Source organism: Falco cherrug, chromosome 4 (assembly GCF_023634085.1).
Source record: "Falco cherrug isolate bFalChe1 chromosome 4, bFalChe1.pri, whole genome shotgun sequence".
NCBI classification, from domain to species: Eukaryota; Metazoa; Chordata; class Aves; order Falconiformes; family Falconidae; genus Falco; species Falco cherrug.
In genome coordinates this window covers 2747078-3282145 of record NC_073700.1, presented here as the reverse complement: position 1 = coordinate 3282145, position 535068 = coordinate 2747078, and the positions used below count along the sequence as shown (strand labels likewise).

The window sequence follows — 535068 nt, the reverse complement described above, 5'->3', positions numbered from 1 at the left end:
TATTCAGGTTTAGTAAGACTGTAGAATATCTTGGTTTTCTCAGAAACCAATTCCTTGGTACCAAAAGGTGAAAGAATGTCACTCCACAGAAGCGGTATGCTTTGAGAAGACTGCACATTTTTCAAGGCTTTTGAAAAAGCTAGGTATGCCTTTTGGTTTTACTTGCAGTTCTACTTCTCTGCTGTGTTGCTTACATGAGAAAGTTCATAAATACTCTGTTAGCCCTCTTGTGTACTGGCAGAGGTTGGCAAACATAGTTTGAAAACAAGCACATCTTCAAATATTTTAAAAGCAGATCTCACTGTTACAGAACTTTGAGTACACCATAGTTTTCTGTACTACAATGTCAAAAGCTCATACCTCAGTCCAGTAAGCAATAAAATTAGGCAAAATGGTGCAAAGTAATTACTCAGGTTATTGAGTTACGTAAACTATACCTTCAGACTGGCCTTCCTCAAACATTTCTTGAAGAATTGTGACTACAACAAAATTTGAAGTAGTCCTCTAATAAAGAACAAATGATAAAGCAAAAGTAATCACCTATGCCAATGTAAATGCATGCATACAGCATTCCTCAAATGGCCATATCCCAAAAGCTAAAAGACTGAAATATTCTCCAGATAAAAACGGGGGAAGGGGAAATCCAGAAAAATTTTTAAAAAATTACTTCAGGATTATTTGGTTCGCAAACCCTTTAGCTGTCAGCAATCAGCTGGCTATATTCTGCTGGCAAAATACCATCATTCCTCCTTCGGCACAGTGGAAGGTGGCTCAGAGTCTGGAGCATCCTATTTGACGGGCACTTGTCTATTTGAAAATTGACTTTTAAAACGTGAAGGCCACATTTCTACATAACACAAAAGAATACACGTTATAATATATAGTTTATTGACAAATACATAGTAACAGTAGGACTTAAATTCAGCTGCAAGGTTAAGAATTGGAGATTCTCAGGAAAAGGGAAAATATGCATCTATGAATTCTGTTCTTATTAAAGAAAGAAACAGTTTGTATAAACAACTGTATTCAGAGGCTAATTCAAAACTTCTGGTAAGTCTAACGGAGGCAGTCTTTCTGTCAGTCTTTATATAGTTTAGGGCCTTAGTATGGAAGAAAATTTTAGTCATTTACTGCAAATTGCATTCTGACTAAGGACCTTTAATACACTGTGTACGACACAGCGCAGGCCTGAAAACTAACCCAGGTACTTAGTTTTAAATCCTTTTTCAAATTATTACCAGATGTCAACATATCATTCACAATCTCCTAGAAGACACAAGTAACAAATACTGACTACATCATTGTTTACAAACAAAAATTAAATAAGTTTGGACTCCTAATTAAGGAAATAGACTATTCATTCCGTGATCAAGATGACAAAAGTTCATATTAAACCTGTGGCTTGACTTCTGTCCCTCAAATGTATATAAACTACTTTTTAACCTGAAATCTTGTGTCTCAGATACCTTTGTACAACAACACTGAAGATGGAATGTTACTAAAGCTTTTTTTGACTTTTTTTTAAAGCAGTTAACACTTAATAATTCCTAAAAATTATTTTTAAAACACAGAACCTGAACGTGTGCCCATAAGTGTTACTGAGACACACATAACTGGTCATTCTTACTGCAATTAAAAGGAGCAAGCCCCACAGCTGAAGCTGTCAGGTCTCTTTTGTGTCACTTCTTGCAGTGCTGCCAAATAAACTATTATACTCTTCAACATTCTGCACAGGTTTTGTCACGTCTCTGTTCATGGGTTTCTTCAGAAAATTATTTCCGTTTTGCTGCTCATAGCGAGTTTAATATCGTCCATTTGTTATGCAACGAGAATTCTGGAAAAGAATTTTTAGCCCACCAAAAGAAAAATTAAAGAGGGCAAGTGATCTAAAAAATTTTATTATAGTATATTGTACTGCAAAACAGTTTGCCATGTTGCTTATTAAAATCATGTGAATTGGACAAACTATTGTTCAATGAATAGCCAAAAAAAATATTCTCTTATCTTTTTGCAAATATATAGAATTTACACGGATTCTTCTTTACAGAGATTTAAAAGCCTGAATGTCCTTATACATAACTGCAGAGTAAGGCCAAGTGAGAAAGAACACTTCTCTTGCATTGAAGTTGACTTAATGTTAATGGTGATAACTTTGTGCTAAATTCTTGATTAAATCTGTCCAATAGAGTGCACAATAAATGTTAGTTCAATGTATTTGCTATTATCGGGTAATTTTCATTTTGTGTTTAACCAAAATAACTTTAGTACTAGCTAAGGAAATTTAATATTTTAAAAATCATTCTGTAGTAAGTTCTGTATTGAGGGAAGCACTCTGTCATCATCTCTGTAATGATCATTTATGCCCTGAAATATTCTTATATCACAATAAATATGTGGCCATCTGAAGAAGTGCAGCTACTTTAGTTGCCCACTAATGAGAAAACAGTCTATTTCAGAGGTTCCTAATGTCACAAGATAGTTGAGAAAGACCTCTGTTCCAGTCCATACTTAATGGACTAATCATAAAGACCAAACATTATTGCAGCACAGTCTTAAGCATATGTTCTGCTCTAACTTTTGGATGTAGAGCCCACTAATAATCAGTTGGACAGAAAATACATTTGAGTGCTTTCTAAAAGCAAAACTTTACGATGTTCCTAGTTAAAAATACCTGAAAACAGCTATATAAAATATGGATACCAATCTATCCAATATATTTTTGTATTGTCAAGAATAGTGCATCACAGTGACATGTTTATGTGGTGATGCGAACTGAACTCATAGAGTAATAGTTGTTAATGTACTGTAACTACTCTTAAAACTGTCACATCAATTTTTAAATTTCATCTGTTTCATTAAGTGCTATGCTTCTTTCAGAGACTATGAATGAATGAAAACTGAAAGAAATCTCTTTTTTAACACGTTCTTTGAAATCAATAGGACTAAAAGATGAAGGTGCAAGACAGAACACCAAGTTTAGGTCTTTATCAAGATTTGAATGTCTTAGGAAATCAGGAAGACTTTCTAATACGGTATAGCTATTTCATCATGCAGTGGCATTACACTAATCATATGTTTTAAGTCACTCTAAGGGTAATTGCACTTTAAGCATTTGATTTCTTAGACTATTTAGGGTTTAGAGATTCATTCTATTTCTTCTACAGAACTGAGACAGAGCAAGAGATAATCTGATGTTTGACACTCAGGAATGCTACAAGACTTTTTAAAAGTTATGTAATAATCCCCTTTTCCATACTTTACAAAAGGGCTAGGTGAAAACATTCTTACCCCTATTATTTTCAGTGTGAAATAAAATAAAACTAATATAAAGCATATAAACTGTTACATTGTTCCTGCTTACGCAGTATTTCTTTTCTTATAGGGATTAATATTAGAGCTTTTTTAAGGTAATATAATAGATTATGGAACTCCCTAAACCTTAGAGATCTAGAAGTTATACAGTCAGCCATTGACCTTTGCTTGGTTGTAGGTCCTTCTAAGCTGTTCGCTTAAATACCTTGTATTTAGATTCAAACATAAAGATTTAGCAATGGTCTGGGATGAAAAACCTAACCCCCTACCCCTTCAAAGAATAACTATTACAGCTTGTGAGTGAAAATCAAACCAGAGCACAGAAGACAGACATGTGATGTCATGAGTTAGGAAATTAAAGCTGAGATAAGAACACTTAAAGACAACATTTTGTTAAAACAAAATATTAGATCTTATTCAAAATGCATTTAGCTGATTTATTTCACTGATGTTAGCTCTGATCTAGAAGTGTGGGCATCAGTCCAAAGGCGTACCTCTGTCTCTGCCATCTGTTACAACAAGGAGAGACACCCAAGTTATACTCATTTCCCTCCCCCAGTAAACAAGTAAATAAATAATTTTGACAGCTGGCAGGACATTTTTGAGGAGAACATCACAGTATGAGAACTGCCTCCTCCCACAACAGCTGTTGCCTCTATAGCATACAAGGGAGCTCATTGTGCAAACACGGGTGGGTTCCTCTACAGTAGGAATCCTAAAATCATAAATATTTGTGAGACAGCATCATTCTTGCCAACTATGAAAACTATAGAGAAGATTTCTATTTCAATGCCTGAAATTTTATCTTTATAAAAATATTTAGTATTTCATATTTGTCCTTGGTGCACAATTTTCACTTTCTGCCAAGGACCCATGGCACTTTCCATCAGCTGCTTCTTCACATACCAAAATCCATGTGTAAACATTAATGCTAGATATAAGGCAATGAGAGCGACAGGAAAAGTCAGATGCTCACGTTTTGCAAGAAATCTAGCTTTATTACAGAATTTGACAAAGCAGTTGAAATTAATTGCCTAGTTCTATGTGTCACAGATTAATTTTCTTTTGAGGCTTCATATTTTTACAGAAAGCCCTATATTTTGGTCCACATACAGGGAAAAGACTCAAATTCTGGCAGAACAGTCAGCAGTTTAGATTAGCTGAGTCACTGTATTGTAGCAACAGTCCTCTCTCAGTAGGAAGCAAATAGATTATAGCTAGCCTCATCCGAGAGGTGAGGACATCACCATCAAGGATTGAATAAAAACAGAATCAAAAAATGTTGCATCTTTAGTACCAAGGACATGCAGTTATACCTTTGCAAACATCGACAGCATCTGCATAATATAGAGCTGATTAACAGATGCAGGTCAGTAAAGGTAAAGTTGTAAAAATAGACTACTTTGCTGCACACCAGAAGAGTTTCAGTTAATGCTGTATTTATGCAGTAAATTAACCCTTACATTTGATGTCTCTGTCTCCAGGAATCCGTTACTGGGATATTCTTTACAGCCCTCAGTCCATTAACAAGGTAGCACAGCCTTGTCTTTTATCCAGTAGTGAATCTGAAGGCCCAGATAGCTCTGATTATAGCCCTTTAGAAAATAAAATTGAAGTAGAGTGATGAATTTGGTCCTCTGAGTTACCTGGTTTGAGTAATAGCGTCTTTCAGCATATAGTAAAGTTTATAATTTTTTATGTATTATTATTAAAGGAATAGTCATTCACTAGCAGTATTAATATTTGTGTTCTTCAGCAGCTGGTTCTTCACATTTTGAAGTGAACTGGATCTCTGACAATGTATTGTCTTTCTACATGCATTTATGATTTAGATGGTTGCATTACTGTAGTACTGCATCATTTTTAAGACTAGAATGATCTCATGTGTCAGCTGCAATATGTAGGGAGTACTTCAAATGCAGTTAGACATGATACCTACAGTATTTCCCCGTCAAGTAGCTCTCTCTTATTAGGTGGATGACAAATTCACAAAAGGGCCTCTTAAACAGTGTTCACAGTTCTATAATTTTAAAGAATTCATCTGTGGTAGAAGTAAATAGCTGGAAGATACAGATCTTTGTGTCCTGACTCATACCATAGTGAAATGTTTCTCCTTTACTCCCTCGAGCCACTAAAAGCTGCATTTCCCTAAATTCCCATTTCATTTCCAGTGCTACATATCAAACGCCAGTAAAGAAAATACAAATCCTAAACAAGTATCTCACAGGGTTAAGAGGGTTAAGCTGTGTAGGGCCTTTGGGAATAAAGGTACGAGGCAGAAGTGTACATGTGAAGTCCCTCTTTGTTCCTTTTAACTGCTGTCTGCTATACAGACAGACAGACACGATGTGCACGCACCAGTCTGGGTTAACACCACATTAGCATGCAACTGCACATGCAATTTGTAATTTTAATCGAATCAAAACTTTGCAAAGATTTATTGTATTTTGTTGGTGGGGAGACAATTACAAGAGGACAGAAAAGTAATTTTAATATTACTCTTACTCGTAAAGGAAATCTGGTGGAGTGATCAGAGCAGGACTCTGTTCCATTGCCCACTCTGTCACTGCTCCCCTGTGGTTTTGTACCCACATACATAAATGTGAACACTAGTGCTTGCTATTTTTTGCAGTACAATCCAATACCCTTGGGGAAAAAAGCAAGACTTAAAAAAATATCACTACCTTTACCATATAAAGCCATGTTTTGTCACTTGGCAAGTCTTTATCAAGTCAAAACCAAAATTATAGCAACATTTTTGAATTCCTTCTTGTGAGTCTATGTGAGCTCAGTGATATGATGCAACCCAACACTTGAAAAGGCACATACACTACAGTGGCAGCTAGTACGAAAAGGCATAGTGCCACATAGGTACAGAAGATAGCAATAAAGTATGATATGCTAACAAACAACTTATAAGTCTGGGCATTCAGACAACAATTAATGTGTAACCTAAACTGCCAAATCTTTTCCTAATACACTACAGAGATGAAAGCACAAAAATCTCAAATTTATGTCACAGAAGTGATTTTCAGATTTGTGACAAAGTATAATATGACAGTATTAATTGTGTAACATAAAGATCCCGAGTACGGATTGGACAGTTTTATGTTATTTTAAGACATGAGTGAAAATCATTCCCTGGGAAAGAGAATACAGGTGCACCTTAATTGTGTTCCAGAGCCCAGGCTCTTTCATTCAAAGTCCTGCTAGGTGTCAAGGCCATGAAGAACCCCGCAAGACATGAACACAATGAAGATGATGTCAATAACTGTGCTTGTGCTTTCAAAAAAAAAAAAAAACAAAACACCAAAATCAGAATCAACTACTTATACAGAGAAATATTTCATAATTTCACTAGATGTTACTCATATCAGCCATGATGGCTTCCCTGCTAACATTACTAAGGACTTACTTGTTTGGATCATCTCATGATATGATCCATATTGGGAAATAAGATCTATATGGACATGTCTTTATCAGGTTACTACAGTTAATTGGGTTAAGTTTTCCACAGCCAGTCAATGCTGCATTCAACAGCATTATTGCCTAGATTTTCAGTCATCTATTTTGTGTATTTCTCAAGACTGCAGTTCTGTTTTACTAAGCAACTAATCTATCATAGCCAAAACAGATGATATGTCCAGTATAACTACAAAAACATTAGTAGATTATAATTTGTAATATGATATTAATTATGCTAGCTATTAAACCAATTTAAAACATAGGTCAGAAATATCCACTGAAATGCTTAACAACCAGATGGCTCAGTCATAGTGCTGCAGCTTGTCAGAAAGGTAGTTTTGTTCACACCAGTGTTCTGGGAACGGCTGGGTTTTTTTCAGACATGGAAACAGGAGGATGACACTGACTTTTTGCATTTGATGTTCAAATACTTATAAACAGAAAACAAACATCAGTCTTTTCAATAAAATTCACAGAAGAGGAAAGGAACAAATTATCAGTCAATAGAGTGCCTAGCTCCAGTCGCAGGTTATCCCACATGTCTGCTTTCCAGTCTGCCTTCACCAGAAGCCACTCACTCACAACCATCCTTATTTGTCTCACCCATAGCTGTCACAGAACTCTCCAAACCAGCCGGCTGCAACAAGGTCTTTTACCATCTCATACCAGCACACTCTTCATACAGACCCTCCACTGCTTTCTCCTAGTCTCTCCTCACCCCAGGCACGCTCACACTCTCTCTCTCTCTGCTTCTTCCTCCCCTCTCTTCCTCGGCTGCTCTCTCTTCACTGACTCTCAACCCCTTAACAGAACCAGCCACAGCTGCACTTTGTCTACATCAGCCAGCCCACAGCTGTATATTATCAATGTTAATTAACCCAGCTTCATTCCTCTACACATAGCTATTGTATTTTTGGCACAGAGAGAAAGGGAATGAATGGCAGAAAAAGCCAAACCAATGCTCGAACAAACAGCTCTTGGGAGAGATTTGATAATAAACTGGAAGTGCAGTTAAAAGTTGTAATCAAACTGATAAACCTCTTTGCAAAATTTTTAGGAAATACATTAACAACAAATACATTAAGATAATTACAAATAATTCCTGCAATAGAGTTTACAATTTCGAAACGTCTCAAAGTTGACCTCAGTAATTGGTTTCCCTAATAAACCTGTTCACACAAGGGGCTAAGCTGAAAACCAAAAACCATAAACAAAAACCTTTTCATTCAGAAGCTTACTGGTAGTTAAGGCAAAACTGATTTGCCTAAAACTACCCTTATTTTAAGTGAATTTTTAATACATTTTGTATCCAAAATGCACATTTAAAGGGAAAGAAATCCTCCGAATTAGAGAATTAATGACGGATAGGCTGGAAAACAGAAGAACCTATATTTTAATGCTGTATTCCAACACTGCATTTCCAAGCTTGTGAAGTACATTAAAGTTCAAGTCAGGCCTGTAACATGGGCTCAACAGGGGAAGAGAAGCAGTGCAGTGTGTCTGTGAGATGGGGCTAGAAGGAAAAACAAGAAAGAAGAATGGACAAACGATGTAACTGCAGAAATCCAGGGTTACGAAGAGAGCAAAAAACCCATGGAGGTAACACTGGGCAGGGGGGCAGGGGGGGAGGGTGGGCTGCCAAAGAGCAATTGTGATAATGTGCAGAGACTGATGGTGCAGACTGAGGGGATGATTCATAAAGATTTGGGAGCTGATGCTTTAGTGCATGTGTGCATATGTGCATGTATACTCTCCTCCTCCTCTGGTTTCGGAGTAGACCTCTCAGTCATAAAGTGACCGTTAAAGTGTGACACTTTGAGGCAAGAGACGAGCTTCAGGCATCTTAGTTCTGTTCAAAAATTCAAAATCTTAACAAAAAAAACCAAACAAAACTGTGACCTTCTTTCTAGAAGTACTCTAGTTCTTAGCTAGTAACAGATCACTTCTTAGTGACTGCCTGTAACCAAAGGAAATATCTGCCAGCCCCACCAGTCAGTTTGTGTCCAAACAGTTGTGTCTAATTTCTAAACCGTAGCTCCATTCCTCAGTGCTGACAAAAGCTGACTTCCCGTTAACCAAGCTGATGCAAAATGACTGTCTTCCCACCACATAAAAACTGAGGCAAGTTTCCAGTTTACTTCTACGGACAGACAAAGGTGTGAACAAAGGAACAGAGAAAATTAAAATTACAAGTGTATAAAGTTATAAAATAATTTTTAAATGACAGCAGCTAAATTAAGTAAAATAGAGAAAAAACTTCAGTTATTGAAGACAGAATGCCTACAGAGCTACTTTAATAAGAGATGTAGAAGAACACTGTTTATTAAGCTGCTTTAATAAAAAAAGCATTTAAAAAACTAACACAATAAAATTTTAATTACTCAAGAATTTCTAAATTAAAAGGCTATTATAAAGGAGATCGAGACAGATGGAACAAAACTGTTCTCCAGCATTAGCTAAAGGCAGGGGATACACAAATCCTACTTACTCCATACTCTCTAGACTTGCCCTGTCCTTGCTTGGCGAACTAAAAATCTCCACCTCAGTTTCAGTACACTTTCACAGCTCTTTCATGCTTCAAACAGAAGAAACATTGATAGGATTTAATGGAAACTTCCATTTAAACAATCATTTTATCTTGCTTTAGGGTAATTCCTTAAAGTTAATGGATGTGGGAAGGCTATATGCAGAAAAAAACCTGCAGCTTTATAACGCATGCCTTTTTGCCCTTCACTCATATTTAAATCAGCCTCCTTGTCACCTGAACATCTTGTACATGAAGAGGCCATTTACAAAAAAGAGCAGAATATTTTGCTAGGAGTTTTGCCCGATTTTTTCTGACCATTTAATTGCTATTGATGTGTTAAACAGGCTATCTTACTGGATTTAAACTAAAGTATTCTCAGGTTTCTCCAGTCATGCAGCTTAACATATGGACGAAAAACATCAAAACCTGCTCTAATTTGCTTCATTAATACAAAAGCATGAGTAAGTCCTGTGCCAATGGTTCCATGTGTATTAAAGAGAATTTCAGAGATGGTGAAATAAAACATGCTTGGTAGAAACATGCAGACTGACAGAATATTACTAGGACAGTCACAGGGTTTTAGTGTAAGTTAATGAAAAAAAATAAAGCCTCAGTGTTGCAGCAGAATCTTACCGTAATTAAGCTGCACATTATGAAAGCCAATCCCTGCAAAACAGTAGTATATTCTGAGAGACGGATTTAACTTAACTGGACATTGATGAGTCAATGTTATTTGAAAGCAGAACATGAAATGAAACATCATGCTGGACATTGCCATTTGTGTGAACACATCATGAGATTTGCTACTGTGTTCTGCATCTTACTTGTTCCCATTTGCTGGTCTTGCATTCCCATTATGTGTTATAATTAAGAAAGCAAAATATCTGGGAGAATTATTAGTTCTGAAATCCCTTTAATTATAGCCTGCAGATACTAGCACAATAAAAGTCATACACACAGACTATTGGTATAACCAGTCAGAGTAACCTTGTCAAAAACAAGGATAAGCCACTTTTAAAAAATAATTATAAGGAAATTAGTTTCCATACTTGCAGTGACCGGAAGATTCCAGAAGCTTAGTTTTCAAGCAAAAATAGAAGCATAAGTTCAACTGAAATAAAATAATGAATTTTACGTAGAAAATCTAATCAAGAGTGAGAAAAAAAGGCACTTTCTGGTCTCCCTAGGAAACTCACCATTACACTTGGTCCAAATCTCCCAACTTCTGTTCTTAACCTACTAGTCCTGCTGAAAACCTTTTTCTACTTCTGGCAATATATTCCATTAGCAAATCTCAGTCTGAAGGTAGACTGGAAAATTCTACAAGGTTCCAGTGCTGTTTATGTTCTGATATTGTAGAAATGCACCTTCAGATAAGATTTGGGATTGCAAACACACACCTTGCCAGCTGTTATAAAAACTACAGAACAAAAACCCTGTATTATTAGAAATAACATTAATAAGAGAGCCAGGAGGATTTCATGGACATATTAAGCTGATTTCAGCTGAAGAGATTTGGTTCAAAGGAAAATTCTAATATTTCACAAATGAAGTATGAAGTACTCAGTGGAGTATTTTAACATGCCAACAACAATTACTTTGCCCTGAATAATAATCTGGTAGGTGATGTGAATGTGATGCCTCTGGTTGCACTGCAGAATGAGTCACTAGCTGAGATAAAGGAACAGAACAGAGCCCTGGCAATACTGCTGAAAGCTGTAACATGTTTAAAGTATGCCTGCTCCAGTGATGCAGGGAGAATGACACTTTCCTCCTCGGCTGAATTTTCAGTGTACCAAATCTTCAACTGTGTCATCAGCGCCTAGTCTGTTTTCTTTCTGAAAAGCCAAAGGAGCTACACAGTAAAAATCCACATTCCATGCCTTTGTTTATAATTTTCAGACACGTTTATGGAATTTCACATAAGCTCTTATATGGGAAAACCTTTAGAAGACAGTGGGTTTTATAGACATATGTAAATAACGCATAGGCATAATTATAAAACAATGAGATAGGCGAGAGGCTTAAATTGCATTGCTCAGCAGGTAAAAATACACGCTATGGAAGGAAGTGCCATTGAAAATGTGACCGTCAGACTGCCTTAAAACCTCCTCCATTTAATGATAAACTGCGGATATTGCATGTATCTCAGGCAATCAGAACCTCAAGATGGATGAGAAGGGGAAACCAGCTCCCCACCAATCTCCATGGCAGGTCAGAAGATGGGTAGGACCTTCCTTTGCCCCATCACTCCAAGTCTTGTGCGAGGGTGTGCGTATAACACAAAGTTTCACGTAGACAGGGGTTATGCTTCCCAACTGCTGTGCAGCACAAAAAATTATTGTTGGTTTCCCACACCTCGTGCATACAGCCAGGGAGGGCTGAGCGAAGCTGGAACAGAGCAGAGGATAAACAAATGCCCTCACTGAACTAGAGACAGCAAAAACAGCTCCACAATGCCAAATGGCCCACATTTACTCATTCAAAAACTGTATTTGAAGGCATGATAATATTTGTTCATCAAATTGTCCCATATTTAAAACAGACAGTTAAGGCATTGCGTACCAAGTTATGGCTAGTACCAGGTACCTAAGGATTTTTCAAGATGTAGGTGCCTGAATCCGTAAGACTCACAACTGCATCCTTAAAGTGAAAGCTTCTTTAAAGATTTCGCTCAGTCAGTCATTCCTCTCACTGTCTTCCACAATAGGTCCAAAAATAACTAAGTGGTCTTATCATTCCTGTTGGATGTATCTTATGCTAAAAGAAAAGTAACTTAAGTGAGGCATTGAGACCTCATTTAAGGGTAGATCTTGTGAATTAGCATTCACTTTTGGTATGTAATCTTTGTGAAGAAATTTCATAGAAATAGTTTTCAAATAAATTGAGGTTTTCAGCATCACAGAATACTTTGCAGTTCATTTTCATATTTTTGTTTGATCTTTCAGAAAGCATTGTTTTAATTATTTTAAGTTCCTGTATTCTTCCATGTCAAGTTAATTCTAGTCTTTCAGAGTTTTTAATTCTGACTTTTCTTTTCATATTCTTGTCCCAGTGCAAATAAGCACTGAATCATTAACAACCAACTTTGTAATCTGTCCTGTTTATTTGTATCCCATCTCCATTTTCAATATTTTATGATTGTAGAAGTGATCCTCCCAAATAAAAAAAAATGCTGACAATTTTACTTGCAAGTATAATAAAATCAATCCACGCTCAAGGCTTAAATGCAGCTATATCCTACAGGTATTTCGCTTGAGTCACTTATCTGAGAATGGTTTAAATAAATTTATTTTAAGCTTCAGTAGCATAAATTAAGTTTTGTAATCATGACTGAGTAAACTTGCACAGTCTCTACAGTCATGTCCATTTTCCCCTGCCGTCAAGACAAGTGAGACAAAATTACATATCTCTAAAAATTTTGTAATTTTTAGCCAACTCTTCGACTACAAGAAGAAACTGTAAAGAATGCAGAACTGAATCAAGTAAATCAGGCAGCAACCTCATTTTAGACACAAAAAAACATTCAGGCTGACATGGAGTTTTTATGTTCTACAGTCAGCTTTTTGGTTTTTGTATTTCAGCTTTGATTCAAAATCAGTTTCAGTACTGGGACTTACCTGGGAGCATCCTTCATTCCAGGATAGCCAGAAAGGGGTAAAAAAATAAATTGAAAAAAGTCACCACCCACAAAAGATCTCCAGTCCCTAACATAATACTTTTAACTTCTTGTGCAACCTGTCCCCTTTTAAATAAACCTGGGATACCCACCATCATGCTGTCCATCAAAGCATAAAACATTTGTGACCTCAGTAGTCAGTCTTCCCATCCCCCATCCATCTGCCCCCCAAAAGGGGTTAATTCTGTCTTTTCACAACTTCTTAAACTCCCCTTAGAGAAATTTTAGTCTGATTGCATTATTTTTCCTCTCTTTATATGACTCTCCTGTTAGAACTCTAGTGTGACTGCTTCATTAAACAAACTGATTTTAACATAGGTGGTTTAAAGCAGGTATAAAATATTTATCCAGGACTTAAGTGATGAAGGAAGGCTTTGCTCCGTTGAAAATCTGTAGAATTAAAGGCACACTTGAAACAGTTTGGAAAGTTTGGTCTATATTTCTTTATTCCATCATTTGATGTTACTGCCAGGGGAGAAAAACTTGGGGGAGTTACCAACACTCAGATTGTTCAATATTATGAATATGCAAAATAGGGACTAGTAAGATGGATGTATGTAGGGAAAAAAAACCACTTGAGCACATTTAAATGTTTTAAAAAAAACACCACATAAATTTCCTTGAAGTTGAAAAAAACCAAACAACCCAAAACCAACAAAAACATGCACCCCAAACCACCCAATCCAAACTGCACACTTTCCCCCTTAGAGTCAGCAGATAAAATATATAGTATACCAGAAATACTGCCTAGGAAACATAGTGATGAGCACAGCGTATTCCTCCAACAGAACGGTCTGAAACGCATTCTACAGTCAGGCCAGAAGGTGAGGCAGCTAAAGCAGGTGCGTTATGACTGGAACGCCATACGCTGTTCCTCATCATCACGTTGTAAAAATAAATACTTACGACATGAAGGTTTGAACAATTGGAACACATACAGCTTATTTTCGGTAAAGTACCAAACATGAACTACCAAATGCCATCTTTAAGGCAAAAACCAGCCCAGATTCATTCCAGTGGGGTTTCCCCCCAATTTTAAATGACATATAAGTTTATGTCAGGAAACCAGAAAGAGCACTTATTGCCATGCGTGTATTTAGACTAACTAAATGGCTTTTATATTCATTTGTTACTTATCTTTATCATCGAGGTTTCATGACTGTAAGTGTTATCATGTGAACTGTCTCATGATCTTATGCTGTCTGAATCTTTTTTAACACACTGTTAATTTTATTTAAAAAAAAACCAACAAACACCAAAAAACGTCCACCCCGGAACATTTTCAGCATTTCAATTGTGTAAACTAATCATGCATATTTTGCTCATTTGGTTGTAATAAGAGATTAATTTAACTATAGTTTTACAAAGGATGATTATTTTGACCTTATTAGGCTTTAATAGAGAATGACTTAGTATTAATCAGTATTTTGAAATACTGAATTACTGTCTTCACCAAAGAGGCTAAACAAAGAAACTGTTCTCAAGTCACATCCAAGCACGGACAGAGAAGTGGGCGATACAAACATACTTTATTCACATCCCACACTTTTTGTCTTGTATGTAGTCATTTAAATAAAATAGCACATCTCAGAAATAATTTCCACTTGAAGCAGATCTGTGAACTCAAGTAGTTGAAAGGGACTCAGGTAGGCTTTAAAATTTCGTTGTTTTTTTGGTTTGTGGAGTTTGGGGATGTTCTTTTTGGTTGTTTTGTTGTTGGATTTTTTCCATAAAGCTGATCATCACAGAGCAAAACAGACTAGTTCGCATTAGCCCAAAAGTAAATTTGCTTTTAAGTCATTTATTACAAATGGAACAGATTTAGTGGCTCTTAAGGATACTTATTAAATATTTATTTAATTTTTTTAAATTCAGCCTTCATTTCAATTTGTAGGTATTGATTTATACTTACAGATTTATATTGTTTCTTGCTGGTGCCATAATATAAGGTGATTCCTTACATCCTTACATAAAAAATAAAAAATAAAAATGGAATTTAAATGAAAGCATAGTGTATTCAAGGCTGATGTCCAGCAAAGCACTTAAACACACACACACACATATTCTCAATTAACTCAATGAAACTACCTCTGTGCCTTAAGCGCTTTGCTGGATCAAAGCCATCTAGAAGATGATTTCTGCTCCCAGGATTGTTCAGAAAAGTCTGTAGAGCTATCAAGTCTCTGCTCTGTAAATATTTAATTTCCATTAAATCCTATTCAGTATCTACCACTTTCACTCCCCATCTATTTTGTAACATTTTCCTCTCTACAAGTGTTTAACATGTAAAGTTTATTTATAAATAAAGTGAATGAAAGAAGAAATACTCCAAAAATACATGGTCAGCTGGTATAACTCAGCAAAGGTGTATGGCGCCATGAATCAGCCTCTTGCCAGACAGCTGCAAAACCCAACAACCGATGGAGAGCCAGAGCAAACGGTGCACACCGGAAAGTTAGACATTGCAAGATGGCCTGGGGCAGGCAGAGGACAGCTTGAGAATATGAAAACATTGACAGACCAGCACAGTCCTATCCCTTATTTCTTTAGGGACAGTGAGAGCACAAAAGCATAAGTTCCAAGGAATTTGGAATGTTAACTGTTTCTCCTTTATTTCCCAGAGCAGCAGATACTCCCATCACAGGTAGCTGGGTGATGTGCAGCTCGGAGCAATTCACGGAGAAGCCATTCATAGCCAGGATGGGGGGCACAAAATGCCAAGTCAGAGAGGGAAGGACAAGCGAACATCTGGTTATTTGATATGTAGCAGAAAAGCTGGGCAACACCCCCATGTTTTCTGAACCTGGATGACTTAGCTGTTATTCCTTTGGTCCTTGAACAAAGCAAGGGGGCTGGAGGCCGGCAGGGAAGCAGGGGCCAGCCCATGGCGCTGCAGGGTGCCCTCCCCAGCCAGCTCGGGCACCCAGACAGATGCGACACAGGGTGGTTTGTTTGGAAGGGCTGTTCTGTCACTGGTGGCCAGGTCGCTGCCATAAAAACAACGGGAAGCGTGGAGAGGTGTGGGTTCCCAGGCAAGAATACCTAAGAGTTATTTTACATACTAACCTGCGGCATACACCTTTCTCAAATAACCTCAGGGGAGCCCAACATCAACCCGTATCTAGGAGGGCTGTTTGCGTGATGGTAGAATGCGAGGCCAGGCTGATAAATCCCACAAGCGGTTTTAGCAGTTAGCTGAGATTATTTTGAGAATAGTTAAAAAGTATTTGAGACCTTTAAAAGACAAGTTAAAAAATCAATAGAGGACATTAAAAACTGAGGTCTCCACTGAGCTTGTAAAACATACAATCACAAAAGTTTCAGAATATCTATACCAAATGCTACATTTTAAAGTAATGAAGTTTACTCTTCAACAACAAACTGTCTGAATGATCTCTCTGCGACTGAAAGCCCTCAAAAATACTTTATTTCAGAGGGGAAAAGGGAAAATACTTGAGCACCATGATAAAGGTCCTCATCTATTCTTCCCTCACATCTCTATAAAATGAATTTATGAGATTTAAAAGAAATATGGAGGGTTTGCCATAGGGCAAATATCAGTGCCTTTCCTTTCTAAAATTCTTTTAAATTTGAGAACTATGAATTGATGTCAAGCTACTAGAAATAATGTTTTTCAGTTAGTCTCAGTAACTTGAGTAGTCTTTCAGTTGCACAACACAGAAAAACAGAGCTTAACTGGGGAAATCAGCATAGAGCAGTCACAGTATGGTGAAAGGACGGTAAAAGAAAAATTTAGAAAAAAAAACATCTTTAACGTTGCCCTTGGAACTTTATTGAATTCATACTTTTGTAATTGCATAACAAGTCTACCCAAATCACCTGGTGCTTCAAGTATTGAGCAATACAGCATCCCTGGGAGGAGAAACCGATAGCCTTTTCACTGCGGCACCAGAGGTTAAAGCATGATTATGCTCTGGATTTTCATTTTGTTGTCTTCCTGGTAGTCTGAGAAATTGTACTTTAATAACATCTAATGGCTTTGCATGGACTCATTCAAAACTGATAGAGACGTTAATTTTAAAACACAGTGTACTACAAATTCAGTAGATTATTGATGTAGTAACACAGCTAAACTATTTGATATCATCCTAATGGGTCAAATTCAGTTTCTTATTATCTCTCCCAAGATTTTGAATTGCCTTAACACAGTGAGATTCTGCAGTTCTTATCAAATACAAGGATACAGTGAAAGTACTTTGATTCAGAACAGACCAGCGTGCCACGTGACATATAAAAAGCAAATTGAAACAAAACATCCGTAGAAGGAAGCTATAAATCATAAAACTATTAGATTCAATGAGAGAGAGTGGACTAAGAGAGTTAATCTCTCTCCTATATCCAGCTGACCTTCCATCATCCATCACCCTTCTCCCATCCTCTGCTCTCGGACACTGCTAACAGCGTGCCAGGCACCGGTTTCTTTGCTGGGCTGAGCACTTCACCCTTGCTCCCTCCTGCCATTGACATTAGTCAGTGCAGCACAACACAGCAAATAACACAGTTTGCTTAGGATCTCCTCCTCTGTACAGCTTTTCCTGCAAATCCTATTTCTTTACTCCAACTTCAAGGTTATTTTAATCCAATCACGCATGCATACTAAACACAAAACGCTTTTCCCTCCGGTTGCTGTACACGGCTCATCATTCACTTGTTACCGCAGTAGACCTTCTCCTGTTCCCAGCATTTAGGATCTTCCTCATTTGTCATTTATTCTTCAACTTCTCTGTCCCAGTCCCCCAGATACTGTGGAATGTGAACAACTCTGGTTACTCTGGTTCCATGCTATTGTTACCTCCGCCTCCAGTTGCTCTATGCAGTTTTTTATTTCAGATCCCTTCTCTTTATTCAGCTATTTGCCAGGCTAGACTTTGTTAAGCACATCCTCTCCTTTTGGTTAGGGCTTTTTATCATGCTTTCTTCCATTCTTAACATTTAGTTTCTTCAGTGCTAATTTCCAGAACAACTAGTGTCTACTTAGTGACGACCTTCCCTCCGTGCCAAAATACTCAGCTTCTTTACCCTCTCCTTTCAATATTAGTGTACAACTCTATTGCAACATCACATTTCTCAGTCTATGACACTGAGAACCCACACCTGGAAGCGTGCATTCTGAAGCAAAGGAACCAACACATCGCCAAACGTTGCATCCATACTCCTAATCCCCAAACAAAGGCTACGTCAGCATTCATCGTGGGCTTGCCGACTTTCCATTCAGCCTGCCGTTGCCTTTTGTGACCATGCTAGTCCTCGTTCCTATGCAGACCGGGCGTCTGTATCCCCCACCACGTTGCCTCAGAAAGCGCTCTGCTCATCTACCTTCTCCAAGGAGGTGGCACTTGACAAAGCTTTCTCCCACCTCTACAGTGTTAACCCTAATTGCCACCATATTACACAACATACATTGTACAAAAAATACTACGAGTTAGAAGCTCTACTACATATATGGCTTTTGAGTCAGTACACCATGTACTGTCTCCCACTTTCACTAACAATGCCACAAGCAAGTGGTATTAAAAACAGGGAGTTTTAGGGCTTTGACCCTAAATCTATCTTGCAGTCAAACTAAATAGGTCCAAACCTGAAAAGTAGCACTTTCTTCATCTTCTTTTGATTTTCAACCATCCCCTTAAGCTTATTCCCACAACACCTGTAAAACAAAATTCTGTAACTTTTTCCTACAAAGTACATGATCAGAAATCAAAAGAACATAAAACTTCACTTGAAAAGTCTGCATTGAAATAAGTCCAAAAAATTTTCATCCTCCATAGCTGATAAATTCCTTTTGACCATTCTTGGTCCCTAAAAAGCCTGTGGTTCAAAATTTGACCACAAAACTCTCACTTTTTTTCCCAGTGGTATCTTTAAACTGAATTCCTTTACCATATACATTATGCTTTGCTATGTAAAAAAGTATAATGATGTTTTGTGTAAGAAAGCATAATTATGTTTGTGTCTCCCAATATGCTATTTCCAGCTAAACCTTGCTATGCCATAACTGTGTTCTGTGTGTGGATAATCACATCAAGCCTTACAGGAGCTCTTGGCTCATTACAAGCCCCTGCCTGGAGATGACCCCAGCTCCAGCCTGGAGAGGAGGTTGGTGCTAGGCCCACCTCGGCTCCCAGAAGTGGAGCAGGAAGGGAGGAACGAGGCCCCGCTGACCTACAGCAGTGCCGTGCGACGCCTAGGGCTATGGAGGCTTTGCAGTGGCCTGGCGTGGGATGGGGCTGCGTCCCTCATCTTCTGTGTTCCTTACATGAGACATACCATCATTAGTGACATGAAAAAGTTTTTCCAGGTAGCTCCTGAAGCCTGAACGCAATATCCCAACCGGCAGAGCACCGCTGTCACCACTCTGCAGACTTGGAGCCTGCCTGGTCACAGAGATACCCAGGCAAAGCCAACACTTAAACCCCCCTCACACTCATATCCAGGGACTGAAATGGGATGTACAAAGGCTCTGGGTCACCAGAAGCTGGATTCCCCTCTGCAGTGAATGCAGCGGGCAGGAAGGTCGGAGCACAGCCCCCAGCCCCCGCGTACAGCACTGTGCGCCTGGGGAGGCACAGCGGTGATCACTGGCTTAAGCAGTTTACAGTCCAGTTGAGGCATCAGCAAACCCTCTGTTAAAAGTTCATGTTAAGCTTTTAAATTCTAGTATATGTTATCACTAAAATCTGAATTAGTGGGACAAAAGATCAACTCAAACAAAAAGTACCTTGATCCTGTATCCCGATCAACACATGTAGAGGCAGGATCCTGGTAAAGACAACAGCATTTTGTTGGAAGTCGTGTGGGTCAGGGTACACAGCTGGACCATAGCTTCTCTCTACAAAAGAAAAAAGGATTTTAAAACATTTTGGTCATTACTGAAATAACATAATGAGCATGAGAAGGCTAAAATGTTCGGATTCACATTGAAACCTTCACCCTTTAATTCTTGAAAGTACTTTTGTTAGTATCCTAACTATCGGAAAGCAATTTTGTTCAGGGCAAGAATGATTTTTGTTGCTTAGTTACCCGACTTTCTATTTTACAAGAGAAAACTCATTGCATTGTTACATAAGTGGCAGTGTTACATCCATCCCAAGAAAAACCTGCCTTACTGATAAGGAGGGGCTCACTGAATAAATTTACAGAGAGAACTTAGACTTTGTTTCAGTTTTTACTTTTGCACACAGCTTTCCTCCAGATGGTCTGAAAATGCTCTAGATGTAAATGCTACAGCAAAATATGCTAGCAATAAAAAGACTATGGAACCTCAGAAAATGCTTTGGTCTCTTCTGCAAACACAAGAGATTAAAATGCAGCTAGGTGCACCTCATCCCAAATGCTCCCTGCACATCAGAGGCAACTTTCTTTCAGTCCCATCATTGCCTATTAAGAAAAATAATGGAACAAAACAACAACAAAAAGACCAGCACTGAGACAGTGTCATTAGCAAAACAAGTTTTTCTCGCTTCGTCTTTTCTAGTAAGACAAACCACTCACCGCAAATTGAATGGCTGCTTAATTACCAATTTAGAAGTTCTGTACACAAAACAACATAAAAAAACTTGGTTTATCTCTGTATCATTAAATACAGGGAATTAAATGTGTGTGAGCTTTGAGGGAAGCAAAGAACAAGGACCAATGAACAGATCTGGAGGCTTGATATTCTTTCTGCCAGGTATCAGTATAGCTCTAGATCAACATAAAAGCTGTGATGTAAAGCTATTGTAGTGTAATCTCATTCACTGCTTAGCTTACTTTCATGTTCAGCATCATCTCTGTAAAATTCCTGACTTTAAAGACAAAACCAAGAGTTAAATGATACCAGGAAAGGTTGTTCTGGTATGTCCAACATGGTCCTGAAGGAGTACCAGAAACACATCAAGGAAACTATTTTCATTCAAGTAGAATCTTTGGATTTTAATGACAAGAAGGGAAGGGAATTCTGCTTTACCATGTGACCACTAGTCATTACAGTCCTGACTTTGGAGATATTGCATATTCAAAGCTGAATCTGTGTCCAGCCTGAACAATGGCACAAAATTCAAGAGGGTGTCAGCTTTCAGTAGATACAGTTTTCTTCCAAGAAGTCCAATACTCCTGTATAAGACACATTTTATTCAGCTACAAGTAAAGTAAAATAAAGTAACATAAAAATGAAGTAAAGTGCTGACTAATTTTAGGAGGGATAACAAGTGAAACCTGTAGAACACAAACACCATGGTTTTCTATTCTATTATATTCTTCTCTAAAATTGACTTCTTCAGATCATTAGTGAAATCTTAACAAATTAGCATGTTATCAACAAAATGCCACAGCAGTATCGAGTGAAAGACTAGCACATCTAGTAGAGTAGTTATCTTACATTGAAGTTCTGTTCCAATTTTTAAAATATGCTGATTAAAAATCAGTTTGCTGTAGATTAAACAAAAGCATCCTTTCTAAACTAGAGTGGGTTTGCAGGGTTTTTTTATCTTGAAAGATTATGTGACAGCAAATAAAGTGAAAGTTCAGACACGGGAAAGCTCAGAGCAGCAGAAATCATTGAAGAATTGCTAAGGAAAGACTGTCAGTAAATCTTTATTACAAAATATTTTTTGTTACCTATGTAGGACTATTCTAAAACAGAATGTGTCAGACATGATGAAATATATGATATATATTTTATTTTTTTTTGCCAAATATTCTACAGAAAAGAACTTCTAACTCAGGTGATGCTGGATTATCCCAAGTGAAACTTGATTTTGCTAGAAATCACCTCTGCTTAGGCGGTGAGTTTGCTAATCTGTGGCACATTATTTGCCACATTTCCTTTGTACTGCTTCACAACCTGCTCTGTATTTATTGAGGGAAATTAAATTGCATATTTTACTTCAGCACATTGAATATAGCATTATTAACAGATACAGGATTTGGGTTGGTAAAAGAGCAAAGTAAGTAATTGGCATCTTGGTGCTGGCAGTGAAAGGATAGCAAATCCAAAAGCAGTTTAGGTTTTTTGGGTTTAACATATGAGCTCTCTACCAGCAACTTCTAATTTTAACCTATTCTGAAAGGGTTAGATGAACCTCAAAGGCACACATATTTGCCTAACTATAAAAACAATAGCTGCAAGTACTAGAAATTAATGCTGCATAGTATCAGTATTATCAAAGGCTAACCACACAAGAATCACACTTCTGGTCAATCTATGTTTTAAAGAGTGATTACTATTTAGTTTGTATGAAAAAAAACCACAGTTGTTCTATCTGGCTAATTCTGCAAGCCTTTCACATATGGCTTCCCAGGATGACAACCAAGCACAGCATAATAAAGAAGGCAAGACAGTCAAGATATCTGAATATTTACTCTTAGTTCTTAATGTGTGTGTCAGATGGGAAGCAAATACTCTCAAAAGGAACAGCGCGCATACTGTTCTAGCATTCTCCTGAAAGCTAATAATGGTACTTTCATTTTCTCTAAGCCAAAGGCAATTCGACTTTGGTACACACTGCATAAAGCAAAGAGCTCACTGCTGCTCTTCTGTTTCTTCTGCTAGGCATGCTGTGGCCACTGCCCATTTCCATTCCGTACCTGTCAGTTTAGCATTACATTTGAAGAATCACAGCTTCCGTTTATTATTTGGAACATTTCTCACATTCATTAGTAAAAGATGATCTAGTAGAATATTGTTCTGTACGGAATTAGAAAGACTGAGTCACGGCAGGTTTCATAAAGAAGAGGAGGCCCAGATCTGGCAGGTAAGGGCCGTTTCACAGTGGTAGGGAGCACGTACAGGTGCACTTCTGCTCACAATGGGAAAAAGCAACAAAATATCTGGAGTTTAGCCTGTGAAATAAATCTAGTAACATCTAGATTTAACACAGAAATAAATCTGTGAAATCATAACTAGTAACAATGCTGGCACCTTGGTAGGTGGCACCGTGCACTCTGAAGGTGAAACAACAAAGTAAGTTATGTCCAGAAGTTATTCATATATTTGATTGCAATAGCCATGTATGAAACTACTTTCTGATGAGTGCTACTACATTCATTTTTTTTCCACAGTGCTTATAACCCCATCATCCTGCATCTCAGGGCTGGGAGAAGAAAAGCACCCTATCACTGCAGGAAACGCTAAACAATGGTAGGACTAGAGTTCAAGATACAGAATAATCTTTAAGCATTGCTGTCAGTGCTACAAAACTAGACGATAGATTCCATTTTATGTATTACCAGTAATCAAGATTTATTCAGCCAAACATTTCTGTCAAAGCAAGTATATCCCTCATTGTTCTGCTCTGTTATCAATAGTTCAGTCAGGAAGGCAGTAAAATATATTTAACCACCCTCCATTATCTGTATTAAACAGCATGAGTAACCTCTGTCATGCACAGTTTATTTGCTCTCTCATCCTCATCCACAACCACGTCACACAAGTACAGCATGCCTCCAACTGTGTCTGGTAATACTGATACGTGTTTACACTACTCAGGAAAACATGGAAGAGTTGCACTTCATACTCAGAGTAGAAGGTAATGATGTTTGTAACAACCCTTTTACTGGAATTCTTTCTGCTCTCAAAGTGGGAGATTTAAATAATTGTAAAAAATAAGATAGTGATGTGTAACGGGATTTTTTGTAAAAAGGAATTATGCCTGGTATGTTTTACTTGCTCTATATCAATCCTATTGGTCATCCAAACACCTAAAATAAAAGGAAATTCATTATGAAAACCACAAGCTAAGCATTTCAGACTGATTAGCCTCAGTAATCCAGCTTTTCTGTTTCTACAAGTTCCTCGTATATGCTGACAACCTTACAGAGAAAAATACTTATTTGACTAAGTACATTAAAGCTGTTCCTTTCATCCTCCCATGTAAATTCAGAGTATCTCTCTAAAACCTAAATGTTTCCTCATAACTCAGTAAAAAACACACCAAAGGCCTGATAAGGAAGAGATACATAGGTTGATAAAAATACTTCACATGATAAAAATTAGTGAAATACAAGTGATTCTGTAATGCCAAGATTTAAAACCACATAACATGGGCAATCTCAGAACATCTACTGTGCAGAACAGGGCTAAGCTAGGCTTCTAGAAAAGCCTGAAAGCAATGGAAAAAACCCACAAAAAAAAAAAAAAAAACAAGAGAAAAAAAAAAGAAGTGTATTACTGGCAGAAACACTTTTGGTTTTACTTTATTTTAATAAAAACTCTTAAAACCGAACTCGCATAAAACATACAACCAAATGAGCAGATTTAAATTATCTATCAACAGATGTCTCCAAGACAAACAGCCGCAAAAACTCCTCCAGAATGTTTCTGGACACCTGTAACTTGTGGTTGAACAATAATGAAGCCCAAATTAATGCAATATGCTGTTGGCTATCCCCATCGCTGCAAGCCTGACAGCATTTACAGCTTCAGTGCATTGTTCAAACACAGCAAATGAAAGAGTCTCCAGGTCAATATCGATACGTCTGTTCCTAGTGAGAACTGCAAAAAGGCTGGCTGCTGCCTCCCCTCGCAGAGACTGCCAGTTGAATAAACAAGTCTTTTGAAATTGATTGCTTGTACTGGATGTAGTGGCTTCAGCTGGTACTGAATATTCTGTACTGGGCACGGTCCAAAATGGAAATTTAGGTCCTGACTTGCAATCAGATGATTAAGAGGTGGAGAATGGAGTCAGTATTTCCCTTTACAAATGGAAAGCCAAAGTATAAGCAGCAAATGAATTTTCCAAGGGCACGGTCATTATTCAATGGACATGCGGAATTCCAGGCAGTCCTCAATAACAAGATTTCCTTGCCTCTCTAAGAAATTATCAATTAAATGCCTTTCAATTTTTAACTGATCTGGAAAATTCTGTTAACCTGATCCGTGACCACAAATGCCTTAACTGCAGAAAGCATCTCCTACTGATTCACAGTAAATTAGTAGATTATTAAAATCAAATGCTACAGAAGTAGCATTCAAAACCGTCTCTAAACTTATAGACCATTTTGCAAACAATGCTTTTAGCTGAAAAATTGTCTCTCTGCTGTAAAGATAGACTTGTATTTGCTTTGTCCTTGAAACCCAAGTATACAACCATCACCGGGGCAAGAAGGTTGCACGCTTGCCACAGTCCCCACCAAAGAGGAGACTGCACCTGCCACCGGGCTGAGGTCTGCTTGTGCTTGGATGGGGTTCTCCATGCACTGTGGGATGCAGCCATAATACAAATATTGTATAAATACGTTGCAAGAAACTGTCTAAAAGAAAGAGGACCTAAGTGTTGATAGATTTCAGTTTTATCCTCTCTGCATTACAGATTCCATAAGCACCATGTTCAGTAATATCGTCACAATTACCCACAAAAATGCAATATATCAATGCTTAGATAAATTACTTCAAGAAATTAAGTGTTCCTAAAAACTAATGCTAATACAGAACAATGCTAATTTCTACATGAGTCACTGTGGCCTCCCAAGTAAGAGGCAGAACTGAAAAAAACAACTGGTGAGGGCATCATGTAGTTGTTAATCAGCATTCTTCTGCGAGGCTTGCTCTGCTGACAAACATCTCATCCTTTTCAAGTGCTGAATCACTTTTATCTTCACTTTCTGTTTTCTTACACTTTTGTCATAATGCAAGCATAGCTCCGTGTGGAACTATACTTAAACACCCCTGTAGAAAAAAAATCAAGACATACTGTGGTATGTGGTAAGGAAGAATAAAGCAGTTTCTTAGTAAATATTAGGACCGAGTGCATATTGGCACTATAATACACTTGAAACTACCTTATACCATCAAACTGTGATATGTTATTTTTCTGCTTATTTTCACATAGTGGAAAATTAGAAGCGATAAACCCAGAATTCTACATTGTATGCCCAGGTAGCCAAGCCCCCCTGTTACAAACTCTTTTCGGGAACTGCCATCAAGGCCTGAGGCAGCTGTTCATGAATTCTGGTCATGGAATTAATAGTCTATGTTTATGTCTAAGCAACACTCAAGACAAACAAGGAATCACAGCACAGTGCAGAACATCAACTAAAACTTGACAAACTGTCATGTGCGATCAACAAAAAAGATAAATTCAGAGGCTACAGACATCCCACAGGAGACAGGGAGACTTTAAAACAGCAGATAATAGAAGAATAAAAAAAAGCTGAAGAAAAAAACATATTTGGCAAAATATTTTGCATGTTTTCTAAAAAAACTAAGGGAAATGTTTTGACTTTTCCTTTTAAAAGCATTATTCCTTACTGTTCGGAATTGTCTGGCAGTTTATTACATTCAGCAGGTTAAGTCCTTAGATCATGATTTGTAGCTCTTGCTGCCAGTGAAAATTGGGGAAAGATGACTGGAATGACACATTTAGTAATGAACCTTTCAGAAGGATTTTATTCATACTTTATATTTGAAGAAGTGGGACATAAACCATTACTTAACAGAAACCATTTTACAGTTTTACTTTTATTGCTGTTACTGATTGCTAACTAAACCACATACTTTGTGAAGGACTGTGTAAAACAGCAAAAATGTGTCCCTGATGGCAATAAGGGAGATTAATCTACAAATCTTTCTAGAAATTGTAACGGATGAAGATAGGCAGGATAAGTAAAACAAAAACATGTTAGCATACAGGTGTGGAAGCCTTTACTTTTTGAGCTACCTCCATCAACCTTTATCAGCTGGTATAATAAATAATTTCACCTCTTCGCATAACTCTCAGCTCTTTTTATATTTAAAAAAAAATACCAGAAAAGTGACAGGTAGCTTTCTAGTCCTGCTTATGTAGAAATAAAAGATAATTTTTTATTGGCATTGTTATGAATTTTATACCTAAAAATTTTCCCAACAGACTGATTTGAGGGGGGGGAGGGTTCTTAAAATGAGGGTCACTTCCCATTTTTGTTTAATATGACCATGTTATCTGAAAAGATCCATCTGAGGTCTGAACCACTTACTTGGAATTTTCAGGACTTCTTCAGCTGAACTTCTCAAAAAAAAAAAAAAAAAAGCCCAAACCAGCCACAATAACCCCCATAAAATACCACTCAAAAAGCACCTGCTAATTTTGTACAACCTTTGGAAGAGCTGCTTAACTTAAGTACACCTTTTATATATGGCAGACTGTTATTAGAGACAAAGATACAGATGTATGGGTGCTGGATGTTCAGAAGCATCCCTTCCCTCTGCAGACACCGTGTTGCCCACATGAATCTAAATCCTGAATGGATTTCAAGCCGCTCACCCTACTCTTCAGACTGTATGCACACACAATTATTTCAGGCATTCTTTCGTCTTCGTCTTTTGAGTTTAACACCCAGTACCACTGCAGTACCTCCACCTTGCAGGCTGCTGATGGAACTCTCACCGACTCAGCAAAGAGAAAATTCCCACTGACCCTAATCACTGCAGCAGCAGTTGTGGTTTTAGACTGGCCTTCTGTACCCAAGAAACGATAGGATAGAAGCAAACCAGTAATTTTTTCTACCTCTGACCCCAACTCAAAGCCTTTTCCTGTGGGAAAGTACCTGAACGTGCACTCCTGAATTAGAAATTAATGGGCTTTTAAGATGGTGACAAAACCCACGGATGCTATATCATACTATACCAGGAGCTAGAAGTTATTAATAAGGAGGCATTTACAAAAGCGTGCAAGAATTCTGTCGAGTCAACATTAAATGCAAATAATTTCAATCCAGCTTCCCAGAAGTGAAGCTTGTGCCATCATACGGTGTATGTATTCGTACGCCTCCTTTTCCCCTTTCAGCTTTGGGACTGTTGGCCAATCTCAGCCCAACTTGACAGGGCTTCTGAAGGTTACACAAACACGCGTGGCGGGCTGCAGCACGGACACACAGCGCAGACCACATGCTCTGCAGCCACAAACACTTACAAACCAGAGCCACCCCATCCCTTCAGAGAACAAAGGCAATTCTATTCTGTGGGACACCAGACTTCAACCAAAATGAAAGCAAGACAGGGAAACCCTGTCAGTTGTTCATATGCCCCACACACGCTAGGACTTCTCACACCTAATTACTGATCTGTAAACCAGGCAGTAAATGAGACTGTACACACAATGCCTCTGTCTCCACAGTCTTCTGGTATATCATTAGCTAGAGGACACTTTTTTTTTGGTTTAGTTAACCATCCCATAGTTGCAGGACTGTCATCAAGGTGCCAGACTGCATGCCAGCCAAATTAACACAGCACCTGGTCTAAGAGAGCTGGTAAAACAATGGTGATACCAGGAGTTTGTGTACAACACCTTCCCCAGCAAAATTCTAACAGAAATACGTAGTTTGTTCTGGAAAATGCTTCTGCACTTTGCCAGAGCTATGCATCTCTCTACCACCTACCCTGACACAAAGTCACTAATGACCAGCAGTGCTCAGAAAGGGATTTATAAAAATAGTAAGCATTATCATTTCCTTTCATCATGCCAAAAGATGACTTAATGGATGTCAACAAGTTTGAAGGAGAAAGCAAACTTGATTGTTACTTATATCCTGCTGAGTTTCTGCAGAAGTCAGCATCAGAAATGTAGCAGAAACAAACTAGCCAAAGGGGGAGAGAGGACACATTCTCTGGTTTGCCTGAGGATTCAAAACTCAGATAAAATTTAAGTGAGCGCAGGCGGCTTAGCAAGTATTTGTCAACACAGCCATGGGCAAGTCAACAGGTAGCAAGTAAATCCACGAGAAGAAAGATACTTGGTTTTCTCACTCATTCATGAAAGCCTACTAAGGATACAGCAATTTGTATCCAAAACCCTTAAATAACTAGTGTTAGTTAAGACACATCATACCAGGAATATTCACTGATCTCTTGATAAAAATGGGATGGTACAATTCTGTTTCTCAGGCTTCTTATTCCTTCAGTTTCATTCTATTCATATTAATGAGATCAGTGTCCTACACAACCGATCCAAAATTTCCTATTAGATAGAAAAAGTATGTGTTTTCTTTTTAAAATAATTATCTAAATTGTGTAACACAGATCATCCTATCAGGACAAGCTATGATTTTTTTTTTTAGTTACAAAACTTACTACACGTAGCTGGTTACAAAACCCCATGACGTAAATAAAAACAAACAGGAAAAAACCTGAATAGCTAATACAGTTTTAAACAAAACCAGTTTTGAACAGTAAAGTCCATTTTTCAAGAAAAAGCTGGATCTTACTAAAAATAAAGTTTGCTGATATTTTTATTTAAAGGAGAAATAAATTATTTTTTATCAACAACTTCCTGATACCCTTATCATTTCACAAAAGCCAGGCATGCGGTAAGATGCAACGAAACTCAAGAGACAGACCCAGCTCTTATTGAAGCGAGCAGCATGGAGCCACCACTACTCATTTTGCATCGAAGCGGTTTTGCATGGGAATCTCAAAGCGCAATCTTGGAATTCGGTCTGGATCTGTGATTACAAGAGAGAAACAGTTTTTAACTGCCCTGGTTGAGCACAGCTCTAACGACAAGCTGTGCAGAATAGATGGTCAGACAGAGGAAAGCAGCAAACTGTGCTTGGCTTGAAACCCTCATTATTCAATACCTTAGACAAAAAAAAAAAAAAAAATATCACAGCAAGATCAGAAAGATAGTATTTATAAGAATAAAGATCTATAATGAGATCCAATTCACCTGGCAAGGGCTGTCACAGATCTTTGTGATTTCCCGAGAAGAAACACACGGGTATATGCAGACCCAACACACTGCAGCAACAATAAACCTGGTATGTCTGAGAAAAAAAAAAATTACACTGCAGCACATGCTGTGCAGATGCCGTGCACACAGAACCAAGGCAGAGATTCCTGGGAAGGTTAAGCTGGTTGTTCTGCCTGCCTGAGGGAAGGTTCTCCCCACCCACCAGCCCGGAGCTGGGCACCGGCTACGTGAACAGCGCTGGTGAGCAGCTGCGGAGCTCAGGGGCTGCTGGTGGTGGGATGCAGCCACCTGCACTACAGGTTTCCCAGCAAAACAAGGATTCGTACTGGAAATTCAGGCTTTAGGCAAGCACAGTCACAGTGCTGCCACGGGAACAGGAACCAGTAGAGAGGAATCGCAGGACAGGAGTGCGTGGTGGGGGAAGATGGACAGGCAGGTCCTTTACATAAATACACTTCACATTTATCTTCCTTCTATTTTAGAGAAACTCCTCAGTCTAACAAACAGGGGGGTTGGGTTGAGAAAAATTGGCATCCAACCCAAATCCATATACTTTTGTATCAGTTTCGGGTTTTTCCAGTCATGAGTTCTGACTCTTACCTAGCTGTATCTATATCTATGTCTCTATTCATTTAGTTTAAAAAATTGAACAAAATTCAGTCAACCATTAACTCCTCTTAGAGTTTCCTAATGGAAATTACATACCAACCTTTGAACAGATTTATAGAATATGTCTAAAAAATTTTATTATTAACACAAATTCAAGAATGTATAAATGTTTTACTGAAGATAAATGTGCACTATGGAAAAATCGATTCTGTTTACCTTTTTCAATAGAAGAAATCCAACACAACCACCAGTTATGTGTTAAAAAAAAAAACAAACCACCACAAAAAACCCGAAGCAATACAAGCAAAACATAGAAACTGTAGGAACTGCTGATTCTGTTTTACACTAAAAAGCAGAAGAATCCTACTCCTCCCCAAAGCAAAGCCAAAGCCTCAGAAACAGCTAAACCCAAACCTCATCTCCCAGTGATGCTGTATCCTGTTAGAAAGCCTGTTGCAACCAACGAAGTAACAGAACATTGCCAGGGCAAGCTAACCCCACCACCCCAGAGCTCGCTGGTCTCCAGGAGATGGGGGCAGCAGATGCTTGTCAATAAAGACGCGTCGAGCTGCGTCAGCAGTGTCACTGGAGGCAGGACACGCTGCTCCCAGCTCAGGGTTGCTTCTTCACATTTACCTAGCCTATACTTTCTTCTCCTGGATGAAGAAAAAATTGGATGTTTTTCAGCTTAACAGAATTGTTCTCTGTAGTTCAGCTCTATGTTCACTTTGGAACTTTTTTTAAATTTGGGTTTTTTTTTTAAAGCAATTACCACGTACAGAAGGTAGCAGAAAGTACATCTGTGACAAAAACAGACTTAATTTTTTTATTTCACGCTGCTGTTTTCTCTCAAAGCAGTCACCAATAATTTTCTTGTTCAAGTTATCTGTTGAAAAGAACAGGCTGCACCTACACACCAGTACTGCGTAGCTGCTATGGGAGAGAGCCAAGCTCGTAGCTAGCTGAACCTTCAGATGAGGCCACCTCTTTCAACCTCTGATAAAACATGGGCAAGTTCCACATCTTTGTAAAGTGGAATCAAACTCTATAATGAGATTGCTGGTATTCAAAGAAAGTAACAGAGCCTGAATTTTAAGACAATTAAGAGATGAATGATTACACAACAGCAGCAATGTAAAGAACCTGGGGCACTTGAACAGCTGGGGTACAACTTTGCTGGGGGACAATTGGCAGGTAGGAGCAAAGGAGGCTTACTTGAACCTGTGGGAAAAGCAGGTTAGCTGGAAGGTTTGGTGCATCTTATACTTAAAAGCCTCTCCATGTTCCATGTAATGCACCAGCTCACTGCTTTGTCCTTCCTGCCTATTTTCCAAAGGCATCCTGTTGCCATGAAAATAGCCTTAGTTATCAGCGTTTCCATCTGTAAGCTTCTCTTATAGATCTGTGTACTAGGTTTGGTTTTGTTCGTTTTGGTTTGGGGTTTTTTTGGGTTTTTTTTGCAATAGCTTAAAGACTAGAGCACAGCTCTACTGAAAAAGCTGAGAAACCTCACTGAAGAAATCCTCAATCGATAGGGCTCCAGTGACAATGCTTTTGGGATATTTTGCCACCAGTCGTGTTCTGAGTCACGTTACGTCACCACCTTCCATCCCACACTGCATGCCACTTGGAGACAGTGATCTGTAAGAACAAAACCTAGTAAAAATAATATATTTAGGAACCTTTCTGTTACAGAGATGATGCACTGTAAGAGCCACCTATTTATAAACCAAGTTTCTGCTGTCTACATCTGGCAAATCCACCAGGGATTGCTAATTTAGAGGGTATTGATCCAAACCTGCCTTCTAGTTAAAAAAAAGAAAAAAGATTCACTTGAAATTAAAAATGGTTAGATCCTGTAATTGCAATTGTGCATAACGACTACACTCAGTGAATGGGGTTTTTATTGACTGGAACGTGCAGTCCTACTTTCACAGCTGCTGGAGGGAAGCGCCCGCTGCACAGAAGCTCTCGCTCTCTTCCATGTATAGGTTGCCAATGCCCGAGTTCTTTCTTTCACATCCACAAGTTATCAACTTTCCTCACAACTCCCTTGTTGTAACAGATATATTAGATACCATACAGTAGAAGTATTTGGAGAAAAATAAAATCAGGGATCATGCATGAAACTGAAGGCCATGATAGGATTTTTCCATATTGGTCAGCAGTGCTTTGACAATCCTAATTGATCAGAAATAGGAGTCAGTGCTTTGCAAAAAAATGCCCTACCTCCAAGGCTCTGACAACCTAAAATGATGAGGCAAAGGCTGGGTTTGCCGTAGGAATGATGGTCTTGATCTCTCAGGTTTTGGAAGAAAAATATAGAGGTTAAAATTGGAAATAACCACTTCTTTTTGTAGCTCCTGGTACCCTTTTTAGGTGGGTATTTGTGTCACCACTAAAGTCAGGGGTTTGGGTCTTTTCTCCAGAGAGTAAGTAAACAGCCGGATTTTCATTTTCACAGTTCCAGCAGCAGGCATCCTGCGTCACAAATGTCCCTCCAACAAATGGCAGGACCGTACCTTTGAGGAGGGGGGGGGGGGGGGGGGGCTCGGAAGATTTAATTCACTTGAAGAAAGATCAGAAAATTCTCCACAGTGACAAGCCCTTTCATTGCTCTTTGTGTGAAAAATCCCATCCTTCTGTAGTGACAAACTAAATTAGGCAACAATATCTGTCTTCCAATAGTAAAAGCTTATCTAAGCAGTAGCCAGCAGCTACAACAAAAAAAAAAAAACAAAACAAAAGAGAACAGATGCATCTATGAGAAATCACCACCTCATCTGTAAGATTATGTATTTAGAGTGTATAGATACATCCAGAGAATTTAATGCTTCTATTTAATCAGATCTCAAACAGACTTTGCTGCTTTCAGTTTCAGTCAGTTTCTGTAATATTTTCTGAGCTTGTTTTGGGAGCTTAACTTATTAATTGGGTTTTCTTAAAAAAGAAGAGCTGTCACTGTAGTTTAACCATTTAGCTCATCCTCTGCAGTCCCTATATTCTTAGGCTAATCTAAGGCATGTTATTAGGTACACTGGATCCAAAGCAAGTGGAAAAAAATCCCTGGAAAAAGCAGATGAGGAGACATCTTCAGGAAAGCAGAAGAGCCCCCAGAAAATGTTAGTAAGTTAAAGCAAAAAGCTCCTGAGTAATACAGTTCTTTGAGATGCAAGATGTGGTTGCAATACTTCTACAAGTATTAATGCAGTTGTTTAAATTTAAACATGCTCACACTCCTTTTATTTACTCAGGGAAGATACAGCCATTAGAGAAAAGCTAAGTGAAATCTTCTAGAGTTCTTTAAAGAAATCGGTCATTGTGTTTGTTAAAATTATTTAAGTGTACTATAATGGGATTTTTTCAAACCTCTGACATCTCACCAAAGGCTCTTAATGAAAATAGTTCTCCTAGAACAAAAAGAAAAGGTTTGCGTGGACCAATACATTTAATAAATAAAAAAATGTCAGGAATAAGTAGACAGTTTTCACAAAGGAAGAGCATTAATGCTGAGGTCACCAAGCACATCTGGGTGACTGGTGCTGCTTGGCACTCAAAGTGGCTGTAAGAAAGGGTGAAAACCACTGAGTTTTCCAGTGCACTAAAATCCAAAGCAGGCTTCAAGGATCTCACCGAGTGACAAGGATGAAAAGAAAGACACAATGTCACGAAGTCCAAAGCAATGCATAGTCAAGAAAAATTACCTTGCTTACCCAATTACACCTTTAAAATTAGCTGTTGCCTCTCAGGTAATATATACAAGATACTCTTCTTGTTCTTCTGTGCTCAGAGAACTATCAAGGGCACTCAAAATGTAGGAAAGCATCAGGAAAAGAATTGCAAAGAAACTAGTTTAGATGTTCTGCTACTTGGTAACACTCATGATGAATACTCTGGGGAATGGTGACTTCCCACCATCCCACCCCCCAAAACACAGAGGGATTGGAAATGATCAACAGAAGGAAAAAAATAATAAAGAGCACAGAAAAGTTTTCATGTGAGGAGGACTGAGAGGCTGGGGGCTCTTCAACCAGGAATAGCAATGATAAAAGATGGGACATCTGAGAGAGTTCCGCAATGTGGCTGAGAAGCGGTGGTATTAAAAACTGAAAGGAAGTGGTTTGCTATGGAAGACAAGTGAAAATACATTTTTTTTTTTTTAATTAGATGACTTAATAGAAGATAGGTCAGTTGGTAGTTGTGAAGTACCATGGTCCACCTGGCAAACAGAAGGCTGTGGTGGCATCTGACACAAACCTACAACTGTCTGCAGGGCAATTTCAGACACCATTGGCCAAGATCTGTGGGGCAGCAGAGCAAGGGGCAGTGGGGCAGCAGCCACAGCTTCAGGGTTGGGGCCTTCATATTGGATGTTAAAAGAAAGCTCTTCCCGAGGTGGTGCTGCACTGGAACAGGTGCCCAGGGAGACGGCCGGTGCTCCGTCCCTGGGCCAGGTGCACCAAGCCATGGCTGACCCCACCCAGGACCAGCAGCAACCTGGCTCTGCACAGGAGCTTGGACTCAGCGATGCCCAGAGAACCTTTCCGGCCAGTGCTCCTGTCACAGCTCACGCTACAAAAAATCCTTTTTCCCCCTGGTCTTTGGCTATATGACCATCACAGGTCGTTATCTGAAATTCAGAGTATTGTTTTTATATGACTTACGTGAATGTTCCCATGTTCTCTTTCAGTTGGGAAAAACATTTCACGTGAGGTTGGGTTTGGAACCCTTTGTGCCAGCCCCTCTCCCCTGCTTTCACCACGCAGGATTCCATGCGGCTTGCTAGAGCTGCTTATGCTGCTGTTGGTCCTGCCACTGCCTCTTTTAGCACTAGTTTGGCTTCTTCCGTGTGTTCTGCTGGACCTGCATAAGCATAAAGTTCATACAAACAGAAGCAGCACCCAGAGGAGAGACTGGGGGCACTCAGTCTCATGAATACAATTACCGAAAAGCATTGGAACAGGCACACCCGGGATGCCTCCCACTGCGATTGAATGATAAACTGAAGTGACACATGAAGGATTTCTTTTAGGAATACGAAAATATTTTTTTCCATATAAAATTCTGAAACAAACTGGGAAAATTAATTTCAATTAGAGTGACTATCCCCATGTCAAACTAGCCCATGAGACAAAGAGGCTGATTTTTTTTTGCTCATCCAAAATACCACTGTTACTAGAGAACATAATAAATCTTTCATTGTTTACCCTGACTCAGGATAGCCAGTAAACTGTGATATTTTTATGTCAAGCTTCTCTCATTAAAAGATTCCCACCTCTACCAGATCGTTATGAAATAGATTCTGTTCTCTAAGGTCTTGCGCAGGGGAAGTGGGAGGAGGTTCCAACTCACAAACTATCATAAATTTCATCATCCCTCCTTCTGGAAAACAGTCAGATAAGTGGGTTGTTTCTCCTTTAATTAGAATGTAAAGGGCAGAATTGAGAAACTGTGGCACATTTATCGTTCCATATGCCGGTGTAAAAGAATGCCAAAGAGGCTCAAGCATTCTAAAAAATAAATGTGTCATATAAGTGTTTAGACTAAGCTAAACAAATATTTTCATGCTATATTAAATCAAAACACCTGTGACCATAAAAAGGTGGGATTCAGCCCTTTGCTTTTCACAATTGCTTACTTCAGCCACTACCTTTTGAAGTAATTTTAGCCCAATTTTTCTTCTGCCCATAACAAGGCAATTGTGTCTTAACGATATCCCCTTGGGGCTTTTTTAATTAATGGCCTGTATGACTCACCATTTTTATAATGTTTTTATCAGTCTGTCCAAGCAGGTTTGGGTTTTTTTTTGGTTTTGGGGGGGTTTTTTTGGTTTTTTTTTTTGTTTTTTGTTTTTTTTTTTTTTTAAGCTCTCAGTGTTTTCCAGCAACATACAGCATATTAAGCTATAATAGAGCAGGCTTAAGATCCTCTCGAAAACCACTTCTACAATTTCAAAATGATGTCTGTTTAGGCATAGGTGATATAACTTTTTTTAGCATAGGAAGGAGAAATTTAATAGTCTCTGTTTACTGAACAGCTCTGACTCATCTTGTCCAAGCTGTCTGTGCTCTCGGTGAGGTGGAGGCATTCTGGAGGAGGGGAGGAGAAAAAAGAAAATAAGAGTGTGCAAGAGAGCAAGAGCAAGCAAATGTGATCATGTCATCGGAGACTGTATTCCAAATTATACACAACAGGGACCTGAATTAAGATCTTGAATCCCCAGTGTTAAGTGTTATATTTTCTATGTTCAAAGAGCAAAACCATGTGCTGACATCCTAATTGGTACTTCATAAAGGAAACATGCAAAGGGAAACCAGCAGCACTTAGATTGGAAGCAAAATACTCCTTCTGCATCTTCTCACAGGCCTGTCTCCAAGCAGCATATTTATGTTGCAAAATGCGGCATGCAAAAACCATAGCTACTTATAGCGCACTGTTTTGTTTTGCTTGAAATTTTGATAGACTAACTTGATTATATCACGCAGGTAAAAATTTTAATGTATGCTTGATTCCATTGCTCTAAACACCCTTAAACCCAAATCCATGATTCCCTGTATAACTACACCCTTCACAACAGTCAGTACATCTACGCAGGAACTTGGCTGTAAGTGATTTGTAATAATTCCTTTCAGAAGTGTGGCTGGTCCCCTTAAAAAAAAATTAAAAAAAGAAAGGTATTCTAATATTCTAAGGTTTAACTGTTATAAGCGATTCTGTAAAGCTCCTGCATGCTTCTTGGCCCCACATACAGCGTTGGCTCAGGCTTCAGAGCCAAGTTTTCACTGTCAATCACACGGCTTGTCAGATGAAAGCAAGAATATTGTTTCTATCCCATCTCACCCAGCTGGTTGCAAAAGGCTGCCGGTCAGCTTTCCTTTCTGTACTGTAGGTGACTGACGGACAGAAGATTATTCAGATCACAAAACAGACGAGTGCTGAATATACACTATGAAGAAAGTCTTCCACACTTCATTTCGGGCAAATCGTTAACTTGGTGAAGCCAGGTTAGTAGCCCAGGTTCCAAGTAACAATCTTCCTAACTTCAGAAACACTAAGTCATTAAGCAGGATTTCAATTTACAAATCCTATTTTATTTTTTTACTGGAGTATACTAACTTTGAGCCACAAACAAATTATGGCTAATGAATTAATATCAGCACTTCAATTAAATAACCTTCTAACTGCTGTGATAAGGCTTTCTGGAAAAGGACACACAGCCTTGTCATTTACTGCATTTATCCAGCACTTTTCAAGAACACCCTATGGGAATACTTCAGATTTTTTCCCTCTTAGATATTTAAAGAAATGCTGTAATTTAGCACAACACTGTTATTCCTATGTTACTGACAGGAATGGTGGAAGAGCAGAACCTGTATTTCTGACTCCAGTTTAATCTCTTCTATAGATACCTTAGTAAATGGTCATCTCTGCTTGCACTCAAGGTGGTGGAAGCTGTGAACTTGCAGCCTGCGCAGTGCCAAGCACAAGATAAATTCTCCAAAAGCAGGTGAGCAATGGCCTTGCCTTCTGCCAGTCCAGAGGGAGCAGCACAGCCACTGGGGGAATGTCTCTCGGGCTTTGTGTGATAAATATGCACCAGTGTGGGTCAGCCCAAACAAAAAAAATATTTTTTTTTAAAGCCTCTACTTACATTTGGGCCAGGCAGCAGTGTCCTTTAGTCACTGAAAGAGACATCCCCTCCATCCAGGGGATCAGCCTTTTTTGAAGCGTCCCTCTTGAAATGCATGTTTGCTTTCCTCATTCTAGGTGGGAAAAAAAATTCAATTTGTGGTTTAAGTCCAGGCAAAACTGCTGCACTAGTTCATTATAAAGTGGATCTACTTGTTTACCATCTAAGGTGCCCGTACACTTGCTAAAAGCTGTGACTCAGCGTGGTAGCTGGCACCTTCCCGAGTCCTGCCCAAGGTGCCAGCAGGGTACAAGGATGTCCTTAAATAGCAGTTCCAGAAGGACAAAAAGGCCAGTAGTAACTAGGCAAAAGGAAGAATCCAGCCCAACAGAACCAGCTGCAAGCTTGTTTGGAACCATTTTTTAACAGTTTTCTCAGCTTTCATGATGCTCTTCACTATCCCACTCCCTGAGGTAACAGGCCAGTTAACCCCAGGCAGGACGCCCAAGTAATGCAAGCATACAGGAACGTCCAGTGAAGCGACTCGGGGAACGCTGGCTTAGCACTGCACCGCGCCTCCCTGGAAGAGCCATCCCCGATAGTAACGGCTGCCTTCAGAGCCGTAACGAAATATCCATCTCGCATGACTACATGTGCTCTCTAAGAATCTGCAATATAGTCCCAAAAAACATTTTATCTTATGTACCTTTTATTGTTTCGCTCATTTAAGCGATCAATGAATCTAGGAAGATCATTTTAATCTGCAGGAAGTTTCCTCTTGAATCATTTTAGTGAAAAGAAACACTTTCAGAAGTAACATAATGAAATTGTCAGAACTGATTTATTATAAATCCTGCTATCTTACCTGCACTGACTTCTGCATTCTTTCCCCTTATGCACATAGTTTCTTCTCTTCAAAATACATTTAGTTGTAGGAAAAGAAAATGAGTACTATAGGACTGCTGGGAAAACCCCTGATCTTCAGCTATCAAAATAACCAACAAAAGTTTTCCAAATATTTTTAGAAATGCATTATAAGTTATTTCCACATCTAATGTCAGAATGAAACAGCAGGTTCTTAAAGTGCCCTGCAAAGGAGACTGATTTTGAAATTAAAAATCCAGTAGCTTGTTAGATCCATTTAGTTTTTCACAGAGCACCAGAAGGACCTAGAGTTCTGTATTTTCCTCCTCTCGATGAGTCACTGCTGCTGACACTGAGACATTGTGCAGACTTAGTGTCTTTATGAAGATTAAGGAGTCTTATGAAATGCAATTAGGATGAATTTATACTTGTCAATTTGCAATTACATCCAGAACAAACTTTACGTTAACAGCAAAATTAGAATCTAGTGATAGAGAAATATGCTTTGCCAGGTTGTATCTGTCCAGTTCGTTTCCCTATAGCAGTGGGCAGAGATTCAGAAGACGGCATTCCTTTCTGATTTCAGCAGTAATCAGTTTATGCCCCGAAGCAGAAAACAGGAGCTTGCAGCCAGGCACTGGGGCTGTCTCCAAAAATACAGGGATATCTGGCTCATACCGCTACTGAATCAGATGCCTCGCACCGGCTCCATTGAAGAGTGTTTCTGGATAATCCTGTAAGCAAGCCAAAGAAGTTTGAGCAGGAGGAGTTCTGGGAAAGGCAGAACAAACTCCGCTTTACTGTTCATTAGATGAGAAAAGGAACATGTTAACAGACGGGTTGAGGTCTGGGTACTAACCTTCAGAATGCTCTGCTGAGGCAAGGACAGACACGCGGTCCACCCATAGATTTCTTCTAAATTGATCTTCAATAACTAGACTAAGATTTATTTTTGCTATTTGACAGTACTTTTTGTACCTCAGTCAACTACCTCTTAACATTCATCTGACTTTATTTTCTTTGGAAGGCATAGCTAAAAAGCCTATCTATTTAGCATCAGTATGAGGTACTGCTGCTTTTACTGCCGCTTCCTCTACGTTTTGACTTGATTATATTTACCACTCAGGCAAAAAAGCCGCACGGATTTCTTTAGACTTTCCTTTCAGGAAAGGTTCTCCCCAGAAAGCTCTAGCTTGGCTGTTCTGCTGTGTTTCTGCAGGACATACTGCTACAGGATTGCCAATGCCTACAGCCATGCCTCTGCCACAGAAGAGCTGTGCAGGCAAAAGACAATACTACTTCAGTTCTCCAAAGTAAGTGATGCAATACTAAAAGGAGCATTCAAAACACTCCGTTTTGTCCGATACTTTTAACCATACAGAAATAATGAATGCCAACTACTACGCCCAGCACACTGTTTTAAGGTAAACTCTTTAATTACAACTTTTCATCAGGAGCTCTGCACTACACCTTAATTAAGCAGTGAAAAGCACATGTGTGCAGTAAAATACAAGGCATTTTGCACATCCAGATTTCTGCTATTTCACTTATGGGGAAAATACTCAATGTTTCCACATGGGTATATGTTCACCATTACTGCAAATTAGATGTAAAAAACGCACGTGAAATGAGCCACCCAGGCTGGGGACAGGCAGAAGGGAAGCGCTGGCTGCAGGCAGAGAGCTCGCTCGGGAGCGGGAGCTCTGAGCAGCCCCTTGGAGAAGGCTCTCACTGCAGGTCGGTGACCCAGCAGATGACCTGAACCAAGAGCAGGGCAGTCAGTCAGCTGGAAACGCGTATGAGGAAGCCTCTTAAACTGTTTAATTGATATCAAAAACGACATTCAAAGAAAAGCAGTAGAAAAGCATTTCAGGACTGTTCAGAGAAAGTTTTAATTAGACGTGGTCTGGAATTTGCCAAAACAAACTCATTAGTCTGTTGGCCGTGACAATTGGCTACAGTGTGAAACCCACCGCTTTGAGTCCCTGTTCTGCCACTGTCCCATCTCCAAGGCAAAGGCCTGGCCCACGGCCTGCTCTGTGGCCAGCTCTGTCCTAATGCCTGTGTCCCATCTTGTGCAAATAGTCGTGATTCAGAAATTAGAATCTTGGCAATACAAAGACTTACCCATAGTTACACCGCTCCAAAAGGCACAGCTTATGGAAGCCTCCCCCAGAACTAGACAAGCTCTCGGCTGTAAAGGCTGTCATTCAGTATAATGGGAGAACCACTGTTTCTGGAGACAACACAGCTCTTAATATTTCAGGGCATTTGCTGCATTCAGTAAATACATCCTGTATTTTCTTACTCTTCCAAAAAAGGTTTTGAGAAGTCTTACTGTCATCCCAATGAACAATAGGGATTTCTTTCTTTTCTCTTCCTAAAGTTTTGCAGAATGAAAGAGTGTTTCTGTGACCAGCTTTTCATATACCCTGTTAGTGGTTATACACATGCAGGAGCCTCTTGTTGGCTCACACTCATGTGCATAAGGAGGCTATTACAACTGCTTAAAGGCTACAGACAGTATTAAATAAGAATGAAAGATACTTCTGAACTTATCTAAACAAGCCTGATCATATTACATGAACTAATTAGTTTCAATTGTAATGCCTCCAACATCTTTGGATCAAACCCAAGTTCTTTCCCACACAGACATTTCAACCATGTTTGATGTATCTAGAAAGAGTTGACAGCGATACCAGTCTCTCATTTCACTCCGAAAAAGCTAAGGCAAACAGATCTTTAGTTTCTTCATTATCTTGCAGTAGTTTATAGTCTATTCTGATCTTCCCCAAAGACACTATAATATTTAGATAGAGCTTGTACCAAGTATGCAAAACATGTTTCTGTTAAATTGTCTGTTTACTGAGAGAAACTTAGAGTGTGCTCATCTCCAAACACTCAGTTTTACATTCTTATCTATTACATTTTAAGCGTCTCTATACTCTGTTCCACCACTTCACAATTCAAATTTACCAGGTACAACCTTTACGGTCTTTTTCTGTGGATTTTATGGAGCGGCCAGAGTGCTGCTTGAATTTCTACAACACTGGGATTTGTTTCACACTGGTTATAAACAGTTGAATATCACCTGTGCACCAAAATATTTACTGTTGCCTACTGATCTGTGTAGCCTGAGATACATGTTTGCAAACCTGTATAGGAATGCACAAAAATTTCCTACAGAAGCAGTGCAAGTTACTTGAAACATTTCAAGAGAATGTTCTTTTTTTTTCTATTTTGCCTTACAGTACTCTCTTGTCACAGTATACTTGGAAAAATAATCAAAGTGATGCACAATGGAAAATACATTTATTCTAGCATGCAAGACATTTTTAATGCTTTTACTGTCTGACACATCAAACAAGATAAATTAAATACATGTCAAGCATCAGCAGAAGAAAGCACAAGTGATGAACACAGAAGAGGAGGATAGAAAAAGCACTGGGGTTTCAAGGATGTGGTTGTGGGTTTTCAGACACAATGCTATGAATTTAGTAAGCCAAGAACTCTATGCATACTCAGAAATGCTTCAGTAATAATCCCTTTGCTGAATCCTGTACAAGGTAACTCGTCTTTGGCCAAACCTTTCAATGCCATACCATGCAGAATAAAGCGTCGTTTAGAGGTCAGCTCTGTTTACATCAAGAGTTTGAGAAAGCCTTCTCTAATGAGAGAGCATTTTCTCGCCACACCTTGTTTGGAGGAACGCCATGGGTAAGCAGAGCTATTTAGTTCCGCTGCCCTTCGTATCTGGGGCAAACAAAAGCCAAGTGTTACAGATGTTTCCCAACCCTGTTTGGAAACGGAAAAGTAACTTCTTTTTCAAGGTCATATATTAAGGATAGTTTTACAAACAGAGTTCTAATAGTTACTCAGAACCAGGCACATCATCCTGCTGTATACATCAGAATTCCTGGGAAGTAACGGATGTGGGAAAACAGCCTTCTCCAAAAAAAACACAAACCCAAACCCATGCTCCTGTCATATTTAAAACTTATTTGCCCGCTCTTAAAAGGAATCCTTCCGAATGATGCATGAGCACATTGACTGACAGCATAACCAGCGCGCCTCTGGATGTTGGTACAGTATTTAGTACCGTCCGAGGCTTATACACAGGAGTCAAGGAGAAAGCAAACGTCTGATTTCTAGTGTACAGTAATATTTGTCCTATTTAGAAGAAGGTGTATGCATAAAAAAATAATATTGTAGAGAAATTAATAGGAAAGTTGAAATTTCCCAACCCAAGTGATTTTCTAACCTAACCCTGGCATCTATCCTGTAACAGATATATGTTTCTAGTTGTTAAAAAAATCTCGAGCTTTACAGTTTGGCTTCATGTTTAGGCTTTTATTTCCTGGAAAGTTCTGCTGTGGACAGAGAAATCTTTATATCTGTGTAAGCTGGATATGATACCAGGATAAATTGCTAGAAATCACAAACTAATTTTTTTTTTTAAAAAATATATTTGGAGCCTTACCTGTTAGTAAGAATTACAATAAAATTAAAATGCAAATAAGAGCGAAAATTTCATAATACAAAACCTGCCTTCATTTTCTCATTAGAATGAGAAAGAGACAGAAGAAGAGAACTTCTGGATTGTGCAACAAGGGACAGGTTACTTCCCCCTAATTTAAACACACTATTTTAAATTGCATTTTTAAAATTTTAACATGCAATTTAAAATCATGTGTTTTAAGACAGGGAGCACTAATGTTATTCTCAAAGTACTGAATTAGCTTAAACAGAAAGTCCATTAAAATGCAGGTGGTTGTCTAGCCAGGGAAAGCAAGATATACAAGGTAACAGAAGGAAAAAGGAGACAGAAGGTGAAGTTGCACTATAATAGGATTTTATACTTCTATTATCCAAGGTAATCCACCCTCACCACTCAAATGGCAAGGACAGTCAAGATGAAGTCTGTTTTGACATTACCATATGTTATTCAGCTACTGCAGGCAGTCATAAATTATGGTCCTTAAAATCTTTCCTTGTGTATAGCATTTATAACTGTCAGGACCATATTAGAAGCAGTCACGAACACATCTCAAACTCTGAAGGATTCTTCCATAGGGCTTAAGACTATTAGAGAGCTATTGAAGATCTCAGGAAAAACTACCAGATTTCTGAGTTATACTAATTTATAAAGTTTCCTTTACAAGTTCTAAGCAAGAAATTATCTATGCATTTGTTTCTAAGCATCCACGTCTTCGTAAGATCAAGATTGTTACAGACGTACATGAAACCCCAGACGGATCCGGAATTCTTTTCCTAGAGTAAACAGAAAACCTCCTTGCTGCCCTGAAAGAGGAAGGCTGGTTTTCTCTCCCATCCCTACTGCTTTCCTAGTCCCAAACACATTCAGCTACTGCTCGCCTGAGGGCTGCCTGGTGCTTGTCTGCTGATGGAAGCAGTGACGGGGAGATTCAGAGCATGCTGTTTGCCAGGTGACAGCTGACTCAGCCTACCTCGCCTTCAGGCAACCCCAAGAGGTGGGTGCAGAGGGGAAGAGAGGGGTGGGATCACAGGAAGGAACAAATGAGAACAAGCAAGTCGCAAGACCTCCCTCCATCAATAAGCAGAGAACTGTTAATCCAGTGCACCTCCACCATCAAATTATAGCCTTGTTTAATACCGAACTTTGGCTTTCTCCTCTTACGTGTTGACGAAACTTGTATCCTATTATATCCTCTTTTATCATGTGTACATATCAAACTGGAGATTAATAAATGCAAATACCCTTGTCTTCTCTCAGTTTCTGAATGGTTAACCACACTTTATCTTTCTCATCTAGGACATTGTACTGCTGAAGTTGTTACCATGGACTTTCAACACAAGCCGTAATTTTGGCAACTAGGAATTGTACTGCAGCATTTATATTAAACTTCAGCAATGGAATTAACACAAAACCATCATTCTTCATTTATCAGCAATACCTGTATTTCTGCTTATTTCTATCTGAAGTTCTGGCTTTGTGCTCTTTCCAAATAAGAGCCTTTCCAGCCCTTTCTCTTTTGGCTTCATCAGGTTAATTCTCCATTGATGTTGCTCTGCGAAGGGGCACATGAGACAGGAGTGAGACTTTCCTGGCTGTTTTTGTTGCAACTGCATTCACCAGGAAAGCCTACTACCCATAAGCACTCTGAGTTCGTCTCTCAAGAAGGATTAGTTTCTCCTCTCAACTAAAAAAAAAAAACCAACCATGAGTGTAAGAAGAAATGACCACCTTACTCCTGCTTTGAACTTCAAGGCTCAGTCTCCGACAAGTATATGGAAAGTAGAAGTCTGACTTATTAAAAAAAAATTAAAAAAAGCAAAACCGAAACCACACACACAAACAAGCAAAGAGTCTTTTCCTATTTCTCTACAAAAACACTCTCTTGCCAACACTTCACTGTTTAAATATACGGTTCGTGCTGTAACCTCGCTGAGTCAGACACGCTGCCACTGCCACAACCTCAGCTGCTTGGCAAACTGTGCAGTGAGGTTAGACAAGCTTTGAGATTCCAGAAATTTTGCCAAGAAACAAGCAAGGGCACCTTAATAAAGGGCATCCCCATGCCTGACAGGAGGTACATCCTCCTAGTGCTTTTATATGGGTTGTCTCAGAACCCATATTCTTCACATTCTTTTTTTTTTTAAGTTTATCTCTCATCTTTAACTTATGTTTGTTTTTAAGGATTCAGTATAATCTGTACACCATGGAAGCTCTTCCAGACTGTGTATGTTGCTATAGAAACAGATCATTTCACTTTACACAGCTCTTGTAGTCAAATTGGGTAAATGCAGAAATCAACAACTGCAAAGCTGCACTGATTACTCTTTTCAAGTTCCTTTTGAGCATACCAAATTTTAAGATAAATTACTCAGCCAGACATTTGGCAACTGAAGGCAAAAATCAGATCTGAAGACAACTTTATTTACATTTAAGATGCCCATTAAACTACAGCACATATTCACTTGATACTGAAATCTGCTTCTCCTGAGGATATTACCAGTTCCGGAGAGATTTCTCTCTAGACAATCTCGCAGGACAAGGTTATGTTTTGCACTTATTAAAGAAAAATTCACAGTATTTCAGTAACAGTATACAATACATAAGCATGAGAACAAATAGCCCGTTTTCAGATCAGTAAAGAGAGAGCAAGTGAACGCACGTATACGTGAGTCACACGCGACGCCTTGCAGCGCGGCACAGCAGCACAAACCCTGTCGCTGGCTCCGAGCGAGCTCCAGGCCATAAAGCTACTTCCACATACACCTGGGTTACACTTACAATGAAGAACATATTCTTGGGCAGTAAAAAAAGTTTTAATTAAGTCATGCAATATCCCTATGAATAAAGGAAACAAATGAGATTCAGAATATTAGATTCTGTGTTTAAAGAGTTCAGGGTTTTTTTGTTGTTTGAGTTTTGAAAAACCCAAGGATAGGACTGCTTGTATAAAGCTAGAATGAGAGAATATACTTTTCTCGCAACTTCTTAATGCTCAATATAATTGATCACTCCAAATTAAAATTAGGTGAGGAAAAGGAACTTTAGGAGGAGAACCATTTCAATTATTAAATCACATGCTGTAATAAGAGCTACATGGACTGACCACAAGAAAAAAAAGGCAAAATTATATTCCTGTTGTTGTTAACAAAAAAATCATCACATGATGCTGTTCATATATAGTAAGTACAGTATTGACATTTAAACTGGGGGGAGGGGAGGGAGAATTGCTGTCATTATTCCATGGCCAGAACATTACAAAAACCTGAAATTCCACAGAACACTTCACAATCTACAAGCAAGTCACTTTGGGGAGTTTCACGATACTAAAGGCTATAGACATTGTCTCATCAATCAGATCTACAAAGTCAGGGTTAAAACCTGTAACTGAAACCCACCCACAAATACAAAGGCTATGTTTCTCTAACACAGCACACAGGCAATAACCACCCTCACATGCTTGAGGTTTTATGTTATTAAAGGTATATCTAGATAACACGGTGGTATATTTTGGCTAAACGAACTGAGTATTTTTCCATAGTACAAGTGTTATTCTCATGTTCATGAGCAGGCCACTGGGGATCTTCTGTAAAATGCCTCCCTATTGTCATTTACTTGCCCGATTCCTGACAACTGTCCTGAGCGAAGGCATGAGAAACCTCAGGAACATTCCACCTGCACTTCATTGCTCACCCTTCCGAAAGGGCCTGCAGCTATGAGAAAGGAGACTGTAATATTTACATCAGAATAATCAGAAGGTGGAGAAGAGCCAACAATTGCTTTCAGGCACAAAACAGCAGCTGCCCATTTCTTTTGCCTTCCCTTTTATATCAGTGACCTGATGAGCGGGGATGGGGCCGCAGATGGAGCGGGGATGGTCCGTGCTGGGGAATGCCAGGCTCAGCCCTAAGCGCCTCACACCCAGTCTCAGGGTTGCCTCACGCAGCGCAGAAAGCCCTGGGGGCAACTGCAGCAGGGCAAGGTGAACATCGCCAAAATCTACAGCGCAAGATGTGGGAGCGGGAGGTCAGGCTGGATTTATCAGAGTTTGGAGAAAATGAAAGGGAAAAAAAATAAATATTTAAGAGTGACATTCTGAAAGGATACTGAAGTTTGCAATAAACTAAGGAGAAAGAAAGGGAAAAAAGTAAAGGAAGGTGCTGAAATAAAACACTGGCAACCTGAGATAGTGAAAAGTACCCCAAGAAAAATATGTATAGGAACTCTCTCAGACATTTGATTGAATTAAAGATGGACATTCTTGCATGAGTAAATTTTTGACAGAAATAGTGTTTATGTCTGTTTGAATCCAAAATCAGGTTTTGCTACCTGCAGAAACCACAAGGCTTGAATTTTTGATGCTTGAATAAGAAGTGAATCTGTGACTGCATTTTAAATTTTAGTTATGCTGCAGATACTCAGGATCTTCCGCAGCACTGACTAATTCACTTTCACTTCAGTGTAACACATGTATTCTTTCTTGCACATTACTGTATTACTCTTCATCCTCGAGAGCTGCATTAAAGATATGACTCACTTAACGAGCTGTTTCTCACATTTTAGTAATTTTCTAGTAGTTCAGGTTTTAATTGTATGCTGATAACTCACAGGCAAAAAAAATAAAGTTTTGCACAACCAGATGCAGTGTAAACATTTGAACTCTCACCCTGCTCCTCAACAGGTCCTATCATTGCAGGCTGGGCAAGCTCTTGGCCGCGTGGAACTGACGGTATGCATCTGCTCAGACTGGCCCTCAAGAGAAGCTGTGCTATAGGCCAGCAGAAACTTCCACAGTACTTTAAGAATCTTCTGCCGAAGACAACCCTAACATACTTTCCTCTGTTTGTCCTGTGGGAAACATCTTTCGTTATTTTGCAGCTCTGTTTTTCCCCAATGCTTTCTGTAAATAAAAAAAAACCCATGTGATTCATGATTCATTTTTGTCTGAGAATCTCTGCACATGTCACCATGTTAAAAAAAAAAAAGCAACACTGTGCCAAGCTGTGAAGTATCCTGCATTGCCAATGTGCTTTTGTTATTTGGTTACTTAAACTACATACTATTTTTCAAATCCAAAAATGAAATATTTGCAAGTCACAGAGGGCTTTAAAATCTAACCCTAAGACAGTGATAAGTGAAAGTCTATTGCTATTAGTGAAGGAAACAGTTGTTTGTTTGGGTTTTATGTAGTTCCCAGAAATCCAACAGGAACACTTGACACTGATTCTAGCTCTGGAATGGAGGAGTCTTGAAGAAGCAATATCTGAGCCAATTTAATTGGCTTGAATTCTTTACAAATCTGGCTTAAGGTGGGTGAACTACTCAGTCAATACAGTATTTTGGGAGGCTGCACATTTTATTCTCAAAACATGAGTTTTAAGCAATGACATTTCATTTCTCTTGGAAGACAGCAGAAAAACAAATCTGAGAATTAAGCCTCCTACATGGCCAGAGACCAGCAACAGAATGCACGAAGCAGTTGTATGAACTTCTTCTCTGCTTCTGCCAATGAATGCCATGTTCACCTTGAGAACTGCCTCCCAAGACTGCTTGTTATCAAACAATTTATTCAGACTGATAAGAAAAGTAAAAATGTACACATTTTATAGGAATACTCTCTTTGTGGATCTATATAAACAACAGGAACTAGTTATGAGCTGGAGAGATCTCACATAGTCAGGCTTGGTCACCTCCCATGTGAAATGGACTCCAGTCACCGCACAAACAGTAATAGCGTCGGTTCCCTTTAATGATCCCGTCAGTATACATATGTACAAGACTCTCCTTGTTCTACTTTCTAAATTCAGGGTGCCTGTGGAGATGAAAGATGTTTTTTCGTTAACTGCCACTGGAATCTCTCTCCTCGGTAACACGTAATTAAGCCTACCAAAAATAGCTATAGACTTACTAGCAGCATATTGAAATGCAAACTTTAAACAAAGCACTTACCCCTGAGCAACCCAAAATAAGGAAAGTATGGAGAAAGGAATCTCTGCCTGCCCAAATAGTTAACATCTGCTCTCCAAAATTCAAGAAGAATATCAGAATATAAAAATCAAATTTGGGCATACGTTGGCTATGTAATCACTTCAACTTAAAAAAGCTTAAAAGCGATTTCCCATAGGTTGAACTCAAAACAAAGTATCAAATGTTTGTGGCCCATGTATGCATAGAATAATTAGGTCACACAATGTTAACGAAGCCCCATACAGTTGAATTCTGTGGTAGTTAGCAGAGCTGTACATGCTTTCCCAAAGGCTACAGAAACAGCCTTAGTTTCTTTAAAGATCAACACACATCCAAATCCTGACATCATTAGAGCACAGTGACCCTTTCAAGAACTGCTGTCACAAATCTTTTTAGCTTTACAGAAGCTGACCTACATCATTAGAAGAAAAGATTGTTTCTAACAGGGGAATCCAATGCATGCTTTTTTTCTACTGAGAAACATTTGCTATTCTCATTCACTATGAAGATAAGATAAACAGTTAGTCCGGGAATCTTCTGAATTTTAACTGTGTTTTAAGACATCGCTAATTAGAACCTAAGAAACACACTAAAAATACCCAGACATGCAGCTGACATCTCCCTGATTCAACGTGGGAACCTTCTGTGCTAACTTAGAAGCAGTGACTAACACAACTGCTTTCAATGCGTGCTCTTCCATGAACACTGTCATGTACAAGAACTATTTTTTCCTAAATAAGATCAATAACTAAGAGGAGTCGACCCTCACTGCCTCCCCTCCCAAAACCAGATAATTGCTAGGTCTTTCAGAAATTCAGTGAGCAGAGCAAACATCCAAGACTTAATCTATTTGGAAAGCAATAGATTCAAGTTGCTGGGAAAAGAATTCTTCTGAGGTCCATCAACCGTAAGTGATTCTTTTTAAGCAAAATCCTTCTTGCATTTCCAGGCTTCTGGTGAGAGTCTATGTTTTAGCTCTGGCTAACAGAAAACGAAAGAAGCAATATCCCAAGAAGTAAATTTAAAAAACCATAAAATTTCAGGAACACTACCAGGTCAGAAAGAATGGAACATTTTACTCTGTGCATCATAAAACACGTTAGTTTAACTGTTACTTCAGATTAAACTGAAGTATGATCTCAACACTTACGAGGTTTTTCTGGACACAGGATTCATATGCCTGTTCAATTAATCAATTGAATATTATTTAATTATATTCAGCTTTCTCTAGCTACAACTAGCTACACTCACAGAAAATAGCTAAAAATCTCCATCTAGAGAAAATTCTGGAGGAATCAAAACACAAGTAAACTATCCCCTTTCATTTCTGACAAGGTAAGACTTGTTAAAATGGTATGACACTATTTTTCTGATTTTTAACACGTGAAGGGAAACTGAAGAACACACCAACTTGTTCAACAATTTTCAGACACTCAAATATGTAGTTAGAGCAAAAAGATAAGTTAGAAAAAGAATTAATTACAATCTACTGGGCAAAACTATTTAAGGCAAAGCAAGGTACCACTCCAATAGGAAAAGGTGCCTAATAATCTCATGAAAATTTTGTTAGCTAAACAAATAATAGATTTAGAAACAAAAGTAGTCTTAGAAAAGAACTAAATAGGAATAGATGATATCAAGTATATGTGACAAAAGAGTAGTAATACAGTCTACGTATTTTAAAAGTTGTAATTCAATAACCTTGTATATAAGTAAACATGAATTATGGTATAGAAAATTCCAGAAAGAGCATTTTATGTGTATTTGAATAGACCAAGGTGATATGCAACCTGATCCTTCAGTTTTAAAAATTTCTGATTCTCTCACGACAAGGAGAACTATGGTTTCCTACTACACCCAAACATCAGAGCAGTAGAGCATCATGCAAGTGGTACTCAAAATCAAAACATACCAATTTGAAATCTTTGGCTTTAGAGCTGAGAAAAAACCCAAAAAACCCCACTTCAAGCTCCTTTATTAATCCTTTACTTAATTTTGAAATTAATTGTTTACCCACAGGTTGCTTCTTTTTACTGGATTTCATCATGCAGTTCTCAGCCTTTGGAACACAGAATTTTTACAAAATAAACAAGTGTTTAAGAACTAGAGGCAAGCTAAATTCACGGACAGCAGTGTTCATTGCTATGTGCCTCCATCTATACAGTAGCTCAGCTCACACATTACCCAGGGTCATGTCACTGCTGGAAAAGAATAACAATACCCCTTCAATTTAGAGAAACTCTGGCAATTAGGAATCACTTTTTTCAGTTTTAGTACCAGAAAAAATGATATATGGAATTCTTTCTCCACAGCGGCATACTGGCATTCGAACAGGTTAACCTTAAGACTGGACAGCGATTCACCCTCCCTAGTTCCACACAAGTGCTGTTACCAGGACAACCTCAGGTCTTGTTGCAGTAGGTGTATTTCTCTCCCAGCGAAACCTTGCTCCCTCCTCTTCATCATCTACTGCCTTCTTTAAGATAATTCTAAACATGCAAAGCAATACTCCTTTTACCATGTCCTCGAGGAAGACAGTAGGCCTGCAATAAATACATAATTTGTCCTGAAATGCATATTCAGCTCTTCCTTTTTTAATTTCAACTCATCATTTTGCTAAGCCCACCAATCACCTACTTGAATTAAATTCCTATCTGTCCACACCATTTGATACCATTTCCTTCATAAAACACTAACAAGATTTGATGAAATGCTCCGATTTTAGAACATTGTGCCAGGTAATTAACATCTGCTTTAAGACCTCCATTCTCTGAAAGTGTTCCCCTTCACTGAAGAGTTTCAGATAGGTTGTGTCTGAGACTTTGTAACTGCTACTGATTCATAGAAAAGTCTAGGTTGAAAGGGACCCCTGGAGGTCACCTGGTATAATTTTTCATTGAAAACAAGGCCTTAAATTCTGTTTTGTGGGGCCCTGTCAAGTCTTAAATATTCCCAGCATGGGAGATTCTGAATGTATTCCAGTCTTTAATAGCTCTTATGGTGAAGGTGTTTGGGTTTTGTTCTTCTATCCAGACAAGTTTCCCCTGAAGCTGATTGCGTCCATTGCCTCTTGTTCTGTCACCTTGTGAACAGAGCACCTCCACCTTCTGTACAACTTCTGAGTATTGGAAGACTAATCAGATCCCCTCTCTTCTCTAGGCTGAGCAAACCCTGTTCCTCAGTTTCTTGCAGCCTTTCCCTACATGACATATTCTAGCTGTCTTGGCTGCCTTCTGCTAGACTCCCTCCAGCTTTTCAATGCATCTTATGAACTGAGGAAAACTGGACGCAATATTCCAGATGTGCTCTAAAAAGCACCAGGCAGAGCAGAATAATCACATCACCAATTTGCTGGCTAAACACCTGTTGGCACAGCCCAAGACACAGCCTGCCTTCATCGCTGCAGGGACACGCTGCTGTTCCTGTCTAGCTTGTGATCCACTGTGACACCCAGGTCCTTTGCAGCAGGGCTACACCTAGTCAGGCAGAATCCTGCCCACACTGCTGGCTTGGATTATTGTCCCAGGTGCAGGGCTTTATATTTATCTTTGTTGATCTCCATGCACTTGTCAGACCCATCTTCCAAGTCACGGAAATATCTCTCAGCGATGATTTTCGTTCTGACACATCTATCCCTTTTCCAGTCTGGAGTAGCTGTAAAGCGCGTGGTGCTGCACGCAGCCCAGCCAGCTGGGTGGTTTATTGAATGAGACCGGACTCAGCTTTGCCCCCTGAAGAACCATACGTGTGCCCAGCTGCCAGGTCAGCCCTGAGCCGCTACCACCTTTTGAGCTTGGCAGTTCAGGCAGTTTTCCACCTCTGCTCCAGCCATCTCTTACCAGTTTGTCAACCAGGATTTTGTGGCAGCCAAAGTGAATTTATCCATTCATGATATACATGAAATATACAAAACATTTATGGATTACTACTTAAGTCCATTCTATATCATACTTCTAATAAATCAACTAAGAGATTAACGTGATTTGTAATAGTGAGGCAGCCAGCTTGCCCTTACCCATGCCCCCACATTGAAACTGTTTTCTTACATAGCTGTATTAACTATGCATCATAAAATACACAACCATAAGCAAACCAACAAGGCAGCTTGCAAGGCTGTGGCAAAATATGCTCATTGACTGAATTTTTGCAAGAGTTTTGAACCTTTAAGTAAAAGGAAACAGAAACACCTTTTTAACAGAAATTAAAATTCAACTTCCTCTTTTCTATTTATCCAGTTACGAGTGCACTGCAGTTTGAAAAAGTTTGCAGAACACAGCATCTTAAAGATTACGTTACTAAAACAGACCAAAAGAAAAATACCACAAGAAAGATCTGGCTTATAACTGCTGCTCTGCAAAGCAGTTCAAATCCTCTGAGATTGGTCTAAATAAGGAAAACAAAGCCTTATGGAACTAAATGCAGAATAAGAAAGTAAATATAATCACTAGTCAGGTGAACTGCAGACATTTCAGACACATCTACTTAGGCACTTCAAGGAACAGCGTTTGTGATAAATTAAATGAAATATTAACCTTATAGGACTGACCAGCTACAAGAAAATGGACTTTGATATCTGTAATGGAAATTAAAATCATTTAAAAGGGCATGTGAAATGCAGAAAAGCACAGTCATTTCTACATCAGTATACAAAACAACTCACACATTCTCAGTTTTCACAAACATGATGCATTACTGCCCTGCCACGACATTATAAACTATAATCAATATTAAAAGCTTCAATTTTCACAGAATATGAATTCCATTGATTGTATCTCCCACCATAACAATTTCAAATAAATCACCTTAAGTAATAGGAGAGAAGCTAGGATTCCACTGATAATATAATACAAGTGAATACTTTCATAAACAAGGAACTACAATGACAATTTGCCCTTTCATCTATGGAAAGAGCCTGCTTAACAGAGCCTCCACTTGGATTAGAACCCAGAACGGATAAAGAACATAAATCAGGACTGAGGGACAAAGCATTTCCTCCTGATTAAGATGAACCTTTTTATGAAAATGAAGTAAGTTGTATTAAAGTGATACTTTGAAGACATGGTCATTAATTAATTGCGTATCAGTCATTTTCTACATCAACTCCTTCATTCATCTTTATGCTATTTTTCAGTCCTGCCACCTTGCTCTCTTTCCTTTCCTGCTTCAGGACATAAAGGGCCTTACCCAGCATAGCCAGGTAAAGGAAAGTAGCAGTACAAACTACTTGTTTAGTAGCAAAATTGCAAACCAGGATTGTAGGAGATAAACTCTTTGTGCTTTCACACAGCCCACACAAGCATTAGCTTAAAATATCACTGTAATGTATTTTTCAGTGTCACTTGCTGTTTATTCTGCTTAATGATCCTTTTTTAGTGTGTGCTCAGAATTTCAATACTGTTTCAGTAATAGATGATTATGAGAATATGCAGTTTAGTGGCTACAATTATTAGTCTAATAAATATTGTACTGTATTGAAGCTATAACTGCCTTGCTTATGAACAGATTCAAAGCTATTAGCATATTAGTAATAATTTAGGCAGTTAAATACACTTGAACATTTGAAGCTGTTGGACAATAAACTCCCTCCGACACACAAATTGTACTAGCAAACTACAAGATCTCACTCAGTTTCACAGACTACTATGTAATGAGATGTTGCTAAGCTATAGTTAACAGCTGATCAACTAAAATACATAGAAATACCAAAGAAGCACTCCAGAATAATGGTGAGCACTCAGAACCGCAAACCATCAGACCCTTAACCTATCACACTTGACTTGACACAACTTATTAACATCTACCCATATCATAGGAAAAACTGATTCATTAACGCTACAGTGAATCATGCAATTACAAAGAGAAATACTCACAAAATGGAATTAAAAGTAAGGATGATAAGGAAACAGCCTATTACAGTCACTGCCCCTGAAAACATTATTACCATTGAAATTACTTGTTTCTGAAGTCACCTTCAGCTGGTGTTTCATCACTTGCCTCACTGCTTCCAATGAACAGAACCATTGACAAGCAGCATCTGGTATTGCTCGGGGTTAATGCCGCTGGGAATACGGCTGGAGTTCTGTTACCTTTCCAGAGCCAGGACTGTTAATAATGCAGGAAGGCAGAGCTGAAATAGGAAGCACTGCACTGGGGATAACCTGTGGCTCCTATTTGTTCCATCTAAGAATGGCACAAGGGAACACCCTTATCGCTGTTCGGTATCTGCACAGAGGGGGGGAACCCATAAAAACACGGCTTTATCTTATCACTCCTACCCAGATAGAGACACTAAGGTGCAACTTCCCTGAAAGCTTTAAGGTGTGATACTAGTTTAAAGCATTCAGTAAGAACGACGACAGCGCTACTGATCACTTCTGCAAAACAGCGGCTCCCAGCTCCCACAGGATTTCAGCTGGCAATGTGTGATACGTGGTCTCATATAGAGGTCAGTTCTCTGTAGCTCAGAAGTTGCTGGGGACAAAATAACTACTTGGCCTAGAGTGAAACAGCCTGCAGTACACCACCTGCAGGAACACATCACGATTTTTGTCTCACAGTGTTTCACTGCATCCCACAGAATGATTATAGTGTTGCTGTGTAAAAATATGTCCTCTCACACATTGCCAGTCTGTCACAGAAATCCCTTCCCGACTAGAACAAGCAAGCAGACAGAACCAAGGTGAGAAAAACAGCAAAAAATTTCAGTATTCAACCAACTTCTATACTCATTTTTATTTCCAGTATCTTTATTATCACTGTTGCCTAGTAAAAATCCATTTGTTGATTGATTGTAACTGTTACCTGGCAATCTCTCAGCAAGAGAAGGGTAAGCTTTTGTGTGGTGGTGACTGAGCTGGTTTCAGCAACAGGTCTGCAGGAGTCACCTAGAAATATCCAGCTATTTCTCTGTCCTTGTTGGAAAATAATACCTTGGATACTGATGAGTCACAGGGTCACAAATAAGCTTGCGGGGGTGGAAGCTTTACTAACAAAATGTAACAAATAGCACACGTTCCCTAAAAACGTTCAAGTGAAAAGGTTTCCAACCTCCTCAAAACTAAGCAAAAAGGTTTGTTATTACATGTGTGCCTCCCCCTGCGTTTTGTTTAACATCAATATTTTCAGTTAGAATCCAGAGGAGGCTCTCCAAGAGGAAATTCAGACCCAACACAGAAACAGAGGACAGCTGCTGGTGTTCAGTTGTTAGCGTGTACAAACAGCAAGCCAACTGTGTGTGTGCAGCTGCACCAGCAGCAGTTAACCTAACCCGTGCTTCAAATAAAAAAAGAATTTCAGCAATAGAGAACTTAATGTAATCGCAGAAACACGCAGACACTTCAAACAATATGAACTTCTGATTCCAGATACTGCCACTACTTTATAAAAATTAGAAGAGTTAGAATGGTTACACACAAGAAGTAACAAGTGTATGTATGTACGATCATGGGAGGCTGCCACCTGCAACAGACACATGCTATGGAAAAGTAGGACAGTTTTTCAGTAGTGGGGAATCTAAAGGACATAAAGTTGTCAGTTATCTTGGAGAAATATCCACAGAGGCAAGAGCAGAAGGAGAACTGAATGAGCTTATTCTTGGGAAGCAGTACCACCACTAGCGAAGTACTTACCACCACCTAAACTACAACATTTCTGATGCTGTGAAGAAGAACCACTGGGAACCACTGGTCCATGGTGCACAGAAGTGCACAGGGAAGCTGAGCCCAGTTCCAAACTGCTAGATCAATGCATGGATTGACAGACCCTAAGCATCCAGATTCTTATATTCAGTTAGTGAAAACTGTTATCTTTAGCTGAAGATGCTGGTATTAAGATACCTCTGTGAAGATCCGACACAGAAACTTTCTATAATATGATGCTTAGCATATGCTTTGAGGTGCACACTTGCAACTCAGAGACTGAATAAAGTCAACCTCCGTGAGACTCCTTGACTCTAAGGAGCTAGAGACCACACTGGCAAGGTAGAAACAATAACGACCTTGTAGCTAAGTCTTGTAGTTGGCAAAAACTGAAATAAAGGCTCAAGGTCAGACTTCTACCAAGCACTGTCATGAGAAACACTGCAGTATTTGAACTTGACTGAAAAAGAAGGAATAAAAGCAAAAGACAACTGTGCAACATACAGAATATTGTACCCTTCCTTACACAAATTTAATGCATGGAATCAATCACAGCCAAGATTCTAAATGTGAAAAATTTATATTAAAAAAAACCAAACCAAGCCCCCAAGTACTGGTCTCTTTTGAGCCAGCACTGTCAACAGAAGAAGAAATCTTGCTATCTCTCTTACTTGTACCAGCACAAACCTGTGTGGTAAAGCACGTTGGTGACCTGGTTAAAACTAGATTGGTTAAAAAAAAAAAACAACAAACCTCAACACAGTTGGTTTTAACCCACATCAATTCCCCAATCTGTTCTGATATGCAGCCACGCAAACACCTACACTGATACAAGCGGCTAGAAGAAAACTGCTCCCTTCAACAGCAGTGCTGGCTGAAAGTGTAAATGAAACTTAAGACCTTCTGGTGTTTGCAGATTTTCTTACCAAAGTTAGCAAAGGAAAAGTTAGACTGAAAAACAGACTAGAGGCCAAGTTCAAAATCGGTACGAGACATAACTTTACATAAACTTTCAGATAAACTCTTTATAGGCTCTCAAAATTTCGTCCCAGACCACAAGCTATTAGTGTAAAAACTGTGCTATTGGAAATAGAACCAATATAAGAGACAGTAAAAAGATAAACAGATATAAGAAACTATCTGTAGATTAAGCCTAAAAGATACAAAAGCCTGTTAAGGAAATGCAGCAAAGAACAGCGTTATAGGAAAGCTGGAAAACAAAGCCTTTAAATTACTAGAACAAAATCTACCCTAGACACATCAAGGAGAAGCTTTGATCTGGTGAAATGAAAATTAAGATAGACAATTCTGCAATACTCTAGCAACCTTGTTCCCCAGATTTTCTTCTAATATGCAAATATTCAAGTAAAACCACACCAAATAATTCCCCTTCAAAAGTTTTCTTTGTTACCTTAATTCTAAATATTAGCCAACAGCATAACTTCCTTCTGAAAAGTTACCAGACTTTGTTTTCAAACAAGCTTCCTCTTTTTTCACTTGTTAGAGTAAGTACATTGTAGGTCAATATAATCCACAAAAATACATGTAATGCCCTTTTACTTTAATGTCAAGTAATTAGATCTACCATAAAAAGATAGAATAAAAGTTACCTATTTTTCCAGAGCTATGGTTTTGAGAAGTCCAAGCAACTAAACATCATAAACACAACATAGCAAATTCATAGAAACATAGCATCCCTTCACTGAGCTCAGAGCTGCTACCAACTGGGTTAAGATCCTGAACACAATTTACATGCGAGGGGGGGTGGGGGGGGTGGGGTGGGGTGGGGGGGTGTGTGTCTTTCTTATTAGCTAATTATTTTAATTCATAACACCTGATCTCAATTAAATATTTTGACACCTTCTCTTTACGTGCTCTTTTCCCCAGATACTTCTGATAGCGAGCTACTGTTGTCCTGTTCTCTTGTTATCATCCTTTCGATAAAATTAATGGTGGAGAAAGATAGGACTCTTCTTGAGTTTGCAGGTAGCTATAAAGAAGGGGAATAGGATTTAAAAAATAAATTTGACTGATAAGTGAGTATAGATACTTGAAAGCTTTCTCATTAAGTTTTCTAAGTGGTGACAAGAACTAGTTGAGTAATACCAGCTGATTTAAATCCTTCAATGATGATATCATATTACTTACTAACCAGACAGAAGTTACTGTTTATAGCAGCGTGCAACAGTCTCACTATTTAGAGGGGACTCTTTCAGTTTCAGCAAATATACTAAAAAATGGAACATTTAATAAATTTACTTACAGTGGTTCTTGAGAATGTGCCAGATTAGTACAACTAGTTAAAAAATACTATATAAAGCCAACACTTACACAGGTGAGCTATTATCTAATTTGCACCTAAACATTTTAGTCATAATGACAAACAACATAGTCCCCCAAAAATGTTTCTCTGGCTACTTCCATAAATTGTGCTTCAGAGTTAAATCCTCACAACTCTTGCAAAATCTTTCGCTAACCTACAAAGTAGGAAAGAATTTTGAACGGGAGCTCAACAGATCTACTGCTTTTTATATTGTGTGCCATGAAGTACTTAATGTTAATTATAATGAATGCATTATAATGTATTATTTAACAGATTAATAAAAAAAGATTAATATACCAATATGGATATGTGAGAGTGGATATGGGAGCAGAGTATGTTAATGATTTTTGGGAAATATTATGATTATGCATGAATACTTAATGAATATGCATGACTAAGTTCTATATATGGTGTATGATTTTGAAACCTGGTGTGTGTTGATCGTGAGAGGACTCACTCACGCACCTGGCCGTTAATAAAGAAGTGTCTGCTTATCTGCAACACATTCGTGTTGATAAGTTCTTCATTCCAAGACTTCGGTAACAACAGGGTGGCACAGATCCCTTCGTGTGTTTGTTTTAAGGGGGCCTGACGGGCCCAGCGACATCTAGATGTCCAGGTGTGAAATCTAGTCGATGAAATTCAAAATTGAAGCAATTTAAGCAATTAAATTTGGCTTGGCCACGCCTCGGCCGGGAGGCGGCCTGCCCGCGCTCCCTCGGAACCCAGCACGGTGCGGGCGGCGGCCAGCGGGGAGGTGGATGGGGCCTTTGGGAAAGCCGCTGCCAGGAAGCGGAACACCGCGAGGGAACGACAGGCCTCAGCCCGCCGAGCCGTGCTGGGGGAGCGGCACGGCCGCAGCCAGGAGCCCGGCCCTGCTCCCCGCCCCCCCCGCGCCCCGCGGCGGGAGGGAAACGCGCGGGCGGCGCCCCGAGCATTGCTGGGGCCGCCCCGCGGCGGCAAGGGCCCGCGCCGAGCAGCAGGGGGCGCTGTGCGGAGCCGCCCCCGCCCGGCTGCGGCCTGTCCGCGCTGCGCCGCCGCCTCAGCGGGTGGGCGGGGAGCGGCGGCGCGGCGGGAAGGCGGCCCGGGCCGGGCGGGCGCCATGGCGCTGCCGGTGCTGTCGAGCTCGGCGGTGAAGTTCCGGCGTGTCCTGGCGCACTTCCCTCAGGAGCTCAGCCTGGCCTTCGCCTACGGGTCCGGAGTCTTCCGGCAGGCGGGGGCCTCGGCCGGGCACGGCGAGGTGAGCGCGGCGGCCCGCTCCGGCCCGGCCCCCCCGGGTGCCCGCAGCCGTCGCGGTGCGCGGCAGGGCGGGCGGGCCGCCGTGGCCGGGGCCTGGTGCGTTTCGGTGACCGGCGCGGAGGTGGCGAAGCGCGTTACCTGGCGCTGCCTCTGGCCCCGTGGTTGCGGCTTGTGCACGGAACGGGGCGAAGGCCCCCCTAGCCCCGCAGCAGGTGGCGGGGGCGGGCCAGGCCCCCCCGCCCTGCGCGCCCCGCCTGGGCCGCCGCGCCTTGGCGGCTGCGTTCTGCAGCCTGGCCCGCCGGCCCTGCGCCAGGGGCTTGGGGAAAGCCTTTGGCCACACAAGGGGCGTTCAGGGCGCTTCCTCATCGTTTGGGGGCTAAGCTGCTTGGAAATACTGCGATTTTAAAAAAATATTTGTTCTCTGTGTGTATGTGTTTGACCTTAAAATTGTTGATCATCAACACTGAGCGTTACGGCTTACCTGTTAAGCACTCCCACAAATATGACTTTAAAAGTGTCTCATTCTCCTTTCTGAAAAGGGAAAACCGGAGTATAATCTAAATTTCAGGGCTCTAGCAGCATCACACAAAAAAATGGGGAAAAAGGGTAGCTTACAGACTATCCTTAATGGTGTTAACTGATCAGCTAAGATGCCCCAGAGAATTAGCCAGTGACACAGGTAGGCCTGATGAATTTGAAGCGATGTCACTCCAGATTTACATTGTTGTAGGTATGATTTGTAAACCTTCAGCCTGTCAGTGTACAGCCAGCATGCGGGCTGATTTCCTCAGAGGAGCGTTGCATACACTGTATGCTCAAGTCTTTGGAGTTTGGGTTGTTTTGTTGACAAAAGCAGGTGAATACACTAGGAGCGCACTACCTTGCAGCTGCCTTCAGCTGCCCACATCTCCCAGTTCAAGCCTTGTGTATTCGCAAAGTCCTGTTTGTTAGCAGGGTAAGCCCCTGTGAGCGAGGAGGATCATGTGCCCCCCGTTTCAGAGGGTTGAAGGTTGGTGGGTCACTTAACCAGGTAGACAGGAAGAATTTGGACCATTTCTGCTAGGCTGACTAGAAAACATACGGCTTCATCAGAACATTTAGACTGTGTCTGACATTAATGCTTGTGTTTTGGATTTCTGTTTGTTTTTACTAGTGAAAAATGAATAGCTGAAAGTTTGATACTGTGTATATCTTAGCTTAATATGATGGAAATTGGTTGCTTCCTGACATATAAACCCCAATACTTTTTACCTTATCCACAGAACAATATGCTGGACTTTGTGTTTGCTGTTGATGATTCTGTGACCTGGCATATGATGAACTTGTTGAAGAACAGGAGTCATTATTCCTTCCTAAAAGTTTTTGGGCCGAAGCAGATAAGTAGTATACAGAACTATGGAGCAGGGATTTACTACAATACTTTAGTGCCATGTAATGGTAGGGTAAGTACAAGTTGTTTGCGTGTGATGTATTGAAGTGATCAGCTCAAGGCAGATTTCTCTGCAGGAAGCAAATCTTGTAGATTGTAACTGATCCTTAACTCATGGTATCGTAAATATTTCTATATCAAAATTGTTTTGCAAACAGAGCAACTGCTTTTGCACTTTAGAAGTGGGCTAAATGTTTGGAATTTACAATTAAAGCACTTCAGAAACTGGATTTATATTCCTTGTTACTCGCTGTCTACAGGTTTTGGTGGTTATAAAGTGTATTGTGGGGAAACAGGGCCTTAATTTCAGCAGTTGGCCTTGTAGTAGTAGTGAAGTGAGCTCTTACTGTTTGTTTGATGTAAAATGCAAATGTTTAACATAGCAAGTTGGAATGACGTCAGTGTTGTTTAATAGCTAATATCCTGACCTGTGAAGCTTGAGTGTAATTAATTCTAGGTAAGTAGTACTTGTCCGTGAAGTCCTACTCCTCCATCCACGTGTAGGCTGTGTTTGGTAAGGAGTGCAGACAGGAGTCAGGGCAGGGAAACACTGTATGTGTCTTGGTGTTGATTTTGGGTAAATTTTGCCATGTGGTAACAAACTGTATATAGAGAAAGCAAGGTCTTTTAAGGAAGATTGGAAATTAAATAAAATGAAGGACGGTCATTGAAAAATGCCATGTGAGCAATATATACCTAACTGAAGTTTCTCAGAGCATGTGTGGTTGCAATAATGTTGGGTATATGTCAGAATTCTTCACAGAAAGTTGGAGAGGTAGATAAGGTAGTTTATTATGCACCTGCTGTTTTGTTTGAAGGCATCTGTATGAGGCAAGAATTTGGGGTTTAAACCTTGCTCACTTTATATAAAAAGGGATTTGGGATTTTATTTTAAAGACTGGTGAACTTTGCTGTGAAATTCTGTTCTTGGCTCTTTTATGTTCTTATCTCATGCTGATGTGACTTGGTTACATCACAGCCTATGGTCCTTTGTTATCCAGAAATTCTGGAGTTGTCTGCCTTGCTGTGGTGATAATCTCTGGAAACTCAGGAAGTGCAAATTGGTAACAAACTGTTGAAAGTTCATCTTTTTTCCAGATACATGAAATGGACTACAAATTGACAATTTGTTTTCTAACATCAATGACCAAAAAGCTCCGATATACACACACGCACACACAGAGTAATGGTATACATAAATGTCTAGGCGAGTTGTTTGTTTTAGTTCCCTTGAGTGTTTTTGATATCATAAAGGATACTGTGGATTATTCCAGCTATTGTAATGTTGGGCTGGTACAAAACTGATTGTAACCTTTCCAAAATCTTCGTATTTTAATCTTAAGAAGGTTTCTTTGGGTTTTGAAGTCTTTTGCTTTAGTGATTGATCCTGAGGTGACTTTATTTTAACTTGGATTCTAGAAGGGCTCTTAGAGCATTCCATGCATTCTACTTCTTTTTTTTTTTTTCCCCCCAAAAGTTTGCATGTAAATAAGATTATTATTTTTTTTAACTTCCTGTGTTCATTAAAACTTGAAAATATTTTTTTACATCTAGGCTGTATCCATCCTCCATCCAGTATTGGAGGTGTGCATTCCTTAGAATTAGTGACAGTTACAGTAAGTAAGTAGTAAGTTTCATGTAGCGAAAATGGTGCAGGTGTATGGTTTTTCAAAAGCCTTTATTTTACTTTTTTCCAGATGATAAAATATGGTGTAATTAGCACTGATACCCTGATTGATGATTTACTTCACTGGAAAACCCTCTATGTTGCTGGACGCCTACAAAAACCGGTAACTGTTAGTCTCCTGACTTATCTGTCTTGAAATGCAGGAAATTACAGGACTGGAAAGTTATCAGTTGTTGGTATTAACAGTTAACAGTTAACTGTTAAGGATCTGTGTATCAGTACTGAACAAATAGTCTGCCCCAATTTAGTTGTCTAATCCTAGAGGGATAATCTCTCAGAAAGGAAGTGAAATGTAGTCCTTAATGATATTCTGTGTTATGTGGGGGGAAAAAAAAGGTAAGTATATTAATCACAGTTTTAAGCCTGTAGTACATATTGAGTAACTGGACTACATTAACACAAAGTCCTTTTAATGTTAAACCTAATATTTAGCTTTTATAACAAATTGTAGGAGTCACCAAAGCTTAACACAGTTAAATAATGGAAACCTTTAAAGATGAAAGCTGCTTTGCTGTGTAGTTACTGTCTAGTTCATTGTATTGTTAAAGTATCTATAATTGACTGAATTGTGTGTTAAGCAGGTTGGTTTTTCTCCTCCATGCTTGTGTCATAAAAAATTTGAGATCTTTGCTTTCCCATGGATGCCTGACTCAGTGTGCTTTCAGCAGATGGCAGCAGTGTTAAGTTGAAAATTCTTAAGAGGGGAGAGGGTAGGAGAGAACTCTGTTCAGGTCTTAGAACAGAGGTTAATTATGCTTTTAACTAAAAATTTGGCGTTACAGTTTGATTAGATTGTCTTGGCGTTACTGGCTTTTCTCTATCTCCAGAGGCATATTATAGTGTGACAGAGGTTAGAACAGCTGTTACCTTTATAAAGGCTGAAAACACATTGAGAAAAATAACTGAAGGAAGATTTCTGAATGTCACAAAAGTAATGAATAGCGAATATTTATTTTCAGTGTAACTGCATTTGCTGTTGCTTTGATTTATTTTAGGATTTTTCACCTTTTTACTACATATAAATTGTGCTTCATGTCTCTGTATTAAATTCAATGAGAGTACATACTTGCACAAGAAGACAGAATTTGGTATTTTGTTTGGTTGCTAATAAGACAGCAGAGATATCTTCTGCATAGTTGTTCAATACATAAAAGAAGGAATCAGTCCGTATTATTTTCATAAAGCTTACAGGAACTTGCATTGAGTAAAGAATACCGGTCCTTAACTAGAATTTGACTGAAAGATTACTCGGTGAATGTTTAAACTGTCTCTTCCTGTAGAATCTATATGATCACTAACTGGGATTTTGAATGTTTCACCATGTTAACCAAAAATGAACAAATTCATTTAGATCTGTTGTACAGGTTTCAAATGTCTGCTGGTTCTGGCTTCACAACTGGTTTGATGTTTTGGTATGTATATTGTAAGTGGTAGAGATAGAAAGCTTTTTTTTACCTCCTTAAAAATGTATAATAAGCTTCTTCTGGAGGGGACACAAGGTTAGGTTTGTTTTCTTATACACTATAATCTCTTACATACCATTTGGCATTTGTGCCAGTTCTAGATGCAGCTGACTGAAGCCAGATTAATATTGTTTAGCAGTTTGTTTTGGAATTTTCTCCTCACTCTCATATAGAGGAGGAAAAGCTCAGCGCCTTTCTGGTATTCCATTACAAAGCTGTCACTCTGTGAGTGAAAGCTATCCAAGCTATTCTAGCACATGAGCTAAAACATTTGCTCTGGCTTGAAAACCTTGGCTTAATTTTCACTGGAGGTTTTGTTTCTGTTATAAACTGGTTGCCTTGACCAAGTAATCTTTCCAGAATGTTTGGCAGAATAGATGGGAGTTTGGAATTGCCACTTAGAAATGCTAGCTTTTCTTCCCAGGCTGCTTTGTTTGTATTAAAAGTTTATTGGCTTTTCATCTTACATGAGGCTTGTAACATTGATTAGCTAAATTCCCATTTAACTGTATTGAAAAATTGATTAAACTTATGACAGGTTTCCTGGAGGGAAAAAAAAAAAAAAAAAAAAGAAAAATGCTGCTGTACCTAAAAAGTAAAAGAAATAAGCACAGGTGACACATAGTTTGTTTTCAGAGGAACAAGATTTTTAAAAAGCATCTGAAGTGTTACTGAATTCTTGTTAAACATAGAGTGTAAATAATTGCTTTAGTGTAAGCAGCTATATTTACTGTTGTTCTGGAGAAACTATTAAGAGAAGGAAGTGTTTAATAAATTAAAGTGAGGTGAGAGAGAGAGGAGTATGAATAGTATATAGAAATATCTTAAACTTTTTAGAGAGGTCTTGGGAGGTTTAGGGTTTTTATATTATAAAAATTGCCATAAAGGAGTGACAGAGCGTGTTATTTGTTTACAGATTTTTTCCATTGTCCAAATCTGTTAGAATATTTTTTGAAAAAGAATGGAAAAATCCTCTTATAGTGATATTTAGCAGTGTGGATGTGGCTAAATGGTAAACTGGAATAGTGCTTTTGACACCTCTCATTTCATGAGATTTTCTTTTTCTGGAAAAATCGTTGTTTAGACATGCCTGCAGTTTTTTGTGTATGAGTTTCTTATCAGTGAAGGTAGTACATTTCCTATTTTAAACTGCTGTGATGACTGGGGGTCATGCTTATTTATAAAACTGGATATATCCCTCATTTAAAATATTTAATAATTTAAAAGTCTCTACTGTTAGTTAACTGAATTCTCTGTGTACCATAAACCCAGAATAAAGTGGCTGCTTCTTTCCCCCTTATGTGATATGGTACGGTGAATAGTTCTGACAATAAGTTCTCTGTACTGTCTAGAAGCCGTCCTTAACTCCGGTGGTCTTTCAGATTTACCCCAAGTATCGGCATTCATCTTTGTCATACCTGGGTGATAAATACCGCACTCTGTCTTCTGGGAGACTTCTAGCTATCTGAGCTGTTTAACATGTGTTCATGAATAGGATCACTACTGCAGTTTCACGCGTTCAGATATTGAAGCCTAGCATGTTATTTCCCTTTGAAAAAATACTGGGTTATGTTAGGGAGTATTTTTAGTGAAGGAAGAGATTATTCCTTTTACTTCACTAAAGCAAGTCTATGGCCTTCCATGAGGAGGAATAGCATCTCTGCAGAGTTTCGCATTTTAAAAGGCTGTAACATGTTTCTTAAAACATGTCCGTAACTTGCTGTTATTTTCAGGGCTAGCCTAAGGTTTTAGCAGTTTGTGTGACTGCTTGGGGTGCCACAGAGTTGTTCCTTCTGTCTTTCCTTAGAGTTTCCCTGTAGCAGCAAGTTATGAAAGTACCTATGAGTGAATTAGTTGGTGAGATTTCAAATATTACTTTATCCTCCTGATGAGCCTGTCTTGTTCATTGGATCTTATATGAGCAAGTCTGTATGCATTCAGTGAACTTCTCCCATGGTTTTCAAGGAAATAAAATTTAGTCTGGGCAGATCATGTATTGCATGTTAGTATGTGTTATCATTCTCTTTCATTCTGATGCTAAAAAATACAATGTAATTTGCAGGAGAAGTTAGGAGGAATTCTGAAATGTTCATTTGTACAGTGAACTTGATTTTTAAAATGAAAATCATGGGAGGGAAAACATCCTCCAAAAATCCACCCTGGACCATTTCCAGACTATTGTATAGATTTGATGTTAAGCAAACCCATGCTTTACTGTAGAATGATTGAAACAAGCAGCCTGTATACTGTTGCAATCACCATCTTATAAAAATGAGATATTGTTCTAGTTTTATCCCCCTTAAAGATTTCACCATAATTAAAAAGTATGTTCAGAATATAGTACCGGCCAGCCATGACATTGCTTTGTCGATGTCCTTTCTATAAGAAAAATCTAGTGTAGCAGAGAAGTCTGATTCTCATACTTCCTTTACTGAATCTAGGTTCAGTTGCTTTTTGGGGTTTTTTAATTTACATTCCTGAGGGAAAATATTGATTTGAAAGGGTACCTTAGCTGTCTGAGGTTATATGTGGGGGCAGAATTTCAAGTAATACTGCAACTCATTTTATGTGAATGGGCTTTTGGGAAGAAAAAGCAAGTTGTATGCATTTGTTTATAACTGCCAGTGGTTTGCATTTTAAGCTATTTTAGAGTAAACAAATATTAAGAAGCTGTGCTTTATAAGCAAGACAGTATTGCTTAACCAGGACACTTGAAAAAGACAGAAACTCACAACAAGCAGGTATTCTTGGGAGAGTTGTTTCTGAAAGCATAGCCATCTTGTAAACCAGGCTGTTTATCTGTACAGAAACATCTGTAATTAGATGTTTCTATATTCAGTTCTTACTGAAGATCTGCTTTTTATTCCAGTATATTTCCATATCCTGGGTGACTGGATGCTGTAGTTGGTCTTGAACAGTTTGAATGTTTCCTTAAAATGTTTTTCTTTGTGGCACGTAGAAGCACTCAACTTCAGTGATCTGCTCTTTATGTATATATGAAGTTCCCATTGAATTCATATTCTGTTCATGCAACTTGCAAAATAAAGCCATGCTTCTAGGAGGGAACTGATGTCTAAGAAACTACCTGAAGCACATGATAAGAGTCCTCTACTTAAGAAAACAAAACAAAACCAAAATGAAATACCTCTTTTTCTGCTATTCCTTTCTCTTTCAGTGTGATGGTGGTCTTTCCCCCTGCCCTTACTGCATAATCACATATGAAGTATTTCTGTTCATGCATTCATATTTACTGTTTTGATTAATTCTAAATTTATGAATATGATGAGGTGAATACCTCTTCAGAGATCAATTAAGGTCTATTGCTTATAGCAGTTCCAAATGTGTGTTTGTAAAAATAGCCTTTTGTTCTTAGAAGGACGTTCCCCTCTTTCCCACTGTGGAAGCAAAGAGGGACACTCTAGTCTTTATTGTACTGTAATAATAGGATCTAATCTTAAATACTTTTCTTAGTTTTCAAGCTGGATTGAGTAACACTTCTAGTTCTGTCTTCAGTAGCGCTTCCCTGACTCTGCTTTTTTGCTTCCCTGACTCTGCTTTTTCAGGTGAAAATACTGACTCAGAATGAGAATAGCAAGCTGCAAGCTGCCCTTGTTAGCAATCTGAAGAGCGCAGTCACAGCAGCCTTCCTCATGTTACCAGAAAGCTTCTCTGAAGAAGACCTCTATATGCAGATTGCAGGACTTTCCTATTCTGGTTAGTATATGGTGTCTGAAGTCGCTGAGCGGAAAAGCTGTAGCTGGAGCTGTTGTACCACAGTAGGAAGTCTAATGTACAATAAGTCATCTGCTCTCTTCCTTTGGACCTGCATGGTTGCATGCTTCAGCAACTGCACTTTAATGCTGTGTTAAATAATGGCTTACAAGCACTAATTGTGCTTATTCACAGAAAATAAGAACAGGTACATAAGCAAATCTTCTTATACCTGCTTGATGTATGAACAGCTAGGTATGCGTGATTGAATAGGGTGAAATAATGTGGGGTTTGGTTTTTTTTTTGTTTGTGTGGATTGTATTTTAGTTTTAATATTTCAAAACCTTGGGAAAACATTTTCCTTTCTGTCCTCAGTATGTTGATTCACCTGATAGTCTGACCCATACTTTATTATTACTTTATTATTTCTTACTTTTTGAGTGTGCTGTGTTTAAGGTTCTTGTTTAGTTAACTGAGAGATGTACATGTATGTCTTCAGTATACATTTAATGCTCGCCTCCTGGTTGGTATTTGTTGCCTTTTTTTTTTTTTTTTTTTTTTTTGGTAAGAGAATTTTTCCTTTATTTAGGAAACTGATATGAATTGTTACGGGGTGGGAAAAATGAAGAAATTACTCCAAATGACTCTTCAATACAAGATTTAATTGTTACAATTTAATTCGGTATTGCTTTTGAAATGTTGATATCCTTAACAAAATCACTATGAACAACTTAGGTTGGAGTTTTACTTTATACAACACTTGCTTTGTTCATACAGAAATGCAAGTTTGACTTGTAAAAAACAAACAAAACCCCCCACAAAACCACAGGTGGGCAGGTAGGGTTTATAAACTGCAGCTTGGTTCTACTGAGGGATGTTACTGTTTTTTACGTAGTTCTCTGGTCAGTTTAGATTGCAACTTGTTCAGCTTTTCCTTAGCAATTTTTTCCTGAATTTGTTACCTGTTTGAAAGTGACAGCAAAGAGGGTACTGACAGTGGGATGGCCAAGGGTTGCTAACCGGGGCATTTGCTGCAGGGCTGCATATCTAACACCTGAAACCCATCCAGGAATGTCCCTGGATGCTTGGTGAGCACGAGTGACCAGGATACTTTTTTATATATGCTTTGAAACAGTGCAATTAACCAAAAATGTGGGAGATCAGTTACTGTGCTGTAAGATGTTGAAATTGGCTCTGGTGTGTGAACAAAGCTAAAGCAGGAAGACTTCCAGTTGGGAATGTTCAAGAAAAAGGCTGTTAATTACATATTTGTGGATACTTCTTTGCTGCCATTTTGTTAAGTCTTTCAGAAGCTATACTAGTAGGCAAAATCGATTTTGTGTTACTCTAATCAGTCTCCTTGGAGACTGCTGAAAAGAGTTGTTCATAGTTTAATTTGGAAAATGTTTATCCTTTTATTTTTTTACGCATTTTTTTGAGAGCAGTGAGTCAGTATCATTTATATGGGAAGCGTTTGTTTTGTGGCTTGGCATAAATTGCAGTAAACTATGTAATACTAACAAGTTGCCACCTTGTAACAACATTTATCTCCTGAATGTGGGAAGTCGGAAAATAGATTGATTCAGGATTTTGTTTGTTGATATGTGCTGCACTAAGCAGCCAAACTCCTGGTTGGTAACCTTGGAAGCTACCAGGGTAGTACCTAATAAAGGCAGATGAATGCTCATTACAGCTGGGCTGTCTTTCCACTTACATGACTGAAAGGTTTCAAAGAGAGTATCATAAAAGAAAGTGTAAAGGTCAGTAGTGTAACAGCAATGTTACCAGGAGTAGCTTTTTGAAACTACTAACAAATTACATGGGTAAGAGGAAAAGATGATACTGTGATCTTACCATGACTGCCATTAGCTGTACTTCAGGTACTGCCCTTTGAAGTGCATAGACAATGCAAATTATTTTTCAGTATTGGAAAATAGAAAGTTATTTGTTTCTGCATACAAAGTGTTTGAGCTGGTCAGTTTGTTTAGTAATCTGTTGAAAAAGATGTATGGTGGCAAAAAATATAACTGTTACTGCTGCTTTCAAGGCTGAACTTGACAGCGGAATATTTTTGTTTTCAGAGTGAAAATATGGGCACATGGGTTGATGACATTACAGCATATCAGAGGCTAAATAACAATTCTGTATCTTATTTTCTGTGCTGGAAGCTATTTGAATAGTATTTTTTGACTGTTAGGTGGTGAACCTTATTATGGATTATATAGGCATTGGTGGAATTGGAGAATAAAGTTTTAGATGACAACTTTTTACTGTGTTGGTTTCTGTTGTATTCTCCTTCAAGTTTTCAGTTTTCTCCTAATGAATTAACTCTTTCTCTTTTCTTTACTAGGTGATTTTAGAATGGTAATAGGAGAAGACAGATTGAAAGTGCAGAACATAGTGAAACCTAATGTTCCCCATTTTCAGAAGCTGTACAGTAACATATTACAGGACTGCCCTCAAGTGGTGTATAAGCACCATCTGGGAAGGCTAGAGGCAAGTGTTCTTCAAAATATTTTTAAAACAAGCAAGTGGAAGTGCTTTATCACATTGACAGAAGGCAAGAATTATGCCATACGCTAAGGAGAGCAATTGTAGTTACTGTACTTGCTATTTGTTATGTTTCTGTTGAGTTAATTCTGCAACCAGGAAACTTGCCTTAAATACCGGTCTCTGCATATTTAGTAACTATTGTTCATTTTCTTTGAGTATGGGCACAGAACTAGAGACATAGCATGGGAACAAGAGAAGATAATTTTAAAATGTGTGTTCTAATGACTACCATATGGAAACAACAGCCTAGGAAGTGATGAATAAACATATGGTTTGTGTTAAAAAGATTAGACTGTAACTTAGAGGTGCAACTTTCTGCAATCAAAAACTGCATCTGACAAAAGAAAAAACACCCTAGGGTTCTAGTTATGAAGATCAGTTAACTAAACCTAAAAAAGATGCTGGCATAATCTTTAAATACACATATTAACACAATTTTTTTCCTGGTATTGAGAAATGAGTATCCAAAATGACCAGTATCTTGAATCCCATCTCTCTGGAGAAAGATGCCACAGTCAGGGGTCCAATAGCAATTTTTCTTCTTGTAGTCTGCATGTCCGTGAGTGGAGTATTAAGCGTGATGCGCATTTCAACATGAAGTTACAAATAACATGGGTTGTCCCATGGACATGGCTATCTCTTTATCCTCAGGTCACCTTGGTAATTATCTCACAAATGCCTCCTTTTAGGACAGGTCTTTGTTAGAAACTGAAGTACAGGTAGATAGAAGCTTGAGTACAGTAAACAATTTTACTGCAACGTTTTGGATTACAGCGTTATCCAGATCTGTATTATACTGCAGCTGTCTCCATGTTTTCTTATAAATGTGTTTTTGAACAGTTTAGTGGAACAAGTGTTTAAATGAATTTTGGAAAGAATGAGTAATGCTTTCTCCAAGAAAATGGCTAGGTAGAATAATACTCCCTGTTACGTTTCCTTTAAAGAAATCCTGGTAGCATACTACAAATATGTTGTTGGATAATAAATCTGTTCGTAATTCCATAATAGTCTTCAAAGCTATTGATAAAATGCCATCATTTTACAGTTGATTTTGAGCAGAGTGTTTTAAGACTTTATTCCTCACGCTTTGGTCTGGCTATTGGCAGTTATTCCCCAGATTGAAGAGGATAACTGCTATTGAGAGTGCTGTTTAATGCAGAATAGAAACCCCTCCTCCAAGGGTATGTTTTCAGAGTTACAGGGAAAATTCTTTCTTAAAAGATTCCTCAAAAACAATTGAAGGCAGACACTAGTTCTTACAGTTCTGGTTCAGGCGTGGATTCCTCCCACATAATGTTAAGAGCCTGCTCATTGTCGGCTCCCTCTGTAGTCAGTGGGTGATTCATCTGGATATCATTTTCTCCCCATTGACTAAAGGGAGTGTATAGGGCAGCTAGACTCCTGCCTGATGTCTCCATGAACTGTGTAAAAAGTTGTGTGGGAGGAATTGTGCTCTTCATATTTTCCTCCGGTTTTGGACAGATCTGCTCCATTATGTGTTTTTCAGAATTTGTGCTTGCATTTTGTATAAATCTGTACAGGTCTGCATGTTGGTGGTGTTGTATTCAGAAAAGGGTCATTGAATTTCTGATTTAGATTGGAAAATGTGGAATGGATGTTTCCTTCAAATTATACAAACCAGATGTGCTTTGAGTTTAAAGCAGGGAAAATGTTTTTCAAACTAAACTTGAAGTGTCTGTGTATAGTTTGATTATATTCAGGCAGAAGAAACTGAGCTAATTGGTCTTTTGGGAACTTTTTTTTTTTCATTGTAGTGTACTTATGTTTCCAAAGGAAATTGGATAGAGCAGAAATGATACAGTTTCAATGAAAAGTTGCTTGCAGAGGCAGCAAGATCATGTGTGTGGATTAGTCTTCCCTTGGATAAAAATTAACATCTTTGCATTGAGTTATTCTTCAGGTTCCAAACTGAGATACTGCATTTCCCAGTGTTTGGGAAGTTTTCGTTAGCATTGTCAATGACTCTTACAAGTGAAATAGGTGGTGTTCTTTGAGATATTTATCAGAGGTCACAGATAGCCAAAAGACTTTTCTGACTTCTTTGAAGAAGATAACTTTGTTTACACTGAATGTTTTTACTGTCTTACGTCTTATAACATTCAGATTGATAAAAGTCCGGAAGGTCAATTTACACAACTAATGGCTTTGCCAAGGACTCTGCAACAAAAGATAACATCTCTGGTAGACCCTCCTGGAAAAAACAGAGATGTGGAAGAAATTTTACTGCAAGTTGCCCATGACCCTGACTGTGGATTTGTGGTGCATCAAGGTAGGCCTGAATCCGTGTCTGTAATCTCCTTCAAGACATGATAGGTACACAGATTTATTGTATATGTTGTTCTAATTCAGAGGGTGATTGAGAGACGGACAAAGAAAATGAGATTAATCTTGAGATACACTCCTAAAAGCATGGGTTTGGGTGTGTGTGATTGCAGATGGGTTATCTGAAATACTAGCAAATAGCATTCTTGAATGAATGAAGTCCTGAAATAAGTAGTCTTTAGGAATTAGCGTGGCCTGCTTAGACCATCTAACTCTATTTGGGATGCATACATCTTCAGGATTTCATTGGCTGGCATAACTTCATCTAAATACTAAGCTATATATCCTACCAGATGTACATTGCAATGCTAAGTTAATTTTCTGGCTTGCTGACTTTACCCTTCCCAGTCATCGTAGTTAGTCCAGATACGTGAGCTCCAGCAGAGAACTCAAGCTTTGACAAAAAAGATTGAGGTGCTTCTCATCACAACTTCTCTGAGGCAAGATAATGTTGTATGAACAAGTTAAACCTAATGCTGCAGTCATCAATGTTTTATTATGCTGCAGGCAAATCAGAATGTTTAGTACTTCAAGAGTCCTTGACATCTTTACGGAGCATGACACATCTTCGTTCTGGGTAGCCAAGTTTGTAAGCTGCTTGAGCACAGCAAAAACTCCCCAGGTGCCTGACAGCCACTAGACATTAGACAACAGCTGAGGGAGCTCTTACACTGATTTCTGTCTGGGGAAATAACGCTCCTGAGAGTTGCAGTTCTCCATTGACACCATAGAGTGAAATGCATGTGGGCATTAAGGTGTCTGGCTTCTTTCATGTCAGTCTGTGGCAGTTTCTCTGTTACTGTGGCTGGACTGCAACAGTAATGTGACAATAGCTGAATCTGGGAGCAGGAGTTGCAGTGTTGTGAGCTGTATATAATTTTAGAGCTCAGTCATCCACCCTGAGCTAATTAAACTTGCAGTTGTATTTATGCAGGGTATTGCAGGCATGGCTGTGACTGTGGACTGTGCAGTGGTGCAGCAGTTCAGTATCAAAACCTTGGATAGATCTCATCTTCTTGAGACAAGCAGTTTATACTCTTAAACCAAAACCCCTCTTTCACTTTTGTGGCCAAAAGGTTTTTCTAATTCAAGAATCTAGGTAAAGGACAGGACAAGCCCGCTGGTAATCCTACAAGACAAAGCTGACGACTCCAGCTGAATTGTATTGTCCCTAGGCATTTTACTAGCTCAACATGATTTTTTTCCTTCCCTTCCCTACCCCCCCAAAATATTTTCTGATATTGTACCCCGCTTACTTATTAATGGATTTCCCTAAGCTTTGTTCTTTGTTATAGAAGTAGCTTTGAAAGAAGAATTTAAAAATAATATTTGAAACTATATTCTACGTCCTAGTTAATGTTGAAGAGTAACTTTCAGTTTGGAAGGCTAAATCTGGGGCTGCTGCATTGCTACATTTTGAAGTATGTAGTAATGTACAGTAGTTTTATTCTGCACATATCAGTATGCTTTTATATATGTGTGTTAGAACAGATAAAACTTAATACTTTTCAAAAAAACTTTCATGTTCTATATACTATTCCATTAATACCTGAGAACCAGTGGAAACTGAGAATTGAATGTGCCACAGTGCAAAGTGGTAAATAAGCCTTATTTCCAAAAGCTGATAATTGTAAAAAGCCAAACAGTGCACAATATAGCCATCTCTACTTGATCAGGGGAAGTACAAATCCCAATTTCATACTGAAGTAAACAATACGTATAATTTGTTCTGCTCTAGAAATTAATATACCAGCACTTAGATGAAACAACTCTGAATACTTTGTGACTAATCATCATAGTAGAGAAATAATCAGGGCACTAATTTCATCAGTTCCTACTGGTTGTTATCCATTTTAATATTGATTTGGGTTTTTTTCTGTATGTTATATATAAAATAAGTTAAAAAAGCTTAAAGAGTATTTTCAATTAGTATGACAAAGCAGAACAGAAACAAACTTTCTCTACTTAAGCATACGTTTTAGTTTCAGGCTGGCATGATTGTATAACTGGAAAAATATGTAACTTTTAACATCTGTGTGCTTTTCTATCTGCAGGCATTTCAGGAATTGTGAGATCTTCCAGTATAGTGCAGACTGCTAAAACCATACTAACAGCTGGTAAGAATGTGTGTGGTTTCTATCAACATAGGCCTTGTGATTTCAGAAAGTAAAAAATACAGGGCCCAAGACTGTCTTCTACAAGAGTTCAAAGAATAAACTTTTCGGGTGTCTAATTGAAAGCCCCTGGAAAATATAAGTAGTATTTAAAGCAGAAGCTTGATATAAGTATTGAGAAATTGTATGATGCTGAAAGGAATTGGAGTCTACTTGACTCTTAAACAAACACCCACAACACCCAAAAGTAACAAAAAACCAGCTTCTGACTTCAATTTCATTTTCCATGTGGCTGATATACACTAGTTCTGCTCTTGTTGTATTAAAAAATGGAAAAAAATTACTCTAGAGTTCACTCTGGGTTTCTACATGTGAGTGGGATCCCTAAATGATTGGTACATAGTATTGTTGTGTTATGTAGGCTATAACCTTATAATCTACATTTCATGATAAAATAAAAGAGAGAATGACTTTTGAGGGAGAAAACTTTGACAGGATCTGATGTTTTTGTCAGACTTGGAAGACAGGTGTGTATTTGAAGACATGTATTCCAAACCGAGCGTATACTTGGTGAGCGTTGGCTGTTACTGTAACTCTCATGCTTCAAAATTAGTTACTTTGGAAAAAGAGTTGTGTATTACAAAGTGAACGTGAGAGAAGGTGTAGAAGGGGGAAAAAAAAAGCCTTGCTTGTGTACAAATATGGGAAAACTAGGGTTGCTTTTCAGCTATCATCATCAGCTATCATTGATATAACTGAATGAAAGTTAGTGCCAGTTACATAGCTGGAGCTTCATCCTGTTTTCTGAGTTCTGGAATAAATCTAATTTTAAGGTGAGGTGATTTTTACATTTTAAAAAGCTGAAAACCCTGTGGCTTGATTTAAAAGAAAGACTTAAGACCTGAGCCTTTACTGCCTTAAAACTCTGATAAGGAGATAGTCTTAATTCCTGCAAAATCAAAAAGCCTTGCTGCTTGCATGCATGCATGCAGTTGCTCAAATAATTTTCTGAACTTGTCCATACCTATTCCTAATTCTATATAAAAGTAATTATATACAAATGGTACCATTGCTGGTTTCAAAAGCACCTGTGTTGTTTCCTACTGAGCAATCCTTATCCAGACTGCTACAGCTGCTGTTCCCTTCCCATTCAGTACTAAAGTTGGTGGCTCCACATTAGACTTCCTACCTCCTTGTAAAGAAACACAAGTTGCAGTGTTCAGGACCATTAGTGGTCTGATGGGTAAAATAAGCAGGAACAGTTGTACTTTTATATGCTTCTATTAAGTCTAAATCTATTAACTGGAGCAAGGCCGACAAAGCTATTGCCTAACTTTGTTTAGTAGTGGGAGGAGACTAAGGACATAACTCCATCTGAGAGAAGCAAACTGGTTTTAGACGAGTTAAGCATATTGCAGGTATTAGTTTATAATGGAAGCTTTCCAGCCAAATAGGTGTTTTTCTTCTAGGGTTTGTTGTCAAAATTACCTGCTAGTGGGTCAAGACTTCTTGTTTTGTAACATTCCTCTTTTAGAAAAATCAGCCGGTAACCTATCTATTTCTAAATCTACAGAGAGTAGATTTTGTAGAGTGAAATAATTGGAGGGGAGGGGTCAAAGACAGTGTTCTCATGTTAAATTCAGTGCTTCTGAAAAAGATAGCAGCCTGACTGATCATGAAGCAAAGCTGTTTGTGTGTATGAATAAAAATAATAATAAAAAAAGTAGTTAAGCTTTGTCAGATTATTTATGCTCCTCTTCTGTCTGTTCTGACAAACAGAAAATGACCTCCGGGGATTCTTAGCTCCTTTTGTGTATCATGCAGTAAATCACTTTACAGCCTACATTGTTACTAGGACTTTTGGGGGGTCCTAATGCATATTTTAGTAGGACTTCTGGGTTTTACTGTGTTTTCTGTTTTATACACCTGAAACAATTGTGAAATGCCTTTTCTTTCCTTTCTCTTGACGGCTTTTCAGTTTACGTATAGTGGTGCTTTTTTCCCCCCTTTAAAACAAACTCTAGTTGTCTTCTATCCAGCCAGTTAGAGTTACACTTGTATTTAAAACCTGGTTTTTTTCTACTTGTGCTTTTAGTGTTGAAAATGCTTTTTTTTTTGTGGTTTGATTCAGGTAGAACAAAGAAATTGTAATTCTTTGCCTCAAACACAAGCCAAATTTGAGCAAGGAGGCTTGGGAGAGTTTAGTTTTCTTACTTTTAGCATAATTTAGTTTGGTTTAATTTAACCATATGTATGTACTTGTGCCAGAATCCAGCCAAAACCATTAGCAACAGAATTCAGGATTGATCTTTTTGGGTTACTCACAGATGATATGCTGAAGGGAAATGAGTTCGATTTGGAAAAGGACAGTTTCTGGCACTTTCTAACCTCTGAATGTTGTTTAATGAATGCAGAGCTTGCCTGTAGAGCTAAGCTTCCTGAGCAGTGTTGTGCCGGCCACCCTGGCTGCAGAGGGGGAGTCCTGCTGCTTCAGCTGGGACCAGGAGCATCCCTGTAGTTGTGCCCTGCACAGTGAGTGTTGCCTCACTGGCTAGTGCAGGCACAGCCCTGCTTACTGACAGCCTGGGGGGGCTTACCAGAGCACCACAAGGTTGGCTCGCTGAAGATGGACAGAAGCACAGAAATAGTATTTTTGTAATAAAAACCTGTGTTGTAGTGCATGTTAAAGAAGCAATTAAATTTAACTGGCTGAGATGTGAGCTCAGTCTTTTTCAGATACGATGTTTGCATGATCTTCAGTGATCATCCCTGGAATTTAGGAGGGATGGTCTTCCATGGGTTTCAGAGTTAGTTGAAGCCTTTTGCCTGATTTTTTTATATACGCTTGCCTCCAAACATTTATGATTGAGTTTACATTAAATCTTGCTGATCTTGTAATGAAGGTTTTCTCCCAATCATTTTCTTAATTTAAGAAGCTTATCACTAGGAGGCAGGCATTAATGCTTGTCACCTTACTTTGCCATTTCTTGGGGTTCTTGCCAGCTGATACTCATATAGGTACATAATATACACAGACAAAATATTGTGACTCCTACATTGAAAGTATTTGCTTGACTCAGGCAAGGAATGTGTATTACAGGAAAGTGTTGAGCTTTTAAATTTAATCCCTTAGGATGCTGTATTTGTTTCTTCATTCTTTAACCAAATCTTGTCCAATATTTTTGTTTTGTTTTGTTCCCCTAAGACCTATTTTCATACTTTCTAGTAGAGCCTTTAGGAACAGTGTTGTGGTTCTGTTCTTCTACAGTGCTTACGTTAAGAATAGTAGCTAAACCAAGAAAATTATGAAAGAGGTTCATGAAATCAGTGGCTCCATTAAATGAGCTCTGACTATTTTTTCTTGTTATTCTTAGTAACTGTACGAGTATATTTGTCCTATATTTGTCTGCTTGCAAAATAATTAATTTTATATAGCCACCATTCTTTTTGAAATGTAATGGGGGACACAAAATTATTTCCTTGGGCAATTGTTTTATTTTAACAACAACAACAAAAAGTGAAATGCCTACTCTGGTCTGTAGCATGGTAGTCCAATGCACAGCATGTTTCTAAATTAAATGTTAAATCAGGAATAGTCGCTGCTGAGATGGCATGCTGTATATTAACATCATTGGCAAGGAGCACAAGCAAAATAAAGAATTTCAACCCGTTTAAGAGAACTTTTCATCTTTCTCTGCCAGTGTGGTTTTAAAGTTGAGCTCAAGCTCTGTGTTTTTGTTTGTTGTTAAATGCCCTATTGAGTTTCTGAAAATGTGCCTATGTATTTCTTCAAGTCTGTGGTGGGATTGCCTCTCTGTTTCCCATTAGAGATGGCACCATCATTTGATTTGTCTTCCCACATAGCCAGAGTCTGCATGGTCTTTGGGAACTAACTCCAAAGTTCTTATATTTAGCTCCTCTGAAGGAGATGCTGATATTTTTTCAGCTTAGATTTCTTGTTCACATCTTACTAGAGGAATGATGCAAGCCTTGAAAATTTCTTATAAATAACATACTATGAATTAAATAATCAGGTGAAGTGATTGTTCAGGATACTTTTAAAGCAGCACAACTGCTTGTAGCTGCTCTGAATAACTTCTGTTTTCTTAGAATTGGGATATTAGTATACTATGCCTTCAAGGGTTTGTTGGGGGTGGGTTTTTTGACTATAAGGAACAGCTTTACATAGAAAATATTCTGGGTATTTGCGATAACTGCTGTCTTCATCAGCTGCCTGGGCAGATAACTGTGCACCACTGCATTTGACTGTAAATATGTGCAAAATGTTTGCATGTGTCTGCACGATACACTAGCAATATAGAACTATTTGCCTCCACATGACAGCTCTTTGGCAGTATATGCATTAGTCTTTCTTTTCAAAAGGAAATAAAAAATACTACAGCCAGGCATATCTACCAGGAAACTTTGGGGGACTTACAGCCAAATTACTATCTTACAACACTAACACTTCCAAAAAACGAAACGTGGATCATTAAGTAAAACCAGATAGAACTTATGTTTACACTGAAATTTTGTGGTCTTGATTCCATGTGCGTTAGGTCTTTGTTCTGTATCATTTAGTGGAAAAATCTGAAAGGGAGGTGGAACCACCAAGTCATAGATTCATAGCTAAAGTAGAAAGACATTTTCATGTGGTCCAACTGCTTCAGATTCTGAGACTGAGCCATAATTACAACCATTAACTTTTACTACAGATGTGACTCATCACCCTGAGGGCTGCTTTAAGAAACCAGCTGTATGTATAAACCTGTATTTTGCTTTGTAGCATGATGTGCTGGGGCAGAAATGTAAGCATCTTATTACATAAGGCTCTAGTGGGTGGAGTTCAGCAGAGTGCTCCCTGCAGGGGGAACATATGAAGGAGAAAGATCTCTTTATGTTGAGCTGCTGCAAGAAGCAGAGTAAGTTGGCAAGCTGATAGAACAAGCTGACTTGCAGGCTGCAGTGCCAGCGCAGTTAATTACAGTCCTGCAGGGCTGTATCAGCTGTGTTACTGTTGGTTTGCCACATGCTGTACTGCGCTTCCAGAAGTACACTGACTTCATCGGAATGGCAGGACAACATCGATTCTGGCAGAGCAATTTCAGTATCCGAGGGGCTGTACCCTGGAAGCATAGTGCCTAGGAGATTGGACAGTAATTTCCAAAGTTGTATAGTTACATAGTTTTGACTTTGGAGATTGGAACTGCTTCTTTCATGTATGGGCTATGCCTGAGTTTGGCCTTGTTCTGCAACTGGAATGCTTATACTGTGTGCAGTTTTAATGCAGCTATGTGAGGTGCTTCAGAATTTACATGATTATTTACTTGTTATTTGAGATGCTGCAAAGAAAAGCCCATCGTGACTTCATTAGTGTGCTTGCTTTTAGCAAAAACCTATTAAATATAGAAAAGTTGAGCTTACATGTGGGATCCACATGGTTTTGTAAGTTGAAAATACATGTATGGATGATTCCTTACAAAAAGTAAATTTGAGTTTATTGAAATTGCAGTTAGAGACACAAGAAGTGCAAAACTGATTATATACAGCATATTTGTTACGATAAGCTTTTTAGTTGCCATCACATTCCTTCGGAAATAGAGCATGCATTTTTCCTTATTACTCCATACTTATTTGACTTGTGACTCTAAGCTGCCAATACCGAATGCATCTTTCACTTATTTTATCTTTATGTGATTACTTGCCATGGTCTTTTCACAATCAAGTATTATCGTACCCTTTTTTTTTCCCCAAAAAAAGTAGTCCAATGCAGTAGATGGCTAAACCTGGGTCTGAGTTGCTCATCTTTCCTTGTGTTTTGGTGTGTGATACTGTGTGACTTTGGCTAAGTTGTTGTGGTTTAATCCCAGTTAGCAACTGAGTCCCATGCAGCCGCTCATTCACCACCACCACCTCCCCCCACCCCCCACTGTGGGATGGGGGAGAGAACTGGAAGATAACAAGAGAAAACACGTGGGTTGAGATAAAGATGGTCTAATAGGTAAAGAAAAATCCATGCGCACAAGCAAAGCAGAACGGAACAAGGAGTTAGCTGCTTCCCATCGGCAGGCAGGTGTTCAGCCATCTCCAGGAAAACAGGGCTTCCTCACGTAACAAGATACTTGGGAGACAAATGCCATCGGAGGAACATACCCCCTTCCTCCTCTTCCTCCCCCCAGCTTTATATGCTGAGCCTGACGCCATATGGTATGGATCCTTCAGTCAGTTGGGGCCCGCTGTCCCCCCTCCCAGCTTCTTGTGTTCCCTCAGCCTGCTTCTCTGGTGTGGAAGTAGAAGAGGCCTTGGCTGGGTGTAAGCACTGCTCAGCAATAATGAAAACATCCCTGTATTATCACACTGTTTTCAGCACAAATCCAAAACATAGCCTAATACCAGCTACTACGCAGAAAATTAACTCTATCCCAGGCAAAACCAGCACAGTTGCTTCTACGTACTTTAAGTCAATCTTGTCAGGTAAACGCTTCTATTACATAAATGTCAGAAAGATTGTAGTAAGTATAACATTGCATACTTTTTAATCTGTGCATGTAAATCTCAAAATGCTGTTTGTGCAGCATTAAAAACTTGCCTTTTCAGTTTTCAATTTGTAAGGGTGTGATTAGACTGTGTTGTAATCTGAAGGAACTCTGTGTTTTATGTTGGTGGGGTTTTTTTGTTTGGTTGGTTTTGAGGTGTTTTTGTAATCAAAAAAAGCTGAAAGGAGGAAAAATAAGTAGCTCCACTGGCTAGGATCTCAGAATGCCGCTGAAATGGCAAGACTAACAATAGTTTGAAGTTTCCAAATACTAGATGACTAAACCCAGCAAAAGACTGTCTTTTTTTACTCTAGGTCTGTAAGAAAAGGCTCATTTCTGGTAGAACTTCAGAAGGTGTTTCTAAGGGTATAGTTCACAAACTGTGTGTGGGTCATCCTCAAGCCCTTCGTATCTAAAACTCGTAAAAGCTTGTAGGCAATGACTGCTGCAAAATCCTGCTGTATCTTTTGAAACAGAAATGCCTGCCTTCGTTGTAGGCCCAGCATAATGATACAATGTTTACTAAAGTTCACTGCTTGTGAGCTACTGCAGGATGATGTTAGAGTATGACAGCTCTTCTGGCTTCGTATGAGGTTTATTATAAACAAGTGACAGGCAGGTTACTCTGAAGTAAAATTGATCCAGACAACATACCTGTGACAGGGTATTCACACTTGTGCCCGTGGTATACTTCTAATATTGGCAGTGTTGCCAAGTTATAGCTGTTTGTCATCATCTCGTTATTTTTACTTCTTTCATTTCCCCTGGGTATATGCCTCATTAATCTGGTTTTTCATATCCATCATCGTTTCAGTATTATCTTTTTTTTTTTACCTGACCGAGTTGTCATTTCATTATGCAAATCAAGCAGTTTTATTCTCTTGCAGATGTGCTGTTCTCTCAGTTATGAAATGGTAGCTGCCATTAGTTAGGATGAGGCAATAACAAAATATTTGAGGATGTTATAATGTACTTCAGAACTTCTTGAAACAGAACAGGTGTCCACCTCAACAGTCAGCAGGACATCTATGAAAAAAAAAATATCTCTGTTTTCATTTTTAATTCACAAGCTTTTGCATAGCAATGCTCTGAGTTTGTTTGTCCTGGAAAGCTGCTAGTGGTGTGCAGTGTTTGATTACATTTAACCAAGATGGACATCAGCGTGATGCTTCTCAGTTGCGTAGAACTGGTCTACAGCAAAGCAACCAAGTCCAAGGCTAACTAAAATCTGATTAGCAGAAGAAATTGGTCAAGTAGGATTTGGAAGTAAAGTTGTGGTCTGCCAGTCATGCAGAGTTTGCTTGTCTTGCTTGAGCTTGAGTAGTCTGTTCTTCTGTCCTGGTTCACCACACTCTCCCTTCTCCCCCTTGTCCCTTCAGTAGCACTTTGGCTGCATAGCTTTGGGCATAGCTGTGGTGTTCGATGATCAGGCCTCTTCAAACACACAGAATCTGGGGATGGGCTCTTGTCTCAAAAGCCAAAATGCTTCGACAACTAGATTCTTTTTACAGATGTGGCCAGCTAATTAACCTGCAAGCCAAACAGCCTGGATTTTAGAGAAAAGTGCTGCTTTGGTGTCCTGCTGCAGAATATAGTCTGTCACGTTGCTGCTGCCCATTATTGGGCCAGAGTACAGTCCTGTGCAGCTGGATGTGCTACCTAGCAGGAGATCAGAAAGGGCTTGAAAAGCATAATGTGTTTGTTTGGTGAGGGTCTGCAGTAGGCGCAGATGGTTTAAAAGCCTTGCTGTATTTGGCATCTAGGAACAGTGATGTGAATTAGAAGTTTCCCTCTGTACTGGTTAGGAGTTTTATCATTAACCTCTACATCTGCTATACTTTGGTCATTGTCTCTACAACATGCATGTATGCAATATCATCAGGCCTTCAGGATGAACCTATTCTATTGTGCATCCTTTGGTACTATTAAAAGGATTTTTTTGTGTCATTATTTACTGTTATCAATGTGACAAGAAGGTTATTTGCATATCTGCCTGATGGATTAGGTTGTCATTGTTCCAGGGAAATATTTTATGTAATGTAGCGATAACCTAGTTTTTGAGTTAGCCTTTCTAAATGTTGATATTTTCTGGACTTTTTTTTTTTTTTTTTTTTTTTTTAGGACCAAAGAAATCTGTAACATACAGTATGAAGAAACTATATAAAATGACAAAGGGATGGTTAAGGAAGACATCTTGAGTCTTGGCATACTGTGTAATGGGTAAATAAATGGTACTATTTCTCTAAATATTTTGCAGATGTTGCTTTGCCTACTTGAGAAGATTAAAGTGAGTTTAAGAAGTCTGTTCTAATAATTTACATGCCCAATTTTGCTACTAAAATAGGATTTTTTTGTTAGTGGGGGAAGGTTTGATGGTAATTGGGCAAAGGAATTATATTCTGTAAATTCTGAAATGAATTTTCATTTGTACTGTAGCTTGGATTTTCAGAAACCCTGAGTTAAAAAGATTGCTTGTACATATGAATTAAAACCCAAAGACACTCATTTTCTATGTATTGCTAGCTTTATTTTCCAAAATACCCTCAGACTCTTTGAAAATATTCACTGTCCCAATGTTAGTTCTTTCAGGAGCTTATGGAATGGGAGAGTCCATTGAGTTTTAAGTAGATATGAAACTGTCCTCTCAAAACCACATTATTTCTGCACTTACAAGTTCATCCTTAGAATTCTTCTGAAGATGCTTACTGGGTGCTTCTGCAGGGTAGACTTCATCAAAAGTAAATTTTTTTCTCAGATGTGTGACATTCTGAATCAAAGAACTTCAATAATTGATGTTCAGTGTGGGAGAGTGTTTGAAATGACAGGCTTGGCAGGTATCAGATCTTTTCATAAAAACTCATGTTCCTTTCATGAGGCTGAGGTGACAACTGCCCAGCTCATGGCTAAGCATTGTCAGAAGTGTCACAGTTGGAAGGAAAGGCACACTTTCAGTGACCTTCAGGATCTACTTGTGCAGATTTATGAAATACCTGTTATTTGGCAGAAGAGTCTAAGTGCTTTAAAGTTGGGAATTTTATGAGCAACTACCTATTTTTTGATTCTTCTATTATTTTTTTTCCTGAAAATCCTGTCCACAAAAATAAAACTTATTCTCCCTTGCTTTTAGCTAAACTAGAGAAAAATGGACTTTTACATAGCATGTTATATTAATCATGCCATTAAAGGATGAATATTTCTGGCTGTATTCATGTGTGATGCAGTAAATTTGGAATATCTGTTGTAAATAGAATATTTTTTGCACTGAGTCAGGTGGGTTTGCCAATTTTGGATGTTTTTCTTAATATGAATAAATTGAGAGAACACTTCATTTTATTTGTGAGAGTGTCATTGATAAAAATAATTTAAAGGTAAAAAATGGAAATAAAGTGTCTCTCCTGGTTAGCACTTTTTTTTATTGTGTATTATGTGATTAGTAGGGCCATCTCTCAAGCTACATTTGATACAGTGCTCCTGCATAAAAAAATTATTGGAATGAAATTGGCTGTTAATTGTTTCCAGGGAGCAGTTCAAAGCGTAAATTTAAGTAAGAAGACAGAAAATACATTATTGTATGTAATATGACTCATTCAGGCTTACTTTAATCACATGGTAACTTTTAAATATTGAGTATTCTAAAATATTTGCGTTTAAAGTGGCAAAAATTTGATTCCAGAGTCGAGAAATAAACGTGTCCCTTTTTTATTATTTTCTTGGAAAATATTATTACTGTGAAATTGTAATTTTCTAAAGTCGTAGGCATATTCCTAACACTTTGCGATATCCATTGATGATAGATCTAAAATCTGAGACAAATCCCCTCAGATGTCCCTTTTCTGATATTAGAAGGCTGACTAGCCTTTTTACGGTGGCATATTCTGCAAAAGAAGCGATTTCAGCTAGAGAATGTCTGAGTGCATGGGACTAGCATTCTCTGTCCCTATTAGTAAGAGGCCAAAATCCCCCATTTGAAAAGTTTATGTTATAAGAAATAGAGCTAGAGAATTTAAGCCACTGCTTAAATTAAATTAACCTTGGGTTTTGGCTGGATCTTTTTGTTTGCATGAAGAGGTTCCTTTCTGGATAATCTAGAAGTCTTTTATACAAAATACACCCTATCCACCTTAAAATTAACTTCATATGCAGTGAAAACTTGAAACAGCCATACAATTTTTTACATTTCAGCATAAGCTGTAGTAAAAAAGAAATCTGAAATCAGATGTTGACTTACTTAGGTATGCTCGGTGGAAAATTCTTAAGAACAGAGAATACTGATCCCAGTGGTAGAAACAGACTCGGACAGATACAAAGCTTTTGGCCAAATGAACAGCACAAGAAAAGATTCAGGATGGAGTCATGAAAATAGTTACCAGGTAAGAAGTGCAGCGCTGGCAGAACTGCCTGATTCAGTGATCAAATGAAGTAACGGCTTTTATTTTTAGTCCCAAATGAAGTACACTGTAGGGTGAACTGCATATGGGCAGGAGAATGGACAAAAGTGATTTTTACACCAGCAATTTAGTGTTAGCAAATTTTTAGTAGCGTCCGCTGTATTATTTGGGGGGGCGGTGGGGAGAGTCCTCATCTGTGAAAGTTTTAGGATACAAAAAAAATTTGGGAACTGGAATTGACAACACATAATGTATTAACTCCTTGTAGGAAACGGGACAATTTAAAAAATAAATCTTTGCATGAATAGTTCGCATAATTATTTATTCATTTATTTTTACTGTAACTGAATCTTTTAAATCTTTTATGTTCCGGGCTTTCTTTTGTAGTCGTGTTTGTTTTCTTTTAAGGCTGTGTGGGAAAAGGGTCTAAGTGAGCCTCAACACTTTCTAAAGGGGATGATGATCACCACTGGTGAGGATTTATCCTTGATAAATTCAGCAAGATCACTCTCGGTGAAACTGTGTTTTTCTGTGTGTGTGTGTGAATTCTGTTCCTATAGTCAACATTTTGAAAATTAATACTGTAAGCAGAAAAATACAGGTTTTGTGTTTTTAAAAAAATGCCAATTGCTGCACACTGGATTGTTAGAAATCTATTCCATGTACTGGATACATTACTCAATAATTCAGGCTAAATAACTAAAATGTTACTCCAAATTTTGTCTCATTTATCTCCTCTTTACGTCTGTAAAAGAAAATTTAACTATTGCATTTTTGTGATTCCCATAATTCTCTCAAGGAGGCAGGCTTTCCTAGGTGCTGTACAAAAATGTGTGAGTTGAGAGGGAAGAAAAGAGGGGACATCTGTGGTGCACAGATAGAGCAAAAACTTATCCTTAGAATAAGCAAAATGACCAAACTAAAAAGAACAAAAAGTAGGCAGTGGTAAAACTAGACACTTGCCTTTTAGGCAGCTCATTCCTTCCTCCTATAATAGTGCGGTTAGGTGAAGTTTTACGTCATGAGCCATACTGGGAAGCACTATCATTGAATAAAACCATCCTTCCCAGCCTGGGGTTTTTTTTTTGTTGTTGGTTGGGTTTTTGGGGTTTTTTTCCTTCTTTTTTCTTTACAAAAAGGTGAGGATGGGGCTTTTAAAACCCGGTTAAATAACAGCACCACAGGATGTGAAATCACTGGCTCATAAATTATAACTGCTTCAAGCACTGGTTGAGAGAGATCATGTGTCATAAGGTTGTCCAACATCTGGTTGAGAATTCTTACTAGCAAAGCATTTAATCAAATATTTGACTTAAAATGCATACGTTACTACCATTATTGAATAGGTATGTAATTCCTTTTTGAGACTAATGGCAACATATACCTTGGGCTTAAATTTATAGAAGTAAACATTTTTTTTTAAGATGTACGTGATGTCTCAGTACAGCTGGGACACTGCTGAGCCCCTCCTGGGACATGGCTGCAGCATAAGTGAAGGCTGGATTCTAACAGCTTGTTTCCTTTGATGGTTATTTGCTACCTTGAAATTGTGGCTTTCCCTTTTATTGAGAGAGGGTACCTTGGAGATGTGTGCACACCAGAACTTAAAATAGACTGTCCTACAAGGATATCTTGCATCCTAAGAGGCTTGGTGTTTCTGCTTCTCTGCAGTTTCTCACCGCTGCTAAGTTTGGGGGATGAGCAGCAGTTAAATCTAGAATTTTTTAACTGATGAAATGCAGTTGTAACTCTAGAGAAGCATTTAAGAGTAGCTTGCTTTTAAAAGCCATTAGCAATACCGTTAAAGATAATGTTCTGAGTATTGAAGACACATTTTAGGGTGGTTTTGGTGTTTCAAAAGGTGCATGCTATTGAAATGGTGGTTCAAAACATCAGAAGTCAATTACAAGTCAGTCTGATGTGTGAGAATGAGTTGGCCTCTGCTCCCGTAGTGCAACAGCTATCTTCCTTCTGAACCTTGCTGGCTAAGCAAGGGCATTTATTCAAGAAATAATGTTCTCACAGAAAAAAATAGGAATGTACTGCTTGCTGTTTAGCAGCTAATTAAACATTTTTATGTGCAGCAGATGCTGTATGGCGTCAAACCCTCCCAACCTTTAAACTGTTTGTCGTGCTGCCAGTGGGTTGGTCCTTCCCTTTACAGGTGTTACTTTACTGTAGCGTTTGCCTGCAATCTGAACTGGCCGTGTTTGTCTTGCATGGCTGAAATACCCATTGCATATCTTGATTTGGCTTTATGAACTTTCTTTGTGTATAGTAATATAATGGGTCATTTCTTGCTCTTTGGAGAGAGTTTTGCAAATCCCAGTTTAATAGTTCCTAGTTTACTCCATCTGTTGATACATTGCCAGTGTTCAAGCCTGTGCAGTAAATCTTGGTGAGACCTAAGAAAGTCCTTCCTCATCATCCATATAGGCTGAAATCTTAAACTGTATTCTGTTCTGTAAATCATTTATCTCTGTGCTTTTTAAAAAGTGGCCTACCTTTCCCCTTGAGGCCATTGGTCTTGAATGTATTTGTTTTTTTGGCAGAGCGCCATGAATGAATCAGCCTAGAGCAGCTTGCAGTCTGAGCTCCTCTCTATTGTTAATGTAAAATACTTTATGCAGTGGTTACAACGTTTTGCTATGTAAAACTTTTAAGAGAAGAGAGATTGATTTCAGACTTGTTAGTTGCTTTTGAAGTTCCTCAGCAGTATGTGGAAATGATTTCTTACGGTCGTACAGCTGTAATCCACTAAAATGACTAGTGATTGTTGCACGGGAAGTTAGTACATGGGACTATGTTACTAACTCCTTGTCGTAATGAGGTGTGTTTGTTCTTTCACAAAAAACAGTCACTTTAGCTTTTCATTCTATTTGTAACTTTCCTGTTTATACCTTCCTGCTTGATTTCCATACTGCTTTATTGTTTTATTGTTTCCCTTCTTGACTTTCATTTTGTTCTTCAGACATCCCTCTTTTCTAGTTTGGCTGTTCCACCATGGATACTGTTTCATGCTCCATCCCCTTTTTTCCTGTCTAACAGTGCTTTCATTAAAGGCAACCACGCAGATGATTTATTTCTTGATGTCTTAAAAGGCTTCTTTGTAATGAAGAGCCTGGACCCAATCAAACTACTAAGGATTTCCGTAGGTGAGTCAGCAGCATGGGCCTAGCTGCTCTGAGGTCGACAGTGCCAGTGAAGTATGTAAGTAGCTCATGTTTCAGAGGGAATAAACTAGATGACACAGGATGAATGGAAAATCAAAATGTGACTGGATGCATATCCATAGATTCTGGTTTCCCCTTCTCTTTACAGTCCTTAATCTTGTTATTGTGTCCCTTTATTAACTTGCCGACTATTGTTCACAACCCATTTGGCTAGCAGCGTTATGTTTGGCTGCTCCTAAACTTAAGATTTGAGGAGTACATAAAACCGCACCACACAGGACACTGACTTCCTCCATCAACATAGGTAAGATTTGTTCTTTATTGCTTGCTCATTTCCCCTTTTTCCAAGTATTTGAGGCGTGAGTTCCTCCAGGTGTCTGGCTATGTGACCCTTCAAATACCGGCTGTATTGCACACACCTGACTTTGTTTCGACTGCAGAGCCTGTATTTCTCACCTGTGCTTCAGTGAGGTTTCTCTTTAGATTTGGTTGACCTTCAATGTCAGTGATTTGACTAACAGATGGAGAGTAACAGCTGCAGCCTTACCATAAACAAGGTGCCTCTAGGTAGGGTACAGCTGAACAAGCGTGATTGCTTTCTATTACTGAGCTGGACTTCGTAGTATCCCATAGCGTCCTGATGTTTGCCACAAGCACCTGTGCCAGCTTGGGAGGATAAAGATGGATACAGAGGACGGTATCCCTGCGTAGCTTAGGGAACTGAACTGTAAGGTCCATGTTCTTTAAATCAATTGAGGAGGTAATGCTAGAGCCTGTTCCAACTTGGGAAACTTCAGAATAAACATAGCACTTGGTGACTGTCCAGTAGAGGGGGATCCAAGCAGGGTGGTGACTCATGCCTTTTCCCAGCAATTAATTTAAAAATAGAATTTGAAATTGAAATATACTTTGAAGGTCAGAATGTCAGGGTCAGTGTGTGTCTGATAGTTTTTCATGGGTAAGGTGGTGACAGAGGACAAAGCATTCTTCATTTTCAGATTCACTTCTGCCAGCCATATATTCTGAATGCATAGAAAATGAATTTTATTTGTATTACTTACTGCAGGAAAAAGACATGTTACCTTTGTATAGCCATTCTCTGGTATATTTTTTTGTTTGAGTGAACAGCTGCCCTGTAACGCTTGATACTGTGGTTTCATAAACTTTTGCAGTGACCTTATTTACCTGTGTTTCTAGATAAAAATCTGCAGCACAGTTGCCAACTGATCCTGAACTTAATGGCTGCTTTAGGGAGAGGCTGTAATCATTTTACTCTTGCATGTTTTAACCTCTTACTCAGACTTGTTAAATCAGAAATGTTAAGAAAGGGATTAAGTTTTAGTGCACGAACAGGAAGCTTCAGACTATACATTCTGAAATTATTCATGAAAACTCTAAATATTTCAGTTACATCTTTAATCTAATAACTTACTTGTCATTTTTGCTTTAAAAACCCAGCATCCTGCCAAAACCTTTTCATAAATGGTGGTGGATGGCTATTTTGACAGTTGGGCACTTCTTTTCCTGGGAAAATGAAGGTCATGCAGCCACAAAGACCAATATTCTAATCTGACTGAAACTTCATGTAAGTGCAATGGCTGTAGAGGGTTCTTTGTCGTTTTACATTTGAATAGAATTTGATTCTTAGGAGTTTGCAACCATAAGGGACTGTCTTTAAAAACAAAACAAACAAATAAATAAATAAATGGTCATAACACTGTCTTTTAGTTCCTTCACTGGCCTGTGTTGTACCATGAGACCTTCTTTGAAGGACTTGAGCCTGATGTTTAAAATGACTTCCCTACTCAATTAAACAAGCTAAGTAAATAGTTTAGTTAAGTATCTCATTTTGGCTTTATTGAATTAATTTGTATTACTTCTCTTACATCGAATCTGTCTAGCTTTATTGTATAACCGGTGAATTTGAACGGTTGTGTTCCCACACAGTGGATTATTTTTTTAATCTGTCTCCTGCCAAAGTTTCTCCAAACCTCCTATTTTAAAATTAGTGAAGCATGAGAAAGGGGCATTGAGTGTTTTTCTGGTTTTGTTTGTGGTTTTGGTTTTTTTCTTTTAATGTTGCCATCCTCAAGTTTTCTTGCTGTTATGCAGTGATGAAATGTCTGGCTGACTCCCCGTACAAGACAATAGTGAGAGCCAAGAAGTTAGTAGTATCTTAGAATGCTTCAAGAAGTGCTGCAGGAGTGATACAAAGCAGCCTACCAGTGTCTCTCATGATGCTGTTGCAGTGCTTCAGCATTACAGTCTGGGACAAGGCTTTTTGAAACTAGATTATTTTTACAGTAAAATCTAGCCAATCTCTTCCTGCCACCCCCATTGCCTCCAAAGTCTGGCATTGGGGCATACATCCTACAAGATCAGATTGTGCACATTCTACACACTCACTACTAACTCTGACCCTGCGTCCTTGGATTAGAAATTTGCCAAGTAGAAGGCTTGAGTCTGTAGCACTTTGTACAAACTCACATTCAAACTGTCAGACAACGGTGGATGATGAAACTACATCACTGTGCTTTAAATTCCTATGACGTTTTAAAGTGGATTATATTTAAAGGTTGTACTTGCATAGGTGTTTTTAAAGTACCTGTTTCCTTCTGCTTTACTTTTTGTTGTTTAAAGAATGTCTTCTCTGTTCCTTGTCTAGTTAATTTGTGCCTAATTTCAGCAAAATTCTCTTTCCCATGTAGAATTGAAAATGAGTATGTTATTTGTATTAAAAACAACAGGAAAAAAACCAAAACAAACTCAAACCCTTCTACCCTCCTGAGTTCAGGACTCAAATGATCTGATGGCTGGCGGATGTTCCCCTTGTATTTGCGCAGCTGCCTCAGTAGTGTCTTCCAGCCCCGTCTCAATCCCTGAGGGACTGCAGGCAGCAAGGCTGCACCGGTGTCACCTGCAGCCTTCTGCAAGCCACTCAGCAACCAGAGCGGTTACAGCACATCTGGAAACCTGAGGAGAAAGCCCACTTGTTCTGGTGAGGTAACAGACCTTAGTCGAGAAATCGCTAGTCAGTAGGAATTTCAAGTCCTCAATAATTACCAGGGTCACAGTGTACAAGCTATGGAGTTGGCACATAGAAACACTATTAAAGTTGGTGCGAGTATTTTCGTCCGACAGATGGGACTAAACTTGATTCTTCCAGTGTGATTTCCCTGATGCTCCTTTGAGCTGACAGTTGGGGATGTTTAAGAGGGCTTTAGACAGTCTTCTGGTGTCCAGTTGCTTTAGGCAGGCATATTACTTTTGTCCAGTGACCTACTGCTGGTGTCTTTGGTTTAGAAGAAATTCTGGTGACTGAACAACCTTTTCTTGCAACCTTGAAATGTATGTAAATTATCTAATTTACAATGAGTTACTATGTAAACTCTTAAAACAATCTTGCATCTAATCATGAACTGCAACCTGTTCATGACTTTAATGATTCCAGTTGCACTAAAGTTTTTCTTGTCTTATGTGAAAGTTAGGATACAAATCTAGTAGGGAGTTAAATCTATTATATGCATAAATGTACTGCACAGGAAGAGGGGAAGAATCAGAAATACATTACTCTGAATATATACCTATATTTGTGTATCACTGATGATACTGACCTTTCTTTTATGCTGAATTTGCCAACCAGAGTTTTGCTGTGAACCAGTTGGGGTCATTTTATTGGTGTTTGACAAAACTTCAACAAATTAAAACCAGTGAGTTATGGCCAAAGAGTGCTTTTAATTTGTTAAACTGATACTCTGTTTTTCTTCTTTTTTTTCCTCCCCCCATCCCCCGCTATCTTGTCTGTCTTCATCTTATGGGAACATCCATAGGGTGGAATCTTCCTCTTCTCTAGAACAAAGCAAGCAAAAAGTACCTGTGGTTAAATGTTCTGAAAGAACAGAGTTAATGGTGTTCATATTTCTGTTTGACTCTGAAAGTATCTCATTGTTTGCTTGAAGATTATGCTGCTGTTATGACCCTGCTCCAACTGAAATTATACTGTCTCTTTTAATCTTCCTTTGGATGATGGTGCAGACAATTATGAAGAGGGCAAGCTTTGTCTTGAAGCAGGTAATAAATAACCATCTCCATCAACTTAAAGTTTGGATCAACTTGTCTGTCTGGAATTACTGCAATTTAACACATTATGGTCTAATGAAATAATAAACTATATTCAAAAAAATTTAAAAGTGCCTTTTTAAATCTTATGTGCTACAGTGTTTTGAATTTGAGTCTGGTTTTATATAAGATAGCTTTGAGGTGCAGTGCAAATGAATTTAGGTTTTTGCAGGGGAGACTTTTAGATTCAGAGTTTAGCAGTGTTAGCATTGAAAAAAGATGTTTGCTGGTGTAAAAATTAACCTATTTTATTAAAAGAAGATGTGGATAGATGGGAGGCGTGCATTATAATTGTACTGACAGAAGCCATGACATACCTTATTAAGCCTGTGACCAATAATGGTGTTCTGTGATAGCTTTGGAAGAAGTGTTTGCTTCTGGCACAAACTCGGTCATCTTTGTGCAGAGTTTAGTGTATCTTGGGCTTCTCTTCAGGCAACTTCGTGCCTTCCTGTCTGTTGTAACAGAAGTATCTGTGTTGCTCCTGTTTGAAAAACAAAAGTGAGATTGCAGTAAGAAATTGGAATAACTCTTATGAATTCTTCTTCTACATGCAGTGAATGCCAGCTGGCAAATTACTTCCTCAAATGGGCACCTAAAGGAAAAAGACCATCTCCTTTGTAGCTTCACACTTGTATTGTAGATCGGAGTAACACACGGCATGTGCCCCCTGCTGCTAGGTTTACAAGCTGAAATCACTTGAAAATACTTTAACAAAACAAGTTTGAGTCCCTTTCCCTATGGAGTATCCACCTCTAGTTAACACTGAAGTCTTTCACAATAGTAAGGCGTATCACTGCTGCAGCCCACATGTAGGGAGATAACTTGCCCAAGGCATTTTTAACCAACATTATAGTGGAAATGTTTTATTTTCTTGGTTGGTCATGGAACAGATGTCAGGCTTAATTTCAATAATAATTACAAGATTAATGGTTGAGTAGGGTCTGTAGAACTGGACCATCAGATCTCCCTATAGACTGCAACTGCACTTGACAGAATACCTTTTTTTATCCCCTTTGCTTTCAGGTCCTTTGCTTCCTCTATATTTAAGAAAAAAATAAATCGTAAAACAAGTTGTGCAACAGTGGTAACTGTTCAAAGCAATTAATCACAATATGCCCAGAAATGACCTAGCAGCTTTTGTTGCTCATGAAATATTGGTGTCTTTCCGTGAAACTGTGCTGACGCATTGTTCTACATAAACCATGTGCAGTGGGCCCAGAGGATGTGGGCTGTTACACAGATTCAGGGTAGCAAATCTTTGCTCAGCAAGCATCCTGCACAGCAGGAAAGTGGGGAGACGTTGCTGATGCTGCCGCAGCCGAGATGCAGTCATTCACAATTGTGACTCCCTTGTGCATTGGTTAAATCTTCTGTTGCATTGGCTATGCTGTATGCGGAATGTCACTAATTTTTCAGGGATTAGTATATACGTGGCGCAGGAGTGGCTACCCGAGTCTGTCCCAGGATTTAAATCGTACCTTAGGTGCTCTGCTTGGGTGCCTGAGTTTGGGCTGAGGCACTACTTTTGTTTCAGTTCAGGTACAAACCCTCAACTATCTCGGTCAGTTTTTGTGTTTGAGCAAATTGTGTTTTTGCTGGTGTCAGTGTCAGCAAAGAGCCTTTGACATAATTCACTTATAAAGTGCACGCAAAAAGAAAACCAAATTTTAACACCCAAGCAAACCAAAATATGGTTCATCAAACAAGATTGGTTTTGCTTTACTAATTTGTGAATTTGCCTTTTGAACAGCTTGGCTAAGCATTAGCATCTGTTGAGTTCAGCAGCTTCAACAAGGTTTTCTTATGGTGCATTAGCTGTTAAGATTTGTTTTCAAAGATTTCCAGTGTTTGACAACTTGCACTTTTTTTTTTTTTTTTTCCAACAAACATTGACACCTAATTTCAGTGGGAAAGTCTGTCTGTACTGGCAGTGTTTGCCCAGGAATGCACAGGGTCATCGATTCCAGAAAGCTGATGTTGGCTCCAACTCTTTAGATGTTTAATAAATATCCTGTTCCAAAACTTTTGCTGGGAGCTGTAATGGCTTATCCAAAGGATCAAAAGCTGTTTTGACCTTTCCTTTTTCAAGCTCCTCCTTGTCCCAGGAGCTCTGTGTCTTTAAACAAAGAAACCGTTCCTACCTCTTCCCCTCCAGCTGTTATAAACAGGAGTGGTATACGTTTTTCTTGAAGATACATATTAAAAAGCTTTGTAATTAGTCTGCAGCAGTTGATTCCAGTGGTATGTACCAATGTCAATTTCAGATATTTTCTCAGTGCCTGTGGCTTTGTTTTCCACATTTCATAGGATTTTTCATGTTCTTCTTTTTCCCTCCCCTCAAATAATTTTTACATTACTATTTTGACAACCATTTTTCCAACTATTAGATCATCAAACTCCTGTTCTGCTTGCTGGGAATGAGAATATTTTCCAGTAGTCTATTAGTACAATATCAACTTAAAAAAATAGAAAACCCCCTAGCATATATTGTTATAAATTTCATCGATGAAGAGTTTAAGAAATATATAAAATAATGTTTATGGTTGTTACTAGACTATATGCCTTTCATTTTTTTAGCAACTGAGATCTTTCTACTAGATGTGCTAAGTGCATTGAGTCTAAATCTGGGTTTCATTTAGTGTTTGGAATGTGTTTTTGGCTTCCCTCTGATGGCCCTGAGATCTCATGACCTGTCCTTGCAAGGATATGAAAATACTTGAATATCAGTTATTCTTGCACGATTTGGATAGATTTTTAAATCGGAACTGGACAGCACAGACCCTTCGTGGACTCGGAATCTTTCAAGGAATTGAGATGCAGGGCGTGTTGGTTCATCCCTGGCCGTTCCCTTCCGTGCAGCCTCCCACGCCACTTGGCCGGGCTGCTGCTTTGGCTGCTCCTCTGGGTAAATGTGGGAGCTGTGCTGTCTCCAATACTCCATACATAAATCCCAGTTTCAGGATCTAACATAAACCTTGCCGTGTCTTGGTACTTCTTTTTTTCCTTGAGGAAACGCAGACAGTTGTGCTGCCATTTATATACTGGGGCATTTGTTACATTAGCCTATACGTCTGTCACATGGAGAGGTAGGAGGAATGCCAGGAGCAGAACGCGGCTGAGACGCTTTGTATTTCTGTTGCCCTGTGCTTTTTTCGGGTTTCACTGCAGAGCTGCAACCCTAAGGCTTTTCGTGGCAGGGCTGAGGTTCACGTGCCATCCCAGTCTTTCCCTTTGCAATGGCCTCCCAAGAACTGCCTGCAGCAACCTCAGTTCCTCGGGGCTTTTGTAGAGGTAAAGCGGAGCTTTATGGGACCCGAATCTCTAAAGGTGACTGATGTTCAGTGCGAACAGCACAGTGCGGTGCTTGCCTCTCTCTTTCTTCCTCTGTAACGAATGCACTGGCTGAGATGCCTGCTGCAGAGAACGGCATTGCCACCTTCTGCGGGCACTGGTAGAGCCTTAGCTCGGCTTCTGGGAAGGGGCTCATTCACGCGCACAAGCTGTCTGATGGTTTAATTTCATGAAATTACTCAAAGCGGGCATTTTAGCAAGAGATGCTCCTAAATTGCTCGAGTCTTGAACAAAACAACTTGGAAGGCAGCTGCAAAGCACTGGGAATGGGCGGGAGGTGCCGGTATTCCAGTGGGAATTGCACCAGGCGCTGGGGTCGGCTTTCGGGGGCAGGTGCATGTGGCGCTTCTCGCAGTAAGCTGGTTTTGAGGGACTGGGTTGTTGCGGTGGCTGGCAAACCTTTAGCCTTTTAGGTGTAAACGGGCGCTCCATCCTCTGGAACTGGGAGCGTGGGAGCGCTTTGCTGACCACAGCGATGGCTCGGCATCGGTTCTACAGGAGCCTGGCTTCTGGCAGCTTGCTCGAGTGGGAGCGCAAGATGGGATGCACTGCAGGAGCGCGGGCAGTAAGCAGGACAGAAGGAAAATGCCGGATCTGCACCAACGGAAGTGTACTGCGGGCATCAGCCCCAGCCCCCTGCAGCATGTGGCCTGGCCGCAGCGCTGGCTTTCCATCGCTTGTGCCTGTATTTTTAATGCTGCCTGTATTTTAATTGTGCGTGTAAGCCAGCCCGCTCCCCGCACGCGGAACGAGGCTGCCTTTTCACCGGGACAGCATGCAGGGTGTCGCTGCTGGCAGAAGCCACTTTGTTCGCAGGGGAGGCGTTACTGCGGTGGCCCTGGACTTCTAGAAAAGATTTGCAAGGTCTGCTTCTGTTCCCGGCCAGGGGGCAGCGGCTGTCCTGCGGTTCGGTTTTCCTGTGGCGGTGGGGCGCACCCGCAGACATGCACCAGCTGGCACACATACATACACACACACACAGACCCAGACCGACACACAGACACGCACACTCACTCACGCACACACACTCACGCAGACGCTCACGCAGACACACTCACGCAGACACACATGCATGCACACGCACAGACACACACACGCAGACACGCACAGACACATGCACAGACGCAGCCGCAGAGACACGCACGCAGACACGCACAGACCCACCCCGCCCCCGCCCGGGGCAGCCCCGGCCCCGCTCCCCCCCGCCCCCGCTGCCGGGTCGCGCTCTGGGCGCGGGGCGGGGCAGCCCCAGCTCCGCTCCCCCCCGCCCCCCCGGCCGCCGGCGCCGCGCTCTCCCTACCTGCGAGGATGTGATGTCAGCGCTCATTACCCTAATTATGCTGAGCTCATAGCCGGGCCCGGCCAATGCGGCCGCCCCGCTCTCCCCACCTGCTAGGAGGAGAATTCCATCATTCCTGGGATTCCTCCCCGGGCCGTGCAGCGAGCGGCGCCGGGGCCAGCGGCGCCGGGGCTCGCCGCGCCTGCTCCGCTCCGCTGCTGGCCCGGCAGTAAACAAACAGCCCTCCGCCCCCCGGCCCGCTCCCCTGCCCTGCCCTCCCCGCCCGCGGCCGCCGCCGCCCCAGCCACGCCGCCCCAGCCACGCCGCCGCCGGCCCGGGAGCACGCTGGTGAGTGAGCGGGGCAGCGGCCCCTGCGGCCGGGCGGGCCGGCGGCCGAGCGCGGAGCCCGGCTGGGAAGTCGGCGGCGGGAGGACGGGGACAGGTGGCCCCGGGCGGGGGTGGCCGGCCCCGCTGCCCCGACGCTCGGCCGGCGGGAGGCGCGGGGCGCTGCGGGGAGCGGCGGCCCGGAGGCGCTGACAGGCGGGCGGTCGCGCTGGCGGGACGGGGCAGCCCCTCGGCGCTGCGGGACTTCCCCGGGCCGGCGGAGCCGAGCCTGCCCGGGGCGGGGGGAGCCGCGGCGGCGGCCCGCGGGGCTGTGAGGGAAGGACGGCGGGGCCGGCCGGGCCCTTCCCGCGGGGCTGTGAGGGAAGGACGGCGGGGCCGGCCGGGCCCTTCCCGCGGGGCTGTGAGGGAAGGACGGCGGGGCGGGCCGGGCCCTTCCCGCGGGGCTGTGAGGGAAGGACGGCGGGGCCGGCCGGGCCCTTCCCGCGGGGCTGTGAGGGAAGGACGGCGGGGCCGGCCGGGCCCTTCCCGCGGGGCTGTGAGGGAAGGACGGCGGGGCGGGCCGGGCCCTTCCCGCGGGGCTGTGAGGGAAGGACGGCGGGGCCGGCCGGGCCCTTCCCGCGGGGCTGTGAGGGAAGGACGGCGGGGCCGGCCGGGCCCTTCCCGCGGGGCTGTGAGGGAAGGACGGCGGGGCCGGCCGGGCCCTTCCCTCCGGCCCGCGGCCCGCCCGGGCCCGCTCTGCTGGCGGCGGACGGCGGGGCCGGCCCCGGCCCCGGGGCGTTCTGCCGGGGGAGGGCCGGCGGCCGCGGTCCCGGGCCCCGCCTGCCCGGGCGGCCGCGGGGGCCGCTGGCGGGGCCAGGTGCGCTGCCGGGGGACGTCCCCACCGAAGCTCCTGGCGACAGGGGCGAGCGCCTTGACTGCCATCTTACAGGCGCACCTCGGCTCCGGTGGAGCTGGTCTTTCTTACAGAGAAACCCCCTGGGATGTCATCGTAGCGGGGGCCCTGGGGTGAGATCTAGAATGAGTGCGAAGGGCACTGTCTCTGCATCTAGTATATTCCCTTTTTCAATGGCGTTTTGGTTTGGTTTGGTTTGGTTTTCCTTCTCTTTTAATTTAATCTTGCAGTGGATTTTCGGTCGGTTCAGTCAAGCTGGCTTTATGTTTCCCAGATGTAATCAGAAGTAATGAATTTTCTGAGTCGAGCTGGCTGTGGCGACACCAGCGCACCCAGTTTCTGGAGGCGCGAGGAATGGGGATTTAACAGCCCTTCCCAGTGACACTTGAGACCCTGTGGAGCCAGCTCACTTCCCTCTCCCTCTGTTGGTGTTTCAGAATTATCAGGAATGAGAAATAATGGACAATTTTTAATGAAACTAAAGAGGACTAATTGATGAAGAGCTCCAGGGTTGCTCCTGCAGGGTAATTTTTCTGATTAGGTTTTCTGTAACTTTAGAATGGGGGTGGTGGTGTTTAAAGAGCATTTCTCATAGAAGAACAAACTGTAGGCTGTGAAACCTGAGTGAAATTCTTGTTGCAGGCAGTGGTATTAAGAGCCCTTAAATCCAAAACTGTATAAAAATCTGGCAGCAATCTGCCTCTCCTGCCTTAATAACAGATCAACTTTTTTTTAAGGCTCTCCTCTAAACTTCTTGGCCTTTATTTGTATTTTCATGTCTGCAAACTTGTGAGGGTGTTTCTAAAGTAGAGTGTGTTTTGCTTAAATTCCCTACATCTCTCCTTCATCTCATTGATACACCAGTTACAGTTTTGATGTTTGGGATCAGGCTACAAGGCTTTTTGGGATCAGTTATAGGGGATTACCTTCAGTTAAGAATAAAACACAGATCTGGCCCGTTAGACTCCTGGTAGAACCTGAGTGTCTGTGCTGTGCATTTTCATTGTTTTTTTTTTTAAGCAAACTACTGGAAACTGAAACAGTTGTTGGTGAATCACCAGCATCTCCAGCACACGCTGTGGGGAATGGGGACAGGGTGTTTTCAGTGCGGGATGCCGTGCTGCTCGCCTGCCTTATCTCTGCTCAGTAGCTATGCAGTGAGACCAGTGCTAGCTACCATGTAGCTTTTACACCCACTTTAGAGGAGGAATTAGGCCAGTGCCTAAGTGATGAGCACCCAGAAGTGGTGCTGCAAGGGGTAGATCTGACAGTCTGGTAGTATAAAACGTGGCTAGGAGCTATAACAGGATGGAAAGTCATTGATACAGACCTTTGGGGCATGCTAACTGGAGAAGTGTGTTCACGTTATAAAACATCAGGAGGTTCTTGTTTCAGTATGTGTAGCTTTGATAACTAATACAATGTGGAGATGCTGAGAAGGTTAATTTGTTTTCATACATTTGAAAGTTTTCTATTATAAAAGGTAGTTTTGGTTCAGTTCTTTTTACTGTGGTTAGATGTTTCATAATATGTCTGCAGCAGAACGTGTAACATACAGGATGGAGTGAGTGATCTTGCAGATACAAGGCATGGTCATGTTAAATTTTTCCATCTTTCAATTTCTTATGTTTTTTACCTTTCAGTTCAAATACCATTGCTAATAGCTTTCTCTTTAGAATCTTACCTTGTTAAGGTAATTTCATGGATTTAAGCAACAAGAAAGCAAAAAGCACAAGGTAAAATGCCAAAGCTTTGCTTTAAGCTTATAATTTTCTGCGTGATAAGTTAAATCATTAAGTTGTTTCTGCTTGAAGATTTGCCTGTTCAAACACATTTTCCACGGGCAAAACAAGCATGGTAAAAAAGCCCACCAAAGTACTGAATGAATTCATTAAAAAAAAAAAAAACAAACAAAAAAAAAACCCCAAAGGAAAAAAAGTGGTATTTCTGTGAATCCTTTGGCTAAGTAGCTTGAACTGAACCTGAAGACTGTGAATTGTAAAGGCAGAAGGATGATCAGTGCTACATGGTAATCACAATCTAAACTGAGCGCTTACAGGTAATGTTTTGCATGGGCATCTCAACACTGGAGTTCTGTATCCACAAGTAGCAGCTCTGATCTAAGTGCAGTTGAAGGAATTTAAACGTATTGTGGCTACTGCGGGCACAGAGCGCAATGTGCTTATGGTTATTCACAGTACAAATATGCTTTACTCCTATCTTAAAAAAATAAAAGATGTTGACCCAGTTTGCATCAAACTCCTGCTTTATCTTCCTTTCCTCAGTAGACAATAGATTGTGCTGCTAAGTTGTGTCTGGATTGCCTTTTTGGTGTAGCTTCCATAAAATCAGCTAGAGTTTCTTTCTCTAGGTACTTCTGGTTATGAATTTGACTGGGAGGTGCTGTATTTGTGTCTTCCTAGATGTGAGCTGCTTTTGGCCTATTTGACCATGCTCTTCAATTAATCTTGTTTTCCCTACACTTGTGTTTATCTACGTTACTTCAGTCCACGCTCTTGGTTGTTTCTCGAGGGTCTTGTTTTTGTCTCACTTTTTCATTGTTGTAATGGGCTTTGTTTATTAATTCTCTTCTTCCTCCAACCTTCTCTCCGTGATTTCACCAGACATATGAATTCAAGTGCTGGATTTTTCTCTGCATCATTGAATGGCTCAGCCTTTCTCTCTCCTTGGCATCATGTAGGTGTCTATCTCTAGTTCACACTCAACAAGTTTGAGAGACTCTTATTAGTGTCTGCTTTCAGATGTTTCTTATTAATGTGTTGGCAATGGCTCTGGGCAATGCTGCTATTCTGTTGGTCAGTCAGACCTGTAATCCAAGTATCTTCACGACTGTGACCTCTCTTTAGGTCTTTATATCCAAACTAATGTCTAAATTATTCTGATTTTTCTTATCTGCACAACACGTGCGTTTTTTGTGCAGGCCTTTTGCTTTGATCACCCAACTTTTTCCTTGTTTCTGTCATCTAACTTGTTACTTCATTTACTAATTAAGATCTGTTCTAGACAAAAGCCGTTATGTCTCCATAATGGAGACTACTGCCGCAAACATAATCTTTCATGTTTCTCCTTCACTTTCTGTCCCTTCACTTTCCTCACATTTTTTTAAAAAAATAAAGTTCTTCTCATTATTTCAAATCTTTACTGACATAAGGCACTGTGAATAATAATTTTTGTGGGATTGAATAAATGCCTTACTGTTCAGTCTGTAGTTAGTCTCTGGTGCCGGTTTCTTTACTGCCTGTTTACTTAAGTTTCAAGCAAACAACTTTAGGGTTTTTCCCCACCTGCTTTCCCTGGTGCTTGGAAGGTGCCGTATAAATCCATGAAATCACTTTACTGTTCATTTTCAAAAGCTTTAATTTCTCTGTAGTCTTCAGAAACATGTTAACAGCCATTTGTGAAGCTGAGGGTACTCTGTGTGCAAGGAACTTGCAAAAGCTTGGAAAGGAGAGGGAAAATAATTCAACAAAAAAAAACCAACCAAAAATGTTTTTATTACACTAATAGTGTGTTCCTCAAATGTGCCTAAAAGAACTTACAAGTGGATCAGTGTTTAGTAACTTTGTTTCATTTAGTTTCATTCATTAGTAACTCTCAGACATTGTATCTTTATGGTTTACCTTCTATGTCTTTACTGTTTTTTCAGAATGTTTCTTTGCGCCAGCGTAGGCAAGATGATAGACTAGGGGAGTGTTGAGTGGAAGCAATAACTGATAAATAAAATGTCTGAGTAAGATATTAAACTAACATTTGAAATTACGGTAGATAAAAATATCTTGAACGCTTGTTAAAGTGCCTTTGGCTTGTCTGTCTTTAACAGTTAAGATTTTGAAACAAGTAAGATGCTTAGGAAATTAGAACTATCCAGAGGAAGTGAAGTTTGTGGACTTGTATTTCGCTAGTCACTTGTTTTCTCTTGTGAGATCTCAGTGTAGAGCAATATGTGCACATAAGCTAGGGTGTTGGGGTTTTATGGGGATACTCACAAAAATGTCGCTTTGGGCTGGGTTAGTTTCTGCTGCATAGATGGGTTTCTGTGTCACACAGAGAATTAGCTGGCTTTTATCAGAAGTCTGCTTTTTAACTGGTTGGGGTTTTTTTGTTTTTGTTTTTTAAGAACCCTGGAAATTGAACTATTCTTTCATTTCTGAAAGGTGACTCCTTCGAGGATGATGACTGGACCGTTCTCTGAAGGCTGCTTTGGAGAAGCTGTAGCAGTTGGTGTCCTTGCCGAGACAGAATTAGGTTTTTAAGCTTTGAACTGTCTTAAGAGAAGATTCCTGTGGGCAACCTTTATTTCTTTCCCAATTGTTATCCCTGACTTGTTAGATTAAAATATCCCTGTATCTATAAATTATATTGTTTGAAAAATAATCTAGAAGTTTATAGCTCCTTGAAGGTAAATTTTCGTAACTGTAAATGTGTTCAGGGTGTATAAAAAAAAAAAATAAATCACAACGTGTATGGTATTGCACCCTGGCATGTGCAGATCCCTGTGTTGACAGCATCCCTTCAAAGAAGCTCTTGAATGAACACATCATTCTTCCCAAGACTTTAGCTATTAGGGAAACACTTCTTGCAGTTCACTCATGATATGAGCTTTAATAATACTCAAAGCTACAAAACTACATTGAAGGCAGTTTTAGTGAAGTTGGTTTTAAAGTGTCTAATTTCCTGAATAGAATTAAGACTTGGTTCCTGTTCCCTCCTCTCAGTAAGGACTTTTGTCACTGGCTAATTCTCTTACTAGGAGCATGTTCTGGAAAGGGATTGGGCATCTGCTACTCCCATTATTCAAATATTACTGAAAAACTTAAAGAAAACAGCAATTTGTTTTCAATAAAAGACATCCTAATATCCTTTGCATTGTTCTTTACCAAGAGGGTTTTCCTAAAGAATTGACCAAAAAGCTTTGTATTACTGTCTGAAATTTAGGACAAAGCTGGTTAGTACTTAATCATGAGTTAGCCATCAGTATGGTGTAGCAGCAGGATCTGATCAGACATATTTTAATCTTTTTTTCCAACTTAATTTTCACTCTGTTAGAGGAATTTGTGTGAGAGGGTCAGTAATCAGTAGTCTGGGGAGAAATAAAGTGCTGCAATTTAAACTCTAAGAAAACAAAAAGCAGGAAAAGAACCAAGCATCAAGGTCTAAGGGATCAAAGTGGACTGATGCTGAAGGCTTCTTTAGTGAACACTCTCTTTCAGAGCTTTGCTTTGATTTGGAAGAAAGTGTGGCCAAACGTGACACAAAGAAACATTTAATGAAAACAGGCTTAGTAAAATAAGAATCTGGGATCTTGTTTTCTAAAACCTGTTGCCCACGTACACTGTTTTAAAATTAAAGAGTTAACTGATTTTATAAGTTTAGTTAGGATACTGTTCTTTGAGCAAAAGCTAATTCTGACAGGGAGGGAGAATTCGTGGTTTTATCCTCAAGCGCTATACTTAATTATTTCAAGTATGTCTCTTCTTCTTGCACACTTCTATGGAAACAAGAGTGAATTTAATTCTTTATTGAAAGTATATATTTTTAAACTTAAAAATACTTTAAGAATCCTTTTCCTTACGCTTTCAAATCTGTGATTAGTTTTAAAGTGTTTGACATTATTTAGGAAGAGGGAGGGAGGATAGCGAGGTTTATTATTTATAGTGCAAAGTCAAGGAAATTGCTTCCCAAACATATGCTTATTGTTAAGTCTATATACATGTGTTTGAGATTTCTGTAGTTGCCACTACCATTTTTTCTTTTTTTTTTTTAAGATCATACTGTAAAGTAGGTTACAGTAAACAGTTCTTATGACAGGATAGCATGCTAGTTTTGTGGGGAAAAACCCCAGCAAAATTGTTAGCAGTCCTGGGGTTTCTTTCTCCACTTGTTTTCTTAACAGTTCTGTCTATGCTGTTGCCACCTTATTTAAAAACACATATAAGCTGTTGGCTTTTCAACAAAAGCGTCTCGACAACATGTTATTCTCTTCTTTCCTTTCCCTTTCATATTTTTGGAACTTTATATTAGGAACTTGGTTTTTAGTTTTGAAGCCATTCGTGTGAAACTTTGACAGGCTTATATGAGCTGTAACGTGATGGGTTTTTGTAGGCGAGTCCGAGTGCTGAAACGTGTGTTTTTATGTGATGGGGTTCATTTTTCAAGTATGGGAATTGCGTTGTAAGCAGAGAAAAACAGGGCAAAGCAGCTACTGAGGTGTGATTATGATTATACAAGTTATACTGTTTGTGTCATTATATATACGCGTGCCCAGTGTTTCACTAGATGTTCATGAGTATGAAAATGTCTTAATGGCTTATAAGCGTTGGATGATTCTACTTTGGGCATGGGAGAGTGTGGGGTGCAAGTTTATTGAATATGGATCTCGAGCAATCTTATGCTCATGCCGAGCCAGCTGTCATCTTGACTTCAGACGAGTCACATCTTTGGGTATTGTCTCAAATAGCTATTTATTGGGGTGGAAGGCCGGTATGTGGGAGGCCAAACTGCTTACAACATGTAGCAGATGACCCTGTTGCAACTGTTGTGGTTTAACCCCAGCCAGCAACTAAACACTGCACAGCCGCTCACTCACTCTCCCCGCCTCAGCGGGATGAGGGAGAAAATTGGAAGAGTAAAAGTGAGAAAACTCGTGGGTTGAGATAAAGACAGTTTAATGGGATAGAAAAAGCAGAAAGTAATAATAATGATAAAGGAATTAGAACAGATAAAAATGATAAAGGAATTGGAACAGATAAAACAAGTGATGCACAGTGCAATTGCTTACCACTTGCTGACAGACGCCCAGTCAGTTCCCAAGCGGCGGCCCCTGGGCAGCTTTCCCCCCAGTTCCTATGCTGAGCATGATGCCCTATGGTATGGAATAGCCCTTTGGTCAGTTGGGATCAGCTGTCCTGGCTGTGCCCCCTGCCAGCTTCTTGTGCCCTTCCCCCACCCCCACCCCCCCCAGCCTACTTGCTGGTTGGGGCGGTGTCAGAAGCTGAGAAGTCCTTGACTTAGCTGTTGCTAAGTAGTGTTTATACTAAAACCATCAGTGTGTTAGCAACATCATTCTCATCCTAAATCCAAAGCATAGCACTGCTCCAGATTCTAGGAAGAAAATTAACTCTGGCCCAGCTGAAACCAGGACACAAAGTACATGAACAGTGGTCATCAGCTTCAGTCAAGTACTTGAGAATTTGGTCTTCTGATTTGATTTGGATGAGTAGTTGGTGGGAAAGCCAATTCCAGCATTTCCTTGTTTTCAGCACTGACTTAGTTTTAGCAAATCCTGTGCTAGCAGAACATGCAAAGAGCAGCAGAAACCTGGTTTTTTTTATTCTTTCTGCTGTGGTGCTCTTCTTGTTCATTACTACTTCCTTCTGTTAAACCTGATGTGTGTATGCTGTGAACAAGGGGCATACCACTGCGTATGTTGTGGTAAGGGCTCTGTGAGTTTACTCGTTGAAACTTTGGCTCTGAATTTTCCAGGATCCAGAGAGGAATGGAGACTCCATTGGATGTTTTGTCGAGAGCAGCATCTCTAGTACATGCTGATGATGAGAAACGTAAGTCTGAAATTTAGTTCTCTGCTTTGCTGGATATAGATGCTTTGTGTTTGCACTATATATCAGCCTAGATGCTAGCTTTATCAATCTTTGCATTTTACTCAATCTAAGACATATAGAAAAATGTCTTCAGAAGCCCTTCAAAAGTAGTCTTCCTCATGTGCAAAACCAATAAGTTGCATTTAAGTTGGTTAGTACACAAGAGAGAATAATTTCTGTTTATTTTGGAAAGGTATTTAAGTCATATGAAGCGCCCCTCTTTTCCCAATTGCATTTGCACTGGTACTGGACAAAAAGTTGCAACGAAACTGCTGTCAAACTAGGGACAATTTGAGAACTCACACTCCCTAGTATCTCATTGAAGAACATGTAACTGGGTGGGCATGAGTGGGTTGCAAAGATTCCTTCACAGTTCATGAAAATTAAGAGGTAGACTGTTACCGTTAGTAACAAGCGCTTAATTTTCCTTTCGCTGCCAGTAAAAGGTGAGTACAGGATTTTAACATAGCAAATGATTCAGCTGCAGGTAGAGAGGCTCATGTTTCCAATCATATGGGAAATATTTTTGCTTTTAACATTCCGGTAAGCGTTTAAGGTGGGTTAACTAATGTTAGAACAGTATTTTCAGCTCTGTCAACTTTCAGTGTAGATCAGACTGTTGCCTGCATGCTTAGTAATACGTGTCTTTGTCAGGTTTTTTTTCCTGAGTGGTGTAAGCACTCAGAAAGTGTATGCATCTTGGGTATCAACCTGAATAGGTGCTAACTAGAAAAATGGTATTTTGGATTTCAAACTGCTCTTGTGTGTAGCTTCTGTGCATAAACTCATCTTTTAAGATGAATTCGGCTTTTCTTCTTTTGGTCTCGGTTCTGTTTTTCTGTATATACTTTTCAAAAAGTAATTGCCTTGACAGAATTGATTTACTGCTGTTGATAATCAGCTTACTGAAGTAATTGCAAAGTAAACAATCACAATGTATTTGGACAGGCAGTCCCAAATAGGCAAGATAACAGTAGCTTGCTCTTTCAGAAGTTTGTAAAATGAAGGTTTTATACCTTGATGGGCTCTTTGGTATTACTGGCTCTTAGCTTTATAGTAGATATTGGTTTTGCTGTTCTTTCACGTTCACCTTGCTACTGCCTATGTACCAGGTTTTTACTGATCCCACTGTAGAAAGATGATGGTTTTGATTGCTACAGTTATTGACCGTTACTGGTAAAATGAACAGCAGTGGAAATCCTTGAGGAAATAATTTCAGCTGTGATTTTGACCTGGGGGATTCCTCTTGTAAACTAAGATATATATTTGTAGAAAAAACAAAAGCTTAAACTGTTTTCTCTTGATTGCTTTTCTAAAAAATATATTTTGAGTATGTATTCTCAGCGTTCTTAATCTTAAATGCATTCTTTTTGGTTAACTATTGCCTAAGACTCTAGTTCAATTTTGAGTTCCACCGAGTAGTAATGTTGGGCTGGATTTAGAGAATCCAGAGGAAGTCTGATTCAGTGCAACTTGCATGGGAGGAAGCTGATATGTATCTGGTTCTAATTTACATTCTTTTAGTCTTACCACTTAAACTTAATTAGATTTATGCCACTCTGCAGCTTCTAACTTATGCTGTCTCTGAGTTTGTCCTGTTGTTGTGTGTATTGTACGCAGAGAATGCTGTAGTATGAAAAGCTGCTAAAAGGAAGAAATGAGTAGTCCAGACTAGTCACTGAACTTGCACTTTTTTTGTGTCAGCTTTTGTGGAAATGGCATCAGCTAGGCTTCACTCTGCATTGCAGAGGAGGCTAACAGCTCAAAGTTAGTATTAATCTTGAATTTAACAATTATCCTTGAGCTTTCCATTGAAGCGCCCGGCACGCCGCTCTTGGAGTTCTAGCAGAGGTCCTCTCTGTATTTCTGTATCCTCTATCCACTTTGTCTAACAAAATTATACGTAAGTTTCTAATACTCCAGTCATGACCAGGAGTGCCATAATTGCTTTTTGTTGTTGGGTTTTTGTCTTTAAATCAGATTACTTTCAGATACTCGGTATGTTATACTTCAGTGATGATATTTGTTTTTAAGTAATATATACAGGTAATTTTATTATTGATTCATTAAAAAAAATAACCCAGTGGGTTATTTTTGACACTTCTAATGATATCATGAAGTTTCCTGCTTCCAAAGTTCTGAATAAGCATTTCAGATTAATTTCGTTTTTGAAATATTTCTGACACAGAGTTTTTTATTTTTGTGCTGGAATAGAAATTTGTCTAATAAGTAACTCCTGATGCCTTTTGTGCATTTTATGGTCAAAATTTTATGCTATTTTTTTGAATAGAGAGCAAAGGAAAGGTAGCTATATGCTATCCTGACATGACAATGCCACCAAGTAACTAGTGGTTAGATTGCACTTGTGAAATGATAAATAAAACTAGTGGAAAAAATAAGTTGAATCATCTTAAGAAGTATTTGTCAAATGTTCTCATCTAAGCTATACGCCATGTAAGATTTGAAAACTGTTAATTTGCCACTTTTTAAAGATCATTTTAAGCAATTAAGATACCCATTTTAACTATAATATCTCAAAATTATTCCTCTTCAAAGTAGTTCACGATTACAGTATTTATAAGAAAAGTAAATGTAGTCTCTAACACTTCTGTCATCTAGTGTGAGTGCATAATGCATATAAAATATTTTTTGAAGTTAGATTGCATTTGCTGCTACACAAGGTACAAAGCTAGCTGAAGTTGTTAGTGGTCTCTTATTCATATGTATCAATAATTTTCCCTACTTCTTTTTCTGAAGGTGTTAGTGCTATTTGTACACAAACCCTTGATCCTCTTGCAGACATCTTAAATTGCAAACTTTCGCACCCTGATATGCTTTCATCCCATCTCAACCACAACTTCAAACTAATTTATATAAATCAGCAGCTTTCGAGTGCGTTTACTGAATCCAAGCAGTGCAAATACAGGTTCTTCTTAAAAAACAAGGTGTATTTCCTGAAGTTGGTAGGTATTTAATGTTATTCTTGTTTATCTGGGTGTATTCGGAAGAGGAACATTACCAGTATTTATGAATTTAGTTCATTCTAACATGAAGGATCCTCTTATCTCTGCAGGCACTCACTGCAGTGACAAGTAATATAGAAGTGTCTTAGTGTACATACAAATCACACTGTTTAAAACAAATACATTTAAACTTCCCAGCACTTAAAGAAATGAATGAGACATACACCCATGTAGATTTCCCAGAATGGTTATTGGTTTCTTAAACAAATGTGTCCTTGAGGTTTTTTTTGGTTTGTGGTTTGGGTTTTTTTTGTGTGTGTTTTTTTTTTTTTTTTTTTTGCAGCTGCAGCTATGTCAAGAAGAAAGGTTGACCTTCATTAGTATGTTAGCACTATTTATTGCTTTTATTCGCATCTCTGTTTTATTTCATGAACTCTACTATATACTGTATTTCAACAGCTCCCAGTCTAAATAATTCTGCACTTGTTATCAGAGAAAATTTATGAAACTCCTTTGGTTAACTACTGTGTCATGCAAATGAGTAATTATTAAGAAGAAACGATTATTGTAATTTTGTATTTGTAATTATTAGCACTGTGATGTGAGCAATTATTTAAGCTTATGGTATACTGGATCTGTGCTTAAAAAAACCTAAACAAAACAAGCTGAACAAAAGAAGACAGACACTCCTTTGGAGGTGATAACAGTTAAAGGAGAAGAGAAAGATATTGCCTAATGGAGTTCATTGTTTACTTCTTGTCCAAACTTGGCCTTCCATTTCAGTGGAAGGAAAGCATACAATGATGCAATTATTAGCCAGTCCTCTCGAAGGCTTGCCACTAATGGCTTACTTGTCAATAGTGAAGGGAAAGGCTATAGGAAGTCTGCGCTGTTTACGAGCAGCTGTTCAGTGCCAGACTAGGTAATGTGCAACTATTTTATCTGTAAGTGGCATCTGTAAGGTTTTGCCAGGTTTTTTTCAGTGCTTCAGAAGTGGGCTCTGTATGAAGTGAACATCTGTAAGATCTGTGTACGTATGCTGCCTTTTTAACGTTATTGTGGCCGGAAGCCTTACCCAATATTGGCTGTTGTACAATTGCAAAAATCAAGTTTACAATGAGATGCTTGATATGACTCATTACTCTTCTGTTCCTCTTCTTTTGCTATACAATTCTTCCTGAGGTTGTACTGATTTCTCATATGTTCAGGATTTTAGCTGGCTATTTTTAGAAGACCACAGTATAAGCTGGTAGTATTTAAGTAAAGACAAAGAATTACTGAAAATACAGTTTTTCTTCCCATACTTGTGTTGAACAGCAAGTGTTCAAACATTACGAAGAGTTATAATTTTGTGTTTATCTCATATAAAAATAAGGATTTGTGAACTTGTCTTTCAGTTATAAACGGTGTTTTAAAAGCATAATCCTGTAACTGAGAAAATAGTGAAGGAAAATGCTAATAAGGACTTGCACTTGCAGAATGTGTTGAAAGCACTGTGTACTCAGCCTGTGCTGATTTTATAGTAACACTTAACTTACACTTCCCTCTAATATGCAAGTTCATTTCAAGATTATGGGAATGAATGAGAAAAAACATGTTGTTTCTCACTCTCTCAGGGTATTATAGTGAAAAGTCTGTTGCTGGCAAACAAGAAAATATACTTCCGCAAGGAAATGAAAGGTTTGGAAACAGCTAATAAATGGCACAATAAAGTCCTGGGTAATAGCTTTGCATTCTAATGCCTTGTACCAGAGCCATACCTACTGAATTGTGTTGAATTTGTTTTTTTTAATTTAATTGAATTGAACTATGTTTTTAAAAACTAATACAGGACTACATTATTAAAAAAAAAAAAGTGATCTTTGATCAAGCCATGCTTCTTGCACATGTGCCATCAGTCGCATGTGTCATCCTTGTACGCATGGAAGCCTGTAACTGCTATTCCTCACTTCTTGTCTGTGAACACTCTTACTGTTTGGCAACAGCTTCTTTTATGTGGTTTAGTTTAATCCACTTCAGATAACTAAGCTAGACCATACAGTTGATATTTCTAGTACGAAGAATTACTGTGCTTTAAAATCCCTGCCCTAATCAACTTTGTAATAAAATCCTCATGTAGACAAGACCTACAAATCAATTTTTACTGTTCTTCCTTCGTATCAATCAGTTCAGTTAGGAGAATTACCATCTCATAATTAGTAAATTTACAATGATTAGTTGTTTTGGATAGCTGATCCTGAAAAAGATACTACTTTAAGGCTAAGTTGAGAACAATGCATTATTTTTTAACACTCTTGATGAGGATGATGACTCTGTAAGTTTATTGTCTTTAAATACAAAACAAGCGATATTTGTAGTAGAGTTAGACCTGAATGGTGATGTTCATGTTGAAGATATTAATGATAAAATATTTCTAGCATCACCAGGACTTCTCATCTACACTATTTGTTTTGTAAATTTATAGCAAATTATGGGCAGTGAGCCTAAGGCAGGTTTTAATATCAATGTTTGCAGAAGTGTAAATAGCTTCCATCCTATTGTGTAAACACTTAAATCAGCATTTTATTATTATAAAAAATATTTAAGATCCTGCAGGTTTTTTGACTGACTAAAAGTGAGGAATTGCATGGAGCTTGCTGTATGAATGTAATTAGTACAAAGAGAGCCTCAGCGATCAGTTTCATTTGAGTTTGCTTGAGGGGGGATGGTTCTAAAGATTCATCTGCTTCAGTAAAATGGGCAACAGCAATAGCACTTTTACACAGAAGTGTGATACCATCGTCTTGTCTTGTGACTTGGCGTTTGTATTTCGGACATATATGTGTGAATGAAAATAGCAAATCTTGTAACAAAGAAATAAATGGAGGAAGTCTTAGCTGCATGCTGTAGCAAAGGTATTTCAGCATTACTCCTCATTTATGGAACATTTGTTTTAGGGGCGGAAGGGAATTGAATTGGTTCAGTAAGGGCAATGTGGAGCATGTTTAAATTTCTTCTCAAATCTAAAATGTGTTTGTTGTACCAAACCTTAATTCTCATGTAGGCTGTTTTGATGGTAAGCTATTTCCCCTTCATGCTAGGAATGTGTCCCTGGTAATAGGTATAATACACTTAATAGTTTAGTACATCACCACTTCTCCATTTTGTGTTCATTGTTTTGCCATTATTTCTGGAGTTTGTGATTATTTTTCTCACTGTTGATGTTGAGAATGTTAACGTTATCTGTAGTACTCGGTGCTGTACAAACACAAGGGAGAAGGTAGTCCCTGTTCTCAAGACAGACTGTCAAGGGCGGGAAGCAGAGCTCTGAGGTGACACGGGGCTGCTTCTGGTTAGCCAGCGAGTCAGCAGTGGAGGTGGATTTTCTGATTCTGATTCCGAGTTGTAACACTTTATTCACCACGCTGCTGACGCCAATAGCTTCTGTCGAACCCTGAGCTCCAGTGGTGTGCCAAGCAACCTGGCCAAAAAAGTCCTAACAGGGTTTGATGCCATCGACACTGCTGCTGCTGTGACAGTGGAATTCAGCGGGTAGGCAGTACTTCTCCTTTCTGCTTGCCACTTTTGGAATATTCAGGAAATAAAATGGTTATTGTCTTTTAAGGTAGCTCATAGCTGCACCATCAAATTGCTCATAGGGTAACTATCCTGAAGAAATTCTTTGCTTTGAAGAGTGTCATGCTCATTTCTGTTCCTTTACCTGGGCAAGCTGGCAGTCATTATAGATAACTGATATCTTGAGGTAACTGATACAGGTATACTCATGTCTTTGGGTTTTTTCCCCAATTTAGGCTAGATAAAAATCTCTCCTATAATGTAAAAGTTGTATGTGATGCTTCTAAAAATCTTGCTTCCTGTGACTTTCAGGACGACTCCTGTAAATAGAGGGAGTAATTTTTGATCTTAACCGCCTACTTTTTGTTTTGTAGGACAATACTTGCTGAAATCCTGCTTGGCTAGGTTGGGGTCAACACAACCACATTAACCCAGATTTTTCTTTGGCGTTCTGTAAATAAATTTAGTAGTATTTGGTATGGGTGTTGTTTTTCAGTGCTTTCAAAGTTCAGGGATTTTTAATCAGGGTTTGTAAAATCTTGGATGTCTCTTATTAACCAGCCCAGGCCAACCTTTCATTTAGAGCTTGACTCCTTCGGAAGACTTTTCCCTTGTTGGGTTGAAAGGAGCGTAAGAAGTGCTTCAGGATTGTTTCTTTTATGAAAATAAGTGGACTTTCCACATGGATGTTTGTTTCTTCTTTTATGGTAAATTAAAATATTGATTTGGTTGTCTTTCTACCAAGTTGGCTGTTGCATGAATGTGTGTGTTGGTTCAGAGAAGAGGCAGATATTTGATATAGACGAAGAGTTAGGTCTTGAAAATTAGAGGTATGTTTAGACTTCGGTGTTTTGCAGCTCAGTTTAATATATTGAATTCTTTAATTGCAGAAATTAATGCACAATTAAGTAAATTATAATAGCTGTTACGAATTAAGCTCTGACCACAAGCACAGTTGCTATCTGTGATGTCTAGCAAAAGAGAAACTTAGGTTTTCTGGAGGAAAAGCTAATTTCTAAGAAGCAGTATCAGCAAAAATCTATGTTTGTAATCCCTCAACAGCTATGAGAGGTATTTAAAAGTACGTTTGTCACGCAGTAATTTACATAACATTTGATCAATGGTGGGGAAGAGAGTGAGTTAGTTTTGCAGTGATATTCGTGGCATAAATAATCTTTTTTTTTTTATTTTTACTGAAATGTGGAAAAGTGTGGAAGTGTGATATTTCACTTTGGTAATAACGGGATGGAAAAATTGTGGTTCGATCATTGAATCATCTGTTGTTGCTGTATGAATACCAAAAGCTTTAAATAATAAACCTTTCTGAATAATACCATGCATAGTGTTCTGCTTTTAAATTTATGAACCATACAGACCAGAGAATACTAATAACTTCTGTGTGTTAATCTGGTTTTTAGTAAAATACCTGAATGGCTGAATTCCTGACCTTCTGCTTTTTGTCTTTCAAAAACCTTTAGCTGTTTGTATCCGTCAGTATTTCACGGCACAGGGTAGCTTCCTGCAGATCGTGTCAGGGCCATTTCATCATTTTCAGGGCTTTCTTGAAAGTAGGAGTGTTAAGTAGGATAACTAGTTGTTTGGGATGTTTTGTTTAGGAAAAATAAAATAAAAAAATATTCTTACCTCCAGAAATCTTCGCCATTTTTTCTCAAAGTTTATTGTAGCAAGAAAATAAACAATGAGTAGAGTTATGTTTTCAACCTGTTAAATAGGCTGGAAAATGGGGCAATTGTCTGCTTGGTGCCTAGATGTATTTTAATAGCAGTAGAACACCATTAGTATAATCAGTGGAGTGATGGTAATGCCTTCAGGAACAAAAGTGTCTAAACATTTTTTTCGAATTGATTTTAAAAAACATTTGCAGGAGGTTCAGCTGCCACCAGTTTGTAAACATGCTGTAGCATCCTTCAGCATACCAGATGTTTCTACCCGGGCTGCGCTAGCTGAGCAAATAGGCTGCTTGGAGTTCCTGGGCAATGTCCGCCAGACAATATGTCTTTTCTTTCTGAATCCTTTTTAGCTAATTGGTGATAAAATAGTTGCAGTGATTGGTGGCATTGCCTGCAAGTAAATGATGTTTACAGAAACAGTATCTCTTTAAATGTTGTTTGGCAAATGGAGGGGAAGGAATCTTTTTACTAGACTGGAATTTGTCATCAGATACCAACCATTGCTCTGAAAATTGCAGCTGACTGAATACCATATTGTTAAGCATGAGAGCACATACGTAACCGTATGGAATGCATCAATGCACATGCTTCTGAATGATTGTAGTTTCTGAAATGCTATACCTGGAACTTTGTGCTCCATTTGCCCATTTTGCAATAATATATATTTGTTGTATCCTGAATTCTGAAAGAATGCAGGGAAATTATTCAGTCATTGGGTTCTCTGTGTTAAGTTTTCTGGTGGTGACTGAAACTAGGTAAATGGACTAGTTTTATGCAGCTAGGCAGAATATATTAGCATGTGAAAATCTGTCCATTCTTCATGTGGTAAATATTATGTGGCTTTTTTCACTAAAAAAAAAACCAACCCAACAAACAAACCCAAGAAAAAAAATTCTTCCTTAATCGGGAATACTGCAGGCTGACTTGTGAAATGCAGGGTGCTTTCCCAGCATGTTCTTTCCACATCTTTAAGAGCCCAGAGATTCAGAACAAGCTTGGAAATGTCAGTGTCACACATGAAAAGCTAGTGTTCATAAGGGGCAGAATTCATAAGAGCAAAGGAGTTAAATTTCAGAAATACTTTGGATTAGGTGGATTTACTGTTGTTTATCTATTTTTCCTTGCTCAATTTTTTTTGTAGGTACTTATTTCAGCACTTTATTGGTGTGTCTGGAAAGGTTAGAAATAGTGCTTTACAACCGCCCGTAGCCATGCTGTCCCTCCCCTTGCTCAGGGTCTACCCACCAGATGCCATACATTCTGGAGTGACTGTAATTCATTTTCCAGATGGCAAAGCAGGGCTTTTTGAGAAAGAGAAGGTCTTTGGTGCAACGTAGTGATTCTTAGTTTTGTTTATGCAGGCAGGCAAATCTAGAGGTACCTTTTTCTGTAAGCAAATGAAGAGATTTAATAAAGGAGTGAGTAAACTTTGTGTTTAGTTAGCATTTTAAAAACCCTCTGCTGAAAAAAAAGTTGATTTTCATTAAATACATAGTTTTTACACATACACAGTATGTTAAAACAGTGTTGTAAAGTCCATTCTTTTAGCAATGCAGTGTTAAAATTGAGGTGGTCTTGTACGATCTTTACTCCTTTTTCAGTTATACAGTCGTTAGTGAAATGATCATAGAATATTTACAGTTCTGTTGTAAATAGAAATATGCAAGTTCTTAGTTAATGAGCATATGTTTGGTATTTTATTTTCCCTTGTGGGGAACCCAGACTTTATTTATGGTATGCTGTTCAAATTCTGACCTGAAGGAAGAGGGATTGGAACATGGGTTTTCCAATCCAAGATGAGTGTCCTAATTAATGGCGTATGAAATAAAAGGAGGATACAGTCAATTATCACACGTTTTTACTAACTCATGCCTTTTGTTCTGTTGTTTAAGAAAAGAGGGGGAAAAAAAAACCAACCCAAAACAAAAGCAGCAATACTTTGTTTCAGGCTGAAGAGAACATATTTCTTCCCCAAGAAGCAAACATCAAAATTACTTTTCATTTTTCCCCTCTTTTGCTGCTGAACAGAAAATCAGTTGTGTGGGCATGATTCTGGATAAAAATCTGCTATGCAGCTATAAACAATGTCACTACAGAAACTTCTGTCATCCGTAAGCTTAAAAGGAGAAATGCTTCTTATTTAGCAAATTGAAGAGTGAAGGGTGATTTATTACTCTCCTCTGATTTTATTTTTTTCCCTTCTGTTCTGATTTTAAACTTAATGACACATTCATTGAAAGGTCCCCAAAACACTGCTATTACAAGAGTATTTTTGTCCATCCACTACAACAGTATTGTATTAGGTGATAATGCTTTCACAACACTGGCATTAAGTTTGCTTTAGATATTTATTGCTCTGCAAGAGAGAGAAATTATAGGCAATAGTTGGACAGAAATTCTTTTGTGTGTTCTTGTTTTGAATCTAATAATTTTAGTACATGCACTAGGCTTAGTGTTCCTGAAACTGTGGCAATAGCAGTAACTGCTTTTATTTTCTGGGCCATGCCCATGTTATTGGTTTGGTTTGTGTGAAAACATCTGTGTATTACAGTTATAACTTTATTACTATAAATCTCTGGCCTGTGTTTGCTTTCTTTAGAGCCGGATATATCTGGCTCATAACAGTGAGAAGTGACAGCTCATCTGTGGCTCCATCTGCCTGTCTCTCTTTAGCGTTTTTGTATCTTAATGCACCTCTTGCTTAGCCTGACCTGGAAAGCATTTGATTGTATAAACATACAAAGATGTTACTTTTTGCCTCTGACCAAACCTCCAAATTATGAGATAAATTAAGGACTTCTTCGAGTAGTTTTTACCCTCAGAGATATCTCATCAGTAGACAAATAGTGGTTTTCGAGTAGTGGTCTAGGTTTCCAATGCGTTAAAAGTTCCGCAGCGTTGGCCTCTGGTTGAAATCTGTGATTCTCCTGTGCAGGGGTCTCAGTCTTTGCGAGGATTTCAGAACATATTTATTGCATAATGCTGGCATTTAACATAATTATATTGTTTATTTTTTTATCTACCCAAACTGTTCTTTTATTTCAAAATGATGAGCTCTGTTTTTAGAAGTACGGTTGAATTGTTAATTAGCTTTAAATGTATTAACATTTATAGTAGTCCTTAATAAAATTGTTTATAAATGGACCATATTATTGTTCTCAAAATATGTGAGAAACTTAAGAGGAAGAATGTCATTTTTTGATGTTTGAATATGAAGGAAAGTAATGGGCTTTCTTTTTCTTCTGAAAAACTCTTTTTCTGTGGAAAGGAAAAGTAATTTGGACATTTTCAGTCTATCCTTTTTACAAAACTCCAGATTTTTTTTTTTTTTAGTAGAATGATAGGTAACTAATCTCAACAGGAACCTCTGAGCTGTCTGACTCTTCTTGACTGAAGTAGTTGATAGACTTTATCTGAGTTAATAGCAATAACTGGTTGCATGAATATCTTGTGGTTCCATGAGGCATGGGTCAGCTGCCTTAATCCCTTTGACTGAACTTCTCATGACTCTCAACAGATGTTTTGCCTTTAAAGGTCAGTTTAACTTTCTGACCAGACCAGCTCCTGGCTTCCCAGAGCATGCCAACATAGTTAAGAACTGGAATGTAGTTTGACGTCAGGAATGAAATTTCACGAATTTCTTTTTCACTTCCTTAGTTATTCAACCAAATCTCACGATACCCACTTTTGTAACAACTGGCAGAGCATATTTTAAAAAGATAATACAATGTCAGAAGACAAAGATTATGAATCATAAGAATGTGTTGGTAGTTCGAATAGTTGAAGGCAGAATCATTGAAGTTCCAAGTAGTGTAATTTTGTAATGTTTACTTGTATTACAATAGGCTGTGCTAGACATTGAAAAATATGCAGAATTGAATTTCCACCCAAAATGTATGGTATGCATATTTGTGATGCTAAAAACGGCCACAGAAGATTGGTCAATGAATGGAATCAAAACGCATTCTTGAAAATGGAAGTGGCAAGAACAATTTGCCCCTCGGAAGACTGGAGAACGGCATGAAGCTTCAGCACGTTGTAAGCTCTCAGCAGGAAACTGTTGGGTCTTAAAATTAGAAATATTTGTATCATAGCGTATTTTCAGGAGGAGTCATAATCTGCTTCTCTGTTAGAATATGAAATCTGTTTAACCACAGCAGAATTATGCGTCTTGTGACTGGCCAAAGTCTGTAGTAGGTATTTCAGGGGAAGTTTTCTCTGAGCCATGAGCAGTTACTTGATGGCTCACACCTGAAGTATGCCAGTTTAGCCTGTCCAGCGTAACTGCTGGGATGTCATATGGACGGTGAAACTGTTGGGATTCCTGCAAGGATCTGGTGACTTTGTTTCATAGATTGATTGTGGATTATGTGAAAGAACGTGTAGTAGGGATGTGTGTGTGAATTACTGCTCTGCTTATGATGCTCAATAATACGAGTATTTATTCTGTGATGTAATTTACAATGTCATTTGGCATATGTGTATAAGTTTTGTCAATCTACTGTATCAAAATTTCAGTATATAATCACCACTATTAAAATAGTAATTAAGTAAAATAATCCTGCACAATACCAGTTTCTCAGCCAGCAGCTTTGCTGGAGGGTTCAAGATCTCTATTGCATTCAGGAAAGGCAAAAATTACTGTGTTTCTCCATCTAATTCTCCATCCAAAACTTTAGATCCTACTATAGGTAGAGAAGGAGCACACAAATTGGAACACCCACATGACAACTACAGCGTCACGCAGAAATAATAAGTTGGGTCTTATTTAGCTGCCTTTGTTCTTGTGTGCTTCCAGTATAGATCTCCCTAGCTAGACTGTTGGGGTTTTTTTTTATGGTGATCTATTGATATTTGTATGCATACGTCTGTGTGATCTTTTGATAATCTGGGAGGTCTATTTTTAAGTTATTTTTCTTTTTACTTCTCAGAAGCAGGACATAGTGGTATTATGAGCTGTTCCACTGACCTTAATTCAATCACGTTAATGCTACTGTCTTTCTGCTTTCAATCATACCCACATATTAATTAGTAATGAGAAGAAGACTGTGACAATAGAAAAATGTAGGTCTTCACTACTGCTTCTGGCTATTCACTCCGAACAATCACTGAACTGTTCAAACATGTGCCCTTAATGCTCTTGCTCTCCTTACCTATTTCAGTTATTAATAACAGTAGATTTGTACTTCCTGGTAGCACACCAGTCATTTTGAGTCACTTCTTTTAAAAGAGGATAGATATGCCCTTGCTGCCTTGCATGCAGTATTGTACTAGAAAGAAAATTGAGATTAAGGGGCCAGCAGAGGATGAGTATGGTAAGTCCAGAGTTCTTTATGGAGTGGCAGAGATGGACTTTCTGGTGGAACAGAGTAGTGATCCCTCAGGTGATCTCCAGCAGAGTGTAACACTGGCGGGATCTGCCTGGGGGAATGTGTGTGTGCCGCTCACGAGCAGAGGTCCAGGCTAGGTCTTCTGGCCGAAATGCAAGGCAAGATGTCCTAGCAGTTACGCTAGACTTTGTGACGGTTAGCAAAAGCTGAAAGGTGAAATTTTGTGGCTGAAATTGCATGTTCCTTGAAGTAAATGGAAAATATTTATTCAAATGATGCTACTTTGTGACTTCTTTTCCTTTGACTGTTACTACAAAAAAAACCCCATAATTAATTTCTCCAGTAGGTGTAGAATTCCTGTTTTTTCTTATGAGAATAGAAGCTATGGTATAAATGAGAATATTTTTAAAGTCGTCTGTTTCATTTACTTACTGATTTTCATTACCTGTTGCAAGCTGCAGCTGCTGATTGTTAATGTTACCTGTGAGAATTCAGCAATACGTGGCCTTGATTTTTGGCTGTTACCTTCTTTCAAGCGCTATGGTTGCCAGCTTCTTCTAACCAGGGTATTTAGTATTGTTGTTGCCCATGCTCGATGCAATGCCTTGATAATTGCTTGGAATTTCTACCAGAATAGAAATAGTCAGAAGTGCCTTTCTGCCAAAACTATTTTACCTTTTTCTGAATAAGTTTAATAATTTCTTTTGCATTTGTATCTATAGCTCACCCAGCCACTCATTCTTGAATGTCCAAAAAAAGGATAAGTTTGTCACTAACGTGTCATTTCCTTCTTGGTTACTTGTCTTATCATTATGTGAGTTACTTCATGGTGTGCCAAAACTCCAGTAGAGCTGTGTTATCTTTTAAAGAAATTTTGGATTCTCTTTGTCTCCCATATTGGAGAAGAAATCTTGGCTTTTTACTGCATTCTAGTAAAATGCTGTGTCTCAACATTTAAAGGCGAACGTATCTAACCGGAATTTAAAATAAAAATAATGTTTCATTGGAGAGCTCTCTCTCTTAGATAGTTTCCCCTCCATAATCTTAAGGGTTTTTTTTTATTTCTCTCTAACCCAGAACTGCAGTTTCTCTGTTTGAATCCTCTCACAGTGAAGGTCGCTGCTAGTAGACAGACTTGGGTACTTGCTTAGTATTCCACATGTAATTCTGGGAAAACTCAAGGTTCTGTTTTCCTGACACAACAAAAATGAATGAATCTGCACTGTACGCTTTGTTTTAAGCATGGTGATTGCTAAATGGTGTTTCTAAACAACTGTGTCAGGAAACTGTGTGAATTATTTTCTGGTGTGGTTGTACAGAATGATTACAAACAATTTAAAAAGGGGTTGAAAAAGCAACTAAAAAGCATCTCTGCATGCTGTCACTGTAAGGAGCGAAGCCATCTGTAACCTTGTGCAGTATCAAATTTTATTTTAGACTGTGAAAACAAATAGGCTATCTTTTGATTAACATCAGTTTCCTCCGTTTCTCTCCCAAAGTTACCCATATGTCTTTTAACAAGGCCAGCCTGTATTAATGATTTCCGACTGTCCAGCAGCTGGCATGAGCTGGAGGAGTACTGGGACTTCTGTGTGGTGTTAGAGGAGGGGGCTGTCTAGGAATGCTCGGTTCACCGACGGTTTGTTGAGCCCGTCATTTCTCTTTGCGTCATTCTCTGTTCTAGGAGAACATACTTTCCAATGGTACTGGTAAGATTTTAAAGAAGTTTACTTTTTTTCTTCAGACCTTCTCTGATAATTTTCTTAATCATTGTTTTATGAAAAGATGTGGCAGATTTGGAAGATTCAGAAGGAGTATATGCTAATCTCTAGGTTGTAATGATTTCTTCTGGTTTTTTTCTTAGATTAGCAATGTCAAAGTATTGGTCCTGATAGTTTGAAATTTAATTAGCTTTCTGTAGATATTCTTTATTTATGCTTGTGTCGCTGAGAGTAGAATTTTGGTTTGAGGTGTGTTGTATTTCTTGGTTTGTTTTGGTTTTGCTCTAAGCCACTGTTTAAATACAATCATATGGAGGAAAATATTTACGCACCTGTATTCCTTTAAAAAAAAAAAAAAAAAAAAAGAAACAGAACAAAAAGGATTTGTTGTTTATTGTGACCCAGGAACAGCTTTTAGAGGGTTCCTATTTGTGTAAAAAGTGTGATAGTCAAATATGCCTGTGCATTCAGACTGAGATGATATGATGATCGAAAAATAATGATCAAATGCTCATATTTAGGGGCCACTGCCAGCTGTTTCTGAACAAAAATTGTTGCAAATCCAGAAAAATTAGTGAATATTGATAAACAGTTTACAAGTTTTGATCCTGAGAGGGACTGGGGACATGTGTTGTAGCGTATGTATATAATCACCAGCAGGATATCTTAGGGTCCCAGGCTGGACACCAGCTAAACTGCTGCTCACCCTGTGTCCTGGCAGCTGCAGGAGGCAGCCGCATGTGCAAGGCTGCACGCACGTTGGTATTTTTTGCATAATTCTTCACATGAGGTGTGCATGTGTGAGCGCGCTGCATTCATTCATAATCCCTATGCCAATTGTTTTGTGCCCTGCAGAACATGAAAATAAGTTCTGGTATTTGTGATAAGCATATCAGATCCTTTTTCAGAATTAGCCCTCTGTGTTCTCTGAGGTCTGTCTTTTCTTTCTACCTGCCATCATGGAAGCAATGTTGTGTGGTTACTCTTTTGTTCTTTGTGTATGTGGGTAATAGATTGCAAGCTGAAAATTAATGTACAACGTACTGTTGGAATTAGGATCCATGGGCTAACTGTTTAATTAAATGTTCAATGTGCGTTGGTGTCCTTATGCTTTTGGGGTTTGCATAGTTGTAAGGAAATCCACTTAATGTCATTTGTGAAGTAACCGACATTAATTTCAAGAAATTGCACTGAAATTAATTGTATTAATGTAATTAAATATTTAAAATATTTAATGTTTTTATCCAATTATTTTATTTTTAGTGTTTCTTCTGCATTTTGCTGAAACAGCAAGAAATAATTTGAAGTTTTTTTTTTCAGTGGAGAAGGTACCCTAGAACAGTGGACCAGAGGTTTGTGTCATCAGCTTTGACTGAAAGGTACCTCCCTGCAACTTGATAGCTGCTCTTCTGAAGGTAGATTGCTAGCAGTGAGTGACAGATATGGTGAGAGATGTAGTAAAATGAGGGTGGAGGAATTATAAGGCTGTCCTGTGTCAGTACATTCTTAGCGCATTTAGGTTTCTTTGCAGTGGTGTGAATTGTTTTAGCTTGTAATTCGTAAGAGTTTAGGTATATAAATATTTTATAAGGCATAATAGCCAGGTCATTCTGAAGTAAATGTACAAGAAGAAAACTGGAAAAGCACAGAGAATTCTGTAGAGAATTAAGCTGGAAGTTGGGGGGTGGAGAGAAAGGAATTGATGACTAAAAATATCCTTTAAGAGCTGCAACAGTATTTCTTGAAATTTGCTACAGTCATATTTGAGCTGATAACTGTTTTTTTTCAGACTGTAGGGTTTGGTTTTGCCACTATACAGTGAAGTAGGTATGGAATCTGTTATGATATAAATAACCTTACTGGTGCAATGTTAGACAAATACGAGGGATAAAATTAACACAGTGCAACATGGTGGCTGTTCAGTTTTTGCTGAATTTCATATAGCAGCTTTGATTTCCTTGGTTTATAGATTGCCAGACTACTGATAGTTTTGATCTGGTAGCTCACTGTTTTCTTGAAGCCATTTTATACCATGTATGCAGTGCACACATAACTAGAACGTCAATCCTAACTTCGCTTACATCTGTGCAGAAAAACTTTAACTAAAGCATAATCATGCTTTTAATGAGAGTTGTCCAAGTGGCCACAGGCTTTAGGCTAAACTTCAAACGAGTGTTAGTCACCGTTTGCATGATAGATCAGTGTATTTCTTCATTAAAAGCTGTTCCTGTGGAAAGTAGCAGGAATTGCTGCCTTGCACAAGTATCGGTTAGGCTTTTCTTTCCCAGGCGTGGGTTGGAGATGCTTGCCTCCCAACAATGTTACTGAGTAGTTTTTGGCGATTTATTCTCTGAGGCCAAGTCAGCATTTCTGCTGAGGATGTTATTTTTTTTCTGATTCCTTTCCACCATGCACATTGAGACAGGCAGGGTTCTCCACAGCTGCAGAGCAATCAGAATTTATTTATTTAAACGGTTGGATACTGGTGCCATATCCCCTCCCAGTTTGTTCTCAGTTTTAGGCTGTGTACAGATGTTCTATCAATTTTACTTGGAAATCAATGCAAAAAAAATTGTGGAACTGTTGCTTATGGACCCTTATGATGACAAAGTAGTATCAGTTCAGAGTTTACTCATATGGTTAAGACAGGCTACATCAATATACAACCATTTTAATTGCTTCAAGCCTTCATAGGGCTTACTGCAGTTGAATCCAATGAGATCAGGAATAAACTTTTTAGTTGGCACATTAGAGGGGTATACATGTAAGTGTGTGAGGACAGGAACTTGATGTTTCTATTAGATTTTGTATGTGCTTATTTTATTTGGGCAGCCTCGCTGTCATCTGCTGACATTCTGCACTTAGAGCTCTCCTATCTAGAATCACTGTCTTGCTGAGTTTATGGTAAACAGTATTACACAAGTTCTTGCACTGGCATTCAAAGATACAGAATTTATTTTGAATGTTTGTTATGCAACACGGTTAAATGAGCTGTATAATTTTTTAAAATAATAATTTCTTTCCTCAAACATTTGCAAATTATTGGATATATAATTACCTCTGATACTGCTCAGATAGCATTCCTGATATTTAATTCCCAGCCAACTGCTGTGCCGGCTGGTGTGGCTAATTGGTTTCTTTGAGATTGTCTTCACTACACACACATTCCTGACACAAATTTCACCTTCAAGCAAGCAAAGGAAACTGAAATCAAATAGGCTTTAACCTGAGTTGGTTGGCCTGTCTGGGAGTGCGGATTAAAGCCTAAATTAGCATAACTCCTGTAACACCAAAACTGTGTTGCTCAAATAGGATTCTGTAACGCGCTGGCCATCTCTTGTGTTAGTCTGACTGCAGAGAAGTTTCAGTCATCATAGACAGTTACCAACTCCTCTGAAACCGTAAGAGCTTTGAGTGTTCAATATTTGTTAAGCTTCAGGAAAAAGTGGTGTACAAAAATGAACTACTACTGCCCATCAGTAAGTAAGAATGGTCTGGGAATAGTGACCACAGTGCAAGTAGTGTGTGACTGCTAGTTCGTGAAAATCATGCTGGACGTTGAAAATTCATGTTTCGCGTGTACATGTTTGTGTTCAGAGAAAAATGGAGGAATGTAGAGACGATATATAGCTTGTCAGAGACGGAATTTCATGGTGGTATAAAATTTATATAGAAATAACAGAGAGCAGTTTTGACAGGGAATAATGTGTTAGTCTGCTGTTTTACCCTGGCAGTTTGGTTGGTCTGTTGTTTTATGATATTGATAATGTGACTTGTGGCATATCTGCTGCAGTCTGACAAAATGGGAAGCGCTTACAGGCTTTTGAGTTGGAAAGATTAATCCTTTAGGAAAATGGGCAGGCACAGCTTCAGCACGCTGTTTGTGTTCTTCAGGCTACCCCATGAAGGTACTTTTCCCTGAGGAAGTGATATGTACACGTGGGGAGCTATGTTGGTATGAATATGTGATATAACTCTGATGGTATGTTTCCCTTTGTAGCTGAATCCTGCTGATGAGAAGTCTGCAAGGTGAACTTTGATCTTGGGATCATCTGTACTGCAGATTTTTTACCAAGGCTGTGATCTTGCCAATGCTATTCCCATGAACAGTATTGTGAAACTCTAATTAATATGATGTATGGGGATATGGAGTCTTCATTTTGACTAGCTTTCTTGTATTTCATCTTGCCAGAGTCAGACATACCTCAATTTAAATGCAAAGAATCTGTGAAGGGACATCTTTCTGAGAATAAAGTCAGACTGCTTTTTTCTAGCTTAAGTTAAGAACCACGTTGTGCTCACTGAGATGTGTGGAGGTTCACAAGAAGAATCCAAGAGTGTTAGAAGACACACAATTCAACCAGTTTCCCAAGGGCTGTCCACGGCAACATTTTAGTTGATGCAGTGCAAGGCTTGCAGATCAGGACTTACAGGCAGGAACTAGCTGCCTTCACTCACTTTTATGAATCTAGTTGACTTTGCAGAGGGTAAACGCGTGCTGCGCTTAACTGTGTGAAGATCAGATCTTCTCCCTCGTGGTCCCTGGGAGAATGTGAACTCCACCAGTATTCTTTCTGGGAATTTCTAATTTCTACCATTTTCCAGTTCCTTTTCATACATTTCATTAAGAGGAATAATGCAGTTGTATATTTTATTTGTTTGTTTCCTGATGACTGAGTTAATGTCTTGATCTTCTTGTAGGCAATATTTAGAGAAGGTATTCCCTCCTCAGAATAACAATTTGGCACTATTAACATCCCCTGTCATCCAAAACTGAAGAGGGTGGCTTGCAGAATGAACACGGTCTGGAGTAAGGAGAAAGAGGTAGGCATTCTACAAGAAATGTGTAATACCAGGATTCCTTTAATAAAGTTTCTTCACTGGCTGGCTGGCTTGGACTTATTAAATACATTGTCAGTAAATTAACAGGTCAGACAGGTTCTGCCTGAAAAGAATATACAGACCAAGAATTCTTTCACGTTTAATTACTAGAGTGGATGAAAGCAAGGTGTGGTCTTTGGCCCAGCGCAGAGAGTCAGGAACTGACTAGCTTCTATGCCCTTAGGTAAATCTCATCTTCCTGCCTTGATTTCTCCAGCTGTGCTATAGGTGTGACACTTGCCCCAGGAGGAAACTGAGTATATTCATTTTTGCAGGGTTCCTGGGAGATAGAAATTCTACGCATGCAGTATTTCTAAAATTTTATCTGTGTTAGATGTTAGAAAATCAATCTTTTTAATAAACATTTAAAAAGAAAAATACTGATTGCGTGGCTTCAGTTTAGTGTAGTTGCATTCTTCCTTCGCTTTGTGGAAAGTAACCTGAAAATGCCCTCTTAGGACCTCTGTCATGATCATTTCCATACAGTAATTTCTTCAGTTTGGTGTTATGGGTGTCTCAGTATCTCACTTCAGAGAGAGTGTAAGATAGCAAATTTGTCCCAAGACACAAAATACCTAAATGATTGAGTGCATTTGATGAATGAGGCACCTTAAGAAGAAAACATATTGTTGTAACAGTATTTATCCATCTACACTGTTATTAAAGTTTTTGTGTCTGCCAAACCCGGACATTTTAGCCCTTCAAGATTGGCCTTCAGAATTGTTCAGTTAGTAAGTTTTCACTGCTTTCTAGTTTTGAGCTTTTGGACTCGCATTGTCACACAGTTTACGAGTCTTTGTTTATCTGTTAGAATTGAAAGCTTAAAAAATAAAAATAAATTGTGTGCAATGTCTTCAGATGCCCTTGGGAGAAATGGGGCTTTAAGTAAGAAAAACATCAGTATTGCAAAACTTTGCAATATTATGGAGTTGCAACATAAAGAACATGGGGGAAAAAAGGGGCAAGGTCACTGCTAGGGTCTAGTTTTTCAGTAGTGAAGTCTCCTTATTTCACTTATTTAAATGGTCTGTTATCATATTTGGAAATACGAGACTTAAATACTGTTCTGGGCACATCAGAATTTTGTTCTGTTCAGCCCAGCACTGTTGTATCTCTGCAATACTTGACTTTTCTTAAGACATGCATATGAAATACTTGAAAATCCTCTTCAGCTCCTGTGCCATAGGTTTAAATTGTTAGTTATTCATCCATGTAGCTTGTGATTTGCATTGCATGTGATGGCAAGTTTGGGCAGGCGTGTGTGATATCACTGTAGAGAAGGGTTTAGCTGCTCTCTCCAGCTGTAGAAGAGCGCTCTCGCCCTGCCCTCGAGCTGGTTTGGTAAGTGCACGCTGTCAGGTCCTTTTGGCAGAGCAACATACAAGCCAAGGAAAACATGTTGGGAGTTGAAGCTGGGGCTGGTTGCACAGCTAGGCAGAGGACAGCTGGAACATAGTTTGTCTTTGTGTAGAGACCTCACGTTTTGGGTCGCCTTTTTTCTCCAGATACAGCTTCACCACTTAGATATTTAAATCCACAAGCAAAATGGCTATCAGAGGAAGGACTCAAAGAGATGAACTACTGGGAAACGGAGGCTGTTGACTGGTTTTGTTGCATTTGTCTTTTAATTGCAAATAGTTGTCATTGTTCTTTGTAGGCTACAACATGTGCATAGACATCACAGGGGTTTATTACTTGGTGTGACAAATACATTCTGACTTAGAGGAGATGCAGTGAATTGTTTCACTAATCTCCTCCCACTGTAGCCTGTAGGATTAATTTTGGCGGGGGGGCGATATTTGCTTTGCTTTCTTTGATACAGGACCTTAACGTTGTTTCATGAAGGATTTGATTTATGCATGTGCAGATCAAAAATTGGAAAAGAACAATAGTTTGAATTCTTCTTGTTTTAAACAGTTTCTAAATTTCTTGTTCTTATTCCACTGAGCAGCATTGTCAAAAGTGTATTTTAAAATACTTTTGAGAACATGGAATGATTTAGTGGACTATCTGCTTAAATAAAGTGGTGATAAATAATATTAGGCATGCCCCCCCAAAAGGAAAATAGGTCATCAGCTCTCTTGAACTAAGCTGTATATTGCTGAGGCTTTACTTACTTGTTTCTTTATTTTTAATTAAGCCAACAGCACGCATGGGAGAATGTATTTCACATCAGTTCTGTTTTAATAAACTGAAGCAATGCTGGTATAACGAATAGTGAGCCTGGTTTTTAGAAGTCATTATCGGTACACATGTATGTGTACATATACATGTATGTACATCTCCTGTAACTTCACACAGAATGAGTTACCCATTTTCAAAAATAGGTTCAGATAGGGAATAATAAGGAAAAAGAGAAATATTTTCTCTGTATTTAAAAACCCCATTAATTCTGGTGCCCTTCTGTTCTGGAGGAGAGATCTGAAGCCTGACCTTTGCATCCTTTCTGCTACCCATGTAAAGATCTGTTTCCCAAGAAACTCCGAGGTGGTAGCACCTGCATTTTGAACGTTTCTGCCTGCACTGAATGCGCTGCTGCTGACGGTGCGGGGGGCTGCCGGGGCTGCAGCGCTGGCCCAGGCCCTGGCCACGCAGAAGGAGCTGCCTGGCTTGGCCATGTCTCCAGCACCCAACGCCTCCGCTGCGGGATCCGGGGCCGCAAGGGGGAAAAGCGGACCAAGGTGAGGTGTCAGAGCAGAGGGGGTGTGTTTTGGAAGGCAGGAATGGATGTTGGCAGGAGAATATGGGAACTGGGACTGGTTGGGCAAGAGTTTGGGACAAGTAGGTACTAGTGGAAGAGTATTGGAGATGAACATGGGAGTCGGAGAATAGGACTAGCTGCGGGAGAGGAGCGAGCCTGGCATCAGAGGTCAGACCCCAGGCAGAGAGGGCGAGACGATGAGTTGAAAAGGGGACAAGATGAAAGGGGCTGGTAAGCATTTTGCCTGTTTGGCAGCTATAAGTAGTTCAGCCTCACTGGTAATTCTTGTGGGTACCAACTAGTTCTGGGGGGTAGCGGGGATAGTGCTGGTGGGCGGTTCTTTTCTTCTTAACTTGCCCTGTTAGGAAAATAATATGTACTGAAATACTGTGGTGAAGTCTGAAATCTTAAAGATGATGATTAAATTCAGCTTCTATGTTAAAGATGTATGGTATAGAGCACTCTCTACCAGAAGCTATTTTTTATGGAAGGCCTTAGTCTTGTTTCCTGAGAGGGATGGTGCCCACTGAAAGGCCTATTTAATCTTTGAGTGGTTTTTTTCCACATTGCTTAGTGTGGAGCCTAGACTTTATTTTCTGCCCACTATTCAAACAGAGCTCAACAGGCAGGCTTATTCAATTCCTTGTAGGTTTCTGTATGGCACTTAGCACTGTACTGCCAAAATGCTTCATAAACTTTTAATTAATCTTTACGACACCTCTTTGATATGGTTCAGTTCAATCATTATTCGGGACCAGAGCCAGTAAATCTTTCTTTACACAAAATGAGGTGATGTCCTGTGGGAATCAAACGTGATTGTGCAGTTACACAACAGTGTAAGCATTGCAAAGCAGTGTTACCCCCAAAAAAACCTTTTCCTGGTGTTTTTTAACGTGCGAGTGTTTTATTTTTACAATCATTGTGATACTCTTTGAACATTTTTGTATGTTAAAAATCATATGTAACATTATTTATCCTGAAAACAGCTTCCCAAGACATGTAATGGAAAGAGTAGAACATCTCCAGCTCAGGATTTTTAGAATTTTGTTTTGTTATGTTTTGTAACCTTTTTGCTGCTACTTTTAAAACAAAACCAAAGAAAACCAGCTCAGCAAAGAATACTAGCAAAACCAGCCTTCATTCTGGTATGTGCATGTGCATTTTGGTGCCATGTAGTTCTCAGAGCAGTTTAGCCGGGGCTGCTCACACAGGTTGGAGTCATGCTTCTAGACTGATTACCAAGACTGACATAAACACAGTTATGCTGAATATTAAGGTTTCAAACTGAGAGCCTTTGATTTTGAGGATACAGTGTCATACCTTCGTGCATGGTTTAAATGCTTGTCGGTGCATGTTGTGTCTATTTGTCTCTTCATTTATCATCGTTCCAACAAATCAGCAATTTAGACCGATGATATGACTCCTCATTTAATTGCCCTGACCCAGCCTGAGCAGTCATTTTCATATGACAGTTGAATTTCTCTAACTTCTGGAAACAACGAGCCCAGAATTTTTGGCAATAATGTGACTTTATGGTAGTTAGCTCGGCCCACCCTCCTACAGCTGATGGTTTTTTTTTCTTGCTTGGGAGCTGGGATTTAGCTGTAGGGGAATTTTATCTCCAGTGGAGTCTCTGTCAGAAGGAGATGCTCGGACCATTAGAACCCCTTTCTGTTTAGCCACCAGTCCTGTCACGAAATAATACCTTTTTTACCCTCTTATCTTGAAGGAGGAGTACATAGACTCCACTACCCCCTGGATGACTGCCTTTTGATGAGCGCTTTGGGAAGAAGATGGTACCTTACCGAATTAGTAGTGGCAACATTGCTTATCTTGGGTCCCTATTCCTGTAGCTGAGAGGACCTGTAGCTCAGGAGAAAGGAAATAAAAGGTCAAGAGGCAAAGGACCAAGGCAGAGAGAGATAAGGTGGTACAAAGCTGAAAGCGTCATCTGCCATTTCATTCTAGGATATCGACACCCCATGATCACGTATCTTTTGGAATTTTGTGTGCTTAGGCCTGTCCTGCTGGTCCAGGGTTGGGAGTAACCAGAGCTAGAGCAGCCTGGCAGCTGCAGCTGGGATAGAGGTGAAAAGTCGGAGTGAATTTTAAGACCTGGATTACAAAGTATTAGCTTCGGGAAGGGCTGCGAGGTTGTGGTGTGAGAGAGGATGGGAGGCTCTGGGCTGACTGATAAGTTGAGGCTCGTGAGAAAAGTCGGTGCTTAGTGCGGGGTGGAATTTAGGGCAGGTGGAGAACATACCTTCAGTAAGGGTGTTGAGATTGCTGGAAGGAGAGAAAGAAGCCTGTAGGCAAGTGAGAGGGGATGTTAAGATGGGAAACACTTTCAAAGGCTGAGGAAATGTTGAGGACATTGTGGAGTATTTGTCTTGTTTGGGAAGCACTGAGTTTCAGGAATTGACGGGGTGGTGGGTATGAGTCTTGGGAAAAGACCTGACGTGCCCATATGTCTGCATGCCCAAGTCCTTTGTTGTTGTTAAAAATTTGGTAATTCTGATCCTTTCCTCTATAGCTCTGTCTGTTCTCCTCCGTAATTGGGGTTAAGCCTGCGTGTTCCTGCTGACCCGCAGCTGAGCTATGGCAGTGACATCCAGCTGGCTGCCACCAAGCTGAATGTTCTTCTGGCTCTTCCCCAAGTGGTGACATTCACTGTGGTCAGCCTCCTCTCCCTGCCTGTTGGCAAAGCACAGGAGTGCAGTTACCTTTGAGGACTCTGGCTGTCTTTGAAATGTGATTGAAACTTGCTCGCTATTTCAAATTTTGGGGTAAGGAGTGTGACAGGAGCTATGGTTGCGTGACAAATGTTTTCCTTGAAAACCCGATTAAAACAAGCAAGTGATTGAAAATGGCAAAGCTTTGTGCCATGGTAGTGTTCGCTCTCACATTACTACAGCATTTGTCTGTGATTCCGCATAGCATTGAGTAGAGTCTGTGGCACGGGCAGCATTCATCAAATGGAAATTTTGACTTCTTGATGGTAAATCAGAAGCTAACGTTTGGTTTTAAAATGCCCTCTTTAGCACTGTAGCTTGGAAGCCCCATGTTGCTGTTACACTTCCCACGCTGTGCCGTGGTCTCTTCTATTAAAGCTGGTGAGTGATCGTGGTGACCACTGTGTTCCCTAAGAAAAGAAGGCTAGTGCCAGCTGGGCGGGGATGGGGGGGGGCGATGTGAAATACGTGTAAATATCATTCCCAAGACTTTGCTGTGTTGTCAGAAAGCTGGAAGTTAGCAACAATTAAAATAAGTGTCTTTTTGAATGTAAAATGTGGAAAAAATATTCAAACCTTCTTGTTTCTGTTTTTTTGGGGTGAAAAAAATCAAAAGCACAGTAAGAAGACTAGCGGTTTCCATTGAAAAATAGTTTTGATGGAGAATTTGGTTTGATTTTGAGACTATAAATGGCCTTTCTGGAAGGAAGAATGCCTTACCTTGTGTACCTGTAGAATTGGAAATGATAACTTTGATCCATTGGAAAAAGTAGGGGTTTGGCTTGCTATCATGTCACAGCATTCGCTGTCAGTACTTGTCAAGGCTTGAGAGCATGGACTTTTGAAGCTCGTGTTTGTGTTTTGGAACAGGGAGGGCTGACGACTTTTGAAATGTTTTCCCTTATTAAGGGGATGATGGGGGTGTTACTTCTTTATTTCCGAGACCTGTGAATTTGTACTTACGGACAGTGAGGGCATTCTCTGTAGTAGCTAGTGGTATTAATACCATTTTTAACGTGCCCCATCTGTGTTACGCAATACTACTACAGTTAAACATATTCTGTATTGTATTGCTACTCTAAACAATGCAAGGGCAATCAATACCTTGAGAGCAGATCGTGGTGGTCTTTTTTCATGTTATCTCCTACTCTGTACAGAGGGCAATAGATCCACCAGCATCTTCAGCAAAGGTGCTGTTCTCTGGGTGGCTGGATTTTTTTGTGAGCACTGCAATTTGGGTTAAGTGACTGTGTGTTTAGGGGTTTGGTTTGGTTTGATTTGGGTGGGGTTTTTTGGGTTTTGGTTTTTTGTTGTTTGTTTTTTGGTGGGGTAAAATAATTTATTAAAGACAGATGTTTTTTTTATATAGTAGAGAACAAGACCCCCCATTGGAAAAGAATAGTCTTAGAACTTGAATGAAATTTAATTTTAATTTAATGTAGTAGGTTGCAAGTTATATAATAGGGTTCTGTAATAAGTACTTATTAACATTTTCGTCCTAATGTTTAGGATAAGTAATTACTTTAATGTTTAAAAGCCAAAATTAATTTTTCTATAACAAAAGCTGTTACTGATTTTACTGCATGGTTCTTAGCAAGATAGCATTGGGCTTCATGGTTTGCTCTCATTTATACGGTTGTTACCTGTGTTGCCTGTAAGAGTCTCTAACTCCGTCTTTGTGCAAGCAATGTCAACTCCGCACACTTCAGTAGATTTACATACATTGACATCTAAGTTGAATGAGGCCCTGTGAGCATATCTTATGTCTCACCCAGCTAGCTATAAAGGGGAAATCTTTTCAAGGACTTTAGCGATCTGAGAGCTCTTTGCTTTATTTCTAAGCCCTGTAATTAGTGGTTTCTTGAAACTGGATTTGCTGCTTCCCAGAGCTGAAGGATATGCACAGTAATTTTGAAATCCAGCCTCTAAACATGGTCTGGCTCTTAACTATTCTAAGTAAAAAGTATTTTAGATGCCTGCGCATCAAGCTGACTTAAATTGACTTTTTTTTCTTTACGGACTTTTTATTTTTTTTCTCCTTTTTTTTCTTTTTTCTTCTTCTCATTTCTCATATAGAAAAAAATAGTATTTTCTTTGCCCTGTTAACACAATATTAGAGCATGGCAAAGTTAACACTTCACTGTTTGCATCTGGAGGCTGATGGTGTTGGAGACTTTGTAGTTCAAGATAAATTATGTTTGTGACTATCATCAACCCTTCAGAAATTTAAATGTGCGTGCAAATTACAGGAAAGATTATCGGGAACAATTTTTCAGCCTAGATAAACTAACTAGATTTATCTGTTATATATTCTAGCTGTATTTTTGAAGTGTTCTCAGCCCAGCTTAAGAGACTTAAAAGGAGAAAAATACTGGCAAATTCTGAATTGTGAGGTACTACTGAGAAATGAAAAGTATTCTTGGTAAACCTGATTTTCCTAGCCTGCTGTTCAGTTTGAGTAAGCAGTCAAAGAATGAGGTCAAGATAAATCAGGTGCTATTGTACACTTTTCTCGTTTGTATTTCACCTCGTAGAACTTGGAAGTGGTCACCTGGTTCACTGCCTGCGCTGCCCTGCAGTCTTTGGCAATTGTGAAATAGTTATTTGGTTTTAGAAGGATCAGCAGAACGTGTACACTGTATGTCCCATGTCCCTGCTCACCATTCATTTAAAGGCTTTATAGAAGACTTTATGCTTTGAAACAACCAGGAGTTATGGCTTTTGTGCCACAGTAAGAGAACAGAAGGTAATCAAAGGACGCAGCTCAAGTCCAGGTCAGCGTGATTCAACTGATGGAAGCAAAGTGGGCTGCTTCCTAAATTGCCAGCTGCTTCCTTCTGGAAACAAGAAGTACCTGCCAGCGCAGTATTTGCTGCCAGAGGCATCATACAGTACCTTCTGCACCCATTTTATATTTTGACCCAGAGAGCTAAATGTGGCTATTGCCAAAAACCCCCAACAAACCACCAAAACGAAGTGAGAGCAGCAGTGAAGGCTCGTCCGTGCCCTTGCCTTTGTCCCCATCTTTTCGGTCCTCTTACTCATGTAAATGGTCTATGGTACAATAGAAGGGTGCAGCTGAGTTTGGAGAAGGAGATAAATAACTTTCTGGAGGTGACAGAGTGACAATGGAGGGAGAGGGCTCTTGCTGATGAGGACAGGCTTTAATGAACCAAAAGCTTTTTGAGTAGTTAAATGTCTTAGTGTTTTTAGATCTGATACGAAATAGCTGGTTCTAAATTGCTAAACATTTACAAGTAAGTGATCTGAATTTTTTATTTACATTCACAGTGATATGCTTTTTCAAAATCTCTGTGTCTTCAAAAAAGCAATAAGAACTGCAGTACAGCTAAACATTTATGGAAAAATAAAAATAATAATCCAGCTCCCAGTCCAGACAAGGCGTTACTGTCCATTCCTGGGTCATCAAAGAGCTTGCAATTTGGTATCCTTGGGCATCACCATGTTTTTGGTTTCCCTAGCAGTTCTATTGTTGTTAGGCCAGTAGGGAACTGAAGCCAGGATGCCTGCTGGCTTGGTGCTTCAGGGAACAGAGAGCTCCATAACCTGAGTTTCCCAGCAGTTCGTGGGTACGGATGCAGTTGAGCACACATTCGCACTCATTAACAGATTTCCTTACTAGGTGTTACTATGTTTGGTCTTTAAGCAGGCTTGAGTAAGTTGGGGTACGACAAGTATGAAAGAGAATGTACGAATTATTTTGCTACAACTTAATATTGTGTATAAATCTTAATATTTCAGTCTCGGGGAACTCCACTGATAATAACAAAAACATCATTTGTGTTCTATAATGTCTGGCATATTTTTGAAACCTTTAGCTAGTAAAGGACAGGCAAAACAAGAAGGCGTGCGCTAGCTTTAGCCCACCTGCCTGGTGGGGCTTTTGTTGTTGGTTTTGGGGTTTTTTTTAAGACTGTAAAAGGGAGAAGGTAGTTTGATGTGATTAAAATCTAATCTATTTGCAATGTAGCTTTATATTTTTTTAAAATAGTGATCTGGAAGGATGTGTGTGTTTGTATCTCCTGTTCACTGGTACAGTCGTCATTACTTAATGCTTTGTAAAAAGTGTATGAAGTTGGTACATTCTGCGGTACCTGACTCACTGAGCAAAGAGTTTAGTTATGGATTATGCTATGTGGATCTCAGAGGCACAGCTGTTGAGATAACTGCTTGTAAGAAACTTTAGATATAATTTTCCTTATCACGCATATCTGAACTTCCTGCGTGCTTAATACACTTTAACTATATTTCCTTATCATATTTGAATGTATTTAAAAGCAAACACCCCATCTTGCTGTTCCTGTGAAATGTATTCTAACTGAAATAATAAAAATCGAGGTGGTAAGTGCAGCAGTTCTGCAGTTGAGTGTGTGGAAAAGGAAAAGCAGTATTTTTCCTTCAGGCACATCGCCACCTAGCAGCTGCTAACTAGAATTTGCTCTTCTTTTAAAAGAAAAAAGGTAAAGCCTGTATCTAAGTATTCTTGCTTTATTGCTCCACCTCCTTCTTGGAGCGTATGGAGCTATCGGCTAGTAAGCGGTGTTATCATAAATGCCTGTCTGATCTCGGGAGCTGCAACAGCTGGTTTTGTCCATTCGGAAATGGAATTACACTGAGCAATACTGTATGGCGTTTACGTCAGATTGTGTCTCACCCCTAGAAAGACTCTGTTTTTTCTCTCGCTTGCAAAATTGGTCACTGTAGAAATAGTTCCTATTTGCTGATGATCATTAAGGGTGAAATTTCAGTTGTGTCCAAGTGAATGGCTTGCATGTTGTTCTTCTACCCTGTTGATTCTTGGCCGGTGTTGTGCGTTTCCCCACTGAAAGATGTGTGGCATGAAGTGTAAACCAAGCTAGTAAACCTGCACCAAAGCCTTTTTTCAGGCTCTTCAGTGCTCCCGCTTCAGGCAGCGGCCAGCATGGGAGCAGGGAGAGTGAGGAGGGATGTGGGAGCAGGGAGAGTGAGGAGGGATGTGGGAGCAGGGAGAGTGAGGAGGGATGTGGGAGCAGGGAGAGTGAGGAGGGATGTGGGAGCAGGGAGAGTGAGGAGGGATGTGGGAGCAGGGAGAGTGAGGAGGGATGTGGGAGCAGGGAGAGTGAGGAGGGATGTGGGAGCAGGGAGAGTGAGGAGGGATGTGGGAGCAGGGAGAGTGAGGAGGGATGTGGGAGCAGGGAGAGTGAGGAGGGATGTGGGAGCAGGGAGAGTGAGGAGGGATGTGGGAGCAGGGAGAGTGAGGAGGGATGTGGGAGCAGGGAGAGTGAGGAGGGATGTGGGAGCAGGGAGAGTGAGGAGGGACGAGGGGAGGATGGTGGCAGAGAGGCAGAGGACTGGCAGGGTTGAGGACAGCAGAGAAGGCCAGGAGTGCCCCAAGGGAGCTTGCTTGAAAACAGCTCATATGTTTAAGTGCTGTAAAACCCACATAAACACAGATATTATGGACTTGATAGATTAAGGAATTGCCATTTTTTTCCTACGAAAATTCCAGTAAGGATTTTAAGGATTTATTTTTATATTAGGTCCTAGTATTGCTCAAATAAGCCAGGACTATATATTTTTATAGTGGAAAAGTTTTAGTAGCATTTAGGAACCAGTGATGCCACAACCTACTACATTCATAATAGGCACTGTAACTCTTCAAAAAGATAATTTTCTCAAGCTTTTTTTAAACCTGACAAATGCTCTGTTCTTCTTGTCAGCCGTTGGTACATCTGCACCAGTGCTGCAGCTGGGGCAGATGTTTGCTTTCAAAGTGAATCTCCTGATTGCCCTTCTTTGGTCTGCTTCACAGAGTGGTCTCACCCATAAACCAGATTCTGTTCAGACAAAAAGAAGCTGAAAGAAGCGCCGCAAGAGTGCCCCAGACGTGGTCCAGCTGCAAAGGGACATTGGTCCATCTGACCGGACGGACATACGGCGGCAGCTCAGGGTGGCTTCACACTGCCTTTGTAGGCACGCCACCGTGTTCTGCCAGAGGGAGAGGCTTGGTATTTTCTTATTGTGAGAACTGTAAAAGAGCAGCACAGAAATCTTGTCAAACTCCACCCAGGTGCAGAGACTAGCTGTCAGAATACATATGTACCCTCCTGGTTTTGACAATGATTTACCTGCTCATTAGAATTGCCTTTTTTGTTTGGTGTTTTGTTTTTTTGTTGTTTTTTTTCTGCTTTTTTGCTTTCCTTGCTTCAGAATACTTCTGTGGTAAGACACTCTTGTGTGAAACTGCTTTTGCTTCCCGTATTAAAGTGAATCAGAGGATCAGTAAGAGGTTGAACCATCCCACCTTCAATGTGGGTTAATTAGAATCATATCTAATATAGTTCGATGTGAAGTCCAGAGTGATTGGGGGAGGTGCAGGCGGGTTTCGGTTGCCTCTAGGGGATGCTGTTGTGTTACAAGTACCGGTGTTCGGCGGGTTTGCTTTCCAAATACGGGAATTTACCTGCCTTACAGAGGAAAAGTGGGTGCAGTCTTGGGGGAAGTACTCTAGCTAATATGAAGCAAAGATAATACTGCACATAATGGTGTTTGCGACTGTCAGGATGTAGAAGAACAGAATGAACTAACAAAGGTCCTAGAGTGCTGTTAATACCTTGTTTTCCTGTGTATGTTGTGTCTAACCCGCTGACACATTGATTCCCAATCTCAGTTCAGTGGAAGGTGTCTCCAGCTGGTGAAGTGATCGATGAGCAGTTTGAATCAAGCAGTTGGGAATTCTTTGCTGTCACAGACAGAGTACTTTACAGTGACCGGGTCAGTGTTTAAGGTTAATCTCTGATGGACTTGAATGTGTTGATCTGTCAAGTGTATCTTAAGCATTCTAAAACCAAAATCCATTCATAGGAGAACTTTCTTTGAAAGAAAACTTAAGTTGATAATATCCCCCCCCCCCCGCTTCTTTCACTAGGCATTGCTTTATTTTCAGTATAGATGCTTTAATTTAGAAATTCATAAAGCTCCCAGTGTTTGGTACCAGTTTATTTAATATGAACCATGCAAGTTCTTCATTACGCAGCATTTGGCAAGTGTTAAATCATCGTGTGTACTTACTGCTGAAAGCCATTCACATAATCAAGTGATCATTACTGTCTGAAAACCTGTGACTACTGGTCTAGTAAAGACAACTTAGCTTCTTTATTAGTGTCTGGACGGCACTACTGAGCAGTCAGTGATTTGTAGACAATACCCAACTTTGCCTTTCCAAACAACTTGAAGAAATATGTATCTTCGAATATAGAGGGGAATTCATACGGGGCTTTGAACTGTAATGACCTTCTGTAGCTAACATGCTATGCGAAACCCTTTCTTGTAGGCCACTGCTCAAAAGAAGTTCAGAATGTTGCTTTTGTTAATTCCTCATCACCTGCGTTCCTGTAAAAAGATTATTTTAAATCAGAAAAATTAAATCCTTATCTCTTCTTATCCTTCCCAAGTATCCATAAAATTGTTGTTGTATTAGTGTAAATTCAGGGATGCTCTCTGTATTAAAACCTGTACATATCAGAAATGTTTTCCCCAAAATCTTTGCCATACTTACATAAGAAACTTGCATTTCATGCTAGAGAAATGTGCCTCTCTCCTGTTAATGTTGTAGGTATGCATTTTTATTGCAGTTTGTACCTTAAAGGGCTAAGACTTCTCTTGATGCCTTTATTAAATAGCTGGTTCAGTCTGAAGCATTGGTTTAAAATATTTTGAATTTCAGTATGCACAACATGATCAGCTATGTAAAACTTCCAGTCCCCCTGTTTAAAAACCATAATATTCTTCTGTGTTAGAAACACTTCTCTTTCTAGAAAACAGCACATGCTACTTTGGTCAGGAGACGTTTGTGGTAAAAAAAAAAAAAAAAAAAAAAGCCTGTGAGGCAAAAAACCAACTGCACTCTTTATATTAAGTACCATCCAAGAAATGTACTGTTACTTCAGCATTAAGTACCCGTAAGTTTTTACACCATGTTAAAGTCTTAAAGATTAATAGCACTTCCAATTAGGACTGTGCCCTTGTTGCTTATAAATGATCAGTAAAAGGCTTCCCAACCTTCAGCTGCCCAGCAATACAGAATGCTTTTCAGGTAATTTGTTTTCTACTGTATTGAGTTCGGCACCGTTAGCGGACGTTCGTCAATGGAAGCACATGGGTGGGTAATGCACGGGACTTCTGTCTGAAGGGAGGAGAAACCTGATCTGGCTTCTAGGGAATCTTCCTTGGAGATAAATTCCTTATTCCTATTTATCAGCGGGAAATTTTAACTAAATTACCTGGTCTTACTGAAATACCCAGTGTATTCGAGCAGTGCTTTTCAAAATGCCTTGACAAAATGTCACTGGGTGGGTTGCCTCATTGCCTCGGTCATGCAGTCCCTTCCCTTTTGCTAACTGAGGGGAGAGGTTCACAAGGTAGAAATGACTGTTTGTTACTGGTGCTCGCTGCCTGGCTGCTCCTGCGTGTGCCATTGCAGCGCTCTGTCCCAGAAAGGCAGGGATGGGCTATGTTCTGGGCCAAAGAGGGAGGCAGAGGGAAGGCTGGGACTCCATTAGCTTTTTTTTGTTTGTCTTGGACCAAACTTCCCCAGTATTTCTTTCTCTTCTTCTATCAAACTAGACTTCAGGTGCTGATGGGCTGCAGGAAACGCAAACCGATGCCCATTAGGCTAGCACATGCTTACACCCGGACAGATGTTCTGCCTCTTAGGATGAGTCACACACATCTGTGTAAGCAGCTCGGGCCTTTGTGCTCAGGGCTGGGTCTGCAGAAGGGCAGACCACATCCTGAGATGAGAGCGGCTGCCGTCAAAACCTCCATCATCTGTGTCATTGGGGCTGGGGCAGCTGTGAAAAACCCGCCAGGCAGAACTGCACTGTGGATAGGGCTTGGGAAAATCAAGTCTCGTCATGTAATGAGCGAGTTGTGGCAGCGTGTGAGTACGCAGTACCTGTGTTTATATATATAAATATACACCTGTGCACAGGTATACCCACTGGAGCTATTTTATATATTTATATAGATATGTGATATATAAATAGAGATATATAAATATAAGCATATATGAATGTATAAATATATATAGTTATATTGTATATTATATATATGTATATTTATATAATTGCATTATATAGAGGTATATAAATATAAGCATAATTGCATGTATAAATATATATAATTATATATATTATATACGTATATTTATATAATTGCCTTTATGAGGGCAGAGCTGCCGCTGGGTTCCGCTGCGGGTAAAGCAGCGTTGTTTTCCGCGGCAGCAGTGCTGGGATAGGGCTGAGGCCAGGCTGGGATGGGAAGTAAACGTTCCAGAGGAAGAAGGAACGCTGAGCAGGGGGTGCAGCCCAGCCGTGGCGCCCCGCAGCCCGGCCGGAGGAGGCCCCGCTTCCTCCCGGGCCGCCGCGCCGCTCCCCGCCCCGGCCCCGCCGCCCCCGGCCCCGCCGCCCCGCTCCCCCCCCCCGCCTCCGCCTTGCCGGCGCTCGGTGCGTTTGGGGCCGGGTGCTGTGCGGCAAATATCCGTGACACCCGCGGAGCCCCGGGGAGGCGCCGGGCATGCTCACTCCTCCCCCGAGCGCCGGAGGAAGCTGGGTTACATACGAGTCATACCAAGCATAGCCCGCATGTCAGCGCAGTGAACTTGCAGCGGGCTGTGAGCACAACTGCTGTGTCTTTGTCCTAGGAAATTCCCCTTGTTTCGTGGTTTTTTTTTTTCCCCCGCCCCCCCCCCCCCCCTCGTGTGTGTGTGTGTGCGCGTGTGTGTTTTAATTGGAAAAAAAAGAAAAGTTTTTAGACAGTCTTCTTTGTCTCGAAGGGCACGGTATACTTTAGTTTCCAGAAGTCTGGAGGGGGGAGCGGGCTTGCACCCCTCCGGCGTGCCGCGGCGGTGCTTTGTTGTGCGGAGCTGAAGGCTGGGCCGTGTGCCGGGCAGCCGGGCACCGCCGCCGGGCCCCCTCCTGCCGCCACCCGGGCCAAGGCGAGCCAGCCGGTCTGTTCTGCCAGCCCGATAAATGCTGTTGATGAAGATGGACCTGTTGAACTACCAATACTTGGACAAGATGAACAACAATATTGGCATTCTGTGCTACGAAGGTAATGGGGCGGTTGCACGGAGCGACGCTGGCCGGGCGCTCGCTGCGGGCGCGGTGCGGGGGCTGCCGGGGGGCGCTGCCGGGGGGGGGGCTCCGCGCCCGCCCTGGGGCGCTTTGTGCCAGGGCAGGAAGGGTTTGAGGTTTTTTTTTCCATTTTTCTTTTTTTTTTTCTTATGTGTTTCGGGTTGGGGTTTTTTTTTTTTTTTTGGTGGTGGTGGTTTTGGTTGTGCGTGGGGGTTTTTTTTGTTGTTTTTTTTTTGTTTTGTTTTGGGTTTGTTGTTGGGTTTTTTTGTTGTTGTGTGGGTTTTTTGTGTGTGGATTTTTTTTTTTTTACTAGGAGTGTTTTCAGCGTGATTTTCCTCTTAAAGAAGCTGCCGTGGGGTGGGTGGGTGTGAAGGGCCGCGGTGCTACCAGGGCAGGCAGACTTTCTGTCCGCGATGTCTCTGGCTGTAGAAGGAGCAGCCCGGGAGGCGGTGTGCGGGGGGACTGGTGGGCGTGAGGCGGCCCGTGGGTGCGGGGCTGGGGGCCGTGGGTGCGGGGCCGCCCATTGTTGGCTGCCCAGGGGCCGTCGGCCGCCCCCCCTGCCCCGCGGCCGCCCCCCGGCCCCGCTGGGGGGAATTACCCAACTGGTTGGAAAACGGGATTTTATTTTATTTTTATTTTTTTTTATTATTCCTCTTTGCCGGACTCTACATTTTCTGTCTCTCCAGCTCTTGTGGGCCAGCCTGCGCTGTCCCCGTTGTAAGTGTTGCGGGCCCTGGCTGGACCTGTTGTCCGAGGTAACGGGGTACGATCGGTTTTCTTAATCTAGTGGAGTTTTTTATCTACGTGCAGTTTGCAGAAGTGGTTATGGCTTGGCTTTGCCTGGAAAGAAAGGCACCACTGAGCTAATTCAGCTTGGCAGTGGAACTGTTTTCGCTGCAGCCACACACAAGCATTGCAGAAACCTTTCTTCTGATTCAGCAGGAACATTTTCCATGTTCCTTTGGAAAATAAAATTGCTGGAGTTGTCAGGGCAGAACCCATAAGGAGCGTACGTGGGACTCAGAGCTATCTATTCATACTCTTCAGAAAAAGACCAGGCCAGAAGGTGAGGGAGCTGAACCTCACTTTGGAAAATACCGTCTTTTCTATCATTAAACCAGCATGGCCACATTTCTTTCCTTCAGGAAGTGGAGGGGCTCCCTGCAGAACTCTTAATGTCTCTATTTCTTTTTTCTTCTTTCCTTCTTCCTTCCTCCACAAAACATGTATGTATTTGCTTGAAGAAAGCTCTTTAACAGAACATTGGGCTTGCCCGTATAGAGCTGGGATTCAAGAGAGTCGAATTTTTAAGCTCTTTTCTTATCCTGTGCTTTTTTCATTAGAGCAAGAAAACTAGTTAAAAACAAGAAAGAAAGAAGGGAAAAAAAACCCAGAGAAAACCAACTTGCAGGATCCTTTGACTTTTTCATTGCTCTCTGTGGTAACCAGTGCTTTCTTTGGAAGCAGTTGACAACTTCTGATGAAGACCATGAAGTTCTGCATAAAATTCTATTTACGTGTTCCTGAGTGTTTTGTTGACTAAGGCAGAAAAAACTGTTTTTTTGGCTCATTAGTTCAATTCATTGTAATTATGCCTAATATTTATGGAAGGTTCTTTCCAGCCCCTTTTTCCCCCGCCCTCTTCTCCAATAATTGTTATTTAACCAGATCTTAGCTTTAATAGTTCAAAAGCAAAAGAACAGCTTAAGGAAGACACTCTACTGTAGCAGTCTTTGTTTAGTTTAAGCATCTGTTGCTATGTTCGTTATTCTGGAAGTTAACATTTTTATCATTAAAATAAACACACACAAAATGAAGAAAAGAAAAGCAAAACTTCAGTGGTGTTTATAGTGAGGTGTTTATATCCCAGTGGTTTAAAAAGTATAAACACTGGCAACATCTGCACTGAACTCAAAGGGTGTTTTAGAGATGCCTACAGATCTTCCATGCCTCTGCCATAGTATTTATTTTATGAGTGAGTTGTGTCAGCAGTGGTGGCTCTTTTCAGAGACGCTGCTGTGGTAGTAACTACATTGACAACAAAGTGCCCTTTCAAACTCAATTAACGAGGATTTATTGAAGGTCTTACTTGAGCTCCTAATAAATAGACATCTTCCTGAAAAGTACTTTTGTAGAAGTAGGATAAGATACAAATATATTGTATGATGTGAAAATAGGTTTGAAATTTCAGAGGAAAGAGTTATGAACGTATATGCCACAAGAAATGAATGAGATCTGTTCCTTATTCCTTTAGATGCTCTCTTGAAACACTTGCTTTTGCTTACTGAGGTAATTGCTATGCTGGTGAAATATGTTATTATCGTTTTATGAGGTTTACTAGTGGTTTTAATCTTTCACCTCTGGCACAAACCACTGGAACTATGTGCTGTTGATTTGTAGCTGCAGCTTATCCATAAGGGATGTATCGGTACACGAGCAGTAGGAAAAGTGCTTCCATCGTGTGCGTTTGGCAGCCCTTCAGCTCAGCATCGAGTGGGAGAATATAGTTGGCATCCCAAGAAGAGTCCTGCTTTCTCCTGGCCCGCAAGAGTCACAGATAGCGATTCGTTGTCTCTAAGCTTCAGGCTACTGAGGTAATGCTAGCATTTGGTTAAGTCTTCCTTGACTGGGAGGTGCAAGAAACCTCAGCTGTGTCTTAACTTCGTTCTGTTCCCGAGTTATGTAATTCATGATCATGCTTCAGTGAGTATGGGAAACTTACTGACGGGGTGCTGCTCAGTTCATGAGATGTGTTTCTGGTTTTGCCTTACTCTGTGGAGGTGGGAGAAGAGGGTAGAACGGTGAGTAATGTAGGTGGGATCTGCTTTATGCATAGGGAAGTGTCCTTTTGTTGGGGCTGGGGACGGGACGTGGGAGATCCAGAAGGTCTCCCGTTAGCTGCTAAGGAGTAAGGGTGTGTTGCAGATTTAGTTGACTGCTTTGTAGGACTGAAACTTAACTGAAGTTGACTGTTTTCTCAATTATTATTGTGAGGTTGGTCTAACAATGACACACGCTGCCCAGCGAGGTTGTGGAGTCTCAGTCTTTGGAGATACTTAGATCCTGACTGGACATGGCCCTGAGCAACCTGCCCTAGTTGAGGCTGGTTTTGAGTAGGAGGTTTGGACTAGATGATCTCCAGAGGTGCCCTCTAGCCTCAACACTTCTGTGATTCTGTAATACGATGGAAAGTTCTATGCACTGGTATAATTAAGACAGCCACAGCCAGCAAAAGGATTATAACCAGAGATGAGGTGAGAGAGGGTTTTTGAAAGGGGCTCCATAACTCTGAATCGCAGAATAAAGCCATTTTGTTTCCTTATGGTTGGTTGTTTTATACTGGTGATTTGTGTCTTTCTGAGTGTTTTTGTAATCCTTTTGCTAGCTTTGAGCTCTTCCTGATGCCCCATGATAATCTAAACTGTGATTGATGCTTCTGGAGTAAAATCTTAATTTTAAACAACGTGGTGGCTTTTTTCAGCAGCTTGCATAAAAAAGAATGTTTGAGGTTTGTCTCCCTCTCTGGTAGAAAGAAAATTTTTAAACCATTCTAATGAGACTGTTTAGTGTTCGCCAGCAGGAAGGTGACAGTTACATTAGCAACGATCAACCATTTCAAGCCATTTATTGTAATATATTTGGCGCAGTGAGAAAGAAAAGTAGTAGTAATTGGAGAATTGTTGACACAGCATCTGGATGCTGATTTTTAGCATGAATACATCTGATATCCCCCTACTAAACATTTGCTGGCAGTTTTCAACAATGGCCTGTTTAATGAGTAGTGCTTTCATACCATTGTTTTCTTCCTAATGAGCTCAGAGACATCAGAAAACTCTTGGGAGGCAGTTGTCCTCGCCGAGGTGCAAAGGCCAGGAAGCAGAACCATTCTGTACCAGTCTGGCATTCCCCGGGCTTCGTATCGAATGACAAGCACTTGATCCGGGCATGGATTCAGAGGTAGAACATCTGCATCTTGTTTTGCAATGGAAACTCACTTAACTTCAGCTTAATATTCTTTCTCAGAGAGCCTTGTGTGTGAGGTAATGGCAGGAGGGCTCAGAGTTAAACAAAACAAATCGCAGGTGATCTCGGCTTTGAGTGGCGCAGGGGCAGCCGAGCAAGTTTTGGCTCCTCGTTTCCAATAGAATATGTATGAGAAGGTGCAGTTTCCAAGTAGAAGATTTGTTTCATTTTGTTGTTTATCTGAGGGAGTGTACAGATGGTTGTGTGTTGGAAGGCAGATTTCTGTCTTCCTTCCTCTCTCTCCCATTTTCAAATGCTTTGTGTTATTACTGCATTCTCAAGGCTTGAACTGCTGTGCTGGGAAAGGTATAAAGAAATGCAATAAGATGCTAAGAAATCCCCCAGGCATGTTATGAGACTTGGAGCACTCAAAATAGTTATACGGAGTTCTCTGGACAGTCCAGAAGACTGGATTTTTAATTTTTTTTTTTTAATGAAGAAAATTGGATCCAGATTTCTAGAAAAAACGCCTCTTTTCGGTTTCAGGACAGCTTACTTTAGTTAGTGGCATATTACATAATTATTTCACTGACTTCCTGTAACAATGAAGCATTGGCTGGCAGCAGCACTGAGCTTGCATAGCTGTATTATCTTCCTAGGGCACTGCAAGGCGTTTGGAGTATGTGTGTCTGCCCCAAAAGGCCAGTTGAGATGTTTTGATATCAAACGAGGAGCCTGAAACAGATTCTGCTAAGTTCATTTGCTTTTTAACAGAATTTAACGTGCTTTCTTAAGTTCTAAAGAATAGTTTCCATCAGTTTTCTTTGCTGACCTTGCATTTTACTCAGGGTTTGTAACATCAGTTTCTCCTATTAACTTCGAAGTTTGGTTTAGTTTCTAAATATATAAAGTGACTTTAACACTGCTTTTCTATTAAGAATTAGTGGAATAATAAAAGGAGTCGAAACGTCCTTCATGGTGAATTAAGTGTTCTTATTTGTAATGTAGTATAAAATTTGTGTTCAAAGTCATGTAAATTGAGATGCACCTACAGAATGTTCCCCATTTATACAGCATTCTGTGGGTTTTGCTTTTTCAATTTCTTTTAGCTTCGGGGAAAAAAACCCCAAAGAGCTCCAACTTCACAGTTGGACTTTTCTTACTCATTTCCTCCTACCATGAAGTTGGGAATGGTCCTCTTCAGTACTGACATCAAAATTCAGTTTATTTTCCTCATGTATCAAAGGCAAGATAGATTTAGGTCATACTTGAGCGTTTTGTTTTTTTCCCCTGGAGTTCTGTTGTTCTCCTCACCCTTGATGCTAGTTCAGCATTTGTACTGAGAATTTAAACAGGGAGTTTGAGGGTTATCCCACAACTTTCAATAGATAAGGTAGGCAGCACATTTTTTCCGAGCTAAAAGGTAGTGAGGTTGGTAGCAGTAAGTTGAATTCTGTGTTAATGAGCAATTTGCTTAAAGGCTGTAACTTGTTACTCACAAGTCAAATTTGTTACAGTGCCAGGTCTCTTTGGATATAAATCCAGGGATTTTAGGAGACATTGAAAAAGCTTAAATTGCTCCAGAGTCTGAACAATGCACTGTATTGTATGGAGAACTGTTAGAGAAAAAATAAAGCTTGAACAACAGTCCTCATTGTGTGGCATCTAAAATTATGAATGAAAAAGTTCATCCATATGTATTGGGTTTGCCTTTTTAAAATATCTGCTTTGCATGAAAATAGTTGTCTATTAATTTCTTCTTGAGGATTAATACAGATGGGCCTTTATATTTGATTTTGGCTGAATAGACTACAGAGTTTTAACATGCTGCATGCAGACAGTGTGCCAAGAAATTTAGCAAAGTTGTTTACACTAACAATAATCCAGCAGGACAGAGCTTATAATTTTTCACTGATAATAGTGTGAGGTAGTGATGAATACAGGTTCCTGGAGGAGTGTTTACAAAAATGGTATTATACTTTTTCAGTGTTAAGAAATAGTGAGTGTTTTGGGTTCTGATTTCTTTTTTAAAGCCAGCCAATTTTTTTTCCTTCGTCTTGTAGTCTGTATCATCTCCCTGAAAATAACTTTACAAATCAGCATGGAAGGATTGCTGGGCACACAGAGTCGTTGTTCCCTTCCAGTAAAACCCGTGCTCTGTGGAAGGTCACTGCGCTGTAGCACTGCTCGGTGCTGTTGTGTAAGCGCTATGCCGAGGCTGTGGGTGCAGGAACGTATACACTAGAAGTGCCGTGATGCACAGTTTTAATTTCCTGGAGGCAGATTTCCCTTGGTGCTTCGTCTCACAGCTTTTTTTTGAAGAGCAAGCTGGCAGTCTCATGCCTGTCTCTACAAGTCGGTGTAATGGCGCGTGTGTATCTGAGGAGTCTGGATTGAGGGAAGAGCGTGGCCGTAGCTCGTCCGGCACGATTGCTGTTTCGAACAGGCAGTTGAGCTCTTAATTAAGGTTCTCTCTGTCAACTAGTAAAGCTCACGTTACAGATGGGATGGAGCTGGAAGAGTTTTGTTCTTCGTATCGGTGGTAGTTCGGTACTGATTCTCAGGTCAGGCAGGCTCGGAGCATTGTAGTTGCATGGAAGGAGCTCCGTACAGCTTTTTCTTCTATAACCTTGGTGAAGTTGAAGTAATGGTGTTCCTGGGACCATCACAGTGTTGGTTCTAGCCAAACAAGAAGTCATCCAGAAACTTCAGTGAGGTGGCAAGTCTTCATCAAAGATCTTTTACCTGTCTAGGTTTAATAGGAATGTAAGTCCTGAAAATCTCATGTAAGAAGTGACACGAGTGGCGGGGACAAGAGTGTGAAATGGAATTTAGAATGTTTCCTTTACCAAACTTTCACGGCACTGTTTGGCATCAGGTTTTTTAAAGGAACGTGCTTTTTTTAATTATTTGCTGTTTAATTTTGTTGTTGCTAGCGTTAAAAACAAGAACTTGTTCAATACAGTAGTGCATGGTGCAGTCCAGCTTCTCCCTCCAAAAACGTTACGTGACACTTTGTGCCTCATTTTGTCTTTAGAGGAAAATATCATCCACAGTAGGGTGCACATGGATGGGGGTAACGGATTATATTTGGGATAAAGTGAAATGCTACAGCCTCTGTGGTGCAGGAGGAGAGAAAGCATGCCTTCAGCGGGTAGGTGCCAGCTTAGTTCCTTCACAAAATAGGTGGCTCCTGTCCCCTCATATTACACGTTGTTACAAGAGTCTATGTTTGATTATTTAAGACATGGTCTTTTTCACTCCTCATCATTTTGGGGTTCCTTGTCAACTGTGAGAATCGAGCACTGTAGTGTATAACTTTCCTCCTATTCTTCCAAACGTTGCTAGCAGGTTCCAGGAAATATATTTGCTCTCCCAGGAAAAGTTTGGAACCAGTTGTGTTTAAAAAGCAGTAGTTTTTCCTGGAAACCCATTTGACAGGGCAGGCATGGAAACCACTCGGCATTACACTTCCCTGGTTTGCAAGAATCAATATTTGTTCCTCAGCGTGCACAAATAGGTTTTTTTGCCTTTAAACATGGGTTGTAGTTAGAAATGAGAGAGATTTAGTAGGTGAGCCTATCTTTTTTTGCCCAGCGTAGGAATGAATGGCACTGTTGTACAGGAATATAAGCCAATTATATTATATGTACTTACTATGTTTCATTTTAACCAAAACTCACAGAACAGCGGACTGGCAATAGTTGTAGTTACCATCTACAAAGTGCCCAGCCCAGCAATTTTTTGCCTAAGAACAGTGAAAAACCAAAGCTGCTAAGTGGATCTTTTGCAGTAACTGTTGTCTTTTGGGGAATGGGTATTTACTTGTTTTACAAGTAGCATTAGTGCACTCTGGTTGCATGTTAGAGATGGTGTTGTGTCTTCCAATTTTGTTATTAAATTGTTAATGTTTGGTACATCTCACTTCTGAAAGTAAATCTTCGATGTTTGTAAAATTAGAAGTTTTGACACTTTCGGGGCAGAACCTTTCAAAGAATTATTGTTTCTTGACTCCAGATTACTAAATCGGTGTTGTGTTCTCTGGGATGCATTGCTAATTGAAATTGATTTTCTTCATATGGCCATTTAAAGTTGTCCATCCAGTCAAAAGGAAACTGTTTCTATGAATCTAAATTGTCTAGGAAGACCAGTAAATACCACACAAGAGCTGGCCAAGTAAAATAAGACTATTTAGTTTTTCTGTTTATATTCTTTGGAAAGTAATCTGTTCTAAAGCAGGAGCTCTACAAAAAGTACTCAGCATATAGGAAAAAAAAGCTGACATAACTATGGCACCTCCTTTGTGGTGGTTTTATTCAGAACACATTAAATGAAGATGGGGTGAGGGAGGTGCTGTATGATTCATATAGGACAAGTTTGAACTCAGCCAGTTTCTTGGGTTTAGTATAAATATTTATGGCATTGAAGGGGATTTTCTTTTAATATGCTTCCTTGTGCTCCGGATCTTTTAGATGTCCTCCTCAGACATCTGGTGTGCATCGCTGCTTGTTTAACCCCCCCCTACCCTTCAGTTTTCATGCTGTGGCATCTCAGAGAGCTATCACAGTCACTCTGTGGTTGGCGTAAATTAAATCTCACAGAGCCAGCTGGGAGAATGCTGACGTGCACACTTTTCCTGCTGAACACTCTGAAACCAGTGGCTACAGTTGAAGAGGGGAACACTTTGCTCTTGTCTTGCTGTAGGCATCATGCTGAGCTATTTACCAAAGGTGTCAAAAATAGGAATTCCAGCGTTAGCAGTGGTGTTTACTGTCTTGACTAGTTTCTGTCTCTTAGAAAAAGCTTCTCTTATCAATGTTATATAATCAACATATATAACTTAGCTTATTAGCAAAAAAAATAAAATAAAAAAAATTAAGTTCTCTTCCTTGAAAGTCCTAATTTGCAGGAGTGTAAGTGCTTTGAGATACATTACGCTTGCCTTAAGAGCGATTTTTTGGATGTACTGAGGTTTTCTTTGTAGTACAGTAAATTGAACACCGCCCTATTTGATTACAAGTGTTTCTCAATGAGTCCATTTAGAAGCAAGTGTGATAACAAACGTTTTAATACTCATCGTAACATATTTATGTATTTATTTTTTTTTTAAATCTTCTCTGCAGAATCCTAGTCCTCATAGAAGCCTAGTTAATTCAACCTTCAGCTACCACCGTGAAATAAATAGTGAATATTACCCTTATGCACAAGGGGAACAGAGCTGCAGTTGGCTAAATTTACCTAAGTCAGGGATAAAGCCAACAGCAACATTGAAAGCGCCTTGATTGCAATACTTTGCCGTAGCCGCTAAACCTTACTGTGATCTGTTAGTAAACAAAGAATGCTTTTACCTGTTTGTTCTGAGATGTGATTGTCATTGCTCAGCTAAGGAGATAACTGAACTTTGAAACTTGGGCTGACGATATACGGACTAGATGCGCGTGCTGCTGGGCGGCAGTGACAGAGGGGACAGGAGCTTTTGGATGAAAATCTGTTGTGACTGTGATTCATCCGGAGTGGACCCCTTCTAAACGGAGATGATGAAAACTGTTTTGGTGGAAGTAGAGTCTTTTTAGCTGATACAAGGAATGAGCTCTCACAAAGAATAGTGGGATGGAAGAATTTGAAGTTCCCCGGTTTGAGCCGCGGGACCTCTGCAGGTCTGTTCTTTTTATATTTGAGGCCTGTTGAGTTGCGTAAAAGGAATGCGCCCACTGATGCTGGCAGTTAATTTTATATTCTTTTCGGAAGATGAGTTGGGTTAAGAAACTGAAATTAAATAGCAGTCCAACTGGGGCCTTGCAATGCACGGCTCGGCAACAGGCAAGCTGATAACCCATTTATGACCTAAAGCGGTGCTTTCAAACCTTTTTAATTAATGCAGTGTCTCACTGCCCCTGAAGTGGCTGTTCCATTAAAAACTTCACAAAGGTATTTAACAGAGTGCTTGCTTAATTATGTGGTGGAACATCTTTAATGTGTGATGAGGGGTAGAGATCTGCAAAAATGTTTAGGCCATACATCGTTCAAGCAAAATGGGGAAGGATTTAACAGATCATTAACTGGGAAACGATATAGTGATGTAGTGCAAGATTTAATTTCAGGGTCCTGTGGAGCTACTGGATCCTAGTATCATGCGAATGGTGGGTCACAGACATACAACTGACATTTTTTGTTACCTTTATTTTGTCAACCCATCTGCACTTCCCTGTCTTTTCTGTGTTTTTCAGGAGTGAGTTGCTTTTGCAGCTTTGAAATAAACAAGGAGCCTGGAGTTAAGTTAATCAAAGGGAAGATTCAGCTAAAGACTAGTAGGTATAGGGCGAGGAAGACAAAGCCCTAATTAAATCTATGAGTAGAGTGTAACTTTGGTACTGCTCACCTATTCCAAACCCATGACTGTCAAGATAACTTTGAAAATACGTATTTCTGCTTGTTCCTTGCTTTTCTAAGAGTCCTGCCATCTGTGCCCAGAAAACTGTGAGAAAGGTTGTCCAGGCAGCATGTAATTTCTTGGTAGCAAACAATCCCTCCCTCTATCTTCCTGCCTTAGCTTCCCCTTGGAGAGAGCATTTATTTTAAGTGACCCTGCAACTTGGCCCCGTAAACCACCCTCCTTCTTGTGAAATAAACAGTCCAGCTATGAATTAGACAGTGCTCCCATCCATGCCTTAGCACCGCAGGGCTGTCTCCCTTCTTTTGCTCTGAATCTGACAACCTCTAGCAATCTCAGCCACTGCATAGTAGTGCTGACTGTAGGAGCAGGTAGGAGCATTAATTCTAAAAAAAAAAAAAAAAAAAAATGTTATCTTCAGTCCTTTTGAGGACGTTCTCTGGTACCATGTTTTTTCACAACACAGTCTTCCAGTGGAACAACCGTTTTCAAGCTCTTGTACTCTGTAGCTACCTAATTTTTTGCTGTGGATCTATTCATAGCGAGTTTGGGTTTTTTTCCCCCATAAAATCTTAGTTGCATGTCATGAACCCAAGATTAAAAACTGCTATGTCAGAAGCACAAAATTAATTTTATCTTTTTCCTTAGTGGTGGTATATGCCTGTGTTGTCTGTTTTGGAGGACAATCCTTTCAGGAACGATGGTAATATTTTGGATTTTTAAAATAAGTTTCTTCATACTAGCACCCATACCCCTGGAGAAATTATATGGCAGCCTTTCCTCTCTACCTCATGAGCCACACTGTTCTCTGAGCTTTTCTAGAAGATGAAGCCCTCACAAGTTTTTGGTTATTAAAGCGCTACATGTGAGCAGTGTCAGAGGAAGACTATTGGGTTGTGTCTCAGAATAGTACAGAGCCAGTGGGTTGAAGGCTCGACATTATTCAGTCTCGTAGCGCTTCTTGTGAGCTTGAATTCGTTCTCTTCTGCTGACCGAGGCACTGGCGGGGTTGTATCTCAGCCTACTGCCATCAGTTACAGTAAAACCCTGCACATAAGGAGTTGGCAAGCTGACACGGCCTCCTCATTTTCTATGTAAATGACATGATCAAAAGAGTATCTTGTTTTCATCTGAATAGCTCATGTAGTTTGCTCTTGGATTCAGAGTGCTTGACTGCCCTGCACAGTTGTCATTGCTCTCTTGCTTTCCTTTGGTAGAAGGGATTTTGGAGCCCGTTTTGAAGGACAAAGGGATTTTGTTCTTTACAATGGATTCTTTGTGGGAGATGGGTTGGGATTGTTCTGACGCTCTGTGGATTAAAGTCTTCAGCAGTCTGTCCAGTTTGGGTGAAGGGACTCTGTGTTCCTTAAATACGTGAGTCCATTTCAGACAGGCTGCAGTCAGGTAGCAGAAAACCAAAACTGAAATGGAAGGGTTTTTTCCTGTGTTCATTAGGCCAAATGTAATTTGCTTGTTTCACCTCAGTTTAGCAAGACATTATGGTGTTGGTGACTGTGAAGGTGGCAGCAGCTCCTAGACGGGGCCTGCAGGCATGGGATGATGAAGGCTTGCCTCCAGTCTCATCTCCTCCTGCCCTGTGGCAGCAGCTGCTGCTGTTTGACTGCTTGGTGACATGCCATGTGGGGAAAATGCAGTAGCCAAGACTTCTTTGCTTTTTATGTTTTATTTTTTGGGTTGTCTTAGTTTTAACTTTACCATTTTGAAGTCATCTGGATCCTACTTACAGGAATCCGATCAGGGAACTTAGCACGGACTAAGCTTTCCAGGACTTAAACACAGTACAGTGGTGTAAAAAGTGGCGCTACTTTTTTTCCAAATCCATTTCAAAGGGAGGCCACCCATGTGTGCATATTTTTTACTAACATTTTGAATGTATTTGCTTTTGTGTTTGTAGTTTAAACATACAGCTTTTATGTCTTCTCTCAAGGGCCTTCTACCTTTCAGGTGAGGAATTTTGGGGAAAATAAAATTGAAACAAAAGAAACATTGCTTGAAAGTGCAATATCAGATTTTGCAGCTCCGTTAGGAGAAGCTCATTTTCTTGTTGTTCTGAGTTTTTCCATGTGTAGCAAAGGAGAATAATGTGGGAAAAGATGTTCAGAGCATGTTTTTAGTAAACTACAATAAAAGCTTGCAGTATATCTAAAAATAGGCTCCAATTTAAGTAAGTGGAACAATAATTATTTTTTTTTACCTTTGCATGGCACCTTTTGCCTCAAACCCTTGTGGAAGTAACAGCACAATTTATTGGCTTTAATTTTAATATGATCCCATTAATTTTGAGATGTTCACTTGTTTTAAGCATGGTTGCTGTAGGAATACTGACTGTGCTCATATCCACAGGAGGCATTGATTACCCAGTGCAACAGTCTGTAGAGTTTAATTTATGTTCCAGAGTAAGATCCATGAAATAGCAGCCATCAGAGCAGGTGGTGTTTCAGACCTGAGTATCTATGTTGCTCTCCACTAAAACAGAAACAAAGGGTGGGTAGCAAATGTTTTCTGTCTACTTAGGAGGAATTACTCAAATTTGAGCTTTCACAAGTTTAATTTCCTGTTTGTGTCTCTTTGCCATTGCATGAAAATACATAGTTACAAGGTATCATTTAGTTTGTTGAAATACTGTTTAAGTGCTCAATCTAACAGTTTTTTCTGTTGCAACCTTGCTGTGATGTCAATTTACTTTTGAAATGGTCAGGTCTTCTAGCTTTGATTGTGTCTGATAAGACAGGCTAGTCTTTGGTTGGTTTAGCTTTGCCGTCTTTATGAAACACAGTAAGTCATTTAGCCAGGTGACGAAAGAAAGACCACACTGGTCTGGAAACCACCATTGTTTTAGAATCCAACATCTTCAACATGTTGACTTAGGTATATTTCGTTCACAGTTTTTTATTGCTGGTGTTTTTACAGTTTTAATAGAATCGCATTATCACATCGATGAAAGTAAATATTTTTATTTGGCAAAAAAATAAAATCCACTTATCAGAAATGTAAGAGAATGTCGTATAATACTTTTGCAAATAAGTTGAAGGAAGCTGAATTCTGATGATATGCTTATTATTTGAACTTTGCATGGTGGTAGTTTAAGGTACATAGTCTGGAATTATTTTCTCTATTAGGAATTAACGTAACCATCAGCCTGGTGTTTGTTTCCCAGTCTCTTAAGTGTATGTGTCCCATAAACATTCCAGCCAGGTTACAAGGTGACAATGGCAGTCTCTTATCTTGAAGCGCCAAGACTGGTGGGTCATTCACCTTTTTTCATGTTTCTAGCCTAGGGACACATGCCTAGAGTCTTTAGAGATTTCAGCTGCAAGGAGGGGAAAACATTACCTAGCACTGAAGAAACTTAAATGACTAAATTTCAGTTTTACTATATAGAGAATATGGTGTAGGGATACACCAGGACTACTTACAGTACTTAACAATGCGGGATGTTTTGCCGGGGAATTAAATGGATCATAGATTTTTTTGCTGCACAGTAAATAGGAATGTCGTGTTTTCTAAGCAAATACAAGCACGTGAAATTTACTGTTTTCTGTAGAAAATGTAAATTATGCTTCTCCCTTTGTCTTCCTTTCTCTTTTATTCCCTCCCTCATTTGGGATGTGCTTGTTGTTGGGTCACGCTTTTCTGCACCATATGAAAGTAACCTGTAGCCTTCTTCATAGGAAGTGCAATTAATCTGAGGAGTTTAGGAGCTGTACCTTTCATCGGCTTACTCAGCAGAGTATTACTGTCGGGTTTGAAGTATCTAACGCAGGGCTGCTAGTTGGTGCTCTTTTGAGTTTCCTTTGGTACATTGGCTGTCGTGGCTTTTACCTGAACAAGGATTGTGCATGTCTGACCACATGCAGTCACAGGACAAGGCTGGCCGGGGAGTGACGACCTATCTCTGTAGGACAGTCCGTTATTTTGTAATTACTTTGGGTCTTGCTTGCGTGCCAAACCCTGTAGTACTCGGCCGGGCTGGGTGGCCCAAATGCAGCACCACGTTAAGACACGTGCTGCTTGCTGTACTTGGTCCGGCTCGGTAGCTCTGCTTAGCACAGCAGCTTGCCCTTCCTTTATGTAAGCCTCTGTAGTGTATTGAGCAAACACAAAATGAGAACTTGTGTTAATTTTTAGTTTTTCTTAACTGACCTGAAATGATTCAGGTTTTTCCTGGGAGAGCTGGTAGAAAGGAGTGTGCTTTGGGAGCAGCCCTCCTTCCTGAGCAGAACCAGCCAGCCTCAGTGTTGAACCGAGAGGAATCCTTTTTTTGACATTGATGTTGACAAATATTGTACACGTCCTTGGTGCTATTTGTCTGGAGATCAGTGTAGTTCAGCACTGATTGCATTTAAATCTTGTCTGCCACGTAATAGGAATCTTTTTTTAGCCATAGTTTACATGAGTACAGGTACTCTAAGCAGAAGGAAGGAATGTTTGGTTTTTTTTTAGACTTCCAGCTCATGTGTTGCAAGAGTTAGCTAAATGGGATGTTATCTTAAAGGGAGATCTGCAAATTTATAAACTAGTCTCATGCTCTATAATTAGACCTAAGCCCGAGTTCATTGTTGGGTTGGAACGGAACACAGCCCCACCGTCATAACTGTTGAGGTGCGAAAATTGAAATTTGACAGAGGAAATATTAAGGAGCTCTGCCAGAGCAAAGCATTAAAATTTATTCCATCCTGCTTTCTTCGTGGCATAACTGCTGTCCTCCTTTCCCCTGCCATCAGTTTCTTGCCTACTTACCAAGGAGACTCATTCAGCTGGTACCTGGTTAGCAGCATGAAGAGAATTTATTTCAGTCACAGTTAAGAGCGGTCAGCAGAGACTTTTTCCTCATGTTTTTTAAGTGAAACTGAAATACTTCCCCGTCTAAGTCAATTTATGTAACAGTATATGCATGTGCTATTTTGTACAGCTATGCTTTTACAATATGACGAGACAGAACATAAGATGATAGTAGTTTTTCACTGTAAGTTTGAAGGAGCAAATACAGTTACAGTTAGGTCTGGGGAGGCAATTTTGCGATATTCTGCCTGTTGCAATTTAGTATTTTGTATATAATACAGCATTTTTAAGACTTATTAAGTTGAAATCTGCCTTAACCTGTGCTACTCAGCTCTGATTAACAATATGTGCTTTTTGAAGCAAGCATGCCTGCGCTCTGCAAGCGATATTGCTGTACCTAAATTCTGGCTCCTTTCTTTGTGCAGTCGTTTGAACTGAAGAGGAGGAAAAAGTGGGTGGAGGTGATTGAATGCAGAGGTCACTATTTTATGTTCTTGCTTGCAGTGTCAAGCATAATGTGTCCCTCATTGGCAGGCATGGTCAGATGGAAGAGCCAGAACAGAATAGTCAATTTAATCACTGTATTTTGTTTTTGGCCATGGTCTTTCTGGCATACATATCTCTGCACAGTGGTAGCCAGAGCTTGGTTCCAGGAGTAAGTGCTTTTCGTATGTTTTGTAAACGGGAGGAGAGCAGCCTTTTGCCAGTTTTTCTGTACATGTGTATGTGACTTTTTGGTCCTAAATTAGCTTTTTGTAATCTTACAAGAAAGTCAGTAAAATATGTGTCAGATATGTGAATCAGTAAGTTTGCTGCTGAAAGAAATCTTATCAATTACAATACAAATATTCCCAAGATTTGATTTCATAGCAGTGTTTTATGATTAGGCTGTTTCCATTAATACTGTGGGGTTGTTTTTTTTTTGTGTTGCCGTAGTTTGCTGTTTTATTATGCTCCCCAGGTAGGCCTGTTTTATACACTCTAAAGGAAACACAGACTACTGTGGGTTTGCTTACAGTGTCTGGCAGACTAATTCCCAGAACTAAATCTTATTTAAGCTCAGTTTAAATCATATCTTTTATAGAATCTGCAATCCAGAAATATAGTGGTATGAAATGATGGCTTTACACGAGGATTTTTTTTTTGTTTGTTAGCTTGAATGGGAGTTACAGAAATGTTAAATGTTCAACAATTATATAAATAATATCATTTATGACTGCTACTTAAGATCTCTTTTATCATGAACCAAAGATTTACTACAGAGGAGTCTGAATGTATTAATTCATTTTCTTTGGTCAAGCAAGTGAAGTAAATCTGCCTTAAATTACATACTTTTAAGATTGCCTGTAGTCTATTTCACACAGATTTAATTTCTGGGGAATTTCCCAATTTCAAGGGTATCAGTCCTCTTACAATGTGTATAGTATGCTGTGAAGTAATGCCCAAACTAGGCAGCTGACAACATCTGCAGATTAATTCTGTGGCAGTGTATTGTGATTCTTTTGTTTTGATGACTTGTTGAATTGAGTAATTTGTGGCGAATTCCCTGCTTGGTATTCGATATCTCAAATCATGTGATTTTTGTGCATGAATTGGAATTTTTATGCCATTTATCCCAATTTATGTTGGCACAGACTGACTTTTGTGTTTGAGATGGGGGCAGAAAACATGTAATAGTTCATAAATCCATTCCAATCAATTTGTGATTTTATCTCCTCATATTTGTTAGAATATAGGAACAGAAAATGAGATTATTATTTTTTTTTTAATATCCTGTTCACATATATATAACTTCTGTGAATGTCTTGGCTTTTCAGTAGAAATGTTTCATACGTCATGAGGGCTAAATTTTGATCTTGGATCGGTAGAGAAAACTGCCCTTGAAGATCTTCATGTACTTTTTGCTTCCTGGGAATGTCTGGCCCTAAGAACATGAGGCAACTCCTTTTACTAATGAGAGTTTGTCTGCATGGAGGTATTGGAAAAGGTGATTAAAGGTGTAGTGCACGTTAATTGAAGTCTGTTAAATGCTTGTGCCCATGATTTTATTAATTGAGTGGCCTGAGGTCATGGTTAGTCAATCCATGAGCTTAAAGGTAAGAACCCTATCGACAGACATCACAGCCAAGGACATCCCCCTGCCCCGAGTTAATAAATGTGTCAGGAATTTACTCTTGTAGACAAACCCATTTCTCAGATACAGAACCAAAAAGTAAAATGGGAAAGGGCAGTGCTGGAATTTTCTTTCCAGGAGTTTTGTTTGAATCTGTTTTAAGGTCTGTATCATGTTAATCTTTGGCTGGAAAGATGAAGCCTTTTCATTTCTGGATTGTAATTAATGCTTGGATTTTATGCATTAATAGTAGCCAGCAGGAGAGAGGAAATTGGGAGGGGGAATAGGATATGGTAGCCATGTCTTAGTGCAACCCGTACTGAGTTGCTAGGTCAGAGAGGAAGGAAGCTAGCTGCCAAAATAGTGTGTATTTTTTTTTTCCAGTCTTTGGTAACTCCTGGAGTTCTCAGACATATTTTAAGACTTCTCTGGTGTCTTGCTATCAAATCCACACTTGTGAAAACATGACCTTTGCTGTTGTGATGTTTGTATTGCATGGACATTTCAGTAGGGATGCAGATACTGCTGACTGAACTGCAAGAGAAACGCAAACAGTGTTGAAGATCCGCTGTTTACAGAGAACCGTCCTGGTCGTGTATGTCTGAAGAGAGCCATGCTGGTTTTACAAACATTTAGTTTGCATGTGTTAATTTGAATCACTTTCAGTTTAGGCTTGTAAGTGGTTAAAATAAAGAACATTCTTGCTGACTACATGTACTTCTGTCAACTGAGTGCCCTACTGCAGTACTGCTATATAGGCAGACACTACGTCACGTTGTTATCTCTGTTTAGCTTGTCTGTGCTTTATCATGTTGCCTAACAGTTTTAATAAAAAAAAAAGGGAAAAAAAAAAAAAGATACTAGTATGACTAGTTCTAAGTACAGCTATCTGAAAGCAGCAGATCTGGAGTGCCTTACACCAGCTGCTTACAGAAACAAAGAGAAGTATTATGAGAGGCACAATAAATGTGTTTGGTATCTCTGCTTTCAGTTGCAGTGCAGACACAAGCCGTCACAGTAATGAATTTTGAAGACTGGAGTTTGGACTTGGGGAATTTTATAAAACACAGTTGTTTTATCAGAGTGTTGTCTTGCCAGCTGTATGATGCGAGTCTGGTTACCATGGAGTGTGGTCAGTTGGGGGAGACAAATCTAGTCCGTAAGGCAGCATTTTGTGTGGTAGACTCTGCTGTGGTTTCTCTCTCTCTGGTTTAAATTCAAGTTCGGTAAGGAGGAAAGTACTGGGGCAATAAGTTGCCTTTTTATTTAAATAAAAAGCAGTTTGGGCCCTTATCAAATACATTAAGCCACATAAGAACCCATGGCACAGTACAAATACAGTATATGAATGTGCAATTTATCCCTGCAAGCAATGTAGAGATATTTTTCCTCTTGAGCTTACCATATTGTCTGGACTCTTTTGGTTGGCATTGTTCTCTGCTTGCCTTTTGTCTGCAGGAGAGGCTGTACCAGATGCTGAGCACCACCCGCTTCTGTCTTCTCCTGAGGAGGCGCTCAGTGTCTTCCAACCTGTCCTGGACCAGGTGGGGGGTTGGAGGGCCCTTACTGCTCCTGCCTGGTCACTGCTGCCACCTGTCCGAAGTTCTGTTAATTTGATTAATTTGGGGCGAATGGCCCAGTGGTGCTGCAGATACACTGGACGGTTCTGCTATGTTTATCTGCAGGCCTTGGTGTCCCCTGCATAATTACTGCTTCACGTCACAATTAGGAAAATGCATTACCAAATTCAGCAGGCTTTAATTAATTCAGAAGCCATTCCTTTCTTTGCAGAATTTCTTTAAAATGGGTTTCTGTAATTCCAATATACAAATAGCATTTTCACCAGATTTTCTACTCCATCTGGATGTTAATGTATAAATGCTGTTGTTACCATGCGCATAATAAGATGAATTTAAAGAAAAAACCCCAGTGAGGTAATCTTATAGAATCAGGCTCCTAGACGCTGTTTGGGCAAAGGCAAGGTTTCTAACTGACTACATGGGACAGGGGCTAGAGATTTTTGTCTTTTGTAAACACTAGAGTTAGCTTTACGTGGATATTGCAATTGCCTGTGTTCCTGTCAGGCATCACTCAGAAGAAGTCAGTTCGAGTTAGGTGCCTGTTTTTTGTAATTTTTTTTATTTGTAATTCCTGTAATAGAATTTTGTGTTTAAGTCTTCAGCAGTGCTCTCAGATACACGGCAGAGAGACGAGTGATTACGTCTGGGTAGGATGAAAGTATCACAAACTGTAGTTGATAGAAGCTTCATCTTCTGGCATTGGCACTAACTTACTTTTTTCAAAGATAGACGTGAGGGAGGCGCCTCCCTGAGAGAAACCTGTATGATGTGGTTTACTTCTAAAGTGTAGAATGTGAACACTAGGTAGGTGAAGGTTTCTACTGGCAAAATACAAAGGCTGAAGAAAAACTGCAGAAATTTTACTGATATAAAATTTATTTCATGTGAGAAGTCTTTTTGATAAAAGCTTGTGTTGCAACATTAGAGTCGTTGTGGGGGGGCTTCCCAATTAAAACTGCGATTGTTTTGAACAGGAAAGGGTCTGGATGTTGGTCTTAGAGCATTTGCAGTAGAGCACAGCTTTTGCTATTTAGAGCTGAGATGGAAAGTTCCTATTCAGATTTGGTGCCAGAGTCTTTAATAGAAATCATGACTTGTGGTGTATTATAGGTCAGTGTATATTTGCTAGTTTATATTATGCTGACTAAATTGGCAAAATGCTTATTTTTACTGGTAAACATTCAGGAGGTTTTCTCCACACTCGTTCTTTTTCCAACAAAATAGTATTTGTCGTGTGTGGAATTAGGGCAGCGTTTTATAAATCATCTGCCTCGGTGATGATGTGAAAATGTGTGGTGGCATACAAAGATTTCCATTGTCAGATACCTCAGGGATGTGGATGGAGTTAACTTTATCCTAATTTTAGTTCTGGAAATTATGGCCAGGTAGAAAACAAAATGCTTCTGGCAGTGTAGGAAAAATACAAATTTTAAACTCTAGCAAAAGTGGCTATTTCAGGGATATTACCAGAATAGGTAACCATGGTTAATTTAGCTCCTCTCAATTTAGCTCCTCTCCAAGCCCCTTATGAAGCCCCCAAAGCATTTTTTTTACCATCTTTAAATCCCTATGAGGTCTAAATATGACCTGTGGCTGTAAGGATGTGAGTTCCACTAAAGTCCATAACTGCTGGAAATGCAGCAGTGTGCTTTAGGCTATACATTTAGAGAGACATTTAATTGAAATGGGAAAAGTACTGTGGTCACACTTTAATGCGCACTTAGTAACAATATGTGAATGAGTTTATGCACAAGCGAATTGTGTCATTTCTAGAATTATTTACACACAGCTCCCATGTGCTGTGAATGCCATTTTTTGATAAGTGTTGGATTATATAAAATTTATAATCTACTTAGTCCTCTGTCACGAGTCTGCCTGGGTGAAAATTAGCGTTCTTAAAATTGAAATGTTGTGATTCTTGTGCTGAAGAATTATGCTGTTTTGTTCATGTCTCCAAACATAGTTTAAAAGCACAGAGAAGGACATTTAAGGACAAACTTAAAACTTGCATCAGCAAGTTCCAGTTTTTTTCCCTAACTTTTTACCTTGCATAGTTATATACCAGACAAGCTTGTTTTGGACAGCTTGTTATAAAAGGAATAATTTGAGAATTTGGAGGTTTGTTCAGTTTTAGATCTTGAATATTTGGCATAAATGTGAACTGTAGCCCTGGAATTTATAACCACAACCATAAGAAAAGGATCAAAACTTATTTCACTGTGAAGAGTCACGCTTTGCAGAATGAGGTAATGCAAGTTCAGTGTTGGAATTGCAGCTTGTAAGAAGGAGTGCTTCTGAATAAAAATGCTCTTGGAAAGATATGTTAGCTCAACCTTTTAGATCATCGGGTGAGCCGACCCTGTCATAGTACCTTGTTTCAACTCTTTATTCCAGCATAAAGCGCTAAAGTTTGGGTTATGATGCCTTGTTTATGTTACCAACCACGTTTAAATGTGCCAGTGCAGACCTGACATCTGCTCGGGAAATTTTTCTGCGAGAATGTTTCCAAAGGGCATGCTATTTTACTCTCTTTTCCTTGTCGTGTTCATTTTCACTTGTCTTCTTCCTGTAGGTGAAGCAGCTTTAAGAGGTGAGCCCAGAATGCAGTCTCTTCCAGTATCCTCTGCTCTAACCAACCATCGAACAGGCCCTCCTCCTATCAGTCCCAACAAGAGAAAGCTCAGCATGGACCAAGGGGATGATGAGCTAGACTGTGAAAATGACCATGTTTCTAAAATGAGTCGAATGTTCAATCCGCATCTGTAAGTGTCTTGCTTGTATTATCTCTGGTTCATAGAATTTAATGCTGTCCTCTTCATCTTCATCTTTGTGCTTGCTAAGATCATACCGCGTACAAAACTTTGTGCTAGATTTTTCCTTTGTTCCAGTTTGTATGGGAGATCTGCACAAAGGCTGGTGTGATTAGACGGGACCTCTTGTTTTCATACAGCATGAAGTCACAGGAATTAGCTCAACATAACTATTTATAGTAAAACATACGCATTCACCTTGTAGTTCCTAAAGTATTGTTCATTTGTTCTTTGTAATCTGCTCCTTTCACTTCCTCTGATTCTGAGCGCTCTGTACTCTCTGCCGCTGGGGGTGGGGAAGCAGAAGGAGGAGAAACAGAAGTGCTTTGCATTTTTTTGAGGCCAGGAGATTGTGAGCCAGCTGCTCTGTAGTCTGCCTTGACAACTGGGCAAGCTGCAGTTGTTGCTAAACATTACTTCGAGGATTGCACCGCAGCTCTGACAGTCAGATGTGGAATTTTTCGTACAGGTAAGGTGTTGATGAGTTAGGTGCATGTGTTGGGTAATCGTCAAATGCCATTCTTGCTGTGTTCTCATTGCTGGGAATGCACGCCTGGTTGGCATGAAGTACTGGCTTAGAGAATTCCTTTCATTCTTGACTGGAGGAAGTGATCAGAGCGGTTCAGCAGTCCAGGGCAGCCTGATAGCTGCCTCCTTTCCCTGCTGCCTCAGCTCCTGTAGCCTCTGCATTCCTCGCATTCCATGCTGCTGTGGACTGTTGTGTTCAGTCATAAGATGCGAACAGAGGTATTTATCCTCAAATAAATCACCAGAGTGTTAGTCAGAGGCTGGGCCTGTAGTCTGCAGTCTTGGAATTTGTAACAAATCAGGAATCCAGCACTGAAGTAATGCAAAACAATAAAAGCTCACAAGCAGAGAGAGACTTCTCATTTACAGCATACCTTGTTCTTTCTCCTAAAAACTTAACTATTTATAGCCTTTCTTCGGAGCTGAGAATGCTGGTATTGGAAAGAACTTGTGTGGTGTTTTTCTGTGGCATATGTACGTGACACAGCTGAAGACATTTAATGGCATTTTTGAATTGTTAGGTAACTTTGTGGGAAGAGGTGTGATTTTTTTTTTTTTAAAAAAAAAACTCGATTGCTAGGGATGAAATAAAACACAGCTGGCAGTTACGTGCATTATAACACTTTATACAGTGGAGGCCATAAAAATAATGAAGTCTGAAGCAACAGACTCGTGCAACCAAGGTTCAAAACTAAAAGATACAGGCATTTATTTCATGTGCTCTCTTAGATATATTTTGAAGTTATCTGATCTTTTCCAGTATGGTGCATTTTTACTCGGTAGATTCTTTCAGTGATTTTGTATATGAAATGTGCATCTTTTCTTCTTATATTAAAAAGCACTGGTTGTCTAGTGTTTGTGTGATGGGGCTTAATCTATTTCAATTAAACCATGTACTGCAGATGAAACAGTCTAAAATAGCATACATGAGGCCATCTTTTTTTCTGCTTTACTTTGTAAGTTTGATCTGGCCATATGAAAATATGCTTTCAATTGAATATTACAAAAACTCAAACTTTTGTGATGTATCTGAAGTAGCTGAATAAATATTTCAGATATATCGGAAAAGTTCACAAGTGTTCTCTGACCTTTACTGCCATTTCCCTGGCTCAACCAACAATGAAGTTATTTTTTTGGAATGTTTTTCATATTTTCCCTCCTTCTTGGATTATGGTGTTCTGGTTTAACAATAGAAATGAATTACTCAAACTTTGTGGAACTGTCCTAAGAATTTTGTTTTGGAGATGAGAAGTGTGTTATAGGAGCTTGACTTGTTCACACTAAAGAAAAGACAGTATAGATTTGGGGGAAGAAATATTTTATGGAACGTAATGATGGCAGTCACGTTGTAGTGCCTTGGAGGTTCTAGAAGTATGAGTTTGACGGGATTCAGTTTAGAAAACCAAACCCATAAGAGATCTGGAGCATTACGTGGAGGCTAGATGTGGCACAATCTCTTTGGTGATAGCAAAGACATTTTTGTGATTTGGACTATAAAGATGAAATGTAAAGTCTATGGATTTTTAACTTTTCAGGACAAAGTCCCCTGAAAGCATAGGACAAAAGACTGGGTGATACAAAATCTGGGCGTAGCTGCCCCAGTCAATATTAGGGTACAGACCGCGCATCTTGCCCACAGAGCAGTGTTTAAATCCATACTCCTCTAGCTGAATGTCTTCAGTTATTCCGAATGTCCAGATGGGCAGATCTTTCTTATTTGGAAGTCAGAGCTTGGAAGACAGAAGTCTTTATAACTACGAGGAGCTCTCGTTCAGACCTTTGGGTCTTTGTGATTGGGTTGGTAGAACTGTGAAGCAGTTGTATATTCATCCTCTTTAACACCAGCATATTGTGGTTGGACATGTAATTAAATAGGACAAGAATTGTGTTCTGTGGGTCCTTATAAATGAATTGTTAGCAATTTGATGTTAACTCTGAGATACCAGCACCCCAGCATCTTGGTCACTGTGCTTCAGTGGGAATGAATCCATTTAAATGCTTTGGGTATTTTATTAGAAATCCAGTGATGCCAGCCTTTTGTTTGGAAAATGAATGCTTTGAGATACTCCCTGCTCAGGTGTAACACCCTGATGTGTTGTCTTTGATTAAGTTCTTTGAGTTGTACTTGAGTATGTTTACTTTTCTCATGGAAAAACACAACTGTTCGAGTAGTCTCTGGAGTAGAGTGAATCAAAAGCCCTGACAATCCTACTAGGCTTCTACAATATGTAATGGAATTCCTGTGCAAAGAAAATTTATCGAAGGCTCTGTTTTTCAGAGGAGGTAATTCTTAGCTTTAGGATTGTAAAATATACTCGGGACCTTGTGGATTAATTTTTAAAGATCAGTATGGGAAAGTGCCTACCTTGCTTACGACGGAGTACTGGACTGTATAAGGCTTCTGTGTTTCTGTGGTCATAGAGATTACACCCATAAGCCTCTCCTTTGGGAAAAACGACTACTTCCACCCCAAATGAAAACCTACGCATTGTCATATGGAATTATTTGCATTTCATGCTTTCTTGTATGTCCCTCAAATGTTTCCCTTAAAATGCATTCACTGAAGTAGAATGTGCTATTTGTGCCATACTTCATTTTTAGTGCTTTGTGAAGGAGAAGCAAGCTTATTTTAAGCCTCAAGTTAAAACATGCCTTTGTTTTCGTATGACTTCACTGAAATCACCTTGATTTACAGAAGAGTAATTAGGAACTTGATTTATATAAGAATCACAAGCTCTTTATGTATGGGTAAAGTGGCTGGAGAGCTCCAGCAGTCTTTCTGAACAAATGAAGCTGCTTTGTTCTGTTTCCAAGGTGTATTTAGGATTTCATGGCAAGCCCTGTGTAAAATTAACTCTTACCTGGGCATTGCGATGTAAGGGGAAGGCGAGTGAAGTGTGTTGTACCTTTAAGTGAAGGTCTCGGGCCTGACCTGTGTTATGTGGGTTTCTTGTTTGTCAGGCTGGAGGCATTTTCTCATTTTCACAGTTCAGCTGAAAACAAAGGCCTCCTTATCCTTGCAGGGAGCTCTTAAGAGCTGACATCAGCCTTTTCCCAGCGGGCATCGGCGCTGCCGTAAGAGTCCTTGCAGGGAGCTGCTCACAGTCCCCTCTCGGCTTGGTTTGTTTGCCAAGAAGCAAAAAAAAAAAAAAAAAAAGTGTAAATGACAAGAGTACAACCTTTTAATTTTTATTTAAAAAGGAAAAAAAAAAAGAAATTGCACTGGGCTGGTCTTGCTTCTCTGAGTTTGAGTAGGAACTAGCACATCTGTAACTCCTCACTGCTTTTGGGCAAGGGACGGTTATGGCTAATACTTTATTGCTGTGGTGCAGCAATTTTAAAAATAGTTTGTATGCTAGCAAATTGTGGGATCGCATCACTGTGTTTAAGGTTAAAGTGAATTGATGTCACTGACGTCTTCAAAAGGATTCAGATTTTGCGTTACTGGTAAAATTATACGTGGAACTGACCATTTGAATTTGTATTGGAAGGGCCTCCTGTCTTTGTCCGCCTGTTGGGTACCTCGGGCTGAAAGTTAGTATTTTTGGTTTGGGACGAGCAGGCTTATGAACGGAATATTTTCCCCTCAGTCTCTTTGTCACAAATCCCATTTGGTTGGCTGGCGTTAAGGTCGCAATGACAATGGATTTCTATGTGAAAATCATCTTACAACAAAAGTTTGCAGCTGTTAAGTAGACATCTGGGGAATAATCACCTCTTGATCTGTGTGACACATAATTTGGCTTTTTCTTGTAATAAAAAAAGTCTACACATGAGTAAGGTAGTTTAGTGTGTATTGCATAAGGTGATGTTTAGTTCTGGACATAGCCGTACAGACCCAGACACTTCTCTTTCAAATTCTGGATTGTGTCTTCACATTTGTTACAGTGAAGAATCATGGCAAATCTGGTCCATAAAGCCAGGCTACAATGGAGTTTGCTCACTGTAATGACACTGTAATAGAAATTGCTCTGGCATCCTTTTTTAAAAAAAATCTGTCCTAAGCTGTCCTGGAAGTTACCTGGATTTGAAGACTATAGAATAATTAATGTTAGAATGGGCTTTAGGAAGTCATTTTGTCCAACCTCATGCTCAAACCAAGGTCAGCTGTGTCCTGGTCAAGCCTGTAGCTCAAAGCAAGGAATTTTGAGTAAGAACCAAAGGGCTCATGATGCTCCTTATTAGAGGGTGACTCCATCACCTTCCTCTTTACCATTCCCTGACCCTGGCTGAGAATGCAGGATGGAAATGTTCTGCAGAAAACCAAGCCCCTGTTGTGGTGGAGGCTGGCTCCAGCTCCAAGCAAGGCTTGGAAAGATTTAGAACTGGGTTGCAGCGGTAGCATGGGAGTTTTGAGAGAAGTTCGTTGCTGCTAACTACTGCTTTTTTGGTTCCAGACTTTATGTGGTATTAAAAAATACATTTACACTGTCATTTGATTGTGACAACTTGGAATTGAAAAAAACCCAGAACACAACACACAACTCTGAACACCCAAAATGCCTCTCATTCGCTTGCAAGCCTCTTCACTCGGTTCTCTTGGCAGGGAAATGGCTTTAAAGTATTTTGGGATTAACCTGGTGTTTTCAAAGCAGTGCAGTTGAAGCTGAAATCCTCTGTATTGCCAGTGAAACTGTTACAATGTGGCCCTTGTTGATTACAGTGGACAAAGGATTACAGAGCAGGTTTCAAACTGCTTTTCCCAATTTACTGGGTTTTTTTTGCGTGTGTACGTTGCCTGAAGGATGGACCCAATCAATCAGATATATTTTTTTCTTTATTAATGGAGATCACACACTACACAAAATTAATCTTAAATTGTTTCCAACAAATGTACATTAAATCGAAGCTTCCGAGGTGGACTTGAAAGAGCTAATATAGCTGAGTTAATATTTAACAGTGAGTTTAGCGGAAGTTCTTATCAAAGGGGGTAAATTTTCAGAAAGTACTCAAGTCCCTTTGGGTTCAGGAGGGTATAGCCAACTGCACATGAAATGCGTGTTATGAACAGCTTCAGGGGTAAAAATTGATGGATAGCTTATCAGTCCTTTGCAGAAAGACCTCATCTGTCAAAATCCGGGTAGATGTTTAAGTACTTGAAGAATCAGGCAATGTTAGCTCAGGTGTCTCCACTTGCAGACAGAAGGGTCTTGTTAGCTAGCTCACTCCAGAATTCTGCTTTCATATAATGTTTTCTGCTTCCATTTTCCTTCTTTTGGAAGGGAGCGGACAGCTTCCACAGTGGGTTCGGGCTCCCTTGGGAGGTGAGGAGCCATGCCACTGCCGCGGAGCTGCCAGCCTGGCTCAAGGCCTGGTGTGCTGGGCCCTGGCGCCCCGGCACTGCCGTCCCGCCCCAGGGGCTGCGCTTGCCTTTCCGCAGAGGGAACGTTCACATTCCCCGATTTATCCTTTCTGCCCGGGGGTGAAATCCAGCACCAATCCAAAAGTCTGATATCTAAGCAAGAGGCAAGAAAAGAACCAGTAACATCTACAGGCCTATTCTAGATGTATATCCTAACCGTATGGAAACAAAGGTTTAATCTCACTTCTTATTTAACCATTTTCCCAGATGTTTCCTGCGGTTTGACAGATGTACCATTTACTAGAAAGTTGTGCTCTTGAGAATTAGAATGTTATGGACACGGTTGCTATAGACAATGACTCTGTAAGGGTAAGATTTGGAATAAAATGTTACATTAATTTCTAGTTGAATAAGTGGGTTTTTTTCTCCCAGACCGAAAGTGCTGGCCTGGGCAGCCTCCTTTCGTTTTCTCTCAGGCTGTAACGCGCCTCGGGGACATGCAGACCGGCTGTAACCCCTTCCGCCAGCATCGGGGTGCCGGCCCTGAAGGAGCGCCATGATTTCTCAGCGCGGAGAGGCGACGAGCGTCCCCGGGCCCTGCCGCCGGGCGCGGCCATCTTGGCGTTTCCCGTCGGCGCGGCGGGCGGTGGCGGTGCCCCCGGCGGGCGCTGCCCGGGCCGATGCGGCGCGTGAGGGGGCGGCCGGGGCCGGGGCGGCGGCTCCGCGCTGGCCGCTCCCGACAGCGACGTGGGGGGAGTACGCGGGCTCGTCCCCTCTCGGCCGCGTCGGCAGCCCGGGCCGGCTTCCCGCCCAGCCGCCTCAGGGGGCCGGCCGCTGCCCGGGGCCGGGCGCGCGGCGCGGGGGACTCTTATCGTGACAGGGCGGCGGGGGCCGCGCTCTGCGCCTCAGCCGCTCGCCGAGCCTTGAGGCCCCGGGCGGGCCGGGGGGACGCGGCCGCCTTCCTGCGCCCGGGCCATGCTCGCCCCGAGGTTAGTACCGGCCCCTTCCCCGCCGGCCCGCCCGGCGCGGCCCAGGGGCGGGCCGGCCTTCGGGTAGGGCTTATCCCCAAAGAAAATGACAAAGGAAATAAAAGGATTTCGTCGCCATTGAAGTCTGAAGGTTTTGACCTCAATTTTATTCGACAGCTTCCCCCAGCGGAAAACGTTGTGGGAATCCGCTCTACTTTGTAGTTGCCGTGATGTTGCCTAAATTTGATACCCACGTCCATATTGCTTGATTGGAATCGAGTCATCCTTTAAATTTCTTGCATAACTCCCTTAACACTGTAAACAAACTCTGCGGCTCAGCAGTTCTCCAGGATTTCTCATTCACAATGCGAATATTGTTCCTAAAATACGGTGGAAGGCGCGGGTGGGAAGCGGAGGGGGTGTGCTGGGGCGCTGTGCCCGCAGGCCCGGGAGCTGGGTCCCCCTCGCCCCGCTGCGCAGGCCCCAGTACCTGGTCAGGAGGAAAACGAGGGGTGGGATGCCTTTGGTAAGCCATGAGAAAGACTTTCCAAAACATCTGGGGAGAAGTCTCAGCACACTAATTACTGCTTCATGTAGTCTTTAATACGGTGCAGATGTACGGTTACTGTAAATAATGGAGGAGTCCCGTGTTACAGTCAAGCTGAGGTCGATTCCTGCGTTCCTGTCAAAGTCCTGTCTTTCAAGTCCTTGTCAGAGCTGCGTGCAGCATACATGTTTTTGCTGCGTGGGCGCGGCTGACTTCTTTGCTATCTGGATGATAAGGAACAATGCTTTGTGAGTCTTTTTGTCCCATTTTTAACGGTAACTTTCAGTATTCGTAAATCAGTACTTTAAAAGGGGGGTAAAGTAAAAACCTCAAAACATTTTTTCTTGTGATTTGTGTTTCTATGTAAAGTCTCCCTTTAAGCCAAAAGTTGCTGTGAGAGAATACTGCTGATTGCAGAATGTGACGGTGGACTTGGGCGCCTTAGCTGTACAAGTACCCTTTCAAACATACTGCTGCTGCGGTCGGTTTGCTTATCAGCTTTTCAAAGGAATTATTCTACTGTATTGGTACAAATAGTTGTGCAAAATGTAAGGAAGCTGTTGTTGTATTTATAGAGCTTCTAGAGGTTTCAGTAGTTCAGATTTTATTAGCAATTACAAACAGCTTCAATAAACTTCTAATGAAATGTTTATTCCTTTTATAAAACAGCCCATGAAAAAATGTCATGTCTTAAAACCAACACCATTCTCAGTCTAAAAGCCTAAAGCCTGGTGTGTTTTTCTGAGATTTTATTGAAATTGCTGTCTGAAAGTGAATTAATATATTTCTCAGCTTTTCCTGCTTCACGTCAGCTAATGTTACATTGTGTATCTGATAGATGGAGACCATAATTTCTAAGCTTTAATGATCCAGGCCCTTTTCCCCTTGTTCTCGTAAGAACCATTGAAGTTGGAAAATAAAGCTCTATAATCCCATCTCCTGACAATTTAACACAGTTAATTCTGGCACTGGTGACCTTATTTTCAGAGGCTGGCTTGTGTTGTTGAAGTTCTTACTAAATAAACTTGCCATTCTTATGCTGTTGATATCTTTTGCTTCCCACATCATCTATCTGAAGAAAATTATTAGTCTGCTCCTCAACCATAAGCTTCTACCTGATGCAGGCCTTTAGGTGGTTGAACTAAATAAAATCCCATAAACTTTTGAGAATGTGGGGTTCAAAGATTGACTTAATCTGGTACCCGCTTTTACAGAAAGAGTTCTGTGACATGCATGGAGAGATGAAAGAAAGTATTTTTTCCAAATGAAAAAGCAGAAAATATTGTAAGGAGCAACCCAGAAAACACTCGTTAAGAAAATGTAACTGCCATTTTTTATTTCCTCTGACAGTTCTGCACAGTTTCACCATTGAGTTTCAACACCACCAAGTTTTCCCAGAGCCTGCAGAACAGACTGATGTACCCTGGCAGTATCGAGCACACATGTATGTGGCTAATCTTGTTGCACTAGGACATGACCCGCTGCTGTGTGTATTTTACGTGCAAGCTTTTTTCTGACATTGGCCCATAGTTTTCTCTGTGTGATCATAAATAGTTTTTACAGTATTTTCCAGTGACTCAGTATAAAACGTCTGTTGCATGTGCCAAGTTTGACTTCAAAAAGATGTTAATATGGCTGAACAATAAAAGCTGCACGTGACCCATCACATGACTTGGTGGAATGTAAGAGGAAACGTCTGCCAGAGGTGTTTGTGTGGGCATTGCAATTGAGTACAAATTAATCCTGTTATAGCTGCCTCTGAATCTTTCCAGTAACCCCTCTGACCTTCTGGCTGTTTTCATGGAAGCCTCTTTGCTCTTTCCTTGTACTGTCTGGTTTTCCATCTTGCTTGTTAGAAAATTTAAGGAAAGTTTGGAGTGTCCCTTTAACCTCATTTTTTTATCATTCGCTTTTCTGGATGTTTTCCCCCTGTAAGCAATTCAGAGTGCTTTACAGACTTGAAACAGTTCAGACTCCTGCACCGTTACTTTTAGTTTCCATTCCAGCGGTGACTTACCTTTCTAGATCATGTTCTGTTCGCCCCAATATATGCAGTAGCCTGACTTGCTCTGCAGATGTGAACACTGGCAGGCTTCACTCTGTTTCACCAGTTTTGTTTGACTTTCTCAGAGTAAGATTATTGTGCCTTCAAGCACCCAGATTTTGTGTTGCCATCTATATAGTGTACTTTTGAGCTAGAAGTGAACCCTTAGTTCTGGGGCCTGATTAACAAATGATAGGTTTGAGTTTCTGGTGTGCATTGATGTGTCTGAGTTCTGCCGTTTTAGTGAAACTATCTTCCAAGAAAAGTGCCCTCTGTAGTAGCAGTCTCTTCTAAAGACAGACCACATACCCTGCAGAGCCTTTTTGAGATTGAGCCGTTCGCATCTTCTGTCTTTTGGTCTTCACAGTTGGCAGAAACAATTCTTCACTTAACACATTTTTCTAGTGTGTTGTGCAGGTTTTTCCAAAGGCAACCAGGGTTACTGGCATTCTTTGAAGAGAAGGGTTAGGGGGAGATGGCTGAATCAGATAAATCTTAAATGTTTGGTTACTTCTGTGTCCTTTCCAAGAAATGTGCTGTTCCCTTGACAGGCTGTTAGACAGTAGTTAGAACAGGGAAGGCAGTGATGTTGCATTGTAGGCCATAGGACCTGAAAGTTTCTCCTCTTTGGCTGATGAGATTGGCAGGTGGCTGAATATTTTTTGTCCTCAATCCTTGAAAATTTAAGTTAAAGCTGATGGGAGTTGTGGTCGGTTGTTGGTTTCCACCTAGACTGAGTTGAGCAAAACTTTGAAGAGACGAAATGGGCTTATGTTTATGCTCCAGAAACCATGGTGCATTTTTTAGGAAACTTTTTGTAATTACTGCGATATTCAGTTACACCTAGACACTTGTTACTGTGGTGGTACTGAAATGCTGGAACCTTCTATTATTCTAGCTCCACTTTTTGAGCTGTTAGTGATTTTTTTTAAAAAAGTTTATTTAATTTTCCAAACAGGCTAATTAATATTTACAGCTACCTCAGCAGAATGAATGAGATCACTTTATCATTTCAGAATTTTTCCAGATATTTATTATATGTTAAGATTTCATTGTTTACATCTCAAGTATGGCCTCACATAAAACCTCTTCCAAAAATTATGGTATTGTAAAATGAACTATCAGGTGTACCACACAACATGAGAACCTAAATGTAGGAGGTTTGGAGCTGAGTGGGCAGGCGGTACAAGTGCAGAGCAGAGCAATTATTGGGCGAGTTCTGGGGTAATTTTTTTTTTCTTCCTAGTCTTTTTTTGAAGTTAAAGTACAGGTTTTGATTTTACAGGTAACCAGCAGTCTGTACCTATTGCAGTAAGGTAACTTTGCCATCATTCCTGGATTGTATATGTATGCATGTGTTCCAGCAGTGACATAGTTTTTCACTGATATAAATCCCTGAGATTTACTTAGGGATGGAACGAGTGATTGCTGTTATAAAAGCAACCAGTGCTGCCTTTTAAAACAATGCTATGAACGCTGGAGCAAAGATGGCCAAACATTAAAAAAAAAAAAAAAAAAAGTCCTGTGAGAAAAATAAGTAGGATCTGAGATTGTGTTAATTGATTTTACTGTACATTAGATTTAGATTTCAGTTTTGTGGGTTTGGCTTTTGACTAAGGTCTTACATCATGCGGTTCTCTTGCATTCTTTCATACTTGTGAATATTAAGCCCTCAGGAAGGGAAGCTCTTCTGTATCTGAGTATTTTTGCTTGGTGCAGGCAAGCAGGCAGTAATGGGACACTCCTTTATGTGTTTCACAGCTTATTAGTAATTTATTTCTTTTACTGTGGAATCTGTTCTCCTGGTTGATTATGTTTGCAAGTAACTATCTGGTCCAAGATTTTATCTCTGAAAATCTTGTTTTGGTGAGGATAAATATAGAAGGTCTGACCTATTTTTTGTTCATATGTAAGATTATCCTGTTTCTTGTTAGTGTATCCTATTTCTTGTTAGTTATATTTTCAGTGGTTTTATTTTGACTTCCCATCTCAAGGGTCTTTCCATTGGGTGTAGTAGTAAGCTGGAAAAAAAAAACAAATTCATGAACTGAATTTTTTTTACGGGAAGGAACTGCAGAATTCTGATTAGAGGAGTGGAGAGAGCAGGGAAAAATAGGTATGGTCAGTGCTTGCGTACTTCTGACTCTGAAAGAACCTGCGTAAATAATGGTACTTAATTCTCCAAACTGGGCCTGATGTTCAAATTGAAAAATTAAAAAGAACAAAATCTTTTCTGGGAAGAGTCAAGTTTAATTAATTATTGGTGGCTGGAGAACCTTTGAGGCAGTGCTTAAAGTCCTGGGTGCCTTTGCTGAGTTGTTTCTAGCCTGAGGCAGAAAGTGAAGACTTAGCCACCTGCTTCTTCCCTTGTTAACCACACTTGAATGGGGGAAGAAGTGGAGGATTTGCCAGCTACAGACCTCGGTTAAAGAACTACTTTTTGGCCAGCTGGCTGGCAAACTGCTGTTCTGGAGTCCTCCAGAACCATAGCAGGAGGCATAGCTGCTGCGGTGCCGCCTCCAGAAAGGTGCTAATGGAATGTCAGTTGTCAGTTTTAGCTGTGCATTGGTCTGAACAAGAAGATATTTAGTTTGTCCAAAAGGTTTCCTGCAAGGGGGAATATACTGTACAAATAATGCTTAAATAGCGGCAGTGGCAAAAAGCAAGGGCATTCTTTATTTTTCTTAGGAAACCATATCTGAAATCCAGGTTCTGTGTAGAAGAGATTCTTGCAAAAACAATAAACTCTTGCAGGTTGCCTACTTAAAAGTTTTTTGGGACAGAGTACTAAGCCATAAAAGGAAAAGCCTGCTCCAAGTAACTGGGAAGCATAAAGTTAATAAAATGGGATGGAAAAGGTTTATGTATTTAGGTGGCAGCCATTCAAAGTAGATGCGGTTTGAAGAGTGCATCGGGTTGTTTGGAGTATTTTTTCACGTTACAAATACTTCAGATAATTGGCTGACACTCAAAGAGCAAACTGCTAATACTTTAAGGTTTTGCTTGGGGTTTTTTTTAGTGGATTTGGATTGCTTAAATTCTGAAGAAAGAACACTTAGGATCTTACCCTCTGGATATATATTGTCGTATTTTTGAAATGTCACCTTATATTCTTGTTTTCCCACCTCACACTAACAGAATTAATGTTATGCAAGTAGATACTTTCGCAGGAAATGATCCCCATCATGTGGAGAAGATAGTTTATATCAGTGGATTATAAATCCTTCAGTAGTCTTTAACAAAAGCATTTGTCCTCTTTCAGACTTAAAGTTTGTGAACAAATACAGTAAAAGACGTTAGAAAGCAAATATTTATAAAGATGCTGAAAATACTTAAATCATATTTGAACTAGGTTACACAAATGAAAGTTTACTCTTTGCATTGTGCTTGTCTAAAGAAAACATCTTGCATGATAATTAAAAAGCACTGTAAGTGGATACTTGTTCTTTCTGCAAGTGAAACACACTCCTACAGTAGAACCATCTCAAGATAAAGCTTTATTTCTGCCAAAGGGAGTGTGAAACGTCTGTGATTTCTTCACTTAGAGGTACAGTAATACTTTTGGCATCTGTTCCTTAAGGATCTGCAGGCTGGAATTGAATGCAAGCAAAACTGTCCCCTTCAGTGGGCCTCTTTTTTTTCCTTTTCCTTAAGCAGCTGGCAGAGTTAGTTTGTTCCTGTAGGATGAGTGTGAATTACCACCACGCTGTGCCAGTGAACAGAACAGCCGCATTTAAAGGTTGTACAACAACAACAAAAACAGAAACAAAAAAAAATTAAGGACAGCGCATTTGAGCTACCTTTTGAACAGTTTCCCAAGGAGAACTGAAACATTGATTTCAATTAACAGACATTATTTAGAACCAAACTGAAGCAGACTTTCAGCTAGCAGTCAGGATGTGTGTGGTTTTGGTATGACATCCATCTGAGCACATGATGCTTGGTAAGTGCTGGAGCCTCGGTTATGATTCATTGGGGAGAAACACGGAAAACAACGTCTGTTTTTCAAGTGTTAGAGAAATGAATTGAAGGTTGGAATCATGTATAATTTTGCTAAAATAAACCCACAAGTAGCTTGAATACCTCTGTTAGAGGGAAGTAAGGGTGGTGGGTATGGCTGATGTAATAGCATCTCCCTGCCTGATGTTTGCTTAGGTGCTCACCGATATTAATTACTAACTGTTTTTTAAGCCAGTGGAGTTGCACTGGCATTTTCACCACTGAAGGTGAAGTCCAGAGTTAAGTTGCATATGCCGATTTTTAAGACAAAGTGGAATTGAGGGATGGTAAAGCCATTTGGATGGCTGGATTTATTTGTAGCGTATATTTTGAAGTTATTTTTCAAACATGGTCAGAAATCCTTCCTTGTAATTTTCTGTGCTTATGTTTGAACTAAGGGATGCATCTCTCTGCTTGCTCAATGCATGTGGAATCTTTAAAGTAATTGACTTTCGTGAAATATAATTATCTTCAAACACATGCAATTTTGATTGCTCCTTCTGACAAAGCACCTAATACCAAAACAAGAGTGACTTCCCTCAATAATACTAAAAAAAACTGTAACAAGCTTCTGGTTGCTAATAGAAAATTATTTTGTAAAATTACATTTCGAACTAAAATTATTTAATAATGTCAAATTTATGAGGACTGTATAAATAATTTGATGTACAATTGTTTTACAAGTGGAGTTGGATATGTGTAGGATTTGCTATTTATATTTAGTAGGAGGGACTCTGAAGTGCTGGTATATTTTCACAAGGGCAGAGCTATCGCGTTACTGTTCTACACAGTGCTGTAAAATTTTCAGCTGGGCTCAGAAAAAATAATCTCTGATATGGAAGTAGAAGCTTCAGGTATTTTCATTGTTTTGCCAAGACCCTATCGTTGAAGGTAGATGAACTGAGGAGAGGATTGCTGAGGAGTAGAGTATAAACAGTTCCCTGCCTGGCAGAGGAGTTGTTCTAATTTAGGAAGAGAGAATTACTTGCCTTCAGAAAGGGCTAGGGTGTGGCCTTCTGAGATTACTGAAATAAATCGATAATTTTAGGTTATCTTTAGGCAAGGTCTAAGACGCTGTCTTCCCAGCATCTGACGGACCCCATTTCCCAGTTTCTTGATCCCCTCTTCCAAAAATCTTTGCATAAAAGTTTTGTTGGGTTGTTTGGGATGTTTTTTGGTTGGGTATTTTTGGCACCAAAACTACCAGTTCATTTATATTTAGGGCTGTGACTTTTTGTCTAGAGTGAGGATGAGAAGTGAAATAGGTGCTGTTGTAAAAATGGAAAATTTCTTTTCCTTGGGAATTTCAGTAGGGTGGTTGTTCATCACGGATCACTTGACAGCTCCCCCCCCCCCCCCCCCCCCCCAGTAAATGCAGCACTAAGTTGTTGAAATCTGAGTTCTAAGAACAAAACCCCAAAAAACTGGTGTAGCTACGTTTTTTGTTCCATTTTACAAGTATTTTTGGTGGAGGAAACAAAAGGTTTTACTTTGAAAGTCAGCCTGTGCTTATTAAAACAGAATATAACCATTCTGAACAGGGATTTTTTTTTTTTTCTTTGAGGCAGTGAAAAATAGGAACCTACTGGAACTGTATGTGGTTTTGCAGCCTCCAACTGGTTTAAATTGTAGTAGACCAGATAATATTTAATTGAACAGTAAGATTTTGGCTTGCAGCCGCCAAAGATCCTGCATTACAGCAAGAAGAATGAGCCATCTCTACGCAGCATTGCCTTTATCCCTGGAACAATGATTTTAGTGATGTCTTTTCATGTTGTTATTTCCCAGGCTATCTAATGGCTGGTGTCCAGGTACAGAAACACTCTGCAAAGGCATACTATTTATGAAGTTCCATGCTTGCTTCCGAAGGAGTGGTGAAGGGTTATTTTGTTGTGTTCGGTAGCTGTTTCAGGACTGTAATTCAAGATGAGGCTACGGTACTTTAAATATAGTCTGTTGTGCAGCCATTAAGTCACACATTTGCATCAGTCATTAGCTCACAGCACTGCAATTCTAAACTTCTTTCTTCTGAATGCTGATCCTGCGAAGTAGTCTTGTGAATTGAAATGGTACCAAAGCTGGCAAAAGATTGAAATGCAGCGCTGTGAGAATGTATTTCCTGGTTTGTGTGCTGCTTTATTGTGTCTAAATCTGGCCTGTAAGGAAGGATAGAAGAAAGACATGATTTCCAGAGAACATCTTGAGCACCAGCTGTGAAACCTTAAAGGTTAGATTTTTATGGTAGATGCTGCTGATCTGCAACTACTAATTTGTAATTAGTTAAAAAGGGAGAAGCGATGGGGGCGGGGGTGGGGGTGGTGGTGGTGTGTCCAAACAGTTAAAAATGATACTGTTACTCTGTCGGCTGTTCCCTCCTAAGCATGTCAAGGGAATTTGGCATAGAGAATAAACTGTGTCCTGAGGTTCTCAAGTCACTGGTTGCCTGGTACGATATTAACCCTAATTTTGCTGTGATAAATGAGTTTTTGATTTGGGCAGCAATAGCAGATTTCTATATGACCAAGTGGCTCTTGAGCAAGCTGAAGAATAGCATGGAAGAATTGTGATTAGATCAGCAAAGGTCCTGTTCCTGAATGCAGCAGAGATCTGTTCCCTCATCTCAAGAAAGTTTATAGCTTTTTTAGTTCTTGCGGGGGGGGGGGGGGGGGGGGGGGGGGGGCACAAGGTTGGCAAAGGTACGGGAACGGTTTTTGTTTGAAGAAAGTAGTACCCTGGGTAAAAAAGGCTGTTGAATAGAGAGATGAACTCGGGAGTGACATGAAGATAAGCAGGGAGTGATGGCTTTGTCTCTCACCTAATACAAGAACTAGGGTGACAGCAGACCACGCTAGATTTTAGGTTAAAATTAACAAAGTATGTAAACTGTGGAACCTGTTGCCATAGGATGCTGTTGAGGCTAAAAGTTTACATGGTCTCAAAAGGTACTTAAACAAACACCGTGCAGAACTGTGAGCACCCTGCCTGCCGGGGCGGGATGGCGGCAGAGCACGGCCGCAGTGTACTCCAAGGCGGGCTGGCAGCGGCAGGGGGGGACCTGCCGTGCTGGGAGGCAGTGCTGTGGTACTGAGGGGTGGATGTGAGCACCAGTGGTTTGATTTTATGTGATACCGAGAAAGCAACCCCAAGGCAGAGGAATCTTACTGTCTGTTTTTAACTAACATAAAACAACAAGTAACCATTGATAAATCTAAATAAAGATTTAATTTCTATAAACCTACAAGTTTGTTTCTGTAGCATTTTGATAAGCTTTGGGGCGCTTTATTTCCCTCTGTTGGCAGGGCTTTTTTTTCCCCCTCAGCTGTTAGCCTTCCTTTGCAGGCGAGTTTCTCAGATGCTGAAATGGACTGTAGCTTCTTGGAGTTGTAACTTCAATATTGAATACTCTTCATACATCTTAATTTCTAGTACTACAGAAAACATTTTTCTATTCCTTTAATGTCTCTGTGTAATACTCATTACGGCATTTGTAAAGATTACTCCTGCATATTAATTTCCTATGATACACTTAAAAGTGGGGAACAAAATGCCTTGGATTTTACCCGCTTACACGCAGATACAATAGGACATTTCATTATTACTTCAAGAATCTTCTGAATACAGAATATATTTTCCATAGAACCAGCTTTCTCCTCCAGTGCTTTCGTACTTGAAAGGTAGACTGGATTTGCTCTTTCACACTAAGGCACTAGGTGTTCCAGCGTGTTAACTCTTACAATACTGGTGTGTTCTCACACTTACCTAGGGAAGTGGTTATGAACAACTGCCTTCACCAATATGAGTGAAGTACCTTTCCTTTGATGCACTGGTTTGCCTTTAATGACAATTATATTGCTGTATGGAAATGAAATACCCCTGTCTCATACAGAAGTACAAAATAGGTATTATTTTAATTGCAGTGAGTGATAGGTTAATTATGTGAGTACATCTTAGATTTACTGTTCAGTAGTAGTTTGAAATTACCCTTTTTAAAGAAGAGTTGTAATTAAATGATTCGGAGTTAAGTGCAGTGTATTTTGCTTTTCCTTCATTTTCTGCTCTGAAGATTTTGCTTCCTTCCTTGACTCATTGCATTTTGCTGAAATCAACCATGTCTTTTGAGTAAAATAAACTTCTATTGGGCTGCAGCAGTGCTCAAAGAATATTGCAGTGTTAGGAGACAGAGTGGGATTAATAGTATGTTAAACGAGGTGTCTGATCTTAACAAAGTTGTTACTTGGTGCATTTAGATCAGTATCTGAAGAAATTCTAGGCTGAAGGAAAATGTTGGTTGCCAGAGCTTGCAAATGTCAATGATTGGTGTGTCTTTGCAGGGTGGTGGCTGGAGAGACCAGGAGTAATACCTCACTGAGGGATTTTAGACTCCTCACAAACCCAGCAAAATGCATTGGCACGTGTTTCCTAAAGGGATTTAATGTTGCATATCTCGTTATAGCTTGTCCTTTGGCCTTTTTTCTTTCATGTATTAGAAACAAGACTGCCAATGGAGATTATCGGAAGGAGCACAGAGAGAGGAGTCGCAGCCCAATAGAGAGGGCTGCTGCCCCAACAATGAGCCTTCATGCCAATCACATGTATGCCTCAATCCCAAGCTTGACCATGGATCAACCTCTAGCACTGACCAAAAACAGCATGGATGCAACCCGAACAGTTGGCATCACACCTACACTGACTTCTGTGGAACGGCAGCAGGTACTGGCTTCTAGGCTGACAAGAAACTCTGGGTGGCTGTAGGAATCCTTGCTGTAGGCACAGTGAGGACTTCCCAGATGTAAGCAGAATGTATTGTGAGTTACAATAGGTAGGCGATGCTATTCTTCAGCAAAATGTATTTTAAAAATGCACAATGAATGTCGCAGCTCATTGTGTTTAATGTAAATAAATTGCTGATGTTTAAATGTGTCCGTCACAGATTTCTTGTCCTGCCTGATTTTTCTGATGCTTTGCTAAGCCTGTGAATGCATGTGTTTTAATTGGGAATGCAGAGTCTGTGGTTGAGCGAAGCTCCGGGAACTGCTAGGCAATGACTGATGCAGTTCGCAGGTAAAGAGGATATTCATCTGTGCTGCTCCTGGCGGTCAGTGCTACCTCCCTCCCCTCCGTGCCTGCACTCTCCTGCCAGGAGTGCTGAAGAAGAGATGCAAGGCATAAAGGGTGTAAAGGAGAATTTTGCACGGAGTTGTCCAGGTGAAGGAAGCTGGAATGACCTGAAGTTGTTTTAGCCAGCCAAAAGCAGTTATTATGTGGTCAGAGCCATGTTGTATCACTGTTTCATAACGACTTTTCCTAAAGCAGAGTAATGATTTTTGATTATTTTATTCTTTATTTCTGTATGTTGGGAGTGGTTTGTTTAGTTTGGTTTCGGCTGGTTGCTTGGGTGTTGGCTTGCCATCTTGTACATTGTATTTGTTTTCCTTCAGAACTGCTGAAGATGAGCCATCTCTATGCAGGTTATACAGTAACAGTTTTATTGTATGTCGGACTCTCTTTTATCCCTCTCACAAATGGAGAGAGAAGGGAAGATCATTGAGTTGTGATGAGCTGCAGTGTTGAAAAATTAAACTGGCCCATGCACCCAAGCTCTTCCTTCCTACCTTCCTACCTTCCTTCCTTCCTTCCTTCCTTCTTCCCTACTGTCACGACCTGTAAAGGGTAAACAGTTCAAGTGGATGATCTTTCAGAGGTTGGGATTTTTCCATATGCAGTTTATGAATGCTTCCTTTCACTGGAGCTATATACTAGTTTTCACAGTGGTTGGCTGTGTACACTAGTTTTTTACATTTTGCTCTGCCAAAATGCCTAGCTGTACACTAGTGCTGCTGCTATCTTGCATCATTTGGCAGACAGATTGCAGAGTTATTGTTCTGTGCAGAACGGCTCTTCTTTGCTCTCAGCGTTTGGTGATGACAGAGGAGGAAGGGACAGGCTTCCACTGACGACACTGGTGCCCTTTGATAGTACTGCCGCTGCGTCTCAGCCTAGCAGCTAACATCTCTGACACTCTTCTGTTTTGGCATGTTTGACTTGGGCTGATTCCTGTTGCCCATTACCAGATTCATCTCTCTCTTATTTATTATCTTTGATGTTTTGAACTAGATTACAATCTATTTTCTTAGGAAAATAGGATGTTGAGGTAAGACCTTGCTAAGAGCAGAGAGTAGAAATCTTACAAGAGTGTACTGAAAATAAGAAACCCTAGTTAATGATTTGTCAGGTTGTGTTTTGAGGGTTTTTTTCACCTTAGCATGTTGAATGAGGTTTCATCTTATGCAGTTTCCAATAAAGAGGTAGGAAAAAATACCTTCTTACTTTAGGCAGCATAGGGTTATTCAGCTGCTCTAGTCGCTGTTACTAAATTCTCAGCTTATCTCAGTATTTTCATATAAATATGTGTAGTCTGCTCAGTGCACCTGTACACACAGAACCGTACCAGGGGATTCTGTTAAGATGCCTTATCCTGCCTCTCAGATCCTTTGGGGTGTTGGTAGGTGCGTTCTGGAGACAAGCTTTTTTATTGCCCCTCTCTCTACTTCCCACCTCTTGCATGTCTAAAATACTCTTCAGAAGAGATAAGCATATATACACTTCTCAAAAACCGCTTCATAGATGTACAAAATCTTGACCCCTGTAAAGAAGAAAAGCAATACTTCCACATGTGAATTGCTTACAGAAAAAAACAAATAATTATTTTTTTTTATTAACTTTTTTTACTTTGCTGTTGGTGCAGTAAGATGTAAAGAGCATCATTCTCATTGTGCCTAGACAGTGTTAAATCTCCTCTTGAAAGCTCATCTCACTTACTTTGGTCTTGCTCTGTGTAGACTGAAGTACCACTAACCATGAAAACTCTTGCCTTCTTCACTGACTTTGTATGGTGGTAGAGGTAAAGTAGTGATTTTTGTGGGTTTGCTTCACAGATTTGTAAAATGGCCAAGAAGTTAAAACTGTGTTAGTTACATCAATTCTGTTAATCTTTTGGACACTTAACAATTAATTTGCATTGAGTATACCAAAGTGGACTCCTGGCATCACAAAACATACCAAAGATGCAAGGCAAAAATACTCCCAATAGTTGCGTTATGTGCCTTCAGCCATCTGGAGAAACTGGGACATTTCTTACCCTAAGGCCTTGTTTTAAATGTAATATTTACATAGTAAACAACTATAAAAAGAGTATTTTACATTTACGCTTTGTACAACTTATACATTGTGGAATTAAGATTGTGTGAATAGATGTTTTGGGGGAATTTGCATGTGTTGAGAATGACAAAGGATGATGTCTATTAAGTAGTGCTAGAAAGGCAGATGAATTCCAACAGGAATGTACTTGCAATCAAAACTCGCTCAGGAGCTCTTCATATTTTACATCTTATGGGCTTATTGGTTTGTGGGTGAAGTACAGAATACAGAGTTAGTCAGGCTGGGAAAACAACTTCTGAATGAAAAATGATGGCATTAAAACTTGATTAATACTCAGGTGACAAATACCTGTAAAATTTGTAAAGCCCTTCTGAGTCCTGGAATCACAAGGCTATATGGCTGTAGAATGAAACAAGTATTTAATGTGTTGACATTTAGTTCTGCATATGTAATGTCTGTGAAGTTGAAACAGTCACTGTAAAATCGCTTTAATGCTTCTAATGATTTGTTTTATACTGCCCATACTATATGGCTGCTTGCCACTTAAATAACTAAGAACCATTATGGAAATGCAATGTGTTTTTCTTTAATCAGATGAAGAAATAATAGCTGAATATTTTGGGGTTTAATATGCTATATTGAATTGAATAGTTTATGGGTTATTTCACTGCTGGGATTTGGTTCAGTGTGTGTACATCTCAAGTGATTATGCAGCAAACGGCTGCTAATGTGGCTTTGGCCAGCTGCCTTGGGGAGTGACAGATTTCGTGTTTCTTCCGTCTTAGAACCGTCCATCCGTAATCACCTGTGCTTCTGCGAACAACCGGAACTGTAACCTCTCTCACTGCCCCATTGCACACAGTGGCTGCGGTTCAGCAATGCCTGCCTACAGAAGACCCTCTAGCAGTAAGTTACATGTCTGCACTCCTGCCTGCCCGATCAGAATTTGAGAACAAAAATCATCTCACAGGGATAAAAGAGGTGAAACAATAGACACCTCTTTGTATCCTGTCTGCCCAGAGGCGTGCTAGCACAGATCCCCTCTGCAGGCTTTCCAGCCATCAACCCTATGCCACAGTAGAAAGTACCAATTCAAAATAAGGGAGAGAGGTGTTCTTTTTTCTTGTTTTGAAAAGCTGCTTTGAAAAAACCAAACACCCCACACAGACAAGTAAGTCATTATGTTTATTTCAGTCTGACAGCCAGCAGCCGGCAGATCCAGCCATGCTCTTATTTTAGGAGCTGTAGTTTCCCTAGTCTTTCAGGAGTCACTAGACTTTCATGATTCAGCTTCAGGCACAAAAATCTTTTCCTGCAGATACAAATACTGTTCCAGAGCACATACCCTCCACCTTTCCCTGCGTGGATAACATAAAAAGCTTTGGAGGGCGGTTGCTATAGCAACACAAGCAGGGAGCTTTAGCTTTCTGCCTTCTGTGCAGTTAGTACTTCTTATGAAGTCTTTTCATGCAGTACTTTCTGGGAAGCCTTGGGATGTTTCTTGTCGCTTTCTCTCACTGTGACCAGGGGCAAACACAGCCCTTTCATTTCATGTTATATACCTACTGATGTGTAGCTTTAACATGCACAGCAGCGAGGCTTCATCGACCAGAATGTGTCAATGTAACAATACCAGTATGATGTAGGTAGGAACCTGCAAGTCCATAGGAGGGGGGGTGTGTGTGTGGTTGTTTTTATTCTTATTAAAAACACCACCCCCAAGCGTGTTGTTGAAAATTAAAATTAGAAGCTGAAGCAAGACCCTGGATGATCTGTTACACTCTTGGAAAAATCAATAGTTAGGGATCTAAGATGTTAGAAGTTTTCTAGAAAACTGTTACTTGTCTAATGAGAGCTGCTTCCTTGAGACCCCAGCTGTATTTACATGGGCTTTGGAAACGTGGTAAACGTTTTCAGAAAATATTTATCACTTGAACAGGTCTTTTTGTGTGACGCTCACATTTATTTTAGATCAGTCAAGCCGTCCTGTAGCATGAAGGACATTGGCATGGATCCTGACAGTTTTAAGTTTGTTTTTGAAATGTGAAAATCTAATTTAGACACAGATGTCATTTCTCAATTGTAAAACTGCAACTCTCTCATATTTAGGCTGAGGGATTCATTATTCTTGTGCAAAACCTGTCTCCTAAGGTTCTTTGTATCACAGCATTTTAATGCTTGCAGTACCTGACGCAGAGGCAGTGATTCATTTGGTTTTCTGCTTGGCTCCCAGCACAAGTATGTGAAGTCAGATGAAACCCTGAAATCAGCTTCTGGCATGCTGTAATTTAGAATGAACTCTCCTCATGTCTGACTGGTATCAGCAGGCTTGGGAGCTGATTTTAAAGAGCTGTTTCGATCTTTAATTCCGTTTAGGCCTAAATATAAGTTCTATGTGATTGTTTTGGGAGAGGGTTTCCACAGAACCAGAGCTGTAGTTGTTAGTAGCCTGAGGGGGACTAGAATTACACCTAGAATGGTTACCTGTTGCTGGTCACAGAAATGCAAAAATATTTCACTCCATTTATTGCTTTTTTAAAAATTTTAACTCCTTCCATCTTCTTCCCCACCCCCTTCGCTAACAGTTCTGTGATGATGTAAAGAAGTCTTGCATTATGCTGAGATGATAGGAAGAGGGGAGAAAGTACGGGCTCTGAATCCAGCACGTGGTGCCAGGGTTCTGCACTGAAGTAACGTGTCTTCTGCCTCCTTTCCCCCTCTAGCTACCACTGCCTGTGACCCAGTGGTGGAAGAGCACTTCCGCCGAAGCCTTGGCAAGAATTACAAGGAGCCTGAGCCAGTGGCAAACTCTGTGTCCATCACAGGATCAGTCGATGACCACTTTGCCAAAGCACTTGGGGATACATGGCTTCAGATTAAAGCTGCGAAGGACGGAGTCTCCAGCAGTCCTGAGTCTGCTTCACGGCGGGGCCAGTCTTCCCCTTCCTCTCATATGGTCAATCATAATCACTCGCCCTCTGTAGTCTCATGAAGAGAGGACCGTTAACGTTTGTGAATTTGCATGGTTTGACTGAGCTTTGAACAGTGCTTAAAATAGTGTTGGGGGAGGGGAGATTAGTTTTCAACACATGTTTTTTGTGTACTCACGTTTTATTTGTAAAAGGGTGCCCTTAAAGATGATAGCAGGAACTATTTCATAAAGATTCATATGATGTAGCATCCTTTTTTCCTGCCTCAGTTACCAAAGAAACCTCTGATGCAAATCTGCTGCCCCTTAAAAAAAAAAATAATGCACGCTAATCCACAAAAGCCATTACACTTAGTTGGTTGACCCAAAATGCTTTTTGCTTTTATTAGCTTCTTGAGACTAGAATTTGTCTGGTTTGCTTACATTGCCCTTTTTTTTTTTTTTTTTTTTTTTTCCCTCTGTGAAGTAATTTTGTATGTATATACTTGAAAAGAACTGTCATGTATGATTTGCACTATTGGAGGAGGACTGAAGTTGCATAGCAACTTTCTGGAAGATGCTAATATTTTGAGGGCAAACTGCTGAAAAAAGGGTTTAAGGATGACATTTCTATCAGTTTGATTTTTCTTAAAGCAAAACAGCTTTGGAAGGGGAAGTCTCATACAGGTTATAGGTCTTTCTCTCTTTAGATTTCAGGTGCTTAGTGCTTGCAACTGGACTGCATAATTTACAGAACACGGGCATTTTTTCCTAAACACTGCAGTTTGTTAGAATAGAGCTGAGGTTGGAGGGTTCAATAGTGCTTAACGATGCATGTTTTATGAAAAATAGCTGGTATCTATTAATGTATAGACAGTAAGAATCATAATACTTATTAGCTTTTCTTCAGAATTAGTTTATTTTTGTCAGTAACAATCCTAGATATACTTACTGCTGGTACAGTTGTACTCTATGATATTTGTATTTGATACTCACTTTAGTAGCAGCCAGCAAAAGAGGACAGCCTCAGGACAGGCCTCAAACGACGCAGTTTAGAGATATATGATGCGTGGTACAGGATGCTATAGCTTTGCGCATGACTGAGTAATTGTTTCTGTCTGCAGCACTGTCTGCTTAACAGGAATTTGCTTCCTAGAACTAAGTCTGTGTAATCCACCTTTAACTAGCTGCAGAAACTGCTACCATTACGTATCTTGGCTGGACAACAGATTGTTACAGTTTGTGAAATATGATCTTTAATTTTTTTAAGCTTATTCATAAACCTATGCCAAGTTGCAGCATACATTCCTCCATTAGAAAACTTTATACAGGTATTACTGCATTTATTATCATTTGCTATGTTAATAGCTACTAACTAGAAATTAGGCAATAGAGGCAGGCATAAAACCACAGCTGTGCTAGTACTAAGAGCTTCTCTTCTTCTTGTTAAGTGTAACTGCTCTCCCCCATACATTCCATCTTCCCAGTACAGTTGCAACTAGGGCTTTTTTTTATACTGGGTTACCTGAAATGATTGGTTCAGTGTAGAAAGTTAGAAGTAGTTGGAAGATGAACTACACGTGATGTATTATGGACTATGTTACAGTATTGGGTCCATTGTGGCTTTTATTTTATGTTTTTTGTTTTTGGTTTTGTTTTTTTTTTTTTTTTTTAAAGTTAAGCTATTTAATTTGGAAAAGGTGCAGGGTAGAAAGAGATCGGGAGATTGGCTCTTACTCTTGTTGAGAAGGTGGCTGCTCAATTTTCTTTAAAAAAATTAAAAATACAAAAAAAACACCACACCTAAGCCCCCAGTTTTACACATTTCACTACCATCTTACTGGGTAGTCAACGCTTACTTGCTTTGGCATTCAGTACCCTACTCTCTGTAGGAAGATTGTTAAAAGAACACTTTTTTATATAGGTAACTTTAAGACCATCGTTACGCTGTGCGTAAAGAATGTACAGAGAAATTTGTAGGTATTTTTTGAGGAACAATTAATTTGTTAATGATATGTAGCTATTTAATTTTTCCCTTTCCTTTATTGTAATCATTCATATTTTTTTTTGTTTGGAGAAAAAAGTTGATCTTTTTTTGTTGTAGATTTGTCTGTAATACAGTAAAAGTGCAGGAACACAGTTATTCTATGAGAACACTGCATTAGCATTAATAGCCACTAGTTTGTTATTGCTACAGGCTACTGAGCATTATAACAGTAAAATACTAATACTGTAGATGGACTCTGTGGAAAATGTGACTCCTATATTTCTTTGTAAACACAAATAAGATAATGTTTTTAAAGCTAATATTTTCAGTAATAGCTGTTTTACAAGGTTACATTTACTTATCTGAGATAGGTAAATGAATTTGAGGGCAATAAAGATTTAATGTGATATGTCCAGTAAAACGTATATTAGACACAATAATGTTGTGAAAGCCAAAGGGTTGGGGGGAGGTGGAAGGAAACTAAACTGAACTCACGGTCATGAGACGTGGTGAAGTTTCTTCACAGAGCCAGGTTATCTACAGTTCGGTTTGAAAGATTCTCTCTGTGTTTGTAAATCTGTAATATACCATTCTTTTGTGGCCTTGTTTCACCTGGAAAAAAAAAAAGGTTTGGCAGGCCATCTTTTTTTTTTTTTTTTTTTTTTTTGTACTTAAAAGTAGCCTTAAAGAACAATAAAGTGCTCTTAAATCACGGGTGTGTACATACTCTTCTGTGGCGCACGGGCAGAGGGGGAGTTGGTTTCTGTGCTTTGTGGGCGGGAGGCAGAGACAGGCCCCTGCTCCCCCCGCCTCGCTCAGCACGGCTGCCCGCTGGCGGGGCTGCTCGGGGGCTGGGTTCCCCCACACGTTCAGGCGTCTGTACAGCTGCCAAGGGACAGCAGGGCCGGACGGGAACACCCCGGCTGTGGGGGGACGCCTCTGGCCACTGGGCCAGCCCGGCCACAGGCCCACGGATCGGCTCCTGTGGCGTTTGCCCGGTGCTGCTTTCCAGCCGGGGCTGAAGCCGCTGCTCCAGCACAGCTCCCCCGTGCTTTGGGAAACGCCAGCTAGCCAGGCATGTCTGTACCACTTACGAAAGGCCGGTGTCTTAAGTCTTCTTCCATTTTGTGTTGTCACTCAACTTCTTCAAGTTCTACCTCGAGGACAGAAGTCATTCCCTAAAGCAGCAGGCGCAGCTGTACCTCGGACGCAGCCAGCCGCGGCCCCGTGTTCCGGGTGAGCAGCGGATCCGCAGCAGATCACCCATTCGTTCGACTGGAGACGCGAAATCCTTCAGGGTGAACCAGGCAAGAGCCTTCAGCGGGATGTCAGCACTGAACGGAGCAGAGGCGTCGCCAACACTAAGGAGGGAACCCCTAAAAATAAGGAGATACCAAGTTCCCTGTCGCATTAGAAGTGCCTAAACTGTTTGAGAAGCCCAGCAGCCACGACACGCGTGTGCATTGTTGAAGTGAACGGCTATTTTTGGGGTGTGAGAGATTCCATGTGAACACGTCAAGAATGATTAGTTTAACACATCTGAAAAACATCCCTCTCTAAATACCCATGGAAAGAAGCCTAAATACATGCTTTAAGAGCCTTTGGGAGGGAGGCCAACTACAACAAGCCTCACAAGCCTCTCGGTCTGCTTTCTGAAGGGAGCTGGTTTCCTTTTAGGAAAAAGTCATCCCTACATCAACATTTTGGGGGCCACGTGAAACAGAACAAGCAGCGTTGCTATCTTTCAGGTCAGTAACTTATAGAGTGTTCTATTTTTCTGCATGGTAAAGGGAAAAAATAGAATAATTTTTTTCCCTGTTACAAGATTTTTCTAATTAGCAGTAAGCAGTAATTTTGCGTGAAAGGGTAGCACCGTGGCCTAGACAAACTGGACTGTACGTACGCGTTTCATGTCAAGTCCTACACAATGGCTTATCTCTGAGTAAATGAAAGACAACTTCCAGCTACGCGTTTGTAATCTTGCCTCTAGGCACACGCGTTGTTTTTGCTAATTTAATTCAAACCACAATTTTCATTTTAGAAAACAGACCCGACATCACAAATATTCTAGGCATTGAGCTTGGCTCTTCCTGCGTGGTTCTGCGGGTGACCTCCCCTGCAGGCGGTTTCTGTGTATTTCAAGCTGCTTTAGTTGTGAAAGTGAACTTTAGGTACAAATACACAGGGAGGCTACGCAGCCAGCGGGCCCGAGCTGGCCGGAACAGTGGTACAGGGGGAGGATACAACTGTGTGTAGCTACGTCAGCCCTCTGTCTGCAAACTCCCTAAACCTGTACGAACAGCATCGCTGGTAAGCAGCCACCAAACCCACGCGGCAGGCTGTGCTTACCCGGTAGGGCTGAAGGGACCGCGCGTGATGTTTATTTATTTGCTTTAGAAGTTAAAACACATGAAGCAGCAAAGGGGCTTTAGAGCCAGTACCACGCTCGGTTTTGGCATATTGCAGTCAGATGGCTGTCGAGGTTCCTGCCGCTGCTGCAGAGAACGCGGCAGGGAGCTACTGCAGCTGCTCATAAAGCAGCCACCCTGCTACACGCTGTAGCTGAACTGTTAGACTTGAAAACTGGCACACGCACAAAACTTGCAGTTGTAACCAGCTCAGCATCGCGGCTTGGGGCTGTAACTGCACCAGTTCAGAAGCTGCTTCACAAGCAGCAGCTCCACTGTCACCGCAGCTGGGCTGAACGCTCCCCGCGGGGCGCAGGGGGCGGCAGCAAACCCTGCTGCTCCTAGGGGGCCGAATCAGTCAACAGAGAAAAGACGCAAAATTATCTTTCAGCCTCGTTCAGAAGCCTTTGTGTGGCAGCGGCGCGAGAAGCACGCCCTGCTCACGCTGCACTGACTGCTCACGTTCCAGCGGGGCCGCTCCAGCATCCGCACACCATGCCAGTCCGGCTTGTCGCTTAACGGGACACCCTGGCACAGCCCAGCAGAAGCATCCCGCGGGTCACTAGTGCGAGCGCTCTACTCACCAGAGCTGGCGCGCTCTGCTCAGCTGAGAGGGACGCTCACCACTGTCTTCAGCTCCTTCTGGAGGACCAGGGAAGGCAGAACCCCTGGCGTGGGCGCAGGCCCTGGCATGTCACACTGTCCCAGCTGGCTCCCCGTCACCCGCAGCTGTTACGCACTCTGTGGTGCTGCAGCCCACTTCACCCCTGAAGGGCCTGTGACAGAAAAGACACCAATTTAGTAACTAAAACATGACAACTTAATCATTTTTAACCTCTCCTTCCATGGGAACATTCTGTCCCCCGCTGCGGAACAGCTGCCTCAAGCGCATTTCTGGGGTGTAAGACAGCCAAGACAGAGGATGTAATTGCTCGTTTTTTACCTGCAGTTACATACAGCTCCGCCGCAGCTGCTCTGTTCGTCAGCCAAAGCTCTTCCACCTTCCCTTGGCACCCTCCCGTCACCACCCACCAGCCCACAGCGCTATGCGGCTCCAGAGGTGCAGGAGAGAGCCCAGCACATGCTCTGGCTCAGCAGCACGGTCACCTCTGTGCCGCAGAGCCTCCCCTGTGCTTTCACACCCAAGCTGGGTGCGGGGAGGCTCGCGGAGGCAGCACTCCTCACCGAGAGCACCAGCAATGCACCCATGGTTTTCTCTTCCACTGGCAGGGCACAAGCCTCAGGAGACCAGCAGACCTGGGGAGGTGCCACTCACCTTTGCGTGCGCAGCAAAACCAGGAACAAAACCACTTCAGGATGTGGCCCTCCCGGCGGAGCTCAACCTTCAGTCTTCAATCCTTCTTGACCATAGCGAAGTTCCTGAGCGCGTCCAAGCCTAACCCTGCCCAGCCACGGTCCCAGGGGGATGCTGTCACTAACCTGTCACTCCTGCACAAAAGGAAGGGGAGAGCAAGTCGTTTCATCCTTGGTCTAACACCACAGACCCCACTTCTTTCCCCAGTTCTCCAAGACACTGAAAAGTTTACAGCAAACTCGGGCACCTTAATGACACCCTCAGCACAGGCTGAAAAAAAGCTGCAGAAGAAGCGTAAGTCCACTGTAGAACAGCCATTGCAAAAACAGTGACTAAACTGCAAGACAATAAACTGAACTTCATTTTTAAGTAAAACTTGAGGGACAAATCAGGTCCTGGTACATATTATCTGACAGTAAGACGGTAGAAGGAGCACCCTGCAGCAGCTGGGAATCTTCTGCGGAGCTCTGGAGTTCTTGGTTCAAAGCTACCATCTGAATTCCTCGGTCTTCAGCCTCCTGTAACGCAATCCCAGCAGGGATGCGCTGCCGCCACACGCGGCCACGTTTATCCAGACTGACCGGTGAGCTTGGCATCAGCTTTGATATTTATTTGCAGAGAAGTTTCAAATTTTCCTGCTTCATTCTGCTCAGCAAATCTGCTCATCACATTTACAGAAACCCACAAACCCACAAAGGCGCGTTCCGGGGAGCCGCGCTGCTGGGGTGGCACAAGGACCCCTCGCACCCCCCGGCTGGGACAGGGCCACGTCACCACTGGGGCACAGCACCTGGCCTCCTGCTGGCACGCTCAGCACGCCTGAACCTCACTGACGGGATGTTCCCTCTCCCGAGGAGCTCCCACAGCACCAAGCACTGATTTATAAGGGACAGCTCTGACCGCACCAGCACGGCAGCGTTTGCCAGGGGACCCAGATGCTCCACGGAGACTCCCGTGAGCATCTCTGTACACAGTTTACACTTAACATGGACAACGCTCATCCCAAAGCGGAGCAAGGGCAGCATCTCCGGATACACCCCTCTGGACCAGGGCAGCGTGTGCACCCTGAGGGACACGGTGGACCTGAGCCAGAAGGCCAGACTGTTCCCAGCACATGCTCCTCCCCTGTTGCTCCTTCCTCTGGTGCTGGAAGTAGACAACGTCATACTGAAGGCAGCCCCCGTCCTCATCCGACAACAGCGTCCCTAACGAACCTTAAATAGGAAAGGCTCATATTTTCCTTTGTGACACAATCAGGAGCCCAATTCATCAAACAACAATGCGCTAACTTAGGGGGTTTAGAGCTGCTAATTGCTGTATCGCTGAAGCATTTATACTCTATTAACATGCCTCTCTGGTAAGAATGGTTGGCATGGGATTAGTCATACACAGATATTCTGATTGACATGCATTTATATTTTAAAAGAGTTGGAAAAAACAGAATTTCTTTTTCTATAAGCTACTTTTCAATAATGACAAAGCAGTTACTGACTTTCAGTAAGAACACACTTCACTACATTCACGAGACTGTTTCAATCTTTTTTTGCTTGTAGGCTAGCCAGTTACACCGCTCACTGTTGCACTGTTCATTCTAATTTTACATTTTATTTTGCTAAGCAGCAGCTTTCTGAAATGCCAAGGAAAACATCTGTCTTCTCTCCATCACCGAGACAGACACAAAGGCAGCGGTCAACTTGAAGCTGTGTCAGCCACATGTCTGCTGCATTTAATAGTCAAAAAGCTGCTTATCTTAAAACTGTTTACTCAGTTCGGGCAAATACTGTGCATGCAGAATGCTTCTGATAGCATCCAGCTACCCACGGTGGAATCAAGGTTACATTATAAATCCAGGAAAACACAGACCTCAAAATCTCCTGCTTCATGAAATTTTAAAATAATGTGGGTCTAGGTGTATTAATGACATGCGACTTGTGTGCTAAAATTATACACATAATATACCACTACAATTACATTAGTTCTAGTTAGTTAAAACAAAGTATAAAAAAATACATAAAAAAATTTTACTTTCAGAGAAAAAAAATGCTTCAAAAAAAAAAGTTCTCAGCTTTAAACCAAACCTTTGCTTTTCACAGATGTGCTGTAGCATTCTAAACTTTTCCCATTATTTTCATCCCCACTTCCCTCTCAAACAAACAAAAAAAAAGCTAACAATACTTAAAGATTAAAGCAGGGCCTTTCCTTTTCCTTCCAAGCGAGAAGTTCTTGGGCTCCTCCTGCTAAGGCTACAGAAAATCTCAGACTATGAGCTTCTCCAGAAGAAAACGGATGCATTTAAACGGTATCACAGGTGATTCAGCATTGGTACAGGGTTCACAGCAGCAGCGACATCCTTTTCCTTTACTTTCCCTGACATACCTTTATTTAACTTGATGCTACTTTTTTTCGTCAAACATTTTCCCATGGCATTAACAGTTACTGACATCGTTGTGGCTGCTAGAGCTCGTTGTCCTGTTTTATGTACTGATACAAACACAAACCCAAAGTAGCAGAAACGCAGAGAGCTAAGAAACGGTCAGTCTCTCGACACTCCTGGCAGACAAGCGTCGATGTCCCCCGGCCTCGCAGCGGGACGCCCCAGGCCATTCCCCCCGCGGAGCCGTGGCTGCCGTGGAGCGGCCACCGCTGCGCAACACCCGCTCCAGGTGCTGGAGGAACCCCCCTGCTCTGCCCTGGGGTGCCCAGAGGGTGCCAGGCAGCTTCGGCAGCGACCTCAGCACAGCGCGTACACCCTGAAGCAGGCAAGCTGCTCCCAAAAGTGATGGCAAACCAGGACCTGATTCAAATAGGCGACAAGAAGACCCCAGGTGAAAACCTCCCGCCACCACACTGACTTTCCCTAACCGTGAAAATGCTGGAAAGAAATTAACTGGAACAGATATCTAGTTGAAGATGATGATCATTTCTTCTCACTAATCAAATTTGCTGAAAATAAAGAAAAAAGTCATCCTCTGTTGTGAAGGTCTTAACGGTATGCTTGTTTGTAAATCTCTCCTCCCCAGCAGCTCTCACAACTCCCCCAGGAATTTGAAAATCAAGATTAAAAGAAGTAATTTCTTAACCTGCAGGGTCAGCTAAGTAAAGCAACAACTGAAGCCAGTAAACCTATTTCTTCAAAAATAAGCAATATTCTCCTTCTGCCCCCTGAAAGACAGGCACACATACGTATGTAATTTACCTTTTGCTTTGAGAAAGCCTTAATGACCTACCAGGAACGCAGAATTAGCTGGTCCAGAGGCAAATGACGTATCAGAGCATGCAAGACATTTTCTCCATCGTAACAAAGCTGTGGCTGTCTGAATACAGGCTTAGAACTGGGTTCAGAATGAGCAACTGTACAAATGTCAAATGCACTTCAACTGTTGACGACTGCACTATAGACATCTAGACCAGACTTTTTCGGAGAGCTTTGTTTTGAACCACTCCCCTGGCATTTCATGCATTTGCTCATTCAGCCTTCAGCTTCCCCAGACTACATCGTGGAACGTCACCAGCTCCAACGGGGAGTTTTCAGGTGGGGAAATGAAGAAACCCCCAAGTCCTCCAAAGCCACCACCACACAGGACATGGTGGGATCTTGGGGCTCTTGTTTTAAAGATTTTCATGGGAAGAACAGATTTCCTCACAACAGAATTATTGCTTTTGTTGTTGCCAGGCTTACAACTGCAGTCTGTAATGTGAGTCAAGCCACGACCTTTCAGGATGATGCAAAATCAGCAACAGTAAATCAAACGGTGACTTTGCTGACATGTCTGTAACTTTGGTGATTAATCCAACAAATAAACAATTTCTGCTTGGAAATACAGGAAAGAGGAGTGTGGGATTCGCCTCCTGCTCTGCCCTGTTGCAGCTGAACTCTGGGTGCAGTTTTGGCCCTACCAGTTCTCACAGGAAACGGGAAAATTGCCTGGGTAAAGGCTGAGGACTGAAGTCAATAGCAGATCCACCCATAATACATCATTAAAGAAAGAGAAGCTAATGAAGGCAAGAAGAAATATTGTCCTATTTATACAAAACGTTTGTTCCTTTTAACAGTTGCCCCACAACAGATCCCATCTTCTCTCCATGCTGTCCCCCTGTGACATACTCCCAAAGCAAATTCTATGCATTTTTTCCCCAAGAGAAGCGTTAATTCTGCCCGCCCAGCTAACTCGAGCTCACACATCCATGCGCCGCCTTCCCTTCTGTGCCTCCTCCGCCCGCCCGGACACACAGCACTCACCACGGCTGCGTGAGCCTGCAGTGACTGGGCACAAAGGGCCCTGTGGCTGCCATACAACTAGAGTAACTCACTAGTGACTACGAAAGTAAAATCTGCCCAAGGCTCCAAACTCTGCAACTGTACAGATAGTTCTTTGGACTGACTTTTTCTAGACAATAAAAGAAGTACTTCCCTTGAGCTATTAATAGCATAGAAATCTATACTCAGAATTTCCAGAGCTCAACAAAAGAAAACGGTGAGTATATCCCGTTTGATTAGCTGCCTAGAACACAACACCTAAGGCTGGTTTACCGAGGAAAGATAAAGCACCATGGCTGCCAAACATGTGATCTCGCTACTACAGAATCAACAGGATCGGGACTTCAGGATTCTTTACACTACTCCACAGCCATCCAAAAAATGGTTTTCTGCCTTTATAATGTCAGGGAAAGGATACAGGTCATTGCTTTCATACTACTTCCACAAATCTCAACTGATTTGTTGGCTCTTTATCCTGCACAGATACCAAGGCGTAACAAGCAGAACAGTATCAAAGTGTTTCAGTGCCTAGAAATTTATGCCATGCAGTTATTTCGGTTTTAACTTGCGTGAACAACTGTAAGGTGGTAAGGCAGTAACACTGATACCTCATCACAACTGGTTTACGTATTCATAGAACTCCTTGTATGAGAAAATATTTCCCTTGAATTTTTCAGAAGCAAAATTAGAATCAGGTTATTATAAATAATTCCATTTGGAATTAATTCTGTTCTTGAGCCATTTAGCTTCACATTTTCAAGTCTTTCTACATAGCCACAAAACAGATGTGTTCATTTTTAAATGAAAGAAAAAAGAAAACAGATTCTCGGGAATTGCGGGAACACAAAACAAAAAAAAATCCCAGCGCTGGGAAAGCAGCAACAACATTTTGAGAGTTGAGAAAGCTATAATCTACCCAACCAGTCAGACTGACGGAAAGTAAAGATTTGCTCCTCAGGAAACCTCCACTGCTTAGCTCTGCAGCCCTGACGTGGGAATTAGCTACACCATAACCTCCAACCAAAACACTTCAAGAACTTCCACACAGGGCGGTGTTAGGGAGCGTAGGGAATGTTCATTAAGGTACAGGATCACATCACGAAGCTTCCAGATATACATATTCTTTTATTTTTTTTTTTGCTTGTGGGTGAGAAGTCTGCTTCAGCAACTATATTGGTCTAATTCGTCTGTAGGTGCAAATTCAGAATGTTCCTCTCCTTCCTGAGAGCACTAGAAAAGTTGGGTGACAAAAGAGAAGTAGCACTTAATTTCTGCAATGGAGTGAAAGGGAAAAGTAGAAAGCTGGCTGGCTAACCTGTACTCCCTGCGATGCTTTGAAACCTTATAGCTACAGCGACTCACGAGGAAGCCCCAAAATAGCAGAAAATGGACGCGAAGCCTCAGGAGAGCTTCCCGAAAAATGCCGGGCCCCGCGCAGAGAAGGTCAGGAGCCAGGGAAATGAAGGGAAGCTCTTAGGAGGAACGTGAGCTCCTCGGAGCCAAGGACAGCGCCTCTGACGGGAAAGCTCCCGAACCGGGGCACCTTGATGCGCTGCTCCTAAAGCCTCCAACAGGAAGCAAATCTCTTCCTAGGTGGCCTTTCCAGCCTCTTCCAGGTTCCTCTTACTCTGGCACTTGTGCTTTTCTTCTGCCTCTTCCCATCTCCCACCTAGAATGGAAACAGGGAAGGACAAGAAAATATGAGGTAGGACAAAAGAATGACCAGAGCTTCATTACAGGAAGGATTTCGGAGGATTCCAGGTCACTGGCTCTTCTCTCATACCTGAAGTTTTGTGCTGGGAGAAGTTTAACTGTGGAAAACAGGCAATGTGAAAACACTGTGGAAGTTTAGTAAAACACAAAGATGTCACCAACGCCACCATAGAGTCCCATAAACTACAGGTCATGGCAACTTATTTACACCCTGTACTTGGTTCATGAACAGTTCTCTGTATTTCACTCGGGAAATGGACAAGAAATGGTGGGTTTTCTCCTCTGGAGTAAATTTACAACATATGGTCAGAACGAATCAAGAAATGTTTGTCAAATCAGAAAATTAAAACCCCCGAACAAGTGCAATTCTTACCTGCTTCTTGATTCTTCTGTTCCATTACCAAAGTCAATGCACACCTTTGTTTTGTAAATGAATCCAAACCTTTAATTCTAGGGGACAGAAACTTTAAATGGCAGTGCAGGCCTTGGAGAACACAACTGCTATTCCTAGCACTCTGAGCCTGGATTGCTAAGTTACATTGCCCTGAATCCCAGCCGTGCTAAGAACCCAGGCAAATGTGGATCCGAGTCCGTTCGGGAGCAGCACGCACGTACTGTGCAACAAAGAGTTAAGCTTCTAGCAGTCGGACTGGTAAAAAAACAACACAAGCCTCAAAACCAGAAACTCGTTTTAAAAAAAAGTGCACTCAATTAACTTTTTCCTTTTCTGTATTTCATTCCACAAGAAAAACACAGCTCTTTGGTGACTCTGGTATTTTAGCTGATTTGTTGCACAAAACCTAATGCTCATCCTGGTAGGCAGATCTTCCAGTACACACATGCTAGAAAAAGTAAAACTGAAATGGCAAGCACTTAAAAGTTAACAACAGATTTATTTAATCCTTTTTTACATACATAACGTTTTTAAAATACATGCTTAATGTAAGATTGTCTTTACATTTGAAATCAGACTCCTTTTAGAATTCCGGAACCCAGTTTAACACATCATCAAAGTTTGGCTTAGAACATCCCGAGCTGGGCATCCAAAACTCGAGGCCAGTGGCGGTCACTAACCACTTCTGAACAACTTGCCCGAACCGATCACGTTGAAAGGCATTAACAGACAGTGGTAGAGGTCGGATAGTCCTGTACAATCTCTAGTACCGATTCTATTGCCTGGCTGACTCGGTTGGGATCGGCCTTGCTACTAGGCACTTACTCAGCAAACGAGCCTCTGCCGAGTGAGCTGGGGCAGTGGGTGGCAGGCGGAGGTGACGCGACTCTCTTTGGCTTCGCCAGAGGCCTGTGGCAGAGCCCCTGTGTTCTGCCTCAGCCCATCTTCCCCTGCCTATGACTATTACGGAGAGGACAAAGTTGCTTTATATCAGCAGTGTTTTTAAAAATCATCGTAACTAATTAATCTCCAAACTGCGAAAGCTGGAACATAACATTATGGCTTAGGAAATTTCTGAAGCCACAACCGCCTACAACCACAGCAACACACTAATTTAAAAACAGCAATTTGTCATGTTCTGAAACAACATTCTGCTGCATATCCTCATGCAATGAATGTCAGCCCCTCCTGACATTCAAGTGACATTTAAATCACATTTTTTTCCATTCTGTTCCAGTATCTCAGATCACCAGGTATGTTGTTACTCTCTGTTCCTAGCTGACTCTTAAGCATTGGACATCTTGATGTTATCTATCAGAATCTCTTAATGACATTTCCAAATGCTAACAACAGGAAGCTACATTAAGTAACAGATATCATCATTGTTGGAAATGAAACTATAATTCCTCCAGCAACAGGGAAACGCCGTACACCCACCAGCTGACTTGCTCCCTGTTTCTCCCTTGCAAATCAGTGTGGTTACAAAGCAGCCTATCCTAAGTTTGTAATATCTGACTGCTAAACACTACTGAATTCCTATTCCACAAAGTATAGTTAGCAAGTAAATGAACTGTCTTACCCCAGGATTTCTGAGAGCCCTAGCATGTGAGTGTATCAGGCAGCTGGTGAGGATGATCTAGCTACATGCTACACATCAGCTGCTGCCCTGCAGGGCTTGTGGGGCAGAGTATGTATAGCTCACTCATTCCTAACTACTGCCCTAGACAAAATCACAGATAGTGTCTAACTGCATGCAAGAGACATACAACAGTAAACGTTTTAATTAGGGGAAAACTGTCTTTGTATCTGTGTGACCAAATACGTGCAGTGTTATTATATTTATGTCACGTATCACCTTAAAGCATTCTCAACTTAGTTCCAGTAACAATATACAACTGGTGCTCTCACAGCCACCGGGTGGAACCTGAGTAAGAGTTTTTCGGTAAAAGCATGCATGACCCCGGCACAAGGGTAATCTAGAAAACAAAGGATCCAAAGGAAGCTGAACAGCAACTTTAGGAAGGCTGAAATAAATTAAAAAAAAAAAAAAAAAAGAGATACAGAATCTTTTTTTTTAGACTTTGGTTTAGTGTGCCATCTGAAAAATAATTTTTGATCACGTGGTTCTTAACAGTGCTGAAGTTTGACAGAGGTTCACATAAATAGAAGACAGACCACTACCTATGGCAGTCACTGACACCACCTCCCTGAATACAAGGACTTTTAAGTTTTCCTTTAAAGTGCACCCACAACGGCACTGCCGGCTCTGTGAGAACCTGCGCAATCACACCACAGCCCAACGGACCTATCTAAAGTCTCCGCGGTGCTGTATTTCTGTAGCGTTCCAAAACTGCTACTATTTAAACAAAATGCCAGTGATCCTTTGCTCATGACAATAATGAGTAAAGTGCAACGCTTTTACAGCCTGTCCGTGAACACTAGGAATAAATGACCTAGACAGACATCCGACTTGCCACATTCCTTTGATGGCCAGAATTCCTGACATTACTTTTAACACCAGCTCAACCACCAGCTCCTGCTGTGACATCACTGGGGGTTTTGTCCAAGAAAGAAATGCGGATGCTGCAGCTGCCTGCCCCCCTACCCCTGCCCACCTGCTGCAACCACTGCCCTGCTGCCCTGGGGGATGCTCCAAAGCAGCACTTTGCTCCGGCTCCTCCCGTTTCGACCGTGTATTTATCCAGCGTTATCACTGCAAAGTATCAGTTGCAGGGAAGGAAACACTGAACCAAGAATCTGCTGATCCCTATTGAGAGCCGCGATGGAGATCCATTAGACTGGCACAGTAGTAAGAACACACGTTTCTTTTGTTTGCATTACTTCCAAAATAATAATGGAAAATTGTGCTCAGATCTTTTCTTTCCCCTCCACCTCCCACCCCCCTCCCTCCCCAGCTCAGGAGCGATTTAAGAACACTTTATAACAAAAGAACCTCAACTAAGGCCTAATTACAATTATTTCATTCATAAATAGCTTGCATAGAAACGTGGATCTCCTGTCTTAAGTAAACTTCAATATCGGTGATTTCAATGTCTCCAAAGGCTAAAACACATGCAGTGTGGTTACTCATCACGGCAAGGCTGCCTTAGACCGTTACAACCCCTCTTCCCCTCCCCCCTGAAAAAAACCCAAGACAAAACAAAACAAAGCTGCAAGTATTAAAAGAAAACCCCACAGTCCCTCTTTAGGAAACAGGCAATTCAAACAAGAGTTGCCGGTGATGTCATTTCATTTATACATCGCTTGAGTCACTGGTTCCTGAGGAAGCGGCAACACCTACAGGATCACTGTATAAAAGTCAGGCTCTGAAGCATGGAATCAAAATAAAGACGCTTCAAGACAAAGCAAAACCCGCAAGCAAAATCATACCTACTTTATCGTTTCCTTGCTTCTTACACTAATTTGAAACAAGTCTGTTACTGGAAATTAATTTGGGTGGTCATCCACATCCCTCGCTTACCAGGGAGGCACCGAGCACTGGGGGTGCGAAGGGGATATTCACAAGAAGAGAAAAAAGAGTGAGGGGAAGGAAAAAGGACACCAATTTACTAGTTGTTAAAACGTAGATTTTAAATGCACTCGGAGTGGGCCAGACTTCAAACCTCCATGGCTCTTGCCTTTCTTCCCAGCCTATTGACATGATGTGGAAACAATTTTAGCAGCCTTCCTTTGTGCAGTTTCAGCCCATACTGGTTTTGATTTAGAAAGTAAAATCATTCCAGAAATGAGACGCTCGCTTGCATTTCAAATGCACCAGACTTCTGCAGCACTGCCTCACAGGGATGCATCAACTCCAGGCTCTTGAGAGGGTGCACACATCAGACCAAAGGAGAAACAGGAAAACACTACTGACCTCTTCCAGACGAATGTAACCAGAGTAATGTCTCTCCTTTCTTATTTACCTAGTGCATAAGATATTTCACTAACAAATCAAGCAATGAATCATTCTGCAGAGATCTCACAGAAACCAAATACCCCGGTGCCTAAAGTTACACACAAGCCTGAATTTTTGGATAATCAAAGACTAGTGAAGTAGCAATCCACAGTCACAGATGCAAGAACAGAAAGTAAATGCATGGGAAAGGTACAAAGACTAAGTTTTAAAGAATTGTGCTTTTGATTTGCAGTGGTACAACACTGTATCTATGCTTCTGTCTTTTCCTGTTAGCTTATGAAAATATTTTGTTAAGAAGCAATTTGAAATTTTTAGCATTTAAAATGAAATGCACGTGTGCATGTGACCTTCAGTTCCAGAGGCAAAGTCCATTGTGCTTTATATCAATGTCCTATATAAACATCTATTCAAAGAACAAGAGGAAACAGGCATTTAGGCTGCTATAGTAGATGGAAAGGATAAGTGCGTACTCCACGCCAGCCAGGAAACTTAACATGCTTGTTTTTAGAACTCCTGATCGCCCATTTTTATCCTCAAGCCCAAGGAAGCGGCAAGAAGCTACAATGGCAAAGGAGAACAGGCCTGGTTAAGCAGAAAGAGACCATGCCACTTCATCTGCAACATCCCGGCAAGAGCTTTTCAGAGTGTCCTACAACGTAATTCCACCGGATTTGAACACATGCTACGTTAAGTCACAACAGGCAGATAATATTGTCAATTATTGAAGGAAATAATTAGAACTTGAAATTATATACGGTTGGAGTGCTCAACTGCATCCTTATCCTGGGGTGAGATCATCTGAACTGGGAAATTAGGTGAAAAAACTGCTGCCCTAAGATACAGAATACCTTAAGGTACTTAACAGCATTGCTACCCAAGCTTATGGCTATTAATTCTTCTGGGAGTAGCTTCAGTTTCCCTTTTGCAGTGCCAAGTTCCTTGGCCAGGTTAAAATAATCCTCAAGTGACTCATTCCGAAGACGATACTACAACCTGGACAAATCTCTAGTTGTTGGCTGGTGGAAGAATACGGATTGCTGAATTTCAGCTACCGGACTTAAGAGAAAAGCGGCTCCAAATGAGCCCCAGCCCATTCCGGTTAACACTACGCGACTTCAACCAACAGTCAACAACACGCCAGCAAAACAACAGGTTGGAGCAACAGACCAGTTTCTTTGACCCAGGGAACGAAAACCATAGATATTCTTTGCCAAGTACACAGATCCAATTTCCATACATTGTACAGCTGAGGAATTAAACAAAAAGTTAAGAAAAAAAGCAAGGAGCATTCACCTCTCTGGGTCAACCTAGGAGTAGCGCTGCCACAAAGCAAGGGGTCCCATGGTCCGTCCGTTCGTCAGCCCCTGCCCTATGAAGAGTCATGATAGCGTCAGCGGTAGCAGACAAAAGTATGTCAATAACAGTGAAATGAGAAAGAAAACACTGTCAACAACTTGTTAGGGCTTTTTATATCAAAACCTGTCAAGTGCTGCACTGATAAAAAATAAAAAAAAGAACTTTTCAGAAATTCTGACACTGGATAGCTGAAGTGGTAATAGAAAGGAAAAGTCTAGATTAACTTCAAACCTAAAGCATGACCTGCGTGTTGTCACAGTACTTTTAAACACCGTCAGGGTTCTGGAGACGGTCCAGGCAGCTGCAAGGGAAAGAGCTGGAACCGAAATGGGCCAGGTAGGTAGGTGTCATAGGTTAGGAATTGACACAGGGCAGACTGGGACAGTCCAAAGTCCTTCTAGCGTGGTATTTCTGTCTTTTAAAACAGTTAATCCAGGTGCTCTACAAGAGAGAAGGTGCACAAGACCCTCTTGAATGAAAGTTTCACTTTGGCAGGATATGCACGAGCACATCATCTGCATGGAACTTTTTATTAAAAAAAAAAAAAAAAGAAAGGGGAATAAAAGGAATTAATGAAGTCATGTCAAAAGATTCAGAAAAAAATATGGTAACAGGCTTGGGATGTCTTCCAGAGTATGTTTCTTAGGAAGTCTGCTAAAGTTTACCACGTTGCAAGTATTTCTTTAATGGCTCTCTTTGGAGTACAAGTGCTTATTTGTTTCTAAGGAAAGTACTGCATTAGTATTAAAAAAACCCAACCCTAACAAATTTGGTATAAAAATTTGGAAAATTGGCAAGGAGAAATGCCACCATCTAGCTGTTTATGTTCTCTTCAGCTTCTGTGCACTCTTGGTGCAACATGACAGCACAAAGGTGACTGGATGGAGAGCATGAGAACGGCTGTCTGCCCCGTCCAGCACTGGTGGGACCGGCACTGCACAGCACCCGGCAGCAGGACAAGAAAGGTTGTGACTACATGTTAGCTGGCAACATCTCTTACTTTTGAAAGAATGCAAGCTATCCTTCCTATTCCCGTAAGACTACAGAGTTAGGCTTTCCTTGAACTCTTAAGAGATGGTTATAAAGAGAAGCTACATAAAAATACCCACATGGATTCCGTCACAGCTCTTAATGATGCTGTAGGAAACAGGCAGAGTTTGTTGATCAACAGCCCAAACGCTGGTATCAGGTTAGTGACCTGTTCCCACATTATGGCACTAATGAGAGCCCTGCATGCCAAAGTCTGTTCTCAGTCACATCCCGGCACTCTCACTGGGTCTACGATTTGGCTAGGAAAAGAGGAGGAAAACTCCGCGGAAAGTTGGGAGCTGGGTGAGCTGTTCGTGGCCCAGCGCTATTCCAGAGGAGTGCAACGATGGAGTAGCTAGTGGTGGACTTGGCAGTGTTAGGTCTACAGTTGGACTCGATGATCTTAAGGGTCTGTTCCAACCGCAGCGATTCTATGATTCTATTAGCAATTCCATTTGGACTAGTTAACGTACATTCAGAAGGAATTCGTTCAGTAAGACGGAAAAACAAGTGCTGTGACGTGACTCTACAGTGCCTAGCGAAAAGTTCAGAAATACATAAAACCCAATTCAGTAAGAGTTTTCCATGAGAGCACAAGTGAGAAGTTAAAAGAAAAAAAGAAAAGTATGGGGAAATTATTCAATTTTGCTAATAGTTCTGTTGAATATATTTAAGGTGAGCAGCCAAATCTTATACAAAGAAACAGAATTAGAAAGAACATTTCACAGGAAGTGGAATAAGAGTATCAAAGACAACAAAAATGAAATTTTAGTTCATGTCACTGGACTTCTCTGAGGACACAATACCAAAGCCAGACAGAACACAGGGAAGGGAGAAGAATTTTTCCAGGCTCAAGCTCTACAATGTTAAGGGCTGGAGCAAACTCTACAGTTTTCTTTGAAGTGGCAAAGTAACTTGTGCTGATTTCTACTGAAGCAGAATCTCTCTGTAGTTCTTGAGAGTCATCAGCTTCCTAGGAATGTACATCCTACGGTTGCATTCCTTGGTGATTTTCTCGACCAACCTGCTTGGGCCATCGTGAGTCTTTCTTCATGGATCTAAGTGTAATTTTCAAATTTGTGCCCTTTCTCCCTCACAGAGCCCTATGTTGAAGTCTGAAGACTCAAATTAGCCCCATGTTTCACAGAACAGATTCTCATGTGAGCTGAACCACCTACTGGCCGTGACTCTGCTGGCTGTAACGGTGCTGAGACAATTAATTACACACCGTGTAAAGGGCATGTCCTAGGCAAAATTTATTCCTAATCAACAGACTATGACACAGGTGAAGAGGACTTAACAGCAGACTGTGAAAGCAAGGATAAAAGCAAGGGGGTGTTTTAAAGAAGAAAACTTTCATACAGAATCTCAAGTACCTCCCTTCCATGAATGTGGTACCACTCCATAACACATTCTAGAATTCAGCTGGCAAACACACTGAAGGGATGACACTGAAGAAAAATTCTAGTCAGCAGAAGTGTGAAAGGAAAAGAGAGGCTCCCAATCCATGAGTTTCTATAATACTCAAGCACAAAAAGGATGTCAGCAGCTCTCCGTTGAGATCTGTGGTCTTTATTAAATGTCCCCAGATGTGATGCGAAGGTGTCACAGTTGCCTTCTGTGAGATACAGTCCCACGCCCCCACTCCCACAGAAGGCTACTGCATTTCTGGCAAGAGGAGCAGGTTTCTCTGAGGCTGTTCGCTCCCTCTTCCCAACAGATGTGGTTTACCTGAAAAGCCATGGTAGCTGTTGGGTTCTGCATCAGAAGTATGAGTTTGGGCTCTTCACTGATGCCTAGGAGGTCATGGCAGCACAAATAAAATTTAAATGCTACCTCCTTCATGAAGCAAGGTAAAGTTTAGCTTCTTCCATTAAACGGCAATAACTGGAGCTGAGGACTGTGCTGAAATCCTGCCATGAAGTGCACACAAGCCCGTAAATAAATGTGCTTATCTGCTAATAGTATTTGAACGTGCACTCATTCATTCATTTGAATGGCTTCTCAGGATTTCTCTCTCAGTGAAATGCCAAGAAATTGAGTAAAAGCAAAACAAGAACAACGCTTGTCCGCAAGGAGAAAGAAAACAACAGTATAGTTAGACAACGGAAGTTATTCCAAGTCAAACTGAAGTGTTTCTGAACATCAGAGACATCTGGGAAGCATATGTACAGGAAACAGCTCAGCCTGAGAGAGCTGTACGTTACTGAAATTACAGAGGTAAGGAAACGTTGTATTAACCCTGAGTTTTGAACCTTTCGATCTTGTACACGTCTACAGTTAGATACCGCCAATGCAAAGCTACAATGTGACTTTAACAGGATACTTTTAGATATTTAAAACAATTTACCAGATTTCAGAAAGATTTCTAGTTTTCAAGTTTTAGATAACCAAAAAAATGCAAAAGAGACTTTCACTCTCTATGGTTAGCAACTCCAAAGGATAAAAATGTCGATCGCTCCCTTTAAACCGCCCTCGTACTCATTCAAGGCTAACAAAATGGAAGTCATTTGAGCTCATAACTAATTATGTACATCAACAAACTGCTTTAAAATGGACATGGCACGTTATCGATCTTATTGTTCACTGCCTGACCACCAAAAGAGCAGTTTCCTGCGATTACTAGTCTTCCAAAAATATACATTTCATTCATATATATTTTTATATTACAATGAAGTTAGCTAAACAAGACATTCCCTTAAGGCTACTTAAGAAATCACATAAATATAACGAATATCATAGTTAAAATAAATAGAAACAATAGCTATTTTAGACACTTGACGCAAACCTCAGCATCTCTCCATAAAGCTCCTTTATGACTGGAACATGGGAGTTGCAGGTATCGTAAGTTTTTAGGGAAATTTGACCTGACAAAACTTCTGATGTGGCATAAGAAAAGCTGGGAAATTATCTGCACCGAATATTCAGGGCTTATGTTAAGGAAGAAACTAAAATAATTGGATTGACCCACTAATTTTCGTAATACTTACAGGAAATAAAGACTGCTTGACAGATAAAGTGATTTGCATGTTTTCTGAGTGAGTTAGTCCATAATCCCCACAATATACAGCTCTAAAAGGGATTGCAAATAGACTTCTAAAACCTATGCCAAGATAAAAAACAATATTCACTTTCAACTTTAAAGTAATGTACTTTGACCTTTTACAAGTCCTTTTTTCTCAAGTTATCTTTTCAACTCAAGGATTTCCTAACTACTGTTTGTGCTCAGCTATAATCTCTGAAGCCATTCCTGATGCTGCAAAAATTGAAAAACTTAAAACCCAACCAAAATGAAAACCCTAATTGCTCTTTTTTTTTTTTTTAAAAACACCTGTAAAGTACTGGGTGAGAGCATCCAAGAATAGCGGAGCTAGAGAACCGATTTCTCATTTCAGTTAAGCATTTCTCGACAAGGTTTGACTTTATCAATGACCTACCCCCACAAAGCAATTTTTACTATGTAACAGCCTGCTCTGAACTTCAGGGGCTCCTAATCATGATACCAATGCATTTTGGTCTTTCCTGTGTAAAAATAAGTCAAACCACATTTTTTCCCATAGCATGAAATTATGAGACCTTTACAGAGAATAACACCTCCATTGACACAGGCAAGAACTATCAGTTGTACTATAAACATGTACCTAGAAACAGCAAGCAACGTGGTGTAGGCAGTAGGTGTAGGTTCTTACCTACTCCTGCTTTCTTTTAAGGATTTAATTCCCGATAGCAGAATGTTCTCCATCTTAACAATAAATTCCAACTAAAGGGGCACAAATCTGGGAAAGATGAAAAAAGACATTTAGACATGCTGCTTGGACACGTCCATGGACAAGCAAAATAAAAACTGGGGCGAATAAAACACCACAGCTTACTTAGGCAGCGTATTTTACATGTAAGCCATATTCAGAAACTAAAAAAAAAAAAAAAAAAAAAAAAAAAAAGGTTTAAACATAACCACATTGCTTTAGTTATTTACATAATAAAAATGAACATGTGGAGAGTTATATCCATAACATACTGCTTTTAATGTGAAGGTATTAGTGTCAAACTGTGGATTATATTTGTTTGTATTTGTAGCAGTCAGCACGGGTAAGCAATCATTAACTTGTCAAGGAAGGGATCAAAGGCAGTGCTGCCGTCCAAAGCAGGTCATCTTCCACCTTATCCCGCCGATCTCAAACTGTTTCATCATCACTCATGTCCCAGATCTGCAACAAAAAAAAGGAAGTGGAAATTTAGCTTGTGGAGTTTCAATATACTTTTAATATACCTTTATAAAATCAGTATTACTATTTAAAAGGAAGAATAAATAACATTTTATGGACTATTGACTAACACCAGTGGAGCTTTATATAAAATTCAGAATTTTTCTCTTCTGTTAACAACCTACACACCATTCATTATTTCTAACTCTGGGGGCATTTTTTAACGTACACTTTTCAGCATTTGTTCCTGACCTTTCAGTTTGGTTACTTACTATTTATTATCATTTAGAGTGAGCAGCAGACCTAAAACTAGACTTTTTGTTTTGGTTTGCTGACTCACTGGCACATACTTAATGTAGATAAAAACTTATAATAAATAGCATACTTCATTAAAATTGCAGAAAATTTTCAAGTCATTCATAAAGAACTAATTGTTCTCCAATACTTCATTTTGTAGTCTAATTTTAGATCTCAAGAACAGCAGCATAAAGATAAGTCATATGATGTTCGTATTTTCCCATTGTTGAAATAAAATTAAAAACCACGTTGATTTTTCTTCTGCAGTACAATATAATTGTACTTACACTTTGCTACTTGCCCTTGTTCAGTAAGTGATTATAGATTGGGGCAAAAAAGTATTTTCACAGAGTACCACGAAATCTGGTATCCTTGTGAACACGCTAAGGTGAGTGTTATAAATTCATATCAGTTACCAGGGAGCAGAACACATGATGTAAAGGAAATATAGGGACTTGCAGGCAGAACTATTTGGGGTGAGGGGAAAACATATTCTGAATATATACTACAAGCTTTTCTTCCAGAAAGCATGGGTATTCTTAAAAGACTTCTCCTGATTATTTTTTTAGGTTTATGGCAAATACCCTCCTTCCACTTGGCAGGGCTTGCAGTAGCTTGGGATGAGGACTAAACATGGGTACCTAGCTCTGAATGGAATTTAATATTATCATACTATAAATTCTATACTATATAAAATTTCCTCTCTGACTTGGAGCATTTCAAACTTGCCTAAGTTAGCAGCAACACTGCTGGAGTACTGTGACAAGCCTTTTTTGATTAGGAGAACAAGAATGCCACTTGCAGGGCACACAGCACTCAAACCGGTGAGCCCCTCGCCGCCAGACCCCTAACACAAAGGAGCAGCACCAGCCCTTTATTCCTGTGGGAAACAAAATTCAATTTATTTGTTCCCCAACAATTTGTGTGTCGGCATAAAGTGACCTAAGTTATTCTCTCATTTTACATCCTGACAACTAAAATATATCCACAGAAGTACAGAACGCCAGATGTTATTTAGACCATAAATTCTTCAGGGCACAAAGTGGTATTTTACATATATACAGTGTCTAGTACAATGGGGCAGTGTTCACAGTTGCACAGTTGTTCACGGTTAGACAAATAAAAAATACAAACAACCCCATTTCTAGACAAGCAACAATGAACGCTGACCTGTTGCTTTAATAAACCTCTTCAAGACAAAATGTAGTATTTCTGGAATTTGAAAACATTCTGAAAAAAGCTCTTCAAAATTCAACCTCAGAAAACATAGAAAATCAAACATTTCTATGCAGTGCTACAAGCTGTGTAAAATGAAAACTCAGAATGGCAAGATTTTCTCAATTCCTAGAAGCGCTGCAAAATGGTGGTGGAAATCCTTATGGAAAATACTGAAGGAACAGTTTGTTTACAAAAGAAAAAAAAAGTTTTCATCCTGCCCTAGATGAGCAGCTTGGAGCTTGCCAAGGCAAACATAAATGTCCAGCTCACCAGTCAGGGTCAAGGATGTGGAAAATAAATACAAAACCCAAAAACTTTAAATAGACTTTATGGTATGATTTGAGCTGGCAAAAAGCAAGAAAACCAAAGTTCAGACCGATAGTCCACTTTGTCTAGCCCGCTTTAATTTTTGAAAACAAAGCCCATAGATTGTAACCCTTACAAACGCACCGAGCAGCACGACAAACACTTTTAAAAATACACCATGAGGTGACTCAAAGACAAAAGCGAAAGAAGCCAACTGACAGCCCTGAACCGTCTGCTTTACCTGCTAAGCAGACACATCGGAAGGCGGCCAGCTTCTCTGCTCCGTGTGCTCCCATCCCCCCGCTGATCTGGGCAGCGGGGGTCAGAAGGCAAGCACGCTCCCCGCTCGGTTTGGTTTTTTGCAGAGAAAGGCTCATCAGGGTGCCAGTTATATTAGTGGTTTTGTGACACGGAAATACCTCCACCCAGGAACCGGTGAGCTGCTCCGCAACTCCTGCGAAGGCTGCAGAGCCCTCCTGCTTTACCTGCCTGACGTGCAGCGCTGCACGACTCTGACGCCCCGCGCAGCACGAGCGGCAGCTCCACCGGCACTGCCATTGCTTTTGGTTGAAACTACAGGGAAAAGAGCAGCTCCCTGTACTTGCCCTTAGCAGCTGAGCACCTCGAGTAACTTGAGGACTAAGCCCAAGCACAGCAGCAGTGCCTACTAGGTTACTGGGGAGGTACAGTACTGTTAACAAGAGGGTGAAAGTGAAAAGAATGACAAATTCTCTCCTATCTAAAGCACAGCTCTTTTCTAGGAGGCTTTTAACACGAAAATATTTGCAAAAAGATTGACATTAAGGTTCACAGGTATTTAACCACTACGCAAACATCCTGGATTGAGAACTATTTTATTTTTAAACATCTGAAAAGTATGCTATGATTTTACTTCCAGGAGAACGAAGACAGATTACACTTCATCTATCACGGCAGTCATAACCATAGAATCATGACAAATGGTTTGGGATGGAAGGGACCTTAACGAGCACCCAGTTCCACCCCCTGCCACAGGCAGGGCCACCTTCCACCAGTCCAGGTTGCTCCTAGCCCCGTCCAAGCTGGCCTTGGGCACTGCCAGGGGGAGGCACAGCATTGTGTGTTGGATCTTACCAAGGTTTACGAAGAACAGAGTAGTAGTACCTTAATCAATGACATGCAGAGGGGAGAGGAGAACATGAAAGAAAACAGAAAAATTAAATACAAAAATGAAGAATTGCATGCTAATCTAAAGACAACAAGCTATGTGATATCGCGCAAAAGAAGCTGTGTTAAATGTCAATACGAACAGCTAAATGATAATATATCATAGTCTTTGTTGAGAGCAATATGAGTTTCCATGAAAAGACAATTAAACCACATAGACTATGCAAACTTTGCATATTACTTCAAAAGAATGAAACTTTCAAGAGGAGAAATCATGAAACACCGAAAGCCATGAAAGACAATGTCTATAATGACTGTCACGACACGAACCTGACACCCAACCCAAGCTGTGAATCTGGATTTTGTTTTCACTTCTCTTCTGTCCTGCAGCACACCTGGGTAAGTTAAACCTAAATGCAGCTACAGGCAATGACAGGAAAAGTAATAAAATAGGAAGATAAGAAAACAGCTGTCAAAACCAACCCCGCCTGTACAAATCTGGACAGATCATCTAAATACACCTGCTTCTTCAAATACATGCTTTTATGTTCAAACCTCTTTGGAGAGGTTCTTAAATTTCAGATACAAATTATGTCTATTCAGGATAAGAGAAAGTTTCCCACACTTGGAATTACAAGTATTATTGTCTTACATAATAGAAATAATGGGGGGAGGGGGAAGTCCCTGTGCATTAACTTTGCTCACAAGTTCCCGCTGATTGATTTTACACAGCTGCATTTTGCATGTTCAATACATCCTACTGAACAGAGAGTTTTGCATTTCCTTCATACAACAGTAACACCGGGTACCTGAAATTTAACTTCCATGACAATGGTTCCAAAATTAGGTGTTCACCTACTGCAGCAGGTAGTGGCTTTGCATCTTGTAATTAACATATGTAATTCAAAAGATAACTACTGTTTATCTTCTAAACAAACTTGCAAGAATATAAATGTACCCTTAGAGGATTCTTGTAAGTTTCTTGCCAGCAGGATTTGCCTTAAAAATGGCCACCTCATTAAGAGAGACAAAACAAACAAACAAACAACCCCCACAAATACTATTTTCTACACACAACTGAGATAAATTTACATACACACGTACCAAACCCTCTGCTTAGGAAAACCTGGAGTAGTTTTATTATGCAAACCACAGTATTTACTATGTTACAAATGCTCCAAATACAGTGGAGAATAACAGTCAAATTCTACAGGCAAAGGCAAGGGCTGAAAATTAGACATTACATACATCAAAGAGCACAGCTGAGTATCACATGAGAACATACAGCTTCCCAGATCAATTACGGCTTATCATATCTTGGTCTTTGATTTAGAAATGTACACTTAGGAAATCTAAACAAATGAAAAATGAATACATTCAAGCACATGTTTAAAATTAAAGTAACTGAATTATTTCACAACCACAAAATGTGAACTTTTTGATAGATAGGAGATTAAACGTATTTTTGTTCTATGCTATAGCAGAGAGACAATACATCAGAACTTTTGGCAGCTTAAATTACTTTACAAAATATGTGTGCGTGTGTCTAAATACACTTATGCTAGAAAAGAACGTCAGGCTGCATTAACACACCTTGTGTGACTTGTTCAGTATTCTTCTTGGACCACTGGCTGTATCTTTCAGGAATGCAACAGAAATGAAATTGCAACTTGAAATTCATTACATGCTTGCAAGTTCTAACATGCAACGTTTTCAGACTTCACGGTATAGACTGAGGGATAATTATAAAGTTCAGCACTCTCCTTTCATCTTGGATACCTGATGCACAGTAAGCACTACCCTTCATCTTACTGAAACCGAAAACACTTCAAGCATTTTGCATATTCAACAATTCCTTCCCCATCCCCCTTTCCCACAGGAAAAAAAAGCCATAAATGAACAATCAACATGAGCAGTATCCTGAACTGACATATTTCTCTTTGTTCAGAATTTATACCTAGATGCACGTCAGAGCCTGCATAGTGCACTCTGTGGTGAAGTATGTTCCTCACTATCTAAGAAACCAAGGTAATGCACTTAAACAAGGATCTACTCTTGCTGCCAGTGGCAAAAGTTTATCCTACAACAATTCCAGTGGTTCCAACACAATTTTTTTCAGAAGTGGCTGCTGACTTTATATAATTAAACTGTAGCTAAAATCAGGTTTGGCTATAATCTAAGGAATTAACTGTTAGATACTTCTTAATTCAGTTGACACAGAAATTGCAAACTTAAACACACAGACACAAAGAAATTAACCTTAAAAAAAAAAATCAAAGCCAAGGATTATAAAAACTGCATGTCCTTCTTCAAGCTCCTTTATTTAAACAGTAAGTAGAGAAAACTGTGGATGGTTTTCCCAGATCCCTGTACACAATGGTGCTACCTCAGGTGGTTGAGATGGCTGACAAATTCCTGGCAACCCTAGTACCTCCGTAAGTGCCTTTTTTCTGTCCCTGCCTTCACAGCCTTTCCTGTCTGAGTGGTTTACTATCTTGCAAAAAATTCAACTCCATCAACTTTGTGCTTTCTTTTAATGATGGTGCCCCTGGTTGATGCTTGTTTTCCCTCTATAGCCTTTCCAAAATTCTGTATTTTCAGCCCATAGCCACAGCTTAAAAGGTCAAGGTCACGAGGCATTCTCATTTTGATCTCAATGAACAGCAACTATTATTCTTTGAGTTCCTCCTGTATTCATTTATCTTGAATAGATGTATAGATGTATAACACTTCTCATGAGTGGCCTCACTTTTCATACAAAATGCAAACATTACCTCTCTCAAAATCACCTTATAGACTTCCACTTTGCCAGCTGCAACATGTTTAAGAATCCTGCCATCACCTTTCAGGGCACCTTTCCTCCTCTGATGCCTTTCATTTTATCATTTTATCAAGCTACAAGTGTCTTGAATTTGATTTTCCGCCCCTTTAATGATCACTCAATTTTTGTATCCTTTTTTTCTGAGAATGTCCTCTTCCAAGATGGACTTTATACTTCGTTTTGACCTATCTACATTTGAGCCATTACTGCAAAAGTCGGACAATAGGCAAATGCAGCAAGTGCCTTAGCACATGGGCTTAGCCAGCTCAGACACACAGTACAGAACAAATACAGGCTGGGTGGAGAATGGACTGGGAGCAGCCCTGAGGAGATGGACTTGGGGGTGTTGGTGGACGAGAAGCTCAACATGGCCTGGCAATGTGCCCCTGCAGCCCAGAGAGCCCCCCGTGCGTGCCCTGGGCTTCACCAGAAGCAGCGTGGCCAGCAGGGCGGGGGAGGGGAACCTGCCCCTCTGCTCCGCTCTCCTGAGACCTCTCACCTGCAGTGCTGCATTAACACAAGAAGGACACGGACCTGTTGGAGTGAGTCCACAGGAGGCCACGAAGACGACCAGAGGGCTGGAGCAGCTCGCCTGTGAAGACGGGCTGAAAGCTGGGGCTGTTCAGCCTGGAGAAGGGAAGGCTCTGGGCAGACCTTACAGCACCTGCCAGTACCTAAGGGGGCTGGAGGAAACAGGAAAGCTGGAGAGGGACTATCTACAAGGGCAGGTAGTGATAAGACAAGGGGCAATGGCTTTACCTGAAAGAGGGCAGATTTAGATGAGATATTAGGAAGAAATTCTTCATTATGATGGTGGCGAGGCGCTGGCCCAGGCTGCCCAGAGCAGCTGTGGGTGCCCCATCCCTGGCAGTGCCCAAGGCCAGGCTGGACGGGGCTGGGAGCAGCCTGGGCAGGGGGGTGGAACTAGATGGTCTTTAAGGTCCATACCAGCCTAAACCATCTGTCATAGTTTAACTGCAGCTGGCAAGCGAGTACCATGCGGCCACTCGCCCACTTCCCCCACTCAGTGGGATGGGGTTTAGAATCAGGGAAAAGCAGGTATAATTCAAGAGTTGAGATCAGAATAACTTAATAATTAAAATAAAATATCTAATAACAACAACAACAACTGAAATGAAAAGTAGAGAGAGGGAGAGAGGAATAAAAGCCAAAAGGGAAGGGGAAAAACCAAAAAAAGTGATGCACAATGCAATTGCTCACCACCCAGGGAGCGATGCCAAGCCAGCCCCCCAGCAGCCACCAGCCCCTCCCAGCCAGCTCCCCCCAGTTTACATCCTGAGCCTGATGGTCTGTGGTATGGCACATCCTCTTGGCTCCTTGGGCTCAGCTGTCCCGGCTGTGTCCCCTCCCCAGTTCCCCTGCCCCTCCAGCCCTCCCCTGGCAGGGCCCAAGAAACTGGAAAGTCCTTGACTCAGTATAAACAATACTTAGCAACAACTAAAAACATCAGTTTGTTATCAACATTATTCTCATATTAAATTCAAAACACAGCACTGCATTAGCTACTAAGAAGAAAATTAACTCCATCCCAGCTGAAAGCAGGATTCTCTCCTGGACTTGAAACCAGAGCATTTTCCATGTGTCTTCAAGAACTGGCACCTGAAGATTCCAAATACTTTGCAAGGTATATTTAAGAATAAAACAGAAAAAGGCAAGTAAACAATACAGAAAGTATTTGTTTACAGTGTAAACTTTTAGCTAGAAAGCCTTTTTAATATCCTCTCGTAATACGTTCCAAACAGATATACAAACAGTAGCACTGGGCAGTAATTATTCCCTTCTGTTTTTATAGCAGTTTTCCTATGTATTCATCAGAATATTACATGAAAACACTCATAAAATGGATTTTTTTTACATGACTAAGTTAATGAAACAACACAAGGAAAGAAACAAAATAAAAAGCATACTAGGTTTTTTTTCTGTAAGAATGCATCAAGACCCATTTCCTTCCATTGTTTCTTGTTTTATGAGGGCAAAAACAAAGCAGAGAAGCAAACAAATACAAAACCAATTTCTTTCCCCTTCTAAAAGCACTTTGGAGCCAAACCCACCATTTTTCAGGGCACAGCACTTGAGTTGTTGGAATGATGTATACCTAAGAGCAGAGTTTCTACTATTAAGTCTTTTCCTCAGGCTCTTAAAAACTGAAAACAAACAAGTGTGAAAACAAACAACTACCCCCACACACCAAGCAGGTTTGATGATTGCCATTATCCTATTTTGTCTGGGATTTTAAACTTTGTTTTACTACCACCAAAAGGCAACTATCTAAACTGAACGTCTGTTTGAATGAAGCCACAATTAATGTAAATACCATCATAGTAATGACTAGGTCTGATAGAAACCCTTTGACTGAAATGCAAATGAAAACACTATAGTATATAGATACATGCATTTGAATTCTTCTATCATCTTCCTCCTTTGATGTGCCCAGTTTTTACATTAAAAATAAAAATATGCGTAAGTCTATATTCGCTACATTTCTAAATCCAAAATCACAAATAAAAATCACCCCAAAAAATATTTTAAACCCCGCCACAATGTAGATTTAAGCGCAAACTGACTTTTCATGGGTTTCACAGCCTCAGTCTGGAAATCTGGATCATATACACAAACGTATCTCTCAGAATAATTAAGACCATTTATACATCCGAGGTCTATGCCAGTCCAGCTACACAGACTGTATGTGTTTTGCTGCAGATCAATAGCTTGCCGTGTTCCGCTACATCCTTTTAACTCACCGGTGCTGCATGACTGCTGTCTAGGACCCAAAATCAGCTTTGAGGTCATACAGAGTCAAACGTTTGTTAGTTACTGAGCAAAAAAAGAGCAGCGGTTTAACTACACAAGCTATTCAGCTGAATTTCAGAAATAAACAATTCAGAAACAATAAAGAGATTATATGACATGATACTTGAGGTCCACTTGGTGTTCCCATACAGGGTCACAGCTCAGCTGGAGGATACCTCTGGAAATCACTTTGTCCACACTTTCAACTTCAGTCAGGGCCAACCAGATCAGGATGCTCAGGATCTTGCCCAGCTGAGTTTTAAGTATTTCTGAGATTTCTCAGCCTCTCTAAGAATCCTGCTCCAGTGTTTCACTTTACCTCCAACCATAAAATTAAATAGTCTCTTGAAAAATTAAATAGTCTCTTGAAACAAGGATCATCTTCATGAGATTAGTCCACACCCACGACATAGCCATAAACATGCCATCCATCATCATCGTCCTTGCAATGCTTCTTTATAGCACGTGTGCATGGTTGACAGAGCAACACCTTCGTACTGGGAACAGAAGACTGCTCTACTTCAAATATTTTCAGCAGCTTAAAGATACTAAGTTATAAAGGTGCAGTTCTGTTCACCTAATAAACCTGATAATCCTTATATTCAAAAGAAATTCAGGCTGTAACTAATGGCTGGTCAGACAGGGAACACGTTCCTGGACGTGCGTTCCGACAGCCCCTGTGAAGAATCAATCATCTCACCACTCTTCATGGAGACAGGGAGCTGAGTGGGAGAAGGAACTAAGATCGGAATTTGCAAAACATGTCATATGACAAAAGGTGACTGCCAAATGTTATGAAGACCCTTCAGAACTGGAAAAATTTCTCGCTCATTTTCCAAAAATTTCCCAAGTTCTGCAAGTAAAAAAAAGGTCCACAGAAATCCTCGGAGCTGTACTGACTGATCGAAGCACATAGACCATTTTCAGATGGGACAGAGAATCCCATAACAATAAAAAGTATCGTTAAAATAATAATAATTTTTAAATTTTAATTATTTTATATTTAGAAATATAAATATAATGTATATTTATACATAAATACATAATATATATATTTATAATTACAAAATATTATAATTATTTTAAATGTTTAAATTATTGTTAAAATAATAACAATAAAATCATTAAACATCACCTAACTCAGATATGAGTCACGTTTCAATCCTATGCCTACAGTATTTTCTTGTTTAATCAACCACACTACTCCCTCTTCACAAAGTTTAGCTGCCAAAGACAAACAAAATATGCATTAGTCTAAATAATTCCAAAATGAATAATATGGATCCTTTTCAGCTCAGTTCACATTTTCAGAAAATAATATTTCGCAGAAAAAACTAACGCAGATTTCACACATGCAGTTATGTCATCTCCCATGCACATGTTGTACACGTCTTTATTTCCTCTAGTGTACTGTATATAACACATAAGTAATAGAAAACTTGAAAAGCAATCAAAATATTCATTTGTTAAAATTTTTATTTATCCAGCAAGCTCACTAATCTCATCATTGCTTCCATGGAGATACATGTGGTGTATACACAATATTTCTATCTTGTGGAGCAGGCATCAAGAAGTTATGGAAAACTTTCTCCTCTCTTCTCTTACGCACAAAGAATGCTCTTCATATAGTTAGAAACTAAAATAATTTCTGAAGACACCAGCCAAAACTAAACGAATAAAGGAAGATGGTTTCCAATGCAGTATAATTTATGCATTTATCCGATTTATTCCATGTTAGATAGTTCAAAAACTTAGAGAAGATAAATGCATTTGTAGTAACATCTTACATGCCAGATTATTATTAAAATCCTACGTGTAACTTTTCCCATTCAGTTATCAAATAGTATAAAAATAAATATTACCCAGAAAATTGCAAGCATTGGTATAAAAGCACAACCAGTAAAATATTTAGATATTTAAGGTATGGACGCTCTAGAAATACAGCAGGCAGATCAGGTTTGTAGTTTAGTTCTACTAAACCCCTCTTGTTTCAAATGGCCAGAAAAAAACCACGAGAAGGCGGAAGGTGCATCGGCAGCAGCAGACCTCTCCAAGCACACTGCCTCACTCTTCAAGCACGTGCTACATCCATACGTTACACAATTTTCTAAGTAACACAGGCAGCCTCAAGTCCACTTAAAAACCTATGTAGTGACTCGGGAAACAGTTCTGAAACTACGTGTCCAACCCGGATTCAGCTGAAAACATGTACAAGTATCAGATTTATTTTTATAACGCTTCCATTAATATGGAAACAACTGAACAAACAAGCTGACGATATTGTGCAGAGACTTTGTGCTAGGAGGGTCTTGCATGACTCTTTGGATTCTTTTCAAAATTGCTTTTGATTTTCTGACCACATAATTTCAACATCTGTTGGACTAACAGATTGTTTGCGAATACTTCTATCAAATCTCCTTATTCAATTCTCTCATTTCCCCTTTATCTGTCCTGCTAGACCTGCTTTAACAAAGTGGAATCCTACTTGCTCTCCTGTTGCTTTTTCTCACTTCCAGAATGCAGTACGAAAGCAATACTGCAACAAGCTCCTGATGGCAAATGAACCTTATGGCAGCCTGAAGGCACAAACTGTTGGGAGATGGCATGACCATGCAAAGCGGTTTGTGTCTTTGGGTGCAGCAAATCGGTCACCAATTCAAACTCAAACCCACGCTGCTGCACTTCATTATTTGTAACCCAGTGCTCTGATGAAGAGAAACAAACACAGCCCCTCCAATGCAATCTACCTGGTACAAAACAATCTCTTTATTACACGTCCATTCAGTCTAGCCCAGCTTAGCAAAGCACGTTGGCAGTACCACAGGAACACCAAGCAAGCAGCATCCCTGTAATGCAGGGTACCTTGCAGATGTGCTACAGTAAAGGCTTCCCAGTGCTTGTCAGCCAAACAGCTTGTTTTGGCTCAGAACACAACAACCACCCCACCCCCACCCCATCTGGGATTACTTTGATCTTTTTGCCTACTATATGATTGTAATTACACTGAGTTTCTGGGATCAATGGGGACCACAGAAAGAGCACGTTAATCCAACTGTGAAAGGCAGAATGAGAAACTACTTTTAAAAGTCTGATTGCAGGGCGGCAAATATAATCAGTATGTTTCCAAAACGAGAATAGAAACCAAGGCTGTTCAATGAATTTTCCACAAAATTCATCTTAAAACAAGCATCAGATCTCGTGCACTATGAAAACACACTTTAGTTCTTTGTGGCACTAAATTTACATTAACTACCCCATTTTTTTCACTTCAACACCTCCTCTTCTCCCCCAAAGAAAGAGCTGGAATACGCTTATGAGGTTGTTCTGCCTAATTTTGAACAATGAAGTGTTTTAATTCAAACACAAAACTGTAAAATGCGGCAGGGCCTGCAGGGATAGCCCCTCCTGCTGCGATCCCCAGCAGGCCGCCCCAGCCAAGGGATGCCAGGCTACAGAGAGATGCCCCCAGCGCAAGGACGCGCGCGGGGCGCAGCGCTGTGCACAGTCCCCCGCGCCAGGCGGCGCAGGCTCAGGAGCAGTTTGACAACACGCTGCCAGTGACACCTCCTCAGGCAATATCCGAAACCAAGGTCAGACTCATTTATAAATGTTTAAGATCATACTGCACTGCAAAAACGGGTTTCTTTTCAGTAGTGCATAAAATGATTCCTTTTCCTCCGTTTGTAAAGCTAATCCCTTACAGAACTGATAATGAACAGCAATTTAAAGGAACAGGTGATTACATATATATTGCATTGGGGAAAACTGAAAACTTGATATAAACCAAAACACAGGAGGTACTCTATAAATAACTGAAACAATCTATTGTTTGCAACTCCTCTTTTTAAACAGGAAAAAAAAGTATCTGGGGAGCACTCTCATAATAAAGTTAATTTAAATGCTTGGGTCTACATTTGAGAAACGTAAGACTGCGTTGAAGAGTTACAATGTGGGGCTCAGACAGACAAATTATTTTATCCAAAATAAACACCTTACAAGCACTATTTTGATCACGTCTTTGCTTTGGCAATGTATGATCTGCTCCTTAAACATGGATCTTGTCTTGTGTAAACTGGTATACTCCTGCTGCGCCGCGCTCACTGACAAGCTGCATTCTGGCTTGCAACTCCATTGCAATCGCCTCATTCTTATCTGTTCTGACTTAACACCAAATTTTCATAACCTTTTTTGGCTCAATGGAATATTGTTACAAAATGCCAGTGCTGCACTCACCTATTGTATAATGCCAAAGACTTAAAAAAAATAAAGAACAAAACAAAAAACACACCTAAACCCCATACCAAAAAACAAACCCCAAAACAAAAAAACACGAACAACCCCACAAAAAACATTAAACACTACATATGGTTTTCCTGGGAGTAGTATTATTCCAAAGCATCCTCACTGGGAGCTCAGGAAAGTGATGCAGTTTTTCTATTTTTTGTAAAGCTGACCACCTCTTTTGGATTAACCTTTTGAATACCTGCTACTTCATTACAAAATTTATTTAAAAGCTCTTATGTAATTCTAATATTTCTCTTCCCATGTGATAAATTAAATACCATCCTATCAAAACAGTTCTTTTTCCTCATAACAGTACAAAAAAAAAAAAAAAATTGTTGTAACAAGGAACTGAGATTTTGGGTTTGTCCACATCAGGGATGGATGCTTTTCCCCATTTTGATTTTTATTATGAGTAACAGAAAATACTTTCTAACGAGCAAAATCTGAATTAGAGTCACATCATACCCAGGTTGTGGTCTAAGACACTACAAAAGTAAAAACCTCAGAGAAAAGGAGTTTGAAAAGACATAAATCACATTTGGTTTCTCCCTAACGGTACGCAAGGCAGTGGTAGCAAGCACCAGTCACTTCTGCCTTTGAAATCCTCTCCTTTTTTCTCCTCTCGGTAACGCAAACCATCCTGGATGTTCCAGTCTGCCTTTCTTTGAGCTACACATCTAAGAAGATTTTGAACCGTATCATAAACACAATCCTATTTGTGCAGAAGTCCCTGTTCAAGCCCATATCCCTTATGCCTCAGGTTCCCCTAGTCTCCTCACTGTCCTGAGAGTTCTGCTGGCTGCAAACATCCCATGCATAGCACAGATCTACCATCTACGTCTGTTACTGCAACTGCAAATCTGTGCATGTGTGTATGCTGGCAGCACATCTCCCACCTGTCACAAACTCTTGAACTGTATGTTACTTAACTGCATAGCTCGAGCCAACTCCTGTCTTAAGTTCCAGACTGCGTGTCATTCTGCCGTTAAAGGAAAGCTTCTGTTGTTCCCTCATCTATTTCATCAGTCACTATGGGGCTTTCTCCCACACCGACCTATCCAGAGGGGATGAATTCTCAACCAAAATCATATGATAGTTAAGGTGATAACTTGTTCTTTGATATTTCTGAAAGCTAAATCAATCACATTCAGGAATCAAAGAAACAAGCGATGGGCTACAGTAAAATTTTTGCTGTTGAAGTAGAATTTGTGAGTAAGCTCCAAACTACTAAAGACAGCAATTTCTTTTCGGAGGGGACTCAAAACAGGATATTAAAAGCAGGAACTATTTTCTTCATTGCCCCTCTGCACAATTAATATAATGATCCACGACCTAGTTCCGCTGTAAAGATGAAACAAAGTTTTCCTTAATCTTCAAAGTCATGAGCTGTTTCTTCCACTGATAAGACTATGTAGTCAACAAAACTTGGCATAGCCAACCTTTATAAATTGTCCCAGATATATACAGCTATAACTGAAAGAATAAGCTCGTTTAGAATTGTGATTTTTATGAATCAGTGCTCTATCAGTGCGCTCTTCAGATAAGGCAAGCTTTGAAGAAATAGGAAGAATCTTCCTAGTCACATATATTTCACCTAAATGAATGATTTTCTTTAAAAAAGGGATTCCTTCCTTCTACAAGACAGAAGATCAGTTCAGTAATTCCCTTCAGTTACTCTATCCAACAAGAAAGTAACAGAAGAAAACCCCATATTTTTAAGTTTATTTTGCTCAACTTTGATTTAAACTAACTTTTAGCATTGAACATAAAGGTTTACCATGGAATTCAGGGAGAAAACAGCATAGAAACTTCACCATGTTAGATACTGCTGTAACTTCTTAGTAAAGTATTTTCTCTCTGTTCCAGCGAGTAATCAGCTGTGGAATCAGAAAACAACACTCCTCTGAGTAGCACATACAGAAAGAATAAAAGGCATTGGGCACAAGTTGTAAAAAGATACATTCTGCCTGGACCTAAGGAAAAATTGTCAAGTGACAGTGGTTAAGCACTGGGACAAGCCGCCCCCAGGTTCAGCCCTGCACTGAGGAGGAAGGTGGATGTGACGACCTCCAGAGCTCCCTTCCAGTCACAATCTTCTACAAATCTGTAATTTATGGAATAACTGGTAGTTAGGTATTATAATTTCAGTTGTATTAACATTATTATGTTACTCAGATGACTTAATATTCATTATGACAACTAAAGCCTCTAACAGGTTTAACATCTTAAATGAATCTTATTTACTTTAAAGACTTATTTGTTGGTGGGACTTGGGGGGATTGCCGAGGGAAAGAGGGGATGGCATTTCTTTTTCATGTGCTGCTCAGCATGGGGAAGTTCCATTTCCGGCTGAAAAATGCAGGTAACAAAGTTTTAACCAAACAGAATCAAATTATTTTCATACAGAACAAATAATCAATACTTATTAAAAATACATGCTTTATGAGTCTTCTTTGAAAAGTCATGGAACTGTTTTCTAGTTCAAAAGGTTTCTGAAAGACTAAATGATTTCTGCCACAGTCAGATGTGGTCATTTCCTGCTAACCTGGTATCTAAATATTGTTCCTCTGGGTGACTTTGGTGATGTAAGGAAGTGGCTGCTCATGGGAACTTTTGTATTCCTTTGTCTTTGTAGTAATACAGCTCAATTAAAAATTTAACAGCACAAAAAGTTCCATAACTGTAACCAGTAACACTAAGGGATTGAAAAAAACCCCAGCCTGTTAACAATCATATCTCAGGTTTGGATCTGTATGCTTCATTTTCTGTGATGGTTTCTTTGAAGAGCGTTCAATACTTTAAACTCACGAGCTTCAGAAAATGTCTGTAATTACCCAGTAAGACACGAGACTGCTCTGAGAGTAGGAAGCCTAAAGGGAACAGGTCTGCCACGGAGAAAAGACTCTATGCATCTGGTTCGTCAGCCTACCTCAGCAGATAAATGACTCCGCCGCCGCTCTCAGGACAGCGGAGGTTGTTCCCACTGGAAGCCAACCTTCAGGGGCAGCACCCAGCCCAATCACACCCCGATAACAACTTCCCACTGGGCCAATACCCTATTTCAGCATGATAAGCTTAATCTTATTTCTCTCAGAGCTTTTATTAGTGACTTCCCCATTCCTTGTCTTATTTAATTCAATGGCAAAAAGCTCTCCCTGACATCAGTTACACAGCGTCAGTCCTCGGCTCCATCTGCATCCTGGGGTATCACTCGAGCTCTAAACTATACATTCATGAGCCTCCGTATTAAAGCAAAATTCTGAGCAGAGACTCTCAGATTCTTTTTGTGAGTCATGATGACACAAAACCTGTTGTGGTCATGAATAAACATTGATGGCTTTTCTTACTTTTGTTTGCATACAAAGCAAGGTTTACTTTTTTGGCTTTAAGTACTGCTTCCAGGGAATTACAAAAACTAGAAAAATCCAAAGACTGTAAGTGTTTCCATTTATGCAGCGATTAAGGTGTTCCTTGAAAAGTTAAAATTCTTGAGTAAACCCTAAAATGAAGAAAACCCAAACAGCTAAAATATTTTTGCACAAATTGAAAAACTCCTCTACCAGTTGGGAACAAGCTGGAACTTGCATGGGGCCCTGCACACACTGGCAAACATCTTAATTGTTCTGAGCAGACAAAGTCTGTTTAGTCATGTCTGCTGAAGAGGGGAGGATATTACAACACATCTGCGCAGCCTGTTTCCACATAGGTCAACCAGTTCTCCAGGCTCGTTTTTAAACCCCCTTCCTCCAGCCAGAGCACACGCATACGGACACCACTGCACAGGTTGGCCATACACCTGGCTAACGGACAAGTAATCTTTTAATAGAAGCTCACAAATAAGCAATCAGAGAAACAATCTCGGCGTCCTAGTAGGCATGCAGTGCCAACACACACTAATGTCTGGGAGGGATTTTGTAAGAGTCTAAGTATGCCTCAGTGAAATTTCAAAACAAGCACATTCAAAGTGTCAGTGCCCACTGAGGATAGCAATAATATATTTAAAACACACAGGGAACCACAGCATGGCAAATAGGACAGGCAGCAGCTGAAACTGGTCAATGAATTCACATTGCTTTTTCATTTATAAAAGGATGTGGCAGGTAAGAGGACAGATACTCTAGTAAATTTTTTCAGTCCATATTCCAGAAGAGCCAAAAGCTATTCACCTACAGAACATGTTGCATGAGAGACAGAGATATTCAGAAACAGCACTAAGGTGGACCTCACGTAAACCAGATGTGCAAGAAGTAAGGGCAGTTTTGGGCTCTACAAAGACCCAAACATTGTTTTCCTGCTTTGGCAGTGTTACTTCAATTTTCAATGCACACGCTCTCTTTTAGCTGTATTGCATTATTGGAAGGAAGAGTTTTAAGATGTATCTATAGGCTGATTAGGAAACAACATGTGAAATGCCAGTTTGTGAAGAGAAGCTTCATGATGTGGGTCAATCTTGCTCCACAAGACTGTGCTAAGGTCCAGACAACCAGCAAAACATTAAACTAAACCATATACAAATTAGCATACAAATCTTACTGTGCTTGGCTCGCTCTGTCTCATTTAGGGCATGGTATGGCTCACAGAACCCAAAGGTATATTGATTCTGTTCCGTACAGAGAAGGGCCAGTGTGGAACCATGAGGAAATGTTTTATTTGTATGGAAAAAAACCTCCTTTCAGCTTAATTTTGCATTCTGGAGAATTTTCAGCCTTGCAGGTGATAAAGACAGCATCGAGTGGCAGCTTAAATTATTTATACATACTTAAACAAAATCTGAACTAATACATACAAATAAATTTAGTAAATAGTTTAAATTATTTTAAATTCCAACCTTTCAGAACAGAAAATTATGCCTAGGCTTTATGTCTCATTAGATAACTGAGTAGGATTTGGTCTTCACAAGTCAAAAAATTTATAAGACCAGGTTCAACAAAAGGAATTATGTATCTCCACTGATGTCTCCAAGCTGCAGTCAAGTTTTAATCTGGGGCAGCGATAACATCAGTGACATTAGCTTAGAAACAACTCTGTCTGCTTTATTTAAAGCAGCCAATCAAAAAGGGATTTATCTCTAGACTAGCACTCTTCCTACTCCAATATAAAATGAAATTCATATCGAGACCAAGTACACAGCTGGGCAGACACATTGCATTATTTCATTATGGGGATTTTTTTTTTAATTATAGCATTGCTGCTAACAAGAAGTAGTGAAAAAAACAACAAATCACTCAAAAGGCAGAACAAGTTCCAAGTTATTCCAGTTATAAAAGTTCACGCACAAAGATTAGAAGTACCATAAAAACTTGCGGAAAATTATGCAGTGAGTCAAGGTTTATTAAAAGACAATGGGGAATGGAATAATTACTGCATTTTTTCATGCTTGTAAACTGGACTTAAAAAACATTAGATGAGTGGGACAATGTAGCAAAGGTGATACAGTTATGTTCCTTGACTTATATAGCATGGCATGCTTGTATTACTAAAGGCAACCGCTGTTACTTTGAGAAAATGGTGGTGTCACCTTGATTCATAAACCACACCAAAAAGGCAGACTAGATGCATCTCAAAAAAGGGCAGCAGCTAAATGGATGAAATCAAGCAGCAATGAGACCGAAGAATAAATGTATTTAGGCTGTCTGATTATTGGTGATGGCTCTATGAAAAATGAGTTAAAGGAGATTTATGAGAAGTGTTTCATAGAAACCGAGATGAAAAAAGTATTAACTGGGGTTCTAATATCACTACAGACTGGAAGCATAAAAGAAAGGTGCCAGAAAGCTGACAGCAGTGGTAGTGAGAGTTCAAAAGAAGAGAGATAACAAGTAAAATGATTTTTAAGACAAGCCGAAAGTTAGGTCACAAGAAGCATGGATGGGGAGACATCAAAAAGCTTAGGGTGAATAACAATATAAAGGACAAATAGGTGCTAGAATAAAAGAATTCCTTCAGAAGAAACACAGGTAAAACAATGGACAAAGCAGACACGGTCTGCAGAGGCAGTGCTGTATGGGACTTAATAAAAGAGAAAACCCCGGACATGAAAAGGTATCAGTGACACATATGCCCTGATAGAAAGCAGGCTTCAGTATTGACGCTACATTTGCCTGAAGATTATTTTTTTTTTCCTTTGGAAGTGTCAAAGCAACAATCCAGACTAACCTGTTTAAGAAATATGGAATAAAATTATTTTTGAAGTTTAAGAACCAGATTACACAATATAGGTGTCTCCTGACAGCTCTGATCATAACAAACCATTTTTGTTTTTTAAGGATCGATGGCAACGAGCTAGTTACCATCAAACAGCCTGGAACTCAGCTGACTCAGTATGGACAGACCAAGAGTTGTCATTATGATAAATAATGCTTCAGAGCTGGTTACTGAAGTCATATTCCCAAGGGCTGTACAATGGGAATTCCAGCCTCCCTCTGAACCCAGTCCTTTAAAATTGCTTTGTCTGTTTTGGCCCTAGGCTGCATATTAGAAATGATAAAAGTAGTTCTTTCATACTCAAAGCAAGACAGTTCGATTGCCAGTGTCAACATGACAAAGTGCTTATGGCTATAGGAGGCGGGGGGAGCAAAACTGGGGGGCGCACGGTATGTGCGATGGGGAAAGCTCTGTAGCTAACTCCAGGCAAGTAAGAACATAATTTCTCTCTCCAGTGGAAGCCCAGACTTATCCCACCGTATTTTTTACCCTCTCTATGTTGACTAGACTTAGAATTGTTGCTCTGGCAGCAATTACAGATCAAATTCATTATAATTATTCCTCCAACATAAAGATGAAGAAATGTCCCTGGAAACAATTCTATGTTCTTTGATATACATTCAATGCTTATTTAATCAGTCTTTTCTTTTTTCATAAACAGTGAAAAGAAACAACCAACAAAGAAATAAAAGACGACAATTTCTTGAGACAAAACCAAAACGCTACGCTTTATGCTGGCCTACACATATAAAGCAAGGAGATTTTTTTCTCCCACAAAGTTAGAGTCAACAGATGTTCAGTTTCAGAAGCAGAATACTGGTTTTTGACAGCATATAAATTTGAAATGGGGACAGACAGACCTGCAAGCCCGACAGACTGTAGAGGCTTATCACAGTACCTAAGAGCATCCAAATTACACCCGAATAAGACTTAATATAATATAATAATATAATATAATATAATAAACTCATGACAAAGATGCACATAACTGTTCACCAAAAGCCAGAACAGAAAGTCTAAACAGTAACTTCATCTTGAAGATTTATTCCACTGCCTCAGAATTTGTAATTTGTCTGTAATTGGAGACATTGTTCAGATCTGTAGAGAGCATGCTTCAGCAATTTGCAAAATTCAAAGGGAGTTCACAATACTGCAACGTCAATTTGAATTTTTAAGAGTTTTGGCTCATGCCGTCATTAATTTTTTTATGAACAGAAAATGCTCAAACAAATACAGTCAAAATATACTCAAGAAAAATCCACATAACACTGATTTTAAAATTAGATACTTTATATTTATATGATGTGCATACACTTATGGAACATGGCAAAAATGTTCTGACATAGTACAACGCCTGAAACAAGGCTGTGAATGCAAAACCAGTAAGTGAGCTTGATGAGCCCCTTAAGATATTACATAGCATGCAGTAATCTTAAATTTTCTTTAGTTTATGTACAGTAAGCTTTCACATACTTTATTTATAAACTCTTATTTGGCAATTTCAATTACTTTATTTCCTAGTGCTTCTCCTTTTTTGGACAACTGTTTCTTCACACATTTTGCCCCAAGGCAAATCAGCTGTCTTCCCAGCTGAATGAAATTCCCTTCTCTAGCTCCAAGAAAAAAACATTCTGTTTTGTTGGTTTGTTTAACCAGAGAGAAGCTAGCCTTCAAAAAGCAGAAACCCTTACCTATAACCTGGGTCTTCGGATGCTAAGAACATTCTCCCCACAAATACCTGTATATTCCCACTTAGAAATGCATAAAACCAAGCTTGTCTACCACCGGTTATTGAGTCTGTCTTAACTATCTTTACTAACATTAGCCGTTCTCCTAAACATCGTGTAATAAAAAGAGGTAATTACTGGAGCTAAGTTCTGTTACACAAATAGCTTTCAATTAACCATACCAGGGTTTCTGGGGGGAAAAAAAAACCAACCAAAACAAACCCAAAACAACAAAAACACCAAACAAACCCACAACCACACACACACCCCCAAATAACCCCAAAACCAACAACAAAAAAAGCAAAACCAAAACACCACCCCAGGGATGTTCTTACATCTTGACTACCGCTGATGACAGTAAGATGTTGCCATCAGTAAGCTGAGACACAGTAGCTAACTTGGAGTGTTTAAATTCGTTAGTACCTCGTAAAGTTAAACGGCAGGCTCAGCCTCATGTTACATGTCACTGCAAATATTGGACGGTCTTCAAAAGACACTGTCCTACTCCCCTCTTCTGCACTGCATCTAGCAATCACATAACTACGCGTGAACTGTCAGCAGAAAGTAAAATCATTAAAATTGGCGTTATATGTAACTAATTTTCTTCAGTGCTCATTGGTATTAAAGAGCTATGTTATAGTAGTGCCCCAGGACTCCTGTCATGATGTCATCCTTTGCGAAGACATTTTCAAGCTCACCAGGACTCTGTTCCTTGGGTTCAGGCTGCAGTCTAAGCCCTGTGCGCTGCCTACGGATGGAACCAGTGCCCTGACAAAGCCTCCCCCGTACTGGCTGTCCTTTTGGCTACCCACCTTCCTGCAAACAAAATCTTTTGGCCTATTCATTGATACACCTCTACATTCGGAGTATTTTGAGTAGAGTACCAACCAATAAAGCGTCAGCTATCTGTGATCATCTCATCAAGTCATGATTCTTATATGGTTAATTTCTTACAGATACCATATATTAACCAAGTTGTGAACAGTAGCATGAAGAAGCAAGAATGATGATCTTCTAAAGCAGAGCAACTGAAAAAAACCCAGGTACACGGCTTGGCGTAATGCAGGAAAATTATGTTTACACTAGAAAATTGTAAATGGCTATAGCTGCCATCACCTACTCAGAAGAGGAAGCGAGACACAGGAGGGGATAGGAGATGTGGAGAATCTGGAAGGAGGAAGTTAATAAAGAGCTCTACTTACGCAGGGTTTTTTCATCCAAAATTCTCCAGAAAATTTATTACAGCCAATAGTCTTAAGGCAAATGAAAAGCACCCAAAGCTGTCTGGAATACGATAAGCGTCAAAGTACAAACAACAAAACAGTTTTCATAAAATCATCCATCTCTTTCCATCAAATCAAACCATCTCTGAGCTCACATCCCTCATTTAGGCCTGACCACTTACTTCTCTCCAATCATGATAAATTTAAACTCCGGCTGCAGCTTGGGTGAGATGTAGACTTTGGCAGAGCAATCAGCCCAACGCGCTCTCTCCTTGCTCACTCTTGCCTACTGATGCGGATTAGCAGGCTCTTAGGGATGGCCAATGTAACCGTTCACGGATTTGCAGTGTGAAATGACTTAGGAAAGTGACCTACCTTTGAAGAACAATCAGAATCTAAAACCAGTTCCCAACAGAAAAAAAAAAAAGGGAAATGGTAATGACTGGATGACAGTGAAGCCAAGGTGAAACTATTCAGTGTCAAAGTAAGTGATTCAGCTTCAGCCACCTTAAATTTTGCATGCAAATGTTCTATGTCAAAAGATTCCTTTGCTTTTCCAGCTATGTCAGTAAACCCAATACAAGATACTACCTTCTCTACAGACCTTGCTCTGCTTATTCCTTAGGCTGCCACTGCTATATGATCACTACCTAACAGTTCCACATCTCAAACTCAAGACTGAGAATCAACACAATTCAAAAAGATAGAAGCAATCAATAATTTGGACAACCAGAACACACCGAAGGAGTTTGCTAGTTGAATGCAAGCTGCTAGTACTTCATGGCTTAACAATATGCCCAGTGAGAGACAACGTCTAGCATGAGGCCGCCATCCCCAAGCCAACAACTACGCGCCCTCAGCGCTGATGTGAATGAAGAAGACTCGCTTACCCAGCTGCCACTGCCCTTCAGGTCCTTACTTCTGTCTTTCAAACAATCACGCATGACCCTCCTGTTTATCAGATAAAATCAGAATGTGTCTTTTTGTGACTAGATCTTAATTCTCTTTGAAGTTAACTGGAATTTTGGCATTTATTTAAACGATGAAGGATCAGATCCCAAAGTGTTTGTTCAGCAGTTTTGGAAGAATGCCAGTCTTAATAAAATCAATTGAAACACATTTTAAAGACATAGCCAATCAAAATATTTTCAGACTCATAGACTCATCTCAGTATTTGGCATAACTTTTTGGCTGAAATGCACCTTGGTAGAGGTAATACAGCGCTGCAACATGTTCTACAGATTTCATTATACAATATTCTTGTTAATGCAAGCATTTGAATCAGAAGCTTGTAAAGACTTAGCAGTACTGAGATACTATTCACATCTTCTCTCATCTTCACTAATGGAATAATGTCTTTGATAAATCTGGCACATCAAGATTTTAATCCTACTGTTGGAAGAAGTTCATGAACTTACCAAGGTTTTCCCCTTGAGAAAAGAATCCTTTTCAAGATAAGCAACAATATTTAGTTTTCAAAAATTAATTCTAGTGCTTCAATGAAAAACAAGGTAAAAAAAAAAAATGTCAAGGGTATTATTATCACTACTTTCCAAAAGTACTAAGTAATAACTAAAGTGGAAAATAGGACTTTTTTTCCACCGTGGCTTGTTATCCCCGTGTTCTTATATTTTCAGTACACAATATACTACGATAATTTGCTACTTTCAGTTTCTTAGAATTACAGACAGAATTAGAAGTCAAGGTGTAAGGATACCTGAAGGCTTCCAGGAAGAAGAGAAAAGGTAGCAACCATTGCTTATACATATACAATCTGATGCATTTGCAGGGTGCATAGGTGAAGAGATTAACTGAAAGCAGAATCTTAGTGCAACCATTTCATAGTTCTGAGAAATCTTGCATGGACATGTTTTTAAAAGATTAATAAAATCCAGCATTCCTTGTAATCTTGTTTATATTTTGTGGTATTATTTACATGCATGAAGTCTCCTGAATTTCAATTTCTACAGTCTTTTGAAAGCTGAAAGTATACTATAAATACCCATTTCCACATCTTGCTGTCTCCATTACAGGCACAAAGACAAGCACAAATTCTCTACTCTTAATATTTAATTAAACTTCAAATCTCCTTACCATTATGACAAGGCTTTTTATTTGAGAACTAAGCAAAACCAATTTTTTCCTTAAAATGCTAGATTAAAATCAAGTTGTCAGAGGTATAAACTGCTCTGAAAATAAAGTAAAAAAAAAAAAAAAAGAAGAAAAAAAAAAAAGGACTTACATTTGTAAACTGATGGTTAGCAAGAAATCAGTGAATAATATTCGACATTCTGAAAAGCTACAGGGATGGCTCTGTTAATAAGGAATTGCTAACTTAAAATAACAACTGTGTTTATCCCGTCTAAGAATACTTAGACTTAACTTGGTTAACAGCCAGTCACACAGCAACAACCACCAAATATTCTATGTTGAGATATCAACAATATAGGTATGTTACATTTCTATATAATTTTGAAACATATTTTTGTGTCTACTTCTAACAATGCTAAATACATGAATATTTTAATTGGTTGTAAAATTTGCATATATATTATAAAAAACATAACGCTGTTTTTGTGGGGAGCAAAAGAACTCTGGTTTTAATTACTGTATCACAATTAAATTACCTAATGTACATAAGTTCTGCAAAGTCTTGGAAACAATAGTGGGTGGTGTTTCCTGGAATAGGGCAATATGTCTTATGACTGGGAAGGAACACACACCACCTCATTTTAATGTTAAGTTGCACAGTTCAATCCACACAGGCAAGAACTAAGAACAGGAAACAGAGGGACTTCTTGTCAGGGTAACTATTCAGAGAATGGAAAAGTTAATTTAGTAGCCCAAGGCAGATAGTTAAGAGTAGCTGAAGTCAATTATATTTGTTTCTACAAAATACTGTATCTATTGCTAGGTTAAGCAAGAGCACAGAAAACATAAATAACTGATTTTAACACTGGTTTTATGATTTACATATTTCAAGAGTACACAATGCAATACTGCAAGACATTGTGAAAGTCAGTTTGGAAAATTAAGACTCTTTCACTATTTTACTTGATTACAAAAAAGTTACAGTACTTAAATTGATGTAGGCATATGTACTGCATTTAGATACACAACCCGGTTATCAAATACAAGCCTGCCAAATAAACTGAAAGCCATTTCATACTGAGACACAAAAAACTAATGTGCTAGAACACATTATCTGTGCTTTTCTTTTACTCTTTTGTATATGATTTAAAAACCTACAGCTTAAACAAGACCTGCTACAGTTTACAACTAATTGTATTTTTTAAAGCTTCATTCTCAGTTAATTTAGAAAAACTAAGCTAATCAATATTCTATTATCAGCAGGCAGAGCTAGAACAGTTTTCATTTACTTATGTTGTGAGACTCAAAAATGTTCCCAAATCATTCATAAATTTGATTGTTCAACACTGCATAGGATCATACTAAACTTTCAAATAATGCTGTACATTAATCACTTTGAAGATAAATGTAAATTGTCACATTTTCAATCAGTACACCAACTAGTACCATTAATTCAAAAGTTAATTCATTAGAACAGACCACTTTCAAAACAGAAGTGTGTGTTATAAACTCCTGAAGTTTTTACTGCAGCTGTAGACATTACATTACAAACTTTTTATCAGTTTCTCAACACAGTCTAATAATTATTTGTTTTAAAGTGTATGAATTCCCTTGCACATAATTTGTATGAAAAACAGGTTATATAGATCACAATGGAGCTCACGAAATGATGCAACTACTGAGCTCACCAAACTGCTATCATTCAGTCAAGATACTCTCCTTGCTCCGTCTTAAAAATCGCAGAAGTTGAGGTGGTTTTCAAACTGATCAAGGGAGGCTTGAACCTCATTACTCCATATGTAAGTCAATAGCAAAACTCCCTTTTGCTTCCTTGTAAAATTTTTCAACTTGTTCAAGACTGGTTTTGTATGTTTATTACTAAACATGCTTTCAACATAGTTTAGACTTGTTCAACACAGTTATAAGCTACATTGCGTCTAAAGGCAGAAAGTAACCTGTGAACATGGCCTCTAAATCCAACAATAATGTGGCCTAGCACAATTATTTTTAAGGTAAATTGTTGCAAAACCTAGGTTTATGGTACATAGTTATTAACTTAAATAAAAATTGATGACAAGTGTGAGAAGAAGGGTTATGGTCAGCTCTGCTTCCAAAAATTTAGGCACTGGGCAGTCCGACCATGCCCAAACATGTATTGGACTGAGGCTTAATATATTCTATTAAAGAGTAAATGCAAGAATTATAAAAATTCCTGGTCTCTTCCTAGCAGTAGAAACCACTAGAATTGGGACCATAAATTACTTCACCAGAGAGGAAGACAGAGATGGGAACAACATTGCTCAGTAGGATTTTTATTTATTTATTTATTTTTATGTTTGGAACAGCAATTATTTTCCAAAACTGCTTGTCTCGGTAAAACAGAAACAGCAGCTTTGCTACACGTGAAAAGTGTCTGTCAGACCACAGATAGCTCTAATAATTATCAAGCTGAAGTTTAGCAAAAAGTAAGTTGGGGTTTTTCTGCATGTGTCAACACAATCCCCAATTTCAAGAGTATTCATGAATAATTGATGCAGGTGACAATACTTGTCTTCTAACATAATGACCTGTATTTAAAAACAAGCAAGTTAGAAAGTTTCTGAATGTTTAGCCATCTGCAAAATTAGGTCTTGTTTCTACTGCAGCAAAATCATTTACCTTTCCCTGCCATCAACTCCATTCAAAACCATGATTTAAAGTTTTCAGATTATTTTTGTAAGAATAGTATTAAAAAAATCAATAAGCAATATAATCAAGGGCAACTCGTATTTCTGCTAACTAAAAAGTACGCCTAAATGCTTAAGCTCAATATCGAGATTTTGGTGTAGTTCAAGTCTTGTGATTAAAACTTTCAGAAGTGCAAGCTTAGTAAAATACAAGAACTGAGCACAATGAGGGATTTATGCCTGGTATGTGTTTGTCTCCAAGAATTACTATACTTTTGCTTAGAATTATAGAAAAAATTAAGTTAGGGACACCTGGAGGTCATTTACTGTGACCCCCACACCAAGCAGGGTCAAGACAAGCAGGCTCAGGCCTTGCCCAGTTAAAATCTGAGGATCTCCAAGAACAAAGATCCCTCAACCTCTTCCTGTCCCTGGTCCAGTATCTGACCACCCTCAGGATAAAAAGACAACCAAAAAACCACCAACAAAAACCTGCTCAAAAAACCCACTGAAAAAGCACACAGTCTTTTTTCTTGCACCAAATCAGAACCTCCCATGCTCCAGCTGTGCTGTCCCCATGTGCTTTCTGGAACAATCCGGCTCCGTTTTCCCTGTGCACTGCCCCAGGGTCCTTGAAGAGAGCAAGAAGCTGTTAACACACACACCACCATCCCCCCCCCCCCAAAGGAAGAGCACTGCTGTCAGGCAGGCAGACCTGCTGGAGCAGCAGAGCAGGCAGAACTGGCTCTCCTCCAGTCAATCCCACACAGCTCCCAGGCTCCTGAGCAGTCTATTGGCATCTGTGAAATAACAGAATCTCTCTTAGGGTCTCATTTACTCAAGTATCACTAAAACAATTTGCATGCAGCTGTAAAGGGAATGCACGTCATTTTAAAGTATCTCCTCAGCCCCGGACCACTGTCACCGTCTTTGCTCTCCAATGAACTATTCCCACTTACAAAGAACCGGTGGCAAGCTCTGCAACTCCTTTTGACACATCAAGAAACAAATCAAGGCTAAAAGCATGAACATTTACCCCTTGCATATAAATACCCAGATGTTAGCTGTAACACCACGCACCCCGGGGAGGCCTGTCAGTTGTCTACTTGACTACTGTGAAATTAAATACTGTATGTGTAAACTAACAGTAAATAACTAATGACTTTGTGTCCTCCTGTTTAAATTCACCCTTTTGCTTCCCCACATTTGACACTGTTGCATGCTTAGAAAGACAGAAATATTGTGTTGCAAGTGCAGCACCCCCTAACAGGTTTGGGGGTTTATTTAAAAAAAAAAACATTAAAACAGACACAAGTGTGAAAATGTGGAATGTGATCACTTTTAAAACCAAACCTATTCATCAGGATTCTACGGCAAGTTCTCTCAGAATGAAGAGCTCTCTGCACTGGTAATTTAAAGTAAAAATCTTGCCACTTCACCACATTCCTGTTGAACAGACCACAGTCAAGACTATTGCTCTGTAAAATTACAGATGTTTACAGCTAAAGGTTTTTTTTCTTCACAACAGCAGAATAATTTTTGTTCAGCTCCACTCAAAGGAAGCCTGTATCACTTAAAATCAGAGCTGTTTTGCAAAGTGTCCCTTTTCTTTAAGTTAACCTTGATCTTAATTAGAAACCAGGTTTCAATACCTGTTCAAAGATGTGACTTCCCTATAAACAACACCATAGTGAACACTATAGTAAATGAAACAATGGACAGGTGTAATCTTACATTTTGACTAGGAGGAGAAATGCAGTCAAAACAAAGAGTTAAGAGTTTGTTTTATTTAGTTAAGACTAACAATTTCAAACAAGGGAAGACACACTCTCAATTTAAGATTATTTTCCTCCAAGCAGGAAAACAACAGTATCTTTAAGGCCAAATGACATTTGATGGATTGTTTTGCTCCAAATATTAAAATATCCAACACATGTATCAGGAATATCCCTGAAAAGACAACCTGCACACAGTAAAGACCTATTCCCTGATTGCTAAATAACTTTATATTTAAGACAACTAAAACAAAGACAGCATGAAAGCATAAATACTTCCAAAATCCAGCAATTACTGAGCCTTTTCAAAGAAGTTTTTATCTCTTAATTTTCAAAACACCACATACAACAGAGGTTTGAGTTTCCATGTGCAAATATATTCTAATATACTAGACTTTGGTCAGCATCTTATATAATTCCAAGGTTTGTATTTGCACGCAGCCAGAGAAGTATCTCTGCAGCTGTCTGGATGCAAAATAAAAACCACCTCTCCAACAAAGAATTCCATTTTTATACCACGTTCACAAGGACCATACTACCCCTGCTACAATTCTGATTCACAAGCAATTAGCTAATTAACTAAAAAGCCAAAACAAACCAGAACAAGCCTTGATCACGTCCTGGCCATCTAGCATTGCACACCTAGAAACACATGGCGGAAAAGAAAGCGGAGGAGGGAGGGAAGCATTAGCTTTAAAATTCGCTTGGATGCCGACCCAACACCATGGCTTCTCTGGGAACACCACCCAGAAACATCTATGAACATTTTTCATAACTTAACGGCAAGTCTTGCAAATAAGTTTACTTTCCAGTTGTATGCCCTTACATGGTTCATTTTTTTAAATTGCTTTCTTATGACTCTTATGCACCCGTGAAAACGAAGACAAGCAAGCGCTACTGTTTCGTCGGAGAGCTCGAAGACATCTGTGAAGGCAAGCCAAATCCCTCCTCTTTTCTCTCTTATTCAAGTATTTGATGAATAATAACATCAGCACTCAGAAAATGCTAAGTCCCTTATATCAACCAACCACTCAGAGGGCAAGATAACCTGCTGCTTTCAGGCTTAGTTTATTTGCCTAACATTTCTAAAGACTCAGAATACATTGTTTAAATCATGATACAATGCTCTACAAACATGAGGCTCTATCAGTTTGGCTGAAGTATTAACAACAAACTCTCCCTTCAAATAACAGGAGCCCTACACATTAGCATAGTTTAGGAGCTAAGTGCATAGAAAAGCCACTGTCCCAATTTGTACTTAGTGTTATTTTTAACCCACAGTTCAAAATATCTGAAGATGACCATTTTAATACATTGGAATGAAATTTGACTGTTGAACAGAGAAAAATAGATTTAAGCCACTTCCAATACAACTTTTGTATTTTTGATCTTTTAAATCCCTTCCTTAGCAACAAAACCCAACAAAACATAAATACAAAGTTAATTTATTACCTACATCTTCATTGCCTAAGTTTCTTCTTTTCTCTGTCAGCTAAACGTGACAGAGTTCCAGAAGAAACATTATTAGTCAGTGGCCTAAAGGAGAAGGGGCAATACAGGGGTCCCATTTGCTGAAGGTGTAATTGTTTTTATTTATTTTCCCTCTCTCTGTGAAGAGGGGAATGTGAGAACACCATGAAACCAATTACACTTGAGACATGATAACTGATGAAGTGCCAAGAATAAGACAATGTAATCAGGAATCAAATTTTGTCATACCTGTGTACTTGTTTGTTAAGACAGAATTTATCTTATTTTCCCAAGAGAAGCTACTGAGGATAGATGGGAAAAGTCTCCTACACCATCAAGAGCTTTCAAGAAGTGAATATGTGAGTTTCTGTCAAAATCCAATTACATTAATTATAAACTAATTTATAATCCAAAGTTGTTGACTGGCACTGAGTAACTTTAAGGATTTAAGATCTCAGAGATGATCACTGCATGTGAGAATTCTGAGAGATATTGAGAAATACGCCAGAGGCTTCGCTTCTCAAATTAATCCTTCATCTCCCAGAATACACAATAGTACTGTAAGCATTATATAAATACTTCAGATGTAATCTATTCTAATTCCCTTCCCATTTCAACAGAGAAAATCATATGGTGCTGTATTTTGTAAAGATATGAAAAAAAAAATTGTATAGTTTTAAATTATTGAAAACACAGCCCTTAAAATGGGACAGTGACCTCACAGTAACTACACTAACTGTAACTTAATGACATAAAAGAGGAATACCACTAAATACTGTTAAATTCTAATTTAAACATTGGAATTTTAATACAAATACCTAAATTAAATAGAAATAACAGGAACAGGGAAACCCGTCTGCACTATCGAAAGAACTGCAGGAATAAATTAGCATTACAGTTAGAGCCACGAAAAGACTGTGCCTAAAAACCTGCCTTTATTATCAATGCACCACAATAGTAAAGCTTGAATGAACACTCTTCAGATAGCCCCTCAGCAATTCCTTCTAAGAGAAAAGGGCTTGTGGTAAAAGGCTTTGTGCAAAAGACCCTCCAAAACAACACAATATTTGCATAGGAGTGACCTGAACATAATTTGATTAGCAACAAGATCCCATACGTTAGTATGAAAACATTCCTGCTATTTGCTAAAATTATAGATTGACATACAGATTTCAGAACTAAAATGAACCAAAGTATTATTTAATTCACCATGAATTTTTGTTATGTTATTGTCAGAATGTAACTGCCCATGTCAAATGAAGTATGTATGCATTTATAATCAGGCACAGAAACAGGGCGATGATGCAAATTAACTCATTGGAATAATACATCTCTTTTTGCTGGACTATAGAAATAAATTGTAAAAGAACGCATGCCCAGCTAAGAATACGCAGTTTCGATGTCAAGACATTTTTTGTTTGGTAACTGAAACTATCACAGAGGAAATAAAAATCTACATTCAGTTTTGCTTCACTTTTTTTTTTTTAAACAAGGTTTTGCTTTATTTCTTGCCTTCCCCTTTCCCCCGTGCCATTAGCACGTTATGTGCTTGACAACTTGAGTGTCTTAAGTTATTCTGTGAAAGCAGTCAGGCAAATACATGACAAAAATATCTTCAACTGTATCCTCAAGTTATAATAGTTGGGGGAAAATAAAAATAGTTGATTTCAGCGTTGCAACAGTGCAGCAGTATCCTTGGAAACCATAGTGCAGCATCAAAGAACACTCCACATGACAGCAAAGAATCAGATAAAAAACATGCACACAGGCCGAAGAGGTAAGAGCTGTAGTTCATTTTTTCACTTCAAATTGCCCTGCGATTATGTCATAACAGATCTACTATAATTAAGACTATAATAAATTAAATATATACAATTACCTCTAGCTTTATATATATAAAAATATAATAAATAAAAAAATATTAAAACTGTAAGAACACAGTTTTGGTATATGCTATATTAAAATCACTTGTAATGCAAAAATCCACTCACAGACATGGCACTGAGAATATTGATGTAGCCTTAATGAAAGTTAGCACAGAAGAGCAAGGCAGCTGCATTTAAACCAATGGCAAGTTATCATACTGCCAGTCAACAGTACATCATTACATCCATACCTACCATAACATCCTTTCCCTGAGAAAGTTGCTGGGTGTCAGATACATACTCTGAGTCACTTATGATTTGATTCAGTTTGTACTCAAAATAATCACAAATTTTCAGCGTGGGGTCAAATTCTTAATGAGGTTCAAAAAGATTAAAGAGCCCAGTCTTCAATCACACTAGGTCAACTATGTAAGACAAGGAAAATATTTTATTTTTCAAATCATAATCTACTGAAGAAAAGCTGAGAAGTATAAAAAGACATATATACTAAGAGCACAACAACCCACCAGCAAGGCAAATGCAAATGATGAAATAAATCACCTTGTAGAAAATAATCTTCAAGGAAAAGCAAAGGCACTGATTTAAACCATTTCTGTTTGCTTTATTGCCTACAAGTAGTTCCTATGTAATAATCTTTACACACATAAACCGAGAAAAAATGAAAGCGAACTAAATTTAATTTTTTATATAATTCACAAAATTACAAAAATTGGTAACATAAAATACATGTTAATATTATTAAATATTCTAACTGGTTAAACATATCAAGATGTGATGGCTGAGCTTTAGTGCCTTCCTGTTAACCTCCCTGTTAGCCAGGAGTGATTATGTATGACTAGAATATTTGGAAAAATTCAGCATAACACTGTAAGATGCCTCACCTGTTTCTAACGTCTTCATCTCACCCTGGGAATTACCGTTTTCCATTTCATTCCCAACTGTGTTGTCTGTTAGTCAAAATTTAAAAACTGAAAGCGTTACGAAAGGAATTTTCCCAACCTGTGCTGAGGTAGACTGTCACTCCAATTTAATTGATACCTACCCATTTTAAACAGCCTGTGCGTGGAACAAAGCGCTCCCATTAAATGCTCTCCTCATAATGTGAGCTCAAGAGCCCCCACATTTCGCAGGGGTGTGCTTTCAGAGCTGGCTAGCTGAGGGGCCTGTCCCAACCTGGTTTCTTTCCCCAACACCCTCCCTTCTAACATACGTCTAGCAAGAGACTTGTCATCCTCTGAACTCTTTCTCTTAGGAGGTTTAACTCTATGGAATATGTACGGAGAAGAGGTTTTGGGGTTTCGTCTTTATCAGTTTGGTTGCATCCTAAGTCTTGTTTCAGAAATCCAGAATCCCAGTCCACCTTGTACAGAACATTAATGAACTGAAATCGAACGTCTGGTCCGAAGAGCTTTGCTAAGAGACATATAGACAAAAATTAGGAAGACATGAGAAACAGGTAATTTGCCCAGTGTTGTAGCACAGACTTTACCACTGAGCCCACTGCCTACACTTTTCTCAAAAGTTAACTCACATGTCTTTACTGTGTATTTTAAGTACTGCTGTAAACAAAAGGAACCTCCCCCTGCCCTCCACTAATACCCCTTAAAACTACCACTAAGTGAGGAGGGTTAGGAAAGAGGAGAGAGGCGGTCTTGCCACCGTTACTTCAAATACCAAAGGCACACTAATTCTCAGTTTACAAGAGTCCAAGCAGCCTTGCATGGGCCACAGTGAAGCAAAGCCATGCCAATTTTTACTGAAACGGAACTACTTGTAGCCAGTTTTTCTCACAGTTGTAACGGGTAATGCTCTGGTTATTGACTATGGTGTCATATAGGCAACTTCCCTTCAAATCTAAATCCTTTACGGGTCTGACATGCTCGCTCAGCCACTTGGGATGAAAGCCTACTGTGAAGTTACACTGGAGTTCCAGCCGACTAAATAAGAACCTTTCTACTCTCCTCCATAAGAGGGAACTGATAAACATCTGGTCTTTGGAAATTACTTTGTGATGTTTGGATTTTCTACCAGCAAACTACTCTCACACACTGTGGTATATCACCACATGACACTGTACTTTTCCAAGAAAAACCTAGTAAAATGAAAATACTTCATTACCATGAACTCTTGTTTCTTAAAAGTTACATAATTACTCTACAATCTCTTATAAGATCTTATTTATTTTAGTTTTAATTATTCACTTCAATGAAAGGATTATTTCATAAAATGAATCTTTTCACTTTAAAAAGTACAAGTCTTTTTTTCTGCACTGTATATATTTTGTTTACCACTTGCCAAACTGTTATTTCACATATGTGAAAAGAAAGCTGGACTGAATACATATGAAATAAACCATTGGCAAAGGAAGTGCAAGGGCTTGCCATTGAGAAGATTAGATTCACAAGAAACGCCTTTTACTTTTTCCAAAATCAACACACACATTAAAAAAAACAACAAACCAACTAGTAAAAAGAAAAAGCAAAGATCTTTATAAAAAGAGAAGGAATTTTTCAGGTAACTCTGAATTTCCAGGTTACTTAAATTAACCTCAAAAGACTTGCATGTTTCAATAGTATGTTCACTAGAACACTAAGGCTCACTACACCGAGTAAAGCAGAAAATTATTAAGCACTGGTTTTATTCAAGTCCATGTTCCCCACGTGTTTAGCAAGACTGAAAACTCTGATTACATCATCAATTCCAATTAGATTTTGTGAAAACAGCACTTAAATTCTGCAGCTTTCATTAATTTTTATTCCATCTTGCTCAGTCCATAGCCTTAAACATAATCTATCTCAGTCCATAAGGCACATTGTGTTTCCTTAATTTGAGAGATCAAGAGAAAGAATATATTAAAAAACAAAGTTCTGGTATATACATGCACTGTATGTATAATTGACTGCAGACTAAGGGTCAATTTCCAGGCAGGAACTGGTTGCACACGCAGTGTTTGCGTCCCTCTAGTTCTCAGCTGTGATAGAAAATTGTTTTCAGCCAAACACAGACTTGTAAAATTTTAAATGAAATTATTTCATTAAGCAGCTTCATCTCACCAAACTGCACAGATTCAGTTCCCAGAAAAGTCTTCTAGGTGCAGATTTTCTAAACGGAATCTCAAAGATGGACTGTTAGCAGATAGGGCAGACACAAGTTAGGAGAAAAAAGTATTGCAAAGATGCTACATAACTTCACTGTTCTAAAGAAAGATTTTATAAAGTTTACTATAGTTATCAGTATATGCTTTAAATTATCAGTAACATACCACTATAAGAATCAGATTAAATTATACCATCAGCTATTTCATGCTATTCCTTGTTCATAACATTTCAACTATGCAGCTAAGTTTACATTTCTTTCAACTCTGCAACAGCCTAAACACAAAAGTAAATGAAACACACACCTATGAAATACTAGTTTCTAAAATAATTTTAAAGCCAGTAACGTTCTGAAAAAATTTCAAAGCTTTAACAGGTGAAAAAACAATGACAGTGAGATTGAACTCCCTGACAAAAACCATACAAGGGCAGAAACAAAACCTGGATAGGATTCAAGGATCCCCGATTGTTCCTTTTCTGCTCGAAATGCACATTCCTTTCTAAACCCAAAACAAAAATAAAAGATGTGAGAAGATTTATGACAAGTGAAGCTGTCCTTTTATCCCCATCACAACCACAAATTTTGGTTGAAACGTAGTTATGCAGAAAGTCACACTTCCACAGCATAGCGCAAAATACTGTCAGATTAGAGTGCTTAAATGTCTTATTAGCAGAAATTGTTGTATTTCAACTGTTTTTTCCTCACTCTTAGTAGCTCTCAGAAGATCCTAGCAGGTATAAACATGCTCTCTTTTAATTTTAACTGCTGTGACTGATTCCCAGTTTCAGCAAATTATAATCAAGTACCCATTGCGCATAACAATCATTTAATGGCCGAAAAACCATAATAAAGAAAGCTTTAATGAAGAAAGCTGGAAACTTGCCAGAATTTTATGGCAGTGCACTCCAAAAGAAAGAGTTACAATCTGTATTTAAGATTAAGAGAACCTTTTAATCCAGATGGCCAGAATTAAACAAGGCAATGCAGGGAAATTTTGATCAAAAGCTGGTACAACATGAAAGTACCAAAATTCCCCCAGTAAACCACTGCTAATTATTTCAAACAGAGGTTGCATGTTCATTTTGTATAGTGAAGAACTTTGAGGAAAATACAATATGAATGTGTTCCTTTCTCTGTGATATCTACTCACGTTATGACGAAAGTACGGACCACTTTGGCAGCAAGAAATCTGTTTTCACGTCATTTATTGTGGGGAAATATTTGGACAGTTAAATAATAAAATTTTAAAGGAGTTTGCAAAATTAATGACAAATTATTTCAGATTATTATACACATAGTTTTAAGATACAGCTGAGTAAACTACAGGTGCTGCAACAGAAACTTGAAAAGGTCCTTAGTTTCAGTATTGAGTTATTAATACAGACAACATCCAAGTTTCAGTTTGCTGTCTTCTCCTTTAAATTCACTTGGAACTGCTGACATGTGACTTTGTAATATTGGCTTTCCCCAACTCATCTCCCAGTCAGCAACAGAGGATGTGGGATTTCCTATTTCGCATAAGCCCCACTGTGAAGGTCCTGCTCATCGTCAGATTTGTCACCAGATGGGTGCGAACAGGTCGCTCACTGTATGGCTCCTGATAGCGTCACCCTCGATGAGCTGGGATCGTATCATCTGGTATCGAGGGTATTTATAGCCAGTAAATTGTTGCATATTTCTAAATCCCTTAAAAAGTAAAAATACGGGGGATTTAAATAGAGCAATATAGCAGTAAGAGATTTTGGTTTTTAATGACCCTCTTTCTGCTTCTGTGAGGTTTATACAAACACCAGGGGGAAAGTACGCATAGGAGAGGATTTCTCAGCTCCTCTATAATAAAAAAATTCTTATCTTCTGCAGGTCTTTTTACGCTCATGAAATAAAACCCCTGTAATATTCATTAATGAATAAGAAATCACAGAGCCCAGTCAAGCCTGAACTTCCACAAAACCAGCAACATTTCACTCTCCTAAAAACACCTAACAAGAGCCCACTTTGTACGCCGACCTATTCTTACTCTGACGTTTACGCTCATTTTTCGTTCTGTGGAGGCCAAGCCAGTGCTGAATCAGGACACAAATCGCTCTGTCACAGACAGGAGTCAGGAACACAGATTCAGACCAAAACATAACGAATCCTTGTGAAGATCTTTGTAACACAGACAGCGGGCAAATCCCAGTGTCTAGTATTGCTTCACACAGCCTTGTTCCGTTCCTCAGCCCCGGGAGCATCAGAGCATACCCTGTCATTCCTGCACTCTTGGTGCTATCCCTGTGTTGTTCTGGAGAACTGAGAAGTGATCTGGTTTTTCACAGACTGACTTTTTGCTCTTGCTTAAGATAGTTTTAATTGGAAGAAGGCTCACCGTATCTTTGGTTTGTATTTTTTCCATTTTATAGTTTTCTGACAGCAGTAACCTTTGAAAGCCTGCCAGTCTTCCCTAAATGAAAAAGAACCTGCAAAATCTGATCAGTTTGGCTCTGCACTGCTGTCCGTATTTACGCTTTATACTCCTGCTGTTCATGTGCAGATACAGAAAGCAACTTCAGTTATCTCTGTTAACACAGCTCCTGCTCCCAGCCACAGAACAAGGTCTACTTGCATGCCCGGGGCAGCACAGCACTGCCGTGTTTCTGGAGTTCTCAGTTCTGCCTAACAGATTGAAGGAGTTGAGAAGAACTTGTGAGAACATCAGTGGTGTAGACAGGTTTGACAGAAGAGTGGAAACTAAGGCTGAGACATTTGTCTGAAATCCCAGGTAACAGGTTCATACTCGCTGTGTAACGTTTTGCCATTTCTAAATGTTATAATTTTCCCTGTGAGCTCACGCAGGGTTAACAAAACATTATTGACATATATCGAAATCAGCAAAAATATTGCAGCACCTGAACATGATCTGAATTAAAATATGTACTTCTGGTGATAACAGGATCTCCTGGATTATTTGCAGATGGAGCAGTAGAAAGTAAATCTTGCCCAAAAGCAACAATGAGAGCTTTGACGGGCATGCAACTGATACCTCCTTGGGGCAATGACCAATCCAATGATGTTAATGCCCCCTCAAGCCTAATTTTTCAAACAAAACTCTTCTGCTATATCAATCACATCAAGGTTTCTGCTGCACAAGAGCTGCTGCTGTCACATTAATGGTTCACTGGTTTGTTATGCCAGTAAAGTACGCACTGGTGCTTGCAATGGTTTACACACAGGGCAGGGAAAGCCAATACCAACCTAACTATTATTATGGTTGACTATTCGTCACAAACAGCCCTGAAAGCAGCAAGAAAAACAAACCAAAGCAAAATCACATATGAAATTCATTAATGAAAAATACAGAAGGAAAAACTGGTTGAGGAAAAAAGATCAAAATTGCCAAAACAATTGCAAAACGCAAAAAGAAGTCAAAAGACAGCAGCTAGCCTACATAACTGAACTATTCTGGCTCTTTTTTCCAGAATCCAGGGAAATTAATGAAATAATATCATACTTGGTCCTGTATCTGCACAGCAGATGGAACAGCATTGACTCATGCTCCAAAGCTCTACTCTCTCTGCTACTACAAGAGAATTCTTAGTATAATTAAGTTAAAAATTACAAAATACCATACTGAAATAAATACTGGAGAACAAATTATTATAAAATACTCATAAAAATGTTCGTTCCCCCCCCCATCAATATGTTGTTTATTTGTGGAATGCTTGCAATTGTTTTTTAAGGGAGTCATAAAAATTCCTCACTCACCAGGAGTCCATTCATGAGGGCAATGAATTTCCAGAGGACCTGATTTTTTATACAACTTTAAAGTAGTATTTTTGGATACAAATTTTAAAAAATGTTTTTATACTAATAGTTTTATTCCTTAAAATGAACAAAGACTTGCCTGCAATGTAAACAAAGAAAATAAAAATAATAAATAAAGAACACAAGTCTTGTAACCTAAATACAATACCCATTGTCTGGACTTCCCGATTTCCATGTAGAACATCTGACTTTCATTTAGGATTAGAACATTCTGCTAAATTTACTAATACACTGGGACTTAATTTAATTTAATTGCAAAATTTCAAGATGAACAACTTCAGCTATGAACTGATCTCCATTCCATAACTAAGAATTCACATTCTAACTCTGGAAACAACAATTAAAATCTAATGTTGAATACTAGTCGAAATAAGTTTTGATGATCTCAGAGCAAACAGTAGTTCTCATCAGAAAAAAACCCACCACATAAAACTCAGATCAACTGGCAGCTTTTGTCACTGCTCAGCCAGGGAAAATTTGGTGAGTGATTTGATATGTTTGTAATTCCAAGAACTTTCAGTATTTTTCTGTGAAGAGATACTCAATTGCCAGGGATTAAAAACTAGACTTAAAATTTGCTGAAGGCAACGGTGAGAACAATAATGACAAACTTCTCTCTGGTATTTCACTTACTCGGTGATTCTGGTCAATGTACAAAGATGTAGAGTGATCTGAGCTGAACACATGAACAGCCAGTCAGATAAGGGGCTCCCTCCTTTCTGGCTGGGTGTGTGTGTGTGAAAAGGGACATGGGAATTGTTAGTAACGCCAACACGCTCCAGCCTGGAACAAAAGAACTAAACATATGACCTAAGAAGCTGACAACAGCTTTAATAAAATAGACTCCATAACTGCCCTCCACTCTTTTAATGGTATCCTGCTGAAATAGCAGCATTATTTAGGAAACACACATATAATATTAAAAAAAAAAAAAAAGAAAACACACCAAAACCCTTCAATAAATAATATAGAAAGCATTAATGTAAAACCTTGACAGAAACTGTATGGCCCAGAAATGGATGGACCCACTCATGTGTGAACCCACTGCTAGTGGGCGCAGACATTGAATTCTGACAACGCTTACAGAACATTAAAAATAAGACAAGAGGTTGTTCTGCACCAAGTCAGAAAGTATAATTCTGTGGATAGCCTTCACTCTCCTCAGGAACCCACGGAATGACATTAGATCAAATATTACTACTAGCCTTGGGCAGGAAGAAGGTAAGGAGAGAGAAAAAAAAAAAGTGAGAAAGCTTTCTCTAAATACCTGTTAGGTTTTTCAAAAGTAACTTTTGATGTTTAATTGTGAGATCTAGGAAGTAACAGGACTTGGCAACAGATGTATGTTAGACCGATACTCTAGGCACAAACTGTCCCACAGGTGAGGATGGTTGTGCAAGGGGCAAGGGGCTGGAAGAATATTGCCCCCAAATGACTGTTAAATTACTCCTGATACTAACCAGTCAGGAAAAACAGGTACTGGGAATTTCTTATTGCTTGAGGGGAGTAAAGCTATTGGAAGCTGCATGTTTGTACAAGAAGAATGGGAAATCAACCAGACTGCTAAACTGACTTCATAGGTAAAAAAAGATAAACACTGGGGCAGGGCAACTGTGCAATGAATCCAGAAAAGAGCATCCATGCCATCTCGCACAGAAAGTCACTAAAGAAAACAAACCAAGTACCAATGCAGTACTTGATCCTAATGTTAAGTACCGGTCTTTGTGAAGAACAAATTTAAATATTTCAATAGAAACCAAAATAAATTTAAATACAAACCAGTTAACAGCTTCACAGTAACTACTAATGTAATTCAATTAATTTGTCAAGTAGTTGTTGAAAATGAAAGCATTTGCAAGCATAAATAGAATAAACATCACATTATTTATTTACTTGGATTATTGTGAAAGAGAAAAAGATGGAAGAAAGTCTAGACTTTTTTTTTAACATGACAATCTGCTGAGGAGAAGTGCAAGAAAACCATTTATGAACAGCATTTTCTATGGCATTCTGATAGAAAAGGCAATTATTTAGAAGCATTTCTGTGTCAACTTACTATAATAAAATAATATAACAGGAATCTAGAACTGTTTGTTCAGAGAGTTTACAATTAAATAACATGAAGTAAGTTTGTAAATCTGGAAGTTGACAAGATTAATATTTTTATTTCAAATCATGCAGACGCACACTTGAAATCAAACATAACAGATGATACAAAGTAGATATTCAAAGCTAATGCAAGCAGGTGTGAATCAAATAGAGAAATGAGGGATGACAGGAAATTAGAGAAAAACTGTTACGTTACAGCTGAACACAAAGTAAACTACAGATCGGACTGCAGTAAGCGAATGAGCCAGCAGAATTTCATCACTAAAATGACAGTGATGATACATGTTGGAAAACTAAAGCAATACTGAGGAAAATTTTAAAAATACTGGGAACGGAAGGTTTAAACAAAACTATATTGGAATAGGACTGAGGCATTTTATAGTAAACTGGAAAAACACAATAGAAGGATGAGACATTTTGAATACTTAAAAGAAAACATTTGTGGCCCATGAATGAAATCGTTCCATCTCCCAACAATGAATAAATTGTCACAGCAAAAGGGAAACCAGGGAAGTATTTAAGAGAAAAAAATAATAATAGTGGTTTGCACAGTAACAACATCTGTGACTATGTCAATATAAGCACAAGGGAGAGAATAAGAGCTGTCTTCGTCCAAACAGTTTTTAAAATACCTTTGGGTGGGATACAGTGAGAAAAATTAGCTGAAAGCTTATATGACAAGATAAATTCCAGCTGTTGGTTTTTGTGGACTAACAGATTTTTCCTAGTTGCCACTAACATATAATACTGGTAAGGAGATCATTTCAATTCTTCTGTGCTGTCCTCCATCACTGCTGAAGACACATAGAATGAACGGACTGCTAGCATGTTAAGTTTTTGATTCTACGAGGTCCCATATAGCATGGAACAAGAAATTAGAAGTTAATATACACCGATGCAATTTGGAACACAGGTTTTGCAAGTCAGTGTGCAACACTTCAGACCAGAAAACACTTTCCATGCAGCTGGCTTTGCAGGCACTCCTTCACCCTCTAAATGGTAAGGCACATGCAATTCCAACACAAAGTGTTCAAGCTTGTCAGGTGGGTTGCTTTGTTTTTCAACCAGCGCTCATGCAGTTCTGAACGATCCTCCTCTATGCTTCCCTACCTACTCACAGTTACTGGGAGTATAAATACACACTCTGCACCGGTACGTCTCAAATGTATTACACCGCATAGTCTATTAGACTTCTGAAAAAAACAGGCATTTGGGCAGGTTCTGACAGAAACCACACTCGACCTTTCATTACACTAAAAAAATAACCCAAATAGCATACTGTTAACAGGAGTTAATACATCATTTTCAAATATTCTGGCATATGTTAAGCATGTCACCCTAAGAAACTATACAATATGCACCTGGATTCTTTTTTCACTCTCTCTCTGCTGTATCTACCCAGGGATTCACTCCACAGCTGTAACAGCTATACTTCAAAAGGTACAAAAGACAACATGTATGAAAAAACTGTAGGTTTTCTTCTGCAGGGGAATGATTTATTAGTGTTGAGAGCTTAATTCAGTAATCAGATGCTAATTGAAGAGAAAAAACCTGCAACACCTGACCATGGGATAGTTAGATGAGGACCCTATTCCAGCTTTTGATGTCATTTGGTCCCAAATTCAAAGTTAAAAAGACTGGGAAAGAACTTCTCCAATTTACTGAAATCCAATCTCACACTAGATTTCACCCACACTGGATTGCTATATGTCAAAGGCAAAAGGGATGGAGTCGCCTGAGTCACGTTACAGAGGGAGAGTCAAATGAAACTCAAGAACAATTTCTGCCATTATGTATTTTTTTTTATAGTATTGCTTGTAAGAAATAAATGTTCTAAGACTAATTCAAAACTTCAAAGCCTTTCATCATTGGTTATTGCTAATTTCTCATTCAGATTTACTAACACTCATATAACACTAATTCTACATCGTGGTAAGAAGAGCAAGACTGCTCAGCCAACTCTAACAACCCAATAAATAAATCTGTAATTAACCAGCTGCTAAAATAATAATAATAATCCTGAAATATTTTTGTAGTACTACAGGCTTCTTATAATGGAAGAGAATGCAGCTGTCTAGAAAAAGTTACTGGATGTCACACTAGTCTCTGAGCTGGGTTAATGAAGCAATGTTAAAATGTAGCCAATTTTATACAGCTGAGATTAATGGAATGATCAAATTGACATGATATGCATTCACTGAACTTTTAATTCACATGAAGAAGAGACCTTCCAATAGCCCAGCACACCACAGTGCTGTTACGGATTTGTATTTCATCATCCCATCTAATTACACTAACTGTGACTAAATTTTGGAGATGCTGCAGAAAAAAGCCAAATTCAAGTCCTTTGTTTCAAAGCCCCATTCCCCACTCCCCCGCTTCCTCTTTGCCTGCAGCTAGCAATCTTGGTTCTTCCAAACCCTCTATGCCCCTCTCAAACTCAGAACACTTACAACTAACGTGCTCAGCCTACCTAGCATTTCAACAAGCTCCAAACCCCTTTCAAACTGCCAACAGTTGTCAACCCCCTTGCCTCCAGGGCAGCACAGCTTAGACTTCGGATGTTAATTCTTGTCTTGCTCAGACACACAGGACCACTGCGCTGCCACTGCTCTCCTTCATCCTTGTGCTTCCTCACATCTTTGGAGATACTGACCGCTCTCACCCTTTTTGTCTCTCCAAGACCCAGACCATAGACACCTCCTCCACAAACACAACAGACCATTCCCTCTCTCACTTGCATACAAACAATAAGTCACTTCAGAAATATGCTTAAATTGATGTCTTGATCATGTCAATTCTCATGCATGTCACTCCAGTTATAAAGAATATTAGTTTCATTTCTCTGTGCAAATGCGCAATTGAATACTTTCCGTAAATTATCTAGCAATTTTGGGACAAATACCACTACAATAAAATCAATCATTCGCTCAGTGTCAGTTAAAAGCTGTCAAACCTGCTGATTCATTTCATCAGCATTTATTATGCTTCATTAATTCTAGATCTAAATGTTTTCAACAAAATAATGAAGTTAGGTGTAACTCAAAGCAGCAGCACCTATAAATCCTTCAAGCCTTTGGCAACTTCTTTAATCCAAAGTCATCATGTTTCCTTGTATAACAAGTCTTGTGATGTCTGTAATAGCATCTCACTATAGTAACAACAGACTTAATAGTATAGCTCTCTTGCATGCCTGAAGTATTAATCAGATGCCATATTTACATGTGAAATGAGTTCTCTTGATACCCTTCCTGAAACAGATACGCTAATCAGAGCCCCCCTCCACCCAAATTTTTAAAAAGCACATCAAAGATCAAGACTGTAAAGCTGGTTTTGATGCTGGAATCAAACATTTCCGATTATTGGCTTTATTACCTCAGCTCTTCACAATAAAATAACCTTTCCAACCAGGCATTCTATCCTATTAGCAATTTTCTCTGCCACGAGTCCCTTCCTTTTGCTTTTAAATAGAAGAGAGTAAAGAAAATCCCACCTTACAATCAGAATGAAGGATAGCAGATTTTATGCTAGAGCTGGGAACATCATTCTCCTTTGAAAGCCAAAGACTGAGAGATCACAATTCACAATTTAGAAATTTATTTATGAAAACAATTTTTTTTTTCTTTCACAAGTGAGAGATCCTAGCAGTTTTCCAAATACACTAGCCTTTTTCTAGTATTTTCCTGAAAATTAATGCAGCACCCTCCACTAGCTATTACTTATGAGATAAGGATGTTACTAATGCTACATTATAAAAAGTAGTTCTGTTATGACCCATCTTGCTTGAGTTTAACCTCACTTAGGAGAAAAATTGTTTGCAACCTTTATGCCTCCATTTAACTAAAAATATATTTATCAGCAAGTCTTACCTCTTTTTCCCATACCTCCCAAAACCATTTCAATTTCCACTGTATAAAATGAAAATTCACAATCAACTCCTTGATCAACACAGCTCAGCTACAACCAAGATTTTACTTTGTTGAGTAATCTAAATGTAATTTACAAGCATAAACCTACATATTAAACACACATTAAACAAGATTAAATTGCATATTAAACACATTAAACAATTTGATCCAAATTCTTAAACTCTATATGAAATCCAGAAAGCAGAAATAGCCAAAAAGTAGCCCCAACCAACACAAACCCCGTAATTCCAAGAAAAGCAGTGTTTAAAGCATTTCACTACCCATCTGAAAACACAAGCTTGTGTTTTACAGTTTGGACTCAATCCAAAGGCTGTCCCCCAGCTAATCCCCCCTTCTCTTTGGGGAACCAAAGACAGCTGAGAGGATGATGACCATATCAATATCCACGCGTGCTGCTGTCGTGAATGCATGCTAGCACAGTTGGACAAACTCACAGAGTATATATAATTCAGTATAGAATTCCCTCATAGGAGCTTGCCTGTTCCATTGTGCCATCGGAGAAAATGTGAAGTATTGTGAAGGGAGCAAGAAAGCCTACAGCCATGGCTGTTCTTTAGAATACTGCCATGGCTGCCTACAATGTCGAAGTTAAAATAGACTGCCCAGCAGTCATTCACATATGAAAGCAACAACAGATGCTCTTGAGCTGAATGAAGCTCAGTCACTCAGCTTCCACAATTCTTTTTAGTATTTCTTCTAGTGAGCCAAACTCATGCAAAGAGGCTTCTTTTGGAGGCTGGAAATAATGTCTTATTTTGCATTTGCTCTTCTTTGTCCATTACCTTTTTTCAATTCTACTAAGAATTAAAATCAAGCCTCAATTTCACGACTGTCTGTCCCTGAAAACGCGTAAATCAGAATTTATTAGATATAAGACTATTGTCTGTGGAAAAAGAGATTAAACTAGTTTCAGTGATTGATATACTCTACCATCCAACTCTTTATTCTTTCAAAAATGCGAGCACAGTAATCACAGGTACAGCAGTACAGGGCAGTACAGGGCAGTATTTTGGTATGCAGCATGTGTGGCAGAGGCACATCAGAGATTAGCACACATAAATCACTCACCCAGGAAGAAAAAAAGTCTACACAATTGCCAACTAAGACAACTAATATGAAGTGCATGTTTTTACAAGGGCTATTCAAAGAAATAGTATTTGTGGGAAGAATGAGTCATAGGATAGCAAACTTCACATTACTACAGTTACTCAAAGTGAAAAGACAAAGGGAATTAGAACTTAGATGATTATTTTTTTTTAAATAAGCAAGAAACATTAGCAAAACCAGCTGTTGCACTGTAATAATTTTAAATAGCTTTATTATGCCTTCATATTCTCTTCCAGTAGTAATTTTCTCTTTTTCTTTTTAACTTGCATTTTGGGTTTGCTGTTGTTGGCACACTGTCTCAGCAGACACTAGATAAATAAACTTTTCAACAACATAAACACTTTTAAAACCCTATCTCTTAACCCCTATCCCCTTGAGAAGTTGCAAAGTAGTTACCTAATTCTTTACAGGTTTACTTGCATCCCTTCTCTATTTCTGTGACTTTCCATCCTACTTTAGGTATAACGAAATAAATATGCATTAGTAGTTATCTCCATCTAAATCACTGTTTGTATCTTTTCCTTAACTATGTATTTTTTGTATTTATTGATTAACCTACATAATTTCACACTTAACTTGCAGGGGATCAAATTCATTGTCAGGTGGGCTTGAGTCAGTACTTCAAAATTAGAGGAATTTATTTCACATATGGCAAGTACTTAAACAGAATCCATTTTTTAAGATGACAAAGTACTAATGCGCTTGCACATACAGAAAATTTCTCCAAATTTATTTCTATAATGTTAATATTTTAAGTTCAAGCCAAATGGACTAGGTTTATCGTGTTTACTTCTGTGTTTTAACTAGAATAGAGTCAATTCACTTCTTGTCTTAATTTGCTATAAAAGACTCATGTGCCATTAAACAATCATTTTGCAACATTTTACACTCCAATAATGAGATAACATCTGCACGTATACCTTCACACACAGAGATTTCAGTGTAACACTGGTACACAGTGCGTCAACCAAGCAGTGCTGACAGGGAGAGCTGAGTATTTGGAAAAGGTCTTTCATAGCTAAGTTAAGGACTGTTTTTAATAAACTTATTTTATGAAAATTATCTGAGTCTGATTTAGTTTTCTTTTCATGCATTACAGAATCACAGTTTTATTTCTTTTACCTTGTAAGAATCTCTCAGATCCCCCGGCTTGTTCTCAGGCTTTCCTTAACTGGGCACATACACACCCGCTGCTGGACCAGACCAGTGTGCTCCCCCTCTCCCTGTGACTTCAGAAGTGATTTCTCCAGTTCCATTCTTCAGAGTTAATCACAATCGTTCCTTGCAAATCTCTGGAACCTGGCATACCTGCTTATTTCGATTGCTGTATTTATTTAAAGATGTTCACTTGGCTCTGTGAAACTAAAGACAGGCAACTCGCAGCATCACAGACTGACTGAGTTAGAAGGGACCTCCGAAGGGCACCTTGTCCACCCCCCCTACTCGAGCAGGGTCACCTACAGCACACTGGACCACATCCGGACTGCATCTGAATATCTGTAAGGATGGAGAGTTCACAACCCCTCTGGGCTACTTGTTCATCAAATCTGAAGTCTCATACAGGTAACCATTTTCTATTAAAACCCAATGACTACATGCAAAATCTGATTTTCATTTTTCATGCTCTCAAAAAGCATAGAAATTACCAACCAGCTCTAATGACTTGTATTTGGTCTTCTGGCTTTTAGTGACAAAATATGAATGAGTTGAGAAAGTTAAAGACAAAACTAGTAATATTTGCTTCATATATATTATTACTCATGTTTTAGCCATATTTTCACTTCGTAACAAGGCTTGTGACTCAACCTAACTTTTTTTAAAATATGTTGTTAGATTTCAAAGTCTACTATTTTCCCTTTATCAAAGCCATTCATATTTATCCAGTAAAACTGCATTATTTTAAGATTGCAGTGTAGCAGTTAAAGGAGTTTCAAAATCATCATCACACCTGTAGGATGACAAAAGTTTTTCTGTACATGAAAATGAAATAAACTCAGCAACTCACAAGCTGCTCTTGCTTCATTAAGTATTACATGTGAAGTATAGTTTCAGGACCTAGAGATGTCTAGTCTCAACACCCAGAGAATGCAACAACTCATCAGTAACCTGAAGCACGTTAATTAATACCTAAAATAAGGTTTTTAAAGGTTGAGAGACCAAGAAAAGAGAAACTCTTGGTAATTTTTTTTTTTTTAATTTTTTGTTCTTCAAACTTAAAACCTTTTTTCCTCTGGGCGAATTTTTTTTTGTATGCATAACACTATAGACTTTTTTGATGTCTCTTCATGAGGTCAGATGCGATATTCATTTACAAAGAGATGACTTTCTACCAGTTTGCCCTTAAATCAACTAAGAGTAGTCACTGAAGTGACAAGATAACCAGTCCTTATCTTTCCAGGCACAAATAGGCTGGCTAATCTTGGAACCAAATCTGGGTTTTAACTATGAAATTGGTCATTAATTTTTATCACTCTCAAGCTATCAGGTGGTCTCTCCAGGAGTCCAGCCAATTCCATAAAAACAAGTATGTTGCATAGCAGATTTCAGCCAGAAGCCAAGTTATAATGTGTTCAAGAAAAGATGCTGTAAAAAGGAAACTTCAGGAGAACCTGAACTAGAGCAAGGCAAAGGAAAGATCAGATGTTCGTTAAAGTCTAAACACCAGGAAAATACTCAGACTCAAACAGAAAATTCAGGCCATACGAAGTAGGTTAGTTCTAATTTTAAAACCTATTGAAATTTGCCTGTTTTATAAATCTCTGCAAAATTAGTGTCAACTTTAGTCAACAATATTTGCATTTTAGTAGCAATATGGATGTAAATCTGTAAACAATTATGCTGGTAAAATTATTCCATAGTACATAAAGAAAGAAATGTAAGTTGAGAAGTAGTTTACAAAGGGTTTTCTATATCAGAGTTCCACATAGGAATATTGATGTTTTGTTATTAAAATTAGTGAAGGCTTAATTTTCTCTGATTGTTATGTGAATGTGAATCAGCAATCACTGGCATTAAAGGGACGCTGTGTTAAGTGTGCATGATCTTTCAACAACTCTTCCCATTGTGACCCACTTCATTTATTACCACTTACTCCACCTATATTTACAGGAAAATCAGTAGTTTACAAAGTTGGAAAAAAAGCTACTACTGTTTGTACAGAAAGGTCTTGTAGTCAAAATTACATGTTGACAATAATAAAATACCAATGCACTTGGTATATGTGACAATTGACAGCACAAGCTCCCCTACACAACTAACAGGAATGCCTTAAGAGAAGTTTGAGAGGCATTTTCAGCGGAAATACACATTATCAGAAGAATGCAAACATGGTTAACAATTAAATAGTCCTGCAGACAACATTTAATGGTCTACAAGATGAACAGAGTACACTAAAAACTGGGGGGATGGCATGCACTCATACATAATACAGTAACCCAATTAACATCCAAACGTTCAACAGTTCAGTAAATGCAGAGGCAGACTTGCCTCAAGAAATTCATAGCACCTTTGGGCAAGGCTACAACAGTATGTGTTTATTGAAATCTGCATCTGGTAGTAATTTGTCCAGCAGCAAACGTTTTTTCTCTTTTTACTTGAATGATCTACAGGGGCCCATATACTCCCCAACTGTTCGCTTGCACCAAGATGCATATTTATTTATGTTCTTAATTATAAAACAAAGTTTATCAGCATGTTTGTCTGTGTTGTGTAATTTCTTATTCTTCACATGAGAATAATAGAATGCATCTTGAACAGTCTATTCATTATTCACTGTAACAAAATATATTGGAATGGAAGAGATTTAATTCCTAAATTATTTCACTTCTCCCTTCTTTACTGGAGATTTGTCCTTTAGAGAAGGAGTCAATATAGTTCGAAAGTCTTTCTAGAAGATAATCACTCCTAATTTACCAAACAATTGTTTAGTAATGACACACCTTGTTTGAAATTGTGGCCTAACCCAAAAAACAGTTTTGTTTTCATAAAGCCTCTGCAAAACTAGCTAGCTGTTTTGGAAAATTAAACTGTTGCCCTCACCACCTATCTAATCCCAAATCCCACAAGGAAGGAAAACTGATTAGAGCAAGAGCAAAGAAAAAGCGTCCTGGGAAGGGAATGAAAGGATGCTGAAAGCCCTGCTCCAAGAGTATCATCATTTTGTCTCCACAAATGCACTTGCTCCATCTCAGTATTTTAAGTGTTAATTCACAAACCAGTTTCTTGCTCACTGACTATCCTGTCTTCACCAGAATTCCAGTAGAGAGACTGCATTCTTAAGATACATACAGTTTTCTGAGGTTACTTCAGGAATTATGAACATTTGTTTTTCCCGTACCTACTCAAACTGATACAGTTCTTCTGGGCTTCCTTATGTCAAGGCGTCAAGAGTTAGGTTAGCAGAAAAAAAGAGTTCCAAGACACAGTAATTTTTAACATTACTTGGTCATTTTAAGATGTTCCGCATATAGACGCAGCATTTGGCTGGGTCTCAAATGCAAAGCAGAGCTGGGAACTTTTTGGTACACCTTGTGTAAAAAGGGACAGGGACAGCAATTTCATAACTCTATTCCCACAAAGGGGAAGTGCAAGAAGATTCAGAAAACTTGAATTCTGGGGGCAGAGAGGTTCACCATTAATCTGCCTTAACTTTCCCTGCCCTTTAAACAACTGGACTTTTAAGAAGCTTATGTCTCATTACTTTTTTATTTGTGGGCATAAAAATGCTCTGTTTCAGTAACACCAGTATTTAGAGCATCAGACATAAAAGCTGAAAGCAGAAGGATACATTAAAACATCCATTCTACAAAAACAAGATCATAATCACTTGATATTTCTCCTTTTGTTTTATCACATACCAATAGTTAGCACTGCAGTTACACAGAAAATCAGATCCACATCACAGTTAAACAACTACTTTTTTATGACAGAAACATAAAATGAACCTCTAATCAGTGCAGATTACCAAAATTGCAGAAAGTTATTCCCCAAAAGTTTACTCCAGGGATTTTTTTAACCTAATTACCATGAGACACAGAGTACTCTGAAAGGGATTTTATTTTTATCTATATGTTATCCTTACTGTCTTCACTAAACAATGTGACTTCAGTGGCATTTAATTTTGATAAGCCTTATCAGGATTACATTCGGGTCTTGCTTATTCACCCTGCAAAGCAGGCACTGTCAGGAATTGGGGACTACCTGAATCTGCAAACAGGACATGGAAGGACTAGGTACAGTACCTTCTGCACACTTCCAGCAGCTTCCTGGTGCCCAAAGCCTTGGAGCAACGGAAATCCTGAATCCATAAAAAATAGCATATATTTTCAGGGTATGTGAAAGAGAAATACATGGTATCTTGACTTAACATGACAAGGATGTGAGGATTTGCCAGCAACACTGTTCAAAGGTCATTCCACCCATCCCTTTCAGACAGATGCAGAGGGGTAACAAAGGCAGGTAATGGGAAGGTAGGTTTGAGTGAACATCTAAATAGAACAAAACTAAAATGTGTAAAGCATTTCCTATATCAAGGCAGCTGGACAGCTCAACATTAGGATAGTATAAATGCAAAATCTGTAGAATACTATTGAGAAATAACAAATAACAGTATGTATTTATGACCACTTCTACATATATCAGGGTACTATCTTCTGTATACAAGTAGTAATGAAAGAGTGAGACTCTAAGAGGTAGATCTGCATACTATCATTCTTACTGTTACTGTCTGTTACCACATTTTTTATACTTTTTCCACTACTATAAATTTTGATCCTGTATTAAATATGTCATGAGCAGCACTCATTAACTTCTTAGCAACAGACTGCTGCAATATGACTGCTGAAGTACATAGCTGAAAACATGAAGAAGTAATTTTACCTTTTTAACTCAGATCAGAATATTGAGTATTAAATATATTACAAATTATCAGTGGCTCTTACTAGCCAAGTAACAAATACCTCTCTCAAACACATGGTGTTGTAAAGTACTAGTCCTCTTCTAGACAGAGAGACGTGGAAACAGACTAAAGGAGAGAACAGACTACAAGCCAAAAACATTTGCATCCAATTATGAAGAAAGATTTTAGGATCTCAGTATGTAACTCCCCATGAATTTCAAGGTGCGAGCCTCCTAGAAAATTAAGCCAGAATTTATAGGAAATTCAGGTTCATAACCAGTGATTCCATAACAGTTTTCAGGCATGGTTGTTCAGCATTCCCTTACCTTAAAACTCTGGATAATGATTAAGGAGAAGGAGGAAAAGCACTTTGCAAAATTCTATCTCCACAGGCAACCTAGTTGATTTTTTTTAACTCCTTTGATCACTTTACCTTTAGACTATATAGGATTACACATTTTGTGCCTGGATTAGTAGATCTTGTGTTTATGCCTGCTGATGGAGATGCCAAACCACTCAAGACAGTACTTCCTTACCTATATACAGGGCAAGTGAAACAGAAACACGCAAAATTACACCAAGGTATTATGTGATAGAGATGTGCAGCCCTTCTGCCTCAGTCAAGTATCAGAAGGGTGGGAATGCTCCTGGAGAAACAGTTTCACCTCTGTTACACAGGGAAGAATACGCTTACTGTTCAAAGCAGCAAAAAACCCAGGAGGGATAGGGAATATTTTACATGGCGATAGTGTTGTGCTCCATTTGCACATGCTTCAGGCCCTATCTCCTGCTCCAAGAAACCAGTCTTCTTCAGTCCTCCCCTACCACATCTGACATTTGGGTCATCCCTGCTTTCTCACTAACTGCTTATTAAGTGTCGTTAATAATTTTTATGAAACCTTCACCGACTTCAAATCCCTGAAGTCCTCAGTGGTATAGCAGGGTATGCCTAGATTGTCGAGATGTGTTAGAAGTATCAAGTTACTAGTTGCTAGATTAGCCATTTCAGTTACAGAAGTCATTTGTAACTTCTTCACCTTGTAATGTCAAACACTGGCAAAAAAATTATGTCAGAATATTGAACCTGTTCCATCATATTAATGTTAACTCATTGTGATGGATCATGTGAAAACTGGGGGGTACGGCTTCTGCCTTATGGAAGACAACAGTGAAAAATGTAATGAAATGTACTGAGTCTCTTAGAGGCATGACTCATTTCTAAAGACATCAAGAAATCCATTTTCCAGAGTTCATAGCTTCAGCATAGCAGTTCACTTTAAAATTGTTCATCACCAACTAAAATATTCTAAAATCTTAATTAAAGTACCATTTAATATCATCTATTGTCATGGCATAAATGAAAACATTATTTCATCAGTTCAGATACCCCTGATCTAGTAAGGACAATTAAAATAATTCATAAAAAAAGAAAACTAGTGTACCTCTGCAAGTGTACTTAAGGCGCCATTATTGCTAGAAGAGGACATGTCAGAAGGCACAGACACTTTGAACCCTCTTGGTAGAGAATGTCTGATATTGAACAGTACTAACCTCCGCTGATCAATACTGCTAATAAAGAGCACAAATTGTAGAAGAATGGCTGCAGAAGCACGGCCTTAGAATCTCTGAAGATCTGCACAATCCAGGCCTGGTATTAGAATAGGCCTGTAATCAGAATTGTACTGAAGTTGCTGTGCTGAAGTTAACAAGAAAGGTAGCCTTGAGCTATTCTTGAATCCCAAGACCAAGTAATTATGTTGTGCCAACAGGCCGTGGCTGTAACAAGATACAGCTGCTGGGAAAGCAGGTGCAGGGCCAAGAAAGATAGGGACCGGTATGGGAAAATAGGGAGTAACAAACTACAAGGCCGAAGCACAGCAACACAACTAGCTACATGGATAGAATGCTTATTTTAGTCATGATAATTAGGGGTGTGAGAACTGCGCGTGTTTAGAGACTACTAACCAATTATATTTCTGCTTTAAGAATATGCATGTGTATCGGTTCTATGTAAGTAGTGTTAGAAACTAAAGTTGAGCAAGATGCATAACTCATATTGAGCGTCTTCTTGACTCCGGCGAACCCTTCTTCCAACACACAAACCATCCTGTATTATTATGTACACAAGCCAACACACAAAAGCTGCACAAGTGTTATGAAGAACAGAGACTAAATATTAATACCACTGCAGATTCATAGCACCTGGAAAGGTGCTATAGTACTAAGGCTAATTTTTTTTACAGCTATTTGTTGCATAGCTTTTACCCTCGTGTAAAAACTGATGAGATTGTAAGTTTATTCGTAGCAGTACTTTCCATTTTATAGCTACACAAGATTTACTGTGAAATTTTATATAGAGATAGATTTAAACTCTTATCAATGTTTTGGTACTATGACAGCAATTCACAGTTTAATTCATGAAAAAATGAAAAAAAAAACAACCACCTGTTCTTAACCCAAATGCCATTAGTCCATTCCTTTCAGTGAGTTTAGTCTAAATTTTCTCTAAATTTTATAAATTTCAGACAAAAAAGATGGCTTGATATCACAGCAACTTAAATTAAAATAAAAATTCTTTACACCGAATTGTCACCATTTCCTCTATGTCTGCCCTGAAGTATTAATTCTTACAATTGAATTGGCAGAGCTTATTTGACTAGTAACTATACAATTTTAATAAATCTATCAATCTATGCAGCTAATCAGTAGCACCTTTTATTGAAGGATGCCAGCACTTACAAGTTGTTTCATGTACTTCGGACAAGGTCACATGCGAAGTTCATGACAACGTAGATTTATACATTTGAAGTGATATGGGTACTGTTTCTGTAGTTGCCCTCAATTTTAAAATCTCTCTTAGGAATTCACACATTAACGAGCATTGACTGATGAAAATAGATTTGTAACTGTAACACTCCAAGCTCTGGTCTTGCAAGACTCCCAGCTCAGAAGACTGGCAGGCTCTCAGCCTTGAGATCTTCCTTGAAGCACTCCCGCGGCACTGTACGCGCAAAGAAATCTTTCCATTCTGCACCAGCCTACAATCAGTTGTCCTTTCCCTTGCTTTCCCTTGGCTTCACCACGTAAAGTGACTGCATAGGGCCCTCCCCGTCCTGAAGAGACAAATCCATCCTTACCCAAATATATCACGAAACCTGAGTGTTTGTACACATGGGTTGCTGATGTGAGTCCTAGGAAGCGCATTTGATTAGTATTATGGTTAGTAATAATAATTGAAACTATTAGTAAAGTTATCTGGGGAAAGACAAGGAGATTATGTTTTGGTACCAAATAGAGGAAACACTACATGTATTCCTAAATTCTTCAAAGAGTAGCATAAGTTATCAGCATAAAGACCAATCCTGGGCTTGTTCAAAGGCTATAAAAGTCAGTTTGAACCATTTTGTGTTAATGTAACAATTACTTCTCCTTGGCAAAATTTCAACAGCAGAAATACCATAGATTCAGCAGAGCATTATGTAAATTTACTGAATTTATTCTTAATTTATTTTGAACTTACTAAGTCTATGTAAAGCACAAAATAGCAAAGCATAACAACAAACATGCATTGGAAATGTACATACATTTTCAAATCTACCATAACTGAGACTTTGTTTCTCATCCGGACTGTGTTCAACAGATTTTTTTTTTTTTTTTTCAGAAAAAAATTACTATTATTAGAAGATCTGGGAAATATTGTTTGATGAATGAAGAAAAATGATGACACTAATTGACATCATGAGAAAACTCAAAATGAAAAAAACAACCCACCTCCTGAAAGAAAACAGATTAATCTCTTAATCTCTTAAGAAAGAGATCCCAGGGCAGGCCTGAATCTGTCAAAGTAAATTTCTCCTGAAACGCACCAGATTAAAAACATGAAGGAAAACAAAAAAGCTCACAGACACAGAAGTGTCTCAAATATTAATTCTGGTCTACCCATTAGTAGTGTTTTCTGTAGGAAATTTTTGTAACATCATGTAAAATTCAACTCTGAATACTGCTTGGCTAACAGAAAAAAACTGTTAAATTACAGAACTTACTATTATAAAATTGGGTTTTTCTGTTTTGTTGGGTTTTTTTTGTGATTTATATGTTATTGTTTCAGCATCAAATACGTTGCATAATATAATGCAGAATCAGAAACGAGCAGGATATTTTTAATAGCAAAGCACACTGCAAATTCAGAATTTTCTTCCAAATTTGGATAAGCACAAAGATCACTTTAATACTAGCTGCCTATTATACAACTAAGCCCTGCTCCCCGAGAAAAGGCTGAAAAATATGGTCAGGCACAAACTGCAAATTAAGTGCAGAATCAGAATAAGAAAGGGTTTTCTACATTTTCTCCTATTCAAAAAGCTCTAAGTATTTTACTAGCATAACTTTTTTTTTTTTCATTAATCCTACCCTTCTATAGGATAAGAGTTCTAATCTCCATTATCTGAGATACAGTAAACCAGCACAACAAGGGGATTTTGCAAATACCAAACAGGGTTCATTCACTGACTACAAGAACTTACAGAAACTACAGATACTCTGGATCACATCCTAAGAGACAAAAACCCCTTGAAGTACAAAATTACTGAAGTAAAATTCCTCTGCTGGCACCAGCATCTCACCTGCAGAATCATATTCAGAAATATGAACTCTGGCCGGGATTTGATTTTTTGCAACATTCTCTGTGATCCTCTTAGACTGAGAGTTCTACCACTTCTTGTGTCTTAAACAGTCATAAAACAAAGTAAATAATGCATTTCTTTTATGTATTTTATCATTTTCTTTCATCCTGATGAAAGCAGAAAAGTCTAATAAAGCTTCCTAAAGCATCCAGGTAATTAAGGAATTAAAACCCAAAGTAAGAAAGTATATTTATACTTGGGTCTTAAAAGAACACAGAGAAATTCAGTTTCTGTACTTCTGAAAATGGATAGAGCTGAAGAAGTCTTGTATAGGAATTCAACTACACGTACTACAGTGAATTCATGCAAAAATTTCACTTCACCACTATTGCCACTCCTTTGATCAATACCGTTCACTAGAGGCTTCGCTCTCAGGGATTTAAAGAGCACCGACACATGTTAAGTGAGGGTAAGCCTGGTTACTTTGCTTAATTGGACCTTGAAGAACAGTGGCAGCTCTTTCTGAAGAAAAAGGGCAACAATAAAATGAGTACCCTTAAAAAAGTAAACTTCTTAGAAAATCTTACAAATGGGAATGTTTCTTCCACAACTATGGAATAATCTTGACTATGGGTTTTACTAATGTGTCAGTTTGCACTTCCCAAGTGTGCCACATCAGTAAAAACTCATCTTTAACACGCAGCTGATTGCATATCAGGAAAGCTATAAGCTCTCCACACCAGCAAAGCCCAACACACTTCGCAGGGTTAAGCGTGGCATATGTGGCAAGCAAACCAACTGCTTTTAGAGATGCACTGTGACACGTAACCATCACTGGGCAGCACAGACAATTTCTGAACTGGAAGTCACTGGTTGTTGTGTCTCCAAATCAACACCTCCGGTTTCTGATTACTAATTCAAGAGATGCGTAGACTTTCTCTATTTTAAGCCCAGCTATTAAACTGAACTACACATTGAACAAGTGTCAATTTAAGAAGTTTAGGTTAGGAGTAAAGTTTCTGGAAAACAGAAGTGCAATTTTTACGTGAGCTTGGGCAGCTCCCAAAGTGAACCGTATCCAGTGGAAACAAGATTTAAGTGCTGATGTGGGAGTTTCCCACAGCTTCTATTGGCCTTCAAAGCTAAGCATGTCATCAGAGTCTTTTGCTGAAGCTGTACATAAATATCCAACTTGTATTAAAAAACAAAAAATGTTCCATAGAACCTAAATTAAAGCCAGATATGGAAAAAGCAGATGCCTGAAATTTACTGTCATTTCAAGACTTGCTAATTTTATTATTTACTGAGTAAACTGTCATACTGAGGAAGTCATGTAGAACATTTATAATTTCCTGATCATTTCATGTTAAAGAAATAGGTGCTCTATTGACTAAAAACCCTGCTGGCAGTGTCAGATTTAAACCACAAACTAAATCTGTGTTATGATTCCTGCTCTGGTTGCACGTTGAATTATGATTCTGTTCTTGTCAGTCATTTTAAAAAGATAAGGTAAAGTATGTCAAGACGGTATTAATACTTAGGCAACAGCACAGCACTGGAACAGGAAACTGAACAATGCAAGTAAAAAAGCTATTCAGTAAGTGAAAAGTCTTCCATATATTACTGCAAATTGCATTGCTTTAATCTGGGCAAGTGCAGCCTGTGCTAAGCACTTAGGGAGGCTAAGGGTTTCATGGAAACTTCAGGTGATACAAAACCTTCTACTTGATGTAATCAGCAACTCCTCCAGAACATGCATGACTTATCCAGAATTTCTTTTAAACAACTCAAAACTTAGAAGCAATTTTTAAAAGTTAGTTTAGTATTTAGCTTATTAAAAAACATATACACACATCATAAAAGCAGCTAAGCATTTGTTAGGTGAATTAAAAAAAGAAAAAGGTTACGTTTGTGACTTAAGATGCATGATGAAACCTCCAGTTCTTCTGATCACAACAAAACATTCTATTAAACACTCTTAACAAATCAAGATTTTAAGAGCGATCCTTTTAAAAAAAGAACAAGCTTGGGTAGTTTCCGTATCAGATGCAAATTTATTAGCCTAGCATCAGTGATTTTATATATGGAATTACAACACAATTATGATGTCACTGCAGTAAGGTTGGATGACATATAACTTTAAAAGTCTATTTTCTTTACAGCGGAGCAATGGCACTGGTCAAATTTCACTAGATAGGAGGAAAGGAAAATCTTCAGTTACTAGGAGTTATTTTTATGGTGTCCAAACCCAACAATCATCTACAAAATCAGTTTGAAGAGTCTGAGTGCGGAAAGGCAAGTAACTTTTCAACACAATAATCATTCTAATTACCAAAACAGGCCATACACGCCTTATGAAACCTCTCTCACTACTTTTGTTGAAGTTTTCAGAATGCTATGGATCAAGTATATCTTAAATCAACCTAAAGAGCACCCATCTTAACAAATCTAGTGCCCCCATTTTAGAAAATACATTCTGCCAACAGGAGCTCAAAAGTAGCCAGGAAACTGAAAAACCATTCTGCAGACTTCAAACTCAGCAATATAAATTGCACCAACTGCACTGTATGAGAAAAATGAGCTCAAAATACAAGCCCAATTCAGCAGAAAATATACTAAAAGCATACTCTTGTACACCTAAAATTTTAAAAACTGTCCCAGATCAGGTACTGAGAGAGTAATAGAGGACAATAAAAGCATCGCTTTATTTTCCAGTCAGCAGTGGCAAAATCTAACAAAAGAATAGGTCTTTTAATCCAAAGGCGGCAAGCGTGCTTCAGAATCTGCAAATAATTTGCCTCTAAGACCTTACCATTCATAAATATAAACTTTATCAAGACTATTAAAATAGCTAACCCTGATAAAACAGATTAATTTTTACAGCAATGTTACGGGAAGCAATCAAGAAAAGTCACTGATTCTGTGGTAGTTGGGCTAATTGGGCTAATTTGAATGCATCAGCTTTGCAAATATTTCGTAAGTCAGTTTTTCCACCTATGAGCAATGATTTCACTGCATAAACCTCACTGTTGAACCGAAAGGTTTTTGAAAGCACACTAATACCGTTTTTATGTTAAACTTTGAACTTTACTAAGTTGCAATAAACTCATACCAGACTCCTCATTTTGCAAGGAGTATCTAAAACTTTATAAACAAACACCTGTACACATTCTGAAGCTGCAAAAGCGATTTATTAATATCTGCAAAATAATATATTACTAACTAGGGCAATTGTAATTGTTTTTAATGCTGTCAGCAGCAGCCTAGACACTTCTTAGCAGCCTAGAAGTCAGGTATGGCAATCAGACTACAATCACTCTTACTGTTAATGAGTAGCACCTGTTAAAAGGTATTTGTTTTCCTTTCTTGGATCCCTCTTATATATACATATATTTAAATTTTTTCTAGGTATCACCAGGCTGATTGAAGAATGCATCAGGTATTACACAGTTTAATGTCTCCAGCATCTGCTCCAATTACTTGAAAATGTTAAAACACAAAACAGAGAGCCAAGTCACCGTTATCCCCCACAAACCTTATTAAGCAATGCTGTTGAGCCATTTCCAGCTGAAAAAACAGCTATACCATTTGCACAGGCTACAGTAACTGAATAATCACTTCTCAAAGCCAACATTAGAAACATCCATGTCATACGACTACACCAAAATTAAATTACAGATGTACAAGAGTACAGACGTTTGCAGATGGAGTAAGGATTAAAAATTATTATTAAAATACAACATTTAGACAGATACCTGTTTCATTTTTTTATGGGACAAACTCAATATGGCAACTCTTTAGGCAGGGTTATCACCCATAAGAACCAAACACCCCAGCTGCATTCCACATTACAACTTTTGTCACTAGACAAACAGCATTGTTTTCCCCATATTATAATTCAGGCCGTATATAATTCAGCAGTATAATAATTACATTTTAGATTGACCTAAAATGATAATTGATTTCCTTACACCACATAACACAAGTCACTTGTTTTCTTGAAAAGCAATACTTGACAACTCAGATATAAAAAGTTATGATTAATTTAAGAGAACATCTAACCTACCTAAGGAACACGTGCACATACCGTGGTTCTTCGTGTATACTGAGCTGTGTGCTATCGTGGCTACCTATATTCAGTACTTGTATACAGTACTCGTAATGCTTGTACAAACTGCACTTTACACTGCCAATGAAAACACACCCCAAAAGACAACAGACAGGAACTTTCCTCACCGAAATTCAGAACTGTCAAGCAACAACTGTTACTTAAAATATTTCTGTAATTTCACAAAAAGACACAATAGCGCTACTCATTTCTAACTGGCTGTCAACATGCATCCCATAATTTCTGCTTTAAAAAGAATGCTCTGTCACATCCAACAACATTTATTGATCTATAACATTGACAGGACACATCTTATGTCACTGTATGGAATATGCACGTGGCTTGCATAAATCATCCTGCAAATCAAATACCTCTGCTTGATTCTATCAGTGATTCATTTATTCACATAGTTGTACAGCTGAACATAAAACCATGCTCCCTTTACTGCCACCTGTTCATTCTTTACGTCCAAATTGTATTTTCTTACCTCAGCAGCCTGTGTCTCCTGGTGTAATAATGTTAGACCTGTCAAGTCTTCTAAGAAGGAATGTGAAGAATTAAAAACTTTAACTAGGAAATCAAATCCTTCATGTTCATACTGGTCAAGGACCTGTCAAATAAACAAACAGAAAAGGATTTCAAATATAATACTAGTAATGTGATTCATCATCCTACCTTGCTCACAAAATAAAAGCACAACTTTCTGAACACTCAGAAGATGACTGCATGTTGTAAACTGGTAAAAATTACAGACAAAAGAACAATCACTTCTCCCGAATCAATCTCTGAAGTGAGGAAAAGTGGAGGTAAGAGGGAAGAGAAGTGAGGTTTAAGATTTCCTGGTTTAAACATATTTTTATGCTTGTAACAAGACAGATGATACAGCAAGAGAAAAACTTAGTTGCAAAGTCATGAGAAGAGCATTTGAGTTACACAAAACACACTAAAAGACTGTTCCAGTGTATCAGTTAAGGGAAACAACCATGCTGGGACAGGCCGAAAAATTCTCTGAGTCAGTGTCCAAGTCCAACATCCTCCCAATCTCCAGAGATTCATGGTTCTGAGACTACTGCATCTTGAAGCATTTTCTATAGTTCTACTCTAATTTTCCCAGTTTATCTTTTATTTTGAGAATCTTATAGACTCCTACAAGAACTGTGAGGGAGATTATGGCCTGTGCTCCTTCCCAAACTCCTGACCATGAAGAATTTTATTTCACACAGCTTTAGCTTAAGTAACCATTTGGCAGGCTGACTTCAATCACGTATGATGGAGGCTGAGGAAAGAAAAGATAAATGTTGATGATGAACACGATCCTACAAGTTTGTGAAAGCAGGTAGCAAGAAAGTCAAAGGAATTTATGATTGAGCCCGTTTCTGTTCTCAGTTCCAACACTGACCATTTCATATCCTGCTCTGCTGTCACCAGTCTCACAGATGAAGCAGCTGAGCTTACCAGACTGCAAGGCACCTTTTCCTACTGAAATTCATGCAGCAGAGCAGGATGTATGCAGGGACTTCAGAAACACATAGTATTTTAATACAAAAAAACCAGTGTATATGACATTGAAGACAGAGAAGCAAGGAAAGGATCATCAAGATCACCCCTACAGAGGAGATGCAAGCTTTTCAGAAGAGTCCCTGGAACAGGTTCATCTCTGAAACCGAATGCCTACCAAAACTGTTTTCCTGCCTTACTCAGCAGTTACATCTTCATCTCAGTCATCATCTTCCTCAGATAAATCAACATCAGCTCAAGAGTGAAGGACAGAAGAAGGGGCTAATGATCAGGCAGTTTCACAGATGGCTGTTATTTTTTAAAATGGCTCTTCTTTTTTACAGTGATGATCCTTTACAAAACCCTTTCCAAATCTGTACAAGTCGGCACCTCTTCCAGTTGCTGATTCTGATAATCTGCTCCCATCTCTCACCCTCCCAACCACCTATGCTGTTTGCTGTGTATTTGCACCCTGTGCATGCCGTAAGTCCTCGCATGAGTCCCACTTTACCACATCATTTTTTACAAGCAACACTGCATTGCTGCCATATTACACTTTTCAGAAACACATCCTCAGCAGACAGGGGGGTAGAACTGTACGTGAAAAAAAGCTCCAGCATACACCCAACACTTTATTAAACACCAGAGAATCCACAAACAACTGCATCTCTGTAACTGACCAGCCATGGGAAAAGCACCAAAATCAGCCATCAAGATACAACTCCAGGAATCCTGTGCTCAAAAATACCTGATTTTTCATTCTCTGATGTATAAATTGCCAAACAAATCACACTCTTGTGCCCACCCATGTCTCCCTATAGCCTACCTGTGCAAGTTATATGTATCAGGTATCTCTATTTTTAACATTTCATTTTGGTATAGTTCTTGCAGAACAATTCTAAGTAGAACACAGGAAGTTATTTTATAGAGAACACTGTTGCAGGGGCTGTGGACAACCCTTCTTTCACTGTATATATGCTACCCTTAGTCTAGGAAAGAACCAGCAGGAGAAATTTGCCCTGCTTATGTATCCCTTAAACACATCCACCCTCAATGGATGGACAAGCTCCCTGTAACCAGTGGAGTTCGTTTCCTCTGGAAAGAAGAAAAAAACCACCCTGGAAGGACTGTTGTTTGTTCTGTTGTGAAACAGAGGATTCAACCAAGTGAGCTTTATTCCAAGGTTTAAAACCGAACAGGCAACCCCTGCAACCCCTACCCCCAAAGAAGCCATTAACCTTTCTTTGGACAACGGGGGGCAGAAAAAAGTGGGGGCTGGTAGAAAAAGTTTCATTACGAATTCATCTAACTCAACCAAAATCACAACTTACTCTCAACAATCTTTCCCAGTTGAACAATTCCTAAAGGTCACAAATAACCTTTGCACTGGTAAATCTTAAAATGGTGAGAACTTGCACAGCCCAAGAGTGTTCTTCAGCAAAACACATCCAGTGCGCTTTTACACTGCGTCCTACAGGAATTCAAGCTCATTTAAAAATAAATTTATATTTAGCTGACAGAATTGCAAGTTTACTGATAAAAACAGACTGGCATCTTCACTCAGATCTTCATGCAAAATGGCCATTTAGCAGCAAAATTAGCTACTACATACTTAGGTTTCAAAAAACAAAAACAGAAGCAACTGAAACACAGCTATAAAGAGGAAGTAGATACATGTAGGTGACTATGACAAACATTTGGCACCTTCTTGACCACACTTTACACTTCTAAAATAAATAAAACCCCACTGCACTTCATGTTCTCTTAATAAATCTGGAGAAATTATTCTTCATATTTTAAAGGTTTGTTTTGCCGTACATGGGTTTTTGCATATTTGTAAAATGACCCATAAACATAATAAGAAATCAGAGAAGAAAAAAAAGGAAAGAAAAAGAGATGAAAAAATGCTTAGGAGCAACTCTTGGGGCTTTTCTTGCCTTTTATTCCTGAGACAAACACACCAAGACATACTCATCTGGCTGTTCACAACACAATGAGACAATCGAACAGCTTCAGCACTCCGTTTGAGATGGGTCACCTTAATATTACCCATTATATATAGTGAAATTGCACTGTGGATGTACACATACATTTAATGACTGTTCTGTGTTTCAAAATTCTAATAAAACAACCAGATGCGCAGAAGTCTCTGGCATCTGACTTTTTGTGAAACACTCTCTACAGCCATCAGATTATAAACTTGGATTACATTCAACCTGCCTGCATATAATCCTCAAAGCTACGAGCATTATCGAATATGTTACTATTGCTTTAATTTGTTGGAACAACAATACAGAGCTTATGAGACATCCTTTTAGTGATGTAGGCCAGATTATAGTTCATGGTATGTTGAAACAACATACAGCCTATACACCATAGCCTTGTTCTAAAATATTACAGCATATAAAATAAATGCAGGGACAACAATAAGGGAACTTGGACTCTTCCCAAAGGTAAAAACTGCTGAAAGAGGTATACTACCTTGGGATACACAAATATTATGATCACAGCAGGGAATGGAGTATAGCCTTACTATATACAAGTCTATCAAATAGCCTTTAAATCTGGTTGATTTTCTTACTCAGCCAACTATGCCTTGATCCTCATTTCCAGAGAACTGTGACTCAAGCCTGAAGTGAAAATTTCCAGGTATTACTTCCTCAGTAAGTATATTACTTACTTGTACCTGAAGTATGCTGTGTATAAACTGCCCTGGTTTATCTCAAGGATGTACTTACCCTTCCTCTGTGCCCTGCCACAGCTATAAACGAACCCTCATGCACTCACACAACACAGACTTCATGACTACACCGACATCCACAATGTCTAGCATGAGTTTTGGATGAATCACCTGGAAGAATTTTTATTAAATCCAAGTGCCCTTTGTATTGTAATTAACATGGAAAAGACTAGGAAGTGTCCCATTAAGTGTCTTTTCAAATATAAATATTAATAATATAAGATCACAGAACCAAGACTTGAAGTTATATTATTTATCTAGTGAACTGTAGCTGCTGCTTTTTTTTTTTTTTTTTTTAAGTTGGGTAGAAATTATACACATAATATGAGCAAATCTGCTATTGTTATGGAAAGATTTAAAATTATTTTCCCCCTGTAGAAACTCCATCATGTTACACTGCTAGACTTTCTACAGTGCTAGAATGGCAAAGTTAGGTTAGGGTAACAAATCTAACTATAGACACAGTATCATAAGAAACTAAACCTAAAGTACACCAGTACAGAGTATTTTTCTTGCATTAGGACCTGCAGAAGCCTGAAAAACTTTATCAAAAAGTGTACTGATTATAATGCCTCGCTTTTTATAATGGGAACAGTGTGATGAATAGAAGTATCTGTTAATAAGTTTTAAAACAGAAATTCCAACCACATGGCCCAGAGAACAACATATCAGGGAGCCAAAGAGTGACCTGGCAGCACCATTCAGTTTGCTACCTGAGCAGCGGTAGCACCATTAAAGAAGGCATACACCGTAATGAAACCCTCTTCATACAGGCAGCAATTGAAAGAACATTGTGTTACCTTCAGGGGCTTTATTTCCCAATTCCAATGATTAAAACTTTATAATAAACACCACAAAAGGGATAAACACTATTAACTTGCCCACATCTAACCTTCACTACACAAATTCAGTAACAGCAGTCCTCTGATAAATGTCATGTGGCATCTATGTGTTCAGCAACCACTGAACATACCTGAAAAAGAAAAAAAGAATGAAATACAATAAAACTCATCTCAAATTCCTATGCCAGGAGACCACACAGGAATACTCTGCAGGTCATCAGGAATAAAGCCAGTCTAGACATCAAATAGCCACAAAATAATTTTTAAAAATGTTTCCAGATTTAATAAATGCCCAATTTGTTGCTGTGTGGAAAGGAAATTTTCTCCTATTTAATCATGTCCAGCACAGTCTAAAGGCCCACAGCTGGCATAAGGTTGCTTTTTCAGTTCTTAACAATTCTCTTTGCTGCTAACACCACACTTGGTACCAACGTGATCGTTCTGAATAACAGCTTTACAGGAGGAAAATACTTGAGAGATGTTATCATTTTTATTATTATTGATCTCAGATTAGTTACTATCTGACTGCAGACGTAAAAAAATCCCGCATTAACTTTTTCTGGGAATAAATGTGTCATTATCCAGTCATTCAGTGACATGTCACTATGTAGCAACTAATTTTCTCAAGTAGAAAAAACTGCAAACCAGCAACAAAAAGAACCAAAAGGACATAATTCTTCTGCCTAGCAAGGCAAGTTGGAGCAACACAGATTTATCAGGGAACTCTATTTTTTTCTCACTTGCAGGTCACTTTTCAGAGCTTAGGAAGAGAACTAGAAAGTAGCATGCCTTCTGCATTTCATGTCTGTTACAAATACTGTCAAGAGAATCCACATTTTAAAAGCACACTCTTTTCTGACACATGTAAATCTCCTCTCAGGTTGACACTATAACCTTGGTTCCAGTCTCCATTTTACAGAGCCAGAGCTACAACTGTCTTTTCACATGATGGCATTTTAATAGAACAAATGAATCTGTGGATGCACATTATTACAACAGGGACAAATTAACATACTGCTAAAGCCTTTTGTGTAAATGATACAGAGTAACCCATTTTATTAGCCATTTTTTTTTATTCTTGTCTGTTTACTGAGGGAAAAAAAAGAATTTCATGGTAGGAGGAAAAAAATAGAGGCTTAGAGTAAAAGAACTTGTTTTGAAATGAGAAACAGATGTGCAGCCTTAGTGTTATATTCTTTTTAACAGCATTCTTCACAAAGAAGTCTCAATTGCTGGGTAGAAAGACATTCAAAAAGAGAATCTGGCTCCAGGATCGCTGTATAGCATAAAACTTAATAACTGGTTAAGTAAAAATACAAAAAAACAAACTCCTAATCCCAAGAACCTGACCACTGATGTAAAATTGGCTCACGTTTTATGCCTCATTTCTGTCACATAATTTTTAAACTTTTTACCAGAATTTACATTTGTTTTGGCTTTTTTGTTTTCCAAGTAGTTAGCATCTGTAGAGCTTGAAACTGTGTTACTGACTTTCCAGGAAAAATACAGTAAGAAATTAATGCTACCAGATTTATTGTTTACACTAAATAAGATCTATGGGTAGCCTTCCTCCAAAGCAATATGGGTGCTGTGTTTGACACTCTTCCTGGCTTTAAACACTTTCCAAAAAGCTTCAAAAAAGACAGCACATTTCCCCTCCCTGTTCTGCCTCCCCCCAAAGGGCACAGATACTTCACTAAACATTTCAGACCCAGAAAAATCACAAAATTCAATGTTCTATTTAGAAATTTTACATGCCTAGAGATATTTTGCACACTGCTACCTACCCATTTATCACAGGCAATGCAGAATTAATAGAAAACTACTGTGAGTGTTAGCATGCTGAAGAGACATTTCAGTTTCAACACCTGCTTGGAAAATAAGGAAGACATGTAAAAGTGTTGCCAATTAAACTCTTCAAAGCTCAGCGTATCTGCTATTAGATCAGGAAGTTTAGTGAAAGACTACAATGCTGTGGAGAATGCTCCTAAGTGAGAAGAGACTAAGATGAGGCACATGAGCCATCGGGATCTTGGTTCTAAACAGTTGCACGGGCAGCACTGCTGATGTTCGAAATTTTATCATGAGACCTGTAATTCTGGTTTTCTTTAAAAACCCTCAGCTCCTAGACTCTTGCCTTTTCATGAAGTTCTGAATTTTTATTGCCATTTGGTCCTAAATTGTAAAGAAAAGCCTAATAAGGTGATACTATAATACATCTATGAAAAAAATGCAAAAAACCCAGAACTTTTCTGAAGATCACGTAATTATTGTTCAGGGACTCTACTCAGGATACAGGAAAAGACTGACACCGTTACATGACCACAAATATGACTCTTAAGACACTTCACATTTTGATAATACTTCAAGTATTACCTAAAATGTGTGTATGAATGGTCATACACACTCGTGTGTTCACACACAATTAAGCTTTAAGCACAAGATTATAAAACAAAGTTCTGAAGAAGGCTGTATTCCAGGTGCATGCTGAAGAAGGCTATTCTGGAAATATTGGAAAGTTATAAACCACAAGGCAATGGCATCATTTTTTGGCTCATGTCCAAATAATTAAAACACCCTCCGCATACACAATTTTCTCTTTACCTTCCCATAATCAGTATTAAAAATGAAAGCAAATCAGTATAAAATGTTAACTAATACAGTACAAAACACTGACAACTCATTTAAGAAAGAGATTGTTGTTTTAATTTAGGAACACAGTGATACAATTGTGTTTTGTCTGTTGCTATCACCTACTATGATTTTGAATTGCAACAGACAGAAAACGGAGTATTAACTTACTGAAAAATAGGCCCTGAAAGGTCTCAACAAGATTTTTTTAGCTTGGGATTCCTAGTTGCTTCTTTTGAATAATGAAAAGGAGAGAAGTAGAGGTCTTAGAAATTTAAGAGATGTCAGTTTAAGCACAGTCTTGTCAACTTAAGTTCTCGGGAATTGCATGCATTCTGAGCTTTTCTGAAATAACTTTGCTGTGTTTTATATGCAGCAACCATTTTTCCTGATACAAATTGATAAGACTAATAATACAGAAAAAACCTACAGGATTTTTATTTTAGCTACTTTCTAAAATATTTTGCACAAATTCTTTTAAACATAATACCATCTTGGGATTCCAGTCACTATAAGGACCTTCTATCGGACAGCATACAAGTTTAAGTCATTCCCTGCCTGGAAGCACTAATAAACAGAAGTGAAAAGAAAGAAAGGGAGAAGGAGAGAAGGAGAGTAGAAGAAAATAAACATCTCCACTTTAGAGAATGAGAATAGAGGAACAAAAGAGTTTTCAAGTAGGCAATATCATTAGATCATTTGTCCTGACCTTTTTTAAAACATGGGTATATCCTTCAGTCACCTAACAGCCATCTCTTGCTCGTGCCACATTTTACACTGGATGGATATTTACAACTTTATTTATCCCCGTTCTGCTTCCTGTCCAAAATTTATGCTGATTAGCTCATCAGCAATTACAACATTTTTGGCTCCAGTTCATACTGGCATTAGTCACTACCTATTGTACAGCAACTGCAGAAAGCTCTTCTTTTTCCCCAGTCCCATCTGAGGTTATTGACGAGTTGTGCCTGGATAACCTGTTACCCACACACAGGAACAGGCTTTTATAGCACAATCCTCGCCTTTGCCTTGAAGAAACAGTCCAGAAACAGCATCCATTTTCTGCAGACAATCCCTAACGCCGGGAGTGAAGCAAGATCACTCCCCCAAATGTCTAAGAAAATGATTCTTCCCACAGAAAAGCAACTGTCTTACGCTGAGTACTGCTCTGGCTGGAGGTACAATTTGACTCTATAAAGCCTGGAGTGGTCCATCTTTGATGGGCTGACAAACAAAAAAGTCAGTAATGACTGAGTATTGCATATGAAGTAATTTATTCCATCTAGCTCTCCCTTGCCATCAGCAGTTCAATAACAAGGCATGACCTGTCACACACTAAGCACGCAAAACTATTGCTACCTTAAGCAGAAATTGCAGCTGCTCAGGAGTTCCTAAATCCAAACCTCTAGCCCCAAAATCCATGTTTGTAGACTATTTCAGAGCAGAGGATTTTATTACTTGGATGTGCAAAACAGCACTGGAGGAACAACAACATTTTCACCAAAATCACACATATATGTTGGATTTAATCAGTTTCAGTCATTTTACTGTCTTCTTAAATTCAATTTCCTTCACTTCTTTCCAATTTCAAAGAAAACAGAAGCATTTCTGCAAAGACACACATTAGGCAACCCTGTAAAAATGTCGAAAAATTGAATAAAAGTTAACTTAAACTGTTCAAAAATGTCTGCATGGCCATTTGCAAACAAAAGAACAGCCGTCCAGTAAAGTATGCCTGATGACTTGTTAAGTTTAACAAAAGAAAACCAGTATAAATGTATGCAGACTCCCCTCAAAGACTGCAATGAGAAGACTGCAGACAAGCATCAAGAAAAAACTAAAATAGTAAAAACTGGACGATACTAAAGAAGTATCTCGGGAAAGATGTAATACACATCCCTTTAATCTCCTAAGATTAAAAATATAAATCAAATACAACCAAACTATACATCATTAAATATTACAATCTAAAATTTTATCATAATTTCAATATGAGTTTATAATAAAGCAAGAAAGATTAGGGAGAAAATAATCAGACTCTCACATCATAACCCAATTCCATGAGACAACTGCTACAAGACCAGACCACAGAAGAGTGAAACATGGTTTAGTTCCATTCTCTCACTGCTGCATGTTGGCATTACTTTTTAATATGTAGAGGTAGAATTATGGCCAAAACTGTCACATGCACACAGTGCTGCACTGTATAAATTTGAAATACTTGTCTATCAAAATTATCAGTGCAAAAGAGTGCTTTGGACCGTTAACCTGGTATGCCTGATATTTTTCATTTATGTGATTTAGACCTGAACCTTTATGTAACCCTGCCCATTTTTTAAATTAGTTCAAATTCTTCTTACATACACTCTAACACTTGACAATTAGCATTCTTTGCACGTAACTGATATGAACACATGTCAACATATTAAATGACTTTTTAAACAGTCGTATTAAAGAATCATATGTGTTCCAGCTAGGAACATGTGGGCTTCTTTTTTTACTTAAAGCGACTCCTCAGCTTACCAATAAAAAATCTAGGCATAAAAGACAATATAGACACAGTGTGCTTCATGACTTTTGTTGATGAATATGCACTCAGCCCTTGGAATAACTGAACAATAAATAAGAGTTTAGTAGGCACTAGGTTGCAAGTATGCAAATACCTTATGGAAGTAAAAAGAACAATTACAAATTACTTCTATCCAGCAAAACGAACAACTGATCTTTTGAGTTCCAGCGAGACACCTACAGAATTAGGTTTGAACTGTTTCTACATTCAGCAATTGTAGGATGCACATCACCACCATACCATCTCTACACATTGTATACTCTTAGTCTTTACCCAGTTCAGTATTCTTCAACTTTGTTTTTGCAATTCTTATACAACAGTCTGTCAGCAAGTATATATTTTAAGTCAAAGTATTTTAGTTTTGTTTTTACTGAGACAAAAGGAATTCTGTACCAGCTTCACAGAGCTCTGACAAGACAGCATTAAGTTGCCATTAGAATAAATAATTAAAAATGGTATTCTAGACAGTTAGATATTGCACATGTCAATACCAGAAAACTGTGGTGATACTATCTCTTTCCTACTGATTGATAGTCCTTTACTTTGTCCTAATTGCAGTTTAAGTGTAATTGAAATGGAGGAAGAATAAATACTGAAAAAAACACCCCCCCAAAACCTCTAAGACCCACTGAATTTAATTTAAATGCAACAGAAATAAAACCTGTCAGAAATATGAATCAATTACTTTTAACAATGGCAGGGTTTATCCTCTCCTTAAAAAACAATATTTTAAAGTGGGAAATGGGAAAATTCATTTTATTCATGGGGTAGAAATTACATTAATATTTTCACTTCAAGGCTTCAATCAATTCTGATTATTTTTCTTTTAATTTAGATGATACAGATTTCTATTTATAGTATATTATGGAATATATTTACACTCCAAAACCCATAAACTCTCCCGCTTACAACTGCTTAGAATAATATCTTACATCCATTTAAGATCACCGAACAATTACTGGAACACATTTACTTCTTTTAATGCTATTTAACTTGAAGACAAGTAAACTAGTCAATACCATGGACCAGTCAGTCACACCAGCTGCTTCTTGGACCAAGTTCTGGGATTCTCTGCAACATAGCTTTGACACTACCATCTAACATGGTACACTGCCACACCAGCATAAATGGACATGCTTTTTCACTTAAACATCAGGAAACACTTAATAAATTCACTAAATAAAAGAAGTATTCTCTAAAAAATAATTTGTTTTCTTCTCTGAAGGGCAAAAGTGTGTTACTTACTACTAGAAAGGGATTCTTAATCAAGCAACTTTACTATTCCCAAACCAGAAGTAGTAACAACAGAATTCCTGATTTTCTGGAGCAAAAGGAAGAGGAAATAAAAGAAGTTTCAGAAAGTTGTATGTTCTCTGTGCTTTTTTTCTCCCTCTCCAGACACTTTCTTAATCATTTAATCAGCAGAGTTCAAAACTCTGATTGCAAAGGACACGATACTGAAGAATGGCTCCTAAAAACACTGCAGTAAGCCTTAGCTATCTGTTCCCTTGTGCCATGAAGACAAGACCCCAAACCATAATGATCTGGGGAGGAATGTTGTTTTACTTTGTTATTTAAATACATTTCCTGCACCAAGTTGTACTTAACCCCCCTACCGTATCTAATGGTTGCATCTGCCACGAAGGAAGAAGTAGTCTTACATGGTGAAGACAAATGGATTGGCTAGAATAAACACAATTATCTTGGAATAGGGGCTGGATAATAAAAACTGGTTTTGATCAGCAAAATGCGAAAGGCACAAACCTCCACTTTTCAGCATTTAAATACAGTTGCAAACATGCACATTGAAAACAAACATTTTTAACACTGCACATAGAGCTGCTAGCTTGCCAAGATTTACTTATCCTGATGTCAGAAGTTTTGAAAATGCATCCTCCTCTCAGAGCACTGAACTCAAATCCTCACCCACGTGAAAATATTTGGGTGGGTGGTCAACCTCAAGACACAAACTGATCTTTAACTTTTTATAAACCATGTCAATTCTTAATACAGATAAATACATTAACAACATAAGCTAAAATGGAACAATCTCTTACCAATTTGCTGTGGAGATGCACACTAGTTTCTTCTCCTTAAGTGAAACAGTAATTAATAACAGCAAGAAATTAGTCCCTGCTCTACCTTCAACTACAACATAGAATAAGACTCAAAAAGAAAAAAAATACAAAAAAAAGGCTTCTGAATTCCTTTGTACTTGCAACATTTATCTTAATTGAAGATAACAAAAGAACAATAAATTGATTAAGAAGCAATTTCACAGATATGTTAAAAGTTGAAATGAAGACACAATAAAATGGCTAAGAGCAATTGTTCATTAAATATTTCTACCATCATCGTGTCTGGGGCAGGAGAGAAGAGGACAAGTAAACATTATCCTTCTTGTGATCTGACTGAATTTTTAAACAACCATACTTCTCTTCCATACCAGAAGAATCCAGTTTTGTTTCTTTTTTCTACATCCTCTCTTCTGTTGACGTTGGGAGGCTGTTTGGTGCAACAACCTATGTTACCTAATAAACTTCAATAAACCCCCATCCCACAACTCTGAACTCTTACAACGTAACAGTGCTAATGCATGGGAATGTCAAGCTGCTTTCTGAATTTTGGAAAACGGCATGATTTAGGATTGAACATGAAAACACATTCTATCTTCCTCTGTGTTCCTTCCATTTACAACCTTTACTGTGGAGCTGTTTTGTGCATGGCAGTTTACTTGGCACGACTGCCTTCAAGCAGGATTAGCTATGATGTTTCCAGTCATGATGGACTAAAGTCTCCACTGAACTACACACACTTCATTAACACGTATTTTTGTGCAGATGTAGGACACAGATAATGAGCTCTCTCCCACCTTACTAGATTTCAGTGGTGGTGTGTTTTTAAGTTCCATTTTTCAATTATCATCCATCCTGTCTGTACAGACACCTCCTGACCTTCTCCAACGCACAAAACTGAACATATCACTGATTCCACACCCTTTCCCCTGTTCACAAAACAGGGTAATGTTTAAAGTTAAAAATTAAAGTTATTTTAAGATTTATGGGGTTCTTGATCACATTTGCCCTCCTCTAAGGGAACAAAATTCCATCATAATTGTTGCATTACCATGGTCATAATTTCTTAGTGTGTGATGTAGCATTCTTAGTATACATCACAGCTTCTTTCTGTTAGTATCCTTTTACTTGAGATAATCTACATTATATTTTGTTGTACATTGTATATTATAAAATTCAGTATTTTTCAAATAGTAAGACCAGGCATTATTTTCAAGAATGCACATCTTTCAGGCAACCAGCAGTAAAACCATCCTCACCGTGACTAATTTTGAAAATACACATTATTTCAGTTCTCTCATGGAATTTAAAATTTATCCCGAGATGTAAAGACTGCCAAGATTTCAAAAGTTATGGGCAAGATAATCCTGCCTCCCGCTCCCCCCAGTGTTAAAAGGACATTTTTTCAAAGAACAAAGCCTAAAGTGATTAATTTCTGTAAGTCACTTATCATAAAGCACATTTCTATACCACCTTAAGAGTAAGAAAAGCGTTACATTTAACTCAGTATGCTGAAAATATGCCTAGGTATATTAATGATGCATTCTTTAAGTCTGAATGAAATCTATCCAATATTAATACAGAGGCTCCACTGTACACAGAAGTGTCAAATGTTAACATATGTAAATTCAGGAAATAAGGAAAGTTATAAATGGACTCAGTTACACAGAGTTAATATTACAGCACAGCTACAGAAATAACTTTTTTAAAACATCATTTTGATTTTTTGCAGTGTTCATTCCTGAAGGACAAACATTTCTCTCCATTTCCTCCATTATTTCTGCAAGCTATGCAAGAGTTAGCTTTTTTTAGTGCAGGAAAGACCAAGGCTTTGTTTCTCCCCTGACTTATACATCTCTATTTAAGACCAACACAATACTTAACTGAGAAATTTATAGCATAAAAAAAAAGAGTTTCACTGACAGACTGTACAATATGGTGTTACTGGGAGAAAGCAAATACAAAAGTCTTTTCTCAGTGCAGCTAGGGCAAATATGAAAGGTCTTGCGGCAATCAAAATTAAAATTATCTCAACTGAAAAAGATCAGTAGGTTACTGAATAGTGCAGGTTACTGTCATAACTGACTGGAACCATTTAAAGTAAGAATGCATGTGAAGAAGTTAGCAGATGAGAACAATAAAAACATTGTTATGTCTACATGATGATAGATTTCAAAACTGAAACATTCATAAATAACTTGCGCAACAGAGGCACTTAGTAAATGCCACAGCAGAAGTGTTTAATGTATTCCTAGGATGTTAAAAAGGGAAAACATCTGCAAGGGTAGGGAACCATCTTGACTGAAAACAGAAATTGTAACATAGTGCCCAGAATACCGTACCTGATCCTAGTGTCCACCCCTTCACAAAATGCAATAAAATTGAAAAAACTTTCAAAGTATGTCATAAAATTATTCCGTAGTTAAAAAACTGAGTAGTTAAACTATGAGTTGAGCAGCTCAATTTTTTAGCATACTGAATAGAAAGTTGAGAAGGAATTTGAAAATTAGTAGGGAGACTTATGCTGCTTTGGTTTTTTGTTTGTTTTTAAATTTGATAGTGGACATAATTACACATCAGCACAACCTTAGCAGGGGAAGGAGAGAAATATATTTAAGGAAAATAAGCTAGCGTTGTAGCACATGGATGATAAACCTGAACTCTGGAGGAAATAAGATCTGTGAGCTATATGTGAAAACAGGGGGCATCTGTATATCCAAGTTGGTTAGCAGCAATAATCTTTTCTGACATTAAACTGAATCTATGAGGTCTCCTGGCTCATTTCATGACGCACAAGGAAGAGGGAGGAGCAACAACAGGAAAATTTTCATTACCCTTATTAAAATATAAACACTGGCAGTTTTGCATTAAGAAAGAGACATCGTTTAACATTCATGTTTCAAGGCTTTAGCCAGTCACTTGCAAGGATTGGGTAGTACAGGACCAGAACCACTTCACTTTTCTATAGGACTGTAATGCTTCTCACCATAACATTATGAGAAAATACCCCCATTTTGCTGCCAACAGGATAAACAGGGAGCTTAATTAGCACAGGAACTAATAAGCTTAACATTCTCATTCTGTAAGCGAAGCAGTTACTACAAATAAATATCTATACTAAAGATTTTTGTATTTGGACTTTGGACTCTCCCTTCCCATAACAGGACCAGTTTGATATGAAGAAGTGCACCAGAAGGGCTTCCACGGCCCCTCTGGCACCACTCAAGGGGCAGCGCAGTGCCACCCAGCTCTGAAAGGGGATACTTTCCATTCTAGCACAGCTCGCATGGAACCAGGATAAGACAGAGGGGGAAATCACACAAAGAAAATTTGGCCCAGAATAAAAATAGATTGGCTTCCTGCTGTGACCATCCCCAAATTCCTGAACAAATTGCCTGCGGGAAGCTTCTCTGGCATGCAGCCTGTTTAGGACAATTCTGGGTAAGGAATAGCTGGCTACTTGGACGTCTGGTATCTTTGGCTTCAAAAACAGAGAAATGAAGTCATGACTGTGGGTCAAAATGAAATGGAATCTAATCTCTAAACATGTAGATCACTAGTGGCTTCTCCTAAGTCATCCAGCTGTACTGGAAGGCTTAAGAATGTACTAGAATTCTTTTGAAAACTCCCAATTCATTAGTTTTATGTTTTAAGAGTAACAAAGTGACAGAACTCAAGAAAGAGAATGTTGACATAAAAAAGAAGAAAATTAATAAAGTACCAACAAATTTAACTACATCAGAAAAGCCACTTCTCTCCTGTTCTAGAAGTTTGAATCTACAGTAGATCTGACATAGGTCAGGATGAAATTACGCTAAATCGCTGCATTTAAAAAAAAAAAACCAACCAACAAACCAACCTACAGACTACAATTAAATTGTAATTGGATTTGTCATTTCAAAGTATTAGCATCAGATTTCCAGATAATAGAGGGTGACATACTCTTATGCTAATAAATAGAAAGTTAGCAAAGTAAACAAACGCTGTGCTTCTACTGTAAGGAAATACATGCACCAATGAAGCAACCTTTTCAGCAGAGAAGTAATTTAATACCCAAACCACATGAAAAGTGATCTCTCTGGGAATAGCACAGCTGCTAAAATCCAAGTCAGTTTTTATTAAATCAAGTCTGTTTATGTAAAACAGGTCTCTCTTAAAATGACCTCCAAAAGAAAATTATTTGCTAACAAAAAGTTGATACCTGCATTTATCTACACTGATATATGTTTTTATTGTTTTTGTATATCAGTATGTCCTGGATTGGAGATAAAAAGAAGTAAAAAAAAAAAATAAAGAAGAAGAAAAAAGAAAGAACTTATTCTAACAGCTTAACTTCTCAGCCTCCACCATCATAAAGTTTTAGCTACTGCTGAGATTACAGCTATTCAAGAGGGTAGATATCTGTTTCTAAAAATAACAGCAGTTTTAAGTTTGGTGCTTCAACTTTTGAAAGAAGAAAATGGACGTCAATAGTCCTTCAAAACTTGTCTAATGTACCTAGATAGCCTTGAAAAATAAAAGGAGTAGTGTAGAAGAAGAAATTGTGCAAGTCCTCAAAAAACCAATAGTGCCTCAAAAGTTTTTGATAGCTGGACAGTAAAGGACAAGAGCAATGAAAAAAGCAGGAAGAACCTCTTGCAGTAAGTCTCAAGGTACATAAAAGTGAACCAAATTAACGGCACTCCCAAGCAGTCAAAATCATGAGTCAAAACCTCCGAATCTTCATATCAAGATATCCCAGTCAAAATTTCTTGAACTCTCACTAAATGGCCATAGAAAACTTGCCAGAAAAAACTCTTCAAGGCCACGGTACAGGAAAACGTTCCAAGACTGAAGAGGAGGCCTCACACAGACACATTAGTGGGCTGCCCCAGTGTTCTGGCAAGACACAGCTTGGATCCAAGCAACAGCTGTAAATCTGTTGGGTGACTCAGGACTGTCAACGCTAGCATCAAAATGAAACAGCCTTTTCCATAAAGAAATGTTATGGAAGTAATTTTTTTTTCCTTAAGTGTTCTTTATAGGTTTGTTTTGTATCATAAAACAGAAATTTAGACAACTTTGTGTATTTGTAACAATACTAAGTTCAGGAAAAGTACAAAGATATATTTATTCATTGGACATAGGAAATGATTTCTTAAAAAACTAAAAACAATGCCAAATTTTTTCCCTTCCTACAAAGCTAAAAGATACTGACAGTATTTATGCGATAAACTTTTCAGAAATATGTTGGCCCTAGTCTCTGCTTGGTTTCTTTAGCGAAATAGAATGTTTGCATGGAGGCAGCATGCTAACACATGAAGCCACAAAAATTCGGAAAACAGCTAAAAAAGAAGGGTATGAGGGGAAAAGAACTTTAGTTGAAGTGACAGCACAGATTCCAAGCCCTAAAGAAGCAGGAGAAAATGTCAAATACAGAGCAGTCCTCGGCACCCCAAGGCTGACCTAGAGCAAGACCATTCTGTACATTTAGATAAAGTACAGACAAACTCAGACTTACTTTGGTTGAACAGGCTGTGCACTTATGAAATGCCAGGCTGACTGGAAGAACGTTGTCAAATCTTGATAAAAATCCACGGATCTGGAAGATGAAAAAAATTACAACACTATTTCTACAATCACAAAAAACATCTCCAAAATTCAATATGAACTGGACACATACATTCAATAAAAAGATGAAGATCTTCTATAACTAGGGTATTACTGTTCCAACACAGTGACCCCCAGTAACACCTGCAGATAATTTATACTCAATATATATTGCTGGTTTTCTATCTATAGATATAAATAATGGCACAACTATCTAAATGCAACACTATTTAAGCATAAATAGAGGCACAGCACCACCTGGAGTTTGACTGTTCTGATTGCAAAATTTGATCAAAAATAAAGCATCATGGTATAACCAGTTAAATATTTTTTTTCTCATCCCTATAACATATAAGCCAAAACCTTACCTGTCGCACATTCCTAAAATATGTTCTTAATATGGTGCTATGGGTACATAATTTTAAAATTCCAGACTATTTTTTCTGGTAACACAGCACTGAAAACACTTTGCAGCAGGGTTTGATCATATGGGCTATAAACTATTCGGACCATTGATCATCTTTTTTTATTCTGTGGTTTTCCAGGTCTACTACAATGAAAAGACATCACTAAGAACATAATTTAAGCAGCTATCCAATACAAAAAATAATGCCTGAATTAATATTTAATTCCATTACGGAAAATACTTCCGATATGCACTCCATACATTTAATGCAGTTGAAACAGCATAAACCTTCGAAGCCAGCAGCAATTTAAACAGTATTAACACTAAGGTATTTCTGCAGAAACACCAAGCCATACATAATGTTAGAATACAAAAATACTGCAATTTTTAAAGAAACCCCACACCCAGGACAAGAAAGAAAACAAAATCAAGTCTTTCGGATACCACATTGCTTTGTATTTATGTTATCCTAGGAACTCCAAGACACTTCCTGGAAATAAATTCAGTTCATTTATGACAGGCTAAGACTATGAGTGTGCAACATCTATTACCCAACAAAGGAATACCCTCTTAATAAAAAGGACTGCTGCATTAATTAATTTTCTTCTTCCACAGAAGTGGGCTAACAAATGAACAAAGAACACCACAAAGAAACACATCAGAAAATAACAGTTAATTTTAGACCCCTGGAGACAATATTGCACTCACTGAGCTGATTATATGGGTGACTGCTAAGAGAAATCAGCAGTTTGTAAAAGGATCAGATGTCACAATATTTGAAACAAATTGTATATTTTCATTTTATACCTACTACTAAAGTTATACTTGTGTTAGAATGTCTAAAAGTGAAGACATTCATGATAGTCACTAAATGTAAATGTAAATACAGACACAGGGTTGACAGAAGTCATAATTCAATGAAAAGTGTTCTGATTAAAATCCATATTTGAAATGGATCATATCTCAAATCACAGCCCAAAACAGAAGAATAACGCAAGTAAAAACATATAAGGGTATAAAACAAATCAGACTGGACTGACTGGACAGTTAACATTCACATCATCAGGAAATACATGAACTGTGAGATCATTATTTTTCCAGTAGACACAGTAAACTTTCTAAAGTTTACTAGGAAACATTCTAAAAAAAAAAAATTACTACAAATGTAAAATTTCTAGCTTTTTGCTGAGGGGGGGTGGGAGTGGGACATAACTTCTTCACTATTGCTTTTTAGGTGTTAAGAGAATGTTCAGATTAGAGATCTGTTTCCCAGAGGTCTGGAGCATAGTCACCATTTTGAAACAAAGTCACTTTGTATGTGTGAGAGTCACAAAGATTCAACTGTCAGAATTACTGAAGTTATTTTTCAAAATAAACTGACCTAGCATAAGTAAAATATCTTTCATATTATCATCCCATATGATCTCAGGAAACATTCAGATAATTACAGAAAACTACCTGGAAATTATGACATTCATTTTTCAACTAGAAAGCAGTAACTTCTCCAAAGACAAATCAGCAGGGAGTACCTGGATCATCAAATGCATGAGATTTAGATTTGGCTTTTCCTTCCTATTTGAGACACAAGAGATCCAAAAACCTCCCTGGGATACACTGCAGCTGCTGGCCCAGGCTGGCCCTGGCTGATGACAGCATTACCATTTTACCTACAGATAACCCCACACGATAAGGGAGTAACTTAGTTAAAGGAACCTGTCAGTCATTAAGGAAGTTACCAACTTACCAATTAGTGCCAAAGTTGGAAACTGTCAAGAACCTTCCAGAGGAAGAGATTATGAGCACCAGCAAGGACAATGCCTGGTACTGAAGGTACCTGAACAAGCCAAGCGAGAACTGGATGTTCCCTGCCAATCCTGCAGCTGGCTGTGCCCACAGTAACAGACAGAAAAGCTTCAGGGGTATGGGAGAGAGACCCCTGAGAAAGAACTGGAGAGGCAGAACCCAGGGTTCTCCCAGGAGAACCCCAGTGCATAAAATGACCCACGTTTAAACACTGGTTACTACATAAAACTATAAATAAAATCAGAATAACGTTGTATAGACCAGGCCTTGTGATTACCAGGATGTTGCAAAGAAAACATACTAGTAGCTTTATCCTTTTCTGAATCAAGATTCATTCTTAGCACAAAAACCCCTAATATCAATAGAAACTAAAAATACCACTTAGAAACAAATAACTTATTTGTTTATACAACGGAAGCATCCAGAGTCACTCAGATAGCAACATAATCAAAGAGGCACAAAATACTTCTAATAGCCAGTGATAAAAATCACAGGGGATATGATTACGAGGATAAGATCAGCAGGCAGGTTTTTGAAGAACTGTTATCTATACAACAAAAACCCAAGTCTATCCAGCAATTTGAAACACAGTAACATATTTGTAACCAGAGTTTGGGTTGAGTAGAAGAATAAGGACTGCTGTATTGCACCAGAAATACACAACTATTTTGGAGAACTATAATAATTGTGAGTTGGCTGGATTTAAAATTTTTTTCAAACTCAGAAGGGATTTAAAGAGTGAACAAAAGTAACTTTGAGATGCTCATATTGTCAGTTCTGATGTGGAACAGAAAAGGCAGAAAGGTTGCCTTATTCACGTACTGCCTGCTCCAAATAAACTCCTGCTAAGTAGGTAACAGGAATTGTGTGGCCACTAGTAAGACAGACACAATGCCAGGAACACAACTACTTTAGCCCATGTGATGGATTTTATTTTATTTTTATACCTATATTTTTAACAAACATGGAGAGTCAGTCCTTTGGAGAATGGAATCAGCATATACTATGTCTTTGTTAAGTCTGTGATGTTTGCCTTATATCAGTTCCCAGCTTTTAAAGAAAAGCATTTACTCACAAATTATTTACCTGATGAGGAACAAGTCCAAGAGAAGTAGGTGGCTCATTCATTCTATCATCACTACTGCTAGCCACAGCATAACCACTGCCAAAAATCCAAGAAGGAAAATTAGAACAAGACCACATACTCAACAGTCAAAATTTCCAGTAAGTTTCAACACATTTTGTTACAGCTTACAGTTCAGAATCTGGAAAGGAACCTATCTGGAAAGTCTGTTTCATAGTAAGTAAGATTCAGCATGGGAATATAAAAACTCTTTTTCAGAATCAGTCTCAGACTTGTAACATACTCACATCCAACATCTAACTCACTTTTTCTTTCACAGATTTTGAAAGACAGAACTCAAGCCTAAATTCCATGATGCAGAATTTCAGAATAATTTTTGTATCAAGCCCACTTTGCAATACTTATCTTGAAGCCCTTCATGTGGCATATGTAGTTATCATAACTCATTATCAAATACACTTGAGCAAAGGAATGCCAAGACCCACTAACAGGAATACTTGCTGCTTTTGAAGTATTCTCAGTACTTTTCTACTTTTAAACTCAGAAGGAGAGACTGCCAATTTCCAAGACAAAAAAAAAAAAAAAAAAAAGAATTGATGACCCAGTTCTCTCTTAAACACTATTAAATTACACTATTATAGTAGATATGACCTATACATGACATGACATTACAGGCAACATTACACCTACAGAATTGTCCTTAATGTGTACTTCCTCCTCCTTCTCCCCAAAAAATTAATATAATTTTATTTCTCAGAGAACACCTTTTGAAAGCCAATCCAGAAATGACTCACCCTTCTGGATGCTGTAAGACAGAAACCATTAATTCCACTGCAAGTGCTCCAGCTACCATAGCTAATCCAGGTCGACTGACTGTGCACTGCTGATCCAATGTCCGATCCCTGGTGGACTACAAAAAGAGACAATTCTGAGGGAAACAAAAAAAGGAACTCAAAAGTCACTAGCTGCCTTACTACACAAAACATCTCTACTTCTGTGCAAATAATTTCTTTAATCTTCCAAATAAAAGATAAGCTATTTCTTATTCCTCTATATATCAACATAAAACAAATCCCTTTAAGAAAAAACATTTAAAGGAAATAAAAATTCAAGTCACAACAAAAGATATATAACCACCATTTGCATAAGGTTCTACTCACATCCCCTGGTGCCACAACATCATTGCAGAAGTAGCAACCCAGTTTATAGCCGGGGATGTTTGAAAAGAGTGAGGATCCCAACAGATCAGAAGAACCAGAGGCATTGTTGAAACATGAATCATCAGATTCTTGCTGTTTTGGTTTCTTTAGTCCATGTCTCATAACAACAAATGTGTCAAATCCCAATGCAGCATTGATGACCAACTGTGAACAACAAAGAAAAACAGATTTTAAGCAAGCCAAAAGGGGAGGGGGAAAAAAGGCCTCAAGGTTTTATTCACTCTGAATGTCAAAAAAACCCCACATGCTGTAGATGGACCAATGACCTATTTACTACATAGCTATCCCCCTAGCCATAAACAACAGATTTTCTGATAGGTGCAAATTCTAGTTGTCAAGCATTTATAAAAAGCAAACCAAAAAAGTCAGTTTCAGAAATGCACAAACCATTACCTTTTTCTGTGTCTTTCAGGGAAGTGTGATACAAATTAATAACTCCCTCTAATGGTCAGCAAGTGTGCTTTGTGTAATGAAAGAAAAAAACCAGGAACTCCATAAATGTGTTGTGTTAGTTTACATCTGAAACTAGGTTCACACCAACTAACATTCAGTGTCTCACTAAAGTTGAAGCTGCTGTGCACTGATATGAATTAACATCCATGCATCCAAATTGGCCCACTATTCATACAATAATTAGTATCATTATTGAAAAGCTTGATTTGGTTCCAGCTCAGAATTTATTTTCAAGTTTGTTACATATTCTGTATATTCATATTCTCTAAGTGCTAAAATATTCCAAGTGCCACTTTAGTACAACAGTGGCTATTAATAACAAGATTTCGTGTAATTTGAAATTCTCTGTGTAGTCTTTTCAGTTCACTGTGGTCTGAAATACAACTCATTAAACACTGCTGTGTGACAAAGCAATGAAACAAGTCTGTTATCCAAAAAAAATTCTGCTCAGTGAGGAAAGCAATTAATGATTACTTATGGTCTTCATATGCATCTGTTTAGTCACATGGGGAGCACAAACAGCTGTGGTACACAATTACACTGTCATCATTTTCCCCTTTCTCATCAGTTTGTGACAAGTGCTTAGAGTAATCTGAAGCTGTGTATGTTATGATGGTAATATCAGAAAACCAATACTTAAACTAGCAGATTTTACTAAACTTACAGGCAATGATTTAGATATAGCAAAAAGCAAAAACAATTATACGATAATGACTGCAGCCAGTAAAATACAAGGAAAGATATACTGCTTGATATGCAAATATTTTAGATAGAAATTGCAGCACAGTAGTTTGTCATTTTTCATTCTTATAGCCAGGAATTATTTAAAAGAGGGACTTTGAGGGAAGTTGTCAAGAATTAGCCATCTTAACTAGTAAGCTTGTGAGTTTCTTCATCATTCTCAGTATTTCAAATAATTTCTGCATATTCACTTTCAACCTTGTTTACTCTTTCCTCAGTCCTAAAGTAGAACTATGCTGCTGAATCTGTGGTAGCACAGCCAGGTCTACAGCAAACAAGTAAGAGATTGCATCTTCTCACTACATCCGCCTGTAAAGCCTAAAGATGGTATTCCCATTGCAAAATATTAATAACGTGGCACAGCAGGTATTATCAGAAATTAATAATACTGCTAAACACTTCCCACTGCAATAAACTCTTTCTCTCTCATCAGTTTACTGTCCAGCAACTATTTGAACTGATTGACTCATAATAAAAACCAACCAACCAACCATCTGTTTTTTATAGACACTGCGGAAAAGCGTACCTTCTGGCATGTATTTAAAAAAAAATGTAGTAAAATTTTAAAAGTTCCAGTGTTCAGCAGAAACAGGGATTTCACATCTGACACTGAGACTCAACATTTGAGTTTTGTGTTTGTCTAAGGTACTTGTTTTGAGAGGAAGGACTGCAGGAGTACCAAAGATCATCAAGGCAACTGAATGATTACATGGGGAAACCAACTCTTACTTCTACTCATGTACCGCTTATATAAGGAGAACTTGAATGAGGAGATTGTCACTCACTATATTTTCATTTTCTGTGTGCCTGTTTTGAAACTTTGGGGTCCAAACTGCAGCAGTGCTCAGATTTGCAGCTGTCATACAAATTCACAGAATCCCAGGCAGGTCGGGGTTGGAAGGGACCCCTGGAGAGCACCCAGCCCACCCCCTGCTAAAGCTGGCTCACCCAGAGCAGGCTGCACAGGGTCATGTCCAGGCGGGTTTGAATGTCCCCAGAGCAGGACACCCCACAGCCTGGCTGGGCAGCTGCCCCAGGGCTCTGTCACCCTCAAGGGAAAGACATTTTTCCTCACATTCAGCTGGAACTGCCTGTGTTGCAGTTTGTGCCCGCTGCCCCTCGCCTGCCGCTGGGCACCCCTGCAGAGCCTGGCCCCGTCCCCTTGGCACTCGCCCTTAAGGTATCTGTGGGCATGGGTCAGCTCCCCCCTCAGCCTTCTCTTCTCCAGGATAAACGGGCCCAGCTCTCTCGGCCTTTCCTCAGAAGGGAGAGGCTCCGGTCCCCTCATCATCTCTGTAGCCTCCACTGGCCCCTCTCCAGTAGTTCCCAGTCTCTCTGGAACTGGGGAGCCCAGCACTGGATGCACACAGCACTCCAGGTGCAGCTTCCCCAGGGCAGAGCCGGGGGGGGGGGGGGGGGATCCCCTTCCTCGCCCTGCTGGCCACGCTCCTCCTCACGCACCCCTGGGTCCCACTGGCCCCTTGGCCCCAAGGGCATGCTGCTGGCTCGTGGGCAACTGGCCCACCAGCACTCCCAGGTCCTTCTCCGCAGAGCTGTCTCCCAGTAATGTTTATTCACATTTGAAGCAGAGCTCTCATCAAATATTTATCAGCCTGAAGTACACTGAAAAGCAGGTATGAGCATTTCAAGATTGCACTTTTTGAGATTTCAGTGCTGTGCTTGTTCAGTGACAGGGAAATCCATCTTCTCACATCCAAGTGATCTTATGAAAATCAAGTAACCAAGATGCAGTCAGACACACTATGCCACTAAGTAGCAGAGAACTGTCACAAAGAAATTATAAAATTTGCCCTCAAAGTACGATTTGAATACTGTAAGGTAAATGCAGCAGGGGACTGCTAACTAAGCAAAAATTTTAAAAATTGTTAGAAGAACCCTATCCTGACTGAACCAGATGGGGGGGGCTGCACATAAAACTGCATATATTGCTTACAACTACCAATCCTCATACATATGAAAGAGCAGGTTGGCACTTTCCAGTTTCAATATTCAGCTTTGCAAACTTCCTCTTTTTTTTGTCAGTTCTGTGCTGTTTTTAAACAGCTAAAAGAGTGCTGAAAGACCACAGCTGCAAACTGCAGAAAAAACAGTAGAATTAAGTAGGAACTGATAGTTATGGAGGTACATACACTCAGTTACACCTGAAGTTATACCTCACTGAAGTCCACACTAAGGGACACACTGATATTTTCACTGGCAGCATAGTTCACTAGCAAAGGGAAGTTCATCTGAGCTACAAAGACATACAAGCCTATTGCTCAGGATCAGAAATCTTTTTAAAAGAAGGAAAGAATGGAAGAAAATAATTTAAGACCTTGGCTTCAAAAAAAAAAAAAGGTAATTTTTTGACTTGGAAAAAACCTGCTTGCAAAGCAGGTGCAGAGGAAATTTAGTTATGTTCAGATGAACATAAACTTCAGAAAGGGGAACACACTTGGAATTTGTAAGATAAAACTAGGTTGCAAATACCACAAATCTGCATTCTCTCTCTCCTTCCTACTGTCCTTTAAAAAAAAAATAAAATAATATAAACACAAAGAAAAGAAACTACAAACAACTAACAACTATTAGGAAACTAGAACTGTCATAGCTGGAAAATCACACAAGTTAGAAAAGACAAAAATCAAAGATTGAATAACAATACTGACTCAGCTGTGACACACGTATGTTTTCTTTTACTTTCGTGTTAAGTTCACAACTTAATAAATTGCTATGGACATCATTACATTTATACCACAACCTGCACAGGATGAGCACTGTGGTTAAGCTGACATGTTAAAAGCTTAATACTTGCATTTTCTGATTTTGTGCTATTTTAACTGAGCAAACATGAAACTGTATAATTCTTCAATTAAGAAATATCAAGATGACCTGAGACTGTTTTACTGAAGTCTACGTCATGATAGCAAGTAAGTGTTCAGGATAATTGGATTCTTCAGCAAAACCATATTTTCAACACCATTAATTTGGAGAAAGATGCTGCTTCCAGAACCCTGTGTGATTTAGAATACTCTTTCACAGGGGAAGTTTGAATGCCTCACTGTTTTCAAGAACAACATTCACACAAGACTAAAGTCTCTATCATTCAGATCTAAACCTCAGTAAGATTTGTAGAACAGGAAAAAAGGCTCAAAATCTTCTCCCCATATGCTTTTCTGATTCTTCCTGGAAAAATTTGGTTAAGCTTATGCTTTATTTCTCAGTCTGGTTCATATCACCAGGACTGTATGCTGACCACAAAAGACATTTTGAGTATATAAGCATTTACGCATATTGTCTCACTGTTCTCGTATACAGAGCATAATCTATAAGGTTTCAGATATCATTTTTTTTAATATAAAAATTCATAATCTTAATTTCATGTACTGCAGCTCTCCCTTTTTCTTTGCCTGTAGCATGAGGGTATCACTTTTAAGCTACAGGAACAGCTGAAGCATCAACACTACCTCAATAAGAGTCATAGGCAGAGTTTGGGTGCATTGGCTCAGCACAATGGTATGTTTTCCAATAAGACAATGAGGAAAAACGCAAAGTTAACTTTTAACCAAAAAAGTGTTGGCATACTTTTTAAAGTGCAGAATTCACTTTCTAATTTTTCACTTTTGAGACATATTTTGAAAACTTGGTTTCAGACAAATTTCTACAATTCACATCCCCTATCAGTCAATCATTACTGTAATGACTTTAGTCCTCCTTACTATGATTCTGTTATTATTAAATTATTTCTCTTAGTCTTACTATGAAATATGTACCCTTGGAGATACTCAAAAGATACTGACTAGACAAGACCCTGAGCAACATGCTGGAAGTTGACTCTATTTTGAACAGGGAGTTGGACCACATCACCTCCACAGGTCTCTTTCAACCTATATAATTCCATGACAAAAGTTTCTGTTTCTTCTTTTCAACATTCTCTTTTCCCGCCTTATACAGAATCTTTGAGGCCACAGAACGCAAGAAAAAAATTCCTGCACAATCACAACATGTAGGTCAAATATTTCGATTTCCCAACAAGTTCTTTTAGGTATACATAACTGGTTGATATGCAAGAGCTGAAATACACTGGCAAGGATATTAGCAGAGTATGGTACAATACCTTCCTCTTGCTGGCTGCAATGACAGTAGGAAGCCATCGACTCTCTCTAGTGTCCATTAGTAGGAAAACAACATCATGAGCATCAATAAGCTCTTCAAGTTTAGCCACATCCTTCTGAGCCTGTGCCATTGTTACTTCAGAAAAATTCACGGGGTGGCCTGGCATAGGGATGCTCATGTTATAGCCTTCTGAGCTCTGGATGGAGACAGACAGAAAACAACATATTAAAAAGAGAACTTTGTAACTGAATAGAATTAGCATTAAGTTCAATACAAAACTGTAGAGTACAAATTAAATTACTGTTTGGCAGAGTGGCAACTTGTTCTTTACATCTCTCTGTGTATCAGGGCTGTGCACTAAAGCACAGTGCTGATGTTTCTGAGGGATTGGCAGGCTCAGCTGCTGTATTTATCCACAACGGAGCAGCTCAATGCAAACATACTAGTCTGGGTCATGAGAGCAGACCAACCATGTTCAGGTGGCATGGTGCCCGCACTAACAAGCTCAGTCTCTCAGAAGGTCTTATTAGGCCTGGGAAATCACTACAAGTAGATGGCTGAACTGCTCCTCATCCCAGAGGTTACAAACATCACTACAAAAGCAAGAAAACAGGTGTTACATATGATTATGATCATGCCATTAAACTTATATAAAACCATTGTCCTGGATTATCTTTGCAGCCACTTCACATGCAGTGTTAATGGGATGTACTTTCCATTTCTGATATTGAGTATTGATTCAATTACAGTAAGACAGATGCAAAGTATCACACATTCTCCTCTTTGTTTAAAATTCTTTATGAGGAGAACAACAGTCTCTAATGATTTTCACGTAATTTGACCAGGCATACGTGAACTTGATATGGAAGAAAATCATTTCTGAGACTTGTTACCCCAGCGCTTGGATGTCTGGAGGCTTGCACTATGCAGATGCTGAAAGAGCTTGTTCCTATTGCAGAAACATGCCTCTTCCAACTCCGTATTTGGGCAGGGCATATTGAGCCAAAAATGGCTAAAGAGCCAAATAAGCATATACACAATGCATATACAACGCAAACAATTAACTCACTCATTTGGAAGTATGCTAGCACAATCTGTCAGCCATCTGCTGTAAGAGAATAATGGATCCTTCATACATGTTACAGAAGCACAGGCCTTGCCAAAGCCACTTGCTTGTCACTGTGCTGTAAGCAACTAACAATTTAAAAGCCAAAACTCAAAAGCTAGATCTAGCAAACATAAAATTACATGGGAAGAGAAGAAAGGAAGGTTGGTGGAACGTGCTTTTGTATAGACCAATTACATGCACAACTCATAAATCCAGGTGAGCCAAATAACCAGGAAAGTATACATTCTAAACATCATAAATACCCCTGAAGATAAAGAGACACATATAGCAGCTTGGGGAAATGCATTTGGGTAATGTCTGCATTAACCATATCAAAGGATACACCCTTTTTTTCCCCCCTTCTTCCCCTCACACCCAAGGGGAAAAATGTAGAGTCCACAGTGACCTATATGCTGTTAACAGGGCAGCTCCCCTGTCTCCCAGTGAGAACATCTCTGTATCAACAGCAGACATTAGGTAATTATTGTCATTATCACCTCCAAAGAGCTGTGGCAGGAACACAAAACTTAATCCATGCTATATATGGGTGATGTATTTACGCATAACTCATCAAGCCCCTGTACTGCACATAAATGTTGACTTACTAGATAACTGACACTGTTGGCAACTTTGGAGGTCAATTTTTGTTTCAAAAAAATAAATGAACAAATAAACAAGTTATACACTAGCTGCACAGAAATACAGTAACAAGGTTTGTAAAATACTAAAATCTTAACAGAATTCAGAAAAAACAACAACTATCTAGTGACTGTAGCTGTAAGAATACATGAGACCAGCAGCTTCAATAGCTTCAATTCTACTTGAATAACTGTCCCTTGAAAAAAAGACACCAGTCGCAACTAAAGGTAGCTGAGGTATGCTTTTGCAGTCAAATGTGGGCAAAAAGAGCTAAAAGGGTACCTTGCAATGGCACATGGATATTATTTTAAGAAGTAGATGTTCATATATCCCCAAAGACAGAACTCATTCATCCCACAGAATTCCAAAATCTCAAGGAGTCTCTACACAAGTTTTGCTTAACTGCTCACAAAAAGGCTTAGATTTTAAGACCAGAACCTTCATACTCACAAAAGATTTAAAATGTCTCTGAATTACCTAAAACAATATAACATTTAGTTACCATGCCATAAAGTATTAGAAAAAAAGGGACTACAGTGACATGCAAAATCATAAAAGATAACGCACTTTTCAACACTTTCATTGAGAGGTGACCAAAGCCATGCTTGAGAATCCATTGCTTGTGTTTCAGGTTTTTTTGTTTTTTTTTTTAAAGCAAACAGACATCAAAATATTACAATCTGTGGTGCTACCATAACTTTCTCCCCCATTTTCATTCACATTTCTATCAACTTTTTTGTTAAACCATGGCTCCGATCACTCAGAAGATATCTGTGCTCAATATATTTAAACCTGAACAGAAGTGTGCCATGGGAAGTTACACAGAAAATCAAGAAATGTGATGCTGCCATCACTAAATTGTTCTATTGGAAATACCTATGTAAAGTGGTCCCCTCATGCAATATAGTACAAAGGATGATAAAATGCTGAATACAATGGAGTTTCATGCCTGAATACTTCAGAAAATGACTGTATAAGACAGTCAATAAAGTTAAGTTCCACAGCAGCTAGGTGAATGACTCTGTGCATTACCTACTTGTCATAACAGGCTGTGAATCCATAAATTCTGCTATTTCTGAGTACTCCCTTCTTTTTATATTATAAAACTCTAAGCTACAGCTAATCGTAATCTTAGAAGTGGAATGGAACAAATCAAAGCTCCATGCCATTTCTTGTTTCATTTGCAATGATGAAGTGGTTACTCTCTTCCAACTAGAAAGGATGTAAAACTAAAAAAATAAAAATAAAAGAATTTACATAGAAAAGTCAAGCATTTCAAAGTCAACTAGGAGAAACTGCATTTTGTGTGCAAAATATTACAGTGAAATCAAAGAAAGTAAATTAAACTGCAAGTGAACTGCACAAAAATGTAAAACCAATTGTTCAAAAATGCCTTCAGAACCAGCATTACTGCTTGGACTCCCATGGGCTTGAAAGGACTGTGTGAGTTTCTGAACAGCAAGAGACAGCTTTGACTACTCCTTTAGTATAAGAGAAATGAGTGGGCTCAAAATCCAGGACAAATAATTTTTCATTCAAGGACATTTAGACTGATAAATATGGTTTTGATAACAAGCATCAGTGCAGTCTGCAGTAACAAATGCAGTTCCATTTTGAGAAGTCTAGCAAAGTCAGCTGGATTATAAAAATCTCCAGATCCAGTAGCTTCACATTTGTGGAGAAGAGGTATCATGTTTGACCATCAGTAAATATACAAAGAAACAACATGCTAGCATTAACAAGAATTAACAGGGCTTAACAGTAAAAACTCTGGTTCAAATAGTTAATATCGTGCTGACGGCATGTGAGAGTGGTGAGGTTTAAGCAGCAGACCAAGCACGGGACTGACAATAAGCCTTTAATTGGCCTGGGTAAAGTCCTGGTGCTTTGGGACTGTTTGGATGTGAAGCTACTGGATCTGGAGATTCTTATAACCTGAAGGCTGATCAGATGCGACCCATCCATGGCACCAGGAAACAAAAGAGAATGCATAATACTATGGAGATAATGTGCTAGAAAAACAGTGGTAGATGGTAGAGGTACCATCAAGTGGTAGATGCACAACCTTTGAGGCATATGGTAGAGAAAAAATTCTTACAGTACGTGTTGCACATTGTATATGCTACTACTGAACAGGAAATTATTTTTTTTCTGTGTATAACAAATGTCCCTACACTTATTGATACAGGCTCACTAAAGCATTGTTATTGGTTCCCCCTGATTACTGGGAGCTCTTCTCCAGGTTAACTTTTTTTTTTTTTTAAAGCCTCCTCACAATCTCAAGATTCTATAGTACAGCCTGGTCTTTTGCTTTCTTGGTTATTTCTAACACCACCACTCGTAACACTAACTTTTGATCTTTATCTCTACATGCAAAACTGTATCATTCAGGATTCCGCAAACAGCTTTTATTCCTTCTAAATGAACCATTCATTCTTTCTTAATACTCCTGTTTTCATTTTCTCATGTTTAAGAAGCGAGAAATTATGTGACACAAACCCTAGTTAACATCATGTTGGTGCTCTGTGTGACACTGCACTGATGCTTTCTTCTCAGTACTTGTTCTACTGTTATATAGTCCTATAACTAAATTATTATCTCTCCTGGTTTTGGCTGGGATAATTTTCTTCCTAGTAGGTGGTACAGTGTTGTGTTTTGCATTTAGTCTGCAAATAATAATTAACATACTGACGTTTGGGTTGTTGCTAAGTAGTGCTTATTCTCAGTCAAGGACTTTTCAGTTTCTATGCTCTGCCAGTGAGCAGGTACACCAGAAGTTGGGAGGGGGCAAAGCCAGGACAGCGGACCCAAACTACCCAAAGGGATATTCCATACCATAGACCATCATGTTCAATATATAAACTGGGGGGAGCTGGCTGGAAGGGGCCAACTGCTTCTGGGGGAGGGGCTGGGCATTGGTCAGTGGGCAGTGAGCAGTTATATTGTGCATCACTTGGGTTTTATTTCATGCTCTCTTTTTGTCTCTCTTTCATTACAACTATTACAGAAAGGCATCCAAAACCTGAGCTGCATCAGAAGAAGCATGACCAGCAGGTTGAGGGACATGACCCTCCCCCTCTACTCTGCTCTCCTGAGACCCCATCTGCAGTACTGCATTCAGCTCTGGGGTCCCCAACATAAGAAGGACAATGATCTGTTGAGGTGAGCCCAGAAGAGGGCCATGAAGATGAACAGAGGGCTGGAGCACCGCTCCTTTGGAGACAGGCTGAGAGAGTTGGAGTTCAGCCTGCAGAAGAAAAGGCTCCAGGGAGACCTTATAATGACTTTCCAGTACCTAACGGGGCCTACAGGAAAGCTGGAGAGGGACTTTTTACAAGGGCAGGTAGCGACAGAACAAGGGGGAATGGCTTTCAACTGAAAGAAGATAGATTTAAATGAGATATTAGAAAGAAATTCTTCACTATGAGGGTGGTGAGGCACTGGAACAGGCTGCCCAGAGAAGTTGTTTATGCCCCATCCCCAGCAGTGTTCAAGGCTGGGTTGGATGGGGCTTGGAGCAACCTGGGCTGGTGGGTGGAACTAGATGATCTTGAAGGTTCATACCAGCCTAAACCATTCTATGATTTATGAGTATATTATTATTATTACTGTTTTATTTTATTTCAGTTGTTGAAGTGTTCTTATCTCAGTCCACAGGTTTTACCTTTTTTCCCTGATTCTCCTCCCTATCCCACTGAGGTAGCAGGGGGGAGTGTGACTGAGCGGCTGCGTAGCACTCAGCTGCCGGCTGGGGTTAAACCACGGCCATAGCACCAAGTAACAGTAACACTACAGTGCAGCAAGGTTAAATAAAATTCTAGGATCTTTCAGAGAGTCTCTTCTGATTTACTTATCAAAAATTCAGAAAGTGAAGTGTTTAGCAGTTTTTCATACTGGGGATCATTTTTTGATATTCAAATATTTATTGAGCTACTACTTAGTACTGATACTGATTTCACAGATAATAATAGGACCAATGCAGATAAAAGCCGAACAAAAGCTCAGAGCAATCCTTGGGTCAAACTAAACAAACATAAAAATGTTTAGAAATTATCGTCTGTAAAGCTTGTTCACAATGCTGGGCATCAATAATGGAAAAATCTATATACCACACTGTAACTCTTAATATTTTGACTGGTAACATAATCAGGGGCATTTTAAATACAGAATTGCATAACGAGTATGCATGACTTATTGTTACTATGTAAGTGGTTAAGATACTGTTTGCCAGCTGAGCTCTGGTAACTATAGCTACCAATCTAAGATAGCCTCAATTCCAAAACAAGAACTATAAACAGTTGAGTGACTTCTATCACATGCCAGATGAGTATTAAAAAAATGTTGTTCATGATAGAGCAAGCTGAGACACTGTCTATATAGGCCACATCACTTCTTCCCCAAATGAAGACGGAAACTGGGAGAACTGCAAACATTTGTAGGGTTTGTTTTTAAACCTACTTGGTTTTCAGCATTGCAGATTAGGTGTGTTTGAACGTGTGCACTGAATAATGTATATATGATACACATCCCCGGAGTCAAAGAGGATAGAGGCTGCCATTGGTGGATCTTTCACCATGAAGTTTCTAAAACAACTTTAAAAATCGTTATTGTCTTTTGTTCCCTTTCAACTACTTCATTTTGATAGTAAGTTATTACAACCAGGCTCCCAAAAAGAAGAGTACTTTGGTCAAAGGCCAACACTGATATTTTTTCCAGGCTGCTACGAATTACTTCCCTTTTATGGAAGTTAAAGTATTTGCCTTTAATGTAGAAAAGCAACTTATATAAGGTTGCAAATTTTGAGTGTAAAGCATAATAGGAAATCTCAAGAATACGTTTATTAGTGTCTTCAAGACCTTCTGAACCCCTAATAGGCAACTAATATGTCTACACTCACATTTAAGAGCAAAGTGGGAAAACACAGTATTAAAAGCAGCCACTACTGAAAGTTCCTTAGGACACACTAGACAGGAAAAAATTTTACTTCACCGCCAACAAGTTACAAGATGATTCAAATGATCCTCAATTATATTCATTATTACAAGTATTTTTGTCTCTATAATAAAGTTTAACAGGTACAGCGTACTTGAAGTACAATGCTTGTAATTTGTCAATAATCAACAACTGTGTAGTATTTTTCCCACTCATAAGGCTTAATTATTAGAACTTGGAATAGTTATTTAAAGTCACTGTTTCTCTTCCAAGGGACATATTAACACATTTGAAATACTGATCTTACCACTCCTGGGAAGATTTTCTGTAGCCTGTCTGCTGCTGCAAGTGCCTTAGGCTTCCCACCGCTGAGACAATCTTCAAACTCATACAGTGGCTGTCGTACTGGGTTGGAGTAGGAGATCTTCGCATTGTCCACAAATGTAATCTTCCTGACCCCCCAACCCTAAACGAGAAAGTAATTTAAGTAACAAATACAATGGGCTTAGCCACATACTTTAGAGTAATATCAGAAACTCAAGAGTTTTGTCCAATTTTTCTGGAAAGATCAAGGGTTTGAAGTTATTCGCAGTAACAACGTTATACTTGCACTAAAGTAAGAACAGAAAATTTGGTCTGTCCAAATATATCATCTAATAGTAATCCCTTAAAACCCTACTGAATTCAGTGGGATGTGGTAAACATCCCTGAAAGCAAACATCAGCACAGTTACTTCAAGTGCTTCGCTGTGAATTTGATCTTTTTAGTTTGATAATTTGTTCCAGAATTTCTTGTTCACTCTTTTTAAGTAAATTCAGAATAAATTACTATTCTGTTTAGATTATCTTATATCTACTATTCTACCATTAGCAGAACTTCAAGTTATTTCCACTGGCTACAGATCTTACCTCTTTCCTGCAATTTATAATATCAACTAATATGTTTGATGTTTACTTTAATACAAAAGAATACAATTTTTTCCTTATGTGCCATGGCAGCGGCTCAAAAAAAAAAAAAATCAGAATTTACAAGAAACAGCATTATTTTTAAGATTAACTCAGGACTTACCATCAAGGTCCTTGCAACACTACAACCCAGTGTACCAGCTCCTAGAAGCAGACACTTGGCAGACACAATTTTTTCCAAATCAAGAGTAGGCACCAACCGCCAGCACATCAATTTCAAATTAAGATCCACTGATGACTCTGCTAACCTATGTACGAAATAAATAGCAACACGCTTCTGAATGTTGTTGTGTTTCTTCAACAAACCAATTACTTTTATTTCAACTGAAGAAGTTCAGTTTTGGTTTTTTTTTAAAGGAGAGAAAGAATTCAACAATGCAACATACAGGTAATATGAAAAACAAAGTCCCCCAAGCATACTTCCACCTAATGATACAGTGCATAGCAAGGAGTTCAGGAAAAACTTTTTTTTAGGTTGCTTGTTTGCTTGTGACACATACGGTATGCTCTTATGGGTCCTAACCATAAAATTTTAAACAATCTGCCAATCAGACACACAGAAAAAACAGGCAAACAGCAGATGCCAAAAGTCATTCTATATAAATACACACACAGTTCCTGACACTCCTTGGAACCTCCTCTTATAACCAATGTGTTGGCTGAACACTGCTAATCAACATTCTTATAAAAGCCGACTGCACTGCTCAAAAACAAAAGAGCAATTCACTATTGAAACAAGAATAAAAAGAGAAGTTTGTAGACATTTGACAACATGGTTATTAACCATGAAATTCTGGCAGGAAAGTGTTCTCTTTCAAAAGCTAGGATATACAGAAAAGGTGTCAGTTAGCCACTCTGGACTTGGTATAAAATCTACTAAAGCCACTTATTTCCTTACGAATTGGAAAAAGTCTCTAAGGACTTCTGAAAAAGGTGACAATCCAAAATTAAAATTTTAGTAACAAAATGATGCAAGCATGAAAACAAAAACAGCATCTCAGCCAAGATGCTGAATGATAAGACAGAGACTATCTGTCCATAACCTTTTGTTCTTTTTTAAAATTAACTGGTTTCCTGTATTCAGTTACATCTGTCCTTAACATGAAATATTACACTTGCCCCCTAAAAAACATGGTTAGTTCTTTTTGAAAGTTTTAGAAAGAAAATGAGGTAGGAAATCCATGCTCAACCTAGTGTCAGATCTTTGTATTTGTCAGAACAGAGGGTGTTAAAACTCCCATCATGTCAGATCATCACAGTTCTCAGATTCCTGACAGTTTCATTCCCTTATACACCATAAACTTTTGCAGTATCCAGTAAATTTTTTGTTCAATGAGGATTTAAGATGGCAGTTGCCAAGGTTGGCATATTACCAACAGTCTCTGTGGGAATTAACAGAAGTGAGCATGCATACAAGTAAAGGTCAAGTTTACTTACAGCATTTGCTTAAAGAATTAAGAACTCTCAAATGAACCTTCTCTAATATCTTATGAACATACTGTGAATTGCCACAACTGCAAGATGAAAATGGCTTAGCTTGGTAAGTAAAATGTTAATCTAAATCATTAGATCAACACACTCCCACAGTGTTTCAAAGTCAAGAACACACATGTAGTCCGTGAAAGCAGATGAGCCAACAGGCTCTGCAATGAGGCTGTTTTCAATCCATTGCCCATACATGATGTACAGAATGATAAAAATCACTAAGGTGATGTTTCCTGAGCTCTTTCCTGTCACACTCGTAACAGTTCCAAAAGGCTGAACTTTCCTCCATGCTTATTTTCATTATTTAATAACCTGCAAGTTATAGAATTCTATGAAAACCACAGGCCTGTAACACTATGAGCTACATTCCACTCCTTTTTAAATATAATGCATTTGAAATTTTAAGCTAGAGTCAAAAACTGCAAACATTTCTGCTGCAGGCAGTGCACTCACTCTATTAAAGACCTTACCTCCAATATGACAATCCAAACAATGCACAGTATATGTTACTGCATATTGTTACCTAACAGAGACAGATAGTCCTTGAACTTCACACTTCAACTTGTTACGCCTTAAGCCCAAGTAAAGAAAACCATAGAAACTGAAAAGATAATAAACAAACCTTTTTGGATCCATGCATTCACTGAGATTCACCATCCTTGGACCTATGGCTCCCTTTGGGTTTTTCTCCCATCCAACAGCTTTGGGACAACCTGTTTGACATGAAAAAAAAAACACAGGAAGGCAGAAAGAAAGAAAGAATGAAAGCCTTAATATCACAGGATAGAATAATGAAATTTTGTTGGATTTAACCTTCTTGGAAAAAAACAAACAAATTAAAAACCTATACTTAAATAATCTGCATCTTAACAACCTAGTGTAAGTTGCTATACAAATTTTGCTGGTTTACATCAACTGAAAGCACTGCTTCTTGGAGAAGTCCTTTACTCTCAGGTGTTTGATGTGTTGCTTTTGTCTGTTCAGCTTGCTTCAAATTTAGGACAGAGATGGCAAGCCTCATCAAGCCTCCAGATCTTTAATGTCAGACCGGTAGGTTCAGACTCAGTAAAGCCGTAATTCAGAACTCAGTATATTTTGAAAGTTCAACCATCTTTTCACGTTCCCTAGACCCCATCTATAAATTCAGTAAAGAATTATATATCCTAATTATATAATAACTATATTTTTATATATATATGTGTATATATATATATATAAAATAACCAAAGTATTCAGAACTTCTTGGATGAAACAGAAATTTTGTGATACTGTCCTGTAGACAGAATTTAAGATTATGTTCTAATGTTACAAGTTTATTGCTTGGACATACATCTGCCTACCTCACTATGGGATTGAAGAAACAATTCCCACTCTGTAGCAGACTTGTATCATTTTAGAAATATACAGGGAAGTTTGCATCATATAAATTCACTATCATATGCATTTTTTCTAGCTGAGGGCCTGCATACAAATTTAACAAGAAAAAAAAAGAGGTTAATTGCCTGGCTTTTGTATTTTGTATGACACTAGGACTCTTCTTTTTTAAATCAGAAACAGAATATAAAGAGAAAAAAAATAAAATATGGTCTCTTTTTTCTTTTTTGAAGAAGGAACCATTTGCTTTATAGACATTTAACAGAAATTCAAACAATTTAAAATGCATTTGAGATAACTTAGCATAAGCAATGATTTAGTATTATTAATTTTTTTCCCATCTTCACACCGATTGAGGAGAGGGAAAAAAATGGGAAAGGATTTTTTTCGGTTTTTTAAAATGGATTACCTGGGCCAAGGGTTCTCTGTGGAAGTTTTATTTCAAAGATAATGCTGTGTGTTATGTCTCTCACCCCTTGCATGGTCCTATCTCTGAAGCAGAGCACTTCAACTGACTGGAGGATGCTGCCCCTGCCAATTAAAAAAAGATAAAGACAGGGACATGCAACTTCTTTAATAGGAAAGGGACTGCTTTTAAACACTGTTTCACACAGGTTTAGTCTCCGGCAGATTCTGAATAAGGCTTTTTCTATTAGTACTGGAACACTGTTGTTATAATCATGTATAAATAAAAACAATTGCTTAGTATGTGAATATGACTAGTTTGTTGTGAAACAATAAAGAAGTGACACTGTCAGCCTGTCTTCTCTCATTTACACAATGCTGCTGGACAAACTGTGTAACTGAGGAATAAAAAGCAGGAAAACACTAGAGCACACGTGCAGTGACATGATGTACTTTGCCACAGCAAAAGCAAGACCCTCCTAGTTCGCAATATAGTATCATTTTTCCTCCTTATGATTCAAATCTCCAAATCAAACAATTAGAACTTCAGTGCCTAAAAACCTCTGAATCCCAGAATGTGTAAAGCTCTCTGGGCACTTACACATCCTTCTATGCTACAGTTCAGCTAGCAGCCCAGAAAATGCCACATCTAACTGAGCATTTCTTCTCCCTGCTCTTTCCTTTGTAATAAAAATGTTAATGCCAAAACTATGAAAATGGAAATTAATTACAATTTTGTTACAGCAACTCAAATTTATTTGGTATTTTAATAGACACTTTTTTGCCAAATACTAAGTGTAAAACTATGTCCTGTCTTCCCAACTTCTACTCAACTAAAAATTCAAGGAGGTACACTACAAGAAAACCTAAGAGTATTTGGTTTTCAAAATTTCGGTCTACTATTACTTGGCACTATTATATAATATCATAGAATACTTTAAACAAGATCTGAAACAGCTAGAGGGTATTGGCAGGGTCTGAAGCATGTATTTCCAGGTACATGCCTTCATGTGGGGATCAGGAATAATAGGAACTTGTGACTGACATAAGTAAAAACCAAAATAATATACAAAATCAGAAACACTAAAAGTGAGTCATGTCAAAGTTAAAAGTTACATCTCAGGTGACTGATGGCAGAAAAGTGCCATGGGGGGAAAAAAATGCCTAATTTGATATCAACCAATACATAATCTTTGTGGGAAAGAATAAAATAGATACCATTTGTGGGCTGCCAGGATCAGGAAATTTCTCAGTGGCCATCCTGGATTGTGGGATAAATTACATGGATCATAAACTCCAACTGTCACCTGCAAATAAAATTGCTCTAAATAAGTCATCTATCCATACAGATATTCAGTTCACAGTAAAAGTTATCTGGCATTTTTAACTTGAAACTCCTGGACACAGAAGGCCTACTCACACATTTTACATATTTACAAATGTTTAACACATGGACACATGAGATTTCAGTCAAGCACCTGCCACAGCTGTGAGATTTGTTCAGTTTAGCTTCTTTATGGACATTTACTTTTCACTACAGTATGTGCACCTTCATTACCTTCCTTAAGCACACTATTATGGGAGAAGCCCAAAACCTGAAGACTTGCTCTCAAAAAAAAATTCTGTATTGATTTTCGGGATGATCAAAAAGTGAAAGGGGACAGGCCAGCAAGATGTCAAGTCAAAGGAAAAAACAGCATAATCCCTTGTAAAGCCAACCTTTAAAATGGGACCTAAATAAAGGAACTGGACGTTCTGTCTCTTGTTCAACCAATGTAATACCATACTCATAATTGAGGCATCTAAACTAGGAGTTTACTTCACAATCAATGCAGAACCAAAACATCCAGATATTAGAAAGGTGCCACTGCCTGCCTTTAGATACGCTGAAAGTCTGAACTCAGCCATCACTAGCGATACCTGTATCTCTCACATCTACAGAGCTCTTCCCTCCTGCTTCTTTGCCTATAGATGGGCCTAGAGTGTCTGGTCACAACTCTGCCACATCTGTGAGGTGTCCCTAGAACAGTCTGAAATGCAAATGAGCCAATCTAATGGATGCAAATAGAAGAAACAGCGGCCCACTCCCCATCCCTCCTCCCAGGCATACACTGCTGCTGTTTTGCAACTGCTGACTCAAGCAGGCATAAGACCCCTCAGTAAGTTGATTCAGTTTCATAAACTAGCAGAAAATTCACTCAGCAACAGAAAAAACATATTTTACTTCCAGGGGAGCAAGTTCAGCTGGCTTACTTAAATACAAACAAACTCTACAGGCAGTATTGATGCAATAAATCTTATCCGACAGATCTAAAATTGTAGTGTTTCCCTCCAAAGTGAATGTTAATGAAGAAATATATTCCAGATGATTGCAGATTTCTCTCATATTGACAACATCCCCATATAATTAAGTACAATCTTATCTGTGGCCCATTACTGTAGTTACACTACCATTTAAAATCTCAACCTTTACATTCTTGTTTTACTAAGAACTGTGGACCTAGGTCTTCATTTCAGAAATACAGATTTGGAAAACCAAAAAAATAATTGAAGACTGAGTACTGTAAAAGAGAACTAAATTACTTTTATAAAGTGTTACAACGCCTCCTTAAAAAAAAGGAAACATTTTTGCACTTACTAGCTCTTCACCATAACTCAGTTTTATTTTCTAACACTTCAATGACATGAAAGATTAAAAAGTTTGAAGTTCACCAAAAATAGACAGTAAAGCATTCAGAAAGGCCTAGCAAATGTCACCAGCTGAGCAACATGATCCTAAACAGAACTCAATGTACATAAACACAAGCCAACCAAGCCAGTCAACTCTTGCTGTGATGACATCTGCTTCATGTATCACTGTATTTCTTCCCTAACTGATAGCAATGGATAGTACTCACCTCACACTCAAAGGACATGCATGGTGTCTGCATTTAACAGAAAAAGTACCCCAGCCTCTTCTGGTGCACAATCCATCAATCTTTCAAATTACAAAGCACTACCTTGAACATTCATCATATACAGATTCCCAGCTATTTTTATCCAAAGCTCTCAAGTTTTAACGTGTACGTGAGGTAAAACACACAATGAAAAGTTGAAAACTCACATACAGTGTTCCCTGATTATTGTTACCACAACCAACAAATACATAAAATACGAGTACCAGGTTTTAGTCCACAAACAATAAATGTTTTGCATTATTGTATCACTGTAGGTAAAGTGGTTGGAAAACTTTAATCACTATGCAAACTCATAAATTTCTGCTCTTTCCATTTTGATAATGAAGCAGACAAAGCACAAATAATTTTGTTTTCAATCTGACCATTAATCTGATGTAATTAGGCTTTTATGTAATAACTAAAGACACTTAACACAAAAGTCGATCCAAGCTGCTGGTCTTCAGCTACTCACCTAGTCTATTCATCAGCCAACCTTTGTGCCCAGCTCAGTATTATAGGCATTTTTCAAACCATTTGTAAATTAAACATTTGTAGGCTATAAAAAGACATAAAATTCTCATTACCTTTCCCTCTTGGTCTCGGAAGAAATCATCCCACTTTTTCAGTAGAGATATCACAACAGAATTGTCATGATACTTGATTAAAAAATAAGGCAAGGCTGTAACCCCCTCTTTCTGGCAAAGTTCATCATATGCTTTCTGAAGCGCCTGAATCTAAAAGCAAGAAGATAACTGTAACCAACAGTTTTAACAATCTTATACAGAACCACAGAAAGTGTTTTTAGCATCTGGGAAGGCTAGCCCATCCAGTCTTGGAATACAGCACATTCAGAAGATTTAAAGACCACAATGACCACAGTAACTGAACCCAAAAATTAAGTTGCTAAACCACCATTTGTCAATGCAAACTTAAACAGAAGCATCATTATCATTGCCGCAAACTGATCTACCCGTAAAAATTAAAGCCAGATAAAAATCTCATTTGATAGTCACAGTAGCTTTATAAGAAAGTAAATCTGTCCCTCTTTTTTTAGAGAAAGTGTCAACAGAGTCCCATTCAATTTATTCCATTACATGGATTTTCAGTGTTCAGTTAAACACTGTCTTTAGATCATGACAGGTATTTTTACACTATTTATTACCACAGAACTAATGAGGGTCTTCTGAGAAGAAGGAAACTAAGCATTTCTCCCTGATTATTATGCCATTAAGAAGCCATTCAAAGTTTTGCATTAACTTTTGTCAAAGCAAGAAGGCACACGAGGGCAAATAAGTTCTTTTCATCCTTTTGCATTGTAATATGAAATAAATTACAAAAAAAGTGTTAACTTTTCTCCTAAAAACACACCCTTCCTCATCCACTTATTTTTATTGTCCAATCATGCATTTTTATTAACAACTTTGTAATTACTAATGACTTAGCTCTCCCAGAGGGTAGCCCTTTAAAAAAGTTTCTTAAAAATATAATGCGTTTCAAAAATGTAGCTATATATTCAACAAGCTGTATATAAAAATTAAAATGAACATAACTCCCTGTTCAACAACCGTTTGCCCATCTGCATCTAAATGAATAAAGCTGTACTAATGTTAAGCTGAGAGATTTTATATAATAATAAAAAAAGGTATACAAAAAATCCACATGGAAGTAAGAAAAGTGAAGATTTTAAAAGAAGTCAGATTCACAAATGAATTCAGTACATGCTAAATTGTTTTACAGTCCACAAAACTGCTTAGTGTTACAGATTTCATAACATTTAGTATTTTGAATACCTGATGTGATGGGAATCTGTCACCAAGACACACTGGTTTCTGAATTATATGTATTCCATCAGGGAAACAGAGAGCAGGGTAGCAAAACCAGTAATAGAAATGGTATTTTTTTAAATCCTATAAAAAAAATATTTGTAAAATTAGATAATAAAGATACAAATCAAAGTAAATTGTGGTTTGGAATACTATTCAAAATTAATGGTTGATGATGCTAACCATAGTTCTCTTCACAAGGCACTGTGTCATGATTTAAGAAACTCTAAGACTTCCCTTTGTATATGTTTTCATTTAAGATTTAAACAGATAATGTATGTACAATACTTCAGGTTTTGTTAGTTGGAGCATTATTTATTAAAACTTCCAATTTGTTAAACGTGAAACAATTGCTCCACTTTTAACTAATATCTACAAGGCTGTCAGATAATCTTACACGTTTCTAGAAAAGACTACATGATGGCACCAGCATTTTTTAACGAATACATCCTAAAATATTTGATATCTGTACAGAATGTCTTATTAGGTTTTTTAAAATGTTTTCAAATTTTTAAAGTCATCCGAGAACAATCCTGGTAATAGTAATATGCTAATACTAATACAACATTTCTCCTAAAAAAGAAACTTTACCAATTCAATTTCAATGCTCTAAGTATGAGACATATTATCATTACTCACTGCGAATGTCAGCAGCAGAAACCTGTTCAAGAGCATAGGGTTTTCAAGAGCAGCTCCAGATTTTATTGATTCCCATATCTGTCATTGATCACGGGGACAAGAAGCAAGAGAAAAGACAGAGAAATAAAACACTAAAGTAGCATGAGAACAGCTACAGAAATCTTTAATTCTTCCAGCTCCACTTAAAATACTGAAATTAACGCTCTCAGTAATACACTGTGATCTTTTCCTAACTGATCTCATCTATGCTATTTATCTATACTGAAAGGATTCTAAAGGTAATACTCAGGCATGCACTCTTAACAAAAATTATGGAACAAGAGGAGCATTAATCCATGGATCAAGCACAGAGTATCAAATGGAACAAAACAAACCTTATCAGGACCAGTCCTTCATGTATACGAACCATTAACACTAGCGCAATATAGAACATACTGTGATATTAATATAGCCCTTTACCATATTCTTATCTTTCCAATTCATGGGGCTCTATAGATACTAGGTATGCGAATAAGCTACTGGGAAATCTGACCAAAAAAAATGGAGACTTGAAAGAAGGCAGTACACTGCAAGTCAGTGAGACAAGAAGCTGTAATACTTGTACAAGGCAGACCCATTCCATCTTTGTCTTAAAACAAACAAACAAACAAACACACACACTAGCAAATAAAGCATTCTGATCTTCCCTAAAGATAGACACTGCATTGTACCTACCACTGGCAGGGAATTACTAGGCCACAGGAACAGAAAAAATTCATAGCCTTGAGTGAAGCTATGCATGAAAACTTTGCTACTCAAGGCCAGCAGACAGACAATCAATCTAATCAAAGGAATCAAGGACTGGTCAAAGTGAAGTGTCTCAGAAAGTAAAAGGTTGCCTTAGTTTGACTTTTACTTCTCATCAAGCCATGACATTTAATTTAGTTAATTACAGTGCAAGCAGACTAGCCCCTTCCTTTTACAGCCACCTTTTTCTTGCTTTATGTCTTCTTGCTGTTCTGGAGCTTCCCCATCACTTTGTCACACAGATGTATCACAGCGATCTTTAGATTTTAAACCACGTACTTGCTGGTTTCTGGATGTCAAGACAAATTTTAAAAATGTGCTCTACAGAATTCAAGTCTCTGGTAGTTCCATTAGTACTGTTAAGCTTAAAATGCAGCCTAGTAGAACACTGAATTAAGTCCTCCAAGTACAATTAGCTACTGCCTAATTTCTCGTAAAGAACAGTAAAAAGCAAATGTCAAACTATTTCTTCCAGAATAAGTTAAATCCTGAGGCTACTATATGGGAAAGTATGGACAGTATCTCCCATATTTGGGGCAGAAACTGTAAAGCACTTCACTGGTTATTTCCAAATCCTTTCTACCAGTTGAATTGATTTTTAAGGTTACCTCATTTGCTTCTTTTTCCAGAAGTGACCTCTTATCACAAGATCTGAAAGTCTCTAAAGTGTTGGTATTATACAATGTTCCAAAAACAGGACAGCATCGCGCTGGTACTGAAGCATTCCTGAATAAAAGAAAGAAACCTCTGGGAACTGGATACTAATGCCTTTAACATGATCAGCAGTAGTAGCAGTAGCAGCAGTAGCTATCCTCTGGTGTAAGGCTGCCCTGCAACCGTCAAATGATGAGGCACAGTAACAAAAGTTAACTACAGTTCTAATAAAAACATTTTTATGATCATAGTGCTTTATTGAATATGGATTGGTATAATAACTCAAGCAAATACATATCTACATTATGACTTCAAAAATATATCAAGCATCCGTATTATCTCTAAGCAAGACAGCATTAAATCACAGATCAAAGACTTAAAATTCTGTTCAAATATATATTATCCATGACAAATGTGATTTTCACTAAGAAAAAATTATTAAGACTTAATTTTAGATGTCAGTATTTTATTCACATAAAGAGTTATTCAGTTAAAATTTTATGTTTAAAAAAATCCCAAAGGAAGTCTAAACCAGACAAAAGATTGAGTAGCTTTTCTAGTTTGTAACATCACCAGCTGGAGAAGCTGCTGTTTGCAAACACAGTATGTATTTTTCCTCCTTCTGAATGTAAATTAAGTTAAAAAAATAGAATATTCCCTTAATTTATAGACCAGACTGATTTCACTGACTCCTTTAACATCATTCTCCCAAACTGGTATGTTTTTGACCACTACTAAAGCTGAGATGCAGAAAATGTTTGTTACATAATAAATACATATGATGTAGTTTCCAAAAATTTTTAGGCAAAAGGGAACTCCTCATGATCATCCAAACTGACTACCTAAAGTACAGAAAATTACTACCGTAGAAGGAATAACTAAACACTACATAAATGGACCTTTCATAATTTTATTTTTGTCACAAAATTTGAGAGCTAAATACCATGGTACCATCCATTTCTCCCTAATCTGAAATTCTTGTTCCCAAAGTCACAGCTTTCTTCCAATTACACTTTGCTGAATATGTTTTCAGTATTGTACCTAAAAGTTCTTCCATAATAATCAATGGAATAGTACCTCCTAAGAAATTATCTCAAAATGCACAAAGCCTCACTAGGTTCCTAACATCCTCACCCTGCAAAGCAGAGAAAGTCACTTATGTGATCTACAACTTCATAATCCACCAATTTAAAACAAACAAGACACTAACTACAAAGACATCTGTTCCTGACTTCGACATTTGCTGTAAATTAAAACCATGTTGAAAATGAAAGCTCATTTATGCTGTGCACACTGAGCAGCTTTAGTTTACCTTTCACTTTGGGGCTAAAAGCAAAATCAAAAAAATCCAGTCATAAAGTTAAATACTTTAGAAGACATTACAATTTAACAACTAAGGATTGTAAAAGCTATTCTAAAATCCTAACTGTAATGACAAATTCTCAGTAAATAAAGATCTAAGGAAAAAAATGAAGTTAGATGACTGAAATATCCTTTCTTATGCAGAAGAGCTGAAAAAAATGGGGGAAAAAAGTGGTATTTTATATAAATTTTTATTCATACAGTGAGTGAATTTAAGACTTATCAGCATATTTTAAACTTGGCCCTTCAGGAGAATACACAACTTCAGACACAGGAAGTTTATATTTGCAACTCAAAGCAGTCTCGCCACTGTTTTAAAGTTCATGAAAACATGTATTTATTTTCACGTAGAATTTCTCCAAGTAATATTATATAGCAAACCATTACTGTTATGCAAAGAAAGCATCTTCACATACAATCTGAGGTAAACCATGGTATGTACTTACGTATCAAAGGCACTAAACTCCAATGTCAAGCGAGCTGGCAAACCCAAAGGATCACCTGGACAAAAAGCAGCAACATGCTTCTTTTAAATGGAAATATGTTAACAAAAAGAGGGAACTTAATCTATATAAATCATAAATTACCCACAGGCACACCAGAATCCACAACTCACCCGCCCGTGTTTTCTAATGTTTCAGCAAAACACCTAAAATATGTTACACAAATACTTCGAGGCATTGACAGGAGAAACCCAAATTACTAAGCAAGATGTTCAGTTTCTACCTACCATTGTAGTAGTATCCTTTGATAACTTTTGGGGTCTCATCCAACTGGTACTCATTGAGTTTCTTCTGGGTTAGTTCGTGCCAGAATCCTGCATCCAAGGCACTACTGAAGGGAACAAACTGCAGCTTTGAAATTCCAGGATCTACAGGATGCTGCACCTCACTACTAGCAGTTGCCATGATTTCAGTTAATGATTGCTGTTAAACAGAATTCTGTAAAAGCAGATACACCTGATAAGTATATACTCAATTGACCGTATTGCTCATGACTACTCAAAGCTTGGGTTTAATACATTTTGTTGGGTTGAAGTGCAGAAAGCCTTAATCCTCTGAATGTCTAAGCAACTCCAATTTTTAAAATCAGAAGTCCTTTTAGTCTAAGCAATATCCTTCCAATTTCTTGTATGTGAAATTATGAAAGGCAAGTATACGTTCTGTTTGGCCAAGCTGCCTAGAAGGATTTGATTTCCTGACAGCCATTCCACAATTTCTCCTGTTACTTAGGATACTACATCTGAACCATGTACTTCTGAGTTGTATCTTGTATTGCACTGCCACAGATAAACGTAACAAAATGATAACACACTGTATCTGCATTCCTTCTGCTATCTCTATCTATCCATCTACAAACCTATTAGTACTATTTAAGTTCTGATAGCATTTAAAATCCAAGCTAACATTTCATTTAGCCAGGTCTTTACTGTCAGCCTGCGGTGAGAGCTGAACACTTATTTAGTTGAACACATTTACAAATTAACAAGTAAAGATAGCAAAAGTAAACTAAAGCCAAGAAAAGTCTTGCAGACAGTAAAGGGCCAAGCTGGAAACAAAACCCAGAACTTCCTTAAAAGTTGCACTAGCCACGAGGAAGCCAATGTGATGTACAAGCCACATTTCCTTACAGCTCTTCCCTCCTAAAGGTCGTTGCATATGGGGAGCATATATTTATTTTTTTACATAACCCAAATCACTAGTTCACATTTGCTGAATGGTATTCCTGTAAGCACACAGTCTTCTATTCACAACATTTACAAATTTCAGAATTTTAGATGCTACCCCAGAATGAGGAGTGAAACATCTGAACCGCGCTATTGTAAGCCTTTGCTTCAACTAGACGTAACAGTCCCTTTGCTCATGTTAGCAGGAGCATTCACTGTCAGGCGATTCAGCTCAGTCTGCCTATTTCCTTGAAAACTCATCAAATAAAAATCTTGCCCTCGGAACCTCCTTTATTTACTTTTAGTAATTGTCTCCATGTCTATACCTATACATATGAAGATGCAAGTTTCAGAGACACAGTCCATGACAGAGTATTCAAATATACATGTGGGGCAGGAAGGTCCTTCTGTCACTGACTATCTAGCTAAGATAAACATAGATGTTGCAAACAAGTTTTTCTTATATATTTAAATATAAATTTTAAAATATTAGTTTTAAAACTACTCACAAAGATATGAACATATGCTCCTATCTATTTACCACAACACATCCATCTACCAAGCTAGCACCTGCTGTTTTCTGAGTCCAGAAGGAAGATCAACAGCTATAAATTTAGGTTTTGTTCACAACACTTATCAGATCAACCATATCAACTCAAACGATCTACAGATGATTCCTTCAACTAATTTTTAAAGACTAAATTTTTTTAGTTTGCACAGCATCATCCCATGTGATTGCCTTTTGCTGCTGATCCTTCACAAAGCCCTGTCACCTTTACACATGGATCAATAGTAGGATTTTACATATAGGAAAGTCAAAATGAGGTTCCCATCATAGCTGTATTATCGGACACCAATATAAATAGATGCACTACAGTTCTGCTGTACTGTAGCTCGGATCAAATTGAACAGTTCCAAGTATATTGTCCTGTGAAGTCACTTGTGCAACAGAAACCGAGCTTACATCCTTTTCTTTCATGCTTTTTAGAACAGGGGGAAGGGAATGAGAGGTGGCTTTGATTTCTTAATAACTGCCAAAGAGTCTTCTCTGAAAGACACAGTTATGCTCTTCTTTACATGATACTTCCTTAAACAAAGTCTTCAGTGTAATCTAGCTATGTCTTCAACATTCAGTTTTTAGAGCTTACCTCCTTCTACTGTAAATGCTTTCCTTACTTGCTGGTAAGCCGTGGAATGTGGTTTTTGGGGTATAGGTTTGAGGTTTTCCACATTTTTCATGGTGAAAGCTAAATGCTTCAGTTCTGTCATGATATCTTGCTCTAACTGGCATATTGCAAATACGCCATTTTGTTATCTCCTCCTCCCCTCTTTTTTTTTTTTTTAATTTTTCTTAAAAAAATTAACAGCAGCTTGAATGTGTGGCAGTGAACTTTGATAGCTTACTTGAACAACCTCTCAAATCTCTTTTTATTGACATGAAAAAAAAGATCAGTTAGATTCTGGAAACTTTGCAAGTACTAGAACTATAAACAGCAGAATTAACTGCATGGAATTTTCTGACCATTTTTATAAAGCTCTTTTTCTGCTTGTAACATGTAGAAGTAGTAACATATATCAGTGAACATTTCAATTTTACTACTACATAGGCCTTAAATCTTTTTATATATATATTTAAATTTTTTGCCACTAAATGTCACAGAAAGCTTATCACAAAACAGGCAAACAATTGTCTGCCATATAGATGTTAGAATCAAGTCAGACTACATGGTACTTGATGCCAAAGCTTCCGTAATAAAACTTTTATTCAAAGGTTCAGTAGCTGCGTAGTCAATACTAAACCACTAAATCCCCATCTCCTTTTTTTCAGAAGCTTGGAAAGTATTATTTAACATTTTTTAAAAAATAATAAGAATAATCAACATAAAGGTTTTACTTTTTTACTTTCCTTTCCAGACAAGTACTACCATGAATAAAAGTTTACTCTTTTCCAATTTTCTTCAAGTCTTCTTTCAACTTTTCAAACAGGCAAGGTCTTTCATTGGGCCTTCCCCCCACACCTCAAAAAGCTGATAATATACTCAACAGTAAAGTGTACTGTCAAACATTTTACACGACCAAGAAGCCAAATGACAGTACCCAGCAGTACTTGAGGAAGATCCACTGAAAATACCAGCCTAAAAGCATCCACCAGGAACGAATTTTAACACCCTACTTAATTTCATTATTGCTGCACCTAAGAGTTACTGTAAAACGGAAGGAGTAAGAACAGTGAGCCTCACTATGCTATGCCCAGCAAACAGAGAAACACATACAACCTCTGATGTACTGACGCTTCTGGAAATGTCACTTACGTGCCTTCTTACAGCAAGATCAGTAAGCCAAGGTAAATTCACACAGCAAATTTTAGAATACTGAACTAAAAGATCAAACGTATGTATTTTGCAGAACTTGCATACAGGAATTCACCTACAGTTCTAATGGTAGTAGCAGTCACTAGAAGAACACAATAAATAAAGAGGAAAAAAGCAGGATAAACTCCCAAGTTTAAAAGGGCTCATAACCATGTGCTTCAGGTGAAAAGATTTGCCAGCGTGCTTTAGCCTCTCCTAAGTTCTGTGATGGTACAAAGTTTAACTGGTATAATCAGCACAGATCATCCAATGTATAGATGCGTTATCACTACTGTAGGTTCCAACATTTGTTATTCAATACAAAGAGACTTCAAACTGATCTAATGGAGGAACGTTTTAAGTGTAAAACATACCAGGGCTTTTAATATTTGTCTTCCCCTTGACCAACTCAATCTGTATGATTAAAACTACCACGAAGTTACAGCTTTTAAACCAAAATCATAAAATGCCCTAAGATCTCCAGCTTTCAGACAAGGCTTTTTATTCCCTGTTCCCAAGCTGAGTACCTGGGAGGCCTCTAGATGCAGGTGGCAAAGGAAACCGCTCCCTGCCGCTGCCTTTGCGGAAAAGCTGCTACTTGGCTGCGCCCGCTTTTAAGCCCTTTTTAGGGGCACAGAGCGCCTGCCCCGTTCCCGGTAGCACTGATGGCCCGGAGAGGCCGCCCTCAGCACCGGGACACGACGGGCCCCGCAAGCTCCCGGCCGGGGGCCCGGAGGCGCCCACCCCACGGGGCGACCCCCGCCCGCCCAGGCACGGCTGCAATCCCCGCTCCCGGCCGCCCCCAGGCTCTCCCAGCCGGGAGCCCCACGGGCAGCCGACCCCAGCGCCCCGAGGCCCCAGGACGCACCGGCCTCCGGCGGGGGCTGGAAGAGCGGGGGGGGTGGGGGGTGGGGGTGCGGGCCGCCCTCAGAGCCGCCTCCGCCTGAGCGCCACCGGCACGCGCACGGACCGCTCACCGGCTCCGCCGCCCTTTACTTCAGGCAAGGCCTGCTGGCACGGAGCAGTGACGTCACCCCGCCTCGGCCACGTGACCGGAGGCGGGGAGGCGGGGTCACGCACGCGCCGTAGGTCACCGGCTGCGCCTGAGGCGGGGCTGGCCCGGCCCTCAGCCCGGCCCCGCGCGGAGCCCGGCCCTCAGCCGGGCACACCGGCCCTCAGCCCGGCCCCGCACGGAGCCCGGCCCTCAGCCCGCCCCGCTGCCGGGCACACCGGCCCTCAGCCCGGCCCCGCGCGGAGCCCGGCCCTCAGCCGGGCACACCGGCCCTCAGCCCGGCCCCGCGCGGAGCCCGGCCCTCAGCCCGCCCCGCTGCCGGGCACACCGGCCCTCAGCCCGGCCCCGCGCGGAGCCCGGCCCTCAGCCCGCCCCGCTGCCGGGCACACCGGCCCTCAGCCCGGCCCTCAGCCCGCCCCGCTGCCGGGCACACCGGCCCTCAGCCCGGCCCTCAGCCCGCCCCGCTGCCGGGCACACCGGCCCTCAGCCCGGCCCCGCGCGGAGCCCGGCCCTCAGCCCGCCTAGCTGCCTGGCGGCCCGGCCCCGCACGGAGCCCGGCTGGGGCGGGAGCCGCCGGCGCCCTTCAGCGGGGAGTGCCGCACGGCGCCGGGGCGAGACCGGGGTGCGCCCCCTCAGTGCCCCGCCGCTCGCCCCTGCGGGGCCGTGCCCGCCCCCCCGGCGGCCGCCCGGTGTAACAGGGGTGCGAACGGACGGGCGAGGATGAGGTACGCTTATGTCGCCGCAAACGGCGGTGCTGACAAATGAGGAGGACGGGACTAAACCCTGCCTTTTCCTCCACCGTGGTGATGGCCGCTGCACGGGGGTGCTCCGGTTCCGATGGGGTGTTGATGTCGTAGTAAAAAAGCGCCGTAGTGAGTGCGCAGCGCATCCCGGCGGCGGTGGGGAGCAGCCCTGCCGGAGCTGAGCGTGGAAGCGCAGCCCGCGGGCCGGTTGGGGCTGCCTCCCGCAGCGGCCCTGGTGCCCCCGCCGGCCTGCCCTGCCCAGCGGGAGAGGGGCCGGGCTGAGGGGAGCCCCGGGGGCTTGCTGGGGTGAGCTGGGCGCTGGAGCGCATGGCGTGAAGGTGGAGAGCTGGGTTTCCTTCATCTGCAGAGAGCCCAGCTAAAGGGGACTTAAGGGAAGCCTTACATAACCTGAAGCAGAGAGGATGGAGGCAGATTCTTCTCAGAGGTGCACAGCAAAAAGCGTGAAGGAAAAGCGCACATGTCAAAACAAGGAAAATTCCAAATGCATATATTGAGAAAAAATTGCCTAATGTGGCTCATTAAGCACCATAATAGGTTCCCAAAGACACTTTGTGTAATCTCCATCCTTCAGGACTTGACTGCACAAGCCTCTGAGCAACATGATCTATCTTTGATGTTAGCTCTCTTTGAGCCAAAGGTTGGACTAGATGGCGTCTAGAAGTCCCTTCCAAGCCAGAGGTTGGACTAGATGGTGTCTAGAAGTCCCTTCCAAGTCAGAGGTTGAACTAGGTGGCATCTAGAAGTCCTTTCCAGCCTGAAGTTTTTAATGACTCTATATTGATTTTTGCAGATCTAGAATACAAAACAAAGTATGTTTTCTACAAAACAAGCATTACCTCTTTAGATGCTTCATGTCATTTACCTACCAGGGAAAACAAATTTGCCAGAGCTGCCTTCTATTTTGGGTCAGACGATACTGCAGAAACGGCCAGGAAAATTGGGAGGAAGCTTCAGAGTAAAAGCCACCAGTCAGATAGGTGTGGGTAAGGTCACATAAAGACAATTGTTCAGGCAGCATTAGGGGAAAATTTTGAGCTGCTACTTATGCAAATTTAGAGCTGATGTTTGGATAAAGGACCTTGCTGGGGAGCGTGGGCCAAATTCCAGGAATTTCACAAATAAAACAAATTGGAATAAACTTGGGAAGTTTGCTATAGATTCTATACCTTGAATCTGGCTGCATTACACCAGTCAAGTTCTGTAATTCCTCATTCTGCATGCTGCTCACTTATTAATATTGGTAATACTTGTACTCTGTCAAACACTTCATTACTCAGTTCTGCAGTTTATTTCCCCAAGGCTAGAAAAAAACTGATTTTACCACTTTTTGGGTCTTTTAATTCTCTTTTTACATGAAATATAAAGGGAGCATTGATGACATCCCGTCAAAATAGCTAGAGTGTTGTTACTGAGTCTCCATACAACTGTAACCTAGCTTAGATTTGCAGTCTTAGAACAATTTCAGTTTCATAACGGGGTTTATGAAACAGCTGTCAGCACATAACATTGGCCATGAGAAATAATACCAATACAGGGTGGAGGGACTCTTCTATAAGCCCACATCCTCATATTATCTCAAGTAGACATGTCATATCTGAAGAGAAATTAGACCCTGGGAGTTAGATTTCTGCACAACGGTTTTAGCTTCAGGGAAATGGGAGTTTCATCTGGTAGGCTTACAGTCTTGGAGTATCATTTTTTATACAGACTAACTGAGCTGGGAAATAAACTTGAGATGTACACATGAAACTGCTGGTGTAAACATATGAGCACACTGCAGCGAAGTCTTACAATGTAAGAGGGAGAGGCAGCTTCAGTCAAAGATATCTCTGTGCCCAGGATCTTAAGGAAAGCGGCTATAACCAAGTTAATCTGAGATTTGTGCTGAAGTCAATTGCTTGTTGCAGGTATGACTTGCCTTTTGAGATCTTCCTATGAGCAAATAGAAGTCTCTGTGATACACATGAGAATAGTAATCACTTATGAAACAGACTCTTTAAAAACAAGGAACAAATTTCCTGGGTGTTTTTGGCACATATTTCTGTAGGTAGGACTTTGAATTTCCCCAAGCAAAATCTTGCAGCAAGGGAAAATCATCCTGGAATTGGAGATGAAAATGAAACTGAAGCAGATTCAAACTCCTCCATTCCTAGGGAATATGGTCTTAGCATGTTTTGCAGAAGATAACTTCTCAGAACTATTTAGTTCAGATTAGATTCTGTTACAAGTTTGAATAAAAAAATATTTATTTAGGTTTATATAGTGCTTTCCATTTAGGAATTTAAATTATTTTTTTACAACATTCTCAGAGAGCGAGACCACAAAATACAAGCAGAACCTGGCAGAACTATTATATTGATTTATTTACAAAAATACTGTCAAAAGTAATCTAGCCCTTTGCTGTATGTCTGTTACTGCTGCAAGAGTGTGACACTGCAAAATACGCTGAAAAAGGTATCAGCTTGAACTTGCCATGTTGATAGCCTTCTGCCAGCGTTGTCACTAACTTCCCTGGCATAGGTGGGTGCCTGTCCTATGAGTACTTCGATGTGATATAGGGAAACAGCTGTTACCTTCAAAGAACTGAGTTGAGGGATAGTTTGTTACCTAGTGAGGAGGAAATTAGATTGCCAATTAGGAGACTTGAGTTCAGCTCCCAGGTGTGATTGTTGTTTTTGAAGACCAAGTTATGTCTGATCAAAATAGAACGCATTTGATATTACTCAAGGCATTCAGTTTAATTGTACAATAGGCATTCATTCTAGTTACACAGTGCCAATGTATAGCAATGGGTGCTGTGTATTTCTTTTACGGCATATTTTTGTTGAAACATACCAGACAAGGTATCTTGGTAGACAGAAAAAAATTATAAGGGATACAAATATTTTTTAAAATGGAAACTTTTTAAAACTTACCAGATGTCAGTATGTTTTTAACTATTACTATAAACAAATGTGCATCTCTTTCAGTTGGAACTCTTACACTTTTTAACTATTTGAGATCTCAAATGGCAATTTTGTAGTAGCCTGGTATATGTGCTCCTGTGTCTGTGCATGTATAGAGTGTACATCTCACATTTAATTTTTTTATGTTTCCATTTTAGACTGTAAGATGACTATGTTGAAATTATTTATTTTGGTGTCAGGTATGGATCATTTTCAAAGATAATTTGAAATTTGGTGTCAGAAGTGTAAACTATTTTATGAGCTATTTCTCACACATTGTTAACATTAATTGTTTTTTTATCTTCTAATTCTTCAATATACAAATAATTAGATGAAAATTAGTAATTCTGTCATTTTACCTAATGAATAAGCAAAAGTGACTATGTATGCATAGTATTTCAACTTAACTTGGCATTTTCAAGCGAACTAATTCTCATGCTGGTAGAGGGAAGAATGTACGCACTAAAGCTTTCGAGTGTATTCTTACACCTCATCTTTAGGAACTTAAGCCATCCCAGCTATCAGGAGGCTGGCCTTCTAGCATCCCTGACAGCAGTGGAAAGATACAGTGATCTGGAGAATTCACGACCTCCTCTAGAACTATTTAGAGGTGTGTATGGTGCTTCTATATTAATATCTTAGGATTAGAAATACATTTTTACAGTGAATCTTTCAGTCATTTTCATTTATAATGCTATCACAAAGTAGTCTCGCAGAGAATGGAGTCCTTTTAGATGGTGAAATGAAGCCAAAATGTGCACCTACACTACTGTTTCCTTTAGAGTGCCACATTTCCTGAAAATAATATGGCAAAAGAAACAGGTACTAGATGGCAGGATCCACTTGCTAATTGCACCCTTCCTTTAATAAACTTCCGTGATATGTAGGATTTGGCGCAGAAGGCCGGAATTCTTGTCATTACCCACTAGATGTCCCCATCGACACAGAAAAAATTTTGAGAATGTATTTTTCTGCCTTTTCAAAGCAGGTCCGTTGTTCTTGCCACACCTTAGTCAAAGAAGAACTTCAGTCCAAGAAATTCCAAGAAATTTCTTATGTTCTTTTAAAGCCGTGTGTCCTCTGACCTTGTTTATTAACTGGAAAACATTGGAATTTTTTACAGGAAACCACACCTGGAATATTCTACTAAGGCTTGGCCCCATGTGGTAGTAGGCTTCTCCATTCCTTACCCTAATTCACTTTGCTCTGCTTGTCTTACATCCAGAGCCATTTGAATTGCCTATTCGGTAAAATAAACTGATAAATCCTGTTAAGTATCTTGCTAGTTGGAAGTTTAAAATAGGCAGTATCCCATTTTCTTATTATCTATTATAGCTATCACATCAGAGAATCCCACTGTAACAACTTCCCTGGTCTTTATTATTGACACAGCTACACTAAGATAATGGATAAAAATGAAGGGGAGATAAAAAATATTCAGGCAGCTTCACTTGCCTAGGTTTAGTTGTTCTGTGTTTGAACGTTCATTGATTGTACCAGAGGTATTCTTTGTTATAATTATCATTATTTTTAGGCCAATTTTCAATGATTTTGTTTAAGTTGCTGTCTCATGTATTAATACATTTTAAAGTCAGAAAAGGCAATTGTCATGATCAAGAGGATAGACTTCTTGACAACTCCAAGCAGCCCTTGGGTGAGCATGTTTAAGCAGTGTACACTAATAACTGTAGCTGACTTAGTGTGCTGCTTTATTACCTCAGAGATCGCCTAAATTACCATCTATTTTGGCTAGAATTCCTGTTGCATATCACAATAGAAAAGAGATCATAATGGATGTGAATCTGAGCAATTGTTTGCGAAAGGCCAATGAATTACAGCATGTGTTTCAAAAGATGCTCCTTTGTAGTCCATACTTGTGCAGATACTGCTCCTGCAGTGAAAAAGTTGTCTGAATTCTGGAATGAATTTTGCTGCTTCTATATTCTGTCTATGTATTTTGCCTTTTTTCTCCTAGATTTGAGTTCCCTAACTGCAGTTTTTTCTGCATGCTACTTGAAACCAAAGTCAAGTGATATCTGACCATTGTACAGTACATTGAAATAGACTGAATTAAAGTTTATTCCTTTAACAGTTTTCCAATTTATTAAAATGCAGATATATTAGGACTTCATTTATTATTGAATACTTTAAATGCAACTGTTGACATTCAGGTGTTTAGTTCAGAGAAATAAAACTGACAAAGGATAATAATACATTGCATTTAGTTAGTGTATTATATCCAAAATTTATGAGCATCATGCAAACATTATCCAAAGTGTTGCATTCTTACTGTAAGTCTTGTCGTATTCACTTTGTGAAATAGGCACACGTGGCACAGGGGGACTCTAAGTAGCTCAGGATCATTAATTAAGAACATAGAATTCAGAATTTCTCCTCTAACCATTAAACTACCATTTTTCACTTCTGACGTAATAAAGATAGTACTCAGAACATCCCTTCAAGTCATCCCACCAAAATATTGACAATACTCAGTTAAAGGAGTTCCAGTTCCATCAGAACTTTGTTGTTAAGCTAACTGAGCAATTTCAGAAGCAAGAAAGCATTCAGGAAGTGGTAAATTCATCAGCACAACAAAATGAATGGGAGGATGTTCTTTTTACACTGAACCTTCAGGATGCCTCTCTAATCATCCTTCCCAAAATGTATGGAGAAGACTTAGATAAACTCACCATTACACGCAAATGTGACTAGCTGTTGAAGTTATCTGGTTCTGGGATTTCTGCTTAAAACTAACATACTCTACAGTGTTTGCTCTAAATGTTTCTCTTGGTTCCAAAGCAGAAGGATAGGAATGAATGCTTTACTGGTGTGCCATAAACAAGGCAGTGTGCAGTCATGAGATACTCAGCTAATATCGGGCCTGAGATCTCTGCCTCAATTCTCCTCCCTGCTCCCAATCTGTGTACTATTTTTTTATTTTGGTGTAATTGTTCTATGAAATTGTAAGCTTCCTGTTAAGTTACTTATGTGGCATATGCCACTGTGTACTTTTTTGCTGAGGATTTATGTTTTCTTTCTTTGGAAACAAATCCTTACCTGACTGCACTTAAGAAGAGGGAATTGATTCCTCTTGTATAACAGGGCATGTCTGTTTCTGACTGTTAGTATTTAGAAACAGTTAAATCAGTAATCTTAGCTGTAAACTTCTCTGTCAAGACCACCTGACAGCTTTTCCAGGTGGAGCTGTTTTCACAGGTGCTTGTCATTCAAGCTGTGGACGAGGCCCTGAGCAACATGATGTGATGTCAAAGCCAGCCCAGCTTTGAGTTATAAGTTGCACTTAGATGTCTTCCTGAGATCCCCTTCCAACAGAGAGTACTCTATTGTTGTGCATTTCTCCTGAAATATTTTACAGCATTTATTGCATGATTTATAAAATGCAATTAAATATAAAGGATAGAAAAGGTAAACATACTTCATGTTTATTTTTGTTTGTTTTGCAAGCTTGAGTTGCTCATGAGTTTGTCTCATTACAATAGCAAGACTTTACCTACTACAAGATAAGGATGTATGGATTAATATTGGCACTGCATGCTTATGTTATTTGCCAGCTTCCAGGAAGAAGAAAATATGTGCAATCTATCATCAACCATTTTCCATAAGTCTAGAAACAACAGCATGCCCTTCTTGAATAGATAGTCATAATCTGTTGATTATGGAAAATCTTAGCAAAATTTCTATGAAAAAAATACTTCGGTTTTTTTTCAGTGAAGTTAACATGTACAGGTATAAATGAAGCAAGCATGACATCAAAGAGATATGGCAGGTTACGATATAACTGACATTTCAGAAAAGTTTGTTTTTAGGGGAAGCTATAACGCCACAGTCAAAGAAAGAAGCTTCAGCTGTTTAAAAATATCTATCCTATTCAAACTGTTGAAGCTTCTTTCTTTGACTGTGTAAAGTACCTCCACTTGCAGATCTCACTGCACAAGTGATGTGTTCCTGTGTTTAATGAAGTTGAAAGAAAAAAATATATTTGGCCAGTCACAGAAACATTATTCTTTTCCTTTTCTGTAGCTGAATAATTTATAAGTACTGAAGATCTCTATGTGTATCTCCAGGTTTTGTTCTACATGATGAAAGAGGTAATCTCAAATTGTAAAATGTGTACAACAGTGTAACAGTTCTGAGATTCCCCCTGAGTTTTTCAGATTCCTGATGTGAATCAGTTCTTCTTCAAATCTGTCAAAGCTGTTAAATCCATGTTTCCCACTTTTTTACTAACACTTATTTATAAATTACAGTTTTCTGAAGTTGTCTACTTTACCCATGGTGTTTGTCTTTGAAACAGGAACTTTTTATTTGGTTGAACTCTCAAGCTGCTTTTTAGCTCAACACCCCGCACCCCCCCAGACCCGTATCAGTGGATGTGAAGGATCTTTTTGAATGTCTTCTTGAAATTCTGGTTACAAAGAGGATATAGGAATGGATTTAAGGTGGAGTTCACATAGCCAAGCCATATAGTGAACATGTGTAATTTTGAAAATTGTTCATGGCCATGGAAAGCTATTACCATAAATAATACAAAATAGGGAATCCAGCACAGCATAAAGGCTGCCATTATGACCCCTAACTGCATAGCCGCTTTCCTCTCCCTGTTCCCATGCAGTCCTTGAACGTGCCTTTTGGAATGGGTGCGCAGACTTTGCCAGGTTTTCCTCAGGGAAGTCAGTCCTCTGAACTCCCTGTTCTCAGTCTTTTCCTGGGGACTGCAGGCTTTTTCAGGGTTAGGACTGGAGTGCTCTCTGCAGGGTACCTCCTCTGTGAAAGTGTGGCTGTCTGATGCATCACTTAAGTCACTGTCTTGTGAGCTAGGCTCTTCTTCATTTTCGTTCTCTTCTGTTACACACACGCACTTCTTTCCTTTATCCAGGCCTGGCTCAGGCTGGGCAGTGGTGAGAGGAAAACAGCTCCATTTAAGGACTTGCTGATTACTCTTGCTAACAAACGGCCTTGAAGACTTATCAGAATCACTGAAATGAAGCTCTGCCTCCATATTTTTGGGCTGAGGGGAGCTTTGCTTGTCTTTGGGAGGAGTGTCCTCATCTAAGATTTGCTTTTGGAGGCAAATATTTTGCTTGTTCTTCGTCTTACTCTGAGGTATGGGTTTTTTTCCTGAGGAAGACCAATACGATCCATTGTTGAGCTCTCGGTGTTGACAGTGTTTTCGAACAGCTCTGAATATTTTATAGTAGAACCATAACATCATGACAGAGGGTAGGTAGAAATTGAAAATGGCTGTCACCACTTTAAACCAGGTGACTTTAGAGAACTCAGTTTCACATTTGTTTTCCTTTACTTTCCTTTCCCCATTATTAGCAAAAACATGCCATCCTAGGATTGGAATGATCCACATGAAAGAGAGCAACCAACACCCCAAAATCATTAGTGACGCTCTCATTTTTGTTCTGTACTTGAGATATTTCAGCGGTTGCTGAACTGAACGATAACGGTCAATGCACAATATGAAGAGATTGAAAATGGATGCAGTGCTGGCCACATAATCCATTGACAGCCAGAACAGACAGACTGGTAAGCCTAGAGTCCACACAGGACTTAGGAGATAAACAATATTCAGGGGCATAACAGCTGCACCAACTATAAGATCTGCAATAGAGAGGCTGACAATGTATAAATTGCCAACTGTTTGCAGCTTCTTTTCAGTTTTCACAGCACATAGTACTAATATATTCATGACAATAGTGATCAGTGAAACGCTTCCCAGGAACACACCTAGAAGAGCTGAGTGAGGGTTAGTTGAGTTCTCTGTTGTGTTTGACATGTTTTGCATGAGAGCACGGAATGAAAATCAGAGATGTCCAGGCCTTGGAAATGCAGTCTTGGTTTACACTCCTGGATGAAAATGTGTTTGCTTGCTCTGTGATTGTTATTTCCAGAACTATAGAAAAGAACAGAAATACGTTTGATCACTGTAGTAGTAAAATAAAATAATAAAACTAATCTGTGCTTCAGCTTAGCACTGTCCATTTTAGGACTTTCCTAAATCATGAATTTTTACAACATTTTGCATATGGGTAGTTTGTGTTCTATGGAAAGTACTGGAGCAAGCTCTATGAACCAATCCAAAATTGTTTACAGAGGTGTTTTATGGGGCTTCATGTAATTCTTACCCCAGGATCTAGAGAAGAAATTTCAGTCCTCACTTTTAATTTGTTATATCTCATTAAATAGCTGATCAGGAGCCATAACATAAACTACATATTGGCAAACCACTTTACAATGTGTTAATATAAAGCAAATTAACATGTTTTGTACTAAATAGTTCTAAACACACCTGTGGGAGGGGAGGATAGAGAATGCCTGAAGAGAGATGTGTGAGAGGAGGATGGAGAACGTCTGATCTGGCAGGACATGAGAGAACAGCTGGGTATTGTAAAGGAGAGTAAGAAAGATAAACATGGTTATCTAGTAGCAAATAGGTGTCTGCATGCTTGTACTGATCTATAGCTATGTAACTGCATGAATGCTTTCTGCCCTGAGCCTGGTAGTACATACAGCTGGAATTTGTATCCGGGTTCAGAGATATAAATATGGGCTTCTCTGCACAATAAAGTGTCTCTGGTTGCACCACAACTGGAGCCTGTGCCTTCAGACGCCACACACACCTGTCATTATTTACAAACTACATCTAACAGTTTGGGAATACAGCAGTTGGATTTAATTACCCACCAATAATATGGTATCATACGATGTCAAGTGACAAGGTACTCCATACAATAAAAAGACTCCAGCTGTATGCACTTTTAGTTGATACAGAGTCTCAAATAACTCCTAAGGTTGCACCCAGTGCCTATGTTTTCACTGGTAGGCATTCGTTCAAACTATAGCTAATGAATAAACTTTTCCTACCCAATTTAGGCTTACACAGATTTCAGACATTTAAAGATGGCAGCCCTATTTTATTTCAAACACAAACCAATAAAAGTTCCGGGAAAATAATAGGGGTTTTCAGGATCAATAAGCATCTTGCAGCCTCTCAAATGAATATAAATATAGGGTCATAGAATCATAGACTGGGGTGGGTTGGAAGGGACATCAAGGATCACCTAGTTCCAAGCCCCCTGCCACAGGCAGGGACACCGTCCACTAGACCAGGCTGCACAACCAGGTTGCCCAAAGCCACAGGGTCTTTTAGGATGAAGTCTGCTAGTCATTCAGATGCCCAAGAAACATATGCCAGAACTGTTCTCCAATAACTTGGAGAAGCCACGTCAGTCCTGCACGCTTGCGGCTGCTGTTTGCTGCATTAAAGCGGAAAGTAAATTGGAAATAAGAGGAGTTGAGACTGAAACACATAGCAAACCTTTCCTTTATACTAGAATTTTTTTTTATAATTAATCTTTAATAAATTAGCTATTATTACTTGCTTAGAACTTTGGCATGAATTATGTGTAGAGCCTTCAGAATGAAAACTCTTTAAAATCTTCTATATCCCAGTGCTTAGAGTGCTGAGGAATTCCAGTGCATACACTGCAGTTAAAAAACAAGAAGGCAACCTACTAAACACTCACCATGGCATATACAAAACCTATTTTAGAGTGGGCCACATTTGCCCAGTTAGGCTTGTTTTCTAGTCACATTCATTTCTACATATTATTTTGCAGATGTTATCAAAGAGTGGTAGATTCCCTTTGTACAGACACAATAGTGTGTAGCTTTACGGTGATGTGACCTGCATGGGAGAAACTATAGGTACATACTGCACTTGTGAACATAAAGGTTATGTATCAAATCATAGGCCTTAATTATAAAACGTGGTTTTTCTTCCGTTTTCTAACACAAGCATAGTAACTCAACTATTGACAATAAAAGGGGAAAGGAAGGGAGGGAATGCAGAGGTAAGAACAGTACCTTTTCAAAGTTGAGTAGATATGCTACTCCATTATCTAGAAATTCTCCATGGCTTTGGTATCTTCTTCTTCCCAACTGCTAACTTCATAAGTGGATCTAAAGTCCAAAAAATGATTAATATTTTAAGTCTTGGACCATATGATAAGTTCACCAATTTTGTCTCCAGGATACATAAGAAGAATATCTGTGAGGGTGATATGTATTGTCTACCAGTTCTCTCTTATAGTGTTTGACTGAGTTTATGTTCTGGTAAATTTCTTAAAGAAATGAGGAAGGAAACTGAGACTGTAGACATACTAGCTCAAAGTATTTCCACAGCTAACACTGAGAGGTATGTGTGGGATTTCTCATCCTTGTTACTCTAAAGATGGTCAAAACAATACAATGCAATAGATTATTCAATATTAGGTATTTCATATTGCAATTCAATAGTTCAGTATTTCGTGCTACCTTTATCTCTTTTGTATTCCAGTAGTCAGGGTTGAAGCTAAAATGTTTGTGTGCTTTCTTACAAGACCCTAAATTGCTTCTTCCTTAAGCTTTACTTACAACTGCCTGGTGTTACGAGAGAAGATGCGTGCTTGGTAGCGGTAGCATGCATAGGTGGAGGAAATACGTACACTGTGGGGTATGAGCTCCAGAGCCGTATTCTGCAGTTCTGTATTCTGTACAGCCTTCAGGTTCTGTCATGTGTAGCTCTTCAGTGACAGCTAGTCAAGATGTCAGAAGATCACAGAGGCTTCAAGCATCTCCTGTTTGAGAAAGAGAATAGAAATAACTCCATGGATCTTAAACCAACATATCCCAGCCTGTCATTGTCTGGTTGCCCACAGCTATACACTGGAACCTCTCTGCTGGAGTTAAGTGTATGGGGCATGGTCAAGTCAAGAAGTTGATGTTAATTGCTTCAGGGACCTCATAAAGAAATGACTGATCTTCAACCCCACCTATTTTAATTTAAATTTATGGCAAAATAAAGGCGAGAAGACAACTTTAATAGAGTCTTCAACAGAAAGAGTAACAGCAAAGTATCTGATTAGACAGCTCTCCTTGGTTATTTATGAACTGCATATGGAATAAAACATAGAGTAGGATATAGTAAATGGTGTAGACTGCTTCCCAAACTTTCTCTTTAGCACTGCTGCAGTGAGATAGGGTAGGATTCAGGAAGCAGACAGCAGAATTTGATCTGGAGAACTTCTGCTCCAAAGAAGGCATAAAGATCTAGCTTTTCAACTCATGCTCCGCTTTTATTAAAATATATTTTATTAAATGCTGAGCTTATGCAGGCTATAACAGTCCAAGAATGATGTCAGGTGATGCAAATCATTTGAGAATGCTAAGAACAAGAATAGCTCAGGGTAATGCGTTTTCTCTTTTAAAAATACACATACTATCAGGTTCTCCATATTTATAATAATTCTGTTTGATAATGTAATTTTCATCACAATTCATTTGAGCAGTTCATAGTCCCTGATGGATTTTATCTTCTCTGCTTTATAGACAGCTGGCCATGTACTATTAAATTTTAAAGTGGAATGGAGGAATAGGTCAAAGTGACCTGCTAAAAATCATACAATAATGTCAGATATGAAACCAGCCAAAGCTCCCTTGCTCTCCAAAGTCCTGACTACTATACTGGGGTTTTGTGTCTAGACTTTGGGTCTGTATTTGTTCAGACACCCTAGACAAACAATGTTGGTTTAGACATTAATTATCTTTTCCTTTTTTTTAACTTTAATGCAGTGCAGGCATCTTAGTCTGGCTTTCACCGTCTGACATCTTCCATTGCAATATGTCCACTTACATGAGAGGGTCTAACATGGCTGGAGTGGGACCATACCCAGTAACAAACGCCTACAGTATTAATCACTGGAACAGGCTTGCAAGAACCATTTTCCCTAGTCTAGAGTGAGTTGATCTTGAGGCTAGATTAGGATATTGAAGCTTTACAGTGCCGCTGCATTCTTCTTATTGAACAGTTTGTTTTTCATGTGTGATCTTTTACAACCCTGACTTGTGAGTATTCTCCCACCAAAGAAAATATGATAAGTGTTGATGAAAAAAGAAGCCACTATAGGAGGTAACTGGAAGAGGGTGTGTGAAGGACGTTCTTAGAATGGTGCTATCTGTCTCAACATTGCTGGCTGACCGCAGACCGACTCAGAGGCCCTGTAGAGAACTTGTCTATATCTGGCTTCGGCGGACCATGGACGTTGACCCAAACACCGCTGCATCTGCTTGACCACAAAACCCACACATCTCCTGTTTTGTACCCTCATCTCAGCAAGTACGCCCAGACCCCAGAGGATGAAAAATTCTCTGGTAAGATGGTATGGGTGCTTGCACCACCGCTGAGTGAGGGGTGAGGCTATGCAAAACAGCTCTTGGAAGGAGCAGAGACTTTTGGGTGAACAACTCTCGAACATCTATAAAAGAACCGTGACAACCAGCACCGAGTGGAATTCCCCACCTGACATGAAGTCGATCCGGGCTGATGGGACCCCCAGCTCCATGCGGTGGTAGCTATTGCACCTCTCTTTATTCTTCCTCTCTTTCTCTCTATTTCCTGCCTCTATGCGAGTACTATTAAACTTTTTTTTCTTTATGGCATTTGACCTCATTTGTGTCTTAATCTCACTCTGGGAATCACAAAGAATCTCCCCAGACCTGACCATTCCGGGCCTGGACAGGTGCCCATACCTTCAGCATGAAACTTGTATACCCAGCACATACTTCCTACCTATCCAGTTTTTTCTGAAGCCAAATCATACCTCTGAATCCATTAAAAAGCTGTACCAAGGGACTGAGTTGGCCACAAGATGCTTGGAATAGAGCAGAAATGCAATGTTGCCTTTGTATGAACTAGTGCTTGCAACTGTCTCTTTGCATTCCCTAGCACACAACACCATAAGCTGCTGTGGTTTCCTCCTGAGATCTTTCAGATCATGCAGAAATCTCCTTAGCAATAAGTTATCACAGGCATTTAGCAGCTGTCCTGGTTCAACCCGAGGTGGCAAGGAAGTATCACGCAGCCACTTGCTTGCTCCCCCACCCCCAGTGGGATGGGAAGGAGAATCAGAAAGAAGGTAAAATCCATATATAGAGAAAAGAACAGTTTAACGATTGATATAAAGCAAATAATTTATATAATAATGGTAAACAACAATAATGGTAGTAGTAGTAGTAATTAAAAGGGAGACAACAAAACCCAAGAAATAAACAGAAACAAAAATCCCCAAACCCCAAGTGATTCACAATACAACAGCTGACCACCCACTGACCGATGGCCATCCCACCCTCAAGCAGAGATCAGCCCCTCCCGGCCAATTCCCCCAGTTTATATATACTGGGCATGACGCTCTATGGTATGGAATATCCCTGTGGCTAGTTCGGGTCAGCTGTCCTGGCTCTGCTCCCTCCCGGCTCCTGGGGCACTGCTCGCTGCCAGAGCCTGGGAAAAGTCTTTGGCTTTGAGTAAGCACTACTTGGCAACAACTAAACCATCAGTGTGTTATCAACATGACTCTCATACTAAATCCAGAACACAGCACTGTGCCAGCTACTAGGAAGAAAATTAACTATCCCAGCCAGAACCAGGACAATAGCATAGCAGACATACTGCAATCCCACACTCGTGTGTGTACAGGAAAGAGAATGTTACGGCTTTCTTGAATCTTCTAAGGGCTTGAAGAAGGCTTCCAATGCATGATTTCTTGTGCATCTTGCACCAGTCAGCGTCCATGCTCTTTCAATAAGGAAAAAGTTGTAGAAGACCTACATCTCCCTCTTGTACACAGGCCAAGAGAACGGTACAAGAGAAAACAGTAAGCTCCTCCTAAGAAGCAAAGGTGACTGCACCCAGAACAGCATGCAGAGAGGTTGCATTTAGTTGCAGAAATGTTATGTTGTTGATCAGTGCCCTCTAATACCACCCTGTATTTGGAGCTTTGGCCCTTATGCCACTTGCCATACATCCTTGCCCACTAAGATTACACTGAACTGCCACGCAGTTGCCACTCTTTGCTAGAATTAGGACATGTTGCCATACAACTTTGTCCAACGGAAGGTAACTAGAAAATAACAAGCCTTGCTCTGTATTATGAAATTCACTGATCAGCTCTACCGTGCTGTAGAGAAGATTGTAACCTATGCTTTTTGTTCTTAAACTTCCTACCATCATCATTGGTATTGATGGTACCAAATATCAGCAGTTGGGCATCATGACAGCACTGTGATTCGCAATAGCAGCTTCTTGATCTTCATTGAGGCACACGCCATTTTAAAGTGGCTGCAGACTGGTTGTGGTATATGTACCCTTGTTCAGGAGCTACTGATTTAATTCCTTATCTGTAATTCAGTTTTCAGCAGAGGTACTGTAATAATACTTAATAAATGTGTTTTAATGTTTGGACAGTTTAAGTCTCGTTAAACTGAGCCAAAGCTCACTAATACAGAATAGATTTTAAAGAAGACAATCACCCTAAGACCATAGCATCATAGAATCATTTGGTTGGAAAAGACCATGGAGGTCTTGGATAGCTCTTGAGCATTTCTAAACCCTGACCTCACCGTGAAATGCCTTCTTTAGTTTTTACTGTCTGTGAACAGCTTTTTCTACAAGGAAAAGCAGCAATCATTATTTGCTTGTTATAGTATCACAGTGCTAATTCTTCCAAGGAGCAAGAATCTACTGGGAGATCCTAAGTGGATGCCTTACTGACTCATTAGTGCAGGTGCAACCTATTAGCCCTGACTAAGTGGGAGTAAGTTTCTAGAAACAGATGTTGGCATCTCTCTTGTGGATAGGTTTTAAAGAAACTGCAGCCACAATAAGAAAAGGCTAGGCTAGAACAAAATTCTTGTTCATCAGACTAAGTTCAAGGCAGAAGGTAAGATTTGATTCCAGATGACCTCTGTTCGCTATGTTGTGCTTAAGAAACCATATTAAATCATCCTTTAGGTATTGAAATTATTAACATGTTAGGGGTTTGATTAATTTTTCTCTCAAAGACTTGCTTATTTCTCTGTAAGAAAACAGTCCCCAGGCAACACCTGCTGATATTCAAGGAAAATTTTTGATCAATAGTAAATGAAAAAACTTGATAACCTGCCTGCTGTTTCCATTCAAATGACCCCCTGTCTCTGTCTAAGAACTAGTTGGTTTTTTTTTCTTTTTCCTCAGAAAAGTGCCTGCCACTATCAAAGGAAAAACTGGATTCCATCTGTGCTTGAGTTATCTCTTCTAGGCAGTCAGAAATGAAAAGATTACATAATCTGAAGCTTTAGTGTCTGAACATTCAAATTTTGCCAGACCTCCTAAATCGTCCTTCCCCCCCCCCCCCCGCCCCGCTACCTATTCTAAAGGCAGTGAGAGTTATAAATAAATCTTTTACTATGTGAACAAACAACCCAGCCTGACTGTGAAGAAACTCTTAACTGACGGATTCGGATGTCTGGCTGTCTAGTTTTGCATGAACTTGTACCGCATGCATTTGGTGGCAGAGAATTTTCAGTAATTCTTGATGGAAATGCTGTCTTAGGGAAAAATGAGGCCAGAGCTAATGTAGCAGATGGACACTATTGCAGATGTGCTGAAATCTACTTTACAGACCAGACTGCAGAGAGAAAATTGCTGAGTTGCTGGACTGGTGGTCTGCATGCTCATTTCAGGAGTGGGATGCCCTGGGAAAAGGTGCAGGCCTTCAGTGTGCTGGTGGTGGTTGGCAAAGGTGCTGTTCCTGGGGAGGGCAAAGACAAGCTGGCTGTTTCTGAAGCCTTCTACACACTTTCAGTTCCAAAGAGAGTGAACGGTCCAATGCTAGAATTACTGCACTTCTTTGTCCCCTCCTGGTTCAGTCACTTGCCTAAACGAAACGGTGAATAGGCTGTGTAGTTTCAGAGCAAGAACAAAGCAGAATAGAAGAAGTAATGCTGTTACATCCACACTCCTAAGGCATATTCATTCAATCATCTCTAGGAATGCACACGATGACTCAGTTTAAACTAGAACTGAAGTCTTCTTGAATTAATTTATCCATTTATTCTGAGCATGCAGTACACTGTGAATGGTCCTCCAACGCTTGGAGCAGTGAGTAGGGGACCACTTCATGCAGCATTGCAAAGGAACTAGAGCAAGGTCATCACTTCTGCCCTTTTATACAGGTGTGGTCTGATCTGTGACATCAGATTTATCCTTATTCCTCTAAACTGGAGGGTGATGTTCTACAGTTAGCAAGCAGACCTTATGAACAACAAAAAGACAGAATGCAGAGGCTGTTGTGAAGGGAACTTGAAGTTTTTAAGGAATTTTATGAAGTCTTCCAAGGAGAAAAAAGGCATTTATCATTATAACTGTATGATATACTGAATTTGTAACTTGCTTATAGAAGGGTAGTTTCTTTTCAGTCCAGTAATACTACTGTGCTATTGCTAATTTTTATTTGTATATCTGGATTTTAGGGTACAGACTGTCAGGATTGCAGGTAAATACTTCTGCTTTTACTTAATCAAGGAAATACTACATCTGGTTTTCTTAGTGAAGCATAACTCAAAGAGCAAGAAAATGGGACAGGCTGAAAGATTTGAAAACATCAGTGAAAGTTCAGCTTTGGGCTTGTACATGATGCTTGACTTGATTGTACTTGATATTTTCAGGTTTTAGTTTTTATAGAATCACAGCCACATGCATCAATCAGACTGGCAGGCTACACGCTGCTGTCAGCACAGATTTTTCTGATTGTCTTTATGCTTTTATTTGGCTGAGGGTCCTGGCTTTAGTGGGAATGAAATCATCTACAATTTTAGCTATCTGCCAGCAAAAAGTTTAGACCTCCGCAGCCTTCTGAAACAAAGTTTTAGCATGAATAATGCAAATCATTATATACAGTCATGCTGTCCCTCCTATTTGCACACATGCATCCCGAGTCCTTAGCTTTCTACAAGAAGCACTGAACTCTGTGAGGAAATTGAGTCACCACGGCAGTGTCTGAGCTCAAGTTTTGATTAAGGTGCTGTACGGTGGCTGCTTTTGAAAAGACTTGTCTCTTTCGGAAATAACTGCCTCTGGTGTTCTGACCTTTCACCCACCTCCCCCTGACTCGTGCACTGTTTTCTTCGTTGCATTAAGAATACTGTACTGGATCGTATCTTTAATCTTCCTCTCGCTTTACAGTCTGATATCTTTGGGTAACTACTAAGTCTATCTACTGTTAAATTTCTTGTGGGGGGTCAGGGAAGGAAAACAGCTTTTCATTTTGTGCAGTGAGAACAAACATGCTTATTTTACCGTTGACAAATTTCTCAGAGGTCATTTAAAAGTATTGTTAAATCATTAATATAAAATTTTGCCATTAGAAAAGAAAAAAACCCAAAACCAAACCAACTGCGTAGCCAGTTATGTTTCTAATACTGCAATAGTGTACCTTTGCTGACCTTACACTCTTTCCAGTTTTAAACAGCGTGTTGTGCTGCTACATGGAACTGAGTTAGTCCCAGAGTTAACTAGTGTGCTTCTGTGGCATGTCAGAGTGGTCAGTCACTTTCCAGCTTAATTGAGAAGTTAAATTATATGCTGTTATGAATGCACATCACTTCAGGGGAACTAGACAAACTATTATAACCTGTCAAAAGCATATTATTTCTGTAAAATTTGGAAGAATGTGACTTCATGGTACAAGTACAGCTTCACTGTCAAGCAACTGGAAGTTTGAAATGTTCATTACTTCAGTTGTGCCTATATGGAGATACTGATTTGAAACCATTTGGCATGAAAAGCATGATTTACTACTTGCTTATGCCTTATCTACATGGAGAAGCACCTTGTAAAAGGAGTATTTTGAAACAAATCTAATTCATCCCAGTTATTTGGCTTCAGCTGATACTCACTTTGCATCCTTCCATCAAGTCTTATGTTTCTGTTCTTGGGCACTCACAAACACGAGAGGTTGGTTTCAAAACTTAGACTCACACTGTAAGGGCCAGTTCCTGAGCAAAGACTAATTGCAGAAACATTCCTGTGAAGGTTCTTACTCTCATTAGCATAACCAGAGTGCCATCAAAGCTCTTTTCCTTGTGCAGGGGAGTCGGTCCTAGGGAAAACTTTGCTCTGGTTTTGTTATTTCTTGTGTGTTCCTGTGTATGTGTTCTGCACTTTTTTTTTTTTATGAAGTTAATTATTTGATCTCCCCAGATGACAACAAATACAACTTTTACCATATGGTTCCTATATGATGCCAAGTATGTGTGAACCCAGAAGTATAGGCTAGGTATTGTTTACAGTATACAACCCCCCCCCCCCCCCCCCCCATTTAACTTAAAAAAATGATGATCGGAAGCCATATTCTTGGAGCTGTGGCCATCTGTCAAAAATGGAAATTGAATCCAAAATACAAACGTGTTAGTCTAAGGAAGTGTTCACATAATAATATGCAATATACAGAAAAATATCAAATATTTGTTCAAAAAAGTTTCCTGTACTATGTAAGGTATATACCCAAGAAGTGAAGCTTAATGTGCATCTAAAATGCTTTCCTGTGTAGAGAAATCCTTGTGTGAATGGAAAATACTGGCAATAGTAGCACTTAATTGTATGAGCATGCATGTCCTGATTAATTTGCATAGATGAGCATACAGTTTAACATACAGTTTAATGCTAAGTAATACTTTACTCCAAGCAGGAAGCTAAACACCAAAACCAAATGGAGTCCTGTGAAGTTGGATTTGGTGTAGAGTGGTTAGGAGCTGAAACATTCTCCTGAACCACCTACGACTAGTCAAAGGCTAGCGAGTAGTGGTGAAGGGGAAAGACAGTGCTTATGTTTCCTTCTTTAAAGAACAGTTACCATTTGTGGCATGCAATTTTACTCTGGCTATGCTCTTTGCTATAAACAGTTTACCATTAATACTGTCAGATTTCACATGCTGTTTATGCTTAAGTCCTTTCAAAATTGTTTTTTGCTGGTGTATTTATGGTACTGATTCCACTGCACATCATCTCTTTTCTGTTTCCTCTCTTTAGAACTCAAAAATAGTGTTGAAAGCTGAAGTGAAGCACGGAAATCTGCAGGCTTCCACAGTATCTACCGGTTCATGGCATTGTTCTGGGTTCTTAACGTTACTTTTTAGGCTGAGAATTGACTCAAGAGCATTATTTTTCCATGCATAACTAAGGACAGAGCACCTATGTCTCTGAGATCTCGAACACTGGCGTTTGTTTATACTCCAAACCACATTCTGCTGCTTTGAATTTTCATTGTTCCAATACTGACGCATATTCAACAGTGATTTGTAACTCCTGGAGACACAGATCAATAGTTGAAATCAGGCATGGAAAGCGAAGGAAGAATAGAAGAAAGTGCATTTTCCTGTGCATTTCAATACATCCTGCTTCGTGCCAAAGCTGTAAGGTTCTCCTTTTGCAGTCCTTTGCTTCAGCTTCCCTGAGCTTCCCCAGGTTTTTCCTGGTCGTCCCTCTGCCCTTTCTTTTGCGGGGAATGGAATGTAATAGCTGGCCTGTATGATTAATATGAAAGCTACAGGAATAGTATCAGGAAAAAATATTAAATATTCTCTGGCATTCAACTACTGACAGAAACTTGGCTAGGGAAACACTACTTATTATTTAAGAAGAAAAAATTGTCAGGATGTGGTTCATAACCTGGAGAGCCTTAATTTACAGGAATACAGTTGCAGGCTCGTTGCTTGTCAGCAGAACCAGTGAAGGCAGTAGGTTCGGTGCATTTGTTTAGGAACATTTTGCAGTTTAGAAAAGGGGAAAACAAACACATGGAAACTGTAGCTGCTTAACTGGAAAGAAGGTTTTCTTTTACGGGGGATCCCATAAATGGAATAGTGAATTGCAGGAGAATCATACAAAACTGAAAGCGACCAAGTTACATTTAATGTTAGAATCAACTTGAATTTCTTCTAGTACATGGATCGTAGTAGAGCCATGTCCTTTGACTCAGTGAATAAAGTACATGAACAAATATGCAACAAGCAGCCTAAAAATCTCATCTAATCTGGAAGCAGTCAATACGTGGCTATACGCAGCTAGATTATTACCGGAATCTACATCCTAAGAAAGCAGCTGAACTTTGATGTATTACAGTTTAAAATGAAGCCCATCTCGAGAATTTTCAGCAAAATTATGTAGTCTTAGCCATTTGAAAGTTGATGTTTGGGGGTTTTTTTTTAAGATTGTTGTTAATGAATGTGTATCACTGACAGCTCTAAACCATGCTGAGGAATACCGACCCGGAGCAGAGGGCATTTTTACATTCGCTGTCCTTAGTAGAGTCAGTATTTGTAGGAAAGAGATCTCAAATACCATGTTTTAACTTCCAGTAGCATCTCCTACATCAGGACAGTCTGTAAGTGTAGCTTCAGCATCTTTCACGTGTTGAATGCATGAGGGAGACTTGGAAACCTGTGGGATGCCTGGGTGTGTCCTGTCTAATGCTGCCATCTTCTGATGAGCGACCTTCTTTTTCATATACTAATACTGAACCTTTAGAAGTTTAAGTTGTTGACGATGTATACCTGTGCTCAGCAATATAATTCCAACTTAATTAAACTATTTTCTAGATACTGTTGTATATGATATGTATGTACAATTTCTTTTTTTCCCGAAGAAATGTAGTATTTTTTACATCTGTGTCTTAACCTGAAATTATCAGTGGACAGATATATCCTTTTTTCCCCTCTGGCTGGCATTTTTGCACAACTCTTTTTAATGCTGGGCCTATATTTCACAAGCACTAAACCCAAAAGAGCTAACAGAAAATGGATAAATTACAAAGAATGTTCTGGCCTTCAAAATCTACACCCAGACCTTCTATTAAACTCTTCTTCCAGTGACTCAACTTTCTGTTTTGAGTTGTACTAAATGTCAGTTTTTCCATGACAAAAATACATAAATGTTCCTGTGGTGGTATTTCCCATATATGGATTATTTTTTTCCCAGAAACTGGGGGGAAACCCACCATGACTAGAACCCTAAAGCTTCCAGATAGGGTATTAATTTTCCCTGCTAGCCTAAATATCATCAGCATCATGTAGTTCATTATCAGTGTGATCTCTTAACAAACCAGTATTTAAGTGTTATTGTCATTAAGTAGCACAGTGCTGGAGAAACCTTCCCTTCCCTACTCCATTAGCTAGCTGTAAAAAGAGACTTTTGCTGTAGGTGTTAGGCCTATTTAATAACTGCTGTAGTAGATGAAAACTCCTTTGTGCTTTGATGCAGTAAACAAAACCACAAGCTTAAAATCTCTTATAAATAAGGGGAATTTTTCTGTGTTTTGGTGCCTTTAAAACGGAGTAGCTGCAGTGGTGCCTTTTCGCTGGGGATCTGTTCTGTTCTTGGAATCCTTTAATCCAACTTCACTAAACCAGGAAATCTTTCATACAGGGACAGCAAAAAATCTTTAGAGGTTTTTGGATTCTGCCTTGTGTTACTACTTACTCCAACCCTTGATGAACTGTAGAATAAGCTGGTTTTAGTCTTTCTACGTCAGAAATAGTTACCTTTTTAAAATGTAGCTCAACCAGCCATTTAGATACCGGGATTTGTCTGTTTCTTTCCAAGTGACCTGGTGAGTCGCTACTGGAGAATCACTAAACAAAAAATCATGTATGTAAATGCGAGCTGTTAGTCCTTTAAATGTTGAGGTTGCATACCCCAATACTATACCTCCTATGCAGTTTCATGGTTTCCAGTAGAAATAACTGGGCATGGATAAACAAAGCTTCATTGTCTGATAAAAGTTAACCACTTGTTACAGGTAACAGTGTAACAAAAAAGTGGGGAAAAAAAGACTGATGAACCTATCTATGAATAATTTCTCTGAATTCTGAAGAAATGCTAGATGTGGATATTATTTTAGAACAAAAATAATTCAGCTTCAACAAAGATGGATTTCTCAAGTTCAGATTCATATCCTTCAAGTTGTTTTCTTTTGTCTAGCTCTTTGTATATGTATCGAAGAATCTAATGTTGCTATTCTTCAAAAGAAGGAAAAATATCTTAGAACTCGCCTTGCTCCAGAGTTAGTGTCTGGTCAAGGTAAGCACAAACCAACTCATGATCATACTAATATTACAATTCATAATAGGAAATGTGTTCCTAATACTTATTAGGATCTATTACCCAAACAAGACTACAGAGCAGTGTCTTTAACATTTTATGAAACAGATTGAACCCTTTAGGCTTCAAGAAAATCAGACATTTACTGTGAATCTTCCCTCCCAAGCCCCAGAGCTACTGAAGTGCTGATCAATATGAAACTTCTTTGGCAATCTACCAAAATGAACTTGAATTTCAGCCCAAGTGAACTTTTGGTGCTTTTAAGCTATACAAAAGACTTCATCACAAAGATGCACAAATTTAGAAATCCCAGTGGGTGTGTGGACTTACTGTCCCTTTGTATGTTAACAAAAGTAAGCCCTGTTACTTAAAAGGTTTGGTTTCAGCTCATTTAGATATGTTAATGTACTAAATTATTTTTTTGCTCTAATTTGGAATATATATCGAGTTGTCAGTCTCTTCAAATGTCTGGTAACCTGACTGTAGTAATATGATGAGCTCCTTCATATTTTAGCAATTACCCATTGAGTGTCTGAACTCTTCCTTTTATATATTTATATAAATATATGACTAAAACAATGTCTTAACTTTCTCCAGGCAGTTTTAATGTTGCTTGTTGAATTAAACGAATGGCTAGGATTAACTGCTGGAGCACAAGGTCTTACAGCTAGAGAGCCTGGCATCTTGCAAGTAAACAGTTTAGAAGCAGCTTATCCAAGAAGTCTGATTCCTCTCCATCATTCCTGCGCAGTGTCTGCAAAGGAAAGGCTGGAGAGGCTACACGAAGCATTGCCCAGCGGTAGCTTTAGGGCAGGTGATGTCCCTACTATACCCCCCGTTCCCGCTGTCCCTCCTCAGGGTGGGATGGACTTCTCTGCATTCGGGAAATGCCACAGGACCCGTGTGGAAATTAACGCAGCCACGATTTCCCCCCACCGGCAATCGTACGATGGCCTTCTCACCCTGACCTTCGATATTCAGGCAGCCAGAGTCACCGCCAGGTGTAATGGGGACGGTGGGTTCTTCTCCTCCTTCCCCTCACCCGCACAGCATCCTCACGCGCGGTGCCCCGCCAGCTCCGCGCCCTGCGCGCTCGGGTGCGCGGCCGGCCGCCGGGGAGGCTGGCGCAGCTCCTCGTGTCCTGCTGCCCCTTCCCTCGGGAACGCCGCAGCCCCCTCGGCGTGTCGGGCGGTGACCAGCCTGGCGCCCGCCTGTACGGAGCCGCTCGCCCCGCGCCGTGCGGAGTGCGGGGCAGCGCTGCGGGGCACGGCGCTGCGGAGCACGGCGCGGAGCAGCCGCCTCCGCCAGGCCCGCAGCCCCAGCCCAGCGGGGGCGCCGCAAGCTCGGCGGTGCCCTTGCTCCCGGCCGCTGGTCCCGCCGCCCGCCCCGCCGCGCCCCGCGCCGCCGCCCCCCGCCCGGCCCGGCTGCCCCCGCCCGCGGGCCCCGCGCACTCACCGGCAACGCGAGGAGGCGAGCGGCGACCGGCGGCGGCGGGCGGCGCAGGGCTCGCACGGGTGGCGGCAGCCGCGCCGCTGCCTCCCCGTTCCCCGGCCGGTGCCCGCGCCCCCGGGCTGGGCCGGGCCGGGGGTGGGGTGGGCTGGGGGCGCCCCGCCCCGCCGGTGCGCTGCCGGCGGCTGCTCCCGGCCGAGTTTCGCCCGTCTGCGGGCCCGCGCCGCCGGGGGGAGCGCTCGGCTCTGCCTGCGCCGCTCCGCGGGGCCGGGGGGCCGGGGCCGGCACCGGGCGCTGCTGCTCCGCCCGCGGCGGCGTCTCCCCTTCCCGCTTCAAGTGCCGCCGGCGGCCCGGCTGCAGCCCGCGAACCCCCGCGACGGGGGGGCGGGAGCTCCGCCGGGGTCTCGGGAGCTCCGCCGAGCCGGGGGCGCCGCCGGGGCCGCCGCCCGCCACCCCCGAAGGCGGCTGCCGTGGCGGCCGGGAGCGCCGGGAGCGCCTGTGCTCTGGGGACGCTGGTGCCCGAGGAGCAGAGATGCTCCGTCGGCAGCGGGGCAGCTGCCCTGCGAGGGGACGCGAGGAGTTACCCCGGGAACACCGGGGTCCTGCGGAGGAGCGGGGATGGGACCCTGGGTCGGGGTCACCCCGCGCTTGTCCTGGCTGCAGGGCCGTGCGCTTGCGCTGGCAAAGAGTGGGTGCTCTTACGCAGCTTGGTAAAAGTTTCTTCCAGCGGCGCCGTCTTACAAAACTAGTTCAAGACCTGAGAAATGTCAGATGTGGAAGACGTTACTGCATAGCTTACCTAAAGGGTTTTTTTTGGTGACTGGACCTATGTCCAGTCTATCTGCTCTATATTAAACATACACACGGGGTGGGATTTTTTGCAAAGGAAAGCAACCAACTTAGCAGTTTTCACTCCTTTCTTTTAAATCGCATTTATTCTCCCTTCACTTTTTAAAATGTTTTGACAAGTGTTGCAGAAAGCTCCATGTAAACTCAGAAGGAATCGTTTGTTGTATCTTACGCAAGTTGTAAAGAATTCATGCAATTATGTTTTTGCAGACAGCATACTTACACACTTTTAACTGTATTGTAACTGTGTAACGAGAGTATCGTAAACTTTGCACCACTGTCACCCCATTGTGTATTGTCGTCCCCCCGGCACCGCATGAAGCAACAGCAAAATACGGGGAAATGTATTTTCATGCGTTCACTCACGCACTCAGTCCGGCAGAATGATCTCCTTTGCCGAAAAGTGCACCTCTGCCAAGTGAGGGGTCAAAGTCATGAAGTACTTCCTTGATGCTACTAAGACAATCTTTTTGCTCTTGAGTAAAGTGGTAACTGTCCCATTGTAGTTACCATAAAAACAATTTCTTAAAGAATGTATGCTTGGGTCTTGTGTAAGTCGTCCTTTATCAGGCATTTGGCCCTGCAGGCGGTCAGAGCAATCCTGTGCAAGAACCATCTCTCTGCTGGTGTCGGACAGTGCCGGAACAGTGCTGAGAAGCTTTAACTGGGAAGTGGTTCTGCAAGAGATGAAGGGTTTTTCATGTTTGTGCCTGTTCCAATGTTACTTGAAGAACAACTGTGCTACCAGCTTATGCTTACCCGCTACCTAATCAATAACACTTAGCTTTGCTTTTGCAGCAGTTTCATGCTCAGCCTCCTTTGCTGTTGTTTTGGCCCACTAGTTATGTGCAAATAGGTTTTATGTAGGCCCCTTTGGGAGAATATTGAAAGTCAGTAAAGTTTATAACTTTCCATATAACACCAAGTTGCAACTGCTCTGCGTGCTTATTCTCCTTTGGACCTCTTCCATCCAAGCAATGTTTTCTGCAAGCAAAGCCAGAGACAGACTGGAAGCCGTGATTCAGTGCTGCAGTGTTGCTGTGAGATGTTCGTATTGCCCAGAAAACATGTTTATTCCAAACAGTATTTAAGTGGCCTCCAGAATGTCAGGGGCTTTGTACTGTTGGAGATAGAATGTGGCATTTCCATTTAGATAGAAAGCACCCAAATACACCATCCCTTGCTACGTGTAGTGCTGTGGGCAAAAACTGACACTAGGATGCTGTTGTGCTCTACACCGGGACTGAAAGAGCTAGAATTCTTGTCAGGAAGAGCGTGGGGGATGTGCCTCTATTGTGTCACGCTGTCTCTCTCTCTGTATTTCTTCTGAAATTATAACTCTTGTATTGCGAGGCAGATGAAGTCACAAAAGGTGTCATAACATGTCTACTAACACGTTCACACGGACAGGGGCTTATTTAAAAGAAGACTTTCATAAAATACTCGCACGAAACTTGGCAGGCTTTTCAAGCCTCGTGTTTTTATAAACTTCCAACTCAGATTGCTTTTGTGAAAGAATTTGTAGAGACAGCCTTTCAAACAAACTTTGACAGAATTTCAAACAAGTCAAATGGATTATGGTTTGTGATAGCGTTACTGATTTACATCACCATTAGTGTTAACTTGGGAAGACTGAGCCACAGGCTAATAATAGTACAAGTGCCTGTCAATGTTTGGTTTTAATTATATTTAAAACTATCTGTTAAATGGCTGCATGACTATTACTCTGTTTTTAATTCTGCAGATTATCAGACTTCAGAGTACCACAATCAATTCTGAAATTACATTTTTAATGTAACTTACAGGCTCAGTTTTATCATAAATAGTGACCAGATAAACTAATCTGCCCATGCATATGAGAAAATTTTCTCAAATTCTTGTTGGTGCCTGATATGTCAAAAGTAGTAGTATCTGAAAGATGGCTAAAACTTGTGCTTGGGTTGTTTGACAGTTATTTTCTTACAGTTTTTCTTTCATTGATTCTTGTAACTGCAAGGAGTCTTCAGGTACCAGCAAGCATTTGAAATTCCTGTAAGCTTTATGGTTTTAGTGATATGCCAGGACTCTTGCTACTTCCAATCCACGTAGGCTATTAAGATGCTTATATTCTGCGTAACTGGATGTTTTGGAAGATCGCTTAATGTCATTATAGTCACTTAACAATTTTTTTCCTGACTGAAAAGTAGCCTATTGAAAGATGAGTCTCAGAATACTGAAAGCTTATCTCAATTGTCACAGGTATCCAAGGGCAGATGTGAATGCTCAGAACTGTGTGGACTAAGGTTCCCGTTGCCATGTTTACTTGCAAGGTGAGTAAAACTAAAAGAAGCCTTTTTTTGGAAATATTATCAGGTTTAATATTCAACATGAAAATACAAAGCATCCTGGTGGTTTTTTTTACAGATACATTTAGATTTTACTTTATCCTTCTTTCAAATGTACCCATTTGAGTGCTCTGGATAAGCTGTAAGGATTTAGCCTGTTTAGCTTCTGTTTTCAACATAACTTGAATTTATATCTATAGTATGAGCTTATATATTGTTGACATGCATACTCCTGTTCCCAGTGGAAATAAACTTTACTTAGAAGAGTCTTAAGGAAACTATAGGCAGTCTATGGAGATGTTCTTCACAGTAAGACTTAAACATCCCTAAATAATTATCTGTTTTTCTTACAATGCCACTGATCCTGAAGTTTAATGTAGCAACTGTCCTACTGTGTAAGCCTCCTTCGCCATTTCATCCCTCTCTCTTATGTGTCCACAGTGGTTAACACCTGGGCAAGAGGCAGACAGAAGAGCTTTAATCTACATACATGATATCATCTGGCTAATGCACGTACTTAGACCAGCCCAAACTAGAAATTTCTGCCCATAATCTGCAATCTTTCCTTCACTGAGGATGATAATTTGACTATCTTCTCTGTCCTGTTCTTATACTTCACTAAACCTGTACATAAGAGCATGATAGCTTTGAATTTCCATCTCTGAGTGAACTTAGTCAACGAGTTCAAATTTTTTAGAGAGGAACCGGCAGACGTGGCAGCTGAATGAAGTGCAGGCAAAAATAAGGGAAAACTCCTTGTGCAGCTTCTATAGATGTTAAAAAATGGCATTGACTACTAAGTAAGTAAATTAAACCAGTTCTTGCTATTATAATTCCAGAAATACTTGGCTTCTGAATGTGCTTTCCTCCAGGTTAGGTTCTTTAACTTTTAATCTTCTCTGGGAAATTCAGGCTTCTCTTATTTTTCCACTGGCCTCATGTATGTGGAGTATATCTGTATTTCATGTTTTTGGGAATCTGTGACTGAGAGGAGTGTCTTAATAGCCTTTCTTAGAGCCAAAATATCTTCTGCTGTTTGTATTTAAAACTCACCTGGGAAGGAAAAATAGAAAAGTGTAATCTGGCTTAATGTTTCCCTGGTAAGAATTAACATCGTCTGCTACTGTATGAAAATGTCTTTACTAGGTTTTTCCTATAAATAAATAAAGGTTGAACTAACAAGTTAAACTGCTAAAAATGGGGGTAGTGAGCTGTGTTAAGGAAGGAGTGTGTAATAGCTATTTTGCTATAAAACTTGAACAGAACAGTTCCCAGGGTCACTTTCAGGAAAGACACAGGTGTGTGAGGTCAGTGTCCTCCCACCTCCCCAGGACTGATCTCACCACCTTTGCCTTGCGGTGGAACCTTACCTGTGCCAGCCGCAGCGTAACGTACTGGGAACACTCGGCACACGCCGTGAGCCTTGTGCATCTGTTCTTGGGGTTTAGATCTTTGTCAATAACAAGAGAGCAGTGATGCTACAGAGAAATTTGATCTTTGTTAACAAAACAAAATACATGCATAAGAACATGAACAGTTTAAACAAATAGCGTTAGAATTAGTAATCTGTTCTCTGATTAAAAACTGTTGCTTCTTAGTGGTGTTTATAATGTTTTTCAGATGACCCTGTTTCCTGTAGCACTACAGGTTTGAATATTCTTCTGGAAAACCCAGTAATTTATCAATGCGTGTTTTGAAGTTGTGCCAACTGTGCTGTAGGAATAACTCTCTCCTCCCGTAGAAACTTTCTATTATCCCTTGCACTTTTGCTGCTACTTATTAAAACCTCATTTTGCATACTTTAGGCACACATACGTGCAGTATAAATTAACTTGTTACAATTCAGAAGTCTTCTCTTGCAATGTTCTAAGTGATATTACATCAGAACACTTCTTATTAGTGATTCTTATACTGAATTGCTACTGTAAGTACTTATGGTAATAGCTAGGGTTTCTTTATGGTAATAGCTAGGGTTTCTTGTGGTTTAGATAATGACAAACATAATTCTGATAGTTAAAAAGTCATCCTGTAAGGACAGTCTGAATTTTGTCACTAACTCCTTGCTATTGTGTCAGTATTATTTATTGGTGCATGTAGCTTTCAGCAAGCTAATAATGTCTTAATAAAAATCAAGGAGACAAAATTCTAGGATTTTTTGAGAAATAAATTGATGATGCAAGGGCTCTGTCAACATTCTGTTGCAAAAACCAGGATCCAACTACTTTGAATATAGGTGTTCTTCTGAATTCAAAATCCTGAAGGTTTTGACCATCTCTGAGGTGCATCACTGGAATAAAAATCATTGTTTGCTACAGTGAAAAAAAAATACTGTCAGGATGTATGTAATTACACCAAATTACTAGAAACAAAAACCTAGCTGTTCCGAAGACCCAGGACTTGTCTTTTTAATTGATTTAAACATTTTGCTTTGTAACCCTTACAGTTGCAGTTCTGAAAAATGATTAAGGGATGAGCAGACGCATTAATGCAAAATCAGGTAGAAAGTGAAAGTAACACAGGTAACAACTATTTAAAGAAGAGATGTTAGACTGAAACCATTTCCAGATGAGAGAATGCGATTATGGAGGACGTTATGTGTGTAAACATAACGTTTCCAGGTGTTACAAGATATCTTAACAGGTTTAAGAAGCTGTAAAGCATTCTCTGCATCTTGTTTGTGGCACCAGACAGTAAGTTGGTTTGGGAACCAGTGTCCTCTTGAACTGATAATGAGCTAGATGAAGAGTCTCTTCCCTCTTGACTTTGCTGTAGAGCAGGTGCTTTCTTGGCCGTCCTGTGGTTAGTATGCACGGCCTGTAGACAGGGAAGCTGTAGAAAGCTCTCACTGTTAGTTTGGTGTTGAGACTGGATGCCAGGGTTCCTGCCTCAGGGCCTACTTATGCACAAACACCCCCACACACACCCCCTCACCAACCCCTGTCCCCAGCCCCCCGACCTCCTCCTGCTTTTGGAAAACATTGTTAACAAAATCAGCTCCGCACCGTGGTGGAGATATATTCCCTTTGCAATAGGTTTGTTTCCTGAACAGTATCAGCTCTAATATCATTTAGTCTTGAGATTAAGGACCTAAATGTGAGTCTCTTTTAAGGGTGGAAATTTTTCCGCTTGCTTTGTTGGGAAAATATTCATGCCTCATTGTTTGAAACGATACATGGAGCAGTACTTGGGTAGAGGGACTTCATTCCATTAATTGGGCAGAACTCAGTTTTACTCTGTGTTTTTTAGCATTTTATCTTGGAATAGAGCAATAGAGACCAAACCATTGAAGCTACAGCGAAAAGATGTTGGTCATCCTCTATATCTGTGTGGATGTGCTTTAAGTGTAAAGGCGTGAAGCATAACCTGGGCTTCAGGACACCTTGGTTCAAACTGTGGCTATTCCTGGTAACTGTGCACCTATGGAATAGAAATCCTGGGTGGCCCTTCTGGGACTGGACAATTAAACCCGTGTTCCCTCTCAAATCAAACATCTGTATACCAAAAGCTGAAAGATAATATGTCATCTTAAGAACATTCTAGGCATTCACGTTGCTGAAGCGGGAGGAGCGGGAGTTTCAGGCACAGCTGGGCAGCCTCTGCTGAAGTTATGGATACTCTCGCTGAAGAGCCCTGGGCCCACCTGTACCTCGTGGCTGAGGGAGAACGAGACAGGCACGATGAGTTTAATGGGCTGGGTAGACCAGGGGTTCTGTATGGAGGATCCAAAGATATGGACGCTGACTTCACATTCTCCCATTTATCCTGGTCTTTGACTTTGGCCACATTACTGCTCCACCTTGTAGATTCTTCACCTGCTAAGCGTTACCTTTATCCTTAAGAGGTTGTTTTGATATCAACGGAGCAATGAAATTGCTATATAAACGTGGACTTTAATACAGGGCAATGTTTCAGTTACTGCCTATGTGGGCAGCTAATACAGGTATAATGTATATTCTAGCTTGCCCTTATGTAGAGAGAACAGCTGGCTTTGCCTGTTAAGGATCACTCTGGATTTACAATACGGGGTGGCACAAGGAGTATGTGCCATTACGTCTGCTGCGTGATCTGGGGACGGTGCAATTGTGGCTATAGTGTTCTCTTGAGTAACTGGGGAACACAAAAGAAACAATAGCTAGGATTAAGACTGTTCTCTCTGCTAATCAGGCTACAATTAAGATGTCTTTATTTTTGGACAATGTTGGAGCACTAGGTTCTGAGAAACAGAGCGCTGGGATGGGAATATAGAATTCCCGTTATAGTTTCGACATGCGAGGTACATCTGGGAAATTTTTTGTTTAAGTGTGGGTCATTATCCTACCTGTCCATTTGAGTGGTCAGGTTTTTGGCCATAGGTCTAGCACATTCACATCAGAAAGTTAACTTGAAGTTCCTAAGAAAATTGTCAGAAATTACAGTTACGGTCTTAAACGTCTGTAGTGTGGTAAAAATTCTCTGGAAATCTCAAAATAGTAGTCTTCATAAAACACTTGAGAACTTGTCTGCTAGGACTGTGAAAATGCCTGATTTTTGTCTTGTAGATTGTGACAGGCACTTCTCATGATAAAGAGGGAAATTAACTCTGTGTGTTCAGTGTTCCTTTATGCTTACAGTGGATGATTTATTCTGGAACAGGATAAAAAGAGGTCGTTAGAGAAACTGAGTAGTAAAGATTAAACAATCTAGATAAGACAGATGTTTCTAGTCCTCAGAGGGCTGTATAGCGTCACAAGGGGTGAGTATGTGTCAGCCATAACAGAGGAAAAAAAAAAAAAGATGAAAGGGAGTGAGGGAGTGTTGATGTTTTAAAGGTCCTTGGAATAGTGGAGGAAGTGCTGTGCCGAAGGGCAAAGTTTGTGTGTTATCATCCAGCAGAGAGACCCACGACGCCCAGAGCCGACTAGAGGCAGGGAAGTCTGCCCGTTCCCTGTACTCGGCCATCCACCTCCCACTGGATACAGACGGGGACCGGACGGAGCTGTTACGCCCTCAGCTCTCAGTACCAGCTTCTGCAAGTCCGAGTTGGAAGTGTGCCACCCTGTTTGCTTTCTGGGCTCTGTGCAGCTGGGGTGAAAAGGAGCTCAGAAATGTTGGTTGCAAGGAACCTCTGGGGGTCATCTAGTCCGGTCTCCTGTCCAAGTGGGACTAATGGCACTCCTGGATCCGGTCAGTCATGGCTTTCCTTAGCGGTCTCGAACGCCTCCTGGATAGAGCCTCCACCCCCTCCCTGGGCAGGTTGCGCTAGTGCTGCGCTACTCTCCTAGTGTGAACTTGGGGAAGAAACCAAATGTTCAGGCACTGAACGTAAGAGAGCACGGTGCGAGACTTTTAAAGGGGTTATGATACATTCTGTGAGGGCTGTTGAATTAGTCTTTTAAGGGGTCATATTGGGGGTGCTGAGGGGGAGGAATGAAGTAGGTAGCCTGGAAATATTTTACTTTGAATTTTTTTATATATATATACACACCATAGAATAAATATATTATGGCACTGTATGTATTTAAAAGAATTCACACATTTTAACCATATGAATAAGGCTAAGGGAGTGTCACTGCAAATGCCTTATTAAATATGGTATTAATACTGTTAAGTTTAAATATGAAAAGACTAATTTTTGCCTTTGGAATAAAGTTATACTCAAATTAGGTTAGACTAATTCAGAGGTAGTGTTGCAGATCTTCATTACAGTGTGTCTTCACATTTGTGTGAGAAAGGTTGGACTCGGTTTTAGGTAAAAGCAGATACTGTAATATTATTGCACCGTTTGGAAATTAATCCCATTTTATATCTTTAAGTCAAAACTTTGTAATATGAACACTTCATAAATTTTCTTTGAGAGACTGTGGTAAGCTGAAGTCCACACGTCAGCTGTAGTAGATTCTGCTCAATTGGAAGTGGTGAATATTTGGTGAAAATAAACAAAAACACTAAATAAAAAATTCTGGTGATATGCTGAATGGACCTCAGCAAAGGTCACTGCTTCTTAGGTGTAAAAAGAAATATTGGAATTCATTGGCATCAAATAAGTAACTTAAGTGAAAGAATGACTTTGTTAATACAGATGTTTTTCCTGGTGACGGGGTGTCCTGGTTCTGGCTGGTATAGTTAATTTTCTTCCTAGTAGCTGGCACAGTGCTGTGTTCTGGATTTAGTATGAGAGTCATGTTGATAACACACTGATGGTTTAGTTGTTGCCAAGTAGTGCTTACTCAAAGCCAAAGACTTTTCCCAGGCTCTGGCAGCGAGCAGTGCCCCAGGAGCCGGGAGGGAGCAGAGCCAGGACAGCTGACCCGAACTAGCCACAGGGATATTCCATACCATAGAGCGTCATGCCCAGTATATATAAACTGGGGGAATTGGCCGGGAGGGGCTGATCTCTGCTTGAGGGTGGGATGGCCATCGGTCAGTGGGTGGTCAGCCGTTGTATTGCGCATCAATAGTCTTTCTTGGGTTTTAGTTGTCCCCCCCCTTGCATTACTATTATTATTAACTTAAATTATTACACTTTTCTTATCTCGATATATGGATTTTACTGTATTTCCGATCCTCTTCCCCAGCCCGCTGTGGAGGGGTGAGCGAGCAGCTGTGTGGTACTTAGTTGCCAGCTGGGGTTGAACCATGACAGGGTTCAGTAAGTCCCTTCTACCTAGGAAAGCAAGGAAGTATTAGTAAATCTAAATCAGATGGAGAGAAAGAAAAAGCTGAAAAACATTTATTTGTGTGCATGTGATTGATTGTTTTGTCTTAGTGATGAAGTGTTAAAATACCTTGCTCAAAACCATATTGCAAACAGTGGTTTAGATCCCTCTGCATAGCTTGGGGGCAGCTGCGAGCCAGGGAGCACTGTTGGCTTACAGATCATGATGGTCCCCTGACGTGTGATTGAGTCACAAGAATAAGCCAGGTTGGGAAGGCTGAACAAATTTTCATTGTCATTAATTTCTTTGGGGTCTTTGGACTCATTCTAAACTTTGCCACATTGAACGCTGAAGGATATGAAGTGTAGGGACTGAATGTCTGGTGCAAAACCAAATCATCTTCCAGACCCTTCATCTTTTCTGTTGTTAAAGAACATCATCCAAAACTAAAAGATCACACCTGTGATTAATGACAAAGAAATTAACCAAAATTCAGCTTTCTAACACCAAAATTCAGCTTTCTAATATGAAAATATGGTGGAGGTTTCTGAAAGGAGAAAACTAAAATTACAACAAATTTTATTTTTTAAATCTGTGGCTATTCAATTTCTTTCTTTCTGTAGTTTTTGTAAAGAATGCAAACTACTGTGTATGTGTGTGTGTGTTTTTCCATTCTTTTTCTTTGTTTGTGCTTGTTATTGTTCAGTCACTCATATGAATAGATTATTCTTAATAATGTTTCTGGTAAGAACTCTTCCAGCATACTGGCAGGAAGTAATTTGCATCTCTGCTTTGGAGCTTCTAAATTGGTTCTGCTGGAAATATATTTCCAGAACTGCTGTGCTTGACTTCAGAATGCTGTTTCCCACTGTATTTCTTTATTTCTGATACATGTCAGCTGAACGTTGGCTTTACATCAGTATAATTGGCAATATAAATATTATTTATATTCTTCCCTCTGTGCTGTAACTCTTAATGTAGGTAATTCTCCGTTAATTTTAACAATACTTGCTGATTGTTGCTGGCCCACTTCTTGTCTCTGTGGATGAGTACAAGCTAGCCAGTGAAAGGCTTCTGCTGTATTCTAGTTAGATGTATCTGAAGGAGGTAGATCTTTTTTTAGTTGAAGCTGAAAGGGGAGGATTGTTCCACAACAAGCACAGATACCCAAGTCGGTTTTTTTTCAGCGTGTGAGTCACAGAGCTCCTTCTGGTCATTAAGCCACCAACAGGACCAGATGAAAGTGCTCATAGGCCACCATATCTTGCTTACGTGTGGTTTTTTTTTTTTTTTTTAATTCATTCACATCTGTTTCTTATCAACACTAGGAAATACCTCATGCACTAGAAAAGTAAGCTGAGGGAATGTGTAAGCTTAAGAAAGGAGAAAAGGAAACAGTTTTTAGTTGTTTAGGGAAGTTTAAGAGGTTTGGTAACTGTGTTTTGCTAAGGAAAAAGGAAGATTTTTATCTTCAAGATAAGGGAAACTGAATCACTGTTGCCCTCTCTGTACCGGAGGAAGGTAGGGGAGAGAGGAACATCCAGTTGGTTCTCGTCGGCAGGGTGCCAGTGACAGGAGGGAAGGAAGTTATTGTAGTTCCTGAAGCAACTTGGAGAAGGTGAAACTTGAATTCAGTTTTGTTGCCTGAATTCAGTAAGAGAAACTGAACTAATTTCTCAAATATAGTTGAGGTTTAGGGGTGAAAAGGACCATGCAGTTTCTTCCTCCCCCTCCCTGCTTTTCTTCGTGAAGTTTCTGAAAAGCTGGTCGAGTGTTGCAGGATAGTCCTTACCTCAGGAAGGTCAGCGTATAGTGGGGATGTATGTGTACTATACACACACTCTTTTGTTATTTCTGGATGATGTAGTCAGAAACAAACGTGATTAATCATATGGACCTGATAGGAGAGATCCCTTATTTGTGTTGCATGCTATTCCAAGATGTTTTCATTAGGAAGGAACAGTGGCTGATTGTATTTCCCTTAGGATATTGCCCATAAAGCCTCACAGACTTGCTTCACGGGATGCTGGAGCTTAGTAGTCAAAGGGAAATAAAATTCTGGAACTTTTTACTTGTAGACGTTGAGAAGCCACTCTCTTAGTACCCACTTGAATGTGCTTTCTCAGTTTAATATAAAAGTGTAATGGAGTTCTGCTATAAAAAATAATGGAGGGGGAGGTATAACATCGTAGTGTGTGTGGAAAAAGTAAAGAGAGAGTAGGATGATGCCATGGGGCAGAGCTCTATCAGATGATGGTGATGCCTTGACTCTTTTAGTCAAAAACTTGCACTGGGCAATGAATTAGGTACACTTTGCACAATAACTTTCTGCACTGTCAGTGCCTGAGAGCGTAAATCCACTCCTTGCAGATGGATTCAAGGAGGGACCATGTTTAAAGCACCAGCTAACAGGTACAAAATCACTAACCTCAGGGCAACGACGTGGCACCAACTAAAGGAATGCTGTCTCTGGTTTGATACGCATTAAGAAGCCATCTAGAACGAGGACAGAGAATAGCTGCTGGAATACATCAGCTTTGTGACTAGTGTTTACAGAAATATTTCCTTTAAGGTGGAGCAGTATAGCGAAGACTCTAGAGATTTTGTTTGTTTTGGTTTTTGCTTAGTGAAGATGATTCTCAGAAGGATGTTACTTAACTGTACTCACAGTTTCTTATCCTAGCATCTGGGGAACTTGTACTGATATCAGTGAAAGGTTCTTCTGGTCTCTCTGAGGAAAAATATTTAGTGATGCTCATTTTGTTGATGCTGAGAAATACACTGTGAAGTTGAAAAATGTGATTTTTGTTGGAATGATCAATAATGCCCAGTAAAGGTATATATCGATAAATGTTCTATTTAGTATGAAACATTAAATCAGTGTTTATTCATATGTATGGCTTTGTATATATGTGATGTTAGAAGAATATAATCATGCTTTTATTTCCATAAGCATATTAATTAATGATGTAATAATTCTTTCACTGTTTTTTCACTGTTATCCTATTTTTCTTACTTAAATTTACTTTCTAAGATCAGTATGTAGAATAAGAAGCAATAAGTACATGTATAAATTTGTGATTGCAAGTTAGTAAATGTCACTAACAATTATGTACAATGTGTTTAATAATTTGCCTATACTGACTTATCTCACTTATTTTCCACGCTCTTGACTATTGCTTCCTAACTGTATTTTCACTTTTCCCCCATTTTCACACAGATCCATAAAAATCTGTGAAAATGCGTAGTGGTTTTAAGACATGCTTTACTGTGCTTTTGCGGAGGTGTAAGCTATGTATCATTCGTAGAGTAGTTTTATGTAATAGCGTGCTGGGGAAAAGGTCTTAAAGGTGGAAACAAACTCCTGGTGGCACAGTCACACTTGCAGTGAAGATAGCAAAATGTGACTTTGCACTATAAATGATGAGTAATAACAGATTGTGAGGTGGTAGTTTGTTGGAGGTTTTTTGTTACTGATTTTTGGTTTGCAGGCTGTTTGTGTACCTGTGTTAATTCTTAGAAAAATTTAGAGGCAAAACCGGTTGTTAGCATAGTTTGAGACCAAACTAACCTTTCTATCCTTTTAGCAAAGTATTTATAAGGTAACTAGTGTTCGGATTTCTCACATTTGTGCTTTATAAAGTGTGTACAATGGCTTTTATTGCCTTCTTATGCCTGCCCATGAGCACTTACAGATCTGAACCATGGAATAACTCAGGTTGGAAGAAACCTTTTGCAATCATCTCACTAGAAAACAATCCCACTGACCACAGGATCAACTTGGATCAGGTTGCTCAGGGCCTTGAAGAGTTAAGTTCTGAATAACTCCAAGAATGGTGATTCCACAACTTCATGGAGCCCCCGTTTCCAGTGCTGGGTACTGAGGAAGGACATTGTGATCCAGCGTGGTCACTGGTTAAATTTGATTATGTGTTTTTGACAAGTCAGTTTTGTCAATTAATTTCTTTGTCATTATTAATGAGAAAATAGTTCTGAGAGAATCACATTTTCTAGAAGTGTGAGCTTTAGTTATATTAAATGCAATACAACGAAGTAATCTGTAGGGGTATGTTCTAGGGCGTTTAACTTTTAAAATGAGGTAATAGGGCTTTTAAAAACAATAAACCCATATTAAAATCATGGGAAGAATGCATGAAAAAATGCTTTTTCACTAACAAGATAACTAAAGAATTCTTGGTTTTATCCCTCATCTGTCATCCCAAGGCACACTTTTGAATTGTAAATACCAAAAACACTTTGGATTTCAGATATCTCTCAGGATTTTCTAATTACTGGTTCTACTTATCTCAGTTCAGGCACAGGATTCCAGTCAGGAATTTGGTGAATCTCTGGAGTTCTGCTTCTTGCTGCATTTCTTATTCTGACCTCAGGTGTGTATTCAGTTTGTATTCAAACTGAGGAGCAGTTTGCAAGGAAAGGTGAATCTTCTTCAAGGACTTAGACACAGAAAATCAGTTATTGCAGCTGACCTTCTGGACCAGCAGCAGCCACGCCACTGAATTATTAAATTATTAAACTAAGGAGAATCACAAAGTTTTTTCTTTATTTGAAACGTCCTTTTTTCCTTTCTTTGCTACCAGTTCCAAGCTTCCAAGTTCAAGTTTGCTACCAAGCTTCTCTGGGTGTACTCTCTAAAGAGTGTCAGGACAGAGTGTCTTACACATCTGTGTGTTTTACTGTTCTTCTCAAATCGTCTTGAGTGAAACCAAAAAGAGGGAATTGTTGTGGTCCTTAATGCCAGTTACTGTTCTTTTCGGAAGAGGCTTTACTGGTAACACTGCTTCTGGAGAAGGTGAGTTGTTAAGAAATCAGGTGCCGCTCGTGGTGCGGCGGGTGGGCTCTAGCCTAAGCTGGCAGCTGTGGGCAAGCCCCCTGGGGCGTCTGCGAAGGGTTGCCGAGGCAGTGCTCCGTGTCGGTGCTGCTGGCTGATCCTACCTGCGAGGTGAAGGCAGAGGAGCTGTACTTATGGATAATACTCCTGAGTTTCCTTTTTGGTTCACTAGACCACTCTCTCTCTCTTTGGGTTTTCCTTAAGCCAAAGGGAACTTTCATTGCGGATGTAGGAGCTGGGTTCAAGTCCATGACATTTATTTTTTTTCCTCTCTGAGTCACTGATAAACTCATGTTGCAATCAGTAGCTACTGTGCTTGTCTAGTTCATACCTCGCACATAAGTTCTAAAAACTGAAGTCCTGGCCAGTAGTTTCCTGTCACTTTCTCTAACAGCAACCAGGGTGCTATATCAGCTTGATTATTCACATTCCACCTGCCTAGAGATTACCCTGTAATTATCCTGATTTTTTTCTCTGGATTTGGTATGGTTTGTTTTGGTTTTTTTCTCCTATGATACTAGGTCATTTTTACTCTGCTAAATCATTGTCATACAAGCTATTGACGGGTATGAAAGCATTCCTATTGAGTTCTGAGGCTGTGAAGGTTTGACAAGTTTTACCTGTCTAAGAGACTGCTTTTAATATTTTTTTTTTTGCTGCTTGAGGTAAAGATCCTGTCCTTCGTGCTTACCCCTCAACACACACGTGCACATGTGTGCACACACATAGTTGTCTATCCTACCAGACCACTGCTCCAGCTTAAGCTCTGGCAGAAGTAGAAACTTAGGAAGATGAGTTTCCTGGTTTTAAAGTCAGATTTAGACTTTAGGAGAACAAAAATATTTGCCTTTAAAATTTACATCAGGCTCTATGTTTTACAAAGTTTGTGACAATGCAGTTTTAAGAGTTATTTTGATATTGCTTCTGTCAATAGCATAAGGAAGAGAGGGGTCTTGGATATTGTCATTATATGAAAATTAAGCTTCAAAGCAGTTCTGTATTTGTGTGAGAAATCTAGGGGGCATCATGTAAGTGTAACTGGATGAGGCTGCTTCACGTTTGGAAGACGCTGTTGGGATGTCCTTGCCTGAGGCTTCCTTTTGACACACCGAGCAGTGTGTCAGTACTGATTCTTCTAGATGTGCTCATCTTTTCTTTTAGGAAATCAGAAAAATTGTACTTACGGTTGTTGCATTTTAGAAATCACGGGTCTTAAGGCTTTTTATTTTTTTCCCCTTTATTTTATTTTGCATCTGTTCAGTCTTTAGTTTACTAATATTCTGGAGGGGCTGATGTGAAAAAATGATAGAATACGTTTAAGGGATTTATGGTGATGTTAGCAATGTGTAGCAGTAATTTCTGTTGAAAGTATTATATATTAGTATAATCTTACGATCAGTAGGTTTGAATTTGTTTCCTTACGGTCCAAATGATTAAGAATTAAATCTAAATATGAAAACATAACTGCAGGTGAGGCACTAACATCAGGCCCTGGAGTTTTGACAGCAATGCTGGCTCATAGATATCAGTATCCCGCTTCATCTCTAGCACTGAATCTTTCCCACAAGTATTAGAACTCTGAATGTCATAGCATTTTAACGTCTTTTTGACTTGGGTCAGCATAGGTGAGTCAGTGAAGATCTTGGGAGAAAACATTGGTAGTATTTCATCATTACTGCTCTTTGTTTCTAAAGTAATAGAGGCATGAATCTTAGTTCCTGGATAATGACAGGAATTGACTAGGAAATGCTTGGCTACCAGCTGAAGTCCTAATCTAGCCAGTGTCATGGTTGAAAGCTCTTGCTGATTCTTCTTCCCCCAACTCAAACTTGTGCATTGTGTTGATACTGTAAAACGCCTATGGGCTGTGGGAGTAGCCGTGACGTGTTTGTTTGCCCGGTGCTATGACGTACTAAGGGTCTTGGGTTTGATGCCAAAGAACAGATTCCTGACACTTCCTAGAATTCAGCCTTTGGACGAGTAAGGTAGAGCTACCGTGACTTCTAGTTGGTGCTAGTCTTTAAGAGTAATTCTGCATTATTCATGTCTTTGGAATCCTGAATTATACTGCTGTAATGAAAAAAAAAAATCAGACTTAGGAAGGGAGCACAAGAACTGTAAATTTGAGTGTAGTGCCAAATTACATACCTCTCTTTTTCTAAACAAAAAGATTGTTCTTTTATACTAAAGCCAGTCAGAGAATCTTTGCATACTGCACGATTAGATACCAAGATCAGTTGTTTTCTATCCATTCGATACCTTTACCTGAGAGGGAATTGTTCCGTAGACTATCCTTTGGTTAATGATTTGTGGTCTGTCCCATGCCCAATAGTGCTCCACACTTTTTAGTGCTGTAGTCAGGGTTGCACAGATGTAATTGAGCAGCAATTAGGCACTAGATGGAGGAACCTCAAGTAGATGAACATTTTGATAATTAGTCACTAGTTTGACTGTTATGTCTCTCTAACAATACAAAATAGATATTAGTAAGAAATTCTTTACTGTAAGGGCAGTGAGGCGCTGGCCCAGGCTGCCCAGAGCAGCTGTGGGTGCCCCATCCCTGGCAGGGCTCAGGGCCAGGCTGGACGGGGCTGGGAGCAGCCTGGGCTGGGGGGAGGTGGCCCTGCCCAGGGCAGGGGGTGGAACTGGGTGATCTTTAAGGTCCCTTCCAGACCAACCCAGTCTATGACTCTATGAAAACCAGAAGAGGAAATTTTCTGGAGTAGAGAACTGCTTCATCTACAGTTCTGTATCTTGCAAAACAAACTTTCATGAAAATTAGTAGATGCTGTGAAAAGACACCACTATGGTGATATGGTACATATCTGGTATCTTAATGAGCTTCAAATTGCTACTAAGATCTACATTTGTGGTTTGAATGGTTGATACATTTCAGAGTAGCAAATGTACTGAAATTGCCTTACTTGCAAGAATTGAAACCTTAGCTTGTTTTAATTTATGTGAAAAGTGGAGAGAATATTATTCTAAGACTGAATACAGCTTTCTTTTCTTGGTGAATGACTATTAGTGTGACTGGTCTAGTACCAGGATTTTTATTTTTTTCTCGTTAGCAATTTATTTTCCATAAACCAAGCCTTAAATATATGTGATCCAGGTGTCTTAGCTAAAATCAGGCTGACTTTCTTAGAAATTATTTGGTATGCTTCCAGTTCTTATATGTGACAGGTGAAAGAGCAGGAGATCCTTGTCCTTGCAACACAGAAAATATTTAATATGTTTGCAAATTGATGGGCATTTTAATTTTTGTAAAATGTGGCTTGACTCACCCAGATGTCTTCCAAAAGTGCTCAAATTCAAATTTGACTGGACTTAACAGAACAACTCTAATTCTGTGTTTATACTGGATTTTGTTCAAAATGCTTGCAGATGTTTTCAGTTAAAAAGTGAAATCTGTCTGCACTAAGAATTAAGGTTAAAGCCAAGGTGCCTTCCTAACAAAGCCAACAATTCTTGTGAGGAAGATTATGGGGTTTTTATACAACTTCTGATCTAATCGCTTGTGGAAAAAGATGCCATAGTGCAACAGGCCTTATTAAAAGGAAACACTCTGAATTATGTCAGATCAAGCGCTTTGTAGTTTCAGAAGTGCGGTAAGTGCAGGGCCTAAACCCTGAATCACTTAAATTTTTATTTGCTTTTTTCCCTTGTTTCAGTCTTTGTTTGTTTTTTGTTTGTTTGTTTGTTTGTTTTTTTGAGACACGCCCAACCTTTTTTACGTTTAGATGGAAGAAAGACTATGTGTGTCTTTTTGAGCACCTCTAAACCATATGCTGGAAAGTCACAAGAGAAAACTTCTACCAGTTTGAGTAACTTTCATTATTATCTAGTAGCTACTTTTTGTAGTAAGCTCTGGTTTGGGAAAGTTTGGAGATATGAGATTGTCATGGTTTGGTTTTGTTATTTGGGTTTTTTTGCATATCTTGTGACAGTAGCTTAAGAACCCATCTCAAATATGAAGAAGCTACTTGAAAAGAAATAATGGCTGTATCTCCTTGGTTGGAGTTCTTTGAGATGGATCCAGCCTATTTGAGCTTCCACTGAAATTCATTTTTTTTCCTAATTATTAACTTGGCTCTGAAGAAGCAACAGGAGAGAGCCTGGCAGCCAGAACAAAATATCTGTCTTTTAATTTTCCATTATGCTATTTGTGACAGAGGAATAAATGTGTTTGTGTCATCATATACTTACAGTTTAGAAATGCTAAAAGGGGAGAGGAAAAAACCTAACTGGTGCTCCCATAGGTATGGTGTTTGAAAAGTTTCATTCTTAATGCTTCTTAAAGATAATGATTGTGCAAAAAGCATCTCAAGGAGCCTCAGTAGCAGGTTGGCATAAGCTGCATCTGCGCTATAGAGGGCATACTTCGGTAGCTGGCAAATACTGGCATTTGCAGTTTGCATAGACTTTATAGAAGATACTGAAACAAAAGGTGATAGAAATTCCAGATCCCTTTTCTACAGGATTAAATTACTTCAAAGAAAAGCATGAGTTTCAGCTATTCTCATGATTAAGTTTATTTTGGAATTTTTGAAGGGAGGGATTTTTTCCCTTTGTTTTTGAAGCAGTCTTAGAGGGAATGTGAATCACTTTAAGACTTGGTCTTGGCAAGCATTTTTCGTATTTCTTGTAGAAGTATTGTCTTTGGTGATAATCTCTTAACATCAATAACAAGCTCCTCTTAGCTGTTCCTCATAAGCTCTTCAGGGATGAAAGTTGATGAATGCTAAAATACTGTATGTGGTTCATATTCTGAACTATGTGAGTTCAGTTCTGTTTGGCTGAAGATGATACTGAAAATCTGGTTGACAGGTTTCATTTAACGTCCTTACTGTTCTTACATAATTTCTTGAAGTATGCGATGTAACTGCTGGGTAGAAAATTTTTCACAGATCCTTGTGCTACAGACACATATAAATCTATTTCTCAAGGTGATGTAGGAGTCTTTCCAGTAAAATAAATAAGCAAACTTTAGGATAATGTAAGAAGGAATAGGTAGCATCCATGTGTCTTGACTGTATCTGGAAACTTTCCTCATTGTTAACCAGACTGATGATGAGACTAATTTTATTTTTCTGTTTTATGAAGAAAAGAAGAGAAATAAGGCTACTCAGGAGAATCTGTGCAAAACAACATGAATTGTACTTGTGGGGGGACCAACGTACACTGACAAATGCATTACACCCTTGAAAAATGTAAAGAACAGCTCCAGAAACTGTGGAAGTGTTTTGATGCTGTTCTAGACAAAGCCGTGGTGTTTGTAGAATCCATCACACTGCAGTTTTCAAGAGTCTACTTAAAAAAGATGTTGGCATGGGTGTAAGATATATGTAAAAAAATTTTTAAGTGATGAAAAAGGTCTTTAAGTGAAAGAGGGATTCAAGGAGACAGTAGGCCTTTCAGTGGAAGTTTAGGTGACTCTCCAACGGCTTTATCTGTTTGTTTTCATTTTCTACTCCATGTGTTTATTGTTTTGCTTCACGGCTGAGAAGCCTGCTGTTTTTTTCACAAGAAGTTGGTTTCATCTGCACACTTATTTCCTTTATTGCTGCCAGCCCAGCATGAAGCTCTGGGATGAACTGGAAGTATTTATGGATGCTGTGCATTTCTGAGCACAGGCTTGAAGGGGCTTCGAGGCGAATGCTTTTCTCGAGCAGCGTTAGTTCGGCCGTGGGCTCAGAAAGCGATCGCTGGAACTAGCCAGCAGTGTGTTCGGAACTTCTTTCCTCCCACTTCTTTGCACCCGTCAATGTATTTCTCTGAAGTTGCTTTGGTATTTATTTGTTCATACAGCTGAAGGGAAACTAACATTAACGTTATTGTCCTCACACAAATTTCTTTTGAGGCAAAGTTAAGCAGGAGCTTTATAATAGAATGCATTCTGAAAACAGAGCTCTTCGAAGGGCAAGAAAATAAGTTAGTATACATAAGCTTGGCCTGGAAACAAGTTTATTGTATATGGTAAACTGAAACGAAGTAGAAAAAGGTCCAAGGGGAAAAAGAAGCTACTGAACAAACTATTTTGTCCATTGCTCACAGGTATGCACCTCAACATTATTACATTTAATGTACATCACGGTCTATGTGGAGCCAAATCTTAAATTCTTTCTTCAGCTCTTCTGTCTCCATGTGAAGCCTTATCCAACTATCTCCTGCTGGAAGTACTAGGTTTGTGTACAATGTTTTGTCTTGTAAAAGGGTAATATCATGTTAGCACCCCTATAAAAGGGAAAAAGTAAGGGCATTTTGTTTATGCAGAAGCAAAGTGTATTACCTGCTTTAAGTATCGCACACTTTTCTCAGGAGCAGTCCGTAAAGCAGAGGCAGTAACCTCTGTGCTGTTACTGGCAGCAGCCAAGCTAATCCATGCCAGGAGCTGCTGTCACTGTGCTTTGGGTTCCCCTGCTAAGCAGAGCTATTAGCTTCCTTATAGCGCTTCAGTACCATTATCTTCCTGGGGACTGCTTTTTTTTTTTTTTTTTTTTTTTTGACTATGAATCAAAATAAGAACAGAAAACAAATGAACCCTGGGTTTGCTCCTAATGAAATCATTCTGATCCTTCACTTTAATAAGAAGTAATCTATTGTGTTAATTCTAGTGGGTGACACAATGCAGCTAACAGGAAATGTGGAAACGGTACTTCCCTGCATGAATTTAGATAACTGATCATTGAAACTTTTAATTTATTCAGGAGTGTACTAGAAATGATTTTGAAAAACCGATCACTCCATCATGCCTTTATTAAGTACTATTATAGTGCAGCACTCTGTACCACAGTATACTACTCTCCTTTTGTTTTCAAAAATCCATTATGACACAGTTAATACAGCCACTGTAGTCATCATCAGAAAATATTATAGAACTTTTAATTAAAACCAAGTAATACCACAGGTGAATCTTTTACAGTTACTCTAAATCAGGCATATAATTTGCCTTAACTATTTTCTCGGAGTGAGGAATCATCCAGTTTTTAGAGGAGAAGGACTTCTCACTTTTTCTGTGAAAAGAAAGTCTTCAGTAATGCTCTGTCCAGATTGAGATTACATAAAATTTACAGGAAGAAATTACTTTTCTGAAAGATTTACACAGTAAAGATATAATTTATACCTGTTGAAGGTGATGGATTCCAATGTACCTCATGAAACTAATCAGGAAGAATTTACAAGGCCTAATCTCGGTCAGGACTGAACAGAAACAGTTCTGCTGCTGTTCCTACATGTAGTAGGAGCTACATTTAGTGCAACACAAACCCCCTGTCCCAGGGTGACCTCAGAACTGCTGCAGATTCAGAGCCTGGCCAGAGATGGTGATCATGGCTTACCTGAAGTCTTCTATGTGTGTTGAAGGCTTCACATTTAAAATCCAGACAACTGATCATTTTCAGCTACTTTTGGATGCACAAATAAGTACAGATCAGCTAAAAAACTGGGAGTAGATTTCCAAGGTATTTAACGAAACAGTAGCGTCTCTCTGACATTGTTCCCCCCAACACACACACCTGTTAGTACTGTTTGATAGAATAATCCAGGCCCTGTCCTCCCAAAAACCAGTTTAACTTAGTCCTCTTTGCTTCTTACACTTGTCCTCCAAGGACATCACTGTAGCATCTAAACTTTTGACCAAAAGAATTATTGATTTAACATGATCTTCTGGTCTGTGTAAACAAGAAGATATAATTTCAGAGAAATAAAATAGCAAGCCAGTAATAAATATGAAAGACATAAAAATAGAATGAGCTTTGCTTTTTTATGTGGTTTGTTTTGTTGGGTTTTTTTTTTGTTTGTTTTTGGTTTTACTTTTTTCCCTGTTTGCAGTCTATATCTATACTTAGTAGAAGTAAGTAGAAGATAAATCTATACTTAATAGAAGCATCCATGAAGGAAGGGGACTGACCATAACTTTCAGTGGTGCAGGGAATTATCTTTAGCTTTGAGTACTGGAAAAAAAAAACTAAAAAAAATTAATGAAAGGGAAATGATTGTTTATGAGTTATGGCAAAGAAGGAGCTGTCTGCTTTTCTTTCTAATGGACCTAATTTCTTTCTTTATTTGCCTTGCCATAATGACAGTGAAGAAATTAGAGGAAGGATGAATGATAGGAGCACAGAAGGAACTGAAATAAAGAAAATGTTTTTTTAGAAGCAGAGAAGATGAAAACTACAGAAAGCACCAAGGAATACAAATATAATAATATATTTGTGTTGACTAATGGTTGATGATTCATTGAACTTTCAGAGTTAATTTTCAAATTATAACTGTAGTTAACTGGAAAGTGACAAATGTGCCATATTTAGAGTATGGAAAGAAAGAAAAAGCGATGAAAGAACAAAGAAAATGTACAGCTTTCTGAAACAACAGATATAAACTCATACTCTCTTTGCATTTAAAGGATAAACATTAAACAGCATTTCTCTAATCTGACTGACTGCATGCCTTTTGCTTTCATCCTTCTTGTATGATGAAAAGGTTTGATTCTGGCCAGTGCAATTATGGCTGGTGATTCAGTGTTGTCATTTCCTCCACTTAGAGACTCTCTAAGCAGAGACACTAATGCAAAAGATGTCTGCTTACTCTTGGATTTGATTTGATTTGTGACTGCAGCTGGGGGAAATATTTTTATTAAGCAGCTTGTGGAGTAGAACTGTCTTGAACTGACTAAAATTAAGAATTTGTATGAATGCATAAATAGAACTGTATTTCTCTCCTACCTTAGAGGTCTGTGGGAATTTTTTCTTTGTGTGGCACAGTTTGCAGTCACATGGTTGCTTGCAGTATACGTTTCTGTCCTGAAAATTATTATGGACTAGGTACTGTATTACAATGAAACACAATCCCCAATCATTCCCACTGTAAATAAGCCCTGCATGCCCTGTCTGGATCTTTATGTTGGCAGGTACTCAGCCCAGGTAGTACTGCTTTCACAGGTATTAATAACTATCGTGGCTTTGATACTGCAAGCTCTGCCTCTTCTGCTCAAAAGCTAGATCTACACTATGGGGACAAGGGGGCTTTTAGGGTCCTTGCTGCTCACATTTTATGGCTCTTCTAATGTGAATTAGCTGCAGCGTACTCCGTAATTCAGAAAGGGAAGAGTAGATTGGCTTACATCGCTTTAGCTAGTAGAATTTATACAACTGAGGATATAGTTTTAAATATTAATCTGGTCATTTTAGTCTCTGTAACTAACAGCTTTAATGAGGAGACAAATCCATAAGGAAGAGTGGCTGGAGACTTTATTTCAAGTTAGGAAGAAACAGCCCAGGGCTGTGTTTTGTTTTGTTTTTAAAGCAAGCAAACAACACATTTGGTAGTAAAAGGAAATAATGCGTTGTCAGTAATACAAACAGAACCAGATGCTATTCTCTGCAGAAATGTCATAAGGCACTGCTGATTTGAGTCAAACAAAGGAAATATGTAAAATCTGCAGAACCGGTCCACGCCTAGTACTGTAACCTCTGAGTGCACTTGGGAAGCAGAAACCAGTACGTGAATACATCTTTCATGGGTTTGGTGCAAGGTCTGTTACGTGCAGGTTCACAGCATGTGAAAGGCCAGCCGTGTGCACAGAGAGGTAGCTGCACTGAATTTTTTTTCCTACAAAAAGTTGATAATAAAAAGCTGAGCACATGAAGTGTCATGGGCTAAAGCAATAGGTAGATATGGGAAAGCTAATGAAGGAAACGGTTGGCACTGTATCCAGAGACTGCAAGGCATTTCATTGCAAAAATGACAGGTGTTCTTGGGTTTTAGCCCTTTTTCTCTAAGCTTACACATAAATTCAACACTTGAGAAAAGCATTTGAGGAAATAACTTTTAAATTTTCCCTGCTAATATTCACAAAAAGGGAAAATAGACAAAAATGACAAAAACATGCATAGGGATTCTCTTCATTGAAAATCTAGCTGAATACTTAAAAAACTTTTAACATGCAGGGAGAATTTTCTTACTCCTGTTTCAATTAAAAAAAAAAAGAAAAGAATTTCTTCTACACATTCACCTTTTCCCCTCTGCTCCTGTTTGTCTGTCACTTAGCACAGTTTCACTGCAAGTTTCATCTCTCACTACATCTTCAAAGAGCTGCTAGTCCCGTGGGGAGATGTGGGCAGTGTGACGGTTTATTAAGGGTAAACATATGACATCCCACAGAATAAGGAGGAAATTGAACTCCAGTCGCCGCCTTTTGGATAAGTGTATGTTAGGAAAGGCTCACGCACAGCCTGGGATGTTAATCGTAACTCATCTCTGCTGCGTTCAGGGGAGCGCTAACCTCTTGGTGTGTGTTAGTTCCACTATGTCTATTGAACTGGGTGCTGTTAAGAGCCTGGAGGATCATTTTCTTCATTGTGTCCTCACTGGGCTCAGTAGGCAGGTGATGAACTGCCCAGAAAAGGATGTCTGACATGTCCACAAACAGCTTTTGGCAGTTGGGGAAGTAAAGCAGCAAAAGGAGAGGCATATACCAAGTCTGTAGCAAGGAAAAGGTATAACAGGTTTTCATGAAACAAACATGTTAACCTAGAATTTCAATTGTACCCACCTTCAGAGCATACAGTCTCACTGGTGAAAATGGTGGTACCTTTGATGGTTACAATTTCCTAATAACTAGCAATGGTAAATAAGTGTACTGATTTTTTTTTTTTTTTTAATAACACCAAGTTCACAGCCCTGGAGGTCAGGAAAGCAGACTTTGATCTCTTCAAGGATCTGCTTAGAGGAGTCCCATCTCTGAGAACAGTAGATACTGTTCCTTGACTTCAGCGAGACTTTTGACACTGTCTCCCACAAGAACTTCACAGAGAAGCTGATGAAGTATGGGCTGGATGAGCAGACAGAAGGGTGGACTGAAAACTGGATGAATGGCCAGCCCCAGAGTGTGGTGACCAGTGGAAAGTCTTCTTGAAGGTGGTAGCTAGTGGTGCACCCCAAGGGTCAATACTGAGTCCAATCCTATTCAACATCTTCATTAACATGCCCCATCCCTGGAAGCTTTCAAGGCCAGGCCAGACAGGGCTTGGAGCAAATAGTCTAGTGGGAGGTGTCCCCACCCATGGCAGGGGTAGAACTAGGTGATCTTTGAGGTCCCTTCCTGTAGAGGAACACAGGCAGGGGGTTGATTAGCATTGATAACATGCAGCTGTGGCCTTGCCCCGAGGCAGTGGGTTGATTGACATGGATGATGTGCAGCTGTAGCTCATTCCGCTAAGTGGTTAAATAGCTCTGAGGATGGGGTGGGTGGAGGAGGAGCAGCAGTGTGGTCTCACCTCTGAAGGAAGGAGAAAGAGCATGGACAGTAGAGTCTGACTGATGGTAAAAGCCTTGTTGTGGCCTACTAGTTTGTTTGTGCTGCAGCAATGGGTGCTCTGTGAGGCTGACCGAGTTGGACTCCAACTACAACAACTGGTGCCCAACGTAACTGAGACAAGTGGGAGAACCTGTGACCCATAACAGACACTGTGAGAGGTGAGCTGTTAGCAACTAATTGATATGGGTGTATTGCAATATTTGTTGTCCATCTTAATTAAAATTGTAACTCCTTCTAACCAAAACCATTCTATGAATCTGTGATTAATGATCTAGATGATCGGGCAGAGTGTACCCTCAGCAAGTTTGATGACACAAAACTGGGAGGAGTGGCTGGTATGCTGTCTGGAGGGACCTCCACAGGAGCAGTGGGCTGACAGGAATGTCATGCAGTTCAACAAACAGCAATGCAAAATCCTGCACGTGGAGAGGGTTCATGCTGTGTATCAGTGTATGCTGGGAGATGACCAGCTGGAAAGCAGCTTTGCAGAAAGGGACCTGGAGGTCCTATTGAGCAGCAAGTTTTCTGTGAGTCAGCAATCTGCCTTCTGGCAATGAAGGCTAACAGTATCCTCTGCTGGATTAGGGGGAGTGCTGCCAGCAGGTTGAGGGAGGTGATCGCTCCCCTCCACTCAGCACTGGTAAGGCTACATCTGGAGTACTGTGTCTGGTTCTGGGCTTTCCAGTACAAGAGAGAGAGGTGGAGAGTGTTGGGCGAAAGGTCTGCTAAGATGGTTAATAGACTGGAGCATCTCTCCTATGAGGAAAGGCTGAGATTACTGGGAATCTTTAGCTTAAAGAAAAGTCTCAGAGGGAATCTCCTTGCTTTATTTAAATATCAGAAAGCAGGCTGTCATGAAAATGGAGCCAGCCTCTAGTCATTGGTGTCCAGGGACAGAAGCACTGGAACAGGCTGCCTAGAGATGCTGCGGAGTTTCCATACTTGGAGATGCCATTTGGACATGGTCCTGGACAACCTGCTCTAGGTGACTCTGTTTGAGCAGGGAGTTGAATGAGGTGACCTCTAGAGACTCTTTCAACTTGAACCATTTGGTGACTGTATGAATTATTCAAATCAAACTTAATTACTTCAGATTTTTCTTGCTTTCATGTTTAAAGCTACTGGATCTCAAATTCATTTGAGTTTTGTAGCCACTTTGGAAAAGGCGCAGTAGAATCTCTGCTGGTAACCGCACTGAAATTCTAAGCGACCACAGGGTACCTCTAGAGAACTGGTATTTGCCAACATATTGTACAACATATGCTAACAATTGTTATATAGCAGCAATTATTATATTTAATCTTTACATAAATGTTAGACAAGGCATTTGAAAGGTTCTTTTACAAAAGCAGTTGTATTAAAATGTCAGTTGGCTTATTACTATGAAATCCTAAGACTTAAGTATTCAGCAGATGCTATGGTTTCACATTTTCATTGCAATTCTTCAGTTGGTGCTGATTCTGCTACAGATAAATTAAATGGAAATCTATGTAATTGAATTAGAAGTTATTGTCACACTTATGTTGAATGTCAGATCAGACCTTTCCAGTTTTCAGGAACAGAAGTATCACCTTGGTGGTGGGGAGTGTGTGTGTGTGTAATCCCCAGAAGCTTTAAAAAGGGAAAAACAAGGTTATTTTAAGTTTGGTTCATATGAGACAAAATTGCATGTGCAGAATCTCTCCTCTTGAGTCCTTGTCTGGTTTGCTAGGAAGCCATTATTAAAATTCAGAATTCCTTAGGTGTTAGGTAAGACACTGAAGTTTCATGTAGGCTCTGTGATCACAGAATGGTCAGGGTTGAGAGGGGCCTCTAGAGACCATCTAGCCCACCCCCTGCTAAAGCTGGCTCACCCAGAGCAGGCTGCACAGGGTCATGTCCAGGCGGGTTTGAATGTCCCCAGAGCAGGACACCCCACAGCCTGGCTGGGCAGCTGCCCCAGGGCTCTGTCACCCTCAAGGGAAAGACATTTTTCCTCACATTCAGCTGGAACTGCCTGTGTTGCAGTTTGTGCCCGCTGCCCCTCGCCTGCCGCTGGGCACCCCTGCAGAGCCTGGCCCCGTCCCCTTGGCACTCGCCCTTAAGGTATCTGTGGGCATGGGTCAGCTCCCCCCTCAGCCTTCTCTTCTCCAGGATAATGATATATTTCCACTGAGGCTCTTTATGTCCTAGAAGAACTAATTTATTAATTGCAAAGCCTAAGGGATCTGCTGAGAGCCACCTGTGTTTTGAGTGGGATAATTCTTTCAGGCTAGCTGAGTGAGGACCCAGCGGGGCGCTGGTGGACCAGCTCCCACCTGCTGTGTACAAGCTGCTGAGGGACCAGACAGCACTCCAGGTGTGGTGGCTGAAGCTTCAGTCGTATCAGCTAGTCAGCAAAGTGGCTTTGTAGTGCTACCTGGCTTCAGCTACTGCTATTATCATCAACTGTGACGCTGCTAGCATTCCACAGCCACGCTTTTTCTTGAAGTAATACTTCAATATTGTTAGGAATAGTAAAGTATTTTCTCTTCAATGTCTAAGAAAAATGGTATGACTTTATTGATGGTACACCTTGGTACAGTGACTGATGTTTGGCGTTGAACTAGCTGTATTCTTTGTAGCAGATCCCAATCTTACAAAAGAGTGGATAGTCCTCTTTAAACGACCTTTGAGGAGCAGTACACTCCTCGGAGGGAAAGGATCAGGAATGTCAGGCTGGATCCCAGAATCAACTTTATCTCCTGAAGATTATGCAGGAGGTAAAGCTGCTCTCAGGTGAGACTTTGACTGGTAATAGCACTGAACAATTCAAGCTTTGCAGAAATTTAAGCTCAAAGTAAATAAAAAAACCAACCCATCCCCACCCCCTACCAAAAAATCCCCAAAAGGCTGGGCAAGATAAATAAATAGTACCAAGAGTTAAAATTAATATGCCTGTAACTTCAATTTCAGTCACCCTGTGATGTCTTAGATCTATTTGTATGAGCAGTCAAAACCGAATCCAGCAAAGGCAACAAAATGTTAACTTGGCCCTATTTACTCTGGTGAATAGGAGGTTCCTCACCGCCAGAGTCCTGAGAAGCTGTGACAACTTGTGGTTGAAGTATCGCTATAGATCTGTAGCGGGAGGGCCTGTCTCCCAGGGAATAGACGTGAACTGCTGCATGGAGAAAGGTGTTGGGAACGAAAGCGTGTGTTTTGTGGGGGATCTGTTATGGGCCCCAAGCGTAAGAGTTTGGAAGAGGCGGTGGATGTGGGCTCCTCCTGTTTAATGCGGCTCGGTAAGGGCGTGCGGTGGCTTCAGCTCGGGGGGGTGCAGGGGGAAGGGGCTGGTCAAGCTTGTCTGAGGCAGAATTTGAAGAGAACAACTGAGCCTGAAGCAGAACGGGCCCTTACAGAAATCCTTGGGCAGGATAGGATGAGGAATGGATGCTCTCTTTCGGAACTTGGTTGTTGGCTAAGAAGTACCATTTCAGGGTACCTGGGAGAGACCAGCCGCTGTTGGCGTTGGGGAGTAGCGGGGAGAACTGAGCAAGTGTTACCAGCTGAGCTGGCGAAGGTAGGCCCTGCTGGGGAATGTTGTGGGATCTGAACAATGTAATTTCAAAATGTACACTAACAAGCTGACTGCAATACAGTTCTGAATTTCAGCTTTATAGCTTTTTTTAAGGAGGGTAGTATTAATCAGAAACCAAATGATCAGTTGGCCTGTATCTGAATAATGAGTTATCTGAATGTGTATCATCACAATGAGGGTTTTACTAAGCTGCTCTTCAGCAGATGCCTGCAATTTAAGATTGTTAGGTATCTCTGCCTATAAGTTAATTTGCTCAAATATTGGGGGAGGGGAGGCATTAAAGCTGCAAAAGAAATTTTATTTTAAAGTTCCAGCAGATGTTACTGAATAACTTTGCAGTTCCTGATTCTGTACGAGGTCACCTGTACTGGGCATTCCCAAGGCAGGCGTCCATCCTGTGTACTGTGATGCTAGTTTGCTTGACATGTGTCAGTTTTTTGCCCTTGAGTGGCACAGTGTGCTTGCAGGTGTGTGGAGTTAGAGTTTCTGCATGCCTGAGAGCCTGCCTGCTTCAACAGCTGCAAAGTAACAGAGCAGGTAGAGTGGTGGTGGTTCTCACTGATGGTGGTAGAATTGGAAGATACACCTGTGTCTATTTTCATACTAAAATATTTTCACTGATGCTATTGTGGGGAAATGTATTTTGCTTATAAAATCAATCTTTCCACTCTGCATTTTGAGATTTCTGTAGGAATCCTATGTCTCGGACAGAAAATATAAGGTGAAGATGATAAGACCAGATGTTTTTGCTCTGATTCTCACTAGCATGGATGAGTACAGCTTTACAACTGGATTGCATCTTTGTAGAGTTAATTAGAATGAGATTTATAGAGAAACTATTAGCCTTACCCTAGCAGTATATCTCAGTTGGCTTGGAGGGGGACCTTTTTGTAACACTAGAAGTATTCTAATAAAAATGTTAACAAGATTTAACATAAATTGCAACATAACCTGAAGGAGGTACTTGTTTGATTTGTGGTTTTATAAATATTTTTGGTTAAGTGATACGTGAAAGAATTACAAAAAGACTAAAGTTGGACAAAATTTGATTCCTGGTTCATGAAAGCCAGGAATGATTTCTTTGTCCTGGTAGGTGTTGAGCTCCTTACTGATGGCGTTAACAGGAAGCACTCGTGATCAGGAAATAAAGTCAGTGCATTCGGTTTCATGCCATGCTGCCTTATTTTCAGGATGATTTGTGCAGTCTGGATGGGAAATGGAGCTAAGCCGTGATACTGAATGAAAAGAATGTGTTGGCCTTTGTGTGTGAGGGGGTGGGTGTTGAGGAGGCATTGTCTAGCAAATAGTAGCTTCAGAAGAAAAGGCAAGAGTAAAACTATTTTCCAGTAAAACCATTTTAGAAAAATGGTACAGTTGCCAATAAACTGATATTTGTGCTGTTACTAGGTGGGGCACAGGGCATTATAAACAAACACTCTAAATGAGACCTAATGCCTAATTAGACTACAGACTTTACAAGAGATGCCAGGAGCTAAGCTTAATTCACTGAGCCTCTGTTTTTGGTCTGGAATAATGAAAGAAATGGAGAAGAGGGCCTCGGCCTCAAGTAAATAGGGTATAAAAAAGCTGGAATTGCATGGAAAAGAATTGGCAATATCTAACATTGTAGCATATAAGGTATTTATTGGTCTTGTTCAGACTTCAAACCTTCAGTGGGGCTAACAGTGTGGGACAAGCACTGTCCAAGAGCAGACCGTCTCCCTTCTGAAAACTTCAGCCGTCTCAAAGCTCTGTGGGTACCACCATCACATCCATCACAGTCTGGGCAGAACAGAAGTGTGAGCCAGCTCTTCAGCCACTGTTTTTTCTGAAGTTGGGACAGAACCTCTTGAAGATGACACTTTGCTTACCCACTGAATAAATGCTTTCACCAAAACCTTCAGCTTTTTTTTTTTTTCTTTCTTTATTAGGGCTTGTTGAGTATGGGAACACTTTGGCTTCTGTCAGTTGGCAAAAAATGCCAGAGGTGACACAGAGGTGCTGTCAATTCAGACTTTCTATCTATCTGTTCTAAGTGTGATGCAAAGCATTCTCTTCTATTTATTTTTTCTCATTTCTCATTTAGTGACTCACTAATCTCAGTGAATAGATATTGATACCATGGAAAGTATGAAAAAGAGGAGAATAGGGAGCTCACAGTTAAGGCAAAGAAAGAATAACGCTCTTTTGTGATAAACATCAACTTGAAGGTGAGCTAGGCCCTCAAGAATACATTATATAAGAATGATGCTGAAGAACCAGTGGCAGAGATGCTGTCAGTGTTGCTATGATGTAATATATGATTTTGGGTTTCTTAAAACCTGTGAAGTACATGAAATATTGTTTTATGCACCCCAGATCTTTATTAACTGGTGTAGTGAAATATAGGAGTAATTTAAGGATGGATAGGAATCTAGTCCGGAATATCTATGAAACGAGGATGAGTATGATGTTATACACTACAAGTCACTGATTCTAAAGTTGTACATAACAAATTTCAGTTAGAGCACTTCTATCGTGGGTGGGTGTCCAGGTTTCAGCTGGGATAGAGTTAAGTTTTTTAGTAGCTGGTGCAGTGATGCGTTTTGGAATTGGTGTGAGAACAATGTTGATAACATACATTTTCAGTTACTGCTCTGTAATGTTTATACCAAGGCAAAGACTTCTCAGTTTCTCAGGCCTTGCCAGTGAGAAGGCTGAAGTGGCCCAAAAAATTGGGAGGGGGGACAGCCAGGACAGCTGACCCCAGCTGGCTGAAGGGACGATCCATGCCATGGGATGTCATGCTCAGTATATGAACTGGGGGGAGTTGTCCGGGCCCTGCCAATCACTGCCCAGGGGCCGGCCAGGCATCGGTCAGCAGTTGTATTGTGCTTGGGTTGGTTTTTTCCTCGTATCTGATTCTAACTATATTCTTATCTCAACCCTGGAGTTTTACATTCCTTCCTGATTCTCGTCCCCATCCCTCTCAGGGCAGGAGGGCAGTGAACGAGCGGCTGCGTGGTGCTTGGTTTCTGGCTGGGGTTAAACCATGACAAGGGGAATTGGAGGTGGGCCAGAACTTAGATTTCTAATTTAGAAGTCAATATCCCACCCACCCTGCTTTCTCTGGGAGGACAGCTGCCTCAGTCCACTGACTCTGGTCCCGTGATCTACAGCCCTGGCTTTGGCAAATGTATTGGATTTATGACTCATTCTCTGGGCCTCTTCAGATTTTCCCAAAACACAGACCAGTTTTCTATCCTTTATTGTTGATCAGTTGTCTGCATGTATTTCCTTTCAGACAGAATGAGTTCACAGAAAAATGAAGGGATATTAATGGCACAAATAGTCATATACAGGCTAGTTTAGCAGATTAAATTAATTTTGCAGGTAAAAAGCAGCAAAGACCAAGTTGTGTTGGTGTTTGTATTGGCTTTTGGCAGGATCTTGTATAGTAACTATTCCTGGAAGCTTGTCTCTGACTTGCTGGCCTGTGCTGAACACAGTGCTGCTGTATCTTTGCTAAATTAAAGATAACATGGTTATGTGTACTTAGTTGCAATTGTATTTTTTTGCTGTGTAGATTTGCTCAAAGTTTGTAGGCCAATATGCATCCAGGTGTTGTTCATCACACAGTAAGTGCACTTTGGATTTGGTTTTACAGCTGATGGCAGTTAGTGGCATGCCTAGAGTACCAGAACCTTTGTTGTGCTGGATCTCTACTAATGTGGTGTTAGGCTACATTCTCAGAAGTGTCTTTCCATAGTTAAAACCCTGTGAGTTACCACATGGCACTGGAGTTCTTGACTTGCCTTGAAACTGCGAAATATTTTTAAAAATGCTATCTGCCCTTTAGTCATCTGAGTATCTTTGTGTAGTTTCCGTGGCCTCATCAGAATTCAGCAGTTGAAGTCCAGAGGGTGGTTTTTCTTCCCCCACCCCCCCCATACTGATATGTCAGGCTGTTGATTGTGTGGGCAGCAAAGTGAGGTATATGCAAAACAATGCCCACACCACCTTCCATAGCATGTGTAGGTATTGGCTTGTGCCTTTGCATGCACTAACCTGTCTGGCTGTGAACCAAAAGCTTCCTTTCTGCTCATTGCATGAATCTTTTTCCCACTTCTGTGAAGTGCTATTTTACAAATATGAAATGATAGCTCTTTGCTGAAAATCCAAGCGATTTACATCAGTGCTCTTAGGTTTTCTTACAGCAGAAAGGTTTAGCTATTTCTCACGAACTATTGTGTCTACGTATTAGGCTGGCTACCAAATACTGAAGTGTCTGCAGTAGTGCATCCTAAAATGAGAGAACCAGCAGTGTGGCAATCTGAGATAAGGAGCCCAGCGAAACCCACTTGAATGAAGGCAATGAGGGTGTGTTAAAATCTCTGAGCTCCTCATTGCTTTGTTTCTCGTTGTGGGCTGTCTCATGTACACATTCAGTGTGTGTTTTAAGGAGCACTGTTTGCTTCCTGGTTTAAAATCGGTTGCACAATGCCCAAACAAAATAGCTTTGAATAAAGTTCCCTGGTGTCTGGTGTTCGGTGACCCTCAAAATTTCTTGTTCTTTGCCCATTATAGAATTGCCTGCTGATTATGTTTGTACGTGAGGCTGTTCTGCAAAATATTCAGAAATATTTTTTCATGCTCTCTTGAGAACATCTTACAGAGCTCTTTTATTACATTTTCCATGTCTTATGGGAGTGGTTTCTACTAGACAACTACCAGGCTGTGTAGGGAACTCATCTTTTAGCTAATTTATAGCATGTTGCAGCTAGGGTATAGTGTGTACGTAACCTTGTGCTACAAGGTGATTTGTAAAAGACTAGAACTATCCATCTGTTTAGGGTATTTGTTTTGTATTCTGCTTGTGTAAATAGAGCTGACTTCACAGAGACAGTAAGGTTAATCTTGATTTGTTCACAGAGTGATTTCTGTAGCATCCTACTAATTTCCTCTTTCTCAAATTGTTCTGCACTTTGGCATAAATATTATTGATGCTGTGGTAGAGTGGTTACACAGGAGCATCTTTGGGGACTGCTGACTCTGCCTTCAGTTGATGTATGTAGGTAGCTAGACATGTTTTCTTCTGTCTCTTTGTGCTTACAGCTTCTGTGGTGCTCATGTACCCTGTCCTGCTGATTAGGGTGAGGGCTCTGTCAGGACACTGGCCTGAAGCTGTCACAGGCACCATGCTCACTGTAAGTGTGGGTGTATAATTGTATTAGAAGTAAATGAAGCCTAAAAGAAAAAAAAAATACAGAAAAACCCGTATTTCAGTAGTATTGGTTTTGTTTCAATGAGCTGCTACTCTGTGGCTCTGGGGACACAAATGCTATTCTACCTAAGGATTTTTTTCTTTTTTTTTGGGGGGAAGGAGAAATAATACAAGGAAACTTACAGAATATTCTGTATTTCAGTACAGAAGTGAATTTGTCTGGGGGAGAGTTAGTTACAAACAGCAGAAATAAAGAGTAATATTTTTGAGAATACTAGTCACAGTAAGGAGCAGTGGTTTGACAGAAAAATGGCTATCCTTGCCTTGCAATGGGCATCTCTCTCTTGGCAAGAGACTCCAGAAGATGATGAAGGTGGGTGTGTGGTGGTGGTTGTAGGGGGTGGGCAGGCAGGGTGCCTGGGCGGATGAGGTGGTAGCGGTTTGTGACTCTCTTGTACTTTCAGCAGGAGTAAATGGTTCAAGCCTCATTGTTTTGCAGCAGTAGAAATAAGGAAACTGTTAAGTGCTTCTCCTTACAGCAGGATCCCAAAGGCCTTTAAGCTCCGGTGTGAGACAATATGCCTGCGGAAGGGTTCTGGCAGCAGCAGTGAGGCACTCTCTGCCAGGATGGTGCTAATTGTTCTTTTGTGTTTGATTTTCAGCTGACTGGGTAGCAACCACTTTGGCTTATAAAATACCAGACTACCTACAGAAAGTGAGATTGGATGAAAGGTAGTTGGATCCTAAAACATGCAAATAATATGGCACTTCTGCCAGTAAGGGCTGAACGAAGATTTAACTGCACTCCCAGACAGGATTAAATTGTAGGATGAGTTGCAACTGGAGAGAAGCACTACATGCAGAGGTGAAGGAGCCTTCAAGAGAGCCTTCAGGTTCTTTCTTTTGTAAAACCTTCAGGGCAATGGTCTGTATAGCAAAGAGGAGTGCAAGGGAAAGAAAGCAGATCTCTGGAGGGAGGGGAGGTAAGAAAAAGCAGTGGGGTCCAGAAAATTGGTATTGTTTGTTTTTACACAATACTGTTGAGATAGGGGACTGGGTAAGGTTCATCTTTCAGTGTGTTCAGTCAATGTCATCTACAGCTCCAACTAGTAACTAGATGTCTCCAGAAAGTTACTAGAAACATTTGGTGGGACAGTTTCAACAGGAAGGGTCTGTACAAGTTAAGAGCAGAAAGTGTGAACAGTGTTGTAATGATTTTTACAAGTTCACAGAGAAACTGCTTGTTAGAAAAGTCTTGTTGTCAGACTTACATTAGCCAGTCATAGTTTTTGTAGACAAAAAGTTACATGTATAATGCTTGTGCTAATTACAGTCATTGAGAACACAACACTTAACCCATCCTTTGCAACTTCACAATGTATTTTAACTTATTTATTTGTAAACTAGAGCCTCATAATTAATTTGTTAGAGGAAATTTTTACTTTCTAAATCCAAGCATAAGCACTGTGCAGGTAGGAAGGAGAATTATTTTTTTTTTATCCATACACTGTCTTTTTCAAAGTAGACTCATGCTTAGAATACCTATATACATAAGTACTTGTACCTGTACAAGTACTAACAATTGTTACTTGTTGGCTCCAATTTAAAAATATGTATTAAAAACAAGTATAAGAGAAAAAGAAGGATTTAAAAAAAATCCTTTTTAGACGAGACAGTTCAGGACTTCAACAAGGAATTACATATTTGTTTCTTATTGTTATTGTTTTGAAGTTAAGGGGGGGAAAGCATACAGACATGGATATAGCACATTTTCACCTTTCTGCTGCTTCCTTCCCCATTTGTTTTACCTCCTAACATAAACTGCCACAGAGTGGGTACCTCACTGGATGCCAGACCTCTGCTTATGATGGGGTACAAACAGGAGATCTGAGCTGCCCCTACAGCCACTACGGGATCAAGAGCAAAGGAAGTGAAAGCAATAAGGTTCATTACTTCTAAAACTCCTTCCAGTATGTGAATTAATGAATCTGGGTCTTGCTGCTATGAATTTTTAATATGTAGTTCAGCTGGGAGTGCTTACAGTTAAAAGCATTATTTTCATGATGTTGGAAGATACTTAACTAACAATGGAAGGATCTGGCTCATGATGTGGAAAACAATGAAGAAACAGTGCTCAATCCTGGTTTCTAAAAATGAAGAACTCTATTTTTCTTCTGGTTTGTCCTAGGAAATATTTTGGGGGAAAATAGAATTGAGATCATGACCTTTGTTTAATGTAGCTACATGTCCTCTTTTTCTTGTTTGACTGTGTCTTCCTGTGTTCGTGGTTACTTGTTGTTAAATAGGGTATTAAAGAAATCACTCTACTGTCTGGTACTTGTTTACAATGGCATATTATTCCTCTTGACAACTTTGTTCTTTCAAGTTCAGGAAATAGTAACAACTTCTGGTGCAGCTTATAAAAATTTATCTTTGATAGTCTTTTATAGAAAATCAGTTGGGACAACACAATGCACTTCTTTATGGCATGATCTAATAACTGCTTCGGAGGCTAATTTTTGCCAAATTACATGGTAAACACTTCTATTCCTGTGGCTTCTTTCAGAGGCTGTATACACCTTTTGATAATAAAGGGAAACTTAGCTTTACACTCAAGTGAATTGTGAATTTACTGAATTACTCTTATGCTCTTTAACTCTTAACAGACCAATGAGCTTGAGATGTTAAAACTTGTCATTTAAGAACAACAAACTAGTATAGCTCTCCCAGCTTGAAGTTCTGGAGCAGTGATGACAAACATATGGACTGTTAAAGTATCTCGTCATCTTTAATGTCTGGTTACTGTTATAGGGATATGTATTATGTGACTGGCAATTGAGATGTGAGTAGGCTTGGAACTTGTTGATAATCCAAACTGTGAAATTCCCCTGAAAGTCTGGGAGCTCCACCCCACAGTGCAGTGGTGACAGTTTCGGGCAGTGTTGCCATTCTTGCTCATCTGAGAGGCATTCCATGAGCTCCCTTTCCCACGACTGCTTTATACATGTGGCAATACATTTATAAGGCAGTATATCTATTCTCATTGATTTTTTTTAATGCCAAGAAATTTGGCTATCAGTGATAAAAGAAAGATTGTCTTCCACAAGATTTGTTGTTGAGGAGGGGAATGATGTTATCTTTTATCCAGAGCCGTTGATGAGAGCTGGCTTTGAGCTGGAAATTTGTTGGTTATGGAAAATAAATGTTATTCTGAGGAAGCACACAGCATACTTCTGAAGTATTTCTTGATGTTCTGAAAAGAAGTCCTTCTTAAAATAGCTTAAGTATTGTGTATTACTTATTGCAAATAATTATAAGATGTTGTGAAGTAACAGTTTCAGAAATAATTTCAACAGCTCTTGGAGCAGTTTTCCAAAATTCAAAAAACGATTCAGGAAGCTGTTTGATAAGAAATTCTTTTGAAATCTCTGCTGTATTCAGAACTGCTCTATCTACTGCCTGTTTCTGCTACCTGGACATATACCTTTTTAGCAGCAACTTAACGTGGATAGAATTTGGATTGAATGTGTAAATATATCACAGGCATTGCATATTGGTAAGTCAAAAAACTGACTCTGACACTGAGGAACTGTATAACAGTACAATTGACAGGGGTGATGGAGGATTTAATGCATGCAGACAGTAGGACTGTGAATTTTAAGTTACTTATTACTGGACAGAGGAGCATAAACTGCTTCCAGACTCTGCCATGGGATGGGCTAAATAACGCCCAGTACTGGAGCTACAGCTTTCATGCAGTACCCAGTGCCTGTCAGTCTTTGTAGGCAAGATTTTGCAGGTGCAAGGTTTGATAGAATTTTCAAAATTGTCTAAGACAGTATTTTTTGAGACTCTAAAAAATCTCTCTTCCACCAGTTAAGCCCATTGTTACCTCTCATGTTTATCATGGATGGTGTGAGAAAATTATTCTGCCTCCCTGAAGAGATTCTGCTGCTGTTTTGTCATTAAACAATGCAAGTTTTTCTTTCAGGCTATCTTTCTCAGACATTTGGACTTCTTTTCTCCTCAGGACTGTCCAATTGACTTGCATCTTTCCAGAACTATTGTATACAAAGATAAGGGCTTTATCTGACAACTTTGGGTTGAACAGAGTGAAAATTAAATCATCAGTTTTATGGGCTCTGCTTTTATTTGTACCTTGCATGATGACATGTACCATTTTCACAAGAGTGTTTTGATTTGCATTTAGCTATGATCCTGTTTTATTTATGGAGTATCTCAAGCCTGTTTTTATTTGGAACAAACTTAAAAAAAATATTGCTTTTATTATTAATGGAAAATTGATATGGGAAAGCTTATGCCTAAGCAAGCACTGTGTGGCTAGGTCTGAGATGCAGCAGACTTTGTGGAAACTCAAACAAGTTTTAGAAACTGTTTTTGAGCTTAATTCCAACAGAAGCTAAAAACACAGTACAAAGGGTCTAGTTTCAAATACAGACATGCACAAAACTGGAAGGAAGAAAACCACCACAATCTAATACAAAATGGTGTTTTGTAAAGTACTCTGGAATTAAGCAGATCATTTGGAAAACTTCAGCAATAGGGCTATAAGCTATGCTGTTTTATTAAAAAATGAACACAGAGCAGTTCTATCTTTATAAACTATTTGCAAATAGTTCACCTGAATTTCTAGCTACATCCTGTGCTTACCCAGTATTATGATTTACAGACTTCTGCCACCTACAGAAAATAAGGGTCATTTGAATTGTCTTCTAATGGCCTTTGATCTTCCCTATAACTTTTTCCAGGAATTTGGTCTGTTGGAGCAAAAAATACACTTATTGCCTGTACGTGTATTACACATAATTAGAAGAATTGTAAAAGGAACTGTTTTGTGTGGTGTTTTTATTTTTTTTCCTGGAAATGCTCTGCTCTGTAATATCCCTCTTGTGAAAGAAGAACAAGCAGAAGATATGATTGTTCTAGCTGTTTTAGAACAGAAATGGATTTTCCTTTAAGACCACAAAATCATGGAATGGTTGAGGTTGGAAGGGACCTCTGTCACTGAAAGATTTTTCACGAACGCATTTCCTGAGATTAGAGCAAGAGTTGTCTTTTTTGAATTGGACCAAAGACTGCAAGTCTTTGTTCTCATTGTAAAGGTACTGACATAGTTATTTGTGTAAAATCTAAGGGAGGGGCAAAGTTGCTTTTTCCCTTGATAACCTCAATGAACCAGTTGATGGCTATTATTTACGTAGTGGGTAGTACTACCTATGTAAAAAACCAACCAACCAACAAACCAAACCCCAAAACCCGGATCTTTGTCCCTGTGTGGATTTTCCTGAGAAAGACCTGGTTTAGGTGTGCTTTTATACTTAACCTTGTTCCTAAAGGAACATGACTGGAAACTTCAAAACCTGCACTTAGAGCTTCTGAACAAGAACCTTCCAAATGTGAGCAGAAAATAGTTCTATATAATGACCTTTGTCTGAGTGTAAGGACAATCCGAAACAAAAATGGGAAGGAATTAACACTTTAGTAATACATTGTGTGATTAAGAACAATAATTATAATCCTATTTTTGAATCACAATGTTCACCTGTTTCATCCCATGAAGTGCCAAGTTTGAAACTTACATTAATAACTATCTTGCCAACTAACCTCCTCTGTTACTTCTAATAATTTTACCATAAAAAAAAGCTAGCTGAACGTTTGTTCCATAATCTTTCAGGCTCCTTGTCAGTCTGACCAGTTCTGTTTTCATCCTGAAAGCTTCTTATTTGCTTCTGCATTTCACATAAAGATTATATAGTGCATTGATCATCCAAAATACAATTCATAAAGTGTACTATAATATTAAATCACACTGGTAAAGTAGACCCTTTCCTTTTCATTCTAAGAAGCTGTAAAAAGCCCTCTGGTTTTTAGTTCTTCCTAAGCTGCCCAGGATTTTCCAGTAATTAGACTAACAGCTTTGCTGAGGAATGCTGCCGTTGGGCATTAAGGCCTTGAGTTCACACAGTGAATGCAAATGATAAATGCTGTAGACTCATGTAATAATTAAGGGTGGAAGGGATCTTGACTGGTCCCTTACTCAAAACAGGGCCAATGTAAAATTTTGATCTGACTTTGAATTTAGATCAGGTTCTTGTCCAGTCAAGCTTTGAATATCTTTAATGACAAAATTCCGCTTTATCTCTGGCAGCTTCTTCCAGTGTTTGAACACTCACATTATAAAAAAAAAAAACCTTTTCCTTATGTGCAACTAAAATTTCCTTTGCCACACCTTGGGGTTTTTTTTTCGGCTCTTACCCTTTTGCAGAGCACATCTGAGATAGAGCTGGACCCATCTTCTCTTTAACATATTCTTCAGTCCCTTATTTGTCTTAAGGCCTTTACTCATCTTAGGTGTCCTATGTTCAGTGGCACTCTACTGGACTCGTGGTTTTTTTCAGCGCTATTTGTGTAATAGGAAACCCAAGCTGGAGACAATACTCCAGATGTGATCTCACACAAGTACTGAACAGAGGACAATAATCTCTTCACTTGTTCTGTCAATCATAGAATCCTTTAGGTTGGAAAAAAGACCTTTAAGCTCATCAAGTCCAACTGTTAACCCAGGACTGCCCAATCCATCACTAAACCATGTCCCCAAGCACAACATCTACTTGTTTTTTAAATGTTTCCAGGGGTGGCGATTCCATCGCTTCCCTGAGCAGTCTGTTCCAATGCTTGACCATCCTTCCAGTGAAGAATTTTTTCCTAATATCCAATCTAAACCTTCCCTGGTGCAACCTGAGACCATTTCCTCTTGTCCTGTCACTTGTCACCTGGGAGAAGAGACAGACGCCCACATTGCTACAACCTCCTTTCCAGCAGCTGTAGAAAGCAATGAAGTCTCCCTGCAGCCTCCTTTTCTCCTGGCTGAACACCCCCCGTTCCCTCAGCTGCTCCTCACAGGACTTGTGCCCCAGCCCCTTCCCCAGCTCCGCTGCCCGTCTCTGGACACGCTCCAGCCCCTCAGTGTCTGTCTTGCAGTGAGGGGCCCAAAACCGAACGCAGGATTTGAGGTGCTGCTGCACAAGTGCCCAGCGCAGGGGGATGGTCACCTCCCTTGTCCTGCTGGCCACACTATTTTGGACACAAGCCAGGATGCTGTTGGCCACCTGGGCACACTGCTGGGTCACGTTCAGCTGGCCATCAGCCAGCACACCCAGGCCCTTTCCCATCAAGCAGTTTTCCAGCTGCTTTTCCCCAAGCCTGTAGCATTGCCTGCGGTTGTTATGACCTGAGTGCAGGACTCAGCAGTTCTTGTTGGACCTCATACAATTGGCATCAGTCAAGCCTGTCCAGATCCCTCTGCAGAGCCTTTCTGCCCTCAAGCAGCTCAACGCTCCCACCCACCTTGGTGTTGCCTGCAAACTTAATGAGGATACACTCGATCCTCTCCCCCGGATCTTCAATAAAGATAGCAAATGGGACTGGCCCCAATACTGACCCCTGGGGAACACTGCTTGTGACAGGCCACCAGCAGGATGCATCTCCATTTAGTACCACTCTTTGGACTTGGCCACCCAGCCAGCCTTAACGCAGCACAGAGTATGCCCGTCCAAACTACAAGCAGCCAGTTTCTCCAGGAAAATGCTTTGGGAGGTGGCGTCAAAGGCTTTACTAAAGCCTAGGTAGACAACATTCACAACCTTTCCCTCATCCGCTAATTATGTCATCTTGCTGTAGAAGGATGTCAGGTTAGTTGTCATCTGATGTGCCCCAGGTCCTTTTCTGCAAAGCTGGTACCTAGGCAGCTGGCCTCCATCATGTACGATTGTGTGATGCTGTTTCATTCCAGGTGCAAGACTCTGCATTTATGTTTCTTAACTTCACAAGGTTTTCATCAGCCCGTTCTCCAGGCTGTCGAGGTCTCTCTGAGCAGGCAGCCCTATGCTCCGGCTGATGAACTGCCTCCATCAGTGGCGTGTGATTCTTCTGGTCTGAGAGTCACGAAAGTTAAACAACTCAGGATTCCCAAGTAGGTGTGGGGTTGGTTATTATGCAGGCAATAGTGCCCTTCTTGAATTGGAAAGTTACGATTACATCATTATGCTAATTAATCTTGATAATCTCAGTTATGGCTGATTTATATGATAATCTGACCACGGATCATACATAATAAATACAGTATTTGTAGTTCACAGCTGCTGAGTCTAAGTATTTTAAACTGCTCATCTAATGCCTGTAAAATACAGTTGTGTTTTATGGACATAGTTTATAATTTTATGTCCCAGGGAACTTTTCCTCCTGTGTCATGTGTGTTGTCTGTGCCCCCCTCCCCCCCAGTTTTAAACGCCTTCCTGTTCATGTTTTGCAATCGCATTCTACTTTCTGTGTGCACGGCATGGTAACCATTACTCCGTTCCTTCTCTGTGTAACCTTGGGATCGTAAGAAATGTTCTTGACATTTGGCTTTTTGTAAGGTTTTATTTTCTAAGCATTGACAATTTTCTGAAGCGTGTTTTGCTTTTTCTTTCCCCTGTAATCAATTCTAAGACCAGGAAAACAGTCTGGGAAAACTGATGATGATTCCATGACAAATCACTGTCCCTCTCTGCAGAGGTCAGTGGACTTACCTCCTGCGTACCACCCTAGTGAAAAGGAATATTCGGCTTGTCCTCACTGAACACTTAATTGCTGTAGGCTTAAGCCAGTAGCACTTTAATCTTAGTAAGAAGTGCACTACGTGTTTGCTATAAAACATACAGTTAAACCCAACTTTCTTCCATTCAAAAGAATTTGTACTCCTAGTGAACAGTCAGTGTAAATGTTTCAAGAGAAATTAAGAGTGGAGTTACTGGATGTCTGGGCTAATGAAAGCAGGACCAGTTTGCAGAACATAACCAGATGTATCCACTGCAGCAGAAGCAGTGATAGGTCTTCCTTGTGGGATGCTAATTTCATAGCCTGGAGGATACTGATTATTTTGCTGCTGGTTTCTTCTGATATGGAGGATCTGTTGACAACGTGCACATTATAAAAGGTCTAATGGGAGCAGAGAAGTCAAATAGATCCTAGAAAGCAAGCAAGAAAAAACTAGTGGAAAAGTCTTATTCTGACAACTGTCACTCTCGTTGCTTGTGATCTTACTGTGGTTCGTTTCACTTACGGTTGCTGCTGACTTCACCCTGTAGACTAACAGTCATTTACTGTATGGATCTGTCAAGAGCTGAGAAGAGCAAATAGAGTCAAATTCATTAAATCTTTGAGGGTTTTGTTAATGAAAGGAAGTTCTCTTGAAAGTAGAGTTATGTGGATTCCAGCTTAGCTTGGATGTTACTGAATAAGGAAGCTAAAGGGTCTTCTCCCTTGCTAGCATTTGTGTTTTTTACCTAAAAACTATGTTAAAGCACTGAAAGCCTGTTAGGAATTCCTCTCTCCAAAGACTGGCTGTATTCTGTCATTAAAAGGAAAGAAGGGAAATGTGGGAAGCTACATTTTTCTGCTCTATAAACAATCCTCAAGTTTTTATTACATCTTGTTCTGATAGTTAAACTGTAGAAGTCTTAATTTCTTAAAAGTCCCCCTGTCATCAAAGAGGTTTCTAATGTTAGACTGATTAGCTGCTATTTAAATGAAAATGTTATAGGTCTGTGTTTTAGCTTCTCTAAGTACCGTCTGTATCTTTGAAATCTGAACCGCAGCTGATCAAGTTCCAGGTTGTCAAATTTTAGCCCTGATAAAAAAAACTGAAAGGAAAGACTTCTTTTGGGCATCAGTGGACATCGGCTCAGCTAAACCATTAGGCTATAATAATCCTGCAACCTGAAGTCTTAAGCTGCAGGAGGGCATCCTAGGCTACAGTACTAAGGTGTATAAATATGACTGCCAAGTATATTTGGCTGTTGTGTAAAGCAGAATCATAGCATAAAACACTGCCTCTACCTGTTCTTTTCTTTCCTGTGCCTCATCTTTCTTTGTTCTGTTTATTACACATCTTGTCTTACCGAGACAACAATTTTCCTGGGTTACGCTCATGTTTGTTCAATACTTGGTTCATATAATATATGAAAAAAAAAATACCTTTGACTATGACTTCAAGTAGCTGTAAAATTTACACTGTGATACAGTTCTTAAAGCTGGATTAGTCTGGCTATTCAATGACTTAGCCAGACAGCCAGTTGCCCACGAGCCAGCAGCATGCCCTTGGGGCCAAGGGGCCAGTGGGACCCAGGGGTGCGTGAGGAGGAGCGTGGCCAGCAGGGCGAGGAAGGGGATCCCCCCCCCCCCCCCCCCGGCTCTGCCCTGGGGAAGCTGCACCTGGAGTGCTGTGTGCATCCAGTGCTGGGCTCCCCAGTTCCAGAGAGACTGGGAACTACTGGAGAGGGGCCAGTGGAGGCTACAGAGATGATGAGGGGACCGGAGCATCTCCCTTCTGAGGAAAGGCCGAGAGAGCTGGGCCCGTTTATCCTGGAGAAGAGAAGGCTGAGGGGGGAGCTGACCCATGCCCACAGATACCTTAAGGGCGAGTGCCAAGGGGACGGGGCCAGGCTCTGCAGGGGTGCCCAGCGGCAGGCGAGGGGCAGCGGGCACAAACTGCAACACAGGCAGTTCCAGCTGAATGTGAGGAAAAATGTCTTTCCCTTGAGGGTGACAGAGCCCTGGGGCAGCTGCCCAGCCAGGCTGTGGGGTGTCCTGCTCTGGGGACATTCAAACCCGCCTGGACATGACCCTGTGCAGCCTGCTCTGGGTGAGCCAGCTTTAGCAGGGGGTGGGCTGGGTGCTCTCCAGGGGTCCCTTCCAACCCCGACCTGCCTGGGATTCTGTGACTTAAAACTTCTTTTAAAAGAATGAAACCTGCTGCAATAGGAAGTAAAATATACCCATTCCTTAAACATCACTGAGAAATACTTCAGATCCTTACACCTAAAATGGAGGGTAAGCGATGAGCTGACTGAGGAGACTCTGGAGACCTGGACATCTTCCCCGGCCAAATTAAGTTTTTTGTGACCTTCCCCATCTGTCAAGATGCATTCCTGCGATGCTGCCCAGCTAAGAAAAGAAATCCTGAGGTGCCTAATTATCTCAGTAATAAATACGGTAGAGAAGCCTATAAATAATTATAGAATTGGTATGTATGTGTTGAATGAGGTTCAGCTGTAGGCTTGTTATAGCTTTCAAATTCTTTGACCTGAATAAAATAAACAGAAATGATGATGTTTTGTGAAATATATTTGAGGATGAATGAGGAGTGTAGGATTTAAAGTAAACTTGATTTCGTTAGAACCATCCGTTTCCACAATACTCAATTCTCTGTATTTTAGCATTTCTGCAAGTGTTGCGTGTTTTTTCTGAACTAAAAGGTAATAGCAGCCTCTGCTGGCAAAAAACCCCCATACCCAAACCAAACCAATAACAACAAAAACTCATTAAAAACCCCATCCAAACCGCCAGAAAAAAAGTGTTTTAAGCTGTCTATACCAGCATGTCTTTAGTGGGTCTGAACCGTGAAAAAACAAATAAATACGTCATTGACTGTGATTTTTACATCGTCTCTGAAGTCACCTCCTCTACGTGATCAAACCTGCTCTACAGTCTTCCAAATCTCTTTGTAGCGTGTTGCAAAGCCTGACATATCCACTGGCCTTGCATCCTGCATGCTGCTCAGCATCCGAGGAACTGCCCGACTGTGAAGCTCACAGAGATGTAGCGATTTTGAGGAAAGCAGTTGACTGTCCTGGGCTGCCAGACATGTTAAGCAGTTGCCCTCCATGCACAGGCTGCTGTGGAAGAAAGGAAGCTTTTTAGAAGCTCTCAGTGGAATGCATGTTCATCTGTGTTCATCTTTCTGCCCTCCCCAACAGGTAGAGTTATACTTCTGTCCTTTTCAGGGGTGCGTGTTAAATCAGATGTCTCACTCAGAGTTCCGCAACATATGTGAGCTTTGCTAGGACAGCATCTACCTCTGCCAGCTGTTCTAAGACAGTAGTTTTCATTTTAATGCATAACCCCACTTTTCACTGTATTTGGTCCTTAAACATGTATTCGTGTATTTTTAGTAGTCTTATTTGGAGGTCATCTTTCTACGTATATTTTGATACATTGCTGTCAAATAAGGGTTCCGTGCTGTGGCTAAATACTAATAATACAGGAGAGTATGTGCTACCTGTGGAATTCCAGTTCAATTTATAACAGCTCTTGTTTTATGAACTCAAATGACAACCAAGTAAAAATCACACAGGGCTAGGATGGGCAACATATAGGGAGGTTTCAAGAAAAATTAAAAAAAGCAAACAAAAACCTTACTGCTTAAATGGAACATTGACTATCCTTTCTCTCAGCTGTTTCTGAAATAGTTTCCTTCTGAGCAAAACCACCCCCTGATTATTTTAGCAATAAAAAGCCATGGTGAATTTATTGTGATATGGAAGGAATTTATTCTTATCTAATTTATGAGATAAACCCTCCATCTGCAGCTGATCAGCACTTTTTTCATATAATGAAAATAAAGAATAATTTTAATTAATATGTAATGAATAATTTTAAGGATTCTAAACTGCTTTCAGATCATTAAAGAAGAGGTGTACGCTAGGAAAGATGCAGTAGTCACCAAGCTTAAATTGCTGGACTGAAATAATGGATCTGACAACTCCAAAGTATCTTCTGTAAAAAAAAAACCCAGAATGAGAGATTTAATGTCTATAATAGTTTCTAGCTTGCTGTTTCTGAAAGTGTTTCTGAGTGTGGCGTTGTGAGCAGGAGCCCTGTTGTGAGAGATTAGATGCAATTTCTTCTGCCCCTGTGATCTTTTCTTAACAATGATAATGAGACTAATTAGAGGATTCTGGTAAAAGGTTAGCAACTCTTGCAGAACTTCTGGGAATTTTAAAGCTCAGGAAATATTTTCCCAGTTTCTAATTAACAGTCTTATCTCCTGCATCTTTTTCCTAAAAATGTGCCAACAAGACATGACCCTATATGTTAAGGAAAATGTATACTCTTGCATAACTTTTTTTTTTTTTTAAAGTAGCTATTTTTATTTTTAATCTCTAATTAGTGGCTGCTTAGATGTTCCAAGGCAGGGGGAAAAGTGAGCTAAAGTTGTTATTACAACCACAGTTGCAAAATGGGTAAACTGCAAGGCAGGCTGAGGAGTAGCGGAGCTATAGAACCTGACCCAGGAGAAAGAGATCCAGTGCTAGAGATTACAGCGTGGGGAAGGTGGGTGAAATCCAGCACGTCCTGTGGCTGTGGACGTGCTAAAAGCACCGCCCATGAGGACTGTGACCAGAGCTGATCACAGTGCACCGTCAAGAGCTGAGCAAGCAGTTTCCTGGAGTCCTCTGTTTTCTCAGGGCATGAACAGGAGGGAAAGACCCAGGGGAAGAAAAGATCTAATAGTTTCTTTCAACAGAACTTCGCAGAGAGTTCAGTGTGGAACATGACTGAGTTTCAGAGCAGCTGGAATGTCAAGGGCTGTGCTTTTCAAGCCATCAGGTTGAGGCTGATCTGTTCTGGGGAGACTCTCGTGACTCACTCAGGGGGGCTCCTCAGGCTGCCCATAGTGGTCAAGTGGTCATCTCCTGTTCCCAGCCGTGAGTGCAAGCTGGGACAGGCTCTAAGCTACCTTAAGTGTCAAACTAGTACCAGGAAACTACTAGCTGAGCTTAAATGAAGGGAGAAATTTTTAAAAATGCTTTTCAACTCTCAGCATTTACTATGATGAGGTACTTCTACCCAACAGCTTTTATGCCTGCATAATCTTTCTGCCGCCTCGTGAAATTAGAAGTGTACGTGGTAGCAGGGAACAAAATGATGTGGTTAATTTGCCTGTGTCATTTTGAGGCCAGATGATACTGGAGAAATGAACAGGATTGTAAATGTTAGCATTTACTCCACCGTTCCTCCTGCCACTGGATGGCAATGTCTGACCAAAAATCCTAACTGTACCTGTCACTAATAAACCAGGAACGTGGTTCCCTCTTCTGCTGGCAGAGGAGGTACGTGCCCTCCTTAGGGTATGTGGCTTCCTGGAATGTGAAGAGGAGGAAAATATTATATTGTGTTAAACTGTGAACTAAATTTCTTTGCTTTAACTATTTGTTGTTATTATTGCAATAGTGCTTAGAAACCTCTTGGGCTCTGAACTTCAGTGTGTTAGATGATGTAGAAATGTAAGTCAGTCGTTTCAGACCTACCTGAATTCAATAACTTCCACTGTGTCCAAGATAATTTAAAAACCACCTTCTGTTAAGATTATGAATGTTAGACTTCAAACCTGAGAAATTTTTATTTTTTTACAGTGAAGTGTGTATTTTAAAATGTACCAAGCTGTAAAAATGAAGCAAAAGTTGGTAAATTATGTTGACTATGATCTAACTGCATACCAGCACGTTAATTGTAATTGTGAAGATGGCAATTGGTGAGGTGTTTTCTTATTGTTAGGACGAAAATTGAGAAGAAACACTTGAAACACCTCTGCCTGCTCTGTTCAACTGCTGACAGCTCTGTACGTTGCACTTTGTAATCCAGGTAGTGATTCAGCCAACCATGGGAATTGGAAATTAAATAATATTATAACTAGATCAGAGCATATTTCACAACTTTTTGTTCAACTAATAAGCCGGGGAAAAGTAGTAATGTCGTCTTGAACACTTTATACATTATGCCTGTGTGTGTGAAGATAATATCATTAAACTTTGACCTCAGTTGCTTTATTTGCGTGTTGGTTGTGGACAGTTCTCTGTGAGCTGAGCGAGATGGAAAGCACAAATCTCAGCGCCCACCTTACCATACCTGACTCTTGCTATAACAAGCAATTCAGTCATTAGTAAGTCTGAATTTTCTACAATGAATATTTATGCTTCGAATCACACAGCTGCATTAAATCCTGAACCACACTTTCTGTCATGCAAGGTTACAAGTGTTGTTTGTCAGAAAAGATTAATTTATTGAGCGAAACAAGTGTAGGTTAATAGAAATATTACTGCTTAAATTTTGGATGTATAATTTATGGCCAGAACTTAAAACACATTTCACTGGGTGAGACAAAGGGACTATTTAACTTAATACTGTATCTTCAACAGGGGCCAGTAGCAAGTGACTAGGGAAGAATGTAAGAATGAGGTAAATAAGACAGAGGTCTCCACTTTTGAAAGAATTCCACAATTTGGGGGGTGTGGGGTGTGGGTGGTGTGGTTTTTTTGGTGGTTTTTTTTGTTTTGTTTTGTTGTTTGTTTGTTTTTTCTTTTAAAAAAACCTGAACCTCTTGCAGAGAGGAGTTCCACAGCTCTGTTACATTTTGTCTAAATACCTCATTTCATTTGGGTTTTGGACCTACTGTAGCATTGAAAAAGCATGCCAGTACCTTAGAAAAATATCATTTTTTGTAGTCCTGCTCTGCCATCAGCCAGAATATACATGGATTTTTATTAGGCTTTGTGCCAAGTCAGTAGTTGCTTGGGAACCCTTTTTGTTTGGTTCATTTGAAAATGGTCAGTGCAGGAGGAAAAAGTAGATTGCGGTGGGGCTAGAGTGAAAAGGTCGGTTATTCCGCCTGGACCAGTACTCATCTGCATGATAAACTTCAGTGGACTGGACATGAAGAAGAGGTAAGAATTAAGAGGGCATGTAACTAACTGGCTGCCTAGGTGTAGCAGTTAATTCATAGTTACTTTAACAGGGCACTTTTCTAAAGAGAGGGCCTGTTTACTAATGCTCTAAGCAAACACCTACTAATTAAAACTAGTAACTAGACATGCCTGGTTGATTTCCAAAGATGAAATCCAGCCCGGCTCGCCCAGGAGGAACACGGGGGTGGGTGTCACAGCTCGGGCTGTCTACAAACACCCTGTGGGAGGGCCAGTCCTGGCAGTCTCAACACGTTGTATGCACAAGAGAATGCAAATCATGGAGCTTAGCTTCCAAATAAAGCACCAACAGCTTTATTCTGCAAAAAAAATCCTTATTGTCTAATTAATTTAAGGCTCGTCTTGTCTTAGTCAAGGACAGAATTCCTTTCTCCCTTGAAGTAAACACTTGAAGGGGTTTAGGATTTATGCTGCAGTGTAAAAGCATTGAAAGCTTTACGTTTTCAAGACTCCTTTCTTTTGTAACCATATATGAACTGTAACTGGATAGTTATGAACTTTGAGTTATGGCAGAAGCGTGAGTTGGGAGAGGTGCTCAGTGGCGAGCTTGGGTCAGAAATCCTGAGTTGTGGCTCTAAACCATCCTGACCTACTGCAAAGATGGTTGCAAATGAAAGATTTTCCTTCCCCCTCTCTGTTTCAGCTGGCTGCATTTTACTTTTGTCAAATAATCGAGAAAGTAATGGGAGAAAGATACACCTTTTTTCTTTTTTTTTCTTTTTTTTTTTTTTCCTGCTATCCTATAACAGAGAGCTTCAACTTGTGACTGTAATCGCTGCAGAATGGAAATTATCTTGGAGAGAATGGAGATAATTGAAGAGTCCAAAAAAAGAAAGAGGTCATAGAGAATATAAACTGAGGGACTAGCTGGCAATAAGTACATGTGAGAAATCTGTAATTTATAATATTTAAAGTGCAATATACTTGATTGCCATGGAGAAAAAGAGGTGCGAAAGATCTATGAAGATCATTCTACAGCCATTGTTCTTTCAAAAATGTCCAGACAGCAAAACTTGGCAGGTTTTCTGGAACTGTCTGGAATGACTGTCTAAGACCTTATATGTGCAAAATTAGCAGTTAGGCGTTAAAAAATAAATAAATAAATTAAAAAATCCAGTCTATCTCTCAAAAGTCACTTTGCAAATAAACACTGGGCTCTTTCTTCTTTACTTGGTGCTTTGAATCTTACGGTATCGTAGTCCTGACTTTTACCTGCAAGCTTAACGTTAATTTTCAGATGTATTTGTCATTGAACGCTTTCAGGCGTTGAGAGCTGGCAGGGTTGGCATCCTCCACCTAGTCCTGACTGTGCAGTGTTTGATACTTGGTAATGCCGTGCTTCCTATCCTGTTTCTCAGAAGCCAAGCTTGCTCTGCTTCAACTGGCCCACATCCAAACACTTCTGTCTAATGTTTATGTGCTATAAAAATATGTTTCGTTGAATAAATTCTCACTTTGCTCATACTTTTGAGAAGGGCCAGATCTGTAAGGTGTTTGTAACAGCTTACAGACTGACTTCTGGGGTTGCATTCCAACAGTGTTCAATGTTCTATAATACAGTAGGGCGCTGATACACTGATGTCCTCATTTAAAGCTCACTTGGGTATTCCTGCCTTCCCGTGCCATTTACAGTGCAGCAGAATCCAGAACAGCTACTGGCTTCACAGCAAGAACTGATATAAGAACAGGGCACCGGAGCCATCGTGTGCAAGCTTTTCTTTCCCAAGCGTGCTGTCTCTTCAGCACTTCTTAGCATTCCTCTGGGCTGTATTTTGCTTAAGAAGAGGTATCCAGAGCTGCTTTTGTAAACACAACCACCAGCAAATTAGATTTTCTCTTTTGTTGATTATTTTTTCTTTTCTTTCTGCAAATTGCTTTTCTGACATCCTGTTTTCCTCAGTCCTCATGGTAACGTAAATGTTCAGTAGTATGTACCCTGAGATAATCTGGCAGAGATGTCAGCCAGTTTGCTGGAAACATATTCAGTATCTGGAGTGTCTGGTTCAGATGTAGACATTGTTTCTTTCTCTAAAATGGAAGGCTTTTTTCTCTTTCCTTCAAACAAACAGCAGATCTCCCACCCCCCGAGACCAAAGACAGCTTTAGTGAAGAGGGAAAATAAATAAATAAAGTCACTAAATCTCAATGTGGAAAGAGAACAAACTGCCAAGAGTGGTTGTGATCCCTAAGGTGGCATCTGCAGTGAACTTCTGTGGAAGTGCTAGTGCTAGTACAAGTACAGGAACCGCAGTGGAGGCAGTGCCATATAAAATTGATTCAAGTTGTTGGTGGAAATACAGAGGAATGAAACAAGTGCTATATAAATCAGATCAATATGTTACCTGGCTGCTAGGAGTAATACATCATTACACTTCAGAAGGTTCAGTGTTGTCCATGGCAAATTAGTTGCCTAGAATTTGACAGGAAAAAAAAATTCCTGCAATTTCCTGTAGAATATGGACTCAGGTGAAATAAGGTAATCAACCTATTTGCAAGTCTGACTTCCACGGAGGGAACTATATTATTTTGTCTGCATAAAGTAAGCGTACTGCTGTTTTCACAGAGAGGTTGTAGCACCTTAATGTCTGGTGAACTTGTAGTTCCTTTAAAACGCTGCATTAATGCCAGGGCCTTTTCACATCCTTGCAATAACCTGCTCAAGTATGGCTGAATTACGAGTCTCAGAGAGACAGGGGGATTTGGACAGCTAAATTATCTTAAAACTCCATCTGTGCTGAGCATGATCCAATGCACATGTGCCAGGGGCTGCTTTGTTTGCCTTTCCCAGCTGTTGCACAGTTACTGGGATATTGAGCAGGGAACTGAAAGAAGAGCAAGGGCAAGAGTTATGATTTTTGCTACCTGCTATAACACCAAGGTGACATTCGTGTTTGAAGTCAGAGGTGTTTGGAACAGGGAAAGAACAGAAAAAAGAAAAGGTGTAACATGAAGAAAAACGACACTGAATTTATGTTTTGTCATTTATTTAAGAAGTGTTTTAAGTGACTAGCAGATACTGTATCCAGAAACTTTCTCATATTAATCTACATACATCTACATCTGTATCCCTTGCAGCCCAAATGTACTCCGTAAAATATCACAGGTTTATGGGAGTCTTTTTGTTTCCTTGGTGGGAAATTAGATCCCTTTATATTTCCATTTAAGGTTTGCTTGCATTCACACTGTGAAGAGAAACTTTTGAAGACATTTCAAGAGGATGTCCAAAGATTACTGCAATTATGAAGCAAAATAGAGACAACCGCTTACAAACTTCTAATAATAGTTTTGCTAATGGAGATCAGAGGAATGTTATTCCTTTTGATTTGTTTTGGTCTGTTTCTTTTTATGCCTGTCCAGATCAAAGTATTTACAGAACAGTACCCTGTTTAGATGCTGCTTGCAGTGCTGTAAGTGTCACCTTCAACCTCAGGTTACCTGCAGCCTGTTTGGGTCCCCACCTTGGTGTAGAAGTATCATGGAAACATCTTTTTTTTCTTCTTCTTGGCTGTGTATCTAAGCTATAACTGCATTTTGGCTACAGATAAGGGAAGCATGAGGTGGGGGAAGCACAGCACTGGCTGCATGTTTGTAGTGCTGGATGAGATAGAGAAATGGAAGAGGCAGGGTCAGAGAAGTTTTTCCATACTGAAGTAGCACTTGTGATAGTGCTTGCTTTCTCCCGCTACCTTTATCTATTTATTTTATGTTTCCCCAAAGGAATGAGGAACATCTGCCTTCCTAGTTTGAGCAATAGTACAGATTGCTAGCCTGGGCAAATACTTTTGGTACGGGTAATGAAGGTACCAGGCTTCATGATCAGCAGGTGTGCCATGGGTTCTGTCAGACTTCCACTTTTGACCTCTGAATAGTTGTAAAGGCTTGGTCATTAGGGGAAAATCCCCACTTTCCTTTGGGCTTTTGTCTATTTAATTTTATTTATTTTTTTGGTTGGTTGGTTGGGTTGGGTTTTTGGTAAGGGACAGCATTTACTTGTTCTGAACCCTGTTACCAAAGAGGAAAAAAAAAATCCGAAACATTTTTAAAGAAGCCTTCCTAAGCAAAATCTCAATTTGCTTAATTTCAGTCAAGAAAAACTGAGTGAAGAAATCACTAAACAGCTGATCGGATCCTTAGAATAGAAGTATTTAATCAGGAAGTCTCTGTAGGTGTCATCACTTGCTATTCTCACAGTATTTATATCACAGCTGCATAGTGAGGATTTACTTATGTTACAAATAATCTGAAACTAGTGATCTGTAAATACCAAACACAGTCTGTATGACTGTACACATGGAAAAATCTGAAGGGAGGATTCTGTGAAAATTTTATATTTCTTTGACCACCTTCTTAGTTGTACTGCTACGTGTTGAACATCAGCTTGGCTGAAGCCTGTATTTGCTCCTGATCTTGACCAGTGGTGTGGGAACAAAATTTTGTTTCCTTTATATATAAAATCAGAAGCATTGACTAAGGATATTTGGAAAATTGGTGTGAATGTAACAATCTATTTCAAAAAATCCCACCATTAATTATAGAATGAACAAATTAAAAGCCTTCTTTAAGAGGTGAAGACACAGCAATGCAAAAGGGCATTTCAATAAAAGTTTTGCCACCCTAAAAATAGATTCTTTAACTGTAAAAGTGGTTGCAACTCATGATACATTGTTCATTATCAAATGCTATTGTTTGTATCATTCACACCACATCAAGTGTTTATTTCTGATACATATTTTCAAAATTATTCCACTATGTGAACTTATTTTATGGAGATGGGAGAATTCGTCTTGGGAACAGCTAAATGAAGCAAATTCCCAAGAGCAACCAAAGCATTGTGTCTAATAATGAGCCTGACACAGAAAAGTACTGGCGATGTAATTTGACTATCAATCACTGTCATCTCTGGAGCGTGTGAAGCTTACGGCAGCTGCAAGAACAGCTGTAACCCAGGTCTATTGTACTTGTGACCATCCCATGTATTTCTGAAGCCTATTAATGGCATTTTTAGGGCTTGAAAACTGGATGGTAGTAATATAAATCTGAATATTCTAAATGACACTGGCTCATTAGGCAGTGCTTTCTACAATAATATCTAATTTCTGAGAGTTCACTTGGCAAAAGAAAAGACATTTGAAATGGTACAAGTGTTACAGCTTTACAAATGCAAGCAGCATTTTCCCATTTAGCACAAAGAGAGAGGAAAACACTCAACAGATGTATCTAATTGCTCCTTCTACTCCGTGTACTTTATTCCTTCCAAATGCCTGAGGGAAGACTTTGCCTTTACGTGCGGGTAAGGCACATAGAATCCTGCCTGGCACAGAGATCAAGGCCTGAGCGGATCCAGATGGGCCAGTATATTCCAGCAAGATAAGGAAGGTGTATAATTTTCTGACTACTTACCTGCTTCCACTAGTAGCCATATGCGATGAACAAGATCTCTGTTGTATAGGTTAGTCTTGCAGCCCTAGAGTTTCTGAATTTAGGATCCACTTTCTTCTTGGTTGAGTTTTGCTGTTCACTAATTATTTTTTTTTTTAAACAGTTTTGTACCTTGTCAATTTTGAAGTCTTCAGAAAAAGAATTAGGCTTTTCCAAGGGACATGAAAACTAGACTAGTGGCTATGTTGCATATGGATTTTTTGTTTAATAAAAAAGTTAAAATAAATAAATAAAGAAAAGGGTGTTGGAGACTTTTGAAAAGGAAGGTTCATGGGAAAAAAACATTTTCAGTTCCTGGGTTACTAACTCTTCTAATATAAGCTTCATAGTTTCAGGAGGCTTTGCCCTGGTTTGCTTCCTTGCTCTTGGTTAGGTGAAGAGATTTAATATATTTTACCATCTTTTCTTTCATGTGTAAGCAACTGCTAAAGCTTCTGTAGGGTTTTTTGTGCTGCATATTGAGCATAAAATTTCATAGGCAATATTCATTTTCCAAGGTTCTAGTCATTTTGGTTGAAAATTTATAGTGGTTTTGACGAATATATTTTGCTTGTCAGTTGTAGGAATATTAGAGCCATATGGAGCTCTGCTGAAAGCTGAGGCAAGCTGAAGACTTGTAGTGCTATTTAAAAAAAAAAAAATAAAAAAATCTAACACAGCTTCTATTTCTACTAGGGAACTGGAGGGAATCCTCTAACTAGTTTCATGTATGCCACTGAACCCCAAAGATATGTGACAGTTGTGGTGGAGAACTGTATTTAAAAATATGATGGAGCACTCCATTACTGGTTCCTCTGGTCAAAGATTGCTCCAGCTCTTGCTGTAATTGCATGCAAGGTTTGGTGTTGTAATTCAAGCACTGACAGAATTATTTGCTTTTTTATTTTATATATATGTATTATTACAATTATACAATGTGGAGAGCATTAGTTAACTGCTTTTTGTAAATCTATTTCCTCCTTCCTTTTTTTTTTTTCCAAAAAATTAAAGATTTCTGGCTCTGAAAAATTTGAGAACCTGCCGAATATCAAAGGTTCATTACTAGCATGTAGCTCCTTTTACATTTATCTGTTCCACCACACAGTTCTTACACACGCAAAATGCTTTCTTATAAAATAATATACCGTTTGGTTGTAACTGAGGTAAAGAAAAAAACCCAAGTGATGCCTTGGGATTTCCTGTCATTAACTCTTTGCTGTCTCCTGCTGCATAATTTTCTTTGGTAGAATCTTTCTGTAAACTGAGCAGAGATGAATGGCATATCTGACTGATTTATATAATCAAATCATGAGAAAATTATGGTTATTTAGGGCTTGCATCTACTGAAAGACACAAGTAAGCCAGTCATATTCAGGTAAGCTCACCTATGTGATGAAGTTATTTATATGATTCCAGTACAAGACTCCTGTTGTGTAATGTTTGAGTTGTATTTTATAGATAGATCAAAACAACAATTGTCATGTGTCCTCTAATGCTATGGATATTAAAATGCAACATAATATTTTTGGTCTTCCACAGTGATTCTAGCCTATGAAATGAAGTAATTACAACTAGGATTCAGAGTTACGGGTTATTACTTAGTCTCCTAAATGCAGTATTTCATTTTGAGCAGGAAAATGAATTTTTAAGTAGGCTAGCTTTCAAAACTAAGATATTCAACTTCACGTGATAGCAACCAAGTAACTCTAGTAAAGATCTACTAAAATCTGAAAATAAATTTATGTGTATATCTAGTAAGAGAGACGTAGGATATACATGATACAGCCCAGCTGAGCACTAGTCTAGACAAAGGTAATCCTAAAGGTGACATGAGGGTAGCTACAGTTGGGTTTAGTATTTCAGAGGATGGTTAGTCCTCTAAGGCATGGCATATGGAGCAGTTGACATATATACTGCAATCATTGAATAGTAGTGGAACAGGGGTATAAGTGGATTATTGTGTAACGTATTTCCATCTATCATAATTATTATAAATTGTGAGAAGAGAATTCATGAGGCAATACATAAAAGGCTATAAAGGTGTTCCAGGACTGGAAGAGTTAAGGTGAAGTCATCTGAGAGTCCTGGCAAATCTCCAAATTCTTGAAGGAACTCATAAAACCATAAAGAGGACCTAATTCCAACATACGTATATATATTTTAATGTTTGGACATGTTAGGCCTTAAGTAATAGGGAACTGTTAGTGTTACCAGACACCTGTGAGAGGGAGGGAATATATAAGAATGTGTATAGGCACAGGCTGTGTGGGTAATTCTGCTGATGAAGCAATATCTGTAATGCTTATATGACTTTCATATTGTAAGTGACAATGAAAATGGCTGGGCTGCAGGAGAGCTGGTTTCTATTTTTATCTCTGTTGTAATGCTTGTCTCAGTTTTCTTATTTATAAACAAAAGGAACGACATTTGGCTGTCTTGTGGACTGCTTGAACATGGACATCTGAAGAATATTACAGAAGATAAACACTTCCCCCTCACTTATTTTCAGTCGTATGTATGCCTTCTGCTGCATGGCATTCTGTACCTCCCTTCTTCCTCATCCCTAAAAGCTTGCATTTCTTTTTTTTTTTTTTTTTTTTTCCCCTTTTTTTCTTACGACAGAAAGTGTTGAACAAAGTCCAAATGGTCTGCAGTATATAGCAGTATAGAGTGGTGCTCTTTTTTTCCTATTTAACTGGGGTTTTTTTTGTAATTATTTTCCTCCACATGCAATGTTTTAAAAATGAGCACTGTGAGAGGCACCTACACGGGCTCACTCTTTCCTTCCCCTGCGCCCCACCGCCTCTGCTGCTCTATCCTATGAGCCACCGTTCAGATCTGGCCCAATGCTCCGTTGCAAGCTCTGTTTTCACCCATCGCAACAGCTCTACAGTCCCTGGGGCTGCAGCTGGCGTGATGCCGTGGTGCTGAGCACACTGCTGTGGTGCTGAGCGTGCCACCAGAGCCGCTGCTCGGGGCAGCTGAAGTTGGCTCTGCGGCACTGCCGAGCTGCATGCGGGCTTGTTGGCTCGCCCTGTAGATGGCCACGGGTGTCGACTGCAGCTCTTGACCAAGGCCTTCTGGCATATCTCAAAGGCTGTCTAGAGCGCTGACTCTGAAATTAAGTAATTTTTGTGAGTTTCCTGAAAGGAGGATGGCCGAGGACAACGTAATCCTTTGGCTCCACTGTAGGAAGCTGTTATCTATGAACAGATGAAATGTTCACATTGGCTTGTGCTTCATCGTTTCTGCTTGGGCTTGTGCTGAATTTGAGTGTGCAGTACAGAACTGTCTTTATGTGGGCAAAAGCACAATGTCAAATGTGCGTTTTCTTTCGATGAAACTGTTCCGATCCAAAGGTCTGAACTATCCCCGTGCGTTATCGTGGTACGACCACAGTGTTGTCTAGAAATGGTGTATAATCAAGCTGATTGTCACCTACCTTTCAGTTTAATTTCACCCTGAATTTGAGATTAAGAGAGATTATACACATTAATTATACACATTAAAGTAATAAACATTAGTACTTCTTAATTAAGTTATCATAAGTAGAATCATAAAAATATCCAGTCTATATTTACCAGACTGCTTTACCTAGAATAAAGCCTTTATTTACCAAAAAACCTCTAAAACCCACAAGTTCATGCTGAAAGACACCCAACGATTAGATTAATTTACTTTCATGAAATAGATTTACTTCTAAATCCACTGCTATTGCTTAATTTTCAGATCTACTTCTTGGTCACTTAATTCTTCTTGATTAAAATATATCCTGATTAATTCTGAACTGAAGGGCTTTGGCTGTGCAAGAACTGACATCACAAATAATCTCTCAACTTCCAAAATTGCCTGGAGGCGATCTGCTCCTTCAGATTTTTATTTTTTATTTCCTGTGGTAGCTTGATTGTAATATCCAAACATCCACATCTTTCCTCATGCACATGCTTTCTTGCTCACTTAAAAAAAAATAAAATAGAGCAATTTATTCAGCAAGACGCAAAACCCAGAAATTTTTACATTTCATGCAAGATCATGGAAAATGTATGTTCTGCTTCTATCACTAAAGAATTCCACGGCTCTGACCCCACCAAAATCTGTGTACCTTGTATTACAAACTCAGCTTTGCCTGTTGAAGCAGCCAGGATCACCTGGAGTGCCTTAACTTGAAGCATGCATGTAGAATAACAGCCCCCCCCCCCCCCCAACATCTGGATTTCAGTGCTAATCCTGTAATTTACACTGACATCAAACGCTGCACAGCAAGGAATTTACAATGGTGTCAAGGAGACAATATTAGGACTCTTTACTGAAGAAATGTGTAAGTCAGTGGATAGAAACTGAACCCAGATAAATATAATTAGTTATCAGGTATGCAAATTACAGGGTTCTACATGGATATAACTGGTTAATGTGTATAGCCTTTGCTACACTGGAGGTCAGGCAAGGTCCTAAACTGTGTGTGTCTTTCATAGAATAAGTGAATAAATCATGTCTATTTAACAGAAGATGTTTGGGAATGTTTCTCTTGGCAATCATGCTCTGTGTTGCAAACCAATATGTTAAAATATCTGGCATATCTTCCTGTTTTAGGGGAAGGATTTTAATTTTTCTTGGTTGATTACTTCCTTTAAAAAAAGTAAATTATGCTAATATCACAACAATATTATTAAGACCAATTAGATTTACAACATTTCCAATTATTGAACTTTACGGGATGAGTAAAGCAGCAGGAAATTTTATTCCAGTAACTGGCCTCTAACAGTTTTGCATTAGAACTTAATTAACTGATCCTCTTTCTGAACCTGCTCTGTGTGCTTCAGAGGAGGCTAATGTTGAATCAAAACTGAGTTCCACCAGCAGTTCCTGCCTCCTCCTGGTTTTTTTGAGGGGGCTTTGATCTTGAAAGTATTTGGGGAAGGTCATTATTGTTGAGAAAGGGACATAACTTTATGGACTTAGTGGAGCTCTGTTAGAATATGTGGCCTGAGAATCTGCACTTTTATATTTAAATATGATAGTGATGTTTAAATCTGTTTGAACAGCAAGGCTTTTGCTTATCTTAAAGAAGGTTTGCTTCACTCTGCTTTTATTGTCACTTACTGCGAAACCAGTAACGTGCCACCTCCCATGGGAGGAAAACTTGGGCTGTTAGTTATGAGCGGGCAGAGCGGTGTGGCTGATTGCGGCTTTGGAACAGTGACCCTGCCGATGCTGAGAGTCGCAGTGAGTTTATATCCTTCCTTTGTCTCGTGCTAAATGGAGACTTTCCCAACTTTCAGCTGGCAGTATAGTCCTACTTGTAGGCCCACTTGGAAGGGAAGGGGATAATATCTTGGGAATTCTGCAGCCCTGGGTCAAAATCTCTGGTGGCTGGCTGGTGGGATGAATGACGAGATGCTGCAAAGGGGTTTATGAAGGGTGCCTTGATGTGATGGTACACGTTCTGTGCAACATAAATCACATGTTGAATGAACTTCTGGGGTATCCATTTTGGTGGAAGAGAGAGGTGTCAGTGCTACTTCACTAATTGTGTTGTGGCTGCCTGTTCCAAGCTATTGTTCCGTGCAATGTGGCACTTGGCAGCCAAGCCGGTGGTAGGAGGCAGTTACTTTGATTGCTGTCCCCTATGCTGCTCACAGTGCTGTTGACATAGCTGTTTGTAAGGTTGGCTTACGAGGGATATGATTGCCATTAAAGAGCAAATAACTGAGTTATCTGATTAGGTTTGTTATTTTGGGGTTTTGGGTTTTGTTTTGTAGGGTGGGTTTTTTGTTTCTTTTGTTTTTAATTGCCTGGTTAATAATTTCCCCAAGGAAACCTGAATTTGAACTGCAATTGAATCATATCTGGGTGTCGCAGTTTGCAAAGGCAAGTCTCTTATCTTTCCTTCCAGATTCCTGAAATTTTGTTTGGCTGCGGAGTATGTGAGGGGGGAGCGGTATGAGAAGGAGGAAGAAACAGGGATTTTGTACACCTACCTCATTGTTATAAATTATGTGATCTTGAGTTATATTACCTCACGTGCCTCTTCTGCAAGTTAATAGTGGTAACTCAGAACAAAATGTGACCTTCTGTATCCAAGAACTGAAAAAGTGTTTTAATGGAAAGTTTCAGCAGTTAAATTTGGCTGTGGTGGCATCGTCTGAGCTGTTTCTGGAACTTGCCACTAATTTATTCACAAAATTACCCCATTATCAGTCAAACTGATACCTCTTAGCAGGTGCAGAAGTACTTCTAAAAATTGGAAGCATACATGAAGATACATGAAATATATCTTCCAGATTACTGGGTTTGTTTAATAAACTGGAATAAAAAGACATCAGTTTCATGCAGTCTGTCTAGTGGGTGATATCGCTAGGGAATGATACTGATGTCTAAGGATAAGTAAGTGCCTACGTTTAAAGAAACGTACTCTTACTGAAAAATAAGAATTATTTTTAAAAGTTTTAAGAAAATTAATGATTGGAAAATAAGGTCTAATGTCGAGACTTTCTATTTGCTGGATAGCAAAAGGTTAGCAATACAAGTAATATATTAGTATGACCTTACCATATGCATGTAGTCCTGACGGTCTGATTGTGCTGTTTCATATGGCCCCGTGTGCAAATAGTGGTGTAAATGCTGTTACTTAATTGCATTCTCAGTGGGATCATCATTTGTTACACCACACGTGTATGTGAGTCCTAGCTGATAACCCAATGTTAGCATCTAGCAAAGAAGTGATCGTTAGCTTGCTTGACTATATATATACATATACACACACACCAGAACTTATGATGTTTCAATTAATCTATGTTCCTTTCAAATTAATGAGTGTTTTTGAAGACCTGACATTAATGTGTGTGCAGGTTACTCTTCTTTGCATCTCAATGTGAGGGTGAAGTGTATTTTGGTCGCCAATCTTTTAGTCCTTTTCTCCTCCCCAGCCCCCCTATCAACAGAGGAGTGTTATCCTTAGGGTTGACAACTGCTGCACAACCTTGCCGTAAAACATCTCTGATGTTCTGAAAAATCACTTAATTCTCTCTTGTTCACTGGGAGAAAGATGAAGAGACCTTGTCTTCCCTGGGTTGCTTTGGAGCAGCATGAAGTGTCCTGTAGGCAGTACTGCAGAAGGTGCCGAGTGATGCACTTAATGCTGTTCTAAACAGGGAAGCCTGCTCTCCTCCCAGGGCTGTCCTGCAGAAACCTGGGTTCTGCCATTGCCTCTCCCATTTCAAAATGGAGCAAATATTTCATTAGCTTTTTTAAATACAAAATTTCCTGCAGAGGGAGTATCAAATGCTGCTGCTGTGACTTGCCTGTAGCTTATAGTCTTGCCCGATAGCCGTGCCTGCTGGCAGCTGGGGCTGGGGCAGGGTGCTGGGACAGCACTGTGCGTCTCGCCACCTCTGCCCTGCCCCACAAAGCCACCAGCGGGGAGATGGGGCAGAGCCCGACCCCTAGCACACCGCCAGCCCCTCTGTTAGCAGGGGGCTTGGTGGCGGCTTGAAGTGCCTTTCTTCTGTTTATGTAAGTCACTTTATAAAGCTATCTAAGGGCCAAAGAAAGGTAGGCCTATTGTTGGTATAGTCCATCCCCATGGGGTGATTCCTGCCTTTAAATTAATGCTTTTATGAGTTAACATGTCATCTGGGAATGCTTTGGTGTTGCATACTCTGGGCTGAGTGCAATTCCAACTTACCAGCAGTGTTGGCCGTCAACTATAAGCATAGTGTGTGAATAGTTGATGATTTTAATATATATATATATATTTGTCAGTTCAGGGCTGAACTGAAAATATTGGGGGGGGAGGAAGTTGATTCCTTAAAAAATGAAACACTCAAATGAACGTTTCTGTTTAAATCTGAGGAGGAATACAGAAAGGAAATGGACAAGGCAGATTTCAGTATAATTTACAGAACTGAGTAGCAGCTCTCCATCTCTGATTCTTTTTCCTTATTTTTGGACTAATCTGGCTCTTGACTCTCCTGTAATATGGAGACCTCAGTTCAGCTCTTACTTCTGTCTGAGGGACGTGTTGTGGTTTAACCCCAGCAGGCAACCAAGCCCTATGCAGCCACTCGCCCCCCTCTGGTGGGATAGGGGCGAGAATGGGCTTATCCACAGAAACACGGGCTTATCCACGGGAACACGGGCTTATCCACGGAAACACGGGCTTATCCACGGAAACACGGGCTTATCCACGGAAACATGGGCTTATCCACGGGAACACGGGCTTATCCACGGAAACACGGGCTTATCCACGGAAACACGGGCTTATCCACGGAAACACGGGCTTATCCACGGAAACATGGGTTTATCCACGGAAACACGGGCTTATCCATGGAAACATGGGCTTATCCATGGAAACACAGGCTTATCCAAGGCCACACGCTTTGAGGTGCTCTGGTGTGACCTCATGCACAGCCACTGATGCTTCCAGCTGTACCTTCTCCAGCATGGACTTATCCTTGGGCCATGATGCCTTCAGAGGTGTACCTGCTGTGGCACAGAGTAAACACGGCCACAGATGCTTCAAGATGTACTTGCTCTGGTGTGGCTTACCCACAGCCCCAGGGGCTTTGGGGTGTCCTGCTCCCACGTGGACTCACCCACGGGTCACAGTCCCTTCGACTCGAGCTCACCCTGGAGTCCCAGCCTGCCCAGTGCAGCAGCACAGACACAGTAGCGATGCCCTGGCCACCTGCCAGCCCTGGCACATCGCCATTGCTGTTACTAGAATGTTCCCAGGCACAGCAGAGTCAGATGATCAGCAGCGAAAGCAGAAAGCAGCCACTAACGAGCACTAGACTCCAATATACAGTAGGGCAAGCGAGCCCCATGGCAAGCACAGCAGCCTGGCAATTAATAGCTAAACAGCAATAACAGCTATAAATTCGATCTGGCACTTCCCAATCAAAAATGTTGTTATCTCAAACCCTTTAAGCCCCATGTTGGGTGCCAAAAAGGACTGCCACGGTGTAAACCCAGCTGGTGGCTCAGCCCCGCACAGCCGCTCGCTCACTGCCCTGCCGTGGGATGGGGGAGAGGATCAGAACGCTAAAAGTGAGAAAACTCACGGGTGGAGATCAAGGCAGTCTAATCAGTAAAGCAAAAGCCACACATAAGCAAAGCAAATCAAGGAATGCATTCAACACTCCCACGGGCAGGCAGGTGTGCAGCCACCTCCAGGAAAACAGGGCTCCGCCACACGTAACGGTGACTTGGGAAGACAAATGCCATCACCCCAAGCATCCCCCCTTCCTCCCCCAGCTTTATATGCTGAGCATGATGTCCTATGGTATGGAATGTCCTTTGGGTCAGTTGGGGTCAGCTGTCCCGCCTGTGCCCCCCCCCCCCACAGCTTCATGTGCCCCCCAGCCTGCTCGCTGGTGGCGTGGCGTGAGGAGCAGCAAAGACCTTGGCTGTGTGTAAGCACTGCTCAGCAGTAACTAAATCATCCCTGAATTAACACTGTTTTCAGCACAGATCCAAAACACAGCCCCACACTAGATACTATGAAGAATATTAACTGTACTCCAGCCCAAACCAGCACAACATGTCAATGAGTATCTCTTAACCTTCCAAGGAGATGCCTTAGCTGACAGACTGTTCTTTTGTTAACACTGTTCCGCTTTGTATAAACTATATAACCATTAATCACAGAGACCCTTGGGGCTAGGATACTCCTTTGGCAGACTGTGGCTTCAGGGATTTGATTTTGATCATCTTGGTGTTGAAAAGTGCCTTTGCAGAGGTGTGGGGGGAAGGTGCTGGCATTTCATTTTCCTCTTCCTTCCTTGTGCTTGACTTCCTGAGTCTGTCTCAGTAAGTGCTACTGAAGCCCTTACTTCATAGGCAAAGGTGGGTACTGGGTTTGATCAGATAATTGTAGAACCCATCAGCCGCACATAACTTGACTGAATTTTGCCTGAATTTTAGCTGTGATGGGCTTGCTTTTTTTCTGTGGGGATGGATGCTTCGCAAGGAGCAGCTGATAGGCTCTACTTGAGAATCAAGTCTAGTGGCGAACAGTAATTGGCTGGAGGAGCTGCCTGCTGCTTGGTTGGGTAAGCATTGCTTTCACCGTCTGGAGGGGACTAGGACTGAAAGTAGCAATTAAATAATAATTATGAAACATTACCTTTTTCAATGGTGTCTGCATGGCATGCTTCCAAAAATACGTGGTTCCTGTAGGTACATTCGCTGTGTACGGTGTGATCCTTTGGGGACTATGGATCCAAATAAAACTGGGGCATACAAACATAAAAATGGGCAAAAGAGTGAATGCTAGTCCAAAAATAATTTTGAAGTGTGTTCCAAGTCCCTGTAGGACAGTGCATAAGCATTTGGGAACTGATTTGTCAACAGTACCTGAAATTCATGGATATTTTGTGTTTGCTCTGAAGGAGCCACTAGCTGGTGTACAACAGCAGAACAAGAAGCCCCTGCTCCCTAGAAGCTGGACCCCAAGTTAGAAAGGGCTTTATTTTCCAGAGGCCTCGGTTCCCAATCAGAAGATACCTGCTGAAGGGGCAGAGATTCCCAAAGCACTTGGTACCTAATAGTGTCTTGCCAATTTGTTTTGGTACCCAGGGTGCAGTCTTGTCTTGGAGTCCCTGCTGGGATCTTCCCTCCAGCCTCCCCCATCGCTGCCTTCATTATCATTCACTGCTGCTTCCAGCTGCAGAGCTAAAATCCCTTATAAGAAGCAACAGCAGCAGCACCTGAGCTTGAGCACCTTCCTTAATGCATCTACACTTTCTTTCGCTGCCTTTGCTAGGGCGACCCTCAAAAACAAAAGAACAGCCAAACACCTTTGAAAATCAATGCCCTGTTATTTGTACTGAAGAAAGTGCTGGGGGGACTCTGCTGTGGTTTTCACATTGCTCTTTTCATTTGTGAAGACTTGATGGTAAATGACTGCACAGCTTCCATCCATAAAACCTGGGGTTTTTTTCAAGTGTAGTATTTCTCCAGCCCATTCATTTCTCTTTAACTGCACCACGGTGGGTTACATTGCTCTTTGCAGGTAACTGCACAAACAGTGTGAGGCAGCTCTGCCAGTGTGGCTGAGTCCTGACCTACCAGGGGGACTTCCCTGAGTGGGAAATGCTTCCCCCACAGAGCAATTTTCTCTGGCACGTATCTGTTTAGCTTTCCACCGGGAACAACTGTACATACTGTTTCTGGAGACTTTTAACAGGGTGTATTTTTAAATGGGTTGAAAGCACAATCTGTGTTCACAAAGGATGACAAAACAATCCCTGCTTGGCTTTTTTTCAGGTGAGCCCTTGAGCCCCTGAGGGTTGAGACAGAGACAGCTTTTGGTTGCAGGGCACTTACTGCTGGTGGGAATGTAGACCTGAAAACAACTCCCCCCCCCCCCCCCCCCCCCCCCCCCCGGTATCCGAATAAGCGTCGCACTTATGCATAACTACTTTTGAGCTCTGCAAGTCATGTATAGCTTTTTAAAATCTCATATCCTCTCAAATCTCAAAAATTGGTGCTGTTGGGCAAGAGTTGCTGTAGAGGAGGGGAGAAATGTGACCCAGAAAACAACCAGGAAAAAGACTTAAAGAAAGGATTATTCTTGCAACTAATTTTGTCCTTCAGATACATTTTTCTTAATTTTCATCTCCAATTAATAGTTACAAATAAAGACAGAATTTTCATTCTTGCATACTAACTTAAACCTTCATCTGGATAATACATTTTTAGCTTCCCTTTTTTTTTTTTTTTTTTTTCTTTTTCTGATGGAGATCCATGATTCGGTTGCTTTGAAGAATCTTGCTGTACTGTATATGCTCGGTTTATATGTTTTATGTTTGCAGAGTCTGCAATTTCCTTTGGATAACAGGTACCTGTTTCAATCCATCTGGGCAGTGAACATTTGATTCTGAAGAGAATCTGTTCCAGCAGACTCTGCACTAAGCCCACGGCATCATGCAGAAATCACGGGGCATTCTTTGGTGGGGTGTTCTAATTGTCAGGCACTAGAAATGTAGACATCATCCAGCACATCTGTGTCATATATTGTAGTTGTTCGGATGTCCTGTGGGGTCTTGAATGAGGCATAAACTAAACAACCTGTCTGTGATTTACCAGTCGCCAAACCCAAGTATACCTTCTCTGTTAATCAGCCTCTTCCAAAGTGCTTTATCTCAGTGTCTGACACAGCACTGACAGTCTGCTACCCTTTGTGGAGCTAATGGGCTCTGTTTAGACACTAATAACTTAAGTAATTAGCAAAGTTATTTACATAGATGTAAGCACTGCATAAATGATGACTTGAATTTTTAAAGACTAAGAAGTGGAATCAGGCAGAAAACCAAGAAGAAAATGACAAATATTTCTGTCTTTTTGCTTCCTGGAGCAACATGTTTCTTAATTGAGAGAAAGGAATAAGTTCCTCACTATTCCTGTCTTGCTGTTGCTTATGGACCAGAGCTAATGCAAATGTCATCCCTGCATCAGTACTCTTAGAAGGAGAGTTCCTGAAATGTAATTTCTAAGGGTTCATGTCAGAATTTGAAGTTCTTGGAAGACTGTTTTTCCTTAGGGCAAAGCTTTTGGGAATGACTCATCAAATCAAGGTATTTTTGGAATACATAAAGGCAGGTGCAGCTGAAGGCAAAGTCATATTTGCCTGGGCTTAGAGGTCTCCTATATTACAAATATGCTCTAGGGTTGTGTTCATTCAGCCCCACCTTTAAAACAGAAGAATCCCAGCCCCAGCACTTGCTACCCTATGTGCGATTTGCACATGATAGAAATTATAAGTCTAATTCAGAGGGCTCAAACTCTTGATAGGATCAGTTTTGATTTAGTTATGACACAACAGCCGCATGATGGATGGCTAAAGGAGCCACTAGAAAATGGCTTGTCCATTGTTGTTAGTGTGAGCCATCTCCTTGATGTTCCTTCAATCTCTGACAGAATGTTGGATTTGAAACACATCTATGTTGGCCCTGCAGCTGTGTCCTGATTCAGTGCCTTTTTGGTACATTTCTTATTTGTGCAGATACTAAGCGTACAAAACCATGGCTGTGCAATGTGACATATTACATTAGTATGAGTTATGCATGCAAAAGAAAGAGCAGAGCTGGTGAAATGATGATAATAAATTGGGAAGGTATAGGACAATGATGGGTATACCACTCTAGGGAAATGTTCTGACTTGAATGTTGCAACAGATATGCTGTGTTGTATTTCAGAAAAAAACCCACCAGAGAATTCATGTCTTTGGTACTGCCTTAATTGGAAGAGGTAGAAGTTGTTGCAGAATTGCTGAAATGTGGAAAAGCATCTATACTAAAGTATTGGCTTAATGGTTTGTAGAAAAGAGTAGCAGCATTTTAGTTGGGACTTCAGTCAGCTCCTTTAAATGTAGGATGAGCAAGTGATTGCCTCAATCTAGCTACTTAGAAAATGTGCAGGAGCAAGGAGGAGAGTCACCAGCACAACAGTGATCAGTCTAAAGCTGTTAAGGTACTAGGTAACCTCTTCAGCCACTTGCTCTTTCTTTTCTGAGTATGTGAACCCTAGGGTGAGAGGAAGGCTCCGTATCCCACCAAGAAGCATTAAATAGGATAGTCTGTCTTAAATGCGAAATTCAGAAATACTGGAAACAAAACTGATGTCTTTGCTTGACAACCATCAACATCCATTGGTAGTCTGTTTAGCCATCATGGCAAAGCTCAACACCAAGAACGTCCTGGGTAGGTGCATTCATGACGCTGTGCACAGCAGAGTGCAGTTAATGGTGATACACCCAAGCCTTGAGTTTTTGCGTGGAATGAATCATAGAATCCTTCAGGTTAGAAGGGAGCCATAAGGATCCTTGCGTCCAACGCCCTGCTCCTTGCAGGACACCTAACACTAAACCATATGACTAAGAGCATTGTCCAGACGCTCCTTGAGCTCTGACAGGCTTGGTGCCATGGCCACTTCCCTGGGGAGCCTGTTCCAGCGACTGACTTCTGTCTGATTCTTCTTCCAGTGAAGAATCTTTTCGTAATGTCCAGTCTGCACTTCCCCTGGCATTCCATTCCCTCGTGTCTGGTCACCAGAGAGAGCTCAGCACCTCCCTGTCCACTGCCCCCCTTGAGGGAGGTGTCGGCTGCAACGGGATCACCCCTCAGCCCTCTCTTTCCCAAGGTGAACAACCAAGGGACCTCATCCACCTTGTCCTCGAGACCCTTCACCACCTTGGTCACCCTCCTCTGGACACAGTCTAACAGTCTGATGTCCTTCTTGTACTGAGGCGCCCAGAACCCAAGGTAGGGCCACACCAGCATGGTGTGGAGTGGGTCAGTCCCCTCCCTTGACCAGCTGGCTGTGCTGGATGAACCCCAGGGCACAGCTGGCCCTTTTGGCTGCCAGGGCACGCTGGTGACTCGTATCCAGCTTGCCATCAGCCCAGCCCCCCAGGTCTCTTTCCGCAGGGCTGCTCTCCAGCCTCTTGTGCATACAGCCAAGTTTGTCTGTGTAACCAGGGTGACCTCATCCCAGGGGGAGAATCTGGCACTTGCTCTTGTTAAATTTCATACAGCTGGTGATTGCCCAGCTCGTCAGTCTGTCCAGATCTCTCTGTAAGGCCTCTTCGAGACCCCACAGCTCCTTCTATTTTAGTATCATTGACAAACTTAAGTACATTCTTACTAATGTGCTTTAGATTCCTGTGGCCAGCTCATTTATAACAATGTTAAAGACCACTGGCCCTAAGACTGAGCCCTGGGGAGCCCCACTGGTGACTGGCTGCCAGCCTGATGTAACCTCCTTTACTACCACGCTTTGAGCCTGACCTGCCAGCCGGTTGCTCCCCCCAGTATGTTATCAACTTTTCTAGACATTCCTGGACGTTTTGTCCAGAAGGATAATGTGATGGAGCTTTGGTAAAACAAAATAAAAAAACCCAAAACACTACAAACCCCAAAACATCTATTGGCTTCCCTCAGTCAACTAGATGGCTGACGTTGGCATGAGAGGAGATTAAGCTGGTTAAGTGGTACTTTTTCCTTCTGGACCCATGCTGGCTATGACCAACGACTGCGATGTCTCTCAAGTGTTTTTCAATAACTCCCAGAATAATATGCTCCATAATTTTACCAGGCACCAAAGTGAGACTGACAGGTCTGTCATTACCAGAGTTCGCCTTCTAACGCTTCTTGAAAACTGGGACATTTCATGGCTTCCAGTCAGGTGGGACCTCTCCATATGAACCGTATGAAATAGTGCTGTGCTCTTGAACCGGTTTCCTTTGCGGGAGAGAGGCCATCTCAGGGGGATTTCTCCAACCTGTGTATTCCACTGCATGTAATTCCTTTATTGCCAGTTAGGGCAGTTTTTAATTACCTTGTGAGTCCTGAATAGGACAAAATGAGGTCCCTAACTGTCTAAATATTGGCATGAGAAGCCAGTTGCAAGGAAGGAGGAAGATGTTTTCCTTTGTATGAAGTTTTAACTCTAATTTCTATTGTACTCACCTAATATTTGGAGAGATAAAATATAAGCGCGCCAGCATGATGCCAAAAGGCACAACTGAAAGCTAAGAAAGAAGTTATTTTTTGTACTTGATAGTACAGGGGAAAAATAATCCAAAATTAAGAGCTGGGCTGTAGACAACAAGGGGAACAAGACAGCTTATCAGTAGCTGTCAGGAGTACTGATAAGAGAAATGTTAATTTCTTCAGTTGAATTCCTGATGAGGTTGTGGCTGCCATTCCTGTTCAAGGGCAGGCAACCAGGATGAGCAAGTTCTACTCTCTGACTATGACAGATGAGAGACATGCCAGCATGGAAAACATCACTGTTGGTAATCAGCAAAATGATGCAGAAAACTAGACCCCATTGCTAAAAAGAATAAAAAGTAATACCTATAGGATGCGTTATTTGCAATATAGAACGTGCAAAGCCTTTGGAATGCATCATGTTCCATCTGTTGCATCCAAATTCTTTGCTGGCATCCTGCGATGTCTGTGTGGCATCTCCTTTCTTATAACAAATACTTTAGTTGTGGGGAAAATTAATAGAGCACCTTACTAAGGACCTGCAGAGAGAGGCTGTTTTAAGATTTTCTTTCTCTCTTAAAAAGCCAGTAGTGGACAAACTGACTTAGACTTACAGGTTGTGGAACTTCTGTACATAAGGTAAGATTTTTTTTTTTTCTCATAGGATTAGTTATGGTGGGTTCGTGTACTAGGGACACAGGCTACGGACTGATAATATTAATTTTATTCATGCATAGTTTATGCATTATTCATTACTAACCTAGTTGCTTCTGTGGCTTGTTAAAGTAGATGTGTCTTAGGACTCAGAAGAGCTGTATAGGACAGCAGCCTATCTGTTCTGAGTCATAGGCAAGCATTTTGACCACTGCTTATCTTCCCCTTAGACAGCTGGAGCTGTTTAAGCCCAACTCAAAAATCTGTAACGTCATGTTTTCAAAGCCCAGCACTTCCCACTGCAAAGCTGAGCCGTTGCACTATTGTAGGAAAAAAAAAAAGGCAGCTAGCAGAGAATCTAAGAGTCCCTCTTCCCTACATCCTTTCCAAAATCTCTGACTGCCACAGAACAAGCCATGCCTTTTGTAGTTTTAAACATCTGAAGCGCTCCTTTTGCTGGTTCTTTAGGTAAAAGAGGATGGGTAGTGTTCCTTTCTTCTCATATAAAATGTCACAAGAGCTACAATAGTGTAAAAAGCAGGAAATCAAACATGCAACCTGGAAATAATTGGAACACACAGTTATTTAAACTATAAATTGAAATCAAGTGGCTGCAAGCTGCAGTTGGTTATTTTTAGATTGCTTTGATGGTTTGATGATTTAAAGTCCCATCACTGCCTCCAGTATTTATCACAGCAATCTATTTTAAATTTGATCAGAGACTGTAGAATCCTCCAGAGTTTGTTCTTATTCTTATGTTATTTAGGAGTTGACTGGCGAGGCAAGAGACTGCCCATATTTTCAGTCTTGCAGCAGCAGTGTGTGTGCGGTGCCAGTAGTATTTTTGGATAAATTCCGCGCTGATACTGGCTTCTACCTGTTTCAATATGCGATGGATACTTGTGAGAGCAGAAAACCTTTCAGTGATGTGATAGGAAAAGCAGTAAGGCTGCTTCGTCTACATGCAAAATCTAAGGCTGCAAGATGTAATGAATAGGAAAAGGTAGGGGAGGAAAACAATCGGAGCATCAGAGAACTCATGAAGCTGTGAGAAGGTGTGCCAGACCTTCAGTGGTGAGATCAGGTCTCGGCAGCAATAAGCACAGTGATGTAGAAGGTAATGGAGATGAATTGGTGAGAGAGCCACAGAACAGAGAGCAGTAAATCAGCAGTTAAGCAGGCAGCTCAGGTAGGCAGTGGAGTCGGGAACGAGGAGATGCCATCAGCAGGAGGCCAAGCCCAAGATCTACGCTGTCAGCATCCTTCGTTTTCCTGAGATATATGAAGAGCCAGAACTGTTAGTATGAGCTAATTGCCCGAAGGTACAGTAGTTAACCATAAAAGTATTAGGTCTTTGAAAGGTGCTTTTCGGGGCTCATTCAGGTTTCCTTTCTGTAATGTTTTGAGCTAGACACCAGGGATATATTGTCGTGGTTTAACCCCGGCCGGCAACCCAGCCCCACGCAGCCGCTCGCTCACTGCCCCTCACCCAGAGGGATGGGGAGCAGGATCGGAAAGGATTGTAAAACTCAGGGGTTGAGATAAGAACAATTTAATAGGTAAAGCAAAAGCCACACACACAAGCAAAGCAAAGCTGGGAATTCATTCCCCAATCCCACGGGCAGGCGGGTGTTGGGCCATCCCCAGGGCAGCTGGGCTCCATCACGGAACGGGTACTCAGGAGGACAAACGCCGTGATGCCAGATGTCCCCTCCTTCCTCCTTCTTCCCCCAGTTTATATACTCGGCATGATGTCCTATGGAATGGAATAGTCCTTTGGCTAGTTTGGGTCACCTGTCCTGGCTGTGTCCCCTCCCAATTCCCCATGTCCCTCCAGCTCTCTCGCTGGCAAGGCCCAAGGAACTGAAAAGTCCCTGATTTGGTATAAACATACCCAGCAACCACTAAAACCATCAGTGCAGTTATCAACATTGTTCTCACACCAGAGCCAAAACACAGCACTGTACTAACTACTAAGAAAAAAATTAACTCTATCCCAGCTGAAACCAGGACATATATAAATTATTCCTTTATATTCATATGAATAGTATCTAGAAAATAGTTTCATAGTTTCCAACTCCAAGTTTTAATAACATGATCTGAGAACCAACCCTGAGATTCTTATTAGAATGATAATATTGTTTTACTTATTCCAGTGTTTAAGCCATCAAGATACGCTCAGATTAAATTTTCAAGCTTGTGCCACATCGCTGGCTTGAAGCTAAACTTTGTTTCAAGTTCGATTTGACTTCATTAAAATCCTAAGTTCAGAAGCCTGAACGTTCTGAAAACCAGCAGATACCACGTTAGCCACCACAGAACTGTTGGTATTGGCAACACTATCTGTTCCCCCTGAGAATAGGCTATGTACGGTCAAATTGCCTGTTGTGGGTTTTTTTCTCTGAAAACGTACTTCATTTTTTTTGGTGTGCAATCCCCTGTATTAGATCAGATTTTTTTTTTTTTTAAGCTTTAAAAGAAATTGTTAAACAGGTACTTTTACAATAGGTTAAAGTGAAACATGCAAATGATGCATATTTGATATTATGACATTATGATAGTTTTATGTCTTCTGTTGGCATCGCACTTCATACTAAGGGCACTTCTTTGACAGAAGTTAGACAAGTTGGTGAAGATGGTCATGTGTTATCATGATGACTTAAAGTGGTATAAGAAACTTGAGGTTTCACTTTTGCAAGTTAAACTAACACATTGTACTCCAATTACATCATTCAAGAATGACATTCAGTCACATCTGAAGGAAACACAGCAATAACGTGGTATTTATTTCAGATGTGAAGCCAAAAGATGCGAGAAGCTGCCTTTAAATGAGATGAATGAGATTGGAATTTGCATTAACATCCTAATTCAGGGGTCCTCAAACTTTTTAACCAGGGGGCCAGCGCACGGATGAAGTGGCAGGCAGTCAGCTGCGGCTGCTTGGTTTCCCCCCACCCAACCCCCGGCGGGGGGGTGGGGGGGTGGGGGTGGTGGTGGGATTCTGTAAATACTGGGGGCCGTATTGAGGACCCTGGGGGGCTGTATCTGGCCCGCGGGCCGTAGTTTGAGGACCCCTGTCCTAATTCTTCCTGAAGGTATCCTAAAGGCTTTATGCCCATGGGTGTTAAGAACCTTGGTCATAAGCCTCTTGGGTTCAACTCACCATGAGCATGAGAAGAGGAAACACTTGAAACAACGCCATCTGAGTGCAGCCACCAAAACTTTGTCTTTGTTAGGAACTCCTGATTTTCTCAGATTCTCTTTGGAACACAATAGTGGCTTTCATTGACTTTCAAAGAGTTCAAAGTTAAAGTATTGGGCTTTCTGATAGTCCTTGCTTCGCTCTTTAGAAGGGTGAGAGACATTTAGGGTTCTTTAGTCCCGAGTGGATATGTTATTGCAAATCAAAGCTTGCATTCATTGCAGCTTACTGTAAATAATTTCACAATTACTAGGTTTGGTTTTCTTATGCTGTGTGTTTCTTATTTCATGCAGTATAACCTTCTAAAAACATTGTCATGAGTGGCAAAGTTCCAGGGAGTGACTTCGATCTGATAAACTTATTTTAAAGGTGAAATAGCACACTGTTAAAGAGAAAACAAGCAAGTATTCCTGTTGTAGAGACCTTTGCGTTCCAGTTTGATCCCTCAAAGGTGTGAAGGGACAGGCTGTGGTGAATGGTGTTTCCTGCAGATGGTGAATCAGTGCACAGAACTTCCTTTTATTCAAGCCAACGTGAAGTAGCTTTTCAACTAAAAACTTAGGATTCATTATTAAGTTCTTCTATATATGTATAAAAACCAACTGAGCTGTATAAATTGTCCTGTTCATCAACAGGTTTTCTTTGGTTTGTTTTGGGTGCTTTTTTCCAAGTCTTATATTATGTTTATTGCTCATGATTCCATTTTTCTCTGTTTATTTTTTTTATTTTTCATATTATTTGTTTTGGTATTTTGTAGGGACACAAGTTCTACAAAATGTTTTGTTGTTATAAATTAAACACATTGATCTCGGCGTGTTCATAGCACTTGCAGTACACCAGTGTGTTCAGCATTGTTGGTGCACCAGGGCTTGAGCTGGTTAGCCTTTAGAATTCAAGAAACTAACATTTCCCCAGTTTATCTTGCAGATGTACCCTGGAGAAATGGATGAAAATTTTCCTCTCCTTTGATGTGTAAGGGAAGATGAGGAGTGGGGTGTACCATCGCTATGGATCCCCTCTCTGCATGTCTGGCTGGAGGACCTTGCATTTCATGAAGGAGACAGGCTATGAAATTCTCTTGAAAGTTTGCATCTAACTTACTGTGTTCATAAATATAATTGAAGGGTAAAATTATAGCATATGAGAAATAAATGTTGCATGAGAAACAGAGAAAAGTAGACTTGATGCATAAGGAGGTAAACAGTTTATTATCTACCTTGTCCAAGCTTCCTTCTCAATAGAACTCTAATATCTGCCATGCAAATCTGAGTGAGTCATGGCCTAATTATTTCACTCCAGCTGCTGTTTCTTTCTTTGAGGTCATAATTTATTAGTTTAAGAAGATTATTCCTTTAATTACCATATGCATTCTTAGAGCTTGTCAGGAGGAAAACGTGCTCTTTGCCCATAAGTGGCATTAGAGCATCTACAGTGCATATTCAAGCTGGCATAAAATGGTGATGTTTTGTTTTGGTGGTGATTTTTTTTTTTTTTTTAAATTTTCTGCCATACCAGATGATCTGTTTGCAGATCTCTGCATGAATGGTGTTGACTCTGATGCTAAGGTCACGATTTGTGTGACATCAGTGTAGTGTTGCTAAGCAACAGCAACTTACATCCCACATTTAGTTCCTTTGATTTTGTATTTCATATCTATCCTGACGTGTTCATGTTCAAAATCTGGGAATGCTGGTTAGTCGTTGTGCCTGTTTCTCACACGTGGACACCAGAAATAGTTGAACCTGTTGGGCCCAGCCCTCTGGAACATGGTGGACTTGAGCAAAGCTTGCTGAGCGGGTCAAGCAGATACACCAAGACAGACCGTGGGGAAAAGAAACAGAAAATGAAGTGGTATGGAAAGAGAAGATGGAGAAATAAAGTTATAAGAAAGAGTAGAGAGGGCAGCTGTATTCTCTTTTGGATATCGTGCCAGCTGGTCTCACAGATACCTGTTTTAAAAACTCCTATTTAACTAAAGCTACATGGTATTTGTCCTCTTCTACACAAATGGCAGGCTAAAAATGTACTTTAAATTGTACCACACATAAGGGGAAAATGAGATTCATGTCTATATGCTCTACATTTTACATTCAGCTGTGTTTTGAATTGTATGTTCTCCTCAATATTAGTTCTTCTGCTGTTTAATTCTACATGAATATTAGGCAGTAGTTTATAAATGTTAATTAAACTTTACTAGTCACCAGTGGGTAGGGATTATTCTTGTTTGATAGGCAGGGAACATGAAGGTAGGAATGGAGCAGTAAAACCTGTGTAGATGAGAGACCAGTGAACAGCATACAGTTGTCCTGATTTTTATTTTGTTTTGAATCACCCCTGGCAAGTCAAGGAGTGGTGGAGATCTGCTTCCCACAGCGCCCGCGCACTCCCTGAGCAGGAGCACGTCACGTTAACCCTGCAGAACAGCTCCAGTCAGGGCAACCTCCCTTTCCCAGCTGAAGCCCCAAATTACTAATTAATCTGCCCGGCGTTGATATGTTAATTTCAAGCACATACAGTGGTGGTTGTCTATCACTGATAAACGTGTCAGGCAACAATTTCTTCGCCACAGATATCCAATCTAAGAAAGCAATAGCATACTATTAGCTCTGTAGTGTGTGCTGCGACAAGATGCATCAGTGTTGTCAGATGTCAGCCAGGGTATTTTTTGTGTCTCCACAATACCTCAGGATCAGCATGAAGTCATCACTAACCAGATCTCATCTATCTTCTTCAGCTAAGCCATTCAAGCCTCAAGCCTCCTCTTGTTACGCCCCACAGGAGCAGTATCAGTTGAATTTTTCATGTATAAATACTGCAAAATACAGTTGTTTGAGAGAACTACCCATCGTGAAGTACTACTGGTTTGGTTTTCTTCTTACACTGTAGCCCCGCTGTGCGGTAGCTGGTTCACCAGTAAGGTAGGTGAACCTTTTTATTTTGCAAAGGAGCATTCTGCATGCATTTTTGTACTGATACAGTGCACAACAAACATTCCTTTTAGATACTAATTTGCTTTTTGTTCCCATTTGGAACCAAGAAGTATGCATTTAAGTGCAGTACAAGTATACTCAAAGTGGTTTCCTCCTCTGTTACCCAAAAGTAGGCACTGAATCAGTACTACTGCATCACTCCATAACTCCTTTAGTTAGTGAAAAATAATACTGCGTCCTTTGGTAACTTCATTAATTTAGCAATTTTATTCCAAGAAACAGATGCGGCAGTGACAAGTTTTCCCTATCAAAGCAAATCAGGTTTTATCAGTCAGCTAGAACATAGTATTTTGTTCTTGGGTTACATGGAATGGTTCTGAGATGATGTTAAAATCTAGGAGGGCAATATCATCTTTCTTTTAGCCTTCTGATTATCCCTTTCTCATAGAAGTTTTCTCATTATTATTATATTCCATCTTTGCTTCAAGCAGATGTCTTGCTCTTTTCACATGTTCTGCGTTTTTAGTTGAAGTCTAAGTATTGCATTCTCTCTCTCTCCAAATGCCTCCATACTTTGTTGACAAGCACACATTCCTCTTATCCCAGGAGTGACCTGCACACAGCTTTAATTCTGTTGCTTCACAGAGTGTTAAGTTCAGTCTTTACAGCTAATGATATAAAAGAGGATGTAGGCAAAACAAAACTACCTAGGTTTCATAAAGTTAATGCATCCATTTGCACAAAGACCTGAAAGATCGCAGTACAGCTGTTGTCCAATGGTATTGAGTTTTTCCTACTAAAATAAGGGCTAGATAAAAAAAAATAATCCTGAGGACTTGGTAACTGCTAGTGTGAAGCTGATGGTTAGATTTTCAGAAGCTCAGGACTCAAGTATGCATGGCTTTTTTGAACTTCTGGCTGCTTACATTCTATGCCTAATTAGGAGCTTGGGGGCTTTTTGAAAATGAAGGCCATAGAGTTCAGTCTGCCTCCAAAGCAGAAAAAAAGAGCTGAAATAGGATGCTGAGAACAGACCTACCAGTTTTGATTGGATGCATCTTAAAAGCTACATATGTCTTAAAGGGCCGCACGAAAGGAGCAAGGTCAAGGGGGAACACCGAAGGAGAACAAAGTCTGCCTTTCGCTGGAAGAGAGACTGGGGCTGGGCTACCGGGAATGTTCTCTAAACAGAATCTGAAAATAATACAGGACTAAAAGGAGATTACCAGAGAAAATACGTTGATCAGAGCTCAAGCATGATTTACAGAAACCCTAGATGAGGAACAGGCTACCTCCATGCTGTTAACTGGGCAGTTGTTCACAATGCTTGTCCTGAAAGGCATATCGAGCTGGATTTCTTGAGAGAAAAGGCAGTTTTCAAAGATTTAATCTGAGTTTTCTTTTTCTCCTCCATCTTCCAAGAAAGAGATAAAACAGTAAAGAAAAAAAGTTCTTTCCTTCAGATGCTGGAGTGCTGAACTTGTGATCATCAGTGGGACTGAGGACCACAGAAGAGAAAAATTTGAGGAACCCAGTAGCTCTGGAAGCCTAAAATTGCATGTGGTGGTGGTTTGCCCATGCGAAATATCTGAATGTCTTCTTACTGGAGATCTGAAAACTGTTGTAATGTGCACAGAGATTTCTGGGGGAAGAATACATATACATGTAATTACGCAATGTTGTCATTTCTGTTTAAAGTCTAACAGGGCAGATCTACCTCAAGACCTTACCTCAAACTGACTCTTGTGTCTTAGCAGAGGAGGTATGTCCTCACTCCTGAGGTTTTCTTGGTGTGCAAGAAGGGTTGTCTACATATTCTGCTTTTAGTCATGGAATGGGCTTGGCAGAGTTTCCTGGGATTCTCTCCATTAGAACCTTTTGAGGATGAAGAGATTTCCTCTGGCACAGCAGGAGTGTAATTAAGAGTCATTGTTTTAAATAGGGAATTGAAAAATAATAAAGCTGAACGTAGCGCAGACATAATGCAAAAGTCAGTGGGCAAAGAAACTAGAGAAAGAGTATTCTTGTTTCTTGTACCTTAGAAAGAATAACAGGGAAGGTCAGAGCACGTCACAAGCTGTCGTATACTGTTTCAATTTACAAGCACTTTCAGTTTTTCACTTAAAACATCCTCCTCCTAGGTAGTTACTGGTAATTACCAGTTGAAAGATTGTTGGGTACATTGTAATGCAATTACAAATCAAGCAAATATTAGAGGCGTATAATTAGAAAAAAATAGTCAAACTTTGTCCAGAGTATTTTGCCCATTTGAAACTGAATGTATTCTATCCTTTGCATAGTTGTCAAATTAATTCTTCTCTTGCAGAGAAGAATTTGGTTTCGGTTTTAGTGAAGTGTTTCAATAATGATTGTTTTTTACATAAATATATTATGCTTTTGTTTTATAGTAAGAGTGGATTGGATTTGTGGTTGCTATAGGAGTGTGTAGGTATACATTTGCTGCTTTAACTCTGATAACTACATGTGCAGCCATAAGTATGAAGAAGTTTATGGAGCAGAGAGAACTATGAGCTGTAGATCCTCATAGGAGGATCATGTAGATCTGTGGCAGGAGTAAAAATAGACATCAGGTTTCCTGAACTCTGGTTTTGTACCGTTATCAAGAAATCATATGTCTCACCTACTTTCTTAGTCTTGTTTCAGGAATTTGTTGGTTGGAGATGCTGAACACCAAACACCTGCATAATCTCTGCAGGGAAATCTTTTGTTTGCTTGTTATCTGCAATTAAAAAGTTATTCTTGAATTAAGTTTATGTCACTTTGGGAATAGTATATATAAAATGTGTTATAAGCAAACCTACCTCTCAAATAAGTATCTGTATGAGAAAGTAAGATGATACCAGGTGAAGGTAAATGATAAATAATATGGTTTGGGGAGGGGAAATTTCATGCAGCAAAGTATATACTGTGATCTACTAATTGTATGGTAATCATTTAGTCTTACAAATTATTATGTATTTACTTCTTTGAGTGATTGAAAGTAATATAACAAATGTATTGCTTTTGTGTTTAATTGGGTAATTATGACTAGGTGATGTTTTGTAGTGTCTTGTCATTTGTCAAAAAAAGAATTGTGTACACCATGAAAACTGGCAGAGTGTGGTAGCTGGTAGCAGATGATAGGGAAGCCTTCAGTGGGGAGGGGAGGGGAAAAAAAGTCAGCCAGGCGAAACTAAGGGAACGAAACAGGCTGGGATTCAGTCCACAGTGTTTGTAGAACTTTTTTTTTTTTAAATTTTATTTTTCCCTTTTCAGAAGCAAAATCAAACCTTTATGAATGACAAAAGGAGTCTTCTCATTAACTTTGTAGACATCAAGGAGTTTTGACAATATCCCCTGCCATTAATTCTGGAACATTCTGATAGCGAATGACAACAAAATTGGTTTTCATGAGGGTTGTATATAAAGGGGCAGATTTCACAGTTAACACACATATTCGGTCTGTATTTATATTAGCACAGACATTGGTGTGAAACACCAGATACATTCTCTCACCTCTCTTGGCATCGACATTGCCTTAATTTTGTATATCCAGTCTATACTTCACACGACTCAGATGAGGCTTGCTAGGAGACAGATTTTTAGGACGAGATAGTTCTTAATGTCGCAGCTTAAACAACATACAGTGAGCAGCAGTATTATTTAACATTTGAGAAATTATAATCACTTGTGGGGGGGAAAAAAATCTGTTCAGAGCTCTAAAGCCTCAACTGTAGCAGTACTTTACAAAGTTCTTTACAGCATGGGAGGACAATCAATTAACAGAGTTCTGCTTGGCAGAAGCAGAAACTCGGGAGTAATGTATGCAATTCCCAAAACAATTCAGCAGCCAAATAGAATCTGGTCACTGAAAATCTGCAAGTTAAGGGCAGGCTCAACTTTATTGTTCCCTGACAGCAGCTCATATGTATTTCTACCTTAATAAGCTAAGAATTCACCAAAGAGCAGGCAGACATCTGAATGCCTTTGGAAGTAATTGCTTCAGGAAAACTTCCAATATTGCAGGAAATAAATTTATTATATACACTAGGACTTGTCAGAGTCCAAAGCTATCCAGAAAAAAAGATGAAAATAGTCTGAGACATGTTTAGAATGATGTGGAAGTTGGAAGAGCATGTAAAAGTAGTTGATTGAAAGAATCTATCCATTAAATATCACTAAGAGAAGAAAAACTCATTGAACTTGTACAGCGTACCTAGGACTGAGCAGCAGAGTGACATGGTGCAGACTTCAGCCCTTTAGGCTTCCAGAAGTGCAGTAGTTCCAGAAGAATTCACGTAAATGAGATTTGGTTTTCTTCCTAGCTTTCTGAAGAACAGTAGAGGAGAAACTTTCTTTGGTGGATCCTGGAAAAATTGATTATCATTTGTTTGAAGATCTAGCAGAGACCAACGAATAACCCCAACCCTCCTTCAGCAGCTGCATCACATGCACCTTACCTTCTTTTCAGTAGGAAAATAAGGGGGGTGTTTTGTAAGAGTGAATTGTTTTGGCTGTTCAGCAAGCATTCTCAATTTGTATTTGATTTTGAAGACTTCTTCTATTCCAGTCTTAAAGAGGGCTTTAGATGTACAGAATGAGCATTTTTTCTTTATCCCAACTCTATTGGTCTAAAATCAAACAAAAAAGTATATTTAGTACCTCTCCCTAAAATCCTTGCTTCCCTTAGATGCTAAATCATCATGGGTTAAACAACTTTATTATATCAGCATTATGGGCTTTCTAAGAAGGAGATCACGTGCTATCAGTCTCATTTTGAGTAGTTGCGGTGTCTAAACCAAACCAAATCTTTATTTATTTAACTACTGGGGAGCTTTGCACTTTGGTTTTCCAGCGTCAAGGAAAACTTATTGACTGAGCATCATCTGAGAATGAAGTTGAGTTTTAAAGTTTTTTACCTGAACTACCAATTCTGGCATCAGCTAATACTTCCAAGTTTCTCTAAGTTAAAGATTTTACACTTTAGCGATCTGTACCTGTACATGAGCAGTCAAATAGATAATTATTTCCCAAAACTGATTTCCAGGCCATTTAGTGTCTTTTTCTTGTTTGACATGTCAGTTCAATCCATGCCTTTTGATATGTAGAGAGGGAGAGAGAGGGACACTAATTAATATGTAATTAGGGAACTTAGTTTGGCTAGTTACCCGGAAAAAACTGGGTCCAATTTTTATCTTGTTCTGACTCTCCATCTTACTAGGGTTTTCAGCCACTTAATTAGAACTGCCTTCCCCTATGGTTCAACAGTGGTTTCCCTTCTCTTCTTAGTATTCACACCAAGAGCTGATAACATGGTGGTAAGCAAGAAGCTGTCTGTGCGTGATAGAAAGAGGTCAACTGAGTATGTAAATTAAGTGTGGTCTGCCAAAAACATAATATAGGCATTAAGAGAAGATTAGGTTAATAAGACCATTAGTGCCTTTGTTGTTCAGAGTAAATTTAGAGAAAGAACAATTATGATGCTGCAATTACCTTCCACAGTTCATAAATCATTCCCCTGCTCCTGAGCGTAAATGGTGATTATCACGGCTATCGGGCTGTAGAAGCCTGTTGTATAGTAAAGCCAAGAGTGGTTTAGGATGCTGGTACTGCTCCAGCGCAGACATACATGTTACCCAGCGGGGGCTGCAGTGGCCCCTCCAGAAGGACAAGGGCGCGACGGTTGCGTGGTGGGTTGGTGTTTTGTGCAAACTGCGGCCAGCTCCAATGGCCCTGGAAGGACACTGCCTGTTTTCCCATAGCCATGCTGCCAGGAAAAACCCTATTGCAAGTAGCCGCTTACATCAGCCCCCAAACATTTTTATATCATGGGAGCAAGACAAATCAACCCAAGTTGTTCATTCAGAACAACAGTGTAGCCTGTGAGAGCAAAAGTCCATGTGACGTTAGAGGAAAACTGCTGTTGCCCATTCGAATAGCAAAAGTATTTGAGGCACGATCCTTATCAGTGTGCATAGCACTCAGTAATCAACGGTACTAATGATTAAATTCTTTTACATATGAGGAATGGACTTAATTATTGAAGTGTCTCCCCTGAGATCAAGAAGATCCAGTCTTGCAACGCTGGATCTATTACAGTGCTGCTTCTTAAGCTCAAAGGTTCCCAGTTGAGAAAATCTAAAAGGAGCTGTTGCGGTCCTGTAAGGGGACTCGAAATTCCTTTCTGTTAAACCCTGCAAAGGGAATTGAGCAGAGAGTCCTCTGGAGAACTAAACTTTCTGGAGATTCCTGTTCCTAGAACTCCTGCAATGCCCCCCCCCCCCTTAAAACTGCTCTTTCAGGATCTGTTCTGTAGGGTGCCCCCCTTGAAACCTTCTTAAAGTTTGCTGAATTGCCTGCAGGGAATTACTTGGTATGCTCTGCATAACGGTGATGTACTTCCTGCCCTCCCTTCCCACCGTTTAGCAAAGTGTAGAAGATGGTGCCTAAGTTATTGCTTCCACGTAATTAGCGAAGACTGTGTTAACTGCTTCATTCAGCATGTGCTGGTGGACTTGCTGTAGTGGAGAATGACTGGGCTGATAGAACATGCATCAGCAGGACCTGCCCCTGCTCCCCACAGCATCAGGATCAGTGTATGAAGGAACTGCATGTCCTGTTTGGTAGCCATGCAGCCTTCTCTGCCTGCCCTCCTGCCAGATGGGACCTGTCCCGCTAGCTTTGTGAAACCACATCTCGAAAGAATGGAGCAATGCCTGAACCCTCTGGTCCGTATTGTCTGGCACAACACTCCTGTAACTCCTGGAAGGCAGCGTTGATAGACATTAACTACCAGGATGGCTTTTATTCACTGGTTCAGAAACAAATCCACTGGTAAAATCACTTGATGTTGTTTTATTGTGGTGGGTTTTTTGTTTGTTTTTGTTTTGTTTGTTTTGTTGTGGGTTTTGTTTGTTTGTTTGTTTGTTTGTTTGTTTTTGAGAGGAACTGCTCCGTTATCAGCATTCAACAGTACCACTTGGAAGTGGCTGCTTTGTAGCTCAACCTCCTGCACACATGTTGGTGACATGTACCTCTAGGTTGCTTTTCTAGGGTCAAGGAAGGAGGTCATACCATCTATTTGAAGAAAAGAATTTAAACTTTCATAGTTTCTCTGAAAGAATTAAACCATCCCTTAGAAAAGTCAGGTTGAAATTGTATTTTAGAATGGATTAATTGTTAGTGAATATAACGCTCTGACCTGTAAAGTCTACTTTTCCATGGAGGAAGCTTAGGGAAGTAAAGTGATTTGTGAGGAGTAATGCTGACTTTAGCAGCTATCAAACTCGAGCAGCCCATCAAATTTTACTTCGGTCTGTTATCTGGTACTTCCCTTGCCCAAAGCCTTGTTTCTCATTGCAATAAACGGTCAGTTTCTAGCACTGAGCTGAGCCAGAGCAGTGCAGAAGAGAGTTCAAAGATGGGGTAACACACAAACCAGAAGAATCCAGACGAGCATTGATATTTAGAAGACATTTATTTTAAGTATAGATACATATAAAATCAATACATATGAGTAAATCTGTCCTAGCTTTTAAAATCATCTCCCTACAGCTTGCAACTGGCATGTCATTGTGGGGACATCAGTCAGCTTGAACGTCATGTGTATGTACCAGCATCAGACTGCGTCAGGTGTCAAAGATTTTCCTGAAACCTGAGAAACTGCAACAAAAATGATTTCTTAACCATGAGCTGAGGACCGTGGTGGTGGCAGCCTTTCGCAATGCACTGTACTCATGGGTCATGCAAACTGAAGCCTTTGTAAATGAGCACTGCTTCAAATGAAATAACTGAGACTGTAAAGAACACAGAGTTTGTGTTGTACAGGAAGATCGTGCAGCAGTTTATTTTGTAATGAAGACACTGATCAGGATTATTGTTACCAGGGAAGACTGAGCCTGAATGGAAGAAAAATTCAACTAAGCCTTCAGGGGAAGCTAGTGGAAGCTAGCGTAGCAATGGAAAATGTGCTTTATTTTTCACTGATACTGCATTAGCCTACTGCACAGCAAACGAAACAGCTGTGGCTGTAGTTTCTGGACGTGGCCAAACACAAGGGAAAATGCTTCTGTCACATTTACTTGATTTGCAAGTGATTTTCTGCCAAATGAAATTAGCGCTGTAATGTAGCAGATAGGGCTCGTTTTCACCTGTTGGTGCAGCTGCCACCTCACCGACAGAATGCCTTTCCAGAGCGGAATAGGCCATTTGTTTGCTTGTGTTTTTTTCCCTTTCAGTGCCTGGATAAGTGTCATTGCCAGGGGAGGGCAGAACAGAGAGGTCAGGAGAAATGAAGTGCTGTCAAGTCTCCCTTTCCTGAAGCTGCCGCGCTGCTTCTTGCCGTTTGCTGAATTCCCAGCCCTTCTGCCAGAGTCTCCCGTCACAGTGCCACATGCCACTTCCTTTATGTCTGGTTGAGCTGGTGTGGAACTGCAGAGCCCTTCTTTTGCTGCCTTGACGGGTTCAAACCAGGGCATATTTAGACCCAAAAAAATATCTGCTTATGAATTTTATTTTCCTAGGGAACGCTTAGCCTCAGCACACTGCTTTGTTTCTCTAGTGCTGAAGTTTCTCTAGTACAAAATGAAGTAACATACCACTTTATTTTTCTCAGTACCTAGTCTTTTGAAAAGTTCTAGAATTTCATGAGTACAATAAAACTTTTCAAAAGACTAGGTACTGAGAAAAATAAAGTGGTATGTTACTTCATTTTCTATGGGAATAGAAATGGTCACCTGCGTCATAAGAAACAATCCTTTACAGTGGGTTGCTTTTTCAACTCTAAATGTGTTTGCTACTTGATGAACTTGGCAATGTATGGAACAGTCCTGTTAGCCAAGCTTTCTAAGTAATTAGTAAGCTTAATGCTTGTTTGCTGTGTGTCTGTTTTAGTTTTGTAAACGGTAGTGGTCCTTAACTATTTCTGAAAGGGGTTCAGCAGTGATAAAAAGGCAGCTGATTCAGGCAGGACATGTGGGATGGAGATGACACCATTTCTGGGTGTCACTCTGAACAGGACAGTGGTGTCTGGATTCTTGGTTATGCACTGAAATGCCAGAGGTGGTGCAAGCCTACCCCAATTCATTGCTGCCCCTGAGGAGGGAAACCTGTCACAATTGCACTCCCTGCTGTTTTCTGTGTCGTCTTTGGATGCCTGCGCTGAGGGCTGGGGTAGGGGTGGAAAGCAAGCTTCGTAGTGATGCTTTGGGAGGTAGATATGGCTAGCTGTGCTAACGGGCAACTTTGCCATAAATCACCGTGGCAGCAGCCCTGCAGTGCCAATACATTTACCAACAGAAACGTATGAAGTAAACTGCAAATTAGCGCAATCAACACTTAGGTGCCTTATTTTGCTTTAGGGAGCTCTTAGTTTTCCAGTTGCTCTGTAAATATTAACCCCCACACACAACTTACTGGCTTTATTGTTTAATCCATTCGATGTACAAAATCATCTTTTCTTAGGGAGACCTCACCAGAGAGAAGCCAAGCGAGAAACTGAGGTTAGTTAATCAGTGAATGGGGATGAGCTGAGAAAAAAACACTGCTGTGGAGCTCACAGAAGAATATGGAAAGTATCAAAAGAGGTATTCATGATACTTACTGACAAATGAAATAACTAAAAATAAAAAACCCTTGGTGGATATTTATGTGCATGAAAGGGTTGAGTTGTATTTCTGTTCTACAGTTCTCTGATTTGCGTATTAAGATGTACTTGGTACTCATGATGGATTATGCTTTGTTAAAGGGTAATTTCAACCATTTTCTAGTATTTCAGGTTGTTGTTTGAAAGGCAGCATTCCACCGAGGGAACAAGACTAATGCAGTGGGGTTTTAAATGACCAGCTGAACTACACATAAACGAGGAGATGAAAAGAACACAGAGTACACAACCTTTTGTCTGGGAATTAGTCATCTAAACAATTTTTGGATCAATATAGCAAACAAAATCAGGAGCCATTCGACAACACTTTTCATAAGAAGAAACCATTGTAACCAGCAGTGCCAAGCAACACTCAGCCTGACCTTCATACACAGGTCATCTGGACCTGCTCTGGAAATACAAGATATGCTGTAGTTGCAAATGCCTATTTACCAGAAAAAGCAATGAAAGAAAGGAGAAAATGCTGTCAGAATACTCTCATCTGTGACTGAGTCCTGGCGGCCGGGTGCTCCTGGTGCCTCCATGCTGCTGTTGATTTCAGACATGCGAGACTGGGTACATCAGTCTGCCTGTACTTGGCAGAATGACGCTGCACTTGGAGCAAGCTGGCTGGAAGTAGTAGGATATTAGTGTTGCTTAAGGGTTGAGCCTGTCCTCATATATACAAGTTGCAGTAATGGAATCTGACCTTTTTATGACACCCTTGATAGAAAATGCCATCATGTATTAATAGCTGGTATTAAATAAAGTGTCATCAGTGAATGAAAGGGCAACCGTTGCCCATTAGGTACTACACCAGCATCGCCTTGACTGGGCTCTGACATCTCTTAGGCGGACAATGAAAGCTCTAATTTAAAATACTGTCTTGAGAGGAAAAGATATTAACGCTTGGAGCTTGCATTAATGTTACCCGATTCTGTTCCAAAGGTTTTTCTTCATTGTCTTTGTGCCTCAGTCAGTCCTGCCTGGTTGTAGGCCAAGACTGACATGCACATACTGAAAAGCTGCGTGGCAGCCTCCGCTACTTTTTAATTTTCTTTACACTGGAATGTGAGTACAGGGAAGGTATGAAGGTGAGAGCTAAAAAGTCTCAAAAACTCTGGCCAGGATGTCAAAGACCAGTGGGTATTTTGGCTGCTAATTTTCTTGGTCAGACTTCCAAGTCTTGATTATTTTTAAAGAATTTTCATCTTCCACGTTATATCTGGACATTATCTGTTAGCAACTTTTTTTGTGAGATTTTTGCTTTGTCTACATTCCTTGCTTGATAGTCCATAGGAGACTATATATGTCTTTTTCATACACACACACACTGCCATTCACTCTGTCCCTGTGTAGTACAGTAAATCCATTAATAGATACAACAGTATAATAGAATAAGATAAAGATTAAAGGCTTAAAGGAGCCAGAGGAGAACGCTCCCGAACTGAAATGTCCACTTGGTTTTGTGCAAGTCAATGGAACAGTTGCATGGGAGTACAGAATGCAGAGACCTTTACGTGATTTTCTTGATTATATAATACCAATAAGGTTATAGACATATATTTAGAGAGAGTTAGCCTCAAGTTTCTCGGTGATATAAAAGAAATAAAATACATCCCTACTACAGCTGCACTAAAACTGTCTGAGAATAATAATTATTTTAGCTCATTAAAGGCCTTAAACCTTCAGGTCCTGACAATTCTGATCTTAACGCCCAGTGTTCTTAGGTAATGGGCATTGCCTGACTGCATATTACGTATGGGTGCGGAGACGTGCTGCGTCCCAGGCAGGGTGTTTGGCGTGTCTGATGGCTGATGGGAGCTTGGCTTTGGAAGCAGAACTGGTTACAGCTAGGACAGGCTGGGAGGCTGGCACCCAAACCGCACCCAGATCTCTGCACACTGCGTGGTGAGCTTTGACCTGGTGCTGCTTTACTTCCCTGCTAAGAAAGCGGAGGTTTTTTAGATACCTTCTCTGTCTCTGGTCTTCTAGTGCTGCTTGCAAGTGCTGTAGCAACAGAAACGCTTGCTAATGAGAGGGTCAGTTGCTGCTGCTGCAAGCACACCTCCTTGCACCCCTGCATGCAGGAGTGCCTGCTGCGCCCCTGAAGACTCGCTGTTGTGTTCTCTGCTGCTGCTTACAGAAGGGAAAATGCAGGCGTGGGGGTTGGAAGCCTTGCTTGGTACTAGTTTTCTTCTGTTATTTTTTGGCTTACTGGCTTGTACCCAACAGCTATCGACTGTTGGGAACAAGGACTTTTGCCTTCAATGAAATATCACAGATTTCGAGCACAATAGATGCTTTATGGTTAAAATGGGCTGTGCCATAAAATTAAGGAGAAAGAAGGCAATTTCATAGGTAAGTGAAGGTGGCTTCCTTCAATGTTTTTTGGTATGCCATGCAAGATAGAAGATACCTTCTGGTTGACTTCTTTGGTATGTAAAATGACTGTCTTGTGATGTGGATGATGTCAGCAGACCTGCTTGTCTCCTTTTGGATAATTTGTTTCTGATATGGTTCTTACAAAACATGTACCCTTATACAAAAGTCTTGTAGAGTTCAGGTGCTGTAGGAGTGGCTTTACCTAAAGAATTGAGCAATGAGAAGTTGTTTTCCCTTCTAAGTTTTTTTTTCATTGCTAGTGAGGGGTCTGTGTGAGGAAGAGGTCTCAAAGAATTTGTAGAATACTTCAGAAAATTATCACTTTTTGTTATGCTCATACAGGTGATAGTTCTAAGATATACTTTTACCCCCTCAAAATCTGAATTTTGTATTTCACAGTTCCGTCAACCTAAACCTGCTAATCCTCTAATCACCTGAAATTAGCTCGAAAGGTCTTGTTTCTCTACCAAGCTCTTTTGATGCTTTTAAAGAGCACTGTTACAAGAGTACACAAAGCACTCCTATTTGAAAGACTGGGTGGGAAAACACATTTTCCCTACAAGCATCAATTTTAACCAGAAGACTGTCAGAACTGAACTGCCCTCTTAGGCAAGATTTATGTTAGTCTCTCACTGAACGAGCAGGTGAAACAGAATAGTGTTGTACTGAAGAACAACGACTATTATATAGCTAAATGTTTCCCTGGGCCTGCAGGCTGAGACCACTGTCTGGAGGTGAAAACAAAATATATTACTTTTATGACTGTGGGCAAAAAACCCTGAATTTTTTTCTGTTTCTGTTTTCCCCATTGTTCATAATACACAGAAAATCAAGTGTCTGCTATGATTCAGTCTCGTTTGTGCATTTTCTGCACATTATTTCCTGTTACTTAGATTTTTATATTTTTTTCAAATACTGTGAATCAACGCAAGGTTATATTTACTCTGTTTTGATGTGATGATGCCTCCATGTTACAAGATATGAACCTGTCTTGTCATAGAGAAATGGTTATGGACAGACTAGCTGAAGTCTCTTGGAGCACAGTGATAGCTAAAGGTCTTGTGAACTGTAAATCCATTTGTCTAGTAGGTAGTGCATGCAGAGCGTGGGATCAGATACCTGGATTTGGGGCTTCTTTTTGAGGAACTGAAGGCTCAAGGAACTGAAGGCTGAAGAAGACTGTGAGGCAGAGTGAATTGGGAAGAGGCGAGCTCCGGACAGCTTCAGCTGACAAGGGCTGTAGGATCCCTACTCACATCTCACTATGGTGGGTCCCAGGTCCCTGATGATTTTTTGCATTTTACAGAGAAGGTGTGTACTGATGACTACTGGAGAGACATCCTTTCCCTTCATAATCTTATTAGGGTCTTCCCTTACTTCAGGAATGGAGACATCTTACAACTAGTTGCAGGAAGAGAGAAGGGTGATAGGAAGTGTACCATGGTTATGCTAGGCCATAAGGAAGGGCTCAGCGTGTGGGATGTGTTTTGTTTTGAATTCTGCATTAGTAATTTTGTCTAATCGTGGTAGTATCACACCCATCCAGATGGTGAAACCACTGCGGTATCAGTATATCAACTGCCATTGCTGTGCTGTACCCTCTTCTACTCCTTCAGAAAGTAATTTACAGCCAAACAAAACGTTTCGTTCAGCCATGAAAGCCTCAGCCTTGAATTGTCAGAAGATCTGAAAATCTTTTTGTTTAATCAGAAAATTACAGATTGGATTAGATAAATCTGTTTTTGATGCTCTGTTTCAGAAGTATGCTTAGTTGGTTTCAATCTAAAATGTTGGGGTCTTTTGGATCTTGATTTGATCTGTTTGATAGATAGTTTGGATGGCAAATCTGTATTATCTGTCAGAAATGTAGCAGTCGTAGTAGCAAAATTCGTCCTCTGTGGTGAACACTGTGTATTTAAATAAATAAAGCAGGGAAGCAAAGGACTTCATCTGTTTTACTGATGGTAAACTGCGGCTCAGAACCAGACCCATGTTCCAATCTATTTCCAAACTGGGATTAGTTTACCACTGTTGGTCTACAAGGGAAGGAAAAGTGTTCTGCAGAACGGATCAGTACTGTACACTAAGGTACCAACTCCAGTACAGCACTATATTGCATTTTATGGAATATTTAATGAAAGGTTGACACCATGGTGGCTCACGGGAAATGCTGAGGGTTGAGTAAGCTGTAGCCCAAAAAGGATTGGAATCAGTATTGATAAAGGAAAGCAGAACATCGCAGCTGACCTGCCAGCGGGAAGGGCTTTGCTCTGAACAACATATCTCTACATACAAGGTTGTAAACTTACGTTTTTTTCAAAATGTAGTCCTGAGAGTCCTCTCAAGTAATTGGGTTGCATAGGAATAGTGTAGCATACAAATTTTTTTTATTATTTTTTTCAATTATTTTTCAAATTTGCTGAATAGCTTAAGTGAACCTTATTTTTATTATTTCTTTAAAATGTTCATGGTCTGTGTGGGTGGATAACAGAAGAAAAAAAATGAGTTCAGGCAGCACTGAGACCTTGCATTAGAAATAAATTGCAGCCTGGAGGAGTTATGCTTTATGGTCAAATTTTAAAGGCTTTGATAATAAGAAAAGTAAAGAAAATGGATTTTACGTTGCTGCAGAATACATAATGTTCTGTGTCTATAACCTGTCCTAGATTACTGTGGCATGTGCAGGATTTAAACATTTGTAACAGCAACAGTCCTCTGGGAGTCTTGCTATTTGTTCCGAGGAAATCTCAATACTTTTCATCAGAAAAGAATATGGTTCGTGAACTGATCTCCTTTCTTCTGCCTTTTTTTTCTTTTAATAGCCATCCTGGGAGTATGCTCCGGTTAACCCAGGATTGCGCTGCTTGCTTTAGTGGAGAACGGTGAGATGAGATTTAATGTAGTGTGAAAGACGTTGAGCATGGGAGAAAAGGGAGGGAGGAGAGGAAAAAGTTTATGCTCCCTACTTGTCAGCATAATTTTGCCCCTGCAGGATCTTTTTTTTCCCTTTTTTCCCTGCGCACTGGGATGTAGAGCATGTGAGACAAGCATGTTGCTTAGCAACTGGAGGTGAACAACCTGTGCAGAGAAATAACAGCAGGGGAAGAGGAGGGAGCATGAATATATATGGCCCTTATTTCGGTTGCTCATTTTAGAAATGAGACAGGAAATCTTTTGCTGAAGCTCTTTTCTTCTGCATTTCTTTCCCCAGACAACTGCCTTCTCTGCCTTTCTCACCAAGCAGGATGCACCTAGCTGAGGGGTTACTGTGGTAAAGGAGTTTGATCATCTGGGAATCATCAACATCTAGGATCCCCAGAGTGAATACAATACAAAAATACGCTGGAGGAAATTTTGGTTGCCGGAATGCAAAAGGTTAAGTTGCTCCGGCTGAACTCTGCAGGGTTCATGATGGGGGAAGGAGATCCCTCCCATGGCAAAGTGGGATGATGTACTTTGGGACAAGTCCTTTTAGTGGCGGCAGATGTTAGAGAAGATGGAGCTGTTAACGAAGTCCCATACTAAAAGTCTGGTCTCAGAATCTGGTTTTCATGAAATTATCTTTATCAATCTGTTCCTTTTTATGTTAAGAACCAAGAAGAGGGATGGTGTGTTACTCTGCCAGATTCTCTGGGCAGAGGAAAAAGATTTGGCTGACCCCTTACACGTTTTAGGAGGAAAGCCAGGGAAGACATCTCTTCCAGGCTTTTTATCATCAGGTAACTTTAACTGTAAAATCACATCTAAGACCATCCAAAACAGACTCAAACCAGCAGATTCCACCTAACTGCATTTTTTTTTTCTACAGGTGCAAGCAGAAATGCTAGATTTAAGTTGGCTTCTGATTTCACAGAATGCCACTGACTGTATGACAAACTCTACAGAAATAGCTGTAAAATGGATTCCTACCAACGGGCTATGTGGCCGCTGCAGCCCCTGAAGCACAGCCCCTGCAGTGCTCTTTGAAACTTCAAATGTCCATTTTTAAATGCATACCCTGAAATACGGGTCCTCTACCTCGATGTACAGAAATGGGAGATAGAAGAAGAGGCTGCAAATAGTATTTGTATGCAAAACACTTAGTGCCGGCAGAGCTCGTGATAGAGCACTGAGCAGATTAACAATTAGCTCTGGCTATGCATATCGTGGATGTAAAGCAAGATGACCTAATACCGAGATCAAAATACTTAACCAGCCCATGGCATTAGTCCCATTACTTTCTTGCCTGCTAGAAAATATCAGAATAAATGCTTGCCTGCTTCTAGTGAGTCTGGAAGATGTAACAAGTTTGAGCAATATGAGATGTCAGGTGTGCATGCTCCTGAGCTGAGGTATTCCAGCCTTGGCTCCCCAAAGTCCTTGCTGAACTCCACAAGCTCAGGTGGGATCTGGGGAGCTGCTGGTTCCTAAAGTAGATTCCTATGGTGGCTTTGTAAATCAGTTTTGAGGTGAACTGCCACCAAAACATTATATCAGATACAGAGCACAGTTGTAATTTGCTAGTGCCAGGAATTTTATTTTATCCAGGGATCACTGCCAAGTAAGCAGCCAGATGAATTTTTCTCCCACTGGATTCCTAAGATCTAGATCCACAAAAACAGGTAGATTCCCAATTCTCCTTGAGTCCAGTAGAGATTGGGCACCTAGACCTAATTCTGGTGACCTGAGCCAAAGAACCTTCTGCTGCCAGCTCTGCAAAGGGCACGTGGAAACCTTGCCTTTGTTATTTGTCGCTGGGGGAATTTGGGGACTTTCGGTACTTTCAATGCCCAGTAGATAGTCTCACAGTTCCTTCTAAACCGTGCTCAGCGTGTGTGTTGTACGGCTGCCGGTGACTGTGGTTGAACAGGCTCTGCCATTCAGGAAGAGCTGAGAGTGCCTTTCACCCTGCATCATTAAAATATACAGTGTCATCTGTGTCTGCGGCCGCTGACTCGGAGGGGAATGGCCAGAACTACAGTTCCTGAGGGACTCTAGAAGCCAGTGAGTTTCTAATTCTCTCTCACTCTCGGAAGTGTTAGTCACCAGTGGGGCAGCGTAGCAGCACCTGGGTGCGCGTGAGCTAATGATGGCTGGTGGCAAGCTATGTGTATAAATACTGTATGAGTCTAGGTGTAACAAAGCCGTGTCCAATGCTAGGCAGAAAGACTGAATTCTCCTTATTTATTTTGGAGGAATAGTCCTGCAGTTATGAAGATGAGCTGCATATTATTTTAAAGTCATCTTTGTGTGTGGAAACTTTTGTGCTAGCTTTCATGAGAAGCTTAGAAAGGTTTCTGCACAGAGAGGCTACTGCCTGTGTTCTGGTGGATGACCCCAAAATGAGGCAAAATCCACACCAAAATATTTCAAAGAATATAATTTTGTACTAAGATCCATGCCCTGAGAAGACAACTACTGGAGCTGTTTGCATTATACTTTTTTGCAGGGGAGGGAGGGGAGAGGAATTCCAGACATTGTAAATAAAGTGTAACAACTATAGGGAAGGGAAGATGTGGATGATACTGTGCTAAACGCTAAATCTAGGCTTTATTGAGGCAGCTACCTCTGCTTTGGTGCTGGAAGGCTGGACAGGAAAACGGTGGGATAAAAGATGCTCCTTCCACTTGTAAAGCTTCCATCCTGGGAGAGCTGTGGCGGAGCGCTGGAACGGCCGCTCAGCCCCATGTCCGTACCGAGCCCGTTTGCCCTCTTCCCCTCCCCCTCTCTCCCCCTCTCTCTCCCCCTCTCTCTGTTTTTTCCTACAGACCGATTTTTGAAACCCTGTTGGCACCAGGAAATTTCTCGCTGGTGGGAACAGTTTGATTTGTTAGAGGGAAAATTCAAAGACCACGGTATTTATTTTTTGTTGTAGGATTTAAGGCATTTCTGTATAATTTCAGGACTTCAAAGGAGACTGCCGTGCTTGCACGTTTGCGCGTGAGGGATGGCGGAGGTGCGAGGGGCGGAAGGGGACCCGTGGGCACCAGCCATTTGATTTGCACCTTTGAGTCACTGTCTGCCTTGGAGCTCCCGGCTGAGGCAGCGTTAGAGCTTTGAAAAGCTGTAAGCAGTTTAACCACCGAGTGCAAGAACGGCTGTTTGTACCTGACTACCATTTCTCGAGAGATTACCTGAATATTTAGCTTTGTCGTTTGTGGGATTTGTTTGGGTTTTTTTAAAATCCTGTTATCTCGACACAAGACCACAAAGCAGCCCATGCATAAAAGCACAGAGTCATTGACTCTGGGCTATCGAAAAGCTGTGACGTGATATCAAATTTCATTAACATCTAATGTTGCAAATGTTTGTTGCCAAGATAATTTTTCCAGATTCACATTTAAACAATTTAGATTTAACTTCAACCGGTGTATTTTCAGAAATACTTTCAACATACCAGCTTAATCCCCAGTAAGTTCTGTTTAAAAAGATAGGGTTTTTTTTTAAGGTTGAAGCCGATGTTATTAAAAGATGTAGATGAATGATGTCATGCTGTGCTTTAACTAATCTGCTTTTTTAATTTTAAATAATTAGGTATCAAAATTTTTTTTCTCAGAGGGAATACTGCATCTGATAATATCCAGATATATTTTCTTTTTCTTCAGGTTTTAGAATTGTTTGTCTACAGTCACATTTTTTTAAAAGAGCGCATCTCACTGGTACTATTTTGTCAGGGTTTTTTCTTTCTTTTGACCTTGGTGTGTCCTTCAGCTTTGCTGGCAGTGCTGTTGAATTGCTGGAAGGCTAGTCTCAGCAAAGAACCCCATGTATGTACGATGTCAGCGCCCTGCCAGAAGGCTTGTAAGGTGAAGAACACTTACTGTATTTTGCTCTGAAAGACTTTCTGAAAAATGTTCATTTTGTGATAAGAAAAAAATCTGTTGCTGGGTTTTGGATTTTTTTGAGGTTTTTTTTAGAGAGGAAGGAGGAAATCAGTGGCAAAACGGGAACAGTGAGAGAAAAGATTGGTGAGGAAGGATTTGAAATTACTCTTCAATGTGTTTATGATTTTCTTAGCAGAAGAGGGTATAAAACACAAAAAGCTTGTGATTAAAAATAAAACAAAGATGAAAAGAGATGCAGTAAGAAGCTGCCAGCGTTATTATTTGAGATTAAGTTGACTGATCAAATGATGAGAGCTAAAAAGTGTGATCTGCTCTGTTCATAAACCTATCTTGGATTAATTAAATTTGTCATTTATTTAAATGTGTGTCATATTAATGTTTCTACCTAAAACAAAAGGGTTGTCAGGAAAGATAAAATAATTTGGTTTAAAATCAAAAGCATGAACATAAGCCGTAAGTCAGTAGGTTTTATAAATTCCACAAGAAGGCTGCCTGTGGTCTACACTCAGGTGCAATTTACTATCCCTTAGAGATCAACTATATGGGCAGTATCCTTCTTGCCCTTAACACTTTCTAGGATTTTTTTTAGGACATTTCATTGTAGTTTAGCTGAAGGTTGGGCTTATTAACGCTTGACTCCACAGTATCAGTTCTGCTGAGCTTCTACTAAAGAACCAAATTGCTTTCCTTTCAACATCCAGGTTCTGACATTGTGAAAACCTTAATTTGTGATGAACTGTGCGGAGTTACCTCTTCATGAGCAAGACCACAAATGACAGTGAGAAACAGTTCTTGTGTTGGAATTTTGCAGAGCTGGCAAGACCAGCAAACTGAACAGAAAACAAGTTTTTTTACAACATGCACTTTTTCTGCCCTGGATACCAGCGTAAGCAAATACGGTCTGTTTAATTGGTGTAATTCCAGGGCAGTTGCAAAAAGAAGGGATACTCGGGGCACAGTGTGCGTATTTACAGAGAAACTCAGAGCATGTATGATTTAAAGTCATCTTTATTATATATTGCTTGAACATGCTGCTCACGTGCAGAGCAATGATGCGATGCAGATCCCCCCAGTTCGGTGTGTTTGCTGTGAGAGTTGCAGCTGAAGCAGAAACCCATACAGCACGGGGAGGAAGGGAAGGGGCCTCTCAAACTGAGGCCCTGGGACCTGAGGTGTGGGTGCCAGATGATGCTTTGTGAAGTCATTTTCCATGAAATTAATTCTAAAGTCTAGTTTCCGCTGACTGCAATGGCAATGCACTTTGTAATGGGGAAAACCGGTTTTAAATGTATCGTGTAAATGGACCATATTCTGGTAAGATAGTGCCTCAGTCTGTGCTGCAAAATAGCTTTGGTGAGGACTGTGTAATTAGGAACACCAGACCAAAGTCCAAAAGCTTTAAATGAATAATGAAACATAAGATAAAACCTGTCCTGGTACATGCTTGAGAGCTCATCAGTCTTCACACTGCGAGTGGTAACCAGCACTGGAGCTGGCCATCCGCTGGTGTGACATCTCCATCCTGGGACATTTTTGAAACTGGCTAAGACTCCAGGTAACGATCTAACTAGTCAGCCCTGCCTTGAGAAGGTTGGACAAACTGTCCTTTAGAGGTCCTCTCCAGCTTAAATTTTTCTGTGATGCTGTGAGTTTTCTGAGTAGGCAGTGGTGTGCCATTATCCCTAGTGGACCTTAGAAAGGTGATGGGTCTTCCATGTTCTGAATTATGTGTCCGTTCACTTTATTCCTGTATTGGTGCACTGCAAGCATTTCTCTATAGGATAACACAGTGGGTAATTATTGTGATCTTAGTCATCTTTTCTGAAAGTATTGAGTTAATGTTTTAAAAGACATAGGAAAATATTGTTGAAATAAGTGAATGTTAACAAGTATCTCAAAACATTAGTAGAATTTGGACAATGTCTGAAGAGTCAGGTAGCTGCAGTACCCTTGTATCAGGTCACCATAAGCTGAGTTGCATAAAAATATGCTACCTGCTATGTGAAATAGCATGAGGGAGCCAGGGAGATCTTAGATTTCCCTTTTAGACTTGCTTGTTTTGTGTTTTGTTAAGAGTTTAAAATTTTCAGATTTTAATAGGGTTCATGACCTTTTCAAAGTAATCTGTGCTTTCCTGTATATGAATGCTAATTTCAAACCTGAATTTTATTTCCAATGGAGTGAAATTAATGAAGTTTTATGGATTCAGCATAAAACATAATGCCAAGTGGTTGTTTCTGCTTCCTCAGTGTCAAGCCTAGCAAGTAAAAATCACTGAAGAGAAGCAAAAAGAATTTCCAAGAGAAGTGGCATCCCAGGTCCTCGTGACCACGCTGTAGTGAGAAGAGGGAGGTGCTTTAAACAAGCAGTAAAGAAAATATTTCTCTAAAGCAAAATTAATTGCCGCTGCTTAGCTTTACTGATGGCCTCATTTCGTATTTGCTTTCAGAACCTCATACAAAACACCCATTCACACCGATGGAAATCTTGCTTGTACATCTAGATTTAAAAGTTGATCTTCAAGCATCTCTGTGGTTTTGACCTTTCTCAGAAAATTTGTTCTATGTTTCGTATTTGTATTGCCTATTGCTCAGCTTTATAAATATAAAATGCAATGCAACACAGCAAAGCACTGTTATCTATCTGGAAAACTGCAGCAGCACTAGGAAAAAAGACTACCTAATTTAGATGAAAAACATACGACAGCTTTTGATAGGGAGGAAGATAGAACCAAGGTAGTCAATGAGTAGATGTATTAGAGGTACTACAGCATCTTGTTTGAACACTGAGCAAGCTTCTGTTGTAGAAATCTGTAAAACAATTTCATCGCTTAACGTGAATTAGTTGCTACTACTAAAATACTGTTGAACAGATGCATAGGAAAAAGTGCTCAGTGTCATCTACAACAGGACTCCCACTCTGCTCTTTAAATAGATTATGACTTTTATCTTCTGCATCTGAGAAAGATTGCCACAAAATGTTATTGTGGAAAATACCTTCATATCTCTCAAATTCTGAAGTCCAGCTGTACTGCTGGAAGTGATTATAATACCTTACTCGGCAGGTATCTTAACTCCTGCCTCTCACCTTTGATCCAAGGCAGAAAGGACTGGGGGGAACCGTTACATGACTGACTGGGATTCCAGAAAATATCTGACGGTCAAAGCACAATTCTCTGTTCCCCTCAGGAACATGGGATGAATGCAACTGCGTATAGGAACCATCTGCAGCAGGCTGGGAGAAATTATGAGGACATGGAAATTCTTCACCCTTTGGACTTTTTTTAAACCCCAGGACAAAATTGATGGAGGCACATCCTCTAAGAAACCTTTGTAGTGTTTGGTTTTCAACTCCAGCTGGTTCCCGAGACCTCAGATTTGTTCCAGCTGCAAAGCTCATATGACATGGTTATTAGCTTGATTGGTAGGCAAAACAAGATGACTCTAAGACAGATTAATGAAGTAAATTATGATGTTGCAGGGGCTAGTTTAACATACTTTGTGGGAAATGGATTCACTCAGCATCTGGAGAGGACTGTGACATGAAAAGCTCTATACTTCCCTTAAATTCCTACTCCTCAACTCCCACCAGTCATTTGGGACTTTAACCCTATTGAAACCTCTGATACATTTTGAAATAACAAAATCCAGGCACCCTGCATTTTTCATGAGGAAGGGTGAACATGAAAAGGAATATCTTGTTCCTTTGTCTGCTCACTGCAGTTTGAGGAAAGGAATTTTTCATCCGTGTCCTTCAGGCGGTGTTGTGGTGGTGACCATGCTTTAGCGTGAACCGAGAAGGGGTCACAAAGCATCATGTGAAGCTCAGGGAAGTCAGCGCCTCTGAAATACTGGCCTTGGTTCACAGTTTTGCAGTGGTGAGAGGCAACTGTGGCACTGTCAATCTTGCTTACGGGCAAACAGGACACATACCTTCTATACAAGGCCACAAATGTGCTGTTAAGATAATTGAAATCTTAATGATCTAATTCAAGATTCACTAGTAGTCTAGACAGAGTTGATTGATCTTGATGATTTCTTCCTCATTCTAGGATTCATTTCTGGTCATTTTTTATATGTTTGCTGATATGCTTTTATGTTTCTGTTTTCTTTCTTTCTTTACTGGTCTGCAGTTCCCCATTACATCTGAATTTACTATGTATGGTGCCTTTCACATATTTTGAATTGTATTCTTTGTTCTTGGTTTCCCTTAAAACCAATTTTGTTCATCTCTAGGTCTGCATTTCTTTAACTTGCAATAGATGAGCTGTTTATAGCCTTGGGGTCTCTTGCGCCCCAAATATCACCATCCCATGTTTGTATTCCTGCATGCCTTGTCCTATGTCTCCAGTTTTCAAGGCCTCCACTGTTGTACCAAGCCTGTATTTCTCTACATTATATCATCACGTTTCAGTCATTAAAAATCCCATTTTATGTAGAATTACTGCATGCTACTGCTGCCTCTATAAAACTATAGTTATAGCATACAAAGATAACAAAAGTAAAACATTATCCATAGATAACGGGTCATTTAAAGAAATTGCTGTCACAGCTAAACCAAGTAAAACAGAGCTGTGAGTAGGTCAGGAGAAGCTCAGACGGAGCAGCCCTGCCAGACTGCAGCTCTGAGGTCTTGCAAACACTGTACAAAATGTACGGCCTGTTACTAGCACAGCTAACTACCCCAAAAACTTAGTAGTACAAAAGTTACTAGCACAGCTAACTACCCCAAAACCCCCGTTCTTAAGCCCTCTTCCTTCTGGTGAAGCCGACAATTTACCCAGGCAAAACTGCCGGTGCGTTTTCACAAGTTCCTTTTAAATCGGGTCTAGAAGAGGCTTTTTGTACATATGCAGTCTGCATGCACACATTCCTCATATTCCTCGTATGCACATTGCAGCTGAACATATGTTTTAGGGTTGTTCAGCTTGAACAAGACGCAGCAAACGGGACAGTTTTCCTAATGGGAAATCCCTGGCTCCTAAAGATGCCTGACTTGGGATCACTAGGAGCATCTTAGTCAAGCCCTACACAAAAACCGTGCACCCTTGCCCTGACGACCGGCAGGACACACTGATACCTTGCAGCACTACGTTCCACTTTCTCAAACATTAAAATATGTTTGACCAGATGAGCCCTTGCCAAGGTGCCCATTTAGGACTCAGTTCAACCAGAGCTCAGTGATGTCACATGTGTGGTCTCACCATTAATGATCAAAATCGGGACATGGCTACTGCCTACGTATCTGAGCAAGCACCATCCTGCCATACGCCCAGAGGAGCGAGGGACTTCAAAGATGTAGTCGGTCAACATTGCTTCTGGTGTGAACTGAAACCAAACATAAACAAAACTGTTTCTTTCAAAATTTAGAGAAAAGATGGATCAAGGACAAAAATTCAAAGCCATTTTCTGTAATTAGATGCAATGCAACCTAAAGAAACCTGTAACAGTATTTATGGTCTCTAGGTACAAGATTGTTTAAATGAATGAATAACATTTCTTCAGTGTTATTGCTAGACAGGAGAATCCTTGAATAGATTTTCCACCTACTTCATCGCTTTCTTGTTTTCCAAGTGGCTTTTTAAGATATGATGCTCCCCTGTGTTTGTGTTTAGCTGTCATCACCTGCCCACACGACGGATTTTTTCCCCTAGCAGAGAAAAAACTCTTACCCCAAACGGGGTAATTTTTGGATGAGGGCCCATTTGAATTGCTTCTCCTTGCTCTACCCTCAGAAGCTCTGTATAGCACAGGTGAAAATTTCCACATTTCAGCTTTGTCAAGAGAAAAGTAGCTAAAAATTTCTAAACTAAGCCCTGTCTCTTCCTCTCCACTCCAAAACTGCATTGTTCCTATAACCTCTTTTCTTTGAACACCACGTTTTGTACCCTCAGAGGGATACAACGTTCTATTAGATAGTGCATGGAGTTAAGAATGCGCTTTTTAATTAACAGTTTCATAACGCTCCTAATTTCTAAGTGGAGAGGAAAATCCCACCACTCTATCACATCTGAAGACCACCAGACCTTTTTTGACCCCAACACACATTCACAGTCCAATAGAGATAAAAATACTCTTGCAATCAGCACTGATGCACTGGAGGGAAAGGGTGACACCCAGAGGGACCCTGGCAGGCTGGAGAGCTGGGCCTGTTCGAGCCTCATGGTGTTCAACAAGGCCAAGCACAAGGTCCTGCATGTGGGCCAGGGCAATCCCAAGCACAGGTATAGGCTGGGTAGAGAATGGATTGGAAGCAGCCCTGAGGAGGGCTGGGGGGTGTTGGTGGATGAGAAGCTCAACATGACCCACCAATGTGCCCTGGGTGGCACCAGAAGCAGCGTGGCCAGCAGGGTGGGGGAGGGGAACCTGCCTCTCTGCTCTGGGGTGACGAGACCCCACCTGGAGCACCGCATCCAGCTCGGGGGCCCCAGCATGAGAAGGGCATGGACCTGTTGGAGTGACTCAGTGAGTCCAGAGGAGGCCACAGAGGTGACCAGAGGGCTGGAGTACCCCTCCTATGAAGACAGCCTGAGAGAGTTGGGGTTGTCCAGGCTGGAGAAGAGGAGGCTCTGGGGAGACCTAAAGGGGCCAACAAGAAGGCTGGAGAGGGGCTTTTTACAAGGGCAGGTGGCGATAGGGTAAGGCTAATGGTGTTAAACTGGAAGAGGGCAGAATTAGGTGAGCTATTGGGAAGAAATCCTTCCCTGTGCGGGCTGCGCAGGGCAGCGGTGGGTGCCCCGTCCCTGGGGTGCTCAGGCCGGGCTGATGTGCTGCCCCACAGCCCCAGCTGGGAGCCAAGGTACCATCTAGGTCTGCGCCAGGGGGTGGTAGTAAACCCAACACCTACTAGAACATATTATACACTTGGAATAATTGTTTACAATTGTGTTTTCTCACACACACATGGGTAATTCCCATGGGTTCTTATGAGCCTTATCTCCATTTAAAGGTTCAGTATCCTTTTTTTTTCACCTGGCATCTTCTGTGGGGAGGGCATTTTGTTAGTAGGGGGCTTTCTTTGCTTGAGGGTAGACCTTTTATTATGCTGATTAGGATAGTTCATACATAATCCAAGTAAATTTCTGTTCGGTCTCATTAACCATTTTGCTCTCCTCAGTTTATCTTGTAAAGCCCCAGCCTGAGATATTTACGGTGTCTATTCCATCTCAAAGGCCACACCTTGTTAACCAGCTGTAACATCCTCTGGTTTTCAAATTCTTGTTTTTAATAATAGATATTTACATACTTTGTCTAAGGCTCAGTTTTGATCTAATGCTGAGCCTGTGGAATACAGATGTGACTTTGAGCAGCCTGGGCTGGTGGGAGGTGTCCCAGCCCATGGCAGGGGGGTGCAACTGGGTGACCCTGAAGGACCCTTCCCACCCAGACCAGCCTGTGAGCCTATGGGGGGTGTGGGGGTGTGGTGGGGTGTGGTGGGGTGTGTGGGTGTGGGTGTGTCTGTCTGTCTGTCTGTCTGTGTGTCTGTGTGTGTCTGTGTGTCTGTGTGTGTCTGTGTGTCTGTGTGTGTCCGTGTGCGTGTGTGCATGTGCATGTGTGTGTGTGCACTCCACACTGCAAATGCCGCTGACTGCAGCTGGCTGACATGGAAGAGCCAAGCGCTTTGGCTCAGCTCACGACTGAGCGCTGGAAGACTACGCTCCATCAGCTCCTTGGAGGCGAGTGTGGTGGGAGGCTCTGCTGGGCTGCTGGCCACGGTGGTTGTGTCCGCTCCCCTGGCAGGAACGGCTGTGCCCATCAGAGCCATGGAGGTCGTGACAAGAACAGGCTGTGTCTTGTTGATGATGGGCTTTAATTTCTTTAAAAGCTGTAAACAAAAACATCCATCACTAGATCTGATGTGCGAGTGGTTCACGCTGTGCAGAGCAGAGATCCTTGCAAAGCATTAGCAGGTTCTCAAAAAAATTTTAAAAAAATGCATAAAGTCCTAAATGGTTTTATTTTATTAAAGGAAAAGTGGCTTAACATTAACACCTACAGTCGCCTGAGAGCACAGTCTTTGCTCCTCTCACACACCTCTCAAAGAAGGGAAACAGCAAAGCCTGGTCGCAGGCCATTTCACACTTGTGCGTTGAGCGGTCAGGCTGCCTTGTACCTGAGGTCGTTTTTAACTTTGCAATGAGTTCCAGTGGATCAAGAGCATGTTTTACTTGGGTTCTTCAAGAGAAAAGAAAAGAAACTTTTTTAAACATGAATACATTTTAAGTATGTCATGTACAATAATTTATTCACAATATTTTCATTCTAAATGAGTTCTAAAGTGTTAGGAAATATTTGCGTAAGAAAATCTTTGTAGATTTGATCTCCTTAAAAATAAAATCACTCATTCATGATGTAATAATTAGTAAGAAGTACAAAGTGATCTAATACCCGTTCTTCTGTATCAAATTGGCTTTCATTTTTAATCATAAATGCTGCCATTCCTAGCACTTGAATAATTGCAGTTTACATCAAGCTGTCTAGGGGATGTACTCAGCCTTGGGAGAAGGAAAACAGACCACTACTTGGTTTTCTTTTCAAAGGCCAGACCAAAACTTTTGCACCCATAGCAGGAAAGGTGTTGAGAACCTCATCACAAAAATGCAGCAGTGCTTCTTCCTATGTCTTTGGCACTGCTGCTTTGCATCCTTCTGTGGCAAATGAAAGCTGTGGGCAAGTATTATGGGGTGCTCATTAACAGAAGAAATGAAGGGGATTTTTCAGCCTCCTTGCCAGACCACTGGCATGCAGGGCATGCAGGCAAATAAAGAAGTCAAACAGCATGTGGGCAGGAGCCAGAAACGCATGCAATGACTTCCGCGGTATTTGCCTTGCAAGATTTTCAAGGCGGGTGAAGTAGCAGTGTAGTTCAGCATCACTATTCCGCTCAGTCTAGTGAGGAAGGAGCACCAGCGGTTACTCGGAAGTTGATCTTAATCATCAAATTGTTACCAGTTTTAGTAGCACTAGGTTTTAGAACTAAGAGGTAAGTATGGCTAACAAGATGGAAAAAAGACAGGGGTTGGCCGTTTTCCTCTTGCCCTGAGTATGAAAGGCCACATACTTCAAAGTCCAGAAGTTGTCCCTGGTGTGTTCAGTTCTTCAGGTGAACATTATTCCTTAGGCAACAGGAACATGTGCTGTAAGTCTGTATTGTTAGCTACACAAATAGTAAATGCTTATTACTCTTAAAGATGCACGAGCTCGTTACGTTATCGTGTGTTCAGGAGGTGCGTACCGGTTGGACATCTCCACAGTTGATCTGCAGCTATTGCTGACAACACCCATCTGCTGGTGACCACACGCTAGAGAATACGTGTCTGCCAGAATAAGTTTATCTGCTGGTGATGTTTGAGAGCTGCGTTTCTTATCCATGACACCCAAACCCGTTCCACCCTGTTCTGCTCGTGAGCACTTACTGAGGCATGAGGCAAAAAGGAAAATGTGAAGGAAACAAGCGTTCCAAGTTCACCTTAATTACTTTTAGCTGCAAATGTAAACCATCATGTTAACGGTGCATACGCTTTTCCTGGAAAGGGCAGCTGAGCTTGTAACACAATTATAATTATTTTTTTTTTTACTTTTTTTTCTTTAACTTTTAACGTGCTATTAACACCCTGTGAGAGGTGATGGTTCTGCACATCACAGATGTGGGAGCTACTATTTGGCTGGGTGAATTAGTCCTTGTGAGGCTTCACTTTTTCCAGCTTTAGTGTTTTCAGATAAGATCTTATCTGAAGAGAGCTTGGTGCCTATAAGTTGCAGATAAACAGGAAATCTGTACCTTACAATTTTTAACTTTTTTCAGGTTGTGAGCTGCACAGAGTCCATTTCTATAAAAATACTCCCTTCCAGACCTGCTCCAAACCTTACCTGCTGTTTAAAAAGTATGTCCTTTCATCAGTCCCATGTTCTTTTTAAAGGCTGTTCCGTACTTTGCTCCAGGGTTTGCAAGTGTTCTGTGTCCTTAGGAAATTGTTCATCCAGTTATGACCAGTTGTGGTGATACAGAGAGATATTGGGGTAGAGACAGTAAAAGACAGAACTGGAAGCCTCAGCCAGCAAAATTAAAAATATGTATTTTGTTGTGACTTAATAACCTTTCTACACTGAGCCATTTTCTGTTCATGTAGGCATTTTACATTTGAGTCTTATACCTCTCTAGAGGCTCACAAATGTTAGGGAGCATAACTGATGTTTGGAGATATACTATGTGATGTCTGCCTTTCTTCACTGACTGCTCTTTCAAGAGCTTCTTGTACATATGTGTCTTAGCTAATACAGATCTAAAGTCCCATGTGTCATGTGCCTTTACTGTTAGCTTCATATGGAAGTTTATACCAGCTGAATTTTGTGCCTCACACTTGTTGATTAAAAGCTGGCCAAGCACTTATTTAAAAAAAAAAATAAATTAAAAGTATCATGGCAAATCTGGCACTGACGGACAAGAGAAAAGCAATGGAGGAGCTCTAATTCCCAAACTAGGAGCTGTGCTACAGAAACGAAGGGCAGCTCTCCAGGGAAGACACAGCTCCTGAGGAAGGACGCACTGTTCGCTCAGGTACAGCTCCCGTTGAAGGGAAAACCCCTCCAGCAGTGCGGAGACACGCACTTACCGGTCTCGACAGAGCTGAGCTTTTGCTTTATGCCGTTCGATTCCATGCTGTCTCGCAGCCCTGAATCAGCTTTTTCTTGAATCAGAATCATGTCAAGTGGGCAACCGCTCGTGCATGGTGGCATCGCTCGTGGCTACAGCCACTTCAGCTCCCGTTGGGTGCGTTGCAGCTCAGCGGTGCAGGTGTCTGCTGGGGAAGCGCCCGCACAACTTACTGCCATGAGAGTCTCGCAAGACAAAAATCCTCACGTGCCTTCTGCATTGCAGTTGTGGTGGTTTTTCAGTGTGAATCAGTAGGTGGTTGTCTCATCAGCCTGTGGGCTACGGACAAAAACAGTTTAAGGGCCCATCTGCCTCAGGTACCACCGAGCGTGGCCCAGTGAGGCACTGGTTAATGGCTGGGGCTCCCAGCGCTCTCGCAGGGCGCACAGAGCATCCAGGCTGAATTCCTTGTTTTCCTCATATTTTTACATAGGAAAATACTTCATAGTAACTTTGCTTTTGAAAAAAAAAAACCAACAAATGTAATCTGAATAGATTATTTCTAATGTACTTTTACTGTTAAGCAGAGTTCCTCTCCAAATGCAAATGATCTTGGGCTCTGAGAAGGGAGCCCAGCTCTAGAAGGGCTGTCCTCAGCCCGTTAACTTTTGAGGTGACCACCTAACGCTTCTTTAAACATAATCTCTCTTGTGTCCCAAGGCAATCGTGCTTAATGTTCAGCAGCAAAGTAGATTTAACATGTTAAAATCATGGCCTAATCAGGTGTACCTGGCATGTGGCAGATGGGAGACAGGGCAAAACATACTAAAATTCTTAGTAGTGTTTTTAGCATGTAATAATACTTAGTGAGTTTTAGTTGGGTGTTTGATGGGAGAACAGTGTGCTCCTAAATTACTTATCGTAGGTTTGTTGATGATTTCTGGTATGGATTCTTTCTTTCCCTGTTTCTCAGCTTCTCCATAAACAAAGCTCGGTCTTAAAAATTAAGATGTCTTTGGGTGCTACCAAACCTCTTCATGTTGTATTTTTCAGAGATGGAAAGAATGATTACACTAGGCTTTGATGTTGAGAGAAGTATTTTAGCCGTTATCGAATCAATAAGACCACTTACAAATCGTCTTTGCTGGAGGAGACTAACATTATTCAAACAGACATGCCATTTCCTTTAGCAGAATGCCTATTGCAGTTTCTAAAGCAAATTCTTTTTTTGTTTGTTTGTTTGTTTGGGGTTTTTGGGGCTTTTTGGGGGGTTTTTTTTGCATGTTGTGTGTAAAATAATAGGGCTGTAGAGTCCCTATTAATTGCTGAGTTTAGGGACCAGATGTTGGTACCTTTTTGGTAAATTCTGCTAGGCAGCCTTAGCGGATAAATAGCTGCTTTTGCAGAAGAAGCTGGTGCTCCTTTCAGAATGGTTGTAGGAAGGAAAAAGGAGCTGATTCAAGTTAAGTTGTCACGGGTGTACTTCAGAGATGTCCGCAGAAAGGACGTGTGGCCTTGAATGTTGGAGGTGTGCGGTGATACCGAGTGTTTACCGCATACGGCTGGCATAAAGCCTACGGGTTTTACAAGACCTATCAGGGGTGTGGGCCTGAAGATGATTCCTTGTCTGCTAATTGCAAGATGCAAAGTTATGGGGAAATTTCCTGTAACAACAGAACTGGAAGCTGGACCTGGTGGGGCCCCTTCGAATGGATGCTGAGCACCTCCTGTGGTAAGGATATCCTTTGCTTTTCCAGTTAGGATGCAGCATCCTGGGAGGTGAGTCCGGGGCCTGGTTCCCACCTCTGCTCTCCTTGCCACGTCTGCAGTTTGGAGAAGGTCGTCCTGGAGTCAAATCTCAGGAGGTAGGTGATAGTAGATAGTGATTTAATTACTGGCCTACACAGAATGTTTATTTCAAGCGTGGGTTTGGTTTCAAGGTGCATTTTCTTGGGGAAGACGGTGCATCCCTCGTGCTCGGTAAGGGGCTGCGCTGCCTGCTGGCTCTGAGATGGGAACCACGTCAGCGCCGCAGTTTGCAGACAGATGACGGAGCTGGGGGGTGAGCTGCCGCCTGGGGTCCTGGCTGCAGCTGTGCACCCCACAACTGGGCTCTTCAGTCCCTCTCCTTTGCCAGCCGAGCTGCTGGTTGGAGTGCTTCCTGACATGCCTTCAGCAAAACATGGCAGGATGCATTAAAAACTTTAGATCGGATTTATCAATGAGCTGCTCGAGCAGTCCACCAGCACCTCGTGAGCTGGGAAAGGGTGGCTGTGCCCGGTCAGTGGCTGTTGCCTTGGCTGTTGCAAGGACATTGCTCAATCCCCGCCAGTGCTGTAGAGGAGCTGTAGGTGGTGAGGTGAGTTCTCATCTGGTTTGCATCACAGCTTTGGGACAGGTCCCCTGAGTTACAGCAGCCACTGAGTAACAGGGGGGTCTCCCAGCACTGAGGCTGGTTTGAGGGGCTGTAGGTTAGAGGCGTGTGAGGAATTACTGGAAGCCGGTAAGGAGCAACCTGCAGAGAGGCTCATACAGTTAAATGTCACTTTAACCTCTCCTGCCACGGACAGGGGTGCCACGCTGCCATCAGCATCCAGTGCTCGCTGCCGTACTTGGGGTTTGGATTGGTTATTCACAGCAGCAGCAAGGAAATAAATAGAGATTGGGGAATGAACCTTTTGCCCTGCCTCGAAAGCTAAGCTAATACCAACAGTGCTGCTTTTGGCTTTGGGTTTGTGCGGTGTTCATACTAATGAGGTTTTGGTCTGGCTAAGACCCTCGGGGCTGCGAAGCACCAGTGAGAAATGCTGATAAACTGCATCGGGCAGGTACAAGAAATGGTTGCAAAGTTAAAATAGGCACAACGGATGGAGCTTGAATACAATCTCACAAGCTAAAATTTCCCCCTCTTTGAAATGCAGAGCCTGCTGCTGTGGCTGCGAGGGCAGCACAGCCCCAAGGGGTGAGGGTGGGGGTTGGGTGGGAAACAGCATCCACCAGAGCGGAGCTGGGACACTGACCCCCCTCACCGCAGAGGCGAGCTGGCCCCAGGTGTGAGCTACGGGCTGCGGGCCACCCCACCTCCCAGTTCTGTGTTTATTAGTGATTTTAAGGCAAATGAATTTTCCTCCTCTTTTGTCTCCCCCTACTTACATCAGTCACTAAAAAAATGTACATGGCTGGTTTGAAGACTTAGCCAGTTTTGGCATTTGTACTTACACTGACAAAATGCTGGTCTGTGCAGAGCATCGGAGGAACATCGTTCTGACAGCCCATTGAGTTTTACATCTCCAAACTTTCGTGGTTAATGTACCATGGGCTGCGGGCTGCTCTCCCCTCCTCTCCACTCCCTGCGCTGACGCCAGGGCCCTCGGAGCCGCTGGCTGCCGGCACATGTACCCAGGGACGGCTCCTGGCAGGCGGCAGCACCCCGGCACCCCGGCACCCCGGCACCCCGACACCCCGGCACCCCAGCACCCCAGCACCCCAGCACTCCGGCACCCCAGCACCCCAGCACCCCAGCACCCCGGCACCCCGGCACCCCGGCACCCCAGCACCCCAGCACCCTGGCACCCCAGCAGCCCGGCACCCCAGCACCCCGGCACCCCGGCACCCCAGCAGCCCGGCACCCCAGCACCCCGGCACACCAGCACCCCAGCAGCCCGGCACCCCGGCACCCCGGCACCCCAGCAGCCCGGCACCCCAGCACCCCAGCACCCCAGCACTCCGGCACCCCAGCACCCCGGCACCCCAGCACCCCAGCACCCCGGCACCCCGGCACCCCGGCACCCCGGCACCCCAGCACCCCAGCACCCCGGCACCCCAGCAGCCCGGCACCCCAGCACCCCGGCACCCCAGCAGCCCGGCAGCCCAGCACCCCGGCACCCCGGCACCCCCGGCACCCCAGCACCCCAGCACCCCGGCACCCCAGCACCCCAGCACCCGGCCCAATGCCGCCCGCGGCAGCAGCGCAGCACAGGGCTTTGGCTATTTCTGGCTCCGCTTCGCCAGGGGAAAATGGGCATGTGGCAGCACACAGGGTTAGAGAAGAAGCAGCAGCTTTTGCACAAATGACGCTACCGAGCGATGCTGAAAGAGAGGGACAATACAAAGCCAGACGGGGCAGGCCACGTGCATGTGTGCTCTTGGTGCAAAAAAGGTCCCCTCAAAGGGATAACATTTCGACAGCATTGTGACGGTGCCGTAGCATTCTTTTGATTTGCATTTTCATGTTCACATAAGCTGATCATGAGGCTTATCCTATAGCAATAAATAAATAAATAATTTTTAAATTAAATGTTTCCTGAAAAGCCAGCAGTAAATAAAAATAAACCCCATCCACTAGTTCTCTTTTCATAATATTGGAGACTTTTATTTCATAAAAGAAAGAAATTCAAAGCAGAATGTGGAAATACAAAACAAGCATGCCAGAAACCCTTGGAGAAGCCTGTGATTTACAAGGGAAAAGGATGAGCTGAAAGCATAACATATAAAATATTGAATATTCAATAATAAATATGTATGTAAAGAACTAAGAAAAAAAAACTTTTCTGAGCATATTTGTGGAAGCTTTTTGGAAAAGTGAGAAGCTTAAAAGCAACAGAATCACAGAATGTGGTTGTGTTGAGTACAGGCACAACATTTCATGCTGGCAGTGGAATCAACTTGGAATGATGGAACTGAGCAGTTACCACCCTCCAACAGCAATAGCTGGTAGATTGGTACCTTAATGTTCCCTGAACTTTATTATACCATTTGCTTATAAGCTTGCATTTTATTATTTAATCATAGACATTCAATCTATGTCTTTTTTCTCCCCAAATTCCCAACCAACAGTCCCACAGAATAGTGCTTTAGGGCCCCAATCCGTGTCACAGTGCACTCCAGTTTTCTTTGCCTTACCTTGACCAGACCAAAAAAGGAAGAAAGAAAAGACAAGTATAGTAGATTAATATAGATGCTGCAGATTTGTAGTAAAACTTTAACTCATTTTTTAGCTGATTGACACCTTTCCCCTTTACTTTCTCATTTTAAAAGGACCATTTGCTGGCATTTCCCTTACTGCCTGCGTTTTCCAGCATGTTGTTCACTCTTTTATTTGACTGGTGTTGGAAACTGTGAATTCTCTTTTCTAATACATCATTCTTGAAATGAAAAATTGTTCAGGACTGAATAGAGCTCATTTGATCAGATAAAGCATCAAGTTAACACCGCGGAGTGTTAGAGCATCAGTGTTTCAGGCTGGTTGTGGTGGGTCAGTGTATTTACGTTTGCTGCAGCAGCTGCTGAGCTCGGTGCCGTCCCGAGAGCACCCGGCAAGCTTGAGACGCTGGAAGAATTAAAATCTCATGCGTGTTGTTGGCACATCTTAATCACGGGCAATCTTTCTTACCTTACTGTGCCCACCGTGCAATATAGTATTTACTGTTAAAGCCGTACCTCGGGCAGTTATTCTGTAAGTGAGTAATAGAAGTGAAACAATTCAACATCTGTAGCGCAGGAATGCCCCGCTGAGCCCCAATTCAGCTGTTTCTCTGTGTGCACCGACTCTTCGGTGACCCCCCGCAGACCTCACCCACAGGTCAGCTGTAACAGTGAGTGTTCAGCAGATCTTTCCTCTCTGGCTCGTTCCCAGCTTGTGCTTTTGTGTTTCAGATGGGAAGTTGGAGCTGACCCACCACTGGGATCAGCTGCTGGAAGCCCGATGTCCTTCCTGGCCAGTGGAATGGAACGAAGGACTCTAAGTAGCAGGGGAGGATTGAGGTAGAGTGGGTTTTGACCAAACTCCCATCTAATTTTGTAATTCTGAAGCAGTCAAAATTACTGATGGAGACGTTCTGTCACGATGCAGCTTACTAACAGCAGGAGCAAGTGCGCTGAGGGAGGTCACCCTTACCCTCCACGGGCTGGGGGAAGTCATCCTTACCCCCCTGGGTTGGAGGGGGTCACCGTTGTGCCCCCAGACCGGGGACAGGGCAGCGGTAAAGGTTGTGTGCAGCTGCTGTAGGACAGGTGGTAAAGAGCAGGTTAAAAACGGCCGAGCCCTGTCCCATCTAGGGCAAAGTCAGATGCCTACAGTGTGAGCTGGTGTTTCTCTCCAGTGCTTTGATTAATTATTTTGGTCATCCATTCAGTGAAGTATTTGCAGTGCAGTGCAGTGAACTGAAATGACCTAGAAATAATTCCCTAACACAACCTGACGCTCTGGCTTATATTCAGAGAGAAATCTATTGTTTTACTCACAGAAGATCTTCATCAAAATGCTCCTCAGTCATTCCAGGGTAGCTGTTTCCATTCCTGCAATACCAAAGAGCTTTATATCCACAAGGTGATATTTAGGGGCTTCTGCTTCAGGAGTTGGGTGTGTTGGGGCAGAAATGTTGCTCGTGGTGCTCCAGAGGAGACCCACAGGACACTGCCCCTGGTACAGCCCCAGCCATGGGAATTGCAGCATTTTCCAGGAATGAGCCCTGGTGTTCCTGCCGCTGTCGCCATGCCAGGCCAGGGGGCTGAGCAGGGGCGCAAAGGCCAGACTGTGCTGGCTGTAATTGTAATTTTAATTGATTGCGTGCAGGGATAGCTGTTCATCTGCAGGGAGGACTGGGATGGAAAAGCAGTTGTATGTTTGCATGTGGTAAACGATAGTGCCAGCGATGCCTGGAAAATTTTTTTGTAGACTAAACCTAGCCTTTTAAACTTTTTTTACGTTAAACTTGTTTAGATGTTCCCAGGTTGCTTTAGAATAATTATAATGAACAGAAATTGCATTGATGTAATGTAATAAGGCAGTGACTTGTTCCATTCCATTTTATTCCCCTTCCAGCACTAAGTGGGTATCCACTTCAGTAACGTGTAGAAGAGACTACAGACACAAATTTAACGTTGTACATTTTGGCTATTTTCTACCCACTGTTACTTTAAAATGTTTATAAAACCCTCTCAACTACTTATATCCAACTTACACCCCCCACGTGTAAGGCAGCTATTCCTATATGACTAAAGCACCATCGCTGGCAAAACACATTAATTCTTGTCCTTGTGAGAATGCCTGATCCATCCTGTCCTTCTCTTAGGCAGCACTGGACACATTTAGCACCATCATGTACTTATGACTCAGAAATAACTCACAGGATTGCTTCAGCCTGTTTGGTATTCAAAAATAATAACTGACTATTTGCAACTGGTTTTTATGTGAGACCTTTTACCATCCTGGAGAAATAAAGAATCAGATGTTAAGTTGCAAAATGGCATAAGTAAGTTTCCCCCCACCAATTTGTAAATTTTAATTTAGAGGCAAGTCTTGAGTGAGTGCACTGGTAAAATGTGAGCGTGTGTGTGTGTGCACGTGTGCAGCCGTGTCTGCCCACGTGCGCAGGGTCTGGCAGTTGGGGGTCACTGTCCCCTGGGCTGTAACCTGCCTGCTGCAGGACAGCGCCGTGAGCTCCTGAGCTGACGGAGTCAATGGCTTACACGTTTGCTCAGAAGAATAGAACAATACAGCTCTGTAGCCCTAAATATTAATTTCTGTGGAAATAGAGGAAAATTGCTCACTGTCTAGCAATTGTTAGCAGGTAAGAGTGGCAGGATTATTGACTGGCCTCAACTTGTAGAGGCAGGAGTGAGAAGTGGCAACACCTACCTCAGCTTCATAAGGCTCAGCTTTGTGGAGGGACTGATATGTTTCATTTTACTGCATTTGATTCCCCTTGTGCTCTGTTTTTTTATTTTTTTTTTTTTTTATAGGAAGAAGAGAGGAAATAAGGCAGATTCAGACCAGAAAAAAAACCCAGGAAAAATTGTAGGTGGGTAAACCCCTTCCTCCCACTTCATTCTTACTTGTTTTATTTTTAAATACCTTCCTAATCAGTCAGCATTTGTCATGAAGATAATTGACTGCTGTTGTTCTTCCTTGTCATTGCCTCGTATCCATGTGCTGAACAGCTGCCCAGGCTGCCCGGAGGAGGAGTGACTTACACCTGCCCCTATCTGCACAGCCGTGGTGCCTGCCAGGGCTGGGTGGGAAGAAGTAGTGAAGATAAGGGCAATGAGCAGAAGGTAGAGCAGAAGTTGCCGCAGCATCTTCAGGGCCATCTCTAGACACTAGGAATAACTGGCCGTATATTTATTTATACAGCATGTAGGGGGGGCTTTGTTTCTTTTTTTTTGTTTGTTTGTTTTGGGTTTTTTTGGCACAGGTTTTTGGTGTTTTTTTTTCTCATCCCTCCAATTTATGATCCTGAGCACTGTATGAAACTTGGAAAGAAAGAAGGGAATAAAAAGAACCTTTAGAATATAAAGCCTGATGCCTGCCTCCTTACTCTGATGAGTGAGCAGTAAAACTTGTTAATTTGTCGTAGTTTGGCAGATTTACGTACACAAAGGTAGGAGCAGCAACTACAGCTGGTAGGCAGCTGCTGCAGCTCACGCTTAGCTTTGAGTTGATCACGTCGGGTTCCTGGGCAATCAGGCTTTTGTGTTGGTGCTTTCCTCATCATGCCTGGCTGTGTGTGTTTGGTTGCCATACAACGGATTTCTGACTCCTCTTCATTGGGAATCCAACTGGAGGTGGAAAGGACCAAGAGGGGACTGTCCGAACGCTTTACACGACCGATTTTTGCTGCTCCCTGCTGGGTTCAGCAGCAGCTGCCAGATGTGGTTGTGACTACGAAGGGATGCTGGCGGGCAGGAGATGCTATCTGGTACTTACTCCCAGGCTGCGGTAGGCATGAGTGCCTCTGCACCTGAATGCATAGCCATGCCTTTGGGTTATAACCCAGCCCCCTGTGAACCAGCCAACAGCAGGAGCTGAGTAATTTTAATAGTTAATTGTAATGCTATTGTGGCCTGAGCAGAGCAAACCAGAAATAATCAGGCTTAAAACAAACAAAAAAAAACCCCAAAAGCAACATTGTGTTATTTTAGAATAAAAGCACATGTAGCTGAACTAACACTCCTGACGAGCAAGGACATGGATTTCTCTCAGGGCATCCTGCGTTCCTGCAGGGAATAAGTGACCTTATTTGCATTTTTCTTGTTGAATTGCTGCTGGGATTTCTGCAGCATGGCAAGAGAAAATTCCTCCAGCAGAACATGGAAATATCACAGCACTAACGCAATATCCTTCAAGTAGGTTCCTTTTCCTCAGCCCCCCCTCGCTCCGGCACTGCCGCCTGGCCAGCCCCCCAGCACTGAGCGGTGCCCGCTCCCTCAGCCCCCGCGCTCAGCCTTGCTCTTGCAGCGCAGTGTGAGAGCGGCGGGCCGTGAACGCAGCACACAACGCCCGTGAAGCGAGCACTGAAGGTGCCGTACATTTCCCTCATTTCAAAAGCATCGCAGTGGCTCCTTCCCTCCTCTCCAGAACCATCCGTGACCTTCCCTGCGTGCTCCTGCCTTTTCCAAAAGCAGGCGCTGCCCCCGCCTTGGACTCGCACCGATGCTCCTTTCTAAGGCCAGCGGTTTGAATTTGAAATCGAAGAATTTTAGCTACTTTTACAGGAGCATTTTCAATTCTAGTCATGTTCTCTACATTGTTTAGACCCTTTCCCAGGGTGGTGTCCTGTTCCAGTTTGATAGGTAGATAATCACACTCAAGAGCGTAGCAGCGCTCAGCTCCTCAGCAGTATCGCATAGGTGCAGTGTAAGGCAGTGCTGTGCACCCTACTTGCCAGCTTCTCACACTTGAATGGCAGCTGATACAGAGAACAAGGATGGTTTTGGTGGAAATACATTATCTGCCCGGTCAGCGTAGGGCTACCGTCCCACCAGCCCATCGGCTCCAGCCCGGGATGGTCGGTGCCTCGCTAAGGGCTTCGGAATTGGTGACTCCGGGGGCTGCAGTTCTCACCCCAGCGTATCGGCAGCAATCACAGAACGCACCGAAGGGACATTTATTTTAAAATCCAGGCTTGTTACTAGAGCTGCTCGGAGGGCCTGGTCTGCCAGCTTCCCCCAGGAGCATCAGAGCAGCAGGAACCTTTCACGCTTTCTGTATAATGTATGCACATACTAGCTAAAATTACAGATAGAGCAGCACATATTAATTATACGCATCACAAGTGTGACACAGCATTTTGATATTTGAAGGACATATTTTTTATATATATATATCTATATCTGAAAGATTTAGAACTTGCCTCATAGAAAATAACGCACATTGGTTTTGTCCAATGAAAGACTGCGAAATTCTGAATTTAATGTATAATATAACCTTTATTTTTTTTCCTCTAAACTCTTGGAAACTTACATAACAATCGTGCTTTAATTATGACACCGTTTATAGACATTTAAAATGCATCTTAATTTATAAATATTTTACATTTGGTCCATAGAACAGGTTGCAATTTACTAAATAATACTGTACTCTTTTAAACAGGCTCTGTATATATTTTTGAATATGTATATATTACATATATATTTTTATATAGAGATAGATTTGCTTGGTGTTCAGATATTTCCTTATTGCAAAAAGCATATATGATCATACAATAATCTTCTTTTCAGGGCAAGTACTACAAAAAAGATACAGCTATTCACAGTTTACACACAGTAGTTCTACAACACTATTTTGTGCTATATGATAACGTTTGTACAGCTTTTTTCTAAAGAGCAGGTCTGTCAAACATCTGTCATAATTGTTTACAATCAAACATTAAATACTGCATTTTTCTTAGAACAACATGGGACTTGATTACATTAAACAATAAAGAGAAAGTTGGAACTTTTATCCTTAGTCTAATGAAATTCACAATTATAATGCGTATGCGTCATGTATAATGTTTGTGTAGGATGTACAGGTTTCCTCTAAATCCCAAAGACTTACAGGACTTTTGCATTTCAGCTATAGCCGTTTAGGATGTAGCTTAGATCTCATAATATTTTACAATTGATCTATGTATGAAACAGTTTAGAATCTACCAAACATACTCTGAGATTTTATGATGTAGTTTGAAATACATGTGTATTATATATATATTATTTCTACAATAATGTGCTTGACATTCTGAGAATAATACCTTATTGCAAGAACATGTTTGTCACCTTCAGACAAAAACAACAAAAAACCCAACATTCACAGTTAACATGTTTTTCACGTAGTAGTTCTACATAAATTGTGCTATCTAACATTGTACGTTGCACAAAAAATTGCTGAAAAGCATGTTTCATTGCACAGTTCTGTCACAGTCATTTACAATCAAATATCAACTGCTGCATTTTCCATACTCCTTTGTGCCTGTCATATAGCTGCCAAACGAGAAATACCGTGCAGGGCCAACTGCTGTGCTCGCCACCTGCGGTGGGGGCTTTCGAGCTGTGTGGCAAAGGCAGGCTGAGCCCAAAGTGGAGACTTTTGCATTATTGAAATAGCTTTCTCTCATGCCTTCATCACCACAAATAATATGTAAATAAAACCAAAACTGTTTTCAAAGTGCTAATGATCCATATTTTTGTAATTCACTTATTAGAAACTGTTAAAGACCTTTAACAGATTAAAAATAACGGTTGTGACTTAAACCCTACTTTAGAACTCCAAGGACAAACATCAATCTTTAAGCCATCGGTTTGGTTTCTATTTTGGTGGCAACGCAATAACAGTAAAATAATAACAGCATAGTAAAAGCTCACGCTCTCTGAGCTTGAATTGCAAATAATTTGTATTTCTTTTACTCCTGGGAATCTTTAAAAGCTCTTGGATATTACTTCTCATTTTGCTAAAAAAGGTAGAAGTAATATTTTTGCCTCTAACGTCTGCGATTCATGTCGTATTGGTTCCCAAAGATACGTTCTTTTTCTAAGAAACGGTATATGTATTTTTAAAGACATTTTTGATGCTATTTGAAAGTTATCCTGAAAGGCTAAGTACAGCCAGTGTTTGCAGCTGTGCTACGCTGTACCGCCACAAATAGCCACGTGACTTAATTTGCACTCGGAATGTTTATAAAGGCTGTGTCTACTGGTAATTGAAGGAAGTCTCCTCCCCCTCAAATAGCCACAACTGGAACAAGGTTTAAGGGCAGACTTTTTCACTGGAAATCACTTGTTTACAAAATACTTCATTCTTTTGTACAAAACAATTCCAAACTTAATTTTACTCCTGCAAAGTCAGAAATAACAGTCTTGGGATTCAGCGGTAAGAAATATTGATAAACTACTAAAAATCAGCAGCACAAAACCTCAAATAGTCGTGCTAAAAGGTAGATTAAAAAGGTCTTGGCACATCAATTTACAAATTCCAAGATATGCAACTATTATTGTGAAAGGATAAAAACATTAACAGTCTGTGGATTGCCAGAGAACACAAAACACTGTCAACATCTGAGCTCGCACAATGGTTGGATCATACCCATGGCGATTCCCTTATAGTGGAGATGACCTTTTTTCTTTTTTTCTTTTTTTTTTCTTTTTTTTTTTTTGCCACTAGAGGTAGGTAATTATATTCTCAGACATAAATTTGTGGTCATATTCAACCATTTTTTTTTGTTTTTCTGGAGTAGTGTTGGTACTTTTACAATACAGAAGTTTAGATGTAGGCTTCTTTGTTTGCTGAGTTGCTCTGTTGGGCCTGGTCTGGCCCATTTTCAGGATGAGTGATGTCTTCACTCGGCTGAATCATTACTTGGATGCGCTGTTTAAAGAACAGCAACAAATGTGAGACAGGAAAAAAAAAAAATTTCTAACCATTCTTTTTTTAAAATGCAATCCTAAAATCTTCTGTCTAATTGTTAGAGCTAAGATGAAAAATTCTGTCAGTCTCCTGCAGGACCAAAAAGGCAGTAAGTCACGTGTAGTAAAACCCAGTTTCAGCTGTGTTCTGAACTTGACACCAAGGGTCGAAAGGACACATGGAGATGGTAGGTGCCATTTTACAGTAAGAACTGAGCATGCCTAGAGGCAAGAACCGAGGAGAGCCTGCCGCTGGGACAGGCCCGGAGAGACGCTGCCAGCCCACAGGTCAAGCCCAGGGGCTGCAAGTTTGCGGTGGGCAGCAGGGACTCAAGGCTGGACCTTAGAAGTGACCGCGACGTCCCCAGGGAGAAGACGGGATTAGAGGGTACTGGCTGCAGCTTCTGGGAGTTACTACATCCAAGGATACAACAGGTAAAGTAGACTTGTATTTAGCATTGTTTTATTTCTAATCCATCTTTCCTAGTCCTTTTGTGTTCCCCGTTAAGGAAGCTTATCTGCCTGGCTCCCATCCGTATCAAGGAGAGCCCGGTTGTGATCATCGAAGCCTGGGAGTGGCGTAGGCTCCTCCTAGCATCAAATGATCACTTGTCAATGCTTTAAAAAAAGACCTTAATCCACAGCAAGACTGAGCTGAGGCACTTTTACTGTGGTCTTATACAACTCTGCCCAAGGAGGAGCTGTATTTTAGAGCAACAATTCTCCATTTCCCTGTAAATGTTTCCATAAGATTAAGGGGAAGATATTCAAATCATAGGAGCTAAGAAGAAGCAGCGGAACCCCCCCCCCATACATCTTTTTGTAGATGTCTTTGGAGGATAACAGAGTCTTTTAAAATTTGTTGAAGACAAATATTTGGATCAAGATCTGAGCAATTCATCAGTTCTGCCTAAGATCATCTGTCCCTTTGCAAAGATGGCTCTGTCAGCAAATTTTAGAATATTCCAGAAGTTCTGACAAATTCATTTTGACAGTCTTTGGTTCCCAGAAGCACAGAGGACAGAGATGCATGTTTCAATACTTGCACTGAAGAAGTGTCTGTTATGCACGCAATACTACCGGCTGGAGAGGGAAAACTGAGGATGTACCGAGATTTAAATAAAATCAGGTATGGCAATGGTATGGGATTAAGCAGTGTATGGGTCAACAACCTTATTAACATCTCACACTCCTGTAGCAGCATTTCCCTGAGGACCTTAAACCAGATTTAAGCCACGCAACACCTCTCTCGTGGGAGGTGTCACCTCCTTTTAACAAACAGAATAAGGAATTGGGGAGAGGCTCGGAGCACACTGCAATGAGAAAAAGGCGTCTAATGTTCTTCATGAAGTAACTGTTGACAGAAATCCCTCAAATAAAGACTAAAGGGAAGTGCAGCATAATCATAAAATGCGTTCCAAAGATGTTAGATGCACTTGCTCTCAGCTTCAGTGGAACAAGGCAGACGGTGTAACTTAGGTGTAAAGCAGAACAGGGACTCGGATCTTTGATCACATTGCAAGGAGATGCTAAATAGGGTCAGCGCGAGCAGACTCAAAGCAGGAGTTATGTGGGTTTAGTCCTAACAGTTTGATCCCGATTCCTTACAGCATCACCTGTCTTGATACATGACAGCATGTCCTGTGTTAATAAGGACAAATTTACATATTTTGTAAACTGCTGCTTTGTTTTCTAGGTGTAAGGAACTGGGATGCAAAGTGTCTGGAACTGTCAAAGCCCAGAGATAAGGACCACATTTAACGCAGTGAATTATGTTTAACAACAGATGGTACAAACACTGCCTTGTCTTTTGTCTGGTTGGTACTTATTTTGCATTGAGCTGAAAAACATAAAAACAGCTGGGCTAAGCAAGTGAGGTCACAGAAAATATATAGTAGGGAGTAATGGCCCAACAATCTTTTATCACTGCACAGGTCTTGCAAGATGAAATCATGCTGTCAGGCTAAAGAGAGACTTACCTGTTTTAAGGAGCCTTTCAGAGTTAGAAACATATATGCCATATAGCCTGGTATCAGCACCATAGAAGACAGAGCCATGAACCAGCCAACCCCTTGGCCCCATTTTGGGAAAACGTAACTTCCCATTGTGAGTGGAGTCATTTGGACAGCACTGAAGATAAATACTCCCTGCAAAATACAGCGGAAAAGGAGATTTGGATGAGATTTCCAGAGTGATCTGTATTCAAGAGTTTTTCTGGATTGACTTGAACCTCAAGCCTGCATTTACATCCAGGCAAGGAGAAATGGGTTCCTTTGGTCCTTGGTGGTGGCCACCAGGCACTGGCTTGTAGATCAGGCCTGCAGTCAGTCTTCTGGATGGAGGTTGCAGAAAATAGGCAAACGTCAGCCCACTGCACTGACCGGTTCCCCACGAGCTTATCTCTAGTGTGGGAATGTGGAAATAATGGAACAGTAATTTTGAAACTGTGAAGTCATTTGTTTGCTTGTTTCCACTAGCTTTCTTACTGGAATAATAGTACCAGTACAGCTTTACTCTACTGGTCAGCAACAGACTCTTAGAGGCTCTGAATAAGCAATGAAGTGTTCTTTAAAGCCACACTGTGCACTGACCCCTCGAATATCATCACCTAAAAGTGCTTGGTGCAGAGGCTTTGATATTTTTGAGATCCTCTGAACAAACTCGTGATGGAAAATGAGGCCAGTCAGAATGGAATCGGTGGTTCAGTAAGCGGCTACAGATCTACGTGTATAACAGACCGTATCCTATGACATTCAAAAACCACTCTGAATTTTTCAATAACAAGAGATGAGGAGACAGCTTCCCAAGAAGCTTCTTACCAAAACTAATCATCATGTTTCGAGTTAACACTGTATTTTCACATACATAACCTGCATCTCAGATTATCCAGGTATGCTGGTACGGGGAATCCACTGGTACTAGCAGAGTCCTCAGATAACCTGCACAAAATCAGAGGGAAGGGGCTATTGGGAAAGATGGGGGTCCTGGGGAAAAAAATACCTGCATATGCATGTATACTGTACCATTGATCTGCAGCACTTGGGTTGCTTTTGTGTTGGTTTCAGACAGATGACCTGCAAACATGGTATTTTTTCCTTTGAGTTCCCAAGGGAGACTCCTATCCTGGCCTGTTTCAAATGTCTAAAACGAACTGTACCAGGGAGACCTGCTAAACTGGCCAGCAAAGCAAGCAGCTCATTGTGATCCCAGGTTTGGGCCTTGTGCAGAACATGTTCCCAGAGAGGAGAATGCAGAGAGGCAGATTTTATTAGCACATCAACACCACCTCTGAACTTGCACTGGACAAGAAATTCTGCTGAAGACTTTACAAGACAGAAGAAATCTGGTAAATTTTACATACAGTGTTGGTCATCTTCCTACTATACCATTAAAATAAACAAAATGCACTCTTTTATGCCTTCTTGAACGCTTGTTTTCAGAAAAATGAAAAGACCTCTTCACCTGGGTAGAGATGAATCAAGGAACCCTCAATATAAGCACATATCTGTGCCTCTCTTTAGTGCCCCTTTTTGCTTTTCTATGGGAAATATGGAAATATGGGAATATCAGTGAGCGAGAAGTATTGTGTCATGTGTAAACAGTGTCTACTTGATCACAGGTTTTATGTGTAGTAAATTTACATTTCTTTGCTTATTATTGCAAAATGTACTGCATGAGCTTAACTGGATAAAGTCTAGAATGAGGAAAAGACTGTACTATGGTTTCCGGTGTACAAAATCCTTGCAAGGTTTGCCAGGAAAAAACAGGAGCAACATAGTATAAACTGGGTAATATATGCCGCAGAATCCCATGAAAGAAGAACATCATCTTATAAACCTAGTCTGTTACTGGAGTAGTGCCTGTGACAGTTTACAAAATGAATGTGTTCTTGTGTATATGGAAAACTTTGGAGGGATTGCCAAATTTTATATAAGAATACAAGAAATGGAGAATACAAGAAATGGTCAAAATTTGCTTCTTACAGTTTCCTGTGTCTGCCAATGAAACTCTTGACTAGTTACCATTTCCTGAGGACTAAAACAAATCTTGAAATTGTGCAAGGCTTCTTTCTTTTGGTCACAGGCTTCCTCTAACGACACTGGGTTTTGCCTATTGCCTTCAATGGAATTGCTCAAATCCTTAAAAAAGGAATGGGGTCAGAGTTAACATGAACCTGCGGGGGTGGAAATGACAATGCTGTCGCACATAGGCCACCTCATTCACCTCCTTTAAATCATATAATAAAAGTTTGTTCCTTACTGCCACAATGATAGGAGTGAAAAACGACCAGCAGAGTTTCCACCAGATGCAGGGTCTGTATCCCACCATCTCTTGGATGTTGTCATAAAATCTATTAACACCTAAATATTGAAATAAGAAAAAGCATAGAATATATTAGATAACTGATTCAAATGAAAGCTCAGTGGTTTTGAGAGACACTGTCATAAATGAGGAGGTGTATTTGGAAGCTCTATACAGACCCCGACATAACTTTTCACTTATCTGCATAGGAAAGAAATGTGCAAACTCAGAAGCACCAAGAAGCATTTTTCTCATTCCTCCGCATCATAATTAATTAATTAGTGACAGCAAACTTATTCCCATGCAAAGGCTAAAGAAGTGTCCTGGTTTCAGCTTTGATAGAGTTAATTTTCTTCCTAGTAGCTGGTACTGTGCTGTGTTTTGGATTGATGATGACAATAATGATGATAACACACAAGTTTCAGTTGTTGCGAGGCAGCATTTACACTGAGTCAAGGACTTTTCAGCTTCTCATCCCACATCACCAGTGAGCAGGCTGGGGGGAACAAGAAGCTGGGAGGGGGCACAGCCGGGACAGCTGACCCCACCTGACTCAAGAGCTGCTCCATACCACAGGACATCATGGTCAGCATGTAAACTGGAGGGAAAGCTGCCTGAGGCCACCGCTTGGGAACTGGCTGGGCATCGGTCGGCCAGTAGCGAGCAATTGTGTTGTGCATCACTTGTTTCGTATATTCTATTATTATTATTATTAACCTTCCTTTTCTGTCCCGTTAAACTGTCTTTACCTCAACCCACAAATTTTACTTTTTTTGTCCCCCCAATTCCCTCCTGCATCCCACTGGGGTGGTGTGGGGAGTGAGCAAGCGGCTGTGTGGTGATAACTGCCTTCCGGGTTAAACCACGACAGTAAGTCTGTACCATCTGAAGGTCAGATGTGACAAATGCCCTTGGTTAATTTCAACTCCAAGTCTTATTAGTATGAGAGATTTAGAATAATAGTTTACATATTAAATTGAAAAACCACACAAAACATCCCAGAGTTAACTAGCTTGACTCTGCGTGTGTATGTGCACACCATATACATGCAGAATTGCATACGGAATCAAAGAGTAGCCCTTCTGCTGCTGCTCTTACCTCCTAGCACTCCATCATCTTCTAAAAGATACATCTATCTTACTATTTAGACCTTTGATTTCTTTGTTATTTAGCTGGTGTATTTTTCCATTTGCATTTGCTGGATTCATATTCAGTATCTCTCCTCTATAAAATACTGTTCCAGCCTCTTAAGCCCATTCAAAGACAGCAGAAAGACTCCAGTTATCTAGCTTGGACTTAATTTTGTTAAAAGCTGAAGTACCTCAGTAATCATGGGAGTAGGTTTTTGGACTAGCTAACGGAGAACTAAGCTCAATTGTACAAATACTCTGCAAGAATATGATACGTATTCATTAATCTTTATACCCAGAGCTTGCCAGTCCAGACTTCTGGATATTTTAGGCCAATTATGTTAGATAAAACTGAGCAAGAAGCCTGGCTCTCACTGGCTATGACTGCAAGATCCTAGAGTGACAGAGTAATTTCTGGAAACGAAACATTCCAAAGTCCAAAAGACCTAAGTGATGCTGAGAACAGCAGTACCTACCACCTCTGAAGATCCAGGCCTTTCCAAGGAATGGGACGGGAAAAAAAAAAAAGAGGGAGATGTCACCTATTTAGTGTTCCTGAAACGCTTAGCACCTAATGACTTCCAGTGTTATACAGGGGGTGGTTTAAAGAGGCAGAAGCACCTTCCAGAAGCCAACTTTGAGCCCTCGGTGGAAATAGTATGCATATAAACCAAGGCCAAGTTCAGTTTCACCCTCAGTGTGTGCACACACAAAAGAAAAAAAAATCAGTAAATGAAGTATCCTTACGATGTGCAAAACTTACAGGAAAAATAGAAACATATTGTTTACCGTAGCACCAGGATATCGAGATGCACTCAAAGAATACAAGGAACAAAAGACTCATTCCACTGGCAGAGTAGTAGTCAAAAAGCTTAAAAACATAGATTCCACCCTAAAACATAAAAGAAGTGTTAAAATAAATAGTAAGGACTCGAATTTCAAGACAGATTAAAATCCAAGCTAGAAAGTAACAGTGGTGAATAGGTTAGGGACATATTAATGTAAATTAATTAAAGTTAAGTAGTCTTACAACGCTTGAGGTCAATACTGACAAAAATTAGATTACTGCTAGATTTCAATTAACCAGTTTAATTTCACTTTATTCCTTTTTGTTCAATACTTTAACCATTTCCCTAAAATCGTTCCCCAGCTAGGAGACCACAGGAAGCCCTGGAGAACACCCCTGGACACCACTTCTTGGCCTGTAAGACAGACTGTAGCCATGTGCAGGTTACTGCCACCCGAACCATGAAGCAGGACAAACTGCACACACGGCGAACAGGCATTTTACTCTTGTAAGTTAAAGTCTGCTTCCTGAAGTCTGCAGATAGTGTTGACAACAGATCCCTGCCACTTCAATGGCTGGCAGTGATTCCTGGTTGGAGCAGGGGAAGGGAGAAATAAAACGGATGCTGTATGTCAGACGTTCCTCTACAGAACATACCTGAGTAATGTTGGACAGCCCTATCAGATAGGAAACAATGCATACAGCAGCAATGAAGAGTTCTCTTCGATTGCGCAATAACTTCGGAAATTCATCCACCAAAGCTGTTATGAATCCTTCCACAGTGCAGAACTGCAAGTCAAGTTAGAAATAAAATACAACGCAATGCAATACAACAGCAGGATTACATTTAGAGGAGGAGTTTTCAGTAGCACCCATCACTGGCCTACACTGCATCCGTTAAATGATAAATGAAAATTCGCATGGCTTCAGTGGAAGCAGTGCTTCTGAATATACTTGTTTCTGTCTAAAAAGATCTGTGCATGAAGGCTTCCAGCTAGAAAAACTCTCAAGATTCCAAACTATGAACTATAGCATGGGCTTTATGAACATAAAGTGCTCGTTCTTGTGATAGAAAAAGATACACATACAGCTGAAGGCTCTGACCCCTAGATCCTTCAAAACCTTACACTTCTCCTTTCTGTGATGTACTCACGTACGTGAAAGCCAATAGACACAGAAGTCTAATCAGATTGATGCTTTGGGGTGAAGGTTAAAGACACAAGATAGATTCTCATATGTAATAATCAAATAATTTTTGTATCCCCAGAAAAGTTTGTTGCTGATTATGTGGTCCTCCAAATGGAAAGCATGGCTATACTTCAGATTTTTTCTGTATTTATATATTCAAATTAAATGTTATCGTTACGATGGCTGAAATAATGAAAAACAGAAGGTATGTAAAGTACTAATTTCTAGCCGTGCAATCAGAATTTAACCAATAGTTACAGTTCCTATAAATTCTAGTGTATGAAATGTTTCACTGATAGACAGAAAATTAAGAAAGCATGACAGCCTGTAGATGTATATTCTTTTTAATAATATTAGACTACCTTCCTCAGCTGTTAGTTGCCTAGAGACAAGTTCTTTCAAGAATATTTTTGACCCAATTAATTTCACAGTAGTTTCCCCCCAGACTAAGCAATAGGTTTTAATGTCAAGCCTGAAGCTTATTGGAAACCAAAGAAATGGAAAACATGCATTTCCAGCTTCCTTGCATGTTGCAGGATGAAATGCCCTCTTGGTCTTTTTGTATTTTGGTTCACAAGCTGAAGTCAACTCGTATTTGTAAAAAATGATGGATCTTTGCTACTGAAAGACTAGTACAGTATTAAGCTAGCAATTCTTACATTTTTTTACGTGCTATGAAGACTGTGCAAATAACTGTAAGGTGCTGGCTTGACAGCTGTAACTATTTGCAAGCAGATTAACACATCTGCCTATGACTGGTCAAACATGAATGACCAAACATTTCAGCAGGCAGAAGGGACGTCCCTGAAGAAGTCCTCAAGGTATGCTTTGCAAAATAAGACAGAGTGCTTTCTTTAGTGCTTACAATATAGTTGCTATCTGTATTAAAATTATTATTGATCAATGAATGCTTTTGTTGGATACAGTCCTTTCTAGCATCTAAAGTGCTTTTTCTTGTTCTGTGTGTTTTCTTGTTCATTTTGAAATAGACAGTTTTTAAGTGATTGCATGATGTGATTATTTAATTATTTAATCTAGACGGTAACTCCGGAGAATACCTTTCTTGGATTTGCAGAACCTCTAGGTTGTGCCTTCCCATTAATTTCCAGTTGCCAGATACCATCTATAACTCTTAACTAAGGCCTGAACTAATAAAGATTTGATCCTTACCATTAGGGAGTGATTTCAGAACACAGTAAGATGCTGAATGTCCTCATGAACAAGCCTACTGCCTCCTGAATTTGCTCCTGACGTTTGTATGTTTAGAATGGAAAGTGTGCTGCAACTTTTTACTCCATGTGGTGAATTCTGAAGTTGCCTTTCAAAAATATTTGTGGCATCTAAATATTGTAAAACATATCCCAGTGTCTCCTACATTGATGAACATTGCAGAGGTATTTTTAATATTGTGATCAGTTAAGATTTCAAAGAAAGTTCCTTTTGTCTGCAGAATAAATTTTCTGCACATTTTGTATATGCTTCCAACAGTTTGTAAAAAAGCAAAAGTGTCTTAGTATCAGTTTTTTACTATTCCAGACTCCTTGTTTTTTCCTCTCCTTAGTACCTCCTATTATTTATTTGATTATTCCAGAAACCATTCCGCTCCACTAACAGCTGGCAGTGCAGAATGCACAGAGAGAGGCCAACCTTGTATCATGCAGTTGCAGAAAATTTACCTTCATCGTTAATTTTTACACGTTTTACCTGACTGTCAATTCCGAGCATAAGCAACATGGAGAAGAACAGTATTGCCCACAAAGGAGAAATTGGTAATTGTGTCACTGCTTCTGGATAAGCTAGAAATGCCAGTCCAGGGCCTGGTAGGAGAAACAGGAGAGAAAATGTCAATGTGATTGATTGGGTGTTGTAGTTATCTGCTCCTGTTGCTGTGTAGGCTTTAGGTTCACTTGAATGACTCAACCATGGGTGCAGCATCTGACCAGGGATTTCAGCCTAATCGGTGTTCACTGACCAAGAGCTCAGTGCATTTATCTTGCTTTTAAAACGAACCAACCAAAACGATGACAAAAAAAACCCCAAACAAAACCAACCAAGCAAGCAAAATACTAGATGCAGTTCAGAAGCTGCTCCTGAGAGACCCCTTTACGTAGCAAAGAGAAGGAACGTTATCCTCGGCCAGGGTTACATCTCCAGGTACCCATCAGCTTTCTCTCCCTCTCAAGTAGTTACTGATAGCTGTAATCTGCTGTGCACCAAGTCATTCAGAAGAGAAACAAAGACAGCTCAGAAATGGAGAAGGCACTTCCCAGCATTTATAGTATTCCTATTTGCTATTCCATTCCATTAACTATCTTAAAATACACATTTTAATAAACTATGTAGTTGTGAACAGCGAAACCTTTTCATCTGTGCTCCTACTAACTGCTGATGGGGGCAGAGTGCTAGAAGGAGACTATAAATTTTTACTAAAAGAAGAGGAGCTCATTTTGTTGTCATAGCATATCTGGAAGTCAGCTGATGTCAGGTTAAGAGGGAAACTTGTAGCAAACTAAGTACTCACAGAAATAAAACGAGTATGCCCAACCTAAGAGGGGGTGGGTGTGTGTGGGTATCTGAATTTTCAGTTTTCATTAAAAGTAAGTGTGTCTGTGACAACTGGTTGGACATACGTAGTTTTCAAACCAGTGAAGTTTTAACATTAGACCCCTGAATCGTCAAAGTAAACGCAATGCAGCTTTTCAAACAATTACTTGCTAGCAATACCAGATATGATCAGAATGCCTTCCAAATGGCAGCAGTAAAAGCAAAATAAACTTAAGATAAACATGTTTTTAATTTCACTCTGTTATACATTCCACCAAAATGCAGCTACAACTTTTAATATTGTTTGTTTTCTAAAGCTGCATAAAAGATCACAAAACAACATGTCCCATGGTACTAAAATAAAGCATCAGGTTCTGAGCTTGCTAGGAGAAATGGAAGCCCTTAATTAAAAGGTCAAATTTCCAAATAGCCTTTGCAATTAGTGGCCACAGGAGATCATGTGCATCTTTCAGAAGTCCATTATCTTAGGTGCCTTAAAACGTATTTAGGAGCTTACGATATAAAAATATTGTTCTGTTTGCAGATGTCATCTTTATATAGTTATATCTATGTCAAAGACATAAATCCAAGGAGCTTATTTCACACACCACTGACTTTCCAGAGCATTTTTGGATAACCGTGCATGCCATCATAATTTTTTTCTTAATTTCTTTCTATGTGTAGTTTATTGAAGGTTATTTTTAGGGCTTAAATTCTGTACTTCTCTAATGAAGGAAATATTTCATCAATGGGATATGTTTACTAGTATAGTAAGATGTATTTTGTCCACCAGTGACTTCCAACCAAGCCTTCAGTTATCAGATCCCTCCCTGTGGCCAGAACTGCTAAATGAGTGTCTGGTACACCAGCTGGGTTAGGGAAACCATCTGCTCTGCTACTTTAAGCTTTTTCATCTGGAAGAAAGACAAGCAACTGCAAACAATAGCAGAATTCTTCCATGGACATCTTACTGCCCTAAGTAAAATGACTTTGATAATAAAGGGTCCCCTAAATTTGGCTGATAGCCGTAGGTCTGACCAGGTGAGAAATGGAGCTGCCTCAAAGGGTTTAACCTCAAGAAACAGTAAAGGGAATTTTAAAACCTAACTGAATTTGAAAATGGTGGTGCCAAAACCATAATAACCACCATTGCTCCTTTCAGTTTGTTTTTAAGAATTTCAGTAGCAAGAGGCTCATAATCTGATGTCACAGCTAAGCACTGAAGCACCACACTGTGCTGCCACCTCTTGTAAAGGCATCCCCTGGAAGCTGTGTTCATCAGTAGTCACTGCGTCAGCCTGAGGTGAGTCTCTGGCTGACCACTCCGCACACCAGAGGTCTGAGAGCACGAGGCAGGCAGGCAGACCTTCTGCTCGACAGGAAATGATTTCGCTGCTGCTGCCTTGAGAGGTTGGAAACAATGCTTGCCCTTTCGCAATCAGTAACAGGGAGGTGAGGAATGTTTTGAGGGAGGGATTTTGTACAATTACATGACGCAGCTGGATACAACGTACAAATGAAAAATAACTGATGCCACTGAACAACTCAGAGAAAAATATATTGGATACCTGATGCTGCAACATCTGCAATAGGCCTCTTTGTGACATTAGCCATGAATCCAACAATGGAGAAGATGACAAAGCCAGCAAACATGCTTGTGCATGAGTTTATGCAGCACACTATGATGGAGTCCCTGAAATAAAGGTAAGGTGCTTTAAGCAGTAGGTAAAGCAATGCTACTATCCATCAGCATATTAACCTTTGTTCCTGTGAAAAGATTTCATGAGTTAGGATTCCACAGTTTGGGTTCCATTTCACTCTGGACAAGTCACACTGTCTCTCCTATTAGTGTAAATGCAGTTATACATCTCATTCCTAGTTAGATTTAACAATATTCAGATAAGAGACTACACTTTTATTTCAATGATACAGTAGACAGAAAGAATCCAGCTCCAGCTGAGACAGGAAAGTGCCATTGTAATATGTGCAGTCATCTGCTTACCTGTAAACATTATTGTGGAAAGGGTTGTAACTCCCAAGGGCAATCAGTGAACCAAGACCCAAACCATAGGAGAAGAAAATCTGTGTAGCAGCATCCAGCCAAACCTGATTGCAGGAAATAATTTTTTTTAAAATCTGTTTCTGCACTTGAAGAGCAGGTCATATGTCTGAAAGGTGAACAGTTAGTAGTGAAACTTTTGTTTACAATGGTGGAATATTTACCTCAGAGTCTGAAAGCTTACTGAAGTTGGGAGTTATATAGAATAAAATGCCTTCCTTTGCTCCAGGCAGTGTTACACCACGGAAGAACAAGATAAGCAGCATAACATAGGGATAAGTAGCAGAGAAATATACCACCTGATGTGAAGAAACAAGACATTGTAAGTGTCGAAGGAAGAATGATCTGTGCTTATTAACACTTCAGAAAATATTTGCTCCCTAAAAATACTGTAGCAGCAATTGAGGCTGACTTTTAAAACTGAAGCAGTTATCCATGGAAAAGCTTGGTGTGGAAACGGGAGTGCCCACTGCAGAGTTCCCTAAACACCATGTCTACAAGGCAGGTGGCTGTTGGGGATTTTCCTGAAGGTGGAATATAGTGGACTAGGATATTTTTGCACAAGGGGCTCATGCTTTTCTTTTTTTGTATTCAAGAAGGGGAGCTCCCAAAAGCACAAGGTTCATGGCACCAGTACCCTGCTTGTAGAACAACATCTGTTAGTTTATTTCTCCATCTCTCAGACACCTGGTCATGTATTTTTCACACTCTCTCCTCATCTGTGTAATGATATACAGGGTCCTACTCTCTTGCCTTTTCAAAAGCCCTCGAAAAAAAGACACTATCAAGTCAGATTCCAAAGAAACAAAGCCAGCCCTCCTTTTGCCACCTTCTCTGCAGACAGGAGAACTGAAATGGTTTGGTCTGAGCTCAGCTAGGTTGTGTTCAACATGCAGCTTGAAGTGGGGGTCACAGTTACAACCCTCTTGTCAAAAGTTAACAATTCATTCTTTCAGTGTGAAAAAAACCCTAGTCCTCTACAGCAGACCTGAGGTCTTACAACCCAAGCCTTCAGTTGCCACCAAGCCTGATGGCTGCAGCTTTTCGCTTCCCTAAGATTTCTCCCTCTCTCCAATGTGGCAGGAAAAGGTATATGCCAATGTTGGATGCTGCTGCTCTCATTCCTGGAGAAAGGTCTGTCAATAATATAATTTCTGCTAGTTTGTTAGTAAATTCCATTTTGCACTCAGAAACCAGCCAGACTCCAAGAAGTACAGCATGCAAGTGTGACTGTGGAAAGAACCACCTGCGGCTTTCATTCAGTACAAGGAAAGGAGGGGGTAGCTCTTCCATGAAGTACAGCTTCAACACTTACATATCTGAGCCCAGCAAGAGCTGTGCAATAAATGCATGCTTCTCACCGAAGCCAAAACACTGCATCCTCTCTCTGTCGCTATCCAGACTAGCTAGAATATTCATCCCAGGGACAAGCAGACATATTTTTAGGTCACTTTATACCTGGCAAAGCCAAGAAGTCTATTAAGTGAACATATCATCTAAGACTGTGGTCAGATCTAGCTACACAGCAGTCAGCCCTTTGAAAAACACGGCGCTGTATCAATTCAAGAAAGATAGAAATTAAGTACTTCACAGAGCTTTTCCAGCAAAACTATCCCCAGTGCTTCTTACCTCAAGAATTTTCAGAATATTTGAGTAAAATGGGAATTTTTAATTGAAAAGTATTCACAGTACTTTTTAATCTTACCTTTCCAGTCCAGCCTACCCCCTTCCAGATACAAAAATACACCAGAATCCAGGCAATTGCTAGAGTAATTGCTAGCGGCCATCGGATTTGCCCTGGTTTTTCCAATCCATCAGTCATCTGGTGCATGTTGCGTCTAGAATAAGCCAAGAGAATGGTGTATTTGGCAACTAATTCAGAAGATAGCATATGAATGATAACAAGTTGATCCTTGCATATGCATAGGAATGATATAGAGAAAAATTATCAGCTTACTCCCAGAATTCGACCACAGCACTTGTCATGTTGGTGGTGTTTGCTAAGGTATAATTGGAGAAGCAGTGGTCAGTGTTCCATGGGTTCTCACAGTGTTTCCAAGGAAGAGTCTATTTAAGAAAGAGAGAGAAACCTATACAGTAAAATACTTTAAAAGTAAGCATTACCTTAGATATATCTCTCTCTACTAGAAATGACAGTTGAGTGGAGAACTAATAGACTTTGAGTTCTGCACTGCACTGATATCCCTGGGGTGCATGTCTGCCACATAAGTTATTTAACTTCATATCAACTGTGTGAATCAGATGTGAAAATATTTCTTCCTTTCTTTAATATATCAGCCCAAATGCTTTGGAATCTGATACGCCTCTCAGCATGTGAGAATATATTGAGCGCTACAAGAAACAAGGGCAGCAGAAAGGACCTCCTGGAGGTCTTGTTACTTCTTGTTGCACTAGAGGTAATAAAGGTGTGATGGTTATTGATCAGAGATTTCCATTTTCCCCTCACATCAGGGGACAATTAGAAAAGTGTAAACCTTCTATTTTCTACATGAGTTTTCTACATGTGTTCATTACATTAAGTTATCTTTCAAGAAGTTCTGAGAAGCAGAGGTTGTTTCAACATGATATCCATTAGAACAAATCTCATTTAGATACAACTCAAATATTCTTCTGATGGCCAATCTTGGAAAATCCTCTCACAGAAAATGTTGGATCAGGATACTGCATATTTTACATACAAGGATAAGAGGCTTCAAGGGAAGTCAATATTCATCTAATATGGGCCAGTGCACCACTTCCAGGCTGACTGACCTTTCACATCAATAACATACCTCACGATAACAAAAAAAGAAATGGTCATGTCACTCCCAGATATTAATTAATGCAAAGCTGTTCAAGGGGCAATTCTTGAAAGCCCAGAAAAAGCAAGCATAAACAAAATTTTTGGAAGAGAGAATTGAACAATAATGCATTAATTACTGAGACTTATGTAAGAATGCTTCCTCAGATGGCCAAAACCCACAAATCAGACATCAGACGTACTCAGCCGATGAATCACCCTTGAGGGGGGGAAAATGCAGCTAAAAATAAAGTTAGAAGGAAAGAAAACAAACAAAAATAGCAACAATGAATGGAAGTTCAGAGCTAATCAAGTCACGGACCTTCCATTCCATGGAGATTTATTTAATAAACCCCTCCACTATTGAAACATATTGCAATGATACTATTTCCCCAAGAACTAACATTTGTGTGGCTGCTGTAGAAGAAAAAAAATAATCAGTTATACACTAGAATTTTTCTCAGGGGACTGCAGGCTCAAAGGCAAAGGGGTACTAGTACTGTTGTTAGCGTTGCCAGGGCGAGGAGTCTGAAGCCTGAGCATGACTTGCTAAGCAAAGAAGCAAGCAGGCATGCTTGCAATTAAAGGGCAGAGACAATTAATAAGTGAAACTAAAAGGGTGCAGATGAAAGAGCTGTGGCTTTAAAGATTAAGATGAGGAAATTTAAACAAATCGTTAACAAAGAGAAGCCTGTGGCTGCAAAATAACCTATGACTGTTTTGCCACTGGCATTCCTGGAACGGAATATTTTCCTCACAGTTTTCTATTGTACATTAAGGAATGTAGAGAAATTTCTTGTGGAGAAAAAAATTTTAAAAACACGTTTTTACCAAATAGTTTTCCTTTAGTAAGGAATGGCTTACCCTACTAATTTATATGCATTTTGTGTCAAACTCACATCTTTACAGTGAGACAGATTAATCAACCATCTATATGTCACTTTGCTTTACATCCAACAAACAATTCCAACCCCCCCCACCCCACCCCCCAACACACACACTTACAGTGGTAAAGGAATTATACAGGTAGTATATGGCCCATGAAATAATCACAATGTAGTAAATATTTAGCCAAAAGGAAAGGACTGCAGCAGCTAGTCCCACACCTGTAAAAAAAAAAATAAAAAGAATCAAAAGAAGGTAACCTTTAGTAACATTTGTACAAGTGTCAAATGAAGAGCTGCAGTTCAGAAGGACAAATACAACATAGGGGGCAGATACCATTTACTAAATTTTGTAGAAGCTAAGTGAAAATTTTAGAAGTACCATTATAAAGAGGTCATTAATTTGGGTGATAGTTCAGTCATCCATAAATTTAATCTCAGTGTCCCGTTCTCTGTGTGTTGCAATAAGGAGTGACATTTGCCGCTGCTGAGATTTTACAGGCATTTTTTACTCCTAGAGAAAAGAGCTGTATCAGCTTATTCTCTGAAACAGGAGTCCCACAGAAACTTCTGGCAGATGCATGCAAATTGAGTATGGGTCATTAAGACCGGCTAGCTGTTTAGTACACTGATCAAAATGCTGGATGCTTAGTATAATGCTATTACATCACCTCAGACTAAAGGAATGTCAGGGGTTCCACAATGAGGATGCCTTGTCTTTTACCCCACATGGAGATGTCAGGGGTATTTTAAAATATTCAAGCTGGTGGCAGTTGCCACATGACGTTAAACGGGAGGAAGTGCTCAAAATAATAAGTATAATGCAAAGCAAAGCCTATACTTCACATTGTGCCCCCTACCAACAGCAGTGACCCAAGCAAAGTGAAAATACTTACTTGTGAGAAATATTATTGTCTCTCTGGGTTTTCCCACACAAAATTTTCTAGAACAAAATTACTCTAAACACACTTCTAGCTCACCCTATGCTGTCAGTTCCACTGTGTGAAGTAATTTATAACTCAGTGCGTAACTTGGTCCTCTGCTATTCCAGAAGTCAGCTCAGGAGCTCTTAAGTGTCACAGAATTTGGGACTAGAGGGTGAAAAGCACCATTTGTAAGGTTTGTAGGTCTACACAGAACCTAAATTAAAACCTTTAGGTTCTAGCAACGAGAAACTTCACACTAGCTAAAAATTTAAGTGTGGAATGAGCCTGTCCTAAGGAATTCAGCATGAAATGGCCATATTTGAAGTGTCTGGCTTTTGATTTTCAATAAAGAACAACAGGAGATACAAACGTCTGTGCCCTCAACTAGAAACAATGTTTAGCAAATTGCTGTGAACAGAGTTCCATACTTGCTCAGACAAATATTGCTAGATTTAATATGCTATTTTGAACTGTCTTTACATGTTCCTAACAAAACATAAAAGTTTTTTAAGTTCAGAAATAAGTTTGTTGAGATTTTAATGCTCAAGTCTCGCTACTTTTAATGGGGAATGAATAATACCCTAGCGTGTTTCGAGATTGTCAGTTACACCTCAGAAAAAGAGGGGGTTTTGTAGAAAATTATGGTTTAAGTAAAAATATGAAGGCATAAAGAAACACCCTTGCCCTGTCACTTTGTGCAACTTCTACAACTTGGAAACAAATGGAAAGTAATCTCATTTCATACTGTACCTTTGAACATTGGAGCAAGCTTCCACACTCCGAGGCCTCCTATAGATGTATACTGACCAAGGGAACACTCCAAAAGAAACAGTGGCACTCCAGCAAAAATTAAAGTAAGGAAATAGGGAATCAGGAATGCACCTAATAAGAATTAAAAAAAAAGTTTGTTACAGTGGTGAGGAACAGAGGTGAGTTTCCACTGTTTCCGTCCCTATTGTATATGAAAACAAACCCACATTTTTTTCCTCCTAAGTGTAACTTTTTTGAAAAGTTAGTGGAAAGTACACTTCTGAACTAGTATCTCAAGAAGTGCAAATAAGGGGGAAAAATATACCTACTAATCATTTAAATACTTTCTGTTTAAGTAAAAAGCTAAAATCCAGAAGGACTGTGTATTTTGTTGCTTTCATCTATCACAGGAGCACGCAGAGAGCATAAAGGCTTTAACCAGAACTGGCTGCTTTCCAGCTGGAGTTAGCCTTTTGTGGGAAGCTCGGAGACAGTATTACAAGCTGTATGCAATCCTCTCAAAAACTCAGTCCAAAAGACAGAGTGCTCCGAAGGGTTGGAGGGCAATGTGCTTTAGTTCTGCTCTAATGCCTCAAGGGCTTTCAAGAGCACCTGCCAACCAGAAGTTCGAATAAACTCCAGAGCGGACAGCAGAGCATCACACTGCAAAATGGCTCCAACCTTCCATATGCAAAGCATAAAACCAAGCAAACAAACAAACAAGCCACCAAACCCGAAATACAGATGAAAAAGCTATTAAAAGCAAGTTCTACTTCAGTAATAATTTTTTATGGTGAATTCTAATATACGAATATATCAGAGGTTGTAAGAATGAAACAGCAAACGTACCTCCACCATTCTTGCCACAAAGGTATGGAAATCGCCACACATTCCCTAAGCCAATGGCATAACCTACACAGGACATAAGAAAGTCAAATTTTCCTTTCCATGTATCTCTGTCCGGAAGATCCGTCTTCTTCTTCTGCACTTTTACTACCAAGGTTTTAGGCTTGTCATTGGTGATCGAAGCATCCACCTCCGTGGAGATCTGCCCATCCGCCACTTTGGTTCCGTTCGTTGCCATGTCTCGGGCCTTGGCTGACGAGGCTCTGGCAGCAGCCGGGCGGGCGATTTCGGCTCCGGTCCACGTGGACAGCAGCTTTGCGGCTGGTGGTCACCCCCGGGCGCGGCGGCGGGACAGGCGCAGCACCCCCAGCCCCCGCCGGGAGCCCCCTGGGTGGGCCACGACCCGGCACCAGCTGCTGGATCCCTCTGTAACAGACAAGAGCACAGGAGTCAGATCTGCTCCAGCAGCATGCCAGGCACCATGGTGAGGGCAGTCACCAGAGAAAGCTCTGTGACGCGGGCGTCCCACCGAAGGGCTCGGCTCTGCCCGTTGGATTGTTTCTTATTGACTCAGCAGAAGGCAGGGCAGAGCTAACACAGTCCCCCCCAAACAAACTCCGAGTCACAGTTATCTGTTTTTTCCCCCCTATAGATCCCTTAGGAGTATACAGCAAACAACAATTCTAAAGCGCAGCACTGTATGGTACATAGCGTACAGCCCAGATGGCATATATGTACATGTAAGACGAGTCAGTAATGAGGTTTCTATGGAATAGTCCAGTACACAGTATAGATATAACAGCCCGGCTTGGGGCTACTATTCCATTTAACCATTCCGTGTTTTAAAAAGTAAAGAGGAATTCCCATGATTGCAAAGCTCCTTTACTCACAAGATGTTGTGGTTATCAAGAAGTAGCACTTTCCACCTTTAACAGTGAATTTTAAAAGTTATGAACAGCGCACATTTACCCAAAACACCTTTCTCTAAAATACTCCCAAAGGAATTAAACAATAAACCAGAACAAGCAACAGGGCTTAATCCTGGGTAACGATGTTAAGTTTTGCATGTTGTTATAATTAGCTGCTAATATAAGACAAACCTTTCACTAAGCTTAAATTATTAGCACTGTTAAACAACAGGCTGCAATAATCACTCCTCAGTTTCTGCTTCCTACCGTGGGTGACATTCTTGCACCTTTTCAAAACCCATTACTGGTACTGTATCAATTTTAAAAATCTAAATAAAGAAAGGAAAAATCAAGAAAGCAAATATGTGTGATGAAAAGCGACCTGGGATATTTCAGTCAACTCTGAAGCGCACATGACTCCTGCAAACAGCTCCACAGCTCCACTTCAGCTGGACAGTGAGCTAGTGTCCTTGGCATGCCTACTGTATGTATATTCATGATCTATACATTGTCTAGTTCCTCTTACTAAGTACCCCATGCCATCACCACTCCTCAAAACCAGAGATTGCAACAAACGAACACCTGCCCATGTGAAGCCACAACTTGTGGCGACGTTGGCAACACTGGCCACGAGGTCATGCAATGATCAGCAATAATTTTATTTACAGATTTGTGTAAAGGAAGATTGGTATTACTAGTCATTCACTTCCGATTGTAAGTTATGTTAAGAAACATAAAAATCATGTAAAGACTCTGTTGCAAACAGTACTTTTCTCCCAATTTCAGATCACTGTGTGATTGTAATGCTTACAATAAGGCCACATCTAACAATTTTAAAAAGAAAAGTTTTCCAGTTGGAAGCTGAAGAAAAACCAGCTGTACATATGCTGGGGTGAGGAGAGAAACAAAGACCAAGCCTGTCATCTTCCTCTCAGTCCTAACTCAAGGTGGGACTCAAAGGGGGACACCACCTACGCACTTTCACATCCCCACGAGTCCTTCCGCGTGCAGACATCTCCCCTTCATAAAACCGTGCACTTAGTTTTCCATATTTCAGTGCAAGCCTGTCCAACTTTGTGCGCCAGTGCGCACCATTCCTGGCTGTAGGCAGAGGCGTGAGCAGCTCGGGTAAGGCATCTCCTTAGGGACGAGGAAATACGGAGCACTGCTGGCCAAGCGGAGCTCCTGCTCTGAGGCTGGGCTCGGGGTGAAGTCCTGCCCTCCGCAGCTGCACCTCTGTTACTCCGTGGTGCAGAGGCTCCACCAGTGCACTGACAAACGTGCAGTTTGCCAGCACCACCTGCTGATGAAGATACAGAACTGGAAATGTTTCTTTTTTAGCCAACACAGGCTGTACGAAGTACAGGATCATCAGACTGTTCCACTACTTTTACAAACGGGTCCTGTACTAGACTAGATTTTTGTTGTTGTTGCAATTTACATTTGGGCTGTGCTTTATCACCAGCAGGAGCATCCTCGTACTGAAAGAGGCTGAGTGTGTTGAGAACGAGTGGAAAAGGCAACCCAAAACAACATTAAAAAAACCAAATAAACCAACACTGCGTGGAGAGATACATGTATGCCTATCTCTCGTTTGGCTCATAATGAGGGAGAAACTCTTCCTCAGGCAGCACTCCAGGAAAGGATCCATGCTGAATCTCAGAACCGAACCACCAAGCCAACAGGACCATGGGTTCACCCCCTCACATCCACAGACAGGCTGTGCCGGCCAGTGCAGGGCATAGTCTGCCCTCGCTGTTCCAGCCCTACCTGACCCCGCAGAGTTTGGGGTACGCATTTATTTCTTCCCTGTGAGGGTGGCGAGACACCAGCACGGGCTGCCCAGAGCAGCTGTGGGTGCCCCATCCCTGGCAGGGCTCAGGGCCAGGCTGGACGGGGCTGGGAGCAGCCTGGGCAGGGGGGAGGTGGCCCTGCCCATGTCAGAGGGGTGGAACTAGATGATCTTTAAGGTCCCTTCCAGCCTAAACCATTCTATGATTCTACAATTAAAGCCTCTGTTGAATAAAGTGAGTAATTTAGTCTAGTGTAAGAGTCCACAACAAAGACAAACCAGAGGGTTAGTTAGAAAATCCTCACGAACAAAGCAAAGAACCTGGGACTTTGTGAGTTCTCCGGGAGGAAGGCACCCAAACCCGTTTCAATACTACTGTAATACTGCATGTAAGGCTGAAACTTCACAAGACTCCCCAGCAAGTGTGCACATCTATTTTGGCAGGCAGCCTGGTGCTTTTTAATACTAAAAGAGACTGAAAGCAGTAGTCTCAATCACACATGGAGGTGTGTTTAACTCTGTCGTACAGCACAACCTTTGGCAAACACCCCATTGCACGCACTTCAAGTACCCAGCAACCTCAGGCAGTGGCAAGCCCAAAGGACTCAGCAGAAGCTTGTTTTGAGACGGTGGAGGTGTGAACTGGCCAGTCTGCATCTGTCCTGCCCTCCCACCGCCGATGCCATTACTCCATTTGGATACCACGCTGGAGATTTCACCAACAGCGGTCTCAGTGCATGGACGTTTGTGCGTATATGGTGGTACAGCACATGAGCATCAGACAATGAAAAAATGCTTTCATTCCATAGGCTTGAAATGAGGTTTTTTCCCATGCTACAAAAAAAAATTTTCCCCCAAGCCTAATAATAATAATAAATTATAACAATAGGCGTAACTAACCTCCAATCCACACTCCTCATATACAGTAATACTTCAAAAACTATGTTTTAGGTACAACAGTCTAGAAGAACTGGCGATACAGCAGTAAAGATACTTGGTACATGCACTCTAATCTGATTAGGCAATATCCCACAGCACTGGGATTTAAATTTAAAATTGGTCTGACACGGGATGGGACACAAAGACACTTATGTAAGCTCTGTGGGTTGGCTTGGGCAAAATGAAATACAAATTTTAGTTGTCAGCCAGCAAGAGCAGGTACGACACTCACTATGCAGTGCTATGCTTTGTGGGAAGAAGATGGAGAGATCTTTTAAATAAGCTGGTCTTTGCTCCCCCGGTTCCTTCATGCCAACACTGAGTGTGCTAGGAAGGGCACAGCAGCTTCCCACCACATTCCTCAGTGCACAATAGAGCTTCCTTGACTTCAGTTACTAGGGTTGCTCAGCCAAGAGGAGAAAGCCCTCTAAAACAGGGTTTTGGATACCATCTGGTTGTCCCGCATCACCACCACATTAGAGAAGAATGACCTGAGAGCGCCAAGCACACATAGCAGCCAAGGTAATAAGCACAACCAGGGCAACTGGAACAAAAAGAGTGCCACTTCATTAATAAAAGCATTTTTCTCTCTCCTGGTCTGCATAAAAGTGAATTTGCAGAGTTTAGAACTGGCGGCATAAAATGAAAGTGAACAGCAATATTACTATAATCTTTCACAAGTGATATCAAAAGGCAATAAAGAAAGTTCAGAAGCACGCAAAATCAGCAGGAAACCCCAGCTCCTTTAAATGATAAACCTGTTACGTTCAAAGTTCATTACTCTCTCCCCTCCAATCCACTGTGTTCCTCCCTCCCCAGACTGCAGGAGCTCCAAGGGCTCTACACAAGGCAAGACTATAGCAGCTCCATTCAAGAAACGCTGGAGAAATGCTGTTAGATAGGATGCCACGTTGGCTTCATAAAACTTTGACGGTATTATTCCTCTAACCTGAGTGGGACTCCATTTGAGCCCACTGTGGCCACAGGTTATTTACACTTACAATTACATTTGCATTGGGCAATCATAGAATCGTTTAGGTTAGAAAAAAGCCTTTAAGATCAAGGCCAACTGTTAACCTAGCACTGCCAAGTCCACCAGTAACCATGTCCCTTAGTACCACATCAAACACCTCCAGGGATGGTGACTCAACCACTCCCCTGGGCAGCCTGTTCCAATGTTTGACAACCCCTTCAGTGAAGAAATGCTTCCTAATATCCAATCTAAACCTCCCCTGGCGCAACCTGAGGCCATTTCCTCTTGTCCTGTCACTTGTCACCTGGGAGAAGAGACCGACCCCCCCTGCCCACAGCCCCTGTCAGGTCGTTGCAGGGAGCGATAAGGTCCCCCCTGAGCCCCCTCCTCTCCCAGCTGAACACCCCCTGTTCCCTCAGCTGCTCCTCACAGGACTTGTGCCCCAGCCCCTTCCCCAGCTCCGCTGCCCGTCTCTGGACACGCTCCAGCCCCTCAGTGTCTGTCTTGCAGTGAGGGGCCCAAAACCGAACACAGGATTCGAGGGGCGGCCGCACCAGCGCCGAGCGCAGGGGGACGGTCACTGCCCTGGTCCTGCTGGCCACACTGTTTCAGATACCCGCCAGGATGCTGTTGGCCTCCTTGGCCACCCGGCACACTGCTGGCTCATGTTCAGGTGGCTGTTGACCAAAACCCCCAGGTTCCTTTCCACCAGGCAGCTTTCTTTCAGGCTCTAAGATATGACATGAAAACTCATTTGCTTGCTCCCAGTTCTAGCTAGCATTAAAGGAACACATTTTCTCTCTAGCTACACAGGAGAGCCTGCATGTGAAGGAAAGAAATAAAAGAGTCTCCTAAAAAAATTCTGTCTTGCCTCTCTGTAAGTTGTGCTAGCATTTCTATAGCACTTATCTGTCTCTGATGGAATGCACAAGTTGTCATAAGAATCCAAAGCAGTGATACGGATGGCTTGAAGACAGTCACACCACCACCAAGAAGGAAAACCACCAACTTTTCAATTTTCCAACCTTCACAAGCAGAATTAATTCAGCACTCTAGAAAGAAATAGGGAAAACAAAAGCCAAACAGTATCACCAGAACTGCTCACATTTCTGAGGCACGGATTCCTGCTGAGATACCTGCATGACGTTAAGCCCAAATCACAAGCGTTTACTCCCGAAGCCCAGCTTCAGCTCAGCAATGAGGCTTACATACATCTTCTGTAGTACGCACAGCTCTCCAGGAGTGAGAGTCACTGTTGAAGTACAAGAAATGCAGGTCTAACCTGCAGAAAGAGCTTCTCCTGCAAAAAGTATTGCTCTCAGGACATACTATGGTCAGACCCTTAAATAAATACTTATCACTTAACCCTCCACAATAACATTTTATATTTCTTTTTAAAGATCTTACTAGCAATGGTATAGCTTTGCAATTATAAGGGATTCTGTAATTCCAGAAAAATCCACAGTAAAATACAAAAAAAGAGAAACAAACAAGAAGCGCAAGATCCAGGTCATGAAAAGTGCTAAGTGCTGGCCATATAGCCCATAGCAAGGTTATTTTTGAAAGGCAATGAATTTTGTCCTTCTGGTTAACTTCAGAGTAGAGATGCAGCAAAACACACTTGCACCACAAGTGCAAAATTATCCTGACAAACTTGGGAGTCAGTCTGAACCCTGTTACAAAATTGCAATATTTTTTCATAAGCCAGTAATGATTTTCCCACCTGGACCTTGTATAATTTTTATTTAAAATACACAATTTATCACGGAGGGATATGCAAGGAAACAGAAGATTTTTCCACTCATCACAGAATTATACCAGAACCAAGTAACTGATAATCAGTCTTTTACAAGATTTTAATATTGACTAACATTATTTCCCAATCAATCCTGGTAATTATAGCAAGGCTGTGGGCAGTTATACATTATTTGAGTATATTATTGCTCAGCTCACATTAGTGCAATCTGCCCCTAGTACTCTATATTTACACATCAAAAAACATTCTGGGCTAAACTTTAAATAGAATTCTAGCAATTTACAACAGAAGCAAATGGCTCTGACAGTGTGGGGTACCTCCTTGCCTACAGACTTTGGTTATTTCCTGCCTTACTGAATGGTGTTTTCTTTGTGGTTTCGTTGTTGTATTTCTTTGCAATAAAGTCTTTATCACAATTTATTAGCTTCTAGATTGACTACTGCAACAAAATACAATAATTTCCATCTACTGCAACCACACGTTCACTTCTAGCTTCACCACAGTCAACTATTCAATAAGACTTGCTCTAGAGAAGCTGTCTAGCTACAGACAGCATTCCCATACTTACTTGGACTCTTATCTTCTGGTTGTACCCCCAACCATCTGAAGTTTTATAGAGCAGGGTAATAATCTAAGTTACTGCTGTATAAAAACAGTTTTGCTCGTTGCTGTTCCCGTTAGTTTGGTATCATTCTTTAACCCTAATTGGTATTAATAAGCATCTGTGTTGTGCAGACCCAAAAGCCTTCCCTCAGAGCACACGCTGGTTGACAGTGTAGAAAATGCAACTGCTAGGGAACATGGAGAGGTTGAAAAAAGGTCATGACTGGTGACAGTCAGCATCCTAGTTGATGCTAAGACAAGTTCCAGTATCCCCTTGCCGACACCCAGGAATCAACCCAACACACCAGATCCTCCTTGGCCACAGAAGCAAGCCAAATACAAGTTTAGCGGAGCAGTGGATTTACTGTCCTGCTCTGAACTTCAGAAATCAAAGAAAGTTCTGTCTTACAGGTACTGGCAATCCCCTGGTTTGCTTCCCTACATACACCTTTCCCCCATCCACCTCTCTCCCCTTTGCCTGGGAGGCCAGGAAGGTGGTAAACTACCTGCCCATCTGGTTTTTCTCCACTGGCCCCCGTTTTGCACCCTTACTTGGTCCTTGTGATGCAGCTGCCCGCACAGTTTGTGCCCTGGCCAGCGCAGCCCCAGGAGCAGCCGCAGGCAGGAGCTGGGCAGTTCTGCCTTCCTGCCTTAAAGGCATTGAGCTGGCTCAGGGAGCGCACAAAGGCGAGACCTTGGAGACACACCAATGCAGGAAGCCAGGACAGAAAAAGGGAGCAGCAAGTACAACAGAAAGGCAAAGCAATTTGCCCAAGCAGTAGGCTGGCACAGAATTTAGAGCAGAGTTTCTTTGAGTGCCAGTGCAATCCCCTAACCTTCAATAATAATATTGCTACACTTTTCTAATAGCCTCTTTTTATTTCCAGCACATACAAACAATTAGGTATGAAAGACTGTTTGCCTTATGAAGGCAAAATAAGGCACATAAAGGCTCCAGCAAAGATCAGTCTCCCTCTGCACACAAAAAATAAAAAAAAAAAAGGTCTCAGTGTAAGCAGCTGGAGGTAGTGGGTTTTTTTTATTTAACTTTTACCAATCTGGTAAGTTGCAGGTTATTTCTCTTCCCAAAGAAGATGTGCTGATATGCTATAGCCACATTTGCCGGCAGGTAGCTTTCCACTAGGGAAAAAGAGATGGGGGAGGTGGTCCTGCAGCGTTGCTGGAAGGGTGTCACTGTGCGAGCTGCACTGGAACAGGGCAGCACCCCTCCTAGTGAGGCTAGAGAGCTGCTCAAACTGCTCCTTTAAAGATGACTAAGGGTCTGCAGTTTGCACAGACTGGTAGACACAGGAGAGAAGAACTACCTGTAGGAAACAGGTCTGCCAGGCCCGTGCCCCTTAGCTCAGGCCAAGTCTGCCATAGCCATTCCTGGGGCCGCCGTCACACTGGGGTTACTAATGTTGTTAGAAGCCTATGAAAACACTGCCTAATTCATTGGGAGCTGCGATGTCCCCAACGACCTACATATTTCCTTTGCTGAAATCATGATATAAAACACTCTGCCACCCCTCAGTATGTGCTGATCAGGTCTCCTGTGATTTTGCTTTGTTTGAGCATCTGCCATCTGTCCCTGTGTAAAAGATCTTAGGTTTTCGTTGTTTGGTTGGTTTGGTTTTTTTTTTTTTTGTTTGGGTTTTTTTTGGGGTTTTTTTGAGGTGTCATTGTTTTGAGCAAGAGTAGTTAGAAACATGTCGCTCCACATGCCAGGACACATCGGAAAGAGCATCATTCTAGTTTGAAGTTTCCCAGATTTAACGCGGGCACTGACTATTGATCACCAGCCTGTGAACATCTCCTGGTTTATGTCAATGCTCAGTGTAGCGCTGCTACAAGAAGCCCACTGTTGAAGGGGGAAGTGCAGCAATGGCATAGCCATCCACTGCGAGCTGTATGCCCCAACCAAGCCTTCAAAGCCAACAATCACAGAATCTGATCCAAACACCCAAAATTTCATTAAATGCACAGCGTTCCTCAGCCTGTAATTTCCCATGTAACCCAGTACCCAATCAGGCCAAATTTAGGCCAGAAACTGTCTTAAAGCAGATCTCTATTCTGAAAAGGCTGCTGTTAACTCTTACCAGTTGAAAAGACATATCTTCACCATTGGTGGGGGGAAGCAGGGAAGAGAGAGGAAAAAAAAACAACCAACCCTAGTGTTTACAATATTTTTTTTATTAGCCATAAAAATGCAAAAGTTTTAATTTCATGCTTCATTATGAAGCCAAAAGGACCACAAAGACAATTTCTGTAAAATGATGATGAAGAAAAGCTTCAAAAGCTGTAGTTTAATAAAACCAACAGAGTTTGGGCAACAAAAATACAGCATGTTTGTGCTGGATGTTTCCCTTGGTTTAATGTATTCCTTCTCCCACCTCCAGCTTCTAAATTTGGGGATATTTGGGTTTGTCTTAAATCTGAAAACACTGTCTAAAAGTGCCATGGCCAAGTTATTCTTCACAGGATGATTGATATCTTGGCATATCTGAGATGATATTTTCTCTGTGTGACTGGGCAAGTCGCTTTGGATGTCTTCCATGGTGGGATGTTGTCTAAAGCTTAGAGACCCACCCAACAGACAGGATCCAAAAAGCTCCCTGCATCAGATTCAGGGCTAGAAACAGGTTTTGACAAGCAGAGAGCTAATGGTGCACGTTTTTAGAGGCTGGGTATACAGTCCTCATGCAAGTCAAGCTTCCTTCAGTTTGTATCAGTTTATTGCAATTCATTTCTTCTGCCTCACGACTTCCACAAGACCCCTTACCCAACAGGTAATACAGGGTTGTTTTTTTTTTAAAAAAAACAACAACCATAGATAACAGGCCTGAAATTCCCCACGCCTGGTGGAGAGGAGGTAGCTATGGCAGATGCTCCGTTTCCTAGTTTACAAGCCTATTGACTGACAATAGCAGCTGCCAACACTGCTAATTCCAAACAATTCTAATTTTGATGCTGCCTCTACATTTTAGATCACGGCTTATTTTAAATAGCCATATTTTCTGAATAAGAGAACACTTTACATTTGTGACTCTTCTATGCAGTTATCATATACTGCAAACCAAACCAAACAGAAAGAGGCTGCAGGCACATGCACGTGTTAAAGCAGTTAAGATTGTTGCAGGAGAAACTAGAAGAAGCATATCCTTTTGGAGGGGGGTGCAGAAGAGAGAGAAGGAAAAGCTCTGAATCTGGAGGTTACCCTTTTCAGATACAGCTCCAAGCTAAAACCATATTTTCTTTCTGTTCTGTTTTCTTTGATCCTCAAACTTCAATCCAAACCTTTAAGTTTAAATGGGATTTCATTCTGAACTAAAAGCAGTTTAAATGGAAACAAGAAATTCTCAACCCTCTCCCCTCCTGCCAAATCATGAATTTGAAGCTACAATATTGAGATGCCTGGCAAATCTATAACACTTTCTGGCTTGAAGCGATAAGGACAAACAATCAGGAAACTCACTCTGAAGGTAGGAGATAAATAGAACAATTTGCTTTCATTTCACTTTTTTTAAAAAAGCTTAAGATAAATTTGAGAATTTTGCAAGTGGTCACTGCCTGAAAACCAGTCATTGTTAGTTTTAACTGGTGGCTCAATTGCATTACAATACCAACAGGGCAAGGTTTTGTTCCTCTCCGGCATTATTTTAAGCCTACATTGAAAGCCTGTCTCAAGACAGGCACTGGGGACAGATTCTGCTATAGAAGGTTGGCAACGCTCTGAACAAAACACAAGTGCACTTTGTGTATTTTGCAGCTAGGTATCCAAGCCCTAGTTCCCTTAACAACAATTCAGCAGCACCTCAGACTCAACTTTCTGTAACTAAATATCCTTCAAGACATGAAAATCTTCTCTTATATTCTTTTCTACAAGCAAGTCTCCTACACATGACCATGGGCTCTGGGTGCAGCCCTTACTCATATATGCTTTTTCTGCATCTGGCTGGCATGTCAGCTGCAGGCCTGAGCTGAGAGAACCTGAGATCCCTTGGTCTAGGGCAGTCATATCTGCGTGGTGTGGTGGTTTATTTATAAAGGTAATAGTGTACCTGGGCATTTTTTACCTTTTGACTACAGTGATGATTCTAGACAGCTTTTAGCCTAGGATTATTTTGAATACATTGAAACATAGTACAAAGTTTTCCAGTATGGAGGATGTATCTTGTAAACCAATCACCCTAATTTTGGTTTCACATGTCTCTAGCTTTCTTGCTACTAAGAACCTTCAAAGCTTTGCTGCTTTGGTTAAAAGAAACAGATTTAACAGTTTCCTTAGGCATTCCCTGTATACCCATTAATAACTTTTTTTTGTTTGGGACCATTAAGAATTGATAGCTCTCACAAAATCATTAATTTTAAATATAAGACAAAATATCCACTTTACTTACTGCGGTATAAACAGACTAAGAATTTTCTACCTCATGAAGGATTTTATTTCTGTTTTGGGTTTTGGGGGTTTTTTTGGGGTTGGTTTTTTTTTTTTTGGTTTGGTGGTTTTGGGGTTTTGGGGTTTTTTTATTATTATTTACAATAAACTTACCAGAAGATATCCATGTACCAATGTACCAACACTGGATTACTCATAGCTGAAAGCCAGCTGCTAGGGCCATGAAGCCAGACAACATCAAACGTTGGTCTCTGTCATGAGTCAAAGCCTGCCTAGTTTTATCAAACAGAAAGATAAGACACCATCTGGTGAACATCAACTCATCAAGGAGAACACAAGACAACATGGAACCAAAGTCCATGCTGCAACCTGAAAACCACGGTCAATATATGGGACAATTTTCCCCTCAAAGTCTACGCCCCAGAACTAGTGCTTGCCAGTTCTGGAAGACCTCCAGCAGTGACGCTAATGCCACATGGGCCCAGTACTTAACTGGGATAATTAAGTTGATCAGGAGTCCAGACCAACAAGCAGGAGAAAACCTGCAAGTTCCAGAAAAAATAATGCCGTCTGGGTAAGTTAAGTGCCAGGTTTCTTGTTCACAAGGGCCAGGCAAACAGACTCTTTAGAGAGACAGTGGAGGTGCTTGAGAAACCTCGTTAGTAGTACGTCAGGCTTCGTCAAAAGCGAGTGTTACATCTTCAGTTTCAACCCACTGGCCATCTATGTTCTAGGACAACAGCTGTTGATAGAAAGGCAGAAATCTAATTATTTAGTATCAGTCACTATAAGACACTGTCTTCCTTGATCTTAAGGGACATATTTTTCAGCATAAAGTCCACGCTGAAGTCCTAGAAGGCAAACACCTCTCTCAAGGAGGCAAAGGAGAAGGTTATCTTTTTTCCCCCCAATTTGTTTGAATAGCAAGCCACCTAAGCAAAAGTATCATACATAGGAGATATTATTTTGCTGATTTTTCCCTAAAAGAAGATCAAGTCAAGCTTGCCATTTTCTACAGGTACACAATTCATCAACAAGTTTAGAAAGGAGAAATGTGGGTTTGTATCAGGTAAGAGCACACATGTAGCTTACCTCGCTTTCAAAACGGATGAGCCTGCACCAATCTGCAAGACTGACAGCTTTGTTTCCATCTGACTGACCTAAACAATAGCACATCAGAAAACATTTTTCCAGATCCACACTTTGGGATTTGAGCATTCATACCAGTACCACTTTAATCCGGTTTGACTGCCTAGAAAAAAAAAAAACCCGAGTTATGTGTATTTAGTTATATCAGACTAAACCTTACTTGCTGCAGCAAATAACTTGGTATGGTTTTTTTCCCCTCTTTGGAAACTGCTTTTTCTCCCCCTCAGACTTTTACAGCCTTTCAATTGCAAGGTTTATGGCACTTGCCAAGGGTGAAGGAATCCAATTTGCTAATTCAATCATCATTTGCAAACTAATGACTGTAAGCATGTATAAAAACGACATTAAAATATCTGAAACGCAAGCTATGTTGATGAATACATTCTCAAAGTAAATAAAAGCACCTTTCAGATGAAGCACTTAAAGCCTGTGCATATTTCTGGTTTGAAAATTTAGTTTCTTCCTGGACAACACCTCTATTACTAATGAAATTAACAGTGATAAAAACACAGCTCACCCCTTCGCCCCCAGCTGGACTGCTCCAAGAACTCTAGCTGAAGACTCATTTTTGGTTGAAGGCAGCAATGACTCAAGCCCCCCCCACTTTACAACAGGAGGAGTAACAAGCCATCTGCTTCTCAGTCAGTGAGTCTGCTTCACATTCACACAAGAAACCACATTTTTTTAGTGTGCTCTTTAAAATTACTCAAGCCCTCTGAATTCCAACAGAGATAAAAGCACAGATGTGGATAAGACATGTGTTTGTAAGGGAAATAATCAAAAAATCCCAATACGACCCAACATTCTGTAGTATTCAGTTCTGTGTTTTAACATTGCTTTGGGTCAGCTCTGTAATTGATATTTAAGCCAATAACCCTCCAAAATCAGCAAAAATTCAGTTTCCAGTGTGATCCTTAAAAACATCTGGAAATCCTGCTCCTAACCACCTGTAAAACACGTCTGGTCACCAGGCTCTGTTCTTAGCTGGCAGAGAGGATCTTCACTGGAAAAGGTCACACATACATACACTACAGAGTGTATTTCTGGCATTCAAGTATTAACAAATGACCCCTATTTTCAGCATGTCCAAATTAGATTATTGTGCCAGAATTTCTCAAGTGGAGATCTGAGAAAAGTGTCTGCAGGCAATCACAGATGCAATAATACTCTCTCCTAATTTATTTGAGAAAACAGCCTGGAAATTGGGACAGTCATATTTTCTTGCCAATCAAGAAAATCTGTATTCTCAGCTGCTTATGGATAATAGATGAGCAATGTTATTCATCAGCAGGCTTCCAGCCTCCCGGTGTTATTTAGGCTGGATTAGCATCTATTCCTCTGCTGCCACACCATAGTATATGTTTTACTCCATGCTTTTCCCTTCAAAGATTTCACTTAATCCTACTGCAGGGGCTCTTCAGGATCAATACACTGTACTTCAATTAGTATCTTAGTACTGCCCAGAGAACCCTTCAAAGCAGGAGCAGAATTCTAGGTAAACACACAGAATGGATCTTAGAAAAATATGTATTTTCACATGGAATAAATTAGGGAAATATTGATTTTGCACAATGCCTGTGAGCTCTCTCACCAGCAATAATTCCTTGCTGTTAGAACATTACGTGTAACAGATTTTAGACATTAAAAATCAATATAAGATAACTTGTCTATTTTACAGCAAAAATAAACTGAGACCCAGAAGGGTGAAATGGGCACAACCATTTAACAGGAACTGATTAACCTGGAGTTAGAACCTAGTCCTCTTCATGCAGGCCATCTCACTCCATAGCACAAGGATTCCCACATCATTCAAAACACACGTTCTCTAGAACCAGAGGATCGGATGGCTGAGTGGCTGTAAACATTTCGAAGTGCAACCTCTTCCCACACAGAGGTCAGTATGGCATTCAATGATGGATAACGTTCAAGTTTTCAAAGGTCACTAATTTTGTTGACTGTGAACTCAAAAAGCATAGCTTACGTAACGCCTGCCCTTTTCTCTCTCAAAATCAGAGTGCAATTTACAGTATCCAAAAGATTTGTCTCACAAATTCCCACATATTTGAATGGGCACTTTAGTAGTAGTTGGGTATCCAGATCCTTGGGCAGCTTTTAGCATCTGAAGTTTGACTGTCTCTGCTGTAAACGACTTCCCTCTTCATCTGTGGAGCTTGATTGCAAGAGGGGCAGGATAGTAGAAAGCCAAAACTCAAAACACTACATATAGTAAAACCATTGCATAGAATAAATGTGAAAGAATCCTGAAGGACAAAGTCAGCCTATCCCAGCTCCAGAATGGGTTCCAAATGCAAAGCAGAAAGAGCCTCCATTTACTCGTTATTTCTCATTTTCTAACATTTATTTAATGTAGCTAACTGAAAGTAGTTCAGAGTAGACCGACGTCAGGATGGTACCACTCCAGGCTACTCCACTGTCGTTAAGCACAGACAACGAAAATTCAGAGCGCTAGTGATAAAGATTCCACGTATCACATAACAAACCAGCACAAGCTACAGAAAGTGTTTATCTACACTAAGCAATGCAGCCCAGCACCAAGATAGTTAAAATGGCTCTGAAAAAGCTAGCTCAGCTACTGCATGCAGCCCAGTTGAATAAGCTCATCAACTTACCCACTGTAGCATTTCTAGTACCCAAGCTAATTTGCTGAGTTAGGTTTCTTTGCCTGACTATGTTGGCATGTAATTTCAACACTATTTGCATCACTGCAGTATGTGGCTTCTGTTGACCTCAATTAATATTTGTCAGTTTATCATCACAGTGCCACAATTTAGCATACTTTAGCAACACAATTGAGTGGTAAGCAGCTGAAAACAGTGCAGAGCACTACATTAATGCACTGAGCTAAAGGAAAAGTAAACTTCCCAACCTGTAGTCATGGAGTAGGTAAAGACCCAGCATTTGACCTTGGCTCAGAGAGTTCTGACCTTGTGCATTATGACATTATTGTGCCCATTCACACATTCCTGACTACCGGTTTATTTCATCACTTCTGCATTTCCATTTTGACTAGCTCCTGCCCTACTGAGAAGTGACTGCCACAGTTGTGAGGGAGAAAGGGGGCAGGGAAGGGTTGACTGCTGAAAACAAAGTAAAAAACCCCCTGTAGTCTGACAGGCTATGATTACATACCATGCTTTTTATCTAAAGTCCCTGTATTCAGGTTAAAAAAAAAAAAAAAAAAAAAAAAAAAAAAGAGTATTTTCTTCTCCCTTCTATCCCTTATGCCATATTACTGGATGCAAGGCTATGACATGATTACTGAACCAGCTCCTAGAGGACCAAAGATTACAGTGACCACCACAAAGTATCACTGGTATCAACTACTAAGATATAATGTTTGGGGGGGTTTAAAAAAAACTAAACCCAAAATCCAGCCTATTCTTAATCATTGAGCAGATCTGCATGATTTTTGTTGCAGTACTTAGTTCCTGGTTTGGTTTTGTCAGTACTACATAACCCTGACAAGTATGCCACACAATTTTTCTCACTGTAGGTCATAGATCTTACAGTTCTTTAGGCCAGACATTGCAAAATTTCTCATTTAAGACCACCCACTGTATTAAGTCTGACCCACTTGATTGGAAAGTTCTACCAAGACCCATAAGCAGGAACCCTGTGTTGGCATCTGACAAGATAGCACCTAGCCATGGCTAACAACCTTAGTTTTTCAATTGCATTATAAAATTAAACAAGCAATGCTGTAAAGCTGAGTCAGATTTCTGTTAAGAATGGGCTTTGTATTTAACCAACAGTTATATTAGCTGTGTCATAAAAGTGGATGTACTACTGTAATTATGCACACAGGAAAAGGCTACTTAAAATTTGAAATGAATGCATCTCCTTGCTGCCTCATTGCTTTAGATTATATCCTTTTAAAAACGACAACTGTCTTCAAACCAAGGAAAATGTTGAAGGTGGCAGGATCTCACCAAGTCCCATAAACCCCTCAAAAACCTGCACCAAGCCAAGAGCAGCTTAATTGCCTGCAATTGCAATTCCAGCCACTGCAAATCATATACAGCTCTCCCATGAAAGCATTAAAGACCTAAGACTTAATTAGCATCCCTGATTAAATAGCAATTCATACAGCTATTATATCTTCCAGCTAGGGAGCACAGCTCTCTGAAGCAGCAGCAAAGGAAAAAACCAAACACAGACACCTCCTCCCCTCAATCCAAAAACTCACCACCACCTACTTTCTTTAAAGTTTACTGTAGCCAATGTTCATTATTTATGACGGAAAGGCTACTGCCAGACATACTTTGATCACTCCTAGGCAAAGTTTCCATTTACAAGCTTGACCCATCTGTGAGATTACAGCCCCATACAAATCATGGTAATTGTAACAACATAAAGCAGTTCACAGAGACCAGCATCAGTACCAAGCATGAAAACACTCCCACAGGCAGTCATGTTTCAACAGCCTGCAGCACTAGGAGAGGAAAAGGGGGCAAAGGAAACCCCCAATAAACCGCAACAGAAAACCCCTACATTGTTGATCGAAGTCTAAAGAACAAGCATTTCTGAAACTCAGCTCAGCTGCTATTCCTCCCTCCTTCCTCTTCACGCTTCTGAAGCGCATCACAGTAAGGGATGATCAATTGCTTCTTGGGATATCTGGGATTGCAATTCTTCAGCCCCCTTGCCATCCAAGAATCCTGAAGTGATGGAAAAAAGCGAGCAAGAGCAATACGAAGAGGCAGAATATTATCTATACAGGCATCTTCTCCATGTTTGGATAGGACAACCATGGCAGCAGCCAGAGATGTCTATATGCTGCAATAAGAGTTGGCATTTTGAGGTGTAGGAAATCCCTTACTTTCTGAATTTCTAGCACCTGCACTATTCACCTATTGATTCTGTTCAAAAGGTGCTAGCTTGTCCCTGTTTCTTGTTGGATTTGTGAAGATCTCCAGACAAAAGGAGCAGCATCTGAGCGTGGTAGTAAATAACGCAACAGACACAACTACCTATCTCCAGACTGCTTACACTGGCTGTGCTCTCCCCAGGCTGGAAGGATCATGTCAGCCACCATGATGCTCAAGAACATGCTCATTTTATGGTACCATGCCAAGTGGGAAAAGTTACCAAGAATCAGTGATGAGACAACAACAAATTATGGAAAGCCAACAAAAGTTACTTAGGAGTTTATGTGCAACAACAATTAAAGAAGAATGATACTTTAACAGGATTAAAGGCATACAGGTGCCAGAATTAGCAAGATTGATCCTCTACTATAAGCATAGACTATCAGTTTTCAAATCCTAAAGACAGATGATTTTTGACTTTTAAGGATAAGGCACAGAGTCAAGAACTCATTTATAAGTGAGGTCCTGGATACTACCCTAACTGCTCTAGTGGAGCACATTGAGATTCTCAAAGCTCCTCTCTTAGTAGATTAAAAAAAAATAAAAATAAAAGAATCCATCCCACTGCAGCAATATTCCTTCGCTCATCCAAAGCGGAAATCTTAGATAAGCAAAATAAGTCAGTGATGAGGATAAATACACTGTCATATGACAAGACTCCAGCAAATTAGCTAGACAGACAGGACAATGACAGATGGGATACAAGAGAGGAGTGAGTTACTGTATGTAGTGTTTGAAATGTCATTTGGATACTGTTCAGTGCTAATGTGCCTTCTGGGGTTTGCAAAGTCCTGTTCCATTGGCCTTCAGAAAGCCAGAGGTCAAATTTACATACAAAAATCTGAATCCTCATTCATATTTGAGTAATCCCTACTTACCGGTAAAAAGCACTTTATTCTTACTACACTTGCTGGCAAAGATCTGTTCTTTGCAGCACAGCTCAACAGTTCACCTCTTATGCACTACACACACTCTTGTGCCGCTTCTAGCATTCCTCCTTTCTGCCTCTCGTTCCATTTCATACTTTTTTCTTTACAGAGGCCTTGGAGTAGCATATATCCTATAGAACTGAAGGAAGCTGCTTTTTCCATCACAATCTTCTCTAAGTTACCACCTACTAAATAATATATAGGTATTTGATATCAACATACAAAGTATTGCTTGCTTCATGATGCTCGACAGCCTCACAAGGGGAGTTCGTCTATCGTTTCTCTTAGTCAATGCCACTGGTTCTATCCGAGAAAGTGAACCACCAAGATTTTTGGACAAAGGCCTTCACAGTCCCAAAGAACTCAAGGCTATCACTGAGCATGCAAAATAAACTTACTGATTAGTCTGAAGCAGTTTCGGTTATTTGTGCTGTAGTACATGACTGCTCAGTTGAAGAAAGAAGCTTGGAACAACATATGGTACCAATTACCTACATCCTCCTTTAACCAATACTTTTTCTTTTCAGATACAGTTTATCTGTACTGCTTGGCAGCTCAGCTGTCTCTCTCTCTTCTCTTGAGGAATACTACTGGGTGCAGATGCTATTTATATGCTAGGCAAATTATTTCTGCAACCATTTCTTCACAATAAGCCTATCCTTGTCCCATCCAAAGGTAAGTGTCACAATTTGACTGTGAAAGATGCCTTGGCACTTTTCAAAAAGTAAATCCAGAGTCTTGGCAAAACTTCAGCTTTGGTAATTGCATTCTGTCTATCTGTTGTTCTTTTCTAACAAACAGCTGACGTGTAACCCAGATGTGACTGGTACCGTATCCGAGGTTCCAGGAAGCTGTTAAATCAAAGAACAAATTAATAATGAGCAACATAATTATAATCCTTATTTCTCATGTATCTGCTCTACAGGTATTTTTTTTGCTCTTTTTCAGCTCCCAGAATCCCATCACAATAGCTGGACCCAACAGAAATCAGAGGAGTAAATCTCTGAGGACACTTTCTCTTTGAAATGATGGTCAGAAACCCAGATTGAACACCAATGACACATTAAAGCTCAGTTTCTTCAGCCTACAGCAGCAACTTGGTAGCGCTTAGTTACATCCCATTTGAAAGTTTCAACCCCTTAGCTGAGAAGAAAGTCCCATGGCCACATGGGTAATAATGCCAAATACTATCTTCTGACAAACAAATCTAAAGGGAAGCAGAACTCCTAAGTATTTTGGAATAATGAACTTGGCATGATTTCCCTTTGCACTGTTTCTATAAGGCCCATTGTCATATTTAAGAGCAAAAGTAAAACAAATAAAAAAATTGCAAAAACCAATTACAGAACAGCTTCCTTTGAAGGAAAAAAAAAAGAAAAAGAAAAAGAAAAAAAAACCCCAACACACATGGAAGTGCTACAAAAAGCCTCCCAAATGACATAAACATTTTTCTATCCTTGGGTTATGTCTCAGGGTCCATTAACTTCAAACAATTTGGGAAGAAGCACAACATGCTATGAGAAGGACGTCTTTAAAAACAGAAAAACAAAGACAGCAGTATTCTGAGGTACCATGCTTTTTGTATACCAATGGAACACCCCTACTCAGATTATAAATTTCCAAAAAAGCCCCAAACACGAATTTTGTAGTGGCAGCTCTGCAAGCTCACCGCAGATCGGAAAGGAAAGAGGTGCTCTGGATAGCTCATCACTTGTCACCCCCAGGCTGGACACTTGGTACAGTGTCACGTATTGCCAGGTAGTCAGCAATTTGTTACAAAGGAGAATGCTGGGTGTTCAATAGCCCTCCTGAGCTAATTTTTCTTACTTTTTGAAAACAATTTTCTAGACCATCTAGCTGGGAATGTCACCTTCCAAATGTGAAGCAAATAACTGCTGCCTCCTCAAGCTCTAAGAGAATGCAGCTTTCTGTAGTAGAACATTACTTTTCCTTTTATTAAACATATACAGCAGTGATGGCACAAGCAGAATATAGTATTTTTCCATAACTTAAATCAGTATTTCATGAGAAATGCATATTTTCCCTCTTTAAATCTTGTTCTGCAGTTTTTTGGGTTTTTTTCCTTACTAAAATGGATAAGATTTTGCTTTAAACTAATAAGATTTAAACACATGCTTGAAATTCAGGTGAGACCCAAGAAGTTTAACGTAGCTGAATCGGGGCCATATATGAGACAAAGCTGCTCTGGCCAGTAAGACTGAGTGTCAGGAGATGTGGGCTGGATGTCATCTCTGCTGTGTGCTGTGGTTAGAGATGACAAAATGCCCTTCAGTTTTTCAGTTTTGTTATTTGCTGTCTTGCCGCAGCAATCAAACAGCTGTGTACTTGAGCAAGACCCCACTGGAGAGAAAAAAAAAAAAAAAAAAAAAAAAAAAAAAAAAAAAAAAAAAAAAAAAAAAAAAAAAAAAGGTGAGCATGCCTTCACCCTCCTCCACAGTTTTACTCTTCACAGCTATCTTACTTACATGATATAGCTGAAAATAATATTAGCTGGGGGCTGTTCTGTATTGTTTGTTTTACTTGGGTCTGCAGACAAATTGCTTAACCATTCTGTTGTTCATGGGCAAGCCAAAAATAGCTCCGCTTCTTCTCTCAAATGTCTATCTATGCTGAGGCAATACCAGAAGGAAAGTGTTCACGAAAGCAAAGAGGCATGATTCCAAGAGAGATCGGCAAGGGAGGAGATGTCTCCATTTGTTGGGGAGGGCTAGACGTCCTTTTTTTGCCTCACTACAACTACTTCAATTAAAAAACAGCAAACAAACAACACAGATCTTAACCACTGGTTCAAGGCTTCACAGCAATTAAGTGAGAGAACTCTAGTAAGCACTTAACTGTTCTGGTTTCTGTGACTAAAACACTAACAGAAATACTCAAAAGATTATCTTACTTCAATTAATTTTAAAACAGAGCCTAATGCAAGACCAGCAACACACCCTCATTGCAGGGCTCCTAGATAATAGCTACAGGCACTGGGAATAGAGCAGAGAAATCCCTCCACCGTCCCTGGTACCTGGACGGCCAGAGGAGGACAGGGAGAAGCAGACAACAGGCGGGACATCTCCTCACCTGCCACCGAGGATCCCAAGGCAGCTCGTCATCCACAAGTGACTGTTACAACTTTCTGATGAAACCACCACTCTACCTCATGAACAATGATTTTGTAGAATTCAGTATTGATGTGGTTTTTTTAAATTGCTTTTCTATTTACTGATTAAAAGGTAACTACATGGACGATTTTCCAGTGGCTCCTGTTCACCTGCTTAGAGACAAAGCTGTCTGCATTTCACCGTAGTGGCATTTGTCTTCAGGAAGGTTCCGTAACCACTTTGTTTCCAGATTTCATGCTGGGAACACTGTGGTCCTACAGAGCGGCAGTATTTCTAAAGGAACTAAAACCATCCCTCGGGCTTCAATGCAAGTGCATTCATCCATCCATCTTGTGAGCCCTTCTCCTCATACCAAGAGCTTGACTGAAACTCCCAAAGTTTGGAAGTAAAATACTGCTCCCATTATACTGGCCTCAAAAGTCCAAACCAAAGGAAGATGGTATTGGTCACAATACAGTTCTTTTTGGGAATACAGTGTCAGCCTTGGAAGGGAAGGCATTCAAAAGACAGAGAACTGTCCCAAAATAAATACTGACCTATATAATGTAATAGGTTTTGTTTACTGAGGCATTAGCAGATACTACTTCACTGATTTAAGTGAATAGGCTCAGCGCCAAAGCTATCAATGGAATTGTATCTGCTTATGCTGCTGGGAAGTTCTGCTCTTTGCACAGCATTCAGTGAGGTGTAAAATGAGGACTTAATGTTACTTGCTTGGACTCATTTCAAAAGCAATTGCTGCACCTGCTTGCTCATACCAACACACACACAGTTAAGTTCTTTTCCAGACCCCAATACCATAAAACTTAGATTGAAATAAAGCTATGTTTATATTCCTACACATTTTGTCATTCTTTACTAATCACCTCCCTCTTAAAATGCATTCATTTTCCTAAGGAGAAAAAAATAATCCATTTCTGCCTATTAGACAAGAAGCAATTCCTTGGATCTTCTCTCCACAAAAAAAGAAATCTTCTGTATTGCACGATACTGAATATGAGCAACATATCCTGGCTCCTCTGAAGACTCATCTTCCAGGTATTAACCAGAAAATGGGGAACTCCTAAGAATAATGCACAGAAGTTAATTGTATACCCCTTTGGGCATAATAAAAAAACAAGTGGCAAAAAAGTCAGATTGCTTTACAGACAAATATTAGTTCTTATCTGCATAGCACAGACTGAGCGTTCTCTCCCGTGATTTAGCTTTAAGCCAATCTAAGGCTGTCATAATGGCCTTACTCCAAACATACTGCCAGACTGCAGGGATTGTGGAACCGGAGGGTTTCGTTCTGTTAAGCAGTGAATATCCTCATCTTCCACTGGGAGCTCATGTTACTTTGAGGGAAAAGGGCATTTGGCTAAAAGGAGAAAATTTTAACAAGCCTAAACAAACAAATAGCATACCATGCTATAAATTTATTGCAGAAAGGAGAGAAATATTCATCCCCCTATAGCTATGAAATCTTCCTTTCAATGATCAACTTGGAAGAAGCAGAGAAAACGAGAACCTGAGTGACGTACGTATAATTTCTTGTTTTGTTAACATTTTTCTATAAGCTGTTCAAATGTGGACAAATAACAAAGTCAGCTCACATAGCGTACATGCATGGACGTGATGACTTCCAGAGGTTCTTCCCAGTTTAAATTTTTTACGGTTGTGTACCATGAGTTTTCACAGCGCCCACCACATCCCTAAAGGTGGCACGCTGCTTGCAAATCATGGGAGAAGCATGTCAGGCCCACGGACTGCAGCTTCATTTGCTTAATTGTTTATACCAAGACAGCTGCTGTGAATAAGGCTTTCCATCAAGGAAGGCAGAATAAATTCTCCTGCCCCACTTCCCTTTTTGTTCTATGCAGGAGAGCAAATAAACTCCAAATATTGTTTCCTACTTGTGCAAACATTCACTGAAGTGCCTCCAACCCACGGAGGATAGGCTATGTGAAGATACCACCAGTTTTAGATTTCCATCATTCCTACCTTGAAACCTTATGACCTTTCACATGGCTAGCTGTTAAAAGGGACGTACCGACTGCGTATCAAACCCCCGTAATAACCCCACAGGATAACTACATTCAGGGCAAGCTGGGCACATTTTTTAAGGCAGCACAATTTTCACTTGCTTGTCACGCTTTAGAGGGGCCAATGCTACTTGGCACATTGTGATAGCCTGTTTATGTTTTTTTCAGGTTTGATCAGAAAAAGAGTGCTTGTGCAATGGCTATCAGCAAGTCACCGCTTACCTCAATGAAGACAAGGGGAAACTGAGGAAAGTTTGTTTCTGTTATGCTATGGAAGCATTTGTGGGATTCAAGTGGTGCAATTAAAGACAGAAAAGAGTAAAACTTGCATATTTCTTACAACTAATAGATAAGAAAAAAAACCTATGGTAGTGTTATTTTTTTAAAAAAATATGACATTTCCAATTCATTTACAATATTTTCAACAGGAATGTCAAAGATTTATGTGTAAGAGGGCGTGAATAAAAGATCACCACTGGATTATATTAAACAATGTGGCTGAATTTTTCCAAAGATCCAAAAATACATATGTGTGTATTTCAGTGGGATTAAGGTGTCTATCTTTCTTAGACTTCCAAAAAAAGGAAGAAAAAGAAAGTACCACCCTGAATGATTAATGTCTACTTTGGTTCTCAAATACTAGATTTAATTATGTTTTGGTCTAATGGCAGGCACAGACCAGGAAAGGAAATATGTAGATGAGAGCAGGAAAGGGATTACATCTGCCAATCATATCCACAAATAGCACTACCATTTTTAAGATCCATTGGACCAAATCTTGAAGCCTTTTATTAGCAAAGAAATTCCCATTAACTGAGAACGTTCCACACAAGACAGCACTCCATACCTTGCACAATTCAGCTATTGAATACAAACTACGGTTTCTAACTCTTCCAGTATTCCTATTTTTATTATGCATAATATTCTCCAGTGCATACAACAGCTCTTTTTAGGGCTTATCACTGCAAGATGACAAAGTGTCAGCTTTAAGCTACCCTTGAACATACCCCCCTCCCTACTAAAATGCCAATCTGAGATTCCACAAGCAAAGGCATATTCATGTTCTATCACGTCAGCAGCTATAGACAACAGCCTGAAGGGTGCTTCCCCTCCCCCCCCAGTAAACAAAGGAAGTCTTTATTCCTGTAGTAGGAGATATTTCATGAAAACTGTGAATCCTGACTGCTACATGGCAGAGATAACTCATGCTCCTGCTAAATAAAGTTCCCTAGAAATAAACCATGATGTTGGAGACATTTATTTGCAAGACAATTTAGACATCCTCCAATACAACTCATTCAATGGTATACTATGTATTTCAGACTCCTCTGCACATCCAACCAGTGATGGAATTTCACCTCTGATTTTAAGGAGGAGGTCATCATTATTCAAATAAAATATAGAGCTTTGTTTTAAATTGAATGGAGATTATTTCAGTTTGCTGTTATAGAACTTTTAAATATTTTGTGGAAGCAACAGTGACATTAGGTAGCTGGCACTGAATTAATCCTATATTAAAAAAAATAAATATATATATATGAACGGAAGCAGCATTCTTTTACAATACCCATCCTCCAGACGGAAAAGTAACCAATTCAGCTTTCCTGGTGATCCCTTCCCTCCCCTGCAAAATGTCACAGCAGTCCAGCTGTCATCCAGTCAACATTTTATACTTCCCATAACCATGTCTAAATGCAGAGAACCACGTTGTCCACTACTGTGAACGTATCAAGGTCAGTGGAGATGGCTTTCTGCAAAGGCCCCTGGGCTTTCCCATTTACACTTTCAACCTCTCTTCCAGCTCCCCGATTTCCACTACAAGAGCCTCCTGCTGGAAAAGCAACACTCATTTCTAGCAGCTGCCTGTAAATCCTCTGTCTTGAAGGTAGGAGCATCATGGAGAAAAACTGCTGTACAACTAATATTCATAGCCAAGACTACAGAATAAGTCTTGTTACAAACACTTGCAGAAGGTAAACAACTACACAATTACTTCACACACAAACACTGCAAATGCCTTTAGAAAAGAATTATAAACAAAGTAGTGTGATCTTAACTAGCCCAGCCAAAAAGTGAATAAATCTACAGAGAGGTTCACTATGTGTTTCACGCAGAAACCATGTCAGCATAATAATTGATAGTATAAATATAGCAGAACGTATGGTACCCATGTAAATCTCCCTACACCAGCTGTTCCCTGAAGTGCCTGAATGCAGCATTGATGAATAAAACTTTCTGGAGACAGCCATACATTTTGCTTTCAGACACAACTTAGGCTGACACACATGCCAGATGCTAAGTGTAATAATCACTTATGTTCCCCATTCTGACCCAATGTTAGTTCTTAAACAAAAATTCTTTGGGCTTTTGTTGTTGGTTTGGGGGCTTTTGCTGTTGTTGTTTTTTAATGGATACAGCACTCCTCAGAATTTTTTGCTTGTTTATGCTCCTAATCCAGAAGCAAGCAAGAAACAGTGACAAGTCTGAGATACTGCAGTTTGAGGATGTTACCTGCTGCTATTCAAAGCTCTTCAGCTGCAAGCTCTTCTCTCAGACCTAACTTCTTCAAGGGGCCCAGTGCCAAATCCCACACCTGCTGCAGAAAGCTGGGTTACTTAAGAGCAGACCCACTTGTTAACATCCAGCTCAAAAAACTAGCAGACCACGTGGAATAAAATGGAAGGACAAGAACTGCCTACAGTTGTGTTCCTTGGCCATTCTTAAACCCCAAGGGTCCAAGCAGAAGCAACAACTCTCGCAGTACCAGGCAGCAATCATTTCAACACTGCTTCTGCCACTGCTGCCAAAAGTCTCCTACCTGCAGTAAGGCAGGCAGGGAGCTGGGCCCCGACAGGTTTCATCTGCCTTCCAAAAAGGACACCAGAGGATAATGCTAGACTCTTTCCATTGTGGCCATTCCTTTGTAGTGTTAATTATTTCCATGTCTTTCTATCCACAGGGGAAGTACAACTGATACATCTTTGAGCAATTACAGCTAGTTTTCCTCATTCTGTGCTTCAACAATAGGAGTACCTTTGAGGACAGCTAAGCTGTCCTCAATCTGTACACCTTTGTCACCCCTTAGGAAGAAAACTGCCCATAAATCTGCACAGTTTTTTTGTTTGATTTACTATATACTCATCAGTGTTACCCATCATCAATGTGATTTTTAGATTGTCTGCAAGGAGCGAGGAAGAAGCTGATCTTGACTGTAAATACCTGGAGGTGATTAATTCCCCCAATATGCTGTAGCAAAAAGTAAGCTGCAATAGCTTTAGAGAGAGCCTGAATACAATGCATTTCAAGACAACATCTATATGACCTTTAAAGAAGGAACATTATTCCCCTGCCCCTCCATCTCACCTCTAACATCAGTACATCTATAAATGAAAAGAATTCATCTCTAGCTGCAATACACATGTCTTAACTAGCAGGTACATGGGCATTCGCCTATTTAGCTGCCGTATCTCAGGCACCTCTCAGCAATTCTTTTCTTTAACTACTTGAAGCAAAACACAACATAAGCAGCTCTGCCCTTGTAATGCAATTCTGTTGCAATTTCCTACAACTTCAAAAATAGCAGCAAAAGGAAAATATAGTGGTCTCATGAAAGAAACCCAGCATCTTACAGGATTCACTCAGAAAGCATTTGTTCCTCAGAAATAAAATAGCTTTTGTGTTACTCAGAAGAAAAGGCAGCAAGTTCTCATATAAAGAACAATAGAGCAAACTAAATAGGGTTGCCTTTCTAAGACTGTCAGTGTTGGCACAGACGTGATCTGCAAATAATAGCGTGTCTTTTTTTTTTAATACTTAGAAAATATTAGCTAGGAAGTTTACGACATTTTTCAAAGGTCCATCTAAGCATTTCCCAAGCCCATATTTGACCATTACTAAACCACTTTGGCTGAGACATACATACTCTTTTGAAATAGAAAAAAAAAAAATATCTTTGAAAATTTTCATTTAAACCTTCCCCAGCCCAAAGATTTTTCCTATGTAAGATACTCATTTATCTTTATGTAATCTGCAAAAGGAAAGGCAGAAGTGGAATATAATGCTGAAGCTCAATTTTCAATATAAAAAAAGTGTAAAGCTATAATAAATAAATTCCACCACAGTTCAACTCCCTTTTGTGGGAGGAATTATACTGAGACAAATCAAAATGTTCCATGGCCTCTCTAAATTGCTTTTGAACATTGTCCTTGAGCACCTCCAATTCTTTATTATTTATATCAAACCCAATTTCCATTGGGAGTACAGTAGTAGTATGTCATCCGTCTGTAAATCTGTCAAGTCCCTAGGAGACCCTTGGCAACCGCTTTTGTAAATCTAGCGCCTCCTTAGAAATTCTTGTTGTGTAAAATCAAAATCATCCTTGTGCTCAGTGGAAATGGATAAACTTAGAATAGCTGAATGCAAATTTGAGAAAACAATCTTCCTCACAGTCCTCTGAGCGTCTCTGTGAAGCAGAACCATCAATCTCCTTTTCCAGGAGCCACGAAGATAAAATTCTACCACTTGTAACTATGCACCATCAGGTATCGCTGCTTCTTCTTGAAGACTTAAATGTGGCTTTAAGCACTTGGAAAGGGAGTTCTGAATGATAAACCATACAGTCTTGATTTGCTTGCATTCACAAAACCAGAATAACCCTTGCTCTACTCCTTAGGGGGCCTAGATGCCAGGGCCAGATTCACAATTAGTACAAATTACTGCTGATACGTTAAAGTCACTGACCTTTCCAAGGTAAGCATTTGGCTCACTTCCCTACTGTTTTCTTCAGAAATACTCATTGTCTTCTCAACTACACATGCCGATGATTGGAACATTATTATATTCAATCCAGCAACCATCTTACATGCCAGAGTTTTTGTGGGTTTTGGAGCTTTTGGCAGGATAGGGGAGGGGGCGGCAGCTGCATTTCTTACCAGACCTGCACTCCTAAAATCTATTGAGCTATAAGGTGTTAATCATTACTTTATAATCACTCAATTCCTACAGCTTTAGTAGAGTAAACAGGGAAGATTTATAGAATGTTGTACACTAGGTGCTATGCAAGACCTTAACAATCAGCAGCAGCTTCAGACTCCGTGGAGTTCAACCAAGGAAAGTGACTTAAGGGATAACATGGAAGTTGACACATTTGGTAACCTACATAGTTTTCCATCGAATGACAGCAGTAGATGCCCTGTCTTTCACATGGGTTTTTTATCGAGCCCCTAAAACTCTGCTTTGTTGTAAAAAAAGTGTCAGTTGAAGAGATATCCTGCTATAAACTCAGTCCCTGCCTTTATCAAATTTAGCACCATTTTGACATTAAAAATTCCTGGGGACAAAGCGACAGACTTATAGACATCAACACCATGAAACACCACAGAAAGGACACACATTCCCTGGCATTCTTCATGGCCACCTTGAGCCAGGCTGCTGTAGGCATTTACAGGCATTCATACCTGTTCCCACACTTAAGAGAGCTGAGTATTTATTTAAAATCACGATAGTACCAGGACAGTACCAGAGAGTCCAAGGACAGACGAGTGACAATCGATAACTGTGCCTCAGCTACATGTTCATTCAGAACCATATGACCGCCCTGTTATGGTGACAAGCCACTTCCAGCTGGTGCACAGCTTGGGCCAAAACAAAAGTTACAGGTGACATTCAGTTCCTGCCTCTTCACTTTTATCCTAACTGAAGAGCTTTCTAATCCAAGCGATCATCTTAAACATCATTAAGTGACAGCAGGAGCATCGCTGAGAGCAGGAAAAGATAAGAACTGCAGAGTATATACAGAGAGAGGGGGAGATATACAGAAAAACACACGGTTAATGGGTGTGTATTTATGTGTATATTTACACACACGTATAGAAACCTAACCAGCTAATCCCTGGACACCTGGCAGAAGGTCCCAGGCTTCATTTCTGTGAGAGCTGCACACAAAGGCCCTCAGGGCACGAATGGCACTGCTCAGACCAGGTGTGGCAGGAGGGCTCAGCCAAGCAGGTGGGCGCCTCACACCACTCAGGCAAGAGCCTTGCTCCTATCCAAGGTGACGTTGAACATCCAAGTTCACCAATGGGTTCATTTACTAAATTGAACATACACTTCGTTTCAAAAAAGGCTAAGGATTTTACACATGAATTATTACACAATCCCAAAAAGTGTCAAAGGGTTACAAAAGAAATGAAAATCCAATGGCTTTAAACATAGAGTGCAGTGCCACTAGTCCCTTACCATGTTTAAGTGGCCTAAAACGTTAGCTGTCTATACGTTACAAAGCAGTCACCTCTATTATAAACAGACATCTTGGATGATATCTCAGTTTGGTTTGGCTGTACAAAAAAAATCTCAGAACTCCTCCGAGAAGCTGATCCTGTATAATCAGTTTTTTGAACTGGCAATAAAACTAGGTACTCTGATGGGCTGTGGTGGTAGCATCTAAAACTAGGGATAGTAGTAAAGAAAAAGCAGAAATAGTAGTCAAGAATAAACTGAATGGATATCTGAGCACCACATTTGAGATGACCCGTACTGATGAACAAAGTCACACAACCCTGCAAATAACGCCCCAAGGGCACAACAGCCTAACATTTCTAAAAATGTCCTCTTAGACACATTTCTGACAAATAATACCTCAGATAGATTTTAAGTTACCCATCTCTCCTTCAAGATAAGTATCTCATTAGAGCAGACACAGAAAACCTCACTAACGCAGTTCTTCAAGGTCTGATACTTTTGAGGTAGAGTCAGACAACACCCAGAGATTCAAATAGCACCAGTGAAGTATGAAACTATCTACATCATCTCCAAAAACCTTGTAAGATCAATGATTACACAGTATCTTCTCTAACTGCAGGTTTTCCAGGAATTAAGAGACGAAATAAAAAAAGCAGAGACCTTCCAATAAATCTCAGTTACCAGCCTTGTTGGGTTTTAATAATAGTTGCCAGAAGTTCATGTACTGACACAAACTCCTCATAGGGAAAAAAAGATTGGGAAAGCAGATCTAAGGAAAAATGTAAAGGTTATGTATCCCCACATGTAACTTGGGAGGAGGGGAGTGGCAGGTTTGATTCAGTAACACTGGCACTGGGACAGTTACAATGTTTACCTTTAGAGAGAGGACAAGTGGCCAATTGCCAGCAGTCCTGCTGAAGGCAAGCAAAAGCTTCTGGCATCACCCTTCCCAGAGGGGTAACATTAGAAGGACAGTTTTCATTTGCATTATCTCATCTGCACAATCATCTTGAGCACTAGTGGACCTGACTGCCTTTCACCGAGGAGTGAACGTGGCCTAGAGATCCCATCCGAGTCCAGGAAGCAGGATGCTGAAGCAGGATACGAGCCCCTGGGGAGGTCACACGCCAGGGCTTACCTGCAGTGAAGGAGCACTTCACCAAGACGACCACTTATAGACCTCTGCTGGTTTATGCCAGTGAGGAACTGGGCTACTGATAACAAATAATAAACAATAACTAGAGTTTCTATGTTGTTATTCCAGGACACAGAAAACGTAGGCTGCAGAATTATAGCGAAACCAGTCCTGTTTCATTTGGGTTTATGCAATATTGCGGACAACTTTAGCAGCCTACTAGTACTACACTAACCTGGTAGATGCTGCCACTCTGAAAGGTGTGATTTTCATACATTTAAAGACAAGCAAAGCCCAGCCTTACTGAGAAACAAACCCAAGTGTGGTCCTGCTCACACAGAAGTCCTCCATATTAAAACCTGCATGTTTCGTCTTCCCGCAGCTTGCTGAAATGACCAATACTGCACTCATCCTCTTGGCTGTCAATGAGTGTGATATTTCTTAATCACAGTATTTTGCACAGCTATGCTACTAGTTATATTCATCCCTGACAAACTGGAACAAAAATGAACTTTTCAGCAGCATACCAACAAAAGCATAGAGGTACACTGGGGAACTGTAATACTGTGCAGGTGTCCAGGTGACAAGCCACCATATGAAACATCTAGGGGAAAGTTCAGTTTCCTACGGCCTTCTATTGCCCCTTTAACTCAGGGCACTCACCCGTAGTGCCTTAGTTCCAATACTTCATTAACTCTGATTTAACACAACAGTTAGGACACTGTCAACTCAACAAGGAAAGGCTGTGAACCCAACAATACTCTCGAGTGGTTCTGACCCGTTCCTTCTCTCCTCACATGTAAAAGTCAACTTTTTTCAAATTAACAAAATCTCTCTGAATTTAGTCCAGCTGATAAGCTTCTCTCACTTGCTAGGTGGAACACACAGCATAAGATTTATAAGGAATTCCAAGAAATCTTGCAATCAATATGCAGCACAGATCTCTGCACTACAGCAGTTACATTATCTTGTGTGGCACATGCACTGTTCCCATGGCAACCAGCATCCTTCATCCAACTCCATTATTATGGCTATTTGAGGTTTTCAGAATCTCTGGTGTCCAAGCTATGGCTCAGAGCTACTTTGTGCTAATAAGCCTCAAAAATAGAGACAAGAAGAAAAGAAGAAAATAAGCAAACTCTTTTGCTAATCTATAAGCAACATGGAAAGCAAGAAATGGCATGGGAAATAATTCAATCAGTGAAGGGGAAGCAACTCTTATATAACTGCCTTCACTAAGCAAGATGAACATAGTGCAAATTCACTATAGCCTTTTAATTCCAGAAAAATTAAGTACAGTCATCTCAGTAAGTCTGTTGATCAAGAATGGCTTTGTAATAGGTATGAGAAAATGAAAATCTTACTTACATTTACTGCAATATTAATTACCCTATCACTGAGATAAAATATATCTTTATTTTTTAAAAAGGACTGAATTTGCAACTATCTGCAGAACACTTGAAGAAAACAATTTGATTTTGACCTTTTTATGATGTCCAATATAGAAGTTCAAAAGGGCTATTGCCAAAATCTATAATCTTCCTAGTATAATCTATATTTGGTTTATATAAATTGTCCCTAGATACCTGAAGTAAGCTTTCTCTATCAATAACACCACTTTTTTTTTTTTTTTTTGACATTTAAGCATTTCCACATCAAAGCATTACAACAACCCCATTATGCTTTGCACAGCTTAATACAAAGTTTCTCTTAGTCACCAACCAGGGAATTTCAGGCAGAAAATAAATAACCTAATTTATTAAAGCGACCCTTGAGTAATCATCCTCAAGTTGCTAGCTAGAGGTTTTATCCATGTGAAATACACATGGGTCAGTAGGAACAGAAATGCTTTGAAGTTGGAGGGTTTGAAGGCTTTTAAAAAGAAATGTTAAAATAAATAAGGAAGGCACTACACTAGAAAATGCCCTTATAATTGACAAAGGAAACTGGCAGCTGCTGATCTTTAGCTACACTTAAGCTTAAACGCGCTCAGCACCTGTTCAGGAAGAACAGTGGTTCTTTAAGTGTCCTGAACACCATCTATCCTCAGCTGCGCAGGCCACATTCGCTGTCAGCTCAGGGGTATCTGTTGCTGTTGAAGGTAAGCAAGGTCAAAAGCAAGGTCAGTCTTCAGCACAAGCCCCCTAGGGAGGTGAACGAAACCAGCTGGTGCTTCTCACAACCCCCATATCCATTCATGGGGCATCCAGGCACCAAGGTCAGCAACGCCTGGGTTCACGTGGCCTCGATGAGCCGCTGGAAGAGCGGGTCTCCCGGAGCTTTCCGAGGCAGGGGTCTTTCTCCCTTCCACTGCTGCCACCCTGCAGCCCTGGAGCAAACCCAGCAGCCCACACCAGAGCCCCGGAGGGCCCCGGCAGGTCCTGCTGTTTCTGGCTGGAGAGCGGTAGTTCAGGGAGACTAACCGACATTATACTTGAGGTATGATTTTCAAGCATTAATATTTAAATATTTGGTTCTACAGAAAATAAGAAAAACACCCCAACTTCTACTACTGGTAAATGAACATGCTAAGTGTTGAGGAAAAGTAAGTAAAACATTATTTGTGTGCATAGTGATGACAGCAGCTGTGGATGTGGTGCTGTTTGCACCCTGAAAGCCTCCTGCCCCGCCCGTGCCCTCACCTGCTAGTTCATGCAGCTAGCTGGGGCAACCCAGCGTTTTATCAGCTCGGTGCCTGACATCAGTCTCCAGGCTGATGCTGCATGTCCACATAGAGGAACTCACTTCAGAAAAGCGAAGAATGCACGATTACTGTCTGAGAATGTACCTTCCATAAGATTTAAGTGTCTTTATAATTGAGGCTGAAGGTATGCTGCTATTCAACTCTGGGCCAGATTTTGAATTCTGCTCATGTTTGACACCTAGTGAAATCAATGGAATTAAATTCAAGTCATTTGTACCACTTAAACCCACAAAGAAGCTTAACATACTTAATCATATAGCTTTCTGCTATCAAATAGTTTGCAAGTGGAAAAGGCATGGAATTTTCCAGCTGCACCTTCCCTTTGGAACCCACATGGCAAGGTTGCACAACTCTAGTTTTCTTGCTCCCGAGATGGAAGAAACCCTGTTTTCACACTGAGAGATGATCCAGGAACGCTTAAACTGCTCTTCCTTTTTTTGTGCTTCAACCCAGGGATGGCTGCTTACTTCCAGTTGAAACGCAGGCTCTGCGTCACCCTGCTGTGCGTGACCAGCAAGGGATGGGACTGCTCGGTGAAGCAAACCAGTAGATGCAGCTGAGTAAGATGACATTGTGTTACCCTGAAACCCACCTGCTAAACTAGAGAGGATCTAACACATAAGAGCAGCAAGATCCTTCAGGAATTATATTATTTCAGAAATATTAAGACCCTGTTCAAATAATCCCAGTTAATTTTAATTTCGGAAGGTTAGATAGTCCTCATAATTTTTCCTAATTGCATATTCCTCAGAATAGACTCCTCTGGCTGCTCTGTAATCAAATCATAATTAAAGCATCTGTGTCATTTTATCAATCCCTTCCTGCTATCTGTAGCATCTACAGAAGGCAACAAAGATGCAGCATGCAAAATTTCCAGTACCAAGGCTCATCATCAGAGCAATAATAGGGATTTGTGCTAGTGTGACTGTCTGAGTGTCTCCTTAGGCTTTCATTAGCCTTTAAAAACAACTGAGGAAGAGAAGAATACTAAACAGTGCCCTCCTTGTTCTATCCACAACTGGAAGCCATGTTTTATTCCTGTGATACTTGTTTTTAAAACAGCTGCCTCATTTCATCGCAGCTTCACTGAGGAAACAGTCATACAGTGGGGAAACAGTTGTCGTCGCCTGAAACGAAGAGAGATGTTAAACAGCAGCATCACCTTGATAAAGTATTTTCTCTTTGAGCACTGTGTCAGTTGTCAGACTGAGTCTCCACTACATTCCAGCCAGAATAAACACCCAAACAAAAACTAACCAACAAGCAAATTGACTCCCCTGAGCTATATCCCAGAACCCCCAAATTAACTAATTCTAGGGTTCAGATTGGCGAAGAGTTGGTGGTGCGTGCCCTTTCCCTTCAAGGGCATGCTGCAAGTCACATCTTGGAAGAAGTGTGATTGCACAGACTGTGCAAACTCTCCCCCTCCCCTCCAACACCCACGACTCAGAAGTGATGAAAACACTGAGGAAACTTCTCTGGGAAAGCAGTCTGCACCTTGAGCTTAGTTTTATCCATTTTAATTCAGAGGGAGGAAAAAGAAAAAATCATCAGAATTTCTCGCACAAGCAGAATTCAAGATCAGACTGTGACTTAAGAATTTTTAGTTTGTATTGAAAGGAATACATCACTTGGTAACTGAAAGCATGTATCTTTGAAAATTTTGTGATGTATTTATTCACCACTGACATAACTTTTTTCTTCCTTTCTTCTGCCCTGTAGCTTAGTCTTGTTAAATGATTTTATAAAGTTACAGTGTGATCCTCAGCTGTGTAGGTATTGCTTGATACACATAGGAATACAATTGCTATCAAAAGTACTGATTTTTCATTGTATGCATTTCATTATAACATGATTATAAGTAAACATTAAATAAGTGTTACCTTACACAGTAAAGATTCAGTTTACAAAAAGATTATTCTAAGACAGCGCTCGAAACTAAAATCAGCATTAAGTTTGCTAACAACATATCACATCTTTTAAAATATAAGGATCAAAGCTGGAATAAAATCAAAATTTTCCAGCTTAACAAATCTCTCTGGTTTTCCAAAATAACTTCCGTTTCCAAATGATTAATTCTTTTGGAACTTATTTTGAGTGGAAAGGTGATTTTGGAACAATTGATACCTAAATATGTTTAATTTAAGTCTTAAACAGAAAGCCTTTTCATATCTAATAGCTAATGGTAGCCACCAGCATGTAAGGCCCACACCTGTATTTTATTTTATTTCTTTTAGGGTTTTTTGGTTGTTGTTGGGTTGGGTTTTTTTGTGGTTGTGTTTTGTTGTTGTTTGGTGATATTTATTCTTCTTTTAAACAGACAACAGTGGCACATCAGAATTCCTGCAGAGTAAGACAAACATGGGACTTCTGAGACACCAGAGTGATTACTTTGATTGATACAGAACACTATCAATTACCATTGAAGTCAGAGGACTCGTAGCTGTTATACCTTGTGGGTTTTCTGTAACCCACAGGGTTCTTTTGTAACAGAGCTGTCGTTAACCCAGTACAAAGCACAATTACTGTTCAAAGAGTGGCATTTTCTGCACATTTGAGTCTGATCAGAGTAGCAGCATGGAAATATCAGAATGTTAATGTAAACGGTTTGGGTCTATTTCCTTGGGGCAAAGCCAAAGCATGACCTCTCAAGCTAATGTTCCAGCTACACTAGTGCAACTGACAGCAGCGTTTAGTCCTTGGTTTGCAGATGACATCAGCCCTACTGTGGACGTGGTCAGCATCTTCTACGTTCACAAGCTTGCATGTTGGCCAGATCTTGAACAATTAAAATTATTGCAAAATACATTTGAAAAAGAAAAAAAAAAAAGCAGCCAAGGGGTTTCTTGGAGAGTAACAATTTGTTGTTCATGTTACACTGCATGACATTCCTTCTTCAAACTCCTTCTAACAGAAAGGAGGATAGAGTACATATACAAAAATATATTTTAAAATTATTTTATTTGCCTGTATATAAGGGACTAAATCCTTTCTGCATTCTGTAAATAGTGCTTTTTATGGAGCTGGCAGATTGTTTTTCCATCAGTAAAGAAGATCCAGGTGTAGATTAATTTACTTGCCAGGTTACCTTGCAATCTGACTGAACAGAACTCATTTCAAATACCAACTGCCAGTGTTGCCCTTATAAAAGGCTCACACAAGTGGCCTGAGAAAGTCTCAGATTTTATAGACACTATTTTCCCCTTAAAAATCTAAAACTAAAGGAAGAAAAAAAAAGTAAATCTAGTAATCCACCTGGCATTTTATTCTATTCTCATGCAGAGCTTATGACAAAAGCAGAAACTGGGACTGAATCGCTGCCTACCCTCACACTGACAGTCAAAGGGCATGCTTCTGGAAGCAGGGGAGCAAAGCACCTCAATCGCTAGAAGTTCTGAAGCATATCATTTGTGGGGTTTTTTAAGCCAGATAACAGATAATTCACCCGTGATCTGCATGCAGGTTAGACTTACAGTAGATAACAAAAAACTAAAGACAGCATTTCTTATTACTATTCATACAACAAAAGACTTTGTTGCCTTCTCCATTGTTTTACTGAGCCACTGCAAGAACTGACCTTGTCTTTTAAGTGAGATCTGTCACAACTGTGAAAGCATTCACTGTCTTTCTCTATTTGGCCACGTCTGTGCTGTCATCGCCTGTTCAAAGGGGTCAGGACTGCAGCATCAACCTTCCATTACAAGCATTCAGAAAGGCTTTGAGGTGCACTGCTTTCTGCATTTTATGTAACCAAATGTGTCACCATATTAAAAGCACAACCATGCAAATGTCACAGATGACCATCTAACATGCAGTTGAAAGGCACAGATATATCCCCAAGTCCAAATTCATTTTTTGTTTCCAACATTAAAGGCAGGCATGAGTTAGAAAAAATCATGGTAAGTAGAAAATCCTAAGATAACTTGAAAAGAAATTGTCACCAAGGATTCTCTTCAGAGATAATTTTTTTTCCCCTTTTTTTCACGAATCATTTGTTTGTAGTTGAGTCATCCCAAAAAGCATCTAAAGCTTGCGGAAATTTGTCACTGCATATAGGATGATGAGTGCAGAATTCTTACAGATTATTTAGAAATTTCCTTTTTGCTTCTGTAGCTTACATTGCACTTACATGGTGAATAGATTCAAATATGCAGTCAAAAGCCATCTTCCCCCACCACCTCCCTACTTGTTCCCAGTCCTCATGTTCAATTACTACTCTGTTATACTTAATAGTGCCATCAGCACTGCAGTACTTTAGCGATAATAGAAGCATCACATCAGCAGGCAGTATCTTCAGTAAATACATTAACCACTAACTCGTTCGTGCTAACAAATCATTGTTTACTTTTGAAATGCATTTTAGCAAGCTGCGATATTCATGAATCAAGTGAGATTGGTGTAAGCAGCCTCTGAATTTTATGAGACAGACACAGCTTTTAACTTTACCAAACTACATGTTCCATTAAAGCGGACATGAAAATTGCTTCATTTCTCCCTTTTCCACATCATATGACATAGTAGGATTTGCACACACAAAATACACATGGCTCTGTCCTGAGTATCTCGAACTCACTGGGTACGAAGAAATTCATGATTGCAAACCAACAGTTTATCATGAAAACAATTGCCTAAAATCTATGTCAACCCATGCTCATACGAACACACACATGATAAAAACTAGCAGTCCACACTGATCATCAGCAAATGACATCACTTGTACCTTTAACCTCAGAAGAAACAAAAAACCATCAATTTCTTACACATTCTGCAAACTCTAAAGACTTAGAACTCTCTTACAGGAAGCCCCCTATGATGCCGGTGTTGATACTAAAATCAGTGGTAAAAAGGAGAAAGAAATTGAGCTGTCAATTCTTAACACACTATGAACATGGGAATTTCTGACAGATTTCATCCACTTACAATTAGGACCGAATATATTTTTTGGCAGCTGAAGGAAGACACCAGTTTATGGTTTTTCTGTTCCCCCTGCCTCACCTAAAGCATTAGATTTACACGCATTGACTTGATCCTCAACAGTGATGAAGCGGCTCTGAAATTCAAGACGCTTTCACACCTGCATGCAAATTTAGTAACGCCAAGTTTTAAGTCACTGCCCTTCATATCTAGATCTCCACACTTAAAACATAAGCTGCCAAGTTCCTCAGATTTTGAAGAGGCCAGGATCAGCCCCTGTCCCTTTAATGTTCCACCTTGTCTCCAAAAGCAATGTCTTTTTACTAGAGCTCAGTGTGATTCACTGGAATTTGCCAGGCAGGTCAGGAAATCCCCTGAAGCAGAGGAAGAATATTAAAGAGATGGGACATGTATATCAAATCTCATTACTGTTCTCTTATGAGAATCAATCAAGTGAAAGGACATGATGATGTCATTATGACATCATTTACTTTGGGATTAGAAATTCATAGCTACTTAGCAACCAAAACTGTCCAATACAGAAGTAAGAGATTCAGTGGAAGATGTTATCATCTGACCCATTTACTGCAAGATAAGTATTTGTCGATTCGTGTTTCAAAACTTCATAAGACATGCAATAACTTAACAACCCCGTTGTTTCAAGTACTGAGTATTAGAAATAAAACATTCTCTCTGAACCTCTTTTATCATTATCCAAATAATTATTTTTTTAACCCTGTAATAGCTAATACGCACGTTTCCTCACAGGTCTTTTCATCTTCTCACAGATCTAAACCCTAAAAATGCAAAAAGGAAAAGAGCTTGTGCTCAACAACCCGATCAGAAACTCAAACCTTGTACAGTCAAGGGAGATGAATGCAATTGCATAGGAACGCAAGCCCAGAAAGCGCGTAGGTTTCAATAAACTAAGCCGAAAATATCCAGTTGATGAGCTCCAGTATCCGTCAGAAATTCCAACGGAAATAAGAAGCTCTGTGCATGAAAGAAGAATTGGTCACGCTACTTCTGTGGCTATTTCTGGGACCTGAAAAGGGTTTGATGCCCGGAATCTATGCCTGACCTGATTTTCTTTAAAGTTCACTCATCTCTGCTGAAAATACAGTTTAAACGAGTTCTAAAGCAACGGAGAAAAAAAATGCATGGACCGAGATTATAACTAAACCTTTAAACCCGTAATCACCACGCTCGAAACGGAGCACTGGACTGACACCTCGTATTTCCAAACCCATGCTCTGCTGCCGACTAACGGAGTTGGAACCCGCTCAGCATTAAACGAGAGGAAACAAACCCCTGCACCTCCCGGGAGCCACTGTGGCTGGGACGAGGCCAGTTCGGATTCCCGCCGCGGCAGCCAGGCAGGCCGGCCGGCCCGCCGCCCCGCTCCTCACGCCGAGGCTCGGCAGCGCCTTCGGGGGAAACCCGGCGCCGGCGCCACCGCCACCCTCCCCGGCCACCGCCACCGGCGCGGCGGCAACAGGCGACCGCCCGCCGCCGCCTCCCGGGCGATTTACCTCAGCGGCGCCCGCGGCTCCTCGGTGGGGACGCTCCTCCGCCCGCAGCGCTCCGCCGCCTGTGAGGGCACGCCGCCGCCTCAGCCTCCTTCCCCCGAGGGCGGCCGCATCCCCCGCCGCCGGCAGCCGCCGTCCGCCCGGGGAAGAGCGCGGGGCGTTGCGGTGCCGGCCGCAGGGCAGGGGAGCGCCACCCGCCCCGCCTCGCCTCAGAGCGCCGCGGCGGCCGCGAACCGGGAGCTGCGAAGGACCGAAGTTCGCGTTCAAACGCGCACACCCTACCTGCCGCCGCGGCGGAGGAAGAGCTGCTGTTGCCGCCGCCGCCGCCGCCAATCGGCCCGAGCCACCGGCGCTGCCCTCCCCGAGCGATAGTAATGTTCATTTAAAGCTCGGCGCCCGCCGCTCCGCCGCGCCCTCCCCACGCAGCAGCGGCCGCGCAGTAGCGGGGCCGGGCGCGCCCCGCCCCGCCCCGCCCCCGCCCCGCCCCTGAGGAGGGGGACGGGGATCGGGATCGGGATCGGGATCGGGATCGGGATCGGGATCGGGATCGGCCCCGACCCCGGCCGTGAGGACAGACCAGCCGTGCGGCCCCGGCCCCGGCCACCCCCTGAGGAGCGGGACCGGCCGTGCGGCCACGGCCACGGCTCGGCCCTGAGGAGAGGTGCCAGCCGTGCGGCCCCGGCCCCAGCCTCAGCCCCGGCCCCATCCCGCCCCTCAGGAGAGGCACCGGCCATGCGGCCCCGACCCCGGCCCCGGCCCCGCGGCAGCCCCCGCCCCGCCCCGCCCGGCCGCAGGCCCAGACCCCATCCCCTGCCTGGGGCAACACCCGTCACCACCTCACCTCGACCGGCTCCAGCGAGGCTCCAGGGCCGTACTGTGCTGAGCCGGGCCCGAGAGAGGTTCCCTTGGGCAGCTGGGGGATTGCTGGGCTCCCCTTGGCCCGAGTTCACAAAAGCTGAACAAAGGACTTAGGAACGGCACGTCTGGTGAGCTGCCAGGAAAACCAGTGGTTCTCTGACAGAGTTTGGGTGATGGGTGTTTCCAAGTGGAAAGTTATTTCCAACAGGAAAGCTTAGAGCTCTGTTTTGAAAGTGCTGAAACATTGATACATTTTCAAACTTCCTCAAAAATGTCCACGTGTAGGAAAAGAAACAAGTGGAATTGCCCCGGCCCTGGGATCTTTTCCAGTCTGATGTTTTCCCAGTGTAAGATTTCCAGTCAGAAACCCCTGGCCATCTCTCTTGGGCATCTTCCGAGCAGGGACAAAAGCAGGTGAGCTCGCCACAGCAGGTGGTCACACTACTTCTGTGGCTGCATGTAGGAGCAAGGCTGCCTTGTCCCAGGGACCGCAGAGCAGGCGCTCCTCGGTGTCACACGGTGTTCCACCAAGGGCAGCTGCACCCCAGGTACCTGACGGACGTTAACAGCTAGAAGCAAAAACATGGGTACTTTTGACTCCCAGATGACTCTCTATAAGCAGTGAATGGCGGTGACAATTGGCCAGAGGATTGAACCAAAAGAACACCACCTAGGGAGTTTTTTGAGGTAAACTGGTTTCTCTTGCGATAGGATTAAAGTAGCCATGGCTGTTCTATAAGAGTCAATCCCATGTCTTGTCCTGTATGTTTCGCTGCGCTAAACAGCCTCTGTTGTTTAGAAGATGAAGTAACATTTACAATCTCTACTAACCGTCTTACAATACACAAAACTGATAACAAAACCAGCAACATACATTGCACTGTGACACACTTGTTGAGTCAGGAAGACCTCGCCTCCTCCTTTTCCTCCTGAGCAAGTCTGGAAGTGTGTTTGCTTATAATTTACCCCATCAGTGGATTATGAACCCACCCTAAATGTTTGTCTATCTTCTTAATGTCTACATTGCTCTATGTGAATTTAAGGATGATGTGTAAACTAACGTTTAATACATGATAGTCATACAGCAATGGAAGTATAAACACTGATGGTTATCGCTAGGACATGCAGATAGAGAGGATACATCTCATGAAATTGGCTAATTACCAATTTGAAACCCTACTATTTGTGCAGGGATTGCCAGATTGCTCAAAATCTTCAGTGAGTTGCTTGTGAGTTTTAATGTAGAAAATGTTAGCAGTTTAACACTGCTGTCCATTAATTACAAGTATTTATGCAGAGACTAATAATTGGATTGTCCTGTAATCCACCATAATAATCAGGAATTTTGTTTGCCCGTGTGGTTTGAAAAGGTGATAGCTAATGATATTCTAGCTGTCTGATTTATACAAGTGGCAACAAATAACTACCGCTCTAGTGTCTCTACTATTACTTCAGGGTTATAGATTTTGCTACTGATTAGCACTTGTCTTCATCATAGTCCCATTGTCCTTGTGTTTTGTCTAAGTATTTTGGTTCTGATTGCTTAGCTTTTTTAAAATATAGCATATATTCAGTTGTTTAGACCTGCTCCCTGAGTAGTACCAAGTGACTATTCAGTTCACTTGAGGTTGGATGTTAAAACAGGAGAGGTGCCTTTCTCTGGGCTTGGATGTACCAATAGTACAGAAGAGACCACAGCCCTCCCCATGCTGTTGGCATAGTCTGGTAAGACATCTGTGGGTTACCTGCCATGTTGTAGCCATGTGACTGTCTGGATTTCCTCCGCACTGGTTACAGCCCAGTGGGGCTGGCTGCCTTTTGCCTCTGTGGCAGTTTGCATTGGTAAGGTCAAAACTACCACCTAAAACATAGCTACGTAAACCAGCCATCTGCAGCTCTGGGTAGATTTTGTACCACTTCTCACACTGTCAATTGTGGTGCTTTAGCCTAGATGTGTTTCTTTTTTACTTGAAAGCTCCGATTTTGCAGAATAGCTTGATGTTAAGGGAATAAATTCTGTGGCAGATTACATTAACAGCCAGCAATATACAGAACAAAACCCCAGCACAGTGGTTCCCAAATTGTTGCTCATGAGCTGCTGGCCAGTGTGTGTGATCTGCATTTCAGCAGTGCACCTGTTTTAAGACACTAGATTTCAAGATCACCTCAATTCAATTTGGTCTGATTATGATCCACAAGAGACTTGGAACTTTAAAATTACCCTACTGATCCAATATTAGAGAACAAGTTCTACAATGAGCAGCTGAGGGAACTGGGGTGATTTAGTCTGATGAAAAAGGAGGCTGAGGGGAGACCTTATGGCTTTCTGCAGCTACCTGAAAGGAGGTCGTAACAAGGTGGGAGTCTGTCTCTTCTCCCAAGTAACAAGCAATAGGAGAAGAGCAAATGGCCTCAAGTTGTGACAGGGGATGCTTAGCTTGGATATTAGGAAAAAATTCTTCACCAAAAGTGTTATCAAGCATTGGAACGGGCTGCCCAGGAAAGTGGTGGAGTCACCATCCCTGGAGGTGTTTAAAAGATGTGTAGATGTGGTACTTAGGGATATAGTTTATTGGTGGACTTGGCAGTGTTAGTTTTATGGCTGGACTCTATGATCTTAAGGGTTTTTTCCAACTTAAGTGATTCTATGATTGTATATGCTTGGGAATTGGTGCTATAGTATCACAGAGCCAAAATGCTAATCCTTCCTTCCTTCTTCCCTTCCTTCCTTCCTTCCTGCCTCCCTGCCTTCCTGCCTTCCAAGCCTTCCTACATACAGCTTTTTCCTCACTGCATCCCTTGAAAGGAAGAAGTCTTGTTTTGGAGGCAGTGTTATAATCTCTAACTATTTAAGCTTTAACTGCTAGGAGAGGTGTGACATAGTCCACTGGAGAGTCCTGTTTAAAGTTGGATGTTATGTTACATATCGTTCATTAACTTGAACAAGATCTTCTACTGTTCCATCATAACTCAGAGATTTTGGGGGGCTGCGGTTATATTGACTTACAAGGCATGCAGACATGTCCAAGCTAACTTTCAACTAAAAGCCGTGAGAATACAGCAGGGATTTCAGCACAGGCTGCCCAAGCTTGTGGTGCTCTTGACAGTTCTACCGCTCTTGGTACCTACACATGAAGATCCATGTCTGTCCATTGAACTTACTGAGTATCTAATTTGTAGTGCTGTTTTATGCTGCAGAATTCCTTAAAAACAACTAAGAGAAGGGAGCTCCTGTTTAAAGAAGTTCCTGTGAAGGAAGAAAACTACGGTTTTCCACAAGTTTCCCACAGATTATTTATAAATGTGCTAGGCTTCGCCTGCTGTATTGGCAAGATGATGACTCAGAAGCACGTATCTAGGGGAATCTGTTGAATGTATGGTTCCTGGATGCACAGACCTGTCTCCCTAGGGGCGTGACTGTGCGCTAACACCCCTAAATATAAGACATACTGCGTGGTCATGGGCTCAGCTGCATGTGCTAATGCAGGCATCCCTGGGAGAAAGAAGGATGTAAGTCTGGAGTGTCCCACTGTCTAGTTGGTTCTGTGAAGAGAACTAAGATTTCCACGTGGGATAAACTTGCCAATAGGACTGAACTGTAACTTCCAGGAATTTAGTGTAACCTGGCTAATCTGGAGAGTCTAGCAGTGTGCATTTGGCAAGAAATGTTACTGAGGCACGGTTTTAACAGATTAAGAGTGATACTAGGGGTTTGAAGGCTGAAACTGGTAGTTCAGCTGAGGAAACTGAAAATGCGTGTAAACTGGAAGCGGTTATCTGCGGGCGTGAAGGAAGAAGACAGCTGCCTTTGTAAGTACAAAGCAACTCAGTACTTGTTTTGGCAGGTTTAAAAACTACAAGCTACAGTGCTGTATCTTTAATGCTGTTCTAGATGACACAATAAACTGACTGTTGTTCTGATCATTCTATTTGTCAACCACTTAAACAATTCCAGAGTGTAATCTTTCCAAAAGGTAACTGCTTTTTGACAAAATGAAAATATATCCCCACGGTCAGTGTTGGTTGATTTTTGTTTTTTGCTTTTTGTTCTTTTGATATTGCATCTTTTGATGGTTAGATACCAGATAGGAATTAAATTACAGAAAATAAAGGTCATGCACTGAGTAATGTACTGTATTCAAGCACCATATCGTGCAGTAGCAATTAGCCTTTGTTGCCAATAATTTGCTAGATTGTCAGTGCTTGTGGTCATTACCCTTTTGGTTATAAGTCACCAGACCTCAAAAGCTCAGCAAGGTTACGGCTAGCCAGGACTTGGATAAGAAATGTAATCACACAGGTGCTGCACAGTGTGACATTACTTGCTGAGCAGAAAGGTGCTTTATGGAGTGTTGGAAATGGATCAGCTGAATCTTAAGACTCTGACTAGCATTTTTCATGCCAGATGCTGTAGCATTCTCTCTGTGCTAGCTAAAGTAAAACTAACATTTGCCTCACCCAGTGCCTATCTGTGTAATAATTGCAAAGTATTCCCCAGTGTTTCAGTTGACTTTTTCAGAATCTGTATTTCTTGCCCTTTCCCATTGCAGGGAGCAGTGTGTTCTAATGAGCAGGTGCTGTTCCTTCTTGGAAGTGGCCACATTGCAGAGGTTAAAGAGCATCCACCCTCGTTTGAACTCAATTGCATGAGTATAATTAAGCACAGCATTTGGCCAACATTTTATCAAGAGCTCTCGGAGCCTTTGGGATGAAATACGCTATTATGGTTATGATTTGCTATTAATTATCTTTTGATTAAAACCAGCAGGAATGTGTGTCACTACTAAAGCTACCCATATCTCCCTTTTTACAGGGTCAGCAGCAATGAAAACTTTATATTGCTTTGGCAAACCTGGTTTTGATTTGGAAGTGTTTAGCCGTTAAAATTTAACTTGCGCTCCTTGTGCCTTATCTTATTCAAGCATGAAGTGCAGAAGCTGGGAAACTAAAAGGTCTTGCTGCCGTTTTTCAGTAAGTTTCTGTGCAAGCTGCAATGGGTTTCTGACCTGCCAAGTCAATATAGGCCAATTACTAGCCACTGTCAATCTGAAGGATCCTCAAGCATGAATGACAATATTAAGACTGATCAGCATCACCTCAACTTTAAGTGATACAGCAACCAGAGGTAACAAGGGAAGGACTTAGCTATTTTTTAAAGCTGGTTGGCCACACTGCCCTAGGCAGTGCTGTGGAGATCAGTATCCTGAAGTACCTCCACCAACAGCAACCTCTGTGTTGTGAGTGTTGGCTCAGGGAGGACCAAAGGCAGCTTCTGCAAGCTTAGACAGTTTTCAGCCTGATTCAAAGTACCCTGAACTCAGTGGGAAAAAGTTTCTCATTGACTTTGACAATGGTCTTTGGAGCAGGTCCCTGATAATAATTGCATTGGAGCCTAGCCATGGTGATTGCTATTAGAACTAAGATTTGGCCTTGACAGATGATGATAAATAATCTAATGGTTATTATAGCACTCATTTTTTGCATTTCTGTGGCATTAAAAGGCATTCATAATGTTTCGTTATATTTTTACATCTCAAAGAAAGAAAGTTGGCTTGAATTGTATTTTAAAAAATAGCTTACATCTGGCTTGGCTCTCAAGAGCAGTTGTTGGACTTCAATAACATCTGGAAGGGAAAGAAAACTATTACAAATACTAAGTATAGCAGGGACAAAAGATTTAAGCTTCTCATCAGAGCATTCAACTAAAGGAGAAATGAGGCTATAGAGGGCCTTGTATGGCTGAGGAAGTAGCAAAAGCCAGTTTCATCAGGGACAATAGCTGTGAAGATGGTGGCAGTGCCAACATTTCCTGTCATCCAAAAAAGTTTTCAAAATTTCCTTCTTCAACATACTGTGCTTCAAACCAACAGGGATCCTAGCATTAACACTGATCTTTACAATTTATGGATATTAACTAAAGAGATTATTTTTAAATTGCAATTAACATTCTTTTTGTACTGCAAACCATGCCAAATTGATCTGGCATTAGCCACAGTTTTTCTTCTACCAGAACAGCGTGTTGGGTGCTTTTCTGGAAAGAACAGCACCTTGCTGTCTAGGAAGACAACTTCTCCCACAGAAATATGTTAACTCACATAGCCTTGCTACACAGCGCTATTTCCCATGGCCCCAGTACCACTGTGCTGCCACAGTACAAACCCTAGGGAGAGAAGCTAGTTCACAGGCTGTACGGATGGAGCACAGGGTGAACTTCTGTATGCCGTGGGAAGAAGGAAGCAGTGCCTCATAGGGTTGTTTTCACCTTTAAACTGCTTCTTAAGTTATCAGTGAACAGCACAAAGGAATTAGTGAGACCTTATACCTTTCTTCTCTGTAGGTGCACACAAAACACATTGCCTGAAATACATCATTCTGATTGCAGGGCACATGTGCCAGGAATTGGGCTTGTGCATACCATTCTAGTCTATAACAAATACATTTTTCTCTTTTCCAAAAAAATTTTGGAATTGATTCTTTCAGATTTTCAGAACCTGAAAAATACAAAGGACTTTGTACTCAATTCATTGATCATCACACTCTTGGGGGTTACGGAAATGTGCTTAGAAATGCACTAGGTCAATTGAGTGAGTTCTTTTATACCGCTCTAATTGAATCTCAACAGCATGTTTCTCCTGTTTGTGCAACTGATGCCTTGCTGTGTTGAGGCAGTGTGACGTGCTGAGCAGAATATTAAGCTTTGTGTGTGTAGATAGATATATATATATACATATATACACGTCTGTTGCTTGATGTGAATGAGGTTTGGTTTCTTGTTTATACAGAGGGGAATTAAACACTGGAAGGATGGTTGTATAAGCACAAGATCCATCCTTCACATGCTTTTGAACAGGTTTAAAGGGTGCAGGTAACAACATTATACTTCCCTTTGTCAAGAAGTATGTTCTTCCCTGTGAGAAGAAAATAAACCTTCTCTCATTCTTGTAACACCTCTGTATATCCAAGCTTGCAGTTTATAGTGCATTTTGAAGACGAACGTAGTGTTTGTCCAATGTATGACTGCTACCTGACAAACCTGCCTCCAGATTTCACACCTCAAGAAGTTAGACATCACTACAGAAAAGAAATCAAGTTCTCTCAATGCATCATCTTTTTTTCTTTTAAGATACAGTAAGGCAAGTGATGCCAAAGCTTATAATCTTATAATCTTTGCAGCTAAAGGTAAGAGTTTCTGTTTCAAACTGGTTTGCTGAAAGAAGGATAGCATCGCCAAGTACATGTGTGTGCACTGGACCTGATTTTCTGAGCCAAGGGGATTTTCTTGGGACTACATTCAAGGGAATGTACTACTATGGCACTGTTTGATGGAGCTGTGTGAATAAGAGAAGTGAGAAAGAGTATTTCTGTTACCCACTCAAA

The 535068-nt window shown here is 40.3% G+C and overlaps 5 protein-coding genes and 2 long non-coding RNA genes across 21 annotated transcripts; 3 read left to right on the top strand and 4 right to left on the bottom strand.

The window, feature by feature from the left end:
- Positions 1 to 60174: 60174 nt before the first annotated feature.
- On the top strand, positions 60175 to 85572 carry TAMM41 (TAM41 mitochondrial translocator assembly and maintenance homolog). The gene is made up of 8 exons (XM_055710123.1): positions 60175 to 60409; positions 61671 to 61850; positions 63535 to 63627; positions 68551 to 68701; positions 71049 to 71194; positions 73376 to 73541; positions 75649 to 75711; positions 84366 to 85572. The coding sequence occupies exons 1-8, from the start codon at positions 60272 to 60274 to the stop codon at positions 84440 to 84442; spliced, it is 1014 nt and encodes a 337-aa protein (XP_055566098.1). The 5' UTR covers positions 60175 to 60271; the 3' UTR covers positions 84443 to 85572.
- A 7770-nt stretch (positions 85573 to 93342) lies between these two features.
- LOC106631508 (uncharacterized) lies at positions 93343 to 98783 on the bottom strand. The gene is made up of 3 exons (XR_008732226.1): positions 98579 to 98783; positions 94242 to 94408; positions 93343 to 93654 (listed from the first exon to the last, which is right to left on the bottom strand). It is a non-coding gene; the product is annotated as an uncharacterized LOC106631508 (long non-coding RNA).
- A 2-nt stretch (positions 98784 to 98785) lies between these two features.
- On the top strand, positions 98786 to 190039 carry VGLL4 (vestigial like family member 4). Of its 6 annotated transcripts, none has more exons than XM_055710120.1 (6): positions 98786 to 98905; positions 107298 to 107374; positions 164546 to 164735; positions 182659 to 182881; positions 186115 to 186235; positions 188053 to 190039. In XM_055710120.1, exons 2-6 carry the CDS (start codon positions 107311 to 107313, stop codon positions 188319 to 188321), a joined length of 867 nt encoding a protein of 288 aa, XP_055566095.1. In that variant the 5' UTR covers positions 98786 to 98905; positions 107298 to 107310; the 3' UTR covers positions 188322 to 190039. The 6 variants fall into 6 exon arrangements, with proteins under 6 accessions (XP_055566095.1, XP_027668701.2, XP_055566094.1 ...); XM_027812900.2 differs by lacking the exon at positions 98786 to 98905 and adding an exon at positions 99975 to 100318; XM_055710118.1 differs by lacking the exons at positions 98786 to 98905; positions 107298 to 107374 and adding exons at positions 142771 to 143100; positions 153314 to 153394.
- A 10752-nt stretch (positions 190040 to 200791) lies between these two features.
- Positions 200792 to 323365, bottom strand: ATG7 (autophagy related 7). Of its 7 annotated transcripts, XR_008731921.1 has the most exons (21): positions 322830 to 323085; positions 319016 to 319226; positions 318732 to 318786; positions 316878 to 316995; positions 315484 to 315561; positions 314812 to 314928; positions 313606 to 313755; positions 311304 to 311392; positions 310090 to 310211; positions 308929 to 309019; positions 306925 to 307069; positions 306164 to 306322; positions 299179 to 299373; positions 293808 to 294011; positions 293442 to 293557; positions 292650 to 292725; positions 289266 to 289346; positions 271899 to 272021; positions 210632 to 210821; positions 210303 to 210389; positions 200792 to 209716 (listed from the first exon to the last, which is right to left on the bottom strand). XR_008731921.1 is itself a non-coding variant. In XM_027812928.2 (20 exons), the coding sequence occupies exons 2-19, from the start codon at positions 319191 to 319193 to the stop codon at positions 233792 to 233794; spliced, it is 2112 nt and encodes a 703-aa protein (XP_027668729.2). In that variant the 5' UTR covers positions 319194 to 319226; positions 322830 to 323088; the 3' UTR covers positions 200792 to 210821; positions 233746 to 233791. The 7 variants fall into 7 exon arrangements, 4 of the variants coding, with proteins under 4 accessions (XP_027668729.2, XP_055564203.1, XP_005444498.3 ...); XR_008731919.1 differs by having other exon boundaries at positions 210303 to 210821; XR_008731920.1 differs by having other exon boundaries at positions 200792 to 210389.
- A 7084-nt stretch (positions 323366 to 330449) lies between these two features.
- On the bottom strand, positions 330450 to 348673 carry HRH1 (histamine receptor H1). 2 transcript variants are annotated; one of them, XM_055709666.1, is made up of 4 exons: positions 348463 to 348673; positions 335540 to 335671; positions 334920 to 335015; positions 330450 to 332946 (listed from the first exon to the last, which is right to left on the bottom strand). In XM_055709666.1, exon 4 carries the CDS (start codon positions 332836 to 332838, stop codon positions 331408 to 331410), a length of 1431 nt encoding a protein of 476 aa, XP_055565641.1. In that variant the 5' UTR covers positions 332839 to 332946; positions 334920 to 335015; positions 335540 to 335671; positions 348463 to 348673; the 3' UTR covers positions 330450 to 331407. The 2 variants fall into 2 exon arrangements, with proteins under 2 accessions (XP_055565641.1, XP_027668759.1); XM_027812958.2 differs by lacking the exon at positions 348463 to 348673 and adding an exon at positions 347976 to 348265.
- Positions 348674 to 435170: 86497 nt separating this feature from the next.
- Positions 435171 to 444199, top strand: LOC129736090 (uncharacterized). Of its 2 annotated transcripts, XR_008732263.1 has the most exons (4): positions 435171 to 439793; positions 441349 to 441408; positions 441738 to 442245; positions 442335 to 444199. It is a non-coding gene; the product is annotated as an uncharacterized LOC129736090 (long non-coding RNA). The 2 variants fall into 2 exon arrangements; XR_008732264.1 differs by having other exon boundaries at positions 441738 to 444199.
- A 21933-nt stretch (positions 444200 to 466132) lies between these two features.
- SLC6A1 (solute carrier family 6 member 1) lies at positions 466133 to 527279 on the bottom strand. Of its 2 annotated transcripts, none has more exons than XM_055709521.1 (15): positions 527116 to 527279; positions 486823 to 487245; positions 485974 to 486105; positions 484419 to 484519; positions 482571 to 482680; positions 482319 to 482451; positions 480778 to 480912; positions 480557 to 480660; positions 480123 to 480247; positions 477715 to 477827; positions 475480 to 475611; positions 474825 to 474927; positions 472864 to 472964; positions 470583 to 470750; positions 466133 to 468565 (listed from the first exon to the last, which is right to left on the bottom strand). In XM_055709521.1, the coding sequence occupies exons 2-15, from the start codon at positions 487055 to 487057 to the stop codon at positions 468461 to 468463; spliced, it is 1797 nt and encodes a 598-aa protein (XP_055565496.1). In that variant the 5' UTR covers positions 487058 to 487245; positions 527116 to 527279; the 3' UTR covers positions 466133 to 468460. The 2 variants fall into 2 exon arrangements, with proteins under 2 accessions (XP_055565496.1, XP_055565497.1); XM_055709522.1 differs by lacking the exon at positions 527116 to 527279 and adding an exon at positions 526837 to 526916.
- Positions 527280 to 535068: the final 7789 nt, after the last annotated feature.

Excerpts from the sequence above, each read along its gene's own strand:
- TAMM41 (XM_055710123.1), top strand. The coding sequence starts at position 60,272 with ATGGCGCTGCCGGTGCTGTCGAGCTCGGCGGTGAAGTTCCGGCGTGTC. Across the intron at positions 61,851-63,534 it reads TAGTGCCATGTAATGGTAGG|ATGATAAAATATGGTGTAAT; the intron begins GTAAGTACAAGT and ends ACTTTTTTCCAG. Across the intron at positions 73,542-75,648 it reads TGGATTTGTGGTGCATCAAG|GCATTTCAGGAATTGTGAGA; the intron begins GTAGGCCTGAAT and ends TTCTATCTGCAG.
- VGLL4 (XM_055710118.1), top strand. The coding sequence starts at position 143,019 with ATGCTGTTGATGAAGATGGACCTGTTGAACTACCAATACTTGGACAAG. Across the intron at positions 164,736-182,658 it reads CGAATGTTCAATCCGCATCT|AAACAAGACTGCCAATGGAG; the intron begins GTAAGTGTCTTG and ends TTCATGTATTAG. Across the intron at positions 182,882-186,114 it reads CTTCTGTGGAACGGCAGCAG|AACCGTCCATCCGTAATCAC; the intron begins GTACTGGCTTCT and ends CTTCCGTCTTAG.
- ATG7 (XM_055708228.1), bottom strand. The coding sequence starts at position 319,193 with ATGGCAACTGCTAGTAGTGAGGTGCAGCATCCTGTAGATCCTGGAATT. Across the intron at positions 314,929-315,483 it reads TTCTGCTGCTGACATTCGCA|GATTTAAAAAAATACCATTT; the intron begins GTGAGTAATGAT and ends TTTTTTTTATAG. Across the intron at positions 309,020-310,089 it reads ACAGAGAACCCTTGGCCCAG|GTTGTCCCAAAGCTGTTGGA; the intron begins GTAATCCATTTT and ends CATGTCAAACAG.
- HRH1 (XM_055709666.1), bottom strand. The coding sequence starts at position 332,838 with ATGCAAAACATGTCAAACACAACAGAGAACTCAACTAACCCTCACTCA.
- SLC6A1 (XM_055709521.1), bottom strand. The coding sequence starts at position 487,057 with ATGGCAACGAACGGAACCAAAGTGGCGGATGGGCAGATCTCCACGGAG. Across the intron at positions 480,913-482,318 it reads GGGTAGGCTGGACTGGAAAG|GTGGTATATTTCTCTGCTAC; the intron begins GTAAGATTAAAA and ends TCTTCACATCAG. Across the intron at positions 472,965-474,824 it reads CTCGATATCCTGGTGCTACG|GTGTTAATAGATTTTATGAC; the intron begins GTAAACAATATG and ends TTCAATATTTAG.